Source organism: Musca autumnalis, unplaced genomic scaffold (genome assembly GCF_047663935.1).
Source record: "Musca autumnalis isolate F117 unplaced genomic scaffold, ASM4766393v1 scaffold_1, whole genome shotgun sequence".
In the NCBI taxonomy this organism is placed as follows: domain Eukaryota; kingdom Metazoa; phylum Arthropoda; class Insecta; order Diptera; family Muscidae; genus Musca; species Musca autumnalis.
In genome coordinates, this window is record NW_027411644.1 from 117810249 (window position 1) to 118358084 (window position 547836).

The 547836-nt window shown below is 36.3% G+C and overlaps 14 protein-coding genes and 4 long non-coding RNA genes across 60 annotated transcripts; 8 read left to right on the forward strand and 10 right to left on the reverse strand.

Moving 5' to 3' along the window:
* Window positions 1–8761: 8761 nt before the first annotated feature.
* LOC141405394 (probable multidrug resistance-associated protein lethal(2)03659) lies at window positions 8762–31909 on the reverse strand. Of its 5 annotated transcripts, none has more exons than XM_073989682.1 (12): window positions 31788–31909; window positions 26186–26289; window positions 24573–24658; window positions 15647–15806; window positions 13579–13945; window positions 13089–13506; window positions 12674–13025; window positions 11767–12594; window positions 11142–11710; window positions 10311–11089; window positions 9836–10252; window positions 8762–9028 (listed from the first exon to the last, which is right to left on the reverse strand). In XM_073989682.1, exons 2-12 carry the CDS (start codon window positions 26260–26262, stop codon window positions 8951–8953), a joined length of 4131 nt encoding a protein of 1376 aa, XP_073845783.1. In that variant the 5' UTR covers window positions 26263–26289; window positions 31788–31909; the 3' UTR covers window positions 8762–8950. The 5 variants fall into 5 exon arrangements, with proteins under 5 accessions (XP_073845783.1, XP_073845774.1, XP_073845792.1 ...); XM_073989673.1 differs by having other exon boundaries at window positions 31751–31894; XM_073989691.1 differs by having other exon boundaries at window positions 31765–31889.
* A 38639-nt stretch (window positions 31910–70548) lies between these two features.
* On the reverse strand, window positions 70549–71626 carry RpS13 (ribosomal protein S13). Its single transcript, XM_073963744.1, has 3 exons — window positions 71521–71626; window positions 71055–71182; window positions 70549–70966 (listed from the first exon to the last, which is right to left on the reverse strand). The coding sequence occupies exons 1-3, from the start codon at window positions 71541–71543 to the stop codon at window positions 70662–70664; spliced, it is 456 nt and encodes a 151-aa protein (XP_073819845.1). The 5' UTR covers window positions 71544–71626; the 3' UTR covers window positions 70549–70661.
* Window positions 71627–87692: 16066 nt separating this feature from the next.
* LOC141405507 (uncharacterized) lies at window positions 87693–150806 on the forward strand. The gene is made up of 7 exons (XM_073989907.1): window positions 87693–89046; window positions 112384–114792; window positions 122956–127012; window positions 149417–149463; window positions 149530–149658; window positions 149734–149974; window positions 150047–150806. The coding sequence occupies exons 1-6, from the start codon at window positions 88582–88584 to the stop codon at window positions 149893–149895; spliced, it is 7269 nt and encodes a 2422-aa protein (XP_073846008.1). The 5' UTR covers window positions 87693–88581; the 3' UTR covers window positions 149896–149974; window positions 150047–150806.
* Window positions 150807–157206: 6400 nt separating this feature from the next.
* rtp (MORN repeat-containing protein retinophilin) lies at window positions 157207–158100 on the forward strand. The gene is made up of 3 exons (XM_073990011.1): window positions 157207–157345; window positions 157410–157629; window positions 157695–158100. The coding sequence occupies exons 1-3, from the start codon at window positions 157315–157317 to the stop codon at window positions 157960–157962; spliced, it is 519 nt and encodes a 172-aa protein (XP_073846112.1). The 5' UTR covers window positions 157207–157314; the 3' UTR covers window positions 157963–158100.
* Mms19 (MMS19 nucleotide excision repair protein) lies at window positions 157263–163652 on the reverse strand. Of its 2 annotated transcripts, XR_012413222.1 has the most exons (9): window positions 163566–163589; window positions 163348–163490; window positions 162883–163266; window positions 162473–162822; window positions 160610–162067; window positions 160297–160542; window positions 158490–158657; window positions 158142–158422; window positions 157263–157986 (listed from the first exon to the last, which is right to left on the reverse strand). XR_012413222.1 is itself a non-coding variant. In XM_073989995.1 (8 exons), the coding sequence occupies exons 2-8, from the start codon at window positions 163430–163432 to the stop codon at window positions 158228–158230; spliced, it is 2886 nt and encodes a 961-aa protein (XP_073846096.1). In that variant the 5' UTR covers window positions 163433–163490; window positions 163566–163652; the 3' UTR covers window positions 158008–158227. The 2 variants fall into 2 exon arrangements, 1 of the variants encoding a protein (XP_073846096.1); XM_073989995.1 differs by lacking the exon at window positions 157263–157986 and having other exon boundaries at window positions 158008–158422; window positions 163566–163652.
* Window positions 163653–166231: 2579 nt separating this feature from the next.
* On the forward strand, window positions 166232–167336 carry Vps37B (vacuolar protein sorting 37B). Its single transcript, XM_073989717.1, has one exon. The coding sequence runs from the start codon at window positions 166346–166348 to the stop codon at window positions 166985–166987; it is 642 nt and encodes a 213-aa protein (XP_073845818.1). The 5' UTR covers window positions 166232–166345; the 3' UTR covers window positions 166988–167336.
* A 7684-nt stretch (window positions 167337–175020) lies between these two features.
* Window positions 175021–180059, forward strand: LOC141399516 (protein farnesyltransferase subunit beta-like). Its single transcript, XM_073978502.1, has 3 exons — window positions 175021–175239; window positions 179668–179903; window positions 179969–180059. Exons 2-3 carry the CDS (start codon window positions 179689–179691, stop codon window positions 180057–180059), a joined length of 306 nt encoding a protein of 101 aa, XP_073834603.1. The 5' UTR covers window positions 175021–175239; window positions 179668–179688.
* Window positions 180060–183482: 3423 nt separating this feature from the next.
* Window positions 183483–189353, reverse strand: LOC141390778 (protein KRTCAP2 homolog). The gene is made up of 3 exons (XM_073963745.1): window positions 189200–189353; window positions 183876–184173; window positions 183483–183799 (listed from the first exon to the last, which is right to left on the reverse strand). Exons 1-3 carry the CDS (start codon window positions 189210–189212, stop codon window positions 183676–183678), a joined length of 435 nt encoding a protein of 144 aa, XP_073819846.1. The 5' UTR covers window positions 189213–189353; the 3' UTR covers window positions 183483–183675.
* Window positions 189354–206763: 17410 nt separating this feature from the next.
* osa (trithorax group protein osa) lies at window positions 206764–389883 on the forward strand. 27 transcript variants are annotated; one of them, XM_073990048.1, is made up of 17 exons: window positions 206764–207108; window positions 208094–208554; window positions 221705–222841; window positions 276996–277310; window positions 291840–292028; window positions 350730–350771; window positions 379964–380120; window positions 380195–381337; window positions 381410–381594; window positions 381664–381945; window positions 382904–383129; window positions 383195–383374; window positions 383674–383925; window positions 384124–384280; window positions 384416–384623; window positions 384690–384771; window positions 384857–389883. In XM_073990048.1, exons 3-17 carry the CDS (start codon window positions 221819–221821, stop codon window positions 388921–388923), a joined length of 8508 nt encoding a protein of 2835 aa, XP_073846149.1. In that variant the 5' UTR covers window positions 206764–207108; window positions 208094–208554; window positions 221705–221818; the 3' UTR covers window positions 388924–389883. The 27 variants fall into 27 exon arrangements, with proteins under 27 accessions (XP_073846149.1, XP_073846217.1, XP_073846207.1 ...); XM_073990116.1 differs by having other exon boundaries at window positions 382904–383120; XM_073990106.1 differs by having other exon boundaries at window positions 381664–381936.
* Window positions 215150–215996, reverse strand: LOC141405665 (uncharacterized). The gene is made up of 3 exons (XR_012413249.1): window positions 215524–215996; window positions 215377–215457; window positions 215150–215269 (listed from the first exon to the last, which is right to left on the reverse strand). It is a non-coding gene; the product is annotated as an uncharacterized lncRNA (long non-coding RNA).
* On the reverse strand, window positions 353023–357988 carry LOC141405668 (uncharacterized). Its single transcript, XR_012413250.1, has 2 exons — window positions 355669–357988; window positions 353023–355586 (listed from the first exon to the last, which is right to left on the reverse strand). It is a non-coding gene; the product is annotated as an uncharacterized lncRNA (long non-coding RNA).
* Window positions 389884–409318: 19435 nt separating the features above from the next.
* On the reverse strand, window positions 409319–416191 carry Kat60 (katanin p60). The gene is made up of 7 exons (XM_073990286.1): window positions 415988–416191; window positions 414143–414364; window positions 413849–414072; window positions 411478–411821; window positions 411286–411407; window positions 409937–410493; window positions 409319–409868 (listed from the first exon to the last, which is right to left on the reverse strand). The coding sequence occupies exons 1-7, from the start codon at window positions 415997–415999 to the stop codon at window positions 409670–409672; spliced, it is 1680 nt and encodes a 559-aa protein (XP_073846387.1). The 5' UTR covers window positions 416000–416191; the 3' UTR covers window positions 409319–409669.
* Window positions 416192–417609: 1418 nt separating this feature from the next.
* LOC141405781 (uncharacterized) lies at window positions 417610–451480 on the reverse strand. The gene is made up of 2 exons (XR_012413266.1): window positions 450715–451480; window positions 417610–417987 (listed from the first exon to the last, which is right to left on the reverse strand). It is a non-coding gene; the product is annotated as an uncharacterized lncRNA (long non-coding RNA).
* On the forward strand, window positions 424200–435971 carry LOC141405753 (guanylate kinase). 5 transcript variants are annotated; one of them, XM_073990449.1, is made up of 2 exons: window positions 424200–424339; window positions 434750–435971. In XM_073990449.1, exon 2 carries the CDS (start codon window positions 434912–434914, stop codon window positions 435563–435565), a length of 654 nt encoding a protein of 217 aa, XP_073846550.1. In that variant the 5' UTR covers window positions 424200–424339; window positions 434750–434911; the 3' UTR covers window positions 435566–435971. The 5 variants fall into 5 exon arrangements, with proteins under 5 accessions (XP_073846550.1, XP_073846553.1, XP_073846543.1 ...); XM_073990452.1 differs by having other exon boundaries at window positions 434920–435971; XM_073990442.1 differs by having other exon boundaries at window positions 434941–435971.
* Window positions 424201–489546, forward strand: LOC141405703 (dihydropyrimidinase-like). 5 transcript variants are annotated; one of them, XM_073990367.1, is made up of 9 exons: window positions 431119–431240; window positions 461542–461631; window positions 472784–472847; window positions 472922–473016; window positions 477927–478117; window positions 478178–478599; window positions 478657–478880; window positions 478943–479646; window positions 488201–489546. In XM_073990367.1, exons 3-9 carry the CDS (start codon window positions 472800–472802, stop codon window positions 488278–488280), a joined length of 1764 nt encoding a protein of 587 aa, XP_073846468.1. In that variant the 5' UTR covers window positions 431119–431240; window positions 461542–461631; window positions 472784–472799; the 3' UTR covers window positions 488281–489546. The 5 variants fall into 5 exon arrangements, with proteins under 5 accessions (XP_073846494.1, XP_073846487.1, XP_073846460.1 ...); XM_073990376.1 differs by lacking the exon at window positions 431119–431240 and adding an exon at window positions 461196–461462; XM_073990393.1 differs by lacking the exons at window positions 431119–431240; window positions 461542–461631 and adding an exon at window positions 424201–424339.
* Window positions 448124–450554, reverse strand: LOC141405786 (uncharacterized). Its single transcript, XR_012413267.1, has 2 exons — window positions 448378–450554; window positions 448124–448314 (listed from the first exon to the last, which is right to left on the reverse strand). It is a non-coding gene; the product is annotated as an uncharacterized lncRNA (long non-coding RNA).
* Window positions 459660–467614, reverse strand: LOC141405733 (uncharacterized). Of its 4 annotated transcripts, none has more exons than XM_073990413.1 (6): window positions 467084–467614; window positions 466831–466972; window positions 462022–463325; window positions 460545–461612; window positions 460013–460480; window positions 459660–459849 (listed from the first exon to the last, which is right to left on the reverse strand). In XM_073990413.1, exon 4 carries the CDS (start codon window positions 461475–461477, stop codon window positions 460704–460706), a length of 774 nt encoding a protein of 257 aa, XP_073846514.1. In that variant the 5' UTR covers window positions 461478–461612; window positions 462022–463325; window positions 466831–466972; window positions 467084–467614; the 3' UTR covers window positions 459660–459849; window positions 460013–460480; window positions 460545–460703. The 4 variants fall into 4 exon arrangements, with proteins under 4 accessions (XP_073846514.1, XP_073846505.1, XP_073846530.1 ...); XM_073990404.1 differs by having other exon boundaries at window positions 462022–463377; XM_073990429.1 differs by lacking the exon at window positions 466831–466972.
* Window positions 489547–512045: 22499 nt separating the features above from the next.
* On the forward strand, window positions 512046–546168 carry CRMP (Collapsin Response Mediator Protein). Its single transcript, XM_073990344.1, has 9 exons — window positions 512046–512299; window positions 530225–530326; window positions 530680–530774; window positions 536562–536752; window positions 536817–537091; window positions 537159–537305; window positions 537364–537602; window positions 537668–538389; window positions 545880–546168. The coding sequence occupies exons 2-9, from the start codon at window positions 530279–530281 to the stop codon at window positions 545957–545959; spliced, it is 1797 nt and encodes a 598-aa protein (XP_073846445.1). The 5' UTR covers window positions 512046–512299; window positions 530225–530278; the 3' UTR covers window positions 545960–546168.
* The last annotated feature ends 1668 nt before the right edge of the window (window positions 546169–547836 follow it).

Below are 547836 nucleotides of genomic sequence, written 5' to 3' on the forward strand. Positions count from 1 at the left end.
AAAGTAGTACCTTACTATGATCATTGACGAGTTGTCATTTGCTGATATTGACCGCATTGTAAAGCTGGGTACACATTGTCAGTTTTGAATGACAGCTTTGTTGTTGCTTGCTAGTGTGGCCGTTAATTTTTGTCATTCATCATGCAACCACAAAATGTTTTGTGGTTGCTGGACGGTTTGACAGTTATCGATAATTCCGAAATATCGTCATTCAAAACTGACAATGTGTACTAGAGCTGGCAAACCATCGATAATCCCAACATTAGATATTTTCGATATAATATTTTAAAATATCGATTACTATCGATATTATCGTTAAGTTGTCAACACCATTAATTTGGAGATGAAAAAGGCGGAAATGTCAATGATTTTCTTGAAATTATGCAAAAGTAGTTCACACAAGTATAAAGGAAAATAAACAACTGCTTTTATTTTATAAAAATATTAAAAAAATGCATTTTACTTTTCCGAAAAATGTGTACGTGTAATTACGGATTTACTTTCTCACACCCAAAACCGAAAAGCAGCGAAATTTCTATTTATTTCAATGAAGTTTAGGTTGCGGATTTTTGTTCCGATAATATCGATAGGCAAAACTATCTATCGATATTTAGTTTTTAGAAAACAATCGATTTTATCGATAGTGACATCGATTTTTTGCCAGCTCTGATGTGTACCCAGCATAAAGCGTAGTACCCAAGATCAGTTTTGACTGTCGATTTTTCGGAAATATCGATTACTGTCCAGCAACATCAAAACATTTAGCAGCTGCCTGATGACTGTCAAAAATTAACGGCCACACCGCCAGGAAACCGATTTGAACTAATATAAAGTCTTTTTACTAAAGTAAAATATATATGTATTTATGTAATTAAATTAAAAGTAACAACTTTTGCTGCATATGTGGATTGTTTGTAGACAAACGAAATAAAATAGATTTGTAGGTAAATAGGAATGTTTTTCAAGTATATTGGTCGTCCCTTGTAATAAGGAAAATGGTATATTCCATCGGCTTGTTGTTAAAACTTGTTAAAAAACTAAGATCTTGGAAATATTGCCCAAATGGTAATTATGTTTTGCCGTTTATTTAACCGATTAATTCGCTTCCACAACGTGTTCATAGACGAAATAAATGCTATTTCTAGGTGTGTTCGTTTACTCAACAATTTGTACAAATTTGTACAACTTCAGTAACTTCTTGTAATCGGCTAAGGTCTTTTGAATTGTACTGTAGAGTAAACGAACAAGATCCAGTAACAATTTGTACACATTTTGAGTAAACGAACACACATTCTGTTTAACGAAAACAAAAGGATTTCATTTCAAAGTGAGACAATATAATAAACATGCAAACGTTGATAGTGTAATTAAGATTGTGTCACGTTAGGAAAACGGCGTTGCTCTGAAACCTGTTAAAAAAGTATCACCAGATTTAAGAGAGAATCATCTCCAAGTCATGCTGCAACCCCTGAATCAGAATTGGTCCTGCCCAAGGAGAACTCCAGAAACCACACTTTATGTCCCAAGAAGAATTTCATTATCTCGTTCGGGATTTAGAATTGTCGAAAAGACAAACCGAACTTTTATGTTCCAAGTTAAAACAGTGACAAGAAAATGTATAAATTATGTTTTACAGGACCGAGGATACTAGTGTGTTTAGGTCGCTCTTCAACGAAAGCACCGAAAATAGTAATTTGGCCTACTGCAGGGATGTGGATAAATTGTTTCAAGAACTTGGTACTTATTTATTGATGGATCAACAAAAAGTACCGCAATTATTTTTATACAGTTTCTTTTGTTTTATTTACCTATGTATGCATGTTTTCTATTTTCAGGCTTAAAAGCAGTGCTTTTGCATAATGATGGATTGCTACCTTCAGTGACATTGGCTGACGGTACACACATTAAGGAATCATATGACAGTATAGTTATGTTCCTTTACTTGCCTGAGGTAACCATTTTTAACCTGCAAAGCGTTCCTTAAACCCAAAAATGGTAAAAGTAGAAATTATTTTAAAGAGAGAGAGAACAAAAAAAACAAATTAACAAAAACAAAAGAAAAAAACGAACGTCTAGTTTTTGTAGTTATTTTCCCAAAAGTGACTATGAAAAATCATTAAGGGTTATGTCTAGAGTATATACAAACAATTTAATGACATATGGAAAGTTTGCATGCCGTCTTAAAGACAACTTTTCAGACTACAAAATTGTTTTTAAATTGTTAAAAAATCTCAACTCGTTTGCAAGTTATCAACGTTTACATTTTTTATTTCAGGTTGCATCATTTTCGGTGACAGTCATATACAGTCAACCAAAAAAGTCTACATACACCCTATAAATCTCGAGTTTTAAGGGTAAGGAAGCATTTTTATGAAAATCCAAGTACATAGTTCTATTTCATGTCCCTAATAAACAATATTACATACAACAAAAATGTATTCCATAATACGAATAACGGTAAATTCTATAAAAATTAAAAAATTAATAGGGAAAAAGTGTACATACACCCAATGAATTATTAAGATTACCGCAAAATTTATGGAATAAGCAATACAAATTTTACATTTTGTTGCTTTATCGGATGTCTCTGGTTGCCTATGATATATTTTAGACAAAATAGGAACATATTTGTGCTTTAATTGACGTTATTTAAGGTCAGACTTCGCGTATAGCTCGTAAAGGCGGACCCTTGCAGATTTCTTTGAGTTTTTCAGTCTGGTAGTTTATGAAACCCCAGGAATACAGTGGGACTAATTATTTTAAGATCCTAGAGCGCTTTGAAGTTTTTCTTATGGATAATATATGGTCCTGAGCTTCGCTAAATATGCGAATTCCTGAGTTTTTCATAAATTTTATAGTTTTCGCAGCATTCCAAGTGCCAAATTACACGCAAGAACCTTGAAATTACCTTGTAATACGTTTTTGGACCTTAACTCAATCAGAAATGTACAACATTATTCTACAAACCCGCTCCTAAAATTTCCAAAGCATCAAAATTAAAGCACCACCAAAGAATGCATGAAATTTGTATGAAATTTACACTGTTAACTAGTATGCTCTCGTATTATGATCGTTAGGGTCACTTGAAGCGCTATAAATGTCGGAAACTTTTACATTGATAATTCAATGGATGCTCGAGGATTGTAGCAGACCTTGTTACAAGGTAATTCGAAGGCTTCTGCATGTGATTTGCCCCTTTGAATGTTGTGAAAACTATAAAATTTATGAGAAAACTCAGGAATTCGTATATTTAGCGAAGTTCAGGAGCATATAATGTTTACAAGGACAACTTCAAAGCGCTCTAGGATCTCAAAATTATCTGTCCCACTGTATTTTCTGGGTTTTATAAAGTAACAACCTCATAAACTCAAAGAAATCTGCAAGGGTCCGCTTTAACAAGTTATACGCGAAGTCTGCTCTTAAAAAACGACAATTAATCCACAAATATGTTCCTATTTTGCCTTAAAGATAACATGGACAACCAAAGACATTCGATAAAGCAATAAAATGTAAAGTTTGTATTGCTTATTCCATAAATTTTACGGTAATCTCAATATTTCATTGGGTGTATGTACACTTTTTTCCTCTTAATTTTTATTGAATTTACCGTTATTCGTATTATGGAACACATTTTTGATGTATGTAACATTGTTTATTAGGGTTATGAGATAGAACTATGTTCTTGGATTTTCATAAAAATGCTTCCTTACCCTTAAAACCCGAGATTTATAGGGTGTATGTAGACTTTTTTGGTTGACTGTATATTCACGAATTGCTTAATTAATCCCAACTTTATGTGTAATGGAGGTAAAATAATGTCTTTTGGATTCACTAATGGTATATTTATGCTATTTTTTCACCAACAATAGCTGTTGAACGCGGTTTCCAATCTCTCTGTATGTAATGTTGAGAACAGTCTCGGCTGTCCCATTCACAAAAATAGAAGAGATATTTTTTTTTTTTTGTTGAAACATACTTCAAAATCGTACAAAACAATACATACATATAAACAAACATATTCCTGGATATTCGACTAATGTTAACTAAAATTAAGTACAAAATAAAAATTTGAAATGTGCTATTGAAATGAAACGGAGTGTATTTACAATTATTGAATACTTCTTCCGCCATGATTATAATGCCCTCGATGGTTCCTATCATTCCCTTGAAATACCGCACCTCTTTATTAGACATTATTTTTTGGAGGAAATGTATAACACTTAATAAATTTTGTAATTTTTGGTGCACCCATTACGAATTAGAGTTGTATAGTTCATGAACGAACTAGTTCAATTGAACGATTCATTGAATAGAGCGTATGAACTAGATCAGTCGATATAGTTCATTATAGTTCACTGAACTATGATCATCGGCCACCGCACGATCAACGAACGAACGATTCACAATCTAGTTCAACATGTCGTTCACATATGCATAAAGTTACGCCGTCGTCAGTGTTAAAGCTGTAAACAGATACAACGTTTGGGTAAAGTTTTGTGTCGTTTTGGCCGTTTTTACACTGTTGGGCATGATGCCGAAAAATTCAAATTCATTTGAAATATATGCCGGCAAACAGATAAACGCTGGACTTTGGTATCGTCGTCGCCCTGTTGTTGTTGTTTTTTTCCCGACGCCCAACGCAAAACTTTAATCAAACGTTGTATCTGTTTTCAGCTTAAGTGATGCCTTCGTAATGTGATGAGTTTGTTTACGTTTTGGATCAAGGTACAATGAATATCTGTTCGAAAGTGAAGATTTCTTCAAAAAAAAATCCACATACATATTCCCATACATGCCTTGTTCTGGATAGAAAAAAAAAAATAAAAAGAAACGCACAAGGCGCTTTTTGGCATTGACAGTTTCTACACACACACACACACACACACACACACATAACATAAGATTTTTGCTATTGTTCGTTTCTATTTGGTGTATGTATGCGTTTGATTGAACGATTCCCAGCTAGCATTTGGAAGTGACTTACTCACTTCCTCTACCAAAAGTAATCGCTTTCTGAACTTCTTTTCTATAAAAGAGCGATACTTTATCATTTTACAATAACAAATGTATTACTGTTCAAATTGGATCGATCTGCAAGAACTACCTAGTGTCACAGAAGAAGATGAAAATTCTGCATTTGATTGTTTACACAAACAATTTACATTGTTTTACTATTTCTTCTCGTGAGAGAGATAAGGTGAGAGTTTTACAGCTACTCCAAGTATTTGCAAATATCAAAAATAAGAAAAATATCAGTCAGTTTGATATTGTAAGTGCGAAAGGTTCGTGGAAAAGTGAAATTGAAAAAATTAAATTAATAATTTAATATTTAAACATTTATAAATTGAAATGTAAAAAAGTGCAGTGACTAAATAATTGTGAATGATAAAAAGCAGAAAAAATAATAATATGTATTGTGTATAATGTGAGTGATATTTAGATAAGAAAAAATAAATTTCATTTTCTTTATCATAGAGTGAATTTGAATATTAGAAAAAAAAAAACAAAAAATCGAAAAAATTCCAAAAATTCAAAAGTGCCAACAGTACTTATTACACTCATTCGACAAAGAAAATTAAAACAAATAAGTTTGCAGAAATAATGATAATATAATTTGACTTTTAAAATGTAAACATTTTCGATTTTAATTTTTGTTTTATTTATTTATTTATTTATTTATTTATTTATTTATTTATTTATTTATTTATTTATTTATTTATTTATTTATTTATTTATTTATTTATTTATTTATTTATTTATTTATTTATTTATTTATTTATTTATTTATTTATTTATTTATTTATTTATTTATTTATTTATTTATTTATTTATTTATTTATTTATTTATTTATTTATTTATTTATTTATTTATTTATTTATTTATTTATTTATTTATTTATTTATTTATTTATTTATTTATTTATTTATTTATTTATTTATTTATTTATTTATTTATTTATTTATTTATTTATTTATTTATTTATTTATTTATTTATTTATTTATTTATTTATTTATTTATTTATTTATTTATTTATTTATTTATTTATTTATTTATTTATTTATTTATTTATTTATTTATTTATTTATTTATTTATTTATTTATTTATTTATTTATTTATTTATTTATTTATTTATTTATTTATTTATTTATTTATTTATTTATTTATTTATTTATTTATTTATTTATTTATTTATTTATTTATTTATTTATTTATTTATTTATTTATTTATTTATTTATTTATTTATTTATTTATTTATTTATTTATTTATTTATTTATTTATTTATTTATTTATTTATTTATTTATTTATTTATTTATTTATTTATTTATTTATTTATTTATTTATTTATTTATTTATTTATTTATTTATTTATTTATTTATTTATTTATTTATTTATTTATTTATTTATTTATTTATTTATTTATTTATTTATTTATTTATTGGTCATTGCCACTATTTTATGGTAAAATATACAATATCGTTCAAACAATGTACTTATTTGTCGCCTAAAGGTACTATATCCAACAAGCATTTTCTATCGCCCATTACCCGAAGCAGTCACTCCCGGGCGATAGAAACACACATCCCCGATATCGCATTCTAATTGATGTAGGCACACCGTACGGGAAGAAATGAACCACGCACTCGTTTCCTCATAAATGTGTCTCATGCGTTGTCTTTGAAAGAATCGCTTTAGTCCAGAGTCGAGAGTCACGATGGCGATATTTTTATGAGGAAACGAATGCGTGGTTCATTTCTTCCCGTACGGTGTGCCTACATCAATTAGAATGCGATATCGCGGATGTGTGTTTCTATCGCCCGGGAGTGACTGCTTCGGGTAATGGGCGATAGAAAATGCTTGCTGGGTTATGATCCGAATGAATGAACTGGATAGTGAACTATGAACTAGATTACTGAACTAGTTCAGTTAAAAGAGCTGGACTATTGAACTAGATCTTTCAAATGAACTAGATTGTACAACTCTATTACGAATAGGCTGGTTGTGGGAAACCGTGGAAAAGAATTTTTAACATTCAATTCATCAAAGCCAAATTCAAAGCCTCGTTCTCAATGATGATTTTCACATTTAATTTTATTGATTATTGTCTTCAGAAATGTGAAATCCATAACATACAGCTCTGCTTGATTTCCGTGGTGTTAGTTTGCAAGACATCTATGGAATCCAAAATAGGACCATTTCTTTCTGGTGATCCTGATCCTCCTCAATCTTTACTTCAGCACTTTTTAACTGCGCTTCCACAGGCACTATTTAAAATTTCCTGCAACGTGTACCTAGCAATTTGGCAGCGCACCTCTCGAACAGAAAGATGATTCTTGTTTCCTTGGGGTCGAAATCTTGAGAAAGCTTTTTCGAGGGCATCTGCTTAGTTTACTCCGCATAGTGTAGTCTGCCAGTATTATAATGCCCTCGATGGTTCCTATTATTCCCTTGACGCACCGCACCTCTGTATTAGACAAATTTTGCTGGTTGTGGGTATTCGGGCAAAAGAATTTTTAACATTCAGTTCACTAAAAATAGGCTGGTGACATTTGCCTCTTGTGAAGGTCCGCATTATTGATGAGTGTTTCGATGGCAGGTGTTACTGAAAATATGGATGGCCCCTCCCATATTCATTTTGTCCCAATTTGACAAATGAATATGTCTGTCTGTTAACTTTGGCCCATGGTGGAATAAGGTGTTACATCAAATCATGTCAAACGTCTAATTTGCTCGCAATAATGCATTACTGTGAATTGCTTGTTTACATTTTGTATGTGATTTTATTCACAATAACGCATTTTGACAACTGGTATGAAGATCAGCTGTTTTTGGCGTTACACCTTATTATTCCACCATGCTTTGGCCATAGTTTGTCATTGAACAATATACTCCTTTTGAATGGCTACCATAGATTTAAATAAATGGGGAAAGTCTGCATAAGAATATAATTTTGTTGTTGTTGTGATAGAAATAGGAATGTGAGCCTTGAGAGGGAATATAATTTTAGGTTTCCTGGACCTGGGTCGCATACTATCCCACTAACGTCTAATCGGAGTTTCTGTAGCGCATAAATATAAGACGTTAGTTTTTTTAATTTATTGTTCTCTTATTAGGTCGAAGGTAGTTTTATTTAATTGAATTAATTGAGCTACCATGACATAAGGAGTTTGTTTTAAAAAAGTGATATCTAGCGAAGTCCACACACATACAACCAATATGCTACGATCGTTTCGCTTGTGGTTTAATTCAGCTCATTATGCATATCAGATGTGGTGCTAGACAAAGGCCGAATTTGAAAACTTGTATATATACTAAACTCATGAAGGAAAAACACCTTCGAATTGTATATGTGTGTGTATTGAAGAATGATTCTAGGAAGCCCGGAGACACTAGGTTGACTTGATAGTAAGAAGGCTTCAAAAATACTTCACAACTGCAAATTTGCAATAAGTTCAGTATATATATAAGTTTTCAAATAGATAGATAGATAGATAGATAGATAGATAGATAGATAGATAGATATCACTTTTTCAATACAAACTACTTAGGTCATGATAGCTCAATTAATTCAATTAGGTAGGTTTTTTTTTAGTGTTTCCAAAACTTCATAACCATCAACCATATCTTCAGCTTTGTTGTACTCCAGCTCCTTTCGAATTTCCATTTCGTCGAAGGCTAACACAACCTGTCGTACAATTTATCCTTACCAGAATGAAAGCCCGGAATCCTCAACTAATATCAAATATTCAAATAATACCCTTGGTAACCTAAACTTTTATTAATAACAATTTTGTAATATGATATAATTTTTTACAAAATCTTTTTATAATAGATTTTGCCACACTTTATTATTGATGTGTATAATCATGCCATGGTTCACAGCTTAAAAAACATATTCATTAACTTACTTATATTAATCCTAAAATATAGTCAGGCAGTAAATGGCTATTGCTTTTTATTAATAACATCAATTCGGTATCCTTCTATTCCATTTTCTTTTTGTTTTAATGTTTCCTCGTGCGCCTGGAAATCAAAGAAGTAAAAATTAGGAGAAAATGGTGAAAAAGTTTAGATATACTTAAAGTGAAGTGTTTCGGCCTTCAGAGATAAATATACATACAGTATCGGACAAAACATTTGCAACTGACACATAACATTTAGTTTTAGTGATACTAAACTAATTCCGATAAAAAAAAACTAACATTTTTCACTTCTACCGTTTTAAGGAACCTCCCTTAATGTGCGGTATGGTGCCGTTATTCCCAACAGACCCTCGTTTTATAGACTTCAGCAGATTAAATCACTCAAAAATGTGAAAAAAAATCATTAAATTTATGTTGTATGGGCTTCGTATTTAACTATAAGCTATTCCTAAGGACGATCCTAGATAATATTCTCCCGTTATACGATTTCCCAGGCCTTTTCAAAACAAGCAATTTCATAAAATTGCTTTAGTATAGAACTCGATCTAAGAACGCCTAATTTCATGAAATTATTAAATTGGAATCGCTTTAGTGTGGACCGGGACTATTCAATTTGCCTCGGTTTATATGCAATTGTGAAATCAAAAATTTTATAAAGGAAAACATTTCAAATAAAAAAATATAAAGAAAATATTTTTCACTAACTATTTTTCAGTAACCATTTGTGACAATTGTTACTAAATGCTCCTTTACGCAGAAGTTGAGCAAAACAGGGTAAAGAGATAGTGTAGATTTAACAGTTATGTGACTAACAACATGCCACTGATGATTATCCCAATACTTTATAGATCTCAGTATCAGTATTCTTTGTTGGAAAGATATAATTTCTTTCCAGTGCTTTCCTTACCTTTTGTGCAACTGCAAATAAAGTATCATATGTCGTCTTTCCCGTTTGCTTCAGCATACTCTGGAATATGCGCTTCTCGCTTTCCGTTAAAAGTTTATAAGGTGAACCGAATTCAACCACCTGGCCAGCATCCATGACCATAACTTTATCCGAATCCATGACTGTGTGCAAACGATGAGCTATCGTTAGAACGGTACAGTGTTTAAAATTATGACGAATAGTTCTTTGTATCAGGGCATCTGTTTGGGGATCAACATTGGCAGTGGCCTCATCCATAATCAGAATACGATTTTCCCGTAAAATAGCCCGTGCCAAACAAACCAACTGTCGTTGACCAACACTAAAATTGGAACCACCTTCAGAGATTTTAGTTTCTAGGCCATTTTCCAATTCGGAAACATCATCTTTTAGTTTGACCTAAATACACTTTTTTCAATTAATATTTACGCCTTCAAACGAAATGACAAGCATGTACCTGTTCCAAAGCTTCCCATAACTTTGAGTCTGAATATTCATCAAATGGATCTAAATTATAACGCATTGTGCCGGAGAACAGAACCGGTTCCTGGGGTATAATGGCAATTTTGCTACGCAAATCATGCAATCCCATTGATTTTGTGTCACGCGAATCAATGGTAATCGAACCATGGGTATAGGATAAACGAAACAAGGCATTGATCAATGACGATTTGCCAGCTCCAGTGCGTCCAACAATGCCCACCTTATCTCGAGCTTCAATAATAATATTCAGGGATTTTAAGACATTTTCCGATTTGCTTTTGGGGGTGTAAGACAAACTCAATTCATTGAATGTGATTTTGCCCTCTTCGGGCCATGTTTTTGGTGGTTTCTTTTCTTCAGTGGATTCTAATTCACCCTCAGGTTCTATGTTGTCATATTCCACAACACGTTCTACCGCAGTCATGGCGTTTTCCAATTCCGCTGATTGCCTCATACCCCATTGTACCATTCCGGTCATACACATGACTTGGGTAATGGCTAAGCCCACATCTCCACCATTCTCCGGGGCAAATAGAAAGAAACTCAGCGTGATAATGGTTATAAAAATGATGCAACAGGAATCGAGCCAATAACCAAAAGCACGGGATGTGGTGTTGAAGAGGAAAAACGCCGAACTATGAAGATTTTGAAAATTATCAAATTCCTTGACGAGAACATGTTGGGCACCAAATGCGCGTATAGTTGAAAGACCAGTCAATGAGGCACCCAAATGTGAATAGATGGGAGAACGAGCTGTAAAAAGAATCGCATTATCCTTGAAGCTATGAGTGAACAGTATACATACTTATGGCCTCCAAGCGTTTGACATCTCGAGATGTTTTCAAATAGAATGTCCTGAGCTTATAAAATATTATGGCCAGAATTGATGTGGGCAATAGATAGAACGGGTTCACCACCGATATAACTGCCATAATGCCAAAAAGCAATAGGAAAATCTGAATTGCATCAATCATCACTGTTGGCAAAATCTCATCTATTTGACCCATATCTTTGGAGAAACGATTCAATATTCGACCGGATGGATTTGTGTTGAAGAAGTACATGGAGGCGCGTATTATACCCCTGAACATGGAATTGTGTAAATTCTGGGAGGCTCTCATGGCCACCTTAAAGAAGAGAAAACAGCTGGCAATTGATGTAACAATTGTGGCCACTGTTATGAGGGTGAAGATGTAAATGTCGAGCATTTCAGCATCCACTTCAATGCCATATTGGGATAACCATGTGGAAAGCTTCGATTCGAGTTCATGTGATGATAATGAAGTGAGTGAGTGCATGGTAGAGGTTGTTGTGGAGTTGAGAACTACAGTTGCTTCGATTGCTTTTGCCTCAAGGGAACTTTTTTTATTAACCCTAAAATAAAACAACAATGAAATAATAATTTCAACATACTTTTTGCCACCACTCACCAATAGGACAAGAAATAATCACCACATGAAGCCAAGAATTGGGAGATTATAAAAAACATTGACATAACGAAAAACAAGAAAAAACCTCCTCCAGCCTTGAAATATTTGGTATACAGCTCCAAACCAATTTTGCCCTTTCCCTGAGTTTCATGTACTTCAGAGGATGTATCATCAAACGTTGAATCCGCTACCGAATTTATAGATGCTGCACTATTTTTACGATCAAAGAGACGACTGTCTAATCTGGGTCGTGTCTTTGTGCCATCTATTGTATCCTCATTCGCCGGGTCGGTCAACATTTGAGCAAAATCATGACCACTTTCGCGTAATGACTCATAGGAACCCGCCGCACAAATACGCCCTTTATTCATAATGATTATTTCATCGGCCGATTTAAGAAATTGCAGTTGATGCGTAACCAAGACAACAATATTGTCGCGCAACAAACCACGTATACACCGATCGAACAGGTGGCGTCCAACGTGAGTATCGACAGAACTGAGAGGATCATCTAAAAGGTAAATGGCTGTTCTACGATACACAGCTCTGGCCAAACTGATACGAGCCCTCTGTCCCCCTGACAATGAGGTACCACGTTCACCCACAATTGTTTTATCTCCAAACGGTAACAATTTAAAATCTCTTTCCAGGGCACATTTCTTGATCACTGCATTATAGCGACTTTTATCCATTGGCTGTCCAAAAAGAATATTTTGTCGAATTGTACCAGTAAATAACCACGGTTCTTGAGAGGCGTAAGAGAATGAGCCATTCACTTGAACTTTTCCGGCTTCCATTTTTAGCTCACCTAAGATACATTGGATTAAACTGTAATGATAATAATTGAATAACAAACCAAATTATGGATTCATATTGTATAATAGCGAAATTTAAAAATAGTATTTACCTTGACTTCCCCGAACCAACGGGCCCAATAATTGCAACTAAGGTACCTGGTCGCACATGCAAATTTACATTGTCCAAAGTGTATTCAGGCATAGATGGATCCCATTTAGATTTAACATTACTGATTCTAATACCAGCCTCTGACAAGGTGTCATGTGTCAAGTTCACAACCAAAGGTTGTTTCTCAGCATTCTGTTCCACTAATACGTCATTGCCATTGTCGTCATGCAATGGTTTGCTGCCATTGCAATTATTATAGTTGAGACACTTATCCACAACCTGAGTCTCTTCACATAGCAAAAACTTCTCTATACGTTTCATGGAGACCAGCGATTCTGCCAGAATTGATATAGCTACAAATAAAAGAATAACAATTGTTTAACTTTTGATTCCAAACCCATTGCAAATATCCTTACCTGCAGGAAAGAATACCGTCATGGTTGACCTTAAAATATTATAATAGGCTGCTATCAAAAATGCCTTTTCGGGCGTTAGGAAATTACCCAACAACACATAACCCACCAAGCTAAGGAATACCGATACCCGAGTAAGAAATATAACATACGAAAATAGAATGCAACGTATGTAGGAGGAATGACGAATACTGTTGATTTCCTTTTTACGGGCTCGTGCCACCATCTTGCTGAACGGATACTCCCAGGCATACATTTTAATAACTTGTATACCGGAAATGATTTCATTCATCATACGGACACGTTCATCGGTGCGTAATGCGGTACGTAAACGCAATGTGGATGTTTTCTTACCCAACCAACCTTGCAGCGGGATAAACATGAACATAAAGGCAACACCAAACACGGCGGCAATGCCAATCTAAAAGAAACGAATCTGAAAATTATAATAATTTAAATGGTAATAAGTTTTTTTCACATTTCATCCACTTACCTCTTTGTACATTCGATAGGTTATCAAACATGTTAATATTGGTCCCACCCAGAGATAGTTAATAAAAACCATTGCCGCATCCAAACGTCCGACATCGTTTGTTATCAAATTGATCACTTGACCAGCAGTGGGACTTTCTGTAGCCGTTTTGCATAGACGCAATGATTTCCTATAGATCAGACTGCACATGGACACACGTATCTTCATGCCCATATGCATCGTTCCCATACCATACGAATGGCTAAGCAAAACATTCGTTATACTACAGGCTATAACTCCAGCGGCGTACAGATAACCTGTTTGAATATCTTCGTCGCCCTTCGCACAGTTAGATATCAGTCCCATTAAAAGTGCCGCTTGAGTTGTTCTGAAAGAAGAAAAACTTGAGTAAACTGCATCGACATACACACATATTTATTCGGAACCTAACGGATAAAGGAAGCAGCAGACAGTGAAGCTTAGTGAAATATTTAACTTGACCCAACCATCAGAGACTGGGGGCTTCCCGTACTGCGAATCCGACAGCAACAGCAAACACCGTTGTGGAAACACACGAAAGAGAGAATGTCTACATGAAGCTTAGGAAGAGATTAAATTCATGGTGGAATAAAAAGGTGTTACATCGATAACAATAATCGGACAATTTACCAAGCCAAACGTCAAAATTTGTGAACAAGACCATCACAAATGAGACTGCCCAAAGCATTTTTTGGCCGCGATCGTCAAACCAATAGTAGGTGTATATATAAACGGATTTAATAAACCCAGTGGGTTTCAAATGTCAATTCCTTTGCGTATACATCAAATAAATCCTCATTAAGAAGGTTAACCCTGCAAAAGGTCTATAATATAAGCATGGCCCAAGTTCGAACATGAGGAAGGTGAGTCGACCACAGAATCTTCTGGAACTACTGGATGCTCCGAAAAGAAATCCAGGAACTTCCAAGCCTTCTTCTTTATGAGGATTTATTTTGACGATTACATTTAAATCCCAACAGATTTATTAAATCCGGTTATATGCAAACTTATTAAAAGATTACCAGAAACCCATCGAGAAGATGGTAAACAACAATTTGGTGGATCACATTCTTCAAGGACCAATAGCAATAATCAGCAGTGAGCTCAAAAGGAACCTCCTAATGTATCAATTGGATCCATACGCGAACCCTCTCGAGGAGGTAAGTAAGGAGGCAAATTGAAGTAGTTGAGAAAGCACAAAATCCATCAACTGACTACAGCGGCGGTATACGTCAGGGGCTATGGCTGCAAACACGAGACGGAACGAAGACTAGAAGCGTTTAAAAAACAAAATGAGACTTTGGAAGTGAAGACATGGGAAGTTATGAGGATGACCAGTCTAACAAAGATAAAGAGCATGGCGTACAACATCTCAAATGCAATCCCATCAAAATTGGAACGCCAAATATGGATGAGGAGTAGGATGCCAAAAATAATAACCTTCAAAGGTAATAAATATTAACTTCACCCAGGAACCTTGGACCGTAAAGAACGAGATCTTCGGTTTAAAACATATAAATTATTAACTTTTTTAGGTCACAAATATGTATGTTTGATTTTTTCCAGAGTTATCAACGTCGGACGCCGCGGTACTCAAGAACGGGAATGGAAAATATAGCAATAGGTCTCAGAGGACCAGACCTTCTCTGACCACGGGTATATTAGGTTTTAAATATCGAGGCCACCGCCGAAACCGATAACATTCCGCAACAAATCCAAAACCATTAAGGTCTGGGTACATAAGCTGCCTCGCCTGCTTGCCTTGCTTTCCTGCTTCATTTCTGACATAACTATAATAAAAGAATAAAGAAGGCCGAGCCAGTTTCGAACTAGGTTGACCTTTACTTTTTTATTCTTTTATCAGAAGCAAGCAATGCAGGCAGGCGAGGTAGCTTATGTACCCAGGCCTTTATTGCTAAAGTTTCTCGTAAAAGAATAAAGATTGGTATATTCCTTTTAATCTTTTGCCACCTATAGCTTAAGCAAGAATGCCAAGCCGCTTATGTACCGATGCTTTAAATGCTTAAAGGAATTAAAAAATTATGCTTACCTTGATCCCAAATCCAGTACAAATAATAAAAATCCTAAGAAGGCGTAATGCCAACCGAATATTCGAACAATCGCCCTCAGGAGACTGGGCTGTTTCTTGGAATTTGGCTTTTTAAGCAATTCCTTTTGCCACGAGTGACACATTTCATTTCCAAGGTATTCTAAAAGTAAATAAAAGAATCGTATTAGATGGATATTGTAACTGAACTAAAACAACATTTCAGTATAAACAACATTTCAGTATATATTTCTGATAAAAGATTAAAGAACAATTTGATTAATGCTGTCCATGCCCTGTTACTCTTTAGCGGTCGGCAAAATCGGTCCGTTGTTGAGTCGCGTCACGCATTAAAAACAACAACCAAACGAAAATTTCAAAAGAAAAATTATCATTACTTACATGGTTTAATAAGAAAGGTTAGCCAAAGCTTTATGTCAATTTAAATTTTTTCATTCGAGTATGCTTAAAACTTCAAAACAATATAAACAAACTGTGTATGTGTGTGTGGTGTTTGAATAATATGCCAAACAATTTTAAAAACAATCAAAGTCAATGATTTTTAAAATTGTTTTTAGACGATTTGTATGGAAGAAATTGGTGAGATTTGCATTGAAACAATCAGTTTATCATATTCACAACTCGATTATGTGGAGAAAACTTAACTCTTTATTCATTTTTCGCGTTTTTTATAAAATGCCCAAAAATGCATTGTAAACAAACCCACTAGTTGCTTTTATTTTGAAGTTTTAGGAATTCAAGAAAAACAAGGGTTCCATAGATTTTTTTCATTTAAATCTACCTCTTTACTTATACCATGATTACTTATACTTTTTCATGTGGTTGTTGTAACGCGGCACTCAACGGAGCCATTCTGTGGATGTCTTTTTATCAGAAATGACGCGTAACTCTACTGAAACGTTGCAAGTATTTTCGGCTCAATATGTCGAAAACCTCAAAATAGTTGTTTCAGACCAAATATTTTTTATTTATTTATTCACTTGATGGCTTGAATCTGGGGTTTGATCCCATCTCTTATTATATTCAGTGGAGGTATAGTGAGTTGGAGTACTCTACTACATTTACAGTAGGTTCACAAACCGCATTGGACTTTGTCAATTCAATTGCATATACGTCAAATAAATCCTCATCATAAATTGGCCTTTGAAATCTACGTGATTTTGTATGTAAAGCTTTTCGACGATTACAGATAAATGCCTTCTGCAAATTAGATTGTAGTCTTAAATTCCTATGAGTTATACATCAAAAAAATTTAAGTTTCCGGAGGATTATTTCTATTTGAAATAAAACTGACCTACTCCACTGCCAACAACTCGTACATATCCATGTTCAAGTGTATCCGAATATTTGTATACAGAAATAATGTATCTTATGATAAGAATTGTGTGCTTTTCTTCGCTAAAGATAAGATTTTTATAACCACGAAACAACGATTAAAATAAAAAGTGAGTTATGTTGGACCTAGTCGAATTATTAATACTCTTCACAACGTGGACAATTAAAATCGTGTTCCTTTAGGTGCCTGGCGTTACCAGTTTTTACCACTTTTTACTCGCAAAGCGTTCCCTTACTTTCAAAACCATACAATTTATATGATAGCAGGGTCTGGATTCTTGTTCTATGAATATTTGAAATGAAAAATATTTCCTTTATATTTTTTTCATTTGACAGTTCTTTCCTTTATGCGGGCCATACATTTACTGCCAAACTGCTGCTGCCGATGAACCCCTTATATACGTGTGTATCATTCCAAATATGATAAATTTTCCTCCAAAATACGAATTTTAGTTGAAGTACATATTCAAAAAATTTTAATTTCGTCACAAACAATTGGCCTGTTCCCGTACTTTATAATGTGGTAAAAGTCGTAAACGATTTTCATATAAATTTTGTGTACGGGAACGCAAAATGTGTAAAAGTGGTAAAAATTGTAAAAACTTTTTAGTTCTGGAACAGAGCTAATATTTGTTATTTTCAAAAACTGTTTTTTGATTTCATGGAAAATAAACAAAATTCATCGGATTGAATGGGTTTCATTTACAAAATCAAAACTATTTTGATTTCAATCCTGCTAAAAATGCTCCCACATACATTGACAAAATCTTCAAAATTTACTAATACTATTAAAAATGCTGTCCTGCATGCCCACAGCGTATGGGCCGCATTATAAAAGTTTTCTCTTCACATTTTCATAGAAACAGAATTGAACCCAACTTTCACCATTTTCTGCCACTAAAAGTAAAGGAACAGACCATAAGTGTTGACCAAAGCGAATTTAACAAGGTGATCCAAAAGGCGAATTGAGGTGAATTCAGACCGAAGTCTTCATTTGCTGTCAAATTTTTTTGCGCGAAATATCCACAAAAGGAGGAAGAAAACGGTAAAATATTCTTCGCGAAGCTTTAATAAAGATGTTGTATACAGATATTCTTTATGGCAGCGTAATATTTGTTATTTATTTTTAATTAAAATTTTGTTTTGACAGCAAATGAAGATATCAGATGGTATTATTGTATCACCTTCTTTCTTGCACCATGGTGTAGACAGTTGTGTTCTAAAATATTAAGTCGAAAACACATTTAACGTTTCAGTAAAGTTGGGCTCCATTTCTGATAAAAGAATAAAAGCGCCCATAGATCGAATTATTCTTTTATCAGAAATGGCGCCCAATTTTACTGAAATGTTGGATGTGTACATGGTTTAATAAGAAAGGTTAGCTAAAGCTTTCAGTCAATTTAATTTTTTTCATTCGAGTATTCCTAAAATGTCAATACAAAGTACACAATCTGTGTATGTGTGTGTATTGTTTGAAAAATATGCCAAACAATTTTAAAAACAATCGAATTCAATGATTTTTAAATTTGTTTTTAGAATATTTGTATGGAAGAAATTCTTCAGCTTTGCATTGAAACAATCATTTCATAATATCCACAATTCGATTATGTGGAGAAACCTTGACACTTCATTCATTTTTCGCGTTTTTTATAAAATGCTCAAAATAAGGTATTATAAACAAACCCACTTGTTGCTTTTTTGTTTACTAATTTTGATGTTTTAGGAATTCAGGAAAAACAAGGGTTCTATAGATTTTTCCATTTAAATCTACCTCTTTACTTATACCATGGATGTGTAGAACGGTTACATTACAGCTTCTTGCCGGGTTAACCCACTTCATGAGGATTTATTGCTTAAAATCTGACCAGATTTGTCATACAAAAATTAAATCCTCTCGCGACTGGGTTTATTTTAAATCCGGCACAAATCCATAAAAAATACAGTGTTGTATTCGGTATTTGTGCAAAAAAATCCAACTCTACTCAAAAAGTACCAAAAGTTGCAACTGTTTTTGCAACAGAGTTTGTCGTGTTTTACACGTTTACGATTGGTCGCATGAGATTTTATGGAGTTAATAAATCTAAAGTTATTTGAAAATCATAAAATTATTTATTTTTTCACATTAGACACTTTAACAAAAAGTACGCTTGATACCATGATACGAAAATGTATCCCTGTGTGTAAAATATACCAATATGAGCAAAGAGGGGACGATATCTCATACGAGAAATTGTAAAAGTGTAAAACACGACTTTATTAGTTATTTTGTATGTATACGTAAACAAACATCAGCTGACAGTTTATATCCTCGAAAAGCTAAGTGTAACCAGCATAGATTAATAGCGCTGACAGTTTATATCCTCGAAAAGCTAATGTCCAATTTACATTTGCAACTTTTTCGTTTCGTCAGTTATTTGCTAAAACAGGCTTTTGCGTCATTTACCATACAAAAATAAATGACTATAGCTACGTCATTTATTCTAAACAACGCACGAAAACACCATACTTTTATACCCAACCCTGCTTTTTCGTCATAAACTACCAAAAAATGCAACTGTTTTATGATGTCTTTGTTTGTTTGTGTGTATTGTAGAAAAACAAAAATACTCAAACGATGACAAAAGTGAAAATAATGCTCTGTTCCAGAACCTGCTACTATATTTTATTACGATAACATTTTTTCCTTTATGTTATCGAAAAAAATAGTATAAATTTGTAGATTCTTGCAGTACTGGAACAGACCATAAATGGTTAAAAAACTTGCAAAAATTATGTTTTTTTTTGTTTTGGTAGTTAATTTAAGTTATTTGATACACATTTGTGTTGTGAAATTCCTATTTTTCTGAATAAATATATTGTGTGCGTGTGTTTGTGTTATTGTATAAGTGTGTATGTGCGATTGTGTGCGTAAGCAAATGACGCAAAAAACAGATGTAAATACACTTCATTTGATTCTACCCAGCAAGCATTTTCTATCGCCCATTACCCGAAGCAGTCACTCCCGGGCGATAGAAACACACATCCGCGATATCGCATTCTAATTGATGTAGGCACACCGTACGGGAAGAAATGAACCACGCATTCGTTTCCTCATAAAAATATCGCCATCGTGACTCTCGACTCTGGACTAAAGCGATTCTTTCAAAGACAACGCATGAGACACATTTATGAGGAAACGAGTGCGTGGTTCATTTCTTCCCGTACGGTGTGCCTACATCAATTAGAATGCGATATCGGGGATGTGTGTTTCTATCGCCCGGGAGTGACTGCTTCGGGTAATGGGCGATAGAAAATGCTTGTTGGATATAGTACCTTTAGGCGACAAATAAGTACATTGTTTGAACGATATTGTATATTTTACCATAAAATAGTGGCAATGACCAATAAATAAATAAATAAATAAATAAATAAATAAATAAATAAATAAATAAATAAATAAATAAATAAATAAATAAATAAATAAATAAATAAATAAATAAATAAATAAATAAATAAATAAATAAATAAATAAATAAATAAATAAATAAATAAATAAATAAATAAATAAATAAATAAATAAATAAATAAATAAATAAATAAATAAATAAATAAATAAATAAATAAATAAATAAATAAATAAATAAATAAATAAATAAATAAATAAATAAATAAATAAATAAATAAATAAATAAATAAATAAATAAATAAATAAATAAATAAATAAATAAATAAATAAATAAATAAATAAATAAATAAATAAATAAATAAATAAATAAATAAATAAATAAATAAATAAATAAATAAATAAATAAATAAATAAATAAATAAATAAATAAATAAATAAATAAATAAATAAATAAATAAATAAATAAATAAATAAATAAATAAATAAATAAATAAATAAATAAATAAATAAATAAATAAATAAATAAATAAATAAATAAATAAATAAATAAAACAAAAATTAAAATCGAAAATGTTTACATTTTAAAAGTCAAATTATATTATCATTATTTCTGCAAACTTATTTGTTTTAATTTTCTTTGTCGAATGAGTGTAATAAGTACTGTTGGCACTTTTGAATTTTTGGAATTTTTTCGATTTTTTGTTTTTTTTTTTCTAATATTCAAATTCACTCTATGATAAAGAAAATGAAATTTATTTTTTCTTATCTAAATATCACTCACATTATACACAATACATATTATTATTTTTTCTGCTTTTTATCATTCACAATTATTTAGTCACTGCACTTTTTTACATTTCAATTTATAAATGTTTAAATATTAAATTATTAATTTAATTTTTTCAATTTCACTTTTCCACGAACCTTTCGCACTTACAATATCAAACTGACTGATATTTTTCTTATTTTTGATATTTGCAAATACTTGGAGTAGCTGTAAAACTCTCACCTTATCTCTCTCACGAGAAGAAATAGTAAAACAATGTAAATTGTTTGTGTAAACAATCAAATGCAGAATTTTCATCTTCTTCTGTGACACTAGGTAGTTCTTGCAGATCGATCCAATTTGAACAGTAATACATTTGTTATTGTAAAATGATAAAGTATCGCTCTTTTATAGAAAAGAAGTTCAGAAAGCGATTACTTTTGGTAGAGGAAGTGAGTAAGTCACTTCCAAATGCTAGCTGGGTAGGATTTCGTAAAACGAAATCATTTAATATGCAAATGTAAATTGGACTTAAGTGTAACCAGCATAGATTAACCCACTGGATCTATTAAAAGCAGTGGGTTAACCTTCAATAGTGTAACCGGGGTATTAAATCCGACTTAAAGTACGTTTGAAAAAGAACGTGTTTGGGAAAATACTAATCTATTTGACAAATGTTGAATTAACAACTAAAACGCAGTTTCCATTAAGCCGAAAACCATCCAACGTTTCAGTAAAGTTGGGCGTCATTTCTAATAAAAGAGCAAGGGCAACATAGGTCGAAATGTCGCCCAACTTTACTGAAACTTTGGATATGTTTTCGGTCTAACTTTCTTTGAGCCGAAAGCGCATACAAGCATTTGAGTAAACTTGTGTCATTTCCGATAAAAAAATAAAGAACAATTCGAACTATGTCGAAAGTCAGACTAGAGAGGTTTCGTGAAAAATGCTTTTATTTAGGCGTACTTAAATCGAGTTCGCCACTACTGCATTTTTATGATTTTACTCTAGTGTGGGGGTCGATTGTGGAACGCCTACTTAAACGCAACTTTTTTCACGAAACCTCTCTAGTGAGACCTTCGACTATGTTGCAAATCTGTACTCAAACGGTGTATGTGTTTTCCGCTGTCTGAGGATTTATTTTGACGTATACACAATGGAGTTGACATTTGAAACACAGTAGGTTTATTAAATCCGGTTATATGCAAACACACTATAAAACTACGCAAACGCACCAATAAAAGCATCGTATGAATTGCAAAACGATTTCATTACTTATCCACTATATCTATACTTTATGTGGGTCTCACATAAAAATATTTCGAGGTGTATCAAATGGAATGATAAAGTCTATATGTGGATATGTGTGCCCACCTTTTTTATGATAGAGGGTTGTATATACATCTATCATATGGATAAGTACATAGAGCATACACATGTGGGAGTTATAAAAGCGATAAATGCTTAAAGATATGGATTTGTTGCTGTGTTTTTATTTGTAACATATAAATGTATATAGTATTGTGCTTTAGAAAGTCGAAACCAAACATATTTCATGTACTCGTATCAAATAGATCAGACTATCGTTTTGAGAATTGTCACGGAAGGATTACTCTTAAAATGAGAGATAATACACAAACGCCTCCAGATATCTGACCATAAAATGATATATTGCGATAGCAGACAAAGAACAAAATACGAATATAGCTCGTTATAAACGATAAAAGCTGCAAATATCAATTTAAAGGTAAACGATAGTATCTCGTCAACTTTGTGTTTATGAAAATAGGTGTTGACTTTTTTTACAACCGTACTAAAAGTACTCAGATAAAACACAAGATCGCTTTTCCGTTGTCGGTATGAATAATATTAAGTCTGTTCGATACATTTTCGTTACAAAACTCAATCAGCTCGTCGTTTGCTTTGTTCGCATTGATTGCGTCATTTCTCGAAAAGAAAAAATTATAAAAGACGTTCTAGTTCTAATTTTTACGATAGTTCTTTATTCTTTTAGCAGAAATGAAGCGAGGGAAGCAAGAAAAATTCATTGAGTCTTGGCCTTAAAGGCCAGAACAGAATCAATCGTCGTTTGCTTTGCTTGCTTCCCAAATACCAAATTATAAAGCAATGCCAGAGCCTCCTAAAGGAGAACGCAGGCGAATTTGCAAAGAGGCTCTGTCATTCCTTTATAATTTGACATTTGGGGAAGCAAGCGACGATTGATTCTGCTCTGGCCTTAAAGGCCGAACAATTCTTAAATGTTTGTTGCTTGCTCCGCCTTTGTGGCTTCAAAGCGAAAAATTTAAACGTACTGTTTTTAAAAGGACTGCCCTCAAATTTGACTTGTTTTGTTTGACGTTGTTTATTCTCATTTCTAATTACGTTTTGCATATTTTTCCGATAAATAATAACAAAAAATATACAATGTTTGAGAAACAACAACAAAACATATGATCGCCGTCGCCAACAATTTTAGGCTTCGATGTGTGATACAAAAAAGCGGGGTCGTGAAGAAATAATTTTGACATTTGGAAAGGGAACAAAGCAAGCAACGATCTGATTGATGCTTGGTTTACATTTACGAACTCCACTGGACTTCAACTGTCAATTCCATTGCGTAATGAAAACTCATCTGAAATCCATTGGATTTCATTTGTAATGTAAACCAAGCATCAGTCAGGTCGTTGCTTGCTTTATTCCTATTCCAAATGTCAAAATTATTTCTTCACGACCCCTTTTCGACCTTTATACCCCGTTTGCACTTAACCGGATTTAATAAACCCACTAGGTTTCAAATGTCGATTCCATAGCGCAAACGTCAAATAAATCCTCATAAAGAAAGTTAACCCGCAAAAAGCTCTAAACTCCGCGGCACATACGGCGCGTTGAGCGTCGCGTTACAACAACCACATGAAAAATTCAAGAACAAACTAGGCATCACTTATACCCTAGACAGACGGCAGCGTTAATTTGCATTAACTGCCTTAATTCAAATTAATTCGTGCATTATCCACATTCTTAATGCACAAAATCGAGCTGCATTTAAAAGGCATTTAGGTATTTCAATATGGCAATGCCGTAGAAGAGAGCCCATATTCATATGGAGGAGAGAGCATATTCATGCTCTGAGACACAAGGAAAACAAAAAATACATTGCAAACAACAACAAAACAGCAATCAGCTGTTTCGTAAATGCAGAAACTGTCGTCTGTCAGGCCAAAATTAAATACAGTTATTAATGCAAATTAACGCTGCCGTCTGTCTAGGGTATAACACATTTTTCATGTGGTTGTTGTTTTCAACGCGCAACGCGTCACACAACACACCGTATGTATTTTGCGCATAATGCAAACGCCGTTTAACAATTGCATATAAATATGTACATACATATGTGTGAATGTAAAAATATTTAAGTAATTTACCTGATTCATGTTCATTTAAGGCCCGATACAGGTCCTTGGTATCCAGAGTTTTTTTACATCCCTTGAAAAATGTTTTAAGTGTGTACCTATTGAAACAGAACGAAACAATAAGGAAGTTGTTAAAAAGATTTCAGTTTCCCAAACTAAAGGCCTGCGTACATAAGCTGCTCTGCCTGATTGCCTTGCTTTCCTGCTTCATTTTTGACATAATAAAAATAAAAGAATAAAGAAGGCCGAGGAAATTTCGAACCGGGTTGCCCTTTTCTTTTTTATTCTTTTATCAGAAGTAAGCAAGGTAAGCAGGCAAGGCAGCTTATGTACGCAGGTCTTAAGTACATACATATTCGTATAATTTCAAAGTCCTGGTCCACATTCAATGAAATAATTTCATGAAATTAGGCGTTCATAGATCGAGTACCCCACTACAGCAATTTCATACAATTACTTTAGTGTGGAACTCGATCTAAGAACGCCTAATTTCATGAAATTATTTAATTCAAATCATTTTAGTGTGGACCGGGACATATGAACTATGACTAACTCCGATTATAGGCACACATACATATATATAAATAACAGAATAACATAATCGCTGTACAGGGGTACGTCTAATAAAACATACAAGCTTTCAGAGACTGGATTCTTGTTCTATGTACATATGAAATGAAAAATATTTTTTCATTTTCCATTTATTACCATTATTATGCTTTATTCTGGAACCTCCAAGAGTCTACTATTATGAAGTCTTTACAATTGTTTCCTTTATAGTACGTTTATATACATATAACCGGATTTAACAAACCCACTGGGTTTCAAATGTCAATTCCTTTGCGTATACGTCAAATAAATCCTCATTAAGAAGGTTAACCCTACAAAAGGCTATAATATAAACATGGCCTTATAGTAGATTCTTGTAGGTTCTGGAACAGATTAAAAACGAAGTTTGCATTAGAGCTTTTTTTGCCGGGTTAAACATGGGTATGTTCCTTTAAGGCCTGCGTACATAAGCTGCACTGTCTGATTGCCTTGCTTTCCTGCTTCATTTTTGACATAATAAAAATAAAAGAATAAAGAAGGCCGAGGAAATTTCGAACTGGGTTGCCCTTTTCTTTTTTATTCTTTTATCAGAAGTAAACAAGGTAAGCAGGCAAGACAGCTTATGTACGCAGGCCTTTACTTTTAAAAATGGTAAAAATGGCAAAAGTTGTTCTCATATGAATTGTATGGTATCTGACGTAAGGGAACGCTTTTCGATTCTTGCGCGTAAAGGAACAGAGAAAATCTTTATGAGGATTTATTTTGACGTATGCGCAAATTGACCTTTGCAACCCAAGGGGTTCATAAAATCCGGCTATATGCAAACGACCTATAGGCCTGCGTACATAAGCTGCTCTGCCTGATTTCCTTGCTTTCCTGCTTCATTTTTTTGACATAATAAAAATAAAAGAATAAAGAAGGCCGAGGAAATTTCGAACTGGGTTGCCTTTTCTGTTTTATTCTTTTATCAGAAGTAAGCAAGGTAAGCAGGCAAGGCAGCTTATGTACGCAGGCCTTATAAGTTTTCATTTCAAAGTTGCATAGCACAATAATTGAGACCCATTTATTTGACATACCAATAACATAATCTAGCTAATATGTTTGCTCGCTCGTAAGGATTTTGTGGTAATTCATTTGGTTTCACCGATTGCATTGCATCCGTTTGGAAATCCTATGCCAACTGAAATGAAAAGAACAGAAGAAATTTTGTAATCAAACTAAAGAGGATATGTAATAAAAGTTTGAGTAAAGTTTTGAGTCAAGTTCGACAATTTTTCCTTTATGATATCGAAAAATATGTATAGTAAAATTAGTAGATTTTTGCAGTTCTGGAACAGACCAAGTATGACACTCATGCTAATGTCATTTCTGATAAAAATAAAGGCCAAACCCCCTCGAGCGACTATCACCTCGACGCGATGAGGGGACCTAGTAAGTGCAATGAACCTAAAATCGATGCCGGCGGTAGCGTAGCAACTGGTAGGGCCTCACGTGTCGGTAAGATTGATGGTGAGCACTGGAACTAAGGACAGTCCACAAACGAGCGTCAGTATTTCAGTGGAGCGGCCCCCTAACATGATCCCGGTCCACTCTAAAGTCCTGGTCCACACTAAAACGATTTCAATGAAATAATTTCATGGAACTAGGCGTTCTTAGATCGAGTTCCATACTAAAGTAATTTTATGAAATTGCTGTAGTGGGAAACTCGATCTAAGAACACAAAATTTCATGAAATTATTTCAATGAAATCACTCTAGTGTGGACCGGGACAAAGCAATTTCAATGAAATAATTTCATGAAATTATGCGTTCTTAGATCAAGTTCCATACTAAAGTAATTTTATAAATTTGCTGCAGTGCGTAACTCAAAAAATGAGTTAAGGCCTGGGTACATAAGCTGCTTTGCCTGGTTGCCTTGCTTTCCTGCTTCATTTTTGACATAATAAAAATAAAAGAATAAAGGAGGCAAAGCAAATTTCGAACTGGGTTGCCCTTTTCTTTTTTAGCAAGCAAGGCAAACAGGCAAGGCAGCTTATGTACGTAGGCCTTTACTACGCGTTTAAACCAGACAGTTTGTCTTCAAATACAACTCTGATTTACTAACACATACATACATTTGTCGTTTGTCTCCCAGCTGTCCATCATTTTTTCACAGACAGTAGGGAAGACAAATTATTGACATTTTTGTAAAAATAATTGAAATGGGTTGAAAACAAAAGAACATGAACAAAAACAAAATATGTGAACGGAAAACAAAAAGAAATCGACGATTTTCATTCAAAATTCTACAACTGTTATTGCAGTTGTCGGGACGCCTAGGTCACACAGGCAAGTTGTGGGATTTTGACAATTAATACATGAAGTCAACTGTCCTGTCATTTGTAAACGCAGGGTTAGAGAATCGCACTACTGCTGTAGGTCTACTTTTCCCTAGACCCCAGACCCTAGAAAATCAGACTGTTTTGCATTGGCCCATTATTCGACAATACATATTGAGTCAAATATACCTGTCTGTTGCCGATTCGTGTTTGTTTATTGTTAATATGATCTCAAGCCATGACGTTTTTTTATCACTGAACTTTATCACATTCAATACTATTAGCCCATTTTTAGCCGCAAAAGTCATAACAATGTATAATGACTAAACAAATTTGCAAAAATGTACTGTTTTTCCCTATGCAATACATTTATTGTCACCTAAAAGTAGTAGGTAATTCTTATTTTATACCCCGGTTACACTTAACCGGATTAACGCAGTGGGTTTGGATTTCAAAAGTCAATTCCATAGCGCAAACGTCAAATAAATCCTCATGAAGTGGCTTAACCTGGCAAAAACTCTAGTGTAACCGTGCTATTAGTCCGTATTTGTTATAAATTGCAAATAAATTTGGTATATTTTGATTTTCACAAAAACCGTATAGTATTTAGATAATTTGTTGCCATAAAAGAACCATTATTATGCATTTTTTACAATTTTGGTCTTTGCAATACATTTTTTGTCTATCTGTAGTCGTGTTCCTTTACGTGCCAGAGGTTACCAGTTTTTACCACTTTTTACCCGCAAAGTGTTCCCTTACTTAAAAAAGCATACAATTTATATGATAGCAGCTCACCACTTTTACAATTTTTTGCCACTGTTACCATTTTTCAAAGTAAAGGAACAGACCATGTATGTACAGTGACACAGAAAAGTATACATACACCCTACAAAAATGCAGTTTTGGCTAAATCGTTGGGTTTTTTACAGCAACAACTGCACTGTGTGGCTCTTTGGTGACAAAATAACCATAATTACAAAAATGTATTTTAATCTAATGCGTATATTTAATACAATTGAAGAAATTAAATTTTCACAACACAGAAAAGTATACATACACCCCAAGGAAATACGAGTATTATCGTAAAATTTATGGAATTAGTAGCAAAATTTATACATTTTTTTAGTTTTGGCGAATGTCTCTGGCTGTCTAAGATATATTTTAGAGAAAAGAAAATAATTTTTGGGGGTCAAATGCGGTTATTTAGGGTCAAATTTCTTATATACCTCGTTAAAGCGCACCCTTGCTTAATTTTTTGCGTTTTTAACTATTGTACTTCATGAAAAGCACAAAATTCGTATCAGATGGCAAATCTGGAGACCAGGCTTTGATGTTGTTTTTGTGCGAATATACCTTCCTGAACGTCGATAAACGCACGTTTTCCCCCAGAAGTGAATAGATTCCGCGGAATTCTTGGTGCAAATTGCATATAGATGGACTTGAATTGCCTTGTAATATTGTCGGATACAATCCTTGGGCATCAATCGACTCAAAAATGTACAATTATACGAAACGTTTCGCGCCTATAGTAACGGTAATGATCATAATACGAAAACGACGTTGTTCACAGTACAAATTTCATGCTTTTTTGGTAGTGCTTATATTTTGTTGCTTTAGGAGCTTTGGGAACAGGTTTGTAACAAAATATGTCACATTTCTTATTCAATTAATATATTTCGCACAAAAACAACTTCAAAGCCTTCTAGGGTCTCCAGATTTTCCATCTGATACGAATTTTGTGCTTTTTATAAAGTACAATAGCTAAAAACGCAAAAAATTAAGCAAGGGTCAGCTTTAACGAGGTATATAAGAAATTTGACCCTAAATAACCGCATTTGACCCCCAAAAATTATTTTCTTTTCTCTAAAATATATATATATATAAAATATATGACACCTATAGACATTCGCCAAAACTAAAAAATGTATAAATTTTGCTACTAATTCCATAAATTTTACGATAATACTCGTATTTCCTTGGGGTGTATGTATACTTTTCTGTGTTGTGAAAATTGAATTTCTTTAATTGTATTAAATATACATATTAGATTAAAATAAATTTGTGTAATTATGGTTATTTTGTCACCAAGGAGCCACACAGTGCAGTTGTTGCTGTAAAAAACCCAACGATTTAGCCAAAATTGCATTTTTGTGGGGTGTATGTATACTTTTCTGTGTCACTGTATGTGTGTTTTGTATTTTTAAAACAAAAGCCAAACAAATCATTGTACAACAAACCGCATGATTGAAAACAAAAGAAACATCGATGTACCTATCAAAGATAGAGATTGAACATTATTCACAGATCCGAAAGATCAGCTTAAATGCTGAAGAGAACACTTTAACGAGGTCTTCATACCACACCTTTCTTCCCTGCTAATAACATTCGTAAAATATCTCGCATTAATATCCGAATTTCAAACTGAAAAATTCCCGATGGTGGCCGGTTTTGGACAGGGATGCATTCTATCCGCTCTTATATTTTTAATTGTGATGGATGAATTACTCCGGTCGAGTTTAGATGCTTCAGTAAACATGGAATACCTAAACGATTTAACATATGCTGGCGACATTGCATTGATCTCCTCTTCCGAACGCCATATATAAAGCAAAATAAATGACTTACAAAACAATGCAGAGAAATAATTAATTAATAAGACTATATCGATAAAGTTGAATGATGTGAACTTGGATCTTGGCGGACGGGCAATCGCCAAAATAACCAGCTTTACATACCCTGGAAGCCAAATAACACCCGATGGTGGCACCAAGCCGACAACGAAGCCAGACTAGCTAAAGCTAAATGTGCCTTTGCTAAACTGCGGAAAATATGCCGAATGAAATAAATAATAAGAAGAATAAAGGCCAAAACTCAATAGATTTTTTGCTTGCTCCGCTTAATTTCTGGTAAAAGAGATAAATTTGAACTAGGTTGCCCTTTTTAATTCATTTCGCTTCTTTTATTTATTTATGGGTACTTTAGACGATATGTTTTGTACATATGGGTTGTCATATTTTATATACAAAATGTATATGCGAAGTGACAGCACTTATGTAAAATAACATATCGTGTGAGGTACCCATTAGCGCACATTATTATTTACTTAGTTCTAAATTTTAATGATTTTAATATTAATTGTGCAATGTCACAAATGTCAAAATTACAATGTAACCACCTGTTTCCATCAATTCGATGGATTTTTGACGATGCTTTACCGGATAAGTAAAGATAACTTATAGGCACCCATTAAAAAATTTGCATCCATGGATGCAATTTAAACACTAGAACAGATGGATTTTACAAGAAATCTCGCAGCTAGGATGCACTCCATTTTGCTTCCACAGCACAAATGGGGTGTAGTCCATATTGAATCCACAGCAGGTCTTTTGATTGCAGTGCTTTGGATTGAATTTAGAGATATTCTTCGGAATGTATTTTTAATTAGTTTAAAAATGCATTAAAAATTGAAGCCATTGCAAAATATTCCAGAATAAATATGTTCAACTTCACTCCATTAAAAAATTCCGTCTCGTGGATTATGGCAAAAATGTTCGTGACGTTAGTTTGTATTTCTTTATTTTATAACACTTTTTCAGCATTAAGCTCTCCTCTTCCTCCTGTTTGGTTCACGTATTTTAACACGTTCGAAACCATGTAGGGTGTGTAAACCTTCCTTGTCTAGATTGTTCACTTAATTCGAATGGACTTTATTTCATTTACGATTTTGCGTTTTTTTTTAATATTGAAAATTCCGTAAAATTTTTTAAGGCATACTGCCATTTATTGTTTTGCGAGTTCTTCTTCTGCGAAGAAAACCTAGTAATTTAAAACTGGCTTTATACTATACACTTATACGATGATTAAGTGCATTATCTTGATTTATTTGACATATATTGCATGAAAATTGTCCCAACAACATAAAAAAATGTTGATCTGTTCAATTTGCCTTGAAAAGAGCAAATAAAAAATATAAAATTCATTCCCTTTTGGAGAAAAAATTCAAGATTTCGAGTATTCGAGTGTTTGAAGATTTGCTTCTCATGCATACACATACGCGAAGGGGTTTATCGGCTCAACAGCATGTCTGATAATGAGTGGAAGCCTTTAGATCCTGTCACCCTTTTTCTCAAAGTCCGAGTGTGATTAAATCGTTTCACACAATTTACGGTTTCCAGCCCCAAATTCACGTGCAAGCGTGGATTTAGAATTTTAAGAGGCATAAAAATGCCTGTTTACTGTTCAGACTATTTACAATTTTAAAATAGGTTTTTTAAGGTCCATGATATTTCAATATGAACATTGATTCATGTGTAGATTTACATACAAAGTTAAATATACCACATTTACGTTATAAATCGTACCGCATTCGCGATTTATTCTTTAATATATTCTAGCACCGCATTAAAAAATTACCGCAACTTTGAAAAAACACATACGGATCAAACGAATGGCAAAACCGAACTAGAGTGCTGACAAAAACCATATGAGCGTATTGATAAGTGGCATGTAGTTGTACGCTCTTATATTAGTTCTGCTATAAAAGCAATGGAACTGTTATCACATAACTGTTTCAATAAAAGAGATTTGAAAGTGAAATGCAGTGAGATGAAGTTTGATAGCGAACGTAAAAGAAAATCTAAATCGTGAGGGGAACACTGCTACTACCCATAGCATGATACGGAAAAATGAGTCATTGTATATCCACCCACGCACGGTTAAAGTAAGGATGTCATTCCGTCTTAAGTCATAACGTCTCTTCCAGAACCCGCATGATGCTACTAATTTTTACTACGATAACAATTTTTTACTTTATAATATCGAAATATACCCATAGTCAAAATTAGAAGATTCTTGCAGCTCTGGAACATATATATTATAGATATTTGAGCCGTATTTCCCTGCAAACATTTCTCAAAATTGCGGAAGATTGTTTGCTCAGATTAATCTTCTGTGATTACCAACGGCGATCATTTGACGACTGTTTACATTCTTTTTTCTTAGATATATAAAATGGTCGTCCTAGCGAATACCAGAATGCTCTTCTGGAAGGCCAACAGGCGATTGTTTCCGATATTTTGGGTTTAGTTGTATATAATTCTCATACGCACTTTCTACAGAACTTTGATGTCACGTATAGTATTATAAGAATAGACAAACACAACACATGTTCAGATTTTGCCAAGTTTAACTAGAAAGACAACCAATCAATCGTGTTTCTAATCTCGTAGAGTGCACTTCGTTTGCGATCATTGAAAGCCGTAGCATAAAAATTATATATTGCAAACTCTGCTCCATACAGAATAATTAATCAAAAACATAAGTTGATTCTTTGTGTGCTTTTCTATAAATTACAATTGTTCCCCGTTAAAAGTGGTGTTTTTGGATTAAATTTCTCTAACTCAGCTGCTGGTTTATTTGTGTTCTTTTTTGTTTTTTTTGTTTGTGCTCCGTTCGAGAAACTTCGAAGTTCGAACGTTGAGCGGTGTGTGCATTGGTTTCTGTGAAGTTCTAATTGTCGTGTTCTAGATTCTTCTAGATCTTGTCAGAAAAAGAAAAACCGTTGTTTTTAACAAAATAACAATTCCAAACTAAACAATGGAGGAGGGAGTTGATATCTCTCCTCCCCGAGGTAGGAGGGAAAACAAACAACCCTCCAGGGAGAGAGAACGAAGCCGCAGTATTATCCGCGGGAAAAAATATCGTTCGGAAAACGAAGAACTTTCTACAAACAATAACGTGCAAAATATGCAAAAGAATATGCATAATGAAAATGTCGAGAATATGCAAGATCAAGAACTTTCTCAAAGTGTAATTTCTGCTGAGGGTGTTTCTTCTCAAAAAACAAGTGCTAAAAAAATCAGTTCCAAATATGATTATAAATATGATACTGATCATCGGGGTCCATACATTGTCTATGTGGACAAATCTGATTCACAGGGTAACATTTCTCCGATTAACAGCATTACTTTATCTAAACTTATAAAAGATGGGGGCATTCCTGGCGTTTTGGACGTAAAGAAAATCGGCTTCGGCAGAGCAAAGGTGACTTGCAGAAGTGGACCAGCGGCAAACAATTTAGCTTGCAATTCAAAACTACTGGAAGCGGGATTCATAGGTAAGATTTTTGGTCATTTTGTATCCAAGGTCGGAGTAATCTTCGGAGTCCCTACAAACATTTCTGAAGAAGAGCTATCTAACGTTATTCAATCAGATGTTCCCATACTCAAGGTAACCAGAGTAACCAGAATGGACAAGGGTGAACGAGTCAACACACCTAGAGTCAAAATCCTTTTTAAAGGACTTAATTTACCAAATACCGTCAGACTGTTTGAATATACCAAACGTGATGTTAAGCATTATGTGTCCTTTGGACAATGCTTCAAATGCTTTAGATTCAACCATTATGCACTCCATTGCAAACAAAGAGTGGGTCTATGCCGAAATTGCTTTACTCGGCATGAAAGTGATTCGCAATGTGCTAGCAAGATAGTATGTTCCAACTGTGAAGGTGACCATTCACCGCTAGAAAAAAGCTGCCCAGCAAGAGAAAGAGCTTACCAGATAAAGAAAATAATGACGTTGGAAAATCTAACGCAAGGAGAGGCACGTTCCAAGTACTCATCGTATTTCTCAAATCGCTTTGAAATTTTGGGAGAGGAAAATATAGACACCGCCTTCCCAATGCTGGAAAATAACACGAAAAAACGCAAAAGAGAGAACGTGGATACTTTAAACAATTACACAGAGTCAGCGAAATTCCTACATGTCAATCAACCCTTCGTCAAGGTAGCAAAGACAAATATTAATCGCCAGCGAGAGCAAGAGAATGTGGCTAAAACAATGGCTGAGTATAAAAAAGCCTTGGAAACAAACAACGTTTACAAATCTGGAAACGGAACTATGTTGAAAGCAATGTCCGAGTACAAAAAGACTCAAACAAACAACTTTATCAAACCTGGAAGCGGATCTATTCTTAACAAGCCGAATAAAGTAGAAGAATTAGGAAACTTCTTGACTGCGATCTCTTCAGACCTTGGAACTATAAATCAAAGTAACACAGACAAGATATCAAATGAACACATGCGCTTTTTTATTCAACTCAAGCAAAAAATAGATAGTCAACTAGCAGATATTGACACTTTCGTAATGAAATCAAAAATACAGGAGTACGAGAACAATCATCAATGGGAAAGTAAGTAATCTAAGTTAATTAAAAAAAAAAAACTCTATTTCTCTCTTAATCTTTAATAATTATATTTTTTTTTTAATTATGCGGATTCTCCAATATAACATTCAAAGCATAAATAAACAAGAAAATAAAGATCTCCTGGAGTTATTCCTTCATAATGAAAACATCGATATAGCCACACTTTCTGAAACCTGGGTTAAGAACAACACCAATGTCAGTCTATGTGATTACAATTTTATAAGCAAGGGTAGATCTGACGGATATGGTGGTGTGGGCATTGCAATAAGACGCAATATAGCCTACAGCATCATAGGCTTTGATCCAAAGTATGAAATAATCGGCATCTCAACTCTAAACCTTCGAAAAAATATCAATATTATAACAGCGTATGTCCCGCCTAACTTACAAAGAGACGTCTTTAAAAATATCGTCAAATCTATTTTTGAAACTGCATCCAAGTTAAAAGGAGTCACACTTATAACAGGGGACTTCAATGCAAAGGCTTTTACCTGGGGTAATCCAGTCACGGACGCTAGGGGTCACATTCTACTAAGCCACGTTAATGAATTCAATTTCTTTTGCCTCAACGACGGAAATCCCACATTTACTCTAAATAATATATCACCTGCTATTGATACTTCCTTTATTAACTCTCCAAATTATCAGATCACGTGGAGGGTATATAATGACAAGATCACCAGCAGTAACCATCACCCTATCCTGATGGAAACTCCGACAAAGACAGACCTGCCAAAAAAACGTAAAAGGATTCAACATTCTAAAGTCATAGCACAAATAAACAACATGTCCGTAGGCAACACTCTCCAGGAATTTAATTCTAGGGTACAGCAAATTATAAACAACAACACAATAGAACTGGGTCCCAACAACAAATTTATCCCAAAACCCTGGTGGGATGAGGAAATTCAAAATCTTTATCAGCTCCGCTTGGCGGCGAGAAGGAGGTACGCCAGAACCAAGGCATGGCTGGACGCTCTGGCCCTGGGTGAGGCAGAGCGTAAGCTGTATCAAAGAATAGCCAAGAAGAAAAGAAGACTATTCAAAATTTTTCAACATCAACTAAACAATGCCAATTCCAGCAAGGACATGTGGGACATGTTAAAGAACACAAAAAAGTATAACAGAGAAAAACCTATAAATAATGTCTGGAACGAAGACCAAAAAGAAGCTTACCTAAATCTAATTACTGAGCAATCCAGTTTAAATCAGGAACAAGGCGAAGTGGTTTTCGGCAACATCATTAGTGAACGTCCTAGTCTTGACCGTGAAACATTTGATCATTTTCTAAATAGCAGAAGCTCTAATTCAGCTGCGGGCCCAGATGGTGTCACGTACGGTATGATAGCCAATCTTAAGGAAGAAGAGAAGCAATCCTTCTACAACATCTTGTCGGAAATCTGGAATAAGGGCGAATTTCCTGAGGAATGGCGTAGAATTAGAATATGTCCAATACCCAAGAAGGGAAAAGACCTCAGTGACATACGAAACTATAGACCGATAGCCCTAATGTGCACAGCCCAAAAAATACTGGAAAGTGGTGTCAAAGAGATAATCATGGAATTTGCGGAACGAAAACAAATATTGCCAGCAAAATCTTACGCCTTCAGACCCGGTAGGTCCACGTCATGTTGCATTAATGATGTTATTAATACTGTAGAATTGCTTAGAAAATCCGGAAGTCATGTAGTGGGAGCCTGTGTCGACGTTGAAAAGGCCTTCGACAACACAAACATCAACAAATTGGCGAGAATCCTATTTGAAAAGGGCTTAAACACACACGTGATAAAATGGATCTTGGACGGAATGAAAACCAGGCAACTTGAGATTGGGAAATGTACAAAAGTTATAAACAACGGATTGCCACAAGGAAGCGGGCTTAGCCCGATTTTATTCAACATATACACGGCTCAATTGCACCAAACAACTTCAGATAAAACCGTCATTTTCCAATTTGCGGATGACTTCTTCATCCTATGCCATGATAAGTCGTTCAGTTGTGCTAAAGATACTTTAACTCAAGAACTCTGCAGGATGAACAAAAAATGCGCGGACCTACATCTTAGCTTCAATATGAGTAAAGTCAACACAATGCACTTTTGTAGAAAACCACGACAATTGGACATAAGCATTAATGGCGAACAGATAAACCAAACAAACTCTATAAAGTATCTTGGGGTATACATCACTGCCAGTGGTTCAGCAAAAGTACATGTAGACGAAACAATTGCAAAGGTGGATAAAACCTGTAGCTTCCTTAAAATACTCAGCGGATGTAATTTTGGCGTCTCTCCATACAGGGCTCTTCACTTTTATAAAGCCTTCGCCCGTCCCAAACTAGAATATGGTGCAGCAGCTCTCTCTAACCTCACTAAGACCTCCGAAACAAGAATCAGAACATGCATAAACGGTTGGCTTCGTAAAGCCCTTGGCTTAATCAGAACCACGCCGATACCTATAATATACCATCTGGCTGCGGAAGTGCCTCCCAGCTACAGATTTCAGATAAGCACTGCCAAGGAATTAATCAAAAGCAAAGCATATGGTCTGCCGGCAATCGAACACGCCCAGAAGATATCAGAATTCAATACAAGCTATGCACAATCGCTCAAAAAATTCAATGATATAATCCTCAATGTCGCACCCACAAAAACTGTATCATTGCCCGCAAAAAATATCAGTATCTACATCGATTTCTTCCAAGGAATAGTATCCAAAAAATCTGAAGCGAATGCAGAAACAATAAGCCAACTTGTCAATGAAAAAATTGCAAAATTACAAGATTTGAAGTTTGACATTTTCTTTACCGATGGCTCGGTGGTAGACAATACCAGTGGAGCTGCTTTTTTGCACATGAATAGTAATACCATACAGTCCTTCTACACAAACAAAAAGCTAGCATCAATGACCGCAGAGATTGTTGCCTTCCACCAGGTCCTGATTTTCGCCCAAAATAATTCGCTTACCAAAATTGCGATCTTGACTGACAGCAAAAGTGGCATACAAGCAATAAAAGCTAAAAATCATAAAAATTACATGATTGATAATATAATCCAAATTGTGGATAGCAACAACATGACAATCGAAATGCATTATATCCCCGGTCACGCCAATATCCCCCAAAATGAAATAGTTGACATCGCAGCGAAAAACGCAACCACTGATGGTATCCCCTTAGACATCAAATGGCCTATCAAAGATGCTATAAACACCGTAGAGGATCGAATTTGGGATGAATGGTCAAGGGAATATGCAAGTATAGCAGAACAAGGTAATTCTCATTTTTTTAAAATTTTTCCTAAACCTATAAGAAACCCATGGTTCAAAAAGTCAAAATTACACCCCGATGATCAAAAATCACTGAATCGTATTCTAACAAACCACACTTTTGGGAAAAGCACACTAGCTAAAATGAATGTTGTACCCTCAGCAGATTGTGAAGAATGTAACACTGAAGAAACAATAGCGCACATACTATTTATTTGCCCCAAATACCGCAGCGTGAGAAATACTTTTAAAACATTTGATGGAATCTTCACTGTCGAAGATTTCATAACCAAACACCATTGGGAACATGTATACGATATTATTAAGTTTTTAAGAACAATTAAAATACAAATATAATTTGAAGGCACACAGATCAAGTCTGTATTTCTGTTTTTTCGTGGCGTTGTACCCCCTACACCTCTCATAAAAGAGAGTTCGCCAAATTCCCCTCTCTTTTCTGCCCCTCTCTACCCTATCTTCCCCCTTTCCTTTTATTTTCCCAGTTTCCAGGGATTTTAAACTAAAAAAAAAAAAAAACTAGAAAGACAACAAAGTGAATGATGAAACAGTATAACTAATAACCACTACAACATAAGGAATAGTTAAAAATCATAACAAAGCGGAAAGAAAACAAAAAGGGAAAACTCCACGACAACAAATTAAAGCTTCGTTCCCGTACTTTTTAATAGTAAAACTCGTAAAAGAGAGAACTGCAAAAAATTTGTTCTCACACACAAGTTTTTTGAAATAGTTCGGGAACGGAAAAATGGAAAATACGTCAAAAAAAACTGGAACAAATGTCAAAGTCGGCGTATCAGCCAATCAGACGCCGGCTACCATGTTACTATTTTTTTACTCGCCCAAATTTGTCGTGTAAAAAGTTTTTAAAGAGAGCGTCATTCAGCGCCATTTTTGTTTAAAGAGAAGTGAACGTTTTACAACTTTTTTGTGTACGGGAACGGTTTTTCGAGTAAAATGTGTAAAAGTCGTAAAAATTGTAAAAACTTTTTAGTTCTGGAACACAGCTTAAATAAAACACTAAGAAGGTACATCTACTTTATACTATTCTGCTGTACTTTTTGCTTTATATTTTAATCTTCTAAAGATCCTCCATATCATTAATCTGCGATTCTTCCTCAGAATTCGCTTCCTGGGCACAGTTACTTTATGTTGGGGATTCGGAGAAGATCTTTAGGTACACTTTTCCGCGATTGAATAGATCTTCCACGCGAATCTCAGATTATCGTTAAGCGATTGAATATTTCCAAGAATGATTGCAGGGTTACATCTAATAGGTTTAAAAAATGCTTTATTTAAATTGTCATTTCCATAGAATACCTGTCAAATAAATAAGGTATTTGCCTTAAACAAGGCATATTTATATAAGGTAGAAGTGACAATCAGCTGTATTCTTACTTTTTTTGTAAATTTAGTTTTAGGGTCAACTCATGTATTCTTATTTTTTTTTTGTAAATTTAGTTTTAGGGTCAACTCATGAAATTTAAAATGTCGAAATTTGCTACCATAACATACTGCTTTTCATCCTAAACGTGTAATAAAAATGCCCTACGACAGTTCTGAATGCTTTATATTTACATTTTGATTCAAATTTGTTCTATTTTAGAGGATTTTCAAAATGTATTTATGTTTTTCCTGAGAACATTTTTGGAACAACCCTATTATTCAATATTTTCTTTGACAATTAATTTTCAATAACAACAATGTTGTTTTTGTAATTTTTTAGTTGTTGTAATTCATGCACATACCTTATATGAATTTGCCTTGGCCTTAAATAAATGGTACAACAATACAAGGTAAAGTAAGTACCTCAACATATACAACTCAACAACCATGGTGGAATAAGAAGGTGTTATGTTTGGTTTACATTCGGCGTCGTTTCGTGATTTCGCGCGGAATCAAGCAAAATGTATCATGATTTCGCATACAAAAATGAAATCATCTCATTTCGTGATTTCAGTTAAACAACATCGAAATCACAGTACTCATGATATACAACCCTGTGTTTGCCTAAAAAAGTACCAAAAGTTGCAACCCTTTTCACGTATCACGTATCTGTTTCTTTACGTACCTGAGGTTACCATTTCTTACCATTTTTAACCTGCCAAGCGTTCCTTTACTTTAAAAAGCACGCAATTTATCATGGTAGAACAAATATAAGGTAAAGTTAATACTACAACAAATACAACTCGAACAACAACCACAAAGGAATTTGTTTTTGTTTGTAACGTTACTGCCACTTGTATTTGTAAACAAAACAAGGAAATGCATTTCCATAGACATGTCTATAAATTATTGGAATTTAAAAAACTAATAATTTTTCACATTTGGATGAATATTTTGGAAAACATGAATGAAAATTCGTTACATTTTCAATTTTTATGTTTCCACATCATTCCACTAAATGCATAAATTCTCGCAGAAAGTAGAATTCTTGCAGAAAAGTTTGGGGTCGCTGGAAATTCATAGAAAAAGGAGAAGCTGTTTCAATGTTTTGTTTTAGAAATCAAAGAAGCACATGTTTATTAGGGCTTTATTTTTTTTTAATTTTAACAAAATACCTCAGATATTAACGAACGTTGTATCGCCTCTACAAGCGGGGATTTACTGCGCGGCTTATCGTTCGAACTTGGAGGAGGTTACATATCATTGATATGAAGAAGTCTTTCTGGGAAATGGTTTTTTCCGAATGATATATTTTTTTTCTCAAAAAATATATGTCCCTAATGTACATCGAAATAGAAATAAATGTATAAAATGTCATATGAAATTTGACACTAACGTTACAACCCACTTTAGTCAGCTGTGTATTGCTGCTACCTTTTCTTATGCCAAGTTTACACTTGCGCTCTAAAATCCACTGGATTTCACGAAATCCTGAAATACATCCCGGTGTTTACACTTATTTTTTTGTTGATTTCATACATATCACAATGATCAAGGTAGATGCATATGCGCAGCTGATCGAACATGAATTTTCAAAACAAGTTGTTGCAAATTGAATTAGTCATCAAAAATATACGACAATATAGAACTTTACAACTTTATTTCGAAAATTATCGTAAAACTATCTATATATCGTATTCATTGTGTATAGAACCCGTTCCCGTACTCCGAAGTCTAGCAAGACTTACACTTCTCTTTAAACAAAAATAGGGCCGAATAACACCCTATTCTCCTGTTTTCTGCCATACAATTTTGGCATAGTAGAAACTAGCAACATGTTCATTATCATCTAAATACGATAGATGATACGTTAATTTGCTGCAGTTTTTGCAATTTCCGTAATTTTTTCGTTCCCGTATTTTTTAAGAAATTTGTATGGGGAAGCAATTTTAGACATTTCGCTCTTTTTTCTAACATTACCATTAAAAAAGTACGAGAACGCAATGAAAAATAGCATTGTAACAAAGTAATCTAATATTTTTTTCACATTGTTTAAAAATTTTGATTCTAAAATTTTTTGTTGCATCAATTGACCATCTACCTTGTTTATTGTGATACGTGAAAAGTGTTGCAACTTTTGGTACTTTTCAGTCACAAACTGGGTTGTATATCATGTGTACTGTGATTTCGATGTTGATTTCGCTGAAATCACGAAATGAGATGATTTCATTTTTGTATGCGAAATCATGATAATTTTTGCTTGATTCCGCGCGAAATCACGAAACGCCTTCGAAATCACGAAAAGACGCCGAATGTAAAGCAAACATTATTCTACCATGGCAATTTATATGGGAGCAGTTCACCACTTTTACTATTTTTTGCCACTGTTAGTCTGTGTTTAGACACACAAATTTCTCGGGAAAGAAAATTGAGTTATTTGGGAGAGAGCGTAGAGGAGGAAATAGCTCCTCAATACTCTTTCCTATCCCCTATTACCTAAAAACTGAATTTACTTTCCCGAGAAATTTGTGTGTCTAAACACAGACTTACCATTTTTAAAAGTAACCCTGCGTTTACAAATGACAGGACAGTTGACTTCATGTATTGATTGTCAAAATCCCACAACTTGCCTGTGTGACGTAGGCGTCCAGACAACTGCGAAAACAGTTGTAAAATTATGAATGAAAATCATCGATTTCTTTTTGTTTTCCGTTTACATATTTTGTTTTATACATATTCTTTTGTTTTCAGCACATTTGAATTATCATCTCACTTCTTTTTCACAAAAATGTCAAAAATTTGTCAACCCGGCTGTCTGTGAAAAACTGATGGACAGCTGAGAGACAAACGACAAATGTATGCATGTGTTAGTAAATCAGAGTTGTATTTGAAGACAAACTGTCTGGTGTAAACGCCTAGTAAACAATGTGAAAAAATATTAAGTTATGCTAAGTTTACATTTACGAAATCCACTCGATTTCAACTGTCAATTCCATAGCTCAAACGTCAAATGAAATCTCATCTGGATTTCATTTGACGTTTAACCTATGGATTTGACAGTTGAAATCGAGTGGATTTCGTAAATATAAACCAAGCATTACTTTGTTACAATGATATTTTCCATTGTGTTCCCATGCTTTTTTAACGGTAATGTTAGAAAAGAGAGCGAATTGTCAAAAATTGCTTTCCCATACAAATTTCTTAAAAAATACGGGAACGAAAGAATGACGGAAATTGCAAAAACTCCAGCAGAAATGTAAAAATCAACGTATCAACTGTCATATTCAGATGCCAATAAACGTGCTGCTAGTTTCTACTATGCCAAATCTGTGTAACAGAAGAGGTTGTTTGTTATCCAGCGCTATTTTCGTTTACAGAGAAGGCAAGTCTTGCTAGATTTCGGAGTACGGGAACGCATTTGTAGCACTAAACGGGAAAACTACTGCAAGTAGTAATATTTTGCAGGTTCTGAACACAACTTTTATCTATCAATTTTATTATTATGAGTCTCAACGATAAAATCATTTTTTTTTATTATTTTTTTATTTGTTAGTATTATACACAATTAATACTATATATAGATCATTTTACGATAATTTTCGAAATAAAGCAGTAAAGTTCTCAGCCAGTTTCTGTATGTCGAAAGAAGAATGTGTGCGAATGAAACACGCTCGAACTTTAGTTCTCGAAATAATTTTACCTTTGCTTTTGCTTCAAAACAAAAAACAAATTTGAAAAACACGCAAGAGTTTGGACGTTTTTCTTTCGACATACAGAAACAGGCTGTCTATATTATCGTATTTTTTTGATGACTAATTCCATTTACAACAGCTTGTTTTGAAAATTCATGTTCGATCGGCTGCGCATATGCATCTACCTTGATAATTGTGATATGTTTGAAATCAACAAAAAATAAGTATGTATAAACACCGGGGTGTATTTCAGGATTTCGTGAAATCCAGTGGATTTTGGAGCGTAATGTTTGGTTTACATTCGGCGTCTTTTCGTGATTTCGAAGGCGTTTCGTGATTTCGCGCGGAATCATGCAAAATTTATCATGATTTCGCATACAAAAATGAAATCATCTTATTTCGTGATTTCAGCGAAATCAACATCGAAATCACATTACACATGATATACAACCCTGGTTTTGCCTAAAAAAGTACCAAAAGTTGCAACACTTTTCACGTATCACAATAAACAAGGTAGATGGTCAATTGCTGCAAAAAAAAAATTGTATCAAAATTTGTAAACAATGTGAAAGAAATATTAAATTACTTTGTTACAATGCTATTTTTCATTGTGTTCCCGTACTTTTTAATGGTAATGTTAAAAAAAGAGCGAATTGTAAAAAATTGCTTCCCCATACAAATTTCTTAAAAAATACGGGAACGGAAAAATGTCGAAAATTGCAAAAACAGCAGCATAAATGTCAAAATCAACGTATCAGCTATCATATTAGATGCCAATGGTCCTCCTTGCCTCTAGTTTCTACTAGTCCAAAATTGTATGGCAGAAAACAGGAGAAGAGGGTGTTATTCGGCGCTATTTTTGTTTAAAGAGAAGTGCAAGTCTTGCTAGATTTCGGGTTGCGGGAATGTATTTTTAGCATTTTTGATAATTTTGCTATGGGTAACTATGTTTTTTGTTCAATTTCAAACTACGACAATATATTTTGACAGGAAATGGATGTATCAGCTCGTCTTATTGGATGACCATCTATTTGGATAAACAATTAATACGATATATAGATAATTTTACGATAATTTTCCAAAAAAAAGTTGTAAAGCTCTATATTGTCGTATATTTTTGATGATTAATTCAATTTACAACGACTTTTTTGAAAAATCATGTTCGATCAGCTGCGCAAATGCATCTACCTTGATCATTGTGATATGTATGAAATCAACAAAAAAATAAGTGTAAACACCGGGGTGTATTTCAGGATTTCGTGAAATCCAGTGGATTTTGGAGCGCAAGTATAAACTTGGCATAAGTGTAAACTTGGCATTACATCAAATCATGTCAAACGTCAAATTTGCTCACAATAATGCATTACTGTGAATTGCTTGTTTACATGTTGTGTGTGATTTTATTCACAATAACGCATTTTGACAACTGGTATGAAGATCAGCTGTTTTTGACGTTACACCTTATTATTCCACCATGACAACAACCTTACCCTGCGTTTACAAATGACAGGACAGTTGACTTCATGTATTGATTGTCAAAATCCCACAACTTGCCTGTGTGACGTAGGCGTCTAGACAACTGCAAAAACAGTTGTAAAATTTTGAATGAAAATCGTCCATTTCGTTTTGTTTTCCGTTCACATATTTTGTTTAGGTTCATGTTCTTTTATTTTCAACACATTTCAATTATTATCTCACTTATTTTTACAAAAATGCCAAAAATTTGTCTTCCATACTGTCTGTGAAAAAATGATGAACAGCTGGGAGACAAACGACAAATGTATGTATGTGTTAGTAAATCAGAGTTGTATTTGAAGACAAACTATCTGGTGTAAACGCCTAGTTATAGAAAATTGTTTTTGTTTGTAATGTACGAGGGCAGTTCGGAAACTTCTTAACCTAGCACAAAAAGCGCGGTATAAACAGAAAAAAGTTAAGTGTTTTGGAAACTTCCATCTCTGTTATGAACACATGTTAAATTTTGTATCGATCTGGCAACTCCTTCGTATAGAAACAGGTGTTCAAAAAAGACGCATCCGCAATTTTTTTACAATGGAAAAATCAGAAATTCGTGCTGTCATTAAATATTTACATAAAAAGGTTTATCGGGACAAGAAATTCATAATGATATGGTGAATGTGTTAGGTGAAAGTGCTCCTTCATATGCAACGGTAAAAAATTGGGTTGCTGAATTTAAACGTGGTCTTGCAAGCATTGAAGATGAACCACGTAGTGGACGTCCAAAAACAGCAACAACAACAGAAATTGTAGCCAAAGTGCATGATATGGTATTAAATGATCGACGAATAAAAGTGCGTGAAATTGCTAGTATCATGGGCATCTCAAATGATCGTGTCCATTTAATTTTGCATGAAGAACTACAGATGAAAAAGCTTTCTGCAAGATGGGTGCCGCATTTGTCGATGAAAAACGCATAAGAATGAACATTTCTCAAGCTTGTTTGGATCGTTTTAAGCGAAATAAAAAGGATTTTAAGCATCGTTTCATAACTGTTGATGAGACATGGATCCACCACTATACTCCAGAGACAAAAGAACAATCCAAACAATGGACAGAAGCTGGAGGAAGTGCCCCAAAGAAGGCAAAAACAATTCAATCGGCTGGTAAGGTTATGGCAACGGTTTTTTGGGACTTCAAAGGTATTTTATTGATTGACTATCGTCAAAAGGGTAAAACAATAAATTCAGAGTACTATTGCAACCTTTTGCATCAATTAAATGTACAAATTCGAGAAAAACGTCCTGGCTTACAACACAAAAAAATAATTTTTCATCAAGACAACGCACCAGCGTACAAGAGTGATTTAACAATGGCTAAAATCAACGAATTAAAGTACGAGTTGCTTGACCACCCACCTTATTCTCCTGATTTAGCTCCCAGTGACTTTTACTTCTTCCCAAATCTAAAAAAATTCCTTGCTGGCAAGCGTTTAACCTCAAATGAAGATGCAATTACAGTTGTAAACCACTATTTTGAAGACCTTGAGGAAAACTATTTTAATCAAGGGATAGAATTGCTAGAAAAAAGTTGGACTAGGTGTATTGAAGTTTCAGGAGATTATATTGAAATTAAAAATATTTTTGAAAAACTAACTATTCTCTTTAATTGATAGGCTAATAGTACGTTTATATATAAGCGGATTTAACAAACCCACTGGGTTTCAAATGTCAATTCCTTTACGTATACGTCAAGTAAATCCTAATTAAGAAGGTTAACCCTGCAAAAGGCTATAATATAAACATGGTCTAAGAAGTTTCCGAACCGCCCTCGTAAAGGCTTGATGCAGAAAAGTCCAGTTATTTGGTTATTTAGTCCGGTCAAAATAGACATGCGTATAAGGGGGAAATAGCAAAAATTCCCACAAAGCTGAATTTTGGTGGAGAGCTAGGGTTGGCCATTAGAAGCAACGTCCTAAAAGTCCCCATCGATCCTATGTGTGCAAAACAAGTTATTCGGGGTCAAAGGTCATTTTTGGAGGCATTATTCAGTTTTTTTTTAATTTTTCTCAAAAACGGTAATACTTAGCAAAAGCCCGCTAAGTAAAAGTTGTAGATTCAATAATTGTCTACAAGATTGGTCCTTATGATTCTTAGAAAAGACTTACCATTTTCGAGATATCTCGATCTAAAGGTCAAATAAAAAATTAGCCGCGTAAGTACATTATGATGCGAACCGGTTAAAGTAACGATACTATGTGTTAGATACTTCCGCAAGCTTTCAAACGATATCCACTTTGCAGTAACCGGGTCTAACCCGGTTTTTAAATTTGGCCTTTCGGGTCTAATAACCGGCGAACCGGATCCGCAACCGTTGAAAATTATACATTTCCGTAATCAGCGCAACAAACCCTACCTTCGGACAAAACTTGAAAAAAATCGGAGAGTTTTCGTTGGGGTCGTTCCCGTTGGGCTTTCGATTATACATGTGGGTTAAATGGGCTATTTTTGCATAAAATGACTCTAACATTGAATAACTCTACTAAACAGGCTCCGATTTTGTTGGAATTTTTTTTAGAAGATAGCTATAATTTCGCTCTTCAAGAAAATATATATATTTTTGGGAGACAGACCCGATTACTTCGCTTATTTTAGCCGGTTCGTCTGAATATGTGCATATTTCCCTTATAAGTGCATAAAAATTATGTGTTTTTTAGAACAGCTATATCTCAAGAATGGTTCCTTCTAAGAAAAAAATTGTTAGGGTCAAACTTGTAGATAATTTTTCTGTCTACAATATTTACTTTAGTCACTTTTTGATTAGATCAACCGTTTTCAAAAAATAAATCCGAAAAACTAAAAACCCTTAAATTTTGACCTTTGACCCCGAATAATATTTTTTGCACACATGGGATCGATGGGGACTTTTAGGACGTTGCTTCTAATGGCAAACCCTAGCTCTCCACCAAAATTCAGCTTTGTGGGAGCTATTTCAATGTCTATTTTGACCGGACTAATTATGCCATGCTCCAATACTCATCAACGGTGAGCGTTGATGTCATTGTTTCCTTCTTGTTGTTGAGGATTTTTGTCAACTTAAACGTTTATTGTGTTTTCAGCTTAATACGACATGACATTTTATAACAAAAACAAGTAAAGTTTGTTTATTTTCTGAAATACATACATACATTTTATATACAGTAAATAGGAACATATTTGTTGTGAAAAAAGAGAGCAGCAAAAACAAACAAAGAACCAAACAAATCGTAGAAATTTCATTACTGCAAGTATTTGAAATTGATAATAGTAATCTATTTCTTTTTGAGACAAAAAATATAGTGGCACTCTACAATCAGCATTTCGGCTTAAGTCGGATTGTAAAAAATGACCTTCGCAAAATAATTAGATCTTACAAAGAAAGTGCGAGCGAAAAGTAATGTATCAGACTATTTTAAATAGTACATCTGCCAAAATGGATATAGATCTGATAGACCTGTCCTTCCCAGGCAGGACGCCTTGTTGGATGAGGCTATAGATCAAGAAATGGATCATTGTCTCACATCCCCAACCACTATGAGTTGTACGGCCCGTGAGAGATGTAAATGATTGCTCCAAATTTTGTGGATAAAACCCCAGGTTGAAGCTTCGCTTCGTGAAGCGCATCGAAAAGAATACCCTCGCGTTGAGAAACGTTCATTGCCTATCGAATGGATTCCACTTCCCGACTCACAGGTAGTTAACAGTTCAAAAACTGCGTTGACTACAAGCTTGGAAAACTGGCGGTCTCACGTTGTCCGTATCTCTTGCGGACACGAGTGGTGTCTGTTGCAAGGCCAGCTATCTTGACTCCATCGGCCCAAGCGACACGGTCGGACTCCAACAAAGTTCACTCTGAAGTCGGAGATGGAGAAGGGGAAGACACAGACGAACCAGTTACAAAGCTCCATCCAGTGAAAAATTTAGACCTGTAAATCTGCTAAAGCTGCTGGGTGTAACACGAGCTGGAAGGATTCTATAGCTCCGATTTATCAGAAATCAGTTTAGATTATAAGAGGAAGGATTGTTCTGGGGGAAGTCAGGTGTCTGATACGACCGACGGTCCATCAACCTCAAATCAGGCTAGTGGCCTGAAGACAACCACTTCACAACAAGCGTGCATAAAGAGAGTAAGGTCTTCCGATGATGAACAGTGCTAAGATAATGGTATATCGTCCCTCGAGCAGTCACCCGGCTTCGTTCGCGAAGTTGGCCACTAGCGAAGCAGTTAATGGCGAGAAGGTAAGAATTTGTATTGTAGCTAAGAAAAAGTCTAAGCCGATTCAAATTCATTCGAATTACTACAAAACTCCTGTAGTTGTAGAAAATTTTTGTTTGATTCAAAACAAAAATAATTCAAACATTTTTCCAAAAAAACAGAAGTAGTAGTTCGAACGAATTTGCATTAAAATTGTCTTAAAACCGACAGTAGCCGAAAAGAGCCTCAGTATACATGTAGTTTGAAGTACTAGGCCAACAAAGTCAATTGGTGCGCAAATTAGTCGACGTGAGAGGTGAGTCCATATTTGATTTTAATTTGAGTAATAATTTGCGAGTATGCAATAGGGGAAATACCGCCACAGCCCAGAATAAGGTAAGATAAAAAGGTGGTAGATCCCACTCCTAAAAATATGTAGGATACATCTATATTGGACTGAAGGGTATCGGAGGAGTGCTTCTTTTTGGATCACAAGGCGATACACTTTTAAGTCTCTCATAGATGTAAAAGGCAACCGCCTCATGGAAGAACCAACTGGGAGGAATACAACTGTCTAGATTCTTCAAGACAGTGTGAAATTCCAGAACTTCACTTGACAGTCTCGCAAGTGTTTTTCGGGATTGCTATGATAAGTTTTACACATTAACTTATCCAGGTTGTAGAGTTCATACAGTTTAGTCGAATATAAATCTGGCCAACCTTGAGGAAGTCAGCAGGAGGGAATATAACAAGGCTAGCAGGACCAAACATAGTGCATATTTGGACCTAGACAAGCATAGTTTCAATAAGTATAAAAGTGAGGTCAGGAAAGCTAAGAGGAATTCTAGGATCAACTCTAGTCAGGCAATAGAGGGATTCATACCACTGGGTTTAATGTCAATATATAATATATAATGTCAATTCCATAGAGCAAAAAGCTCTAATGCAAACGCCGTTTTAATGCAGCGGCAAGATTTCGCAACGCAACGATCTCAAAGCATCCAAAACCTATTTGTAGCATCAAACGAAGTGATGGCACGTGGACGAATCCGCTCTATGGTGAAAAGATGTTAATTCTTATCCTACTATAGATATGAATAGAACCTAAACTCCTGACCAGGGGGCAAGTCTCAATTTGTAGGTGTAGGAATGGAAGTGGCTTGTGAGGACTCGGTTTCTGTCAACCTGTCAAGTAACTCCAAGTCGGCCTACAATTATCTTATTTTTTGAGTTACTGACAAAAATCGGTCAATTACCGAAATTATAAGCATTTCAATTTTACCGACATTTGTCGGTAACTCAGAAAATTAGTTAGAGAATGGCACCACAGTAGGGGGATTCTTCAACGCATTTTTTGGTTACCGACAAAAATCGGTAAAATTGAAATGCTTATTTTAGGTAATTAACGAAACCGTAAAACTTTTTACATAATTTGTTGCCATAAACGAACAATTAATATGAAATTTTTTACAATGTTGGTAAGGACATTTTGTTTTACTTATTCCGTTTCTAAGAATTAAATTTTTTTAATATTTTTAACCTTAAATGCGTCGGGACACAGAAACAAGACTTTTCGCAATATTCACCCAGATATAGCATTTTTAAAGAAATAGGGTGTAGGGGAATACCCCGCCCCTTCCGAAATTCAACTAAATTTGTAGCCTATTTTAACGGGGGCCATCCCTGTACATTCCCGAGCAAAATCGGTTCAGTAGTTTTTGTAGATAAGATAAAAATTGAAAAAAGTGGGCGTGGTCAAATCTATCGCGCACATTTTACAGAAAGATTATCCAAATCGGTACAGCCGTTCTCACCTGATGTCATTACCAACGAACGACATATGATTTTTATTTATATAAGCTGTGTTCCTTTACCATTTGTTACAATTTTTAACCTGCAAAGCGTTCCTTAACCCCAAAAAGTGGCAAATCTGGGTGAGAGAGAAGAGAGAGCACATATGCCTTTCTCTTCTACCAGAGGCTACCAAATAAATTTCTGCAGGCATAGACTAATGAATTTATAGACAACGGATTACTCAATTTTTCCGCGTTCAAGTCACTAAAACCCGAAAACTCAAAAAAGTTCGAAGACGATTTTTGGGGGGGATTTTTGTAGTCTTTTGCCAGAACAAAATATTTATTAACTTGTTTTTTTTTTTGTCATTTTATATTGAGTTTCCTAGTTACCACACTCAATTCGAACATACTCGGAGAGAGCATTCCGTCGTCTATAAATTCATTAGTCTATGCTTTTACCATTAAAAAGGTAAAGGAACAAAGCTATAGATTTGTGGTGTTGTGTACATGCATTTTGGGTTGTGGTGATTGTAGGTGTAAAAGGTGGTAGTGTTGGGGAAGGATTATGAGTTACTGCTCTGCAAGCAAAAACTATCGCGGAAGTGACTTAGGTGTGCCGCCTAGGCGATGAAAACAGTCGAGGCGATAGTCGCGGAAGTCACCCTGAAGTGACCTCAGTTGTGAAGAAATCATGGTTTAATAAGAAAGGTTAGCTAAAGCATTCTGTCAGTTTAATTTTTTTCTTTCGAGTGTACCTAAAACTTGAAAACAATATACACAATATGTGTATGTGTGTGTGCTGTTTGAATAATATGCCATACAATTAAAAAAAATCGAATTCAATGATTTTTAAAATTGTTTTAGAACATTTGTTGGGAAGAAATTCTTCAGCTTTGTATTGAAACAATCATTTTATCATATCCACAATTCGATTATGTGGAGAAACTTTGACACTTCGTTCATTTTTCCCGTTGTTTATAAAATGCTCAAAAAAAGGTATTGTAAACAAAACCACTTGTTGCTTTTGCGTTTACTAATTTTTGCTCTGTTCCTTTACTTGCCTGAGGTTACCATTTCTTACCATTTTTAACCTGCAAAGTGTTCCCTTACTTTAAAAAGCATACAATTTATATGAGAGCAATTCACCACTTTTACCATTTTCTGCCACTGTTACCATTTTTAAAAGTAAAGGAACAGACCATTTGATGTTTTTGGAATTCAGGAAAAACAAGGGTTTTAGAGATTGTTTTCAATCAAGGCGAATTTAACAAGGTGATCCAATAGTTGACGTTAGGTTGTAGTCTTCATTTGCTGTCAAATTTTTTTGCGCGAAATATCCACAAAAGTTAGAAGAAAACGTTAAAATATTATTCGCGAAGCTTAAACAAAGATGTTGTACACAGATATTTTTTATAGAAGCGAAATATTTGTTATTTATTTTTGATTGAAAATATGTTTTGACAGCAAATGAAGACATAGGTTGCTATTATTGTATCACCTTCTTTCTTACACCATGGTTTTCAATATTGATGTACATAGATGTTTCGGCTGAAGGTCATTAAAAACTCAGTGTTTTATTTTGATGTTATTTTTCCTTTTTATTTATCCAATATTTCGATTGTCATCGACAATCATCTTCAGGGATCTATTTCAAAAAACAATTTTATTACAATATGATAAGCGAAATAAAATAACACAAAACATTGCATCTAGTTTGGAAGAAAAGCGTCTACGCGAATTTAACGTCAAAGCTAAACTACGTTCTCTTTCGTCTGTGCTTATGAACTAGATTCCTGTAAATGTGTGCACAGTGGTCCGTGCCAGTTTTGTAATTCATTCTTTTGTCGTTAGGTATGCTTATAATGCGTAGCATCTCTAATGTGAATCGTCTCCTATAATTATTTTCTTGAGCTAATATGTCGACTTTTTTGAAATTAGCCTTTTGTCCTGTCAGTGTGCAATGCGCTGCTAATGCTGTTTTTTGTTCAAGTGGTTTGTCTGATTTTTGATCCGATTTATGCGCGGAAAGTCTAATTTTAAGTTTTGTTTTCGTCGTACCAACATATACCTTTTGGCATACTTTGGTTTCGTCACCGTTACAAGCTATCTTATAAACTACATTGCACTTGTCTTCTTGCTTTGTCTTGGATTTTGTTTTGCTAAACATATTATTAACATTATTATAAGTTCTTAAAGCTAATTGATATTTTTCTTTATTATAAATGTCCGAATTGCAAAATCTCTCCGAAAATCCAGGGATATATGTTACCGCCTTATATATCTTTTAATTTTTGTCTCTTATTTTAATTTTTCGATCTTTCTTAGCATGTTTTAGTATATCATTAATTGTTTTTTGTGGGAAATCATTTTTCGTTAAAATTTGTCTTATTTTTACTTCATTATTCGAGTGGAATTGCTCGTCGCTTATATTGAAGATCCTGTTGATGAAATTTACAGCTGTATTCACTTTTACTCTTCTGGGGTGCTTTGAATAGAAGTTTATTAATCGTCCGGAAGCTGTTGGCTTTTGGTACCAATCTAACTTAATTTCGTTGCCTTGTCTTAATATCATTGCGTCTAAATATGGTAATTTATTATCCTTTTCTATTTCGTGCGTAAACTGAATGTTCTTTTCGAATGAATTTAATATGTTAAGGGTACTTTCGATTTCAGTTTTTTTGATTATACAAAATATGTCATCCACGTACTTAGTTAATAGTCTCGGCTTCGTCGTCAGCTTTTTCATAGAAGTGTCCAAAAATTCTTCCATTACTACGTCAGCAATAATCGGTGACGCTGGCGATCCCATTGGAAGTCCTTTTCGCTGCTCGTACACTTTGTCTTCATATATGAAATATGTGGAATCTTTTATGCAAAAAGTCAGTATTTCCATAAATAAGTCCTTGGGTATTTTTGTGTAGTCCTTGAGTATATTCCACTTTTCGGTGATGGTTTTTAAAGCTAAATTTATTGGAACGCTTGGGAACAATGATATTACGTTAAATGATATTAATATTTCCTCGTAGTTAATATTCATATTGTTAATTTTAGTTTTGAAATCCACTGCATCTTTAATATTAGCTCTGTTCCTTTACGTTCAAGTTTTACCACTTTTTACTCGAAAAGCGTTCCTTTACTTCCACCACCATACAATTCATATGGGAGCAGTTTACAACTTTTGCTACTTTTGCCGGTTTTACCATTTTCAGAAGTAAAGGAACAGACCAATTGTATATTGAGTCCTTTGTCAAGTGCTTTAAAATATCTACTATATATCTGGACAGTCCGTAAGAGGGTGCGTTTATTGATGAGCATATCGGTCGTAGTGGTATTCCATCTTTATGAATTTTTGGAAGACCGTAAATTCGTGGAGCGGTTGATGTACTAGTTGTCAATTTATTTTTCTCCATAATATTTATTATGTTTAGATTGTATAATTTTTCTACCAATTTGTTGTTTTTGTTTTGTAGTGCAGTAGTCGGCTCCCTTTTCAATCTTCGGTAAGTACACATATCCCGCAAAATATCTTTCATTTTCATTTCATAGTCCCCTTTTTGCACATAGCGACAGTCTTTTTGTTTTCATTTAAATCTACCTCTTTACTTATACCATGGAAGAAATGAAACACGCCCGTGTGTCGTCTTGGAAGTCACTCCAGCGACACTTCTTGAAGATCATTTCCGTGATAGTTCTTAGAATTAAAAAATCTATTTTTATTTTAATTTTTAATTTTTTGTATTTTTATTTTTTTAAGAACGCTCTTTATAGAATTTATTCTTTGGAATTTCCGCCTACATTAATTTTGTCATTTTAAAAAAAAAAAGTGATTTTGTTTTCTTACCTGACTTGAGAAGCGAACCCGGACCTTCAGAGTGCAAAGCGAGTATGCTTACCGCTGCACCACTGTCTCATCATCAGATAGAAAAATGTTCTATATTTGTTCAAATGTGGTGAATTTTTAAATAAATCGCATTGGAAGTCACTCAGAAGTTACTCCGAAGTGTCGAAAAATCATAATAAGGCTATAGAAATTGTTTGTGTAATTCACCATCGATCTTCCTTGCATGCGCGGATGCAGTTAAATCACTAGAACAATTGCCGCTGGAGTACATCTTTTCCTATGAATTTTACAAGAGAGCGCGCAGCTAGGATGCACTCCATTTTGCTTCCACGGCACACAGCTAGGATGCACTCCATTTTCGATCCAAATCACAGCCTTTGATGTAGTGTTTTGGATTGAATTTAAATGCAGTCTAAAGATGCTATAAAATGCCAGCCATTGCAAATATCCCAAAATAAATAAAATACATTGCTTATTCGTGTAAAGAAGAATATTAACTTTATTACACTAATACAAATTATAAAAACTCTCCATTAAATTTGATCATAACTGAATTTACTTCCTCTGCTCTGCTTTTTGTGACACCGCAACTGATATTGCTTCATCATCCAAATGGTTTTTGATTTTTCCTCCAACTCCAGTTCAGATTTCCAAAAAACTCTAACTCCACTTCTAAAATAATTTGCGTCTCGTGAATTACAGCAATGGTTGTATCTTTAGTTTGTATTTCTTTATTTTTTTAAACAACTTCTTATAATTTAGACACTTTTTCGTATTCAAAAAAAAAAGACTGCGACTGTAGGGATCGAAAAATTGGCTTGCTTGGCTAGGGATCTATAAGCGAGTGCTTCTAAAATGTATCGAGCGAAGTGCATTTTTCATAACTCCGTGTGGACTGCATCGAAAGATGTATTGAAATCTTAACTCTGCATTGCACTACTTCCAAGCTTTTTTGCTGGAAATTATCGATAACAGCAAAAATGAGTTACAGAATCCCACTAATCAAACGCTTGCATTTAAATTATGAATGGTGGCAAAATTAAACGGCATGCGTTTTCTTTGAGAGATTCTATCATGAGAAAGATTATATTTATTGAGGCTAAGCGACAAATTATTTTTTAGTTTTAAGTGCATTTCTAAATAAAACACTGAAACTTAATTTTTTTAAATTATTTTTTATTTTTAACTTTTTAGTAAATACATTTTTTGACCACTGAGAACCCCAAATGCCGATACAGTCCATTTGAGCAGAAAATGTAGATTAAAATGCTTGAAATTGGGTGGTACCGTTATATGGAGGCTATATTAAACCTTGACCTACGTCCACAATTTTTAGTGGGGAAGTTCCTGGACGATTGGGAACTCCAATTGCCAAGTTACAGCAAAATCGGGCTAAAAATGAAGACAAAATCCTCAAAATACCAGGAGTCGGGGGGTACCGTTATATGGGGCCTATAGGAAAAAATGGACCCATATTGGTTTTGGTTTCATATTCATGTATTGTCATCTAAATCTGAAAAATGTGCAAAGTTTTACTTCGATTGGTCAACTGCAACCGTGCTAAAAATCAGTTACCAGATTTTAAAAGGGGGTCAAGTTAGACAACGTAAAAACACTGTAAGAATGGACCAATATTAGTTTAGATTTCATATTCATGTATTGTCATCCAAATCTGAAAAGTGTGCAAAGTTTAAGTACGATTGGTCAACTGCAACTGCGTGAAAAATGAGTTACGAGATTTGAAAAGCAAAATACCGGAAATCGAGTGGTACCGTTATATGGGGGTCATAGGAAACAATGGACCCATATTGGTTTTGGTTTCATATTCATGTATTGTCATCTAAATCTGAAAAGTGTGCAAAGTTTTAGTTCGATTTTTCAACTGCAACCGTGTTAAAAATCAGTTACCAGATTTGAAAAGGGGTTCAAGTTAGACACCGTAAAAACACTGTAAAAATGTATTCATGTATTGTCATCCAAATCTGAAAAGTGTGCAAATTTTAAGTTCGTTTGGTCAATCGCAACTATGTGAAAAATGAGTTACCAGATTTGAAAAGCAAATTAGATAAAACACTTTAAAACAGTGTAAAAATGGACCAATATTGGTTCTGATTTCATATTAATGTATTGTCATTCACATCTGAAAAGTGTGCAAAGTTTTAGTTCGATTTGTAAACTGCAACTGTGTTAAAAACAAGTTACCAGATTTGAACTAAACACACACCAAAGCAAGTTAAATAAAACACTGTAAAAATGCTTACACCAGCTCGCATATTTTGAAGAAAATGTGCTTATTAGTACAACATCAAACAACGTTTGGCTTCATCCACTTAAAATCCTTAAATTAAGGGGTCGATTATGGATAGCAACCCAACTCCAGTTGCGTTGCCCACAGCAAATTTAGGGGTCGATTATTGATAGCAATTATCGTTGAGTGGAGTTGATATTTGTCAAAATTACTTTATGTATGGCAACCTTTAACTGAAGTTGCGAATCTCAGTTGACGAACCGGCTATTTTTCAGCAACCAGTTATTTTCAGTTGCAGTGAATATTTTCGAAGAAACAAGAAGTAAAATTGAAAGGAAAACAAGTAAGAAAAGCGTTAAGTTCGGTCGGGCCGAACTTTTTATACCCTCCACCACAAATTTCAGCCATTTCGGTGGATTAATGTGGCCACAACCTTCAAAATACCGAAATTCGGAAGGTACCGTTCTATGGGGGCTAAATGATGGCGTGGACCTATACCTACAAATTTCTGGGGGAAATTTTTTTACGCCTAAAGAAGACTAAATACCAAATTTCAGCCATATCGGTGTGATAATGAGGCTAAAACGTTCAAAATATCGAAAATCGGGAGATACAACACGTGGACCCATATACACATTTTATGGTAGAAATGATTCTTAGCCTCTGGAAACACAAAATACAAAGTTACAACCGATTCTTTGGTCAAATGGGTCTAATACATTCAAAATATATTAAAATGACGCGTACTTTATAAGGGGTCTTATGTGGGGACTATACCAAAACGTGGACCTATATAACCCAACTTTGGTAGGATTTTTTTCTGGCCTCTGAAGACACAAAATACCAAATTACAACCAATTCTGTGGTCAAATGGGTCTAATACATTCAAAATATATTAAAATGACGCGTACTTTATATGGGGCCTTATATGGGGGCTATACCAAAACGTGGACCTATATAACCCAACTTTGGTAGGAATATTTTTTGGCCTCTGGAGACACAAAGTACCAAATTACAACCAATTCGGTGGTAAAATGGGCCAAATATCTTAAAAATTCCTTAAAACGACGATGCGTCACGCGTCATTTTGTATGGGGGCTATACGAAAGCGTGGACCTACATAGCCCGCTTTCAATACCAAAAGTCCTACGTAAATATAACATATTTTCCCAAAATTTCATCAACCTACGTCAATCCGTTCGGACGCTAGAGTGATTTCCACAGACGGACAGACGGACGGACATGGCTATATCGATGTTGAATTGCACGCTGATCAAGAATATATATACTTTGTGGGGTCTACAATGATTATTTCGAGTAGTTACAAACGTAGTGACAAACTTAATATACCCCCATCCTATGGTGGAGGGTATAAAAACTAGGGAGTGTTGGCGTTTTTTTATTTGGGATGACAACTTCCATTTTGTTTTCAAAATAGTCAGGCTTAATCCCATAGCCGTTGTTTTAATATTTTTTTAAAACAACTTTAAGTTATTAGTGGGAAAAATTGGTGATGTTTACCAAGGGGTAAGGCAGGGAAGACTATAGTTTCAGATCTCGCCGCAGATCTTCATCAGTTCCCTTGGTTCTTGTTTTTCAACAAGAAACTTTTTATACCCAAGTGTCAATTGCTCGCTCAAATAGATATGTGAGCAAAGAAACACTCTGATCGAGAATTTCTTTGGCACTACCTAAACTCGAGCAACTTCACTTGCAAACAAAACCCAATCTTTCCCACTGCTATGCGTTCGTCGATTCTCGACGAAAAAACGCATAACTAATTTATTTGTATTGCATACTACATCAATAAACAACATTTCGACGGTGCCCGTTCTCACAGTTAGGAGGTTTGTCGTTTTTATTTGGGATGACGACTTCTATTTTGTTTATCAAAATAGTCAGGCTTAATCCCATAGCCGTTGTTTTAATATTTTATTATTAATTTAATTTATTTTGAGCAGTCTAGCGTTTATTCGGATTGTAGCAAGTCTTTCATACGTGGCGCCAGACTAACTGGAAATCAGCAACTTATACTTTATATCATGGCAGCTACATATATTCAGTGTGGTTGTGACCCCTTCCATCATATTTCCTGTATGACTGTAATAACGGTTTCGTACGTTTGCAGGAGTCAAGTAGAAATAGGGAGGTACTGTTCTATTGGAGCTATATCAAAACGTGGGCTGATATATAGCCCATTTTATATACCAACCATCATTAGAATAATAAAAGATGATAAAGATCTTTCTTAAATATAGCGTTTTATTTCATATAAGCATGTTAATAAACGAAAATCAGTAGTGGTTTGCATTATAACAGCCAATGACTCTCAAATGCCCTTGTCATTCATATCATCTCCCGAGTAGGAGCATGTTTTGCTCTCAAGGCAGTTAATGTACGAATGTTATTGGGACCGCAGTTTTGCGCCAAAGTACGAGGGATTATATCCAAAGCTTCGGCGACAGCAGGTGCGAGTCAAAAGTTGTTACAAAGCCATTTGGCATCACCATCAGGAAGCAAATTGGTTCAATTATCAAGTTACGTGCAACATGCAAAGCATCCAGTAAATTACGTTAAGTTTCATTGAGAATAACACGTCTCAACAGAATGGTGTAAGCCTTGGGATCCTTGCTTTTGGTAGTGAAAGTGAAGTTATCATTACCAATTTTCCTGATTTCAAAGAAACCAGCTCCAGACCGACATCCTCTGCAGTCATTTCTGGTGGCACGCAGACACAGGCAATGCGCAAATTACCACTTTTATCCAAATGTCTAATGGGAGTAATACAAATATTATTTTAGAAAAAATTAAAACAATACAAGCTGACAAGATTTCAAATGAACAAAACTTGTTGCATTTGTTATTATAATATTTGAAGTTATAAGCAAACCAGCTTCAGTGTGGTTTTTTTGAAATTTTGTCAACCTGCCCAACCTTCTAATAATTGAACCATGAGTACATGTTTTCTCAATGATTGATTGGCAAGTAGAAAAAAACTACTCAAGATTTCCGAAGAATTTCCGCATTTAAATGTATAGTTTTTACAATTAAATTAATAGCTGAAGGTTCAAAACACTGATTTTAATTGAATCTGACAAAAATTTCCATATTTTTGCTCATTTTAATTGCATGATTTTCTCTTCTGGCTACGCAACTACAGTTGAGTTGCTATCCATAATCGACCCCTAATGCACGGTTGTTGAATTAAGTTTCCTTACCTAATGCCATGGTACACGAATTAACCCGTTCATACGACATGGTACACAATTCATAGCAACATGATTCATACTTTCATACTTTTCATTTACTGATTTTAAAGAAAGTTTCAGCCAAAAGACGAGTAAAATATGTGGTCCGTTCCAGTACTGCAAAAATCTACTAATTTTTACTATTTTTTCGATAACATAAAGAAAAAATATTATCGTAGTAAAAAGTAGTAGCTTCTTGCAGGTTCTGGAACAGAGCATAATTGATATGAACTGAAAAAATATTTGCCCCTTTTTTCAGATGTCTAACATTAAATTATATTATTTTCATTCATGTTTTCTATTTCTTTTTTATAATTTTGGTATTTTCAGAACATTTTTTATTTTTCTAGAGAGAGAGACCTGCAAAATTAACTTTTTGGTATACAGACTTTCTGGCAGGCATTAGATTTTTGGTAATGAAAATATTTCCCCTATCAAATAGAAGGTTTCATTAATGTGTGTGTTTTCAAGCATTTAATCTTGTTAACCGAAATCGTTCCTCTGTGAAGTCTTTGGTTTTTGCTAAAACATACTAATGTTAGTCCCGGTCCACACTACAGTAATTTCAATGAAATTTTTATTTTTTGGACAAAACGCATAATTTCAAGAAACTAGTGTTCCCGAATTTTGCTTTTTTGCCATATTCGTATGAAACAATATGACCATATTATTTCACATTTTCTTTTGCTTTCATGTCAAAATTTCAGTGAAATTACTCTTAGTGTGGACCTGGACTTACCATATACTTACAAACTAGAACGAGACTTGTATTGATAGGTCAGATTTAAATTTAATGATGTGCGGTATTCGTCTGCATAGATACCTTCATATAATCTGGCCTCTTATGACAATTTTTTATAGTTTCTAGTTTCTATGCTGATGATAATCATTAATCTAGCACTTGTTTTAAATATTAATAAAAATAGCATAACACATTTTGTTACAAAAATTAAAATTCTATTTTTTATTCATTATAATTTAATAAGTATTATTTGTTGTTTAGTATTTCTTAAATGAATTTGTGTTTGCGGTACAATGAAATTCTCAATACTTATAAATAAAATACTTATACATAAAAACGTATATCACATAACAAAAGAACTGTTAGCGCTCCTCCTACATCTTGCATTAGTGAAAGTAGTGGTAGATTTCCACACAACCCATGAGGTACTACCTTTGTGCGTTGCCATTATTTTCGTTGGCGGCTCCCCTGTAGGCCTACAACCAACCATCAATATGATGTACTAGGTACATTGCTTAATCCACTTATCCACAATAAGACATACACAGGATCCACTGTTTTTTGTAGGTTACACTTTTTGGGAAATATCTATTTTAAAAAATATCTCTTGAATTTATTAAATGTTTTTTCTTACCTTGCGTTTTCCTCTAGTTTGGATGAACGTATAATAATTATTCCTGCAAAAATCAGTAACTTGGTATTATTGTCTTAAAAAATTAAAATCATTCCAAAATAACTCTGGTTCTATTGATTGTAAGACATTGATCACGGCATCTGATCTTGCCTTAATGTACTCCAAATCTTTTGGACTTGGAGTTGATGATAGACGTCTTCTAATTTCCCAAAAAAAATTTTCAATATTATAATGCGTCGTTAAATTGTTTATAGAAATATCTCCATAATGTGTGAATATGTATGATATATTCTTTAGTGATCTAATAATTGCTTGTTTTGAGGTTATATTTGTAAAAACGTTGAAAGTAAAAAACCGGATTGATCTGTTTATAATTCGCTTCTTTTGATTAAAATTAAATTCACTCTCTTTATACAATAATTTAATTAAGGGTATGCAACCTTTCAGAAAATCTTTCGTTGCTTCGAATTCTAATCTGTTGTCTCCTCTTCGAAGTTTTAACGAATTTAAGACATTTTCATTAAAAACAGTATTTAAGTGCAAGAATGGATCATTATCATAAACATAACCCATTTCAACATTATTAAAAAATAAAAAAAAAATAATTTTAAATTTAGATGCCTTTGGACAAATTGAAATTTTGCATAATTATTATTAATTTCAATGTTATTTTTTATAAAAGCTTTGAACAAAGCGAATAGGGAATGAACAATGTCGAAAACGTATAGTTGCTTTTTGTCTTTAATAATTTCAACAAAGTTTGAAAATTTGTTATAAAAATTTAAAAGTTTACATTGTCTAGAGAGTGTATCACATATTAGCACTATCACATTAACCCCAATATCATCTGCTTCTTTAAGAACATTCCTCACCATTTTGCGTAACGTAGGAGCTTTGCAAGGTTTTGGCGTTATCTCAAAACCTAGTAAAATAGGTTTATCGTAATTGTAAATGTTTGTCAAGAGATAGCCATATGAATAGCGAATTTTGTTATCGATCTTTACTTTAATTTCGTCGAATTGTAACCCATATAATCTTTATTCCAAGGGTTTTTGGGAGAAATATTCTTTAAGAACGCGTTTAGTTTCAGCGTCGAGAAGCAGAACACATTTTGGATAGGTTTTTTCAATTTCATTTGATCTCGGTATGTCCCAATTATATACCCGCGAATCACGATCGTACCTAGCGGCGGAACCTAGCACAGTTATAATTTGTTGCTCGAGGGAACTTGGCATATTGGGTGCATTGGTACTGGTAACCTCGGAGCGATCGATATCATATGTTTGGTGATCCATGGACATATTTGAAACAGATTCTACCGTTGGGGAATTATTGACAATATTTGGCAAATTGTCCACCATTACGGTATTCACATCATTATTATTGCTACTATTATTAATACTACTACCAAAACTACTATTATTCATTGTACTACTACTACCAAGTGCGTCCAGTGTGGGATCAGCTTCGTTATAAATAGCACTTGAATGATTGAGCGAAAGTAAGGCTTGTATCACAATAAGCTCATCTTCATCATTTGTATTGGCCACTACGGGATGTTCATTTATATTTATGGGCCGATTCCGTACAGCGAGGCGAGTCATGTCGCGTCGTCTATCGTCTCTGTGACAAAATTTAAAAAATGTACTACGTACAGCGATAGAAAATAATCGTCGATAACAAGTTATTTTTATTTTATTTTTATTCGTTAGTAAAAATGTACGGCGACAGCTAATTTGTTGTCGCCGGAAAATGAACATTTCGGCGACAAAATTTGACGACGTCAGGCGATATTGCCATACGGAATCGAAAAATTGCATTTGGCGACGCGACACGACTCGCCTCGCTGTACGGAATCGGCCCATTAGACTACTACTACTGTTACTACTCATAGGGCGACTTTCAGTGGTATGGAACATCAAATTGGCCATTGTATCATCTTCATTATCAGGTAGATCGTCCATTACGCCATTCGTTTGGTCTTCATCTACTACTACACTAATATTATTAACATTGACCATAGCGCCAGAAGTAGAATTGTTAGCCGTCTCATCATGTGGGTTACCTTCATTGTTCGGAATATCGGCCATTAAACAATATGTATGGTCAAGTACTACACTACTAGTATCTACAACTACATTAATATAAGGACTATTACTAAGCACATTATTTCCTGACCAATCGGGCAAATCTGGAATTGCGCTTTGGAGTAGTCGTACAGAGGCAGTACCCGCTTGATATATATCATCTTTTGTAAAATGATTTGAACATATAAATGTATCTTTAAAGTTACGCATACCGTATTTTTTCTTCAAGGCATCCTTGGTGTAAATAGCACCAGCACCACCAAGACCAAAGAAATAAACATTTCTTATTGGCTGTTTATTGCCACATTCTGGAACACAGCAGGTCTTTCTTCGTGGCATCTGAAAATAAACAACATTACGAAGGATTACTATTGTACATTATTGCTAATTATAAGTCAGAGTCAATTTTTTATGTGGCAGAGTGCTGTTGGTTACTTCACAATAATAACAATCAATCAATGTCGCTGTTATATAAATATTAATATAAGAAATTGCAAAAATATTGTTACGGAATTAGGTTTAACTAATCTCCGTAGTTGTTTTATTCCCCAGTACGATTTGTACCAAATAAAACAGGGTTCGTTTTAGATTACGTTTCTACAATGCTTTATTTACTTTATTACACTTCTTCGTAACCGACTTTAATTACTAAGCACGCAGCTTGTCTCTAATTAGCACGCAGCTATTCTTTTGCCGATCTGTTCAGTTCAACGCATAAAACACAACTCACTCAATGTTGCCGCTCCTTCCGCTATTTATAACCAAAATCTCCTTGGTCTAGAATTATCCACAAAATCTGGCAACATCTCGAATCTGTGCAGCGATAAGCGATCAACCATACTCACATACATACAAGTATTCAAGCGCAGTAATGGCGCAATTACAACAACAAACAAATGCAAGAAATAAGAAATGACAACTAAACGATAATTACATGATTATGGCAAAACAAACAAAAGCACATTAATAAAAGTAATGTAACGACTAGAATGATGAAGAGAGTTCTACATGGTAGTTGTTGTTGCTTAAATAAAGTAACTGCATAATAAAAACTTTACGTTACAATTCAAATTTTTAAATTAACGGAAATTAAACTAAATTAACTTAAACCTATCAGTTACATTCGTAACAATATATAAAAATCAAAGAAAATGATTTTCACACAAAATGCCATATTATACCCTAGACTGACGGCATCGTTAATTTGCATTAACTCCCTTAATTCAAATTAATTCGTGCATTATCCACATTCTTAACGGCATTTAATGGGCATTTAGATCTTTCAATATGGCAATACTGTTACAACACTCTATTGATTTGCATGAGTAACAAGGAATGGATATTGCAGTGCAAAATTTGCTATGATTTTAATGTATACTACTCGTTAAACCGTTTACTTTTCATTTATGTTTTGCAGTTTTTCTAAAAATGTTTGGGTTTTTAATAAATTCTTAAATTTTGTATTTTTCCTGTCATAATTTATTTCTATAAATTAGGTTTGTCCTTGTACTTTCTCAGTAAATATTACTCAGTAACTTCTTTTTAGAGAGTAAAGCATTTTATACTCTTTCAAAGGAAAACATTAAAAAAGTAAAAAGACAACATTCACAATTGATATTCATTCTTTCAGTAAAAATTATTGGTCTGTTCCAGTACTGCAAGAATCTACTAATTTTCACCATTTTTTTTTTTCGATAACATAAAGGAAAAAATGTTATCGTAGTAAAAAATAGTAGCTTCTTGCAGGTTCTGGAACAGAGCATATAAGTTCTCAGTAATAATGTCATGTTCACACGAGCGTTTCAATTACGTTGTTCGCCTGTCGAACGACGTACACGAATTAACCCGTTTCCACGACACCATTCGTAATTAATAGAAACATAAACAACATGTCCTTCATTTTTGTTTCCTTGTTTTCACGAAAATTTGAACCGTAAACACATAAAATATACATTAAATTAATAGGAAAAGCAATAGACTTTCCTTCAAATGTATCTTCTATATTTAACTACACACATTTAATTCATTTTTCCATAAATTCTGAATAATTTTGTATTTTCAATATATTTTTATATATACATACATATGTATCTATTTTCAAAATTAAAGAGAGACATGTCAAATCAATGTTTGTGTATACAGACTTTCAATTATTTGTTTCCTTTTTGTTTCTGATTTTTTACGCGATTTTGAACAAATGGACAAGAAATGTGCGTGGAATTAAGAAGGAAACACAACCATCTTCCTTCTGCATCTATACAAAATGTTTAGTTCATTCATTTTCAATCATCTTTTTCCTTTTTTCTAAAAAATTTTGTGTTTTCAACAATTTTTTCAATTTTGAATTTAGGCATGTCATAATTAATTTTTTCGATAAATTCTCTCATTTGTTAGGGATGGGACATACTTATTCGTCGTTCAGAGAGTATTTCTAATCGAACAACGTAGAAAAATCGTCGTTCGTTCATAGAATTTTGTGTGGAGAAATAAGTAATTTATTCGTAGTTATGGGCAGGGATGCCAGATAAGTTTGGTCGAAAATCGGCACTTTTCGGGTGCAAAAATCGGCAAAATCGGCAAACAATTTTCAAAATCGGCAAAAAATCGGCAAATTAAATAACGTTTATTTCAGTTCAAATTAATGCTATATTTAATAAGCATAAGTTAAAAAATAAAATTTTAAGTGCAACAAAACAATTATTAATTCATAAACCAACAACCACGAAATGTGTTTCAGACAATTTGGAGTCGATTTAGCAATGTCCGCCCGTCTGTCTGTCTGGCTGACTGGTGCGCACGATAACTCTCGAACGGTTGAGCCGATTTTTCCAAGGTTTGGCTTTCGTAATATTTTGTCCAAACTTAGTTTAAGTTCGAAGATGGGCAATATCGGTCCACTCCTTCAGGTACCTCTCCCACAAAAGTTCGAAAATGTTCGGAAAATTTGTGCGTACGATAACTCTTGAAGGGAGTAACCTATTTGGCTCATACTTTGCACATCGTGAAATGTTTACCAGACTTAGGTGAGGTTCCAATACGTACTCAATCGGTCCACTCCTTCGGGAACCTCCCACACAAAAGTCCAAAAATGTTCGGAAAAATTGTACGCGCGATAACTCTTGAAAGGAGCGACTGATTTAGTCGATTTAGTACTTTACACATCCTAATATGTCTACAAGATATAGATTAGGTACGAATATGGACTCTATTTGTCTATTCCTTCGGGTACCTCCCACAGTAAATTTCGTATAAGTTTTCTTTAAGACCGGAGGCCCAATTCCGTTTCTATGAAAATGTAAAATGAAAACTTTTACAAAGGAGAAAACTGTCAAATGAAAGATATTATAAAGGAAATATTTTTCATTTCAATTTTTCATAGAACAAGAATCCAGCCCCTGCTCTCGAATCACTTCGATTTTGGTTGAAGCAATTTGAATACGCTGCCTCCATTACGACGGTAAAAGCTTTTTCAGGGGCATGTCCATACTTCTTGAGAATATAGCCCGAGAGTTGTAAAACCCCCTATGGCACCAAATGTAGTGGCTGTAGATAGAGTTGGGCAATCTAGTTCAATTGAAGGATCCGGATCACTATCTCGTTCAATTGACACCAGTAATTTCTTTGAAAAAACTGCGTATACTTAACTTCAAACGTTTATGATGTTACTCATTCGTCTTTGAACGAGGACAGTGATCCGGATCGTTCAATTGAACGATATTGCCCAACTCTGGCTGTAGAGCACGATAATTCTCGAATTCCAATTCCAAAAGTTATACGATGACCCACTGAAACGACTAGTGGGCGCGATATCTATCGAAATGATATAACTCACAAAATAAAATCCACTTCCCTAATGGACTATGTCGGTCCATTCCGTTAAGTACCACCTCCACAACACTTTTGAATTTAAATTTTAATCCACATTTTTCGGCAAGTTCAAATGTCTAAAAATGGCCACATAATTCTGAAAAGACCTTAAAAACATTCGATCTGTCCGTAGAAGAAAGTTTCAATTCACATAGGCTGAGGATATACCTCTGTCAGCAAAGCCGACTGACACTTTCTTACTAGTTGTATTGGAATTTTGAAATGTTGGTTTACAATTAAATTAAATTTCTGTAATAAATATTTGAATTTAAGTCCCAATTTACATTAGGCGAGTTTACTTGCGGCAATTGTCAGTTTGTGGGTGAGAGAGGGTGTTGAGAGGCAAAGGGTTACCATATTCCTCACCTCTCTCTCCATCAAACTGACAATTGCCGCAAGTAAACTCGCCTAATGTAAATTGGGACAAAGTTTTGTAACAAATCATTTTTAATGGCAACATTATAACAGTCACCCCCATTATTATGAGTCTTCTTTTGTTATAGTTTGGATTTACCGAACAGATTTATAGCGTTCCGGTTAACTTAAAGTTAAAAGTGATGATTGAATTTCAAGGAGGAGCTTCGAGTCATTAACTTTCAATGTGAAAATTATATTTTTAATGCCTCCAAATTATTTTATTTTGCATTCTCAAATCCATCAGATAGTAAAAGAACACATGTAATGTCCCTTAGACTTATTTAATTTTAAGTAGTCTTTAGTAAAGAGAATTCCTTCCATCGAGTCCCCAACTAATCGATCTCGGCACTTGTTTTTATTTAAATTTACTTGGCTAGAAACTCTTTCCACATTTGCTGAAGAATGTGGCAAGACTAAAACATGTTTAATAAATTTGGACAAAATAGGAAATAATGATTCAGAATTTGCACATATTAGCTCTGTTCCTTCAAGTTCAAGAATCTTCAAGTTTTACCACTTTTTACTCGAAAAGCGTTCCTTTACCTCTGACACAATACAATTCATATGAGAGCAGTTTACAACTTTTACTACTTTTGCCGGTTTTACCATTTTCAAAAGTAAAGGAACAGGCCAATTAATTCACACATTGTTTTCCAAAATTCTAGCAACTCTACGTTTTTATCTTTAAACAAATTTTTGAAATTTGATTCTTGCTTTTCGTTTATGTTTATAAAGCATTCGTATTCCTTTATAATGTCGAAAAATGAATCTTGTGTGCCATTTATTATAAAACTTTGATTTATTGAAGCTAGGCACTTACATTTATTTTCAAAATTAAACCACTTCAAAATCTGACCACAAAGTTCAATGTAAAAGTTTGTGCAGTTTTTAATTATTTTCACTAACCCACTTTTCGACAATTTCGTTTTTTGAACAATTCCTTGACGTATATACTGAAGTACACGTTATGGTAATCAAGAAAATTCAAACTGTTTTTATAAAATCTTAAAAAAAAATGTTATTATTATTAATCAAACTACTCTTGACGATATAGTTATCTTTGTTATTGTACCAAATTAGTTCTAGCAACCACAATTTTCATACGAAATGGAAATTTTATGTGAACAAGTTGCCTTAACTAAAAATCGGCATTTTAGGGGTAAAAATCGGCAAATCGGCATTTCTATTTTTTTGGACTAAAAATCGGCAAAATGCCGATAAATCGGCAAATCTGGCATCCCTGGTTATGGGTCGAACAACAAATAGAGAACGAACGACGTACCATGGAAACGGGTTATAAAAATATCAAAACAAGTTTCTCAATTCATTCTCTGCTACTGAACATTTGTGTAAAAAAACAACATTCAGTAATAATTTGTAATAATTATTACAAATTATCGAGTACGCAGACACACTTATTCTCTCATTTGTTAGAGATGGGATATATTTTATCGTCGTTCTGAGAGTAATTTAAATTGAACAATGTACAAAAATCGTTGTTTGTATGGAAAATGAAGTAATTAGTACATAATTGGGGCTCGAACAACGAATAGAGAGCGAATTACCGTCAGTATAAACAAGGCATAATTCAAAAACCGTGAATTCAATGCAAATATGCATTTGGTATTACAAAACCAAATTGCAGCCCTCAAAAGTATGCTATAATAATTTGGTGTAACTAATTTCGAAATTTCTTCTCCCATTTTCCACGTCGTTGAGAATATGGATAGCGGGGGAATGGGAAATTTTGCTCCCATGGGAATGTTCAGAATAGGGCTGTTGGACTTATGTCCAAGAAACCCACAGAATTGGTCCTAGCTCAATGAAATTTTACGCAAATTTAGCTGACAATATTGTTTAATAATTTTTAACAGCCAGTTTTTGTATGTCGAAAGAAGAATGTGTGCGAATGAAACACGCCCGAACTTTAGTTTTCAAAATAATTTTACCTTTGCTTTTGCTTCAAAACAAAAAACAAATTTGAAAAACACACAAGAGTTTGGACGTGTTTTTTTCGCACACATTCTTCTTTCGACATATAGAAACAGGCTGTTAGTTATTTGCGTTCAAATTCAAAAAGTGCCGACATTAGGAGCACTTACCCTCCTATAATCACTGATTCCCTCGAGCTCAGTTGTACTGAACTACATTTAACAAAATATCAAAAATAAACCCAAAACAGCTATAATTTTGATAAACTGTTTACTAAGTCTACTCAAATTCATTTGAAAAATATTTAATCCTTGCTTTTTTTCTTAACAGTTGCAGAATATTGGTTTATATTTAGTAAATACCTATGAAGTTGATAAAAATATGTTTCTTTTCTCTCGCCGAAAACAGGATACATACAACCAAATTTTATAGTACGTTTGCATATAACCGGATTTAATAAATCCACTGGATTTCAAATGTCAACTCCAAGAAGGTTAAACCAGCAAAAAGTTCTAATACAAACGGATCTTTAAATTATTAAACAATAATTTTGTTCGGGTACACCTGTTTTCCACCTGTCCATTGGAGAAAGAAAGCAAAACACTTCCGATTAAAAACGTTTGATAGAAATTCCATAGTCATCCGGTGTTGACCCTAGTAAACACAACTGGAAATTCATATAATAATAATAAAAAGATAAATAACGCAAAATATTTAGGATTTACTTTATCAACATCAACAATTTAAGATGAATTACGAAATGCCTTGGTATTGGTTCATGTCTTTGGAAAGAATGTTATTTTCCTACAATTCAAAAGCATTTTACATGTGAATTAAATAATAGTTTGACCCACCGTTCAAATGCCCCAAAATATGTCAAAATATCTGATTCATAGATCACAATCAATTGATATGGTGGCAGTTCTTTGAAGAATCCATTGACTTGGTTGTAGCGATAACTTGCACTATTTATATTATTCACTGATTATGTTTTTGTTTTGATTAAGAAACTCTCATCGTTTTCTTTTGATCTAATGAGATACAAGAAATTCTTTGTTTTTTAAGTTTACATGTTTTAGTTGTTTTTTATTATGCACACGTTTTATATTTGTAAAATATAAAAAACTTAACTCTGTCCTCACTACAAAAACGAGCACTTAATTTAAGCAACCAAAGCGGAAGCTGTGCTGGATTCGTATTTCCAGTTGGGTGGGAGGACACTCTTGGTCTTGTAGTAGCGGGCCAATCTGTGGATACGGGATTCAACCAAAATCAGACGGAATTTACCATCCTTATCCTTGCGGTTACGTTCCAAATGCTTACGGATGGCAACAGCCTTCTTGATCATGTGATACAAATCTTCTGGGATATCGGGCTTAAGACCGACAGATTTCATGATGCGCAAAATCTTGTTGCCATTGACAAAACGAACTTGAGCAACACCATGGGAATCACGAAGAATGATACCTGAAAATAACAAAAAAAAAAACAAAAATAAGACTCTGTCCCTATAAAAAACAAATGTCAACATAACCTCCAATGGGCTACAACTTACCGATTTTGGAGGGGGTCAAACCCTTCTTGCCCAATTTCTTGATTTGTTCCTTAACATCTTCAGCGTTAAGTTTCAACCATGAGGGAACGGTTCTTCTGTAGGGTAAAGCTGATTGGGAAATACCCTTACTGCAAAGAGTAAACAAAACATATTCAACCGGTTAAAAATGCTGGTATTCAACTGTCAAGCACACATGTCGTCCATGCTTTTTTGTTATGCATGGAAAGCGACCACCACCATCGTCAAACAGATGAGCAGACAACATCGTGTCACACACAAATAGAAAACAGACCCGAAGAACTGTCACACTTCCACATGCGCTAATTAATCTTTAATTTTTTACAAGTTTTAAATAATAATTCCACACATTTTTCATAGCCACATATTGAGAAATTACATCCACTCATCTGGTTGGTCGATATTTAGGCATAATTCACTGAGAAATTATAGAAAATCGAAAAATTACCCAGGAGCGTGCATACGACCCATCTTGTCAGATTTTTATTTCACACCAAAAAGAGCGAAACGGATGTAAATTTTGGAACACTATGGCGAGAAACAGTGCTGCCAACATGTGCAATGACATTTTAAGACGCTATACGCTAAACATACGCTCAACAGAATGAAAACGTCTCAGGTACTAATTTATTAAAAAAATTATTTTAGTAAAAATGTTGTTTTCTTATATGAAACTGAGTGTTAAAACAAAATTGGAATTGCCAGTATTTTTATAACATCAAATTCTTTTAGTCCAAATAACACAAATATTGTGGTTTCAAAATACAAACTAAAAAAAATATATTATTTAATCTTGAAACAATGTGGAATGAAACACCATGTTAAAATGAAAAAGTGGAAAATTGTGAACAATTTTAATTATAGATTTATTAAAATAATTTTATTGGTATATTCCATTGTATAAGTAAGCCGAAAATACAATAATGGTTTGAGTGAGGTTTTACGTGATTTCTGATAAAAGGATATAGAAGGATTCTAACTTGTTTTCTCTTTATCTTTTATTCATTTACCAGAAATGGCCCAAAACTTTACTCAGACGGTCGATGTATTTGCGGCTTAACTTGATTACAATTTGTCTTTTTTTCATTTACCAGAAATGACAAAGAGCACAAACATTGATTCTGTTTTCGGCCTTCATTTGCAAAGATACAGTGTAAAGCCGAAAAGACATCCAACGTTTCAGTAAAGTTAGGCGTAATTTCTGATAAAAGAATAAAAGTGTAACGGCAACATAGTTCGAAATGTTCTTTATTTTTTTATCAGAAATGACGCCCAACTTCCCTGAAACGTTGGATGTGTTTTGGGTTTTACTCAAACGTTGGATGTATAAAACTCCATTTAGACTACGCTGGATTTAGCAATTATCTGGTTTTATTTGACATATGTTGTATGAAAATGACGACTTAAATCCACTGGATTTGCTAAATCCAGCATAGTCTAAATCAGGCATAAAAGAATAAAGTAAATTTCGATCTATATTGACCTTGCTATTTTATTCTTTTATCCATACAATTTGTCTTCAAATACAGCTCTGATTTACTAACACATGCATATAATTGTAGGCTGTTTCCCAGCTGTCCATCATTTTTTTTCACAAAATTTTTTTTGACATTTTTTGTAAAAATGTGTGTGATAATAGGTGTGTTCGTTTACCCAATAATTTGTACAAATTTGTACAAGTCCAGTAACTTTTTGCAATCGACTAAGCTCTTTTGCATTGTACTGTAGAGTAAACAAACGAGTAATTGAAATGTGTTGAAAACAAAAGAACATGAACAAAAACAAAATATGTGAACGGAAAACAAAAGAAAATCAATGAATTTCATTCATAATCTTACAACTGTTTTTGTAGTTTTCGGGACGCCTACGTTACACAAGCAAGTTTTGGGATTTTGACAATCAATACATGAAGTCAACTGTCCTGTCATTTGTAAACGCCGTAATGCTGAGTTTACATTTACGAAATCCACTCGATTTCAACTGTCAATTCCATAGGTTAAACGGCAAATGAAATCCAATAGATTTCAGATAAGATTTCATTTGACGTTTGAGCTATGGAATTGACAGTTGAAATCGAGTGGGTTTCGTAAATGTAAACTTAGCATAACTTAAGGTAGGGTCACATTAGGCAAACATTTGCCGAAAAATGACAAATATTTGTTTGCTTCAATCTGACCAGCAAATATTTTTCAAGGGCAAACAAGAAAACAGCTGATTTTGGGGAAACAAAACCATTTGCCAGCAAACAAAAATTTTCCAGTTTGCCCATAATGTGAACACTCTTGAGCAAATATTTTTCACTCTTTTGTGCAAATATTTATTTGGTCTTACAAAAGTTTTGTAAGAGCAAACAAGGGCAAATATCTACTGAAACACATTGTTGTCACCTATTAAAAAAGGATATTATGAATATAAAAAAGTTAACATTACTTGTAAATATATAATACAAAGCGAATATTTAATGAATAAACAAATAAATTTGAAAGGTGAGGGATTTATATACAGTCGCTCCAAGCGAAAGTCGTACACCTAATGAAATTTTTTTAATTGACTTATATCTCCGACACAGAAAGGTATATGAAGAAAGTATTTACGCAGTCTTTTAGTGCATTTAGTCGACAAATTAGAAACACGATATAATTAAATAATCAACCCGTTTACATTGTTGAAAAATTAAATTAGCTAAAATACTAAGAATTTTAGCACCAAGCGAAAGTCGTACAGCAATTATAAAGACAAGGTATTTGTTAATATAATTAATTCTACTACATGTTCCTGTTTTTTGTTAACTCCTACGATCGATTTAGTGTAACATCAGTGCTTCTTTACAATTAAGAGGGTCAATTCTGGAAACTTGTATCAGATTAAAAGGGAAAGAGGCCTTAAAAATGAAATAAAAATAGTTTTTATGAAACCAGATGAGAAAATGATTTATTCAACTTTACAAAAACATTTTTTTCGATTCAGCAGGTATCGAAAATTAAAACTGCAAAGCTATTCAATACTTTGGTGTCTACTAATAAGAAAAAAACACAAATGAAATATTTAAAATAACTCAAACATTAAATAAATAATAGGCCGTTTATATATATCAAGGCTAACCCAGTGGGTCTGGGTTTCAAATGTCATTTCCATTGTATATACTTCAAACAAATCCTCATAAAGAAGGTTAACCCTGCAAAAAACTATAATATAAACGCCGTATAATATTTTCTTGTGGATAGTTTAGTACACGAAGTGCAAAATGAGTTGATTTTTAGTGTCCCGACACTCTAATCGATTGAGAAAAATATTTGGAAGCTTATTTTTCCAATGTGCAGTCAAATTTTTACAACCTAAATACCTTGTCAATTGGTAATAAAAAAGACCTAAAAAAGCTATACATAAATTTGTCCAAGAACGATGTTTAGAATATCAAAACAATAGCGATAAATGCTTAAATTTTCTTAAAAGAGTGTAATTTTGATAGATGCAACAAGTTCTGTGCGAAACCTGACATTACATTTTGAAAAATCCCACAAATTGCTTCATGTCTAATACACGAATAATAGAACATAACGAATCAGTGTATCTGCGAGTGTGTGGGGCTTATCTTTCAGATTTGAGTCGTTGTTTTATAATTTTTTTGAAGTCATTGGGAATGGAACTATGCGATTTTATAATTAAAATGAGTTCTTACTACCTGGCGAATAATGTATTGGCCAAGGTAAGCGTTGTTCTTTCTGCAAAAACTCTGACTTCAAGCATAAAAGCTTATTATTTGCGACCACTGGTATTAAATAATTGCTTCAATAACATGGGTTGGCTAGACTGTAGTCCAAGCTTGAACAATAAATCGTCTATAGTGGTTCTATAAATGGAAAATGTCTCCAGACGACTTATTCTTCCAGACATCCTTATAGGAGAGATTTTCAAAACAAGCGGTGACATATTTTACACTACAGTTGTACAGAACTGATCAAAAATATTCTAAATCGATTGCAGAATTCAACTGAAACCAGAAATATGCGGAAGGATTATTTATATTATAAAATATTTACTTTTTATAATTGCTGTACGACTTTCGCTTGGTGCTAAAATTCTTAGTATTTTAGATATTTTAATTTTATAACAATGTAAACGGGTTGATTATTTTATTATATCGTGTTTCTAAATTGTCGACTAAATGCACTATAAAGCTGCGTAAATACTTTCTTGATATCCCTTTTTGTGTCGGAGATATAAGTAAATTAAAAAAGTTTCATTAGGTGTACGACTTTCGCTTGGAGCGACTGTATGTATGTAGGTGTGTATTCTCTGATACTGAATGATGCCCAAAATCAATTTTTCCGAATTCTCTGGACCAAATTTGATAACATTTTAGGTGTATATTTGTTAGGTATAGAAATAGGCGAGCTGTTTTTTATAACGGAAAATAGAAGAGGCAAAACGCGAAATTTTATTCCACAATCTATCGTTGATGGATGTTTTGGAAGTAGAATACCGCTATCCAAACCTATTTTGGAAAACCTCATGGTATAAGTAAAGAGGTAGATTTAAATGAAAAAAATCTATAGAACCCTTGTTTTTCTTGAATTCCTAAAACTTCAAAATAAAAGCAACAATTGGGTTTGTTTACAATGAATTTTTTGAGCATTTTATTAAAAACGCGAAAAATGAATGAAGAGTTAAGTTTTCTCCACATAATCGAGTTGTGAATATGCTAAACTGATTGTTTCAATGCAAATCTCACCAATTTCTTCCATACAAATGGTCTAAAAACAATTTTAAAAATTATTGAATTCGATTGATTTTAAAATTGTTTGGCATATTATTCAAACACCACACACCCATACACAGTTTGTTTATATTGTTTTGAAGTTTTAGGCATACTCGAATGAAAAAAATTTAAATTGACATAAAGCTTTGGCTAACCTTTCTTATTAAACCATGGAAAACCTCATAATTAGAGAAAATATTTCTAAATTTAGTCAGTGGGACTGCAAAAATGCCATGAACATTGATTTCAATGCTTGCATTACAATTAAATAATTATTTTGGTTATTATTGTACTACTTCGTGGCATGGTAGAACAAGAAAAGGTAGCAGCAATACCCAGCTGACTGAACTGGGTTGTAGTGTTAGTGTCAAATTCCATTCGACATTTTATGTATTTATTTCTATGTTCGATGTATATTGGGGATATATATTTTTGAAGAACAAATTTATTCATCAGAAAAAACCTATTTCCCATAAAGACGGCTTCATATCATTGACATGTAACCTCCTCCAGGTCCGAACGACATGCCGCACACTAAAACACCGCTTATAGAGGCGGTACAATATTTGTTAATATGTGTGGTATTTTGTTAAACTTGAAAAGAATAAAGCCCTAATAAACATGTGCTTTTTTGTTTTCAAAAGCAAATGATTGAAACATCTTCTCTTTTTTCAATGGATTACCAGCGACCCGAAACATTTTTGCAAGTATTCTAGCGACTGTATGTATGTAGGTGTGTATTCTCTGATACTGAATGATGCCCAAAATCAATTTTTCCGAATTCTCTGGACCAAATTTGATAACATTTTAGGTGTATATTTGTTAGGTATAGAAATAGGCGAGCTGTTTTTTATAACGGAAAATAGAAGAGGCAAAACGCGAAATTTTATTCCACAATCTATCGTTGATGGATGTTTTGGAAGTAGAATACCGCTATCCAAACCTATTTTGGAAAACCTCATGGTATAAGTAAAGAGGTAGATTTAAATGAAAAAAATCTATAGAACCCTTGTTTTTCTTGAATTCCTAAAACTTCAAAATAAAAGCAACAATTGGGTTTGTTTACAATGAATTTTTTGAGCATTTTATTAAAAACGCGAAAAATGAATGAAGAGTTAAGTTTTCTCCACATAATCGAGTTGTGAATATGCTAAACTGATTGTTTCAATGCAAATCTCACCAATTTCTTCCATACAAATGGTCTAAAAACAATTTTAAAAATTATTGAATTCGATTGATTTTAAAATTGTTTGGCATATTATTCAAACACCACACACCCATACACAGTTTGTTTATATTGTTTTGAAGTTTTAGGCATACTCGAATGAAAAAAATTTAAATTGACATAAAGCTTTGGCTAACCTTTCTTATTAAACCATGGAAAACCTCATAATTAGAGAAAATATTTCTAAATTTAGTCAGTGGGACTGCAAAAATGCCATGAACATTGATTTCAATGCTTGCATTACAATTAAATAATTATTTTGGTTATTATTGTACTACTTCGTGGCATGGTAGAACAAGAAAAGGTAGCAGCAATACCCAGCTGACTGAACTGGGTTGTAGTGTTAGTGTCAAATTCCATTCGACATTTTATGTATTTATTTCTATGTTCGATGTATATTGGGGATATATATTTTTGAAGAACAAATTTATTCATCAGAAAAAACCTATTTCCCATAAAGACGGCTTCATATCATTGACATGTAACCTCCTCCAGGTCCGAACGACATGCCGCACACTAAAACACCGCTTATAGAGGCGGTACAATATTTGTTAATATGTGTGGTATTTTGTTAAACTTGAAAAGAATAAAGCCCTAATAAACATGTGCTTTTTTGCTTTCAAAAGCAAATGATTGAAACATCTTCTCTTTTTTCAATGGATTACCAGCGACCCGAAACATTTTTGCAAGTATTCTACTTTCTGCGAGAAATTATGCATTTAGTGGAATTATATGGAAACATTCAAATTGAAAATCTAACAAGTTTTCATTCATGTTTTCCAAAATATTCAATCAAATGTGAAAAATTATTAGTTTTTTAAATTCCAATAATTTATAGACATTTCCTTGTTTTGTTTACATTTACGTTGACACTAAGGTTTACAAACAAAAACAAATTCCTTTGTGGTTGTTGTTCGAGTTGTATTTGTTGTAGTATTAACTTTACCTTGTATTTGTTCTACCATGACTTCGTGGATTTATTTTTTAGTGTCTATTGTCTTCAAGAAGTCGACCAATTTTTACAAAAAAAAAAAAATACATCGTTATCACGGTGCGCCTCAACCAAATTTAAATAGTAGGTGCTTACACCTGGGAAGTTTCGTGGATTCTGAAACGCGTTGCCGTTTAAAGTTCATATTTTTTGGGGGTTTTTAGGTGTTTTATTTTGCTTGGAAACAGAAAGTCCTATCGAAATGGGACTAAAGAAGGCGTTGAATGGAAATTCTCTTCAAGGATTTTGCTTGAAGTCTTATAGAAATTGGACTAGAGATAATCTTATAGCTGTGAATATTCTCTACAACTTTTGTAATTTTTTCCTAAATAGTAATATTTCTTGAGATATATAACTTTAAATTTGAACTTCTATATCTTAAACATTGTAAACAATAGGAAAAAGTCATAATGGTCAATCGTGTATAGAATTTTCAATGCTACATTTTCACTTGCGGTTTCCAAGCCAAATCTTGAACGCCTATAAAGACCCGAAAAATGTGAACTTTGACAGCGACATATTTAAATATCGCTTAGGCGATTTTTTGTTTTTTGATTTTTCATTGAACATTGTAGTTTCAAAATCCGAAAAAACTTCCCAGGTGTAAGCACTTTATATTCCAAATTGATTCAGGCGCACCGCACCGTGTTATCTGTCATTTTTAATAAATTAACACAAAAAATCCCTTTTTGGTTTTGAAAACATTAAAAAAAAATAAAAATAATTTTCCAAAGCACAATGTCAATGTGCCATCATATCCATATGTATGTACATACATTCGCAACAATACGCAAATAAATTCATTCCGACAAGGCACTCATTGCCAAACAGATGGTATTTTATTCTCATTCTCCACAACAAACAATAAACGAACGCCATATTTTGTATTTCTCTCTTTCTATTTTTCTAGTCCAAATAAATTTATGTTTGTCGACAGTTTGCTCAAACAGTTTTTGGGTGAAAATATTTTTTCAAATGTGAACACATGGCAAACATGTTTGCCCGTTGCGTTATTTGTCACTGTTTGAGCAAACAAAATAGGCCAAATATTTGCCTCTAATTTGAACGCAAACAAAAATTTGCATGAAATTCACATTTGTCTGGGCAAATATGAGGAAACAAATTTAAAACAAATATTTGCCTAATGTGACCTTACCTTTAGAGTAGTTTCATGAAGGATATTTCATTAAAATATGCGATCCATGGTATAAGTAAAGAGGTAGATTTAAATGAAAACAATCTATAGAACCCTTGATTTTCCTGAATTCCTAAAACGTCAAATTTAGTAAACACAAAAGCAAAAAGCGTGTTTGTTTACAATGCCATTTTTGAGAATTTTATAAAAAACACGAAAAATGAATGAAGTGTCAAAGTTTTTCCACATAATGGAGTTGTGGATATGATAAAATGTTTGTTTCAATGCAAAGCTGACGAATTTCTTCCATACAAATGTTCTAAAAACATTTTTAAAAATCATTGAATTCTATTGTTTTTAAAATTGTTTGGCATATTATTCAAACAGCACAGACACATACACAGATTGTGTACATTGTTTTGACGTTTTAGGAACAGTCGAAAGAAAAAATTTAAATTGACAAAAAGCTTTATTCTTAAACCATGATGCGATCTTATAGTAAGTTTACATTTATGAAATAAACTCGATTTTAACTGTCAATTCCATTGCTTAAAGGTCAAATGAAATCCAATGGATTTCAGATAAGTTTTCATTTGACGTATACGCAAAGGAACTGACTGTTAAAATCGAGTGGATTTCGTAAATGCAAACCAAGCATTATAGTACGGTTACACTAGAGTTTTTTGCCGGGTAACCCACTTCGAGAGGATTTATTTGACGTTTGCACTATGGAATTGACATTTGAAAACCAAACCCGCTGGGTTAATCCGGTTAAGTATAACCGGGGTATTAGTCCCGGTCCACACTAAAGGCCCCGGCACATACGGCCCGTTGAGCGTCGCGTTACAACAACCACATGAAAACTTCAAGAACAATCTTGACATCACTCACACATTTTTCATGTGGTTGTTGTTTTCAACGCGCAACGCGTGACACAACGGACCGTATGTATTTGGCTCATAAAAGTAACTCTAAGGCCACACGGTGATACTTTCATACGAAACATTCACATGAAGGAGCTCCTTCACTTCCGCTCTCTCCCTAAAGCTGTGAAAGTTTCGTATGAAAGTATCAACGTGTAGCTTTGTCCCGGGCCACACTACAGTAATGTTTGGTTTACATTCGGCGTCTTTTCGTGATTTCGAAGGCGTTTCGTGATTTCGCGCGGAATCAAGCAAAAATTATCATGATTTCGCATACAAAAATGAAATCATCTCATTTCGTGATTTCAGCGAAATCAACATCGAAATCGCAGTACACATGAAATACAACCCTGTTATTGCCTGAAAAAGTACCAAAAGTTGCAACACATTTCACGTATTACAATAAACAAGGTAGATGGTCAATTGATGCAACAAAAAATTTTAGTATCACAATTTGTAAACAATGTGAAAAAAATATCAAATTACTTTGTCACAAGGCTATTTTTCAGTGTGTTATTGTACTTTTTTAATGGTAATGTTAGAAAAAAGAGCGAATTGTCAAAAATTGATTCCCCATACAAATTTCTTAAAAAATAATGGAACGAAAAAATTACGGAAATTGCAAAAACTGCAGCAAATCAACGTATCAGCTATCGTATTCAGATGATAATGAACATGTTGATAGTTTCTACTATGCCAAAAAACAGGATAATAGGGTGTTATTCGGCGCTGTTTTTGTTTAAAGAGAAGTGCAAGGCTTGCTAAACTTCGGAGTACGGGAACGCATTTTTAGCACTAAACGGGAAAACTTCTGCAAGTTCTAAACACAACTTTTATCTATCAAAATTTATTATTATGATGTCTCAACGATAAAATCATTTTTTTATTTTTTTATTTGTTATTACTATACACAATTAATACGATATATAGATAATTTTCGAAATAAAGTTGTAAAGTTCTATATTGTCGTATATTTTTGATGACTAATTCAATTTACAACAACTTGTTTTGAAAATTCATGTTCGATCAGCTGCGCATATGCGTCTACCTTGATCATTGTGATATGTTTGAAATCAACAAAAAATAAGTGTAAACACCGGGATGTATTTCAGGATTTCGTGAAATCCAGTGGATTTTAGAGCGCAAGTGTAAACTTGGCATAATTTCACTTAAATTTTGACACGAAATTATGCGTCTCTAGATCGAGTTCCAGAATAGAGTAAAATCATAAAAATGCTGTAGTGGGGAATTCGAGCTAAGAACACCTAATTTCATGAAATTTTTTAATGAAATTCACACTAGTGTGGACCGCGACTTTAGAGTAATTTCACTGAAATTTTGACATGAAAGCAAGGCATATTTATACAAGGTAGAAGTGAAAATCAGTTGTATTCTTACTTTTTTGTAAATTTAGTTTTCAAAATGTAATAGGGTCTACTCATGATATTTGAAACTTCGAAATTTGCTACCATAAAATATTGCCCGGCAAAAAGTTGTAGTGTCTGCCTGTCTGCCTGATTGCCTTGCTTTCCTGCTTCATTTTTGACATAATAAAAATAAAAGAATAAAGAAGGCCGATGAAATTTCGAACTGGGTTGCCCTTTTCTTTTTTATTCTTTTATCAGAAGTAAGCAAGGTAAGCAGGCAAGGCAGCTTATGTACGCAGGCCTTAACCATGCTATTAACTGATGTCTTCGTAATGTGATGAGTTTTGTTTTTGTTTTGGATCAATGTAAAGGAATAGCGAAAATGGAGAAAAAACATAACAAATACCACATATTCCAATATGTCGAATCTCTTATCTATTCAATGTGCCTTGTTTTGGATAGAAAAAATAAAAATAAATACACACACACAACATACAATTAAATAAATGAAGGACGTTTTGTTTTAAATTAATACCAACTTATTTTTTCTTTATGAATGGAATAAAAATATCTAAATGTAATATTTTTCTTCTGGAGCAGTTGAATAACATTACCTTCGTTCCAGTACTTTTTTAATGGTAAAATGTTCAAAAGAGAAAACTGTCAAAAATGAGTTCAACGCACACATTTTTCCAAAATGTACGGGAACGGAAAAATGGCAGAAACGTCAAAAAATCTGGAACAAATGTCAAAGTCGGCGTGTCACCCAATCGGAAGCCGGCAAACATGTTGCACGTTTTTGCTCGCTCAAATTTGCCGTGTAAAAAGTTTCTAAAGAGAAAGCCATTCAGCGCCATTTTTGTTCAAAGAGAAGTAAACATTTTGCAACTTTTTTGGTGTACGGAAACGCATTTCGGGGAAAAATGTTCAAAATGTGTAAAAACTTTTTAGTTCTGGAACGAAGCTATTATTTTATTGTTTGTGTATTTGGTGTAGGTATGCGTTTTCGTCAAGTGAACGATTCTGAACTAGTTCAGTTAAAAGAGCTGAACTATTGAACTAGATCTTTCAAACGAACTAGATTGTACAACTCTAGCGTATACGTCAAATAAATCTTCCTTAAGGGTTGTTTACACCATCTATCAATGTCGTATGAGATGTCAAATTTTCTACCTGCGAATGTTGTACACATAAGCTCTGTTCCTTTACGTGCAAGAATCTTCAAGTTTTACCACTTTTTACTCGAAAAGCGTTCCTTTACTTCAGACACCATGCAATTCATATGGGAGCAGTTTAAAACTTTTACTACTTTTGCCGGTTTTACCATTTTCAAAAGTAAAGGAACAGACCAATAGTGTGACCACTATGAAAATTTTCATCTATCAAAATGATTTGGCAACTCATATGTAAATTTTTCATTTAGGGGGCGCTCTATTTGATACGGCATTCTCGTATGTAAACATAAATTTATCAGCTGCTTTCTGGCATTCTCAAAAAAAAATTGAAAAACAAAATCTTTTAAAAAAGAAAATTGAAAGTTATGTATATTTAAGTATTTAGAAAAGTAATTTATAATGTTATTTTCAGATCGATTGGTCGAAAGGAGCAGTGTTGGAAATTATTGCTTTGTGGCAAAACATGAACGCCTCTATAAACCCAAAAACCTATTCTACCACAACAAACATGCTAGATATTCATTTTCCTTCAACCAAAATTAAAAATTTGCGCAAATTTTTGACTCAACAATAAATGTAAACAATGACAAAAACAGCTGTTTTTATATTTATAGGTTATGTCATACGAAAATAACACTTGTAGGTATGAACGCACAAATTGAAAGTTGTATGGATGACGTCAATTTTGACAAACATAGAGAATGTCGAATGGGTGAAAGAAATGACAGCTCATATGACATTGATAGATGGTGTAAACAGCCCTTTAGAGGTAGTTTACACTATCTATCAATGTCATATGACACGAAATAAAAACATTCAATATTTACCCACGGAGGCAATGTGGAGACGTAGTTTTTTTTACATTTTTGCTGGTGTGGACGCATAGAGTAAATGGCGTAAGGAAAATCTCCAATATTACACATATTAGCGAATATATAACGATGGAAAATTTCCTGTCATATGACATTTACATATAGTGTAAAGTACCCCTTAAGAAGGTTAACCATGTAATAGCTGTGTTCCTTTACTTACCTGAGGTTACCATTTTAACCATTTGTTACCATATTTAACCTGCAAAGCGTTCCTTAACCCCGAAAAGTGGCAAAACTGGAAGCAATTTTTAAGAGAGTGAGAGGGGAGAGAGAGCGAAAATGGCTTTCTCTTCTACCACAGGCTTCCAGCAAAATTTCTGCAGGTAGAAAATGGCAGAACTGATTTTTCGACTTTTGTTTAATGATTATTTCGAAAACCCGAAGAAAAAGTCGAACACTGACAACACTAAATTAAAAACTGTGAAATAAAAGACGAAAATTGATTTTTTATGTTTTTTTCTGACATTGCTGCCGGAACTACCATTTTTCCGTTCCTTTACTTTTCTGGTAAAAATGTTCATGAGAGAGCAATTTTGAAAAATTTTGACACTTTTCTCTTTTACCACCCTTACCATTAAAAAAGTAAAGGAACAAAGCTTATATGTGATTTTAGTTGACATATTTCCTAGCGTACTACATGTAGTATGTTCGGCACTTGTGTGTAAAAAATAAAAATATATTTTTTACAGATTTTAATCATTAAATGAGATAATAAAGACCTTAGAAAAAATATTTGAACAGTTTTTGCACGATTTTTATGACATCGCAATTGTACCCGCCGAAGGTGTGAATACGAGGGCTACTAGATAAGTTTCTGGCCTAGGCAATATCGTCCAAAAACGGCCGTTGTGCCAGAAAACATTGATGCCGTGCAAGAACTAATAATGCAAAATCGTCATGTGATGTACGGTGAGATATTGTCCAGCAAGATCTTTCTCAGAGAGTAAGGAGTTTTTATTCTCTTTTGCAAGAAAATTGTAAAAAGTAAACAGACACCTACCCAGCAAAAACCAGCAAGCAATCAGCTGTCTTGCCAAAACAGAACAATTTGTCCGCCAATGAAGGAACCAAAGGAAGCAAAGATTTTGTATTTTATTAAAAATAAGAAAGAAAATGGCCCAAAAATGCATTTTTCCACTTTGCAACTTTGTTCTACAAAAAAATAATACAATTATGCTTGGTTTACATTTACGAAATCCACTCGATTTCAACTGTCAAATTCATAGTTTAAACGTCAAATGAAATCCAATGGATTTCAGATGAGATTTCATTTGACGTTTGAGCTATGGAATTGACAGTTGAAATCGAGTGGATTTCGTAAATGTAAACTTAGCATTAGACTTGCTATTTCCGCAATAATACCCTGGTTACACTATTGAAGGTTAACCCACTGGGTTTAATAGATCCAGTGGGTTAATCTTTGCTGGTTACACTTAGCTTTTCGAGGATATAAACTGTCAGCTGATGTTTGTTTACGTATACATACAAAATAACTAATAAAGTCGTGTTTTACACTTTTACAATTACTCGTATGAGATATTGTCCCCTCTTTGCTGATATTGGTATATTTTACACACAGTGATACATTTTTGTATCATGGTATCAAGGTAAAAAAGTGTCTAATGTAAAAAATAAATAATTTTATGATTTTCAAATAACTTTAGATTTATTATCTCCATAAAATCTCATGCGACCAATCGTAAACGTGTAAAACACGACATACTCTATTGCAAAAACAGTTGCAACTTTTGGTACTTTTTGAGTAGAGTTGGATTTTTTGCACAAATACCGAATACAACACTGTATTTTTGGTGGATTTGTGCCGGATTTAAAATAAACCCAGTCGTGAGAGGATTTAATTTTTGTATGACAAATCTGGTCAGATTTGACCAGATTAAGCAATAAATCCTCATAAAGTGGGTTAACCCGGCAAAAAACTGTAGTGTAACCATGCTATAAAATTGTTTTTAATTTTCACAAACATAAATCAATAAAAAATTAAAAACTGATGATTGATTGTTTTCTGGAAGAAGAAGAGTTACAAGTTCTTGCTAGAAGAAATTTGTCCACCAAGAATTGGCAAACTCTCAGTAAAAGAACTGTCAAAATGTCTCTCTCGAATCGCTCTCTTTTGCTGACTTTTTGTGTTAACAGACGACTTCCAGCAACAATTAGTACAAATTGTTATAAATTTTAGGGTAACCAGACAGACCTATTATTCTACCATGATCCTAAACGTGTAATAAAAATTACCTACGAGAGTTCTGAATGCTTTACATCAGGCATGACCAAAAAGAGAACGGAGAAAATATGAATGTATTCAAAATATTGGCAACTTATAACAGTGTGTTAGTAAGTTAGTATTCACACAGGCTGTAAAACAATAACAAATCAAAACATTTGTTCTCTTTTGTACGCTCTTTCTGTGCATTCGGGTCGTGTGCGTGTAAATTGCCGAAAATCATCGGCACAGCCGAGCCAAATGTGACCATGCTTGCTTTACATTTTGATTCAAATTTGTTCTATTTTAGAGGATTTTCAAAATATATTTATGTTTTTCCTAAAAATATCTTTGGAACGACAATAACCAAGCAAAAAATGGAAGTTGTGCAATTGGAGTTATGATTTCACAACATCTGTCGATGTTGTCCAACAGAGTTATGAAAAATGCACTCCGTTCTAGGGATAGGTAAGTCGACTTTCGATTAATCGATTAGTCGACTTTTTGCAGTTAAAAGTCTAAAAATCGTGGTCGACTTTTGGCTGGAGGGAAAATCGCATAATCGATTATCTTGTGATCGATTTTCGAATTTGCCCATTGATTGCTGACTTAGCGGTTTTACAGTTTTGGCGGTTTTACATTTTCAAAAGAAAACTCGAAAATCGACGAATAATCGATCATAATCGATTTTCTGCGGTTATGAAAAAGCCGAAAGTCGAGTTTTATGACAAGTGAAATAATCGCCAGACCGAAAAATCGCATTTTTAGTTTTAGACCAAAATCGAAAAGTCGAAAAATCGATTATTGCTTTCCATTACCTATCCCTACTCCGTTCGATACATTTTATAAGCAGTAGCTTTAGAGATCCATACAAAACAAAAACAGTTGGTTGCTCCCTACCCGTCGCTGCCGACATAATTTCTTCAATAGAGAAACAAGTGAGAATATATTTCGAAGAATTTGTTGTAAAATAAAAAATACAAACTAATGTAGCGAAAATTTTTGTGGTAATTTACGAGACGGTAATTTTTAATGGAATGGAGTTGGAGTCGAAAGCTGAACTAGTGATGGGAAGGCAACATAAAAAACCTTTAAGGCCTGGGTACATAAGCAGCCTTGCCTGATTGCCTTGCTTTCCTGCTTCATTTCTGACATAACAAAAATAAAAGAATAAAGAAGGCAAATTTGGACTGTAATGCACTTTTCTTTTTTTATACTTTTATCAGAAGCAAGCAAGGCAAGCAGGCGAGGCAGCTTATGTACCCAGACCTTTAGGATGACAAAGCAAATTCTTTTAATTTGTGTTTATATAATAAAGTTCTTTGTATTCTTGTTTTACACAAATAATAAATGCATTTCGCAAAAGCTTGCATTTTTACTACATCTTTAGATTGATTAAAACACAATCCGAAGAGTGCCTTTAAATTCAATCCAAAACACTGTATCAAATGCCGTGACCCAGCAAAAATGTTTTGAAGTTGTGTATGTCGAGTTATGGGGCTGGATTCTTGTTGTATGAAAATTTTAAATGAAAAATATTTTCTTTATAAAATTCTTCATTTGACGTTTATTCCTTTTATAAAAGTTTACATTTCAAATTTTCATAGAACAAGTATTGAGTCCATGATTTCACTACATCCTTCGATGCAGTCCACACGGAGTTATGAAAAATGCACTCCGTTGGATACAATTTATAAGCAGTTGCTTTTGAGATTTCTACTAAAAACAGTTGGTTTTTCCCAACCCGCCGCTGGCAATGTCATTATTTCCAATAAACTCCTAGTAAAGGAACACTTTTCGAGAGAAAAAAGTGGTAAACCCTGAAGATTATTGCACGTAAATGAACAGAGCCTGTATTTCCCTTTCATCATGTATCACAACTGATGAATCCCCTTAAGTTTGCAAGTTTCTGGCAAAATACAACCCTGCTATCCCGTCATCAGGGCTGACAACATTGAAATATCAAAATACAAAAAAAGCACGACCGACAGAGACACCAAGCAAGCAACCAAGCCAAATTATTAAAATAAATTATAAAATAATGCTGCAAAAACGCATGTAAAATTTCTAAAAATACAAAAAAGTATTACAACTAATCACCAACAAGTTTAGTGCAATGAAAAGTGCTTAAAACACGTGTTATTTAAATAGAAAAAATCAATTGAAAAGTGCCACAAATCAAACACCGAGAAGAATACGAGAAAAAAAATTGAATGATGTTATACTAGAAGAAAAAGGGATACAAAGAATACATCTGCAAAAAAAACTTGCTGCAATCCAGCAATCAGAAAATACATTACATTCTTAGTAAAGTTGTTACTTTTTCCGCTCTTACACACTTCCAAAAGAAAAAACTGAAGAAAAATCGTGAATATTTGCTGCTGTAATAGTTCGCTGCGGCACTAGCCGCACGCACACTCAAACAAAGCACGGCACGTAGCGAGAAAAGCAAAAAGTATAAAATTTGCGAGATTTATGGTCGTATCGCCGCATAAGCAAAAGACAAAAAGTTGTGCGGTGTTTGTGTGTACCTCTACTCTTTATCCACTCACTGAATCTAAGGTCTCAAGCACCGTCACTTTCTCACTCGCACCTTCATTGTAAATTACCGCCCTAAAGAACGGCGAAACTTCTGAAAAGTATTGTTGCGAACGCAAGGAAAACAAATCAAATTTGTTTCACGTAGTATTATTTACATATTTTATCAATATTAATTGCAAATCAATAAAAATCTAATTTGAAAACGCAAATATCCTTTTACCGTTTATGTATGTAAAAGGATAATCTTATGTTATTACAATTGATACAAGACAGTGTATATTGAATTGAAAGCGCACTATCATGGCTGCTGACGATTCCAGTGACTCAAGTGACTTGGATAACCGGCCATCGAGCAGTAAAGGTCGTTATTCGACCCGTGGTGGTGAACAAAAACGTAAACGTCGTATTGTAATGCGTATTGAATTTGATGATTCTGATGAATCGTCGTCCACAACAGCATCATCTAGCGATGGCGAAGAAATAGTCATTCGTAAAGGACAGAAAAACATTAGAAATAAAGATCATGCGGAAGATGGCCCGTCGTGTTCACGCCGACTTCGTAACCGGCAAAATCAGAAAAATGTATCTGCCGGTAATGAAAACAACAGTAGCAACAACAACAAACATAATTCTGCTGCTGTTGTTTATGACGATGACGAAGATACTGACGAATTTCAACGCAATGCAGCACAGCGTCGTCAACGCGGTCGTCGCACCAACGTCTTAGATGTTGGTCTTTCCGATGGCTCAACGAGTGGCAGTGAGGTAATAAAAACAAAACTTTTTTTAAATGTTTATACGCGCATTCAGTGTATACAAAACACATATATATTGTTACTATAAACTTTTTGATATTTCTTTTATTATTAAGAAACGTATTTATAGTTTATTGAGGGTTATTCTGAAAGAAAATTCAGTGAGTTTTGTCCTTCCGCCATGTAATAAACTTAAGGGAGAAAGTGAAGAAACTCACGGGGAATTTTCGTTCAGAATAACCCCAATTATTTTTTTTGTTATATATTAGAAAATTGCTATTAAGATAAATGTAACGAGCCACGGAAATACTCTTATTTTCTATATGAGGTTCCAGTGGTCCTTATTCAATAGTATTTTATTTTGGTATAGTCTTGGGCTTAACTCTAGTTTAGTAAAAACTCTTCGATTTTTCTGAAATTTTTTCCAGAGGTAGATATTGTTGCGCTGATCACGGAAATGTATAATTTTCTTGGGGACGGACCCAGTTATTGGACCCGAGAGTCCGGGTACAAAACCCGGGTTAGACCCGGCTCTACTGAACCGATTGCTACAAAATGGGTATCATTGGAAAGCTTATGGAAATACCACTTGTTAGGTCATACGAGTTCTCAAGATTCTAAGGGCCATATCTCTGGATCCAGAGAATTTATTACAACAGATAGCACCATTTTGAAAAGGTTAAAGTGCGAGCTATAATCTGACATTAATTAAGCGGGCAACCATAATGTGACCATTTTCGACTTTTTGAGGGTTTTATGGAAAAATCCGGGCTCAAAAATCAGTTTTTGGGTTATATCACCTCACCACCTGAAACTAAAACCCCATTATATGATAGGTATTTCCACAAGTTTTTGTAGCAATCGGTTCAGTAGAGCCGGGTCTAACCCGGGTTTTGTAACCGGGTAACCGGATCCGCCCCCCAAGAAAATTATACATTCCCATGATCAGCGCAACAATATCTACCTCTGGAAAATTTAAAAAAAAAATCTGAGAATTTTTACTAAACTAGAGTTGTTCCTAGTCTTGTTTAGGTTTACAACGAAATACATACACACATATCGCTCATTTACTTATAGAGTGAGGAATTTGGCTTCCCAACTTAAAAATATTATGACACAAAAATAAAATAACCACTTGAACCAGAGTTTTGATTAGTGCTAAATTTCTAAGCAAGATCAAGCATGATTTGAAGTGTTTTAGTGCTTCATAAACTCAAAAATTTTTTTTTAATTATGCCAAATCCGTAATTAATGAGCTGTAACTCGATGATTTTTATAGTTATGATCATGAAAATTTGACACAATATAAAACTCCCAGAAAACGCATTTTTTGAGCTATGCTCTTTGAGTAAATGAGCGATATGGCAAAAATAATAAAACGTTAGTATGCATACTTTTCGTTCAATTCAAGAAAAGAATTCGTTGTAAAACTATGTTCAGTTCAACTTAAATTTTAACAACATAAATGAGACTTAAAAAATAACTTAAAATGCCAAACTTCTATATGCCATAGTAAGAAAAGGTTCATAAAAATTATTATTGGACAACATAAGTACCCAATTATTTTAAGATAGGTTGTAATTTAGCATGTTTGTATTATTAATACACATATGGCCAAAATAATAAGTACATCATAGTTTATGTTTGATTTTGTGCTCCACAATCAGTTTTTTCTAAAAAAAGATGTGAACTGCTTTACATTTCGAAACTTCTATTTTATAATAATTGGTAATATTTTGTTTTTGTGCCACTTTTTTCTAAAAGTTCAAAATTTGGTTGGCCAAAAATATTTACCAATAATCGAGTAAATTTTAATAAAGGTTGATTAAGAATTTAACTGTGCTAATAATATACAAAAATAAAATAAAAATTAATTGATGAATGGGACGAAATGAGCACTATTACACTGGAGAGAGGAGATTGGCGTCAAAATTAAGAAATGAGTGAAAACATTTTTCGATAATAGCCAAATCCCAGGAAAATCCGGTAGGGTTTTTCTAAAACACATTGAAACCAAAAAGAAACTGAAGAAACACGATGTAGGCCCAAAAAGGCAACAATAAATAAATATTGGGTAATTACTGTTGGCATAGGTAATGTTATATTCACCCCAATAGCTCGGAGAATACTAGGGGCTACCAAATTACCAGCATAATTAACAAAAGGCGTTCAAATGTTTCGGGAAAAAATTTTGTTGTCTTGCTTAGCTAACAATTGTATAGGCTGGTCCGGAAAAACGTACATGGACAAAATTGGCGAAATTTTCTCTAGAGCAATGAAATAAAAATGAATAAAATAAATTTATTCGGTAACAACTACGGCAAGATGAATTTCAATCTCAAGGAAGAGGAATTTCATACAATAGTTACAAAAATTCAATTAAACACGGAGGTAGCCACCTAATGGTGTGAGACTGATTATTTTTCCTGGTATGGTATTTACCCAATATATCACACTACAGATGCTGGGACCCATTTCCAAAACAAAAACATATTGGTCAATACATTGTTGCTACAAACAGAAAAAATTTGCTTTTTATATGGATTTTTCAACAGAACTACGGACCAAAACATGTATCCCTATATGTCAAGGATGGGTTCCAGGACAATATAATAAAGTTACTTGAATTGCCTATATAGCAATCGGACATGATTGCAATAGTAAACCTTTGCGCACACATAAAATAGCGCATTGGTAAACAATCGTTGCAAAATAAACATCAAATTTGGAATTTTATTCAAAAAATGTGGTATTATATAATTTTTGAAAGTTACTGCAAACTTCTAAGCAATATGCCAAAAAGAATACAAAAAGTAGGTCAAAATAAAGGTGGAAGCAACAAATATTAATAATATAAACCTCCTAAATTACAATAAATCTTAAAACAATTGAATATACTAATATTAATTAATGATTTCCAAAATGTACTTATTATTCTGTCCATCAATTTTTATGACTTTTTTCTTAATATCGCATTTAGAAGTTTGTTTATCTTGAAGATCTACGCAAAATTTAAGTTTTAAATGTCATTTATTTCGCAAAACTTTAATTTAGACTGAATTTTGTTTACAGTAAATACATTTCCTGAATTGAACGAAAAATATGCACACTTATGTTTGTACTTATTATTTTGGCCATATCTGTATTTGTTGATTCTACGATTCCATGTTGAACGACTTTTTGTATTCTTTTTGGCATATTGCTTAGAATTTTGATGTAAGTCTTGTGCCAGACTATGAAAATTTTCATGAAAATGTTTTGAGCTTATGGATAAGAAGGGAGAAAGGGAGCTCCTTCACCTCCGCTCTCTCCTGAAAGCTAAAATATTTTCATGTGTTATTTTCAGTGTCTGACACAAGAGTAATTTTTAAAATTAATTTAATACCAATTTTTTTGTATAAAATTTTGGAATATGTATTTCGAAATATCTTTTTAATGGTAATTTTTTCTCTAAATACCCGGCCTTTAACAAGGGAATTTTCAGGAAGTACATATGTACCTTCGCAACAAATGTTATATATATCAAGGCGACGAGAGCTACATTTGAAAAAATATCATCCCGATCAAAATCGAAAATTTTTAAATTACTGGTAGAATAGAATATGCTGCAAATCGTTCAGAATAAAATGAACTGAGATATGAGCGTTAGAAAGGAAAAAATCATTGTGATTTGTATGTAATATCGAATTTTTAAACGTTTCTCAAAATGGCATTTTTGAAAGCGGTGCCCATTGTAGCTCGAAAACGGATGATCAGATTTTCCTATGTTTTTTTGGGATTATTGTACTCATAAAAATCTTGTGCTTAATCCACATAAAGTCACTGGTCGTTTAAACGCCACAACAAATAGTTTCAAAAATTGAGCTAATAGAAGAAAAGGGGCATACAAATTGTTGGGCAACATAATAAGTACTCAATTGTTTTAGAATAGATTGTAATTTAGTATTTGGCGATAGTTGCAAAAATTTAAAAAAAATTACGTTTTCTCGAATTTTTTTTTTTGCATTTTGTTATAATATCGTGTTATCTGCCATTCCATGCTTATGAAGCTTCTTTTGGCCTGTGCGTTTCCACGCTCGAGCAATTCCAAAAGATCGACTTTTTTGTATTTATTTGGAATGTGGTAAGAGTATTTTCCCAATCAAAAACCAAGGGATATGCTTGTAAGAATACATTTATATTACCCTTCAGAGTTTTCGGGACTTTTAATAGATTGCAAGAAAACTATACTTTTTAGATAAAAAAGTTATTGCTGTTAGCGTTATGGTTATTTCTTAAAAAAATGCTTAGATAGTCTCAAAAATATAATTTCGACATAACATTTTTTAAGTTTTCTCACTAAAAAATCTGGGTGCTAAGTGGGTTAAGCGAGATTTAAAATTTTTATTGACGGATTTATTGACGAAAAAACTATCCATTTTTCGTTAAAATTGATATTATAAATTTGATAATTAACAATTTTTTAAATGGATATATTTTAATTCCGTTTCGCTATGCAAAATTTTTTAACAGAAGCAATTCCGAAGGTATCTCAATGTGGCCTTTCAGATGAAAAAGCCTAAAAAGTTTTGTAGAGTTCTTGTAAAAATTCATGAAAATGTCATATGGACATGTGATTGATTTGACAAAGCTGGCCCTTGTATTTCGTGAGACTTGGATGCTTCTACATCTATTTTCGAAACGGAACTCGATATCATCATATAAATTGCATGGATTGTGTGTTAAAGTTTGTCTAACAAACGACGTAAGAAACGAGACGGTAGATATTATAGGTCACGATATATTTGCTGTCATATGGACATGTGATTGATAAGTGGCTATATCCCCTTAAGGGATTACCCTAGTTGTGCTGGCCAAAAAACTTAATTTTCATCATTTTTTCTTAGAAAACTACCAATATTTTTAGGTAATTCTTTTATTCCTATGAAAGAGCACATCTTTAACTACCTTTGGAATTTTTGTTGTTGAAAAATATTGCACAGTTTTGTGGTAAATGGCTACCTGTGGAACCCATTTTTTATAAAAGCGTTTTGCGGTGCCAACGCTTGCTCGAAAACGAATGGGCCGATCTTCATATATTTTGGTGCGCGTTTTAAGAACCTAATAATCTTGTCTTTATGCGAGACAGAGTTTTCAAAAATCTATTTTAGCAAAAATAGTGACGTGTAAAAGTCAAAATTTCGATTTAAAAAAATGGAGCGATTTTTGCCCAAAAATCTGCCAGAAAATTTTAAAAAAATCTGTCTCTCTTAAAGACAAGGTTTTTATGTATTTAATAAGCTCACCAAAATATACGAAGATTGATTGGTCTATCCGTTTTCGAGCTATCGTTGGCACCGACTTCAAAAAAGGCATTTCGAGAAAAACGCGTTTTAAGTTTTTATTTTGGTTTACATGAATAAAAAATGTATTTTTGGTAAAATTACAAGGAGGCATCTATTCCTGGTACATACAGAACCTCTTCCGCCGACGATGCAGCTTGTAAATTGGAAATTTAATGTTGCCTTCGCAACATTCTTCCTTCACGAGTGCACCTGGCCGCACTTCTCTCTCGTGTGCGTTTTGTCCACAGCTCACTCCGACCAATCGCAATATAAGCTGCTAAATTTACAAAGAAAGGGTTTTAGAGCAAATTATCCAAATAAGTTGATTGAAGTTTTCGTTACTATTTACATTGAAGCCGCCGACGCATCTTTCGAGTAAATACTCTTCACTTAGATCATTGTATATAGGTCTAATATCATCCAAAACATTTGATGGAAGTGGTCTGTAATCGTGTATGAAAGCCTCATTTCTTGCCCGAGCCCGTTGTTATGAACACCACGAGTCTTCACCGGTTGGACATCTCTCGTGACGTGGATTTGTATCGCTTGAACTGTAATGATCAAATGTGATCATGAATTGAATTCGAATGGCGTCGATTTGCAAGTCCATAGTAGACAGTGACCTTGTCAATCAATTTTCCTGTCAACATTCCTTTGCCTCCAAGCTTTTTGTTACTTTTTACTAAACTTCGAAGGCGGGACCCCATACCCCTTCTTTATGACTTCTACCTCACCTTATGGATTAGAATTTAATAGGTCAGTGTACGTCTTCGATTCTCATTCATTGGTTTCAAGTGAATTCATTTCAGGGAATTCCCAACTGGTAGCCATTGTGAGGTACATTAAAATTATGCTAAGAGAAGTGGTATAATAAACCAATAAAGTAAGCCTAAACACACAAACCACTACGGGTTCTCCACTTTGAAAGGTCATATCTCAGCCAATTTTGGTCCGATCGACTTGATTTTTCCGGCACACTCTTACACTGCTTGTACACTTCAAAGTAAGCCAATACATTTTTTTCGATTTTTTGAAATTGACAAGTAGGGATAACCCCTTAAGCGCCCGCTTAATTTTACCATCACTGTCAAAAGGATTAGAATATTTAGTCAAAGATCAACTACTTGGAGCATTCCCTGGTTAGTCAAATCCAATCTGGCTTTCGAAAACATCACAGCACTAGCACACTAATGACCACAAAAAATATATACTCTTGTGTCAACAAAGTTCTATACCTGCTTTAATCTAGACTCTGATATTGCATCCATTTCTTCACTTGGGTTTCTAAACTAAACTTGATTTTCAAACTGTATACCCCTCAGTAATGTTGGCGACATTTCCTGAGTATTTCAGCCATGTAAAACTTCTCTACAAGTGGTGTCTTAGGACACGCCGTTCGGACTCGGCAATAAACAGTAGGTTCCATATCATTGAGCCAAAATGAATCGGGGTGCACTCATTGGTATGAGAGAAGTCTCCCTTGTCCCGTATGGGATGTTTGTGGAACAATTATTATATAACACTTAGTGTAAGTGTTATTCTGCCACCGCTGATTAAAAATACACTTGCTCATTCTTTGCTTATACCTCATATACTTTACGGTGTTGGAGTATATTCGGATACAAGCAAACGTAATATACATAAACTAATGCCTTTTTTACCCTCAGAATTTATGCTAATCGAGGGTATATACAGTTTGATAAGACCAAAAATGTGACTCATCGAAATAATGGTTTAAACCCCAAGTATGTTTGGAAGAAATGCGTTTCAGACAATTAGGAGTCGACTTAGCCATGTCCATCCGTATGTCTGCCTGGTGCGCACGATAACTCTCGAACGGATAGACCGATTCGAAACTTAGTTTAAGTTCGAAAATGGGGGCCGTATGGGTCCACTCATTCTGGTGCCTCCCTCACAAAAGTTCCAATTTTTTTTTGCTAAAATGGTGTTCACGATTACCCTCGAAGGCAGTGACCGAGTTGGTTGGTCCATACTGTGCACATCGTAATATTTCAACTCCTTCGAATATGGAACTTTAATGTGAACTCCTGCAGTTTGAGAGCTGCTCTCGAATCCTTTCATTTTTGTTGTAGCAGTTTATTCGCTGCTACCATTACGACAGTACACGGAAACTTTCGAATGGATCAGCCGATTCGGTCCAACGTTTGGCCTCCGTAATATTTTGTCCAAACTTAGTTTAATTTCGAAGGTGAACCATATCGGTCTACTCCTGCGGGTACCTCCCCGACAAAATGGTACGCGCTATATCACTTGAACGAAAATGACAATTTGGTCTAAGCTTTGGATCCCCTAATATTTTGTCCAAATGTAGTTTAACTTCAAAAATGGTCCATATCGACCTTTTTCTTAGGATACCTGCCCCACAAAGTTTCAACATTTTTGTTTAAGTGCAGTTTAAGGTATGTTCAAAGATCCTTTGGAAATTGTGGTCATGGTTAGAGAAATATTATGTTTTTCGTGGGAAGTCCTTGCTTTCTGGATAGTCCAAAAGCTTAAAGTTATACGGTGAACAAATGAAATGACTGGAGGGAGTGCTATCTATCGAAAAGACTCCCAAAATAAAACTCACTGCCAAAATGGACTATGTTATTCCATACCTTCAGGTACGTCCTCTGCAACATTTTCGAGTTTCAATCCAAATATATTTTTTGTCGGCAAAAAGGACCACAACATCTGAAACCCTCCTAAATACATAATGAATTGATGAGATATCATATCTTTTCTTCAGCTTTAGAACCAATTCCATGAATGCTATTGTACACTTTGTGAAACATCGAATCTTTTCTTCAACATTTAAATCAATTCGATGAATGCTAAATGAAATTTCAATGAGAATAACTTTGCATTTGATTTGAAAAACGATAAGTTCTAGGACAGAGAAGCCATTACATAGTCGATACGTCCGAAGATTTGCTTTACCACCAATGAAACCAGGTAACGTAATTTGGTGACTATGTGGGTTCGAGTCCTTGGTTTTCCTTTTTCACTTGCAAATAATTTCAGATCATCAAGCTTAGCTCTAAACGAGAAAATTAACAAAAATAACTTTGTTCTTTTTATTTGTTTATTTATAATAGTATTTGGTAAATATCGAATTGTTATTCCATTCCTTTTAGAAGATAAATATAAAGAAAGGTAATGATGACATACCAAAGGGTTAGTCAAAATTCTTTTCTAGGGAATTGGTTAAGATACCATGCCATACAGTTGGTGAAGATGCCATTCCGCGGGGTTTAGTGATAACTAGACAGCGGAATTTTATGCAACCCCTATTTTTGGTCCGATTCATGTCAAATTTTGGGGCTGGGCATATTTTTGGCTTCTGATTAAATTGCAATCGAAACATATGACAAAATTATGCAAAATGCATAATTTTGCATATGCATATTTATGCATTTTACATATTTTCTTATGCAACAAATATTTCAATAATAGGTACAAAAATGTTTGTGTGTACAATTTTTTTTTGTATAAAATTCTCTTCAGACAAGTCAACAAAATAGAGAAATATAAACCACAGCCACAACCTTAAAAATACCGGAAATCATGAGGTATACCTTTCTATGGGGGGTAGGTATATGAAGACGTGGACCTATGCCGACAAATTTCAGTTGGACTGTTTTATACCCCCAAGGAAGACTTAATATCAAATTTCAGCCATTTCGGAGGGAAATTGAGGCCACAACCCTCAAAATTCCCGAAACCGGGAGGTACCGTTGTATGGGGGCTCTATAAAGACGTGGACCTATACCGACAAATTTCAGACGGATTGTTTTTTACCCTCAAGGAAGACTTAATACCAAATTTCAGCCATTTCTGAGGGATATTGAGGCCACAACCATCAAAATACCGGAAATCGGTAGGTACCGTTGTATGGGGGCTATATGAAGACGTGGACCTATACCGACAAATTTCAGATGGATTATTTTATACCCTCAAGGAAGACTTAATACCAAATTTCAGCCATTTCGGAGCGATATTGAAGCCACAACCATCAAAATACCGGAAATCGGGAGGTACCATTGTATGGGGGCTATATAAAGACGTGGACCTATACCGACAAATTTCAGATGGATTCTTTTATACCCTCAAGGAAAATTTAATACCAAATTTCAGCCATTTCGGAGTGATATTGAGGCCACAACCTTCAAAATACCGGAAATCGGGGATACCGTTCTATGGGGGCTTTATGAAGACGTGGACCTATTTCGACAAATTTCAAGTGAAAAGTTTTATACCCCCAACGAAGAATTAATACCAAATTTCAGCCATTTCGGTGTGATACTGGGGGCACAACCTTCAAAATACCGGAAATCGGGAGGTACTGTTCTATGGGAGCTATATGAAGACGGAGATCTACACCGACAAATTTCAGGTCGAAAGTTTAAAACCCTCAAGGAAGACTAAATAACAAATTTCGTCTGCCTTCAGCCTTCAAAACACCGAAAATCGGGAGGTACCGTACTATGGGGGTTATATGAAGGCGTGGACATGTATGAACAAATTTCAGGTGGAAAGTTTTATACCCCCAACGTAGACTTAATACCAAATTTCAGAAATTTCGGTGGGATACTTAGGCCACATATCCTTGAATATGGTTTTGCATATGCTCATTTTATGCAAATATGTCACAATATGTCAAAATATGCAAGATATGCAAAATATGCAAAAATTGCTGGGCCTAGTTCGTTTTATTTTGTGATAAAACTAGTTTCTGTCTAATCAGATTTTCTCTACGACCATCCTAGCCATATATGCATTTGAATAAGATTCCGTTGTCCAGTGATGACATGCTTAGGATCTGAAAATGACTGCATCTTTGAGGGTAACGCTCTTGTAAAAAGAATGAATGAAGATGCTAAAAAACGACATTACACATCACTTGCAAACATTTTTATGGCGATAGGTTAACGTTAACCCGTTCCCACCTAGCGATCATTGTGGCCCAAGATGCATTTTCGCGAAAATTCTCTATAGGCCTCAAAAACGATTTCTACAAAATTTATGATGATCGGTTAACGATAATCCGTGTCCCCTGACCGATCTTTGTACCCAGCGAAATGTTTGTAGCCAAAGAAGTAGTTGAGTCATGAGTGCAAGTGATTCCGGACTACATCTTTTTACGTGAAAGAAGTCATGATTTTTACAAGGGCATGGTGCAGCCAGGATACAGTCTATTTTGCATCTCAATCACTGTTTTTGCATTAGTTCTTTGAAGTAAATATACATACCATGGAAGGTATTTTGAATTGATTTTTCGATTCTTTAAAATTGATTCTCTAGAAAGAATTTTGGCATAAGACGAGCTGGCCAACTATGCTCGGATCGAAATGAAATTTTTATCACAGGTAGATCTTGTCACCCTGATCACAAATATATATAACATTTCATTTCATTTCATTTATTATTCATACATTACAATGCCAGTAAGTCTTTCAGACCAAATTTAGCATTACATAGAATACAAAAATTCAGCATATGTACATGACCAAATATAACTCTTTAAGGAAAATTATTTAGATTATACTTATTATTGAGAAAAAAAATTAAGATAAAAATATCAAATATATATATATATATATATATATATATATATATATATATATATATAAATGTAACATTGGAAAAACTTTGGCTCCCCAGCCAATAAGATATATATGAAAATAAAAGTCCATACTACCCGAGATATGGGCCTTTGAAGTTCCAAAAATTCCTTTGTTAAAGGATTGTTAAGAGAAAAATTTTAAATTTAAAAAAAAGTTGTTCCCGTGCCCGTAGATTTGCACCTGTCCATAGGAGAAAGATTTGAATCTCCGGCCAAAGGCCGGAAACTTACAAAACTACAATAAAAAAAAATTTTTGAGCGTAGTGCGTCAACTCAACTTGTTCCAAATATTAGTCATTTGGAAAAATTATTAAAAAGTTGTGGTATCTTTTAATGTATGTACATTTATGACCTTTTTCTCTAAGATGATTTGAATTCAAATTCTTTCGAATTTCTATGAAACTTATGTTGTTTTTGTTTGATCGGAAACAAAAATTAATCAATAAAAACAGAAGTTTCGAGCGAATTTGAATTTGAATCGTCTCAGTGATATAGGAATTATCTTTCAAAGTTCGATTTGGTCGAACATTTATACCCTCCACCATGATATATGCAAAGTTAAATATACTTTGGCTCATTCACTATTAATGTCACATATCCTGTATGGACTGGAAATATACTCAAATACAAACTCTCAATATTTTAGCAAACTAGTATCTTGTTACCATAGTATACTTAGATTTGTTTATGGTAATCACAGTCGAATCGATTACATTGCTGAACAAAATTGAAAAAGTTGAATGTTTCTACCGATTTTTTTCTGTTTCTAACTAAAATCGGCGAGATTTTCAAATCTCTCTTGTTCTTGAGATATAGCTCAAAATTATTTTTACGAGTTTTACCCAGAATTTCTTTATTTTCGGATACAAATATTTTTTGTGGGGTTTTCGACACTAATATCGCACCTGCTCAACAAAAGGGTAGTAACTCAAAATTTTCTACTTTTCAGTAGAGACAAAAAAACGATGTATGTTAACGTTAAAGGTATAATACACAAAAAAACTATGCCATCGTAAAGATATATTTTTTACTAAACTACAGCACGGGATTTCTTTTTATTTCATTAAGTATTTGGTCATATTTCTAACCATTTTTCGAGTTACTACCATTTTGTTAAAGCAAATGTTTGTTTTAGTAGAGAAATTATTTCGACTTGTGCCCCTTTAACTGAAAAAATTGGCGGCGATTGATAACATAAAGAGGAACAATTCGAAATATTACCGAAATATTATTACAGAGTAGTTATTCTGTAGAGAATAAAGAGTAGACAAAACTTTGGGAGTTTTTTACAGTAGGTGGAGTTGAGTATTATGTATCGCTTTTTGATGAAAAGTGAAAATTTCAAAATTTTGAGTTACTACGCTTTTGTTGAACAGGTGCGATATGTCAAAGAGATGTACGCTAGATACAAAATGTTTTTGAAATAACTATGGTGAATTTATATATATATCAACAATATAGAAAACATACGAAGGACCTTGTAAAAATTGCATATTTTGAGTACTTTAAGCTGTAATTACGTCATCGTTTCGCCGTTTATTTATCATCGTTTTATTGTCAATTGAGTACTTAACTTCAAGTAAGTATATGAAGTCTCTCCCAAATATGAAAGTCGCATTTTTGCATTCTAGGCTTTATTTACTTTTTACGCCATTTACAAAAGGAGGGTTGGTATCTGTTCAATATATTCAAACAGCATTTATGACCGAATTTTGTACAGTTACATCAATAATGTTGTTCCAGTGCGATTTCTAGAGGTATTTCCTCAATTTGACAAATGAACAGATCTTTAGTGGCCGTATGAAAAATATGATCACATATTTAATAACCTAAAGACATAATATATTATTGTGCCACAAACATCCCATACGGGACAAGGGAGACTTCTCTCACATCAATGAGTGTACCCCGATTCATATTAGCTCAATGATAAAAGGGGGGTATTTTGCCACCGTTGAAATTTTTTGATGTTGCCTGGCCGGGGAATCGAACCCACGACCTTTAGCGTGCAAGGCGGGTGTGCATACCATTGCACCACGGTGGCACCCGACATAGTACATATTCTTTTGGGCTTCTTTAAATTCAACTTAACGCGGCAAATCAGGGATTTTACGGAATAGACATTTGAGATTGGCAGAGCTAAACTAACTGAGCGAAATGTTTATTCTTGAAGATTAACTTGATCCTACGACAGATTTCGCGCAGTAGACCATCTCCCTCTTATTGTATTTTAACAGGAACAGTTATAAAAGAATCTTTATAATGGGTAATTTTAATAAAATCAAATCAATTCTGAAATGTTCGAAGACTTTTATGAAATCAATAAGGGCACTTTTTTATTATTTCGTTAATAACTTTTGCACCAATTCACCAGTTCTTTTTATTAATAAGATGGAAGAAATGTATAAGAAGGAGATTTAGTTTAGCTCAAAACGGCACTTGAAGCTGTTGCTTTTCTCATTAAATTTTATCCCTGAAGATGGTTGACGATGTCAACCGAAATATTGGAATAAAAATTTTAAAACAAAAATAAACAACGTTTTTTACTGAACTTAAGCCGAAAAAACATCAAACAAAAAAAAAAATGGACAAAAATACAGTTAAATATTTTATTGTATATACAACATTTATGAATTTTTTCAAATAGACTTCAAAATAGAAAAAAATATCAGATATTATGGTTATACTCTGAAACATGTTAAGAAATTCTTCTTTATTCGCCCTGAATCAAGCAAAAGGCCTGATCAAGATGCAAAATAGTCTGCATCCTCGTTGCATCATGCCCATGTAAAAGTTACGATTTCTTTCAAGTAAAAAGATGTAGCCCGGAAACACTTGCATTCATTATTCAACTACATTTTGTGACTACATCCGTTTACTGGGTAATAATTGTTAAATGAAGAGTTAAACTTTTATTTTATTATATGTCTGTTCCAGATCTGCAAGAGTCTACTAATTTTTACTACATATTTTTTCGATATTATAAAGAAAAAATTGTTAACGTATGTAGTAAAAATTTGTTTATTTTTGCAGGTTCTGGAACACAGAATTTATGGCATACGTTTAGTTCTACCAAAGTTTTCATATCATTGCAGTTGTCGCTTTGAGTTTTTATCTTGGACATACAGTGTTCCACAAATGTCTTTGTACCCATTTAACATTTTCTTTAATAGATCTAAAAGCCCGATGATAAAAGAAAGTAAGTAAAAGTAAATTGCAATAGTGTGAGGCGGTTCGTTACCACAGATCTTCAATATAGTTTCGAAAGAAGAGTGCATTTTATTGAACCACAAAACAGTTTTATGACAAAACCGAAAAAGGTTGATATTTGGACTCCACAAAGTCTTCGCACACCATAACAGACTTTTTTTCAAACCCGATACTAAAATATTTTGAATTTGATGTCACTGATTTATCGCAACGGGTTTCTTTGAGGCTCAATATTTCGGGAGTTTGCATTGTGTCGCCAGTACACAGTGGTCGAAATCCTTGATCTAGGAGCTCGAAATTAATCAGCCCAATTATGAATATCAACTCCCCGTGAGTTTTCTCGCTTTTTCTGTAAAGTTGAAAGGACCGAAAAACAAAACTCACGAGAGTTTACATTCATAATAACCCTGAATAACTTGCAAACGAATTGAGATATGTTTATAAAATTTTGCACAAACTCGGTCTGTGTCCGTGGGTAATATCGGACAAAATATGAACAACATCGGCTAATATTTTGGTATAGCCCCCATTTAACGGTATCTCCTGATTTTCTGTATTTTGAGGATTTCAGGAACTTGTCTATCACAAAATAGTTGACATAGGCCCACGTTTGTATATAGCCTCCAATAACGGTATCTCCCGATTTTCAGTATTTTGGGGATTTTTATCAACATTTTCAGACCAAATAAGCTGAATTTTGACATAGGAGTTTCTTGGTGGTCATACATCTTCCCCACCAAAAATAGTGAACCATAGGTCTACTTTTTGATATAGCTCCCATATACTGATAGTGAATAACTGAATAAATACTTACAACAGCACAAAAAACGAATTTTTAATCAGCAGAGTATCTCAATACATTGGAAACATTATTAAGTACTTGACGTCAAGGAAGTATATGAAGTCCCTGCCAAATGTGAAAGTACATATTATTTTTGCATTCACCTGTCCCCGTTTTGATATAGCGCACATAGAACGGAAACCGACGATTTTCGGAGTTTTAATTATCCTCTGTTTGGGGTACAAAAACATTCCTGCAAAGAATTGTCTTTGTAGGTCCACGTTTTTTTATAGCCTCCGTTGAGCGATACATCTTGTTGGCGGTGTAACACATTGCTACAGAAAATTGTCGATTGAGGAGGCCTCCCGGTTTTATTTTAACATTTTTAGACTCAGTATCCGACCGAAATGGCTGAAATTCGGTATTTAGTCTTCGTTGGGAATACAAAATTCTCGCGGAAAATTGTCAGTACAAGTCCGCGTTTTCATACAGCACACATAGAGCAATATCTCCCGATTTTTGGGAATTTTGAAGCTGAAATTTGGTATGTAGTCTTCGTTGGGTGTATTTAATATTTCCTCGAAAATTGGTTAGTATAGGGGCACATTTTGATGTTACATTTATGGTGAAGGGCTTAGGAATTTCGACACAGCTGAACGCCGTTTTTAATTGTTATTATTTTTATACCTACCCAGCAAAAAGTTAGCATACAAGGATGCAGTGCAAGTTATCTGTAATGCCATAATTTTTACTAATTCTTTTAAAAAGAACGTAACGCCTAAATATGTAAATTTTAGGTCATTTTTGGAAGAATTTGCGTTTGTTATCCTAACAGGGTTGCCATCCCATGGTCGGGGGGAAATATCGTAATACCCTCAAAATAACATTGTTAACCCTATAATAAAAATATATTTAATTTGCAAAATATTTATTCGGAAATTGGTATTTTCAAGTTTTCAAATTGTTTTAAAAACATCTTCTGTGAACTAATTTAGGGTATATATCGGAAATAAGAGCAGCAACTAATTCTTGGAAGTTCCTATTTGCATTATTTTTAAAGTTTCCCCAATGTTTTTAGCCACAATGTGCCAATACCCTCAAGGGGTTTACTTACACCAGTATGTATTGTGTTTACCAATATACGGTTGTTTAAAATTTTTATTATACAGCAAAAATAAGGACGGTTGATACTAAACCAATTTCCGAGGGAATATTTTACAATTTAAGTTTTTATATAATGGAAAAAATTAGATTTGAAGGTATAGGTATTATGATATTTCCCCCAGACCATGGGAAAAGGGGTAGAAGATTGCAACCCTTTTAGGATAACAAATGCAAATTCTTCCTAAAATGATACTACCATGCCCCAAGAAAACTAATTTAAGTCAAAGTATAGCTAACTAAAACTGATAACACTACAGTTTTTAATAATATTCTGTTGTTGCTCCTGTTTTGCTCTACCCATTCTCAAGTATCAATCCAATATTGCTGTTGTCGTTATCCCATCCAACTACGAAGTACAGAAACAACTTGTTGAAAGCTCTCTGTACGTAACAAAGAACAACTGGACACAAAAAATTACATTTTAAAATATTGTAATGTATCCAAAACTTAAGTTCATACGTAATCCTGTACGTATTTCCAAAACTGGCTCCATATATCAATCCGACACTTCAAAAGTAATCTTAATTCCAAATTTCAAGGTTGCATCTGCATCCGTTTACTCAAATCCAAATTTAGTACCATTTAGTACTTTTCGTACACGTAAGTACGAATTTCCAAAACTACCCTCATATTTCTGTCCTACACCCCAACAGTAATCTTAATTCCAAATATCAGGTTTCCAGCTCTATCCGTCCACCCAAATCCATATTGTACCAAATTTAGTATCGTACCATTTTTACACATAGGTATGAATTTCCAAAACTTTCTCCGCATCTCAATCCTACACTCCATCAGTAATCATAATTCCAAATTTCAGGTTTCCATCTTTATTCGTTCACCCAAATCCAAGTTGTACTTAATTTCGTACCATTTAGTACTTTTCGTACACATAATTACGAATTTCCAAAACCATTTCCTTATATCAGCACAACTTCCCAACCTTGATTCCCATACCAAATTTCGAGACTCTAGCCTTATCCGTTCAAAATATGCCATTGGTACCAAATTTAGTAACTTTTAGTATTTTTCCTACACTTATTGTTCGAATTTCCAAAAACCATTTGGTATATCATTCTAACTGTCCAGCAATGAGTGGAATGAGTCCAAACTTCAGAATTCTAGCTCTTCCCGTTTGGAGAATGCAAAGGGTACTATTTATAGTACCCTTCTAGGACGAATTTCCAAAAACCCAGACTTCTCTCTCCCTACACACCAACAGCAACCCACACTCAAAATTTCAACTTTTTAGTTTCAGCGGTTTCGTCTGGGCGATGATATATCAGTCAGTCACTCACTCATCACTAAGCCCTTTTATATATTAACATATCTGAATTCGACATTGCCTATCTATGTCTTACACGACTTCTGTATACAAGGATTTTCCCCAGTGAGGACTGGAAAAGTTGTGAGACGTGTGACTGTATCGCCACTTATTGTCATTGCAATTTTAAAAGGCAATAAAAATGTGCACAACAATTCGGGTAATTGCGTTATTTTTATTTCCTTATTTGTCATTAGCCAAAGTGACATTTGACCTGCGCAGTCTCACGCGGTTTGTTTGCAAACTGAAGAACTCTTTTTGAGCAGAGATCATTTGATTTATTTCTAAAAAAATAACGTATCAAACGCAGAGATTAGTTAGAAAAGCTGTGAGAAAGTGCTATTCTAAAAATAAAAATAGTGAATACAAAGCCAAAATAAAGCCAGTACCAGTGTCAAAATTCAGTACCATTAATTTGTATGAGAAATTTGTGTTTTTACAACTATGGATAAAGTAAACTTAATTTTTAATCGAGTATTTTCTAAAATGAATGAGATATAATTTGTCTTAAAAAAATTTAAACCATTTTCCTTCGTGTATTCGACTAAAAATAAATTTTACTTTTCCCATACTTGTAAGAAACACCAATTATTTCCAATACAGATTTATAGTGGTGGATTTTGAAACTGTCCTGTTAATTGGACACCTAATTCTAGGAGATCCATATATTTAAAGAGAAAAATATTTTTTAAATGGTCATAAAAACGTAATTATTAAAAAAAGTTTTTCAGAAACATTCCCAGCGTTAAGTGGGTTATCGTTGTAAATATTTATTGACTTTGTCTGCATGTTAAATGTATTATTTTCCAAGCAAGCCAGACTCTAAAAATTTACGAAAATTCGCCAAAGAACCTAAGCAATATCTTATCGTTATATATTATTATCATATACATTTTCTAAATAACTTAGATGTAAATACTACGATGCTCTGACATAACTCCCAACGGACATACTTAGATGGCTTTTATTCTTTTCGTCGGAGTTTTGGCCTTCACGGAGACGTAAGATATTTTTACATGGGTGGGTATCGGTATGAAATTTTCAAGATTATATATTATATTGATTTGCCAAATTCATATTTATATCTTCCGATGGTAGACATTTCTTTCAACTTGGGGTTCCATCTCTGCACCAAGCTTATCATTTGGGAAATCTAGTATAATCTTGAATTCTGTTATACATATTATCTTTAAACAACTTATTCTGTAATAGTTACCATATTTTGGTGGTCTTATTTATACTAAACAGAGCCGAGCTAAGAATATATTTCCAAACACCGAGTTTCTACTTTGATTCTTCAATTTTGGATGGCATGTTTTGTGATATCATACTCAACTTTGTCTTTGATTCTTCAATTTTGGATGGCATGTTTTATGATATCATATTCAACTTTGTCTTTCCATTGGAGTTTTGTACTTCCCTCGGGTCGGCCGGTGGCATCTTTTTCCATCCTATTGACACGGTCCATCCAAAGCAATCGTTGCAACTCGATATGTTTTACTATATCGGTGTCGGTTGGCTGGTATAGCTTTAAAGTTTATAGACCAGTAGTGGGATTCTGTAACTCATTTTTGCTCTTATCGATAATTGTCGGTAAAATTAAAATGCTTATAATTTCGATAATTAACGAAATTTTTCGGTAAGTTAACGATGAATAAAAAGTAGTCGCTAGCCTCTACCGACACAAACAGTGATGCCAACTTTTCTTTATGTTTTTAGTCATAATTTTGCGATTTAATTTTACCGATTTTTGTCGGTAACAGCAAAAATGAGTTACAGAATCCCACTACAGGTCTCTTTCATACTCTTCTTTAATATCCACAACACGAAACATATTTCCAAACACAAAATACATTTTAGTTTTATTTTACAACAATTTGCATAGTATTTTTTTTTTCTTCAGCATAGTAACGAATTCCTTGAATGATAATTTTTTTTTTACAATTCGTTGTATATTATATACATATATCTCATCAACATATCGCACATAATCGAGAAAATTGTAGAACTCGAAATTTTGAAGTTTTCACTTTTTATTAAAAATCGATACATATATGATCTCCACTGATCTCAGTGATTGCTAGACTTGTTGATTGGGATCCATGTCTTGCCATTCATCTGCCTTCTCGTTTCCCACAATGTCACAGTGTCCCGGTACCCAGCAGAGTCGGACAGCGTTTGTGAGGTTCGCCAAAGCAGTTCTACACTCAAGAACGGCCTCAGACTTGATGTTGGAGGATTTGATGGCTTTAAGAGCCGGCTGACTATCACGAAGATAGTCACCGGTTCAAAGATTTCTGCATCCAGACTTTTTTATCAACTCTGCAGCCATTTTGATCTCGAACATTTCTGCTTGGAAAACACTACAGTCGCTGTTCAACCTATATGAGTATTCGAGACAAATCTTTTCGCAGTAGACGCCAGCTCCGGTACCTTCTTCCATCTTGGAACCGTCTGTGTAGAAAGCTAGACCGTCCAGAGGAGGGTTACTACGTATCCAGTCATCTTTACTAGGGATAACGACCTCAAAATCTTCAAATCTTTGGATTGGTGACAAGTAGTCGCTGAATTTTCCCTGCAGATTTAAGCTAAGGTTTAGTCCTAGCTCCCGAAGAATGCATGCATGTCCATAGGTGCTGTCACGCCAACGATTCAATTCATGTAGCCTTAGGGCACTAAGTGCTGCTTAACCTTTGATGCTGAGTCTCATGGGCAAGAGGTCCAACATCGCATTTAGAGCTGCTTGTGGTGTACTTCTAAAAGCTCCAGTTATCAGGATGGAGGCTGCCCTTTGCACCTTGTCTATATTGCCCGAGTTCGATGCTTGAATAACATCTTTGGCGTCGAACACTTCGCTTTATCAGCGCATTATTTACCGTAATCAGTGCAAAACCCACACCACCTCTGGATAAAAATATAAAAAATATAGGAATCGTTCCAGTTATGTTTATGTTTACACACGTGGCTTAAATGGGTTAATCTGGAATAAAATATGACATTTTATGGCGATCGGTTAACGTTAACCCGTGCCACCTGAGCAATCTTTGTTTCCATAGTAATTTGTATGGGACCAAAGGTGAATTTCCAAAAAAAAAGATTAGTATATTATTACTACTAATATGCAAAGATTTACTCAATTCCCCAATAATTGCATTTACAATTTTAACTAAACACCGATGTACAGTATCGGCCAAAACTAAAGTTTTTTTTGCTTGTCGTCGGCTGAATAAGTCGGCGTCTACCGTTCTTCTGTGAATCGTTCTTTTGCTAATTTTTAAACCTAAGTGATTTTGTATTTGACCAGAGTATGCTGTAGCATCATTTTTGGATGAATATGAACAATATCGGCTAATGTTTTGGTATAGCCCCCTTATGGCGGTACCTTCCGATCGTATTTTGGATATTTAAGCCACATTTTCCTACTAAATTAGCTGTAATTTGGTACTTAGGGTTCCTAGTGGTCACTAAACATACCCACCAAAAATCGTGAACCTGGGTTCACGTTTGGGTATAGCTCCCATAACTTCCCATTTTCAGTATTTTGGGGATTTAAGCTAAATTTTCCGAAAATCAATTATTTCGCCTGCAATAATTAATAATTTATGGGTCTATCTTGTATTGCCACTAAACTTGAGTTGCGTTGTCAGTTGTCTGCGCGACTGAGACGAAATGTTGTACCATGAATGTCAACTCAACTGGGTGGTCGATAAACATGTTATCGATCAGTGTTTTTTCAAACTTGTGAACTCTATTCGGCAAAAAAAAACATTTTGAAAATAACTGCGCTTTGGATAACTCTTTTGTGTATTCTGGACAATATTTTAATATTTTGGCTGAGTTTTCGAGCAAATTTGGAAAACAACCCAAGATTGGAATATAACCTGCCCATTGAATCTTCGGATCGTCAAGTTTTATTTGCTGTCCCAAAAAATGATAAGTTCGGTGGAATTATTTTTTGATGATGAAGAAAATGTACAGGACATTGCATCTATTAGAAGAAATTTGAGGGACAAGTCGAATCCATTGGAATTGCCATCTGCACTGTAAGCTGATGATCATGTGGAAAGATCTGCATTTGTCACCAAATTCATTTCCAAAAGATTTGCTGCTGTCCGCTCCAAAGGCGATAAATTCAGTCGTTGAAGTTTATTTTATTTTGAGGCATTTTCTTTTTCAACTTTGCTTTAAAGTGAATCCAGACTCTGTCACTCTTCCGGTGTTCGTGTTGGAGGTTCATGGCTGTTTAAACTGTCCGAAATGGACCTCCACGCTTCATCCGCTGTGGCTTTGGTTTCACCAAAACTCCCGAACTCCTCGGGCTAAGTTTGGATTTTCACTCAGTTTATCAATTAATATTTCGAACTGCTGCTTTGTCGTTATTTTCACCATATTGATACACAAAATTAATTAATGATGCAAAGAATCAATAATTGTTAACAAAATGTTTATTTTTCCTTCTATTTTACTTCTTGTTTCTTCGAAAATGTTCACTGCAACTGAAAATTGGTGGTTGCTGAAAAACAGCCGCTTCGTCAACTGAGATTCGCAACTTCAGTTGAGAGTTGCCATACGTGAATCAATTTTGACAACTGGCAACGCCACTCAACGATAATTGTTATCGATGATCGACCCCTTAGTATCCTCTATGCCTAAAAGATGTGATTGTATCATCCAGAATAGAGGATACGAAACGAAATATTGATTTCAATAGTTTTTGTTGTACCTCAAATTGGGGGGTGCTTTAGTTTTGTTCGCTTATATTTGCGACCTAAAATGTTTTTTGAATTTTAACTTTTGTTTATTAAATTCTTAATTCCTTATTTTTGTGTTTTCCAATAACAAAGATATAAATAAGTAAAAAGAAAAATAAAAAAATGAATTTATTACTTTGTTTTCTTAAAAAAATTATCATTTAAAAAAAAATGTTCTGAGGGGGTGCTTTAGTTTTGGCCGATACTGTATATTATGTACGAATTACATAGTCGTATTTTAAGGCAGTATACAGAATATAACAAGGAGAAAAAGCATCCCAGGGGCAAATTTAAAAAATTAGGAAAGGCTTAATAAAAACCTCAATGTACTTTAGTACTAGAAAAAATGTTTTATTTTTAATTTTTCGGATTATTTTAATTATTTCATGAATTGGATTTTTTATTTATTTACAGTCGGTCCTCGATTATCCGTAATGTTCGATCGAGACCGGAGGCATTACGTATAATCGATTTTTCCGGATAATGGACTAACAATTTTTATCATATAATTTTAGTCAAAAATATACGTTCTTACAAATATTTTTAAATAAGAGCAATTTTGAATTTAATGTGAAGTTTAAAAGATTGAAACTGTTCTAAAATAATTCATTTGTGCATTGTTTTTATCCATTGCTAGTTTACAATATGTTATAAAATTTATATTTATTTATAATATAAATTCAAAAATTATATTGGCATATTCAGCTGTATGAGTTTTAAGGATTTGGATTTTTTATATCTACTCCAACATTAAAATTATTTTTGTAGGGTACAATAAATTATGTTATCATTTCTTTTCTTGTAACTTTTTTAAGCTGTCTGAAATGTTTATGAACTGTTTGCAGGATATAACAAATCAAGCGTAATAATTAATAATAGTTATAGGAAATGTATTGATTTTGTTTTGGCTTTCAACTTGTCTACAGAATGGACTATATATAAAACAGCTTAACAAATTTTCTTATCTTGTTTTGTATGAATGATACAAGTCAATTAAATAAAACTGTACTATTATATCCACTGTATAATCTGATAATTTTAATGATATATATGAACCATCTTTTAATTGTTATTCAATATAAAGTATTTGTAAATTGAAGCCGTTTTCTTTTTTACTGAAATCGATTATTAATTTATCTTTGTGTGTTTTTTTTCTTCTTCTAATTTTAGATAACTAATAGTAAAAAATCGCGCGGTAAAGCAAAGAAGAAGTACATAATGTCGGAAGATGAAATGGATACTAAAATTATCGATGGTGGCACACAACAGCCGAAAGAGGATAACGGCTTCACCTCGGATAGTAGCAGCAATGATATGTTAGAAAAATGTCCAATTTGTTTATTATCGTTTCGGCAACAAGAAATCGGTTCGCCATCGTCGTGCCAACACTTGTTTTGTGCCCCTTGTATTGAGGCATGGTCGAAAAATGTCCAAACTTGCCCTATCGATCGGTTAGAATTTCAACGTATTATCGTGCGCGAGTCGTATGAAAATCGTAGAATTGTACGCGAAATAAACGTTGATCCGAACGCGGCAAAAGAATTAATACTGAACGATGAAGACGAGGAATTCGAAGACGTTACCAATTGCGAAATTTGTGGTAGACCAGATCGTGAGGATGTTATGTTGTTGTGCGATCAATGCAACCAAGGCTATCATATGGACTGTTTGTCGGATCCCCTGACGGAAATTCCCGAAGGTTCATGGTATTGCGACAACTGTGCCGATTCGGAGGAAGATGAGGAAGAGGATGAAGATTTGAATATGTTATATGAGGATATTAGAGATATGGGAATACCGGAAACTCACCTACGGGTTCGGGAGGTTCATCAGCCAAGAATTTTGAGGACAAGACAGAATGAACGTATTCGTGCTGCCGTTTTGAGGCGTACAAGAGCCAGTGTGTCGGCATTGGAAACGACTACAACAACTACCACGACCAGCACGGCTCAACGAGGCCGGCCACGTACCACCACCACTACAACTACAACAACACGACGCACAACAAACAGAAGCGTCAGTGGTTCTACGCGGAAAAGACGCAGGACGAGGAGAAGACGAAGGCCCCGACAGCGAACATATGTAGTTGAATATGACGTCAATAATTTTGATGAGAAATTTGCTATTAAAGCTACGAAAAAGGTCATAAGAAAGCGACGCAAAACTCGTCGATCTAAAAAGACCGGTTCATCTAGATCGTCAGGACGGGGTACACGTTTGACAGCAAGTCAACGATTGGCCGAACAAATGGGTGTTAAAACAGATCCCACTTTTACATCTCATCTGTCGGGTACAAGCGCAGGTCTCTCATTAACGGGGGGTGCGAATGATCTGGAATATTTCTCGGATAGTGATACTGGTGGAAATATTGAAAGTGAAATCCATATTGAAACTGGCCAGGGAACTGCAGTTCAGACATCTGTGCGTATTTCCAATTATGGATCGCAAAGATCCCGTAAAGGTTTGCTACTCGGCCGCGTTGGACCACGCCACGTCCCAGAACCTGTGGCCAATCGTGATAATGCCAATTCGGATATTTTGTCTAGCATAATGGATTTACAGGACCGTTGGCATAGTGCCAGTCGAAATTTAGAAAGTGTTCACATCAATACTGATGGTACCTTGAATTTGCCCAGTTCTGCAGAGCGCAACACGAATAATCAACCACATACATCTGCACCCCCAGAACAATCAACTACACCACCCAAGAAATCAGGTGGTGATAATCAACAAGGTGAAAGATCGACGTCGCAGTCACCTTCCAGTGGCTCCCAACCGAATGAAATAACCCAAGCACCAATGTATTCACGTGGTGGTGGTAATCCCAATTTTAATTCTGGCGGCGGGGGTTACAACAATCGTTACGGCAATAATCAAGGTAACTACCGTGGTGGCGGCGGTGGAGGCGGTTATCAATCCCGTCCCTCTGGAGGCGGTGATGGTGGTCGTGGCGGCGGTATGAATTTCAATATGGTCGGACGTGGTAATTTTAACTTTAGTGGCGGAAACTCCAACTTTAACAATCAAAATCAACCCGGCCCTGGATTTAATCCTCCCTTCCGGCAATGGAACTACAATCAGCGCAACCAATTGAACGATGAAAACAATCAAAATAATAACCGTCGAAATTCCATGCAATTCGGTGGTGGTAATCAGCAAAACGATAACAATAACCAAACACCACAAACAGGTCCACAACAACAACCACCACAAAATCCTTTCAGTGGTCCACCACCCCAACCATGTTTTCCTCCACCAAACCTACAACAGTCACAACCACAACAGCGGCCAAATGCAGCCTCTTCGGATGATCTATTTGGTGGTTTGCCACCACCAGTAAGGCAAATGCCTCCTGCACCAGTTGTTTTAAGTGTACCACCTCCTCCAACACCACCAGCTATGATGGTACACCCACCTCCAAGTGGCGCTCTATTTCAATTGAATTCAGATTATGGACGTGACGATGATTCGAATTGTCCCAATTTCGCCATCTACTCGCAAGAATCTCAAGAAGTCGCCAAGTCAACAGAAGCTTATCCAGAAAACAAGACATCTTCAAGTTCTACTAATGAGGCCAAGGTATGATGTGGTATTATTTATATATATTTTTTTTATGGAGTAAATTTTATTCAAGTGTGGTCCAAAATAGATTTTGGAATAATTTAGTTTCTGGAATAATAATGTCATGTTTGCATTATTATATTTCCAATAAATAATGAAATCATATTGTGTTTATTTGTATATGAGAGAAATATGTGTGATAAAATGTGATTTTTGTTTAACTCGCATATTGTGCATTTTGTTGTCATTAATTTTTTGTTTCTCATACCCTAGCGATGAAAGTTATCACGCCATAGTCTTATTGGGGCTTAAACATTTTAGATAGCTCTATTCCAAACATATTTGTATCATGTTTGTGATATTGTGTGTATTGCCGTAGACAACAAATGTATAATTTTTCAAATTGTTAAGGATATTTAAGCGGAATTATTCCATATAAAAATGTCAATCTCTTACTGGGGTTTCTTCTGTGGTAATGCTAAGACATTTATCGCTACCACGGCATACCAATGAACAAAAAACAACGCAAAATACCATTTTCGTAATTACTACCTACCTGTAACTGTTCTTTGCATATATTCGTTGGATCCGTTCTTTGCATATCTTTTTAAAGTAAAAAAAAAAATAAAACTAGCCTGAAAAAATATTTTTTATTTATTACATTTAAGATTCTGGAGATAAAAAAGAAAAATAAATCATGCAAAGATGAGTTAAATGTTAATTTGTTTTAACTTGTGAATATCTTGTGAATATGAAATTTTTATAATTTTTTCCTCTATAAATTTGACAGAAACAGCCAGGCTGCTTCACTCACATTGATTATTAGTTCATCCTCAGAGTAAATACAATCTATGTATTTTTGAGTTATTTCATTTAGTCTATTTGAATACCACAAATCTGCAAAAGTATTCCGGATTCTTAATTAAGTTAGATGGATTTATGGGACTATTAAATCTTCCTCCAAAGTCTACAGTTTAATGTTTGTATTCACAGACATATAGGCTAAATTTTCGAGTCGTTGGAAAATTATGAACACCATTATTACTACACTTTTTTCCGTTAGTCCAAGTTTTGCACTTTATTCCATAGGCAAGTTAGGGTCTCAGACCGCATGTAGTACACTGGCTGTATAGCAGAGTGGTCTGCCCCATCTTGACCTATGACTGCCTCGTTTGGTGGCAGGCCCGAAACAATAATTCTAACCTGTCCAGATTAGCTACTACGCAACGTCAGTTCTCGTTACTGGAGCAGCAAAAAGCTCCCCTCAGGCAGCACTGAATGCCATACTAAACATTCAACCTCCAACCTCTGGATATTCTAGTACTGTACCAAGCATCCCGATGTGCCTTGAGGCTTAAAGAGTTCGATGTGTGGCATTGTTCACGGCTTCAAAGCAGTCAGTTAGAGTAAAGTGACAGCGGGGGTGAAATTGACTACATTTGATGTAAGAATGCCTGATATGAGTGAGTGGGAGCAGGACAGACCACTTCCCAATAGCCTAGCCATTTTCACCGAATGATCGAAGATGGTAGAAGGCGTGAGATCAGGTGCGTATTGTGAAGAACCTGACATCAGACGCTCGTACAAACTTAACGACAACTGCAGTGTTTTTCGCGCAGAAGTCTATCCAATACTGAAAACCTTAGAACTACCAGGAGGGATGAACGACGTTGGAGATAGGATAGTCACGGTTTAGTATTCTACACTATTAATTCTAAGGCTGTTCAAACATGTAGCTCCATCTTAAAGACTAGTATAGACGTAAAGTTTTGTGGGATACCAGGGCACTGCAATTTTGAGGGAAATGAGACAGTTGATGAACTGGCAAGACGAGGCTCCCAATCCCCTGACATGGTACATGACTGTAAGTTTTAAAATCAATCTGGCAGGCAATCTCAGGCGTCTCTTCTCTCACTACGTAAATCAGCAATCAGAATCGCAGTAGGGGGTCACTACAGTATCAGATCTATGACAAGTGGGAGAACAACAACATTGGTTATTGTAGGCTATGTGAGGATGTAGAAGAGACCGAAACAATCGATCGTCTCCGTCTCCTCCTCATCCTCGCACAACCTGCAGTAGTCAACATAATCTTCTTCTTCCCATTTGCAGGACATTGCCCTTTTTCTGCAGTGACCCGTGATTACTCCTACTTAAATGGCTATGGGGAGGTTCATTCTAAACTTATGCGGCCCATACACTGTAGGCATGCGGGACAGCATTTTTAATAGTATTAGTAAATTCTGAAGCATTTGTCAATGTATGTGTGAATATTTTTTGCAGAATAGAAATCAAAACTATTTTGATTTTGGAAATGAAATTCTTTCAATCCGATGAATTTTGTTTATTATCGAAGTAATCAAAAAACAATTATTCAAATTTTTTGTGGGGAAATTATCAATTTTTGAAAACTTCAACTAAAAACCCTGGAGCAAAATTTATCATTTCTGGAATATGGATTGAAGGAATGCCACACACTACTCAATCTCACACGTACACAAAGGGTTCGTCGGTAGCAGCAGTTTGGCAGTAAATGTATGGGCCGCATAACTCTAAAGCCACACGTTGAAACTTTCATATGAACTTTCACAGCTTTTGGGAGCAGAGTTGAAGGAGCTCCTTCACCTCCGCCTCCGCTCTCTCCCAAAAGCTGTGAAAGTTTCAACGTGTGGATTTAGAGAGAGCAAACAAAATCTTGCAATTTTGAATAACATTTTGTATCGTAGCAGAAATTTATAACTATATATAGGGGAAATTTTGTATCAAACACCGAATAGGCGCTTATGACCGCTGGGAAAAATTTTTATTACTATAACGATCCGACGTTTGCCAAATATTTGCCAATAAGAAAGAAGCTGCTGATTTTAGAAAAACAAAAATATATGCCGGAAATTTACTTGGGGCTCCCAATGCCGAGCATTGGTTTAATGGAAGCACGACTATTTTGAAAATTAAAAATGTTTACTATAATTCTATGCTATCCTTGTATTTATGGAACAAGCTTGTAAATATTACTTTTGTAATATTCATTAATAAAACATGAATCGAATATTGGATACCTAAAAATATTTATACTTTCAGCCTTTAGGCTAATAAGGGTATATACACTTTGATACGATGAAAATGTGCCGCATCAAAATAATGTTTGGACGAAATCCGTTTTAGATCATTTGAACTAAATTTCCTTTAGCCGTTCGGACTCGGTGATACTCAAATGATAACATAAATGTTTTAAATTGTAATAAATTCAATACGAATGAATTATAATACCACCATACCATTGCTACGTTTCTTGATAGTTTTGCGGATATTTTGTTCGAGAACGACACACGAGAATGAATTGAAAACGATTCATTCGTCGCTCAGTTTTTGTGGCAGGAAAACCTTCGATTTCGAATATCGGTAATAATATTATTAGCGAATGAGTTTCTAGATGTTTCTATTATGTACCTTTCCTTTTTTATTTCTTTGTTATGTTTGCGACTCGATTTGTAACTGCTGATAAACATTAGCTACTTTTTCAGCTACTTTTCCTTTATAGAACAGTCAAAATCTGCAACATTAATAATAATTATTACTATTTATCACGTAAAAAGACAGAGCTATTGTTGTCTTGTGTTTGGCAACCTACCCATATGTTGTCTTTTTTTTGTTGCATGCATTTTGTCTAGTCTTATTTGTTCTATGTCTTTGATAACACTGCTCAACAAAATTGAAAAAGTTGAATGTTTCAGACGAAGTTGCAGTTGTTTCTAGATGAAATCGGCGAGTTATTTTCAAATCCGGTCCCGGTTTTTCTCCATCAGCTCTTGTTTTTGAGATATAGCTCAAAATCGATTTTTACGAGTTTAACCCACGCTTTCGTTATTTTCGGATACAAACAAATATTTTTTGTGGGTTATTCGACATTAATATATTAAGGAGATGTTGTACACTCGATACAAATCGTTCTTGAAATAGTTATGGTGAGTATATATCAAAAAAATATAGAATATATACGACGGACCTTGTAAAAATTGCTTATTTTGAGTACTTTAAGCTATAATTACGTCATCGGGGGAAGTCATAGGATCTTCATATGGTAGTCCGGATATGCTTAGGGTGTCTACTATATAGTCCAGTATTCAAATATATAATATAAAGTTCATAGCGCCAATGATTCGGCCATAACCTAAAAATCATCATGAAGACTGCCATTGAAAAGTAAATGGCTTATGTGGTAATGATATCACTGGTAAATTATTTCCCTTTAGCAGTCTTCATGGCGATTTTTAGGTTATGGCCGAATCATGAGGGCTATGAACTTTATATTATACATTTGAATACTGGATTATATAGTAGACACTCTAAGCATATCCGGAGTACCATATGAAGATCCTATGACTTCCCCCGATGACGTAATTACATCTTAAAGTACTCAAAATATGCAATTTTTACAAGGTCCGTCGTATATTTTCTATATTTTTTTGATATATACTCACCATAGCTATTTCAAAAACGATTTGTATTGAGCGTACAACATCTCCTTAATATATTAATGTCGAAAAAACCCACAAAAAATGTTTGTATCCGAAAATAACGAAAGTCTGGGTTAAACTCGTAAAAACCGATTTTGAGCTATATCTCAAAAACAAGAGCTGATGGAGAAAAACCGGGACCGATTTCATCTAGAAACAACTGCAACTTCGGTTGAAACAAAAGTCCTGTTGACCAGTGTAATTATTACAAATTATCGAGTACACGGACAGGAATTATATTATACGTTGCATTTATATCGAAATTATTAGAAAAAAGCCAATGAGAATTTTATACAAACAATATAAAATAACTTTTGAAACAAAAAAGTCAAAAAAACAATTTTTCTTGTGAAGAAAAAACATTCACCAAATGTTCGAAAATGATATCGTTTTCGAACCTTTGGCGAACAAAAGAAAAACACAAGAAAAACATTTGCCAAACGTTCGAAAATGATATCGCTTTCGAAACTTGTGGCGAACATTCGAAAAATATCAGCAATTGGTATGGTAGAATGTTAAATAATATCCCAGCAAAATGTGCGATGACAAATCATGAGTTGAATCATGGGTGCAAATGGCATGACATCGATGAAAATTCGGGTGAATCATGAATGAAATTTACAAGGAAGTGACACACGCTTTCACGAATTCATTGTCATCGCATTTTGCACCAGTTCATTGTCATGGCATTTTACACCAATTCATTGTCGTGACATTTGGTACCAGTTCATTGCAATGGCATCTTGCACCAGTTCATAGTTATTGCATTTTGCCCCAGTTCGTTATCATGGCATTTTGCACCAGTTCATTGTCATGGCATTGTGCACCAGTTCATTGTCATGACATTTTGCACCAATGCTTTGGATCTGGATTTCCAACAATCAGAAATAACATTTGCGGACCAATTATGTAATTTGTTGAACTGATAAGAATACAATTCACATATGATTCCTATCACCAGATGATATTTTTCTTTATTTTTATGTAATTTTCAAGATTATATATTATATCTTTGTGTTTTTTATATGTATATTATATTATATTTATCTGCCAAAATCATAGTTATCTCTTCCCGTAGTTGCAAGATATTTCATTCAACTTGGGGTTCCGTTTTTCCAATATTCGATAAATTATGTACCAATCTCTGCACCAGGCTCATCATTTGGGAAATCTAGTAAAAATTTGAATTCTGCTATTTTTAAACAATTTATTTTGTAATAGTTACAATTGGTCTGTTTTAAAACTGCAAGAATGTACTAATTTTAATATTTTTAATATTTTTTTCCGATAGCATAAAGGGAAAAATGTTATCGTAGTAAAAATTAGTAGCTTCTTGAATTTATACTTATTTAGATGGCTTTTATGCTAAACGTAACATATTGTTACATAAGCCGAACTAAGAATATATTTCCAAACGCACCGATCTTCTACTATGCTTCTCCAATTTTGGATGGCATGTTTTATGACATCATTTTTAACTTGGTCCTTCCATTGGAGTATTGTCGTCAAATGGCTCGTATTCATATGCCGGTTGCTTTATTCATGCTATTGACATGGCTCAGCCAATGCAATAGTTGCAGCTCGATACGTTTTACCATATCGGTGTCGGTACCGGGTCTCTTTTATACTTGTATCTAATATCCACAAAATGAAACAGGTTTCCAAGTAAACAAGGTTTTGCAAGTAAACAATTATTCGGGTACATGATTATATGATCATGATTATTTGATCATTGTACGGGTACTTATCAATTTATTTAAACTCATAACAATATTATGACAAAGATCGGATCTTTCACCACTTCATTTGCACTCGTGAAAATTCGATAAAGATCGAATCTTTCACGACTTCAATTGCACTCATGAAAATTCAATAAAGAGGATCGGATCTTTCACGACTCCATTCGAACTCATGATAATTCGATGTAAAAGATCGGATCTTTCTCGACTGTAAAATCATGATTTTACATGGAACCACTTCTATTTAATTTTGCTGGGATACTTTCACTGGACAAAATCCAATATTTAGGAAACAAAATATGCAAACAATTTATGAAAATTGAACAAGCTTAAAATCTGCAAAATGTAAAAAAATCGAGGTCAAAGTTCACATTTTTAGGTTTTCACGATTTTGCTTGGAAACGGCAAGCTCTATCGAAATGGGAAATGATGTAGAGAATTTTCACTAATACAACATTTTCTTTAGTCCCATTTTGATAGGACTTGCGGTTTCCAAGCTAAATCGTGAAAACCTAAAAATGCCAACTTGAATCGCGATTTATATAAATAGTCCTCCGGGTTTTTTGTTTTATTATTTTTCTCATCTATGAACATTGTCGTTTCAGAATCCGCAAAACTTCCCAGGTGTAAGCCCCTACCAATTAAAGTTGGTTCAAGACCACCGTGTGACCTATAATAACCACTTTACACATATTAACAGTCATCAAAAATGAAAGCTATTGTTGGGGGATATGTTGAGAACGTTTCAGTGGTAGATAGTCTGGACAATGCAATAATGACTATAACTCAGGATTAGAGTTTTAATCCAAACATATGCTGTATATAGCTGCCATACCTTCTACATAAGACTCTACCCAGCAAAAATACTAATTGCAAAACCCCTCACTACTAGCCCATTATTTTAAAAAGAGCATGTCGCGCGATTTAATTGTTATTTTTTGGCCACTTAAATAAGTAGTCACGACTTTTATAACCATTTATTATAGTGGTCAAAAAATAAAATTACTTCGCGCGACATACCCTTTTTAAAATAATGAGCCCAATCATGAATGTCAACTCCTCGTGAGTTTTCTCACATTCTCCTTTAGGTTGAAATGGCAGAAAGACAAAACTCACGGGGAGTTTACGTCCATAATAATCTATGAATGAGTTAGTAAGGGCTTTTATAATGAGTATTTTGCTAGGTAGTATCATTTGTACCATCATCGTATTTGGGTCGTAGTTAACATCCCTAGTATGAGATCCTTGATAAATTTCAATGTTCCGATACAACAGTATCAATACAAATATAAAGTCTTAAAGATCCTGGGGCAACATAATAAACTGTAATAAATTTTTTATGAATTAAATAAAAATAAAAAAAATAACATCACCATTTATAATTTTTCTCCAAATTTTAAAAAATTTCAATATTAGTACATGACTAAATGATCTGCCCATTGTGTGCAGATAAGACATAATGGTATATGATTTCAACTACCATTTCATTATCAAGTCCATATTTCCGTGTAATATTGTCACTGTATTGTTGTATTCCGTTTTCGTTGCAATGTATCAAATATGATTGTATATGGAATTGGTTCAAAATTACAGGATAAACATGGAAGCCTTAACGCCACTTACACTAGAGTTTATTATCATGACCACCGGTTTTAGCTTGATTTATTTGGTGTAAAAATATGAAAATGTACTTGAAATAATACAAGATAATAAAACAATGATCATAATAATAAACGAGCTCTAATGTAAAGGCAGCCTTAGTGTCCTCATTGAATCTAGTTGGTTGGTATGAGGGCTTTTATTGAATATTAACTATTCTGAATGTAGAAACACAACACAAAAATACACACAAATCCCCCACAAAATGGTATACTAACCAAGAATATCATTTTCTTTTTCCTTACACACAAATTATCACTTCTCAGGAAGACGACGAAAATGAAGATTTAGTACAATTAGATGATGACGAAGAGACACCAGCACAACAGCAAATTGATCCATCTGACTTGTATGAACCAGAAAATCCGACAGAAGAAAATGATGATGATGATGATGATGCAGATGATAATAACGAAGAAAACAACAGTAAAGTAGAAAAAGCCGCTACGAACGACGATGATGGTGATGAAAGCAAACAAACTGAAAAAGTCGCAGATGACAATGTAAATGATGATGATAATGAAGACGATGATGGTGGCGATGTGGACAAATACAAATTAGACGATGAATCTGAAGATGAAAATAGAAAAGATAATGAAAAGAGTAAGAACAACATAACTGATAGCGAGGAGGAAGAATTGAATAAGAATAAAACATCAAAGGTAAAAACTAGATCTGCAGATGAAGATGAGAATAGTAATGAAATGAAAACACAAAAAGCTACAAAAGATGATGGCGATGACTACGATGATGACGATGATAGCGACGACAACGAAGATGTAACAGGTAAACGTTCTAAAAAACAATCTGGAAAAGCCCATGATGATGATGATCGTCGTCAAAAGGAAAATGATAATATTTCTATAAACAGTAGTCGTGATGACGACACTTCAAAGGGTCACACACCAACACTTCCATATAACAGAGGCAGCACAGTACGCTCGCCCAGTCAGTCTAGATCGCTCGAAAATGAACCATCGACCGCTAATAACGGCAAAGGAGGCAGTGGTGCTGCTGTTATTGAATTATATGACGATAGCGATTGGGATGAATTAAATGCAGACAAAAATACCTCTTCCAAAGCTAAAGATAAAACTTCACAAAACAAGAATGCCGAAAATGGCGATGATGTTGAACCAGATCGTTCATATACACCATGTTTGGATGAGAACAACGATCCCGAAGTGATTGAAACTAGAACAGAGGAAGCGCCCATTGCCGTGTCATTAACACCAGAGAAAAATGATAAAGTCGCTGCGGAAAAATCCAAGGAACCTGAAGTTGAGTTAATCATATCTGAGGAAGAACCTGAAACAAATCGCAAGAAAAGAGGCGGCAATCTTTTGGACCCCATCGATGATCCCAAGAGTGCGAGATTTAAGAAGGTGAAAAAGCGTAAGAAGCGCAATTATCGCGGAGACAAAGCACCATTTAAGAACCGTTTTAGAAACAGATCTTTGTCTCGTTCCCGATCACGTAGCCGTTCACGTTCTCGCCGTCGGTCGCGTTCGCGTTTAAGGTCGTCTCGTTCGCGCTCGCGTTCTTTTGGCTCATACAGATCAAGATCCCGATCTCCTGGTCATGGTCGTCGACGTGGCAGATCTCACAGCCGGGAGAAACGTCGCTGGGGCAGTAGTGGTAATTTGAGAGGCCGAAGTTGGGACGGTGGTCGCATTCCCCGAAATAAACCGAAGAGACGTGAGATACCACGTTATGATGTTCGCCATGTCGTTGCGAATAAGCCAGTCAGAGATCGTTTTGGTCGTGATAATTCACGATCGAGAAGACCTAGTCGCTCCCCGAGCCGACGTAGAAGTCCTTTTTCAAGATCACCATTTTCACGATCCCGCTCGCGTTCACGTATACGCTCTCGCTCTAGAAGACGCTCATTCTCCCGTTCAAGATCTCGCACCAGATCACGTACACCACATTCAAGATCCCGTTCACGAACAAAATCTCGATCCATTTCTAGGTCGCGCACAAAATCCCGGTCGCGTACACCCTCACGTTCAAGATCGCGCAATCGTCGCCCAAGCATAAGTCTGTCACCATCCCCCCAATATAATCGCAGACGTTCTATGTCGCCACCACCACGTCGCTTTAGTCCAATACGAAGACGTTCAATTTCTCCCAGAGTTAGACGATCGCCGATACGACGAAGATCTCGCACTCCTCTGCGAATTATGAGATCTCGCTCATTATCTCTGGGACCAGATCCACGACTAAATGGCCACAAAGGCCCACAACGTTTCAGAAGTATTTCACGTCCACGAAATCTCAGTAGGGACAGAATGCGTTCCAGATCGCGATCGCTTTCATTATCGCCCCGTTACACGCCACAAATGAACCGACTTCGCTCGAAGAGTCCTCCTGCAAAAGGCAAAAAGAAGAAGTCTAAGGATGTACGTAAGAAGAAATCCAAACGGCGTTTGCCAAGCCTAAGCCCATCACCCAATCGAAGAATAGCCAGACAGGCCGATCCCTTCGCCCTAGAAAAACCATCAAAGAAAAAGAGGCGTCACATGCCAAAAGAAAAATCACCAATCGATGACCATGATTGGTCCCCTTCACCAAGCCCCGCACCACCTGTCATCGCAAGCAATGTTGATTATTCGCAAGCCGATAAGAACGTGTCCTGGACACCACCAATGCATTCGCCTGTATCGGCACACTACCCTCCGATTATCAGACGATCCGTTTCACCAGCAAGTCGAAAGGAAAAGACAAAACGCTCCAAAAAGAAGAAGAAGGAAAGTTCTAAGCGAAAGACGTTACGAAAGGAAAAGAAACGCAGACGTCGTACAGAAACACCTGAGCCTATTCCTTCGAAGGAAGTGTTTGCATCTGGAAATAATATTTTAGTTAGCGTAAGTTTCAACAAAGAAAACACCACAAATGCCACACATGGACAACAGACTATCGTCACATTACCTCCCAACCGTGAGGATTTGCTTCCAAATAGACGTGTTTCTATAGATCATGTCGCCAAGGGTAGCTCCACGTCTAAGAAACGAAAGGAGAAGCGTAAAAAGGTAGAATCGAAGCCGGTGGCCATCATTGACTTGGAACGTTCACCGTTCCAAGTGGAGCAGGAACAGACCGATGTTATTGTACTTACCGACAGTGAAGAAAATCGTGAACGTGCACAAAACGATCAGCGACGAGACCGGCGCCGTAGTGAATCGTCATGCCCCAGGGACAATGACATCGATATGCATCGAAGCCAAAGGCAGGAGGCAGACAGTAGTCAGCGCGACAAATCTCCCGAGCGTTTGGATACAATTATGGAAGAATCGTATGACATCCCACAAACTGGTCCCAAAACACCCCCCGAACCTCCATCTGTCAAATTTAACTTACAATCGAAGAAGACAAATAAGGTACGCAATCCTTTGCACGAAGATGATGACTATGACATGCCATCAACATCAGAACAACAACAGGTGCAAGAACCACACAGTGCTGATATGGATACAATGCATGTTCAAAGCAGTCAAAAAATTGGACCAAATACTCCGCCAGAGTCAGGACCCTGCTCACCAGACGCATATGATCCATTTGAGCCTACCAAGTCTCCATCTATATCGCCACGCTCACCCACACCACCTCCTTCGAAAATGGATGTTTCTCAAAATACTGATGTTAGCGGCGACATCGGCTCAACACAGAAACACCATGACGAACCACAGCGTAGAGAGCAATTGTCCGGTATTGTAGGAAATATGGCGCAGAGCGCTTCACTCAATCCAATTGACTTAGTCATGGCTTTAATGGGTTCAAAAGCCATTGTTGGCAATAGCCAAGATATGGCAAACAAATCGAACGATTCCAAACAGTATGCCAATACAGATGAAACATCATTCCGCAATAAATCCGACGATAAATCCATTACTGTACTCTCAAATGTACTGTTGTCTACGGGCAATGGCATCTCTAGTCCAACACCGCCGAATGTATCGAAGAAAATGTTGCCCCTACCGAAAATAACTGGTAGCGTTGGTGGCAGTAGTAGCAGCGGTGTAAATATGCGAAATGGTGGAGCATCGAACAATAACGATGATGCGTACACGTTGCGCGATGCTGACAGTCCTTATTCTCCTGGCTCTGGCGACTACGAAGATTTGTTTGAGCCACCACCCGATACCACTACTTCAAAGCGTTATTCAAAACGCGGCAATGCCGCCGCTGGAGGTTCTAACAAATTAGACTCATCTTATGATAATCTCTTTGGCAGCACATCGCCTGTTCTAAGATTGCCCTCATATACACCCTCCAAAAAGCCAACCGCAGGTGGGGCATCATCTCGGCCATCTAAAACTAAAGGTGGGTTTTATCATATGAAAATACTTCTTATCTTCTAGTCTGTAAACTACAAGTGTTGAAAATAACTTCGGTGCCATGGTTTATTTTATCGAATGTGTTATATAAGTATATAAGTATTATTTGCCTGATTCTACAAAACCTGGGAAGTATTTTCGTTAATAGTTATTCTTTTCTGTTAATACAATTAAGATCAATCAATACGAAAACAAAGTCCGATTCCAGATATTTTGTTTTAAAAAAGAAAACTTTTAAATTTTTGTAAGTGATTTTGTTTTTGTATTGCTTGACTGTTGTGTAAGCAGTTAGAACTGATGATGATGGTGACCAAAATTGTTGGTAAGTTCAAATACAATCAATTAATATTGTTATTATATGTATAAGGTTTTTATTTTTGTTTTACTTACGATTTATATATTGTATATAAACATACAAAAATGTATGCCGTTTTTTTTTTTTTTGTGATTTTTGTGGTGATAAAAATAAGAAGATATTTACTTTTTACATCAAATGGAAAGCAGTGACATTTTTAAATTAACTTTGTTTACTATTTAAATATTTTAACTGGAAAGGTTTCAAAATTTATTTTCTTGCTAAGCAAAATGGAGATTCGAGTTAAGGAGAGTTGTGTAAATTAAGGAGTACCTTTGAAGGAAGTCCTTACAATGCAATTCATCGAATAATATACCCATTGAGAATACAATAAAAAAATATTTAAATTTTATGAAGTGTGAAACAGCAAATGGAGTGATTGAAAAACTACATACTACATTTCTCAATACAAAATCCGAAATAACGCAGAATTTTCAAATGCAACGCTACGCATATAAATAATATTCTTAAGCATACCTTTGTTTTAGAATATATTACATATTTAATACAACATTAACTAATACTCCTCTGGAGCCTAGCCTAACTTAAACAGTTAAGGGTAAATACAATTATATATTAAAAAAGAGAATTCATTCATACTCAATCATAGGCTACAAAAATTTTCTGATTTAAAATAGTCATTTTCAAGTTTTTCATTTGGTTGCATATTTTTTTAAAATCTATTATAGAGGATTATGATTTACTTCTTGTCGATTAACAAATAATAGCGGTATTCACTCATGGTGGTAAAGTGACATTGTAGATCTTGTACATGTTGTTGTAAGGGGAGAAATATCCAAAATATTGGAAAATACTTCCCTTAAGTTTTGGGTTTATTGTTTTTATTAATTTTATTATTTATACTGGGACATGAATAAGTCGCAATGCAGTATTCGTCCTCAGTTTCTCTATTGCAATGTAGCCTTAAGGCTTCCAAAGTCTAAGAGAATAGTATTATTTATATGTTTATTTGTTTTCCAAATAAAACAAGGTTATTTTCAATTTTACCAACTTTATTCGTCTGCAGCTCGATCACAATAGAAAGATTGAACATCATTTCTATGACCAGCTGGGTTCAAGTAAAATCATTACATTTGGTTAGAACTTATCTACTACAAATATTGCAAATATTAGTATGAAAGTTAAAAACATATTGAGTGATTATTAATTGCAATCATATCTAATTTGCATAGTTATTGAGTATTTGAGTATAATTGAGCAAAAGAGTAAGATATGCATAAATCGATTTGTCGTTAAGTTTTATGGTACGAGAGAACACGAAAATATTGGCGAGAGCAATACAATAACAATGATAATAACTTGTTCGTTAAAAGATAGAAGAAGCATTTATATTGAGAAATAGAGAAAGTTATAGATGCTCCTTCGAGTGAAATCGTTTTAAAGTTCTGTAGCAAAAGATACTAATGTAACGTAACATTGGATATTTAACATTAAAATGTAAAGTGACGTTAACATATACATGTACAAATGATGTTAACTAAAATTAAATGAAATTATGTTGTCATATAATAAAAATAATAGTTATTAATAATGTTGAATAAACGGGCCGCTACATTGTTAATATTGTAGATCTACCTACAACTGTTTACAATACCAACAAAATACAACAACAACAAAATACATGAAAGTTTAATTTACCACAGGGTTGCTAATTTATTCGACCTAAAAGTATTGTAAACATTGCACTGTACTTTTACAAGGGTGTAGAACAGCTGATTGTTTTGGCGCCACTTTGCTGTAAGTTTTATATGTTTTGTGGTAGAAAATTGGGAAACAATAAAAAGAATAAAAGAATGGAGGCCAAGAAAATACAAATGTTAATGAAAAAAGCGGAATAAAACTGAAAAAAGAAATGGTTTGATTGGAAGTGTTTTCGAGCAAGATCCAACATGATGAAAAACCTAAAAAATTACCGAAAGGTCCACACATTAATAAATAGAAAGCGGTACTTCCAATCAAGATCAAAATTTCGTTCCTTGTGTTCTAAGAAAAAACAGAACTATCTCAATAATAATCTTAAAAAACTAGATACGGTAAACTGCAGTAAGGATTGGTGGGCGTTGTCTAAATCACTCAAGTCATCAATTCCAACGCGCAGTGGTAATCTTAGTGCAGATACTTTTAAAGAACATTTCGAGAATGTGCTTCAAAATCATAAAGATGAGAATCCTCTAATGTGGTGTATTCCATTTTATGTAGATCCTTTTATGGATTCTCCTTTTGAATTTCCTGAACTATATAATGTGATAAAAAGGCTAAAATCAAAAAAGGCGCCAGGACAGGATGGTATAACCTACGAATTCTACAAAAATGCCCCTCATAATTTTCTCTGTGAAGTTCTAAATGTGTTTAACAAAATCTTCCTTTACGAAGAAATCCCCAAATGTTTCAAAGAATCTATATTGATTCCTCTATTCAAAAAAGGTGATCCCAAAAACCCTTCAAACTATAGAGGATTGTCGCTTATGGACACTATTTCTAAAATTTTCAATAATATTTTACTAAACCGTATTAATTTTTGGCTAACAAGAAATAATACCCTTAATGAGTTTCAAGCTGGTTTTAGGAAAGGTTATTCTACAGTCGACAACATTTTTAATCTGGTGAATACTATATACCTTAACAGAACCAACAATAAACCAACGTACACATTTTTTTGTTGATTTTTCCACAGCATTTGATCTGATTCCAAGGAATAGTCTATTTTACAAGTTGTCTTCTATGGGATTATCTACGAAGCTAATAAGGATACTACAAGGTCTATACAAAGGCACCACAGCGAGAGTCTGGGACGGTTGTAGTTTCTCAGAATCATTTTCTGTAAGTTCAGGCGTCAAACAGGGCTGCCTTCTTAGCCCCACATTATTTTCATTGTATATCAATGATTTACCAGATGTACTACCGGGCGGAGTAAATGTTGCTAATACTAACATTAAAGTATTACTTTATGCGGACGACATAGTCATTCTCTCAGAAACACCAACAGGTCTGCAAGAAATGATAAATGCATTACAAAGTTATTGTCTAAAATGGAAACTAAAAGTTAATCTAGCCAAATCTAAAATTCTTGTTTTTCGCAAGGGAAGTCGAATCGCTTCAAACTTAAAATGGTATTACGAAAATCAAGAAATTGAAATCGTAAACAGATATTCATATCTAGGGGTCGAATTAACATATAATCTTTCTTTCACTGCTCATTTACAACATAAACTCACGTCATCCAAAGTGGGCATCAATTCCACCTGGTCGAAATACCTAGCACATCCGAAAATATCAAAAATTAATAAACTTAAAATATTCACTTCCTGCTCGAGATCTGTACTATTATACGCGGCACAGGTTTGGGGATTTCAACAATATGAATGTGTTGAAAAATTATTGAGATTTTTCATTAAAAAAATGCTATATCTACCAAACAACACTCCAAATTATATGCTTTTCCTCGAAACTGGCCTATCCAAACTATATTCTTCTACCTTAAAGTTACATTTTTGTTACATAAATAGGGTGTTAAAGTTAAGCCCACTTAGATTACCACGTATTCTAGCTGAAAAGATCATGGAATTGAATATTTATTGGGCAAAAGAATGGTCCAATATATGTGAACGTATTGAATATATCCCTCCCAATAATAACTTGCCATTAAGTAGGTATTGGAAAGATATTATTCAAGTATGGTGTGCTAACCCTGTAGGAAATGTCAATAGTGAATCTATACTGACTTACTACTGACAATGTCTACAGTACTACTGACAAACTGTAGACAACTCATGTAATTTCCTATAGACATTTTGTATGAACGTGTCATTCGAAAGTCAGTACTGACATTGGAACTAGTATGTCAGTAGTTCCTGAGGAACCATGTGTTGATATTGGAGGTAGTGAGTCAGTAGAGACATTGGAGGTAGTGAGTCAGTAGAGACATTGGAGGTAGTGAATCAATAGTTCATAAAGGGTCATATGGAGACATTGGTACCAGACTTTCCTTACTAAGTTTTTTGGCTTATATGAACTTTTTATAGATTAAAAAGCTATATGGTACGTTGATCTTAACTTTTGTTTAAATAATATATTTTATTAAAGAAAAATACATATTATTGAAAATGCTAAAAAAGTAAAAATTGCGTATAACGGATTTTAAATAAGGGCTAAGTCCAAGATTCCACATAAGTTCAAAATAAAGCCAATGTTTTCGAGGCTGGCTAAATATTTGAATATTTAAATAATAACAAAGTCGTTTTCGTTGTCAGAAATATCATCGCCTTTTATTTTCTTGGCCATAAGACTTGGTGCGACTTGTCTGCTCAAAATAACACACGTTAAATTCACGATATTTTATTGATTTTTCACAAAAACACTTTTTTCACGAAGCGCCAAAATTATTTTACACCAAACAATCGTTGGGCTATCAGCTGTTAAAATAATCAATGCTTCTTCTTATTAATAGGCCGTTTACATATAACCGGGTTAACCCAGTGGGTCTGGGTTTCAAATGCCATTTCCATTGTGTATACTTCAAATAAATCCTCATAAAGAAGGTTAACCCTGCAAAAAACTATAATATAAACGCCGTATAAGATAAAAGCATGGCACAATTACCCAGGTAGTGGCATCGTAAAATTTTGAATATGTTATGTCAAAACTTTCTTTATGTTGTTGGGGAAATTACAACAAAAATAATTTTTTATAAAGGGGTTTGACTTTTCATATTCGATCAGCTGGTGTGATACCACTACCTGGTAGTTCTGCCATGGATAAAAGTATCAATAGTTGACAAAGCGTTGACTTTGTCACCATAATAGTAAACAAAGTGTTGACATGTCGACACATGTCCCCATGCTTCCTACAGGGAAGGAACACGAAGACTTATGTAACGATGCTAGAAATTCACAATTTCATGATCTTTATCCGCATTTACAATACAACCAAATTCCATATCTTACTAAGGATCTATCCACTCGTGTGACAAGCTGGATTATAAAAGCTAGAGGAGGCTTACTTGGTCTAAGTTCCAATCAGTTTATCGGAAAAAATAACTCAAGTACTCTTTGTACAGTTTGTAACATGAATGAACCGGAGAACACTACCCACTTCATCGGCAGATGTCCTATATATTCAGAATATAGAATTATGTATTTTGGAAAAAATATTCTTTTTGAGAATGAAATACTAGATATATTAAATGGCACGAATTTTATCGCATTATATAATTATGTTTTAACATCCTTTAAATATCGAAAACTTATTTTAAATGAATATAATTAATAAATCTAATACTACCAATATATACTCAATTAACTGTAACTTGAAAATGGCTAACAGCAATAATGCTATGCCAATTATAGATGTTAATTACAGTAAATATTCTTGTAACTAATGAATGAATTGTTAAATGTGTAATATCATCTATTAAATAAATAAATAAAAAACTGAAAAAAGATAGACTGACGATTATGTAGAGATGTTGATTTGTTTACAATATTCACAAAAAAGACGTTCACACTTCGTTGTAAAAAACCCTAGTACATATACAAGAGTTGTAAATCTACCACCATGAGTGAATACCGCTAATGTGAAATATTTCATTTAATTAAAAATAATTGAGAAAATAATTCTAAACACAGTTACACGATTAATTGGAAAATGCATTATCTGTCCACAGTGTGGAAAAATTCAATATATGGTGAGAAAAATGCTAAAAAATCATAATAAACAAGACAGCAAAGAGAGAAAAGTTAAAATTTCGCTGTTTGTGCCTTTGTAGAAGGAGCCTCTTTGATAAATCAGCGCAGATTTTGTTACCACTCATTGGACATTTGTTTGTTGCTGTTGTTTTTTTACCAGCCATAAAAGCCCGATTTCTCTTGAAATCACAATATTTAAGATAGAGCTTTAAAATTTGGTACAGAAGTTTCTATTATACCTAGAATGTTTAGTTTTCCGTATAGCACCATAGAACGATACCCCCTCTTCATTACGTGTACACCAAGACCTCGCTTTGCGTTGTTTTCGAAGTTGCGTCGTTGCTTTGTTAATACCAATTTTCACTATGCGTCGTTCGATTTCTGATGTTGCGTTGTTTTAAACTTAAGTATAGTACACATTGACAAGCAAAACTGACAGTCATCGAGGTCTATTTCGTGAATATCAAAGCTTAATTGAAAAATTTCTTTTATAATCTCTAAATAATATCGTAAATATTGTATTTCAAACGTTTTTAGCTAAATAAAAGTTGTTATTTGCCGGAAAATTGTCCTTAAAGTACGTTGACTGTCAGTTTTGACTGTTAGTGTGTACTCCCCTTTAGGTGTCTAATTTTTTATCCCCTCCACCATAATATTCTAAGTTGATTTAGTAATGTCCGCTTGTTGTTATCACGATATCTTCCGAATGGTTTGAGATAGAGGGCTGAACTATTATATAAATTAGCTATAATTTGACATTTAGTGTTTCCAGTGATGTAGAAACTTTTCCACAAAAAATAATGAACATAGCTCCACATTTTCTTATAGCCCTCAGATAACGGTACCGCTCGACTGTTTTAGCTACATTTTCTGGCCGAATTAGACCAAAATAGCTATAATTTAGCATTTAGAGTTCCTAGTTATTCAAGTAACTTCGTTAGAGGGTACACAATTTTCCGTCTGGTTCATGTTTTGAGCTGTCCGCCCTATTTTCGGTATTTTTTTTTTGAAGTTTCAACCATGTCATCCAACCGAAGTGGTTTTTAAAAGACTATATACATATATGCCATTATTCAAACGGTACACAAATTTCGAGCAGCTCTCGAACTAGTAATTTCTCAATATACGATCTCCGGCGACGCCGGGTTATAGACACTAGTTTTATGTAATTTTCACAAAAAAAAATCTGTATTATTTATATAGACTTGAAATTATGATTTAATTCCCAACGAGCATACGCTGTGATCTGCATCAAATGGCTAATTAAAAATGTTTTTTATACAATCAGCCTTTAGGCTAAGAAGGGTACTTTGATACGACCAAAAATGTGCCTCATCAAAATAATGGTTTTAGACCCCAAGTATGTTGAACGAAATTCGCTTCACACAATTTTGAGTCGATTTACATCTCTCGGTCTGATTGGCTTGTGCCGCACGATAGCTCTCGAACAGATCAACGCATTCGAACCTGATTTTGCACTTTGTAATAGTTTGCCTAAACCTAGTTCAAGTTTGAAGATGGGCCGATATGTCCACTTCTTCGGATACCTTCCACACAAATGTTCATTTTTTCTGTAAAATCGTTTGAACGATAACTGTCGAAGGGAGAAATACATTTGGTCCAAACTTTGCATATCGTACTATTCCTTCCAGATATGGATCAGCAGGTTGACCTTGCGGCAACCTTAGGTTTGGGTATGTGGAGTCAATATATATATTGACTACGCCACTCGGAGACCTTTCGGTCCATTGTGATCATCCACAAATCAGAGAGAAGAGGTTCAGAATTGCCTGAAAAGACAAAAGAAGAGAAAAGTAAAGAAAAAAGGGGGTGGGGTTGGGGAAAGTAACAATAAATGGAAATTATTAAAGATGAAGATGTAATAAAGAAAGGAGGATGGTTTATTTGGTGATGGTAGAAAACTGCCAGAGAAGTAGTTACGCTTATGGGTCGCGCCGTCCCAGCCAATTCAAATTTTTGAAGATGTTATTTATGATTGTTGGTTCCTTGTTTGAGTATAAGGTTAAGCTTGGAGGAAAGCATACTCCTGTTAATCTATATCGTTTTCGAGTTAACATCGGGCAACGACATAAAATATGCTCAATAGTCTCCGTTTCCTCCTCATCTTCACAGAGCCTGCAATAGTCCACGCCATCATCCTGCCATTTACCGACAAAAGCTCGGATGTTGCAATGAGCGGTAATGACTCCCGTCAATACCCTGATTTCTGATTTGCTCACATTTAAGAGTGAAATTGTTCTGTTTCTTGATAGAGTCGGCCAAATGGCCCTTGACACGTTGCACCTTGGTTCATTATGCCATAGTTCCTTGGCTCGTTCTTCAAAGAACGTCTCCACTCTCTCTGCGGCCACCTTAACGCCGGTACAGTTTTTTTCTGGGGCAAGTCCCTACTTCCTGAGATAATGGCCTAAAAGCAAGATAACTATCAAGATTAAGGTAAGTCCTCCATGAATCAGAAGTTTGCTTACTAAATTTTTTTGATATATGGGCCTTATTGTAGAAAATTATCATTTAGTTGCGGAATTATGTTTAACTAATCTCCGTGTAGATGTTGTTTTATTCCCCGATACGATTTTTATACCCTACACCACACTGTGGTAAGGGGTATTATGTCTTTGTGCATTTGTATGTAACATACAAAAAGAAACGAAATAGACATATAGATCCTTTTGGGGATATACATATAATCACTTTCTGAGTCGATTTATGCATGTGATGAAATTGGGAATGTATGACGGAATTTTGTCTAGTAATAAGTGTACCATATTATATAGAAATCAGTTCAAATTGATGTATATCTCCTATATATATTTTACATATTCACAGTAGTGTAGGGTATCATATAGTCGGCCCCACCCGACTATGATCCTTTCCTTGCTGGTTATCAAATAAAACAGGGTTTGCTTTAGATTACGTTTCTACAATGTTTTATTTATTTTATTACACTTGTTCACAACCGACTTTAATTACTAAGCACACAGCTTGACTCTAGTAAGCACACAGCTTTCCATTACTTCTTTAACCGACTGTTCAGTTTCACGTCTAAAACACAACTGACTCACTGCCTAAAAATTCCCTTTTATTTATAGCCCATCCCTTCTTGTTCCCGAATTCTAGAAACAATCTGTGCAAGAAACACATAGATTCACACCCGCACTAGGCTAACAACAAAACAACACGGGCGAGACAGCCAGAAATTCAAGAGAATCGAAATTTATTTATTTAAAGCTGTAATCCTATCCACAACGCTTTAGAATCTAAAAAATGTGAAATTTTCTTTGTCAAAAATGTTAACATTTCAAGTTGTTTACATTGAACAGTTGATTAAAATAGAGTTGCGTCGTTCATGAACGAACCGGCTCGAAGGAACGATTCCGTGAAAAGAACGAACGGATGCGTATCCAGCTCATTCTTTTATATCGTTCATTTAGATCCCCGATGGACGAGTCATTGCTGCTTATAAAATTAACAGCATTGGTTTTGCAGTCAAAGTCTAAGCAAACGCTGCGTTAGCGCTGCAGCACAAATTTCCACACAAAACAAACAATGATTCAGAGAGCTACTCTCGCTCAGTAACTCACCTCATTCAATAGCACATCTCGGTCATATCTTTCTTTTGCATCATTCGTTCATCTGGTTCTTTCATATCAAAACCACCACCACTACGTTCAGAAACAAAACCACCCCCATTAGCACACAAACAAGCAAGTAACACAACAGTTGTGTCATTCGTGAACGAACATTTTCAAAAGAACGATTCGGTGAAAAGAACGACGGAGTCTTATGCAGCAGAGAACGAACGACTTCAAAAGAAAATAATACAGTCAAATGTATTGTTGAACGAAAAAGAGCCAACGAATGAAAAAGATCGATCCGCTCAATGAACGAGATTGCCCAACACTAGATTAAAAGTCAGCTGGCCAAACTTACAAATTTTCACGGGACAAATTTTCCCAGCAAAAATTTGCAAGTACTCAGTCACAGAACTGTCAAAAAATCACTATCAACGCGCACCCTTTTCTTTTATAAAATTGTACGAATTTGTACATGTTTTTTTAGTTATCGTGCCTTATGTGTGTCCGGTTACTTGCAAGTTCTTGATAGAAGAAATTTCTCCAGCAAAAACTTGGAAGTTCTCAATGAAGAACAGAGAGTTAACAGAGACAAAGTGAGTTAACAGACAACTTTCTGCAACAACCTATCAGTTATATTCGTAACAATCAGGGCAATCACGAATAAAAATTCCGTGCGGAATTTGTTCTCCTTCCCCAATTTCACAATTTTTTATTTCTATGTTTATGCCCAAAAAGGGAATATTTTTGTCTATTCGTCGAGAATATTCCATAATTAAGTGATTCTAGTACATTTCAACGTTTTAAAATACCGATTTTAAAAGAATTTCACTTTTTAAAATTATTTTTCGTGCGGAAAATTCCGAGAGAAATATTCATGATTGACTCGTATATGTGGAAACTGAAATATGGGGTATTGTAACTCGCGAACAATTGTACTATACCATAAGTTTTGAAAGCATTTCTGTAAAATCAACTGTTTTAGAATTTTATAATTTTTAATTTGAACGGAAGCTGTGTTCGTAGTAATGTAAAAACTATTAAAAATGAACGCATCATTTCCATTATTACGCGGCTTATATGCGTTTCAAGAGCTATCATATTCAATATACACTGCACCCCGGTTAACTACCTTTCATAAAATTCCAAAAAATTGGGGTACTTATGCGGGAAAGGCAGTTACGAAAGTCTCGCATATGTACCTCATGTGGGTAGTTACAAAAATCTCATCTTAACCTTGCAAAAAAAATGACAACAATTAGAAAAAAAATAAAACCAAGTCTAAGAGTATAATGTAAGTTATATTATAAGAAATTTATTCATCTGTGATCATAACACCATAATATAACACTGGACATCTTCATCACAATTCACGCAGTCATCGAAATCGATTGTCTCAGAAATATACCATTGCGGGTAATAAACCGATAAAAGTATTAATAAATGTTCTTTTTGGGAAAATATTTGACAGGTAAATATCCGAATTGGGTACTTATAGAAAAGTCATTAACCGGGACAGTTTGAACTCATTTATATGAAAAACTTTTGGGGATTTAGATTATGAGGCAATTAAACGGGAAAGGCAGTTAAGCAGAGAGGTAAATAACCGGGGTGAAGTGTAACTTTATTTTAATTTAATTCCACGATTGGAATTCCTTGTGATTTAATATAATGATCTAAAAAATGTTCACGGCATAGGCTTAATTTTATTTCTCACAAAGTCTGGATGCTCTTGTAATTTTTTTATGTATATTTTGTATACATATTGGCTACTATTTCAAAAATATGTCTGCAAATACGTAAAATTCAGTTAACGATAACGATAATTTTTTCTAAACATTCCAATTAAAAGGTCATATCTGCGCGCAACGATCAATGTTAGTTACAAAAGCAGATTTGGAATGACAATTTTTTCTTAATCTATGTACCAAAAATCATTCATGAGCATCAACAAATTTTTTGGATTTTTTGAAAACTCAATTTTACAAATTTTTGCCCATATGTCAATGATTTGCTGTAGCCCTACATTAAGGTTCCGAAAGATTCTACGTATTTTTATACAAACCTGTGATTCAAAATCAAAATTATATATATATATATGGTCAGAGGTGCTTTTTTTAACTTGTTTCAGCATAATTCTCTAGTAAAGGGCTCACAAAACAGGGCTAAAAATGCAAACAACTTCTAGTATGCATTTTTTGAAAGAACATATTGAGACTACAAAAACCCTAGTAAGGTTTTGTCCTGCCAATTTTGGCAATATTATAGCCCTAAGATAGTATAACTTATCTTTTGAAAAGACCACATAAGAAAAATTCCATCTAGGGCGTCAAAATCGATAAAATATTGAAAATTGTACATAATTGCTGAAATTCTGATCAGTATCAGCTAAACTATTGGGAGTTTGAACCAAGTGACCCTTTACAAAAATATTCTAAATAAAATTCTCAGCAATTCCTCAGAACATTTTGAAACTCTAAAATGTTGATTCAGCGGTATTATTATTACCTTAAAAATGTTGCACAGTGTTATGAAACGACAATCATAATTTTCCGTGCAGAGCATCATCAGCGGAAGGAAAAAAAAATTAAAAATAATGTGGTCGTAGATCCCAACAATCAATTAGATGGTCCGACCGAGTTAGAACTATTTTATAAAAATGTAGTATATTTCGTATAACTAAGGGGAAGTAAATCATGTTTTGTCTTTCTTTGAAAGTTATATTTTTGTTTGACAGTTTTCCGTGAACTCACCCCAGCCAACTTCTTGTGACCCATAACCACCATCCAGCTACTGATGAATGATTCCACGCCTATATAGAGTTTGTTCTATTGATGTTGTGCTAATGTTGTCGAAGGCGCCACCTATACGAGGGCTGCTAGATAAATTTCTGGACTAATGATAACACGAATATTTATCATTAAAAAATTTTTTCCAGCATGATTTATACACTTTTGCATGTGCTCAAACCAATTGTCGAAACACTCTTTCCACTCCGATAGAGACACCTCCAAAACATGTCTTTTGAACACTTCAACAGCATCTTTTGCATGAATAAAAATGAAGCATTGGGCGGCGACATGTCAGGGCTGTACGCGGATGACCTATCATTTTCACCTTTTGGTGCGTCAAAAAGAATTTGGTTTGTATGCTTTGATGCACAATGATTCATATTCTCATGTTAATTTTTCGAATTTCTCAAAAGGCCGCAGGAAAATTTCTCCAAAGGCCACTCAGAATATGCCGTCTACTTTTTTCATGCAGAGTAATCACCAACTGGCCAGTTTTGACGTAGAAACAGGCGACCCTCTGCTTCGAAGTGCTCCTTCCACGAACAACTTTCATTGGATTTGGCTCGTCTTCGAAGACACGCACGGTCAATTGCTGTTTCGTTTCGGGCTCATACGAATAGATCCGTAATTCGTCATCTGTGGGGATCTTATAAGCACCGCTATCCTATTTTTCCCAAAATTTCTTTGCACCAATCGACGTTAGCCTTTTTTGAGCGATTGTCAAATTGTGCAACATTTAACGAGTACAAAACTCTTTAACGGAAAGGTGTTCATGCAATATCGAATGTGTGCTGCTGGAAGAGATGTCTATCTGCCGGTATGTCACCAGACGATCTTGAATTATCAGCTCACAACAGCCGTTAAGCGAGAAAACATTGACGACCTTCGCATTTAAGCTAATGGCGGCCACGATTGAATTTATTAAACTAGTTGTTCACAATGCTATAGGGTGCTGCTTCGTCGCCATACAAAGATTTAAGTTCATCGATACACTCTTGTCCTGATTGATAATTGTTCCACAAACATCCCAGATGAGACAAAGGATTCATATTAGAGCAATGATATGGGATCCTACAGTATATCGTAGTCCGAACGGCATGTGGCTGAAATACTCAGAAAATGTCGCCAAAATTACTGAGGAGTATTTTGCCACCGTTGAAAATTTGATGTTGCTTGGACAGGGAATCGAATCCACGACCTTCAGCATGTAAGGCGAGTGTGCATACTATTGTATCACGGTGGCACCCTGTCCTGAAAGTTGTGAATAATTACACTGTACAACACAAAAACTAATTACAAGATATTTCGGCCAGATTACGAAAGAGGACCGAAAAAAGAAGACACGTGTATCGGCGTTTTGAAAGTTTACGTCGGGAAGTAACTTTAATAGGCGTGGAAATTTCCGCCATTTCTACAGGTTTTGGAATATTCGACATCAGATTCTTTCAAATCTTTGCATTTAGGTATAAAGTGTCTTTGGCAATATTACTGACAACAATGCGGGGTATATTTTTGTGAAAAATTAACCCTAAAGGGGTAATTTTGGTACCTTTTTTCAAAAACGTTTAAAAACTCATTTAAAATGTGATCAGATCAAAATTATTTGTCATACTATAGGTCCCCGAATACACCAAAACTCTAAACCGTACTTAAATCACGTTAATGTTGAACTTTATCTGAGTTTATTAAGTTTTGTCCCCTGGGTTAATTAAGTCAATTTTGTCAGAGCAGGAGCAGCTGCCATCATTATAACTTAAATGTCCTTTTTGGCTCTGTTAAATTTGGCTAAATTAAATTATAGTATTTAGGACCATGCCAAAATCATGGATGTTAGGACACCCGTATGTCAGATACATATATATTCACTGGACAATAGCCGTAGACTATCCTCGCATTTCAGATACAATATCAGGAACCTATGACTTATCCTGATGACGTTATTTTAGTTTATAGTACTAAAATACGTAATTTTACGAAGTCCGATCTGGGTTATCAATATTTTCCCTATCGTATATTCACCATAGATATTCCAAAAACAGTTTGGATCGAGCACACATAATCTTCTAAAAGAATTTATTATGAAAAACATGAATAAAATATATTTTGTGACCGCAGATAATGGTCCTAAATCATATATAAAAAATCATATAAAAAAATGAACGCTTCTGGAGATGTTATATATTATAGCTACAAATTTCTTTTGTTCAGAGGCTCATAATGAAATTTCATTTGGAACATTTCTTCTCTTGACACAATCCCCAAAAAGTGAAGTATTTAAGGATATTTTGACTTAGTATGGAATAAATTTTAATTACGAGTCCAAAAGTTTAACAAATTTTTTTTTTCAATTTCAATTCTTTCTTTATTGCGTATAATATTAATATGGCTTAGAAATAAAATATATATAGACAAGAGGTTAGGAATTTCTAATTCCTTTTCTACTTTATAATTATTTTAAAAATGTAACAATAATAGAGTAAATAAATTAACATATTTTTAAATGGGAAATACGCAAAAACAAAACCCTTTTAAACCATTACGTTACGTTATTGAGGTAAAATTATGATGATCATTAATATTAACATTAATTAACATTAATATGCTGATATTGAGATGTTTGGCATTTTTCAATAAAATTTTCTGTCATCTTGTTTATCTTTTGTTGAACTAATTCGATTCCTGTAACATGATGTAGACGTTGAGTTGAAGATAACCATGGAAGGTTGCATATCATTTTGAGAATTTTGTTTTGACAAATTTGTAATTTTTTGATATGACACATCGCCGAAGATGACCATACTGGGGCGCCATAAAACATAAGTGGCTGAAAAATGCTTTTATAGAGTAGTTTTTTATTATTTAAACTCAGCTCAGATCTTCTATTGATTAAAGGGTATAGCAATCTTATGATATCATTTATTTTATCCACAACATATGGTATGTGACTCTTAAAAGTTATTCGGGTGTCCAGTATGAGACCCAGATATTTTACTTCGTTCTTCCATATAATGTTTTGGTTATTAAAAAGAATTTGCCGCTGTGGCACGAATCGGGGGCAACGCTTCCTGGTGAAGTATATCGCTTCTGTTTTGTCAGTGTTGAGAAGAATTTTCCATTTGAAAAAATACTTGCTTAATTTTATTAAGGCTGATTCCAGGCATTCAATGATATTGTTGGATAAAGTACAAGAACAAAGTATTGAGGTATCATCTGCAAAGATTGATGCTGTGCATCCGCCAAGATCAGGAAAATCTGAGGTGTATATATTGTATAAAATAGGAGAGAGGCAGGAACCCTGAGGACATCCTGCAACAATAGTTTTCTTCACTGAACAAGACGAGCCGATTGAAACAATGAATGTTCTTTCAGATAAGAAGCTTTGAATTATTTTTGTTATTTCCATAGGGAAATTAAATTTGAACATTTTATAAATTAGTCCGTTATGCCAAACGCAATCGAATGCTTATTTGATATCCAATAAGACCATACCTGTAGATTTGCCAGAGGAAAAATTATCATGAACAAAATCTCTTATTTTAATTAAAGGTTGGTTAGTGTTGTGTTCCTTTCTAAATCCGAATTGTTGTGGAGGAATAATATTGTGTTGCTCAATAAAACTGAGAATTTTCTCTTTGACTACTTTTTCCAAAATTTTGCTCATCGAAGATAGTAGACTAATTGGTCTATAATCGGAAGATGACTTTCCAGTTTTATTAGCCTTTTTAATTGGGACTGTTTTTGCACATTTCCATATTCGAGGAAAATAGCTTAAGCTCAAGCAAGAATTTATGATAAAGGTTAAGAAGGTAACTCCAGCACGAGGTAGGTTTTTCAAGCAAATGTTATTAATATTATCAAAGCCTGGAGCTTTTTTATTTTTTAACATCTTCAAAATTTCACTGGTTTTGTCAATGCTAACCCGAAAACTTTCTGGTAGGCTAGTGTTGCTGCCATAAATAAATAAAATAAATAAATAAAATAAAATAATGAATGGTTGTTCAGGAAATGTTGAGCTAATAATTCACATTTATCCCATGTTGTGAAGTATGATGTGTTATTACAGACAATGGTAGGGATCTGATTATTTTGTCTTTTCAAAACTTTGGAGATATTCCAGAATGGTTTCGACGCATGATCTAAAGAAGATAACGTTTCATTCCATGAAAGGTTTCTATGTTCCAATAATTCGTTCTTAATTTGTTTATTTAGCCGGTTCATTGCGTGGCGATCGTTAGGGTCCCGAAATCGTTTAAAGTTTCTGGAATAAATATTCCTATGTTGAATCAAAATTTTGATATGGTTGGGTATTGCGTTTATTTTCGAAATGATTTTACGTTTAGGGACACTATGGTCAACTGCCGACAACAAAATTCCTGTAAATTTTTCTATGTAAGAATCTATTAGATTTTCATCAGGTACACAATTTTCGTAGTCCAAGGTCGCCAAATTACGGTTAATAAATTGTTTATATCGATTCCAGTCTGCTCGTTTGTAGTTGTAATAGGATTTGTCGTTGGTTTTAGCTCCAAAAACGATTTTACAGAATAGGGGCAGGTGATCGGATCCCAGATTGTTAACAGTTTTTATTCCAAGAATATTTTCAGATATATTCGTGATGAATAGATCTAAATTAGAAGGTTGTCTTCTACTATCAGCAGGTATATAAGACATATCCGAAGAAAATAAGACTTGGAGATTATGCGTGATCAATTTAAAAATTTAAATGCAAGAGAAGTAATGACTTCGAATTGGTCAGACTTTGACTTACATTTTTTCAAATTAGATATTAACTCAAGAGTTAAATTTTTCATTTCCTCTAGGGAAAATAATTCATTTGATGTTCCTTGTTGTTGGTTATTATTGGCAGAAGTATGATGATCCTGGTTCAAGGAATTTGGAAACATTGTGGAATATTTTTGATTGCCAGAAAACTGTACAGTCGGTTTAACTTGTCTTCTGGGCTGATATTTTTGCCTAATCTCTAAAAATGATTTCCTTGCAGGACAATCAAGAGAGGACGATTTATGTTCTCCATTACAATTGGCGCATTTTACGGTGTTAACTTTACATTCTGCCGTTAAATGATTTCCGGCACAATTAGCACAAAAGGTTTTGACATTGCATCTATTTGAGCCATGACCGAACATCTGACAGTTATAGCACTGTGTTACTTTATTTCTGCTAGGCTTTTGATATTCCCAACGAACTCTGATACGGTTTATATCAAAATAACTTTGACGTAATTCTTTTAAAGTTATTGACTTCCTTTCGAAGTATACAATATAAATAACGTTTTCGTACGAGGCGTTGATTTTTTTGGTCACCAACTTAACATCTGTACATTTCAAACCCATTTCAATAAGTTGGGCTTTTATTATTTTGGGGTCCATTTTATCCATATTGAATAATAAAGCTTTATAAGGTTTTTCATTTTTTGCAGCATATGTGAAAAATTCAACCGCTAAATTTTCTGAAAGTCCCTTACAAATAGGCTCAACATCAGCAACATTGGTTAGAAATAGTTTCAACCCGATAGATATTTTTCTAATAGAATAATTGTTTACATTCAATATTCTACATAGTTCATGGATTTGCTCAGTTTTGCACTTCAGTATTGTGATTGGAGGCGCCTTGACTTTTATCGAGTTATCGATAACTATTTCATTATTATTATTTCCATCACTGATATCATCATCCAATGTTTGGAGAGGTAAATAAAAATTTTGGTTGTTTGTTCTCTGGGGAGAACCACCTGATTTCGCTCTCTTGCTCATCATTTTATGCCTCGGAGAGGCAGAACCATCTTCGTCGCACTGTCTTTTAATTTTGTTTGGGTAAAGTTGTTATTTTTGTAAGTGTTAATACAGATCACAAAACAAAAATAACCGTATTTTGTTGTTTTTGGAGTTGTAAAGAAACTTCTGTTTAAGAAAGAACACGTCTGTATGGTATAAGCGGCACAATACGACTGAAGTTTAACAAATAATTTCTACTATAATATCTAATTTTGTAACGTCATTTTCTTAACAACGTATTTTACTTGGATATCAAGTTTGTTCTGACTCAGACCTTCTGAGACTTGTAATGACATCTGTGTAGAATGTTTCTTCTTTTAACACCTTTCGTCTAAAATTAATTTCATATTGATGCATCAGCTCGAAAAAGAACAAAACAAATTTATTTCAAAAAAATATTGGGTGTTTTGTTGGCAAACTTGATGTAAATATTTTCTTGATATATATTGTAAATACATATTTCATTTATTCGGCGACTTATATTGAAATTTGATGGAGAATATTTTCGTCTTTGGCGTCTTCTATATAGAATGAAGTTTTGTGGGATAAAACTTAATAAAATCAGATAAAGTACAACATTAACCCTAAAACGTGATTTTACTTTTGGCAGATTCCTGGCGTTATTTGGGGACCTATAGTAAAATCTTATGACAAATAATTTTGTAGAATACTTTGATCTGATACGAGCATATTTTAAAGGAGTTTTTAAATGTTAAAAAGAAGACCAAAAAGACCCCTTAGTGACTCGCATGAGGGTTAATATTTTTCATAAACACATACCACGCATTGTTGTCAGTAATATTGCCAAAGACAGTTTATACCTAAAATGCAAGAATTTCAAGAAATCTGATGACAAATATTTAAAAACCTGTAGAAATTGGCGGCACTTGCCACGCCTATTTAGATTACTTCCCTACGTAAACTTTCTAAACGCCGATACACGTGTCTTCTTTTTCGGTCCACTTTCATAATCTGTGACAGGCTTCTTGTAATTTTAAAAAAAAAGTTCAATTTTGTTGTACTGTGTTATCGAAGCTAAATTCATTTTTTTGGCAAATTGATTTTTCAAGCTGCTGCAAACATCGTGCATTTATGCTAAATGTCAAACATTCCAATAGAAACGTCAAATGGAGCCTGGCAAAACGTAGTATTGCATAGCCCAGAAACTTATCTAGTAGCCCTCGTATCCAGAAAGGGCGCTAAGGAGTACTGTTTGAGCTTTAAGGAATTCTTAATAGCCCTAACGACTTCCTGTAGTCGAGCGGTCCTTGAAGATAAGCGTGTTGGCTAGAAGATATGTTGTTTTAGTTCTCCATCTTTTCAATTTGTATGGCCCATGTTGTTGGTTATCCAGCTAGTAAAGAATGGTTCCACGCCAAGTAATTTAAAGCTTGTTGATGTACTAACATTGTTGAAGGCGACTACATATCCAGGAAGGCTACAATGGTTTATTGTTTGTGTTCTATGATCTTTTCAATAGTTTTAACGTTCTTCGTGTGGGGTTACGTCTGCCGGGAGCCCTTTAATGTGTTGACTGGAAGATATGTTGTTTAAATTATACATATTTTCTTGAATATGCTCGTGGATGAGTCTTTCGAGCGGTTTAAGCAGAAAGGATGAAAGGCTTATGTTTCTAAAGCGGTGCCGACCAAGAAGAGCGAAGACAAAAATGTGAATGTATTTAAAAACATTAGCAATTTATGACAGTGTGTTAGTAAGTTTGTATGCACGCTATCTACAAAACAAATCAAAACATTTGCTCTCTCATGCATGCAACTTGTACTGCCAAGGGTTAATTTTTGTAGCATTTATGGTTTAATACCATATGGCCCGGATATTTGTAAGGAGAGAAGCTGTTAATAGCCCATGTGACTTTACTCAAGCTTATTAACTTGTAGGGTACAACATTGAGTCTCTATTCATAGTAGTGTTTGATTGCTTCTCGATAGTAAGTTGCATTTATTAAGTATTTTTTTTAATCTAAGACTGACTCACCTCTGTCGCTAGTTTCAGTGCTGTCCCACAAGTAATGTCTTGCGTTGGCATCACAGCCAATGATAATAGTGTTGAACCTCATGTTATTACAGACCTCACTTGGTGGTGTTTCTCTCGACTGGTCAATATAGCAAGAGGCGATAGGGAACTCCTTACCATTCTCCAGTTCCACCCACGCCAAAGTGCGGTAAAGTGTGCTGTGCTAAGCTGGGGACATGTAAGCGTTTATGGTGTTTTCAACAATAAGACACAATCTGGGCTTACTGTTATCCTTCATGTAATGGATTTGAAGCCTCTGTTATCCAGATCTTTTACTTCGTTTTCGTAATTGTAGGGATCTTGTATGATGGCTATTTCTATATCCTCCTCGACCTGAAGGATCCGCATGTTATCTGAAGCAACTCTAGTAGAGTGCTTCAGATTGATATGCACGACCTTAAACATCATTTTTTGTGGGGTGATGGCGTGGGTTACCCATCTAGCAGCATGTTTTCCAAAAGCTTTTCGATTTCGTCGTTTTTTCCATTCGAGCCACGCGGGCGTTAGAGATGGCAAACTATCGACAGTATGACTGTCATTTTGATTGCTGTCGTAAAGCTTTTTTCATATCGGATTCTAAAGCAATTATTTTTTAAATAATTCGCGACAGATAACCCAAACAACATGTTTTTGTGGCCTTTGATTTACTACAGCAATCGAAACGATAGTCAGACTATCGATAGTTTGCCAGCGCTAGCGGGCGTAGGGTTTTAACTTTGGCATCTCTTATGCCCCAACAGTCCCTGTTTTCAAGAGAACTAGACTTATGATAGACTTATGCAACTATGGACCGTCGCATTCTATCCTGGGCAACCATACTCTGGCACGAGGTCTAATTGGGGGGATTTCCTTAAGCGTGTCTGATCTTAGCCATGCATTTTTCCTTAAATACCTTTGGGAATTCGTCTTTGAATTTGATGACCCTGTAACTAGAGTCGAAATAGGGCACATGAGAATCTTCCTTTGTAAAGGCATTTTTCATAACTTGTTCGGACAACTAAGTTTCTACTTTACCCCACTCCGCTGATAGGGGACAGCTTTCCATTCTTTAGCCATATAAACCATCTGGTTGTCCTTAATGACTTCGTTGAAGGGTCGTTTTATTGTTGAAGAGGTACTTGAGTTGTGCTGTAGTTTTTTTCCTCTTAGCGGGTTTTATATCTTCTGTCTGGCAACGATCTCGCTGGGAGGCAGATGAACGAACGATCGTCGTTTTGATAGATTTTGACTCTCTCGTAATCCTCGACAATTGCTCATCTTTCGGTCTAAACTTGCTGTAATGGTAAATTTGGTAAAATTCGATGTACAATACTGATTGCAGCCAATATGGATGGGCCATGAAACCTGGTTAGTAAAAATCTAGATTTCTAAAATTGTTACATGAATTCCAAAAGAGTACATCTTCCTATTATTTAAGTAATACATCTGCCACCGTGGTGCAATGGTATGCACGCCCGCCTTGCACGCAGAAGGTCGGGGGTTCGATTCCCCGGCCAGGCAACATCAAACATTTTTCAACGGTGGCAAAATACCCCTCAGTAATGTTGGCGACATTTCCTGAGTATTTCAGCCTTGAAAAACTTCTCCACAAGTTGTGTCTTAAGACACGCCGTTCGGACTCGGCGATAAACAGTAGGTCCCATATCATTGAGCTAAATATGAATCGGGGTGCACTCATTGATATGAGAGAAGTCTCCCTTGTCCCGTATGAGATGTTGTGGAACAATGTTTTTTTTTATCTGCGATTTAGACACTGGTTTGAAAAAAAAAATTAAGTTATTTTAGTAAATTTATGAACAATAATTTTGGAGTTAATATTTACGAATCTGAAAAGAATTGTAACAAAGTAGCGCAGGGTTGAGTTTATGAAGTCACATTGAAAATATATTCATACTTATTTTATTACTCACGTCAAATTTCAAAGTCCAGCAGCTCTTTTCATTCCTCCACAATATTATGACTACTATCGTAACGTTAAGTTATTCCAGAATTTATAATATTTAAAACCACACTTTATAGTTGTGAATAAAATTTACTACTCCACTATACAAAAATATTATATATCCACAAAGTTTATTTTGAAATTTATATTAAAACGTATTTTTTCGATTTACAGGTAATCTTAATGAGGTATCAAATATGTCAGTGGATTTGAAAGAAAAGGTAAGTGGCATCAAAAAGAACATTATGAATGTAAATTTATATTCATTCGATTATTTTAATATATAGTTCTTACGGAAATTGAATCGACAAGAACGTGTAGTCGAGGAAGTTAAATTGGTATTGAAACCAAGATATAACAAGAAGCACATCACAAAGGAAGACTACAAGGAAATTATGCGACGAGCTGTACCTAAGGTATGCGCAACAAATATCCCCATCTTCAGTACCACCCTGTACTAACATATAATTCTTAAATTTAAACATATATAGATTTGTCACAGTCGTTCGGGCGAAATAGATCCCAATAAGATCAAGAATTTGATTGATGCTTATGTCAAGAAATTCCGTGCAAAACACAAGAAATTGAATCTTATTAGCACGGGTCAAGTAAGCAGCGCTGTGAAATGTGCTGCCTACTTGAAGAAGCTTTAGAAAGAGAGGCGCTGAAACCCCACAGCAACAAAAAATCATAGAAAATGATACATCAAACATAAACCTTACTGTATAGAATGTGAGTATATTTGGCTATCTCGATTGGGATTCCTAATATTAACCCAACCATTGTTTTTTTGTTTTATTGCAGTTCATTTGGTTACTCTTAAGACCAAATACAATTTATGAAACTTTTTAATGACACCTTGTGTCTAGTTCCCCATTGCATAATGGTATGATAATTCCTCCGGAACAAAGGCATAATACTTTTTAAGGTTAAAACTGATGATCAATCATCTGATTAAGAAATTACCACTTTTATTTATAGTCCTAATTGTAGTTGATAAGAGATATTCTTTACTTGAATTAATAACACAATGAAGAAAAACAGAAAAACAGCAACGTCAATAATCATTAAAGAAAACTGGTAATTATTATATCTATATTATTCTTAAAAAAAAAAACAAAAACTCCTATTTATATTTATGTTTGATATTTATTTGAAATCTTTTGTATACACAATGGTAAGAATGTTTTAAAAATTTGCAACACGCATACATACATACATATATAAAAGATGCATACTTAGTAAAGTTTTTGTCCACTATAAAATATCCATGAAGAATAATTATTACACAGAAAAAAAAAAAAACATTTTTGTTTTATTGGATTATAATGTTTAATACATATTTTGTCAACACTATAATTATTATTATTACAATTAGTTTAAAGAAATAAGATCATTTGCAGCAATAAATAATAAAATTATCATTTATATCTATCAAAAGGGTATTTACCGTATAAAAACAATTACAACTACAGACAATTTTAGCTATCTATAGTATAAATAGTACACCTTAATTTGTGTAACAGAAATTATTAATCAATAAAATTTACTAATTAAAAACAAATACAAATGTTTTCAATTTTTTACCATATGAAATGTAATTATCTTTATAGGTTAGGTTAGGGGATATGCATTCACTTGTGTGACTACGCTAATCGGAGAAAGAAAAATGTCGGGGAGTAGAGTTCCCTTAAGAAAAAATTATAAAAAAAAAACAAAAAAGGCAAAAAAAATAGAAAGAAGTCTTTTATGTAAAATATTGACGTTTATGTAGAATTTTAGAGTGGTGATGGTAAGAAATTCGAAATTCGACTGTCGATATCTATGTTGGTTCTTCCCATGGCCTACAGACGTTAGAGATCAGACTTTGCAGTGACCCGTTAACAGTATCACAGTTTTGCATCCCTAACCTGTCATCCGCTCCACGATATTCTTTTTCCATGTCATCCTGTGGTCCAGGATTGTACCGAGGAATTTGCTTCCGGAGAAAATGGCAATGCAACTCCGTCTGTACTTCATATCTTAACCATTTTCTAATTGCCATTTGGAATTATTAGATATAATTCCTTGTTCATATTTTCGGATCACTTGCCGTTGAAGCTGAAAATAAAAATGTACTTCTTTGAACTGAAAATGAACGGAAAGACAAAACTCACAGGGAATTTTCGTTCAGAATAACCCTCAATATTTCTATTTACTCAGCGCAATCATGAACATCATCTCACCGTGAGTTTTCTCACTCTCTTTCGCTTATAAACATCATGAGGCATAGACTAATGAAAACATAGACGTCGGATCTCTCTCACCGACTAAGTTCGAATTGTGTGTTTTAAATAATAAACTCAATATAAAATGCCAAAAAATACAACTTAACAAATAGTTTGTTCTGACAAAAGTCTACATAGGGTTAGTTTTTAATGGGAACTATATCCTCAGATAAAAATATCCAAGAAATTGGTATATTTATTAGTCTATGCATAAGGGAGAACAAAACTCACGTTCGTGAGAAAAGTAGCTATCATAAATATCAAAATGTGTGAGGCAATTTTCTCTCATTACAGAAATCAAGTTGAGTTGAACAAAAAAAATTAATTAAAAAATCGACAAAACAAATATTTTGCATTTGTAAAGATAATCAATTGTATTTATTTTTGTTTTACGTTGAAAGTAACAAATAAAAAGCAATTAGAAATTCTTTTGGCAACTATACATGTTCATCCGTGTATCAATGAAGCATGGAAGACCTCAATCGAGTTTGGCGTAATTTGGAGTCGGAGTTGAAGTTGGCCAACATTTTTCAGAAATGGGAAGCGGTTCAGAATCATAGGATGACAACAGGAATGGAAGAGGAACCATTCAGGAGCAACCCCTTTCTGCAATTGTTTTTTTTTTTATTGAAATTGTATTTAAAATTCATGAGATTGGTTCAAATGTTGAAGATAGGAATTGAATTGTACTTAGCATTCATAGAATTGGTCCCAATGCTGGAGAAAAGATCGGATGTTTCACGTATTGTATTTATTTACAATTCTTGAAATTCCTTTAAATGCTGAAGATGGGATCTTCCACAACTTCATTTGAATCAATGCAAAAGATCCAGTGAAATATTGAGATCGCATGGAACTACTTCCACTAAATTTTGCATTTTTTCTTTGCATACGCTGAGGCGTTTGTCGTTTCGGCCATCATCCAAAATTCAATATTATACCCTAGACCAGCGTCGCCCAAGAATTTCCATCAATGTTTTAGTATGTGTGTATGTATGAGTGAAGAAAACAACAACCACATGATGTTTATTGTTTGTTTTCATTCACTTACACTGTAAGTGAGACAGAGAAGCAAATGCAAAAACAACTCAGTGGGCGCCCTAACTATCGGGCATGTTCTGTCATTCACCTCTGCACCTCACGTGTATCGAATACACCTAAAGCTGTTCTGCAACACACTTTACACCTAATTGGGGTGTATTCCTCACACTGTAATTTTGATGGCGAGAGCTGAGTGAATCCTTATTTTTTAAAGAAACTAATTGCAAATTCCTACAAAAAACTGCCTAGCACTAAAATTGAATGTGTTTTCTATGAGTATTTAAAAAAAATATTTAATTTTCTTAACACAATGTGATTTAAAAATATATTTTTCTTAAAGTACCAAATTCAACATGTACGCGCTCTTGTAGAAGTTCGTTTCTTTGTTTACCCTGTTTCGTAAACAATCAAACGAACAAAGCGTACATACCCACACACGCACGTGTATTCGTTGATGCGCCAACGCAGACTGATATGTTTTTCATTGTAAATGATAAAGTTTGAAAGCTGTAATAAAGCTTTCCAAAGTTCTTTCGTGAAATATGAAAGCTCTTTTCACGTGAAACACAGAACATCAATTGTTTTCACAGGTGAAGTGCATGTGTGATGTGAAATGGATACACCGTGAATTCCGGAACATGCCCGTATACTGTCTTTGCAAAGAAGCTCGTCCCTGCCCTAGACAGACGGCATTATATGTGCATTTAATTTTAACCTGACAGACGACAGTTTCTGCATTTACGAAACAGCTGTTTGCTGGCAAACAACTGTTTTGTTGTTGTTTGCAATGCAAATTGTGTCTCAGAGCATGAATATACTCTCTCTCCTGTATGAATATGGGCTCTCTTTTACAGCATTGCCATATTGAATTACCTAAATTCAGTTTAAATCAGGGGTGCTCAGGATAGTTCGTGTTTTAGTAGTGGTAAGACACTCTCCCCATTACTATAGTAACTTATAAGCAATGGCAAGTGAGAAATAAAGAGAGAATACGTGTGGTTTGTTTTTACGCTACCGTAAGGAAGTGATCACCAATGGTTTAAATTTCCTTTGATTTTGTGCATTAAGAATGTGGATAATGCACGAATTAATTTCAATTAAGGCAGTTAATGCAAATTAACGCTGCCGTATGTCTGGGGTATTAAACATTTGAATTTTTTTGCCATTTAATGAAATTCTTCGGGTGTAAATACACAATTTCCATATATCCGTCAAAACAAAAAACATCTGTTACAGATGTTGCCACATATGAAACATTTATTAATTTTTTATCAATTACCGAGTATTTCTAAAGTGGATTGTTGATAAGAAATATTTTTCGTTTTAGAAATATTTATTTAAATTAAAAAAAGTGTTTTACAAAAAGAATTATGAATTTAATTATTGCAAAATTATTTCCAAATAAAATAACGGTATGGCAACACATATTATATTTTCAAGGGTTCACAAAATGTGGCACTATTTTCAATTTTCGAACTTGTGAACCCTTCTTCACTTGTTTTGCTCCTCCCTTGTCATTTGTGATAGGTCGAGAAGTGAGCTGCAACTCACTTGTGAGATGCTCCCTACGTGAGTATTCATGATCGCTATGACTGAAACGAGGTTGCATAACGACGAAATTAATACTTTAATTGAAATTCTCAACTCCAGTTTTACATCGATCCATGAGGCTCATTCACAAAGGGGTTATGCTGAACGTAGATTTCGCGTGAGTTTTCTCACTTTCTCCTTTAAGTTGTAAGGACGGAAAGACAAAACTCACGGGGAATTTTTGTTCACAATAACTCCCAAGAAGTGAGGTGAGGGACGGAAATTTCCGCTATCCGAAAGATAAAAAATACTTTGCAAAATAAAGCATCATCACGCACCGGAGGAAAGACTCTGAGTAGTATTGTTTCCAAATAGATGCAACTCCAGAACATTATTATAAAAGAATCTATAAGAATGGAGGCAGTACAAACAGTAATCGTTTAGAGAATATCAAACTTGGTCCGCCAAAGAAATGTTTAAATTCAACGGAAGAAAGAAGTCACCATTTTATAGAAAATACGCAATAGATGGCAATAAGGAACGCCAATAACAATTCCCCTTCTATTATGTTTTAGACCTCAAGACCTCTATCACACCTGCTATACCCTCAGTGGCATTGCCATTGCTCAACATTCGGAATCAGCCGAAATTCCTACAGGGGCCTAATTATGTGATTCGATATCGAGTTGTTTCGACCTGAGTACTCAAAGTTGGGATGACAACATTCGTTATCGAGTAAAATTATCGAGTAATTGAGCATAAATTTGCGAGTAATTTATCGAGGCCAAATTGCCTATCGTAAACAAATAAAATTAAAGATTTCTTATTGTCTTTTTGTTTAAAATGTAAAAATTGTTGTTTGTTGTCGTTTTATAGAAGAAAAACGATGTTAGTAAATAATTGGCAGCATTTTTTAGACAATATAACAAGAGAAATTGGGAAAAGTCCTTTGCAGTCGTTTTTAGAAATTGTGAAAAATTTAGAATCAAAATGCAAGCAATCATTAAACAAAAACTAGTTTTGCAGTCGTTAAAAAATAAGTTGAAAAATAAGCATTTCTGCAAAACAGAAAAAAATATTTAATATTAATAGCCTTTATTTTATAAGTGAAGTACATTTTAAACATTTCATCCCCCGTTGTTTACCAAAGGAAATATTCTCTCAGAGAGGCTAATGCAAAACACCCACCAAACTCTCTCTCATTTATTTTGAGAGAGGATTATTAAGGTAGATGTATTAGCAATCCGTTACAACAATGTCAAAAAGATTTTGCAAGAATTAATAATTTTCTTAGCACAACTTCATACCGAAATTATTATTCAATGTATTGTTCAAAAAATTCCACAAATATTTACATTTTTCATTCATAATTTTGTTTTTTTGGTTCTTGCTTTCAAAAAAAACACCTTTTTTACATCTACCTTCATAATATTCCCTATAATATACGTAGGTTTTCATAGTTCGACTACCGGTTACTCTCGAAACATTCGATCAATGATTTCGATCGAATCCCGTCATGCCGCTTTTTTATCGTGTCGAAATCTTTTTCACGAGCAAATACTCGATCGAATCGAATCACGTAATTAGGCCCCTGATCAGTAGTATTTTACGAACCCTGAAAATATAAAAAGCATTATTCAGAATTTAAGCGACGAATATCCCCCGGTGTTGATGGAATATCTAACTTTGTGTTACGCAAAGTTCCAGTTGCTGTAATAAACTTCTTAACATACATCTTTAACAATTCCATCTACAACGGCTACTTTCCTGGTGTATGGAAGGAAGATGGCCAAACTCACTCAAAAGCGAATAGTGAAGTAGTCTCCGGCCACTTCTGTCAACGTGGGAAAATTACTAGAACACATACTGAAATAAAATCGAAAAACGAGTTTATCATTAATCCTATTTCAAACTTCCAATTTGGGTTCGAAAAATAACACTCAACTCAGCACGCCCTTCTCAAATTCCAAAGGGACATTACGTTGGATATGGAGAAGGCATTTGATTATATTTGCCACAATGGTTTCTAGATGAAACTAATTGATGTAGTTGAAATTATACATAATTACATTTTGGAAGGGAAAGTTGTTGTTCATACAAACAACAATACGTCACAAGATGGATTGGTCGGTCAACAGCGGAGTTCCACAGGCAAACGTGTGCTGCCTCCTTTTCTGTTCAATATTTTTCTTTCCTCTACACTAATACTCATTCAAAGGCCCTGATTTATGCTGACAACTGTTTGATTCATTTTCATAACACTTCGTCTGCTTTCGAACATTCGGAGTGAATTGACCGATATTATGAAATGCAGGGCATAAAAATTAATGCTTGAAAGCCATCTGTAGGTATGCACAAAAAGTCTCAAGCGATTAGTTGAAATGATTGTCAATTGAGGTGGTCATTGATAGTTTTAACTTCGGAATTTTTATTTCACCAAAGAAATACAGGAAACAAATCACATCAATTGTTGTTGTATGCTCTTTTTAACATAAAAATTGAGTTTTCCTACTATCTTACATTCGCTCTCCAATGAATACTATAGTTTTCTGACGACGATTTGGTTTTGCAAATTATAATCTATTCCCGTTTGTCGAAAAACGAGGTCAACCAACTAGTACAACCACCACCACACGATGGAAATAAATAATGCAAAAAGTAGAAAAAGACTTTGGGCGTAAGCTGTCGACAATGTGATACCCTACACCACTACCACCACATTCACATAGCCCAGAAAGTCTGCGTTCACATTACTACTTTTCAAAAATGATACAAAAACATTATATAAATGGGTAAATGAAAACAGTTTTCCTGTCAAATATTTTATTCGGACTCTTAAGTACAAGAATAAAAAAAATTACAGAAAATACATTACTATTACGAAGATAATGGTATAAACGTGTTACCCCCTGTTTTTGTAACTATTTTTCAGTTCAGTTGAAAGAGATACAGATAGTTCCGCGCGCAAAAAATAACACGGATGCAACAAGTTGGCTTTTCTAAACAACAGCGCACATGGTCACATTCCAAAAGACAGTAGAAAATCATGTTAATTAGATTTGGAAAATAGAACAAACACGTCCAATGTGAAACGATGAAGCCAAACAAAACACTTCATTGACTAGTAAACAATTGGCCATTGAACGAAGAAAAACGATAGACATAGCATACGACGGAGAATATTTGTAAAATTTCGTAGTTTTTATTATTATATGGAATTATTAATAGCTTAACATGGATGATTACGATGAGGGTCAACAGGGTGGTAAGTGAAAATCTAAGACAAAGTTTGATGCCATAATTGAAATTTTGGATTATTTATATTCCAGGAAGAGGTTCCAGCATGGAACCATCAGCCGCACAGGGTGCGGTGAAAGTTGGTGGCTGGCGTTATGAAGATTCAACACGTTACATTGGTGAATGGAATCAACGTGGAATGAAACATGGAGTTGGTCATTTGCAGTTTGCCGATGGAACGCGTTACGATGGACAATTTTTTGAGGGCATGAGTCATGGAATGGGTTGCATGTGGTTTGCAGATGGAGCCAAGTAATGTTCTCATTCCGTTCTTAGTTATTTATGTTATGAAACAACATTCCGCTGTACATTTCTAGATACGAAGGTGAATTCATGAATGGCTGGTTTCATGGTTTTGGCATATTTTGGCGTGCAGATGGTATGAAATTTGAGGGTGAATTTCGTGGTGGCAAAGTGTGGGGTCATGGTTTGGTAACATTTAAGGATTTTACACATGGTTTTCCCAGAAATGAAGGATATTTTCAAGACTGTCGTTTGGTGCGTAAACGTCGCTGCCCTGAAGTAGTACAAAAAGCCCAAAAATGTGCATTAATGGCCAGATCACAATGTGACCACCCCTACTGATGTTGACAAAATCAAATAAACGAACTGCAAAAAAAAAAAAAATAATTTAGTTGGAGTTTGTATTTATTCCACAATGTACTTTGTTACTGTTGTTGTTGTTATGTTATAAAATTAAACAATAATTTCTTTTAAAAAATAGTCTTCTTCTATACTAACACACACTTTACATACATACGTACATATAAAATTGTAGGTTTTCATGTTTCTCTATCTTAAGTAACTATCAACTCTTTGTTTAGGTCTTTACTTTGTTCATTTGGAAGAGTTATTCGTCGGTCTTTGGTGCTCCTATCATGTACCAAGCATTACGAGCCTGTACTGCTGCATTGCGTACCAAACGTTTGGGATCGTCGAGAGCTGTAGCCAAATCCAATACCACATCAACTTTGTAAGGTAGCAAAACGAATGTTGGATACTTTGTAATGTCATATAAAAGTTTGAGGGCGGATATTCTTATTTTCTGTAAGATAGAATTGAGAAATTACTTAGAGAAGGGAATTTGGATTCACATTGAGTCGGATATTTACCATGGAATTTTTACATGACGTTAGCTTTAGAGCGGCGGGAATTAAATGATTCAAGTGACTTCGGAAATATTCATCCTGGTGTTTAACAAAATTTTCACAAATTTGCAGAGATATTCCTTGTGTGTGTACATTCCCCGAATCCAGACATTTAAAAAGTATTGGACCAATCTGCAATAAAGTTTGGGGAGAAGTAGTAGATGTGATATAACATAACTATGTATATGACTTTATAAAACTCAATTAAATAAAACTAAATGATTTTAAACAGAATACTAGGTTGATGTGATAAGAAAAAAAGCTTCAAAAATACTTCACATCTGCCGATTTTGAATAATGTTTGTATAAATAGAAGTTATCAGACTCAACCTCTGTCTTCTTAACATTCACATCCGATATGCCTGATGAGCTGAATTAAACCACCAGCGAAACGATCGTAGCATATTGGTTGGGTGTGTGGGACTTCCCTAGAATTCAATATTTCTATACAAAACTCCTTAGATCGATTAATTCAATTAGTAAAACTAATGTCATTTTTGGCTGAAATATTTCATGGTCGAAGATCCATTGTTGAAGGCATAAATGTCTTTTTCTGTCTAATAGCTAATGTTTATTGCCAGCTGTAGTAGTTGGTTGCTACCGCGATGCAGTGATTAACATGCCCACCTTACACTCAAAAGGGCAGTGGTTCGATCCCAGACAAGAACATCAAAATTTCCTACGGCATTTCGTAATATTTTGTCCAAACTACTATGTTAAAGCTTAAAGATGGACCATATGAATCAAATTTCAAAAACAATTTTTTTGCAGGCGCCAAATAAAATGGCAGAAAACTTACAAACCCACGGCAGCGTGTTCATTGGTACCGGAATACCCGAAACCATAGTGTTTCGGCCAGCGGCTGCCTACCCAGCATCAAACCTATGCTTCTACGTAGGTTTCATACTACAATAACAACAACAGCAAACTTACGAGTTGAGTATCCTATTCGGCCAGACAAAAAAAGTTCAAAATTTCTGTTCGAGGATCGTTTTGCGATCCTTTTTACAGCGATATAATGTTTTTCGAGGCATAATGGCCTAAAAAGTTCTAAAAAATCCTACGGTGCCAACTAAAATGGACGATAGGCACGAAAACTCTCGAAAGAAGTGACTGACATTGGTCCAACCTTTGCACATCGTGATATTTCTCTCAAACTTAAATCAAGTTAGAAAATGCACTAGTTCGGACAACTCATTTCGGTACATTTATCTCAGAAGTTCAAAATTTTCGCTTAAGTGCATTTTAAGTGTTGTTCAAGGATTATTTTAAATTTTCGCTTAAGTGCATTGTTTTGAAATTCTTGTCGAAGGTAGTCCTTGTGATTCCGATTTTAACGATTTTTTTTGTTGGCAAGCCCATGCTTCCTGACGTAATGACCAAAAGCTCTAAAATATTCTACGGCGACTAACTAAAATAGCTGGTTAGTCGAAAGACCAACGGACAAAATTTGATGTTTTGGGCGTAAAATACACAAAAAATGTCTAAAAAATTACCATTTCGGGGGGCCCGGGCCTCCGTCTGGCTACGTCGGTGGGTGGAATGAAACAACGCTCAATGGTCTGATTGTACCAGAATACCGACATCTATTCTGGTGCTCCGTACCTACAATAAATAGGTCTGCTACAACAACAAAACAATGTTGTTAGGATAATTATGTTTAAACACTTTTCTCATGTCTTCGGCATTTTTATGCGTTGGACTAAAGTCTCCGCGCAGGTGCAATGATATATTTTGTGTATATAAGTATTATAAAAATATACATATTTACCTTTTCTATATTCATTTTCAAGACAGCATGAGGTGTTGCCTTCAATACATACACAAAAGCAGTCAAATGATGTTCACAATACTGCTCCAACTTATGACCCAGTTTCGCTAAAATCATATGGAAGAATTTTTGTTGGAATAACAATTTCACTTGTGGCAAATGCAACTGTGGATATTCAGCTGATAAAATTTCAAATGCCAATGCGGCCGCTGTTGATAACGAAGGATGGTCCAACAGATCGGATAGCTACAAGAATACAAAGTTTAATAAATCAAAGGAATGTGAAATAGATTTGTGTATTATGTGGACTTACAGTTTCTACAATTTCACCTGCTTCATTACTGCCACGCGTAATCAGACCCTTGCCTACCCATGATAATGCTTCGACAGCTTTCTTGTTTTCCTTTTTAATAGCTTCCTTGAGTTTGTGGATGATACGTTTTATTGCACCACGATTATTGTCACTGTATTCAATTTTGTTCACTAAACTACAGAGCAAATGATGGGCAACCTCACGCATACCTTCATTTTCCGACTGCAATGACAGTTGTGTTAGGTCACCTAGCAGACGCTCGAAATGATCGTCGAGACTTATGTCTTTATGCAAATAGCCTAGCAGACCTTTGGCTACATACAGATCTGGCTCTAGTTGCAAATTTAAATTACTCAAATATTGGGTTGCCACCATAAATTGTTCAGCAATTGCTAGAGTTTGGACAATAGCACTTAGAGCACGCGCAATTTGTGTAAGAACGGCGGAATTTAAATTTTTATTATTCTGCGCCAATTGCACCAGCTTGTCTATAAGTTCACTGTTATTTTGAAGATCTTGAATAAACCTTTCATCTTCAGTCTTTAGTAAACGATTTAGGGCTTCCAATGACAGAAGTCTTACTTCATTAGGTACATCATTTCCAAATATTTGCTGGAAGAGTAAATCCAAAATACGTTCGGTGAAAGCAATTTGCCTTACTAGAGGCATTAGATTCCATAAAATTTTTTGCTTTACAAAGTTTGAAAATATGCCGAAATTTCTTATACATCCATCAATACAATTCGATTGTAATTCGATAGGATACAAGGCTCCCAAACGTTCTAACAGGGGTTGTGTTTGTTCCAAATCAATCGACTCGTTTGTCAGCAAGCTCATAAGAATTCTATAAACAAGTACTCTATTAGATTCAGTAATGATTGGCGCACACTCGATAAGCACGGCCAGGGACACCTTAAACAAATCTTGATTTACGTTTACATCTCCAGATTCTGCATCGACTTTTTTCAAGCTGGCAATAATATGGGAATGGATTTGAGAACACAACTCCGTATCGAGTGCTTTAAAATCAGCTTCTCCTTTTAGTGAAATTATGTTAAACATTTGTGCAACAATATTGTAAATTCGTATACGTTGATCATCATTCAGGGTGTTAGGATCTTCATTTAGTTTAATAAGGAACGTGTTGAGGATTTTCCCACTTGCAAATACCGAATCTCCAGCTACACAAACCAATGCAATTGTAGAGGCAGAATTAAACAAGCGATGATTAACATCACTTAGATGCGTTAAAATTGTCCCCAATATAATCGTTTGGTAATTATGGCTAATATCTGTCTTTGCCGTCGCTTGTTCTAATACACAACGTAAGGTACGCAAAGCATATGATATAACATCTGTATTATCGGAACCGGGAAACAGTTCATTCTTCAAGGCAGTCCATATTTGTTCAAAATGAGATTCTAAAAGATCGCAAGGAAACTTAAGTGCAGCCTGATACTAGAAGAAAAATGAGAACAATATTTATATGATTACTGAAACAACTAAGAAAGAAGTCAGCCAATAAAATTGTTGCGGTAAACTTCATTCCGATCATAAATATCAACTCCCCGTGAGTTTTCTCACTCTAGCCTTTAAGTTGCAATAGCAGAGAGACGAGACTGACGGGGATTTGATATTTCTGGCATAAGTCCAGTTCAAGTCACGGTCTTGCATCAAATTGACAATAAATTAAATTCCCGTTTGAAATTCCCCCGTGATTTTTTCAATTCCTTAACGAAGACATGTCAGGGTAGTCAAAATATCGAAATGATTAGAAACCGGACACTTAACTGGGCGCGCTCCTTTTAAACGCTTTCATTTGTTGGCTCTCACTCGTTTTTCATATTCAATATTCAAACGTACCAACAATTCTAAGGAATCACATTTGGCCACAACCAAATCACTCTCCAATTTCTCCAAAGCCAATGCTACAGTCCATTCAACAAATTCCGGTGAAGCCACAAGACATTGCGTTAATTTCCTTGCCAAATTGTCTCTTGTTATTGTATCAGGGTCATTTTTAGTTGGATTGAAATCAATGGGGAAATAACAAGCAAATACTTCGAACATTTCTTCGCTTAAATGCAACAATGGATATGTTTGAATAAATTCTGGCATAAAAGTAAATATAAAATCCAAATTTCTTGGATCACGTTCTCCGTCCAAGGAATTTATTATCCCGTAAATAAAATCTCCGGACATTGCTTTTAATTCTGTGGAATGAAATATATGAAAAAAAGCATTTTCTTGACCATTGAAATCTTCAACCTTACCGTCAACATATTTCTCCGAAATATATTTAAATAGCTGGAATAAGCGAAACCGATCGCTGCGTAATTGCGACTGACATGTTGTGTTCAAGAAGAAATTTTGTAGAAGCATCACAACACATTTTCCGGGACAGTGTTTCATATGAACCAAGGCTTCGATACCCTCTATAATGGCAGGTACAACATTGTGGTGATCCTTAAGACGGGCTGCATAAAAATTCGACAACACCTCCACCTGTTCGGCATTAAGGTGATCATTGGGCAATAAACCCAAGACTCTTGAATATAGAAGTGTTCCCTGTACACGTTTCTCCACGCTGCTAGAGGTCAAACAGAATTGTAAACTTTCGCATAATTTAACCACATCATATGTTTTGTTTTCAATATCTGAAATAGAATATGTTATTATTTTTACTATCAGCCCACCACCCACTCATCTGTTCATTGTATATTTAAAACCAACCTTACCTTTAGCTATTTGTTCTGCACTTTGTTTTAAAGTTGTTTCACTTTGTATTGCCTCCTCAATGGAAGCTTGACACAGAGGAACCATTGTTTCTACTCACACTTAATACAATAATCAAATAGTAATAAATTGTAACAGTAACTTCCTATTTATATGAAAATTGAACAAAAGAATTATTTTTATAGTGTCAAGTCAATGGCACGATAATAAAGGACATTACCTTAGAGATTTGTAAGACGAATTTCAATTAATCGACTTATAAAAACTTCCGTACATGTCGAAATTAGTTTTTGTACATGGTACAATTACTTAGGTAGATGCCTCAGCCCAGCTGATCGAATCTAAATCGTCAAAACACTAGGCAAGATCATGATGAAATTATAAGGTGGCGTAAAACGGCCAGCTGATTGGTTTCAATCTGTCAAATATTTTGTTATTGTGAATATCTATTTTGTCCGAAAATTCTTCAATATGTCAAAATGTTTGTTTACGTTTTCATACAATTTATTCACAATAACAAAATATTTGACAGATTGAAACCAATCAGCTGGCCGTTTTACGCCACCTTATAATTTCATCATGACACTAGGAATTCGCCATGAAAAACCAAAACAAAAACCATGGTACCATGCATGGCCCAATTATACAGGTCCTCTCTCAAGCGAATTCAAACAATAACAAAGATTTGAAATGTCAAAATTCATAAACAAAGGCGAAAAATTTGTTTTCGCCCACACGGAATATGTTTGAGGCGAATTTCTTTATTGTCAATTAAGGTAGATGCATATATAACATTTTCCGAGAAAAAGTTGTTGACGCAGTTATTTTTGTTTGGCGTAACAGAAAATACCAGCTGATCGATCTTTAACTGCCAAAATAAGTTATTGTAAATTAAATTCTAATACAAAACACAACAAATGTTGACATTTTACGTGTACAACATAAAGTGCATTTGTTTTCTTTTTTCGATATACATCTACCTGTTCCTCTACAGTTTGACATTTCTCTACCTCACAGCGAATTCAAATGACAAATATGAATTTTGACAGCTCAAATCAAAATCATTTGTTTTTGAGAGAGGACCTTTATAATTGGGCCATGGTACCATGGTACAATTAGAAAGGTAGATGCCTCAGCAAAGCTGATCGAATCTAAAACGTCAAAAAACTATGAATTCGCCATGAAAAATCAAATCAAAAAACCATATGATTCGGTAAGTAAGAGATAGCATGTCTACACTTTATAGGCAAACACAAGCGATAAAAAGAGACAACAAGAGACCATTTGGCGAAAATGTTGACAGTTTACATTACAAAAAAAGTTGCTTTGTTGTAGCAATTCGCCGATGCATCTACCTTTCTTATTGTACCATGGAAAAATCAAAACAAACAACCACATGATTCGGTAAGTAAGAGATAGCATGTGTTCACTTCACTGTACAAACACAAGTGATAAAAAGAGACAAGAAACCGTTCGGCGAAAATTTTGACAGTTTACATTACAAAAAAAGTTGCTTTGTTGTAGCAATTCGCCGATGTTTCTACCTAAGTAATTGTACCATGAGAAAATCATGCTTATCCAAGCCTAAATTTATGTCAAGAATAAAGAAATGCAAGATTGCATTTTAATTAGGTAGTTCCATGGTACAATTAGAAAGGTAGATGCCTCAGCCCAGCTGATCGAATCTAAAACGTCAAAAAACTATGAATTCGCCATGAAAAATCAAAACAAAAAACCATATGATTCGGTAAGTAAGAGATAGCATGTCTACACTTTATAGGCAAACACAAGCGATAAAAAGAGACAACAAGAGATCATTTGGCGAAAATTTTGACAGTTAACATTACAAAAAAAGTTGCTTTGTTGTAGCAATTCGCCGATGCATCTACCTTTCTTATTGTACCATGGGTAGTTCTTGGCCATTAAGGTGAGATTTTGGGAAAAATTCATAATTTCAAGAAACTAGTGTACACGGTTTCATGTGTTCTGCAATTTTGCTTTGTTGCAATATTCGTATGAAACAAACAGACCATTTTATTTTACTTTCATGTCACAATTTCAGTGAAATTACTTTTAGTGTGGCCCGGGACATATGAAATCAAGCGTGAAGCAAGCTACAAAGTTCATTGTATTGTTACGAATGTAACTGATAGTTTTATGTTAGTTTAGTTTTATTTCCGTTAATTTAAAAATTTGAATTATAACGTAAAGTTTGTATTACGCAGTTACTTTATTTAAGCAACAACAACTACCATGTAGAACTCTCTTCATCATTCTAGTCGTTACATTACCTTTTGTTAATGTTCTTTTGTTTGTTTTGCCATAATAATGTAATTATCGTTTAGTTCCTACTTCTTGTATTTCGTGTAGTTGTTTGTTGTTGTAATTACGTCATTACTGTGCTTGTCTACTTGTATGTATGTGAGTATGGTTGTTCGCTTAGTGTGAATGTGCGTCTGTGTGTTCGCTGCACAGATTCGAGAGGTTGCCATATGTTCTAGATATTTCTAGACCAAGGAGATTTTGGGTATAAATAGAGTTACGAATGGCAACATTGAGTTGTGTTGTGTTTTAAGCGTTGAACTGAACAGATCGGTTAAAGAATTGCTGCGTGCTAACTAGAGACTAGCTGTGTGCTAAGTAATTAAAGTCGGTTCTGAATAAGTGTAATAAAGTAAATAAAGCATTGTAGAAACGTAATCTAAAACGAACCCTGTTTTATTTGGTACAAATCGTACTGGGAAATAAAACAACGTCTACACGGAGATTAGTTAAATCTAATTCCGCAACAGTATTTTAACATTAAAATAAAATTCGATTATTAAACAGCGACTTTAATTTCGGTAAAAGTCGATTACGATTTTCAAATCCCTTATTTGCCAAGAATGAAAAACAAGAAAAACAAATTACTCATACGTCATACTCACTGTCAAAACAAACAAAGAATAAATAATAAATTTGTAAATTTGAAGAGAATTACATTCATTTTATCCAGGAATTATGTATCAGGAATATTTAAATCAATTGCAAGTTACCATAAGTCCTTTATCCAAGGATGAACTTAACGATTTGCTCAACGACGATGAAAAGCTTGATGAAAAAATCGACTCGGTGTTGGAGGTATTGAAGGCTGAAAAAGATAATTTGTTTGCTGAAAATCGATCAAAGGCTGAAAGTAACATTGAAAAGGAACCGAAGATCATCGAATTAAAGGGAAAAATTGCTGAGCTAAATGAAGAGGGAAAACGTTGCTGCGAAGCAGTGCAGGAAAGACTAGCTCAGATCAAAGAGAAATCAGGAGGTGTTAGCCAAGAGACGGCGCTGGCTCTGTTGCAGACTGCAGCAGCCGAAAGTGAAGAGGCATCGGAAGAAATTGTTAAGAAGTTCACAGACAATGAAATTACAGTTGAAGCATTTTTGGAGGAATTTTTAGCAGCTCGTAAAAACATGCACCTACGCAAACTAAAGGCTGAAAAAATGCAAGACTTGATGAAACGTCAAGCTCAAAGTGGTCGTAATATGCCAACTGGCCCTGCCTATAGTAATATACCATCAAGCGGATTTTATCCAGCTCCCCGTGGTGGAGTACCATATCCCGTTGGCGGACCCATGATGCCAATGCCACCACCTCGTCCCTATTGATAGCCATAACAGTGATAATTTGAAATACAATTTCATCTGTTCACCTCATAGTAGCGTACAAACCTATTGCTCTTGTTTGCAATTAATTTCAAAATATATTTTATTTTGAATTTGAATTAATGAACAATATTTGAAAATCTCCAAAAGCGAGTGACAATGAATCTGTTTTTTTAAATGACAACCAAAAATTGTTCTAAAACTTATATTTCCCATAACATTTCGATTTTATCCACTTTTATATTATGAAATAATGATAAACTTTAAATAGAAACATATGTTATAGTTATTCGGGCGATTGTTATAAGTAAATTAGTATTGCAAAAACAATAAATACACCATATATAATATATTTTATTTCGTATATTAATTCTTTTGAAAGATGTGTGATTAAAAAATACGTATGCTAAAGAATAGCTTTCGAGACCAATTTTGTAGAAGTCAAATAACGTGATTTTCGTGATTGTTTGTGTTAAAATCCAACCACAATGTAATATTTATAAACAAAATATCGTATTTAATAATGAGTTATAAAAAATATAATGAAAAATATAGGCAATATTTCAAAATGACAAAGTTAATCTGGATAAAGACAGGAATTATTGGATCATCTGCGCATTTCGGCCATAATTTCATCGATTCTTTAGACATACAATTTCGGGAATATAAAACGAACCGAAAAAAATTGTGTAGCATTTCTATATTAGATAAGGATGCCGAACTGAATAGGAATAATTATGAAGAGGCAAAGTCACCAAATATCTTCGTTTTTTGTGATGAGGTAACCTGTTTCGCAATATGTAAGAAATTAATTATCCAGCATAGTTCTTCATTTTTTGTATTATTTTTATACAACTTACTCGCATTAATATTACTTGAAATATTAGGACCATTTTTGTTTAATCTTTGGTGAATTGACATCACTAACAACAACTTCCTGATCTTGAGATTTTTGACGACTGCAATAGCCTATAGCAACAAAAATCAGAGCTACAGCAATAATCTCGATTAAAATACCCATTTTTATGCTTAAATTTGTTTTGTTCTCTAAGGCTTCTTGATTATTCGATTGACATAACAGGTATTTAAAGGAACTTAAACCTTGTAATATATTCATTAAATGGAACTCTCAATGTTAAGAAGGAGCTTCGCATATTTAATATTTTTATATTCTGCTACGTATTTCTAATGGTATATTCAAAAGTTGACACGATGATATCAACTGTGGATATTGAATTTTTAATAGCTGAATGCAGACTCATCTCGAGTTTCTGCAAAGGACAAGATATAGTAAGAGTGGGACATTATTGAAGGATTGGTTGGCTACTATTTTTTACTATGTTTGTTTTGTTTATTGTTGAAGATTCAATCTCATTTCGATTGCTTGAGTGGAGTATTCCCCCATTGGCTCAACTTCATTTATTACCCTCTATTACAGAGAGTAATGTTTTTCAAAACGAACTGACAGTGTTGCAAAATTTTACTGATCGCTACCAATATCATGATTTCATCCCGGCGAAGGGAATTATCAATTGGCTTCTCAGTTTTTGAAATGATGCCTTTTTAGTGAAAAACCGAACTCTTTAAGTGTCTAGTATTCCCAAATGAATGAGAATCACATTCACTTTTCGGCTTTTCCAAAGAAACACCAAAATCAAAATATTGCAACACATCAGCACGTATCAACTAAGAATTCGTCGAATTCTGTGCGTTGAAAACAACATCACCACAGTTGCCTGTGAGGTTGTTTATTGGAATTTTGTTTTTTTTTTTTTTTAATTTTTAACAAAGCTCCAATCCGCCCGTGCCTCGGCTGTTTTTTGTTTGTTTTGTTTATTGTTGAAGTTCAATCTCATTTTCGATTGTTTGAGTGGAGTATTCCCCCATTGGCTCAACTTCATTTATTACCCTCTATTACAGAGAGTAATGTTTTTCAAAACGAACTGACAGTGTTGCAAAATTTTACTGGTCGCTACCAATATCATGATTTCATCCAGGCGAAGGGAATTATCAATTGGCTTCTCAGTTTTTGAAATGATGCCTTTTTAGCGAAAAACCGAACTCTTTAAGTGTCTAGTATTCTCATATGAATGAGAATCACACTCGGGTTTTCGCTAAAAAGGCATCATTTCAAAAACTGAGAAGCCAATTGATAATTCCCTTCGCCGGGATGAAATCATGATATTGGTAGCGATCAGTAAAATTTTGCAACACTGTCAGTTCGTTTTGATAAACATTACTCTCTGTAATAGAGGGTAATAAATGAAGTTGAGCCAATGCACTATAGGTCAAACAGCCCATTTTACTGGCCAAAAGTCAGATTTCGCACTTTGTATTTTCACTTACTTTGTGTTACTTTCTTGTAAGAAACACTTCAAATATAAGTCCCAATTTACATTAGGCGAGTTTACTTGCGGCAATTGTCAGTTTGTCGGTGAGAGAGGGTGCTGAGAGGCAAAGGGTTACCATATGCCTCACCTCTCTCTCCTACAAAATGACAATTGCCGCAAGTAAACTCGCCCAATGTAAATTGGGACAAATAAAAATAAATTTTGTTTTTGTATGAGAAATTATACCGTTACATGGCAGGCTGCCAAATATGTATTATCAATTCAATTCAATTTATTTTCATAAATGGGAACCTAGCCCATAGGGCCAAGAGCGGTTCCAAAAGCTACAAAACATACACTACTCCAAAAATATCCAAATATCTTTAAAAACTTGTTAACGAAATATGTTTACTTGTATACGTTCAGGGTGAAACAAAACACAATATTAGCTTAAGTAACGATTTGATTAGAAAGTATTCGATATCTATTTATCAAAAATGCCCTCCTATCATCATTTATGTGTATAAATAGTTATTAAATGGGTGTTAACTTTGAATTTTCGAAAAAAGTAGATCATTTTGAGGTTATGTACGTTTTTAAAGTCTCGGCAACGTTCGGCAATGAAAGTGAAAATTGAAATTGGTTCAATAACTCGTGCCGAATGCAGAAAATTTTATGTGATTTTGCGTAAATTTGCTCGACAAGAATTATACAACTTTTATTAGGTTACCATATTTTCCATAATATTGATTTTTTGAAGTCAGGGTTAAACCTCTTACCAAATAATGTTAGCCCAATTGGAGTCTACAGCATTCTGCTGTCTTCTAAAGTCAAATTATTTACAAATCTTTTATAAATATATACAGTTATAGTCAAAATATGTCACATCATATTGTGGGATTTTCAAGGTAATAATATTAAGGCATATTCACATTAAAACTAAAACGAAACACAACAAAAAAGCTTCTGAACTTATCGGACGTCGATGTCTTCAATTCTGTAGACAAATAACAGACCTTCCAGTTTTTGTCCCCAAAGGGTTAAGGTACCAGTTGTGTATTTGGTCCATAAAGAGTTAATTTTTTGGTCCACGTTGTTCCATTTTTCTCCCTGAATCTAGAAACGCTATATTAACATAAACCAAATACTTGTTTTAACTTTAAGACTTTTGGCCAATAAAATGGCCCGTTTGACCTATAGTGCAATGGGGGAATACTCCACTCAAACAATCGAAAATTTTTTACTATGTTTAGCTCTGCTAAGGGGCGGAACGGACCAAGATCTTTTTATTTTGTCGAATAAGATAATTAAATTTTCTTTTTTTTTGCGCATACGAATTTATCGTAGATTTTTAAAAGCCTTACCGATTCTTGCGCTCTCTATTTGCAATCTCACTGAAAATAAACAACAATAGGTTATAGTTGTCTTCATAGCTCCTCTAATATTTTTGTGTTATTATTAAACTTGAAACAGCATTTATCACCATTCATAATCCACGGAAATCATAAGAGCTAAAATCGAACATTGACAAACCATCTAGACCTTTGGCATGAACATTATTGGACTTATTTGCCGGTGTCGCAGTATCTTCAAAGCTAATCCATATACCATAATTACCATCACCAACCATTGGATTGGTTGGATCACTGGACATGTGTCAGAGGAGCATAATGGTAAGCTTTAAAATGATTTGGTAATTTCGCCTAAATTTCAGGAGAACTTAAAAGAGGTGTTTTACTTTGCATGACAGCTTCAGCGACTTTTTGGCAAAATAGGAGCACCACCACTGGCGCTTCAGTCTGGTGCCAATTTCCAGGCATCGACCCAAAAAAAGTTTTTTTGGTTGACATGATAGTGGAGTCAATAGACAATTTGAAAACCTGCATTGTAAAGGACGATGAGGAAGAAGATCGGCTGCTTTCCGAGGAATTCTAATGTTTTTTTTTTTTCAATTTTTTTATATATATATATTAATATAATATATATCTATATTATTATAATTAATATTTGATTCATTCTTTATTCATTCATTCTTAAATTATAATTAATATTTTATTCATTCTTGCTCTTTTTTCAACTGTAATATTTTACTCCTAATTCAATTCATTTATTCATTCTTGCTCTTTTTTCATTCATTGCTATTTTTTTTTCATTCATTGATTCACATTGATGCGTACTAATAAAAAATTAACTTCCTAATTCTTATTTGTTTTCTTTGACAAAGGGTTTATGGGAGCACCATTTCTTTCAGAACTGTTGAAGATTTTGACATGTCCCCTTTTAATAGACGTTTGCAATATCACAAAGAAAAGAATCTGCTAAAAGTGAGCAATATAACCCGAGATTTTGAAAAATTTAGGACATATCGTCGGTGTCATGCTTAAGTGTTCCATACGCCATTTTTGAGATAAGGTTTTGAACCATGCTCTTTTAGATTTTTTGGTCGGTTTTTCTCTATCTCTTATAGTTTCAGAGATATTTAGATGCCAGTATGTTCCATATCCGCTTTGTGACCCAAAAAATCTTGTCGTTTTGTTCCATATCCATAAAGCCTGGCGTATGGAACAAAACATCTTTGAACTTTTGAGTTCCATATCCATGTCGTTTGGCGTATGGAACAAAAAGAGTCAAAAACGAATTGTTCCGCACCAAAAATGATGGCGTTTGGAACAAAATATTGCCAATTTTTGCCAAGTTACGGAAAAGTGTGGCGTATGGAACAAATTTTTTTAAAGGACTTTGTTTAAAAACTGTGCAGTAATAGTTTCTAAATCCAAATATTTTTGAATATTGTATTGTTGTTATATGAAAACGAAAATTTATCAATCGTTTAAACAAAAAATCCCTAGTTTAAAGACAAAATTTTGATGTAAGTCCACAAAAATATACGTAAAAACGTCCATTCGACTTGAAGCTTACCGACTATAAAAATGGTATTATAAGAAAATCGCGTTTAAATGTTTTATGTTACCTTAGAAATGCAAAATATCAATCCGTTTTGTCCGATCGAAATTTTTACCACAAAAAAAATAGTGATAAGAGGAGGAAATCCCTTAAATAAATGTTAAGGAAACCTATAATAATGGTCCTTATTGTATTTATATGAGAAAAATAAATGTTTCACTTGAAGTCCTGATTTTTAAACTCCACAGTAGCACTTCATATAAGGGAGGTGGAACACGATTGATAAAAAGTGTGTTGGTTGAAATGTGACAAAACGTGTTCCATGTGACACAAACTGCCAAAAACATGAAAAAAAGATTCCATGGAACAATTCAGGAACTTTTTGCAATTATAAAAATTTACCATAACTTCTAGACTATCACAGATATCTGACTAACATAAACTACTGATATATTCAATGAGTTTAGTTAAGTAGAACTGAGCTCTTAAAGTATTGGATTATTGCACCATTTTTATCCTGTATGGCCTTAAACATTAACTTGAGTTTTTCTCGAATCAGGCAAATGGCGTATGGAACACTTAAGCATGACACCGACGATATGCTGATTATACTGATTATATCGACACCTCCAAATAATAGTATGCTAAGTCTAAAAAGTGAGTTTTGCAGGAGTAGCTCTCAAAGTTTGGAAATTTCTTTGACCTTCAGTACTATGCTAAGTCAATATTTGTTTATAACTTCTGTTCGGATTGACCGATCATTACCACCAATAATAATTTAAGTTAAAGGACGTTCGACACCTCCAAATAATAGTTTGCTAAGTCTAAAATGGGTATCAAATGAAAGTGCTCAACAAGCAGAATACAATGTACTATATAAAGTTAAAATCTAAGATGGCGGCCTCTACAAAATGGCGTATAATCAAAATGGGTATCAAATAAAAGGGCTTGACAAGAAGAATACAGTGCACTATACAGTACATCTTATACACCCGAAAGCCATACAGTTTCCAGCTAAGTACAATTACGGGACGGCTGAAAGAAGAATGTTGCCTTTAATACTATCATGGGCTTCTACTATACATAAAATGCAGGGCAGCACTGTGGATCACGCAGTCGTATACTTAGGTGCGAGACTGTTTGAAGAAGGTCAAGCCTACGTGGCTCTTAGTAGAGTAAGACGTTCAATTTCTGTTCGGGTTGTCCGATCATTACCAAAATTTGAATTTGACAGAATTTAAGTTAAAGGACGTTACGCCTTCGAAGACATTGAAGATAGGCATATTTTCGCTGGCCTTATTAGTGGTCGATACGTAGAACCTTACTCTGAAAGACAGTTAAGAGTACTTAATGCTTACTTACTAAAGTCTAGAACAATGTATGAATCTTTGAGGGTAGACGAAAATGCTCCCATTCCCGCAGCATCATTTCTAGAAGCGCAGCTATCCAGAATAGATGTAGGTTTTGATGAACAAACAACCAATATTTTAAGGGATTTGTTCAATGAAATGCCTGAAAATGAAAGGCTATGTGTACTAACACTCGATGGAATGGAGGTACTATTTTTGGAGATATGAAGCGTGTAGCATACGTCTTCCAAATACACGGTCTTCATTCTGATTGGGAACTTATATTAGGCATTCGAGTTTTTTATGACGGAGCTAACGCGATAAATATCAAAAATACTACGCATGAAGTATTAAATATCGCCAATAGCTTAAACGCTACAATTGTGTTGAACGTTTTAGATTACGGGGGAGCAAATGCGAAATTGCTGTATAGGACATTAAACGGATCGTTTAATGAAATTGTGCGAGGGTATATACGGGTATGTGATGGAAAACGATTCGACTCGTTTTGCCATAAATCGAAATCGTATATCTCTAAGTTGGGTGAATATTTTAATAAAATTGAAAATGTATTTTAAAAATATTATTCAAATAAGGGGCTTTTGCGAAGCAAAACTAAATATATCATCAACGGCACTCCGATTATATACCATTTCGATTCTGCAAATCGAATCGATTCGGTTTTCATCACATGCCCGATAATACCCATTTCACTTGATTTGATGCATATAATATGCACAATGACTATAACCTTCGCTAACAACGCAATGACTTTCAATAATACTGAAATATCTATGGACCTTATAAGACGTAAACTTCCATGCATAAGAAGTGACTATGAGTTTCGTTTATTTAAAATAAAATATTATGCCTCACTCTATAATCAGGAAGTTGTAGACTCACTTGCACACTCCACTAATCGTACATATGTTCAAACAAAAAACTTTATATAAATTATATAATTATATAAATTTAATAGAGTTAATACAAAATGAGGAATCTTATACCTTAAATCAGAAAATTTTGAAATTACAAAGATTTATTGTATTTTTAAGCAATATTGAGGAATACACAGCTAGGCCTTGGATAAAAACAATGGAGAATATCCTTCTCATATGGGAAACATATGGTGATATTCCGCTAAAAAAATTAACTACACATCATAATGTCGAAGCGTTAATTTATAGCATTCGAAAGAAACACAATTTCACGCCAACTGATACACAAGCATCATTTTTGAAGTATAGATCTGATGCTGTCATAAAGTACACACGTAGTTTAGATAGAAAACTACTGTGGTCTCATATATTTGAGAACCCATTGCCATCTGACAGGCATTTAGAAAATTTTGCATAAGTTTTTAATTTCAGAGATATTTTTGGAAAATGACAAGCGAAGCTATTCAATTGCTTAAAGAAAAGAAAGAAAGGATAATGAAACAAAGGAAAAGAAAGATTAAGGTAAGTAAAGAAAGGTAAGTATAGAACGGTAAGTAAAAGTAATAAATAGTACATGTACGAAATCGAGGGGATTTCAACTGTCCATTAGATTTCATTTGACGTTTGAGGAAAGGAATTGACAGTTGAAATCGAGTGGTGGTTATACGTTTTGTGGTATTGCAGCTTTGGCATTGCTCAATGAGGGTCACAAATGTCAGCAGGAACAGTTATTGGTAAGATACTATCTTAATGACTAGACATCGGATTTTTGCATGTTTTTTATTTCTCATCCGATTGGACTCAAATTTTGGATCTAGGCGTTTTAAGGGTCAATTTTTCGATATTTGGGGTCATATCAAAAACATGCAAAAAATATGCAAAAAATATGCAAAATATATGCAAAAAATATGCAAAAAATATGCCAAAAAATATGCAAAATATGCAAAAAATATGCAAAATATGCAAAAAATATGCAAAATATGCAAAAAATATGCAAAATATGCAAAAAATATGCATAATATGCAAAAAATATGCAAAATATGCAAACAGTTTTTGGCCGAAAATCGTCATAAAAGTCGAAAAATTGTCAATTAAAGTTGAAAAAACCATCAAAAAATACATAACAGTGTTCTAAACTAAGACTGTTGACCGTATAACATCGTTTTTTTCAGCAGATTATTATGTTATTGAGACCATTTACAACAGTGTGGTGTAGGGTATAAAAGTATGGTATTGTAATACAATTTTTTTATTATTAAACTATGCAAAAATATAAAAATTTATAGAATATCAAACGCTCTATGTAAAATTCAATACTTTCTTTGTAATAATTTGTAGCGTTGGGCTGGTTATTGTTCAAAGGGAACAAATCGATGTCGGATTTTTTAAGGCCGAAACCGCATAAAGTTTTTAGTTGGGTCAGATTTTAAGACTGTCAAAATTTGAGCACAATTGGAATATGTTAACATGTGCCACTGGGGCCCTGACGTTATGAAAATCTCGATTTTTTTGGCTATTTAGCGATTTCGGCGACCCATTTCTCTGGAATGGTTAAAGCTTTTTGTCCATATTAAGCACTAAATTAAAGACCATTCTGTTCTTAACATTTCTTGCTGAACAACAAACTACGTAAATATTACAGAATTTGAGATAATAAAGGCAATGTCCCGAAAAACGTGACTAGGTTCGCCTTTGTGCGAAAATGGAGACTATTAAAAACCTTTTCTTCATTTTTATCAATTTTTGGAATGAAAACAAATGTCTTTGACATTTTGTTCTAAATTAAATATATTCAAGAGTCAGACATCATGTGGTTTTGGAGCTATCTGGGTATAGCTGACTACTTGAAGAACGCTCTGCTATGTAGTTCGCAACTTTCAAGTTGTTTACCATACTTTGCGCCTCCTGGAAATTCGGAGTTAATGTTTAATCTCTTGAACAACAAGAATTATGCCAGATCTTTTTCTAGGATTTTCGGCAGTTGCTCTTTTGGAAGTTTGGATCGAATATTTCTGAAGAAATTTGAATCTTTGCTTTGTTAAGATTTTTGTTGCCTTTTGGCTCTTTACGGCGTTTTGCACCGTTGGATCAAACAATGCCAAGCCAACAAGTTCAGGACTAAGATCACAGGTGATTTATTATTTTGCTTTTTCCTTTTTCTGATACTTGTTTGTCTATGTTTTCGTATTTCAATAGATTTTCAATGAGGTCTAGCTCTTGTTTTTATGCTAAACGTATCGTAGAATCTGAAGAACCATCTGTCCCGAAAACAATCAAGCTTGGCTTCAAGAAAATCGTAACTATGCAATTGTCATTGGTGCTGGACCCCTGTAAGGTGTATAGGAACGTCACTAGTATCATTATGCCTACAGTAGAAGCTATCGGAGAGGATCCCTACAAATACAAGATCTCTAGAAGCTTTATCCGTGAACAGCGGAGAATAAACCGTGAAAAATAAACTCAACAGCTTCAAGGAACGAGGCTATTTGTGTGCACTGGCATGGAAAACTATTACCAGATATTCTCAAAACAGAGAAGAAAAAACCGGTTGCTGTTCTGGTATCACATGGAGGTAAAGAACAACTCCTAGGCGTTCCTGAAACTGACAGGAGCTCATGGGAGAAACAAGAACTAGCAGTGTACAGATGCCTAGAATAATGGGGTCTCAACAGCTCAAGCAGATATTACGTCGAGAACTTCTGTACCACTGTACAAACTTGTTAGAAAAATTGTTGAGAGGGAAGCACATTGTCCCAATTTACATTGGGCGAGTTTACTTGCGGCAATTGTCATTTGGTAGGGGAGAGAGGTGAGGCATATGGTAACCCTTTGCCTCTCAGCACCCTCTCTCACCTACAAACTGACAATTGCCGCAAGTAAACTCGCCTAATGTAAATTGGGACTTTGCGTTTCAATCGTTCGAGACTGGTTTAATGCCCCTAGGATATTTTTTCTATTTTATTTATTTATTTGGTATCCCACACGACAACAACTGAGTGAGAGTTTGGGTTATTGATTTTACTAAACGTATAATGAACAAGATAATGTTTATATAGATATAATATAGGTTATATTGGGTAAACATTATCAATAGGTTGAAAAGAAATAGAGACAATAGATTGAGTTTAATACAAAAAAACCACTTGAAAATTGTGAGCGACATAGCAAGGAGTCGAATTCATCACCAAATTGTCATCAGATGGCTCCAAAACCACATTATGTCAGTCCCTTCATGTTCACAGATATATCCCGTGTAAGCAACATTTTATAATTTCAACGCATAGGTAACATTACTGAGTCAAAAACGGCCGTGTTACTTACGATTACCTGGTTAATCGTTGCCAATGTGTTAAAAGTTGTAAAACACTTCTATGTGGCAATAATTTTGTGAAATCATGAATGAAAATCACCAATATTACCCCATCATTTCAAAATTTAATTCAAACGCGTACACCCAGACGTTGAAATTACGGGCATAAGTAAGTTAAAATATGTATGAACAAAATGTAAGCGTTTGTCATTGAAGCCATACAATGAATGTACAAATGTCCATCTTTGTAAAAACAAAATTGCATTTAAAAAAGGAAATGTTTGATGGATAGCGATGCCATTCCACGGCCGATATGTCTGATGAGTCTCTACAAAAGGCGAACCATGTCACATAATGGTGGTTGAGAGGGTTCGAATCTTCGGCTTTCCTTTTTCACTTGCATACATCATCTCGACTCCAACGAGAAATGAATTAAAATTATTATTAAAATAAATAAAATAAAATATTTTGTGGTGTAGTATTAGTTATCTTGCTTATGCGCATTTTTCCTTGAGGGAGGATAATTACTATTTTTTATAGTTTATTTATATTTTTATTTAATACAATAATATTTTAAGAAATTATTTTAAGAATTTTTAATGTTTACTTAAAAAAAAATGGAGTAGTTTTTCCTGTTTAAGGTTTAGCTTAATGAGTACATACATATATTGTAATTTTTTTATTTATGGGCCCCATCGCCTCAAATTACATGTGAAATAAATGAAATGAAATGAAATGAAAAAAAAAAAATAGATCTTCGCCCTAATAGGCAACATTTTCAAATAAAGTAAAATATATTCGTTTTCATTCGCTAAATTTGATAATATAGGAAGAAAAAAGTTGTTTTTTTTTAATAGACTCCATTTTTGCCCTAAGTCCTTTTTCGGGACATTGGGTTTAATAATTCGAATTCAGTAACACTTACGTACATTGTTGTTCAGCAAGAAATGTTAAGAACAGAATAGATTTTAATTAAATGCGTAATACGGGCAAGTAGCTTTAACCGTTCCACATATATAGGCCGTCGAAGTCGCCAAAAAGCAAAAAAGTAGATTTTCATAACTTCGAGGCCCCAGTACCACGTGTTAACATATTCGAATTGTGCTCAAACTTTGGCAATCTTAAAATCTAATAATACTAAAAGGTTTAGGCGGCTCACCGGCTAAAAAATTCGAGATCGATTTGGTCCTTTGAGTTAAAACCAGCCCAATGCTACAAATTAAATTAAGATGCTACAAACAAGAAAAGTATTGAATTTTACATAACACGTTTGATATTTTATCAAATTTTATATTTTTACATAGTTTAATAATAAAAAAAATGATATTACGATACCATATTTTTATACCCTACACCACACTGTCGTAAATGGTCGCAATAACATAATAATCTGCTGAAAAAAACGATGTTATACGGTCAACAGTCTTAGTTTAGAACACTGTTATGTATTTTTTAATGGTTTTTCCAACTTTAAATGACAATTTTACGACTTTTATGACGATTTTCGGCCAAAATCTGTTTGCATATTTTGCATATTTTTTGCATATTCTGCATATTTTTTGCATATTTTGCATATTTTTTGCATATTTTGCATATTTTTTGCATATTTTGCATATTTTTTGCATATTTTGCATATTTTTTGCATATTTTGTGCATATGCAAAATATGCAAATATGCAAAATAAATACGAAATATGACCCTGCCATTGAATTTAGATTTCTTTGAAACGAATTTTGGTCCAATCAGAATCTTCGTATCTTTAATATTAAAAAATATGCAAATATGCAAAATCCGATGTCTATTAATGACATTCCCCGTATACTATTCTCATTCTATTGTTGTTTATTTTTAGAAATGGACACTACAAAGACAAATGGCCTATGAGGGTGGTTTCCAGGGACGCACCAATAAATTAGTTGATGGCTGCTATTCGTTTTGGGTTGGTGCCACCATACCCATTACCCAGGCCATCATGAACAATGATGGCAAAACCTTGTCCAAGGCCCTGTTCGACATCGGTGCTTTGCAGGAATATATTTTGCTATGTTGTCAAAAATCGAATGGTGGTCTTATAGACAAACTGGGAAAGTAAGTTGTGTAACTACCAACTATTAAGGAACGCCAATAACAATTCCCCTTCTATTATGTTTTAGACCTCAAGACCTCTATCACACCTGCTATACCCTCAGTGGCATTGCCATTGCTCAACATTCGGAATCAGCCGAAATTCCTACAGGGGCCTAATTATGTGATTCGATATCGAGTTGTTTCGACCTGAGTACTCAAAGTTGGGATGACAACATTCGTTATCGAGTAAAATTATCGAGTAATTGAGCATAAATTTGCGAGTAATTTATAGAGGCCAAATTGCCTATCGTAAACAAATAAATGGCCTGTTCCCGTACTTTATAAAGTGGTAAAAGTCGTAAAAGTTGTAAAAGTCGTAAACGATTTTCATATAAATTTTGTGTACGGGAACGCAAAATGTGTAAAAGTGGTAAAAATTGTAAAAACTTTTTAGTTCTGGAACAGAGCTAAAATTAAAGATTTCTTATTGTCTTTTTGTTTAAAATGTAAAAATTGTTGTTTGTTGTCGTTTTATAGAAGAAAAACGATGTTAGTAAATAATTGGCAGCATTTTTTTAAACAATATAACAAGAGAAATTGCGAAAAGTCCTTTGCAGTCGTTTTTAGAAATTGTGATAAATTTAGAATCAAAATGCAAGCAATCATTAAACAAAAACTAGTTTTGCAGTCGTTAAAAAATAAGTTGAAAAATAAGCATTTCTGCAAAACAGAAAAAAATATTTAATATTAATAGCCTTTATTTTATAAGTGAAGTACATTTTAAACATTTCATCCCCCGTTGTTTACCAAAGGAAATATTCTCTCAGAGAGGCTAATGCAAAACACCCACCAAACTCTCTCTCATTTATTTTGAGAGAGGATTATTAAGGTAGATGTATTAGCAATCCGTTACAACAATGTCAAAAAGATTTTGCAAGAATTAATAATTTTCTTATTTTCTTAGCACAACTTCATACCGAAATTATTATTCAATGTATTGTTCAAAAAATTCCACAAATATTTACATTTTTCATTCATAATTTTGTTTTTTTTTTTGGTTCTTGATTTCAAAAAAAAACACCTTTTTTTACATCTACCTTCATAATATTCCCTATAGTATACATAGGTTTTCATAGTTCGACTACCGGTTACTCTCGAAACATTCGATCAATGATTTCGATCGAATCTCGTCATGCCGCTTTTTTATCGTGTCGAAATCTTTTTCACGAGCAAATACTCGATCGAATCGAATCACGTAATTAGGCCCCAGTCTTAGGAGATCCCATCAATGAGCTGCAACCCACACATCCATTGTTTAATGTACCTCCAGATGCTGTCGCCCACACAACACATTTCTATGAACAATTAAATAAACTACGTTCCTTTGCCGATTTCAATATTAATGATGATGTTGCGGAAGATCGGGTAGAAGAGGTGTAATGTTTTTTCCGGGGGAAAATAACCAACTTCTCGTTTTAACTTCTTTGTGGCAAAAACAACAACAAAATGTTAAACTATTTTTCTAACTGCATTTTATGTAGAGTAAATGGAAAGTCCCTCTTAGACTGCATTATAGCCCATTCTACGAAATCTACTCTCAAGAGGACCACTTGCAAAAATCAACCAAAAACAATACACACACAGAAGTAACTAATTGTCCGTTTTATGAATATTCCGATCTTTAATGGTGTTTAAAAAAGTGATACGTAAAAACAACAGTCAATAAATGTTATTTTTTCTTATAAACAAATCTTTAGGAAGGATAAAAAGCTGTTTTTATATGGGTATTATCTAAAGCATCTCCCAGAAAGGGTGCTTCTGTAGACCATTTCTGAAAGAAAGCGGGCTTCTATAGAACCTTTCTGGAAGAACAGGTGCTTTTATTGACCCTTTCTGAAAGGGTGCTTCTATAGACCATTTCTGAAAGAAAGGGTGCTTTTATAGAACCTTTCTGAAAGAAAGCGTGCTTTTATAGAACCTTTCTGAAAGAAAGCGTGCATCTATAGACCCTTTCTGAAAGGGTGCATCTATAGACCATTTCTGAAAGAAAGGGTGCATCTATAGACCTTTTCGGAAAGAAAGGGTGCATCTATAGACCTTTTCTGAAAGAAAGGGTGCTTCTACAAGGTGGCATAAAAGTAATCTTCCGAAGTTTTTTGGCCGTAATTAAAAAAAAAAATTAAAAACTTTGATTTTTCTTGTGGATTATTTTTATTTGGTCTTTTAATTTTTTTACATCAAGTCGAGAATATGATATCAGATAAATGGCCGCCGCCACAGTTTATTGTCTTTTGAGCCCTTTTTATGCCATTTTCCATCACTTTGGCCAAAACTTCCGGCGATAGGTCCTCACATTCTTGTCGGATAGAGTCTGAGGCTTGTTGACATAAACCGGCGACTTCAAAAAGCCCCACAAAAAGAAGTCTGGAGCGCCACATCACTCAGGATTATTTTTGATGAAAAATCATCATCCTGTTGGTGGTGATTAAGGATGGCTTGATCGTATGTTAGACGCGATTGGCGGTCAGCTCTAACAGTTGATGCACCGTCTGGACTTTGTACGGAAACATATTCAAATCTTGTACCAAAATTCGCTGTAAAGACCGTCAACTGATACCCATTTGCGTGGCACGTCGTCTGGCCTATGTCGACGGCGCTTCCAGGACATCCTCTGCAGAACGGATACTCAGGGGTCTACATGCATGGCAGCATCACGTGTTGTGCCAGTCTCTTCGAGGCGAGCGGCTAAACGTCTGCGACGAAATTCACGTTGTGCCAAGGTCACCGACCGATTATTGGCCAAATAAATAGCCACCAATATTCCGCGTTCTGGAGCAGTGTAGCGTAACATTGTTTATTAACGTGTATTTTACATGTGTTTACTACACAAATGTCAAAACAGAACTGACATTAGGGGCCAATCGCAAAAATTATAGCATTTTCTGATAGGAAGATTACTTTTGCGCCACCTCGTTCTGGAGCAGTGTAGCGTAACATTGTTTATTAACGTGTATTTTACATGTGTTTACTACACAAATGTCAAAACAGAACTGACATTAGGGGCCAATCGCAAACATTAAAGCATTTTCTGATAGGAAGATTACTTTTGCGCCACCTTGTATATACCCTTTTTTAACGAAAGGGTGTTTCTGTAGACCTTTTTTGAAATAAATGGTGCTTCTATAGACCCTTTCTAAAAGAAAGGGTGCTTCTATAGACCCTTTCTAAAAGAAAGGGTGCTTCTATAGACCCTTTCTAAAAGAAAGGGTGCTTCTATAGACCCTTTCTAAAAGAAAGGGTGCTTCTATAGACCCCTTCTGAAAGAAAGTGTGCTACTATAGACCATTTCTGAAAGAAAGGGTTCTTCTGTAGACCTTTTCTGAAAGAAAGGGTTCTTCTGTAGACCTTTTCTGAAAGAAAGGGTTCTTCTGTAGACCTTTTCTGAAAGAAAGGGTGCTTCTATAGACCCTTTCACATACAAAATTTAGACGACACCGAAAAGTGGTAGGAGAATGAAAGGCATATCCTCTATTCGTTCTTGGATGCATTAAAAACGATTTTGTCAGGATACCTTACCTTATACAGGTAATCAAACTTATCTTTTTAGATACAGAATATAAAATTTCGTATTTTATTAAAATATATAGTTTTGTTTATAAAATAATACATTGTATATGTGTAATATTATTGCATTTTTCTATTGCATAATAAAATGAAAAAAAAACATGCAGCAAAATATTCCATCGATACTTTCAGAAACTTTTTTGCAGTAAGCTTTTCATACTTTTTTTGCTTATTTATTTTTCTTGCCACCACCCTTACGATGATGTATGGCTTCTGGTGTAGTCGATGATTTATGATAGCAATCGTTGGAAATACGATCTATGAAATATAGAGCCAATATGGAAAATAGAATACTAGAACAAAGAGAAACATATATAGTTAAAATCCTTTTTGTTGGTAATAATTCTAATCACGCTGCCTGTAACTTACCAAGTTGTTGCACACACACGATGCACCACACCGGCTGACATAACTGAAATAAGTAGACATACCACAATTTCGGGAATAAATTTGCAAGCGAAATCTTCACCAAACAATAGCATTTCAATATTGGACAAGGATGTTAAACTGAATAAGAATATAAATGAACTGACAAAACCACCAAATATTGTTGTAATTTGTGTTGAGGTAAACCATTCAGCATAAAAACGTAGTGTGCCATAGATGACTAAACTTAGTATACAGGATATGATGGCACTTCCAATGTGGGCCTTTTGTGGAATAGGTCCTAAAATTTACAAAAATTAACATGAATGAGTATGTTTTAAATATATGAAACACATTTCAAATAAAAAGCAAAACAAGGGCGGTAGCGGTAGCGATGGAACACAAGCACATAATCTAGCTTAAAACATAATTTTAAATCGGCAATGTTAATATAAAACATCACATCTGAATTTTCGATTTTTAATTCACAAAAAGATCCATCGTTCAATGACACAAAACTATGTACGTATGTCTAAATAATTTAATATTATGTCTAAATACTTTAATTTAATAATTGGTATCGAACTAAACTGATTTTATATTAATATAGGCATCAGTGTAAAAGTCTTTCTCCCATTCCATATTTATTGAAAAGTTATATCCTATGGACATAAGCAAAAACATACCTAAAAATTATAAAATTTTCCCATATCTGTGATAAACCATAATTTATGCCACTATATTTATGCGCTAAGCTCACTGGTAGGTCTCTTCACCCTGACCACAAATATATATACATACAGTTAGTCAACTTAATTATTGCAAAACCAAAATTATTACAAAATTTAAAATAAAAGATCATTTTATTAGTATAAATAAATATAAATTTTAATGTTTTTATTAACAGTAGAATTCTTACAGATGTTTATTAATATAATAAAATGAAAAGTAGCTAAATTTCACTAATTATTTTCTTAAAATTAACAAAAATGAGAACAACTCATTATTTGTACTGTCAACTAAAGAATTGCAAAATTCACAACTTTTCTGTCTTTCACGGTGTTTTTCGAAAAGTTGGCTCTAATATTGTGTATGCCCACCTTTGGCATCAAAAACAGCTTGTAAGCGTATCTGAATTTAATAAAGAAGTTTCGGAATGTCATATTCCATTGGTATTTTTGCCATTCTTCTTTGTTGCATTTTATTTAGTCCCCCAGGTTAGTGGGCGGCCTATTCCCGACTTTTCCTTCAAGTGTACCCATGAATTGTCGATGGGGTTAATATCTAGATATTGGAACGGGATTTAAATGACTTTGGTACAGTTGTATAATAACCAAGTCCTACATAAATTAGATTTATGCTTAGGGGCGTTGTCTTGGTAGTACTTATATTGCAATTTTTTTTAATTTTCAGGGCCAACAGACCAAAATTTCTTGAAGCTTTTGGTTAAATCAAGTTTTGAAACATTTTAATAAACTTCCTCTGTCATTATTTCCTCCAAAATCTGGATGCTACCAACGTCACTGCTTGGTATACAACCCCATACCATAAATGACAGTTTTCCGGACTTTATGGTATGTATTAAATTCTGGTTTTCCATGGCTATAAGGGGTTTTCGCAACACTTTTTGAGACCCATCGTGATAGTACAGCATCATTCTAGTCTCATCAGAAAATATAACGTCATGCCGATACTAAAGATAGCGTGAAAAGTTGTCTGTAACAAGTCTCAATAGTTTCTATATATTGTGCTGTGGGAGGGCAATGGTTTTTACCTAGTCACTCGTGATGAGTGCTTGTTATTATGTTGCACTTTTCTGACTTTTCCATGTGACACACTTACTCCGAAATCATTTTGAATTAAAAAAATCAATTTTCTTGGGCTCTTTCGTCAATTTCTTTAATCATTCTCCTGTCAATTCGTGTGGTTACTATTTTGGGCCTGCCATGTAACGCCTTCAGGTTGAGCCTGGATTCTTTCTCGGTGCGGTATATTATGTTGTATACACTTCTCAGCTTATGAAAGGTGACTTTAAGGATTTCTGTTTCGGACTTACCATTATTACAATTGGAATAGACCAAATGTTGCATATTTTCGAAACTGTTTACCTGACATTCTCTTTTCTGATTATACTATATATGTTACATTTTATGATATATGTTATAAATTTATGATCAAAAATTCCTTCCGGACTCGGCAATAAATAATATGAATCTGGCTGCGCTCATCGATATGAGGGACCTTGTCCCTTCTGGGATGTTTGTGGAGCAATTATTACAATTCGTATGTTGTCGTGTTCATCACTGTTCTTCATTTGCATTTTTGAACTTCTGGTGGTGATAACATAACCTATCCTGGTCTGATTTTTTTGGAAGAAAGCGAGATTTTCATTGTCCAATTTCTGCCCCATTGGCGTTATCCAAATATTTAAAGTAAAACTTTAAATGCAATGTAAATTCTTAAACTCGCCTTATGTACTTTTACTTTGACTGACACAGTTTGTAAATGTTTCATTCTCCCGTCTGGTTGAATTGGCCTTAGGAAACGAATCGTCGAATAAGTCTATAAACATCGTCATGACCATCATCATCATCGTTATTGTATAGTATTCCACAATATTAGGTACCTTCAATGTTTATTATAGATGATTCTGTTACTATTCGTGGTTGTGGTGGTAGTTGCGATTATGATAACGCTATAGTGGCACAGGCAGCAGGCAATAACCTCTAGAGTTAACCATCTGCCAAAAGGCGTCTGACGAAAATCTAACAACGGAAAACTAAAGGACAGGAACGAGCAAACACTTGTTGTCCTTGTTGTTGATTCTACAAACACAAGCTTTCAGCTGTTCTACTGGTAGAATGAATGAACGAATATCAGAGCAGTAGGTAAAGTGGGAATTGCTAAACTATCATCACGAGAATAAACTAGACCATATTTCACATACTATATAGAAGAGTATATACCTGATGCATACATATGTACATGTGTATGTTTACATACATAATATTAGCATTGAAAACTAGACTAAGTGCGACCAAACAACGACTGAGTATAACGTGTATACATATTTTGGAGTAGGTATTTGCATTTTCCCCATTTCCACCCACTTTAAGTTGAATTGCATTTGCCAACTAGAGCCATCAGCATTTTACTCTACGATATTAACATTACATATATACATATATATACAGTTAGTCAATTTAATTGTTACAAAACCAAAATTATTACCAAATTTTAAATAAAACATCAGTTCATTGGTATAAATAAATATCATTATTGATATTTTGTTAAAAGTTTAATTCGTACGCATGTTTATTAATAAAATAAAAAAGTAGCTAAATTTCACTAAACATTTTCATAAAATTAACAAAAAGGAGAACAACTCATTATTTGTCTGTCAACAAAAGAATTGCAAAATTCACATTCTTTCACTGTATTTTTCGAAAAGTTGGTTCTAATATTTCGTATGCCTACATTGGGCATCAATAACAGCTTGTAAACGTCGCCGTATTTAATATATAAGTTTCGGAATGCCATATTCTAATGGTATTTTTCGCCATTCCTTTTTAATGCATTTTATTTAGTTCCTCCTGTTAGTGGGCACGACTTCTTCCCGACTATTTGCTTCAGGTGTACCCACGAATTGTCGATGGGGCTCATATCTTGATTTTGGACTTTGGGTGTCAATGATTTAGGTGCAACCAAGCTCTACATAAATAAGATTTATGCTAAGGTACCTTGACTTGGTAATACTTATATAGCAGTTTCTTTGAATTTTCAGGGTCAATAGGCCCAAATTTCTTGATGCTGTTGGTTTTTTTAAATATCTAAATAAACATCCCCTGTCATTGTTTCCTCCAAAATCTGGATGTTACCAACGTCACTGATATACAAACCCATACCATAATTGACAGTTTTCCGAACTTTAGGGTATGTATTAAATTTTAGTTTTCCATGGCTGTAAGGGGTTTTCACAATACTATATGGGGCCCATCGTGATAGTACAACATAATTTTAGTCTCATCAGAAAATATAACGTCATCCCGGCGTGAAAAGTTGTCTGTAACAAGTCTGACTAGTTTCTATATATTATGCTGGAAGGGCAATGGTTTTTACCTAGTCACTCGTGATAAAGGCTTGTTATTATGTAGCACTTTTCTGACTTTTCCATGTGACACACTCCAAAATCTTTTTTATTTAAAAAAGGCAATTTTCTGGTGCAGCTTTGGGGTCTTCGTCAATTTCTTTAATCATTATCCTGTCAATTCGTTTGTTTACTATTTTTTGCCTGTCATGTAATGTCTTTAGTTTGAACCTGCCTTTTCTCTCGGTGCGGTATATGATGTTGTATACAGTTCTCAGCTTATGAGCGATGATTTTAGCGATTTCTTTGGCGGGTTTACCATTATTATAATTGTAATAGACCAAATGTAGCATATTTTCCGAAACCGTTTACCTGACTTTCTCTTTTTCTGATTATACCGTCTATGTTACACACACAAAAATTAATTTATGATCAAAAATTATGCAACAACTTGTCCACATACCATAAAAATCAAAAAAAATCCTTAAATGGAAAAAATCGCGGGGAAAATCCCACGATTTTATTGCACATTCATTCATTTTGCAATTATTTAGTTGACACCACAAAAACCAGGTACCTACACTTTTTGCCCGCTGTTTTTGTTATTTCCGACCAATTTCTGAATTTGTTGGCTTGATGTTGTCATTAACAAGTAAATCAACAGATATTTACAAAAAGTCCAACAATATTGAAAGAATTTCTTGTAGTAATTCCTTATTAAACATCTAAATTTTAAAAATTATCTTTTGCAATAATATAGTTGACTAACTGTATATGTATAACATTTGTTGCGGAAGTTTATACCCCAGATATCGGCCTCTGAAATTGCGAAAATTACCTTGCTAAATGCCGGTCACTTAGAGAAAAATGTACAATTTAAAAGGTATATTGTTCCCGTTCCCGAAATCGTGACCGAAACTTAAAATTAAAAAAAATCGAAATTTGTTTCGGAAACGAAGATCCACTAAGCCACTAAGACTTCTGGTCTGTTCCTTTACTTTTAAAAGTGGTAAAACCTGCAAAAGTAGTAAAAGTTGTAAACTGCTCCCATATGAATTGAATGGTGTCTGAAGTAAAGGAACGCTTTTCGAGTAAAAAGTTGTAAAACTTGAAGATTCTTGCACGTAAAGGAACAGAGCTTTCATTGACAGGAATATTCTTGCCACTACGTCTCATCATATACAAATATTTTAAAATGTTTGGAATTCAATTACACAAAATTTTAATTTTCACAACTTACTCTCAATAATCATTGTTCAAGGATTCAAGGAGGAAAATCAGGACACTTTTGGTTAAAAACTTTTTCGTCACTACAATTACAATTTTTTCCTATTGATTCCTTGTTCTCCCTCTTTGAATCAACTCTCTTTCGTTTGTTTAGAATGAGAGTGGATAGAGGAACGTGTAAAGATGTGAGCCTATCTAATAGCTCATTTAGACAAGCCATAAATCGTAAACTGGATTTAATAAATCCAGTACAAATCTCATTGCATTTATGTCAGGTTCACACGAGCGTTTCAATTACGTTGTTCGACTGTCGAACGGCGTACACGAATTAACCCGTTTCCACGACATTTCGTAATTATTCGTAATTAACAGAAACATAAACAAAATTTCCTTCATTTTTGTTTCCTTGTTTTCACGAAAATTTTTCATTAGGCGAGTTTACTTGCGGCAAGTCTCTGTAGGAGAGACACGTAAGGGGAATGGAAATGGAAAAAATTGCTCGTACCGACAATTTTCAAGCAATTCCTTTTATATTTTTCGTATTTGACATTATTTTCATTGTTTTGAAAACAAAACTTGTCGGAACAGAATTGCTTTGTATAAAGGCAAGTTTAAAAGGGAACGAGAAAAATTGCCGCAAGTAAACTCGCCTAATGTAAATTGGGACTTATACCCCGGTTACACTATTGAAGGTTAACCCACTGGGTTTAATAGATCCAGTGGGTTAATCTTTGCTGGTTACACTTAGCTTTTCGAGGATATAAACTGTCAGCTGATGTTTGTTTACGTATACATACAAAATAACTAATAAAGTCGTGTTTTACACTTTTACAATTTCTCGTATGAGATATCGTCCCCTCTTTGCTCATATTGGTATATGTTACACACAGGGATACATTTTTGTATCATGGTGTCAAGCGTACTTTTTGTTAAAAAAGTGTCTAATGTAAAAAAAATAAATAATTTTATGATTTTCAAATAACTTTAGATTTATTAACTCCATAAAATCTCATGCGCCAATCGTAAACTTGTAAAACACGACAAACTCTGTTGCAATAACAGTTGCAACTTTTGGTACTTTTTGAGTAGAGTTGTATTTTTTTTTTTGCACAAATACCGAATACAACACTGTATTTTTGGTGGATTTGTGCCGGATTTAAAATAAACCCAGTCGTGAGAGGATTTAATTTTTGTATGGCAAATCTGGTCAGATTTGACCAGATTAAGCAATAAATCCTTATGAAGTGGGTTAACCCGGCAAAAAACTGTAGTGTAACCGCACTATTAGGGATGGGACATACTTATTCGTCGTTCAAGAGTATTTCTAATCGAACAACGTAGAAAAATCGTCGTTCGTTCATAGAATTTTGTGTAGGGAAATAAGTAATTTATTCGTAGTTATGGGTCGAACAACCCAGCAAAAAAGTTTGGAAGTAGTGCAATGCAGAGTTATGATTTCAATACATCCTTCGATGCAGTCCACACGGAGTTATAAAAAATGCACTCCGTTCGATACATTTTGGAAGCACTCGCTTAAAGATCCCTAGCCAAGCAAGCCAATTTTTTGATCCCTACAGTCGCAGTCTTTTATTCTGAACACAAGAAAGAGTGTCTAAAATTATAAGAATTTGTTTAAAAAAAAATAAAGAAATACAAACTAAAAATACGAACATTGTATTAATTCACGAGACGCAAATTATTTTTGAAGTGGAGTCGGAGTTATTTTGTCAATCTGAGCTGGAGTAGTGCTAAGTTTACATTTACGCAATCCACTCGATTTCAACTGTCAATTCCATAGCTCAAACGTCAAATGAAATCTCATCTGGATTTCATTTGACGTTTAACCTATGGATTTGACAGTTGAAATCGAGTGGATTTCGTAAATGTAAACTTAGCATAGGAGGAAAAATGAAAAGCCATTTGGATGATGGAGCAAAATCAATTGCGGTGTCTGCAAATGCAGAGCAGAGGAAGTAAACTCAGTTATGATCAAATTAAATGGAAAATTTGTATAATTTGTGTTAATGTAATAAAGTTATAGTACGTTTATATATGACCGGATTTAACAAACCCACTGGGATTCAAATGTCATTTCCATTGCCTATACGTCAAATAAATCCTCATAAAGAAGGTTAACCCTGCAAAAACCTATAATATAAACAGCATATTAATATGTATGTGTAAAAGTAATAAAATTAATATTCTTGTTTTACACGAATAAGCAATGTATTTTATTTATTTTGGGATATTTGCAATGGCTTGCATTTTATAGCATCTTTAGACTGCATTTAAATTCAATCCAAAACACTACATCAAAGTCTGTGATTTGGATCGAAAATGGAGTGCATCCTAGCTGTGTGCCGTGGAAGCAAAATGGAGTGCATCCTAGCTGCGCGCTCTCTTGTAAAATTCATAGGTGGATTCATAGGAAAAGATGTACTCCAGCGGCAATTGTTCTAGTGATTTAACTGCATCCGCGGATGCAGAACGAACGACGTACCGTGGAAACGGGCGATTTTTGTTCATAGCACAATTACCAACGTAGATGCATCCGCCCATTTGATCGAATTTGAAACGTCGAAAATAGTTGTTGTAAATTGAATTCGTCTTAAAAAACAAACTTATTGCTTAATATTGAAATGCTGCAAATGCTAACTAATGAGCAAATAAAGAATTATTTTTTCGTTTAGACATCGTAAATATTACGTCATGTTTATATTGTTACGAATGGAACTGATAGTTTTAAGTTAATTTAGTTTAATTTCCGTTAATTTAAAAATTTGAATTGTAACGTAAAGTTTTATTACGCAGTTACTTTATTTAAGCAACAACAATTATCATGTAGAATTATCTTCATTATTCTAGATGTTCTTTACCTTTCATTAATGTGCATTTGTTTTGTTTTGCCACAATCATGTAATTATTGTTTAGTTTGTTACTTCCATGGCAGAATAAGAAGGTAATCTCATTTGAAAAAACCGTCCTTGAGCTGTCAAATACAACCATGCATGAAACTATATGAAATTTGTTTTTGTTATTGTATGTCAATGACAGCAATAACAAAAAACTGTTTGTTTACGTTTTCTTGAAATATTTGTGTACGCAGAATAAAATATTTTCTTTATATTCAGAAAAGATCAAGAAAAACGGTAAGCAGAAAAGAAGCAGACAACGCAGTCTATGTGGATATACGGAAATTCAGTGAAAAATCGCGAAAATAACTGTGAAAAAGCACAGAGAAATTTGGATTTTCTGTTTCTCGGAAGTTAATTGTGAAATGCAACGTCAAATATACTTTAATGTTTTTTTTATTGTTATTCGTGTTATTGCAGAGTTTAGTCCACGCAAGACCACTGGAAAAGAATGACAAGTCATGAAAGATGTCATCAAATATATCACCAATCGATGCGCAGTAATAATTGTGGTACCACCAAGCCAGTAAGTCATTGGTTGCAGCTAAAATGAATGGGTTTATATTTATATACTGAATGTGTGCTTTTGTTACAGGTGTTGTTCCTATTCCCCGTGTCTCACCGGTACTCACCGCTCTGGTCAGGGTGCTTTCAATAACATGTGCCGTGATCGCATATTCGCCCCTACGTTGCAAGCGTAAGGTAAATCTAAGCCAACGTCGCGTTTGTCTCTGTCATCACTGGTTTTGGAGCTCCAGTACTTGCCCAATGTAAGGGTCACATCATTGATGGCGTTTGAATCTGATGAAAAAATTTTTGTTTAAAAAACATAAAAACGCTGGATCGTACTTTAAATCAATGATTTGGTTTGGAATAGTTCATATCTTCATTCGAAAACAAAAAGCAATTGCAAATTCGATGCAAAAAGCATTTAAGCTATGAGTGTTATAAAGATTAGTGTGTTGAAAATGACCCCTGCTGACCATGATGTCCGTTTCCTCATCTGGACCGAATCTGCATTCGCCTTCTTAAATCTAAAGAAAATCGCGAGTTGCTGCGTGACCCATGTAAGAAGCTCTTCTGTCGTCTCAATCCATTGTCTAATATTTGTCAACCCATTACATTAAATTCTTATATTTTTGTAGCAGTATAGGTTTGTTGGTGGGTTTGCAGCTGCTGGCAGAAAAGAAACTCTTTTCTCGCTACCGTGGGATTTGTTCATTCCTAATGCTGAGGTTCTTCGACGACGTGCTCCTGACAAGCGTACCATTGCCAAGCTGTCGCCAAGAAAAACAACGTTGAAGTTGGTAAGCACCAACGCTGCTGCCAACAGTGCGATAATGCTACAAAAGGCATTTGAATCCAGAAAGAAGAATAACATTGCTGCCCCAAGAAGATGTAAACTTTTCAAATTCTTTTAACTTTGTGAAAATATTGTATTCTTTTATAGATACAAAATGCATGTTTTTTTTATAATTTACAAGAATATAAAGCACACATATATTTCATAGGAAAACATCTGTATATGTCGTGTCTTTATGTGTATGTTTTGTCATCGTAATCATAATCATCTAATTTGGGGAGTCATTTCGATAGTTCTCCTGCCAAACAGCCATTTTAGTTTGTCACCGTAGCATTTTGTCAGGAAGCAAGGACTTGACCATGTTTGAGAGGAATATTCCGAATTGTAAAGGTTGGACCAATGTCTGTCACTTTTTCAATTATTGTGACCACCAGCCATTTATATTGGGCACTGTAGGATTTTTAAAGCTTTTGGACAAATATGTCTGGAAGCATGGACTTTCACGAGACACATCATATCACTTTAAACAGGACCACAAGGAACATAAAAATTATTCTCGAACAGCCCTTAAGCGAACATTTTGTATGGAGGTACTCGAAGGACTGGACAGATATAGTCCATCCTTAATCTATGTCTGGAAAAAATATTGCGAGGATTAATTTTTGGCAATATCAGGTGATCCGTTCGTGAGTTATCGTACGCACCATTTTAGCGAAAATCCACAGTTTATACAGTTGGCCATTCAGAGTTCTGTTAACAACATTTGACAACAAACATAATAGATTGTTCATTATTGTGATTTGATTTCCTTTGTATTTTATGTCACAATAATGTATTTGACAGCAAACTAAATAGTCAGCGCTAACTAGTTTGGGCTGAATGGCCAACTGTATAAACTGTGCGAAAATCTTTGAACTTTTATGTGGGAGTTACCGGAAAAAGTGGACTGCCCCATTCTCGAAATTGATTAAAATTTTGAAAACTATAATGAGGACCGTTTTTTGGACCGCATCAGTAGATCCGTTCGAGAGTTATCCTGCAGGCGGGCGGACAGACAAGGCAAAATCGACTCCAAATGGTCTGAAACTTTTAAATTTAAAAATTTGAAATTAAATTGGTTTCAGATTTGAAATGTAAATAAACCTGACGTATGTATGTTTTACATATACATACAAAGTTTGTCAAAATCAGTTTGGCAATGAAGGGACGGCAAAGCGAATACAACTCTATGAGCTCGGAGCGTGAGGTTACCTTGTATCATTGTATCATGGTTACTTCTTTATTGCACTTGTTTGTTGTTGTAGTTACGTCATTACTGTGCTTGTCGTCCAATTGTATTCCCCCATGTATGTATGTGAGTATGGTTGTTCGCTTAGTGCGAATGTGCGTCTGTGTGTTCGCTGCACAGATTCGAGATGTTGCCATATGTGTTCTGGAGGACTCTAGAACAGGGAGACTTTGGGGTATAAATACCGGGGAAATGGCAATGACGCAGTAGTTGTGAATTTTATACCGAAGTGTAAACATCGACTAGTAAAGAAGTAAAGTAAAGCTGTGTACGTAGCATGGTACAATAATACAGGTAGCATTATCATGCCAGCTGATGGTAACATAATGTGTCAATTGCATTGAATTGATGTCAAATGTTGACATCTTATGTTGCCAACAATTGCCGATGCGGCTACCTGTGTATTTGTACCATGGTACGTAGCTATAACAGTCAGCTCCGAATAAGTGTGATAAATTAAATAAAGCATTGTAGAAACGAAATCTGAAACGAACCCTGTTTTATTTGGTGCAAATCGTATCGGGAAATAAAACAACGTCTACACGGAGATTAGTTAAACCTAATTCCGTAACAATTGGTGTCAGCAGTGAGATTACGATCATCCTACAATGAAGTTTAAGGATCTACGAGTGGAAGACTTGAAGAAGGAGCTAAGTAAGTTGGAGTTGTGTTCTACTGGCAACAAGGCCGAACTACAAAAACGCTTGTTGGAAGAGTTCGAGCGCCGTGGAATGAACATCGATGCATATGAGTTCGACAGTAAAGAGGAAGCCGAGTTATCGGCAAAGGGCGAATCCAGCGTTGAGGAAGTTTCGTCGGTAGCTGCCAGGGGTGACGATTTGAAATCAATGCTGGCTATGATGATGGAGAAATTAGATGCTAAAATGGAAGAAAATTCCAGAAAGAGCGAAGAAACTTCCAGACTTATGATGGAAATGAAAGCAGAAAACTGTCGAATGAGCGAAGAAACTTCCAGACTTGTGATGGAAATGAAAGCAGAAAATTGTCGAATGAGCGAAGAAAATTCCAGAAAAATAGAGGAAAAATTAGAGGAGAACTCTAGAAAAATCGCTAAGGGCATGGAAGAGAAATTAGAAGTAAATTCTAGAACAATTAACGAGAAACTCGAGAACATCACGATGGTGATTGAAAAGAGAGTAGAGAACGTGGAGGTACAAATTAAAGAGTTGGATAAAAAGATTTTGTCTGTTGACGAGAAATTTTTGGCCCATGATGAGAAATTTGTGAACCTTGAGAAGAAAATGTCGGAACTGGAAATCAAAGGTGGCCCAGTGAGAGCTATTCGTAACACGTTAAAAATCAAGCCTCCTGTGTTCGACGGCTCAACCTCTTTCAATGTGTTCAAATTACAGTTCGAGACCGTGGCTGCTAGAGATTCTTGGAACGACAACGACAAGGCTGTATCACTACTAATGGCATTGCAGGGCGGTGCTGCTGAGGTAATACAGACTATTCCCGCCGCTTCTAGAAACAGTTATGGAGATATTATGCCTGCTCTTGAACGCAAGTACGGTGGCGAACATAAGCAAAACATCTACCTAATGGAATTAAGGGGAAGAGTACAGAAGCCAAATGAGACCTTACAGGACTTCGCAACGGAAGTAGAACGTTTGGTGCTAATGACGTATCCAGGAGAAAACCATCCGTTGTTGGACCGTATGAAAATCGAAACATTTGTGAATGGTATACGTGACGCCGAGATCAAACGTGCAACGTATGCGTCACCAAAATCGTCATTTGCTGAAACCGTGTCGTACGCCCTTACACAAGAGACGGCAAGAATAATCACCAATCCCCAGTCTCACAAGGTCCGCCAACTGGATACCGAGTTCGACGAACCCAAATATCGTGTTAACGAGATCGAGGCAGCAATAAAGCGGGTATTACAAGGAAGGTATACGGCAGCACCAACTAAGGCCAAGGGTAGGTGTCACAATTGCGACAAAATGGGTCATTTTGCGCGTGAATGTAGAGCGAAGCGCAAGCGATCGAGGTCATCGTCACCATCCCCGTCAAAAGAAAGTAAAAGAGTGGCTCAACGTTCTGCAAATGAGTCACCGTTAAACTAAATCGAGCCAGTCCAGCGGGGCGTGAGCTGGCTCCCATCGACGACGGCCCCACAATCTCCATAGCGATAGTACAACAGAAAAACCACAACCTTACAACAACTGGTTATATCAATGGCGACAAGCGAATTCTGACCTTGGATACAGGCGCATCAAAGTCCATCATCAGATCAGATCTGGCCAGGGGAAAGATAACGCCACTAAATGGAGTCAGACTGCGCACAGCAACAGGGGAGCCTGCGGCAGTACATGGAAAGATAACCGTGAGACTAACTATTGTCAATAAATCGGTCGATTACGAGTTTATAGTTGCTGATATCGTAGACGAAGTTATAATAGGTGCAGATTTTATGATTGCCTTTGGTCTTAATCTGGATATGAAAGAACGTGTGATGACATGGTCCAATGTGGAAATTCCATTAAATATGGGTTACGAGGAAAACACACCTATTAGACGTCTGACTATGGAACATCCAGAGATTATACCGCCTTGTGCCGAAACATTGATATGGGTACCAATGGATGGAGATTGTGGAGTCGGGAAATTGTGGGTGGTGGAACCAGCAGAGAACAAAAATAGTAACATCTTAATAGCGAATGCCCTGGTGAAAAGCAACGACGATGGATTGATTCCAGTTAGAGTTTTGAACCTGTCAGATAAGCAAGAACAAATTTGCCAATTTTCCGACTTTGGACAATGTACACCAGCCGAAGCTGTAATCAATTTGAAAAATAACACCGAAAAATCAGCAGCCACGGAAAAGAAGCACCTCGATGGTTACATCAAAGAGTGGACGCACAACTTATCACCTTCCGAGAAGAACAAGGCCAAGCAGTTATTATGGAAACATGCCTCTACCTTTGCGTCTACAAAAGGGCGTCAAGGAAGAACATCGGTGGTGAAACATGAAATAAACACAGCAGACGCAAGATTAATAAAAAAACCCCAAGAAGCGTTCCCCTGGCAAAAAGGGGCGAAGTCCAGAAGTTGATAAGCGAAATGGAGGAGAGTGGTGTGATCGAACCGTCGTCGAGTCCCTGGTGTTCCCCAGTAGTACTGGTCAAGAAGAAAGATGGAAGTACCAGATTTTGTGTGGATTACAGAAAACTAAATGATGTCACCAAGAAAGATAGCTACCCGCTCCCAAGAATCGATGACACACTAGACACCTTAGCCGGGACGTCATGGTTCTCTACCCTCGATCTGCAGAGTGGTTACTGGCAGGTAGAGATAGCCGAAAAAGATAAGGAAAAGACAGCGTTTGGCGTTAACGGCGGTCTCTGGCAATTTAATGTCATGTCATTCGGGCTCTGCAACGCCCCGGCCACCTTTGAAAGGCTGATGGAGCGGGTGCTGAAAGGGTTGCAGTGGAAGTCGTGCCTTATATACTTGGATGACATCATAGTCATGGGACAGACCTTCGACGAACACCTCACGAATTTAAGGAATGTACTCCAGCAGCTATCGTCTTCGGGTCTAAAACTTAACCCGAAGAAGTGTAACCTCTTCCAGCGAGAGGTGAAGTTCCTGGTGTGACGACGGAGGGCATATCGACGGATAGCGAGAAGATTAAAGCCGTCAGAGACTGGCCGCAGCCTCGAAACCTCCATGAGCTGCGAAGCTTTCTGGGTCTCTGCACCTATTACCGTCGGTTTGTCCCCAATTTTGCCAACATTGCCGCAAGCTTACACCGACTGACTCAAAAAGGGCAGAAATTTCTATGGAGCAACGACCAGGAAGAGGCATTCCAAAAACTCAAAGACATGCTCTGCAAAGCTCCTCTTTTGGCGTACCCTGTACCCGGTGGTAAGTTTGTGTTGGACACTGACGCCAGTGCATACGGGATCGGTGGTGTCCTTTCCCAGGAAATAGACGGCCAAGAAAAAGTCATCGGGTACTACAGCCGAACATTGTCACAGCCTGAGAGGAATTACTGTGTGACGAGGAGAGAGCTGCTGGCAGTTGTGGAGAGCATCAAACACTATCACAAATACCTGTATGGACAGCACTTCCTGCTAAGAACCGATCATTCCGCTCTGCGATGGCTGCTCCAGTTTAAGAACCCGGAAGGTCAATTGGCCCGTTGGATCGAGAGGCTTCAGAGTTATGACCTAAGTATCGAGCACAGAAAAGGCGGAAAACACGGTAATGCTGATGCCCTGTCTCGTCGGCCATGCAAAATTGAATGTAGACATTGCTCGAAGGCTGAAATCAAAGCAAGTATCGTCGATGTCCGGCTGCTGCAGGTTGAGTCCGGCGAGGATTGGTCGGCGGAGCAAAGGAAAGATCGCACCCTAGGCAAAATAATTTCTGCTATGGAAATGGGCGAACGCCCTAGTCGCAAAGAAATAGCGCCCGAAAGCCCCCTTTTGAAATCTTATTGGGCCCAGTGGAACAGTCTACTTCTAATAGATGGGTGCCTACATCGTAAGTGGGAGAGCGACGATGGAAAAACTCACCGTAACTTGATTGTCGTACCAGACTCCAAAATAAAAGATGTCTTGTCAGAGTTTCACGATGGTCCAAGTGGAGGACACCTTGGTGTAACAAAGACTGCTGAAAAGATAAAGCAGAGGTTCTACTGGGTCGGCTGTCAGAAATCCATTGCAGACTGGATTGCCAATTGTGAGAGATGTATAAGAGCTAAAGGTCCAACCCGGAAGAGCCGAGGCCACATGCAACAGTATAATTCAGGAGCACCATTTGAAAGAATCGCAATGGATGTGGCTGGACCGTTTCCCATAAGCGACTCTGGGAACCGGTATGTCTTAGTGGTCATGGATTACTTCAGCAAATGGCCAGAGGTTTATGCCATTCCCAACCAGGAAGCCAAGACAATAGTGGATGTGTTCAGCAAGAATTGGATTTGCCGCTATGGTGTCCCATCCGAGGTTCATTCCGATCAAGGAAGAAATTTTGAGTCAGCGATCTTCAAAGAAATGTGTGACACCTACGGAATCAAGAAAACGAGGACAACGCCCCTGCATCCACAATCAGATGGCATGGTGGAAAGATTTAATCGCACCCTGGAAGAGCATCTACGAAAGATGGTAGATAGAGGCCAAAGAGACTGGGATGAGCATATTCCAAAATTCCTACTAGCCTATAGGTCGGCCATTCATGACTCCACATCTCGAACCCCAGCCAGGATTTTGTTCGGGAATGAATTAAAGCTGCCTGGTGACTTGATCTTCGGTGCCACACCAAACCCCGAAACTGATAACGATGAAAACAGTCCAAACTCTTTCAGTGAAGTCCACGATGCAGTACGCCATCGGATAAAAATGGTCAGCAACCGCATGAAGGCGAGGTACGATCGAGCGGCAAATACTGATGGGTTCCAAGAAGGGCAACTGGTACTATTGTTTAACCCACAACGGAAAAAAGGACTATGCCCCAAATTACAAACGCACTGGGAAGGCCCCTACAAGGTAGTCACGAAAATAAATGACGTCGTGTATCGCATACAGAAGAGCGACAGCCCTAGATCAAAGATGAAGGTGGTACATCTAGAATGGTTGGCACGCTATGGAACGAGAACTGTGCCAGGTCATGAGGAACAGGCTTAAGCGGGAGGCAGTGTTACCAATGCCCATACCACAGAGAGGGAACTGTGCCTATTCGGGACGAACAGCCTTAAGCGGGAGGCAATGTTACGAATGGAACTGATAGGTTTAAGTTAATTTAGTTTAATTTCCGTTAATTTAAAAATTTGAATTGTAACGTAAAGTTTTATTACGCAGTTACTTTATTTAAGCAACAACAGTTATCATGTAGAATTATCTTCATTATTCTATATGTTCTTTACCTTTCATTAATGTGCTTTTGTTTTGTTTTGCCACAATCATGTAATTATTGTTTAGTTTGTTACTTCTTTATTGCACTTGTTTGTTGTTGTAGTTACGTCATTACTGTGCTTGTCGTCCAATTGTATTCCCCCATGTATGTATGTGAGTATGGTTGTTCGCTTAGTGCGAATGTGCGTCTGTGTGTTCGCTGCACAGATTCGAGATGTTGCCATATGTGTTCTGGAGGACTCTAGAACTGGGAGACTTTGGGGTATAAATACCGGGGAAATGGCAATGACGCAGTAGTTGTGAATTTTATACCGAAGTGTAAACATCGACTAGTAAAGAAGTAAAGTAAAGCTGTGTACGTAGCTATAACAGTCAGCTCCGAATAAGTGTGATAAATTAAATAAAGCATTGTAGAAACGTAATCTGAAACGAACCCTGTTTTATTTGGTGCAAATCGTATCGGGAAATAAAACAACGTCTACACGGAGATTAGTTAAACCTAATTCCGTAACAATATTATAGTCTTTTGCAGGGTTAACCTTCTTTATGCGGATTTGTTTGACGTATATGTAATAGAATTGACATTTAAAACCCAGTGGGTTTGTTAAATCCGGTTATATATAAACGTACTATTTGTCTTGGTTGATTAAAGTCAACTTTGTGTTTCAAAGCAAATTTAATTTTCCGCCTTACAACTAGAATGATAATCAGCTCTTTTCGGTGTAGTACCTGTATTATTGTGCCATGGACATAACCCATAAATAGCTGTGTTCCTTTACTAACCTGAGGTTACCATTTTTACCATTTGTTACCATTTTTATGGGCTTGCCTTGAAAATAATGTACCGTTATAGGAGCGCGAACAATACGAGTCATGTCATTAATATTTTGAAATTTTGTGGGGGAGCTAACCGAGGGAGTTGACCGATACCCAACAAATGTTCAATGCCAAACATGAGTGCAAGTGATTTGACATATTATATGCTATTTACATTAGAGCTTTTTGCAGGGTTAACTTTCTTTATGAGGATTTGTTTGAAATATAAGCAATGCAATTGACATTTAAAAGCCAGTCGGTTTGTTAAATCCGGTTATATATAAACGGGGTATTACCAACTCTTTAGGCTAATAAAGGGCTGACTTCCGAAATGTCAGTTGCTTTGTGATAACAAGCGGTTTTTTAATGTACTCTGATGTTAGGGTTACATTTACGAAATCCACTCGATTTAAACTGTCAATTGCATTGCTCAAACGTCAAATGAAATCTCATCTGAAGTACATTGGATTTTTATTTGAAAATTTTGCCTGTTAGGCGAAGGTCATTTTAATTAATTTCTCGTTAGAGACGAGCTTACTGACCTCTTTCAAAATTTTCAAATAAAAATAAAAATCAGCTTGAGCCAGGCTGGGGTTCGAACCCACGTCCTTGAAAAACACATGGAAAAAAGTGTTGTCACGGCGTGTTAGTGTTCAGAACCAAACTCATAACTTTCAAAGGCTACGCTAAGCGTTTGTCATGAAAGCCATACAAAGATTTGAACAAAAAATTCAACTTTGTAAAAAAACAACTTGCATTTGAAAGAGGAAATAAGTTAGAGGATAGCGAAGCCGCCCCACAGTCGATGTGTCTGAGGAGCCTTCCTAAACCAAAGGCGAAACATGCATGTCACACAGTGGTGATTGTGTGGGTTAGTATCGTCGGCTTTCCTTTTTCAAAAAGTACATTGGATTTCATTTGACGTTTGTGCCAAGTTTACACTTGCGCTCCAAAATCCACTGGATTTCACGGATTCCTGGAATACACCCCGGTGTTTACATTTATTTTTTGGTTGATTTCAAACATATAATAATAATCAATGTAGATGCATATGCGCAGCTGATCGAACATGAATTTTCGTAATCTAGAAAGACTTGCAATTCTCTTTAAACTCTTTTTTCGTTTTTTTTTTTTTTTTTAAATTTGGACTAGTAGAAACTATCAGCTGGTTTATTGGCATCTGAATACGATGGCTGATATTTTGATTTTGACGTTTCTGCTGGAGTTTATGCAATTTCCGTCATTTTTCCGTTCCCGATTTTTTTAAAACATTACCATTAAAAAAGTACGGGAAAACAATAAAAAATAGCAATGTAATGCTTGGTTTACATTCGGCGTCGTTTCGTGATTTCGAAGGCGTTTCGTGATTTCGCGGGGAATCAAGCAAAATTTATCATGATTTCGCATACAAAAATGAAATCATCTCATTTCGTGATTTCAGCGAAATCAACATCGAAATCACAGTACAAATGATATACAACCCTGTTTTTGCCTAAAAAAGTACCAAAAGTTGCAACACTTTTCACGTATCACAATAAACAAGGTAGATGGTCAATTGCTGCAACAAAAAATTTTAGTATCAAAATTTGTAAACAATGTGAAAAAAATATTAAATTACTTTGTTACAATGCTATTTTTCATTGTGTTCCCGTACTTTTTAATGGTAATGTTAGAAAAAAAGAGCGAATTGTCAAAAATTGCTTCCCCATACAAATTTTTTAAAAAATACGGGATCGGAAATATTACGGAAATTGCGAAAACTCTAGCATAAATGTCAAAATCAACGTATCAGCTATCATATTAGATGCCAATGAACATGCTGGCTGCTAATTTCTACTAGGCTAATATTGTATGGCAGAAAACAGGAGAAGAGGGTGTTATTCGGCGCTAATTTTGTTTAAAGAGAAGTGCAAGTCTTGCAAGATTTCGGAGTATGGGACCGCATTTTAGAACTAAACGGAAAACTACTGCAAGTACTAATATTGTGCAGGTTCTGAGCACAATTTTTATCTATCAAAATTTATTATTATGATGTCTCAACGAGAAAATAATTTTTTTATTTTTTCATTTGTTAGTATTTAATACGATATATAGATAATTTTACTATAATTTTCCAAATAAAGTTGTAAAGTTCTATATTGTCGTATATTTTTGATGAATAATTCAATTTACAACAACTTGTTTTGAAAATTCATGTTCGATCAGCTGCGTATATGCATCCACCTTGATCATTGTGATATGTTTGAAATCAACAAAAAATAAGTGTAAACAACGGGGTGTATTTCAGGATTTCGTGAAATCCAGTGGATTTTGGGGCGCAAGTGTAAACTTGGCATAAGAATGTAATTTAATATATTTTTCATATTGTTTACAAATTTTGATACTAAAATTGTTTGTCGCACCAATTGAAAATATACATTGTTTGTTGTGATACGTGAAAAGTGTTGCAACTTTTGGTACTTTTTCAGGCAAAAACAGGGTTGTATGTCACGAGTACTGTGATTTCAATGTTGATTTCGCTGAAATCGCGAAATCAGATGATTTCATTTTTTTTTATTTTATTTTATTTCTTCATTTTGTAATGATAAGCCTGAGGGCCAATAACTTATTACAATATGCATAGCTTTGAAAATATACAGTTGTATTGGTATAATTATATATGTAAAATCTAAATTAATAATCTAAATGAAGACTAAAAAGTAATATATGGAAAATAACTCCCAGGAGAGAACTACTCCTAAAAAAAAAAAAAATTATACACGAATAATACTTCATATTGGAATAACTACTCCCAATTATACCCCATATCGGGGTTATATAAAGGTAAAATAATAGAAAAGCACTCCCAACAAAGACAATTGTGGTACCACAAATTTACGGTGATTCTTGGAATAAAACAAGTAATTTATTGCGAAATGAAGAAATGGTTAAATGTAAATTATTTGGTAAATCATTTTTGTACGCGAAATCATGATAAATTTAAGCTCTGTTCCAGAACTAAAAATCACAAAAAGCCTTCGAAATCACGAAACGACGCCGAATGTAAACCAAGCATTAACCAATGGAATTGACAGTTGAAATCGAGTGGACTTCGTTCATGTAAACCAAGCATAACATTTCATTTAAGGGTTGTTTACACCATCTATCAATGTCGTATGAGATGCCAAATTTTCTACCTGCGAATGTTGTACACATAGTGTAACCACTATGAAAATTTTCATCTATCAAAATGATTTGGCAACTCATATGTAAATTTTTCATTTAGGGAGCGCTCTATTTGATACGGCATTCTCGTATGTAAACATAAATTTATCAGCTGTTTTCTGACATTCTCAAACAAAAAATGAAAAACAAAATCTTTTAAAAAAGAAAATGGAAAGGTATGTATATTTAAATATTCAGTAAAGTAAATAAATGGCGTTTATAATGTTACTTTCAGATCGATTGGTCGAAAGAAGCAGTCTTTGAAATGATTGTTTGGTGGCAAAAACATAAATGCCTCTATAACTCCAAACACCAATTCTACCAATTCAGTTTCCTTCAACCAAAATTAAAATTTGCGCAAAATTGCAACTCAACAATAAATGTAAACAATGACAAAAACAGCTGTTTTTATATTTTTAGGTTATGTCATACGAAAATAACACTTGCAGGTATGAACGCACAAATTGAAAGTTGTATGGATGACGTCAATTTTGACAAACATAGAGAATGTCGAATGGGTGAAAGAAATGGCAGCTCATATGACATTGATAGATGGTGTAAACAGCCCTTTACTCTGGGTTTACAGATGACAGGACAGTTGTGTTTATTGCTCTGTTCCAGAACTGCAAGAATCTACTAATTTTTACTATTTTTACCGATAACATAAAACAAATTTATCGTTGTAAAAAATAGTAGCTTCTTGCATGTTCTGGAACAGACCATATATGTTGATTGTCAAAAACCCAAAACTTGCCTATGTGACGTAGGCGCCCAGACAACTGAAAAAACAGTTTGAAATTATGAATGAAAATCATCGATTTTTTATTTTTGTTTTCCATTCACATATTTTGTTATTGTTCATGATCTTTTGTTTTCAACACATTTCAATTATTAGGTGTGTACGATAACCCAATAATTTGTACAAATTCGTACAAATTTTTACTGAATGCTGTACGATAACAAAATTATCCAGCAAAAGAGAGCGAGTTTGGAGAGATTTTTGGAGAGTTTTGTGACTGAGAACTTGCAAATTTTTGCTGGGAAAATTTGTCCCGCAAAAATTTGCAAGTCGGATCAGCTGACTTCTAATCATCTGTTCAATGTAAACAACTCGAAATGTTAACATTTTTGACCAAGAAAATTTCACAATTGCACATTTTTTTAGATTCTAAAGCGTTGTGGATAGGATTAAAGCATTAAATAAGTAAACTGCAATTTTAAAAATTATGTTTTTGTTCCGTTTGGTTTAAAATATCAAAAGAAACAAAAACAAATGTCATACATTTTCGGAAACAGCTGACTTTCTTGCAAGTTTTTGCAAAATGCTGTTCGATAACTTTCTGCAATTTTTCTTGATTGAGAGAGTAAAATTCACTAAGAGAGGTTGCTGGAACTGACTGAGTAATTATTGCTGGGAAAGTTATCGTACACACCTATTATCTCACTTATATTTACAAAAATGTCAAAAATTTGTTAACCCTACTGTGTGTGAAAACATGAGGTCTTTTCCAGAACCTGCAAGAAGCTACTATTTGTTATTACGATAACATGTTTCCTCTATGTTATCGAAAAAAAAAAATAGTAGAAATTAGTAGATTCTTGCAGTACTGGTACAGACCAAAAATTAATAGAAATTTAAGGCCCATACCTATATACGGACGTATACCCAGGGCGTGTGTGGTGAAAAAAGTAGAACACATGTATTCTTATGAAAACTACCGAAATACGTCGAGCGTATATTTTTTGTAAGTTGAAAAAGTTTAACTTTGACAGAACGTTATTGTTTGTATGTGTGTGTGTTTTGTATTTTAAAAACAAAAGCCCAACAAAACAAGAAATACAATTCATTGCAAAGGAAAATTATTTGTTTTACGAATGAAAACATTTAAGTAAGTTTCGGTCGCGGATTTTGTGTTTTAAATGTGATTTGGAACTCAACGTATTTGGGTAATACGGACGCACAGAGATCGTTGTTTTGTGAAATATTTGTGTACGTCCCAAAACCAAAACTCCTTGCATTTGTGTTTTTTTTTTAATTTGATTAATTTAGCTTGGCACAATTTCTTGTTCTTACAACTTTTCCGTCCTCATTGAAGGTGGGTCATTATTTCAAGTAACCAAACTGCTTCGGGTAACTACTTCCGTCAATATAATATGGTTGTCTCACTCACACTCGTGTCGATTTTTTTGACAGACAGAGTCAAATAATAGGTTGTTTGTGTGTAACGCGAAGCTCACTAAAATGGAGTCATTTGTCGTTGTGCAAAATTAATTAAAATTTTCAATAAAATACATTAAGAAAAGTGAAAAATAAGTGATAAAGTTCAAGCAAAAGCCTATGCCTAACAAATCCAATAAAAGTTTATTTACAAATTGCATAATTGCGCTGTAAAATTCAGCAGAGGAAAAACCAAAGCGAATTTTCATTTGTCGCAAGGCAACAACTTATATTCGTGTCCGAAAGCGAAGCTAGCCAGTGTAGATGGTTGCTAAAGTCAACTAAATCCGCAAACGGTTCGTGCATTCAGTGGATATTTAGATATAGAAAATAAAAAATATTAAAATTGTAAAAAAATAATTGTGTAATAGAGAAAAGTGGCTAATCAGAGCTGTTTCAGCGTTTGTGTTTAAGTGGAAACTACGTTGGCTGGCAGGCAGAGTTCCATGGGCGAATAAAGTGTAGAACAAAATTCAGTGGAAATATGGATACAAAATATTCACTTTTTTACTAAAATACCAACTAATGACCAAAGTAGTGGACGCAAATTGAATTTAATTGTCTACAGTGTTTCTTGGCTATTTTAATTTCAGAAGAAAAAAAGAAAATGTTGATAAAAACCAATTGAGTAATTCATGTATCCATAAATTTGTGTATATTAATTGTCTGTAGCTCACTCTCATCGTCGTTCCTTGTTGCCTCCTTGTGAACGTCATCGTGTCGGTAGGTCGCCACCTTCCAGTCAAACACACACAGAATTGGTGCCACATTGGGACGGCGTTAGAACTCCTGCATGTTGTTTTTGTCATCCCAAAAGAAGCGACCCGTCCTAGCGTAGCGGTTTCACCCTTTGAACTATTGCCCATTATACCATGATTGTGGATTATTTGGCCTGCTGTATTGATTGTTATTAAAAAACAATCTTCTGTGTAAATAAAAAAGTAGATTATAGCACTAACAACAACGTCAATAAATAATAATAACGTGCTATTCTGCAAATGTAATGTGCATTTAATGCAGCAGCGGCCGCGAAACAAGTTTTGTTGTCTTTTTCTGTTGGGCATTTCCATTTCCACCAGATAACAACAACAAAAACAACAATAACTTCAAACATTAACAAGAAATCGGCATTAAAAGTTGTAATAGATTAAAGTGAAACGAAAAACAGAAGAAAAAAGCAACAACGAAAACACATTTATTTTGCCATGTTCTCATTCCATCCATTTTTCACTTTAATCTATTATAACCATCGCACTATTGTCATCTCTTTCTAATTCACAGCGACTAAACGTAAACAAGACAAAGACCTCCTGAGTGTATAACAAATGATTTCGTGTATGTGTGTGTGTGTGCAAAAAATGTTAAAGGTATAAACGAACGTTAAAAACAAAAGAAAACAAAACAAGAAGTAACAAAAAAGAAATACATTGAAAGAAAAATAACAACGAAACAAACAAATGAAATGAAAGAAACCCTTCTCTCTCAACTAAAAAAGTAGTATACGCAAGTGAAAAAAGAAGCACTGAGAAAAATAATATTAAATGATGCAGCAGTAACAACAAATATAAAAAAGAAAACAAAAAAAATTGTCTAAAGCACCATTGCAAATTATCACGGAATATAAAACAAACATAGAAAATTATCCACCTTGCATTTGCTTATGTTGCATTCATGTTATGGTGGAGTACTCCTTCTTCCATTCGTCTTTGCTAAACACACTTTTGCTGTAATGATTTGAATGTGTAAGTCCCTTCTGAATTGAATATTTGTACTCTTTTTATTTTATTACTAATTTTTTTATAAATTTTATTCTGTAGTTTATCTTCTTCTTTCACATTTGCTTTAGTTGTGTTGCTATAGGTTGGAATTGTACAATACCTAAAATAGGGTTGCCACGTCTATTTACAAAAATAATGGAGGAGTTGTATATAGGGGTCCAGTAAGAGTACTATTCACTATTTGGGACTTAGGACGTTTCCCAAAAACATGGGATATTTGGACAAGTTAATGTATGCTTAACTCTAGTTTAGTGAAAATCCGACTTGGAAAGGTTATTATGTTAGCCGGTAATGGATCTTTCAATGTGAATAGGTGTTTTCGGCTCAGTTGAAATGGCTTAACCCGATTTTTGTACATGGGGCAGGTAGGTTTCATGTTTTGTATGAGTAGATCAATTAATATTTAATATTGCACTTGTTTAAGTTTAAGATTCCACTTGTGTTTAGGTCTGATTTACACTTGGTCCTCAAACAAGTACTTCTGGCAAGTTCTTCAATTATTTGACAGAAATTCTATGGAATTGACAACTTAAATGACAATTATTTTATAGAATCTGTTAGATGTAAAGCAGCATTAAGATTAACATGCCATCATTGCCAACCCTGTCATATAAATGGTTCAAACTTTGTATATCACAAATTTGCTTACATGAGGCTTTTCCTGAACATGGTGTCCTGATTCCGATTACCAACTACCCCAAGACACGTGCCCGCGAGGCACTTCTTTTTGCGATAAGATCAGATGTAGAAACAAGGTCCTCAGGTCGCTGGCCGGCAGTTCTTAGGGTGCTGACGATGAAATCATGGTGACGTCTCGTGGTATATTTTGCAGCTCTATACAATGGAAGTATATTCAAACTGCTACAGGTTGCCCCTTATGATACCAGAGAACCACGTTAATAAGGGGTCAAATATTCTGCCAATTCATCAGCTGCTATCGTCACGAGCATCTCTCCCGCAATCTTGTGGACATGCTTCCCCCGCCATGGCATGTCAGGAAAGATCTTCATGATCCGGAAAGAGAGATGCAATTGTGCATGCAGAAAAAGGATATAGTGTACACTAATCGCAAACGCAGCAAACGCGAGTGATTTTGCCACAGTTATGATAGTGGACACCTCAATCCGTATTCGACCTGAATTGACAGCACGATACCAAACATATTCCCTTTATGTAGACTAGTATCACATGATGCGCTTGTATCTATTTAATTACCCAGCTAAAACCACTCGTCTGTCTCTCGATTTTTATGGAAGCCGCCGATCCAGGCTGCAGAATTTTTGAGTTCGTGCACAGAGGAACCAGAACAAGACAACGTAAAGTGTAGTCCTCGTGGTACCAATTACAACAATATATTTTAATGGAGAGCCTGTATCCCCGAATTACAGTTTCTCATACAAATATTCAAATATTGGGACCCTTTATATGGATATCGGGATATGAAGGCTTTGATTTTTCGAGTGCATTTCCCTCCAAGTGGGAAATCGAAGCATTCAACTACGGAACAACTGTATTGCCCTAAGTTTGGTTTATGATAACCTAAACTTTGCCCGACATTTAAATATTTCTGGCTGCTGAACAACTCACTAACTCGAAACATGTTCTCTTTCTCAATCCCACGACAGCGGGCTCTTTGTATCGGATAGAGCAGAAACCAAAATTGTTTCGGCCAGCGGCTGCCAGCCTAGCATCAAACCTGTGCTGCTTCAACAACAATATTCTCTTTCAAATTAACATTCTTAAAATTGCCTGAAGAATAATATCTTCAGTGGTGTCTTCCCATTATCTTTTGATCGTCATCGACAAACTTCTTCTTCTCAGCAGGCTACTGCTCTTCAAAAAATCGTATCTTCTTCACAACCACAGGCTGTGAGTGCGGTATGGTGGGGACTATCAGTCCGTGCCAGCGTTCAAACCGTGGCAGAGGTACTGGGCCTATTCTCCTTGGCTTTCTGGACTAGGACAGCTGCATAGGAGGTCGATGGGATGACAACTTGACCACCATTGTCTTCGGCGAAGGTTGGAAATTCCTAAACCTGATTTTCCCCCGCTTTACCTTTGCCTTCGTCAATTTTTCTACTTTACGGATGTCATTTGGTAAAGGGGCTCTTTAGACTTTTTCATTACATTCTTCGGCTTCAGAGCAGAGATTAACTCCGCCTTTTCTGCTTGGGGTAGTAGGTTTCGTCAATTCTACTTTATTGCCTTGTGCAACTAAAGGGGCTGGATGGAAGATCTTGTCCTCCTCTCGAAAATTCTTTGTTTCTGATAAAGAAGACCTCCTTCTCAGTATGCAAATTATGTACCCACGAATTTGAGAAGATATACAACAGCACTTTGATAGTGCTTTGTATCTTTGACTTTTCTGGCAGAACTGTCCTTGGGTCATTGGCCAGTGTTGAAGTCTCCGTGGATTACCCATCATCGGCCATTGATCATCTTCCCTGGTAGACTTGGCCGAGATCACCGTTGAGTCCAGTTCGACTTCAGTTAGGGTCAGATTGAGCAGCAAGCATGTCCTCCGGGGGTATGTCCTGGTTCTGCTCTTTTGGAATAAGTCTTTCCAATTGTTCGAGGAGTTCCCTGTTTTGTTGTTCTAAGCCATCTTCAATAGTTTTAAGAGACCCGTGAATGTCGTCCCCGCAAATAACTTCGTTCCTGAGTGCCGTAGACCGGTTTGCACCAATCTTGGCTATATCGTTGTCCTTTGAGATTGTCGGTTCGTCATCTTTCCTATTTTTAATATTTGGTGCACTTGTAAGCAGTTATGTACGGCTATAGGTGCCAAGGCATACACACCAAAAACAGCCGGATCACAATCGCTTGATCTCGACGACACATGACTTGTGGTCTCACCAACGCTTGCCGCCGTTACTGGGTTATTAAGTTCCTTTACCGAAGCTTTATTCCGTTTATTTTTCTGCTTTATTGTAGTTGTTTATTTTATGGGAACTATCCTGATCCATTTCTGGTCCACGGGGGATCCGAAGGATCCGCAGAGTGCAGAGGAGCAGACATCTATTATATACCTATTATGTACTCTTCTTTAGATTCCATTTCTTTAAATCCAGCAAACTGAGAGTTAAAGAGATCCCCAAGGTTGAAGATACATGTTAGATTAAGTCTGTCGGAGGCTACCCTCAGACAGTTCTGATTCCAATGTCCCGAAAACCCTCTTCCCATCTACCACCCGGGATGACGCGCCCAGTAGGAGGAAATGCATCTCCTTGAATTGCATTGCAGCTCGGCATATACAATCTCTAGTTAGAAAAGACATCACGACTATCTATTTTTCACCCGGATCTATTTTTAATCTTTCTAGAATTAGGCGTGAAGTGCGGAACAGGCCTAAGTTTGATTTGGCAGGATTAAAACTGCACGTTAAAGCCCTATTTCTTTTGGTAAAAACTTCAAAACAATTACAGAAGGTTCCTTAACAGAATTTAGGACCAAAATTTAGAACGTATGTAAGGGAGGTACTATTTTGAGTGGTTCATTTTCGAACCCTGTCTATGTACAAACATTATGATATGCAAAGATTGGCCCAGATCGGGTGTTATCGTACACATAACTCAGCCAATTTTAGTTCGTTTACATATAACCAGAATTAAGAAAGGCACTGGATTTCAAATTTCAATTTCATTGTGTGTACTTGATTTAGCAGATACAGAGGATTTAAGCTGTTATTTTCATACAATATGTATATGTCAAATAAATCCAGATAAATATAAGTGCATCGTCTAAAAGGGTCCAAAGGGCCCCTACTTATCACTATCAAAACATTATTGACTTATTGTAAAGTACAGGTAATTGTCGTTCGGAACAAAATTTGCCGTTCAAAATGAACAACCTGATGTGTTTTGTGTGTAGAGGACCAACTTAAACCGCGTTTTTCTCGAAATGGCATTTCAAAGTCGGTGCCAACGATAGCTCAAAAACGAATGGACCGACCTACATATATTTTGATATTTAAATATATAAAACGCTTGTCTTCAAGCGAGACAGATTTTTAAAAAATGTTTGACCTAATTTTAGCAAAAAAAAAAAGACAAATTTTATTCGAATTTTTAAGCTAGACACATCAGAATTTTTTAATTCTGTTTCGCTTAAGGACAAGATTACTAGGTTCATAATATGCCCACAAAAATAAATGTAGATCAGCCCATTCGTTTCGAGTTATCGTTGGTACCGCAAAACGTTTTTACAAAAAAGGGTTTCGCAGGTAGCCATTTACAACAAAAATATGCAACATTTTTCAACAACAAAAATTCCAAAAGTAGTTTAAGACATGCTCTTTCAGATGAAAGAAATATCTAAATAAAAATATTTTCAGTTTCTTAAAAAATTCATGAAAAATTAGTAGAACCGATTTGGTCCACTATATCGAAGTGGCCCATTTTTGGTCGCATCAAATTATATTCACCTGTAATATCGTTCTTAAGATAAACCGTAAATAATTAAAAAATTAAGCTACAGTGTTTTATTTATAAATGCACTAAAATATAGAAAACATTGTTCACTTAGCACCAAGTAGTATATTCTTCTTCATGGAATCTCTCATATAAAACGCTTGCCATTTAATTTTGTCACAATTTTTAATTTAAATGCAAGCGTTTTTGTGAGAGATTCCATGAAGAAGAATATACTACTTGATGCTCCCCCACAAAAGTTCCAATATGGACTCAATCGGCCTACTTCTTCGGGTACCTCCCACACAAAACTTCGAAAAGTTCAGTTTAGGACCTGCTCTCGAATCGCTTTGATTTTTGTTGTAGCAACTTGTATTCACTGTCCTTTATACGACGGTACAAGTTTCATCAGGGGTGGACAATTTTATAGAATTGTTTTTAATGGTGTCAGGTAGATTTTAGTCAACGCACCAATGTGCTATCTTTACACATAACAGATGTCGGCCATAAATAGAAAGGGTCGGTAATAAAATAGTGTATGTTTCTTATCACCCGCAACACAGTGTGTGCGTGGTGTGCATGATGTATTTATGTACACAGCGTACATTACTAAATGTATTGTCTGTGTGTGTTAGTTTTAAGAGTTGTAAATATTTTGTAGAATAGTAAATAAAATTTGAGTTTTTTTCGAACCATCGAAGAACACACATCACCCGCGTGTTTTCGTTCTTGGGTTTTTTTCCTTAGGTTTTCTTGGGCTGCATTGTAGTGATGAGGCTAGGAGTCGCCTCATCAAGGGGCAAGTCCATACTTCCTGAGAAAATAGCCAGAAAGGTGCAAAAAAAAAAAACACCTATGACACCGTGTGTAGTGGTTGGAGCGCAAGATAACTCCCGAACGGATCTACCGATTCAGTCCAAAATGTGGCCTTCGTAATATTTTGTCCAAACTTGTGCAAAAGTTCAAAAATATTCGGAGAAATTGTGCGCACGATAACTCTTGATGGGAGTGACCGATTTGGTCCATACTTTAAACATCCTTATATATCTACCAGATATATATCAGGTTCGAATATGGACTATATTTGTCCACTCCTTCGGGTACCTCCCACACAAAAGTTTGGATAAATTCACTTTTAGACCCGCTCTCGAATCACTTTGATCTTTTTTTTTTTTTGAAGCAACTTGCATTCACTGCCTCATTTACGACAGTAAAAGCTTTTTTTCAGAGGCAAGTCTATACTTCTTGAGAAAAAAGCCCGAAAATTGTAAAAAACCCCTATGGCACCATATCTAGTGGATGGAGAGCTCGAACCAAATACTTCGTTCGAATATTAGATGGAAGTCGAATGTGGTGCTTGTAGGTCAAAAGTTCGAAAATATTCCCTAAAATGGTAAGCGCGATATCCTATAGACCTAGCCACCGATTTGGTCCAAACTTTTGATTTCCAAATATTGTTGAAACTTAGTTCATGTTCAAATTTGGGCCCTATCTTTCCAATCCACACAAATGTTCAACATTTTTGTTTGGTTAACGGTCTGTTCGAGGATCCTTTGGACATTTTTACCGGAAATTTTCCTAGTGGTCCTGTTTACATCGATATTATGTTTTTCGTAGGATAGTATGGTAAAAAGGCCCTATCTATCGATACCTATCTCCACAAATTTTTGAGCTTTAATCCTATCCATATTTTTGTCGGTTCATACGCCCAAAATTTTGAAAACCTTAATACATAAGTTTTTTGGCAAAAAAAAAGTGTTTCAATCCACACGGGCTAAGGGTATATCCTTGTCGACTGATACTTTTTTACTTGTTAAGTACCCTAATGAATCTTAGTCCCAAGAAATTCACAAAATCGGGGTAAATGGGGTGAACTAAATGCTTTAGGCGTGAAGTGAGATATGAAGTGTATCTCAGAACATACCCGATAAACTTTATATACATCAGTATATATTTTAAATATGTAATACTTTCGAAAGTTTAGTAACAAACATTACATTTAAATCAAATATACTACGCTTCGAATACAACTCTGTGTTACAATAGTCTGACGACTGGTTGGTTGACTACAACGAATGAAGACCAAAAAGAGAATAAATGAAAATAAAAAGTGTTCACAGCACAGAGAAAAGGAAAATTGACAGACTGCTGACGTTTGGTTGGTTGGATTGTGGCAGCAGCAGCAGCAGGCACAGCAGCACCAAAAGAGTTTCATTTTGAGAGATCCAAAGTAAAAAGTCCGGGAATAGTCAGTCAGTCGTTCGTTTGTGCTGTGTTTTTGTGTAAATTTAAAAAGAGAAATTATAATTAAGACGAAGCAATAAATAATTATGGAAAAATACACATATTTTAGGAAAATTTTAAGTGATTAGTTTACCATTTAAAAAAGAAAGTCGTGAAAAGAAGAAGAGATAATTTAATAAATTGTGTTTATCGGCTAGAACCAAAATTCGCATTGCTGCAACAAACAAAAAAAAAAAACAAATGGCAATGGCAGTTTTGTACAAAAAATAAGTGTACGTACCTAACTACTCTTCACACAATCTACGTTTGTTCGTACCCCACTAGGCAGCACTTGGTTTGGAAATCCACATATAAATATACAAGTGAGAGTGTCACAGCCGACTCGTGGTGTGTCATTGTCGGTCGGTTGGTTGATCGGCGGCTGACGACGACGTTGAATGTTTGAAAACAATGAATGTGACAGAGTCAACCAGAGAGTGTGATGTGATAGTTTGCCTGTGTTCTCCTGTGTGTGTGTGCCTTTTTAATCGTTGTTTCTTTTGGTGTATTCTTCGTTGTATCTTTCGTATGTTGTTTTTCGTTTGTTTAGTGGTTGGCATCATATTGTATTTGAGTCAGTTGTTTCTGCTATTTTTTCATTTGTTCATTCTTCTTCTTCTTATTTGCCAGTATTTGTTGTTATTATTGTTATTGAACACAATTTTATTTCTCGTATTGTGTTTTGTTATGTATTCCTTTCTCTCTTCTATCGTTTTCTTGTTATTTTGTACATGGTACGTTGTGTGTTTATTGTTCGTTATCTTGATTTTTGCCTTTGCCTGGCATTCGTAGATTGCTGCTTCGGTTGAATTGTACGAGTGTGTGTGTGTATATGAGCGGATTACTTTTGCGGGTCGTTTAACTAAAAGAAGAATGAGCAAATGGATGGTGATTGCTTGCTTGTTCGTTGTTTCGTACGTCTTTCGTAAGGAGGATGGCATGGTTGGCTGCTGTAATTTGAAATTTTAATGATTGAGAAGCCAATGGTGCTGCTGTGCTATGATGATGTTGGAGGGAGAATAAATTTTTTTTTGTATTTTTATTGTTTACCGTCAAGAGCAGGCTTTTATAATAAAACTTGGTTTTTATTATTGTTTAGTTTTATTTATGATCTTGTAGAAACTCAGTTTCCCCCCTTGCTCTTGTCGAATGGTTCATAGATGAGGGACTTTTGGAATATGGGAAAGTCTTTGATTTTTGTCCGAAAAACAAATTGTCTTACCTTGTCATTATCAACAATAACACTTTTTTCTCTCACTATCTCCCTTCTTTCATATTCTTCTGTTTGTATTTGGTCTTTTTCAATCTGTGTCTAGCTTTTGCTTATCGTTAGTTTTTCAAGCTTTTCTTCGTTGTCAATTGCTGCTGTTGTTGTTGATTTTTAATGTTGGTGGTACTTCTTCTGTCGCTGCTGCTGTTGTAAATGATTTCTGCAGCAGCAAGCTTTTGTTGCTGCTACTGCTGTCACTGCTTCCTGTGGTGGTTCTTTGCTATTTTTCTGTCATTGCTATTTTATTATCGTTACGATTTTCTATATATCTACTGTTGTTGTATCCTATCCTTTTGTTGTTGTTGTTCTTGTTCGTTCATTTGTTTTGTAAATACATTTATATGCCTTTTTTATTATTCCTTGTTGTTATTGTATTCTACTCTACTACTACATAACTACCTACACTGGTAAATATGCTGCTGCTCCGCTCGTTCCGGGTGTTGGCAATTAAAAGTGTATCTACTCTCATATCTTTATTCATTATGGCCATTGATGATAGTGCCGATAAATGAGGGGATTTATGCGGATGGATATTTAATTGAATGAATACCTATTTCATAGAACGTTGAAGGAGGGAGGTATGGATTAAGTTTGCCAGAAGTTGGAAACTTTCTAACAACATTTAGGTATTGATTTTTGATTGCATACTTTCATTCAAGGGAAATTCAACAAAAAAATCTAATTAAAGAGGAGACTTAAATTTATTACAATAGGCATCGAAACGGGTGGTAACGTTATGCGATTTTATCTCAGCATCGAAACTAAAAATATCAAAGTTGAGAAAACTCGGTAATTAGTGGACCTTTTGTGTTTGTTATGGAACAAGTTTCGTTTAGGGACACCTTTCGGATAGGGTAGAAATTGTTTACCATAGGTAGTCCTTGGGACCCTGATCACAACAATGTATATTTTTCCCGGGGGAAGTCCACATTTCTCTATATATATGTGTCTTGACATTTCGGAAATGTCTTATTTTAACATTATCACCACTACTTTGTTTATGGGCAACTCTCGGATCGGGCTGGTACCCTGATCACAACGATATAGGTATAGCTTTTCCGGGGAAGTACATACTTCCCGTGATATGGGTCTTGACATTTTGCTATTTTTACTTGGGTATGTATCATTTTAACTCTTGTGGAGAGTACTTTTTACTCGCGTATCCAACTTTTGCACTTGTCGACATGAGAAGGTCTTGAAACCCCGGCGTAGGCCGTCTACTTAAAGAAAACAGCATTTTAATGTAATTCTTGTTCGCGCAGCTGACTTTTGCACCTGTCCATAGGAGAAAGTCTTAAATCCCCGGTCGAAGGCCATCATCGTAAAAAACACTTATTTTTGTTGTCATCTTTTAAATGTTAACGTATACAATGAACGCAAAGAAACGAAACGATTCCCGTACTATTCACACAGAGTCACAAACTTTTCATTATTTCCGAATCGTTTCGTTCTCAAAACAAAATAAAACCACATACTTTTCAACTGAAGAAGAACAAAACTTTACCATTGTTGAAATCTACTTCGTCTATGCTTTCCCGAGTCGTTTCATTCACGAGCGAATCAAAATGAATCGTTTGCAAACGTGTGCTGTGCGATATTATCAATGACACATTCAGGCACACACACACACATTTGATCCCAGCAAAATTTATTTGAAGTTGTTCCTTGTGAAGTAGTGATTGAATAGCTTTTTTGAAGCAGTCCACGCAGAGTCATGAAAAATGCAGTCCGTTCTTCACATTTTGACAATGTCCGATTTGAATCCATTTCATAAATTTTTCACATTTTAGAAATTTCAAAATTTTGCAAAAAAAAAACTTAAAAAGACAAAGAACTTAATTTGTTTCTTGTTAATTATAATAACAGCAATATGTTTGCATCCATAAAAAGTAATTTGTATAAAAAAATAATAAAAGTGATTTCGAACTACATCTTTGTTTGTAGCCAAAGAAGTAGTTGAATCATATGTTGTTGTGATTTATTCACTACAAAGAACTAATGCAAAATGTGTGCTTAAGAAGTAAATTAGACAGTATCCTCACTGCACCATGCCCTTGTAAAAATCATGACTTCTTTCACGTAAAAAGATGTAGTCCGGAATCACTTGCATTCATGATTTAACTACTTCTTTGGCTACAAACATTTTGCTGGGATTGCTTAACAACCCTATAAGGGGTAGTTTACACTATATGTAAATGTCATATAACATGAAATTTTCCATCGTTATATTTTCGCTAATATGTGCAACATTGCCTGCGTGGGTAGATATGGAATGTTTTTATTTCGTGTCATATGACATTGATATACCTATAGTGTAAACTACCTCTAAGCTAGCATCAACATACTTGGATATACTGCTGTGGATGTTTCAATCAACCACCAAACGTTTGCAGTGTGTATTGTGCGGTTTCGTTTTCTTGTGAAGTTGAGAACTTTTTATTTTTCGTTTTGTTTTGTTCGCACTCACGAATGTAAACAAAACGAAACTAAACAGCGAGTTCGGTCAACTTGGTTTATATTTCGTTTTGTTATGTTCTTATGGAAAATACGAAACGAAACGTTTGCAAACGTTTCATAAAGTTTTTTTTTTTGTACACTGGACGTATAATAATTTAGGCGTAAATGTCGTTTAGTAGCACCTTTGTGAGCTTTCAAGTAAAACATTTCCGATAAAGTCAGACAGACCTCTGGGAAATATGGACGTACAAAAAAAAAAAAAGAAAAAGGTAACTGCAATAATAGTCGGCACTTTAAGGATTTGTCCTACTTCAATCTTTCGTCATTCCGAGTCTTATTTGCTTAGAAAATTTGTGTACTTTCCGATGATATTAAAAAAATTGAAATATTTCTTAAAAAAACTTTAGAAAAATGTGAATTTAGTAAAATAGTTTTGCTCGTAGTCGGCACCATTTTCCAGTTATCGGCATGACATGTTCCAGTTGACACTATGTTTGAAGACTTTTTAAGGTTATATTCAAATTTAATTGCAGTAATTTTTAGTTATTTAAGTTCAAATACAAAATATGCCGATTACTGGATCAGGATAACAAGGATTACCTGCGATCAACTAATTTAAACAGATCCAGAGTAAAGCCGAAAACATAATAAACACATAACGATACTCTGCGTTGATGTGAATTTTGCCATGTGGTTCTTTTTATATCAAACGCTTATTCCGTTTTCAGCTTAATGCTCGTAAATTGAAACAGTTTTAAGATATGTATATGGACTTCTCCATGGAAAACGATATATCATTGTGATGAGGGTACCAATTACTATGGGTAATCCTTGGTACAAAACGACACTTTTTTTCCATGTGGAGATAAAGTGTTGGATCCGTTAGTGAACAAATTGTGCTCACTCTCTTTGGTGAAGCAACCGAAAACGCCAAGAAGTTTACGGTTATATTCAGTTTAAAATATGGAATTGGATCGGTTGTTGTTATACTGTTATACTTTTATTAATTTATTTTGTTTTTTCAAAATAGTCTGGCTTAATCCCATTGTTGTTGTTTTAATATTTTAAAACAACTATTTTATTAGTGGAAAAGATTTGGCATTGTTCGCCAAGGGGTAAGGCAGGGAATACTATAGTTTCGATCCACGCCACTGGATCTCATCAGTTCCCTTGTTTCTTGTTTGTGGATATTAAAACAACAACAATGGGATTAAGCCAGACTATTTTGAAAAAACAAAATTGCAAACGCTATCCCAATAAAAAAACGCCACAATGCTTCAAATTGAAGACACTGGCACGGCGTGTGTTGTTTTTGCTGTAAAGCAGACCAACCAAATTTTGGTGTGTGCATTCGTCAAAATTCGACGAGACATACAAGTGGAAGAGGTTTGAATTGTTTCGCAGACACTTTCGTCGGAGTTGTATGAGGTTGTCAAGGAAAAACTTCTCATTGAACTTTTTTCTTTGCTTACCTTTATACTTCGAGCTGACGATTGATGTTTGGGTATAAAAAGTTTCTTGTTGAAGAAGTTATTGAAAAATAACTTCGGTGGAGAATATCCACAAACAAGAAACAAGGGAACTGATGAGATCCAGTGGCGTGGATCGAAACTATAGTATTCCCTGCCTTACCCCTTGGCGAACAATGCCAAATCTTTTCCACTAATAAAATAGTTGTTTTAAAATATTAAAACAACAACAATGGGATTAAGCCAGACTATTTTGAATCCCAATAAAAAAACGCCACAATGCTTTATTAATTTATAATTAATTTATTTAATTACTTCGTAGCAAACCGAAGGGCCATACTTGGTTACACAATACAACATTAACTTATTCTCCTCTGAAACCTTGCCTAACCTTACACAATAAAGTGTACATACAACTATATTTAAAAAAGTGAATTCATTCACACACAGTTATTCGTTATGATTCTTCTATTTTCAACTACAGTCATTGGCTGAGGGTTTAGATATCGGTGACATGGAATCTCTCCATCTCCAATGTTCAAACTGCAACTTTTAAAGAAATATCAGTACTCAAAAAAGGTCGCATACCATCAAAAAGGGTAAATTTTAATTTATTCCTTTGTTTTAGGAGAATTATTCCAACTTTATTCCTTTTACGACTTTGGACTTATTTTATGTGTTTCCAAAGCAGTGTTAGAAAATCAGCTTTTTTCAATTGTCAGGTAAATGTGCCCAGCGAATATAACCTCTCTACTGATCGACAATTAGACCTTTTAATGTGAGTCTAACATTCCATTTTCAAAACAATTCTAATTCTGTACTTCAATTTCGGCACTTATTTTAAATTTTCTCAGAAGAGGGCTAAGTAAACGTTATCTTTGTATTTTGACACTACTCACGATTTGAAATATTCTTAAACATACCCATATATTAAATACAAGTAAAAATGCGTGTCATTAACACGTTCGCGGACACCCAATTTTTTCAGAAGTAAGTTTTTTTGTATTTATTAAATAATTATTAGTCCTATTACAATTTTTTATTTATTATATTATGGATATTGATAAAATTAATAGTACTATGTACTTTAATCGCAAAAACGTACGATTGTATAGAAGTAAATGACAAAAAATTGACTTTGCAAATGAATGCTATAGCATTCACGTCCGCGAACGTGTTAAAATTTATTCTAATTTCCTCTTCTCTCCACATGTTTATATTTTCAGATAACCTTTACGTAAGGTTGCAGCGGAGTAGGAGGGTTTTCTCGAAACGTTAATATTTTGTCAAGCTGCAACTAAAGAAAACGGACAAACAACAAGAATTGAGTTAAATAAGTAATGAATGAGAAAATAAAATCACCCTCTGGGCAGGGTGGTGCTGGATCAGGTCCTGGTCCTGTTGGTAGTGGCCCACAAACAACAACAACAGCTGGTAGTAACGGTGGTGGTAGCAGTAGTGGCGCTAATAATCCCGGTGGCAATGGAAATGCACCCGGTGGTGGATCATCGACACCAGCTGCAGGAACCCCTGGAGGCGGAAGTGGTCCACCTACCCCTAACAATGGCAGTGATACTCCGGCACAAATGCCACCACATCCGTATGGACCACCGGGCGGTGGTGATCCTGTAATGTCACATTATCACATGCATCAACAACCACCACACCCGCAACATATGCCACCACATCAACAGATCGTTGGAGGGCCACCACCACCTCCGTCATCACAAAATCCCGGCGAACATCCGCAAAAAGATGTGGCTGCTGAATATGGACAAAGTCCATTGGGTGGTCCGCCACCACCAATGCCAGGTCATCATCCAATGTATGGTCGTTATCATCATGCTGATCCAAATATGGATCCATATCGTTATGGACACACGCCAATGCAACAACCACCACCAGGTGGTAAACCGCAACAGTCAGCGCCGGGTGGTGGACCCGGTGGTATTGGTTCACCAAATCGACCACCTCCACAACGTTATATACCAGGACAAGCGCCCCAAGGCCCAACACCAACATTAAATTCACTGTTGCAATCGTCACATCCGCAACCACCGCCTCAGCATAGGTATACGAATAGTTACGATCCACAACAACCGCCACAACAGCCTCCGCCATCGCAACAACAACCTCCACCACAAGGTGGTGCCGGTAGCGGTGGCGGAACGCCTCAGACGCCAGGTGGTGGACCCGGTGGAGTACAGGGTGGTCCGCCGCCACCACAACACGGAGGACCACCACCTCCATCACATCAGCCGCATCAGTCACCATATGGTGGTCAACAAACGGGTTGGGCACCACCACCAAGGCCCTATAGTCCACAATTGGGACCTTCACAACAGTATAGAACCCCACCACCGGTAAGTTCAATTTATCTTATAAGTTAATGAAATACCCATGTAATTATTTTTTATTCTTTTAATAAAGAGTTGGTAAGCATGTATTTGGTATGGAAGTAGGAGGAGTTGGACTTTACAAATTAGTTTTTATAAGTCCCTATGTAATAGGTATAATGACCATTTCAATTTAGTTAACCCATATAAAGCCACTGGTCGTTTAAACGCCACCAAAAATGGTTGCAAAAATTGACGTAAAACTCTGGGTTTTTCGAATATTTTCGTCGGGTTTTTTGCATTTTGTTTTAGTGTTGTCTGTTATCTGTAATATTACGCTGGTAACGCTTCATTTGACTTACGCATTTCCACGCAATTGGCCAAAAACCCAAGCTATTCAAAAAAAATTGACTTTTTTGTAATTTTCGACTTTTGATGAAAAATTTAAATATGCGATAAAAATTTTATCGTAAATGTTAGATCGACGCCTCCAAACAATAGTATGCTAAGTCGACTTAGCATGTTTTCAATTTCTTTACATTTTTATATTTAACGTCCTTTAACTTAAATTCTGTCTAATTTTGGAAATGATCGGTCAATCCGAACAAAAGTTATAAACAAATATTGACTTAGCATAGTAAAGAAGTTCAAAAAAATTTCCAAACTTTGAGAGCTTCTCCTGCAAAACTCACTTTTTAGACTTAGCATACTATTATTTGGAGGTGTCGATATAAAGTCAGGGATTTGTTAGGAATATAGTAAGAGTATTTTCTTAATCAAAAACCAAGGGATTGGCATGTAAGGATACACCTATATTACCCTCCAAAGTTTTTGGAACTTTTAAAAGAAGGCCCGATTGCAGGAAAACTATACGTTCTAGAGAAAAAAGTTATTTATTAAAAAATGCTTAAAAATCGCAGAAATATAATTTTCATAAAAAATTTTAAGTTTTCGCGCAAAAAAAATTCTCGGCCCTAAGTGGGTTAAAAGTTAATGCTCATCAATTTCAGTAAATGAAATCACAACAGAAGTTGCATACATTTTTATTAGACCCTTAAAAAGAGTTGATATGATCAAACTGATATGCATTGAATTGTCCTGTGCCAATGATATTTAGAGCTAAAGGATCGTTAGGTGTCATTAAACGAAACAAGAAGTAAAAGAAAAGGGTCAAAACAAACACCAAAACATTGAGCCACTTTAAATATTAAAAGAGTTTAAACAAATAAAGTCCGAATGTCTTTCATTCTTGAAAAAAATCGATTTCTTTGGATCAATTTCGCCAACATCAAGAAATGGATAATTCACTCCACATTTCCATGGGAGTTTTTTTCTACTATTTTGATGCTAGAAGAAGGCTGAGTCAACTTAATGTCCTCTTTTTTGTTAAGATATTCCTAAAAACGTATTAGCAGGACATACTAATTTAGTCGGAGAAGATACCTACCAACATTTCAATGAAAATTTGCAAATTGAGAACAAAACAAAAACTTTTTAATCTGCCGTGTATTCATGTCACTGCACATGTTCTTGAACTTGAACGTAAACAAATTTACAGTGTCTAACCATGGGCTACATACAATTAGCAGTGCCTTTTCAATTGTTATTCGAAACGAATGGTGTTTCCCCAATATAGATTGTACAACATTTCAATTTGACACACATACTTATCGTATACACCTACTTACATACATATGAACATATTGTATATATTGCACATACCATAAGAAGACTGACAGACAGACCAGACCCATAACAAAATATTTATGTTTTGAATCACCTCGCTGCTCGGTGTTGTCGATGTGTACATTCCCTATCACAACAATATTCATTTATAATGTGACGTCACAAATATCTACCGTTAAGCCATTAAGAAAGGTTAATAAACTTGAGAATAACAACAACAACAAATAATAATAATGAAAAAATATCAACATCAACGAGAATACAACAACAATAACAACAACCATAGGCAAAAAAATATTGAAAGATTTCAAAACAAGCACAACAACAACAGGCGGTAATATATAAACACCCAAACTTACCTCTCCATCATATAAATTTGTATGTAGAAAGAGATGTATGTCTGTAGATTGTTTTTTTTTCATTTTTTGTTGATATTATTTTGCCGGTGTCTTGCTGCTGTTTTTTTTTTTTGCTTTTTTTATTTCGTATGGTAGACGGAGGCGAAAATGCTAAACCTTAAGTTTTGTTGTTGTAGCTTCAATTTAAATATATAGTAAAAAAAAAAAAACGCTGTAGATTGGTTAATCGCATACCCCACTTTGTAATTTATCACGCGAATGCGAACACAAAAAAGAGGAAAATATGCAAACAAACCCTCATTCAAAGAAAACAGCTGATGTAAACACAGATGACTGGCTGCCAGTTATAAAAATAAAAACTTGTAAGATTGGCCGTTAAGCTAAAACAATAACGACAATTTAAGCCACCACCACATATTTTCCAAGACCACAGACTGTGGTAAAATTCTTTTAGTCATAAGAAGGCATCTACTTTTTCTATAAATAGATGTGGTAGATAAAGAGAATGTTCGTACATATTTTTGTGAATATATTCAAGTGTAAATAATACATGTGAAGATGAAGTGGGTTTTACTAAGCTTGCGGAAACAGAATGGATAGTGTGTCATTCTTACATATCCGCAGATATTTGTAACCTGCATAAATATTTGGTATAAACATTTCGTCAAATAATGACTTGCAAAACATTGTAAAAAAATTGCATATTAATTGTTCGTTTACGGTAACAAATTATGTAAAAACTTTAGGTTTTTGTGCAAATCTCTTGCTTTTGGTCTTCAAAACAATATTCTGTCAAAATATACTAAATTGATTTACTTTGCCATAAATGAACAATTAATATGCAATTTGTTACCATTTCGGTCTTTGCAATACATTAGTTGACCAACTGTAAGTTGTTTTGGATTAAACATTCAAAACACATGCGTTTCTAATGTTTTCCGACATGTTGTGTATGAATGGAAGGGTGGTATACCCTCCCCCACCTGCCATTTTTATCTTAAACCAAAGTTTAGACGTCACAATTTTTAGTCAGATTGCAATTGCTCCAGATTTAGGGGTTTTAAGTGAAAATACACTTATCCAGCCTACTGTTAAATATCTGGCCGTTGTAAATTATTTCTTTTAATAAACAAAAACTATGCCGGATGACAGAAAGTGTCTTCCATTCTATTCCCGGTTTAGACAATTGGCAGACTGGCTGTACTGTCACCTGTGTTCATCTGAAATAGAAAACGTAGAAATTCTGTGAAGATCTTAACAGAACTCAACTTTGCAGTTATTTGATGGTTGTATCAACGACTATCTTGCTGTCATTCGTTTGAACCTTAACACAAATATTTCCCACAACCTTCCTAGAAGGCAGAAGGGAAGATCTCACATCAAAGTAGCTTTATTTTTTGTGTTAATTATATTAAATATGCTTCCGAAGAGCATGTCGAGCCAAGTATCCGACGGGATAGAGAAAGGGACCATGGTGGTCTCGCATTTATCAATCAGCGGGACGTCAGATATTCCCTGACATATCCACCTCCACCACCCCTCATCCTGATCCTTTCCTAGAGTTTATGAGCATTTCTGAAGATGCAGAAATTGAAATCGTCAATATTTACATTCCACCCGTTAACAGAATTGGCGCCTGTTATCATCCGAGCACTTTCAACGTCCTGCAGGGGATAACAAAATTATTCTTCGTGACTTCAACGCTCATCAAACGATTTAATGTATTCCCAACTACCGAGCGATCCACATGGAGTTCTTATTGCAAACCAAATTGACGAATCGGATTTCGCCTCGAGATATCTGGCCATTTTTATCGTAAGTCATCGTTCCTTCCTATTACATCCTGGCAAACAAACGTCGCATTAAATTCAGAACATATTCCAATTCTGGTCACCGACCACCTTCTTAAATTATAACAAAGCCGACTGGCTGGTATGGCTTCAAAAAGTTCATTGGCTTCCTTTGATTTTACCGTCATGCGCCAGAAAGGGTAAGAAAATATTTTGGGAAACAGTTCTCAAAGCGGCTAAGAATTCCTCTTATAAGACCAAATTTTCCATTGAGATTGGCTTCCACAAGAACGCGACCAACTTTGTGCCGAAAACCTAGCAATGAGCAAATTGAGCAGCAAAGCGCCGAGATAGATGTGCTTGTTTTAGAGCACAGGTGGAAAACCTCAACCGGTGATAATCTGGCTACAAAAAAAAAAAAAAAATAATAATAATAAAATTTGTGTGCTACACAGTTCTGCCATCAATTTATTTAACATTCAACTTCGCAGAACAAGATCAACCTATCCATAATTCGTAGATGCAAGAATCTAAATAAAGATCTACAACCAGTCTCCTTTACATCCAGTGAAGTTCAGACAGCTTTTTTCATCCAAAGCCCTCGTCCCAGATGGTATTTCAATGCTCATGTTGATGAATCTCAGTACAATAGGCTTGGGTTGCCTGACCAGTGTTCTACAGATATCAATTACACGTTTGGTGATTACTGATATCTGGAACGTGACCAGAGTTATTCCGATACTGAAGCCCGAAAGTCCGCTCTTCTTTTACCTTTCGAAACTCCTCAATCCATCAGCAAATATTTCGATGGTGTCGTACGCTGATGAAATGTCCAGTGTGTATAACCTTCATGAGGAGAACAGGATGCTGTCACTTAGACAACATTGCTGACTATACAGTTCCTGCTGGCCGTGTCATCCCAGCCAGGTGGTAGTATTTATCTCGTATCTACCCATTAGTCAATGTCTTCTTGTGTTCAGCGTAAGAAACCTAAAAAGTAGATGCTTGACTGTTTTTATCTTAACTGCATCTCAACACAACCTACAGTAGTCGACGCCACTGTCACCACATCTTGATCTAAGCCTACCGGCAATGAGTCCCATAGAGACCCAGCAAAATGTTAGATGCCAAAGATGCCATTCAATCATGGATGCAAGTGATCTGGCATGTCATCTTTTTAGCATCTTTATCGATGAATTTTATATGAGCGTGGACCCCAAAAGATGCTATTCATTTTTGGATTCAAAGCCAATTCAAAGCCTTGACCCAATGACATTAACATTACGAGTTTCAACAACGTTGGCCTATTGTAAATAATTAATCTTATATATTTAGAAAAATGTGTATGTATATGTAAATAAAAACACAAAATTCATCTCGATTGGTTCGATGGAATGGGTTCAAATGCTGACAAACTTATCGCAGGCCAGATTGTTTTGACACCCTACATTAAGGTTTCCATCTGCGTTGCGCCTTCTCAATATAGATCTACTGCAGGGGGTACTGCAAAGTCCCGTGATGGTGTTCCAATTTGCCAGATATGCAAACATAAGCATAATACTTCTCTGATAAGGCTGTAAACTCAAGCCGGCGAGGAATGACGGTGTTCAGTATATTTCACTCAGATACCTTCTGATGCACTTAAGTCATCGAACATGGACATAGAAGTGTTCTGACTGACATATTTCGGCATCGTCTTCGCAATAATCCAAATTACTTTATATGTAATAAACTATATTATGTTATTGTGACGATTTATGATGATTTCAAGATTTCCACCAACAAAACAAACCGTATATATCATGTAGCATCCAACCAAAATTTATGATGCCTCAAAACAGGCATAAATACAAATGTTTGTTAATACATATAATACATACGTACATCTACACCTACATTTGTATTAAAAATCGCAACATGTCTAATGCCTCTTGACAAGTCCTTGGCGGTTATTATTTTTGCGCTTTGCCTTTGTTTAGTTAGCTAGGTCTGATGATATTAAAAGTCTAGCGGTGGCGGCGGGGTTGTTGGCTTGCAGACTTGTAAACAGGTAACCTACTTACAAAACATGGAGAATACATTCATCCATAGAGATGACGACATACATAAATTTGCAAGGAATATCCTTTTGTGTGCCACTTGTTTTTCAATTTTGGTTTGTTTTGCTTGCTCTTTGGTTAAAGGAGAGGGGGAGGGGTGCGTGGTGGATATCCAAATCATTGGACTTTTAGCTGTAGAAAAGTATGGTTGGCTGGCTGGCTTGGTATGCCGCGTAATGTTGTTCTTTTGAAATTCTTGGTTTTTGAAAAGACCTTTTGGGTCTGCTTGTCTGTCTGTCTGTTTGCCCCGGTGGTTTGTCTTATGTGTGTCATGCAGACTTTCCGCATTCCAAGAGAGCCAAACAAACAACAAGCCAACCATTCATCCATTCCAATTCATTCATTTCTATGGATATTTATATAGCTTGTATGTATGCACGTTTGTATGTTGTTCTTGTTGTTGTTGTTTTGGTTTGTACGTACTCCTCTATAGTATGAATTTGTATTTTATATTTCAATTTTATAGTGTAATACAACGAATTGTACTACATACCTTTTTGCTAAATACATACCAACATATATACATATATTCTAGTACCCCAATGTTGTTTCTATATAACGTCATCTGTCTGGTACATATAAACCTATATACACATGTACATACCTATATCTGTATCAATCTCTTTTTGAAAATAATGAATGAATGAATGAATGAACGAATTGCTGCTTGACTATTTTGTTTTCCTAGACTTTGGTTTATGGCATTCTGTTCTTGCTGCTCTGTTCTTTTTGTTGTTGTTACTATTGACTGCCGGCTGTTGTCGCGTGCCATTCTTTATTATTTATTATTTTATTCTATTTTATTGCAAGCTGTTTTGTTTATTTTTCACTTTTATTTGTAATAAAGTTTTTTTTATTTGTTTGTTTTGATTATAACTATAAAAAATAACAACAACAACTACCACGACTACTGAATAGAATTGTTCAAGATTTTATATCACATTCATATGTACGTACATACATCTTGAAAAGTATTGATGTAGTCCCTCACTGTTTCACTTTTCTTGGTTTGAGTTATTTTTTTCATAACTTACATTTTTATATCCTTATGGCTAATAACCGGCTGCTATTTTAGAGGCCGCAACAAGAGCACGCCATTGTGTAGCTGTATTGGAATAATCTTTGTCTCTTCATGTGGTTGAGGATGCACCCAGTTGTAGTTTTTATGGTGGTATTTTGACAGTTTTTAATATTTTTCTATCGCATTGCATATATATTCGCGGACCACACTGGCGACGCATAGCTTTCCACTCGTTGTCAACAATGTTTCTTCGTTTGCACACCAAGTTCTGTCGGCTAGGAACTTGAGAACTTTGTTCCTACAACTCAGTCTATGTAATGCGCTGACGAGGTCAACATGTTGTCGAATGCCCCCAGAATCTTGGGGTAGTTACATTCTATACGATCTCAATGTCGTCTGGAGGGGGTGGAGTACAGGAGAAGTTGCGGTTAAACAGTTCCGGAGACATCACCCCTCCTTAGGGAACTTCCTGCTTAACTATACGGGGCTTAGATTTCTTGTATCTAAATTCCACACAAATAGTTGATTATCAAATGTTCAAGTTGAATGAGGGTCGTAGGTTGATGGAATTGCTGTGCCTGATTCCATCTAAGAGCCGTCGGTATAGATCTCTTTATACCTTCTAGAGCTGGGCGGTTGCGATTTCAGTCGTCCCTCTGAGGTGTTTGACATTATCAAATGTTTTTTTATAAGTCAAGCGCCACAAACATTGTCCTTTCGCACAGCTTGTTCTAGTTGAGTCCTCGACTAATGTGTGTAGAGATGGCGCACAAATGTGTAATCGTTTAATACGATTCACTTTTGTTCCGGTGATCAGAATTTACGCAGCCTTTGCACACTTGATAGAGTTGTACCTTATTCCCAAGTGTCTGCCACCATCCAAAAACTGGTTATTGTCATGGAGCCAGCCTGACAGTTGTACCAGAGCAACTGGCATAAGTTCCGATAAGCTTGGTAAAAATGTAAATGTATTCACAGCTGGCTGAAGCGCAAAATACTCGTAGTTGCATTTATCATCCCATTTATTACTATACGCCAGAATAGAGGTGAGAGATCTCCCCCTGCGGTGTACCTCTGTGAACATGTTTCCTCACGGAACTCTCTTCTATTTGCAAATGAATGATTCTGTCTTTCAGCATCTTATCAATCCATTTCACTATCGTGAACGTATTTTCGTAAAGTTACATTTTTGTCAATATTGTTTCCAAAAGACGAACCAAGAATAGCGAGCATACAGTGGTGTGAAAAATAATAAGGACAGTGACATTCACAACTTTTGGTCGCTCCTAAAATGTGTAAAATGGAAGAATTTGCGATGGAAATTTGCTTTTGAAAATGTACATGTATTGCAATAAGAAATCCCGTTACGATTTTGTTTTCTTTCTGTTTAGTTTTTATACAAAACAAATATTTTTCGTAAAATCCGTGATTTCTGCTGTGAAAAATAATAAGGACAGTTTTTCGTTTTAGTAAAAATAAATCGATATTATTTTTTGTGATTCTTTCCTGTAAGTAAAAGTTTAAAATGAATTAATTTCTATTCATTAAATGTTAAATCTACCGGTATTTTTTAGTTTTTCTTTGCAAATATGGATAAAAAAACGCATTGTTATCACGCTACTCGAGAAATCATTAAACGTTTACATAAAGAAGGAAATTCATACAGAAAAATTACAGAAAAAGCTTAGAATCTTTAAAAACAATGGTGGAGGATGCAGCTAAGTGAACTTCAAAGATACAAGTCGTAGCAGAAATTCAAAAATTGCACCTGTAATAATAAATGCGTTATTCGATGATTAAAAAAGATCCTTTTACCACATCTTTACAAATAAAAAAATATTTTAATATTAATTTTGACGCATCAAAAACTCCTAAAACACACTGTGGAGGCCACATTAGAGCTTACAGTGTCAGAAAAGTATCATTTTAATCGAAAAATTATACAATTCCCACGTAGGGTGTAGGGTATACAAATATTCAGCAAATAATACAGGTTGCTAGAAATCACATCGCTTGGTCTAAGAAAAATTGCGTACCATTCTTTGGTCTGATGAAACCAAATATATATTTTTTTTGTTCTTATAGAGGAGTTTATCAGGATTGAAGACCTAAAAATCAATAATATAACCCAAAATATACTCTGAAGGCGGCTAAATATGGCAGAGGTAACAGCATGGTGTGGGGCTCATTTTCTTACTATGCTGTGGGGTCTCTATACAGTATTCAAAGTGTTTTTGAAATCACCAGATTACATTGAAATTTTGAAAAATATAATTCTTCCGTATGGTGAAGGGGGTGTGCCTCTCAAATGAGTCTTCAGCAAGGTTAATGACCCAAAAATGACGGCAAAATGAAAAAAGGTGTTCCAGGATAATTAAGTTAAGTTGTTAGAATGGCCCATACAATCCCTTGATTTGAACCCGATTGAAAAATGTTGTGGAATGAAGTTAAAAAATCAAGCAGGGCAAAGTGTCCATCAAATTATGGCGACCTTTGGCAACTTATACAGGTTGCGTAGGACGCGATACCAGTAGAGAAGTGCCAAAATTTGGTTGACTCGATGCCCAGACGATGCGCTTCCCTTTTAGAAAACAAAGGATCGTCTACAAAGTATTAATGACACTGAAACACTTTATCTACCATTATTTGGTAAAAACCTGCATTAATTTCTTTCAAGTTTGGTCCTTATTAAAAGATGTCATGAAGTGTCCTTATTATTTTTCACACACCAAACTACGACAATTCGCATAAAATATAAAAGATAAATAAAATATGGTTACAAGCAAACAAAATATTTATATATTAATTGTCTTAACATTTTAAGAAAACAATAAATTTTATAAACTAATGTAATTTTCACTTTTTTAGTCAGTTTTCAATGTAATCTTGGTTATGGATTGAAGTGTCCTTATTATTTTTCACACCACTGTATATAGCGAGTTTCTGCACTGATGCATCTTTCCACATTTTTCTCCACGATGTGTTACATTTAATGAGGCCTCTGAATCAATTAGAAAAGTATGAACATTGAACGATAAAAAAATTATTATTTTCTGCAATGACTTTTACAGGAATTTTACAGAATATTTGGAGCATTCGTTCACAATTGGGACTTTGTAACCTCAGCAACACCAGTTGTAACGCATGTAAATTTCGTAACTATAAATTTGATATCAAATAATATGTATGTATTTTGGAGGTTTGATGTCGATAAATCGTTGGTATGCCTTTATCATCTTTCGTCCAATCAGTTGAGACTTGCCACCTGATGAGTAGTACTCCTTATAAAAGTGGTCTTCAATTTTCCTGCAATCATAGATAAATAACTTTCCATTTGTCCCTTCCAGTAGGAAATATTTTTGTCGACACGAATGACTTCATTCAGTGATTTCAAATAAAAATCTTGAAAAATCCTCCGGGAGGAACTTTTATGAAATATACAGAAATTTAATTTGACTCATTCTGAGTTCAACCGAACTACTATGGGGAAATTTCTAAAGTACTACCCAAACTAAAATGGCAAAGGTCTCGAATGCCATCACACACTCACAAACATAAAAATATACCTACAAATAAATGTACATTAGTATGTCCCATGGTGGCGGCTAACAACTGTTAAAGCTTGAGGAACACAACAACAAGTGTATTATTTCCGAAAGAGAGTAAAGGAATGACAACCATGCCGAATGAATGAATGAAATTCATGTAATATGAATATATTTTTACAAAATTTCCTCTGTGTATATAACGTTGTTGGTTGTAGGTTTATTCATTTTTTTCTTCTTCCTGGTGTTGTTGTTACTCTGCTGTTGTTGTGGGTATGTAAATGTAATTGAAGCCCTACTATACATGCTGTTTTGGTTTTGCGGGTTGTAGATGATGATGACTGGTGCTTGAATGGATGAATATATGTATGTGGCTGCATGGGTCTCGACTGCGTTGCCTGCCTGCTATTTTGCTGTTGTTATTGCAGCTACTTCTGGTTCTAAACATATTCACTTTCGTTTTATTTTACTGACGTAGTCGTTGCCGCATTTGCTGCCAGGTTTTATTGTATTGGCTGAGTGAGGGGTATTTCCTTAAATTTCTGGTGCTTTTGTTGTTGTTACTGCTGCTCATACACTTCCTATAGATTTTATTTATTTTTGCCGTCATCATCTTGTTGCCATTGTTGTTGTTATATACGTTTCATGTATTCAACCAACCAACAACCTTGACACACTGACGAGAAACCGAAACACAAGGCGACACACAAAGCACATGGCACTGCGGCGGCATCATCAGTGACGATGACAAAGTGAACCAACCGGCCATATACCACCTATGTATGTATTGTATGTCGCCTCCTCTCTATATGCTGGCTGGCTATAATATTTCGGAACAATGCAGATGAAAAAAAGTATCAATGGAAATATAAGAATGATGAGGAAGAAGAAGAATAATAACCCAAAAAAGGATGTAGAAAGAAAATATTCACAAGTGCTTTTGATTGGCATAATGGGAATTAAATTTCCACCGCATTCTTTAAAGGAAAGCGACAATTTAAGTTTTTTTTAGTTCTTGGGTTATAAATAAAACTAACCTAGACTATAAACAACTTTGTATGTATGTCAAGTCTCTTATTATGTTACAAGAATTCGTGGGACAGACAGACACATCGTCCAGACACCGGTAAATGAATTCCAAGAACTTGTTTGTAATCGAATCACAACAAACGACAGACAAGTGCCGTGATTTCAAATTGTTTACAATTTTCGCTTTCGCTAACAATTAAATTAGTAATTCTTTGCTTTTATTTCAGTTGTTTGTTTTGTTATCGTTCGTTTGTTTGTTTTTTTTCTTGGTGGGCAAATTCCATTCTATTTATAATTACATTAATAGGTTGAGAAAGAAGGTGTGAAGGTGTACCCTACTTGCCAAATAACTTATTTTTAACTCGAAGAAAAAAACCATGTGAAAAATACGATATACAGGTGTTGTTGTGCTATCGCCTGTGCCAAATAGCACAGCTGTTTTGTTGATGTTTTTATTTTCAGTTGTTGATGAATGTAAAACAAAACGTACTTTCGAAATTTCTAAACTTTTGATATTTATACCCTCAACTTTAAGGATAATGGGAATATATACACTGTGATGCCATCTAAAATTGGCCTCATCGATATATGGGGTTTATAACTCAAGCATGTTTGACAATTTGAAGCCCTGTTGATCCGTCTGGCTTTCTTTGCACGATAACTTTAGAACAGATCAACCATTCGGTGAAAACTTTGCACCAAAAAAAATTTTATGGCGATCGGTTAACTAACCCATGTCATCCGAACGATCTTTGTTTCCATAGTAATTTGTATGCGACCAAAGGTGCATTTTCACGAAAATTCTCAAAAGGCCGCATATGGCCCATATCGATCCTTTGGGGGACTTCCCCACAAACCTTTAATATTTTTCGCTAAAGTGGTGCGCACTATAACTCATGAATGGATTAAATGATTTGTTCAAACTTTGCATAATGTCGAATTTCTTCCATGCATAGATCAGGTTCGAACATGGACGATATCAATCCACTTCATCGGGTACTTCCACCACAGAATTATAAACAGTTTAAGGACGTGCCTGGGTTGTTCACTGTCCCGTGATAGTACAAGTTTTTGGAGACAAGTCCATACTTCCTGAAATAATGGCTCAATATCTTTAAAAAATCCTACCGGCAGCAACTAAATTGACTGATGAGTACGATCGCTTACTAATTGAGTATTCGATTTGGCCAAGACTTTGCAAATCGGAATATTTTTTTGTACGCGTACATCAAGTTCTGCGAAGGTTTATATTGGACAACACCTTCGGATACCGTCCTTACAATAAACTAAAAACTTCGAGGGTTTTACACGGTCAGCCTTTAATGTAATAATGTTTTTAGACCCCAAGTATGTTTGGACGGAAAAGAAAGGGAGAAAGACAGAAAAGAGGCAAAAGGAGAGTAAATACAACAGAGAGGTGGGAAAGAGACGGTAGTTATGACCAGTCCCATAACCATTTAAGGCTCCTGCAGTAGAAAAACTAAGCAAACAGCCTATGTATTTTGACTGTCAGTCTAGGGCACCGGCAGAGAAAGTGTTTGATTGTTTCAGTCTCTTCCACATCCTCACATAGCCTGCAGTACTCAATCTAATGCGGCAATGACCACCCAGCAAAATGTTCGATGCCAAAGATGACATTCAATCATGGGTGCAAGTGATCTAGCATGTCATCTTTTTAGCATCTTCATCGATGAATTTTATATGAGCGTGGACCCCAAAAGATGACGTTCTTTTCTGGATCCTAAGCATGTCATTTTAACCAATGCGTTGACATGTCATTTTAACCAATGCTTTGGCATGTCATTTTCACCAACCTCTTGGCATGAAATTTTCATATTGTTTGGAAAATGGAAATGCTGTATTGAAATATGGTTTTCATGAAAAATAAAACTCTTTATTAATTCAAACGAATTCATGAAATAACTACAATTAATTTATCAGTTTAGTTTTTCAAAAGTTTACATCCAAAATTGCAATGTAATCACCACCGCTGCAACGCAAAAGATTACTTCCTCCGTTCTCCGCAACTGATATTCTTTCATCTTACAAAAGGTTTTCTCAATTATCTTCCCATCACCAGTTCAGATTTCGACATAGACTCCAAATGCACTCCTTTAAGTGTTTTTATTTCGTAAATTACTTTTATTTTATAATTTTGTTATTTTATAACAACATTTTGGTAATTTATACTCTTTTGTTTAGTGACGGAAATATGTAGGGATCTACAACCCGGCTTGCTTTAGGGATCTCTAAGAACAAAATGTAACGAACGGGGAGGAGAGACTTTTTATGGAAAATACCATTTATGCTTAATTAATTTATTTTTAATTGTTTCTTTCCAAAAGTAGTTTCTTCTTTATTTTCAGATTCTTGTTCCTTTTCGTTTCGGACTTTTTTTTTCAAATTGCAAGAAGCGAGATTTGATTGATTTCATTCTATGTCAGATTTAGAACAGACAAGGGAACTTTTAAAATAGCAATGTGTGCAGTCCGATTCTATTTTTAGGTCGATGGTTGGGACTTCATATAATACCAATTGTTTAGAAGTTTTAGTTGTTTGATATGCAGGAAATGTAAGACAACATCACGACGACAGTTCTAACAACTTTGGTCTGTTCCAGAAACTGCAAGATTCTACTTATTTTTACTACGATAACAATTTTTCCTTTATGTTATCGGAAATAATAGTAAAAATTAGTAGATTTTTTCAGTACTGGAACATACCAAAATGAAAATAAACAGGTGTGTGAATAAAATACAAACCTCATCTCTATTGGATCGATGGAATGGGTACAAATGCTGATGAAAAGATCGGATCTTTCACGACTTCCTTTGCAGTGGTTCAAATCCTAATGAAAAGATCGGATCTTTCACGACTTCCTTTGAACCAATGCAAAAGATGACATGAAATCACGTCATCGCAAAGAACCCCTTCCGTCAAATTTTGCTGGGCAGTGATGACCCGTACAGCAATTCTGATCTCTGATTTGCGATACCTTCCAGCCAGTAACATCTTGCCAGATTCTTGTGGTAGAGCTTACTAAGTGTGCTGAAAAAAAGCAAAGCGGTGGCTTGGCACAATTCCCCACCCTAAGGTCCGAAGATTCAGATTTCCATTTCATCAGCTATCACATTTCCCTTAACGTTACAGTGCCCTGGTACCCAGCAAAAATTAACTGGTATATTACAAGTTTTTAGAATAGACCTACAATTTTCAACGGTCTTAGTGAAGGATCCACCGCCTTTAGAGAAGCCAGATTATCCACGTATATCGTGACTATCCTATCTGCAAAGTCTGTTGTTCGAATAGTTGTAAGGCTTTCAACACTGAAAAGACTACTGTCTGAAAAACACTGCAATTGTCGTGAAGTTTATACGAACTCCTTATGTTCGTTCAGTTCTTCACAATGTATACCAGATCCTGTGCCCTCTTCCAGTTTCGATCCATCAGTGAATATGAATAGGCTACCGGGAAGTAGTCTGCCATGCTACCACTCGCGCTTTTCAGGGATTAATACCTTCGCTATGTCATAGTTTAGGATTAGAGCCAATTTTGGCTACCTTCAGCTCAAATATCTCTGACTCTCAGAGTCTAAAGATGTTCTAATCCTCTTATATTTCACTTTATGCTTTTACTTTTGAGTATTTCAGATTCGAAAATTAAAATACGTAAATAACTCGTGGCATTTACCCGTCATTGCCTTTTGTGTTGGAGGAGTAGGTGTTGACATGTTGTTGTTATTACTGTCTTTTATTTTGATTACCATGTTCTTACTCTTCGCTTTTAAGCAGAAACCTTTGCTTTGGTTGGTTGTTTAAGGAAGGTAACATTTCATGTTTCCCTTTTGCCTGGTTATTTCTTTAATAAAACCTCCACCGAAAAAAGAGAAACATCTTCTGAGACTGAAGATGATGTTGATATTTATACAACAACGTGTATGATGATTCTTCGGCCCATGTTGTGAAGAGGACGTTGTCGTCAGTAACCCGGTTACATACACATACTACATACATATGTATATAAATTTGTAAGGATAAATGTGTGACGTTGTGGTACTTTTATGCACACACTTGTTCATTCATTCACTCTTCTTTGATCCATTCTAAAGAACCACCATCCATCCACTTGTTGTATGTTGCCGTTGTTGTTATTATTGCTGTTGTAGTTATATTGCGTATACTTCCTTTTTGAAAAGTTTTTGACCTTCAAAAATGTATGCCATTCAGTTACAGAGCAGAATTCCCTTTAGCCTACAACAACAGCAGCTCCCACAATTTACAGACACATCCTCTTCCTCCTATTGCGCCGCGCCGTCTTACTTTCATCGTGGAGAATTTGTTTTTTTTTTGCACTTGAGGAGTGCAATGCACTTTTTCAGTTTATGTTTTGGAGGGCTTTTGTCATTCATGACCTTCTTTTCGTGGTCGCCTGCCTCCTCTGGTATTTATTGGTGGATGCGTTGACAGGAAGAATGCGTTTGTGCGTTTGTTTTCGTTTGCTGTTTTCAATACCCCCAACTAACACAAAGTTGCGAACTGCGGCGTATTTAAGAAGCTTTATACAAAAAATTGGGCCGTGTTTGTTTTTCGTTTAAAGTTTTCCGCATTGTTTAAGAGCAGCCAGAGCAGCCAAATGCATTTTGCATTGCTTTTGTGTTTTGTTGTTTCATCCATTTAAAGTTCATGCACCAACCACTTAAGTTGGCTGTTGTGACCTAGAAATATTTCTGTAAAAAAAAAAAAAAAAACAAAACAAAACAAAAAACTTGAAACTAAATACACAAAGACGTCATGTGAAAAAAAAACAGAGAAACACAACAAATTCAGGCAATGCCAGTCAGTATTACATTCTGAATTTGAACTTTGTACCCATTCTCCGGCATCATGACGTCGTCGTCGTGCTGTTCGATTCGTATCTATAGTTTGCTACTATTGTACAACCACAACAACACGAATAAAGAAGCAAAATGCTTGCTTTGTTTTAATATACAATTGCTATTGCAATTATTGCGCATGGAATTTGCAATGATTTGATTTTCAATAGAGAAACAAGAGGTTTTTCAGATTTAGGCCCATGAGAATAATTTATGTTTGTAAATTTTCAAAATGTGAGGTCAGCCTATGACTATAAAAAAGTAAATATTGGCTTCCCCACTACAGAAGAGACTTTAAACAGATTAAAGCAAAAAATAGTTGAACTTTTGCGGAGAAGGTACCTGAAGGAATGGACCGACATAGTCCATCATGGAACTGTATCGTATTTTGGTAATCATTCCTTTCGATAAACATATTTATCGTGCCAACAGGATAGTTTAGTTGGTCACCGTAGGATGGACTTGTGCACGAAAATCATTATATCGCTGGAAACTGGGCCACAAGAAGTAGTACCCGAAAGTCTTGTCTTATATAGATCTTCTTAGAAGTGGATATGTATATATACGTTTGGAATTCGTTTTTGTTGTTGTTGTAACAGTGTATTTCATATGTTTGTATATATGTATTTAGATTGGATGTAACCATTGATCTATTGCAGTGCAATGTGACGTCCGGTCCTATGCCGGAGCTGGGCAGATGTTTTTCAGGAATTCAGACGGCTGCACTATACCGAGCGTATTTGAGCCAAAACTACTCTGGTTTGTTGTTGTTGTTGTTGTAGCAGCATTTAAACCTACGTAGAAGCATAGGTTTAATGCTGGGTTGGCAGCCGCTGCCCGAAACACTATGGTTCCGGGTCAATCCGGTACGAACCCGCTGACGTTCCTCAGCTGCGATAGATGGGGGATGTTTTCCGAGGACCGCATTCACACGATCGTTGTTTATGGCATCTGCGACTGCATCCGTATGAATGATTTTTAAACCTGCTTGATAGGCTTGTTGATCTAGGACCTCTCTTTCTAGATCATGAGGATTCCTCCTGACATGAATGGGTGAGGGGTCCTATCCACCATATAGTAATTAGGATGGCTCTCATGGTAACACCCTACCAAGTACTGCAACGGAAGCATGCTATTGTGTTGCTGTACTGTTGCAGTTTTCAGGGCTGCATTTGCTCATTCGCGGACCAAACTGGCGCCGCATAGCTTGCGACAGACCGACCTATCGCGTTATATGTGGTCAACAAGGTTTCTTTATCTGCACCCCAAGTGGTGCCGGCTAAGGACCTTGTTCCAACTTTTCAGTTTGTCGCAGATAGGTGTGGCGTGCGCGCACGACGTGAAAGTAGTGTCGAATGTGAACCCTGCATATTCCTCGAATGGAAAAAGGTGGTAAGATCGGTAAATAGTTGTTCAGTCTTTCACAGATGTCATCAGGATAGGTACCCGACGCCAGGATCGTACAATCATCCGCCGTCTGGAGGGGGCGGAATACAGGAGAGGTAGAGCTTAAACAATTCCGGATATCACCCCACCTTGAGGAACGCCCTGTTTCACTCTACGGGACTTGAACTTCTTGTTCCTGAATTCCACGTACGACTATGCACTTCCACCGTGCTAACTTTCAACGGTGCCAAAAGTATCCTTTAGCGTAATGTTGAAGACATTTCCTGAGTATCTCAGCCATGTAGAGCTTCTATATACAAGTGGTGTCTTAAGACACACCTTCCGGACTCCGCAATAAACAATATGAATCTGGCTGCGCTCATCGATATGAGGGACGTCTCCCTTGTCCCTTCTGGGATGTTTATGGAGCAATTATTACAATTCGTATGTTATCGTGTTCATCACTGTTCTTCATTTGTACTTTTGCGAACAAATTTTGATGAGTCGATGAGAGTGAACTTCTGGTGGTGATAACATAACCTATCCTGGTCTGATTTTTTTTGGAAGAAAGCTAGATTTTCATTGTCCAATTTCTGGCCCATTGGCGTTATCCAAATATTTAAAGTAAAACTTTGAATGCAATTTAAATTTCAAAACTCGCCTTATGTACTTTTACTTTGACTGACACAGTTTGTAAATGTTTCATTCTCCCGTCTGGTTGAATTGGCCTTAGGAAACGAATTGTCGAATAAGTCTATAAACATCGTCATGACCATCATCATCGTCGTTATTGTGTAGTGTTTCACAATGCTAGGTACCTTCAATGTTTATTATAGATGATTCTGTTACTAATCGTCATGGTGGTAGTTGCGATTATGATAACGCTATAGTGGCACAGGCAACAGGCAATAACCTCTAGAGTTAACCATCTGCCAAAAGGCGTCTGACGAAAATCTAAAAACGGAAAACTAAAGGACAGGAACGAGCAAACACTTGTTGTCTTTGTTGTTGATTCTACAAGCACAAGCTTTTAGCTGTTCTAGTGGTTGAATGAACGAATATCAGAGCAGTAGGTAAAGTGGGAATTGCTAAACTATCATCACGAGAATAAACTAGACCATATTTCACATACTATATAGAAGAGTATATACCTGATGCATACATATGTACATGTGTATGTTTACATACATAATATTAGCATTGAAAACTAGACTAAGTGCGACCAAACAACGGCTGAATATAACGTGTAAACATATTTTGGAGTAGGTATTTGCATTTTCCCCATTTCCACCCACTTTAAGTTGAATTGCATTTGCCAAATAGAGCCATCAGCACCTTCCTTTACGGTAATAACATTATATATGTGCATATATATACAGTTAGTCAATTTAATTATTGCGAAACCAAAATTATTACAATTTTTTAAATAAAACACCATTTTATTGGTATAAATAAATATCATTATTGATATTTTTGTTAAAAGTTTAATTCTTTCTTACACATGTTTATTTATAAAATAAAAAAGTAGCTAAATTTCACTAAACATTTTCATAAAATTAACAAAAAGGAGAAATACTCATTATTTGTTTGTCAAGTACGAACATACATATGTGCAGGCAGGTTCAACGATACAGGAGAGGACCCCTAGATCAACAGGCATATCAAGCAGGTTTAAATAGCATTAACACGGATGCAGTTACTAAGGCCATAAGCAAATATAGTGTGAATAAAGTCCTCAGAGTACATCCCCTATCTATTGCCGCTGAGGAGCGTCAGCTGCCACGACAAACCAGAGTAGTTTTGGCTCAATTACGCTCGGGATATTGCAGTCGCCTAAATTCTTATTGGGCGGAAATCGACCGTGCCGTGCAAGACATCTGCCCAGTATGCGGCATGTGCCCGTACGACAAAAAACACCTTTTCAACTGCCCCGCCAAACCTACTCATCTAACTCCAGTGGATCTGTGGCTACATCCCATCGAAGCAGCCACTTTCCTGGATCTGGAGATAGACCCAGATCAAGATTGAACAGAAGAACGAACATACAAATATAATAATAAACACTGTGACAACTAAAGAATTGCAAAATTCACAAGTTTTCAGTCTTACACGGTATTTTTGGAAAAGTTGGTTCTAATATTTCGTATGCCCACATTGGGCATCAATAACAGCTTGTTAACGTCAACGAATTAAATAATTAAGTTTCGGAATGTCATATTCTAATGGTATTTTTCGCCATTCCTTTTTAATGCATTTTATTTAGTTCCTCCTGTTAGTGGGCACGACTTCTTCCCGACTATTTGCTTCAGGTGTACCCATGAATTATCGATGGGGCTCATATCTTGACTTTGGACTTTGGGTGTCAATGACTTTGGTGCAACCAAGTTCTACATAAATAAGATTTATGCTTAGGGTCGTTGACTTGGTAATACTTATATTGCAATTTCTTCGAATTTTCGGGGTCAACAGACCCAAATTTCTTGATGCTGTTGGTTAAATCATTTTTTAAATATCTAAATAAACAGCCTCTGTCATTGTTGTCTGTAACAAGTCTGACTAGTTTCTATATATTATGCTGGGAGGGCAATGGTTTTTACCTAGTCACTCGTGATGAAGGTTTGTTATTATGTAGCACTTTTCTGATTTTTCCATGTGACGCTCTTACTCCAAAATCTTTTTTATTTAAAAAAGTCAATTTTCTGGTGCAGATTTGGGGTCTTCGTCAATTTCTTTAATCATTATCCTATCAATTCGTTTGTTTACTATTTTTGGTCTGCCATGTAATGTCTTTAGTTTGAACCTGCCTTTTCTCTCGGTGCGGTATATGATGTTGTATACAGTTCTCAGCTTATGAGTGATGATTTTAGCGATTTCTTTGGCGGATTTAGCATTATTATAATTGGTGTAGACCAAATGTTGCATATTTTCCGAAATCCGTTTACCTGACTTACTCTTTTTCTGAATTTACCGTCTATGTTACACACACAACAATTAATTTATGATCAAAAATGTACAAAAAAACAAATATTACACGGTGCTCTTGAAACAATTTTAAATGAAAGGTGCTTACACCTGGGAATTTTTTGCGGATTCTGAAACTACAATGTTTATAGATGAGAACAATAAAAAAAAACAAAAAAATCGCCGGAGCGCTTTTTAAATAAATCGCGATTTATGTTGACATTTTTAGGGGTTGTTTGGGTTTTCGCGATTTTGCTTATAAACCGCTTTTCCTATCAAAATTAGACTAAAACAAATGTTGTAGCTATGGAAATTCTCTACAAGATTGATTATTATGATATTCTCGTCGGTTTTACCGTTTTTAAGATATAGAAGTTCAAATTGGGACAATTCAAATTCAATTCAATTCTGTATCGCCCCCTTATAAAACAATGTCATGACTGCAAATTCCCAACTTAAACTTATATACAACTTCGGATAAGTTACTTAAGCCAGTCTTGTAGAGAATTTTCACAGCTTTAAGATTTTCTCAGGTCCCATGTCGATAAGACTCACCGTATTCAAGAAAAATCGCGAAACCCTAACAAAAAAAAACCTAAAAATGTAAACTGAGCTTCTTTATCTCAAAAATGGTACATGCTGGGAACAAATGATAAACGTCAATCCTCTAGAGAATTTTTACATCTACAACATTTTATTTAGCTCCATTTCGATTGGACTTGCGGTTTCCAAGCAAAACCGTGAAAACCTAAAAAACACCTAAAAATGTGAATTTTGACCGCGATTTATTTAAAAATCCCTACAGCGATTTTTTCTTGTTTTTGGATTTTTCTCATCTATGAACACTGCTGTTTCAGAATTCACAAAAACTTTCCCTGTGTAAGCGGTTTTCATCAAAAGTTAGTTAAGGCGCACCCTACATGGCATTGTTTTATAAGGGAGCGATACAGTCAGTGCATTGTCCCAATTTGAACTTCTATATCTCAAAAATGGTAAAAACTACGAAAATACCACAAAGGTCGATCTTGTAGAGAATTTTCATAGCTACAACATATTCTTTAGTCCCATTTTGATAGGACTTGCGCTTTCTGAGCAAAATCGTGAAAACCTAAACAACCCCTAAAAATGTAAACTTAAATCGCGATTTATTTAAAAAGCGCTCCGGCGATTTTTTTTGTTTTTTGATTTTTCTCATCTATGAACATTGTAGTTTCAGAATCCGCAAAAACTTTCGAGGTGTAAACACCTTCCATTTAAAATTGTCTCAAGAGCACCGTGATTCTTGAAAGAAGTTCTTGTAGTAATTCCTAATTAAAAATCTAGATTGTTAAAAATTCATCGTTTGCAATAATTTAGTTGACTAACTGTATGTTGCAATTTGAAAGACTAAAACTATAGAAACCATTCCTTACACAGTCCTCATAACTTAGTGCTCAGTGTGCCCGTCTTTTATTCAAAATGCCTCCCATGCAAAACAACTTCAAACTTTTCAAAAAAAAAAAAATCCATTGACGAACGTAATGATGGCTGATTATTTCTGACTTTGCGATAAAAATTAGATCCCATATAATTCAATTTATATTAGAATTAGATAGTACGCATGGAAAAAAGGTTTTCCTAACGGAGCATAAAAAGTCTGTATAAGATTTGGCCATGCAAATGTTGCGACTCAACACGTGATTTGGGCTGTGTTAAGATAATGACGGTATTTCGATGATAGAACCAATTTGTGTTCCCTCAATGCGAACTCAGCTAAACAATTTACATACAGCATCCTAAATATGTTTGCATGAAATCCGCACACAAATTATTTCGCAAAAGTCCAGATTAATGAAATGCCTCGGATCGTTATTAAATTTTCGGAGACTTTGTATATCGGGAATCTTCAAAGTTCTATGAAGGTCCATATCGGACAACACAGTCAGATACCTTTCTCACTAAAGTAAACATTTTCGCTTATATGGTGTTTTAAGTCTGTTCGAGTATCATTTTGAAGGTTTTTTCGACAGGTTTTTTTTTTTCACAGCAAAATCTTTTTTGTTTTTTTTTTTTTCTTGGACAAGTCCTTACTTCCTGATATGACAAAAAAATCTAGTGTGACCAACTGAAATGGCTGGAGGGCACCATAACTATCGGAAGGGGGTGACTGACATTGGCCCAACTTTTTCACATCGTAAAATTTCTCACAAACTTAAATCAACTTCGATTATAGGGATACCTACCTAGAAAAATTTCAAAATTTTCGCGTATGTGTAGTTTAAGGACTGTTGGATGATTGTTTTTCCTCGAAGGTAGTCCTTGTGATTCTGATTACAACGATATATTTCTTTTCGTGGCACGTCCATGGTACCGTGATTAACTAAAATCGATGGTCTCAAAGAATGGCTGCCAAAACTAACTCCGATTCCTATGGCGGATGATTCCTTCAGTTGACTCTGCAAAAAATCATCATTTTTGCGCTTTTATAAAGTTTAAGGAGACAGTGTGCGCTTACTGAGAGCAAATGTGCGTAAATTTCAATGCTCTCAGTAAGCGCACCTACTTATCGCTGGTTTAAGGCCACTTCTCGGATGTTGTTGTAATTTTAATAGCGAATAGATGTTGTCATCGTTACTACAAAATTTTATTTTGTTTTGCTATGCGAAGCTAATACTTCCTGAGATATGTGTTTCCAGCCACAATAACGTTCCAATATTATTTAGGGTCACTTCTTCATAAACATCTCTAGCTCTAAAGATTTGATTGTAGTCTTTGTGGTCTTTATTACAAAAATTTATTCACCATACTTCTTTTTCACAATGCCCCGAATGTTCCAGAAGGTATTTTTGCAATATGAGACGCATTTTTGGGTGTCACCGTGGTGCAATGGTCAGCACACCCGCCTTGTACACTAGGTGTCAATAATTCTCATCACTAACTACCTCAAAGTCCTGGGGGTAACATTCGATTATACAAGTCGTTATCAGCGATAAGATGAGAAATAGGAATAAGGTCCTCAAGTCTCTATTCGGCATCACTGGGGGAACAGATAAGTTTCCTCAAGTCACTTACAACGCGATTGGTCGCTTTGTGGTAAGTTATGCGGAGCCAGTGTGGTTTGCCAACGTAAGTGATACACAATGGAAAAAATTGCAAACTTGCCAAAATGCAGCCCTGAGAACTGCAACAGGTTGTCTCCTCATGCCTTCGGTGGACCATTTACATGAAGAGACTAAGATCTTGACGGTGCGTTGGCACAACAGGATGTTGTCGATGCAATATCTGCTTGTATGTTATGGGCAATCATATCTGCCAGTCAGGAATGATCATCATGGTGAAAAAAAACCAACTGATTTCAGGTGACAGGCCCTTGTTAAAATCATGCTGGGTTGGTCCAAAGATACCGAAGAGAACCTTTAGATCAACAGGCTTATCAGGCAGGCTTGAGGGATATTCATACTGATGCAGTCGTCGAGCCTATAAGCTTTTCGTATTAATACCGTTCTCATCGATCACACACCATCCATGACAGTTGAAGAACAACAGTTGCCTAGACAGAGCCGAATCAATAAAAAATATGTATTTAGGGGGTTTTCAGAATTTTGTTCCGACGTATGAACTTTCCGACAAAATCAACATTTGTTCGACAAAAGCTCATAAGTGTTGCGCAGGAGGTACCTAAAAGAATGGACCGCCATAGTACATTTTGGATGTGAGTCTTATTTTGGAAATAATTCCATTCGATAGATGTTGCGTCCACCAGTTATATTTCAGTTGGTCACCGTAAAAATTAGAGCGTTTGGACCATTATATCAGCAAACATGGACTTGCCCACGAAAAACATAATATCGCTGTAAACAGGACAACAAGGGGTACCTTCGGTTAAAATTTCCAAAGGATCCTCAAACATACCTTAAACTGCAGTTAAACAAAAATGTTTAACTTTTGTAAAGGGGCGAGGTACCCTAAGCAGTGGACCGATATGGTAAATTTTCGAACTTAAACTTAGTGTGGAGAGAATATTTATTATTGCTTTTATGCCAAATCGTGGGCGCCTAGTTCCAATACAAAATTATTCCAATCATTTTTATTTGAACTTAAAGTTTCAACGGTATTCCATGATAGATTTCCTGGATGTAAGGCTATTTCTTCTTCAATGCTTCTGGGATCCAAAGTTTGGACTAAATCGGTTGCCCCGTTTATGAGACCAGAAAAAGTTGACCGAAAAGTATCATCGTCGAAATGTATCTTAGATTTGGAGAAATATTACGCTATGCAAAGATTTGGAACAACCCACTATACAATAAGAAAGTTGTTGTACGCATCAGCGGTAGGGTTTTTTATTTTCGGACCAATTTCTCAGGAAGTATGCAGTTGACCCTTAAACAAATTGTACCGTCGCAGTGGGAAGAGCGAATACAAGTGGTTGGAAAAAATCAAAGCCGTTTATAAACTTCACTGTTCCGAAAATTTGTGTGAGAGGTACCTGTGAATGAGGCCGATATGGCCCATCTTCGAACTTAAACTAAGTTTTGAAAAATTTTGGACCAAAGCGGCTGAGAGTGTAAAAAAGAGCACATGTTACTTACTTATGCCGCCTTTGAAAGTTTCGAACAAGATTTTCCTGTAGGATTTGGCGGTTAAGGAAGACAAACCAAACTTTGATAGTATCAATGCACAATACGTCTAATGGGCAAGGAGAGATAATTGCAGTTGGAAACTACAAGTTCTCTTTCTAAGATATTCGTTGGAACTATTAATTGGGGTTATTCTAAACGAAGAATCCCCGTTATGTTTTTCACTTTCTCCCTTAAGTCCAAAAGGGGGAATTTTCGTTCAGAATAACCCCCTGTGACTCTGTCCCTTCTTAGTGCCAGCAACAGTAGCTTTCAAGAAATTCATATCCCTTAAAAATCGATGCTAGTCTTTTATAACGACTATAAATTTGTCTAATGATGACTTCTTCTACTTCTAATGATACAACATTTCAGTTGATTATTTCTTTGTTGCATTTATTTGTGTTTGTTGTTGTTGTATTGCCAAAGGAAATCTTCAAAAAGTTATCTTTTATCCATTTTGCCATTAAAAACAAAAAAAGAAGAAAACCACCAACAGCAGCCAACAGTAGCGAATGATGTCAGGCACACCTTCTGTCAAAACTAGAAAAAAAACCCGACACTAACCTTCTTACCACAAACAGAATAGGAACCGACACACAGACAACAACAAAAAACTCATTTGTAATTGCAATTTTGTAATGAAAACCAAGCAAAAAGATCTGTTTTAACCACCGCATGCAATGGAGAAAAAGTCAGAGAGAAAAAGGACACCATCGTTGCTGTTGTTGTTGGTTGGTGTCGTTGTGGGTGGTGATGGTCAGGTTAGCTTTCAAGTTTACTATGGTTCACTTGAGTTTTTCTGTCTTTTATGAATTGAATTTTCTTTTGTTTCAATGTTTTTACGTTGTGTCATCTCATCGTGGCTGGCTGGCGTTCCTCCCTTCTCCCTGTTTCGCTGTGTGAACTTTAAACAGAGGGTTTCTTGTTGTTTTGGTCTTCTGCTTCTCGTTTTTTCGATTTCATTTCTGGATACTGCAGAGGAGTTTATTCGTAATGCCATCCTTCATTTATCACTGCAGCAAAAACATTGTCCTCATGTTGAACATTTACGTAGAACCAAAAAAACCGACAACAAAAACAAAAATTATTAAGAATTTCTGGCGGCAACATTGTCATGCTTCATGTTGTTGTTGTTTTTGCTGCTGCCAGAAACCATGGCAGCAAAGACACAAAAGAACCAAAGAGAAACAAATGTAAGCTCTATATTATTCTGGATGAATGGTAGGTATGATGGCAACGTGCTTGCTGCTGCTTCTGATGATGATGATGATCACAGAACCCAGAACAAGCAGCCAAGCAACCAACCAAGCCCCAGTAGTGTCACACCAAAGGATGTGATGGTTGTTGGTGTTCTTTGTACAAATGCCAGTGCCAGTTTTGAAATGTTTGCTGTTGTGTGTTCTCATATTTTTGCCTCAATTCAAAGAATAACCACTGAGCCAGCTCTTCCATAAAAGTTTCCGTCTGGCAAGCAGCGCAACTCTTGGATATTTGTACGAAGCAAATAAAACCTTCATCTGCCAGTTTGTATCAGTGAACACGTTCTGTTCGTTCTATGCTCTTCTGTTCTGACTACAATCATCCTCATTCATAGTCTGTTCTGTGTATTTTTTTGCATTATTTTTTATTTGAATCTTTATTGACTCTACTCTTGAACTCAACTGAACAGAGCCGAAACCGAATAGAGCAGAAACTCGAAAAAGTTGTCGTACTTTACAATTTTTATTTTCATGCATAACAAACATCATCGTCATCAACACACACACATACTCACAGAGGCATATTCAGCAACCCAACTACCATTCGACCGACAACGAAAAGAACGAACGAATGAACAACCGACCGACAAACTGACTGACTTACTCTGTAATGCTTTTTGCATACATAAATATGCTCTGGTTGGTAAATATTCCCTGTTTCAAATTCATACCCTCTATCCTTCCATCCATCCAAGAGCATTCATTTATCCCATAAACCGGCAAAGCAATATCATCGTCATCATCATCACCGTACTCGTCGTCCGACCACCATCCTTTGGCCTTGTCAGTTGTATAAATTGCCATATATTTTAATGGCACAAAGGCGATAGCAGAAGGGGGGACGACGAAGCATCAATTCCATGCTATGTTTTTGTTCACCAGTCGTCGTCATTTATTCTGATAGTCAGCTCAGTCAGTCAGTCGTTCATACGTTCGTTCGTCTGTTCATCGTTCCTTGGCAAAGTTTTTCTTTTAAAGTGAACGAACACCAAGCCAAAACACCAAGAGCTGGATTTCGTTTGCATTAGTCTCCCTTCCTGTTGTGTTTTTATCATGAACATGTATAAAATTCTACCATAGTGCCATGACACCGCACATGCATTCCATGTTCTTTAATCCATGGCCTGCCAGCCATGCCAATGCTGTTCGCCCGCCTACCCGTTGGGTTTTTCTTCTCAGCAAACAAACCGTACCGAAAACTGTGTGTGGATTGAACTATAGAACCGAACGAACAACCAACCAACCAACCACCATAGTTTCCAATTCATGGACACGGCGACGACTACAGGGTAAAACATTTGAGCTTAACATCGTTCGTCGACATTACCATTTTTGTTGTGTCGTCTTTCACATTTACGATTTTTGTTTTTAGTTCTTATTAACCGTGGAGCATTTTGGGTTTTTGGGAATTGATATTTGGTTGGCATGGTTGGTATAGTCGGGCATAAATGCAGTGGCTTCAGGAAGATCTCTTAGAAAATTAAAAAAAAATGGATTTTTTCCGAAATCATTTGCTTCAATGTGTATCTTGCAAAATTCGTCGAACCATCAGATGTTTCGGTGTTGTAGTCTTTTACAATCTCCATCAGATTACCGGCTCCGTTTGGGGACCAACTGGTAGTATTTCAGAGACATAATTGTGGAACCAAGGGTACCGTGAGACCTCTTTTTCTTACATTCGGAGCTGGTAGTTGATGCGACCCCTCGGGCAGAATTCGAATGGGGTAGCATTCTCTACCTGCTCCCTAAACCATGGAAAGAAACGAGCCGCACCTGACCAAGTTGGTGAACAGGGTCAAACACTTGAACACAAGCTGTACCTCACTACTATGTAAGGGGCGTTGGTTGGTAGCATTTAAACAGCCTGGTGATGAGAGTACCGTAACTGACAAGGCAGATTTTCACGTGTATCATCACCACGCAATCTTTATCAGATGATTAGGCTGTAGTGTTAATTCGCTGGATGAAGTCGCCTGGTTTTGACAGTCTGATCGGAGAGACGTGTAAAAACATCTGGAAGACCGCTTAGTAGGACTACTTAAAGGATTTAATGTGTAAATGTGTTCCCATGTGTATTATCCCACAAGAATAGATATCTGCAAAGGTCGTTGTGCTGCTCAATTCCCTAGATGAGGTCAGTAGTAATCGTCGATCTTCTCGCGGCATCAGTCTTTTTCCAGTATTCGGCAAGGTGTGTTCGCAGAGGATTATGGTACATCGGCTTCAGGAGAGCTTGACTGCAGCAGAGTCAGAATGACAGTTTGGTTTGAAAGCAGTGTGTGGCGTAGAAGAAGCATGACTGCATGTTAAGCGCTGTGGGGCTGAGCCTACAAGTCGATGGCGGTTATACTGAACGTAAATTCCCCGTGAGTCTTCTCACTCCTTCAATTTGAAACGGCAGAGAGACAAAACTGAATTTACGTTCAGAAAAAAACCGATATATCTTGGGCATCTTCGTAGATTTTAAGGGTTATTGCTCGTCTACAGAAAGTAGGACGCCAAGAGATGAAGCCTTGGCATAGTTATTTCTCAGATCGGGTGGATTGCTCTATAAGTGCAAACAATAGAGTATCCATTGATGTTGTTCGGGGTTGTCTTCAACAATCTCCATCAGTTGATCATTCACTAGCGTTGTTTAAAAACATCTGTAAGACCATTCCGAGAATACGTAAAGGCTTTGATGTATAAATGTGTTCGTATGGGAGGGGACATTTGCGAAGATCGTCCTGCTGAACTTGCTACAGCAATCCTTAAGATCAAGAGTAATCCTCGATCTTAATGCGACGTTAGTCTTATTCCAGTATTCGCAAGGTACTGCAGATGATAATGGTGCATCGGCTTCCGGAGGGCGTCGACGGGAGCAGAGTCAGAATGACAATTTGGGGTTTTCAACCACAAGGTGTTGAAGGCTGCATGTTAACCTCTGTGTGAGTGAGTCTACAAATCAATATGTCTTTGGCATATTCGTAAATTTTAAGTGTGCTTTAGACTACCTGTGTTGGTCAAAGGTTATTGCTTGTCCATTGGCGCAAACAATAGAGTATCTATTGATATTGTTCGCGATTGTCCGCAGGGTCCATTGCGGTCCATTTATTTGGTATGGATCCACTACTGCAAAATTATGACTTGCAAATGATGGCAGATGACCTGCTCAGTCTAATTGGGACACAATCTCGTTCTGAGATGAAACAGATGGGCTCCAGAATGATGTCAATTGTTAGCTCTTGGGATACTAGGGCTAGTGTTCAAGTCGCTAGAGAAAAGACTGTGACAATAGAGCTGTGTAGTACCTGAACAAACTAATTCAAAAGAACTACTCCGGACAAGGGACTATAAGAACTATATTCAGATCATTCGTTTATATAATTCCCTTCGAACGATGCAGATTGATCCGTTTCGTGAACTACATTGCCCAAAACTATGTGGCAATGCTGCTCTTGGGTAGATTTTCCACTAATCGACATCCATGTTTTGTCTTTGACAGAAGTGAAGGATTTGGGCATCACAGTTGGTGAGAGGATTAATTTCATAACTCATTTAGATCGGCTCAAAAAATGTACAGTATCAAATGTTACATATGATCTATTTCTATTGTACGGACTGTAAAATCAGCAGACGAAAAGAAACTGGAAGCATTTGGGCGTACCGACGTGTGCTCTAAATTCCTTAGACCGATCGAGTGTCAAATACCGAAGTAGCAGCTAATGATTGTACCTGGTTCTAAAACAGCTCATGGTTCATACTAGGTATACGTAATCAAAGTCAAAAGTCGACTTTTTGAACATTCGAATGTGATCAAAGTCGACTAAAATCGATTTTTTTTTATCGATTTTAGAGCTTTTTTTATTGATAAACAGGCATAATGTTCCAGAACCAGCAAGAAGCTACTGGTTTTAACTACGATAACATTTTTTTCTCTTATGTTATCGAACAAGTAAAAAAGTATAAGTCGGCTTTGCCGACAGAGATATACCCTCAGCCTGTGTATATTGAAACAATTTTTTTTCCAAAATACGTATGTATTTAGGGTTTTAAAAATTTTGAACTTTGAACCGACAAATATGTTGATTAGGATTAAAGATCAAAATTTTTGCGGAGGAGATACTAAAAGGAGTGGATCGATATTGACCGTTATTTTTTTTTATTTTTATATTTATTTTACACTCTTCGGGCTGTTTGCTCAAGAAGTATGGACTTACCCCTAAAAAAACTTTTACCATCGTAATTGAGGCAGCGATTGCAAGTTGTTTCAACAAAAATCAAAGTGATTCGATAGCAGGTCTTAAAGTGAACTTATCCGAAATTTTGTGTGGGAGGTACCGGATGGAGTGGACAAATATAGTCTATATTTGAACCTGATCTATATTTGCTAGATATATTAGGATGTGTAAAGTATAGACCAATTCGGCCACTCCCTTCAAGAGTTACCGTACGAACAATTTTTCCGAACTTTTTTGAACTTTTGTTGGGGAGGTACCTGAAGGAGTGGACCGATATGGCTTATCTTCAAACTTAAACTATGTTTGGACAAAATATTACTAAGGCCAAATTTTGAACCGAATCGGCAGATCCGTTCGAGAGATATCTTACGCTCCAACCACTACACACGGTGTCATAGGGGTTTTCTGCACCTTTCAGGCTATTTTCTGAGGAAGTATGGACTTGCCCCTGATGAAATTTGTACCGTCGTATGGAGGGCAGTGAATACAAGTTGCAAAAACAAAAATCAAAGCGGTTCGAGAGATGGTCCTAAACTGAACTGTTCCGAAATTTTGTGTGGGAGGTACCCGAAGGAGTGGACCGATTGGGTCCATATTGAAACCTTATTTAAGTCTGGTACACATTTCACGATGGGCAAAGTATGAATCAAATCGGTTACTCCCTTCAAGAGTTATCATGTGCACAAATTTTCCGAACATTTTCGAACTTTTGTGGGGGAGGTACCGGAAGGAGTGGACCGATATAGCCCATCTTCGAACTTAAACTAAGTTTGGGTAAAATATTACGAAAGCCGAAATTTGAACCGAATCGGTTTATCCGTTCGAGAGTTATCGTGCGCTCCAGCCAGCCAGACAGGCAGACAGACGGACGGACATTGCTCAATCGACTCCAAATTGTCTGAAACACATTTCGTCCAAACATACTTGGGGTCTAAAACCATTATTTCGATGAGGCACATTTTGCCCGTATGAAAGTGTATATACCCTTCATAGCCTAAAGGCTGAGGGTATAAAAATAGTAAAAATTAATAGATTCTTGAAGTTCTGGAACAAACCAATTATTGTTAACAGGGTGTGTCACCTCAGAACTAGTCATGTACAAATTCGTTGGCAGGAAAATTCGAAAGTCGATTACAAAAATCGACTTTTCGATTTTCTCCGTAAACAAAAGTCGACATCGATTTTTTGACTTTTCAAACAAAAATGTCAAACAATCTATAAATCGAAAGTCGACTTGCGTATCCATAGTTCATACGACCATAGACTAATTAATGTATAGGCGAAGAAATCCTCTCAGTATGTTCGAACTGAGTCTTTTTAATATGCGGGATTTGTCCGGACATGTCATCATAAAAGAATTTTAAATTAAAAAAATAAAAATGTTGATACAAAATCGACATAAATGAAACAAGTAACTTAAAATAACAGCGTAGAAAATTAAAGTATCAAAAATATTCATTCTAAAAAATTTAAAATTATATGTAGCGAATTGGATGAAACGAATGTTTTTAGTAAAGCCACAAGGGATTCCGCTTCCGAATTGGTTGATGCATCGGATCATTTTTTCTTAACGCTTAGACGGAAGATGATCATAGTTGTGTTCTCTTTAATTGATTCCCAAATTTATTCTGGAAACAATATTTCTTATTACTCTTCATAAGCTTCCTTTAAGAAACTTTCTTTACCTTTGTATAAAAATTTACGAATTCTTAGAAATTGTTTATAAAAATTTATTTAAAATGAAATTCTTTATGACGAAATTGATAAATTATGTTCCTTCCAATCCATTTTCTTGAGGTTTACTGTTCCATATATGAATGAAAACCCATTTAAAGTGTCTTGAAAATATCCCGGGACTCCACTGAAGTCAATCCCGGCATTCGGGATTTGTGAAATCCCGAAAAATCCCGGGTTTTCTCGATTCGGGATTTCGGGATTGCCATCCCTAGTAGTCTTTGACCGGATCTACATCCTCATATAAAAATAAGGAACAAAATCTTGCAATTAACCCGCAAAAATATTCTCCAAAAAATGTAGAGTTATTTGGTTTGAGTCCAGAGTTGCCGACAGATTATCGAGTTTGCATTAATGCAGCAGGGTAAAGCTTAGCTCAATATCGCTTGCTTGACAGTGTGACCGTCCATTTTGATTATCGAAAAAAAAACTGTCTTTCATAACTGACTGACCGCTTAAAGAGGGCTATAGTAGGAACTTAAGAAAGCTATCTAGAAAAATTTCACGGAAGAGATTTTCATCCATGCAATTTTGGCTTACGTTAAAAATCGTCATTTTTGATCATAAAATCGTCAAATCGTAACTTTTTTACTTTTGGACCAAAAAATCGTCAAAATGACGATAAATCGTCAAATTCGGCAACACTGGTCACAACGCCGCGCATAACATGAGGATTTCTTCGTCTATACATTAATTAGTATATGATACTACTCCGACATTCACTGTTAGATTGCCCTGCATACATTTAGATTTTTCTTTCAAAGTTTCGTTTAAAAAAATATATATCATGTAATTTTTGCCCACTGTGCAATGTTAACGAGTCGTTGAAAATTTTGTGTGTTTGCAACTGATTCTATCGGCAATGAGTGCAAGCCTTGTTGTTGCTATCAAAAACATATTATTTTGCTATGGCATGGTAAAACATATTATGGTGCCCTCTGCCACATCAGCATTTACCAGCCAGTCCTCTGCCATCCAATCAACTCATCAGCGCACAGTACACAGCACAATTTTCCATGCTTTTAAATATGTGTTTCATCTTTTACTGCTGCTGGTGGAACGTGTGTGTTTCGGTTGTGTAAGCCATGATGTGTTCGTCCGTCCGTTCATTCGTTGCCATACTCTAGCATTGCCTGCAATTTATTTGTTGTGCGAGGAGGCTTTGTGTGCGACAAGAGTACTTTTAATAAAAATCTATAGCAACTTTGCAGGCAACCAGAAATCCAGCCAGCCAGCCATCCATCCACATTTTATGTTGTATTCTCTGCTAACCTCCCTCCCGCCGCCCTCCTTTGTACGACTGCCAGCTTGACTGGCTTAATATAACTTTGTGCGTTCAACGAAGTTACGTTGTGTGTGCCTGACTTGCTTGTGGCTCTGAGCTGGCTCCGTGCGAAAAACAGCAACGCCAGCAAAGCAAAGCAACGACGACGACGATGCGGTGTATGTCACCCTCATCTGCTGTATTAGAGTTTTAATGTTATACAACGTTCGGTCGTTCGTTCCGTCCCTCGTTTCGTTCGTATGTTATTGCATAGATACTAATATGCTGCTTCTTCTTTGATTCGATTCGTTTGGCATCCTGTCGCATCATCGTCATTATCGTCTTCACCATAATGACGATGTTTATCAACATCATATGGTAGGATTTTGGTTCAAGTTTCAAGTACATTCTACCACGCTGTACAACGAACGACAAGCAGCAGCAACAACGAAGTTGTGTTGTATCCATGAATTTTTGCCAGTGTGGCCATTGCTGGAAGTTTCGTTGGTTCGTTCATTTATTTTCATGTGATGTTTTTGTTAGTTTCTTCTGGCTGTTTGGTTTTGTGACTGTTACTTTGACTGACAAGCTGAATGGCTGGTTTGCAACGGATGAGGGGCGGACTGGCAAGGCAGGCAACATCAGCAGTTACGTTTCAGATATTATCGTAGTTACCGGCTTTTTTATTGTCAAAGTTGTTATTGTTGTTGTTGCTGCTTAATACTTTCCATGGTACTTAAACAATGCCACCATTCCCCTCCTCGCTCTTCTCTCTTCCAATAAGTACTAGGAGTGTTTATGGCAATCCTGCCTGCCCGTCTTCCTGTTTCTGCATTTATTCAGCGGATAGGACGATATATGATGATTACTGCTGCTCGTGGTGGTGGTGATGGGTCGCATAATCATCATTTCTTTTTCTATTCCCCCAAAAAGATATAGTGTGACATTTTAATACAAAAGAAAAAAAAGAATAGAAAACAAAAAAAAAATATCTGAGTTTTTATCGATAACAATATTGAATGGTTGGTTTTGTTGTTGTTGCAAACATAGAATAAAAGTAAATTGAATTTGATGCGGATTGAAATTGATTTTGTGATGCTGCCGCTCCCGCTGCTCTCGCATAATTGGTGAAGTATGATGGTGGGGAGAGGGAGGGGGTGGTTTGAGAGTTGAGATGGAAATGACAGGGAACAAATCGTTATCAGGAGATCAATTATTTCGAATATACATTTATCATGGGCGAAGAAAAAAAGTGGAACGATGCATGAGCGTATGCATGCTTGGTTGATTGTGAAAAATTATCCTTGAGTTGTTGTTTTTTTAAGAGATTTTTGAAATGTTCATAACTACATATATTTAGCGAATCAAATGTCATCAACTTTAAAATGAACACTTCTCAGGGTTGGGGTATTATACCATATGGTTTGGGCCTTCATCTGGACTTTATATTGACCGGGCTTGAATCCCTCAGCGAAACCTTTCTGACATTTCTGAATGCGCTTATTAGGCTCGAGTAGTGCGATTCTCTAACTCATTTTTTGAGTTACCGACAAATGTCGGTAAAATTAATATGCTTATAATTTCCGTAATTAACGATGTTTTTCGATAAGTTAGCGACGAATAAAAAGCAGTCGTAAAGTTCTACCGATCGGGCAATAGTGTTTTCAAATTTTATTTGAACTTTTCATACATAATTTTGCGTTTTAATATTTTTGTCGGTAACTCAGCTGAGGACTGGCTGCATGCGAGGATTTCAATACCCAGATTCCATGGATATCACCTACGTTGATGGCCAGGGGTATGTTAAGGGGGATAGAAACTATCATTCAAAACTGACAGTCAACGTACCTTTAGGATAATTTTCTGACAAATAAAAAATGTTCTTTAGCTAAAAATGTTTGAAATACATATCTTGAAGTATTATTTAGAGACTAGGAAAATACTTATTCAGCTAGACTTTGATAATAACGAAATAGGCCTCGATGACTGTCAGTTTTGTTGTTCAATGTGTACTATGCTTTAGGCATGCCGCCTCTCTTCACTAGTACTACTCGTGCTAATCTTCGGGAGTTTTACCAAAGGGCAGCGGCACTGTCCTATATCGGTAGTGTTGGATAGGTCGCTTTGTTATTGTTTTTTTTTTTGTGGTGCTTTATAGGCTTGGGCGCGTATATTGCCACTGGAGGTATTGCAATCCCCTGGTCGCATGAGACTGGTGGTGATCGGGGTTATTTAGCTTTTGGTTCATTCTTTCATGAGTTTTTTCAGCTTTTGGTCCATTCTCTCAGGAGTTATTTTGCGAACCCTTTTAGAAAACTTTTTTAGCTTTTCTGGGGAAGGAGTGGTCCGATGTCCCACGGCGGCGGGTTCTTCGTTACCGGATTGATCCGGATCCACACAACATCCATGTTCCGGCCAGCGCCTGCCACCTCACTATACTCATGTCAAACATGTATCGTTTTTCTGTGTTGGGAGCATCATATCCCGGAATAGCTACTCCGGATTCTTTTGGTCCGTGCCGGGACGTAGGAAAACCCTAGACCAATACGTGTGCTCAGTTTGTCACATTTTCATCCACCAAGACCGTTGATGCTATAGATAACGGGAGTGGGTGCATTTCATGGGTTCTTCTGGGCTCCTCCATGCAAGGGACTACGACAGGGACCCTGTTGCTTCATGCTGCGCGAACAAAGCCCCCAGTGAGCCGTCGTTGTCATCTGGATACATTTCTGGTTTTGGGGGGATTTAATGCACATCGTGAGTTGTGGCATTCGGTCCTCGGAAACGACCACAGGGGTGTGGTGCTGGCTGAGCAGATTGATAGCTCTACGTTTTGCACTGTTAATGAGGATGCCCCTACCAGATTTAGCGGAGAGTGTCATAGTGTGCCAAACATTACCATCGTGTGACCCGATCTGACAAATGACAGCTCACAACCCGTTGTTTCTCTTGGGTCAGAGTTCACAATCATAGCTTTAGAGATCTGCCCAACCTTTCTGATGTTCGGGTAGCAAACGCTCGCAACCTGCTGACCGAATACCCGAAGTGAGGCCAAATTTCCCAGCGGGATTAGCAAATGACCGTGACCACAGAGTCAGGGAGCTGACACTGGAACTTAACAGGTTGGTCATCTGAAAAGTTGCAACATTGGAGCCGGAATAAGTGAACTGTGGACAATGGTTAAGTCACTCTCGAAGCCTTGAAAGAATGAAGATAGTACCTCAGTCACGTTTGGCAACGTTACGCAGACTGATCCGAAGAGGTGTGCAAGTTATTTAAATCGACAGTTTGTTGAGCACCTCGGGAGTGATAGGGCGATAAAAAAGAGTACTACGTCGCATTAGATCTCTTGCTTGATGTTGTGAATGTCATCAGGAACGCCGCTACTGAAGTCAGGCAAGGATGCCAGCAAAGGTGAATCATACAGATCGATTTAGCTTTTGTCGCCCGTAGGAAAAACCCTTGAGGCTTTAATCCTCCCTAGCGTTAGATAAAGAACGGCAACTAGATTGCTGATCGTCAGCATGGGTTCCGTAAACAGCACATCACGACAACAGCGTTGTACGCTATCTCCACACATATTAGTCGACATTTCAAATAGAGCAACCGTGTATAGAGCAGTGATCGATGCGCCTGGCTTGTCAAAAGCATTTGACGCTGTGAAGTACTCCACGCTGTTTGAGGACATCGAGCAGACTATCCTCCGGTCAAGTTTGAAACGTTGAATAAATAATTATATGTGTGGACGCCAGTTGTACGTGGAATTCAGAACAGGAAGTCCAAGCTCCGTAGAGTAAAACGGAGTTACATTTTTCCACGCGAGGAATATGCAATTATCCGCCACTAAATCTACGACACATCTACCATATGGATGGCAGAGGTGAGTACTGAGTTTACTGACATGGTCGATGACAGCAAAATTCCGGCCACAAACTACCCCAAGATGCTAGGGGTCACATTCGACAGCATGTTCACGTTGTCCGCGCATGCCAAAGCTATCTTCGACAAGCTGAGAGGTAGGAAAAAGGTCTTAAGTCCCTAGCCGGCAGCAATTGGGTGCAGATAAAGAAACCTTTTTGACCACATAAATTGCGATAGGTCGGTCTGTGGTAAGCTATGCGTCTGCGGTGTGCCCCCGCGGTTATAAGTGAACGCGATGGAAAAATATTCCTCATATCTTCTGTGAGAAGAAAAAGATTCTTCCAGTACAACAACACAATGACATGTTTTTGTTGCAGTACTTGCTTGGGTGTTACCGTGAGAGCCATCCTAATCACCAAACCTACTCCACTAACTCCAGTAGTTTTGTGGATACAACCCATCGAAGCACCTAGCAAACCAATCGTAACGAAATCGAATCAAAATTCGGACGCTACGTCCGATGTCCGATCCGAAATCGTAACGATATCTTAAAGAAAGTTGTATGAAGTGGTTGACATAGTTTCGGAAAGAAATGTCGGAGCGAAATCGAATCGATTTCGGAACGAAATCTGATGAAAATCCTTGGGAAATTAGGAAGGGACATTTATTTCCGACATTCGCTCCAACATCTGAACAAAATCGATAAAAAATCTGAACTATTTCCCCTCCAAAAATAGTCTAGAAATCGGAACGAAATCTGAACGATTTTGCTTCCGAAATTGTTGAGACGTGTCGGACATCCGACATTTGGCTTGCTGGGGCCAGGCACATTTCTAGAAATAGAGATAGACCCAAAGGCGGCAGATAAGCCGAAATACGAAATTACAAACATATAATAAATATACCGGTATGTGATGGAAAACGATTCGACTCTAATTTTGGTGAATATTTTAAAGAAATTGAAAATGGATTTTAAAATTATTATTCAAATAAGGGGTTTTTGCGAAGCAAAATTATAAATATCATCAACGGCACTCCACTTATATACCATTTCGATTCTGCAAATCAAGTCGATTCGGTTTTCATCACATACCCGATACTGTTACAACACCAACCGATGCCCATCTTTGATATTGATCTAAGATTCACAGAAATATTACGATGTGCAAAGTTTAAACCAACGCCGTATCAGGTTCGATAATTGTAAACAATTTTGGATGTTTTGTGTTATTCCATTGCATATTTAAATTGTTAAAACCAACAAATAATAACCACAAATATAAATTTCGATACTTGTTTTCATGCTTTCTTATTTGGAATTCATATGCCTGCCCCTTGCTGTTTACTGTTGCTGTTATCCTGAAATAATCCATTTGCAGTATTAATTCTGCAGCTGCAGCATTATTCTCTTCCTCGCACAATTCGTTTGGTTTTGGTTTGTAATATTTTTTATGTTGTACGTATGTATTTTGTTAATTTCATTTGATACACTTTCGGTTGATTTTTAATGTCGTTGTCCTTTCCTGTATCGATGTTCGTTCGCTCTGCTGCAGGGATGTTATTAAATGGTTGAAATTTGGTATTGGAAAATCGATTAAATATTATGTACACACACGTATGTATGAGTGTGTTTGCATGCAATGCAGCAGCAATGACACACTCCATTCAAAGCAGTAATATGACAGGGTAGGACGGACAGGACAGGACATCATGTGTTTTAACTCCCTCAATCCATTCATTAATTTTATATTGAACATTTGTGTAGATACATACATACTGAGGGGAGTGATTGAGAGAGTAAAAGAGAAAGAGAGAGAAACTTACTGGTGCTGCTTGCAATAGTTTTCTATGTCACTGAAGTTTATTTCTAGGCAACATTCTGTTAAATTTTCTAATTTTTTTGAATTCTATGTTTCTATATAAAGTCGGTGGGCCTAGAATTATTTTCTTTTTTAATTCGGCTGTCACGAACTACAGAAGTATGTAAGCTCAGGTGCAAAATCTGCTAGTACATTGAAGATTTTCTATAGACGACCTATCCTTTGGACTTTGCTTTTATTTTGTTTATTATAAATCGTATGTTTTCTGCATTAGGCTTATGACTTTTTGACTTTTTTCTAAAAAATGATTTCCAGTAGCGGGAGTGAATGAACTTTTGCTGATTAATGCCTAAAATAAAGTTAATTTCATTTAAGTATTAAAAAAACTTCTACACAACACACCCAGCAAAGCAATCGTGCCGTCATCGTAGCGAAATCGGAACAAAATTCGGACGCTACGTCCGATGTTGGATACGAAATCGTAACAATATCTTAACGAATGAAATCGAAAGAAAATCCTTGGCAATTCGGAAAGCGAATTTTTTCTTCCGAATTTTCGTTCAGATTTCTGAGCGATAATGTCGTATGAAAATCGGAGGTACCTTCCGAATCTTCGTAAAGATTTCTCAACGATTTTTGAATATTGTCGTATGAATATCGATGGAAATTTTTTTCTGCCGCCTCTTTTTTTTTTGATCAATGCTTCTTTGTTTTCGGGTATGTGATGGAAAACGATTCGACTCGTTTTGCCATAAATCGAAATCGTATATCTCTAATTTTGGTGAATATTTTAATGAAATTGAAAATGGATTTTAAAAATATTATTCAATCAAGGGACTTTTGCGAAGCAAAACTATATATATCATAAACGGCACTCCGATAATATACCATTTCGATTCTGCAAATCGAGTCGATTCGGTTTTCATCACATACCCGTATGTTTTTATTGGAAGATTCTAATTTCAAACGTTTCTAATGATATTCAAAAAATTATTTCCTTTTGCACGAGTAGGTGATGACTGAAAACTTTTATTCCATTTAAATATTGAAAAAGGTCAAAAGGTTCAAAAGGTTTCAATTCAAAGGTTTCAATTGATATGATATGATATATGGAATAAAGCTACATATATTTATATGATATAGAATGATATATATCTAATGATATGATGATAAAATTAGCGAGAAATAAACGCTTGTTGTTGTAACAGTGTTTGTTATTATGTTTGTACGTTCGTTCTTCTGTTCAATCTGGCTCTGAGTCTATCTCCAGTTCCAGGAAAGTGGCTGCTTCGATGGGATGTAACCACAGATCCACTGGAATTAGATGAGTACATATGTTTGTAAACAAACGGTTATGTCATTTTGGTTGTGTCGTTTAGCCCTAAAGCTTGTTTTCAGTTATATATCTGTTCACAGTGACTACAAAAAATTGACCAAAGTTCTGAAAAATAAAAACTTTAAACCTTTTGTGCGGAAGCTTTTTTATCAAATCACCTTCTAATTAAGATTTCATCTAATCTTAGGTAATAGTCCAGTCAAAATAGACATGCGTATAAGGGGGAAATAGCAAAAATCCCACAAAGCTGAATTTTGGTGGAAAGCTAGGGTTTGCCATTAGAAGTAACGTCCTAAAAGTCCCCATCGATTCCACGTGTGCAAAAAAACTTATTAAGGGTCAAAGGTCATTTTTGGAGGCATTATTCAGATTTTTGATTATTCTCAAAAACGGTAAGACTTGTCAAAAGTCGCCTAAAATAAAAGTTTTAGATTTAGGAATTGTCTACAAGAATGGTATTTATGACTTTTAAAAATACTTATCATTTTTGAGATATCGCGATCTAAAGGTCAATTTAAAAATTAGCCGCGTAAGTACATTATGAGTAGAACCGGTTAAAATAACCCAACTATGTGTTAGGTATTTCCATAAGCTTTTGAACGATATCCATTTTGCAGTAATCGGTTCAGTAGAACCGGGTCTAACCCGGTTTTTAAATCTGGCCTTACGGACCGAATAACCGGTGAACTGAAAATTATATTTTTCCGTAATCAGCCTAACAAACACTACATTCGGACAAAAATTCTAAAAGATCTGAGAGTTTTCGTTGAGGTCGTTCCCGTTGGGCTTTCGATTATACATCTGGGTTAAAAATGGGCTATTTTCGCATAAAATGACTCTAACCTGGAATAACTCTACTAAACACGCTCCGATTTTATTGGAATTTGTTTCAAAAGATAGGTATAAATTCACTCTTCAAGAAAAAATATATTTTTTGGAGGTACAGACCCGGTTATTCCTGTTATTTTAGCCGGTTCGTCTGAATATGTGCATATTTCCCTTATATGTGTATAAAAATTATGTGTTTTTTAGAACAGATATATCTCAAGAATGGTTCCTTCTAGGAAAAAAAATTATAAACACCAAACTTGTAGATAATTTTTCTGTCTACAATATTTACGTCAGTCACTTTTTGATTAGATCAACCGTTTTCAAAAAATAAATCCGAAAACCTAAAAACCCTTAAAATCTGACCTTTGATCTCGAATAACTTTTTTTGCACACTTGGGATCGATAGGGACTTTTAGGACGTTGCTTCTAATGATATACCCTAGCTCTCCACCAAAATTCAGCTTTGTGGGAATTTTTGCTATTTCAATGTCTATTGTCAAAATATGATACTTGGATATGAGGTTGTAAAAAAGTCATAACCCTAATGAACAGTGTCGGACAAAACTAAAGCACCCCTCAGTACATTTTTTTAAATGATAATTTTTTTAAGAAAACGAAGTTATAAAATTATTTTTTATTTTTCTTTTTATTTATTTATATTTTTATTATTGGTGGGTGCCACCGTGGTGCAATGCTATGTTTTGTCCGCTTATATTTGCGACCAAAAATGTGTTTTTTTTTTAATTTTAACTTTTATTTATTAAATTCTGATTTTTTGTGTCTTCCAATAATAAAGATATAAATAAATAAAAAGAAAAATAAAAAACAAATGTAAAAAATGTACTAAGGGGGAGCTTTCGGTTTTGGCCGACACTGTACATATTCATATACATTTTTCCAAAAGAAAACATTTGTTCATATTGTTCAAATCCATTCTCAAATCATAATCCCCAAAGTCATGTACAACTCTCTAAAAAGAACACATGTCAAACTAAATTCCCATTTGTAAAATGCACTGCAACACATTTTCTTCCATGCAAAAAAATTATCACAAAGACAGAAGAAGAAGAAGTTCACACAAAATACACAAGAGAAGATAAAGAAATTTATATTTTATAGACAGTCATTAGAAATGTTTTAGGGAATACAAAAGCAAACGAAAACACACACACGCAAAAAGGTTTTGGTGCATAACTGTGCCGAGTCAAAGGCACAAGAGATCTGCTAGAGTTCTATGACAAATTCGCAAAAAAATGAAAGTAAATATTGCCGACAATGTGCTTCATAAAGCAAAAAAAAAAAAAATAATAATAATAATAAAATATTCAGAATATAGATCCAACATGCGAGTTCAAGGACAACAATGATAATTCCTTCCGTCCAAACCCCCCAACACATATTCAACAAAATGATCTAAGAGTTTCACACGACGGTGGAACACTGCAATTCGCCGGAAAAGTTTTTCTTCCTCTGCCACACTCTGCTGGTGTTATATTGCCTCTGCTTGCTTTTGCTTGTTTTTGTTTGGTAATCAAAAGAAGTCGTAGCAAAAGGGATTCCATGACGATATGTCTTCCTCGTTTCTTTTTTTTTTTTTTTGCTGCTGTTGCTGCAATTGTGTGCAACTTTTGCTTTTTGTTCTGGTGTTTTTTACTTCTTCTTCTATGTCGGGATAGTCAAGTTTTTCTTTTGCCAGAATTCCATGAAGTGTTTTCTGTGCTGTTGCTTGACAGTTATACACGAATATTACACAATATGATTTGTTGGAATGTTTTAAAACTGCTTTTTGTTTTTCTGTGTTTCAGTCTTCTTCCATGGGTGATTTGACTCATTTATACGGAAGAGTCGTCCTGCTTTATATCATCTACAAAAAAAAAAAAAAAAAAAAAAAAAAAAAAACATCAAAGAATATAAACGAAAGGATTCCTTTGAAAGTTGTATGATGTTTTTGATGATGTTTTTCCTTTGTTTGTTCTTTCTGGGGATCTTTGTTTGCCTCAAAAGGGAGATATGCATCTGTGTAAAGGTTCTCTAGTGGCAAAAAATGTTTGGGTGAAAACACGTTGTGGACTTATTAAACAATTGAACACAATAGTAGAATTTTTAATTTTTAATGACATCAACACTGTTTTGGACCATGGTTCGTATCATTTTATTTAGAGCAGCGTCGCCCAACAGAATACCATCAAACTGAAGCACGTGTTTATGTATAGGTGAAAAAACAACAACCACATGATGTTTATTAGTCGTGTTTTGCTCACGTACACTATGAATGAGGGAGAATGGCAAAAGCAAAACAACTCAGTGGGCACCCGCAGTATAAAGATGGGCGACCCTGATTTAGAGAGTGACATATGTACTCGTGGGTGCCACCTTGGTGCAATGGTATGCACACCCGCCTTGCGCTCAGAAGGTCTGATGTGCGTGAAGACAATATTGATTTTAACTAGCGGAGACAAAAACCACTTTACTAGTGGTATAACAGATTCGTACGAAGGTAAAAACGATATTCAAGGATATTTGTTCTAGACTATTGCTCAGGATATAGAAAAGACATGCTCACACGGAAAGTAGCGTTGGACACAAATGAAAACAGCTTCTTATAGGTCCATCGTCGAAATTTTGAAATATCGACTGTTTATGAAAATACTCTATATATATTGGTGGACCAATTGAGGGGGCCCCCCTAGGAAAAATTTATGCGTTGTGCGGATATATGGCTAATACATCTAAATAGGGTATTGGGACCACTATAAGAAAATAATAATTTTGGTACATGATGATTGTAGAAATTTTGAAATATTGGCCGTTTATGAAAAGACTCCACATATGTGGGTGGATCTATTGAGGGCCCCCTAGAAGAAATTTAAGCGTTGTGCGGATATATGGTACATCTAAATAGGGTTTCGGGACCACTATAAGAAAATAATCATTTTGATACATGATGATTGTAGACATTTTGAAATATTGGCCGTTTATGAAACGACTCCATATGTGTGGGTGACCTATTTCTACCATGCATCAGGCTCGAATATGAACTACTAGCAAAGTGAACCATAAGTACGACTTTCCAAAACTACCTAAATCCTACTCTTCGACTGTAATCCTAATTCCAAATTTCAGGATTGTGTACCATTTAGTACTTTTCGTACCCATAAGTACGAATTTCCAAAACTTCCCCAATCCTACACTCCAACAGTAATCTCAATTCCAAATTTTAGGATTCCAGCTCTACTATCCGTTTACCCAAACCCCTATTGTACCAAATTTAGTAACATTTAGTACCTTTCGTACACATAAGTACGAATTTCCAAAACTACCCCCATATCTAAATCCTACGACGTTCCTACAGTGATCCTAATTCCAAATTTCGGGATTCGAACTCTATCCGTTAGCCCAAATCCAAATTGTACCAAATTTAGTACCATTCAGTACTTTACGTACAAATGAGTATACATTTTTCTCCGGGCCTCCCCACTGGCTACGTCGGTGCATTTTAAAACTTTTCGTACATTTGTTCGAATTTTAGAAAACTATTCGGTACGTTTATCCTATATTCCATAAGTGACCCTCATTCCAAATTTCAGAATTCTGGCATAAGTTGAGTTTAGGGCCCGGTCCCGGATCTTGATGATATACAGCTGTGTTCAAAAAAATAGGAGTGCTCATTCACACCAAGGGAATGGTCGAATAAACATGGTTAAACTTACCCATTTTGGTTTATTTTGAATTTATTTAACATTGTTGACATCCCAAGAGTTAATTCATCAGCAGAAATGTGGTAATCTGTTTTAAATTATTTACTGTTTACACCAACATTATAAATCGCCTTCAAATTTGTTGTTCAAAAAAATAGGATTGCGGAAGAAAAAGGACAATAAAAATATTTTTAGTTGAGTTTAAGATCAAAATTGTCTATATTTTATTTGACAGTAGTGAATCCAATAGATTTTATGAGATTTGAGGGCTGTTTGAAAACAAAAGTTCTTTTGGAGGTAGCCTAAAAACAGGTGATTGTCCTTGCAGAGATTTTTTCCATAAATTGAGCACTTATTGGGTAAGTCAATCGATTTTGTAGACAGAACTTTAGTGATTAGAGTTTTTTGATGCTCTGGCTGTTATCTCGAACAACATATAATGATCGGTATCCCGGAAAATCGTGTATTTTGATCCTTGAGCCAAGTTAAAACCGGTTTCCATTAACTCTTTACGTAAGGGTCGGTTAAAAAAGCGTATCTATAAGACATTAATTTCTCGATCAAGTGATGTTTTGAGGTCCTTAGCATCTTAGAACAAACTTTAGAAGTTGGCCTAAGATTATTTTTATTAGGTTTTGCATCGTATAATAAACAGTTTTCTAATGAAACTAACCTAAATGAAGTACTTTTGAGTGAAAAACGTAAGTTTATATTGAAAAATATATTACGGCATATACCAACCATAGTGCAATCCCAGCCTGCCTATCACTAAATGGTTCAAAGTACATTTCAACCGTTCACGTTTTAAACATTTTTTGAATAGAAGCGAAATTGATTGCATTCACAAGGTTAGCACCCTAAGGACTTCCAAATATTATTTGGTTGGGGATTAAATTCCTTATATATAAGCTTTTTTTGGCCGATCCTTACCTTAAGGCCTAATGTAAACTGTCTTAAACTTGGATCAAGGATCAAAATACACAAATTTATGGAATTCCAATCATTATATATTGTTAGAGATAACATCCATAGTATCAAACAAATCTAATCGTTAAAGCTTTTGTCTACAAATTCCATTGAGATGCCCAATAAGTGCTCAATTTATGGAAAAAATTTCTGCAAGGACAATCGCCTGTTTTTTGGCTACCTCCAAATGGCTTTTGCTTTCAAACAACAGTCAAATGTCATAAAATCTATTGGATTTACTACTGTTAACTAAAATATTGACAATTTTAATCCTTAACTCAACTAAAACTATTTTTATCGTGCTTTTTCTTCCACACTCCTATTTTTTTGAACAAAAACTTTAAACACGATTTATAATGTTGGTGTAAACAGTTAATAATTTAAAGCAGATTGTCACATTTCTGCTGATGAATTAACTGTTGGGATGTCAACAATGTTAAACAAATTAAAAAAAAAAAAACCCCAAATGAGTAAGTTTAACCATATTTTTTGACATATTTATTTTTTTGTATGGGCGCTCCTGTTATTTTGAACGCAACTGTATATACCACAGATAGCCCTTGGGTTCCTGAATAAAACGATATAAATTTTGTCTTGCACAATTCCATACTTCCCGAGATATGAGCCTCTGAAATTCTGAAAATTCCCTTGTTAAAGTAAGAAAAAAAATTTAAAAAATTAAAAAAAATGTTGTTCCCTTGCCCTAGATTGGCTCCTGTCCATAGGAGAAAAAACCATACAATAAAAAAAAACAAGTAAGAAAAGCGTTAAGTTCGGTCGGGCCGAACTTTTTGTGGACCTATACCTACAAATTTCTGGGGGAAAGTTTTATACGCCTGAAGAAGACTAAATACCAAATTTCAGCCATCTCGGTGTGATAATGAGGCTAAAACTTTCAAAATATCGAAAATCGGGAGATATTGTATTATGGGGGCTATATCAACACGTGGACCTATATAAACATTTTATGGTTGAAATGTTTCTTGGCCTCTGGAAACGCAAAATATAAAGTTACAACCGATTCTTTGGTCAAATGGGTCTAATACATTCAAAATATATTAAAATGACGCGTACTTTATAAGGGGCCTTATGTGGGGGCTATACCAAAACGTGGACCTATATAACCCAACTTTGGTAGGAATGTTTTCTGGCCTCTGAAGACACAAAATACCAAATTACAACCAATTCTGTGCTCAAATCGGTCTAATACATTCAAAATATATTAAAATGACGCGTACTTTATATGGGGCCTTATATGGGGGCTATACCAAAACGTGGACCTATATAACCCAACTTTGGTAGGAATATTTTTTGGCCTCTGGAGACACAAAGTACCAAATTACAACCAATTCGGTGGTAAAATGGGCCAAATATCTTAAAAATTCCTTAAAACGACGACGCGTCACGCGTCATTTTGTATGGGGGCTATACGAAAGCGTGGACCTACATAGCCCGCTTTCAATACCAAAAGTCCTACGTAAATATAACATATTTTCCCAAAATTTCATCAACCTACGTCAATCCGTTCGGACGCTAGAGTGATTTCCACAGACGGACAGACGGACGGACATGGCTATATCGATCTAGAATTGCACGCTGATCAGGAATATATATACTTTGTGGGGTCTACAATGATTATTTCGAGTAGTTACAAACGTAGTGACAAACTTAATATACCCTCATCCTATGGTGGAGGGTATAAAAATTCGGGACCGTGGGGCTTTACATGGGTATGAGAAATGTCTTTGGTGATTGTGGAACTTTGAAGGCCCATAACTCTGGATGTATGGACTTGTGCAAGACAATATTTATATCGTTAGATTCAGGAACCCAAGGGCTATCTGTGGTATATATATCATCAAGATCCGGGACCGGGCCCTAAACTCAACTTGTTACAGAATTCTAACTAACAAATGGTACCATATTTAGTACCTTTTAGGACTTTTTGTACCCTTCTAATTCGAATTTCCCAAAAACCAGCCTTATCTGACCCCTTCAGACCAAGAGTGACCCTCACCCAAAATTTCAAGATTCTAGCTTCAGCAGTTTATCCTGGGCGTTGATTATCAGTCAGTCATTGAATCAGGGAGTCAGTCATCATTACTGAGCTCTTTTATAAGTATAAAAGAAGATATCTGTCCTCTTCGTCGGGTACCTCCCACAAAAATTTCAGAAAAGTGTAATTTAAGTCCTCTCGAATCGTTTTGATTATAACGGTTCCCTATTACGACGGTACAAGCTTCTTCGGGGGCAAGTCCATACTTCTTGAGAAAATTGCCCGAAAGTTGTAAAAAAAAACCCCTACGGCCACCATGTAGTGGCTGTTGCGCACGACAACTCTCGTACCGGATACTGCGTTGGTCCAATCTTGGCATATCGTAATATTTCTCTGCGAATCTTAGATAAAATTCCAAGATGGTGCTTATCGGTCCACTCCTTTCGGTACCTCCCCCACAAAAATTAAAAAAATATTCGTAAAAATGTTAAGCGCGATATTTCGGTTCACTCCACAAAATTCTGAAAACAGCTAAATACATAATTTTTGGTTGTATAGCCGGTCTGTTGGTCTGTCCATAGATAAAAGTTTCAATTTACACAGGCTGAGGGTATATCTCTATCGACAAAGCCGACTGATACCTTTTCACTTGCTATCTATTAGCCACTTTTTACAATTATGGCTTTGATATGGCACTATGAGTTCTCAATATGTAGAAACATTCTTTCAAACATGTGTCATTTGAACCGGCTTCGAAGTTTTAAATTTCGTTCTCCGCAGGAATTATGTGTAATTTGGTATTTAAGCTTCGGAGTGAAAACAAAATGTCCTTACCAAAAATTGTCAACGTTGGTCCATGTTTTGAGGTAGCGCCCCATATAGCTGTACCTCCTATTTTGAATGCTTAATAATCACATTTTTAATATAAATTAATTGAAATTTGGCTGTTGCGGATCTTAGTAAACATAAAATATGCTTACAAAAATGTGGTAACCTAGGTCCACGTTTTATTGTAGCCCCCCATATAACTGTTCTTAGTCTAATTTTCCGCATGTTTTATGTTAGACCTAATATGACGATACCTCCCGATATCCAGTTTTTTGAAGGTCTTTAGGCACATTTCCGAATAATATATAGATGAAGCTGTCGGTTTTTGTTAAAACATGAAATGTACTTTTGTGTGAATAATTTTCCCGCACTTCCCAACAGATATAGGACGGTAAGAAATTTCAGCAAGCAAATGATAGGCAGCACCGACTTTTCAATTGTTACAACAAAAATCAATCAACAGCACTCCACCTAATATTGACTTGAAGCACAACACTTATTTTGAATTCCCAGGCATTATAACAATACTCCTGTGTTCCAGGACATAATTTCATATATATATGAAATTGTTTTTAGAGTAGCTATGATATTTAGGTGGATTCTTTGTAATTATATAAATTGGCCTCAAAATTGGCTTCAATTGCAAAGCAAATAAATAAAATAAAAAAAAAAAAATAAAAAATAAAAATAATTGTAAGTTGTAGAAACAATCAATAAAGCAGAAAATACAAGTCACAACTAAAAATTAGTTTACAACAGCTAGAAGAAAACGCGCAATTGTTGTGGATATAAAAACAGCTGTTTTCTTCAACTTACAAGTTAAGCATTTTCATACAACGAAAAACATTATAAAATAAAGAAGGGAGGGGGGGATGGGGGAGGTAATATCATTACACAGCGGGAATAAGTGAGGATGGAGACGAATAAAATTGCGTATGTTCTTGTTGTGTTTTATTGTTGACGTAGTCGAAAACCTTTTTTTATTATCAAAGGCAGTATGTGGTGGCATTAGAAACGGTTCAATGACTAGATGGAAATACAAATCTTTCCCTTTTTTCCTTTTCTTTGTCTTTTTATTTCACTTGTACTGACATAACAATGCTTTGGTAGGGCATAAAAGTCAATTCAAAACCACTTTCATTGGGTTGTTGCTGACAAGGTGGGGGAAAGATTTGAATATGTGGAATGTCCTGTTGTTGTTGCTGTTGTGTGTGTGTGTGTCTTAAAATGTAATTAAGTCAAAGGATTATGTCAAATATCAAAGCAGAGAACTTTTAAAACCGTACTATTATCAAACACACACATGTTAAGAAGCATATTTAGACATACATACATATGTATATACAGTGTTGGTCACACAATTAGCACACCCCACTACCAACATTTATTTTGCCTAAAAATACCTTAAAAAGTAGTTGTATTTAATAAAGTATTTGTACTAATATATTCTCAGTAGTATGCTTAAAGAATACAACGCAATACAGAAACTGAATCATAACTGTCAATTTGAATAACCTCCAAAAATGTAAAAAATGTCCTAAATTCACTGGACACGTAATTAGCACACCTTAAAAGAATCACTAATATTTTGAATAGTTTCAGTATTTTAGTCCATATTCAGTTTTAAATCCCTTTCCTTTGGGGATAAGTTCTAGCCTGCTAGTTATACTCTCCACCAGTCTCCGAAATTTCAGTGTCAGAAGGGAGTTATATGGGGTACACCTTGGGTCCCAAGGACTGATGGAAATTTCATTTTTTTAGTGTTTTTTATCGATTTTCTCACATGTTAACAAGTTCATTGAGGCAAGTAGTTCATAGAAACATCAAATAAAACATCATATTCTTGTTCATCTTTGTAAATTTGCGAATAGTGGGATGTACCCACCAGCAGTGTGCATCTGTAAAGTCCGTTTGACACAAAAATTTTCATTAAAAAACTGAAATATGATGCTTTGAGCTATTGATTTTATAAAAACTTATCCATCTGGACTGAATTTTACCGATATGTTGTTGTGTATGCCACGATAAACCTATGTTCATCTCTATGGTACCTACGCAAATTTCAATAATTTTCTAAACAAAAGGCAAATGGGAGATAGTATAGTGAGACCGCAAGAAAATATGTTTCCCGGAGCGTAAACCGATTAAATTTAAAAGCAATAATCCAGAAAACATTTATCTTGAATAGTATATGCCTACTTTCAGGGATTTTAACCAACTTCAGCAAACCTCAAAATTCTTTATGGTCAGAAAGGGGTTATACCATTAAACATACCCATGTGCTACGTGTTCATCTATTGCTTGGTTGGCTGTTTTGTAATGATAGGTCCTTGGTGTTATTCAGACGTGTAATTTTGAATTACAAATGGTGTTATAAGTCGATCCTTCTTCACATAAGGGTGCATTTTATTGATCTTTTTTCTATAAACCCCATACAAATCGAAAATTTTCTTGAATGAATCATCGACCTTAACCACTTTTTGACAAGTTGTTGTACTTTATATTTAAATTTCGGTAATCGGTTAACAATTCCAATAATTTCAGATCCAATTGTACATTTGTTTTTAAAGTTTCGGCGACTTTCTGACGTTTAAGTGTTCATTACGAAAAATGGTCCGCTAATGGGATATATTTTGAGATTCCGGGGTGATAAATTATTTTTTCTTTCAAAAAATGATTTGTTCAATACGTTTCGAATATGAATTATCTTCGATATAAATAAATTTTTGTATATTAATTGAATTAAATTAAAAGTCGTAGGGTGTGCTAATTATATGTCCCCTTGATAATTTGGGCGTCTTCACAAAACTTTTATTTTCAAAAAACCACTGATAATACTATTCACTTATATCATTAAATATGTTAAATACATTATAGAAAAGGATTTTGTTTACGAAAATATTTCAATTTGCCCTATCAAAACTCTTAGCCGACTGAAATCATTTTGCCCCAATGGGGTGTGCTAATTCTGTGACCAACACTGTATGTACATATGTATGTATATTTTTACGAAATCAATTAAACTGTATTAGAAAATTATATAATGTACATGCACGTACTCGTATATGTTATATTTGTACTTGTGTTATACAGGATAAACGTTTCGGATTTGCAAGGATAAATTTCATTTAATATGTGTGTCTGTTTGTACATGCTTCCTTAATAATTAAAGTAATTATTTTTATGGACGTATTCAATGTAATCACAGATAATTTATTATATAACTTGATTACCTTAATATGATGGGTTCCCCCGAACCGAACTAAGAATAGATTTCCAATTCCATAGTTCTCTTATTTTATCACTCCAAGATTGGAATGTTATTCATGACATCGTTGGTCACTTGTTTATTACGAGGACTGCGCGCTAACTATCTGGCCTAACAATTCAAACGCGAATAGTTTTTTGTTTTCTTAAGTAATCTCCAGCATGATTTAAACACTTTTTCATGCGCTCAAACCAATTGTTGAATCGCTTTTTCAGTTGAGATTGAGACACCTCCAAAGCATGGGTTTTGAACGCTTTTACAGCATCTTCTGGCGACGAAAATCGTTGACCACACCTTTTTTTCTTGATATGCTGGTATCAAATGAATCATCGAAATAATGGTTTTAGACCCCGAGTATGTTTGGACGAACTCCGTTTCAGACTATTTGGAGCCGATTCAGCAATGTCCGTCCGTCTGTCTGGAGCGCACGATAACTCTCGAACGGATGAACTGGTTTGGTCCAAAATTTGGTATTCGTAATATTTTGTCCAAACATAGTTTAAGTTCGAAGATGAGCCATATCGGTCCACTCCTTCAGGTACCTCCCCCACAAAAGTTCGAAAATGTTCGGAAAAATTGTGCGCACGATAACTTTTGAAGGGAGTAACCGAATTAGTCCATTGCACATGTTGAAATTTTTACCAAACATGGACTAGATTCAGATATGGTCTCTATCGGTTCACTTCTTTGGGTACCCCCCACACATAATTTCGGAAAAGTGCAGTTTAGGACCTGTTCTCGAATCGCTTTGATTTTTGTTATAACAACTTGTATTCGCTGCCCCCATTACGACAGTACAAGTTTTTTCAGGGGCAAGTCCATACTGTCTGAGAAAATGGTCCGAGAGCTGTAAAAAAATCCCTATGGGACCATGTGTAGTGGCTGGAGCGCACGATAACTCTCGAACGGATCAGCCTAATCGGTTCAAAATTTGGCCTTCGAATTTCTTTGATTTTTGTTAAAACAACTTGTATTCGCTTTTCCCATTACTTCATTTCCTTACTTCTTAAGATAATGACCCAAAAGCTCCAAAAAATACTGCCGGCACCAAATAAACTGGATAGTACGTAAGATAATTTTCGAAGAGAGAAACCGATTTGGTCCGTACGTTGTACATGGTATTATATAGACGTCAGGAGATGGTGTGTCACATATTTTCTTTAGGTCCGAAGCTGAGGGCATATCTCTGTCGGCCAAGCCGACTGCTATTTTTTTTTACTTTTTTTAATTTGAAATTCTATGTTCGTAAATTATTCATATGCAATTTGCTTTAGTGCGTATAATTCACAATTACAAGTTAATAATTATACGCACAGATGTACTACTTGAATAAAATATTTCAATATATTCAATATATATGTATTTATGTATATCAACAATTTCTTACTTTCAATAAAGGGCTATAATTCAATAGAATATTTTCATTGAAAGACTTATTTCTAATTTTTAAATGTTTGTCTAAGAAATCGTTTCTTATTTTTAATCCTTACATCCTAGTCTTCTTTAAAAATTGTTTGTGTTTATGTATTGTTTCTATTTAGCATATTTTTCTTAAGACACTCTTCGATGATTATTTCAACAATTTTTAAACAATTGAAAGAAATTCAATTAAATTCTCTTTATCAGATATTACATTTTCTGCCATTGATTGTTTGTTTTTGTTTTGTATAATCTCCTTATTGTTATCATGTGTTGTTTATTTTATTTTTTACTCATTTATTTATTCTTGTTCTTATTCTTCTTCTTATTACAGACAAACACTTCCAGAGGTCAATCCCCATATCCGCCATCACAAAGTCAAAACTCAGGTTCCTATCCAAGTTCGCCCCAGCAACAGCAACCACAGCCTGGGCAACAACAACAGCAGCAACAAACACAACAACAACAGCAACAACAACAAAGTAGTAGTGGTAGTGGTGGCGGTAGTGGAGGTGGTCCACCACCGCCGCCACAATCTTCAAATCAAGGCACAACACCATCTCAATATTCACCATATCCCCAGAGATATCCCACACCGCCCGGCCCAGCGACAGGACCAAATCATCGAACTGCCTATACGACGCATCAGGTGAGTAGTGTTGAAGATTTTGAGTATTGTACATATTCTTTTTTTTTACAAATGATAATTCTAGAGGATTAACAGAACAGGAAAACTTAAATAATTTTACTTATTTATGTTTTTCGGGATGATAAATAGTTTTTTAAAGAAAGACCACAGGTAGAAAAGTAATATGGTCAGAGCAAACATATTTTGTGAAAACAATAGGACATTGTAAATATGTAATAATAAATATTGTTAGCTTAATTAACAAATATTATGTTACCGTGAGTAGTGAGTTCTCGTGCCTTCTCTAAAAACGCCCTGGTTTGGCGTGTCGAATTTTTTTTGGCTGTGCGTGACTGTAATTTTTGTACACAATTTAACACGAGTGGCACGACGGGTCACGATCGTGCTTCTTTAAATCGCCGTGTTGGTGCACGAAAACGCATAAGCATTTTGGTGTTCGTGCATGTCCGTGCCTAATTTTTTAGGCACGCACACGTCTCTAGTATGGTTGCAAGAACAATATATTTACAATGCTTACAATGTGTTTACTCCTTATTTTTCTCTGACTATATTTTTATCAGTGTTCTGCAGAACAGAGCAGGGTTGGAATTCGACCGAATTACTGCAGCTAAATATGTCTACGATAGTTAAATAAATAAATTATTAAATAAACAAGTAAGCAAAGGCTATAGTCGGACGGGGCCGAACATGTGATATCCTACACCACAACCTGTAGGAATTTGCTATGTGCAACCGTCTTGCACGCTGAATGTCCGGGTTCGATTCCCATCGAATTGTCTACGGTGGCAAAATACCCGTTAGTAATATTTCCTGTGTATTTCAGTCATAAAAAACGTCTCTACAAGTGGCAACTTAGGACACGCCGTTCGGACTCGGTGATAAAAACTAGGTCACATATCAATAACATAATATGAATCCATTGATATAAGAGAAGCCTCCCTTGTCTTTACTGGGATGTTTGTGGAAAAATATATAAATTATACATTTCTTAATAATATTAGAAAATTGGAAAATTCACATCGATTTGCCCCTCCTGCTGCATCTTCAAATTGTCCTTGAATATCAGGTTCCTCTTTGGAATAGACCTAAAATAAATAAATATATATACCATGCAGTTTGGTATAATTGATAATTGGGAAAATTGCGAGTTTATTGAAGATCTATCGTCCAAAATTGTGCACTTGTACCTCACATATGCTTCGAAAATAGTTCATTGTGGGCATATATTGTGTTATCTAAAATATATGTTATACCGGTAGAAATAACTAACAATGAATAGAAATTAAAAAATTTTGCATGAAAACAAATTTTAAATCGCAAAATTATTCATATTCAATTACACACCAAAGAAGATAGTATAAGTCAGCTGCGCTAACGGTGATATACCTTCAGCCTCTAAAAATATATTTATTTTGTAACACGAGTTTGCTTCAAAATACGTGGAATCTGTAGGTATCGTAATATGGGGCTATACCAAATCAATTTTAGTAAGCTAAATTCTGAGTTTTGGAAATATTTGAGAATTATTTTTTTAGATTTGTAATTTTAGTTTTTGGAACTTCTGGACTATTATCTCAGGAAGTATGACTTACCCCGGGAAAGGGACCAGAATAGGGACCGTAAAAAGAACCTTCTTAAAAAAAGAAAATAATAATATTCAAATAGATCCGATAAGGGTCCTCAAACTGCACTTTTCCCAAATTTTGAGGTACTCGAAGGACGGACCGATATAGTCCATTTTCCAATCTGATACATGACTGGATGAAATAATACGATGTGAAAAGTTTCGACGAATCAGAAAATCCCGTTGAGAGTTAACTTGCGGATTTGCGGCGCAAGTACAATCTGCTGATACAAATTCGAGAGGATTCTTAAATATCCCTTTTCCGAATTTTGTGTGGGAGGTACCCTAAGGACTGATATAGTCTTATCCGATCTATATCTGGAAGGAATAATAATATATGGAAAGTTTGGAGCAAATCGATTGCTCACTTCGCCAGTTATCGTTCACACAATTTTTTCGAAAACAATTTTGAACTCTTTTAGGGGAGATGTGGACCGACATGGCCTACATTCTAACTTAAACAAAGTTTGGGCAAAATATATCGTTGTATAAAATTTGGTTCTAATCGGTAGATCCGTTTGAGAGTTATCGTGCGCACCAGAGACTGGCTTTGAGTGCGATTGTGTATGATCGAACACTCATAACAAAAAATTAATTCAATTCAATCAGACCGTCGGCTGTAAATTGTTTATTCGAGTCGCTCACACAAACACAACAAATGTTGTGACCTAACTTGAATTGAATGAAGTTGGATGTGTACGTTCAAGTGGCTCGCTTGATTGCTTTGTTTACGAACTGATATTTGATTGCTACTAACGGGACGATCAGCCACAGCGAATGTTATTATTTTGATTTTTCGTTGTGAAGTGAGTGATTTGATCGCACTCAAACTCAGAATATTTATTCTGATTGAAATCACAACAGACGAAAATAGTATGTGTGTGTGTTAAAAAATGAGTTGCAGTGAATAATTGTATGAATGGTGGATATTTTCGATTTACAATATTTAAAATGTGTATGTAGGAAACAAAAAATTAATAAATTAGTAGAAATTAAATATATATAAAAAACAAAAAATCGTTTATTTCATTTGGATTTGAGACAACAGTGGTTCTTATAAAAGTACAACAAACATTAATTTCAATAAAGTATGTACCTATATGATTTAAAAATTATGATTTAATAAATTAATTAATTCAAAATTAATTTCTTATGTTTCATATAAGTATATGGTACTATATACATACTACAGCAAATGCTATTTAAAGTAAATATTTTATAAATTTTATAAAAATATCAGTAAAGTCATTTGATAGGTTCAAATTTCCTATTAATTTTGCATTTCATGCAATGAGAATTCATAAACAAAAAACTAACTGCTATTTACCGAAATGTTAAAAAAAATACTGAGTTGAGCGAACACGTGAACAATCATTGAGCCAGAGCAAACTCGATTGAAAACGAAAATCAGATTTACGAACGTTTACCAACGAGTCATATGTTCGATCATCCCTTGTTACTGAACAAAACACACAACCACAAACGCTCACTTTGTGTGTGCGGATAAAACTCATCAAACCTGATTGTTTTGTTCGAGCCTATTTAAAAACAATCATTCTATGCAGATCAAACACAACAACGTTATGAACAAAAATCGAGTAAATGGACGAGTGTGATGAAATTTTTTGTGATCGAAGTCATTCTCTGGTGCGCACCAGCCAGCTAGACATTAAGAGAGACAGATAAACGGACAGCGTTAAATAGACTCCAAATTGTCTGAAACAAATTTCGTCCAAATATACTTGGGGTCTAAAACCAATATTTCGATGAGACACATCTTTGGTCGTATTTTGTTTGTATCCCCTTTACCCTAAATCTTAAGGTATAAAATAGGTGGCGAGGCGATCCGATGTTGCAATATTTGTACAAAAATCCAAATTGACAACTGAACTGAAAATTTCTCTGTCATGATAGGGACAATTTGTAGCATGGGAGGAAATTGTGGTTTTCTACACAAAACACATTATATATCAGGGAGTAGGTACGTTATCTAGCAGACACATTATTGCAATTTGCATCAGGGGAAAGATCAGTAGTTATTTTTCCATATGTAGGCTACTTTGTCGGTATATGCCCTCCAGGAATGAAAATATGGACCAAAAATAAAATTTGTATATCTTTCATACAAAAGTAATGGTCTATGTCAACCGCTAAATAATATCAGATCATCATGCAAAATTATAGGCATTTTATTCAACCTAAACTCTTACCTTGTGCAAAATTTCGTGACTATTGAGCTATAGTTGCGACCTCTAGCGGGTTTATGATTACACTACAAACAAAAAACTGGATATATTAGGCTGTAACTCTGTTATCTGATCACGTACATCAACATAATTGACATCAATTCAAAGGTCAAGAGATCGTCTTCCAAATATAAGTCACGAGTGGGGAATGTGTCTCTCAGGAACAAAGATATAAGCTGTTTATTAAAAATTTTCACAATTTTCACACAAAAGTTCTGGTCCATTTAACCCTCTAAATATTATCTGATCACCATCTCAAATTGCAAACTTCATCTTTGTTATATACTCTTACCTTATTTAAAATTTCGAGGCGATCGGGCTATTATTGCAACCAACAGAGCAACTACAAAATCGGATAAAAATTATGTTTTTGGTCCATTTCACCCGCTAAATATTTCACGATCATCACCAATTAAAATAGCGATCTATTCTGATGTGAAATCGTGACGATCGGTCCATAATTGCGGCCTGGAGTTTGATTACAATTTATAATGGACAGACGGACACACGGACGGACGGACGGACACACATCTCAAAATCGCTTTATCTCACCGAGATATGAAGATTGGTATACCACATTAGGGGTCTCCGACGAATATTTCGCGGTGTTACATGAATTTTTCCCAAAACAAACTTATAATACCCTTTCCACATAGTGGTGTAGGGTATAAAAAGAGGAAGCGACAAATAACCCGGAATGCCTGCCTCGAGTTTTCTTTGGTCCGTGTCGGGATAGAAAAGAACCCCTGGCCATATATCTGTTCCGTTTGCCAGATCGGCATTCGACATATGTCCACTTCGGTGAGATGTTATGGATGTAGAGAATGAGTGTACTCAGGTCCTAGTCGCTTCCAGGACTACTGCGATAGGAGTTAAGTTGCTGCTTTCTGCGTCAGAGCATCTCCCAGCGTTTCTCCAACTTTGTTGTCGGAATACGAGACACCCCCAGTCTCCCCAACAACAACAAACGCAGTATCTAACATCCCGAGTTGTGGTTCAGCGCCCCGGAAACGCATCATTCATGCAATTCAATTGAAATGGTCTCTGTAACCAAGTCAGCGACTAGTAGACTTTTGGGGGTCGAAAGAACATCATGGTCACCGCAATCTAAGAAACAAAACTCACCGTCACCTGTAGCTTGCAACGTTGCCATGGTTACAACGTTTTGCAGAAGGATCGTACAAGAAGCGGAGGAGGAGGACTTGGATAAGAGATTGCCACAGCTCACCACACATCTCCTTTAACAGACCACCCGACTTCATAACCTATGACCGCCGTACTTTTCTGAACCATAGAAAATCTGATTGGCAAGGATAGCTGAGAGAACTTTCCGGGACAGCATCACTGCTGCAGCCACTCGCTACATACCTGCTGGTCGAATACCCGAAATCAGACCGAATTTCCAAGCAGTGGCGACGGGACCAAATGAGTTGGAGAACTCTTACTCAACAGGCTAGTATGTGAACAGAAACGGGAAAAGCGGCTACACCACCTGAAGAAATGCTACATTGGTGCAGGATTAGGTAACGGTGGGCAACGGTTAAATCACTCTCGAATCGGGGAAAGACGGATGATAGGAAGACTGTTACTTTTGATGGCGTGGCAGTAAATGATCCGAAGAGGTAAGCGTGTTATTTTAACCGGCAGTTTATAGAGCACTCTGTAAGTGATAGGTCGAAGAGTAGTGGGTTACGTCGCATAAGAGGAGCCCTCTTTGGCGGGGAGGTACGGAGTAATGCTTAAGCAACTGGGTGAACCTAATGTTGAGAATTTAACAAGTGTCCTCAACCTATCGTTAGCAGGGTGGTCCCGCTACTGAAGCCAGGCACGATCTTCATCTTGTGGCCAGTAGTAAAAATTCTAGAGGCACTTACTCCTACCCATGATGAGAAGCAGATTCCCAGTTGCCCAACATCTGCATCGATTCCAAAAAAGCATAGCACCACAACAGCATCACACTCCATATTCACACATATCAGTAGAGCAGGCCCTGCGACCGAACAGTTATGGTGGCTCCTGACCTATTGAAGGCTTTCGATACCGTCAACCATGCTAAGCTGTTCGAGAACGTTGGATAATCAACTATATGTGTGGACGAAATTCGTTTGTGTAATTCAGAAATAAGTCGAAGACCCCAAGGCGAGGTTATATCTCCGGAACTTTCAAGCATTTAACTTTCTGAAATTCCTGAGGACTGCTACATGGCGCCTTCTCATTATACCGGGGCACCCGCACAACAATATGTTGCCGATAAAGTACCAGCTTGGGTGATATCGATGTGAGGATGCCTGCACAATCATTCTTGTGGACAGGTTTCTCCCCACACAGGCACACCAAGAGAGATCTTCATGATCTAGAGATAGAAACAAGTCCAAAGGCACAAGGAAAACCTCTAAATCTAAATTCCCAGCAGAAATGGAAAATCATCCGGGAAATTGGCATAGGCAAATGGAAAAACCAATCTCTTGGATCGGAAATTGATGTTGAGACATTGAACCAGCAGTTTGTGGACCTCATTCCGACATCAGGTATATCGAGTCCCACTTTTCCTCAATCGGGCGATGCACAAACAATATCACAATCTAGTTGGAATGTGAACAGTGAACTCACTAACATGCTTGAATTTAACTGCGTCTCTCCACCTGAAGTCCTCTCCTCATGCATATCAGTTAAATCAAATGCTATGGGAACTGACATGTTGCATCCAAAATTTGTCAAACTACTCCTGCCTTATATTCTTAACCACATAACACACATTTTCAATACAATCATCACGACAAGTACATACCCCAATACGTGGAAACATGCCAAAGTTATTCCAATTCTCAAAACCAACAAAGAATATAGGCCAATTGCTATTTTACCCTTTCTTTCAAAAGTGTTCGGGAAAATTATACACGAGCAAATTACGCACCACTTTCAACTTCAAAACTTATTGTTTGAACGTCAATCTGGCTTCAGGCCCAACCACAGCTGCATAACAGCACTAATGGATGTGTCTGAATGTATAAGGAATAAGATTGATTCTGGAAATATAACGTTCTTAGTTCTGTTGGATCACTCGAAGGCATTCGATTGTGTAAACCATAATATTCTTTGCTCAAAACTGAAATCACTGTTTCGTTTTTCTGATACCTCTGTTCGACTCATTAGTTCATACCTGCAATACAGAACCCAATCTGTCTACTGCAATCATAAAGTGTCAAATGGTTTGATAATTAAGAGAGGTGTTCCTCAGTTCCATGTTTATGCTGATGACGTGCAGCTATACCTAAGTAGCCCCAAATCTGAAATTCAATCGCTAACGGCCATGTTGAACGAGGATTTACTTAATGTTTACGAGTGGGCCAGAAACAATGATTTATTCCTAAATCCTGCTAAGACTAAATGCCTAATACTAAGCAAATCTAAACTTGCACAGTCCCTTGTTTGTCACGATATTATATTAAACAACCAATCAATTAGCATCGTAAATGAAGTGAAAAACCTGGGAGTAATGTTTAACAATCGTCTTAAATGGCACAATCACATACAATTGACCACAGGGAAAGTATTTGGAATGCTAAGAACACTCTACGCCTGCCAACGTTTCACACCACTAAACATCAGGACACTTCTTGCCAAAACATATCTTGTGCCACAACTACTGTATGGATGCGAATTATTTGCATCATGCGACAAAAAGAGCCACGACCGCCTAAACGTTGCATATAATGCTATTTTGAGATACGTTTACTGCTTACGGCGGCGCGACAGTACCTCCCCAATCTCACATAAACTGTACGGAGTTACCTTCGACAATCTTCTCAAAATTAAAGTTCTAACATTACTTCACAAGATCATATATACAATGGAACCAAGGTATCTCTTCGACTACTTACAATTCGCTCAGTCACCCAGAGGGAAAAAACTGATTATACCACGGCACCAATCCAAGGTCTCTGACTGGCATTTCTACATATACTCTGCTAAACTTTGGAACCAACTACCAGATAACATCCAACTCCAAGGCAATGCATCAATATTTAAATCAACACTTTATCGAATGTTTGGACCGACATAACTTCATCGTTCACTGTTTTCATCTTCATTTCATTCTAATTATCGTACCCTAATCTATCTGAACGATTTCTTTAATTATTCATTGCAATATTTCCAAATATTTATTTCAGTTATCTCAACAATGTACTTTTGTTCCAATTATTATTACATTTACAGTTTATATTGTAGAGTATAATCTTAAGAAATATATTTTCTGTTGTAATACATTTATAAAAATACTAACCCACACTGTCAATTATAACACTTCGGTGTTGTTGTGTGGGGTACTAATAAATAAATCAAATCAAATCAAATCAACGAGTCACACTGATACTGTTGTATATGCAGTTCAAAGGTATAGGGCGAATGCCGTACTCGGATACGTCCCCCATTCATCACAGCAGAAGAACGCCTGTTGACAAGGTAGTCTCGACAACAAGGACTGACTACTGTCGGTGAAAATTCCAGAACGATTCACAAATAGCTGATGAGGAATTCTAAAATTGATAATGATGACCTCTGGTCTGTATGTCTGTGCGGATAATATAAGCGGTGGTCTTCTGACCTTAATCAAACAAACATTTTCGTTTCTTCGTTTACATTTCCAGATATAGAAAATCGAAGATTCTTTAAAATTCTGTCATCACCGACGTTCGTCCGTAATTATCCTTGTAATTTATTTAATATTCGATTGTGTTTGTCCATCGTTCTCTGAACGTTTAACATCATATCATTGGACATTTGTGCCCTCCCCCTAACAATGAGGCATTTACTTTTCTCTCTCCTCTCTTCCCCATTATATGAGGTATTTATCCTTTGTGTGTGTGTTTGTCTCATTCCCTTCGATCTTTTATCTACGTTTGTCATCGTTATACATTTTTAATTCATTTTCAATGTTCAACGATTTCTCTGTAATTTTTAAGCTCAGCAGAGAGTATGTGTGTGTGTTAGTTTCACTGTCAGTCAGTCTGTCAGTCAGGCAATCATTTACATATTCATTTGTTTGTCAATTCGTTTGTATTTACTCAACAATATAATAGTGTGTGTGCAGTGTTGTGTGTGCGTGTAGGATATTCATTATTTTTGAACTTTATTCAAGGATTTCAAGCTCTGAATAGTTAATTAGAATTGGTATTGATGCCAAACAAAAATTGAATTCTTTGCATTATTGATTGATTATCCCCCCCAACAATGATGAAAACATTTTGCGTTCGGTATTATTATTATCCCTTTAAATGCAAAAAAAAAAATGAAAATTATTAATGAATACTAAAGGAGTTGTTGTAATGATTTATGGACGGTTTTTATGTCAAATGTGCGGCGGTGGCTTAACAGAAAACATTTGTCCCATACTTTGCACAGTGATTCTGAGTTAGGTTGCAGCCGTCTGTTATATTCGCAGTTCTCTGAAGTTCATCATCAATAGATGAGAGCTCAACTAGGTTTGCGATGTTGTAGCCGTATAAATTCCTATAGGACAAGGATTGATGACGCGCACGACACACTGCACTTTATCCAGTGCCTTGCCAAGCCTAATCAAAAAACTATAATCGCTTTGTGTTTACAACTAATCAAAGTGGCCACATTATTAGACCTTGATCTATGTCAGCCAGAGTCAGATTAAGAAGGCAAATGGACATACAACATATAATATACTGTTACAACAAGAAACAGTGTCGCCAATCCAAGAATCATAGTTACTCGGACATTTATTTATTTATCCTTTTAATCAAAAAATCCCTGACACCGGCTTACGGGCTTTTCAACGTGATTTTTTCCCACATTGAGCTGGCCGCGGCTGCTCCCGAAGGCAGGATGAATTTGCATCATTAATACCTAGAACAACGGCTGGAGCTACTAGAATGTTGAGCATATCATATGAAGTTAACTGATATCACGAAGGTGCCAGCTAAGGCCATTGACAACCTTGGTTCTACTTTATTATAATCTCAGCCTTTAGATTAACGAAGCTACACTTCGTTCGATTCGATCAAAAATTTACCTTATCGAAACAATCGTTTTTGACCACAAGTATGTTTGGATGAACAAGTAGTTAATTTGGAACTAATTTAGCCCTGTTTGTGCGTCTGTCTGTCTAACTGGTGCGCACAATAACCCTCGAACGGATCAGCTAATTGCGTCCAAACTTTACACCTCGTAATATTTTGTCCAAACATAGATCGAGTTCGAAGATGTGTCATATCGGTTCATATCGTTTGCAAAAGTTTCGTTTCGTATTTTCGATAAGAACAAAACGAAACATAACCCATGTTGAACGAACTCGCTGTTTAGTTTCGTTTTATTTACATTCGTGAGTGCGAACAAAACGAAAAATGAAAAGTTCTCAACTTCACAACAGCTCATAGAAAACGAAACCGTACAATACACACTACAAACGTTTGGTGGTTGATTGAAACATCCACTGCAGTATATTCCAAGTATGTTGATGCTAGTTTATAGGGTTGTTAAGCAATGAAATATGTGTCATTGAATGTGTCATCATTTCGCACAGCAACCGTTTACAATCGATTCATTTTGTTGCGTTCGTGAATGAAACAACTAGGAACAGCATAGCCGAAGTACATTTCAGTAATCGTACAGTTTAGTTCTTCTTCAGTTGAATAGTTTGTGGATTTGTTTTGTTTTGAGAACGAAACGATTCAGAAAAAAACGAAAAGTTTGTTACGTTGTCTGAATGGTACGGGGATCGTTTCGTTTGTTTGCGTTCATTACTTCTTCGGATACCTACCTCCCCCCACAGAAGTTCAAGATATCTTTCACGATATCTTTCAAAGTCGACTTAGTGCAAACTTTGCACATCGCAATATTTACTTCAGACATACTCGTAGATCAGGTTCGAATATGGAGCAATCTGTCCACTCCTTTTTGAATCTCCCACACGATATTTGAAGAATTTTCGTATGAGTGGTAAATTGTCTCGGATCGTTTTAAAGTCTGGGTTGGTGTCAATCCGGTACGTAAGACTACGCTTCGGGGGTTGGATAAAAGTTGTGTTGCTACTTGCTGAGCCAACAACTACAAACGCAGCATCTAATGGCCCGGACTGCGCAACAAATTCAACGAAATTGTAGACTTTATAAGTCGAAAGAACACCATGGTCGCCTGACATTGAAACGAAGCTCACTGTCACTTGAAGCTTGCAACGTTGCGATGGTTACATCGTTTTGCGGAAGGGTCGTACAAGAAGCGGTGGAGGATGACTTACCTTTTTATACACCGGTCTGTCCAATACAGACCTATCTCACTTGAAGTTGACTCTAGTGGCCCATACATGGAATGTATGACCGTAGCAGTAAAGTATGGGACTGCCGAGGTAGAATTGCTTAATATGTAGATGTCGCCGATTAATAGCTATGCCTTGCGTTATATGCCTGACCATAATTCACTTTTGGAGGGCTTTAATTGTCTGGTGTTAGGGACACTACAATGCTCATCAAGAGCTTGACTTTCCATCCGTCATAGGCTATGGCCAAAGCAAATTGACAGGCCTACATTTTGGACATCACCATCGTGGCATTCGGTCTGATAAATGACGTGTCCTGGCAACCAGTCATTTCCCTTGGCTCAGGCCACCGTTAACAGACCACCCGAATGTCTTTATAACCTCTGACCGCCGTACTTCTCTGAACCATGGAAAATCTGATTGATCACCGTTTCTGCGGGCTACCCATTCCCTCAGATCCTCGAGTTGCTGAGGAATTTTCCGGCATATCATAACAGCTGCAACCACTCGCTACATCTAATACCCGAAATTAGACCAAATTTCCCAGCAGAAGCGACGGGGCTAGCAAATAAGCGTGACGAGCTTCGTCGTACAAACACTAAAGCCTTAAAAGTTGGGCCAATTGACTTCAAGAGTAAGTTCCACAACTGCAGGAATAATTCCCTCAGATCCTCGAGTAGCTGAGAAATTTTCCTGGACATCATCACAGCTGCAGCCGTTCACAACATACTTACTGGTCGAATACCTGAAATCAGACCAAATTTCCCAGCAGAGGCGATAGGATGGGAGCAAATGAGCATGATGAGCTTCATCGTATGAACTCTGAACTTTGGGAAAGAAGGATAATAGAACGCGTCCAATACTTTCCACGGCGTGACAGTAGCAGATCCGAAGAGGTGCGCGTGATATTTTAACCGGCAATTTATAGATCTCTCCGATAGTGATAGGGCGAAGAGGAATGTGCAACGCCGTGTAAGAAGAGCCCTCCCAGCCGAGAAGGTACCACCATAATTGACGATGAACTATGTTGCAGATATTATCCGAAACGCGAAATCATCCAAAGTGTTGGGCCCAAACGGAATCTCAATGGTAATGTTTAGGCAAGTGGGATGAACCCCGAGTTCAGTATTTAATAAGTGCACCAGAAGCCTGGCAGGATGGTCACGCCACTGAAGCCAGGCTGATTCCTATTTGCCCCACATCAGCATGAATTCCTGAAAATGCACAGTACCACAACAGTATTGGACGCCATATCCACAGATATCAGTTCAGGACTGAACCAGAACAGGCCGTGCGACCGAACAGTCATTACCTATTGGAGACCTTCGATACCGTCAATCATGCCAAGCTGTTCGTGGGCATAGAGAAGATTTTCATACAGTTGTTGTTGAAACGTTGTATAATCAGTCACAAACGACTTCAGACGATTTCAGAAGTCAAAGACCCATCACATGAAAGAGGGAGTTCCCTAGGGCGGTGTGATATCTCCGGAACTGTATAACCTCTACCTTTCTGATAGTCCACACCCTTCGTATAGCATAGAGATCTAATGTATGCCAAGATTGTACGAGCTTGGCATCGGTTCCTATTGTCGATGGCATATGTGACAGGTTAAGTGTCTACATATCTGGCATAGTGCACTTCTTCCATCTGAGGAATATGAAAATATCAGTCGTTAAATCCATTTCACCACCTGGAGGGCTGAAATGTGTCTACCCCTAAACATATTGGTCCATTGGTAACTACACCAGGATATTTGGTGTGACGAACGATATCATGTTGAATGAATTCGCGCAAGCCACGGTTATTTGCGACAGTATCAGAAGTAGCCGCAAGGTTCTCAAGTCGTTGGCCGGCAGCATTTGGGGTGCTGACAAAGAAACGTTGTTGACCTATTATAAAGAAAAAGGCTGGTTTGTAGTAAGCTATGCTCCGCCACTGTGGTATGCAGCGCAAGTATATTCAAAACTGCCAGAATGCCCACCTGAGGACTGCTACAGGGTGCATTCTCATCAGCACAACAAGTTGCTGTCGTTTAAGTATTTGCATCTGGGTGTTATAGCCGTGAGTATTCTTTGCACAATCTTGGGGAATGGTTTTCCCCATCCAGGCACGTCTGGAAGGATCTTCATGATCTAGAGAGAGTTAATAAAAACAAAAATCCCCATATCAACAAGAGCCCTTTAGATCAGTGGTACATGCTTGAGTTTATGATTGATTCCCTTTTAATAAACAATCCGGTGCATTGAATTCCTAATTGCAAATTTGCAATAAATTCAGCATATATAGAAGGAAAAATTTAGGGTAGAGACATAGTCAGATTGCCGCACATAATACACCTGATGAGCGCTTCTCACCAAAGTGCGAAACATGTAGTGTAGTGGTTTGGGATGACAATTTCTCTGACATTCTTTTTCATTTACAAAAAAAACCTTCTGATGAATTAGCTCGTCTCGAAAGAGAAAAATAACAAAATCTCTGTTTCCGTTAACGAAGTAGCAGGTACATGCTAGTCTCGATATCATAACATTTCACATTGGATATTGCAAACTAATTGCCATAATATTGAATTTATGAAAAGTTATCGACGTAAAGATTACGAAGTTTTTTAGGTTTTATGACGATGATGTTGAAAATGAGAACAAATGTTAATGAATAAAACCTACCCGTATCTGCAGTGAATGTGATGTGCGACCGACCGACCATAGTCCATCACAGCATTCAATTTTAATAAAGGATTAATTTTATTCATAGATTTTTGTTGAGCAAAAACACACACGAAAAAAAAGTCCATGTAAAATACACGCTTCACAATGTTTTTCATTTCATTATGGAGAGAAGAGCGTGCTCAACAAACAAAGCGGAACAATAAATACAAGGACACACATAAAACATTTCTCTCGTATGTGCTTTCACACACACATCCATGGATTTGCTTTTTTCTGTTTGTTTTGCCTCCATACATTCTATCAAAACAAAAAAAAAAAAAAAAAAAAAAAAAAAACAAATCAGCCGCAAACCAAGAAAAACAAGCAGAAAAAGCGTTCATTCCATGGAAAATACAAATGAAAAGTTACTGTGGAAAATGCAATTTATTTCAGCATTAGGCTACATTTTGCGTAACAAAAAACAAAAACAAAAACAAGAAACAGCTTTTGAACTGAACACAAATGTAATTTAATTTTATAAATATTTTGTTATATGTATATGTTGTTGTTTTATTTTATTTTATTTGTTTTTTGTACAATGTATAGTTGTTGGTCGTTCTGGGAATTCTACAGCTGAATTATTAATTTATTTCTGTTGATGATTTGCTGGGATGTTTAATTTGTACTGTTTTTATATTTGTTCGGTTTGTTTTTTTTCCTTTACAGTATCCGGAACCAAATCGGCCTTGGCCTGGTGGTTCATCGCCTGCTCCTAGTCCTGGCCCAGGTAGTCATCCCCTGCCACCAGCATCACCTCATCATGCACAGCACGGTGGTCCACCGCCCAGCAGTAGTCCGAGTCATGCGCCAAGTCCGTCACCTCAACCTTCACAAGCCTCACCATCACCTCATCAGGTAAGTGATAGATAATATTTTTCTTACAGATAATTTTGCCAGGGTACTTTAAAAGAGAAATAATTTGTATTTCAAATTATTGGAAAATTGAGATTTTTTTAGTTTTCAATGAAGATGCTGCTATTGTGGTAATTCGGAAAGCAACTGAACTAAAGTTGCTTTCCATAATTAGGAAGATTAAGATTAAAAAGCTATTTTCAGATAAGTTAGGAGAGAGACTTCTATGCAGTCCAATTTTAGTTTAGGAGAATTTACATATTTCAAATACTCAGGAAATATAAGCTAACATTACACCCCGAGCTTTGATCAGCATTGTAAATGGTGTAGAATTTTTAAAACCTCTCAGAAACTTTTATAGTGGTCCTTGACTCGCCTGGGAGCATATGTCCGAACCTACCAGACGAGTCAGGTTCGGTATCGGTATCGTTATCTGGAAAGGGAGGTCCAGAGATATAAAAGAGAACCCCTAGATCAACGTTCTAATAAGGCAGGTTTGAGAGATATTCACACTGATGTGGTCGCTGAGGCTCTAAAAGCCTATAGTGCGAACATCGTCCTCGAAGATCATCCACCACGGCAAACGAGAATCGTGTTGACACAACTAAGATCTGATTGGTGCACAATATCTGCCCAGCATGCGGCACTGGTCCGCATACTATGCAGCATCTTTATACTGTCCAACGAACCCGACTAACCTGACTCCACTCTCACTTTGGACTAATCCTATTCAGGTGGCGTCCTTTCAGAGTCGAATCAATAAAATGAAGATATACACATACATGTAGAAACCGCTACAACAACAACAACAGCTATTTGTGACAAGATCAGAAGTAACAACAAGGCCCTCAAGCTGGCACTTGGGGTGCTTATAAAGAAACCTTGTTGACCTCGTACAAAGCATTAGACGGTCTATGGTAAACTACGCAGCGCCAGTGTGGTATGCAAATGTCGGAAAAACATTCAAAACTTAATGCCGCGCAGAGGACAGTAACATCCTGCCTCCTCAAGACAACATTGGACCATCTTCATGAGGAGACCAATGTTTTAATGATGCATCAGCACAATAAGATATTCTCGATTCATGCAGTACCTGCTTGGGTGTTATCTCCGAGAGCATCAACTGTAATAATTTTGTGAACAGGTTTTCGCCCTTGCAAGCACGGCAGGAGAGAGAGATCTTCCTCTTCACAGGTGCAAAAGGAAACCTCTAGATCAACCAGTCTATACCTAAGGAACAATTGTACCGTTGTAATAGGACCAGCGAAAATTTTTTAAATTTTTGTGGAAGGTACCGGAATTAGTAGACCGATATAGTCCACATTCGAACCTGATCTATGTATGGAAGACATATTGCGATGCCCAAAGTGTGGCCCGAATCATTAAATCCCTTTGTGAGTTACGCGCACCATTTTAGCAAGAAACATTAACTTTTGTGGGGGAGTTACCCGATGGAGTGTTCCGATATGGTCTATCTCCGAACTTCACCTAAGTTTGGACCATATATTTGGTGGGGCAAAATTTGGACCAAATCTGATGATGATGACGACTCCAAATTGTCTGAAACGTATTTCGTCCAAACATACTTGATCGTATCAGAGGGTATATATCCTCGTTAGCTTAAAGGATGTCGTGCGTGCAGTGGATCGTGCGGGCATGAGACGAATGCTGAGCAGATGTTTAGCACGTTGTCATCAATCCTTGCCCTATTCAATCATGAATCATGGGGTAGTTAGTGGTCGAAATTAGGTTACCATCGACCAGGACAGTCAGTTATGTGGCCGCAGATTTAGTGGAATATATATTTATATTTTGCATGCGGAATAAGGGGGTTGGATTGGATAAATAAGAGTTAAAATTTACACAAACGACATTAGGGAAGGTAGCCGACGTTTGATGAAGTGGAATACAGGAAATGTTAAGCAGTTCCCGAGATATCACCCCACTTCCTGAATTCCACGTATGACTGGCATCCACACATATAATTATTTATTCCACGTTTCAAATTTGATCGGGTTTCCTCAAACAGTTTGACATGGTTGACAATATCGAAAGTCTTCTATAGAACCACCGTGACTGTTCAATCGAACGACCTGTTCTGATTCAGTACTCTACTGATATGTGTGGGTATGGCGTGTAATGATGTTGTGGTACCGTAAATATCCCGGAATCGATGCTGATGTTGGGCAACTTGGAAACTCATTCATTCCTATCATGGGGAAGAATAGTACCTCTAGACTTTTCGCAACCGGCGACAGATTTTAGAGGTACTGTACGATTCACCTCTGCTGGCATCCTTGCCTGGCTTCAGTAGCTTCTTTTACTATATTAATAGCTAACGATAGACACTTGTCAAATATATAACGCGGGGTTTATCCATTTACTTAAGCATTACCATTAAGATTCCGTGTGGGCCCAACGCTTTGGATGATTTCGCGTTTCGGATGACATCTGCAACATCGGCCATTGTAAATTGTGGTGGTACCACCGAGGCTGAGAGGGCTTCTTATACGGCGTAGCAAACTCCTCTTCGCCCTATCACTCTCAGTGTTCTCTATGAATTGCCGGTTAAAATAACAAGGCACAAGGCATTGCTTCAGGTGTTCTAGCCACTTTTCGCAATTAGACTCGCCTACAAGCCTGTTGACTTTAAAAAGAGTAAGTTCCCTTCTTCAGCGTTGTTGGACGAACCTCATTTGCTAATCCCGACGCCTCTGTCGGGAAATTTGCTCTAATTGCGGGTATTTTACCAACAGGTATCTATGTAGCGAGCGGTTGTTGTTGTGATGATGCCCCGGAAAATTTTATCAGGCACCCGAGGATCTGAGGGAAAGAGCAGGTTTCTGTAATTGTGATTGGAAACTCCCTTGCCAATCAGCTGTTCTATGGTTCCGAAAAGTACGGCCTTCAGAGGTTATGGAGTCGGATGGTCTATTTACGGAGACGATGATAGGAAGGTGGTCTGAGCTAAGGGAAATTACAGGTTGCCAGGATACGTCATTTATCAGATCAGGTGCCACAATGGTGTTAACTGGCGAGTTGTGGCAGTCTTCTCCTATCCTCGTAGGAGCGTCTTAATTCCCCAACCAAAACGTGGAGCTATCAATTTGATCGGCCAGCGCTGTACCCCTCTGGTCATTACCTAGGTCGGAATGTCAAAGCTTATGATGGGCATTAAAATCCCCTAGCACCAGACGGTTGTATCCCTTAAAAAACGAACTAATATCGAGCGTATACACATTAAGCAACTCTACCGTGGTAGTAGCACAATTTTCTGCTACCCCCATGTATGTGTCACAAAAGTCAAGCTCAAGCCAAGTAGATCTGTACTGGACAGACGGCGTGTATTAGGAAGGCAAGTCCTCCTCCTCCGTTTCTTGTTCGATCCTTCCGCAGAACGTTGTTACCATCGCAACGCTGCAAGCTACAGGTGAAGGTAAATTTTGTTTCCTAGATTGCGGCGACCCTGATGTTTTTTTTTTTTTGCCTCATAAAGCTGACCTTATTGCAGAGACCGTTACAAATGAATTACAGGAATGGTACATTTCCGGGCCGCTGAACAACAACTTGCGGTGTTAGACGCTGCGTTTGTTGTTGGGGAGACTGCGGGGGCGTCTCGTATTCCGACGACGATTAAGAATCAGACTACAAAGTTGGAGACACCCGGGGAGATGTTCTGGCGCAGCAGCATACTTATTGCAGTAATCACGGGTGCGACTAAGGCCAGAGCACTTTCGGAAGTGCAGCCATGACCTAAATCAATTGCATCTCACCGATGTTGACATGTGGTCGGATGCGGATCTGGCAAACGGAACAGATCCATAATGGCCCGAAGTTCATCTCTATCCCGACACGGACCAAAACAGCTCAGAGTAGGCATTCCGGGATAAAATAAACGAACACAAACACACATAACTGTTTAGGTGACGGCTCTTGGTCGGGGATTCCTTCGAGTTAATCCGGTGCATAGAACCGGGCCCCTTTGGGTTTATATGAGAGAAGTCTCCCCATGTCCTTTAAAGGGGATGTTCGTGGAAAATAATTTTGTATACATCTCTACTTACTTGAACTTCGATTTGACGAAAGACCGTTTTTTAAATGAGGAAAAAATCTTAGATAATTTCTCCCTGTGTAATATTTCAATGCTGCAGTTGTTGGCGCCCAACCAAACTGACATCTCATCTCTGAATGAGTAACATTTGTTGTGTTTATTTTGCAAATAGAAAAATCTACAAATTCAAATTTATGATGTCGCCAACCAAACCTGAACAAACGGCCGACCGGCCGGCCTCTCCAGCCATTAATGGATATTGCGGTGACTATTCCATCACCAGCCACCACTAGTCATGCCCACAGCATACACAACTCATTGTGAATGCACTCTACAACCTTGGGGTGGTGGAGATCTGGCAGAAAATTCACAGGAAAATTTAAATTGTTGTGTGTTTGTTCGGCATATAACCAAGGTGTGTTTGGCTAACTCTTTGACATTTGCGTGGTTTGCCAGTCGAAGTGATATCAAAAGCAAAACATTTGAACAAGTTAACTAAGTACTACCCCTAAATGGAACTAAATTTGGACATTTTATGTGGATTAGGTTAAAACTGTGAGAATTCACAAGCTTAGTTCGTGCTTTTTGGAAGTCAGATTTGATGTGAAATATAAAAAAGTTGACATCAAATTTGTTAATCAGTTTTTGAGATGGAATTAAGTTTAACAAAACTCCGTGTAGACGTTGTTTTATACGATACGATTTGTACCAAATAAAGCAGGGTTCTTTTAGATTACGTTTCTACAAAGCTTTATGGATTTTACTTTAACTATTCCTAACCCACTTTAATTTACTGAGCGCACAGCTTTCCTTTACTTCATCTTTAAATGACTGTTTAGTTCGCGGTCTGATTTCCTACTCACTTATTGCCTCACAATTCCTTGGTATTTATTGGCGATTGGGCGCTTCTTGTTGCCGATGTTTCTAGATGGAGGATCTGGTAACATCTCGAATCTTAGCGACAAGCACTCAACACGTACTAAGCGAAACATAGGAAGTAAGAACCGAAACATAGGAAGTAAGAACCGAAACATAGGAAGTAAGAACCGAAATGATTGAGAAAATTCTACACAGTAGTTGTTGTTGTAAAACTAATTCAAATTTTTCAATTAACGGAAGTTCAACCAAATTAACTCAACTCTATCATAACATTCGTAACAAAAATATGCAATTTAACCAAACTTATCATACCCACCCTCCTAATTCATATTCAAATATGTACTGTACATCAACTTTATGAGCAAATAAAATAAAAACTCATATCATTTGATTGTTTGGTCACGAATAAACGCAATGTAACCATTACCGCTGCCAAGACCGACCCTCCCCCCCCCCCCCCCCCCCCAACCAGCACCACAACCACCATCGTCGCTAGATGACTATAAGGTAGGTGACTCATTACAAAAACTGGGCTGCTGGCCACAGATTTTCTTTATCTCTTGATGCACTCGCTCGCCCCTCTCTCTGCAATCATTTGCCTATCCAATTGTTATATTTGTTGTCTATTGTGGCGTGGTGTTCGGCGTGGAATATAGTCATCAATCGGAATATGAACTCATAGCCGCCATAAAACAGACGCATAACGTATGCAAAGCGTCAGACAATCAAATCTATTGTTTATTCAAATGACAATACAGTTATTTATGGTCGGTCTATGGGTCTGTCTGTCTACCTATCGTCATCGTATGGATGGCTGGATGGACGGATTATCGCTCCATTTCTAATATTGCTGCGGTTCACATGTGATTCGTATTTTCTCAGATTTCAATGATTCACAATTGTTTCGTTTTTGTTTTATGAAAATGAAATAATGAAATTTAAGGGATTTTTTTAATGAAAAATCCGCTGCAAAATTTTCCAGTTTATGAAAAGAGAAGGGGTGTTTTTTGTTGTTTGTGTGGATATTATTTTAATTTGTATGTCGGAAGTCACAAAATTTGCCGTAAAAGAAATTTGGTTTTTGCAAGAGAGAGAGCGGAAAGGCAAGAGAAAGTCTTAAAAGTCTTAGTTTTTGGATAATCAACCAATCACGGAAAACCCTTAGCAATTATTCGGATTCTACTGTATAACAAAATCTTGACACATTCAGGACAATCATGAATATTTCCCTCGGAGTTTTCCGCACGGAAAATAATTTTAAAAAGTGAATATGGAAATAAAACAGTGTGGTATTGTGGAAAGGGAACAAATTCCGCACGGAATTTTTATTCATGATTGCCCCGATTAGCTTTGAGAATTGAGCTAAAACCTTCAAAACACATAAGAAAGAATCGGTCTACTTTGCCGACAGCTAAAACCCCTCAGAATCTGAATGTGAAAAAGGCCAAAAGCTTTTGGATTTGTATATCCCAAAGTGGTGGCTATGTGCATAAAATTCAATTTCAGAGCCTTAAGGCTAAAAAAGAGGGTATATCGTCACCATAAATACCCGAAGACGTAACCCACATGAAAATCGAATTTAGTTTTTTGATGGAATCCGATACATAAAGCTGAAATACATGCTCTGGCAAAATTTCATGCTTTTACGTTCAAAAATAACGATCCTATTCAAGAAATGGCATTTCGGAAAATGGGACAACATTGTAGATTTTGTTGTAATGGAGGATCCCAAAACCAAGCGCTTCAGCGGTTTGGTTTCACTACATATTCCCATTCGTACAGGATTGATAATACTCCAAATATTCGCCCTTATAAGATTGATATTCTATAAAACCTGTTTTCATTTTATAAGGTTTTTGCTTCTCCTATAAAGTTTTGGATTTGTGGGTTACGTCTTCGGGCATTTATGGTGACGATATACACTTTGATACAATAAAAAATGTGTAATATCGAAATATGTAATGGTTTTAAAACCCGAAACTTTGTCAAACTTTCCATCGGGTACCTCCACCTCAAAATCTCATACATTTTCGCTTAAATATTGCGCACGGTATCTCTGGAAGGGAGTAACCGATTTGGTAAAAACTTTCCACATCGTAATATCTTTCCACTTCGTAATATCTCAGTCTTTAGGCTAAAAGGATACGACCAAAATGTGCCTTATCGAAACAATGCTTGGACGAAATCCGTCAGACAATTTGGAGTCGAGCCTCTCTGGCTAGAGCGCACGATAACTCTCGAACGGATCAATCGGGTACCCCCCAACTCTAGTTCAAACTTTTCGCTAAAATGGTGCATACAACTCTCGATTTAGACCATACTTTGCACTTTGTAATATTTCTGCGAGTCCCCTCCTTCGGGTACCTCCCACACAAAATTTCGGAAAAGACTTACCCACAATTCGTTTTGATTTTTTTGCATCAGGTTGTACTAAGTTTCCCTTTTACGATGGCACACGTTTTTTACGAGCAAGTCCATTCTTCCTGAGAACATCTCACGAAAGCTGTAAAAACCTCTACGGTCACCATGTTGGCGTGCACAACAACTCTCCAACCGAATATTGAGTTGGTCCAAACTTGGCATATCGTAATATCTAAGCGAATCTTGGATAAAGTTCGAAGATGGTGCCTATATGTCTGCTACTTCCCAGACTTCCCCCCACAAAATTTCAACATTTCCCTAACATAGTGTCCGCGAAGCAACCGTTTTGGATCTCCTAATATTTTGTCCAAACTTATTTAAGTTCGAAAATGGGACATATCAAAGATCATTTTTGTTTATATGTAGTTTAAGGTCTGTTCGAGGATCCTTTGAAAATTTGTACTGAAGGTAGTCCTTGTGGCCCTGTTTTCAGCGATATTTTGTTTTTTTTTTCGTGGGCAAGTCCATGCTTCGTAATGGTCCAAAAGCTCTAAATTATATGGTGACCAAATAAAATGACTGGTGGACGTGATATATATCTAAAGAAATGCCTCCCAAAATAATATACACTTCCAAATTGGACAATACAGTCCATTCTTTTGGGTACCTCTTCGATAATACTTTAGAGCTTAAATCAAAATTCATATTTCTGTCGGCAATTCCATACGTCCAAAAAGAGCCCAAAAATTCTGAGAAATATATAAATATATAATTTTTGGGGAAAATGATTTTGGTTGTGTAGTCGGTATTATATATGTCCATAGATGAAAAATACAATTCACACTGGCTGAAGGGTACGAGGGCTGAACGATAACTATCTGGCCTAACAATGAAAACGCTGAAGGGCACGAGGGCTGAACGATAACTATCTGGCCTAACAGTGAAAACGCGAATATTTACCATCAAAAATAGTTTTATTGTTTTCTTAAGTAGTCTCCAGCCTGATTTGTACACTTTTGCATGCGCTCAAACCAATTGTTGAATCACTTTTTCCACTCAGATTGAGACATCTCCAAAACACTTTTACAGCATCTTCTGGCTACGAAAATCGTTGACCACGCCTTTTTTCTTGATATGCTGGAATCAAATTAAGTTATTGGATCCCAGTCAGGGCTGTTCGGCGGATGGTCCCTCAATTCCACGTTTTGTCCGGTCAAACAGGCGCTGGTTTAAATCGATGTGTGAGAGCTCGCATTGTCATGATGCAGAATGATTCGTCTTCTCTTGGTAGTTTTTCAAATGTCTCAGGAGACTTCTGGCAAACAAATTGTAGTGTAGCATTCAGAATTAACCGTTCTTCATTTCTGAAGCCGTATAGTCGCCACAGGTCAGTTTTGCCGAAGAAACAGGCGAACATCTGCTTCGAAGTCCAATTTTGATGGATCTACCATTCTGGTAGAACGGTTGAGTTTGGGCGACCCTTACGACCTTCGTTTTTTTTTTGGGATAGTGTCGGCCACTATTGAATACATTGCAATGTGATTTTTTGAAGTCACTGTAAACAACACAACACAAGGTCGTATGACAAACTGTCCTGAGTACGAATAGGCTAAAAACTGTCGAACTGTCCAAAAAAATCAAATGGCGCCTGGCAACACACGGTTTTGCCTATGTCAGATAGTTCGTGCAGCGTATACACATATCCGTCGGCAAAACCGTCGGAAAAAATATACCTTTGTTATCACAGTCACAACCCAGCAAAAATTCGGATCCGTTAGTCATTATGTAACCCATTACAAAATAATGTATCAAGGTAAAACTACTTACTTAGTAATGAGTACGGTGGCACAGAGCGTGTGTTCCGTCGGCACGTGAGTTGTTTTCGAACGCGTAGCACAGTGTGTAGTGTGGAAGTTTGGAAAAACAATTAAAACACAAACAAACAAAACGATTCTAGTACCAATCACACAAAGTCACAAACTTTTCAGTTTCTCTGAATCGTTTCGCTCTAAAAACAAAACAAAACCACACACGTTTTCGAAAACCGTACGATTGCTGAAATGTAGTTCGGCTATGCTATGCCGAGTTGTTTCATTCACCACCGAAATAAAATGAATTTTTGGCAAACATTTGCTATGCGAAATGATCAATGACACACTCAGACACACACACATTTGATTGCATAACAACCCTATAAGCTAACATCAACATACTTGGAACATACTACGCTGGTGGATGTTTTTCAACCACCAAACGAATCATTCATGTGTTTGAACTTTTTCGTTTTCTATCTGTTGTTGTGGAATTGAGAAGTTTTCGCTATTCGTTTTGTTCGCACTCACGAATGTAAACAAACCGAAACTAAACAGCGAGTTTGGTCAACGTGGGTTATGTTTCGTTTTGTATTGCTCCTATGGAAAATACGAAACGAAGCCATTGGAAATGTTTCATAAGGTATTTTTACGTACGCTGCACAAAACTTTTGGATTGACCCGAAGGAATGCATCGATAGTTCATCTTAAAACAGTTGAAGTTTGTAACGAATGTAACGACGTTTTCGAGTGTAATCATCCATAGCAGTTATTTTAGTAGATGACAGCGATGAATATTAGGGACTTTGGTGTCATTATCTCTGGAAGCATAAACTTGCTAACGATCCAGTCCCTCCTCTAACTTGATCTAAGTTTGGGAGGTTTATTATGATGTATGTACATCGATGTCAGTGACTCCTGTAAAAAAATCAAAACAATCTACAAACAGCTCTAAAACTGTACACTGTGCGTACTTACCTGCAAACAACTCTGTTCCTGTCGATAAAGAGCAGTCAATGCGAAAATATAGGCAGCTCACCAACCTTTCTCCAACGAAGCTTTTAGCAAGAACGCGTGTTCAATTTTATTCGAATAACAAAGTTATTTCCCATTGCTGAGTTATTTAATCATATTTAAACAAACGTTTGGTTTATTTTTGCCCTTTTGTTTACAATTTTCCTTTCCAAAGCAAATCTTCAAATTACCTTGAGCTCCTTTTTCCTGTCCCATACTGACTGACCTACACCAAAAAAAAAAAAAAATATAAACACGACCCAAAGAAATTCTTCTTCTTATCATTCTTAGACATGAAAACGCAAAAAAAAACAGAAAACTAATTTGGTTTTCTGTTTCTGTTGCATGCATACGAGTCGAGTATATGCCGGGTTTGCCGGGTGAAACCCCATCCATTTTTTCCTCATCATCATCATAGATGGTAACCAAAAACCTACCACAACAGCAACAACAAAAAAAAAAAACCTGAAAAGAACATTAAAAATACCAAACAAGGAAGGAGTAACAAAAACAATGTCTCATTCCATTACCACCACCAACAACAACAACAAAAACAACAACAGCAATAATATCAATGTTAAATACAGCAACATGAAGGAATGAAAAAAAACCAGCAACGTCGTCTAAGCATTGGCCTTGACATTGACCCAATTGGTGGTGTTGTTGATGGCGTCGTCTACGGCAATACTTTCGCCAATGATTATGGTTTTTTTTTTTTCTTGAATGAATAGAAGGATGGATGGATGAACCAATGTATGGATGGATGGTTGGTTGGTGTTACTACACAGCCAGCCAATATAGATTGCGAGTTTAGGAGAAATTAAAACATATGCCGTACTTTTTCGCTTCTTACTCGTGTAACATTTTGCATTCTCTGAGTGGACCAAATATCTTCAATGCTTTGTAGGAAGAGAATGACAAATATTTTATCTACATTTATTATTGAAGAGTCAACATTGCCGATTTCAACAGGATATTTCTAATAGCGAAGTTTTTAAGGGGTCACGCGTATTAAAAATACATATTTGGCTATTGTGGGAATGGGGGCAATTTACCTTTTAGGCCTATTTGGAAATATTTGCCTTCCCGAAATTGTCGAAGTCCTTACTCTAAGAGATCGTACAAACACGTGTGAATTGAAACTTTTCTGAGGGAGATACCCTAATGGGTGGACCGGATCGGTTCGAGTGTTATCGTGCGCTCCAGCAAGCAAGACAGACAGACGGACATGGCAAAATCGACTCCAAATTGTCTGAAAAAGATTTCGTTCAAACATACTAGGGGGCCTTTTCTATAACTTTTTAACAAATTTTCTCATTGTTTATTTTATAACAATTTCATTTGCTTGTTTTGTAGTTGTTACAAAAACAAAAGAAACTTAAACAAGATCGAGAATAATAGGCCTACTGGTGTACCTGGGGTCTAAAACTATTGTTTCCATGAGGTACATTTGGTCTATGAAAGCCTTAAGACTGAGGGTATAACAAAGACATATAAAGTAAGTCTAGCATAGAGCAAACAATCGATTGCACTATCGATAGTATCGATACCTTTTTAAATGTCACTATCGATTGATGTTGTTGTTGTAGCAACGCAAGTATGTTCGTTCGTATACATTTTTAGTTAACTGGTACCGGTTCCTCTATGCTCAGATTAAAAAGTTCTGTAACCTGGACAGGCTGCGTCCATAAAGAATCAGGAGACACCCAGGTGAGTAGGTTTATCTGTGCAGTTAAAGAAATGCCGAGTGTCGTGTGTTCCCAATCCACATTCACGGCAGGTGTTGGGTATCCTGCCATCAATTCGGACACAATACAAATTAAGGCTGCTGCATAGTCCGGAATTTAACTGGGCTAATTCCACCTGTGTTTGCTGTGGCAGTTGGCGTTCTTCTGCTGCGATGGATGGGAGGAGGTGGTCTCAGAATACGGCATTCACACTATATCTTTGTACTGCCTGCGCACCTATATTAGTGTGAATGTTATCCAAGCCTGCCAGATAAGCTCGTTGACCTAGAGTTACGTATATATATTGGACCATTCTCTCTCTCTATATAATGAAAATCTCTCCAGAAGTGTCGGTATGGTGGAAGCCTATCCACTAGATTGTGGAAAAATGCTCATCACACTCAAGCGACAACATTTTGTTGTGCTGCAAGGGTAAAATCGTCATCCTCTCCATTAAGGTGACACACTGGTGTTATGTGGAGGCACCCAGTTGCAGTCCTCAGGTCGGCATTCTGACAGAATTAAATATTCCTCAATATTAGCATACCACACTGACCTATTGCTTTATAAGAGGTCAATAAGGTTTGCCGGTCAGCGACTTGAGTGTGTTGTTCCTAATTTTGATATTATCGAAAATAGCAGTGGTTTCCGCGTACGACTTAAACATGCAATGGAATATTACACACAATATGTTGGGGGCTTAGGGGTCGATCTTCGATAACAATTATCGTTGAGTGGCGTTGCCAGTTGTCAAAATTGATCCACGTATGGCAACTCTCAACTGAAGTTGCGAATCTCAGTTGACGAAGCGGCTGTTTTTCAGCAACCACCAATTTTCAGTTGCAGTGAACATTTTCGAAGAAACAAGAAGTAAAATAGAAGGAAAAATAAACATTTTATTAACAATTATTGATTCTTTGCATCATTAATTAATTTTGTGTATAATATATATAAAATAACGACAAAGCAGCAGTTTTATTATTAATATTAATAAAAAAAAATATTAATTGATAAACTGAGTGAAAATCCAAACTTAGCCCGAGGAGTTCGGGAGTTTTGGTGAAACCAAAGCCACAGCGGATGAAGCGTGGAGGTCCATTTCGGACAGTTTAAACAGCCATGAACCTCCAACACGAACGTATGAAGAGTGGCAGAGTCTGGATTCACTTTAAAGCAAAGTTGAAAAAGAAAATGCCTCAAAATAAAATAAACTTCATCGACACTGGTGGTAGTCCATCACAATAAGTGAATCTATCGCCTTTGGAGCGGACAGCAGCAAATCCAATCCAATTTTGGCACAATTTGTCCTCTATCAAGTGGACAACTTCCTTTCATACTTTCGACAATGTAGATTGAGCCATGCAATTGTTGAAATCATTGCCATGGGACTTTTGGAAACTTCCCTCCTCCAAGAATCGCAACGCTGCGCACACTTTTAAAAGTGGGGGTATTGCTGTTGATCTGTAACTTACTTTGAAGTCTTCCTTTAACGTTTCCACAACGTAAACTGCAGCATCCTTTGGCAATCGAAAATATTTAAGGCGTATTTTGAAATAATTTACTGATTATACAGATCTTTCCACATGATCATCAGCTTACAGTGCAGATGGCAATTCCAATGGATTCAACTTGTCCCTCAAATTTCTTCTAATAGATGCAATGTCCTGCACATTTTCTTCATCACCAAAAAAATAATTCCACCGAACTTATCATTTTTTGGGACAGCAAATAAAACTTGACGATCCGAAGATTCAATGGGCATTTTATATTCCAATCTTGGGTTGTTTTCCAAATTTGCTCGATAACTCAGCCAAAATATTAAAATATTGTCCAGAATACACAAAAGAGTTATCCAAAGCGCAATTATTTTTAAAATGTTTTTTTTTTTTTTTTTTTTTTGGAGAATAGAGGTCACAAGTTCGAAAAAACATTGATCGATAACATGTTTATCGACCACCCAGTTGAGTTGACATTAATGGTACCACATTTCGTCTCAGTCGCGCAGACAACTGACAACGCAACTCAAGTTTAGTGGCAATACAAGATAGACCCATTAGTAAGTGGTCGGAATCTGCACACCATCGACCAATACTTTCGGGGGAAGCCTCGTTTCAGCCGGCCATGTGGTGAGGGAAGTCTTTTTTCTATGCTCTATAGCTTGTCATGGTTGACAGTATCAAGCCACCATGACTGTTCGGTCGCTAGGCCTGTTATGGTTCAGTCCTCGACTGATATGTGTGCTACAGAAGGGAAATCACCCTGTACGATTCACCTTTGCTGGCAATCTACCTCGGCTTCAATATCGGGACCACTCTACTCCGGATTGTGGTGGTTAACGATAAATTGAGAAAACTTGTCAAATATTCAAGTGAATGAACCTGGATTCACTTGCTTAAGCATGCCTGTCCTGCCGGAATACAGTAGAGGTAGAGGTTAAACAGTTGCGGAGATATCACTCCATCTTGGGGAACTCCCTGTTTCACTCTACGGGGTTTGGACTTCTTGTTCCTGAATTCCACGTACGACTGGCGTACACACATGTCATTGATTATCCAACGTTACAAACTTTACCGGGGGGTTGTCTGCTCGATGTCCTCAAACAGCGTGCTCGACCACCATCACTATTCTATCTCAGGGCTTGCTCTGGTTGAGTGCTCGACTAAAATGCGTGGAGATGGCGTGAAGCGCTGTTGTTGATGATCGGCAACTGGATAGCTATTTCTGACAATGGGGAGTATTAAACCCCCAAGGGCCTTTGCTACAGGCGACAAAAGCGAAATCGGTATGTACGATTCACCTTGGTGTCCTTGCCTAGCTTCAGTAGCGGGACTACAATTTTCCAGACTTCGGGCACAATGTGGGTGGCTAGCGACAGGTTAAGAATTTTGGTGAGATACTCGACTCCAGCTGTTTTGGCATTGCATGGAGATTCCATCAGGGCCCAATCTTTTTTTTTTTTTTTTTTTTTTTTTTTTTTTTTGATTTAGAGTTCCTGATGCTATTTGCAACATAAACCATTGTTATCGTGGTTCATCCTCGGCAGGAAGAGATTTAAAGCGGCATTTTTATCTCTGATGCATTCGTAGTGTGCAACTGAATGTGATATTTTGACGAAATCTATATATGGCAATGTGTTGGTACGTTTCGGAAGTCAGCCATGTTGTAACCATCGCAACGTTATAAGCCACAGGTGACTATGAGCTTCGTTTGCTGGATTCTGTCTACCCTGATGTTTCTCCGACTCATAAAGTCTACTCTGTCTTTGTTGCGGGAGCAACAAGATGAGGTGCTCCGTTTGCTGCATTTGAGGAGACTGCGGGGATGTTTTGTATTCCAACAAAGATGATGAATCTGACGTCTTCGTTGGAGACACACTCTTGAAGCTGTTTTGAGCAGCATCAAAACTCCACCCTTTATATACATCCATTACGTCTCACTAATATGTACATGTGGTGGAAGCGAATCTGACAAGAGGAACAGATTCAAGGTTTAGAGTTCTTCTCTATTCCGAGATGGACAAAAAGTGCTCGGAGCAACCATTTTGGGATATATTACCGTTTCCATGGCTAAAATACACTAACACAATTTCATATATAATTGTTGAGGACACGGCCTCGTCCAAGTGAATCTAGTGTATAGAACCAACCGGCCACCGTGGGATTGTGTAGGCTGTGCTGGTTGTGTCTGTCAGCGGTATAATCTAAAATTTACTTTGTTACATACAATAATGATATTTATTTTTAAAATTAGGCATCTATTATTATTTTGTGTGTGTGTTATTTTTGGCGAAGGGTATTTTTTACTTTTTTCCTCGCTAGTACATCATGCTGTCTTATGTGATTTTATTTGTGAACGAGCATTACTTAGTTGCTTTTTCTTAGGTTCAAATTATGCTCTCCTCTTTCCTTATGTCCTATCTGATCTAATCACTTCACTTGCTCGGCATATGTTAGATAGTCAGCCCACTATCTTGAACGGTTGTTAAAGTTAACTTCCCAGGCCTTATCATGGGGTGGTAAGGTCTGTATATCGGAACCTTTTCCACACTCACTTGTAGTACTCTACAACCTTTTAAAATTATCGGAGTCAGATTTGTTATTGCAATAACTCACATAATCCATTTATCATAGTGGGTCGTTGATATGTTAACAGCTTCTGTTTTAGTTCTTTTTTTTTTGCTTTTGTTGTTTTGTTTGTTTACTTTTATTGGGTTATCAGTGTAAAAATACCACTTGATCATCATCGACGTCAGCTTCGTCTTCACATCTATCTATCATATAAAAAAATACAACTACTTCCTCTTGTCGTTGTTGTTGCTCAGTTTTTTGTCGTTTTTTTCGTCGACGTCACTTTGTCTGGGAGGTTTGTCCTTCATTGTGTCTACGCTATGTCTACCAAGTAGCAGCAGCAACAACAACAAAATGTAAAAAAATAAAAAAAGCTTAACAAAAAAATTGCCTTCATCTGAGTCAATGACGACGGCGCTACTTTAGATGAGTCAGAGAATGAAAATAATGATGGAGGAGGAGTAATCCGAAGAGAGGTGTAGGTTGGTATGTGTTACAATTCCTGCTGCTGCCGCTTCATTCAGATAATAACGACCCGGCCAGCCAGCAGCAAGGGGATGAGGGTAAGAAAGTGTGCCGTATATTTTAGGGGGCTCTCACGTGTTGTCGTTTTATTTATATTTTTACTACAAGTGGCAATGTATGTTTGTATGAAGAAGTATGCATTGCGCTACAACAAAAACAACATACATTCCTACTTACAAAGCAGAACAAAAAACCTCCTCCTATTTATATGTATGTATTGGGTATGACCGAGCGACGAGTGTACATTTTGAATTGCATTTGGTGTGTATGATTTTCTATGCTGCTTTTTTATATAAAAAATATAAAAAAACAACGTCGCTACATCACCATCGCCAACATCATCAACTCAGTTTCAGTTTCGTTTAGTGTTCAGTGTTCTTTTTTATTTGGTTGGCGGCGACGGACAGCCAGCCGGCATTCTCAAGGTTGTGTTCTACATTCATTTTTTAATGCAAAGAGCGCGGCAGCAACAACAACAAACGATAACACAAAAACGGAACCAAATACCAGCACCATCGTCATCATCAACAATAACAACAACAAGTGTGCATTACCGCTAACCTCTTTTTTTAGCAACTCTTCAAACAACACTCCAAAGTCGGCCACCGCCGCCTTACATACCCCCAAATAATAAAAAAAAACCAAACCATCATTCAATTTTATTTGTTGTTGCCTTCTTCCTTTTTCTTTCATTTTCCCCATATTTAGAAAAGTTTGTTATTGCTTTGGAGGTTTTATATAGCTTAGTAGTGTGTAAAAACTTATGTCTGCTGTGCGGCCAGCCCCCAAAACGTATTTCGTAGCAAATTTGTGTTTCCGTAGATTTGTTTATTTTTTGTTGTTGTTGTTTATTTGTGGCCGTTCAAATTAAACGTTTGCAATTAGTTATTGTTTTTGTTTATGTGTCACGCCTTCCACCCAAAACACTTGCATATCCCCCTCACCACTAAAACACACTACCTGCCTACCCCCTACCTCTTCTATTCCTCGTTTTTTTTTTTTTTTTTTTTTTGAATCATGTCATTATTATTAGCACCCGGTATACATGATGATGACGACGTCGATAGTGCGACGGCTATGTTATAATCGCAATGCTTAGTTATAGGCCGATGGTGGAAGGACGGACGCGAACATGTAATTACAATACACTGTTGTTGTGGTTGTTGTTGGGGGTCAATAACCTTTTTACCGGCATCGTAAATATGACAACGTCATCTATTCATGTGGTATGTGTATGTATGTATTTGTGAGGTTATCGGCAAATTCTTTTTGTGTGTTTGTGTGTGATTTGCTGTCAAATTAAATGTACGGGGTGTAATTTTTATATAGAAAATATAAAACATTGATTGGTTTTGCACAAGTTATTAGATATACACACACCTATTTATACATATGCCTGTTTAAACTTCGTGTATGATGTATTTTCAAAATGCATATTCATTTTTGGCACACACCAATAAACAGTATTTTTTAACTAAATATAGGGTGATGTTGGGGTTTGAAAGATACCAGCCCTGACCGGCTTTAACATGACAAAACCCAGGATTTATCTTGGTCCCTCTTTCATCTCAAGTGGACACTGACCGCCTCGTGGTTTCACCACGTGAGCAGCCTTTAACACCCGTTAAAGGTAGTGAGTTAACGGATAAAAAAAAATCGAGAATGAAGTCCGAAAATTCTACCAAAAAGTGAAACATCAAACGGATGGCTTTGGTAAAGGCACATCCTCCTGCACAGACCACAGTTGGTGTAGTAACAGACCACTGTTGGTATAGTAACTGTTGACATCTAATACTAACGAAGACGACAAGATACCACAGATCCAATCCCAGAAGTTGGTATTGAATGGATACCGCTAGAGTTGTGTCGTTCATGAACGAACCGGTTCCAAGGAACGATTCCGTGAAAAGAACGAACGGATCCGTATCTACCACATTCGTTTATGTCGTTCATTTAGATCCCTGATGGCCAAGACATTGCTGCTTACAAAATTAGCAGCAGAACCACCATAATTAATTTTGCACACAAAATCTACTTACACAAGCTGCGTTAGCGCAAGCATCACAAATTTGCACACACAAAACAATCAATGATTCAGTTAGCTCATATCGTTCAGTAAATCATATCGTTCATATCGTTCTTCTAGCTTCTTTCGTTCATATTCAAAACCACCACCACGTTCAGAAAACCACCACAATTTTTTGCACACAAACAAACTCACACAAGCTGCGTTAACGCAAGCATCACAAACTGACACACACAAAACAATCAAGCTTTGTTCCAGAACTAAAAAGTTTTTACAATTTTTACCACTTTTACACATTTTACCCGAAAAAGCGTTCCCGTGCACAAAAAAGATGTAAAATGTTCACTTCTCTTTAAACAAAAATGGCGCTGAATCACGCTCTCTTTAAAAACTTTGTACACGACAAATTTGGGGGAGTAAAAAAATAGTAACATGGTTACCGGCGTCTGATTGGCTGATACGCCGACTTTTACATTTGTTCCAGTTTTTTTGACGTATTTTCCATTTTTCCGTCCCCGAACTATTTCAAAAAACTTGTGTGTGAGAACAATTTTTTGCAGTCCTCTCTTTTGCGAGTTTTACTATTAAAAAGTACGGGAACGAAGCTTCAATGTAGAAAAGAGGAACCATGAACGATTTTTATAAGAGAATTATGGACTAAAATGTTTTATTGAATGAAAAAGAGCCAACGAACGAAGTGAAAGACCCGGATCTTTTTGGTGAACGGAATGAAAAAGATCGATCCGCTCAATGAACGAGATTGCCCAACACTAGATACCGCTCGGCCAATATGAGGTGAAGAATGCAATAAACCGGCTGAAGAATAATAAGGCAACAGAGCCTATGGCTTACCAGGTGTGATAAGGTGTATACATACATCAGCTAGTTAGCACCATCTGGCAGGAAGAACGCGTACCCGACGATTGGAGTCTGAGCAACCTGTGCCCGTCCATAAGAAAGGAGATAGAAATGTGTGCTCTAACCATAGGGGCATAAGTCTACTCAATATTGCTTATAAGATAGTGCCAGTTATATTGTATGAACGACCATAGACTTAGGTCAACGAAATAATTGGGCCATTTTAGACCTGACAAATCAACCATTGACCACATATTATTTACCTTGCGGAAAATCCTGGAAAAGGCCCAAAAAATTCAGATCGACACTTTACATATTTTTGTTGATTATAGAGCAGCCTTCGACAACCAGTTACGTTCCAAGGCATGTCTGAATTCGGTATACCCGCAAAGCTCGTCCGGCTTTGTAAGATGACTTTAACTGGTAACCGGTCCTCAGTTCAAATAGGAAAGAACCTCCCCGAAAGGTTATGCAGATGTTATTAGAAATGGTACAATTTACACCAATAGCCGCATGTTACTTGCTTATGTTGCCGATAACTGATACCTTTAAGAAAGTTGAAGGAGAATCTGCTAAAATGGGTCTGGCAGTAATCGGCGACAACACCAAGCTGATGGTAGGTATCGACCCGAAATGCGTTCATACAACTCGAACCAATTGTGGATGTGGATATAATTTTGAGGTATTTAAAGACTTTTCTACCTCGACATCGCCATAAACACAACGAACAAAATCAGTTTTGAAATAAGAAGAAGAATAGTTCTGACTAACAGATGCTACTTTGGCTTAAGTAAGCATTTTAAAAACAATAGCCTCATATCGCCAAACAATAATAACACTTGACGAAACTCTGATACTACCCAGCAAACCAATCGTACCGACATCGTAACGAAATCGTAACAAAATTCGGACGATACGTCCGATATCTGATCCGAAATCGTAACGATATCTTAACGAAAGTTGTATGAAGTGGTTGACATAAATCGAAATCGGAACGAAATCGGTACAAAATCTGAACTATTTCCTCTCCGAAAAATCGTTTAGAAATCGGAACGAAATCTGAACGACTTTGATTCCGAAATTGTGTAGACGTGTCGGACATCAGACATTTGGTTTCCTGGGTACCCGTGCTAATGTATGGTTCCGAAGCCAGGGTACTTGCACAAGCAGATAATGGCATATTTGGTGTGTTTGAGAGATAGATATACGTTGATGGTAAATATCGACATCGTATGAACCACGAGCTGTTGTATCGGCTATACAACGACGATGAACCCGCTAAAAAGGCGTATAAATATGGACCACATGGCGGTACACGCAGAACTGGAAATCTTTTCATCGGTAACTGTCTACGTATGATATGTACGTCCAGACCGATATCTCAAGTAACTGAGATTTTGTATGAGTTGTCTCTGAAGTCTTCTGATCAAAAGTTGTTCAAATAGGTCAATATTTATAACCTCATCAAAATAATTGCTTAGACCTCAGAGAATTTGGAGTCGATTTAGACCTGCCCGTTCGTCCGTCTGTTCAACCGCTATGCTCCAAACTTTGGTCCCGTTATATTCAAACTTAGGTCAAGTTCCAAGATATGGTACATATTGGTCCACATCTTCGGATACATCCCCAACAATATGCAGTACCATATTTTTCGCTTGAATGGTGCGTACGATAATTCGCAAAGGATTTAACCGATTTGTTCCGGACTTTGCACATTGTAATATTTCCTCTAGACATAGATTAGGTTCGAATAAGGACTATAAAATATAAAAGTTCATTCCATTAGGTTCCTCCAGCACCAAACGCCCTCATTTACGAAGATATAATAATCTCCGGCGCACAGTGGTTTAGAATCGTTTTTCCTGGTCAAAATTCTGTAACTTTTGAACGGATAGAGACATATTCATAATTCTTTTCAGACGAATTATAAGCGATCAAGTTTGGTCTGGTAGTTGCAGAGAAATTCAAGGTCAAAGTTAAACTTTTGAGTTTTTTACTATTTTTCATCAAAGTATGAGTGTTTTTGTGGTTTTTATTTCTTCCTATGTATTAAAGATGGTCAAACACCAACAAATAAACAAAATAATTACCAAAAAAAAAAATTCGAAAAAATGTCGAAAAAAATTTTTTTCAAAAATTTAAAAAAAAATTACAAATAAAAATAGGTAAAAAAAACTTTTTAAGTTAAACGGTTTTATGTTAAACATACATTGCAATGTTTATGATAAATGTACTAAAAACCAAAAAATAATAAAATAGATACAGTCGTGGGAATTATAAACATACTAGCTGAACCCGGCGCGCTTCACTACCCTCCTTTAGATTGATATGCATTTGAAATTTTACGGATTTTTTGAAATCAGAAAGAAATCAAATTAAAAAATTTAAAGTAAAGTATTTATTGTAATGCTTTAGGATATACAATGTTTTTTGTTTTTCCTTCAGAAGCGTAAACAAACAAATCGGCCGGTCTACCAACATGTGAACTTGCAACGTAGAGCTGACCATGAGAAAAGCAAGAACATGCTATATTTAGGCCGCATACACGAAGAATCTGTCCTTGATTTATAGTCATTGCAAATGCCAAACGTACAGGAAACTGCAATCTTTTTAAATTGAAGGGCGTTTCTGTTGCTATTAGAGGGATTCGAGGTAGAAGTACATCTGAACCTATATACTTCCCAGTAATAATCGTTGCCTCAATTAAATAGTTATGTAGTTTTTTTACTGTTAACCTTGTACCATTGCAAAGGCGAGGTGGGTCTATGTTTCTTAATAAAATAATAGGAACACCATCTTTTAGCACTAAATTATGTGGTGGAAAGCCTGAAGATCCAACGAACTTAGGAATTCAACTGGATAGTTAACCGCGTCGTCTTCAGTTGCCACAGTATCAATGGATTTGTCGTTCGTGCATTTCCTGAAATTCTATTGACTGAAATTCTTTCAATGTAATTTACCAATTTGTTTTGTAGACCAATTCCCGCCATATATTCCAAATTTCATTGAAATTGGGCTTACATAGCGTGTTTGGTGCATTAAATACATGAAATCGGCCGAAAATATATATGGGAGCTATATGTAAATCTGAACCGATTTCAATATAATTTGACAAATTTTTTTGTAGATCAATTTCCGCCACATATTTCAAATTTCATTGAAATTGGACAAACATAAGGTGTTTATTGCATAAAATACATGAAATCGGCCAAAAATATATATTGGAGGTATATCCAAATCTGATCCGATTTCAATATAATTTGGCAAACTAATTTCTAGGATCAATTCCGTCAAAGATTCCAAATTTCGTCAAAATTGAACATACATGGCGTGTTTGGTGTAGAAAATACATGAAATCGGCCGAAAATATATATGGTAGCTATATCCCAATCTGAACCGATTTCAAAATAGTTTGGAACATTTATTTCTGCAATAAATTCCGTCACACATTCCAAATTTCATTGGAATTCGGCATACAAAACGTGTTTTATGCATCAAATGCATTAAATCGGCCGAAAATATATATTCAAATCTGAGCCGATTTCAAATTACTTTTTTAGACCAAATTCCGTCACACATACCAAATTTGAAGACTGTATCGATAATCGTTCGTTAGATATCAGCATACAAAGTCTACAGTTTTTGGAGGTACTTCCGATTCTGAGGCTATATCTCCAGATCGGGGCGGAATTTTTAAGATTTATATAGCCTGTGACACTTTCAGGCCATGTGGTAATCTACTCTGAAAGTTTCAGGAAGATCGGTTCAGCGGTTTTTGAGTCCATAAACTTCAAACAAACAAACGTACAAACATTTTCCTCCGATATTGATATACACGTAGATACCGCACAAATTTCATTGAAATAAATATGGGAGCCATAGCCAAATCAACACCGATTTCAATACTTATTTCTACAACACATTTAGTTACACATTGGACATACATAGCGTGTTTGGGGCATCAAATACATGAAATCGGCCGAAAATATATATAGGAACTATATCCAAACCTGAACCGATTTCAATATAATTCGGCATACTCATTTCTACAACAAATTTAATCTCACATTCCAAATTTCATTGAAATTGGACATATATAGTGGGTTGGGTGCATAAAATACATGAAATCGGCCGAAAGTATATATTTGAGCTATATCCAAATCAGAACCGATTTCAAGATAATTTGCATTGCTCATTTCTGCAAAAAATTTAGTCACACATTCCAAAGTTCATTGAAATTGGACACACATAGTGGGTTGGGTGCATAAAATACATGAAATCGGCCGAAAATATATATAGGAGCTATATCCAAATCTGAACCGATTTCAAGATAATTTGGCATGCTCATTTCTGCAAAAAATTTAGTCACACATTCCAAATTTCATTGAAATTGGACATATATAGCGGGTTGGGTGCATCAAATACATGAAATCGGCCGAAAATATATATAGGAACTATATCCAAATCTGAACCGATTTCAATATAATTCGGCATACTCATTTCTACAACAAATTTAGTCACACATTCCTAATTTTATTGAAATTGGACATACATAGTGGGTTGGGTGCATCAATTACATGAAATCGGCCGAAAATATATATAGGAGCTATATACAAATCTGAACCGATTTCAATATAATTCGGCATACTCATTTCTACAACAAATTTAGTCACACATTCCAAATTTCGTAAAAATCGGATATATATAGCGTGTTTGGTACATCAAATACTTGAAATCGGACGAAGATATATATGGGAGCTATATCCAAATCTGGACCGATTTCGATATATTTTGGCACATTTATTTTTAGGCTAAAATCCATCACACATTTCAAATTTGGAGTCTGTATCTGTAACCGTTCTATAGATATTTGCATACAAAGTTTAAATTTTTTGGAGGTACCTCCGATTCTGATGCTATATCTCCGGATCAGAGCGGAATTTCGAAACTTTTTATAGCCTATGTTACTTTCAAGCGATGTAGTAATATACCCTGAAAATTTCAGCAAGATCGGTTCAGCGGTTTTTGAGTCTATAAATTTCAAACAAACAAACAAACAAATAAACAAACATACAAACATTTTTCTATTTTATATATATAGATGCATAGACTAGACTAAAATAAAACCGTGGGGCACGTCAATTGTCTACAATCGTTGATTAAAATGTTTGTTTTGTAATGTTACACTATAATTAGGCAGTTGTTCAACCGACAACGATGGACGTGTGATAAGTAGGGCTAGAATGTGCCAGAGATCATCAACAAGTCACTTGCCTTCGGAAGCCACTTGAGCGCACACAAGTTTCTTGAGTCGTTTACTTTTTAATACAATTGTTTTCTTGCACTCCGTATTTTTTCCACCACCACAAAAAACACTTACGACGCATTAAGACCGTTGCTTGTGCGTAATAAGTAAAACAAGTGTCCATCGTATTTTGCACTGTTACAAAACTCAAATCGTAGATAGTTTTCCAAGTCACTCATCAAGTGGAAGCACACACACAACATTACAAAAAATAAACAATTCTATTTGTTGTTGTTTCGTTTGTGTGTGCTTTTCTTTATTTGCTTTTAATGTTATGTGTGCTTTTGCATGTTCTTTTAACGTTTGAAAATCAGTGTTAGAAAATTATCTTAGCTCTCACTCTGTCGAAGCACGAGACAATCGTTTGAATTACAAGGGTTGAAAACAATACTTGATGTGCGATGATCAAAAAAGTAAAACAGAAAATGTTATTGCGTATTTAAAACTACTTGGCAAAGCTTACGCAAGTGTCAAAAAATATCCATTTATAAATAACTTATTTTTTGAGTGGCTAGCCACACTCGTACATATTTGGAGAATGGCAAGCAACACCTGCACTTATTTTTTAGAGTAGCAAGCCGCACATATGCTTGTTTTTTAGCATGTGGCTTATGAGTGTCAAAAACAGCTACTTACGCAGTTCTCTGGAATGTGCCCCACGGTTTAATTTAACTCTAGTCTATGCATATGTTTATAATTCCCACGACTGTATCTATTTTATTATTTTTTGACTCATATACTCAAAAAAGTTGTAATTTGTGTCAAAAAACTGTAATTCATATGGAAACAGTATAGAAAAACACTCATTTTTACCCATGTAATTTCAATAAATTGAAAAAAGTGTTAAACGGACGGAACGGGACGGGTACAAAAGTATATATGGGCTGGAAGAGGAGACTTTCGGGCATCTTTCTGTGAAAACAGAACTTTGTTCCATGTTGTTCCACAAAAGTTCTAGTCCACTAAATTTGGAATTTCATAAAATTTAGTACCCGAGGAAAAATAAAATAGATCATGTTGTGTAAACGCTACGGTAATTTACTAAAACGATTTTTAAAGGCCACAATCCTACCTACCTTACAAAAAAACAGTGAACACAATAACTGTTATAGTTTCAGAGAAATAGCTTCGTCTTTCTCCAGAAATTTGCAAAAATTACGTATTTCCCAAAAATGGGGAAAATGCTCGTCTTTAGAGGCACGCCACGCCCACACCTTCCAATATTTGGGCCTAATTTTTTGGTTTCTTTAGTTTTAATATGTTTACTATCGAATCCCATATAGAAATTAAATATCTTTGTTTTTTGTTGTTTATCAATAGTTTGCCTTCTTGTGATTTCTTTTGTTTTAGTATTGTTCGGCTACAGGCTTTTTTAATAAAAAGACTTGATGTTCTATGTTTTCAAGTTTTCTTTATTTCCAATATTTCGATTGGAGTCTCCAATCATCTTCAGGGAATTAAAGGAAGTAATGGATGTTTACTGCCCAAAACACTTTCTGAGTTAGTTAAAGAAAGTGTTTTGGGCAGTAAACATCCATTACTTCCTTTAATTCCCTGAAGATGATTGGAGACTCCAATCGAAATATTGGAAATAAAGAAAACTTGAAAACATAGAACATCAAGTCTTTTTATTAAAAAAGCCTGTAGCCGAACAATACTAAAACAAAAAAAAAATTAAATATCTTTGACAAAACAAAATTTTGATTTTTGGCCAGGAAAATCGATTCCTGAACCATTGTGCGGCGCCAAGTTCATACTTCCAGGGATAATGATCCAAAAGCTCTAAAAAACTCTGTCGGCACCAACTAACATGACTGATGAGGCCGAAACTTTGCACATTATAAAATTACTTTCAAGCGTACATCAAGGTCTATATCGGACAATTCCCTCCGGTACCTCCCTCACAAAAGTTCAAAATTTTTGCTTAAGTTAAATAAATTTCGAAGATGGACTATGTCAAATAACTTAAGTGCTGTTAAGGACTGTTGGAGTAATGTTTTGGAATTGTGATTCTAATCCTCGTAAGCATTGTACAGCGACATAATAAGTGATCCAGAACTTACCGGTGCCGGGGCTTACTGCGAAAGGTAACGACTGTAATCCAAGATGAAATCTTCGCGATCAGGAAAGCTGCAGAATTTATAAAAAGTCTGGATGTTGAAATCTTTGAATTAGTGACTAACTTTGTGGATAGTCAAGCGGCTCTCAAAGCCATCAAATCGATTGGCATGAAATCTGAGGCTGTCCTTGAGTGCAGAGCAGATTGGAAAAACTAACAAATGGTTTCCTGGGCACCAGGACACTGTGACATTAGGAGTAATGAGAAGGTAGATGATAGGGAGTGGACTAACAACAAGTCAGCCAACCACTGAATCTATCAAACCACCCTTTCTTGCGGAAAGTTGAAACGTTCTTTGATGGAAGAACGAAAGAATTATGACATAATGAACCTAGGTGCAACGTGTCAAGAGTCATTTGGCCAACTCTATCAACAAATAGAACAAATTCATTACTAAACCTGAGCAAAGCTGAAATCAGGGAAATGACTGGAGTCATTACCGGGCACTATTACATCAGATCTTTTACCAGATTTCGATTACGGCGTTGATTATTGAAGAGACGGTACATTGTTTTCTCGCAAGCGGCATGGCTTAATTGGTGTATTTTCTGCATCAAGTCTAACCTTCTACTCAGCTATAGAATCTGTTGTCATCAACAATTTCATCAACAATTTGAAATGGCTGTGACGGCGCAACCTGAATGCGCAAACTGTAACTTCAACCATCGCTACCCCAAAAACCCAAGTAATGCATTTATTGTATATACCTTCTTCATCTTTGCATAGGCTGCATTAGATGGCGATCTTGTCCTTTACCATTTGCAAAACATATATCGAATACTACAGTGAACCGTGATTATTCCAATTGCTAATTTTATGTCTGACTTCTTGAGCGAAAGTAGAGAGGTTGTTTTGAGGATTGGCCAGATATCCTTGAAAACCTTGCATATTTGTTTATTGTGACAAATCTGGCTATCCTTATCCTAAAATAATGGCTTGCTGAATTATCTATTGCAACACCGTGTGAGTCTGATCCACTACCACGTCCTTTCATTTTGCAGTGGCCCGCACCCAACATAAAGTTTTAATTGATTTTGGGTACCCGAGGCGTTCTTACAATCTGGAACTGCCACAGATTTAACAGAGTAGGGCATGAGTAATTTAAGGCCCGCTTGGCTATCCACATGGGTAGCCACTGGTCCACAGATGTCCCATTTCCTATTGCTGTTTTGAGGATTGGCCAGATATCCTTGAAAACCTTGCATCTTTGTTTATTGTGACAAATCTGGCTATCCTGACTAAAAAAATGGCTTGTTTGAATTATCTATTGCAACACCGTGTGAGTCCGATCCACTACCCCGTCCTTTCATTTTGCAGTGGCCCGGACCCAACATAAAGTTTTAATTGATTTTGGGTACCCAAGGCGTTCTTACAATCTGGAACTGCCACAGATTTAATAGAGTAGGGCATGGGTAATTTAAGGGCCGCTTGGCTATCCACATGGGAAGCCACTGGTCCACAGATGTCCCATTTCCTATTGCTGCGGCCTTTGATTGCAAAGACTTCAGCTTGGAAGACACTGCAATTGTTATTCAAGTGGAGGGTTTCGCTGTAGACGCCTGCATCTTTTCCAGTTTCCTTCTTAGAACCGTCGGTATAGATTTCTATGTCGCCTAGAAGTGGAATGTTGTGGGGACAGGTCTAGCTGATGGCGTAGGAATACATTTTATAGCCAGAAGTTAATTTGTGGTGATATAGAGTCACTGATTCCTCCGATCTCGATCGCAATTCTATTCGTCGTAGGATCACCGCGTGACCATGGTGGGAACTGCGTTATATGGTTGGCTCTTTGAATCGCGCTCTTGAATGCCAGTTTTTACACAACAAGAGCTAGTGGGTGGAATCCTGCAGCGCATTTAGGATAGCCTATGGAGTGCTCTTGGTAGCACCAGTGATTACAATTAATACCGGACGCTTTTTGAACCCTCTAAAGACTACGCAAATGTCTTGCCAAAAAAAAAAAATACACCACACCAGGCCTCCATAAACAAGAATTGGGCGAAGATTGGCAATAAAAACTACTTTTACTCATTAGCAAATGAAACATCTGTCTTTATATGACATTTAACCCACTTAGCGCCGAGATTTTTTTGCGAGAAAACTTAAATTTTTTATGAAAATTATATTTTTGAGACTCTTTAAGCATTACTTAAAAAATAGTTTTCCTGCAATCGGGACTTTATGCGCATTGAATGACAGATAACAGACACTAATATAACAAAATGCAAAAAAAAACCCACAAAAATATGCGAAAATACCCGTGTTTTACGTCAATTTTTGCAACCCTTTTTAGTGGCGTTTAAACAAACGGCCAGTGGCTTTAAGTGGGTTAAATTGGTTTAATGGAAAGGTAGTCGATGCTACTACAACCAAAGTAGCTTCATAGTACATATCACACAATTAGTCGCACACACACCCTTTCCCAAATATGAATTTAGTGTATTCAATAGGTGGAATCTCATCTTCTTCATCTCATTGTTGCTGTTGTTTTTTTTTTTTTTTTTTTTTTGGTATTAAACCCAAGGACGTTTGATGACCTTTGCTGCAAACATTAACCATAGACGACTTTGCATTAGGCTTATGTCAATGTCATCGCCTTCATGCTGCAACATGGTCCAAAGAAAAAAATGAAAATTTGCATTTAAAACCCGCCGCCACTCCAGCTACAGACAGACTCTTGTAAATTATCTAAACAGAAGTTTCGTTAATGTCTCGACAAGATGGCACCACCACCAACATTGTTTGTGTTATAGTTAACTTTAATGCACAGCACACTGCCTGCAGCAACATGCCAAAAATGAAAATGACTTCAATTGTGTCAGCAACTACTTGGCCAACTACTAAAGCTCGTTGGATGTGTGAAACGAAGTTAAGCGCATTGCACATACGTACATACATCAGATGGGTAACGGAATGAGTGAATGAATGTTTGGTTAGTCGATTCGGTAATTTGTTGACAAAATAATGAAATGCATAACGAGAACGACCGGCTAAATGGAAATACTCGACAATGTTCTAACTAACAGTGGCAAGCAAATGTGTGTTATGAAGAGGAGCAGTTGATCCTTGTGTTCTTTATGATGTCGTCCGCTGTCGGAGGGAGGGACTTAATATGGGTTATGGTAATTTATTGTTTAGGTAAACTTTGCCACTCATGGTAGGACGGTCGTTTCATTCATAATTGCAGTTGGCAATCTGAAATGGATGGAACAGCCGGCATTATTAAAGTCTCCACTTGTGAAGGTCGGCAATTTGAAATATGACCTTCACAAGTGAATATCTAGTTAAATTGAAGTGGAAAACTGTAGGAACGCTAAAATTATGCTCCTCAAGTAGCCCTAAAAATAGGCTTAACTTAAAAATATTTAAAAATTTTTATTGGAGAAATGTGCGTTACTAAAGGCAAGGTCATATTAGGCAAATATTTGCTCCAGCGACCGGCAGCGTGCGCTTACTGACAGCAAGTGAGCGTAAATAATGCATTGAAATTTATGCTCACTTGCTCTCAGTGAGCGCACACTGCCGGTCGCTGGAGCAAATATTTGATTAATGTGACCTTACCTTTAGACTACCATTTATATTTTAAATTGGGTCACATATACAAGTAAGTGTGGATGTTTTTTATTGTTGACTCTTGAATTTGCTTTTAATCCAATAGAAATATAAACAAAATATACCCACATACACGGCCAAAGGAAAGGTATCATCCTTCCTTGAAATGAAACAAAAACAACCACGACATGGTAACCATGAAATCCCCGTCGTTTTCATATAATCTGGCTTCCAACATGATGTTGTTGTTTATTTGCGGCAAGGCTTCTTTACACATTTGTCTACCACTCCAGGAATTGGATAAAGTGAAAATGTGTGTGAAATGGTGGAGACCTTTTTTTGAGATTCTCTGAAAGAAGGGTATCTTTCAAAGAATTAAAAGTGTGCCATGTTATTATTTCCTTTCTTCTTATTCCCTCTTGCTTTTGTGTTGTTGTAATTTAAAGTTGTTGTAGGTCGTGGATTGTTTGCATAACAAATGTTGTGGTCCCCCTCCATGAGTTGGAATTTTTATTTCTATTTATTGCTTTGGTTCTCTGTGGAATTGTGTTTAATGACATTAACATTATTTGACGTATGGGGATGAATGATACCAAGCAACGGCCCTGTTCGGCTTTAATATGGCAAATCCCACACGGAGAAAATAAAAAGGCAGCAAACAAATAATATGTTTGGATCCAAACATATTACCTGACAATGGAATGAGGCTGATAGACTTCGCAGCATCAAAAAAGTATGACTTTTAAGCATCTCGACATTCATAAGGGCACCTGGCTGTCTCCAGACCAATATGTTGGAAGACATTCATGGAGCGTGATGGATGTACGGTCGTTCCGACGTGCAAACAAAGACTCGGACCACCACCTTTTTGCTGGAAAGGTACACTTACCCGGTTAAACGTTTCAAACAATTCCACGCAATCCCAGGCAGCGGCTGCCAACCCAGCATCAAGCCTATGCTTCCACGTGGGTTTCTATGCTGCTACAACAACAATACGTTTACGCACGGCTTAAGTTTGTTCTGGCACAACGTCCATTTTTGGCAAGTGTCGGCCACGATTGATTTCATTAAACCAGTTTTTCGTAGTGCTATATGATGGTCCTTTATCGATATAGGTATATAGATTTAATTTAAGCGATGCACTCTTGCCGTAATTATTCACGCCGAAAGTTGTGAAAAATGATCGGAGGATCGGATTTTCAAAACTAAATTCCATTTTTTTAGCAAATTGATTTTTTCAAGTCACTGTAAACAACACGTTTAGGCTGAAAACTGTATTGCCTAGGCCAGAAAGTTATCGAACAGCCCTAGTACTACCCGCGCCAAAGCATGGTTCCGAAGTCTGGGTACTTGCGCCAGCAGATAAGACCGTTCTTGGTGTGTTTGAGAGAACAATTCTTAGAATGATCTACGGGCGAACGCATAGATGGTGAATATGGACGTTGTATGAACCACGAGCTGTATCGGCTATAGAACGACATCAGTATAGTTAAACGTATCGAGATACAACGATTACCTTGGCTAGGCCATGTCATAAGAATGAGCGATGAAGAACCCGCTAAAAGGCTTGTAAGTACGGGCCGCATGGATATACACGCAGAACCGAAAGGTCAAATCTTCGATGGAGCAAACAAGTGGAAGACAAGATCGAAAAACACGATATTCCAAGTTGAAAAGCAAAGTAACAAATAGAGAGGAATGGGAATCTTTGCTTGATTCGGCTAGGACATAACTTCTGTATAGGGCCAACATAGAGGTAGTTTACACTGGCCATCAGTGCCATATTTGCTGAAAATTTCCATCCTTTACAGTCGCTAATGTGTGCTATATATGGGATTTTTTATGCCATTTACTTTTTGCGTCCACGTCAGCAAACATGCAGTGAAATTATGGCTCCACATTGTCTGTGTTGGTTGTTGTTGTAACAGTGTTTGTTATTATGTTTGTATGTTCGTTCTTCCGTTCAATCTGGCTCTGGGTCTATCTCCAGTTCCAGGAAAGTGGCTGCTTCGATGGGATGTAACCACAGATCCACTGAAGTTAGATGAGTAGGTTTGGCTGGGCAGTTGAAAAGGTGTTTTGTGTCGTGCGGGCCCATGCCACATACTGGGCAGATGTCTTGCACGACGCGGTCGATTTCCGCCCAATAAGAATTTAGGCGACTGCAATATCCCACTGAAGAGATTTGAGGAGGCTCCCTGTTGCTGTTCTCAGGGCTGCATTCTGGTAAGTTTGAATCTTTTTCCAATTCGTATCACATAATCTCGGGGACCAGACTGGCGCCGCATAGCTTACCACAGACCGACCTATCGCGTTATATGTGGTCATCAAGGTTTCTTTATCTGCACCCCAAGTGCTGCCGGCTAGGGACTTGAGGACCTTGTTCCTACTTTTCAGTTTGTCGCAGATAGCTGTGGCGTGCGTGCACGACGTGAAAGTACTGTCGAATGTGACCCCTAAAATTGTGGGGCAGTTTGTGGTCGGAATTCTGCTACCGTCGACCACGACATTCAATTCTCTTCCAAACTGCGCTGTCCATGTGGGGAACAGAGTGGCTGTTGATTTTGTGGCGGAAATCTGCATATTCCTCGAATGGAAAAAGGTGTTAAGATCGGTCAAATAGTTGTTCAGTCTCTCACAGATGTCATCAGGATAGGTACCCGACGCCAGGATCGTACAATCATCCGCATACGTTACGATCTCTATGCCGTCCGGAGGGGGCGGAATACAGGAGAGGTAGAGGTTAAACAGTTCCGGAGATATCACCCCACCTTGGGGAACTCCCTGTTTCACTCTACGGGATTTGGACTTCTTGTTCCCGAATTCCACGTACGACTGGCGTCCACACATATAAATGACTATCCAACGTTTCAAGCTTGGCCGGAGGGTTGTCTGCTCAATGTCCTCAAACAGCGTGGAGTGCCTGACTGTATCAAAGGCTTTTGATAAGTCAAGCGCCACCATCACTGTTCTATCGCACGGCCGTCTCTGGTTGAGTCCTTGACAAATATATGTGGTAATGGCGTGAAGCGCAGTTGTCGTGCTGTGCTGCTTACGGAATCCATGCTGATGATCGGCAACTTGATAGCTATTTCTGATACTGGGGAGGACTAAGGTCTCAAGGGTCTTTGCTACGGGCGACAAAAGCGAAATCGGCCTGTACGATTCACTTTTGCTGGCATCGTTGCCGGGCTTCCCTAGTGGGACCACCCTGTCCATTTTCCAGACTTCGGGAACAATGAGGGTGGATAGCGACAAGTTGAGATCTTTAGTGAGATACTCCACTCCCGGCTCATCCAGCTGCTTCAGCATTACCATGGAGATTCCATCAGGGCCCAACGCTTTGGTTGACTTAGCGTTCCTAATGGCATTGACAACATCATCCATTGTAAACTGTGGTGGTTCCTCCTCGGCAGGAAGAGATCTGATGTGACGTAATACTCTTCTCTTCGCCCTGTCACTCTCGGGGTGCTCGACAAACTGTCGATTGAAATAACTTGCGCACCTCTTCGGGTCAGTCAACGTAACGTCGCCAAACGTGGCTGAGGTCCTATCTTCCCTTCATCCAGGGCTCGAGAGTGACTTAACCGTTGCCCACAATTCACCTATACCGGCTCCAATGTTGCAACTCTTCAGATGATTTAACCACTTGTTCCGCTTATGCTCGCCGACCAGCCTGTTAACTTCCAGTGTCAGCTCCCTGACTCTGGGGTCATTGGGGTTGGTTCGGCGAAGCTCATCACGCTCATTTGCTAATCCCGTCGCCTCTGCTGGGAAGTTTGGTCTTACTTCGGGTATTCGACCAGCAGGGATATGGCGAGCGGCTGCAGCAGTGATGATATCTCGGAACGTCCTTTCCGCTACCCGAACATCAGAAGGATTGGGCAATTCTCTGAAGCGGTGATTGGTGAACTCTCTGAAACTCGTCCAATCAGCTTTTTTATGATTGACGAACGTGCGGCGTTCAGAGGTGATGAAGTCGGGTGGTCTGCTAATGGAGACAATTATGGGGAGATGGTCTGATCCAGGGGAAATGACGGGTTGCCAGGTAACGTCATTTGTCAGACCAGGTGACACGATGGTTATGTCAGCCGAACTGTGACACTCTCCTCTAACTCTGGTAGGGGCGTCCTCATTGGCCGTGCAAAACGTAGACCTGTCAATCTGCTCAGCCAGCGCTGTACCTCTCTGGTCGTTTCCGAGGGACGAATGCCACATCTCATGATGCGCATTAAAGTCCCCCAGGACCAGACGATTATGACCTTCCAAAAGCGGGCTAATGTTAGGCACGTAATCTGAGATACAGTTATTTCTCGGCGGGATGTATACGTTCAGCAACTCTATCTCGGCAGTTCCACACCTGACTGCTACCCCCATACATTCCATGTACGGTTCATTAGAGACAGGCTCAAGCGAGATAGGTCTGTATTGGACAGACTGGTGCATTGGAAAGCTCATCCCCCACCTCCACTTCTGGTGCGATCCTTCCTTAGCACGTTGTAACCATCGCAACGTTGTAAGCTACAGTTGTTGTTGAGCTTGGTTTCTTGCACCGCAGCGACCTTGATATTCCTCATACTCATGAAATCTACAATTTCCTCGATCTTACCTCGGAGTCCATTGCAATTAAATTGCAAAAAGGATGAATTTTACGGGATTGGGACAACAACGGCTTAAAGGCTGCGTGTGCGGTTGTTGTCAAGGGGACTGCGGGGGAGTCTCATAATCAGACGACGAGGGAGTTTCGTAATCCGATGACGACTCACTGGGGACTGTATTCACAAAGCATGCAGAACATAGTCCCTGTCGTAGTCTCTCACGTGGACAAGTCCAGAGCAACCCCTTAGATGCACCCACTCCTGACATCCATTGCATTGCATTGAAGATGCGGATGTGACAAATATATTGGTTCTGGGTTTTCCTCCGTCCCGGCACGGACCAAAAGGATTCGGAGCAGGCATTCCGGGTTATGCTGCTCCCAACACAGAAAAACGAAACAAATACAAACATATGTGTTGGTAGATATGGAATGTTTTTATTTCGGTACATACGATATTGATAGCTAGTGTAAACTCCCTCTAATAAGATAACATTAATTAGAGGGTTTTTTCGCGGGAATTATTAGGAATCAGTTACAATGTCCGAATCATTAGTCCTGTTGTCATTCAAGTTTGTTAAGATGTCCGATTTCAAACACCTTTTACCCAACCAGAAAATAAATATAAAAATCCTCAAACTCAATTATAGACAGATCTACTAAAAATCCCCATTATAACCACACACAAATTTTCACAACTTGTATGACAAAGTGTCAGGCGAATAGTTAAAGAACTTTTCTTTAATAATTTTGTGGCCTCTTTGTCATACCAAAAAAAAAAAAAAAAAAAAAAAAAAAACTGCTACAGAATTTCTACTCAAGAAACTTTGCCCAGCAAAATTTGCTCGAAGATATTTGCTATTCTGCAGTGGCTGAATGTAGCTTCCTGTCTCAAGGATAAAGTTTTTTGGAAACGAGTAAATAAATCTTGTTTTTCTACTTTTACATTTTTCCCGCTTGAAAAGGCGAGAGGCAAAGAAGAAGGATTTTGCAGAAATGAAAAAAGTGGAAAATAAACTAATGGGCCATTATTAGAGGAGAATGTTTCTTCATCTTCTTGCCTTCTCCATGTCATAGCATCTTACAAAGCCATTGATTTATTTGAGAAGGACATCAAGAAAAATAAAAAAAGTTGCAGAGTGAAAATATGTTGAAAATAAAATAGGCTCTGCCGCCTCATGCATAGTCATGTCATGCAAGGAAACGGAAATATTATGGCGCCAAAGGAACTTCACACGTACTTACACACACACACCAACACACACTTGAACAACATATCGACATTTTGCCAATGGCTTGGCTTAGTATTTTTATGCTGAAATATGAAGATAAATGTGTGCTTTGTGCCTCCGCATCAGAATTGTTCCATAACAAATTTCGATGTGAAAAGAAGAAAGTTTTCCTTTTAAGAATGTCTTAAAGTTGAATTTTTTAAATACGTTAACATTAATCAATTTGAGAACAAAGTTTACCAAGGGATCAAGTGAAGTATATTGGTGAATATAAGGCAGTTTAATCATGCCGTCATAAATTTAATATAATTCGAATGACCAACATTGAGGGCCACGGAAATTATTAAAAGATCGGAGTCACATTGAAGCGTTTGTGTCGGATCATCCGAATGCCTTAGTCCTTGTTGTAATCGCACTCACTGATAATAATTATGTCATTGCCTACATTTGCATTAAGAGAACATACTAAATAATTTTCTTAGAATCTAAGCTGTTAATCCTAAAAAGAATCTTTAATCTCCCTTATAATACAAATTAATTTGCAATTTTTCAATTTACTATCTAAGAACAATTTTCTAACTCGCATAATGGAAAATATGTTAACTGATCTTATTATTATTTTTTATTTCCAGGTAAGCCTTTTCACCACCATTGAATAATGTTTTCGCTTTAAACAGCTTATTGGTAAGTTTTTTTTTTGGTCCGATAAACATTTTACTGTTAGGCGTATGTGGAAATTTCGATTGTCCTTTCATATTTGCAAAAATATCTTCGATCATTCAGCTCTCAACTCGAAATTTAAAGAACTACTGACAACGATGGATGGCAGCACCATCACCTAGGACAGGCTACAGCAATGATTTCCGAAATGAACAACAAGGATATCTTAGGCAATGACCTTTGGCACACGAAATAGGACGCTCATTTCACAATGGAATGTACGAACTCTGTGTGTGTATGTGTGTGTGTGCATAACTCGAACAAAAAATGGCATCGTAGAAGATCTCGACGTCTTTTGGCAAAAGAGAAAGAATGTCAAGTAAAAGTGATGAACAACTTCCCAAAAAAAGTGCAAAAATCTATGTACTATACAGTGGAAAAGAAACTGGTGGTAAATCGGATCATAATGTCGAATATCTTTACCCAGCAAAAATACTCCTTGCAAAACCCCTTACTAACCCATTATTTCAACAAGGGAATGTCGCGGGTAATTTGTAGTTATTTTTGACCACTAAAATACGCAGCAAAATAATAAGTTACGACTTTTAGTCAATGATGGTAGCAGTGTCATGTGTGGAACTGCCGAGGTAGAGTTGCTGAACGTATACATCTCGCCGATATATAGCTATACCCCAGGTTATAGGCCCAACATTAACCCGCTTTTGGAAGGTCATAGCCGTCTAGTCTGGCATTCGGTCCTCGGAAACGACTAGAGCGGTATAGTGCTGGCTGAGCAGATTGATAGCTCTACGTTTTGCACGGTCAATGGGGGCGTCCAAATTCACAATTTGCAGAGAGTGTAACAGCTCGCCAGACATAACCATCGTGTCACCTGGTCTGACAAATGACGTCAGCTGGCAACCCGTCATTTCTCTTGGGTCAGACAATTTCCCATAATTGTCTTCATCAGCAGACCGCCCGATTTCATCACCTCTGAACGCCGTACTTTCGTCAATCATGGGAAAGCTAATTGGCCTAGTTTCAGAGAATTCTGTAATCACCGCCTTAGATATCTGCCCAACCCTTCTTATGTTCGGGTAGCAGAAAGGACGTTCCGAGACATCACTGCTGCTCACCATATATATACCTGTTGGTCGAAAACACGAATTTCCCAGCAAAAGCGACGGGATTAGCAAATGAGCGTGATGAGCTTCGTCGTGCCAACCTCAGTGTCAGGGAGCTGTACATGGATGATAACAGGTTGGCCGGTGAGTATAAACGGAACATCTGAAGAGTAGCAAGATTGGAGCCGGAATAAATGAATTTTGGGCAACGCTTAAATCACTCTTTAACCATGAAAAAGGAAGATAGGACCTCAGTCACGTTTTACGACGTTACGATGACTGATCCGAAGAGGTGCTCAAGTTATTTTGTCGAGCAACCCGCATCAAATCTCTTCCCGCCGAGGATAAACCAGCACAATTCACAATGAACGATGTTGCGAATGTCATCAGGCACGCTAAATCCATAGTGTTGGGCCCTGATGGAATCTCCATGGTAATGCCGAAACAGTTGGATGAGCCGGAAATCGAGTATCTCACTAAAGTTCTCAACATGTCGCTAGCCACCCACAACGTTTGCGAAGTCTGGAAAATGGACAGGATGGTTCCGCTACTGAAGCCAGGCAAGAATGCCAGCAAAGTTAAATCGTACAGACCGATTTCGCATTTGTCGCAAAGACCCTTGAAGCTTTAGTCCTCCGCAGCACCAAAAATAGCTATCCAGTTGCCGATCATCAGCATGGGTTCCGTAAGCAGCACAGCACGACAACAGCGCTGCACGCTATCTCCACACATATTAGGCGAGGACTCAACCAGAGGAAGCCGGGTGATAGGATGGTGATGGTGGCGCTCGACTTATCGAAAGCATGTCAAACACTACACCTTGTTTTAGGACTTCGAGCAGACTACCTCCGGCCATGTTTGAAACGTCAGATAATCGATTATAGTATATGTGGACACCAGTCGTATCTTCTTGTTCGCGAATTCCAGGTATGACTGGCGTCCACACATATACTAGATTATCCAACGTATCAAACTTGATCGGAGGGTAGGTAGTCTGCCCCAAGTCCGGTAGAGTGAAACAGGGAGTTCCCCAAGATGGAATGATATCTCCGGAACTATTTAACCTCTCTGGTATTCCAACCCCACCATACGGCATTGAGGTAGGAACAAGGTGCTCAAGTCCCTAGCCGGCAAAACCTGGGGTGCTGATATAGAATACTTTTTGACCACATATAACGCGATAGGTAGGTCTGTGCTAAGCTATGCGGCGCCAATTTGGTCCGCGAATCTAAATGGCTCGCGATGGAAAAATATTCAAACTTGTCAGAATGCCGCCCTGACAACAGCAACAGGGTGCCTCCGCATGACTCCAGTGGACCAACTACATGAGGAGGCAAAGATTTTTCCAGTACAGCAACACAATGGCATGTTACCCTGAGAGCCAACCTATTACCATCAAGGAGAATCTTCATGATCTCGAAGAAGTGGTCCAAGTATATCAAGCGGGTTTGAATAGCATTCATATCGACGCAGTTTCCAGGTGCCATAAACAACTATCCTTTGAATGCGGTCCTCGGAGCACATCCCCAATCTATTACAGCTGAGAAACGTCAGCTGCCACGACAAACCAGAGTAGTTTGGGCTCAACTACACTCGGGATGGTGCAGCCGTCCAAATTCCTATTTGGCAATGTTCGATGACACCGTACCCAACATGTGGCACAGGCCCGCACAACAATCGGCACCTTTTCAAATGCCCCACCAAACTACTCAACTTACTATAGTGGATCTGTGGTTACATCTGGAGATAGACCCAGAGCCAGATTAAGCAGAAAATCGAAAAACGCCAAATAAAATTGGCAACACTGTTTTCAGCCAAGGTTACCGCAGACATTATATGATCAGGTCACCGTTGGAACGGGGGCCAGAGTAGAAGAATTTTCATGGTCTAGAAGAAGAGGTCCAGCGTTTCAAGAGCGAACCCCTAGATCAACAAGTATATCAAGCGGGTTTGAATAGCATTCATACCGACGCAGTTGCAGATGCCATAAACAACTAACCTATGAATGCGGTCCTCGGAGAACATCGTCAGGTGAGGAACGTCAGCTGCTACGACAAACCAGAGTAGTTTTGGCTCAACTACACTCGCGATGGTGTGCAGCCGTCTAAATTCCTATTGGGCAAGTTTTGATGACACCGTGCCCAACATGCGGCACATGCCCGCACAACACACGGCACCCTTCCAAATGCCCCACCAAAACTACTAAACTTACTCTAGTGGATCTGTGGTTACATCTCGCGATAGACCCAGAGCCAGATTAAGCAGAAAAACGCCAATAATTTGGCGACACTGTTTTCAGTCCATCACACTCAGTTGCATAGATGAACAAGACGAGCACTCGCCTTACGTTATCGTTCGATTCACCAAACAAATCCTCTTTCATGTAATGATGAACATGAAGAGAGAATTTGTATGGTCAGTTGGTAGCATTATTAGTAAAAAAGTACCATTTTAGTACTATTATTTTTTCCCAAATATTGATTTTTCCATTCCTGATACACAATAAATATGTGTATTTGGTTGGTTGGTATCTCTAGTGGTTTTCTGTGATTGCGATTTATTTTCGCTTCGTCTCTGACCCTCCTCTGCGGTGGGATGTGGGGATTTTTGTTATGGCAAAGCAACTCAACAACAACAACTGCATGTAGAAGAAATCAGCAGAACATCGAAATGTGGAGAACGAACAACAATATTGTGTTGTGGTTTTGTTGTTGTTGTGCACTCAGTTGGATTAGTTCTCTTTTCAGAGTTGCTGTCGGGCTGACTGTTGTTTTGTTCATGGGTATATTTGTTGCTGTTGGTGTTTGTTTTTTCTTTCGAATTTTTTAGTATTGACGTTATTTGTTTTGCTGTTTTTTTTTCGCAATACTAACGACGAACGAACGACTCAGTTTAGCAATGAAAGCAATTTTTATTCTGAGAATTTTACAACAACGCAATCAGCACGGCCACCAACCCAACCAACAGCCATCGTTTGTCGTCATGAGCCATAGAACAGCACAACCAGCCAGGCGTTTTTTTCGAGTTGAAAACAAAACGACAATATCAGCAAAACAAGAGAAAATGAAAGAAGAAACCAAACCATTTGGAAGCGTCCGTCGTGAGACTAAAAACACTACACAGCTACGAAAATATGACTTAAAAAAGAGCTCCTCTGTAAAATATTGTACCTATTTTAGATTTGCAGAGAGATGACATTATTAAACATTTTTTATACTTAATTCACTGAACAGGAATGCCAACTTTTCCGAAGTAAAAATCGCTACATCTGTAGCGATTTTACTTGCAAACAGTTACATCCTTGCTTAAACAGTGGTTTTTGTATGTCAAAAAATCACCATAAGTAGCGGAAAACCACCATCTTGGCATCCCTGTTATTCACTGTTGTGTTTATTAGGATGTGCTTTTGTGTTGTTGATTTCTATGTGTTTTCTTATTTCGGGTTTAACATAAACATACATGCCAATATCTTAAATCATAGGAATTTTAAGCAGTTCTACTCACTATCAATAATAAAGATGTGGGTAATCGATGGCAAACGTCGACATTTAAACCATTCGAATTTTATCTAGGGATATGTAAGTCGACTTTTGATTTATTGATTAGTCAACTTCTTGTGTTGAAAAGTCTAAAAATCGGAAGCGACTTTTCAGGGTATTCTTACGTACTTCTTCCCAGTTTAGTTGATTTTGGAGTCAATTTCTTCCATTGGGTACGAAAGCGTCAACTGGTTGTTCCAAGAATTGCGCTATTTTTGTTGTTGTTGCAGCAGACTAGGTTTGATGCTGGGTTGTCAACTGTGGCCCTAACGCTTTTGGCTTCGGGTAAATCCGGTAAATAGAACTCGCTGCCGTAGGATTGGTTCTTGTTGATGTTTATGCTATAGAGTGATCGTGTTACTTGACCGGCGCCGTTATTTTACCCCACGTTGGGCGCCGTTACTTGACCCCCACGTTGGGCGCCCATAAAGAAGAACAATATTTAAATTTAAACAATTTATTTACTTCACTTCGACAGTTTCCCAATTGAACATGCGAATTTCACATAGTAATGGGTAACACGCTACAAGTGATTTTGAATTGTAAAAGTTTTAAAGAAAAGCCATTATTTTTCAGCCTACTGGTAATGCAGATGATAACTTGTCTACATTAATTGGTAACGGGTTATTCAGTTCATGCGGCTTCCAAAATTTTGCTGAAAATTTTTATAGCTTCCTTTAAACTTTTTCCTAATTTTTGACGTGATGTCTTTGGCCTTGGACACATTTATCCAGGGGCCTAATCACGGTATTCGATTCGATCGAGTATTTGCTCGTGAATGAAAAAATCAAACTATGAAAAACTATTCCCGTCGCCAACAATACATTTATAATCTGTTACAACAATGTCAAAAAGTTTTACAAAAATAAATCATTTCGTACATTTGTGTACCTCAACTTCATTCTGAAATTATTACACAAGGTATTGTTAGCTTTTCATAGTTCAATTTTTTCATTCACAAATACTCGATCGAATCGAATTCCGTAATTAGGCCCCAGATTGCATTCTATTCAACCAACCATTTGCAATTTAGTATCTCTTCATAAAAAGCTTATTGTCATTTGCAAATACCCCTAAAGCCAGGTCAGGCAATGTGCGCTTGCTGAGTGCAAGTGAGCGAAAACTTCAATGTAAAATGCATTGAAATGTATGCTCACTTGCTCTCAGCAAGCGCACATTGCCTGACCTGGCCCTAAAGTGACTGATTCTGACTTCCATTTTAGTGTAACCTCCACGACCTTTCCAATCCCATAATTTGAACATAATCCTTCTCAGTTTTAATTTAATTCGCCCTCATTTCGATACACAACACCATTTTTTAAATCTCCTCTTTAATTTCCATTCGAAAGAAACCCCTACTTTTTTGCTGGCCCAAAAAAGTTCCTCAGCTGTTTAAAATTATAATGTGCTGACGTTGTTGTTGTTGAATATTACGAAGATAATATTTATCAAATTAAGTACGCCGCTGACGGGCTGTTGAGGCTTACCAGCCAGTGTGACTTTTAGCCTACTAGCCGCCACCGAGCTGCAACCTCCAAAACCAAATGAAACCAATTGGTCAGTGATGGGGGAGGGAGGGTAAATGTATATCTTGTTTTTTTTTTTCTCAACATGTCGTAAACTTTTCTACATTATTGTACGTTATACGTTGTACGCCGCCATAACACAGAAGATACTTGCGTTCGTACAAAAAGTGCGTCTATATTGTTATAATTTGTGCGGGCTAAGTCTGTTCGCGTGCATGTTGTTGACGGACGACGAGGTTGTAAGGTTTGGCCTCTTTACTTAAGTCATATTTTTCATGGGATTTTATTTTGGCTTTACGACAACGTCGTTGCTGTTGTTTGTTGTTATGCCATTGTTTATGTTTTTGTTATGGCGGTCGAGTTGGTGCCGCCGTCACACTAGCTTCAATTCGATGGTCGGTCGATACCTACTACTACTACTGTTGGCTGTGAATCATTTTGTTCATTTGTAGAAGTGGCAACTTTAACAATTCATAATTATGGATATAATAGGTCTGTGGGGTATATTTTTAAGAAAGTTACAAATATAGAACTATAGTTTTAACTGTTATAAAGTATTTAAAAAATCTATATATGAGTCTCTTATTTAATGAGGAATGGAAGTGGAAGATCGCAGTTCAAATTACTTTAGATTCGAGATGGGCGCGTGTCTAAAAAAGTGGGCAACGGCATGCAAGAACATGTATAAAAATGTTTACGCATTTTTACGCACTAAAACGACGGTTTTGAAAAGAGGCACGCTCATGCACGAAAGCTTTTTTAATGAAAAATCTGACAATTCGACATAAAAACCCACAAAGGGACAAAAACTAAGGAAATAGTATTACGTATACTAAAGTTTGGATGTTTTTGGTCGGTTTTATGTTATTGTCGACATTACGTACTAGGTTGTTGTTTTTAGAGTTTGGTACATTCTTTTAACATGATATTTAACGGACCATTTTTAACACAACAATTAAGCACGATCGTGACTCACACGTTTCATATGTGATTCATTTTTACAAAAAAGCCCGAGTACGGACGACCCAAACATTTTACGGCACGCGTTACCCGGTACTCGATTTTTTTTTAGAAGGCACTACTCACGACACACGCCCTTATATACTCTTGATATCCTATATCCAGGTTCCATAAGCCTTCTAAAATGTAAATCTTTCGAAGTTTGCCGATATAATAGCACTTTGGTGGCCTAGCAGATTCATTAAAATTAAAGGCCGCATGACTATCGGCAGATAAATATATTCATGGGTTCTGTGAGACTGAGATCAAGTTTTCTGACCTCTAGTTTTCAGTTGTCGAAACACAGGGTATACCTCTGCTACCAGACGCCAAAATCGTACAATCATCGTTACGATGCCGCCTTAGGGGCGTAATGCAGGAGGGGTAGAGGTTAAACAGTTCCGGAGATAACATTCCCACATTGGGAACATCCCTGTTTCACTCTACTCCTCGACTAATATGTGTGGTGCTGCTTACAGAACCCATGCTGATGATCGGCAACTGGATAGCTATTTCTAACGCTGGGGAGGATTAAAGCGTCATGGGTCTGCTACGGGAGAAAAAGCGAAATCGGTTTGCTGGTATCCTTGCATGGCTTCAATAGCGTGACCGCCCTGCCCATTTTCCAGACTTCGGGAACGATTTGTGGGTGGCTATTGAGGGGTTGAGAACTTGAGTGAGATACTCGATTCACACACCGCACATCCAGTTGTTTCAGCATTACCAGCAGAATTTTCACTGCTACAAAATTTTCTTTAGGCCCATTTCGATAGGACTTGCGGTTTCCAAGCAAAATCGTGAAAACCTTGAATCGCGATTTATCTAAAAAGCTCTCCGGCGATTTTTTTTATTTTTTTTCTCATCTATGAACATTGTATTTTCAGAATTCGCAAAAACTTCCCACGTTCCATTTAAATTTGGTTCAAGAGCACCGTGCCTTCTTTCTAGGGTTCGAGAGTGACTTAACCGTTGCCCACAATTCACTTATTCCGGCTCCAATGTTGGAACTCTTCAGATGATTTAACCACTAGTTCCGCTTATGCTCACCGACCAACCTGTTAACTTCCAGTGTCAGCTCCCAGACTCTGGGGTCACTGGGGTTGGCACGACGAAGCTCATCACGCTCTATTGCCATATTCCTCGCCTCTGCCGGGAAGTTTGTTCTCACTTCAGGTATTCGACCAGCAGGTATATAGCGAGCGGCTGCAGCAGTGATGAACGTCCGTTCTGCTCCCCGAAGGTCAAAAGGGTTGGGCAGATCTCTGAAGCGGTGATTACTCTGATGATGAACTCTCTGAAACTCGGTCAATTAGCTTTCCCATGACTGACGAAATTCCGACGTTCAGAGGTGATTAAATCGAGCTGTCTGCTGATGGAGATATTATGGGGAGATGGTATGATTCAAGAGAAAGGACGGGCTGCCAGGTGACGTTATTTGTCAGACTAGGTGACACAATGGTTTTGTCTGGCCAACTGTGACACTCTTCGCTAATTATGGTAGATCTATCTATCTGCTTAGCCAGCGCTATACCCCTCTGGTCGTTTCCGAGAAGCGAATGCAACACAACATGATGCGCATTAAAGTCCTCCAAAACCAGACGGCTATGATCCTCCATAAGCGGGCTAATGTTGGGACTATAACCTGGAGTACAGCTATTTGAGGGGGATGTATACGTTCAGGAACTCTACCTCGGCAGTTCCACACCTGACTGCCCCATACATTTCATGTACGGGTCATTAGAGCCAGGCTCAAGCGAGATAGGTCTGTACTGAACAGTTACCATGAATCGCTATCGTCATCAAGAGATGATAAATGTTTTTATATATGGTCCGAGTTGGATGGTATTGATCTGGACCACATTTACTTTCAACAGGACGGCGCTAGGTGCGTTACAAACAACATAACCATAGCTATGTTACGGGAAAAGTTTTCGGACCGTGTTAGCTTTCCAAGAAGAGATCACAATTGGCCACAGAGATCAGGTGATTTAACACCTTGCAACGTAACTTCTACGCCTACAAGCCAGCGTTTTCGATTCATAACCTCAAAAAAGATGGAATTTGTGAGTCTATTGAAATCATAGGGCAGCCACTTTGCGACTTGGTTATGTAAAATTTCATGAAAAGGATGTGGTCCTGTAAGCGTGCTCGTGGTGGACATTAAGCTGATATTGTTATTTTCATTGCAAATTGCATAGGTACCTTCCTCTTTGTTGTGAAACAAATATCCGATCATTTATTTAAAACAAAAAATAATTAGAAAATTAGAAAACTCTGTACCTTTGATGAAAATTTCAAAATTATCTTCGAAAATTTTGAACTTTTGTGATGGAGGTACACCAAGTAGATGCCTGTTATAGAACTTCGGCCAAAATTAAACTTCAAAACTCAACAGATTTTTCTAAAAGTTAGTCATTAAAGCTCTTATAGCCCACATTCGAACCGTAAATAATAATTCGAAAGCCTCTTAAAAGTTTATTCATTCCAAAATAGAAAAAACCCTCCATTATTTTTCATCAACGTCTGAATTCTGTATTATTATTATTATTTCTCTTGTGTCCAGTTTTTATGACAGACATCCACATCTACATATTTCTTTATTAATTACAATTGGCTTGCCAACCTCGTATAATCGTCGTACTTTGACAGAGAACGGGCCGGGTACTTTATTCGACGACGACTCATTATAGCTAAATGTTGTTTTCGGTCGCTGTTGTGTACTCTTGCCTCACTTAACTCATAACAAAACCAACGCAGAGCTGATACGACGGACGAGGCCATGGTGGTATAAAATTCTGTTGAATACTTGTCAGACTAACTGCCTGCCTGCCCTGTTGTGTGTGGCTGAAAACATTGGAAAACCAAGCAAAGCGTTGAACATGTTTTGTGAATTGCTGGTGCTGCTGCTGCTGATGATTCGATTCTCTTTACTACAACGACTAACACTGGGGTCCGGTCTGGCCATTTGGCGTTTTTTCAACATTCATTTTCGGTTCGGTCGCTAAAATCACTTGCCTCCCGTACACCAATGAAACGAATCAGTCAGTCAAGTAAACAACCAGCCAGCCAACCAACCGTCCTAAAAAACAACAGCACAACGAACGAACGTAAAAACGAGCAGTGAGCCAAACCATTCAACCAACCAACCAATCTAACTGCACTCGCCAAATATTCAGTCATCAGGCAGGCCAAAGCCAATACTAGAGATGTGAAACGGAGCCATACTCCGTCAGAGTCACTGAGCCAGTCAGCCAGCCAGCCATTCGTTTTTATTTTCGTTGTTGTATACATTTCGTTCGTTTGTTAAGTTCGCTCATTTAGCTGTTCTTTCGTTGTGCTTCAACTTTGGGATTTTTGTTTTTTTTTTTTATTAGATTTCTGTTCATATCGTTTTGCCTGTCCCGACAACTGCCATTCCACCTTAATGAAATGAAACGGGTCTCAGATATGAGTAAGCCACTGCCGGGGCCCCCGTAATATGTTCGCTCGTTCTGCGACTTGGTAGTTTAAGTTGGTGGTTAGCAGTGGTGGTGGTATTGGTGTTTGTAATCTTTTAGTACACACTCACTGTGTTACCATTCATTACTCAATTTAATATTTCAAAATTATTTGGAAAAATTAATTTAATTGGTTTCAGAACACAATGGAAATTCCATAAAATGTTGGACTACAATTTCGTTGTATGCCATTGCAAATTATGGCAATGATAGCAGTGGCAATCTAATGGGCTATGTTTCAGGTGGCCATACGGAGAGGAGCTAAGTGCATCTGAAACCGATGAATTTTACTCAAATCGAGAGTTTGTTAGATTTGTGGACCGAGAGGGGCAATCAAATTGATGACCTATATTATTGTGAATGTCGGCATTCAGACAGAAATTCTCACTAACCTGGAAGATTCGTGAATGATATGATTTGATGTTTTCCTAGAAAAGAAGTAAGAAAGTATCAGAGTTGTGCCGACAGAGGTATACCCTCAGCGTCGAAAAGAAAGTAAAGAGGTAAACACAAAACTTCTTACGTCTATAGCGTTTTTTAGTTTTTGGTTCAATTTCTCAGGAAGTATGGACTTACCCTCGAAAAAATTGTACCGTCGTAACTATGACCGAAAGAAAGGCTGCTTCTTTAGACCCTTTCTGAAAGAAAGGCTGCTTCTATAAACCCTTTCTGAGAGAAAAGCTTCTTCTTTAGACCCTTTCTGAAAGAAAGGCTGCTTCTTTAGATCCTTTCTGACAGAAATGGTGCTTCTATAGACCCTTTCTGAAAAAAGGTTGCTTCTATAGACCCTTTCTGAAAGCAAGGATGCTTCAAGGCTGCTTCATTAGACCCTTTCTGAAATAAAGGGTGCTTCTTTATACCCTTTCTGAAACAAAGGGTGCTTCTATAGACCGTTTCTGAAAAAAGGTTGCTTCTTTAGACCCTTTCTGAAAGAAAGGCTGCTTCTATAAACCCTTACTGAAAGAAAAGCTGCTTCTATAGACCCCTTCTGAAAGAAAAGCTGCTTCTATAGACCCCTTCTGAAAGAAAGGCTGCTTCTTTAGACCCTTTCTGAAAGAAAGGCTGCTTCTTTAGACGCTTTCTGAAAGAAAGGCAGCTTCTATAGACCCTTTCTGAAAGAAAGGCAGCTTCTATAGACCCTTTCTGAAAGGAGGATGCTTCTATAGACCCTTTCTGAAAGAAAGGCTGCTTCTCTAGACCCTTTCTGAAAGAAAAGCTGCTTCTATAGATCCTTTCTGAAAGAAGGCTGCTTCTTTAGACCCTTTCTGAAATAAAGGGTGCTTCTTTATACCCTTTCTGAAACAAATGGTGCTTTTATAGACCCTTTCTGACAGAAATGGTGCTTCTATAGACCCTTTCTGAAAAAAGGTTGCTTCTATAGACCCTTTCTGAAAGAAAGTCTGCTTCTTTAGACCCTTTCTGACAGAAATGTTGCTTCTATAAATCTTTAGGGAAGAAAGGGTGCTTCTGTAGGCCCTTTCTGAAAGAAAGGGTGCTTCTGTAGACCCTTTCTGAAAGAAAGACTGCTTCTATAGACCCTTTCTGAAACAAAGGGTGCTTCTGTAAACCCTTTCAGAAGGAAAGAGAGCTTCTATAGACCCTTTCAGAAGGAAAGAGAGCTTCTATAGACCCTTTCTGAAACAAAGGGTGCTTCTGTAAACCCTTTCAGAAGGAAAGAGAGCTTCTATAGACCCTTTCAGAAGGAAAGAGAGCTTCTATAGACCCTTTCTGAAACAAAGAGTGCTTCTGGAGACCCTTTCTGAAACAAAGAGTGCTTCTATAGACCCTTTTTGAAAGGGTGCTTCTGTATACCCTTTCTGAAACAAAGATTGCTCTATAGAAGGGGTGCTTCTATAGACCTTTTGAATAATTTTGAATCCTTTTCTACTCTCGCAAGGAGTACTACCGCTCGAACTCGAGTAAAGAGTAAAACTCTCTAGCATTTCGGAGCTCTGTTTGTAATTTTAGAGTTCGTTGGGGAGATGACGTGAGTTATTCTGAACGAAAGTTCCCCGTGATTTTTATCTTTCCGCCGTTTCAACCTAAAGGAGAGAGCGAGAAAAATCGCCGGGAATCTACGTCCTTCCAAAATTTTGTTGTTATTGCTCCATGTTAGTATAACCGCCTAGAGGTCTTCGTTATTAAAAGTTTTTAGGCACATTTCAAACGATTATCATTACTTTCTTCTGTTGCGTTACACTGTGCCTTTATTTCTAGTGACTTCATGTTCCATGTGCTCAAGCTCTCAACATCGTTAAAAAAATATAAGGGGGTAATTTTTTATAAATTCCTCTTTTTGCGATACGATTCGTTCGGTTATTCAAAGCTTTTGGCATTCCCTGGTGCAATTTAAACCTACAACGTTGCAAAATGAATGACAACGGCGGCTGAACGACGTCGACAACGACGAGAATACAACAACGTTGGCATTTTATACCAATTTATACTCTCATGCAAAATTCCCATTTCAAAACAACAGCCACAACAACAACCACAGCAACAAAAAGTCGAGTCGAGTATTATAAAAAAATGTTGTAAAAAAAGGAAAGAATAAAACCCACTGGGACCAAAACGACAACAACGACAATTTTTATGTTTTATGAAATGGGGGCAAAAACGTCAGTCATACCTTTTTTACAAGCACAACCAGCACTTTGGAACTTTGCAGGCTCGCTGACTGACTAGCTGACTGGACTGAAAGACTGACAATATAAAGTGTAACTCGCCTATTTGAAATTACCATTTGGGACATTGAAATGTAACTTAAGCCAAACGGCTGTTCCGGTTGCGTCGGACCTCGTGTGCAATTCCTCGCATTCATTTATACCTTTACAAAGCATATTTCGCCTGCTCCGTCGGAAAAGGTCGTAAGTCCACTTTTTTTGGAAATCGCGTTTTTGTTACAGGATGATAGTACAAGTCAAAACACGTCGTATGATACAAAGAAAATGGTAGTATGTCGCGTTTTTCTATACGTTTTGCCCTTGTCGGAAAAGGTCGTAAGTCCACAAAACGTACAGATTTGAGTACGAAAAGGTCGTAAGTCCACAGGAAAATGTATACTTTAAAAGAATACTACAGCTAATGTAGTTCAGATATAATGTTTAACGTCATCCATGGTTGGGGTACAATGTAAAGAACTAGCCCACACCTTTGGATGATAATCGGATGATATTTGGCGGAGCCTGTGGACCAAACTTTTGAACAAAAATGTGATAATTTCTATATTGCAACGAAAATTTACATTTGAAATCTATTTTCCCCCATAAGCGAACTGATTATGAAAGATGGACTTCTGGCCTTTTCATTGATACAAATTGGGATGCTGTATGTGTTCAAATACCTCATGTATTGAAAAATTTGTAAAAAAAAAATGAAAATTTTTACTGTTTTTTTTTTCTGTCGTATATCTTACTTAACTTTATCAACTGGTAATTTGTGGTTTCTCTAGGGACATTTGTTCACATAACGAGATTAGTTTGTATTCTGAATTTAATAAAGTAATCCCTTCTAACGGACGGGTAAATGCAATGTGACGGGTAAATGCAATGAGGAATATTGAGGCCACACCTTCAAAATACCGGAAATCGGGAGGTACCGTTCTATGGGGGCTATATGAAGGCGTCAATACCAAACATCCTAGAAGTAATAGAAACTTCTATACCGAATCACGAAGATCTATCTTAAAAATTGCGAGCTGTATCTTAATTTCAAAAGACTGACAGACGGTCATGGTTATACCGACTTAGAATTTTACTCTGGTCGGGTCTTATTGCTAAAATATGTACCCAGGATTGGGGAAACGGAATCGTTCGTAAGTTTTATATATAGCGCATTTAAAAAATAGGGCACAGGTATAACCCGCTCCTCCGAAATTCAACAAAATATATAGCCTACTTCAACCAAGGGACATCCCTGTGCATAATCTGAAAATTACATGGAATAAGTACTTAGGGTCGGAGATTCAACAACCGTTGCCTCGTAAATTAATTTCCTGAGCGATACTTTCATAACTTTTGCAAAAAAACGTTTTTTAAAAAATAGGGCCTGCCCCCACCCACTCCGAAATTCAAAAAATATAAAGCCTATTTTTAAATCGGTTGTTCCCTGTATATTCTTTGAAATTTTCAAAAAACATCAGTTTAGCCGTTTTTGAGTCTATGCGGAACATACAAACGTACACACATTGTCTTTTATATATTACATTTCACACAAAAATTTTTGGTCCATTAAACCCGCTAATAATTATCTCATCACCATGTTAAATTGCAAGCTTATTCTATGTCTTAAACTTAATTCAATCTTAAAATTTCGCGCCGATCGGAATATTACTGCAATCTACAGGACAGCTACAAAGTCGGGTAAAAATTGTGGGTTTGGTCCATTTCACACCTTTCGATTATAACTAACATCTAATGGGGTCACTTCTCTCCACAAAATTTCGTGATGATCGGTCCAACATTGAGGTCTGGAGTTTTATTACAATTGTTAATAAATGGACGGACACACATAGCTAGATCGCTTTATCTCGTCAAGATATGAAAAAAATGGCAAGGGGTGGGGGTCTACGACGAATACTTCGCGAAGTTATACGAATATTGAACAACAAAAACTTATAATACCACATTTCCACATTGTTTTGTAAAGTATAGATATTAGGCATCAAATTTTTTTTCTCTTTAGGGCACATGCCTCCCACCAGAGCCACCACCTGCCATGTGTAACTTGAGGATTAAAAGTGTTTCGTTTAGTGGTAGTCGACCATCAATTTAATATGAATGGACATGGTTGTAAAATCTTTGTACTATGAGGATATCTAGTTTTATCAACGCATTCTACAATTGTGGAAGTCTTCTATTGGGTGATAATATATCGGATCTTATGTTATGTGAAACAATTATGGCAAGTTTCTCTAAGACGATACGAATTCAAATTCGTTCGAATTACTACCAAATTCCTGTTGTTGTAGGAAATGTTTGTTTGATTGAAATTAAAAACAATTCAAATATTTTTTCAAAAAAACAAAAGTTTGGTAGTGGTTCGAACGGATTTGTATTCGAATCGTCTTAGTGAAACAGGTCCTTATTATTTGAATATCAAAACGATTGATATTCAGAAATACTGGTAATATTTCAAATGCTCACTTGGGCTTTATAATTAAGGATTATACAATTTGTCAGGGAGCTGCTGGGAAACCGCAAGTCCTATTCAAATGGGATTAAAGAACCTGTTGTAGCAGTGAAAATTCTCTACAAGATTAAACTTTATGATATTATTGTAGGTTTTAGCGGTTTTGAGATATAGAAGTTTTTTTTTAGATTTTCCCAATTTGCTTGAAAAAGGTAAGTCTTATCGAAACAGGGCTAGAGAAAGTCTTATAGCTGTGAAAATTCTCTAAAAAATTGGCTTTCGTAATTGTTTCCTATGTTGTACCATTTTTGAGATATATAAGTTTAATCAGTGAATTGTCCCAATTTGAACATCTATATCTCCCAATTTGAACTTCTATATCTCCCAATTTGAACTTCTATATCTCATAAATGGTAAAACCTACAAAAATATCATAGAGGTCAATCTTGTAGAGAATTTTCACTGCTACAACATTTTCCTTAGTTCCTTTTTTGTGGGGCTAGCGGTTTCCCAGCAAAGTCGTGAAAACCTAAAACAAAACTTTAAAATTTGAACATAAATAAACATAAAACACGAAAATAATCCTCATTCGATTTGACAGAAGACATGTCATATCAAAAATAAGCCAAAACAACAGAGAACAAAGATATAACGCTAATTTCTGATGCCTTATAGGGTCTCCAGTGAAAAATTCATCACGCCATAACTCAGAAGTTCGACTCACGGCGGATCTGCCCTTTGGGGTTCTGTATATACTCATCAAGGGCTTTCACCCCCAAAAGGAATTTTCGACCCCCAGACCTCGAGCTCCATTTTGTTGCACAGTGTAATAAATAAAAAATAATAATCAATAATTAATAAATAAAAACCAAAAACTAATTTCGAAAATAATTGGGTGTCATTTTTTTTCACCTCTCTGAATTTGCTTGCGTCCGCGAACGTGTTAAAAAGCGCTCCGGCGTTTTTTTTGTTTTTTGATTATGTCTGACGAACTGTAACACTCTCCACTAATTTTGGTAGGGGCTTCCTCATTGGCCGTGCAAAACGTAGAGCTATCAATCTGCTCAGCCAACATGACAATCTCATGATGAGCATTAAAGTCCCCCAAGAGCAGATGGTTATGACCTTCCTTCCAAAAGCGGACTAATGTCGGGCCTAGAACCTGGAGTACAGCTAGGGTGTCCAAAAGACCGGTTTTTCCAAACAAAACTGTTTTCGGTTAATCGAAATTTTCAATTTTTTCAAAAATCAGTTTTCGGTTTTCGAAATTTTTCAACCCCGGTTAACTGGATTTGTTAAATAGGTACAAAATTATTCATAGTTTATAGATATTTTATTAAATATGTGCGGCAAGGGGTAAATTAAGTATAACGATTATAATAATAATTGTTCCACAAACATCCCAGATGGGACAAGGGAGACTTCTCTCATATCAATGAGTGCACGCCGATTCATATTGGCTCAATGATATGGGACCTACTTTTTATTGCCGAGTCCGAACGGCGTGTCTTACGACACCACTTGTAGAGAAGTTTTTCATGGCTTAAATACTCAGGAAATGTCGCTAGCATTACTGAGGGGGAATTTTGCCACCGTTGAAAATTTGCTGTTGCTTGGCCTGGGATTCGAACCGCAGACCTTCTGAGTGCAAGGCGGACGTGCTAACCATTGCACCACGGTGCGATTACGGTATTATATAATTATGTCATAATATCCTTGTTCTTTGACATTCAACCTAGAAGCGGGGACTGCAAAATTAAAACAGAAATTGTGATCTAAAAATAGTAGAAACCCTTAATAAAATATAAAATTATCTATATATATAAAAATGGTGTAAAAAATGTATAGTAATTCATAAAATGAGAACGGCTAGGCCGATTTCTGTAAAATTTTTTGTCAGTTATTCGTATTTTCGAGGAGAAGGTCGGATAATTGAAAAAATCGAAAATTGAGTTTTTGTATGAAATTTTATTCCTTAATAGCGAGACGAAGTTCGCCGGGTCCGCTAGTAAGTACTAAATAAAATTAAGTTTAAGTTTTTATTAAGTCTGGATTCTTCGTCCTGCATTACCAACCTCAAATTATCGTAAAATGCTTTAATCAATCATACATTTTGTTACACTTTATAACCTGATATTCGACTAAAGATCGTGCTAGTTATGCACAGACTTCGACTAATAAGTCGAAGACGGCATCGGAATATTCGGCTGTCTGTGGAATAATGCCTATGTTGGACCAAATATTCGTTTTAATTGAAGTTGCAACGATAATTTTAGGACCATCTCACTAGAGTTGGGCAACCTAGTTACTAGTTCACTGTACTAGTTCAAATAGGTATAAGTAACGTCATACAAACTACTGTGTGATATTACGTATACACAGGTTTTTTCCACACAAACGACGATGTGGGCCATTGGAACGGCGCACAATGGTTCAAGAAATGATTTTCCTGGCCAAAAATCAAAATTTTGTTTTGTCACAGATATTTAATTTCTATATGGGATTCTATAGTAAATATATTGAAACTAAGGAAACCAAAAAATTAGGTCAAAATTTTGAAAGGTGCGGGCGTGGGGTGCCCCTAAAGTCGAACAGGTTTCCCATGTTTGAGAAATGCGTAATTTTTGAAAACTTCTCGTGAAAAATAGCTATTTCTCGGAAACTGTAACATATATTGCGTTCGCTGTTATTTTGTTAAGTAGGCAGGATTGTGGCCTTTAAAATAGTTTAAAAAAATTACCGTAGCGTTTACACAACATCAGGTATTTTATTTTTCCTCAGGTACTAAATTTTATAAAATTCCAACATTTATTGGACTAGAACTTTTGTGGAACAAAATGGAACAACGTTCTGTTTTCACAGAAATATGTCCGAGAGTCTCCTCTTTCAGCCCATATATACTTTTGTTTATCCGTTCAAAACTGGATAAACGGTTTCGGTTTTGGACACCCAAAGTACAGATATTTATCGGCTGTTACAACAACATAGTAAAAAATTTAAATAGGAATTATACTATTCCTATTTACATTTTTTAATATGTTGTTGTTGTAACAGCCGATAAATAGCTGTACTTTGGGTGTCCAAAACCTTCTTTTCGCAGCTGGAAAATTTCACGAAAATCGACTCGTTAGTTTTCAAAATATAACATATTTAAAATTTATCCGTGGCTGGGACTTTGGGCCCCAACAAAGAACATTTGATCCGGGAAACAACCACCATTGTTTCGCAAATTAATTTGCGTTAGCAAATATAACTTCGAAATTCATCAACAAATTTTCATCAAAGGCCATTTCTGAACATTTTCTGAAAATTTCAAGAAATTAGGTTCAGTGGACGTGATCATTGCTTTTCAAAATATTACATAATTAAAAAAGTGCATGTGGTCGGGTAGTTTGGCTCCAAATAACTACTTGGGTTGGAGGCACAACCCCATTGTCTCGCAAAATTAATACTAAAACCGATATGGTCATACGTTTTGTATATATAGAGTTTAAAAAATGGCGTGGGGAAGGTACTCCACCTCCTCCGGAATTCATAAAAATATACATTAGCACAGTAAACCATGAATATTTTCTACAAATTTTATGAAAAACATTTCTGTAGTTTTGCAGATATAACTTGTTTAAAAAAGTAGTCGGGTTTTTAGGCCCCAAAGAAGTACCTAGAGTCTGAGAAGCAACCACCATTTTTCGCAAATTAAATTTCAAGTCAATACGTCCTTTAAACAAAAAAATTGGGCACAGGGGAGTTACCCCACCCCCTCCGATATTCGTCAAAATAAATTTTCTATTTTCACCAAGGGACAACATAAACATTGTTTGCAAATTTCATGAAAATCCGTTCAGTAGTTTTGTATGTAGATATAGCAAATTTAAAAAGTGGGCGTGGTCGGATATCTAGGCCCGAAATAAGTACGTAAATTAATTTTCAACCTAATATATTCATATTTTTTTAATAAAGCGTTTTTGATAAATACGGCATATAAAGAGGTGGTATCCCGCCCCTCCCAAATTCAACAAAATGTGTAACCCATTTTTACTGGGGTCATCCCTGTACATTCCCTGAATTTCAGGAAAATTGGTTCAGTAGCTTTGTAGATGTAGCATATTTAAAAAAGTGTGAGAGGTCAATTTGTCTTTCCGTAAAAATCTAAGTTGGACTATGACGAACATTAAAAAAAAGTTATCCAAATCGGTCCAGCCGCTCTCAATTGATGCAATTACCAACGAACGACATTTGATTTTTATTTTTATAAACATACCTAAAAGTGACTACCATTTGCAATTGAAAAAAATTATAATTAAAACACTTAAAACCTACAACAACTTTGACAATTACGACCTGACCACCAGAGTATAAGTAAGCAAACTTGCTTACAACTCATGTGAACTTTGTGACAACCATTACAATGTCAAAACTGTAGAACTTGTTATTCTCACATCTCACATCTTTATAAAGATGTGAAGTTGAGAGAAGTGTAATGCTTATGACAAGACAATGTTGTTGTTACCACTTTTGTTTTGATTACAAGTTTTCTTTTTTGTTTGTTTTTATACCCTCAGCCTTTAGGCTAAGGAGGGTATATACACTTTGATACGATGAAAATGTGCCTCATCGAAATAATGATTTTAGACCCCAAGTATGTTTGGACGAAATGTGTTTCAGACAATTTGGAGTCGATCTAGCCATGTCCGTCCGTCTGTCTGTCTGTCCTGCTGGCTGGAGCGCACGATAACTCTCGAGCGGATGAACCGATTCGGTTCAAATGTTGGCTTTCGTAATATTTTGCCCAAACTTAGTTTAAGTTCGAAGATGAGCTACATCGGTCCACTCCTTCCGGTACCTCCCCCACAAAAATTCGAAAATGTTCGGAAAATTTGTGCGCACGATAACTCTTGAAGGGAGTGACCGATTTGATCCATACTTTGCACATCGTGAAATTTCTACTAAACTTAGATGAGGTTCCAAAATGGACTCAATCGGTCCACTCCTTCGATTACCTCCCACACAAAATTTCAGAAAAGTTCAGTTTAGGGTCATTTCTCGTATCGCTTTGATTTTTGTTTTAGCAACTTGTATTCACTGCCCTCCATACGACTATACAAGTTTCATCAGGGGCAAGTCAATACTTCCTGAGAAAACAGCATGAAAGTTGCAAAAAATCCCTATGACACCGTGTGAGATGGTTGGAGCGCAAGATAACTCTCGAACGGATCTGCCGATTCGGTCCAAAATATGGCCTTAGTAATATTTTGTCCAAACATAGTTTAAGTTTGAAGATAAGCCAGATTGGTCCACTCCTGCAGGTGCCTCCCCCTCAAAAGTAAAAAAATGTTCGGAAAAATTGTTCGTACGGTAACTCTTGAAGGGAGTGGCCGAATTGGTCTACACTTTACACATCCTAATATATTTACCAGATATAGATCAGGTTCAAATATGGACTATATTTGTCCACTCCATCCGGTACCTCCCACACAAAATTTAGGATAAGTTCACTTTAAGACCTAATACCGAATCACTTTGATTTTTGTTGAATTAACTTGCTTTCGCTGCCTCAATTACGATGGTAAAAGTTTTTTAGGGGCAAGTCCATACTTCTTGAGCAAACAGCCCGATGAGTGTAAAAACCCCCTATTGCATCATATGTTGTGCCTGGAGATCCACTTCCATAACGGTCAATGTCGATCCATTCCTTTTAGTAGCTCCTCCGCAAAACTTTTGATCTTTAATCCTAATCAACGTTTTTGTCGGTTCAAACGCCCAACATTTTTGAAACCCCCTAAATATAGACGTATTTTGGATAAAAATTGTTTCAATTTTCACAAGCTGAGGGTATTTTTATTTGGTATAAAACTATGGCACATGTGCAAGGTCTTGACTACTTTGTACTTCTGGCCATCAATGGTGTTTTGAGAAGAATAAAAATATTAAGTTAAACTAGACTATTCCGGCACAATAATTCCTAAAAACACAAAATGAGATTATGCCGGTTGTGGTTATGTGTTCTCGTTATATTTACTAACATTAAACAAAATTCCATTCTAAACAAAAAAATTTCAATTTTTAACAAATTAATAACAAAGGGTTTTCCTTTATCTTTTGCAGGTATGTTCAACAGAAGCGAACGAAAAGAAACAACTCAATAAGGTAAATTCTAAATTCATTTTCTTTTGTAACTGCAACTGCAAGAATCGGTCGGTCTTATCCCTTCTATTGTGGTAAATTCTTAACGAACATTCCCCGTGAATTTTGTCTTCAACTTAAAGGAGAAAGTGAGAAAAATCACGCGAAATTTTCGTTCAGAATAACCCCCACAATGAGTAGTTGCTAGATACCGGGGGAACGGAATGCAGGATTTTTTGTACTATCGGTTCCGATCGGGCCATCACTGTCATATTAGAGTATGGATGCAGAAGTGTTATTAACATATTTCAAGAGATTTTATATTGATGGAAACCTTAGTGTTTTGATAACAAAACAAGTAAAAAAGTATCAGTCGGCTTTGCCGACAGAGATATACCCTCAGCCTATATGAATTGAAACTTTCATCTAATGACAGATCGAAAAACGTCTACAAAACCAAAAACCCTTTACCCAAAAATTATGTATTAAGGAGGGTTTCAGAATTTTGTGGACATTAGGTCTTCCCGAAAAAATGTGGATTAGGATTAATGCTCACAAGTGTTGCGGAGGTAGATGATCCACTTTGGAAGTGGATCTTATTTTGTTAATCATTTCTTGTAATTTCATTTGGACAACGTATAACTTAGAGTTTTTGGACCACTATGTCAGGAAGCATAGACTTGTCCAGGAAAAACATAATATCGCTGTAAACAAGACCACAGCTAGTAGCATTGGTATACATTTCCAAAAGAATCTTTGAACACTTCAAGCACTTAAACAAAAATGTTTATTTGTGAGGGAGGTATCCTAGGGAGGAGGGGACGGATATGCACCATTTTCGACTTTGGGCAAAATATTAGGAGATCCACAGTTAGGACCAAATCGGTTGCTCCCTACTACAGATATAGCGTGTACCATTTTAGTGACATTTTTTATAACTTTTGGGGGGAGGTACCGGAAGCTGTGGACCGATATTGCCCATCTTCGAACTTAAACTAAATTTGAACAAAATATGACAAGGGCCAAATTTTGAACCAAATCAGTTGATTAGTTCGAGAGTTAAAGTGCGTTCCAGCCACTACGCATGGCGCCATAAGGGAAGTATAGGCTTGCTCCCTGAAAAACTTATACCGTACTCGAAGGAGTGGACCTATATAGTCCATATTCGAACCTGATCTATGTCCCGTAGAGATATTACGATACGAAAAGTATGGACCAAATCGGTTACTCCCTTCAAAAATTACCGTGGGCACAATTTTTCCGAACATTTTCAAACTTTTGTGGGGGAGATACCTGAAGGAGTGGACCGATATGGTCTATGTTCGAACTTAAACTAAGTTTGAACAAAATATTATGAACGCCAAATCTTAGACCGGATCGGCTGATCCGTTCGAGAGTTTTTGTGCGCTCCAACCACCACACATGGTGCTATAGGGTTTTTTTTACACCTTTTGGGTCATTTTCGCAGGAAGTATTGACTTGCCCCAGATAAAATTTGTAGCGTCGTAATGGGAGCAGCGAATACAAGTTGTTACAACAAAAATCAAATTGATTCGAGAGCGAGTCCTAAACTGAACTTTTCCAAAATTTTGTGTGAGAGGTACCCGAAGGAGTGGACCGATAGAATCCATATTGGAACCTGGTAGAAATTTCACGATGTGCAAAGTATGCACCAAATCGATTACTCGCTTCAAGAGTTATCGTGGCAACAATTTTTCCGAACATTTTCAAACTTTTGTGAGGGAGGTATCTGAAGAAGTGGACCGATATGGCTCATCTTCGAACTTAAACTAAGTTTGGACAAAGTATTACGAAGAGCAAATTTTGGACCAAATCGGTTCATCCGTTCGAGAGTTAACGTACACACTAGCCAGCCAGACAGACGGACGGACATGGCTACATTGACTCCAAATTGTCTGAAACACATTTCGTCCAAATATACTTGGGGTCTAAAACCATTATGTTGATGAGGTACATTTTGCCCGTATGAAAGTGTATATAGCCTAGTTAGCATAAATGCTGAGGGTATAAAGAAGCAAAACGATTTGAGAGCAGGCGTTAAACTGCACTCTTCACAAATTTTGTGTGGGAAGTACTCGAAGGAGTGGACCTATATAGTCCATATTCGAACATGATCTATGTCCCGTAGAGAGATATTATGATACGAAAAGTATGGATCAAATCGGTTACTCCCTTCAAGAATTATCGTGCGCACAATTTTTCCGAACATTTGCAAACTTTTGTAGGAGAGGAACCTAAAGGAGTGGGCCGATATGGTCTATTTTCAAACTTAAACTAGGTTTGGACAAAATATTATGAACGTCAAATCTTAGACCGGATCGACTGATCCGTTTGAGAGTTTTCGTGCGCTCCAACCACTACACATGGTGCCATAGGGATTTTTTTTAATCTTTCGGACTATTTTCTCAGGAAGTATGGACTTGCCCCTGATAAAATGAGTACCGTCGTAATGGAGGCAACGAATACAAGTTGTTACAACAAAAATCAAAGCTATTCGAGAGCGGGTCCTAAACTGAATTTTTCCAAAATTTTGTGTAGGAGGTACCCGAAAGAGTGGACCGATAGAGTCCATAGTGGAACCTAGTAGAAATTTCACGATGTGTGAGTTACCGTGGGAACAATTTTTCCGAACATTTTCAAACTTGTGTGGGGGAAGTATCTGAAGGAGTGGACCGATATGGCTCATCTTCGAACTTAAACTAAGTTTGAACAAAATATTACGAATACCAAATTTTGGACCAAATCGGTTCATCCGTTCGAGAGTTATCGTGCACACCATCTAGCTAGACAGACGGACGGATATGGCTAAATTGACTCCAAATTGTCTGAAACACATTTCGTCAAAACACACTTGGGGTCTAAAACCATTATGTTGATGAGGTACATTTTACCCGTATGGAAGTGTATATACCCTCGTCCTCGTTAGCATAAATGCTGAGGGTATAAATAGGATACCAACAACTATGGCGTGGACTAATTCCTGCACAAGTCACGCATGTTTGCCTATAATTTTTATCCTCTTAGACAATAAAAACGAATATTTCCTTAATTCCTAATATTTTATACAAATTCCCGTGACATTCTTCGTACTATTTTACTTATCTGCGATTAAGCAACAATTGGCAGGCACTGTGTAAACGTTTCCCCAATATGCGGGTAATAGGTATTTGTTTGAGAAGCCGGCCGGTTGGCTGCATTCTTTCCATTCAGAGTCAGCATGATTTACTTGGCATTCGTGCTGTGCGTGCCTAAGTAGTCCTCCTTTTTGTTGTTGTTGTTGTTGTTGTTACAATACTGCCAGCCTGCCTTCCTGTTAGTCCAATTTTTCGTATTTGACATATTGTTGTGTGTTGAATATTGTGCTTAGCTAGCTGCGCTGGCTGACTAACAATCCTACCCCAAAATGAAAAAAACGAAGAAATTAAACAATGCATGTTTTTCGGTTCGTTCCTTTTAGCACTGGCAACGTGGAAGACGACAGACATATCATCATCATTTCCTCCTTGCCATTTGTGCGTAAAAAAGACACAAAGCCGAATTATGCTGTAAATTTCGAATTTGAGCGCATATGTGTGTGCTTGTGTGTATGGACGAGAGTTTCACAATTTTATATGTGTCATAGCCAGAGTCAGGTCGTGCCTTTGATGACCTCCTTTGCTTCTTTGGCGGAGAATGCCATTAAGAATTAGGTGAAACATAATCAGCTGTTATCTTTCCTTCTTATGTGTGCAGAAATGTGTGGGTATTCTGAGGCATGTTCTTTAAAAAAAAAACAACTGATTTCAACGAAAATGTCGAAGGAGATTGTTAATTAATTCTCTGTTAACTACTCTGGAAATTTAGTTTTCGCTTTTTTGCTTAAAACCCTTTTTGTAATCAACAGTCTCAATGAGAGCAGCCCAATTACATTTTTAGTTCGACGACGGTGTAATACTACACCACCTAAGATATTTTTTTCGATACCGGATTGACCCGGAACATCATTACTGCGGCAACCGCTCACTAGGGTCGAATACCCGAAGTCATATTAAATTTACCAGCAGAGGCGGCGGGTGAAGTAAATGAGTCTAAAGACTTTCGACGAGCCAACCTCAGTCAATTCAGAATCAGGGAACTGCCATTGGAAGTTAAAAGGTTTGGTCGGTGAGCATAAGCGGAACAAGCTGCTAAATCATCTGAAGAGTTCCAACATTGGAGACAGAATAATTGAATTGTGGGCTACGATGGGATCTCAGTCACGTTGGTCGAATTTACGCTGCTTGCTATATACCTGCTGGTGGAATACCCGAAGTCAGACCAAACTTCCTTGCATAGACTGTAGAAGTAGCAGCGTGATGATCTTTGTCGAGCCAACCGTAGTGAGTCTGGGTGTTGTTACTGGAAGTTAACACGTTGGTAGGTGAGCATAAGCGGAGTGATTGAATCATCTGAAGAGTTGACACATTGAACCCTGTGAAGTAGTTTGGCGACGTTCGAAGAAGAGGTACGCAAGTTATTTTAATCAACAATTTGTCTAGCACCCCGAAAGTGACAGGGCCAAGAGAAAAGTACTACGTCGCATTAGATCTCTTCCAGTCGAGCAGGAACCACCACAATTTACAGTGACTGATGTTGCGATTGTCATCAGGAACGCTAAATCAATAAACCATAGTAATGCTAAAACGACTGGTTGAGCCGGGAGTCGAGTATCTCACAAAAATTCTAAATATGTCGCTTAGCCACCCTCATCGTGCCTCTAGTCTGGAAAATGGGCAGGGTTGTACCACTACTGAGGCTAGGCAGTGATGGCGAAGTCGCTTTTGTCGCCCGTAGCAAAGACTGAGGCTTTTCTTCTCCCCCGTGTTTGAAATATCTATGCAGTTACTGATCATCAGTATGGGATTCGTAAGCAGCATAACACGACAACAACGCTGCACGCCATCTCCGCACATATTAGTCGTGGACTCAGCCAGAGCAAGCCCTGTAATAGAACGGTGATGGTGACTTATCAAAAGCCTTCGATAATGTCAGGAACTTCGCGCTGTTTGAGGATATCGACCAAGTTAGAAACGTTGGATAATCAATAATATGTTTGGACGCCAGTCGTGCTTGGAATTCAGGAACAAGAAGTCCAAGCCCCGTAGAGTGAACCAGGGAGTTCCCCAAGGTGGGGTGATATCTCCGGAACTGTTTAACCTCTACGACTCCTGTATTCCCCTCCAGATGGCATTGAGATCGTAACGTATGCGGATGATTGTACGATCTTGACGTCAGGTATCTTCCCGTCCTATGATCTTACCACCTTTTTCCCCGTGAGGAATATGCAAATATCCGCCACTTAAAATACGGCCACTCTTTTCACCACATGGACGACAGAGATGAGAACACAGTTTAATGTCATGGTCGATGGTAACAGAACAGGCATGTTAGGGGGAGTCTTCATGATCTAAAATGAGATGGCCAACGTTACAACAGAGAGCTCCTAGATCAACAAGCCTATCTAGCAGGTTTAAAAAGCATTCACACGGATACAGTAGCGGATGCCACAAACAATTATCGGTCCTCGGAATACATCCCCCATCTATGGCAGCTGTAAAACGTCATCTACCACTACAAACCAGAGAAGTTTCGACACAACTACGTTCGGAATTATGTAAACGCCTCAATTCCTATAGGGCAAGGAATAAAAAAACATTGCAAAAGATCTGCTCATCGTGGGCTAAAGGCCTGCACAAAAAAAATATATCGATAAAAATTTCAAAGGAATCCTAACACAGCCCTTAAACTGAACTTAAGGGAACATTTGGAGCTTTTGTGAGGGAGCTTTTGGACGGCCATTATGCCAGGAAGTATGGACTTGTCCATGGAATACATTATATCGCTGTAAATATAAAAACAAGGAATACCTTCGGTTTACTCCTTGCGCTACCTCCCCCACAAAAGTTAACAAATCGCTCATTTACTCAAAGAGTGGCATAACTCAAAAAATGCGTTTTCTGAGTTAGCAATTTCTATTTTTCAACGACTTCTACTTTATATTGTGTCAAATTTTCAAGTTGATATCTCTAAAACTCAACGAGGTACAACTTATGTTTGAGTAATTTGGCATAAATCATCTAAAAAGTTTTTTGAGGTTATGAAGCACTAAAGCACTTCAAATCATGCTTGAATTTGGACAGAAATTTAGCACTGATATCTGGCTAGCTCTTTACAAAAGATGGTCCAAGTAGCTTTTTTAGTTTTTGTATAATAATCTTTTTAAGTTGGGAAGTCAAATTTCAGTCGGCAACTTAAAACGCGTTTTTCTCGAAATTAGATTTTTCGAGATGTGTCACTCTTTGAGTAAATGAGCGAAATGTTCGCTAAAAATGGTGCGCACGATAACTCTCGAAGGGAGTAACCGAATTGGTCATTACTTTGCATTTGGTAATATTATTTCCATGCATAGATCAGGTTCGTTTATGGAATACATCGGCCCACTCTTTCGGCTACCTCCTACACACCTACCTCGTCTCGGAACAAGTTGTGCTTGTGGACTCAGTTACTATGGCGCAATTTTTTGGGGGGCAGGTCGTCTATACTGAGATAATGGCCCAAAAGCTCCATAAAGCCTGCCGGTACCAACTAAACTGGGTAGTACGTAATATAACCCTCTAAGGGAGAAACCGTTTTGATCCAAACGTTTTAGATCGTATTATTTCTTATAGACTAAGTACCTCAGTTTTAGATCGTATTATTTCTTATAGACTCAGTACCTCCCACACAAAGTTTGGAAATAATGCAGTTTCTGGGATAGTTTTTCTTTTTTGAATTTTTTTGCAAAAATGTTTTGTATGCGACCCTAGTAACGATGGGGATAGTCCATTAGGCCTGAGGCTGAGGATATATCTCTGTCGGCACAGCTTGCTAATACTTTCTCTCGTTACCCTGAAGGTTGAGGATATAAACATGGTTTTAATATCATTGCTTAAACTTCTGCTGATATCCCCTTCTCCTTTTTCCACACACCGCATATAAGATTAAATAGAAGCGCCACTAAACGTGATTCTTTCAAATGTTGCCTTTGAAGCTGTTCGTCGAACTAAGAGGATGGAGATTGTGGGGCGCACTAATCACCCAAGCATCTACCCACGTAACAAAAAAAATAAAGCCAAATGTGTACGTGTTGCCGCAACACTTTCAGGCATTACTTTTATATCCGTTGCTATTTTCTTCGATTACATTGTACACAAAAAAAGAAATGGGGGAAACATTGTCAGCTTCATAGAAATAAGCAGCAACAATGTCACTCAATATTACGTATACCATCTCCCAACAAATAAAGGAAAGTGAAATGTAGAACTTTGTTGAACGAAATCAATGGCTTCAAAAACTCATGGCAATCCAACCATTGCTCTTAAGCATTTCTATAAATAAAATGAATGCTTTGTAGAAACACTCCTATCGCAAAACCCCCACATTTTCATTTTGTTGGTAAGCGTTTAGAAATTTGCACCCACTCAATAATTTGCGTTACATACAGTATGCAAAGTTCATATTCGTACAAACCATATTTTACATATATGTAAATATGAAACAATTGATGGGAATTACTATAACGAAGAAATATTTAAAAATAACCAACCGATTTTCGGTATTTTGAAGGTTTTAGCCTCATTATCACGCCGAAATTTGGTACTTAGTCTTCGTTGGGGGTATAAAACTTTCTACCAGAAATTTGTCGGTATAGGTCCACTCCTTCATTTAGCCCAAATAGAATGGTACATCCCGATTTTCGGTATTTTGAAGGTTGTGGCCACAGCAACCCACCGAAATGGCTGAAATTTGGTATTTGGTCTTTGTTGGAGGTAAAAGCCTTTCTGATCAGGATAAAATTCTAAGTCGATATAACACTGTTCGTCCGTCCGTTCGACTGTTGAAATCAAAATACAGCTCGCAATTTTTAAGATAGAGCTTTGTAATTTGGTATAGAAGTTTCTATTACTCCTAGGATGTTTGGTATTGCAAATGGGCTATAACGCTCCACGTTTTGATATAGCCCCCATAGAACGGTACCACCCGATTTTCGGTATTTTGAGGTTTTAGCCTCATTATCACACCGAAATGGCCGAAATTTGGTACTACTATTTAGTCTTTGTTGGGTGTATAAAACTTTCTCCCAGAAATTTGTCGGTATAGGTCCACGCCTTCATTTAGCCCAAAGGTTGTGGCTACAGCAACCCACCGAAATTGCATGAAATTTGGTCTTTGTTGGAGGTAAAAGCCTTTCTGACTGAAATTCGTCGGTATAGGGAACGGTACCTACCGAATTTCGGTATTTTGAAGGTAAACCCCATAGTATTACCGAACTTGTTCAAATTTGGTATTTAGTCTTCTTCATAAATGAAAGGAAAATAATTGTTCAATTTTACTTCAATACACTCGTGGTGTGGAGGGTATAACAAGTTCGGCCTGGCCAAACTTAACGCCGTTCTTACTTGTTCTTAAGTATTTCGGATGTTCGTCTGACTTTTTATTCATGACTTTTTATTAATTAAATTATCGTTATTTTTACATTTTTCTACAGCAGAGGCACTCTAAAAGAAGAAAAGAACAAATATTGGTGGTATTTTGCTCTTTAAATAACACAAATACCTATATAGTGCTTGAAGTTTGTACGAATATGAAGTTTGCATACTGTAGGCAGTACCCCCCTATCACCTTATCATGGCCGATGATGATGTCGAATTAAGCCGGCCGCTTAACAACTCAAAATCCAGCAACTTCATGTCACCATTATCATCGTCATCATCATAATCATCCGTCCATTTGCTTGGTCAAAGATTTAAGTCGTTTGTGTGCTGCTATTTCAGCTGAATTTTCGCGCAAAATACCAACTTACCACCCACCCCACTTTCGGTCGGGTCCCCACATTATATATTAAATATCGTTTGTACTCCAAGTAAACAAACAGAAACACACGTTTTGTGGGTGGACGAGACGGGCGGTCGATGGTGCCACCCGGGTAATCGTAGAGACTGATTACTGAACAAACAAACCAAGCCAAGCCAAACATTCATTCTCTACACCAGACCGACCTTAGCTTATGTGTCGCATTAATTTTTCTTTTTATCGACGTCGTGTTTTTTTCCTTCTTCTTCGTTTCTTTCTGAAAAATACATTATTACAACAGCGGGGCCGGCTGAGAATAACAGCTAAACCAACATAAGCTCCTCAAACACAGGCAAAGAAAAAGAATGAAACAAGACGAAGAAGAAGCAGAAACACAGCACATCAAAGGCATGACTACATAAAAATTGGTAATGGTTCTTTGAGTTCGTTCGTTGATTCGTTTGGATTTGTTATTCCAACTCATACTCCATCCAGCAATGAACGACTGACCGACCTAACGTCGTTTAATTGCACAGCTCAAATCAAGTCTAGCAACAGACCGACCGAACGACAGAATATTATTCGTTTGTTCTTTACTTTCCATGTCTTATGCTTCTCCTCGCATCGCCGCCTCGCTTCATTTCCTTCCCCTTAATTTATTCTTTTTGAAAATGTTGATGGCAAATGGCACTGGGGTTCTCTTTCGTCTTTGACTCGTAACGAACGCCAACAACAACGTTGCTCTGTTCCTTCGTAATCTGCTCTGATGTATATACCGACCGGCGTCATTTGTTGTTGTTTAGTCAGTCTTTTCCATAAAGACTGTGTTTTTGTGTCTGCCAGTCTCACTCTCTCGCTCGCTCTCCCTCATGGCTGTGTTCTGCTGCTTCTTATTTTGTATATTGTATCTACGACTGACTAACTGAATAACCCGACTGACTGTTAAGTATGTCGCCGAAGTGTTTTAGTATTCCTTTACAATGTTTCTTTTGAAATGTTATTTTCAAACATTAAAACTCAAACTCTTTGGAAATGAACGAATGAATGTTGAGCGAACGAACCGAACAAATGCAGGCAGGCAGCACCACCACCGGAGAATGTTTATAGAATATTTTGATATTGTAGTCGTTCGTTGTTTCGTTTGATGGTTGGTTTGTCGTTTTGACAATTCGTCGTACTCTGTTTTTCTTAAGACAAATTGTCAGTTTGTTTTTAGTTTACTTACATTCGGTATGAAGAATGTGTACGTAATGTGTTTCTCCTTTGGTTTCATCCTCTTCTTCGTCTTAATCTTATGTCATTCCCTATTCCTCACACACACTCTCAGTAGCTCTAAATTGAAGGCACAGTGGGATGGATATTACTTATCTAGGTAACCCGATGCGGAAAATTTGACCCATAAATCAAACTTTTCTAATTTGTCTTCTCACGTTTTTTTTGATATTTTGATCTTTCAGTCCTGAGCAAACAACCAAGAAGGGCGGGTTCGTATGCCTTTCATTCATTCCCCTGTCAAAGCAATCGAAACAATGGTTTTAGATCCCCTCAAGTATGCTTGGACGAAATCCTTTTCAGACAATTTGGACTTGAACAAAAGTTCAACATTGTTCGCAAAAATGGTGCGCACGGAACTCTCGAAGGAAGGAACCGATTTGAACCCAAATTCCATATCGAGTATTTCTGCCAGACACAGATCAGGTTCGTATATGGACTATATCGGTATCGGTATGGACTATATCGGTATCGGTATGGACTATATCGGGTACCTCCCATAAAATTTCGCAACTCTGGGGACGTTTTGAAAGTTTACAAGAAAAAATAATTTCTTGGGCAAGTTCATGCCCTAAAAACTCCTACTGTGACTTCTAAAATTAAATCTAGTTGCGAGATGGACCATGTATGTCGATTCCTTCAGGTACCTCCTTCGCAAATGTGCAACCATTTCAGTGTTCATTCGTTTAAAACTTAATATTTTAGGAGTGCTTAAAATTAAAACTCAACTCAATCCAAGGAACAAATGCACTACCGTTAAAAGTTTTATTAAAAATGACCCGAAATTTGGGAGTCTGCCTTCAGAAATGAGTTGTTGTTGTTGTTTTCCTGCTTAATCTGGCTCGGGTTATAACTCCATGTGTAGGAATGTGGCTGCTTCAATGTGTTGGAGTAAGTTGAGTAGTTTTGCAGGACAGTTGAATGTGAATGAGTCGAGCGGCATGTTGAGCAAATGTTTTGCACGGTATCATCAATCTCTGCTTTATATAGAATTGGGGTGGATGCACCATCTCGAACGCAGTTGTGACAAAACTACTCTTCTTTGTCGTGGCAGCTGACGCTCCTCAGCTGAGGAGCATGCAGATGGTACACATATGACAGAAGGAAGCATTTTTTTATTCGCGGTCTACACTTTCGCTCTCTACTCGCATTCGAGCAGGAGTACTGAAGCTGTTAAAAAAATAAATCGAGTGTACTTTATTTTTCGATGCCACTCAAATAAGAGCGCATATTTTTAGCTTGTTTTCGAATGGGAGTTAAATACGCTCGAAATTGAGCAAATTTTACTCTTTCAAAAGAGTGGAGAGTAATTCTTGCAGTACTTTCGCTCGCGAATAAAATCGAGTAATTCGGAGCACTGCTTACCGACTTATCCCATTATATATGGCCAAAAATGTTTTTTATCTGCACCCCAAGTGAAGCCGGCTAGGGACTTAGGGACCTTGTTCCTCCTTAGGCATGGGCGACGACGTGAACATTCTGCCAAGTGTGACCCTTAGAATGTTAGAGTAGTTAATTGGTAGGAATCCGGTTACCATCGACCGGGGCATTTAGTTGTTTGCTCATTTCCACAGCCCATGTGGTGAACAGAGTAGCCTTAGATTTAGTAGCGGATATTTATGATCGGTTAAATAAGAGTTCAGCTTCTCACAAATGCAATTAGGGGAAGGTACCCGGCGCCAAAAGCGTACAATCTTCCGCATACGTAAGCAAATTCCGCACCTTGTGGAACTCCCTGTTGTACTCTACGGGGCATCGACTTTTTGTTCCTAAATTTCACGTATGACTGACGCCACATACATATACAAGTGATTATTCAACGTTTCAAGTCAAACAAATCTCACCGGAGGGTAGTCTTCTCGTTGTCTTCAAGCACTGTGGAGTGTTTGTCATTATCAAAGGCTTTTGAGAGTCCTCGATTAATATGAATGGAGATTGCGTGCAGCGCCGTTGTAGTCCTGTGCTGCTGGCCAGACCGTGCTGATGATCGGTAGCTGGATAGCTATTTTTGACTCTGGGGTGAAGTACGGTCTCAAGAGTCTTTGCTACGGGCAACAAAGTCGAAATAAGCTTTGATGGAATCCTGGCCTGGCTTAAGTAACGGGGCCATCCTAAAATTTGCAAGACTTGGGGCACGATGTGACCGGGTAACGATAGGTTGAGAATTTTGATGAGATACTCAACTCCCGCCTCATACAGCTGTTTCAACATTACCATGGAGAATCTGTCAGGGTCCAACGCTTCGGATGATTTAGTTTTTTCCTAATAGCATTTGAAACATCATCCATTGTAAATTGTGGTGGTTTCTCCTCGACAGCAAGAGATTTAAGGCGACATAAAAATCTTTTCTTCGCCTTGCCACTCCAGTGCTACTTAACAAATTGTCGATTAAAATAACTTGCGCAAATCTTCGGATCAGTCAGCGTAACGTCGCCAAATGTAACTGTGGTCCCGTCATCCTTCTTTCTAGAGTTCGAGAGTGATTTAACTGCTGTCCGCAATTCACTTATTCCGTTCGCTATGTTGCAACTCTTCAGATGATTATTCTTCTTATGCTCAACGACGAACCTGAAAACTTTCAGTGTCAGCACCCTGACTCTGGAGTCACTGGGGTTGGCACGACAAAGCTCATCACGCTCATTTGCTAATCCTGTCGCCTCTGCCGGGAAGTTTGGTCTCACTTTAGGTATTCGACCAGCAGGTATATGGCGAACGGCTGCAGCAGTGATGATGTCTCGGAACGTCCGTTCTGCTAACCGAACATCAGAAGAGTTGGGCAGATCTCAGAGAGTTCACTAATCACCGCTTCGATTAGTGATTCGTGCGGTCTTGTGATTTAGGCAGTTATGGGGAGATGGTCTGATCCATGAGAAATGACGAGTTGCCAGGTGACATCATTTGTCAGACCAGGTGGCACGATAGTTATGTCTGGCGAACTGTCTATCTTTGGATATCACTCTAGCGACCTAAAAGACTGAAGTATGTATTGTAGGTCCTTAAAATTTTTGTTACTGAAAATGGCTATATAGTAGGTCCACCTTTTTGGTATAGCTCCCATATAACCCGACTCGTGGCTATAAATAATTTTGGGAGGTTTTAGTTCCGTTTGCCCTCCGAGTTGGTTGTAATTTGGGATTTTGTGTTTCCAGAGGTTAAATAACGTCTCTACCAAAAGTTGTTCATTTAAGTCCTCCTTTAAACATTTTTTTATTTATATCTTCCACGCGAAGCATCGATTTAAAGTATTTTGAAGATCTTGACCACATTTACCCACCGAATAGGTAATAAATTGACATATTGTGTTTACCAGCACTTCCAAGTCGACCTGTTCTTACAACATTTTAAAGCCCATTGTGCAGTTGTTTCAATTTTACTGTCCATTATCAATATAAATACGCTCATGTACATTATCTTTGACATTATCCCCATTCCTAACCTCTCGCTTAAGAGTCTTGAATGTGTGCGATACGATATTATTTAAATTTAATGCGAGTCACTTTAACTGGCAATTCCTTCTTCTTTCCTGCGAACAACGACCCAAATCACAAACTAAGAAGATATTTATTTATCCTCCATATGTGTGTGTGTGCATGCCTTAGCATACCACCCTGTCAAACCGTAATAGCCAAGCAAGAGGTCGACCAGTATAGACCTAAGAACCTGGTGTGCCGAGCCCAAAATTCATTCCAACCAACCGACTAGCCAGCCAACCATTCATATCATTCTGTTGTACTTTATTGGATTGACTGACTGCCTAACTGACAGCAAAGTGTGCTGTGGGGGTTTCATTGCTTTTGTGACCCCAAACCAACAGCACTCTTGTTCCTTCCATACCTGGTTAATTTTCAACAAAGTTATTCTTCCTCCTTCTATCGCGCCCTTGTCTTCTTGTTCTTCTTCTTCTTTATGGGTCTTTCATTTCATAAGTAGTCGTCGTCCTTTTATTTATTATGGAATGAATTCAATTGAGACTGTCAGTCAAAATTAGAACCAACCGGCAAGATTGTTAGAGTTGCAGCAAAATTGACTGTTCTTGTTCTTATCCGATAACACCACCCATACACCCTGCTCGCTTCCTCTGCCCTTCCCACCCCCTCAACACACTTAAAGAACAAACCACAATGCTGCCACCCTTTGTCAACATCAAACTTCTAAATAATGTGGTGCTGCTGCTGCCTTCTGTTGTTGGTGTTGTTGCTGGTTGTAGCATTTTCCAGATATCTACCATCCACCATCCATCCTTCCATCCCTCTCCTGTGTGTTGTGGCAACTTTGACTTCGCTCGCTCGCCCGCTCGTATTTCTTTTTAGTTTTATATGCGGTTCCTTTGGGGTTTGGGTAATTCTTATCTATAAGTCATTGCTGTGTTGCGATGTGTATTTTCGGTCGTTTCGTCGTTTGCTATGGTTTGACTTAACAACTGACGACTATTACGACAACGACGCACAGTGGCTCAGAATCGTTTTTTCTAGTCAAAATTCTGTAAATTTTGAACGGATATAGATATTTTCATAATTCTTTTTTTTTTCGGCAGATAACACAATCAGCGTCCCGACAAAAAGGCCAAAGTTAAACTTTTGAGTTGTTTACTATTTTTCATAAAAATATCAGTGTTTTTTATATTTTTCTAATATTAAAAATTGTCAAAATCCAATAAATAAAAATAGAAAAAAAAAATTACTCGACCTTCGTCTTAACAAGGCAAAAATAAAAAATATATATATTTTTTTTTGAAAATAAAAATTAAAACAAAAAAATTAAAAAAATTAAGTTACATTGTTTTATTTATAAATGCAATAAAAACTAGAAAATAATTGTTCTCTTAGCCTCAATAAGTATATTCTTCTTCAGGATGGGATCTCAAATAAATCGCTTGTCGTTTATTGTCATTTAATTTTGTCGCCATTTGTAATTTAAATGTAAGCGTTTTATTTGAGAGATCCCGTCCTGAAGAAGTATATACTTATTGAGGCTAAGAGAAACATTATTTTCTATTTTTTAGTGAATTTATAAATAAAACACTGTAACCAAATTTTTAATCATGTTTTTATTTTTTAGTAAATAGATTTTGCTCCGAATTACCGAACAACCTTCTACGAAATTCCAAACAACCTCCTCCGAACCTCCGAACATCCACCTCTCAACTTGCCCTTTCTACCTTCAATGGAATCCCATAACCAATTTACAGCCAAAATATAGATAAAAACTTGAAAATGCCTGAAATAGGGTTGTACGGCTATATGAGGGCTATACCATAACCTGGAGCAAATTTTTATTGGTGAAGTTTCTGCACCATTGGGAATTCTAAATGCCAAGTTAGAGTCAATTCGGGCTAAACATGAAGATCAAATTATAAAAATATGTGAAATCGGGTGGTACCGCAGTATGGGGGATATTAAAAAAATGACCGACATTGGTTTTGGTTTTATATTCATGTATTGTCATACAAATCTGAAAAAGTGCAAAGTTTTAGTCCGATTAGACAACTGCAACTGTGTTAAAAATGAGTTACTAGATTTCAACTAAACAGACACCACCAAAGCAATTTAAATAAAATTTAAAATTTGTTCAAAAATTAAAAAAAATATATATATATTTTTGGGGCTTCATAAGAACTCATATACTTAAAAAATTTGTGTAAAAAACTATAATTCATATGACAAACTATAGAATACAAAAAGAAACTAAAAATTATTATTTTTTCTAAGTTTTAAAAATTAAAAAAAAAAATAAAATTTCTTCAAAAATTAAAAACAAACACTCCATGTTATCTCTCAAAGCGTTAAACTAACGGAATCGCCCAAAACTTAAGCACCCCTGCAGTTCATTTTACATTTACATTTTTTTTAAATGATAATTTTTTAAGACAAAAGTTATAAATTTACTTTTATTCCTCTTTTTATTTATTTATATCTTTATTATTAAAAAAACACAACCATAGGGAACTCAGAATTTTATAAAAAAAGTTAAAATTCAAATACAATTTAACTCGCAAATATAAGTTGACAAAAATAAAGTACCCCCAATTTAAGGAATATTTCGTTGTGTAACCTTTATTTTGGATGATACACGCACATATTGTAGGCATAGAGGATATTAAATTATTAATTATTCCAGGTTAAATAATTAATTTACGGAAAATCTAGCTTAAATACTGAAAATCGGGAGGTACCACTATGAAACCTAAGTACCAAATTACAACTAATTTAGTTGGAAATGTGGTTTAAATCCTCAAAAAAAACCGAAAATCGGGAGCTAACGCTAAAAGAGGGCTATACCAAAACATTAGCCGATTTTGTTCATATTCATCCAAAAACCAGTAAGGAAAGGATCAAAGTCGGGCGGGGCCGACTATATGATACCCTACACCACTGTGAATATGTAAAATATATATCGGAGCTATATCCAGATCTTAATCGGAAATATATAGCGTGTTTGGTACAGAAAATACGTGAAATCGGGCGAAAATATATATGGGACCTATATCCAAATCTGAACCGATTTCGTTATAATTTGGCACACTTATTTGTAGACCGAATTCAGTCACACATTCCAAATTTCATAAATCGGACATATATAGCGTGTGTGGTACAGAAAATACGGGAAATCGGCCGAAAATATATATGGGAGCTATATCCAAATCTGAACCGATTTTCACCAAAACAATAGCGTTCTTCCTAAGGCTAAAAAAATTGTAGTCCCCAATTTTCAGGTGAATCGGACAAAAAATGCGACCTGTACGTTGCGAACAAAAATACATGGACAGACGGACGGACATGCAGAAAGTCATTATATGTATATCCCCAAAAGGAACTATTGGTCTATTTCGTTTCCTTTTGTATGTTACATACAAATGTACAAAGACATAATACCCCTTACCACAGTATGGTGTAGGAGGGTATAATGATGCTACAGCATTTTCTGATCAAATAAAAAATCGCTTAGATTTAAAAATGAGCAACAGAACCAGACACAGAAGAGGCCGGCTTATTCACTCGACGACCAGCAAAAAAATCCCATCGTCAAAAATGAGAAAAGTCAGACTTGAATTCGCCAATACCCAACTGAACTGGGGTATCCAAAAATGGAGGACTGTGCTGTTTTGCGATGAATCTAAGTTTAAGTTAAAGGATTCAGATGATATAAGGCGTGGACCAAATGAGCAACGGTTAAATCCTAAATATTGCAAAGGCACTCTTAACCTGGAGGCGGTACAACATAATGGTCTAAAATTTTTTCTCGCGGTGAGGGATTGGACCTATTCAAAAAATTAATGGAATTATCGACCGTTTCAAGTATCGTAACGTATTAAAAGGCTTGATGTTGCCTTATGCTGAAGAAGAGATGCAACACAGATTGCCATTCCACGGAGATAACTAGCCAAAACATGTATCGAAAGTTGTTAAGGAGTGATTCCAAAACAATTCGACAGAAGTTCTCCATTGGCCTGCCAATCCCCTGATCTTAGCTTTTATTGGGACTTGTGGGGGATCGTTAACTCAAAAAATCAACCGAAAAAAATTGTAAAACCAAAGAAGATTTTTTTGAAGCCGCAAAAATAGCATGGGAAGCAGGTGATATTGCTTCCACCTGCAATAATTTATATTTTAATATCCTCTATGCCTAAAAGATGAGCTTGTAAAACTCTGACAAATCATCATGAATAGACTCACGCTTGAACAACGCTACGAAATTATCCAAATTTACTTTGAAAATCAGTCGTCGATTCGCGCAACTTATAGATGCAAAATTGTGTTCAGCGATGAGGCGCATTTTTGGCTTAACGGGTTTGTTAATAAGCAAAATTGCCGCATATGGAGTGAGACCAATCCACAAGAGACCCTACAGACTCCATTACATCCAGAAAAATGCGCCGTATGGTGCGGTTTTCACGCTGGTGGCATCATCGGACCTTATTTCTTCAAAACTGAGGCCGGAGCTCGCGTTACGGTCAATGAAGATCGTTACCGCACCATGATCAATGATTTTTTTGTTTGAAAATATGGATGACATTGATCCGGAGGAGATGTGGTTTCAACAGGATGGCGCTACGTGCCATACGGCGAACGCAACCATCGACTTATTGAAATCAAAATTTGGCGATAAGTTGATTTCGAGAAGTGGACCTGTCAATTGGCCTCCAAGGTCGTGCGCTTTGACACCTCTCGATTATTTCCTGTGGGGCTACGTGAAGTCACTGGTTTATGCTGATAAACCAGCAACAATTGATGCCTTGGAGGCCAGCATTGTTCGTGTTATTCGTGACATACGGCCAGCAGTGCTCGAAAAAGTGGCCAAAAATTGGACGTCCAGAATGCACTTCGTCAAGAACAGCCGCGGTGCCCATATGCCCGAAATCATTTTCAAATGTTAATGTCACGTATTGATCTTTCGAATAAAAAAAAATTTGATTACAATTTAATTTTTTGTGTTATTTTTTACAATTTCAAGTCATCCATCCATCCAGAATAAAGGATACGCAACGAAATATTGATTTTAATAGTTTTTGTTGTACCTCAAATTGGGGGTGCTTTAGTTTTGTCCTCTTATATTTGCAACCTTAAAATGATTTTGAATGAATTCTAACTTTTATTTATTAAATTCTAAATTCCTTATGTTTGTATTTTCCAATAATAAAGATTTAAATAAATAAAAATACAAAAAAAAATACTACTTTGTTTTCTGAAAAAAAATCATTTAAAAAAATGTGCTGAGGAGATGTTTTAGTTTTGTCCGACACTGTAATTAATAATTTAATGTCCTCTATGCATACAAGAGGTGCGTGCGCCATCCAGAATAAAGCATACCCAACGAAATATTGGGGGTGCTTTAGTTATGTCCACTTATATTTGCGACTTAAAATAAAATGTTTTTTTTTTTTAATTTTAACTTTTTTATTAAATTCAGTATTCCTTAAGAAAAGAAAAATAAAAATAAATACTTTATATGGGCTGAAAGTCCAGTCCATTATGTTGAAATATCGCTAAAGTTTAGTACCTAAAAAAACAAAATAGCTCACTATGTGTAAACGCTACCGTAATTTATAAGGTTAATGGCAACAATCCTACCAACGTAACCAAAAAAAACATTTTCTTTCTCCAGAAATTTGCAAAAATTACGTACTTTCCAAAATTGGAAATAATGGTCGTCCTTAGGAGTACGCCGCGCCCATACCTTCCAAAATTTTGACCTAATTTTTTTGTTTCCTAAGTTACAATATGATTACTATCGAATCCCATATAGAAATTAACAATCGGTGACGACAAAAATTGTGGTTTTGGCCAGAAAATCGATTTCTGAACCACTGTGCGACGGTCGTTTAAGGGGTTTGTTGCTGTTTTTGTTGTTCTTGTAGCACAATTTTTATTTCATTGCTTCTTCAGGTTTCTGTATCCCATTTATGTGTGTTGTGTACGTTGTTGTTGCATCTAAAAAGGGCGAGGAATAAATAGTATTGCTTTTTGTGAGTGCGTGTGTGTCTTAATTCCTTAATGTTCGTTGCTTCGTCCCTTAGCCCCCCTTTGCTTGAATTTTTTTCATCATAATAATCATCGTTTTTGTAAAATCAACTCTGAAATAAATGTATGCTGCCTCTTCTTCTTCAATGTGTTTTTGTTTTGCGTCTTCATCTTGTTCTTTTGCCCAACCAAACGTCGTCGTATGACGTTTAGAGTGCTTGCTGTTTTTGTTTGGTATGTGTGTTGCTTTAGTTGCTGGTATTATTATTTTGCCATCTTTTTCCACTCCCCCCCCCCCCCCCCCCCCATCCCCCACAATTTTGCTTGTGCTTCTACACCCGGCAGATACTATTATACTTTTGCATTGTCGCCTTGGCATATCTTGCTCCTCGTCGTCGTCTTTGTAGTCATACATTTCGAGTCAATTTATTTGGTTGTTGTTGTTGATTTTCTCATGGATGTCTTCTGTTCTGCCACAGTTTGTTTGTGTAATTTTGTCGATAGAGGATCCACAAAGAAAAGGGGAGCAGTTGATAGAGAAGAGAAACTCGTTAAGGCGGGGGCAGGGAACTCGCAGAGACAATGCATACACAAGTATGAGAGCATGTCGTCGTCGTTTGGCATTCGTTGTGTGTTTTTCAAACCCAATCTACTTTACTTAAAGTGACAGATTGTTTGTCGTTTCGTCGTTTAAACAGACCCCAAGTTCATTCAATCGTCGGGCTGGCTGACTGACTGCCTGACTTTGTTGAGGACGGACTAATGTGTTTGTGTTATATAGCAGCTCTTCGCTATTCAGCAGTTCGTTCGCTTGGTTGTTTGCTTACTTACATTATTCCTATTGCCTCTCTCTTTGCCCTCCTCATCAGTTGCTTGGTCGTTCTGTCTGTTTCTTAATAACACTTCATTTGGCTTACCTCGTCGCCACCCACCTCTCCCCTCGCCTGTTCGTTCATTCGTTTGATTTTGAGTTGGTCGTTCATTTTTATAATTTTGTACATTCGTCTCATATAATGGCTTGGCTGGTTGGTGGGCTGACGGTGCTTTTAAACTTTGTCTCTGTACCTATCTGATGTGTGTGTATGGTGGGTTTGCTGTTCATTCGTTCGTTCGTACATTTTACTTTGAGGTTTCTTTTAGAAATACCAAATGAGTTTCTTGTTTTTAATCGACAATGTCTCCGTCGTCTCCGTATGACTGACTGCCAGCCTGGCTGTCTCTGCTTCGGTGTTCAGCTCTTTTCGTTGGAAGTGGATTTTGTTGTTTCTTCCAATACCTATCGAAGTCTGTCTATTATTGTTGTTGTTGCTGTTATTGATTGGATTTGAAAATAACTTTGCAATGGATTAAAATCTCTTTTGTTTTTCTTTCTCGTTCACTTTTATAACGACCATCGTTAAAATTGCGACTTGTCATTTTTGTTTTTGCCTCCCATCCCCCCACACCATCTACGACAACAGCTGATTTGACTGACTTGACTCTTTCGTTTGTTTTTGTTTATGATTGCATTTATGTTTGTCGTTATTCTTCGTCTTATTTTGCGGCACTTTCAATTTACCCCATGTTTTCTTGTTGAAACAAAAACAAAACTCTGATGTTCTATGGTCCTGAGACCTCAGCCGCTTCATCACAAAACCTAGTAGTCGATATCTGTTGTGTGAATTCTGGGAGGTGGGGGGAATGTTGTGCAAGTTTTTTTTCACTTTAATGTTTTCATTTTGCTTTACTGCAGCACTTCTTTTTACGGCATTTTTATGGGTCACTTGAAATTTGTTATTGCTGTGTTATATAGTCAGTCAGTCATCTTTATCCTTGATTGTTTTGAAAATTTTAAGTGGTGGATTTAAAATACAAAAGAACAATGATAATTTTTAATCGAAAATCGCTTACTATCGAACATCGATTAGCCGTGAATCTCTTTTATTCGTGTGAGGATTTTTTGTTTATTGGATTTCTATAATCGGCCTCTTGAGGTAGGGGATGGATGATAGATACCAAGCAATTGTCCTGTAATGGATTTCTGTAACACATTTTTATTAGCGATAGAAAACGATAGTAGTGCAGTTTAAGACCTCCTCTCGAATCATTTTGAATTTTCTTGCAACAAATTGTACTCGAGGCCCCTATTACAATGGTACATGTTTTTTTAAGGGCAAGTGATACTTCCTGAGAAAAAGGTCCAAAAGCTGTAAAAAAAACCCTACGGGGCCACCATGTGTAGTGATGGGTGCGCACGAAAACTCTCGAATCGGATACTGCTTTGGTCGTATCATCGTAATATTTCTTCGAACATTGGATGAAATTCGAAGATGGCGCTTATCGGTCCACTGCTTACAATACCTACCCCACCAAAGTTCTAAAATATTCGCCAAAATTATAGGCGCGGTATCTCTTAAACGGAGCAACTGTTTTGGTCCAAACTTTGAATCTCGAAATATTTTGTCCAAACTTAGTTTAATTTCGAAAGTGGGCCATATCGGTCCACCCGGGTACCTTCCTGTTACACAGATATTATGTTTTTAATATATTGGTTCAAAAGCGCTCAATTATACGGTGACCAACTGAAATAACAGGTGTGCGTGATATTTATAGACTTCCAAAATTCCATCCATTCCTTCAGGTACCTCGTCCACAACACTATTGAGCTTTAATCTAAATCTATATTTTTGTCGGCAAGTTCATACTCCCATTTTCATTCATACTCCCTTTTTCATTTTACGGGCTTTAGACTTATTGTTCCTGAATACCACGTACAACTGGCGTCCACACATGTTATTGAAAATCCAACGATTCAAGCTTGCCCGGCGGACATGGCGTTCAGCGCTATTTCTAACGCTAGAGAGAAGTAAAGCCTCAAGAGTCTGCTATGGGCGACAAAAGTGAAATCAGTCTGTATGATTCACCTTTGATGACATCCTTGCCTAGCTTCAGTAGCAGCGGTGGATACTTAACTCCCGGGTCATCCAGCTGTTTCAGCATTACCATGGAGATTCCATCAGGTCCCAACTCCTCCTCGGCAGGAAGAGATCTAATGCGACGTAGTACAATTTTCTTCACTCACGGAGTGCTCGACAAACTTTCATTTAAATAAATTTGCGCACCTCTTCGGATCAGTCAGCGTAACTTCGCCAACCGTGACGGTAGTCCTATCTTCTTTCCTCGGTTCGAGAGTGACTTTAATAGTTGCCCACTTCACTTATTCCGGTTCCAATGTTGCAACTCTTCAGATGATTTAACCACATGTTCCGCTTATGCTCACCGACCAACCTGTTAACGTCTCTGGGGGTTGGCTCGTCAAATTTTAAAACGCTCTTTTGCTAATCCAGCCGCCTCTGCTGGGAAATTTTGTCTCACTTACGGTATTCGACCTACAGGTATATAACGAGCGGTAGCAGCAGTGATGAAGTCTCGGAACGTTCTCTATGCTTCCCGACAATCCGAAGGTTTGGACTGATCTCTGTAGCGGTGATTAGTGAACCCTCTGAAACTCGGCCAATCAGCTAAAAGTGCGGCGTTCAGGTGATGAAATTGGGAGGTCTGGTACTTATGGATAGATACAATTATGGGGAGGTGGTCTGATCTAAGAGAAACGACGTGTTGCCAGGTGACGTCATATGTCAGACCATGTGACACGATGGTTCAATGTCTGCCGAACTGTGACACTCTCCGCCAATTCCGATAGGGGCGTCCTCATTGACCCTGCAAAACATAGAGCTATCAATCTGCTCTGTATTGTACTGTCATTGCCAAGAACCGAATGCCACATCACATCATGATCACTTAAAGTTCCCTAAGACCGGGTGCCACTGTGGTGCAATGGTATGCACTCCCGCCTTTCACGCTAAAGGTCCGGGGTTCGTTTCCCAGGCCAGACAACGATGGGAAAAACACCCCTCAGTGTAATGTTGCCAAATTTCCTAAGTATTTCAGTTATGAAAAACTTCTCTACAAGTAGTTTCTTAATACACGCCGTTTGGACGCGGAAATAAAAAATAGGTCCCATATCATTGAACAAGGTCATTGTTTGTGGAACAATTATATAAAACCAGTCGGAATAATGTTGGACCTATATTTATCGGCGGGATGTATACATATGTACATTAAGCAACTCTACCTCATCAATTGGACAATAATTGTGATCTGTAGAGCGGTTTCGTAAAAGTTTGCTTTGGTCCCCATACAAACTACTATGGAAATAAAGATCGCTCAGACAATACGGGTTAAGGTTAATCGATCCCCATATAATTTCATATTAAGGGTTTTGGATCAAATGCAAACAAATTGGAGGATGAACAATGCAATAAAAATATTTTCCTTTTTTGGTCACCCTATACTAGATATGACCGCGTGTCACGATCGTGACACTAAACCACAACTATATCGTTTAGTAATTAGTGGTCGCTAAAGTGCTTATTTGTTTATCTGATTAATTGTTGTTGTTTAGTGTCACGATCGTGACACGCGACCCTCTCTAGTCTATACATAGGAAAAAGCGTTGTACCATAACCATATCGACGCCTCCAAACAATAGTATGCTAAGTCGACTTAGCATGTTTTCAAGTTCTTTACATTTTTATATTTAACGTCCTTTAACTTAAATTCTGTCAAATTTTGGTAATGATCGGACAATCCGAACAGAAGTTATAAACAAATATTTACTTAGCATAGTACTGAAGGTCAAAGAAATTTCCAAACTTTTAGAGCTTGTCCTGCAAAACTCGCTTTTAAGAATTAGCAAACAATTATTTGGAGGTGTCGAACGTCCTTTAACTTAAATTCTGTCTAATTTTGGTAATGATCGGTCAATCCGAACAGAAGTTATAAACAAATATTGACTTAGGATAGTACTGAAGTTCAAAAAATTTTCCAAACTTTGAGAGCTTCTCCTGCAAAACTCACTTTTTAGACTTAGCATACTATTATTTGGAGGTGTCGATATGTCAGCTTCCATTCTTACATTGCAACACAAAAAGTGGTCTAATTTATTAATCGGAAGTCGACAGACGTACGTTTAGTTTATATCTTCATCCATAGCCTGATTCTTGGCTCCTAGCCTTTATTGGTTCCGTAATTGTTTACAGCGATTTTTAATAATATTTCTTCTTTTTTTAAATTTTTTTTACCATCCAAAAAATAATTCACCCCTCAATGTTGAGAGTAGCCGAGCAGAGTGTAGAGCGTAAGGCAGAGTGGTTTATTAAATTGGTTGGCTACTCTGTTGTATTTTTTTTGTTTAACAAAACGAATTCATGTGAGTTTATCTACAGAAGAACGAATGTACGTTGGTGTGCATGTGTTGTGTCCGTCCGTCCGTCCCACTGTGAATATTGTTATTAATTTCTAAACTTTTTCCCCCAAATGAAAAGAAACAATAACAATTGTCTACTATAGAAATTCAGATGAGAGTATTGTCGACGTCCGTCGCACCCTGTGTGTGCTACTCCTCGCTTCTATACACTTGATGCACTCTCACGAGCTCTGAAGACTCCGTCCGGCTAACACACTCGACACCACACAACCGAAATACGAAAATGTACGTTTCCCCCTCCCTTCCTACCCAGCGTAATACGATTGTGACGGTGGCGGTCATATGTGCGCTATCGTCACGTATGGGAGTGTATGTGAGACCCGCGTACTGCAAGTGAAATATTTTTTTCAGAGGAGAGGGAGCTTTAGTTGAAGTTTAGCTCGGTTTTTTAGAAGCACGTAAAAATAATTCTCGTTATATTTTTTCCAATAATGTCGGTTTAATTTCAATACAAAAGAAGAAGAACAACATGCTCTATTCTAAGAAAACGAAGACGTGTTTTAAATATTTTGTTTTCTAAAAGAAAAAATAAAAAACGAAACAAAAAGAATACGACCGGGAAAGAATAAACGAAAAAAGAGCAACCAACGTGCTTTAAGTTTTAAGTGTTATTTTCCGTTTTGAATGCGAAACGAAATGTCAGTGCCAAATTAAATTCTACAACAACAAGTATCTAGCAGCAACTGCAGCTACAAATCAAATTCAAGTGGAACGGCGCGGCATCACTTGCGCGCTTTTTTTCTTTCTATCTTACAAGTGGAATGCAATGTTTACAGTAAAAAAATGGCAGCATGCAAAAATATTCATAGGGTGGTTATGGGTTGACTGACAGACATCACCATCTTTTGATTACGATCTTTTTCTATTTTTAAGTATCTTGAGGATATTTAAAACGGAAAACAAATCTTGTATAATCTTTTTTAATAATTTCCGACAAGTTATGTTGAAATAACAAAGTATTTAACATTTATCTGGACGTGTTTGGCTGTGTGTGTCTGTGCGAGAGAGGGCGTTAATGTCGGCATTTAACAATCAATAAAATTTGTTTATCTATTAAATGTTTCTTTTTTATTGCCAAAATGTTTTTCCTACTTCTTAAAGAGGGAAATGCAAGAAAACTCCATAAAATCCCCTTGTGTCTTGGATTTCGTCATTCATTGCTGCTATTTGTTATCACTGGCATCGCAACGTCAGCAGCAGCAACAATTGGTTGGTTAGGCAATGTATTTGTTGTTATTATTTGTGGTATTAATACAACGACGGCGTCGCCGCCGTGTCGCGTTGACGTTGGCTTTGTATTGTCATTCTCGTCATCAGCATTATTGAGTAATGAGTGTTTGGCGTTTGTGATTTTAATTGCATCTTAATATTACTTTTACGTTTTTTATTTATTTATTTTTTGTCATTTCGTGTTATTGTTGTTACTCTACTTTTCAATTTTTGTTTTATTTCTTGTGGACATTGAACTTGGTTGGACTGCCTGACTGCTGTATAAATCATTGTATAAAACAGATTGTCTGTCTGTCGGTCAGTAGTGTGTCGTAGATATTTTCCTTATTTTTTTTGCAGGTTGATTCATTCATTCGCCTAATTGTTTATTAATTTATTAGGGTTGTTTGTGTTTATCTTTTTAGTTTTTTTCTCTTTTGAGATTCATTCATGTTTGATGCTTTTTTATGCATGTCATTGTCTAATTGGAGGTGTAGGTTGTTACCTGTCATTTTGTGTAATAATTACTTTTTTCATTGTAATAAAGACTTCTATTTGTTTTCAAACTAGTCAGGCTTATGACATGTTTACATTAAAGGCGGCTGCGCTGCGTTACAACAACCACATGAAAACTTCAAGAACAAAATTGACATAACTTACACATTTTTCACGTGGTTGTTGTTTTCAACGCGCAACACGTCACACTACGGACCGTATGTATTTGGCCCTTAAGGCCTTGGCCCTGATTTAGCCGTGTGTGCCAATATTAGGTGTTTTCATTTACTCAACAATTTGTTCAGGAACTTCTTGTAATCGGCTAAGATCTTTTGTATTGTACTGTAGAGTAAACGTACAACATCCAGTAACAATTTGTACAAATTTATTGTGTAGCAGTTGATGTGTACAGCTAATGTTTTTTAATTGCTGACATTTAAACCCTGAGCTCTGTTCCTTTACGTGCAAGAATCTTCAAGTTTTACAACTTTTTACTCGAAAAGCGTTCCTTTACTTCAGACACCATACAATTCATATGGAAGCAGATTGCAACTTTTGCTACATTTGCCGGTTTTACCACTTTCAAAAGTAAAGGAACAGACCACTGGTGACTATTATTGCCGTTAATTTTCTTGTAATGATTCTCGTTCTTTCATTAGTTTTTTCATAAACTAATGTAACCACTTTGAGTTTATTTTACCATCAAAACAATGAATATGGTCAAAAATTATATTACGTATGTCGTAGTACTCATATCCATCCATCCATCCACCTTTTTTATAATGTTGCATTGAAAATAAAAAAAATGAAAATAGGTCAAGTTCTTTGTGCTTCTCCTTTTTATATTGTTTGTTTTTTTACTTCCTCTCAAGTTTTTGGCATCCTTCTTTTCCTGATGGTGTGATTCTGTCAATGCTTTCTTGTTGTTGTCGGTTTTATTTCGAAACCTGATTTATAACCGCAACAACAAAGACAAGAAAAATAAAAAAGAGGAATTTTTATATTTCACGTGCCTGGCATACATACCTATAATTGAATTCCTCGTGTTGTGTGATGGTAAAACGATGGGTGTTATCACACAGTCCTTTAATATTGATTTACATTAAGTAAATGAGGAAAGAAAGCACCATATAGGTACTATCCATACAATGTTATGTACGTATGTATGTACATAGAGATGCGGCATGTATTGTATTAATTTTATGCTTCGTTTAAATACCTGTAAACAAATTGTAAATTGTTCTACATTTGTAATTTACTCAAAAATATGTGGTTGCGAATTTATTTCGTAGTTTAATGCAGTTCTAATAAAAAACAGAGTGCCATGCACCTTTGCAATTTCAAGTAGAGTAATATTTGCCACTTTACTTCTTTTGTTACCTTATTTTTTCCACATCATATTATTTATTAATATTTTTTTAATAAATAATTTTGTTCCATAAAATGCCATGAAAATACGCAACTTCCATCTTTGTATTAGTGGATCCTTTCATTGTGACGTAAACAGAAACCCATATGGCAGAGTAATCGTTCGAACGACGACACAAGTAACCAGTATCCACAAACAATCAGCCATACTTTTTACTACGAACTACCACGAAACTGCCCTCGTACAGCTTTCTGTAAATAAATTTTATTAAAAGTGTGGGTGCAAATAAACAATTAGAGGAAAAAAGAAACACAGAAAACTTTTATTGAGACCAAAAATTGTTTCTTAAACCCCCCCGAAAATTGTATGTACGTAAACTTCAAGTAGAGATTTGTAGCACAAAACAAATGCTAATATTTCCCTTAATTGAGTGTTTTGTGTGACTGTGTATGTGTGTGTGTATTTGTTTTGCTTTATTCGAAGAATATGTATGGTGGAAATGTGTGTAAATAATAAAAAAATAAACTCGAAGAATATAAAAAATCATTGAAATGCTAAAAAAAACACCGGCCGGTATTATTTCCATTATTGTTGTCGTTTTTATCACATATTTGCTCATTATTTTTATTGTTTTTGTGTTTTTTTTTTCTACGTTTCTCTATGTGTGTTTTTATCTATCTGTGAAAGCAATGGCGTGGATGGTGGAGTTTCATCTCTATGATTTGCCATCGTTTCTTTTTAAGGTTGTTTTGGTTTTCCCTATATGGGAAGGGTTTTTTCCTGGGTTTCATTGATAAGATTAGTTTTCAGACTCTAGGTTATTTGGTCATTTTTCCAATATCTAAATGGTGGCCAAGTTGCAAAGATGTGGAAGCCAGCCTACACATTGCCTGCAAATCAATCCAAAAGCATTATAGTTACCTTTGCCTATTTTTCTACTGTGACATTGCCTTCACTTGTGAATACAAAAAAAAATTTAATTGAATTTCAATTTGGAATTTTTTGTTTTGAAAAACATTTGTAGAACAAAAAAAAAATATTTGTTGTAGCGGTTTCAGTTTTTGTTTATTTGTAATTATAAAATAAACAATAAATAAGCAAATAAAAGAAAATGAATAAAGTTTTACCATGGGAGCATTTTGAAAATTTATACAAAGTATATTGAAATTCGAATATTTACACGAGACTTACCTTTACTAATTAAAACATTGTATCCTCTTCTTTGCTCTTTCAGGAACTTATTGGTCAAAATAGTAATGACAGTTCGAGTGGTGGAGGCCATAGTGGCTTAGGTTCGGGTCCACCGGGTACGCCTAATCCGCAGCAAGTAATGCGTCCGACACCATCGCCAACGGGATCATCAGGTTCACGTTCCATGTCACCGGCAGTCGGTAAGTACTTGTGAGATTTTGCCTATACTACTGTTGTCTTATTTTCATACAATTTTTGTTTATTTTCCCTTTAGCCCAAAATCATCCAATTTCACGGCCTTCTAGTAATCAATCTAGTAGTGGTCCAATGCAGCAACCAGGTGGTGGACCGCCACCACCTCCATCTCAGCAATCGGCACAGCAGCAACAGCAATCTCAGCAAGGTCCTGGAGTTCCAAACTCTTCGTCCTCAGCTAGCAATTCACCTCAACAGGGACCGCCTACCTCAGCTGCCAGTGGCAGTGGCGGTCCGCCAGGCAGTGGACAACAACCACCACCGCTATCGAATCAGAATAGTATAGGATCACAACCACCGCCCCAAGGGCCAGGTGGTGGTGCTCAGGGTTATCCTTTACCACCTCATATGCACGGCAGCTATAAAATGGGTGGCCAAAGTCCCGGGCCACAGGGAATGCTCTCTGGTTATCCACCTCCACCGCCACAGCAAGCTCAACAATACTCTCAAGGTAGCTACCCGCCAAGACCTCAATATCCGCCGGGTGGTTATGGTTCTACACCACCACCACCATCAAGTCAGGCTTCAGCAGCCAATAGCATGCCACCAGGTGGCCCCCAACAATATCCTGGCGGCCGGCCAATGCCAAATCACAGTGGTCAATATCCGCCCTATCAAAATTGGGTTCCACCATCACCACAACAAGGTGGACCTGGTCCCGGAGGTCCAGGTGCACCGGGTGCTCCTAACATGGGTAATCATATTCAAGGCAAAGCTACACCACCGCCACCTCAGGGTAGTGGCTCGCCTCGTCCCCTTAATTATCTAAAACAACATTTGCAGCATAAGGGTGGTTATCCGGGTGGTGGACCCCCAGGTGGACCACCACAAGGTTATGGAAATGGTCCTGGTATGCACCCTGGTATACCAATGGGTCCACCCCATCATATGGGCCCTCCACATGGTCCAACTACAATGGGACCTCCACCCACGACTCCACCACAATCAATGATGGCGGGTGGTGTTAGTAGTGCAGAGGGAGGAGGTGGTCCACCTCCTCCACCAGAACATGTATCACAAGACAATGGCTTGAGTTCAGGATCATCAGGATCGGCTTCGGGTCCATCACAACATCCAGTCACATCAGTAGTCACAACAGGTCCCGATGGAGCACCAATGGATGATGCCAGCCAACAAAGCACAATATCGAATGCTTCGGCAGGTAAGTGTTAATCGGACAAATATACCTTTTCGCTTATAGCTAAACATGTTTGTTTTTCTCTTTATTGTTTAGCATCCGCTGAAGATCCCCAATGTACTACTCCAAAATCTCGTAAAAATGATCCCTATGGACAAAGTCATTTGGCACCACCTAGCACATCCCCTGGTGGTGTAGGTGCCGGTCCTCATCCAGGCCATCCTGGTGAAGAATATGAAATGAATTCCCCTCCAAATTGGGCCCGAACACCTGCCAGTCCGGTACGAAAATCCTCAGAAAATACATATAACTGGTTATCTTACAAATGTTTCTCTTCCTCTCTAAAACAGGGTTTCAATAGTCATGTTCCACAGCCGGAAACATTTCGTGCAACACCAACAGCTGCCCCCACCGCACCTCCAACCTCAGCCAAAAAATCCGATAGCCTTTGTAAACTCTACGAAATGGACGATAATCCAGAACGACGCGTTTGGCTAGACAAGCTGAGAGCATTTATGGACGAGAGACGTACACCCATTACAACCTGTCCAACCATCTCGAAGCAACCCCTCGATCTTTACAGGTTATATTTATATGTAAAGGAACGAGGCGGATTCGTCGAGGTATGCAAGGTGCCGTAGCAAATTTCCTTTTACTAACTTCTTTCTAGATTTACTAGCAATTCCTCCCCAAAAATCCAAGTATATCAAACAAAAACTACCATACGTATATCACAATTATCCAACCAACCAATCAACCAACAAAAAAGAACAACCACAAGCAAAAAATGTAGTGAATCCAAAATAATGCAAACAATTCTTAGTTTTCAAATAGTCCATGATTAAGTACAAATCAAATAATTTTATTGTAGTTCCAACTACTTGTTTACGTACATATTGAAGCGGTTTGCATGCGACATTTTCTAACCATACCAGCATTCCATTCATTAATTTTGTTTATTGTATGTGTTGCTTGCATTTATTATTTTTTTCATTTTTTATTTCCATTAACTTTTTCGAATGTTTTGCATGGCTTTTGTTTTGTTTATATGAGAAAAAACAACTATAACAGTCTTAAGTGGAATAATTTTTACCACCATATATGAGAATGACTTAAAGCAATATCGCTTTAATGTATTGAGAGTGAGACACATAACTCATGTTTCTTTTTCACGGTTTGCAATTTGCAATTATCCTTTTAACATTCAAACATATACCATAACCTTTAGAATCGTGTCAGTTTTCTTCAATTTGTTTCGATTTTATATATGAGACTTTTGTTGTTTAACACATCGATACAAAAATTCCACTCACCATAACTCCACATACATTTTTGAATATTTTGCTTGATTGTGTTTCTTTTTTAATGTTTACCTCCTTTATTTTGCATCCCATTCCGAATGTTTTTAGTTCATTTAGAAGAAGAAAAGAAAGAAGGAATATAAAACATATTGTTTCATCAATTTTTGTTATGCTACATGAATTTATTGCCTTCAATATACCAATTAACAAATTTCACTAACTTTGAATTATTTCCTTTTTCTTTCCAAATCGTGTCTGTCTGATGATGATATTGGGTTAAACATAAAAGGTTACCAAAAGTAAAACATGGAAAGATATAGCTGCCCTTTTGGGTATCGGTGCAAGTAGCAGTGCCGCGTATACGTTGCGCAAACATTATACGAAAAATCTGCTGGCATTCGAGTGTCATTTTGATCGTGGTGATATAGACCCTTTGCCCATTATACAACAGATTGAAGCTGGTACTAAGAAGAAATCAGCTAAAGCTGCTTCAGTACCATCACCAGGTAATAAATGTGTGTGTTCAAATGCAATAAAATTTTGTGTATATGTTAATGTGTTGTTTATATTACCTCCTTAGCTGGCTCATCAAATTCTCAAGACTCATTCCCAGCACCAGTGGGTGCTGCCAATACTTCCATGGACGGCTATCCGCAATATCCTGGAAACTATCCCGGTGCTGGACCTCAGCCTGATTACGGAGCTGGAGGACAAATGCCCAGGCCACCATCTCAAAGTAATGCACAAAGTCCCCATCCAGGTAAGTGGTAGCCTTCGTTTGTTGGTATTATGGGATTTTTATTTTTTATTTAATTGAGTTTTTATTTTTTAATGTTATTTTTGTTTTTAACAATCAAACATATCATTTAACAACCACAACTCGCACACACACAAATATACACAACATATTGTCCACCCACCAACCATTAACTCCACTACCAACAATCAATCATCTTTGTTGTCATCATTACGCATTCACATCAAAACATACTCGCACTAATCATTGAATGTGTTGAAACTGGTATTGTGCCGTTCGTCATCGTCGTGTGTACTTAAAAGGTCCTAATAGCCAACCGTCTACGGCGACACCTGGTGGTGATAATATAAGTGTCAACAATCCCTTCGATGAACCGCCGGTTGGCAGTGGTGCCCCCAATTCGAACGCTACGGCACATGGAAATAATGCCAGTGGCGGTTCGGCTGGACCCACACCACCAAATGTGGTTGCCACACAGCCACCGCCACAATCGGCAAGACCGCCATATCCTCCCGGAGGACCTTATCCACCACCACCGGTGTCTCGAGCACCAGGTATTATTTACACAAAAAATAAAATAGAATATCTTGTCCTTGCTCTGACGTCTGTCGTCTGTACTCTGTTGTGTTTTGGCTTCATATCTCACACTATTCAATGAAATTTTCTTTTCATCCATTCTTTTATGTTTTGTAAATTAATTGTGTAATATACCTTTTTGGAGCACTCTTCTAATGTTAATGTTATCATTACAGGTTCTCCATATCCAGGGCAACCAGGTGCTTACGGCCAATATGGTTCTGGTGATCAGTACAATGCAGCCGGACCACCTGGTCAGTTTGGTCAACAACAGGGACAATTTCCACCACAAAATCGCAGCATGTACCCTCCCTATGGACCCGAGGGAGAAGCGTGAGTTAAATTAAACTTCTATTTTATTTTCCATAGTTTTAGCTTTAATAAGTGCGACATTATTGTGTATCAGCATAAATTCCGATAACTTATAGATTATTTAGTAATGGCATTTTTATTTTTACTACTTTTTAGACCTCCCACTGGCTCGAATCAATATGGTCCTTATGGTAATCGTCCATACAGCCAACCACCACCTGGCGGTTCACAGGCACCATCAACGCCCGGTGCTCCATCGGCATCAGGTGGTCCTCCACAAAGCGGACCTCCGGCTCCCGGAAGTTCTCCCTATCCTCCACCTGGCGCTCCCGGTCAACAGGACTATTATAGACCACCCGATCAGGTATGAAGTGGATGATAATTCTTTTTCAAGTTTTCTTTATTGTTTGTTTTATTTTTCTACAAATAGGGTCCACAGCCTCGTCGTCATCCAGATTTTGTTAAAGATTCTCAACCTTATCCTGGTTATAATGCTAGGCCACAACTCTATGGTAAGTTATTACTAATTATACTTGAAGTTTCCAGGAAATTTTATCTGTTCTCCCTCTTATTAAACTTTTTATATTTATCTTTCAGGTGGTTGGCAAGGCGGCTCGAATCAGTACCGTAATCAATATCCCACGTCACCATCTCCACAAGCTTGGGGTGGTGCTCCACCACGAACACAAGCCCCACCTGGCAGCCAGCTAGGACCTCCAGGTCAACAACAACCTCCTCCTAGCGGTGCAACGCAATGGGATCAACATCGATATCCACCACAACAGCAACAGCCACCACAGCCGCAGCAACAACAGCAGTCACCTTATCAACAACCGGGACAACAGCAACCGCCACCACCACAATGGGCACAAATGGGTGGAACTGGCACTGGTGCACCGGGGGCACCACCAAGTGGTACCCCTGGATCTCCTTTAAGGCCACCTAGTGCTGGTCAACAACGAATGCCCAATTCCGGTCCTGGTAATATGAGCGGTCCCTCTGGCAGCAGTGGTCAAATAGGTGGATCACCACAGCTTGGTCAACCAAGTGGTGCGCCGCCAAATAGCAGCAGCGCACCGGCTGGGCCAATGCCACCAAACAGCAGTATGGGAAAACAACCACCATTTTCAATGCCACCACCACCACAGACAGGTGGAGCCAATGCTGCCGGTCCTCAAGGTCCAGGTGGCATGATGCCCACAGTCAACCAACAAAAACCACCAATGAGTGTTGTTGGTCCAGGCGGCGGTCCTATGCTTCAGCCTCCAACGCAGCAGCAACCACAACAACAGCCGTCTCAAATGCAGCAACAAGTGCAATCCCAGCCACCGCAGCAACAACTACCACAACAGCAGCCACCGCAACAACCACAACCCCAACAGCAGCAGCAGCCCTTCCCTCCACCGGTGGGTCCTGGGCCACCGTTAATCAAAAAGGAAATTGTTTTTCCACCCGATAGTGTGGAATCAACCACACCTGTATTGTATAGACGCAAGCGATTGACCAAGGCCGATGTCTGTCCAGTGGATCCATGGCGTATATTCATGGCCATACGATCGGGTCAACTAACCGAATGCACATGGGCCCTAGATGTTTTAAATGTTCTTTTGTTTGACGATTCCACGGTTCAATACTTTGGATTGGCTCATTTGCCCGGTCTGCTGACTTTGCTGCTAGAACATTTTCAGAAGAATCTCGCCGAGATGTTTAGCGATGAAGGCGATGACGTTAAGTCTGGTTTGAACGCCAAAGCTAACAGAAAGTCATCATGTAAACGTGGTATTTCCGCCAACATGACTGCCACTCGTAAAAGGCTATGTGATCCCATTAAGCAAGAGCAAGACCAGGTAGGCGATGATCCTCAGTCACGCTTACATGACAATGCATTGGGCAATGTTGAAGCGTCAAATGAAAACCAGGATGTCTCCGACGGCGACTCGGATGAGGATGAAGGCATTGATCTGGGTCAAGTAAAACAACACCCCAACCCCGAGGAAAGGGTATTACTGTTAGCCAACACACCCAATTACACAATGATGTCTCGAAAAGGTTTGCCAGTACGCCTACAGCCTGCCGAAAATGATATATTCATCACTGATGGTTTAAAGGAGTGGGATACCGAATTTAACGGAAACTATGAGGAAACTGCTCCTGTCGGTAGTAATGCCTGGACGTATGGCTTTACGGACCGCGACATTAACAAGGGCATTATCGATGTGTTCAAGTCCGAGTTTGTAGACATTCCATTCGCCCGTTTCATCAAGAGCAAGTCTAAAGACACAAAACACAAAAGGAATGCTGCAAAGATAAAAATCGAGGATGAAGACAACTCTTCGTCGTCGCCACCTCCGCCACCAGAAGATTTGGTGAAACCAAAATTAGAAAGCAATGAAAGTGATAGAGAAATGGAAGATGACGAGGTCGAAGCTAGACTACAACAAAACACCTTCAATAAGAAACGACGACTGTTTAATAATTCCACAGTTAGCAATGCAGCACCGCAATTAGAGCCAACGGAAGCCAAGAAGTCGAAGTTGCAAAGCGACGAACAACATCCCCGTTTGGAAAAGTCAGCATTCGCCATTGCACCAGAAATTAAAAGAGAGGAGATGAGCAACGAAACGGCCACAGTTGCTACAACGAATACCGACAGTGATTGTCGGGAGGTGGACATGGAACTGGAAACAATAACCACCAAAGAACCCGCAATTACCAAGACCTTCGATCCAAAATCGACGGTGAGAGATCCAGCTTTGGTTTTACAACGCCGCCGTTCATCGTCGTCACTCGAAGACGAATGCTATACACGCGATGAGTCCAGCCTGTATTTGGTCAACGAAAGTCAAGACGCATTGGCACGCCGTTGCATTTGCATTTCCAACATATTCCGTAATTTGAGCTTTGTGCCCGGCAATGAATCGATACTGGCGAAATCGCAAAGATTCCTAGCTGTAGTTGGACGCTTGCTGCTGCTCAATCATGAACATTTGCCACGAACACCGAAGAATCGCAACTACGACCGCGGCACCGAAGAAGACACAGATTTCTCTGATTCTTGTAGCTCCTTGCAGGGAGAACGCGAATGGTGGTGGGACTATCTAATAAGCATACGTGAAAATATGCTGGTGATAATGGCGAACATTGCTGGTCACTTGGATCTATCCCGTTACGAAGAGTTAATAGCGAGACCACTAATTGATGGCCTATTACATTGGGCGGTATGTCCCAGCGCCCATGGTCAAGATCCCTTCCCATCGTGCGGTCCTGCCTCATCCCTATCACCCCAAAGACTTGCCCTGGAGGCTCTATGTAAGCTGTGCGTTACGGACAACAATGTGGATCTGGTCATAGCCACACCACCCCATTCGAGGCTAGAGAAACTTTGCGCTGTGCTCACCCGGCACTTGTGCCGCAATGAAGATCAAGTGTTGCGGGAATTCTCTGTAAACCTGCTGCACTATTTGGCGGCAGCCGACAGTGCAATGGCCCGAACTGTGGCGTTGCAATCGCCTTGTATATCGTATTTGGTGGCCTTTATAGAGCAGGCCGAGCAAACAGCTCTTGGCGTAGCAAATCAGCACGGCATCAACTATTTGCGTGAGAATCCTGATTCAATGGGAACAAGTTTGGACATGTTGAGAAGAGCTGCTGGTACTTTATTACATTTGGCCAAGCATCCGGACAATAGATCGCTGTTTATGCAACAGGAGCAACGGCTATTGGGTCTCGTAATGTCACATATTCTAGACCAGCAAGTTGCCCTAATAATATCACGCGTTTTATTCCAAGTATCGCGAGGCCCGGGGACATCAGTCAATTCACTCGAATATCGCATGCAACAAAAACAGTTGCAACAAAAGAATGGTGCACATGATAGGAAACAAGCTGCCGAAAAAAAGATAGCCGAAGAAGTTTCATTGTCTGACTCGATCGCCTTTGCATCGAAAACTACAACGACAACATCGTCATCAGCAGCAGAACCACAAATTAAAAGTGAAGCAACTGAGGTGGCAACGTCTGTGAATAGCGATGCGACGTCAGCGTCTGGTGTTAATTCTAATGCCAACGCCAGCGGCGGTATCGGCGTCAGCAGCAATAACATCGAAAATATGTCCGGGAAAAATCCAGCTTCTTCCAGTGCTATGATCGTTTCAGCCGACAGTGAAAATAGTAACAGCAGTTCCCAAATAACGCCCACAGCTGCTTTCAACGATGTCAGCAATAGTAGTACAAATAGCAACAGCTGCGGCACGGCAGCTAGCAGTCTTAGCCAAAACAGCACAAATAGTTCCATTGGTAGCTGTAGCAATCTCAGTTCGAACACTACGGCACCAACAATGCACCACCACCCACACCATCATCATCACCTGCACACGACGAACAACAATAACAGCAGCAGTAGTAGTGTAAGCGGTCAGGGTATGACAACGAGTGAACATTTGAAGAATAATATGTTGGGAGCTGTAGCTGCCACCACAAACAGCAGCAGCGGCTGCGGCGATGGTAGTATTAGCAGTAATAGTAGCATGCAGATTAATAATATGTCGACCACGTCGGCGACAGCACAACAGCAACAAATCACAGCGCCATCTCCACCAGCCACCACAGCACCTCCATCTCAAGCCCCAACTGCGAATACATCAACGACAGCAGCAGTTGCGTAGTATACAATGCTACAGGCAGCTGAAAATACACCAGCTGCATCCACAATGTTTGCTTACCATCATCATCAGCATTCGCAACAGCAACAACATCATTCGCATGGTCAGCAGGCTGTAGTTTCACATCATATGTGGCCGCCCATGTCTGTTCCACCCCTACCGCCACCATCCTCAACACATATTCCAACAACGACATCAATAGGAACTCCTCCCACAAATGCCACAATGGAAATGCACCTGATGAATACTCCATCACAACAACAACAACAGCAGCAGCACGAAGAAGCAACAACTTTTCAACAACCTCTACCACCTACCTTAGCACATCACCATCATCACCAGCAGCAGCATCATCATCTGCATCACCAAACACAATATAATATAAATTTGCCTCCTGGTCCATCATCAGTTTTGCAACACCCCCACCACCATCATCATCCTCATCATTTGCAAACAGCTCAGCAACAACAGTTACGTTTGTCAGGGGGAGGACAATATGAAAGTCAAAATACAGCTCAACAGTCGTCGCAGTTACATCAAACATTGTCGTCGTCATTGTCGACAAGTGGCAGCCAGTTAGCATCATCATCATCTACTAACAGCCAGCAAACGGTGCATCATCTACCGCTATCCCAACAACAACAACAACAGCATCCACCAGGACAACAGCATGACTCAAGAGATCAGGTTAATTTTTAAATGTTATTCTCGCATTTTTCGGTTCAAGAATATGATGAATTATCTCCTCCCCATGTTTGCTAAACAAAAAGAACAGAAAGTGCTTAATACTGCTCCCCCACGTATCGTATTTATTAATTGTGTCGTGTTTGAATGTTTCAAACGTTACATTTATTGCACAGATATACAATAATTTTTTTGTTAGATTTATTTTAATTTCTTTTTGTTTTTAGTCGTACAATATAATAAAATTGATATTTTCTTTTATCAACATTTGAAACGTTATCAAACAAGAAGGCAATTACATTTTGAACAGTGTGTGGAAAAGCGTGTTCGTCGTACATTCGGAAATGAAGCTATGTGCGGCGCTAAACAATTCTTTGGCAAATTTTCATAAAAATTACAGGTTTGCCACTTTGAAATATATATGTGCCAAGCCTAATGCAACTAACTTTGTCCTTTTTCAGGTTCAGTCATTTATATAATTAAATGTGCAAAATTATGTTAGGTCTAGATTGGGTGATAATTATCACGGTAATGAATATAGATTTGTTTAACATGCTAATAAGCTCTTCTATAAATGCCGTCTAATATCAAACCTCATTTATATAAACTGGCATTTGTGTGCCCAATTTTATCAGGACAATTATGAATACAAAAAATGTTATAAACATATATTTGCCGGTCTAAAACAAACCATTCAGGGTTTGGTTATGAAATAAATTGAATGTAAAAAAAATATATACATATGTATCTGTGCGAAAATGTTCCTTAGGATGTTCACTGTGTGAGAAAATTGTTTTTCTTTTTTATTTCAAAAGTTTAGTATAAAAGTATAAATCCAAGCAATAATAAACCCGAATCGCCTAAGCAAAACGCTTGATGTCTACAATTGAATCAATTGAATATGGCAAGGTGTTGAATATGGATATGTGATGGTTTTATGCAGAACTTGGTACTGTTTTTCTAACTGTGGCTGTCAACTAGTAAACAAATATTTTCCTCTTCCTAAATGTTGACATTTTCACACGTCCCCAATAACCACCAAAAAATCAAAAAACATTCGAAGAAGACGAATGCTATACCCGCGATGAGTCCAGTCTGTATTTGGTCAACGAAACTCAAGGCGCATTGTCACGCCGTCGCCTGTGCATTTCCTTTGCATTTCGAATATATTCCGTGATTTGGCGCTGAAGAAGACACAGATTTCTCTATTTCTGTGGGAGTATCTAATAAGCATATTTGAAAATATACTGGTGCTAATGGCGAACATTGGCTGTCCCGTTACGATGAGTGAATAGCGAGACCACTAATTGATGGACTGCTGCATAGGGCGGTTTGTCCCAGATTTGCCCTGGAGGCTCTAGTGCTAACCCGGCGCTTGTGCCGCAATGAAGACAACTGTTGCGTGAATTCTCTGCATCACTATTTGGCGGCATCCGACAGTGCAATGGTCCGGACCGTTGAATTGCAATCTCTCTGTATATTGTATTATGTATGTGGCCTAACAGAAATGGCGGCAAACTATGTAAACAAATATTTACCTCTTTCTAAATGTTGTTGTTGTTGCCATGACGTAACAATGAAAACCGCCCTATATGACATTTTCCCACCTATCATACATACGTCGAAAATGTCGTATTCTAAGTCCAAAATCTTGCAATTGTATTGTTTATTTTGATCAGTATTCTCTTTGTTTTGTCTCAAAAAAGATTCCAAATCAACAATCTTCCTTTAGTAAGCTATCTTTACTTTGTTTCCATGGTGTTCATAAAATCTGACAATCTGAAGGTGTTTCGGCCAAAAAAAAAAAAAAAAAAAAGCTGAGCAATTTCGCCATGTTTAATATAGGATAGGTTTTAGCGACGGACAGCATACTGAAAAGGCAGTATAGTGAGTGAATTCGCTGCACTCTGGGAGTTCGTATTCAATTCGATAATGACAGATTGAGACAGATAACCGACCATTATCCGCTGAAGATGAGGTAATAGTAATATCCAGATATTGACAGGTATACTTCCCAACAATATACAACCCCGTTTTCTGTACGACAAGTCGTTCTTAACTTCCGTTTAAGACAATACACACTCAAATGTCCTGTACTTGTCAATGTTCTTAATAAGCCCATCATTGAGGATACCGTTCGGGACAATTTCGCACAGGGCAATCACGGATAATCCCATGGAAATTTTCGCATGGAAACGTTTTTTAGAATAAAAGTATTCTATTCTAATGAATTCCCCCCTATACCTGATTGAAAAAAATGATGATAAAAATAGGGAGAGTGGAAATATTCCGCGCAAATTTTTCATTCTTGTTCGTCCTGATAGATTGCTGCCGCCGATGGCCAAGGTTGATGACAGCAACACATGACCTGTGTTGGTGTATCAAACTTTATTGAAGTCCATAAGAAATGTATTCGTTATGATTATATTTGGTGTAGGTTCAGGTCGTTATTGAGAACTTCGCCTATTCAAATTTGTTAATTTCAGTTTACATAGCTCAAAGTAACAACCTCACGCACATTTTAAAACGACATCAAGAAATCCTCCACTTTCGAATTACATGGGAGGAAAGAAAACTGTTTGTGTAGCAAAATTCAATACAACATTTTTACATATTGGGGGTTTATTGAAATGAGAGTTGGGCTGTGAAGAGTTTTCTCTTTCACTACTTCGTCCCATTTTAAATGAACATGCGGATGTGGGAACATTGTGGGCTGTAGAAAAGAAAACATAAAGACATTAAAAAGGGCCCGTTTTATGATTTGTTGCTGTGCATAAAATTTATGTAAATAATAAACAAACAAAAGATTCTATATAACAAAACAAAATGTAAGCAAACATTGAATTACTAAAACACACACATACACAAATATTAACGCAACGAATTTATTTCCAAAACTGTTGCTAAATTTGACAAAATTAAAACAAAACCGAAAAAATCATTAGGAAAAGAAACAGAAACCCGTAAGGCGGCAAAAATAATGTATACAGATTTAGATTTTTTAAAAAAGATCTTTATTATGAAATTATAGATATTACAACAACAAAGAGTAAATAAAAACAAAACAAAAATAAATGACTAAATACAATTTAAAGAAAAAAGTAAAGGTTTAAATACTTAATTGCACATAAAAATACATAAAATACAATTTAATGATTATGAAAAAAGAAAATGCAAAAAAAAAAAAAACATTGGAAACAAAAAAATATTTGTATAGATATCCTATTTTTTTATTTTAATAAACCTCCTCCTCCCCCCTTACTCTATCCCAATTACAAATTATTATTAATTATGTATGTAAAGGTTATAATTTATAAAAAAAAACAAAAACACAATTCTAATAATTAAAAAAAAATTATATATAAATAATTTAATACGAATACTATTAAAACCAACAAATAACAACAAGATCAAGATAAACAAACAACATACGCGCAACAGAGCAAGATATTCCTAACAAAAACAAATTGTAATGCTTTTTCTGTTAGAATCTGTAACATTAATTAGTTATATAATTAAAACGTAATTACAAAACAAAAAATGGTAAATTAATACAAAAACGTAAAAAAACAACTAACAAGAAAAAACCGAAAAAAAAAACAAAATTATTAAGAATTTGTAGTTTATATATAAATGGTCGGTCATGATTATTATTATTACTATTAATAACAAATTTATATATATTATAATTACTATTACTATATATAATTATTATTATTATTATGATTAATTACTATTATATTAATAAATGTGTCTGCACGTGTATAAACAATTAGATTTATAAATATATAAAGAAATACATTTAGAAAATAATATGATTCATAAATTTTTTTTATTTAATTTAATTAAACTTTTGTTTGTTTTTAATTTTATAATTAACGGCAGTATTTATTCTACACAATTTCTTAAAATGTCCTTTTGTTTTTCCTATTCCTCTCTCGATATATTTCTCTCCCTCTCACAACACACACACAATGAAACATGAAAATCCATGATTATGCAAAGAAAAAACTACACAAAAAAGTAATAAAATAATAATATTAATATTTAAGACTTTATATACTATGATGTAGATGGATAAAAGACGATGAAAAGGATAATAAAATAAATGTGCGCGGAAAAAGGCGGTGTTATCTACACTTAAACAATATACATACATACTATATACATGATAATGACACTCACTCACCCACACCCCCACATACATGCATAATACATCGTAAATGTTGAAATATATAAATATAGAGTATACAAAAAATACATATGTCTCTTTTTTATTATTTCTAAGAATGCTTTTTTTATTAAGGTTTGTTTTTATTTCCTTTTTTGTAATACATACTTAGCTGTCTATAAATAAATGTTTAAACAAAACTAAAAAACAATCTTTACAAACATTTTTAACAACAATTAAAAAACATCATTGCTGCTATCATGTAAAAGTCACCAAACTTAATATTCCCCCGGTTCTCCTTACCTGTCACACCTTCACTTACACATAAGCTCTTAAAGAATATTCCTCGTAAAACAAAGAAACAAAAATCAATGTTCAACAGACAAACAAAAAACCCAAACATCAAAGTTATACTAAAAACAAAGATTTTTTTAGCTTAAAAAAAAAACATTAATAGAAATTTTCATGATGAACAAACAAGTTGTATGTTTCTTTGTCAACTCAATAACAACCACACATAACACACACGAATTCGCAACATTGTAACAAGTCAAAAACAACAACAGCAACAATACTTGACATTAAACTTTAAAATTTCAAAATCGTGAGAAAAAAAAACAAACAAAACCGAAAAAATAATACTACACAAAATATATATTTAAACAAACAATTGCTTAGTTTTAAATAAAAAAAAAAAAAACGAAATAAACAAGATATAAACGTATATATACAATATATCTATTATAAATGATCAACAACAAATAATATTCTTAGCTATAATATAATTCGTCATAAAAAAAAAAACAAAATAACAAAAAACAAACACTATATCTTAAACATAAAATAGAAACGAATGATGATGAATACATTTGTGGTTCTCCCAAAAAAGAAAATTATTATTAATTAATTAATTGATAATAATTGAATAAATACTTAGAATTTCCCCCCATTGTCCCTCTCTACATTTCCCTCTACCTCTCCTAACTCATTCACCCCTCTAACCTACTCTATATACATTTATTAACATTGTATAAAAAACCAAGCAAGATGAAAAGAAAACAAAACGAAAAGAAAAACAAATAATAATTGTAGTTTTAACTTTATATTTAAAAAATAATAATAAAAATGATAAAAATATATGGTATTTAAAGATGTGTGCGTCTTTGTCTTTCTTTCAATTAATTTACTTTATGGTAACAAACAATGGGACCTTAACGAGTTGTTTCCAACAACAAGGGAAATGAAGTACTCCTACTGCTCCTTATGTCCCGGTACACACTAGCGTGAATTTCATTAAATTAGGCATTTATAGATCGAGTTGTGTAGTAAAGTAAAATCATGAAAATGTTGTAGTGTCCCCACTACTCGATCTAAGAACACCTAATTTCATGAAATTGGCTGACTTCCGTATTGTCAATTGCTTTACAAATGACAAATAATATACAATGTTTTCTGTTTCTTATCGCCGATGTACTTAACAACTACGAAGCTACGTGTTTCTTAACGGACAGCTGTTTGGGAACAGGTCTTAAGAGAAATTAAAAAAGTTGATGAGACCTTTTTTCCATTCTCGCGAGATGATATTTCGAGAAATTTTTTAAATTTTCTAGTTACGTATAAAAGGATAAAAAGGCGGAACAATACTTCTGGAGAAGCAGCCACATCATGGGAGTTTTTTAAGGGGTCGATTATCGATAGCAATTATCGTTGAGTGGAGTTGTCAAAATTACTTTATTTATGGCAACCTTCAACTGCAGTTGCGAATGTCAGTTGACGAACCGTCTATTTTTCAGCAACCAGTTATTTTCAGTTGCGGTGAATATTTTCGAAGAAACAAGAAGAAAAATTGAAAGGAAAAAAACATGTTCTTAACAATTGTTGATTATTTGCATGATTAATTAATTTTGTGTATCAAAAATATGGTGAAAATAATAATAAAACAACAGTTTGAAACATTTGCTCTGTTCCCGAACTGCAAGAATCTACACATTTTGACTATTTTTTTTCGATAACATAAAGGAAAAATTGTTATCGGAGTAAAAATGTGTAGATTCTTGCAGGTTCTGGAACACAGCAATTAATTGATAAATTAAGTGCAAATCCAATGTGCACATGGGTTCCATCTATACAGCCGACAACACCAGGGAATATCGTTTTTTAATAAAAATGATTTTTGTTTTGTCTTCCTTCCTCCTCCGACAATTTCGAAACAATCCAATTTTGGCACAATTTGTCCTCTATCAAGTGGACAACTTCCTTCATTACGTTCGACAATATAGATTGAGCCATGCAATTGTTGTAATCATTGTCATGGGACTTTTGGAAACTTCCCTCCGCAAAAAATCTCAACGCAGCGCACACTTTTAAAATGGGTGTATTGCTGCTGATCTTTAACTTACTTTGAAGTCATCCTTTAACGTTTCCACAATGTAAACTACGGCATCCTTTAGCAATCGAAAATACGCCTTAAACCTAAAATAATTTACAGATCTTTCGGGCATGAGCTTCAACTTACAGTGCAGATAACAATTCCAATGGATTCGAATTGTCCCTCAAATTTCTTCTAATAGATGCAACGTCCTGTACACTTTCTTCATCATAAAAAAATAATTCCACTGAGATTATCATTTTAAAATAGTTTTTTTTTTTTTTTTTTTTTTTTTTTTTTTTTTGACTAATTGTGCCTTTTGGATTTTAGAGTTCACAAGTTTGAAAAAAAAAAACACTGATCGACAACCCAGTTGGCGTGGCAACAATCACCCTTATTACGGTTGGCGTTGTCGTATCCAAAATTACAAACTGACGTATCGTAACGTCTCATTGGTATTATGTATGCATTTGTATAAAAAAACAACAAATTAAATTTTTAAAGAATTCTTTTGGTAACAAAAATTAATAGAATTATTAGTAGATCATTTTTAAACTATTAATTCCGATGGACAACTAACCCTACAGTTTTTACAATCAAAATAAGTGTTGGTCGTAGACGTTTTTGTAGTCGTTGTCGTAGGGATATATTTTGGTACCACGTAATATGCCCAGATATGCCCAATGTCCTATATATAGGACACAAAAAAATCTTGTTTTCATGACATGTCTGCTTTATCAATGTAACGTTTTTTTTTTACCTCAAGGATATAGCTAGAAATACATCCCATCTCACCTCATTCTGAATGAAGTTCGAATTGGGAATTTGTTCCCATGGGAAAAAAGTATAAAAATCTCCCCAGCAAATAGTGTGGGAGTTGAAAAAAAAAATTCAAGAAATTTCATATTTTTATTTATTTATTTATTATTTATTTTATTTATTTGCTTTGCAATAAGCCAATTTTGAGGCCAATTTATATAATTACAAAGAATCCACCTAAATATCATAGCTACTCTAAAAACAATTTCATATATATAATTCATCTTAAATCTAGAAATTGGAGATCTAATTATTTTGGTTACAATTATATTCTTTATTTTTTTTTTAAATTCTTCATTACGTCATAGCTACTCCAATTTTAAAGCAACAGATTAATAATAAGTATATCGTATAAGTTATTAGTTAAATTATGAAATGATCATTAAGAGATGTATGATGTAGTATGCAAATGATAATAAGTTTTCGCGCAGTGATAAAAACTGGTTAAAGCTAGAAAAAATTCTTCATTACATCATAGCTACTCCAATGTTAAAGCAACTTGTAAGTTGAATACAAATTAATAATACAATATAAAAAATTTAATGTTGATAATAATTAACAGATATATGATGTGGTATGTATGTAAATGACAATCAATTTTCGCGCAGGGAAAATGAAATTCCATATTTTAAGACACCTACACGACAAAATTATTGCAAGTATTTATAATCGCCATGTGTTTGCTTAATAAAAGCATACAAAATAAACTGTAAAATATATCATTAGTAGACTTCGGATTTGGCATATTCTTATATGATACAAAAACCTGCAAGAATCTAACATGTTTTCCACCGATAAAAAATGTTCCTTTATGTTATCGAACAAAACAAAAAAAGTAGTAAAAATTAGTAGATTTTTGTAGTTCTGGAACAGACCATATGTATTGAAATACGAGAAAAAGAGTCATTTTTGATTCTATTAACGCAGCACAGCAAGTAAAAACAAATCAATTTCAAAAGAATTTTTGGCAGTAATTATTAAAATATATTGGAAAATAACCATAATATATACAATCTTTTCAACTTTTATTCATTTTCGTAATATAACCTTCGGGTTTTTTAAATCAGACGACTAACGTTCTATTGAAAACGTGTTAGTCTCCTCAACGATCACACAAACGTACATACATACATATATGCCAAATTATTGCAATGCTATTCCATTTTCCGAAATGCCTTTTCTTGAATAGGAAATTTTGCAAGGGCATGTGTTTTAGTTTTTGATTCAATCAAAAACGTTTTTTTTTTTTAGATACGTCTTCGCATGGTTTAATAAGAAAGGTTAGCTAAAGCTTTGTATCATGGTACAATAAGGAAGGTAGAACAGTTTCGAAAAAACGATAGAAATTCAACCCTACACGTATGCCCGCTTCCTGTCAGAATTGTTATAATGGCATATGCAACAGGTCGCCCTTGTTTGTTTGATATTGTTTGTCATTTTATCCAATTCGTTAAAACAGCGCGAATATGAATGAAACATAAATATTTGTTTTCACATATACATCGAAACACGGTCAAAAACTTATTTTCGAATTAAATTTGTTACATATATTCTACAACGGCTCTGTAATTAACGATTTCATTGCAATTCATTTTGACTCTATTTTGAAAACATTTTTAATATTTTTAAAACAAACACATACACACACAAAATATAAACTTCACATTGACAAAAATCGGTCACACTCAGAAAAAAAATTTAAATCAGATGTGAGCTCTGTTATACCTTTCTATTTATACCATGCTTTGTATCAGTTTAATTTTTTTTCGAATATTCCTAAAACTTCAAAACAATCAGGTATGTGATGGAAATCGATTTCGAGCTCAAAACGAGTCAAAAACGACTGTAGGTGTGATGCATGTACATTTTCCGACATCGAATTGTTTTCGATATCGGTTTCATATTCCATTTTGTTCTATGGAAAAATTGATCAAAAAGACGTGTGATGCAATTCGATAATCGTTTATTTTTCTCGTTTTGAAAACGGTCATATTTTTGTGGTCGATTTATAAATGTAATGTAATGAATTTTGATATTTTTAGGAAAAAAAAAGCTTGAAATTTATACAGGGATATAGAATAGACAAATTTACATTTATTTGCCTTATATATACAGCCCTATTCTGAACATTCCCATGGGAACTGTTTCCCATGGGAACGAAATTTCCCATTCCCATGTTTTCCATATTCTCAACGACGTGGGAACAGCAAACGATGGGAGCTGAAATTTCGAAATTCGAAATCAGTTACACCAAATTATTATAGCATACTTTTGGGAGCTGTAATTTTGTTTTGTAATACAAAATGCCTATTTGCATTGAATTTGCGGTTTTTGAATTAGATTAGCAAAGCACAACTCACTTAATTCAACAACCGTGCATTGATTTATGGATTTTTTAAGTGAATGGAGTCAACGATGTGTGGTGTTGTTCTAATAAGCACATTTTCTTCAGAATTTGCGAATTGGTGTAAGCATTTTTTTAATTAGTAGGCAAACATAAGTTTTGCGTATAAAGTAATAGGAACTTTTTAAATTTGCAACGAATTTAAAAATTGTATGTTGATTCGGAATAATTTTAGTTAGGGGTTTAACGCGAATATCCCTAGTTTTACTTATTCCTAATGATCGCTAGAACTCGTATTTTGCAAATTAAAAAAAAAACTCAAAAAGATAAATTCGGATATTTTTCTCGATTATTACATATTTCAGAAGACGTATCTCAAAAAAAAAAAAAAATAAATAAATAAAATACGTTTTTGATTGAATCTAAAACTAAAACACATGCCCTTACAAAATTTCAAGCTTCTACGTTCAAAAATAACGATCCTATTCGAGAAAAGGCATTTCGGGAAATGGAATAGCATTGCAATAATTTAGCATATATGTATGTACGTTTGTGTGATCGTTGTCGTGTCGTTGAGGAGACTAACACGTTTTCAATAGAACGTTAGTCGTCTGATTTAAAAAACCCGAAGGTTATATTACTTAAATGAATAAAAGTTATAAAGATTGTATATATTATGGTTATTTTCCAATATATTTTAATAATTATTGCCAAAAATTCTTTTGAAATTGATTTGTTTTTACTTGCTGTGCTGCGTTAATAGAATCAACCATGACTCTTTTTCTCGTATTTCAATACATATGGTCTGTTCCACAACTGCAAAAATCTACTAATTTTTACTACTTTTTTTGTTTTGTTCGATAACATAAAGGAAAATTTTTTTATCGGTGTAAAACATGTTAGATTCTTGCAGGTTTTTGTATCATATACGCCTTAAAATATGAAATTTCATAAAAATATGAAATTTCTTAATTTTTTTTCAAACTCCCACACTGTTTGCTGGGGAGATTTTTCCCACAAAAAGACACAGAATTCTCCCACAATTCAAGATAGAGAATGTATACTTTTTTCCCATGGGAACAAATTCCCAATTCGAACTTCATTCAGAATGAGGGGAGATGGGAAATGGGAAAAAAACTCCCACAAAATTTTATTCAGAATACGAAAATGTGGGAATGGGAAAAAATTCCCAACTCCCATGCGTTCAGAATAGGGCTGATAGTATATTTTGTATATTTTGTTAAGAAAATATTTGATATTTCGATCAAAAAAACACGGATCAAAAAACCTACTTTGAACAGCTTTCTTTCCTCTAGATTAGTGAAGACATCCGCTTAATATGTTGTTTGAACTGTTTGTAAAGTTCTCCTCATGGAATTGGACAAGAATTTCCACACTGAACTTCCAAATAGGCCAATTTAAACAAGAACACACATTTATTTTATTTGTTATTTCATTTTTTTGGATTTTGCCATCGCCAAGAGTAAAAAAGTGTTTTTATTTCTATTTTTCTTCTTTCAACTGAAGATTTGGGATCACCAGTCCGTTTCTTGTTTGTGGGAATTCAATGGAATTGAAACAACGTGGAATTGAAATTCGATGCGGATCCCATCACATCTAAAAACAATTCAATCGTTTTGGGCAAATCGTTTTCATTGCAAATCGATTCGAAATTCATCACATACCTGAATATACACAATCTTTGTATGTGAGTGTAATATTTTAATAATATGCCAAACAATTTTAAAAACAATCGAATTCGAATCATTTTTAAAATTGTTTTAAGAACATTTGTATGGAAGAAATTCTTCAGATTTGCATTGGAATAAACATTTAATCATATCCACAATTCGATTATGTGGAGAAACCATGGCACTTTATTCATTTTTCGCGTTTTTTATAAAATGCTCAAAAAAGATATAAACAAACACACTTGTTGCTTTTGTGTTTACTGATTTTGAAGTAATAGGAATTCAGGAAAAAGAAGGGCTCTACAAATTGCTTTCATTTAAATCTACCTCTTTACTTATACCATGCGTCTTCGGAAATTTGTGGTGACGATATGTAATAACTTTATTTATCTTTTTGAATTTTTTTAAAAATATGCAAAATACGGGTTCTAGCTATCATATGGAATAAGTAAAACTAGCGATATACTCGTTAAACCCCTAACTAAAATTATTCCGAATCAACATACAATTTTTAAATTCGTTACAAACTTAAAAAGTTCCTATTACTTTATACACAAAAATTATGTTTGCCTACTAATTAAAAAAATGCTTACACCAATTCGCACATTCTGAAGAAAATGTGCTTATTAGAACAACACCACACATCGTTGACTCCATTCACTTAAAAAATCTATAAATCAATGCACGGTTGTTGAATTGAGTTGTGCTTTTGCTAATTCAAAAACCGCGAATTCAATGCAAATAGGCATTTTGTATTACAAAACAAAATTACAGCCCCCAAAAGTATGCTATAATAATTTTGTGTAACTAATTTCGAATTTCGAAATTTCAGCTCCCATGTTTTGCTATTCCCACGTCGTTGAGAATATGCAGCCCTATTCTGAACGCATGGGAGTTGGGAATTTTTTCCCATTCCCACATTTTCGTATTCTGAACAAAATTTTGTGGGAGTTTTTTTCCCATTTCCCATCTCCCCTCATTCTGAATGAAGTTCGAATTGGGAATTTGTTCCCATGGGAAAAAAGTATACATTCTCTATCTTGAATTGTGGGAGAATTTTGTTTTTTTTTTGTGGGAAAAATCTCCCCAGCAAACAGTGTGGGAGTTTGAAAAAAAAATTTCAAGAAATTTCATATTTTTATGTAATGCCATATTTTAAGACATCTACACGACAAAATTATTGCAAATATTTATAATCGCCATGTGTTTGCTTAATAAAAGCATACAAAATGTATTGTAAAATATGTCATTAGATGGTATAAGTAAAGAGGTAGATTTAAATGAAAGCAATTTGTAGAGCCCTTCTTTTTCCTGAATTCCTATTACTTCAAAATCAGTAAACACAAAAGCAACAAGTGTGTTTGTTTATATCTTTTTTGAGCATTTTATAAAAAACGCGAAAAATGAATGAAGTGCCATGGTTTCTCCACATAATCGAATTGTGGATATGATTAAATGTTTATTCCAATGCAAATCTGAAGAATTTCTTCCATACAAATGTTCTTAAAACAATTTTAAAAATGATTCGAATTCGATTGTTTTTAAAATTGTTTGGCATATTATTAAAATATTACACTCACATACAAAGATTGTGTATATTCAGTAGTGGGATTCTCTAACTCATTTTTTGAGTTACCGACAAATGTCGATAAAATTAAAATGCTTATAACTTCGGTAATTAACGATGTTTGTCGGTAAGTTAGCGACGAATAAATAGTAGTCGCAAAGTTCTACCGATAGCATGAGTGTTGTCAACTTTAATTTGAATTTTTCATTCATAATTTTGCGTTTTAATTTTATCGATTTTTGTCGTTAACTCAACAAATGAGTTAGAGAATCCCACTACAGTAGTGGGATTCTGTAACTCATTTTTCCTGTTACCGACAAAAATCGGTAAAATTAAATCGCAAAATTATGACTAAAAACATAAAGAAAAGTTGGCATCACTGTTTGTGTCGGTAGAGGCTAGCGACTACTTTTTATTCATCGTTAACTTACCGAAAAATTTCGTTAATTATCGAAATTATAAGCATTTTAATTTTACCGACAATTATCGATAACAGCAAAAATGAGTTACAGAATCCCACTACAGGTATGTGATGAATTTCGAATCGATTTGCAATGAAAACGATTTGCCCAAAACGATTGAATTGTTTTTAGATGTGATGGGATCCACATCGAATTTCAATTCCACGTTGTTTCAATTCCATTGAATTCCCACAAACAAAAAACGGACTGGTGATCCCAAATCTTCAGTTGAAAGAAGAAAAATAGAAATAAAAACACTTTTTTACTCTTGGCGATGGCAAAATCCGAAAAAATGAAATAACAAATAAAATAAATGTGTGTTCTTGTTTAAATTGGCCTATTTGGAAGTTCAGTGTGGAAATTCTTGTCCAATTCCATGAGGAGAACTTTACAAACAGTTCAAACAACATATTAAGCGGATGTCTTCACTAATCTAGAGGAAAGAAAGCTGTTCAAAGTAGGTTTTTTGATCCGTGTTTTTTTGATCGAAATATCAAATATTTTCTTAACAAAATATACAAAATATACTATCAGCCCTATTCTGAACGCATGGGAGTTGGGAATTTTTTCCCATTCCCACATTTTCGTATTCTGAACAAAATTTTGTGGGAGTTTTTTTCCCATTTCCCATCTCCCCTCATTCTGAATGAAGTTCGAATTGGGAATTTGTTCCCATGGGAAAAAAGTATACATTCTCTATCTTGAATTGTGGGAGAATTTTGTGTCTTTTTGTGGGAAAAATCTCCCCAGCAAACAGTGTGGGAGTTTGAAAAAAAATTTCAAGAAATTTCATATTTTTATGTAATGCCATATTTTAAGACATCTACACGACAAAATTATTGCAAATATTTATAATCGCCATGTGTTTGCTTAATAAAAGCATACAAAATTATTGTAAAATATGTCATTAGACGACTTCGGATTTTGCATATTCTTATATGATACAAAAACCTGCAAGAATCTAACATGTTTTGCACCGATAAAAAATTTTCCTTTATGTTATCGAACAAAACAAAAAAAGTAGTAAACATTAGTAGATTTTTGCAGTTCTGAAACAGACCATATGTATTGAAATACGAGAAAAAGAGTCATGGTTGATTCTATTAACGCAGCACAGCAAGTAAAAACAAATCAATTTCAAAATTTTTGGCAATAATTATTAAAATATATTGGAAAATAACCATAATATATACAATCTTTACAACTTTTATTCATTTTCGTAATATAACCTTCGGGTTTTTTAAATCAGACGACTAACGTTCTATTGAAAACGTGTTAGCCTCCTCAACGACACGACAACGATCACACAAACGTACATACATATATGCTAAATTATTGCAATGCTATTCCATTTCCCGAAATGCCTTTTCTCGAATAGGATCGTTATTTTTGAACGTAGAAATTTTTCAAGGGCACGTGTATTAGTTTTAGATTCAATCAAAAACGTATTTTATTTATTTTTTTTTTTTTGAGATACCTCTTCGGAAACTTATGGTGACGATATGTAATAACACGCAAAAACATGTAATAATTGAGAAAAATATCCGAATTTATCTTTTGGAATTTTTTTTTTAAATATGCAAAATACGAGTTCTAGCGATCATTAGGAATAAGTAAAACTAGCGATATACTCGTTAAACCCCTAACTAAAATTACTCCGTATCAACATACAATTTTTAAATTCGTTACAAACTTAAAAAGTTCCGATTACTTTATACACAAATATTATTTTTGCATACTAATTAAAAAAATATTTACACCAATTCGCACATTCTGAAGAAAATGTGCTGAAAATGTGCTTATTAGAACATCACCCATCGCTGACTCCATTCACTTAAAAAATCCATAAATCAATGCACGGTTGTTGAATTAAGTGAGTTGTGCTTTGCTAATATAATTCAAAAACCGTGAATTCAATGCAAATACCCAGCAAAATTTTATGGAAGTGGTTCCATGAGATGCCATGATTTCACTGGATCTTTTGCATTGGTTCAAATGAAGTCGTGAAAGATCCGATATTTTCATCAGCATTTGAACCCATTCGAAGGAAGTCGTGAAAGATCCGATCGTTTCATCAGCATTTCAACCAATTCAAAGGAAGTCGTGATAGATCCGATCTTTTCCTTAGCATTTGAACCCATTCCATCGATCCAATAAAGATGAATTTTGTGTTTTTATTTTTACACATGTATATATTCTTTTATTTATCTAAATATGTACGTACGTTTAAAGCAATGTAAGATTTATTATGCTAGGAAGTCCCAATCATTGAGCTAAAAGTAGAGTCGGACTGCATTCTTTGGTATTAGTCTTGTTCCTTTACGTGCCTGAGGTTACCAGTTTTTACCCGCAAAGTGTTTCCTTACTTTTAAAAGCATACAATTTATATGAGTGCAGTTCACCACTTTTACCATTTTTGCAACAATTACCATTTTTAAAAGTAAAGGAACAGACCAATTATAAAAGTTTCCTTGCCTGCACTAGAGAACCCCGCTCAACGAGTCGATTTGTAGATCCCTACAAAACAACAAACATTTCCAAAACGTTGTAAAATAAAATTCACGAAATAGTAATCTGCAGTTGGAGTCAATGTCGAAATCTGCACTGCACTGATGGGAAAAAAATCCTTTTGTAAGATGAATCAAAACCTGTTACGGAGGAAGTAAACTCTGTTGCGTGCAGCGGCGGTATTTAGACTACAACAGCTGGGACGGCCGGAAGTCAAGTTTCTCACTTAAATTTACAACCTGTCGCTTGCCAAACACATCGTTCCCGAAGTCTGGAAAATAGGCCAGCTACTGAAGCCCAAAAAGGATGCCAGCAAAGGTGAATCTTACAAACCGATTTCGCTTTTGTCGCCCATAGCAAGGACCCTTGTGGCTATAGTTCTTCCAGCATCAGAAATAACTTTCCAGTTGCCGATCAATAGCATAGGATCCGTAAGCAACTGCGCTGAAGGCCATCTCCATCTTCATATTAGCAGAGGACTCCCTCAGAGCAAGCCGTGCTCATAATCTAGAAAGAGAAGTCTAACGTTACAAGAAAGAACCTCTAGATCAACAAGTCTTTCAACCAGGTTTGAGTAGCATTCACACGAATGCAGTCGCAGATGCAGTAAACAGTTATCGTGTGAATGCGGTCCTTGGAGAACATCTACCATCTATCGCAGCTGAGAAGCGCCAGCTGTCAGGACAAACCAGAGTAGTTTTGGGTCAATACGCTCGGGATGGTGCAGCCGTCAAAATTCCTATAGGACAAGTACTGATGACACCGTGGAAAACATCTGCCCAGCATACAGCACAGGCCCCCACGACACACTGCTCCTTTTCAATTGTCCTACCAATCCTGCTAAGAAACTTAAGTTTGCAACTTTGTGGTTACAAAAAATATATATAGCGAAATAGCCACATTCTTACGACTGATAGACCCAGAGTCAGATTAAGCAGAAAAATGAGAATACAAACATATTAACTACTGTTACAACAACGAGAACAAACTGCAATTATAGATGTAAACTTTATTATGATAAATAAATTATAGTTATTTCATTAATTCCTTTGAATTAATAAAATAAAAAATGAAAGTCATTTTTCAATACAGCATTTTCCATTTTCCGAACAAGACGTGAAAATGACATGCCAAAGATTAGTGAAAATGCTATTCTTGGGAATTGGTTAAGATGGCATGCCAAAGGATTGTTGAAGATGCCATTCCATCGAGTTAGTAAAGATGACATGCTTAGGATCTGAAAATGAATTGCATCTTTTTGGGGTCACGCTCTTGTAAAAAGAATGAGTGAAGATGCTGAAAAAATGACATTCCATTTCACTTGCACCCATTCTTGAATAGCATCTTTGGCATCGAACATTTTGCTGGGTAGGCATTTTGTATTACAAAACAAAATTACAGCTCCCAAAAGTATGCTATAATAATTTGGTGTAACTAATTTCGAATTTCGAAGTTTCAGCTCCCATGGTTTGTTCTTCCCACGTAGTTTAGAATATGGAAAACGTGGGAATGGGAAATTTCGCTCCCATGGGAATGTTCAGAATAGGGCTATATGTAATTTTTTTTAATTGTAAAACAATTCGTTTGAAATCATCTCTTGAAAAAAACTAAGAAATTTGCTTTGCATGAATCGTTATATGAGGACTCGAACAGATTTTCAATAGAAAGTTTGTCATCTAATAAAAACACGAAATTTATCTTATGCAAATGAATAAAAGTAGTAAAGTTTGTATTTATTACAGTTTTTTTCCAATACATTTTAAAAATCATTGCCAAAAAAATCTTTTGAAATTGATTTGTTTCTATTTTTATATGCAGTCGTTTACAAAATCGGTCACGACTCTTTCCTCGTATTTCAACGCCATACGTAATACCCATTCGTCGTATTACGCCATACGTAATACCAATTTTTCGTATCAAAAAAAAAAAAAAAAAAATAAATAAATAAATGTTAATTTAAAACGAGAAATCCGTTCTGGGAATTACGAAAGTGTTTCTTTCGATATGTTAAGGATATAATATGCTATAAAAGTCTAAAATTCTCGTTGTATATCATTTTTCATCACATCAAAAATGTAACTTACGACTACCACAACGTCTACGTCACTTGAAAGTCTACGACTACGCCAACCGTAATAAGGGTGAATAATACAACATTTCATCTCAGTTATGCTGAGAATTGACAACGCAACTCAAGTTTAGTGGCAATGCAAAATCGTCCCCTAACTTTGTTTCTTGTCAATATTCCAATGAATAACATTTTTCGTTTAACAGAATGTTTCGTTTCGTTTAACAGAATGATATCATAACAACAGAGGTTAACTCCACCTACAGTTAAATTTTTACAATTGAAGTTTTCCATCTTAGAATATTTACATCTTTGGTTTTTGACTCGTTTTGCGCTCGAAATCGATTTTCATCACATACCTGATAAGTAACATTTTCATTTGTTTAATATTATTATTTACCGAGTCGATCGGTTTTCATCACATACCCGATTATCTACGTTTTTTTTTTTTTTGGTTTTTGAGTTCTTATAATGGCAAAAATTACTACAAAGCAGCAATTTGAAATGCTGGCTGAAAAAATGGAAGCGGAGACAGTCAGACGGCAATGCTACACACCCAGACGGTAACGCCTAAGCCCGAATCGGGGAGACTCCTTTTATGCGGCAACGTCACCCTGATTTCCGAACCGGAGCCGGAGGTAACTTGTCGTTACACCACTAACAGCTCCAAATGTTTGTTTAAGTGTCTGATGTCCAATTCATCATAATACACACCAGCTCCCGTTCCTTCATCCATCCTCGACACATCTGTGAAATTGGCAAGACTGTCTGGAATTGGTCTGCCCTAAACTCGCTCATTCTTTTCCGAAATGATTATGTCAACTGTAACGAAGTCCAGAGTAGGCAAGATGTAGTCGATTTCCTTAGCCCAACATGGCTACCAAGCCATGAGTGTTGCCAATATGTAGCTCTCTGATCCTCAAATCGCCTGTGGATGCCTGATACTGAATATGCATGGGTTGAATATTCAGTACATTTCCAGTAATGAAAACTGAAAACATTACCTTCACAAACTGTGTGGTGGAATTAATTCCTGCAACCCCCTTACAAAACAAAAGATACACATATTTTGTTTTAATGTTATTTATTGTTATATTTTTTAATTTAGAAATAGTTATTTAATATTTGTTGTTGTTTTATCATAAACTTATATTACAGCTAATGAAAAGAAAAAGAAATGTGTTTTTTATTTTATTAAAAAAGAGGCAAAAATACTTTATTTGTTTGAAAAAAAAATAAGATGAAGATGAACATGAGAGAAATAGAAGAACAAAGCAAATAACTAACAAATACTTGTGTGTATGTGTTTCTATTAAAAAATACTAGTAAATATATGTAAGAAGGACAAGTAGTAGTTGGAGTATTGCAATGCAAGTTAACAATGGATGCATGCACTTGGAGTGTGTGTTTGTGTGGATTGAGGGGAATGGACAAAATGCAAGTGAATGCAAAACGATTCATGCTAGAAAAAATTACAAAAAATAATGACAATCTTAAGGATGAAGAATGAAAATACTAGCAGCAGTAGTAGTACGACGACGAGTGATTGTTGTGGTGTTTCTGTTTTAAATTAGTATATGGTTGTACTTATTATGATTATGAATAATTTGCTCCTATAAAATGTACGACTTATTGTTGTTGTTATTGTTAGTCTTTTCTCCATTCATTTGTTATGTTTATAAAGTTTTTTTTTTTTTAATTTCCATGTTATTTCATGTTTTTAGTTTTTGTTAAGGGCACGTGTTGTGGGTGATCGGGTGTCACATCTACGTCAGTTTTATTATCCCTCAGCTGTTTTGCCATGGTAGATCAATTATCACTTTGTGAAAAAATATCTAAGGCAAAACACATCTGGGATCTAGTGGAAGTAAGGGTGGTGGAGGTTATGCTTTTAGAAGAGCTTAGCTTGGCTAAGATTTTTCCACAAAAAATCTTTAATTAGGTGAGTGTTTTTTAGGGGGGATTTCGTGGACTGGGCTATGCTGTAAACTGCATTCAAGATCTACAACAGCATGCGACGTTTTGTATTAGTATTGTTGTTGTACGTTGTTGTTGTAGTTTGCGGCCATCATGACGAACCAAATTCAGCCATCCATTTTTCATATTTATCTAAATCAGCCTGTGAAACACTCTTGTTGCAGCGGCTAATGGCCTCCATGAAGTCGTGTTTCGACACCGGCAAATCGACTTCTTCTTTAGCCAGTTGGCGAATTTCTTCTGGCGTCAGGCCGGCAATACGACGACGCATAGACATCATACTAGCATCTCTGAAATGGGAAATTGTTTTAATGTGAATTGACATTTTTTGTTATTTTATCAATTCATGTTTATTTACCTGCAAACATTTGTTATATCCGCGCCCGAATATCCTTCCAATTTCTGGGCAATTTCTGCCAGCTCCACACTTTCATCCACCTTGACTTCTCTTAAGTTAATCTTTAGCAATGCTTCACGACCCTCACTTGAGGGTAACGGTATGTAGATACGTTTTTCTAAACGCCGTCGCAAAGCCTCATCGATATCCCAGGGGAAATTGGTGGCAGCCAATACCATAACAACTTTATTGGCCTCCTCACTGCCCACACCATCCATTTGTACTAGCAGTTCGGATTTGACACGCCTGGATGCTTCATGTTCTGATTCGGAACCACGACGGGAGCATAGCGAATCGATTTCATCGATAAAAATGGTACTCGGTGCATAAAACCTTGCCATTTCAAATAGCAAGCGAACCATTTTCTCCGATTCGCCACGATACTTTGAGGTCAATGTTGACGAAGATACATTGAAGAACGTGGTACCACATTCGGTGGCCACCGCTTTGGCCAACATTGTTTTACCAGTACCCGGTGGACCAACCATGAGAACACCTTTCCAGGGCCGCCGAATACCCTGATGAGAATAATTGAAATATATTTAATTGAAATGTATTTAAATCATTGGATTTTTTGTAGCAATTTGACTACTTTGTTATATTTAATTTCTGGAATAGATTGAAGATCTGTCTGAGCTTAAAAATCCTACGCCGACCAACTAAAATAGCTGATGTGCACGACAATTATTGGCAGGAATGACTCCCAAAATTAGATCAGATACCACCACCTCCGCCAATGTTCAGAACTATAATCCAAATCAACTGTATAAGCAAGACGTCCCCATTTATTCCTATATTTTTGTTGCAAGTGCCTATTTCCAAAAAAGGCCACAAGATTCTGAAAACATCCTAGATGAAGCTGATACCTTTTTCACCTATATAATAATAAAAATTATTGTTATTTTTTGCAAACGTTTTGGCCCTGTGACCCATATTTAAATATGTATACAAAAATATCTTATGACCCACTAATAATTGGTTAAAACCCCCGTTATTTGATAACACTTTTTTGCTGGATTGGAGCGTGCTTGTTTGTAACAAAAACAACTCTCGATAATTGTAATTTAAATGACAAACATCAATGTGTTGCGATTACTCGTTGGGCTCTTGTTAGGGTCTGCTTGCTGTATGAAATCGTGACACTTGATAACATTTTATTTACGATCTATATTTGGGTTTGACGTCTACTCACTATATTTGGAATTACGACAAGGCGGAAGTTTTTTTAAGTATATTGGGTCAATATAACGTTGTGCAAACAACGAAAGATAAAAAGTCTGACGATGATACTTTTAATAGCTTCTACTTACTTTGAAGTAATCCGGCATTAACATTGGCAATACGACAGCTTCTTCCAGCAAACGCTTAGCATCATGTAAATCGGCAATATCATTCCAACGTATTTTGGGATTACGTTGTAAGATGTCACGTTCTAAAATGCATGTTTAATTTTGGGTATACAAACAAGAAACACTTTTATTTTTAGACACCACACCACTTACCCAATATATCAACCAATTCGGCTTCAATGTGATTATTTGGTTGAAATTTCTTTTCTTCCTTTTCCTCTTGATCGGGTGATTCATCATCTCTGGCCTCGTCATGGTCTTTGTTGGAGCCATTATCATCTTTGTCCTTAGAACTAGTGGAGTTGGTACTGCTAGCAGCGGATTTCCGTGTAGTGGATGGGCCACGTGAATTAACTGAAGAACGCGCTGAAGATGTACCAGTATTCGATTTCTTGTTTAGGCCGTTACTTGAAGTACTGTTACGTGTTGGTATAGTACTTTTTCCAGGTAATGGTTTTTTACCCGGCACACTACGATTACGATTGGGTACTACAGGTCTGTAAACAAAAGAGAGGCGACGTTTCAATAAAGCGACAAAAATTATAAAGCTATCGATAGCAACGCGACTAAGACTTCCCCCAGAAAGAAAAATTTTATTGTAGGAGTCAAGGTCGCAATGTCTACCCACTGTTTAAAATTTTCCTCACGATCCGAGAAGTGGTGTGTGTTGAAGTTTTATGAAGTAGATACCTGAATGAATAGACGGGCACAGTCCATCTGAGAACTGAATTTTGAGTCATTTGTTTCGAAAGATATCTTGCCAACCAGCCAATTAAGTTGGTCACTAGAATTTTTTGAATTTTTGGGTAATTATGTCAGAAAGCATGGAATTGTCCACGTAAGGAATTATATCGTTGCAGTCAAAATCATAAACACCACATTAACTGAAACGTTCAAAAAATCCTCGAACAGCCCTTAATCTGCACTTAAGCGAAAAATTAAATTTGTGTAGGGGAGGACTGTAGACCATCTTTAATTTAAGTTTGAAAAAGGTATTACGATCTCATTAGCCTTTCTGTTCCTCCTGTCTTTTTTTAAGACTAAATATTATTGCACTGTGTAATTTAAATATTTTGAAGAATTTAACAAGATCATTAAAAATATGTAAGACATTGTTATTACTTTTGCCGATACTGTGCATTAGGGAAATTTCCTCTCAGCTACCCTACCTCTCACTCAAACCCTATTATTTTATTGATATCTATTAATGCATTGGAATATTGCATACGTATCATTGAATGTTCAATGGTGGGAATTCAGTGCTTGCAAAATGTCATCTCAATTACGTCAACGAAATCAATTTGATGGAACAATTACAGAATTAGTTATATAACTTTATACAGTTGCGGACAAAAATAGCCTGGCTAATTTCAAAAAAGTACAAATCATTAATTTGATTGAAATATTTGTTCTTTTCTTCGGTATAATTTTTGAATACTTCATCACATCGACTAAAACAGTAAAAAATTATTAAAATTAAATAAAATTGAAAAAATTTTACAATTCGGCCGAACTCAGAAACAATGTTCCTGAAAGCTTTTTAACTTTTATTATTAAATAAAGCGCATTTTGTATAAATAAAGCGAAAGTTTATACAAAACAGCAGATCAAAATTATTTTGCAAAAATATTGTCTGCTACTGTACGAAATTCAACATTATGAAGATCTCAAATGTGGTAGCATAAAATATTCGACTGTAAATGAAACTTTTGTAAACAAACGTCACGAAATTCAATACTTGTTGCGGTTTTTTCCTCGAAAAAAAAAAAAAATGGAAGGGGCAAATGAATGTATTGATTCGTAACTCGTCAGTTAGAAATGAGGAGAAAACACCACAAAAGTTTGATTCTCGTTCACCTTTTATCGGCGTGGAAAATATAGAAATGATGAAAATTAAAACAATGAAAATTTTGCACTTGAAAATATTCTATCAACTCAATATTGAATGTCAATGGTAGCAGCGATGTGCCTTTTTAAACAAGTACGTCCATATTTACATAGGGCAATTTTCCTTGCGGCAATTGTCAATTTTATGTAGAGACCCTCTCTCACAGACAAACTGACAATTGCCGTAAGGAAAATTGCCTAATATAAATATGGAGGAAGCATTCGAAAATCAAACAATATTCCAAAATTGCTTCTTTAAGACGATTCGAATTCAAATTCGTATGGTTGTAGTTCGAACGAATTTGAATTCGAATCGTCTTAGTGAAACAAGCCCTTAAAGTTCCTAGTGTAAATTTGACATATCGACGACAAAACATTCGTTCTCAACTATTGTACAGTGGCTACAACTTTCGTATTACCAAGGGTATTTTGTGTATAGACTATTTACAGTAGCTTAGAAATAGAATGTGTCACTCCCTTTTCTATGCTGATGCTTCTTCACAGAATGGTAGATGATAATATCTAAGATTGGGATTTAGAGACGATGGCGTATTCCGCGAAATATTTGATGCACTATTGTTTTCTTTCCGTTATGCAAAATTAATGAAAAAAATGTTTTGAGTTCTTTTTAACATACTTTTCTGGTTTTGGTGGTCCCCATACATCAGGATCTTTTGGTGGTGGTGTCCAAATATCAGGGTCAGGTTTAAACCATGAGGCGGGATCTTTGGTTTCTGTTTCACTGGTTTGTGTACGAAATTTCGATGCAAACTGTGAACTTTGCAAATCCAAAGTCATTTCAGACAAAGTGCGTTGTATGTCCTTTATCTGTGTGTATTCCTTGTTGATTTGCTGTTTAACCTGGCAAAACAACAAAACAATTACAGTTATTCATTTATCTATATTTATCTGTTGCAGCAGGTCAACTTACCATAGTCCATTTACCCTTTCTCAGGGGATCATTAGTTGAGCTTATCATGCGAGCCAATAATCCTTGTAGACCTTCATAGTATATGGAAGCTGAGTCATAGTCACCGGTTAAGGCCATATCTCTGGCCAATTTTGCATTCTCACATATTTCCGCTATTGAAGTCTTGGACATCACGGTCATTCCTACACAAGATTTTGTCTTTTGCTTGCCTCCTCTCAATAGCTGTAAAATAGTATTGAATGCAATTAAGCGTGTAAATTATAAAAAATTGTATATGTTTGTGCTTTTAACTTTAACCCTCAAATGACAAGAATTGAACGCTGGGTTTATGACTAAACTTGAAATTCCAAAGATTTCTAAATGGATAAAAAATTTCCTGGGATTAAAGTGGATCCCCGAAAATCTATTTTACAGTTCTTTTTATATATAGCATAAATACTTTTCAAGCCCGTTTAGTATATCTATTAGACTAATATATAGAACTATTACTGTAGGGTATCTCGCCCTTCCCTTTCATCAAACTCACTGTCACTATGCAACAAATGATGCCTCCTTTATATGACCTGCCCGTAGAATGTTTAGATATAGAAGGACAAGTAGCTGAAATTAATAGCTGTCACTCAACCTGAAACCTGGCTATTTATTGCATTAACACTGAATGCTAGACAATAGTGAGAAGAGGAACTATAAAAAGAAGAAAATTTAAATGGGTGACAGGAAAGGAACATTGAATAGTTGCTACAGATATTTCACAAATGGAAGATTTTAAGTATCACCATTCATTTGAGCAAACTTTTGCTTTACTTTCTATTTTAAATACCTCATTATACTCATACGTGAGTTATTGCGAGTGCCAGCTTCTTTGAATTTCCTAAACTAAATGGGTCCTTAGGTATTGTTTTTTGTATAGGCACATGTACGTTTTGTTACTTGAACTTTAAAGTCGAGGTTTTTCCTATACCAACCTCGTAAAATATTAAAATTTTCATGGAAATAAATCAATTTCTGTCTGGAAGATGCTAATTTTGACGAGAATATCAATGTTCAAAGAGAAGAGGAAGTTGTCAAAGAAGTTCAGCTCGGCTCATCTAAGTTTAGTCAGCAGATGAAAAAGCCACAACAACAATAGATAAAGAAGGGTTTGCTTCTTCTTTTGTTAGTCATTTTGTCGTTTGTTTGATGTATAGAAAGTAACAATAATGGAAAATGGAAAGTGTGAACGCTAGCTGATTTTTGTTTTAATAATAAAAACTTCAATTTAATGTTTACGACAGCGCACCTAACCGTGTACATGTATGTCACACTTTTTTGTTATGCTCATAATAATAAACATGCACCTACATAAATTTTCTTTGCTGTATATCGCCCTTTATACCAGCTAACTAAAATAGATCTCTTGACCTTGTTCTGGCCAAAAACGAAACATCAAAAGCATTAGTTAATCATTGCCGACTATCAATTATTATTATTGCACAAAGTTATTGCCAATTGAGTGAGTGGCAATTAAAACTGGCTGGATGAGTGTGTAATTGCTGTTGTTGTGGCTAGTTGTGCCAAACCAGCCCACTTGCATTGTATGGTCATCATTTCTCTTTTGGAAGGAAATAAAGACACACCAGAAAATGTACAACCATTTTGCACGCAATAACCATTTTCTATAATATTTATAAATAATAATATTTTCCTTATCTTCGACAACTCCTCCATCATTCCACAATATGTACGTCATTTAGTTCTGTCTCGTCTTGCTTCTTTATCTCACGCACTTTGTCAATTTGTTTTTTTCTTCTTTTAATTTCAATGGCTAGGTTTTTTATGGCATTCGTTTTCCGTTGGCACACTTACGGTTATTGACATGAGTATTTTAATTTATTATTTACTGTTCCCGTGCGAAAATTTTTTAGATATTTTCTTAATTTATTAATGGTTTGTTATCCAAAGCTAGCTTTATAAATGGAACTTTTATTTTTTCACTGCATTTCTATTTCTTTCACAAAGTTAATTTGGTGATGGCAGCAAAGCGATTAATATAATAATCAACGAAATGATTACCGAAGGTTATCGATTACTGTTATCGGACGTTTAGAATAATAGGTGTGTTTTGTTTACCGAAAACTAAATTAGTTTTATGCCAAGTTTACACTTGCGCTCCAAAATCCACTGGATTTCACGAAATCCTGAAATACACCCCGGTGTTTACACTTATTTTTTGTTGATTTCAAACGTATCGCAATGATCAAGGTAGAAGCATAGTCGCAGCTGATCGAACATGAATTTTCAAAACAAGTTGTTGTAAATTAAATTAATCATCAACAATTTACGACAATATAGAACTTTACAACTTTATTTGGAAAATTATCGTAAAATTATCTATAGCTCTGTTCCTTTACGTTCAAGAATCTTCAAGTTTTACCACTTTTTACTCGAAAAGCGTTTCTTTACTTTAGACACAATACAGTTCATATGGCAGCAGTTTTCAACTTTTACTACTTTTGCCGGTTTTGCCATTTTCAGAAGTTAAGGAACAGACCATATACATCGTATTAATTGTGTATAGTACCAACAAATGAAAAAATAAAAAAATGATATCGTTGATACATCATAATAATAAATTCTGATAGATAAAAGTTGTGCTCAGAACCTGCAAAATATTAGTACTTGCAGTAGTTTTTCCGTTTAGTGCTAAAAATGCGTTCCCGTACACCGAAATCTAGCAAGACTTGCAATTCTCTTTAAACAAAAATAGCGACGAATAACACCCTCTTCTCCTGTTTTCTGCCATAAAATGTTGTCCTAGTAGAAACCAGCAGCAAGCATGTACATATGTTCATTGGTATCTAATATTATAACTGATACGTTAATTTTGACATTTCTGCTGGAGTTTTTGCAATTTCCGTAATTTTTCCGTTCCCGTATTTTTTAGGAAATTTGTATGGGGAAGCAAGTTTTGACAATTCGCTCTATTTTCTAAAATTACCATTAAAAAAGTACGGGAACACAATGAAAAATATGTTGCGGGCCTCAATAGAAATTTATATTTTTTTAATGTTTTTTAACTTTTTGGATGACAGCATTAATAACCTGAATGCACCAGCCAACAATAAAGAAATAAACCGGATACAGTTTGCTGGTAGCACTGGTGATTGAGAAAATAGCGTTGCCAGTAGCAATCATTCATAGGTTAGTGAACAAGTAACGCAACCTAAGAAATACAACCCGGCCTCATATAGGGCTTTGTAGTTGAAAATGACCAACAAAGGCCAATAAATGTAAGAAAATGGGAAAACAAAGAAAAAGAGGGAAATTCAGCGTCGTTTTCCTCCATATAAAAGCACAGAAGTCGACAAAGAAAGCTTCTTTTACAAAGTGGTGCCGGTAATATAAACCGTAAAGGTGATTCAAGTAGCCGTTGAGATCAATAAACTATAAAAAAAACAACCAACCAAAACCCATTGAAACAACAATAATTTTGCTTTGTTTGAAGACATTGAAGTCTACTTTTTATTTATGTTGTGGGCGTTATTAATATTCGTAAGTGTTAATGACAAATTGTGTAGCGTCTGTAATTCTATAGTTGCATTTTGTGTTTTATTTTATTTGAAGTGTACGCCAAACTGTAAAAGCCAGACGTTCACTGACCTCCTCTGCTGTTATCAAGGAGGGGGTCAGCATTTAATTATTGGTGAGGCAAAAATTTTAATCGAAGAGCGGAAGATGTCATTTCACAAAACGCTTGACTTATTGAATTGATGACCATGCCAATATATGTCCGCTTGATGAGTTTCAAACGAATGATGTTTATTTTGAATTTGCGAGTAATGCACCCAAAAGCAACGGCCATGCACCTGTAAAAGAGAAAAGAAATCAACTATGAGAAAATTTTGCTAAGTACAACAAAAAAATACTAAACAAAGAAAAAAGATATAATTATTGAAAACTAACAAAAACTAGGTTAAGTTGTGTTGTCCTAAATGTTGTCGAGATATTAAAATTTCAAAAAGACTATTTAATTGTGAGGAAAGTTAACGCCAAGTTTTAAAAGTGAGTGTAGGATTACCCTTTTGTAGCGTTTATTCGAGAGATATTTAATTGATTTTTTTTATGGGAGTCAACATTTGAATAAGTCCCAAGAAACCGCTAACAGAGCTCTTTTAGGCAGGTCTAAGAGTAAAAATTGTCGGCCCTGGTTGGCCTAAAAAGGTAACTAATATAAACGTAAGGAAGGTGATCTGAGTATTGACTCAAAAGAAAGAGGAAGTTATATAATTGGTGTTAGTTTTTCAAATTAATGTTTGTTTGTTAGACTTAAGTATGAAAGACTTTATAATAAATATTTCCTGTGTTTAAATGTAAAAGAATATGATGTGCTAATTGTTTTGTAAAGGGGGGATAACAAAAGGTAAATTGTGAAGTAGGTGTGTGTGGGAAACGGGGCCTTTCTGAAAGATATGAAAACAAAGGATTGAAGGGTCAAGGTTGGGCGGGCTATGTGTGGGTGCAAATGTCATCAAGCACCTTTGTCACGGGGTATTTTGTGTTTGTTGTTTGTTTTTGTGTATGTCTTTGTGTTCACTCCCTTTTATTGTGCATTCCCTTAGGCTGATGGTTTTAGGGTTGGAACCGCCTTGAGAGCAGCTCCCCTGAGTTAGTTGGACCCTCCACCACAGTGCCGCACAAGCGCGAATGTAACAAATAGCATTGTAACCAAGTAGTTTAATATTTTTTCACATTGTTTACAAATTTTGATACTGACATTTTTTGTTGCAGCAATTCGCACATCTACCTTGTTTATTGTCATACGTGAAAAGTGTTGCAACTTTTGGTACTTTTTTAGGCAAAAGCAAGGTTGTATATCATGTGTACTGTGATTTCGATGTTGATTTCGCTGAAATCACGAAATGAGATGATTTCATTTTTGTATGCGAAATCATGATAAATTTTGCTTGATTCCGCGCGAAATCACGAAAAGCCTTTGAAATCACGAAACGAAGCCGAATGTAAACCAAACATTAGTTAAAATTTGTTTTTGGCTTTCCCCTGAATCGAATCGCTAGAAAGTTAATAGTCACACGCGCAAATACTATAGAAGGGCTCTTCCTCTCCGCTCTCTCTCATAAACTCTATTTTCTTTACCGCAAACTTTGCCCGTGTGACTACTGACAAATCAAACGAATACGTTGAGGGCCAAACCTATAACTCTGCGTGTGCGTTCAAAAAACAAAAAAAGCTGTTGTAATTGAAATCACAAAAATAAAAAAACAACAAACATTTAAATAAAAAATTGTGAGTTTTTGGTGGATTTTTGAAATAATTCTTAATAATTCTAATTATGTGAATCGCTTTATTTTTGGAAAACATTTTTGACATTTCACAGTACTAAACTGTTTTTTGTTGTAATTGTTGACTGATGCATCTACCTGGTAATTGTACCATGGTTAATCCCTACCTGTCGCTGGCGAAATCATTTTTCCCAAAACAAAAAGGAGTGTATAAATTTCTAAGAATTTTTATAAAATAAAGAATTAAAAACTTAAGTTGCGAACATTTTTGCGGTAATTCACGGGACGGGAATTTGTAATGGAGTGGAGTTGGAGTCCATGTCTAAAGCTGAACTAGTGATGGGAAGGCAACATAAAAAGCCTTTAGGGTGATGAAACAAAATAAGATGGGTTTGGATTAAATGGAGAACGGAGAAAGTAAGCCCAATTCCGCTTGAATTTTATGGCGTCTTTTTTTTAATGTGTGTTTATATAATAAAGTTCTTTGCACAAACAATAAATGCATTTTATTTATTCTGGGATATTTCGCAATGGCTTGCATTTTTATAGCATCATTAGACAAATTAAAAATCGGACGCCACCAATCACTTCTCAAGTAGAAATTAAGAGAATGACATTTTTTACTGTAATAAGTTGTACCAAGATCTATTTAACAGGTCACGTAAGTAGCACAACAACAACTCTATTTTGGCCGAAAATTCTTCAGTACGTCAAAATGTTTGTTTACGTTTTCATACAATTTATTCACAATTACAAAATATTTGACAGATTGAAACCAATCAGCTGGCCGTTTTACGCCACCTTATTATTTCATCATGAGTTGTACCCACTTTTGTTATTTTTGAAACACTTTTCTATCAACAATATTCTGGAGTCTAGCTAAAGTAATTATTATTTGAAACATTGTGGCGTTTTTATTGGGATATCGTTTGCAATTTTGCTTTTTCAAAATAGTCATTGTTGTTGTTTTAATATTTTAAAACAACTAGTTTATTAGTGGATACTATTTGGCATTGTTCGCCAAGGGGTAAGGCAGGGAATACTATAGTTTCGATTCTCGCCACAGAATCTCATCAGTTCCCCTGTTTTTTGTTTGTGGATATTCTCCACCGAAGTTATTTTTCAATAACTTCTTCAACAAAAAACTTGTTATACCCATGGTACAATCATTACAAGTTAGGACACAGCAAACATATGATTACAATTTTTTCTTGAGGTCCGCCTATTGTGTCGAAACAGTTTTGACAAAGGTTGACAAACGACAAAACAAATATATTGAATTCATACTCTAATACTCCACTCAAACAATTGAAAAAAAATAATTCAAATATTTATTGAATTTATGTAAACAGATTTTGTTGTTTTTATATAAAACTTGATAATTTACAAACTAAATTCAATGCGTGCTTTATCTTGTTGGGAAAAATACATTTGTCGTGTGTTTTATATCTGAGCTATGCCAAACGTAAAGAAAGCCGGAAGTTGGAAAAAATGTTTTGGACGAATCCAGTGCCACAATTTTAGATGTCTTGGAGGAAGAATATGCTGCTTTATTAGGAGCATTTGACGAAAAGGTATGCACATATACGCAGTGTCCCGTTAAATGACAAGCATTCTATTCATGTCTGACTTGCAGCCCCAAAAAGCCACGATGATTTGTCCAAATGAGCTGGTGTCTGTTTGGTATGTACTTATCAATGCCACGAAAACCTAGAATTTCTTGAATTGAAATTTTCGCTGGGATTGTATAACTGAACCTATGGGTAACTCTAACATATGTATGTGTCTAAATCCTAGCGTGAAACAGGTTGTGGCAGCAAATCGGAATAAATTGTGCAATTAATTTTTCCAGGAACTTTATTGCAATTGTACAAGCCGGCTGCTGAGAGCCCTCATTCAAAAAAGCCTACACTAGACAATGATAATAACGAACCAAAGTAGAAATGTACTGAAAATGGGACCTACATTAAAGGGCCAACATTTTGAGATACAGATTGGAGAAATTCACTTTTCATTGTCCATCTTACATGTTGTTTTTAAAAAAAAGAATAAGGTTCGATATCTTCTCGATTCCGAGGATTTGGCTAAAAGTTACGAAGAACGTGGTATGCAAAAACCGCTGCTGAATCATCATTTCGGATGTTCATACATATATATTCAATACAACCGGATGAAGGATAGACTAAATGACTACTTGTAGACAGATATTCCTAGTAAAAAATGACATAAATAAATGGCTTCCAATCTGGTTGATTGGACAAGCGAAACCACAAAAGACATTGTCTATAGCTGTGTTCCAGAACTAAAAAGTTTTTACAATTTTTACGACTTTTACACATTTTACTCGAAAAAGCGTTCCCGTACACAAAAAAGTTGTAAAAGTCTTTAAACAAAAATGGGGCTGAATGACGCTCTCTTTAAAAACTTTTTACACGACAAATTTGGGCGAGTAAAAAAATAGTAACATGGTTGCCGGCGTCTGATGGGCTGATACGCCGACTTTGACATTTGTTCCAGTTTTTTTGACGTATTTTCCATTTTTCCGTTCCCGAACTTTTTGAAAAAACTTTTTTGTGACAACAATTTTTCTCTATTTCTCTCTTTTACGAGTTTTACTATTAAAAAGTGCGGGAACGAAGCTTATGTCTTCATAAATGCTTTAACCAGGTTTACCAACTACATCGCGTTCATGCCATTATCACAACACTATACTAGGCAATCCTTAAATGGTTTTAAAATAACCTTTGTGATTGGGGCTATATACAAAATTTTGGACCGACAACTCTGTACAGAAATATATTATATATCCAACAGCTATAGGTACCGAGGTACCAAATTTTAGCCATTTCGCTTGAATAATGAACCTTAAAAACACCAAAAAAACGGGAGGTACGGCTCTATGGGTGCTATATCAAAACGCAAACCGATTTAACCGTTTTTAAGGGCAAACATCCTAGGAGTAATACAACTTACTATGTACCAAACTATAAAGGTCTCTCTAAATATTGTTTTATTTAATGTTAGCATTTTAATAAATGAAAATGAGTGGTTCCCATTTTAACAGCCAATTGCTCCCAGTCACAATCGCCTTCTCCCGAGTGCGAAGCATGTTTTGCTCTCAAAGCAGTTAACTGCTTGCAAGTCCAAAGTTGTTACAAAGACATTTCAATGGAACCAACACCAGAAATCAGACGTGGTTCAAGTACCAAGTTACGTGCAACATGCAAAGCTTACATGCACCTGTCAACAGAATGGTGCAAGTCTTGGGACTTCACCTACACTTGGTAATGTAGCTGAAGTACTCATAACCAACTTTCTTATATTCAAATAGACCAGCCTGAGAAAGAGACCGAGAGAGAGAGAGAGAGAGAGAGCCTGCGGTACTGAGGCGCGGAAAATATATATGTAAATCATTAGTCTTACGCAAGTGTCTAATGACAATTACAAATTAAGTCAAACAAGATAAAATAAACAAAATGTAAACAATACAAACTTTGACAACATTTCAAATGAACAACACTTGTTGCATTTGTTTGAAGTTATAAGCAAACTGGCTTCAGAGTTGTTTTTTAAACATTTTATCAACCTGCCCAACCTTCTAATAATTGAACCATGGTTATACCCAAACATCAGTCTCATTGAACTTTTTTTCTTTGCTTAACTTTATACTTCGAGCTGACGATTGATGTTTGGGTATAAAAAGTTTTTTGTTGAAGAAGTATTTAAAAAAAAAAAAGACAAAATTGCAAACGCTATCCCAATAAAAACGCCACAATGTTTCTAATTGAAGACACTGGCACGACGTGTGTTGTTTTTGCTGTAAAGCAGACCAACCAAATTTTGGTGTGTGCATTCGTTGAAATTCGACGACACATACTAGTGGAAAAGGTTTGAACTGTTTTCGCAGACACTTTCGTCGGAGTTGTGTGAGGTAGCCAAGGAAAAACTTCTCATTTAACTTTTTTCTTTGCTTACCTTTATACTTCGAGCTGTCGATTGATGTTTGGGTATAACAAGTTTTTTGTTGAAGAAGTTATTGAAAAATAACTTCGGTGGAGAATATCCACAAACTGATGAGATTCTGTGGCGAGAATCGAAACTATAGTATTCCCTGCCTTGCCCCTTGGCGAACAATGCCAAATCTTTTCCACTAATAAACTAGTTGTTTTAAAATATTAAAACAACAACAATGGGATTAAGCCAGACTATTTTGAAGTAATTATAATTATTATTGTTTAAGGCCTGGGTACATAAGCTATCTCGCCGCCTTGTTTGCTGCTTTGTTTCTGACATAAGAAAAGTAAAAGGATAAAGAAGGCCGAGCAAATTTCGAACTGGGTTGCCGTTTTCTTTTTTATTCTTTTATCAGAAGCAATCAAGGCAAGCAGGCAAGGCAGCTTATGTACCTAGGCCTTTACTCTATTTGGTAATTTTAACACATAAACTGTGAAGTTGTACATTCCATATGTTTTTGTAAAACGGACTAACTAAGCAGATACATCTACCGTTATTATTGCACAATGCAATTTAACATTTTAAGCCATGGCTGCAGGTTTGTATTTTTCAGCGATTTTCATTCTTTGCCTACCTCTACTTTATTGTACCATGGTGTAAACGTATCATTAGTTATTTTATGCCTGACCGATAATTGTAAAAATATAAATCGTTATCGATTTATGTTGTTATCGATATTTTGCTACATTCATCGTTTTCTAATAAACACATTGCGAATTATTCATTCCTCAATTTCTAATTGGATTGAGGATATTAGTAGTAGAAAAATCAACCAACCACCTCAAAATACTCCAGACGCAGAGAACATTGTAGGACTATCGTGTTCTTAGTCATAATATAGCCGAATCAATAGCAAGCAGTACATATACATTTCCAGTTTCCGCTTAAAATCGTTCCAAATAAGGTAATAATGAGAGTGTTTATTTTGGAATATCTTTGGTTTTTGGTTTCATTATTAAGACAAACCTTTGAAGGAAATGCAATAAGAGTTAAGAAATGTTTTTGCATGTATGGATAACAGATACACACTATATTTGAAAGGAATAACATTAATCTATTGTTAACATTAAATATATTTTAGGCATACGACAGTGCTATTGTAAGAGTATTCAATATTAACTAAAATTTGAAGCCTACAGTCTACAGTGTCTATTTGTATGCAACCAGCAATGGAAGTGACATACAAGGATTACACTGAACCATTGCTGATGAGGTCCTAGAAATTACAATTGCTTAAACAGGCGCCGTCCCATAAAATGCGTGTAAATAACATGTTCTCCGCGGTTATTAAACGTATTGAAACACAATACTTAACACGTTCGCGGACGTAAATGTTATAGCATTCATTTTCATGGTGTCAGTCTTTAGTCATTTACTTGTAAACAATCGCGAGTTTTTGTGATTAATGTACATAATACGACTAATTTCGTATACAGTATGCAAAGTTCATATTCGAACACCCCTAAAAACTGAATAAAATCGTTGTTAATTACATATTTAATACTATGTAAATGTGAAACAATTGATGGTAATTACTATGAACAGGGAAGATTTTAAAATATCAAAACTAATTTTAATTTATTCCGTCATTTAGGTACATATGGCGCCTAAAGTTCGTATTCGTACACCCAGAAGTATTAATTGTTTGTGGTACTTAAGGATTTTTTTAAGCAAAGTACCGCTAATTTTTGTTCATTTCGTCTATTGGAATGCTTGTGCTGTAGAAAAATGTAAAAATAACAATATTTTTATTAAAAAATGTGCATGAATAAAAGGTCGGACGAACATTCGAAATACTGAAGAAAATTTTGATAGATATAATTAACTATGGCAATTTATTGCCGAATTTTTGACGAAAATAACTAATAGTAGTCCTTCTGCAACAATATTCGTGGTCTCATATGCAAATAAATGTTTCCAGCGTTTGGAAATGCAATGCCTGGCTAGCGTAATATAAACACACTTTGGTTTCTACGCCGTAAAAATCGCAGGTTCCGTTTTATATTTGGCATAAAATGTATTGATGTTTTAGAATACGGTTTCGTAAATCATTTTCTGCCGAAAGCTGTGAGAAATTATGAGTAACAATTAAGCTATACAAGTTTTCATACTGTCCGCGTTCGACTGAATTTCTACGCTTACTATGAACGATAGTTATGGCTTACAAAATTGCAAAATAGCCGTTTTTACTTCTAGAGAATACTATCTCTTTATCGAATGGTCCAAACTTAATACAGTTGAACGTTGATTATCCGGGAACCTCCATTATCCGTGATAGAAAATAAATTTTGGTCTTCAATACCCGGGAGTAAAAACACACTTTCCAATTAATCTGATTAAGCGAACAAAAGGTAAACAAACGAAAACTGGAAATACTCCCATATTACACAAAGACAAAGTCAATTCAGATGAATATGATGATGATGATATTTTTTTATCCTTCTAAAATTTGGTGGATTACCGTAACAAATATAATAAAAATTGCAGATATAATATCGACGCCTCCAAACAATAGTATGCTAAGTCGACTTAGCATGTTTTCCAGTTCTTTACATTTTTATATTTAACGTCCTTTAACTTAAATTCTGTCAAATTTTTGTAATAATCGGACAATCCGAACAGAAGTTATAAACAAATGCTGTGTTCCAGAACCTGCAAGAAGCTACTATTTTTTACTACGATAACATTTTTTCCTTTATGTTATCGGAAAAAATAGTCAAAATTAGTAGATTCTTGCAGTACTGGAACAGACCAAAATATTTACTTAGCATGGTACTGAAGGTCAAAGAAATTTCAAAACTTTTAGAGCTTCTCCTGCAAAACTCACTTTTTAGACTTAGCATACTATTATTTGGAGGTGTCGATATGAAAATCTGCAATTTTTATTATATTTGTTACGGTAATCCACCAAATTTTAGAAGGAAAAATATCATCATCATATTCATCTGAATTGACTTTGTCTCATGGTTTTTGCAATATTCAGGCATGTCACAGAAACCAATTCCGATCGAAAGTGGAATTGATTCCGTATTTAGCTTCTTCAGAAACCGAAAAACGAAAAATTTTATCGGAATTAAACCACTTTTGGTTTCTCAAGTGGAATTGTATTTTTTGGAAACATGTCACTTTAAAACACTATAAAAACACTTTAAAATAATGAAGATATTTGGTCTGTTCCAGAACTGCAAGAATCTACTAATTTTTACTATTTTTTTCGATAACATAAAGGAAAAATTGTTATCGTAGTAAAAAATTGTAGATTCTTGCAGGTTCTGGAACAGAGCAATTGTTTTATTAACAAAATCACATTTAATTTCATATATTTTTTTTATCATTTTCTTTAAAAAATTCGCACATTTCCATTATTTCTCAATCAACCAAATCAATTGTTAACAATGTAAATTTGTAAAAACTAGACAATCTGGCATTACAAAAGATAAATTAAAACAATGATAACATAAAACAAAAGAAAAAAAATAGCAAATTTTTTTTTAGTGCTAAGTTAATTTTTTGCGCCTCAATTACATAAACAATAGAAAAATTGACAATTCAATAAAGAAATTAACATTCTTTTCGCACAAAAAAGCTCTCTTTAAACACAAAATTTTCACAATTCCCACTTCTACACTGTTTTCTAATCATATGTTTTTGTTTCGTTTCTTTTGATTCCTCTAATGTTGCCATATTTATACAAATAATACGATTTTCGGAATTCACCAAATCGATCGAAATCTGAAGAAGCTAAAACAAATACGATCGAAATGAAATTACGGAATTGAAACCATTCCGATCGGAATCTGTGACATGCCTGATTATGTCATTTTTAATTAAAAATATGTTCAAAAACTGCATAAAACATTCCCTCCATTATCCGGGAAAATCGATTATCCGTAATGCCTCCGGTCCTGACAATCACGGATAATCGAGGTCCAAAATTAATACATAAATTTGAAAGGAATGGAGTAAGTTGCCCAGGAATGAACGTGGGGTAACCTATTGAAGAAATGTATTATTTTCGAGAAATTTTTCGTCCTTAATAATCTGTTATTCCTCGTTATTTCCGACATGTCTTGACATAACATGATTTTCAAAACTGTATTCTGAAACGCTTTCAACATTTATTTGCATATGAGACTTCGAGTATTGATGCAGAAGGACTGCTAATAACTATTTTTGTCCAAAATTCGGGAAAAATTGCCGTAGTTAATCATATTTATGTATCTTAAGTATTTCGAATGTTTGTCCGAATTTTATTTATGAAATAAAAATATTGTTATCTTTGCATTTTTTACAGAGCAAGCATTCTAAAAGACGAAAAGATTAAAAATAGTAATTTGCGTTTCATGCACGAATACAAAGCAACTGACAATACGGAAGTCAGCCTGTGTGTGTCTTTTGTAAATTTATGTTACTGCAATGTGCTTATGTGTTAGAAATATTAGCTCTGTTCCAGAACTAAAAAGTTTTTACAATTTTTACCACTTTTACACATTTTGCGTTCCCGTACACAAAATTTATATGAAAATCGTTTACGACTTTTACAACTTTTACGACTTTTACCACTTTATAAAGTACGGGAACAGGCCAATTATATGCAGGTATGTAGTAATAAATAATAAGAGGTCGATTATACATTGCCACTAAACTTGAGTTGCGTTTTCAATTGTCAGCACAACTGAGATGAAATGTTGTATTATTGATGTCAACCCAACTGGGTTGCCGATAAACGTGTTATCGATCAGTGTTTTTTCAAACTTGTGAACTCTATATAAAACCAAAAGGCACAATTCGCCAAAAACCTATTTTAAAATAATTAGTTCAGTGGAATTATTTGTTGATGATTAAGAAAATGTACAGGACATGACATTTATTAGAAGAAATTTGAGGGACAAGTCGAGTCCATTGGAATTGCCATTTGCACTGTGAGCTGAAACTCATGTTGGAAAGATCTGTATAACCAGTAAATTATTTTAGGTTTAAGGCGTATTTTCGATTGCTAAAGGATGCCGTAGTTTACATTATGGAAACGTTAAAGGATGACTTCAAAGTAAGTTACTGATACCCCACTTTTAAAAATGAGCGCTGCGTTGAGATTTTTTGCGGAGGGAAGTTTCCAAAAGTCATTGTCATGATCATTTTCATTTTTATTAAAAAACGAAATTCCCTGGTGTTGTCGGCTGTATAGATGGGACCCATGTGCACATTGGATTTGCACTCATTTTATCAATTAATGTTTCAAACTGTTGTTCTGTTGTTATTTTCACCATATTTTTCATACACAAAATCAATTAATCATGCAAATAATCAACAATTGTTAAGAAAATGCTTTTTCCTATCAATTTTACTTCTTGTTTCTTCGAAAATGTTCACTGCAACTGAAAATAACTGGTTGCTGAAAAATAGCCGGTTCGTCAACTGAAATTCGCAACTAAAGTTGATGGTTGCCATACATAAAGTAATTTTGACAACTGACAACTCCACTCAACGATAATTGATATCTATAATCGACCCCTAAATTTTGAAAAAAAAAAAATCAATCATTGTAAAAATTTACCGGTAAATCGAATCTTTCACTGACTCATTTACATAAAAAGAGGTATACATTTTCAGCCTGTTACATTAATATGTTTCCCAAAATTGGAAACAATTGTAATAGATAGAAAACGCGTTGGGAAAACCATGGTGTTCTTCGCTAATTTATTGTCATAAATACAGGTAAACTATTTTTGCATGTATCAATTTTGTGTAAATTCTGAACGCCTTCGAACACTTGAATGTAAATATTGAATACTTATGAAAACACCGCAGGAAATCCCACTTTAATCCACAATTTTTCTTCATAAATCTGGTCCCTTTAGCCTGTTTTATTCTTTTTTTCACTTTAAAAAAAGGTTGTGTCCTTGTGGTTTCAGTATGGAGAATTTCAGTGATATAAAAGATGCATAAATTATGGGGAGAATATACGATAATGAAAAGAGGGCCAGGAAGTGACGTTTTTAATGTGTTTACGGACATAAAAAATGAAAATGGAGTGGTTCTAAAAGAAATAGTGATTTGCAGCAGATGTAAAAAACTATACAAGTGAATTGTGAAGTGTATTCAAAATTATTGAGGCGCATTATGCGTGATTCCTCAGATCCACAAATTAATAAATATGTGCACACAAGTATCAGAATCGGATATTATCCAAAAGTTAAATGAAAAACTTACACATTATATCCAGCTTGTGATAGATCATCATTTTTGACGTACTTTGTCTAGAGCTTATCGATGACAATACCAGTTGTGGAATTCTGTAACTCATTTTTTGAGTTACCGACAAAAATCGGTAAAATTAAAACGCAAAATTATGAATGAAAATTATGCGTTACAGAATTCAACTACAGCAGGGAAAGAAATATCAATTGAAATATCATATATATAAATTTCGATGTATTGGAATGGTGGGAGCCTCATAAGAACACCTGCTAGTTCGGCGCCATCTGAAAGAATATTTTCTAAAGCCCGTCATTTATTTTGTGAATGATAAAATAAATTTAAAAAAGTGTTCCTTATAACTATATATATATTGATTTCTTATTTTTTCATTTGATTTCAAAACTATTTTTTTATGTATTTATCTAATTTTAATATTATGTTTTTAGTACGTTGAATTTCCTATTTTGTTGTTTTTTACAAGTTTTTATAACTTTTGTAGTCTGTTCCAGAACTGTAAGAATCTACTATTTTGTTCGATCACAACAGCTGTTCGAATATGAAGTGTCAAATCCCTTTATAAAAAAATATTTTTGTTGTAATTTACTCAACAACATAAAGAAATTTTTGAAATAACTGGTTTGTTCCAGTACTGCAAAAATCTACTAATTTTTACTATTTTTTCCGATAACATAAAGGAAAAAATGTTGTCGTAGTAAAAAATAGTAGCTTCTTGCAGGTTCTGGATCAGAGCAAACATATTACAAATATGTCGATGCCACTACCTGGTCGATATGCCTTGATACGTATGATATCAATTTCCTATTCTAACGTATAGAATCTAAAGATTTCATATGGAACTCTTCGTATAATTCTTATCAAGTTTAATGGTCACCTTTATATGTATTTCGTTATATTCTATCTGGTAATACCACATTTAACAACGAATCCAATAAGAGTTTAACAATTCCTACTAAGAGTGAGAGGTATTGGTAAAGAGAGTTTATTTTTCTCATTCAACTGAGTGTGAGTATCCGCAAAATGTCAACAAATAATGTATGTACGTGTTTTTGTAGATACTTTTCATATTTTGTGTATTTCACTGAGAAAAGGTTTTCTACGCTATGATGATGGCCTGTATTTTGTTGTGGCTATCTCCAAAGCAGCTGTAAACCCAGTGTATGGTGGTTCCGCACCAAGAGTATACCAACGAAATACATCAGTCATTCGAATCAGTCTTTCGACGGAAGTGAGTGTGTATAGTACGTTACAATTGAGATAACAAGCATTTTATAAAGGTGAAAAACAACAAACTACAATTAAAAAAAATAGTTCATTGAAATTCATTGCCTTTACAAATCTGGGCTTATTTCTGACTGTTAAAATAAAATCTGTGTTAATAGCACAAAAGTCATCGTAGTGTGTGTGTATAAGTAAAGTAGAAATGCTCAATTAGTGAAAGAAAATAAAACCTTATAAAAATTAATTGTGTTAATAAAAGTCGTTGAGGTCTTTATTTATAAAAGGAAAATAACAAAACAAAAAATTAAGAGAATATCCTTAGTATATCTGTAAAGTTGTATCCAGTGAGCATCAACCAGTTACCAAAGGTATGTTTTCCTTCTTAATAACATTCCATATTTAACAACATTGCCGAAAAATACATACTTATTTGTGTATGTATATACCTACATATATGGTGAAATTTATGGATTTTTCCGGTTAACACCTATGATACAATTATATATTGGTATTTGATTTTATTTCTACTAGCCGACACCACGCCTTTTAAGGTCTCTCCCCTCCAAATAGGTACGGACTTTAGTTGTTGCTTTTTTATGGGTGGTCGTCGTCCCCCATGTATGTATACCGGATTTGGTGTAAAGCTACACCGTTATTTCTTTTTAGCCATAAAACTCAATATGCTTCAGCAAAAGCATACAAATGGTGTTATATGAAAAGAAATGTTAATTCATGTTTAAATACCTCTTACGGTTGGTAATTAAATCATTTTTTCAGAAAAGTAGTTTGAATAGAAATACTTGTGGTTTAATTTTTTCATTGTGCTCTATACACATTTTCGTGTGCTTTTTATCTTAGGTTCCCCCTTGAAGAGGGCTCAAATAACATATTTTTTACTTTTGTTGCAGCCATGTTGTTGTTGGTAAGATAGTGGTGGTATATGGATGGCAACAAATTTGTCTGAACACCCTTTGCTTGGGTTTTAAGGCAATGGTTGTTTGGTTGTTGTGGCGGTGGTGGGTTTACATTAAAAACTAGCGCATTCGACGACCTACAAGTATTGATTTTCCTTCAAAATATTGCGTAGTAGACTTGAATTTTCCTCTTGTCTGGGTTTGTTTTTTCTAGGCTTTCAATTTGAATTGTCTTTTAATTACCTTCATTGGAGGAAAACTTGTCTCGAATTTCAACCATTTTTCCAAATGCGAAAAAAGAAAGTTTCTTCCCCGACTTGAAAGAAGATTTTCTTATTGGTTGGTTGTTTGGTTGGATGGTGCGTACATACCGAGTTTCTGTGCGTTTTTAATTGCCAATGTCTCTTGTAGTTAATTATCTAGACGACGTTTATGGTTGTTACAAGTGTTGTTTTTGTTGTCGATGTTTGTTGGTTGGTCATAACATATTTGGCCACTACTTACCGGTATTGCTGCCTGCATTTGGGTTGTATGTTGTTTCTTATTCCATTTGCAATTCCAATATTTTATGCATTGATAATACTTGAATGACATTGCATATACTAATTCCAATAAGAGCCATTGAACTTGGGTGTGGTATATTCAGCAGATAAAATAGATACCAGAAGATTATAAGTAGTTGTCTTTGAGGTGTTGACCAAGATTTTATATATCAGAAAATGGAATATTGATACATACTTTGGTTGAACGATTACCACGATAATAGAATTGAAATATGCTTGACCCATTTCTATTGTAATTGGTTGCCTCTTAATATCTATGAATATTGTTAAGGAAGAGTTCAGTCAGGGGGCCTATTCTGTAACTTTTTAATATCTTTACTCATTGTGTATTTTACAACAATTTCATTTGTGTGTTTTCTAGTTGTTACAAAAACAAAAGAAGTTTTAACAACTTTTCAATCGATAAAGGTTACAGAATAGGCCTACAGATCATATATCATAACCATGGTGCAATTCGCCTTGATCATAACTATCGAGTTTTTGGACATTATAAGAACTGTTGGATCCAAGGTTTATTTAGTAAGGTTATCCAGAAGTCGAATTCAGGTCGTATTCTTATAATAATAATTCGATGTTTTATTCTTTTTGGTGCATTCCTCGCTGCAAAAACTTTTGATATCAAAAGAAGACTAATGACCGATTTCTCTAAGACGATTCGAATTCAAATTGCTTCAAATTACTAAACAGAAAAAAATCCGGCGATAAAAAAAATTATCATATTGACGAAATTCGATAAAATTATTCGATCACAAAGTAAAAATACAAGTGATAAAATATTTCACATATTGACTAAAATATTTATCGATTTTTTATACAGAACTGATAAAATGGAATATTTTGATAAATATTTTTGTCAATATGTGAAATATTTTATCAGTTGTATTTTTACTTTGTGATCAAATAATTTTATCGAATTTTGTCAATATGACAATTTTTTTATCGCCGGAAAATCGATACATTTTTTATTGATTTTTTGAATTTTTTTTCAAATTGCTAAAAAAATTTTCTGTGTACCATATGGGCCTATATCAAAGTGTGGACCTCTGTTGACAATTTTTGGTGGTGAAGTTTTGTGACCTCTGGGAACCTCAAATGACAAATTACAGATAATTCGGTCAACAGTTCTAGGTAAACTCCTCAAAACATCTAAAATCTGTAGGTACCGTCATATGGGGCTGTAGCAAAACATGGACCTATCTTGCAAAATTTTTGGTGTAGGAGTGCTGCGACCTCTAGGCACTTCAAATGGCAAATTACAGCTAGTTCGGCCAAAAATTGTTACTAAACTCCCTAAAATATCGAAAATCGGGAGGTACCGTTATATGGGACCTACACCAAAACATGGATGTATGTTGACAATTTTTGGTAGAGAATCCTTAAATGTCAAATGACAGCTAGTTCCGATAAAAAAATGCAGCTAAAATCCTCAAAGGTTTTTATAGCAGCAGGTGATATTGACATTATAGTGCACAAGTGCGTAGTCGATTTAAACATTAAGCATCAAAAACTTCTTAAGGATACAAAAGCTGATACAAAAAATTCATGAAATTGCCCCTGATTTTATTCATTCCATATATGTATAAGTTCTGTAAAGCCTTCCTCGCTTTTAAATTGCTGGTGCGTGGTATTCATGCTCCGTTCCAATAAAAAGAACGCAATACGGCATTATCGAATTAATTACATACCTACCTTATGTACATATATCGACGCCTCCAAACAATAGTATGCTAAGTCGACTTAGCATGTTCTCAAGTTCTTTACATTTTTATATTTAACGTCCTTTAACTTAAATTCTGTCAAATTTTGGTACTGATCAGACAATCCAAACAGAAGTTATAAACAAATATTTACTTAGTATAGTACTGAAGGTCAAAGAAATTTCCAAACTTTTAGAGCTTGTCCTGCAAAACTCGCTTTTCAGAATTAGCAAACTATTATTTGGAGGTTTCGAACGTCCTTTAACTTAAATTCTGTCTAATTTTGGTAATGATCGGTCAATCCGAACAGAAGTTATAAACAAATATTGACTTAGCATAGTACTGGAGTTCAAAAAAATATCCAAACTTTGAGAGCTTCTCCTGCAAAACTCACTTTTTAGACTTAGCATACTATTATTTGGAGGTGTCGATATATTCTTGTTCTGCTTTCGCATTTATAATGAAGTAAATTATTTTAATTTTATATTATAAAGAAAATTTTTGTAAAATTTTGTTGCATTTCCTACAAAGATTACCATCGCCGTCATAATTTTTTTATTTTATACCGTCATTCTTCACCATCATTTGCTTTTGTATTTGTTTTATTTTCGACACTTTTTGTTTTGTTCTCTCACACTGAAATTGTCGAAAATTCTGCACTACATTGGGGATATATTAGCCTTCTTGTTCTTCTTCTTTCCAGTACACCACATGCACCTTTAATTCTAGCGTCCAAAGCATTTATTCATCTCCACCCACCCAAACGACTAACTGAAAACTAAGCAACTTTGCATTTAGAAAAAACTACTAAACAAATCTCAACCCGTTCTAGAAATCTGTTAACTTTTGTGAAACATTTTTAATCATGATTAGCATTCTTTTCATTGCCAATAGGCTTTTAAGCACTATGGTCAAACAGGGACCCAGACCAGTTGTTGTTTGTGGACCTTCGGGTTCTGGCAAAAGTACACTCTTGAATAGGCTGTTCAAAGAGTTTCCCAATACGTTTGGCTTTAGTGTTTCGCATACAACCCGCAAGCCCCGACCGGGTGAAGAGGATGGTGTCCATTATAATTTTGTAGAACGTGAAGATATGGAGAAGGCCATTGCCAATGGCGAATTTATCGAATCGGCCACATTTAGTGGTAATATGTATGGCACAAGCAAAGAAGCCGTACGCAAGGTACAAAGTGCTGGTAAAGTTTGTATTCTGGACATTGAACCCCAGGGTGTGGAACAGGTGAAAAAGACCGACCTTAATCCAATTTTAATCTTCAATAACCCACCATCAATAGAGGCATTGGAAGAACGTTTACGTAAGCGTAATACTGAAACCGAAGAAACACTGAAAAAGCGTTTGGATGCTGCTGCCACCGAAATTGCTTATGGTTTGACCCCTGGTAACTTCCATAAGATCATAAACAATGTTGATATCGATGAAGCCTATGAGCAATTCCGTGAATATATTGTAGCTGAGTTGAAAGCCCAGGAGGCGGCTGGTATTAACATCTGTTGGTAACTTCAAAATGTATAAATGTAAAATGCATTTATCTTCTACATAATAATTGCTAAGTACAAATGTGAAAAAATCCTAGTGATGTTAACATATAACATAATTAGATTGTGGGCATTCAAACAATGCGGGTTTTAAATGTAAAATTTTAAATAAATTATATACTAGAAAATTGATTTTTAGTATTTAACAAACATTGGTAGTGTTTTTTTTCTTTTTTTCTAAATTTTGTGTGTTAATCTAATTTAGCTTAAGGTGTAGAGAATTTGGTTAAATGGGGGAAGAGCACTCACTGCTAAAACACACATTTCATATTATGTGATTAGTTAGTTTAAATGTTAATGGTTTTAATTTGTTGTGAAGAATGTAGACGCATAGAATAAAAATCAATAAATTGAATTTTTATTTGTAATTTGTTCGCTTTCATTTTAGTTGGAAATTGAGAAGCAGGTGTATAAGTTCACTTTGGACAATGAGGCTAAAATCAGGCACTCGTACCACAAATTGGAAACAGATAACAAAATAAACTGTAACGAAAGGTGTAATAATGATATGTAAACGTTGCTTATTTACCCCATGTGGAAATTTAATGGACAATTTTCATTGCATATTTTTGCTGAGAGTAACTAAATGGGTATTAGAGGTTCACATAATTAATGATTGATTTCTAGTGATTTTTTGCTGATAAGCTGACATTTTCCTTCACCAAACTTATTGAACAGTGGCTCTAACAGTGCGCAACAAAAATGTGTTGTTCAATATACGAATAACTTTTGTTAGGACAAAGACCTGTCTAACAAAAATAAACATTGATGATGTGATCATTGTACATATTTTCCAATGTTATAAAACTCGGAGTACTACCCCTCCTAAGTAACTACATATGCTTTGTTCCAAATTTAGAACAGAATATGGTGACAGTTGAATGTTTTCCAACTCGCAACGCCATGAACAAATAACGTTTGTTATAAATAACGCGTATAATATTTCATAGGCCTAATTACCAGCAATGAAAAATTAGGTTGAGAAAATAGTTGTTGTGCTTGAGTGACAATAATTTTGCCGCGATGGGAAAAAATTATTATTTGCTATTTTCTTTGTTACATAGCGTGTTAATATGTATGAGCTAAATTTATAATTAGACAGCGGAATACATATATGGTTAGCATGGTCATAGAGAAAATCAGATTAGACAGAAACTCGTTTTATCACAAAATAAAACGAATTAGGACCAGAATTTTTTTTAATATTTTGCATATTTTGACATATTTTTACATATTTGCATAAAATGAGCATATGCAAAACCATATGCAAAAATATATACAAGGTTTTGTGGTCTAAATATCCCACCGAAATGGCTGAAATTTTCTATTAAGTCTTCGTTAGGGGTATGAAACTTTACACCTGAAATTTGTCCGCCTTCATATAGCCCCCATAGAACGGTACCTCCCGATTTCCGATATCAACATCACACTGAAATGACTCACATCTTGTATTAAGTCTTCGTTGAGAGTATAAAACTTTCCACCTGAAATTTGTCAGTATAGGTCTACGTCTTCATATAGCTCCCATAGGACGGAACCTCCGGATTTCCGGTATTTTGAAGGTTGTGGCCTCAATATCCCACCGAAATGGCTGAAATTTGGTATTAAGTCTTCCTTGGGGTATAAAACTTTCCACCTGAAATTTGTCGGTATAGGTCCACGTCTTCATATAGCCACCATAGAACGGTACCTCCCGATTTCCGGTATTTTGAAGGTTGTGGCCTCAATATCCCACCGAAATGGCTAAAATTTAGTATGAAGAGTTCCTTGGGGTATAAAACTTTCTAGCTGAAATTTGTCGGTATAGGTCCACGTCTTCATATAGCCCCCATAGAACGTACCTCCCGATTTCCGGTATTTTGAAGGTTGTGGCCTCAATATCCCGCCGAAATGGCTGAAATTTGGTATTAAGTCTTCCTTGGGGGTAAAACTCTTTTCACCTAAAATTTGTTGGTTTAGGTTTAGGCCTTCATATAGCCCCCAAAGAACGATACCTCCCGATTTTCTTTATTTTGCAGATTGTGGCTGTGGTTATACATTTCTCTATTTTATTGACTTGTCTGGAGCCTAATTACGACATTCGATTCGATCGAGAATTTTCTCGTGAATAAGTTTTCGACACGATAAAAAACGGCATGACAAGACTCGATCGAAAACGTTCAAGCAATGTTATCGATTTTTTCGATAGTAACCGGTAATCGATCAGGTGATCTTCAGGGAATATTGTCAAGGTAGACGCCAAAAAATGTGTGTGTTTTTTTAAACAAAAACTAAAAACCAAAATTTTAAATGAAAAATGTAAATATTTGTGGAATTTGTTGAACAATACATTGAATAATAATTTCGGATTGAAGTAGTGCTAAGAAAATAAGAAAATTGTCTATGTTTACAAAACCTTTTTGACATTGTTGTAACAGATTGCTAATAAAGGACCATTGGGGACCATTTTTTCACTTTCTCCCTTAAGTTGCAACGGCGAAAAAACAAAACTCACGGGGAAATTTCATTCATGATAACCCCTATTATGAATGGTTGAGCAGAATATGAAAACATGAAACAATAAATATTCACCGATGAACACGGCGCCTGAACTAACTTTAAATGAAAGGTGCTTACTAGGGCTATAACCAAAAAATACCACGCCAATACCATGTACAGAATATTGTCCTGATAACGAAAACGCATGTTTTAGTTCGATTCGATGGAAAAAGTTAAAAACAGTCAATAACTTTCTCGAATTCGTTGCAAATGACCACATGAGACGGTACACGAACCTCATCGTGTTTGGTCAGCAGAATTCGTGGCAGACTGCTACGCAAACTCTACCACAGCAAACAGCATATCAACCTTAGCGAACAACACCATCAACAGCTGTCAATCTCTAGCAGCAACATCCACGTCTCCAAGCAGCACAATGTCCTCCCATCCAACCAGTACTCCAGGATACAGCAGTATAAACAACCTGCCACAACAACAACCGGGTCTACATAATGCTGGCATGCAACTACAAAACCAGAGCCGCTCCCCTCTCAACACCTGCAACCATCACATTGGTGGTGTCCACTCTTTTAAAATCTTGCAGTTACACTGCAATGGTCTGAAGAATAAAGTAGTGGAGATCTCCAATGCCATGCATGTCAATAACATCCTGATAGCAGGATACTATCACTTTCGACAATACCCAACATTCAGATGCTAAAAAAGTGCGCAAATAAGTTCTGCGACCAAAAAAGCAACCCTTCGGAGATTTTGGAAAATCCGACGCGAGCCAAATCCCCGCTCCTTCACTGCTGCTGAAGTTAAAGCTACAATTTTCAAGGCGAAATCATCAAAAGCTCATGGTTCAGATGGCATCGTCATGGTGATACTAAAGCACCTCGGTCCAATATCCCCGGGTTCCTGACGCAATTACCTAATCTCACGGTAAACCTATTGGTAACACCAGGGATTTGGAAAGTTGTACGAGTAATCCCACCTTCAAAAAAATGCTAAATCGGCAAACTCTGGAAAATCATATCTATCTTCCTATTAAAACTAATTGCCAATGTTTTGACTAGCAAGTCATAGCATGATTTCGGAAGGTTCATAGCACAACGACGGCTTTGAACGAGATCATAACACATACTGCCAATGGCCTCAACCAGAATTGGCCGCCAGCGCGGACTGTGATCGCCGCTTTGGATTTGTCGTTTGACACGGTAGATCTGATGGGTTAAATTATGGCCCAACATTACCAAGCGCTGGTTTGTTAATATCTGAGTGAAAGACAGGAATATGTGAAATTCAGAGGTTGAGAGCCAAAATACCGCAAATTGACTCTCCTCACTTTATCACTCCTCTTCAATCTTTATTTTGCAACACTTCAAGGCATTAAGATGGTAATCTGGTTTAGATGTTGATGAAATAATTTCTAGACTGAACAAGTAAGAAAGTATATGTCAGTTGTGCTGACGGAGATATACCCTCAGCCACTGAAAAAAACACAATAATCACGAATTTGCTTTAAAATACATGGAATCTGTAGGTACTGTAATGTGGGGCAATACCAAATCATCGACGTATACGAACAATTTTTAGTAAGCAAACTTCTGATTCATATGGAACTCGAAATACATATTAAATAACGTTAAACTAAAAAGTTCTAGAGTTATCTTGCTCAATAACCATTTTAGTTTTTAGTATGTGCTGGCAGGGTTTTTGGAGATTTTGTACCGTTGTAAATGAGGTCAATAGGACAACCTATTGAAAAAAAGAAGCAAAACGATCCAAGAGGAGCTTTAACTTCGCTTTTCCCGAAATTTATGCGAAAGGTACCCGAAGGAGAGGACCGATGTAGATATATTTCAACCGGATACATGACTGGATGAAATAATACGATGTGCAAAGTCTGCACCAATCAGAAATTCCCTGCGAGATTTATCTTGCAGATTTGCCATTTTGGTTTGTGCCTTCAGGGTTTCTTGGATTTTTTAGGCCAATATCTCAGGAAGTATGGCTTTGCGCGAAAAAAATATACCGTCGTAAAGAGAGCCGCAAGGACAACCTGCTGAAAAAAATTTCAAAACGATCCGAGGAGAGCTCTTAAACTAAAGTCTGTCCGAATTTTGTGTGGGAGGTACCCGAAGGTTTGGTCCGATATAGTCCATATTCCAATCTGATGCATGACTGGATGAAATAATACGATGTGCAAAGTTTGTATCAATCAGAAACTCCCTGCCAGAAGTATCTTGCGGATTTGCCATTTTTGTTGGTGCCACCAGGAACTTTTTCTTGAAGCTTTTAGGCCATTAACTCAGGAAGTATAGACTTGCGCCCGAAAAAATTTTACCGTCGTAAAGAGAGCCGCAAGGACAACCTACTGAAATAAATTTCAAAACTATCTGCTAGGTTCTCTTAAACTTCAATTTATCCGAATTTTGTGTGGGAGGTACCCAAAGGAGTGGACCGATACATGTGTAAAGTTTGGACTAAATCGATTGTTCCCTTCGAGAGTTATAGTTTACACCATTTTACAGAAAAATGTAGAACTTTTGTGGGGGAGGTACCCGAAGGAGTGGACGGATATGGCCCATCTTCGAACTTAGACTAAGTTTGGACAAAATATTACGATACCCAAAATTGGTTCGAATTGGTTGATTCCTTCGAGAGTTATCGTGCTCACCAGCCAGCCTGACAGACAGACGGACATGGCTAAATCGACTCCAAATTGTCTGAAACGAAAATCGTACAAACATACTTGGGGTCTAAAACCGTTATTGCGATGAGACACATTTTTGGTCGTATCAAAGTGTATATACCCTTTCTAACCTAAAGTCTGAGGGTATAATGACTATCTAGCGACCATTTCAGCCTTCATGCAGGAAGAAAAATCTAGTTCGTTTGAACGACCTATTGTACTTATATATATAAGAGGATTTACCAAACCCACTGGGTTTCAAATATCAATTCCATTGAACCCTACAGAAGGCTATTATATAAACAGGCTGCTAGTTCAGTATACGGTTAAGTGGACACCGCTCGTTTGTATGAACGAACTGCGAATGAGTTATATTATCTCTTTGTTTTCATGAAATAACTCATACGCAAACGAACCATGGTACTGAACTAGTTCAGTAGATTTAACAACTCTAATCTCATCATATTACCGTCAAAGTCTACCGTTACCCAAAAACTAAAAAACCCTGCCGACACCAGCTAAAATGACTGATGAGCACGATAATTTACGAAATGAGTATCCGATTTGCCGAAGTTTTGCACATCGTAGATTTTCTTCCAAACCTACATCAAGTTCCAAGATGCTCTATATCGGACAACACCTTCATAAAAGTTCCAAATTTTCACTTAAACTGCACCTAGTTTAAGGCCTGTAGGTAGGGCTGAAGAAAGCAACAGATATGCTGTGCTGAATTGTTATACTTTCCCATCCAATCTCAGAGGGTCCAAGAAATGTCGTCGACAGAGCCATGTTAAAGCCAATCTGGAAATCTGCTATGAATCTATGATTCCCTATGTTACCCATTTCAACCTTTACTGACGTTTAACAATGTGATATATTCAATATCAAAGCCGGGTAGCTTCCACTTTATCTCCACTTTTAATAATACTGAAGACCTTTTATTTGAGCACTTTTATTATCAAAACCACCTCGACCCATTCAAACAGTTTTCAAGATATAATTATAATAGGCATTTATTGACTATGGTGAACAATAAAACTTGATGGCTGTGTTACTAATTAAAAACTATTCAGAACTCAAAACAAAATATATGTTACTTCATTATATTGAAATAAGCAAAAACAAAAGTGGAACGAACACATTTTACAAGAATACCTGTCTAGGTGTCTAACGCAGATATGAAAGAGGTTCGTTCTCTCTGATATGCTTGTACTTATCGCATAAGCATACTTTTATTGTAACGATAGAAAGTGGAACATGTTGAATGAGAAGAAGAAGAGCAGAAAAATGTATGAAAACCATAGCATAAACAACAACATTCGACACAATGAAGGTAACGAAACGATAAGAAAGCGTGTACCCATCATTAATTTAACTAACCGTGCATATTTAAAAGACGTCAGATACATTGGGATGCTTCAACAACATTTCACGGTTTTGCTGAAATATTTTCTATGTCGACACATCGGGTAGTTGAAGTCAAAAAGCCATTACCTCAAATATGTCGTCACGCCTTATATTACCGGAAGCAATATGGTATAAATAGACTTAATATCCAAGAGTTTTGTTTTGCGTTGAAAGAAAAAGATAAATCCGACTCCCATTATCAGCATTATACCCTAAAGCGTATATAATTCTGTAGGAAGATGCCTCTATTGAAGCCTCTATTGAAAATACTGCCAAAGTGGATTTGGTGAGAAGAACAAGGCTGCTTTACAAATTTCTGAAAATCTGCGAAGTACATATTATGTTTCTTAACGCCGTTGTACTTAACAACTGCGAAGCTACGTGTTTCAAAACGTCAAAAATATGCATTTTTAACGCAGGTAAAAAGCAAGCATGTATTATTTTTATTTTTGTACATTTAGTTGTATTTTCGAGGAACTGAACTGAAATATGAGTGTGCAACTGAAATATTTTGATGAAGTTTAAACAACAAAGCAATTGACGATAGTAGACTCAGACCAACAGTGAAAAACTACAATTTGAAGGTAGTTTATGATTTTATGACCTCCACTGACGCACCGCCATTGGGACTACCATTAGCTAGCTAAGGTCCGGGTCCTGTGAGACTGAGCTGTAACCTAATCTGTTGCTTTCTTGATAACAAGAATTTCATCTTGAAAGACATTGCAGCTATCGTTAAGCTTTTATTAGTGCAGGTGCCACCGTCCATCTTGGACTCATCTGTATATATTACCAGACCGTCCAGAGGAGAATTATCTTAAGCCCAAATGTCTTTGATTGAAATAATTACTGATGAATTACAGGTTTGACTCTCACCTGAAAGGGGAGGGAATATAATTGCTTGTGCAATTACTGTCGGCAGATTCAAGCTGACTAACAGTTATGTTTAAGACCTGTGCCAGCCCAAACTGTGAAACTGACCCCTTTCCTGGCATTCGGAATATAAAAGCCGTCCTCACAGCTTGAAACTCAACCAGTATATCTAAAGGTTGGAGATCTGGTATCACGTTTAGAGCAGCATGAGGGGTGTTTTTGATTGCTGCAGTGATCAGAATTAACGCAGCACTAGAGTTGTACTTTTTAGCTCTTTTTGCTGATCGCTCTTTTTAGTTCAGCTCTTTTCAACGAACTAGGTCGTTCTTTTAGTTCAGTAGTTCAATCGTTCGTCGAAAAGCTCTGTCAGTCAGCTGTCTTTTTTATCGTTCACCGGCTCTGACTCGTTCGCTTGCAAGTTCGTTCATTTGTATACAAACACACATAAACACAAAGGAACAAACCACAGAAGAATATTTTAGAGAACCTAGTAACGAAAATAGGTTTGGTGTGTTAAAAAAGCAATTTGGAATTTTTTAAACTTTAAATTTGTAATTATTTAAGTTTAGAAATAAATGAAAATATTAAAATTACAAAATACGATGAATAAAGTTATGTGTGCGTATCTGTGTAAAATTCAAAATGTAAACAATGGGTCTATCTTGTATTGCCACTAAACTTGAGTTGCGTTGTCAGTTGTCTGCGCGACTGAGACGAAATGTTGTACCATGAATGTCAACTCAACTGGGTGGTCGATAAACATGTTATCGATCAGTGTTTTTTCAAACTTGTGACCTCTATTCGCCAAAAAAATAAAAACATTTTAAAAATAATTGCGCTTTGGATAACTCTTTTGTGTATTCTGGTCAATATTTTAATATTTTTGCTGAGTTTTCGAGCAAATTTGGAAAACAACCCAAGATTGGAATATAACCTGCCCATTGAATCTTCGGATCGTCAAGTTTTACAAAAAATGATAAGTTCGGTGGAATTATTTTTTGATGATGAAGAAAATGTACAGGACATTGCATCTATTAGAAGAAATTTGAGGAACAAATCGAATCCATTGGAATTGCCATCTGCACTGTAAGCTGATGATCATGTGGAAAGATCTGTATAATCAGTAAATTATTTCAGGTTTAAGGCGTATTTTTGATTGCCAAAGGATGCCGTAGTTTACGTTGTGGAAACGTTAAAGGATGACTTCAAATTAAGTTACAGATCAACAGCAATACCCCCACTTTTAAAGGTGTGCGCAGCGTTGCGATTCTTTGAGGACGGAAGTTTCCAAAAGTCCCATGGCAATGATTTCAACAATTGCATGGCTCAATCTACATTGTCGAGAGTATTGAAGGAAGTTGTCCACTTTATAGAGGACAAATTGTGTGTTTCGAAGTTGACAGAGGAGGAAAAAAGGCAAAATAAAAACCATTTTTATTCAAAAACGAAATGTAGGAGGATGTTCGTCATTTGTACTTAAACTGAACCTACTGTATTTGTCACCAAATTAATTTGCAAAAGATTTGCTGCTGTCCGCTCCAAAGGCGATAAATTCACTTATTGTGATGGACCACCACCAGTGTCGTTGAAGTTTATTTTATTTTGAGGCATTTCTTTTTCAACGTTGCTTTAAAGTGAATCCAGACTCTGCCACTCTTCAGGTGTTCGTGTTGGAGGTTCATGGCTGTTTAAACTGTCCGAAATGGACCTCCACGCTTCATCCGCTGTGGCTTTGGTTTCACCAAAACTCCCGAACTCCTCGGGCTAAGTTTGGATTTTCACTCAGTTTATCAATTAATATTTCGAACTGCTGCTTTGTCGTTATTTTCACCATATTGATACACAAAATTAATTAATGACGCAAAGAATCAACAATTGTTAACAAATTCTTTATTTTTCCTTCTATTTCACTTCTTGTTTCTTCGAAAATGTTTACTGCAACTGACAATTTGTGGTTGCTGAAAAACAGCCGCTTTGTCAACTGAGATTCGCAACTTCAGTTGAGAGTTGCCATACGTAGATCAATTTTGACAACTGGCAACGCCACTCAACGATAATTGTTATCGATGATCGACCCCCAAAACTATTACCTTTACAAAGGCAACAGTTAACTCTGACGACAGCGTCACATTATGATACGTGAATGACGTGCTGAATCGTTCGTTCTTGTTGAAACGTTGTTTTATCTTTCGGTCAGTGCTCAGTGAACTACTGAACTATAATGAACTATATCGACAGATCTAGTTCGTACGCTCTTTTCAATGAATCGTTCAATTGAACTAGTTCGTTCGTGAACTATACAACTCTACTTTGCACACTTGCCAGTTTGGAAAATAGTGTTAGTTTTTCCCAAGTGCCAAGTTTCACCAGGCAAGTCCACCAGAATGGGTAAAACCACGGTTACAGACAAACAGTGTATAACTTGTGGCCTGAGCCACAACTTTTTTCAAAGAAGTTCTATCAGGAGTAGAGAGCAATAAGACCTTTTGTTGTCCGCTTCTCGATATTCCTTTTCCAGGTCATACGGAGGTCAAGAATTGTACGGAGATATTTATCTTCTAGAGAAAGTCCTAATGAAACTTCACTCAAAACTGGTGGCTGGAAATTTGGAAGTTTGAACTTCCTGGCGAATAGTACAAGTTCCAACTTCTTCGGGTTTATTTCAAAACCATTATCATGGGTCCAGTCTTACAGTTGTACCGGAGCACCTTGCATCAGGTCCGACAAGATAGGTAAAAAATGACCACTTTTCAGAACTACAATATCATCAGCATAAGTCGCCACCACCACCTTAGTTTTCAGCTTATCGAAACACACAAGAAATTCATTTATTGCCCAGACAAAGTAGGGAAGATAGAACTCCCCCTGCGGTGTACCTCTGATAACAGTTATCCTCTTATATGTGCGAAATAATGATCTCATAAATCTATTCCACTAGGATGGAGCTAATTCCTGTGCAGGCCGCCAAAGTAAAGTTTCCCGAAGTAGTTGCTTTGTATCCAACCGGTCGCTCAGATGTTCTAATTAGGCATCCCCTTCAGCGGGTTCCATTGAAATTCCAAAACATATGTAACTTATACCTATGGCAGATATTTTGTTAGAGTTTTAAAGTTGTGTATGGAAATTTAAAAATGCCCGAAACTTTTAATTTTCCGCATTTTTCTCACAAAAATATGGGGTATTCAATGCCTGATTTCGTTGCTTTTCAGATTTGCAGGCATATTTTTTTTTTTCAACACAGCCTACTGTTGCTATTTCGAAAAAATTGCCAATGGACTGTAGCTGTTTTAGTGCGATCAACAATTCATTTCTGTGATAGATTTAACCAAACCTGAGCACATGTTCCTCGTTTCCCGAATAATTATATCCGCCAGCATATTAAAACATATGCCAGCAAATAATTTAGAAACATCAGCAACTCGTATCATTTATAAGTGTCTGATACTTTAAAATATGGACTCGATTCCACTTGGAACAACATTTCGTACAAATAAATAAGTGTGTGCGTGTATGTTAATGGTATTTATGCCACACACCCCGACATATGTATTTGTGCCGAACATGTATGGTGAAGTGGCAGTCATGTATCTAGGAAAGCGTTCTTACATGAAATACTCGTGCCACTCAGTCTTTTCTTTTAAAGTTTGGAATTCATTTGGCCACTTGCCATTGTTGTTGCAAAACTTTATGATGATAACCACAGCAATTAGTAACGAAGATGTTAACAGGGTCGGTTTGTCAATTTAACAAAAGAATGAGGATGACCCTAACAGCATGTAGAGGAATTTTTAACAATGGTTGTTTCGAGTTCAAATTATTCTTCTGATAGTGTCCTAGGTTAATAGCAAAACAATATTAATATAATAGTGAGGTGGGGAAGAAGTAGTTACTAGAACTTTCATAGTCTGCGATGGCCCGACCCATGGCCACTTAAGGCTCCTGCAGTAGATTAACAAAGCTGCAGGGCCAATGGGGGAAAAAGAGGGATACCATTCGTGCACACCAAACAGCCTATGTCTTCTGATTAACAGTCTAGGACACCGGCAGAGATGATCCTCAATTGTTTCAGTCTCTTCCACATCCTCACATTACCTGAAATACTCAATGTCGTTGTCCTCCCACTTGCTTGCCATAGATCTAATGCCACTGTGACCAGTAATGATCCCTACAATTCTGATTTACGTAGTGAGAGAAGGGACACAGTTCTACGCTCTGAGATTGCTCGCTAGATTGACTTGGATATCTTACAGCCAGGTACATACATACGTCTTGGCAAATTCTTACTGTTTTCTCTGCGTAGAACATACCGAGTTTGTTGTGGAAGAAACAAAGCGGAGGATTGACATAGTCCTCCACCGGAAGGTCCGATTGGTGATTAACTAAAATAACTATCATAAGGTGTGGCTGGCATTGGTCAAATCTTTGCATAAACTTAAATGATGATCGAATATGGACTGCATAGGAGAACTCCTGCCGGTGCCTCCGTAAAAAAGTTTAACATTTTCGCTTAAGTGGAGTTTAAGGGCTGTTCGAGGATGGTTTTGAAATTTTTACCAAAGGTTATCCTTGTGGTCATGGTTAGAGCGATATCCCAGCAAAATGTTCGATGACAGATCATGAGTTGAATCATAGGTGCAAGTGACTTGTCATAGGTGCAAATTTAGGTGAATCACCGATGAAATTTACAAGGGAGTGACACCTGATTTCACCTGTTCATTGTCATGGCATTTTGCACCAGTTCATTGTCATGACATTTTGCACCAGTTCATTGTCACGGCATTTTGCACCACTTCATTGTCACGGCATTTTGCACCAGTTCATTGTCATGACATTTTGCACCAGTTCATTGTCATGGCATTTTGCACCAGTTCATTGTCACGGCATCTTGCACCAGTTCATTGTCATAGCATCTTGCACCGGTTCATTGTCATGGCTTCTTGCACCAGTTCATCGTCATGGCTTCTTGCACCAATGCTTTGGATCCGGATTTTTGCCAATCAGAAATAAAATTCGCAATACAATTATGTAATTTGCTGAATTAATAAGAATACAATGCGCAGATGATTTGTATCGCCAGATGTTATTTTTCTTTATTTTGTATGTAATTTTCAAAATTATATATTATATTAATCTGCAATATCATATTTATCTCTTCCGATGGCTGCAAGATACTTCTTTCAACTTGGGGGTTCCGTTTTTCCAATATTCGATAAATTATGTGTCAATCTCTGAACCAAGCTCATCGTTTGGGAAATCTAGTATAAATTTGAATTCTGTTATTTTATTTCAAAAGAAAAAGCTTATCCTGTAATAGCTACCACGTTATGGTCTCTTTTATACTTATTTTACCGATCTCCTATTTTGCTACTCTCACTTTGCATGCCATGCTTGTGATATCGTGATCTTTCCATTGGAGTTTTGTTCCCTCGGGTCGCATAACGTCAAATGGCTCGTATTCATATGCCGGTGGCATCTTTATCCATCCTGTTAACATGGCCCAACCAACCCAATAATTGCAGCTCGATATGTTTTACTATATCGGTGTTGGTCGGCTGGGGAAGCTCGTGGTTTATAGACCGGGTCTTTTTCATACTTCTTTTTAATATCCACAAAACGAAACAGGTTTCCAAACACAAAATATATTTTCTTTTGTTTTATATCAATTTACATTGTATTTTTAATTAAAATATATACATTTTGCCACTATCGACCACTTTCATCTGACTTTTATTTTCATTTTAACAATTACTTTTGCAAGTACACAATTATTCGGGTATATGAGTATTTGATAATTTATTGTGCGGTTACTTATCAATTTATTTGAACTCATGATAATATTGTGACAAAGATCGGATCTTTCACGACTTCAATTGCACTCATGAAAATTCGATGAAAAAGATCGGACCTTTCACGACTTCAATTGCACTCATGAAAATTCGATGAAAAAGATGGGATCTTTCACGACTCCTTTCGCACTCATGCAAAAGAACCAGTGAAATCATGATTTCACATGGAATCACTTCCATTTAATTTTGCTGGGATACTATTTTGCGTGAGCAAGTCCACGATTGCTGACATAATGGTCCAGAAGATCTAAAAAGCCTACGGTAACCAACTAAAATAGATGATTGGCGTGACAACTATCGAAAGGAATGACTTCCAAAATTAGATCCAGTTCTAAGATGGACTATATAGATACATTCCTTCAGGTGCCTCCTTCGCAAAAGTTCACCCTTTAGCGCTTTAATCCAGTTTACGGCCACTTTTCTGATAGCGTTGAAATTTTAATGGTGGATGGTCATTGTGACTACAAAATTATACTTTTTCCTGAGGCATGAGATACTTCCTGAGATATGGGTTCCGATATTAAGAGGCACTCCGTTATACCCCTCTCGCAATAAAGTTTTTAGTCTACAATTATTTATCTATTAGTTTGTTAATGCTGCCCGATGTGGTGGATACATATACAATACATACGTACATATGTAGACGTTTAAGACAAAACTAGCTTAGAATTCAAGGCTGCTAAATAAAGAGATAAGGGTAAACATTTCTCTAATATCAATGGGTGCAACCCGATTCTTTTTTAAATAAATTCTAAATTATATGGGATCTCCGAGGGGTCGTCTGTAGATAGATGTCTTCGTTAAGTGATTTCTGTGGATAGACGACTTCTTAAAGGAGACTTCTTAAGGGTGCCTTCATAAGGTAGAAGATCTTCGAAAGGGGCTTCATAGATAGATAAATGTATATATTAAACTGACAATGGCGCCCGATGAGGGGTAATAAGGCAAGAAAAACCTCCTTAAAATGCCTTTTTAGAGAAATTATCAATAATAGAGGGTCCCATCGTGTTGCAGTGGTATGCATATACGCCTTGCACGCTGAATGCCCGGGTTCGAATTCCATGCCAGGCAATGTCAAATTTTCAGCGGTGGCAAAATAACCCTCAGTGTAATTTGGCAAAATTTTCTGAGCATTTCAGCTATGTAAAACTTCTCTATAGCTGATGGCCTAAGTAGGCAATGCTACCTTCTTATTAAATTTGTATTTACTACTAGTTAATGTAAATAAAATAAATAAATAAAACTTCTCTACAAGTGGTGTCTTAAGACACGCTTTATAATTGAGCTTATGCAAATCGGGATGCACTTATTGATATGATAAAAGTCTCCCTTGTCCCATCTGGGATGTTTGTTCCACATCCCAGACGTTTGACATAGCCGAAACACTCAAGAAATATGGGCAACATTTTGCTCAGAGATTTAACCAAAGCCAAATATTTCCAACCTAGTATCTTACGTGGTTCAAGAGGGTATGTAAACAATAGATCAATAATTAGCTCGTATATTTATATTTAAATAGACCTAAGTGATTGTACATCGTTGTTAGTCATAGCATTTCATGTCGCCGAAAATCTTTCAACTCACATTCATTTACGTTGTATTATTTCCGTAGCAAATAAATAAATAAAATACTGCACTTTTACAATTTTTCCTACCTCTCTTTCTCATCGACAATTACAACACAAAGTCACAAGAGCCCATAAATCCAATGTGTTCTTCTTTGGCTCGGCGGTACCGAAGTTTTTCTGCAATTTACACACATACATACTAACACACAGACATAAGTTGCCAATAGTTTTAAACATTCACATTTTTCTCTGTTCTCCTCTTGGTCACCCATGCCATAAATAGGCGCCACCGAACTTTAACAACTGTAATGTTGCAAAAGTATCATTATACCACCATTCTTGAACTTCTTATCATTTTATTTAAAGCGTTTGTTGCACTGTTAAGACGGGTTGGTTGGTTATTGCTATTTGGATACTTTAGTGAAGAGCGAAGCAGTTAAGCTGTTCTCTAGATGCCAAAACACTTGCCTTATTGTTAGATACGTCATCATCTGCATGTTTGTAAATCGCCTATTTGTTTGCTTGGTTATGGCGTTATAAAAATACATACAATTTGTATGTACATACGAGTTCTTATGTGTCTGAGGAAATGGTCTGCGGAAGGGAGGAACTGGAATGGGAAATTCCAACACAATTAAAAATGCATTCAAGCTTGTCTTACAACAAAAAAATGGGCAAAATTGGTGGTGAGGGGATGAGTTGATGGTGGCCTCATGCGGCTGATACCTAGTAAGTTCATCGTACTTCGAGCGAGAAAAACAAAAAATAAAGCCTACTCTGTATGTACTATTTTCCCCTACAACAATGTACAAATACTTCCTTCCACCCTTTGAAGAAGAAAAAAATTTAGTTTTAGCACATTTCAAAGATATGAATCTACAAAACAATTGTTTCGTGCCGTACTATGACGACATATATCATTCATATTTTTATATGTGCTTCTTTTTTTCTATTTCTGCCATGACTCTTCTTCTCATGACTAGACTATACAATGCACCAATATGAACTGTTTGCAGTCATGTAGTACGAGTATTATGGAAGTATTGCATATTAACAATGACATTATATGTATGTAAGTGTGTGTCGTACATGTATGTACATATACATATATGTATGAGTAAACTATCTGCAATGAAGACCGCTTGGCGTCATGAAGTATGGGACTGACTAGCAATGCTTTATTTTTTCGTAGGTTGTGAAATCAATTCTGATGACATCTTAATTACCAGAGACGGTATGTCGCAAACAAGTAAAAAAAGTATCTGTCGATTTTGGCAAAAGAGACATATGTACATACCCTCAGACTGTGACATAAAAGGAGCAAATCCAAATATTTTAAGGTCTCCAAATAAGCAGCATGGCATTCTTATTCCCGCAATGATCTCATTTATACCTATCTTTAAAAATTCCAACAAAATCGAAGAGCATTTTAATTAGTGATTAGATTACCGAAATTTTATGCCAGATTAACCCATTTAAGTCACATGTGTAAAGGGTATTTAGTTGTCGTCAAAGCCGGCTGATTCTTTTTTACTTGTTTATATAGAAAACTTCTTGAAGAGGTCCGTCTGTAGATCGATGTCTTAGTCAAGTGCCTTCTATGGATAAAAGACTTCTTAAAGATGACTTCTATATATAAAAGACTGCTTAAGGGTTTCGTCTTAAGATAGAAGATCTTCCAAAAGAGTCTCGTAGATAGATTAATGTATATATTAAACTGACAATGGCGCCCGACATGGGGCTATAAGGCCTTTTAAGAAAAGTTGTCAATAATAGAGTGCCCCATATTCTAGAATTTGCCCACTTGGAAATGTCGCCCGACATTGAAGCCCCAACGCTATATACAAACATTAAAAATATACCGATTTTAAGCCACCAGATTAACCCTTTTAAGTCACGTGTTTAAACGTAAGCCCAAGCGGGTCGCGTCTTATTTCTCCATATGTGCAAATTGACACTTAGATCGCAATATCACAAGAATTTTTTAAAATCATAAAGAAAATTCTTGTATGCTATTTTAGGTCTAAAGCTTCGACTTTAGTCGATTTTTGATAAGTCTTACCGTTTTTGAGAAAAATCCAAAATCCTCCACAAAATGAGATTTGAACCTGAATAACGTTCTTTTGCACACATGGGAACGATGAGGACTTTTAGGAAATGACTTCCAATTGCAAACTCCAGCTCTTTCGTACAAACATACTTGAGGTCTAAAACCATTTATTTCGACAAGACACTTATCGTATCTTATCAAATTGCATACACTAGGGCGACCCAATTTTTTTTTTTTTGATTGGAACTCCCACCCCCTAATATTTTTCATTTCACCCAAAACCGTATATATGAAATTTTGTGGTGACCGTGCTATCCGAACGATATTTGCTTCAAAAGTAGTTTGTATGGGGCCAAAGGTGCATTCTCACGAAAATTCTCTAAAGGCCGTAATTACGGTCCAATCGACAAAAAAAAAAAAACTTTAACAGTTCATTGTTATAGCTAAAAAACAATCGGAAAAATTGTGGAAATCGGATAGGATTTTGATATAACTACAATATGCATATTTGGCCGATTTTGGGTATTTTAGCCCCCCTCTTCATGAGGTGGTTGGTTATATTGAGGGGAGCATGGAGCATTCAAAGTTTACTTTGGTCGCTTTTCTATATAGAAGGAGCATTCAACAACGTAAAACTTGAATCCATCCGCTCTCACTTAGAAATGTTAAAATGCCGCATACCCCGACACGCTGGATAAATAACACTGTGACACAAAATGGAACTCAAAGTCTGGGGGGGTGGAAAATTTCTTTTGAATATGAAAGCCCTTAATGAGTATACTAAGAACCCAAAGGGAAATTTTCGCCATAGGTCAAGTTTCTGAGATATCACGCCATGAAGTTTTTGATTTTTTCCCTATAATACTTGGTAAAATGGCTCCATATCTCTGTTTGGCGTTGTTGTAGCTTCATTTTGAGGTGACATGTCTTCAGTCAAATCGATTGGCGAATCTTTTTGTAGAACATTTCATTCTTCTAACTCAATGCCTTTCATGTCCTTTTCGTACTTCATTTCTTGAACCGTAGTGAAAGTACCACAAGATGAGATTTTTCTGCATCCAACTATTCTACAAAAATGTTGCTCAGAAGATTTTAGGTACGGTTCTCTTTGACAGCTAATCGATTTTGTCCCGTTTTCATTGTCCTTTTTGAGATTTAATCGGTTTTGGTTCAGAAATAAACTATGTTTTGTTTTTCTGTATATTCGTTATTGGTTATTTATTGGTATTTAGACATAACAATTGGTTATTGCTTATGTAGACATCTGGGTTGCTTCTGAAATTTTTACCACAAATAGCTCTTGTAATGGTGAACACGTTAGTAACAAATTTTCTTGGAGGATAGATCCGGTTATCTCAATTTTTGATCCGGATATTCCGACATTAAAACGGATTTTTGAACCGGTTTTAAGTAACCGATTAAACTTATTTGTATACCGTTAAAAAGCATATAGAGTTGTCAATCAAATTAAATTAATTCGCTACTGAAACCGTTGTTAGTTGCAGTTCTAGAACAAAAAACCGATTTCTTAAGCCGTTTTTAAGGAAAATTTCAGTACGCGCAAATATGGAGATCAAAGGCTGGGAGCGAAAAATTCTTTTTGGCGATGAAAGTCGAAGAAGATAATATCACGAACCCGGAAGGACAGTCATGCCGCAGGTCAAACTTCTGAGTTATATACAAATAAGTTTAATCGGTTGCTTAAAACCGGTTAAAAAATCCGTTTTAATGTCGGAATATCTTGTGAGCAACATTTTTGTAGAATATTTGGATGCTGAAAAATCTCATCTTGTGGTACTTTCACTACGGTTCAAGAAATGAAGGACGAAAAGGACATGAAAGGCATTGAGTTAGAAGAATGAAATGTTCTACAAAAAGATTCGCCAATCGATTTGACTGAAGACATGTCACCTCAAAATGAAGCTACAACAACGCCAAAAAGAGATATGAAGCCATTTTACCAAGTATTATAGGGAAAAATCAAAAACTTCATCGCGTGGTATCTCAGAAACTTGACCTTTGGCGAAAATTTCCTTTTGGGTTCTTAGTATACCCATCAAGGGCTTTCATCTCCAAAAGAAATTTTCCACCCCCCAGAAATGCTGCTGCACAGTGTAATAATAAATAAATAATAATAAACAATAATTGTTCCACAAACATCCCGGAAGGGACAAGGGAGACTTCTCTCATATCAATGAGAGCACCCCGATTCATATTAGCTCAATGATATGGGACCTACTGTTTATCGCCGAGTCCAAACGGCGTGTCTTACGACGCCACTTGTAGGGAAGTTTTTCATAGCTGAAATACTCAGGAAATGTCGCAAACATTACTGAATCGAACCGCAGACCTTCTGAGTGCAAGACGGTGTGCATACCATTGCACCTCGGTGGCACCCAACTGGATAAATAAGACGCTGGAAAGCAGAATTCTAAATACAAGTATTGGTGAGACGGGACTATTAGGAAAACAGTAACTAGAGCAGTTATGCTCGTCCACATTTGTTATCGGATGTACAACAACAACAACATACGCTTTCTCTTTCCATTCTCATCTGCCACCACTGAACTAGAGGTAGTCTTCATCGTTGCAGCAGCTACTCGTGATCAACAACATACAGACGGAAATGGACAATCAGAGCAACTAAAGTTGACGCCTACGCGGATGATGTAGTACTAATGATTACTGGCAAATTTCTATCTACAATTTCGGAACTGAAGCAGAGATAGAAAAGTAACGTTGAGTAGCGGACGTAGAGAGGGTTAATTTCAGGCTATTCCTGTAAGAACTCGTTTGAGAAACTACTTGTGGAAAGGACAACCCACTTGTCTGGTGGTACTCTCTACGCCAGAAATGGACCTCCAGCAAAATAGACATGGTGCAGAGAGCAGCCTCGATTTTAATAACGGGACCCATTAGAAACACTCCCCAAGCTGCTCTGAATGTAGAGGTTCAGCATTGCATTCAGAGCGGATTGTGGAGTGATTCTAAGTTTTTTGGGGCTCAACATAAAATGACAGACAGCGCGTGACCTGAATCTTAAATGTATCCTAAGCGAATTAGGAGCGCACATTAAAGATGACCCTCGTGGGAAATTAAGCGACTGTGTATGTATAAACAGTCCTGAGATTTGAAGATGTTGAGGTCGTTATCCCATGTAGGGATGACTGGAACTGAAATAACCCTCATCGGGACGGTATGGTCTTCTATACAAATGACTTGAAGATGTTATAAGGTACCGCAGCTGGCGGCTACTGGGAAAGGCTAGGCCTTCAAGTGTAGAACGTCCTTGAGTGTAGAACCGCATTTGAAAACCCAACAAATGCTTTCCGACTATGCTGGGTACCAGGAAACTGCGAGAACTCCATCATTGACATTTTTTGAAACATTCTTTGCTGAAAGAGCCAAAGAATTATGGCATAATGAACCTAGGTGCAACGTGTCAAAACCCATTTGGCCAACTTTATCCACCAACAGAAGAAATTCACTCATAAATTTGAGCCAACCAAAAATGACTGGAGTCATTACCTGGCACTGTAACATTAGAGCTTTTACCAGCAAATGGAACGATGACGGCGTTCTATTTTCTACCAAAGTCTAACCTTTTGCTCAAATATCGGATCCGTTACCATCAATAATACCATCTAGAATTTGAAATGGCTGGCACGCCGCAGCCAGAATACATAACCTGCTACTTCGACGGATTTCCAACCATCACCACTGTAAAAATTCTTCATAAATGTCAACATTCGTATATATTTGGATAATCACAACGGATCGGAGGGTCTTCGAGTGGCGTAGTTACACAAGTGGTTACACATCCGCTTTCATATCCTAGCCTAAAGGTTGAGGGTATAACTATTTAAAGGTGGCTCCAAGGTAGATGAAATTGATCACTACTTCAAGTTTTTTTTCATGTACGCATCTCGCATACCCATCTCCACTTCTGTGCCACCTTGCCGGGGACTGAACTGAAGCTGACAGTTCTCATTTTCATTAAATTATGGGTATACTCCCCATATAAGGGTATCCAATTTAAAGTTTTACATATTATTATAACAGCAATAAAACATTTTATTCAAATAAAATTATCTCAGTTTTTATTCCGATCCTCTCAAGTTTTTTTTTTTGCTCAATGGCTAAATATCTAATTACAATAGTCCACAATAGAACTTGTTCTCCTATTACAAACCTCATTTAACAAAATGACGTTTAATTTCAAAATGAAACCGACGTAAAATATTTTACAAATACAAAATGCCGTCAAATAATAACCGCAACAATGAGTGACGATGATGTCACGATGACAGCCGTTGGTACAGTTGTTCTGCTGCAACAAGTCGTAGATGTCGATTCGAATTATTTTTAAAACTTAATTTTATAAGATTAACAATAATAACAAGGGATATGGTGTTATTGTCGGACGGGTCGACCATAGAAGGCATATCTCTGGTATTTTTTGAGATATGTCTAGTGAGACCTTTTTTTTACTGTCAGAAAGTCTGTAATTTTGAACCGTTAGATTTTTTTGCTAGACAGATAACATCTCAACTTTTTTATCAATTTAAATTCCATAAAAATCGGACCATTGCAAATTGAAGCAAATTTACATCGTAATTGGAAAATTATTCTAAAAACAACATTTTGCGTTTTCGTGTGAGAGGCACCCGTAGAAGTTGGCCGAGAGATGCAAAGATTGGACCAAATCGGTTCATTCGTTCAAGAGTTATATTACGCAGCAGACGGCCACTAACCACTAACTACTATGGGTGACTTTAATGCACCATGGGCATGGAAAATATTATGGGCAGCTACATTGAACTGGGGTCATCTCTTACCGAAGTGACTATAATAAATAAATAAGTAAATAAATAAATAAATGCATAAATAAATAAATAAATGAATAAATGCCGAATTATTTACTGAGATGTGTAAATTCAACAACCTATGTATAGGCCAGTTATGAGTACATGTAAGGTAATCAATAAATCAACGGTTATTCAATTTTTTTATTAATTAAATTTATTAATTTAGATTATTAATGATTTAGTCGACATTTATGTTTAAAATATGTTCAAATAAGTAAAGAAACACCAAGAAAAATGCAATATTAACTCTGCCTTAAATGAGATCTCTCGAGATTTCGCTCACCACTGGTACATGTGGATCCATTTTCCCTCACAAACGAGTACACAAAGAAAAAGAAAAAGTCAACATTTTATTTCAAAGCGAATATCTCCGCTTCTATATGGGGTATATCAAAAGCAAAACCTTCTAATGAAAGTAGAAAATATCACCTTTGCAACGAAGTAACGTAGGGTTGTCGTAGGTAGTCAAACAACGAAGATATCGCAATAGCCGCTAATAGAACACAACTTTTCATTTTTGCGATTTTAATAATAATGAAGACTATCACAGCTTTGGTTGGAACACTTCCAAAAATAAAACCTGACTATGAAAGTAGAAAATCCCATCTTTACAATGATGTAAAGCAGTTTGGCGCAAGTGGCCAAATAACGGAGATATCGCAATAGTCGGTAATACATCCCATTTTTCCATTTTTTTGTAATCACTCTACAGGTCGCAATTTTGATTGGATCGTCACGAAATTTTGAGGGTTAATGGGGGTCCTACAGAGGAAGAAACCCATTTTCTAATTTTTTTGCAATCACGCTACACGTTGCTATCCAGATTTTAATATTTTGAATTTTACCAGTCAAAAGCTTAAGCACAGGGGTAGTGATGTAGGGTATCACATAGTCGCCCCCGACCCGACTATAGCCTTGGCTCACTTCTTTAATAATTAAATGGATTTAACGTTATTTTTGGTATTAATAGGCAAAAGTTCATTCATTATCGCTACTGGAAATCATTTTTTAGAAAAAAGGTCAAAAAGTCATAACCCTAGTGTGTATCTCCAATAGTCACAGAAAAAGATGCATCATTTAGTCGGCATCGAGGACGAAACCGAATTGAACGAAATTTGAATTAATCACAAGCTTGGTTATTCAATTGGCAGTATTCAAAGATAATTCCAGCATCATTCTCTATTTGACCTTTCAGTACCAATTCATGATTGTAGGGATACAGGAGAGCTATGTCATCTGCGTACATTATTAGTTTTAACTTAGATATGTCATTCAAGAATATTGTAAACAGAAGTGATCCTAAAACGCTTCCATGTGGTACTCCATGCTCTACAAATCCAGTATCCAGTCTTACACCATTGATTTCTACATATTGTTCCCGATTTCTAATATAGCTTTTCAATAGTTCTAATGCCTTCCCTCGAATTCCATAATATGAAAGTTTTGATAAGAGTATTCAATGATCAAATGAACTTTTGAAGAGATACTACATTCATTCACTACATTCCATCATTGGAATCAAATTGTTGTCATCATCTTTCAGAGATTTCCTATTTCCAGTCCATATAATCAAATTTCAAATTGCATTCTGAATGAAACATAATTTAATAATGACGTTATGGGAGTTGGTCTACATGACTTCATCATATTTTATTATGAACCGCAAATCATTTTTGAGTGTGGCATTAATTTAGTGACCTGGTCTATTTATCTATTTGTCTGCATTTTACAACACTTTTAATGGTCATTGTGGTCATTTATAAATTATTTAATCGCACTGGTATCTCCCTCGGGGCCTTTGACTGCCGGTTGTGGGGGTCAGCACAGCTTACTAGCACATTAATGTCCAAATTGTTGATTATCTTTTTGTTCTAAATACCAACCGACCAACCAACCAGCCATCATACACTTTGACATCCGTTTGCTTTTCTCTGCCTCTTCTGTGCATTGCAAAATTCTAACAAATTTAATTGAATTGAATTAAATTTAACTCGTTTGTCACAGTTTTGTTTTGTTTTTCGAATGGAATTCATCAACACCGGACAAAAGCCGACAACCAGACAACCATCATAAAATTCCCCCTTTCAATTTAAAATAACTCTGATTTACAATGAGGAAAATTCTCTGTGTCTCTTTTAAAATCATGAATTGATTCATTTCAAATATGGAACAGTAGAGTGGGAGAAGTTTAAGGTTACCATAATTATAGTCTAGCCCATGACTGGCTGTCTATAGTTTGGAAAGTTTAGTCTAGACTTGCGAAAAAACGTATGTATGTATTTTATTGGAGACAAAACTTCGACATGTACAACACAACGACATGGTTGAAAATTTGCACCAACAGATTGTACAGCTTGTTTTATTTCTTCCAGGGCACATTCTCGATCTTTGAGACTATCCCCCAATTGTGTGTCTATAACACAGACAACACTCGTTTGATCCATGCCAAGATATGAATCTGAAATTGGAGGAAGGGAATAAAAGAGATATGTTATTATTATGGAAAATAAATATTACAAAATATATAGGACAAGAAAAAAAAAAAAAGAGTCGGAAAAATTTGCAAATTAAAGCCAAGAAAACTGGGGATAATCTGTGGCTAGTTTTGGAACTGTAATCACCAGATTTGCATGAAGTTCCATTGGGGGATTTCCGTGAATTAATTGAAAAGAAAACATTGAGGTGCGGAAAAACAAAGTTCTTAAATCTATTTCTGCAAGATTTTCATCCAACTCCATATGACTCTGACTCTGGTTGGTTCCATTCCAATGTCAAAAACAGGACTAGATAAGGCATTGCCTGTAGCAGTTTTATTAATTCTTCTTCTTCTTCTTCGCACATCGAGATTGGTTGTCACTTTGTCTGCGCTGGTACTCGGGATCTTTTTCGAGGGTGGCTTTTAATCTTCTCCAGTCAATGTTGAATTGCTTAGCAACAGAGGCAATTGAGACCCCCAATTGTCTCTGTTTGTATTGTAAAACTTTATAGCATTATTTAAGTTGTCTTCAGTGGATATCAGCGGGACATCATACTCTGCAAGTCAAGACTCTCAATTAGAAGTGAGCTAGTGGTACTACTTGCGTCGTCATCTAAGTAGTGAGAAGTAAATGGTAAGTAAAGGTAAGTAAATGGTAAGTATTCATGGTTTTATACCAATTATTTTATCCTTCAGGATTTCAAGCCTCGGGAACATTGTACAATCTTGCGGCCCACGAAGGTTTTTTGTTGCTCCAGTAGCATACCTCTACGGCCTTCTTCAGTCTTTCTTGAGGCGATTCTTCTATATTCACTACTTTCTTTCTTTTCAATGATTTAAGTTTTTGGCGATGTGCTGAAGTAGAAATAGTAGATGTTGGGAATGTCGAGGTCGTTGTCGTTGTTGTTGTCGTCAATGTTCTCGCGTGTATTGTCGTTGATAGTGTTCTCGTCTTCGTTTGTAGTGTCGTCGATAGTGTTCTCGTTTTCGTGTGTAGTGTCGTCGATAGGGTTTTCGTGTGTAGTGTCGTCGGTGTTGTTGTTGTTGTTCTCTATGGTAGTGTCGTCGATAGTGTTCTCGTTTTCGTGTGTAGTGTCGTCGATAGTGTTCTCGTTTTCGTGTGTAGTGTCGTCGATAGGGTTCTCGTTTTCGTGTGTAGTGTCGTCGATAGGGTTTTCGTGTGTAGTGTCGTCGGTGTTGTCGTCAATGTTCTCGCGTGTAGTGTCGTTGATGAGAACACTATCAGGGTTTTCGTGTGTAGTGTCGTCGGTGTTGTTGTTGTTGTTCTCTATGGTAGTGTCGTCGATAGTGTTCTCGTTTTCGTTTGTAGTGTCGTCGATAGTGTTCTCGTTTTCGTGTGTAGTGTCGTGTGTAGTGTCGTCGGTGTTGTTGTTGTTGTTCTCTATGGTTGTTATTGTTGTTGCTGTTCCATCCAAAATATTAAAATTTACAGAAATCTCCATTTGTTTTAATGCACATAACAACTCGGATAAGTATTCACGCGGAACTAATGTCCCGCCATTATGCAGCATGAGGAAAATATATTGTAAAACTTCACCTTGAACACCTTCAAGGGTAATACTGATGTCATCGTAGTGAGTAGGATCCATTCCCTTGATTAATAGTCGAAATAATGGGCTAATTTGTTTATTAATAATATGTGTTTGTTTCCAGCAATTATTTTAACAATTGGGTTTTCGCCGCATTTTATGAGTCTATTATATTTCGCAATAAAATATTCACCACTTTAGGTATAAGAAAAAGGTAAGCATAAGATGTAATATTCATAGCCAGTAGTGGAATTCTGTAACACATTTTTTAAGTTACCGACAAAAATCGGTAAAATAAAAATGCAAATTTATGACAGAAAAGTATCAATAAAAGTTGACAACACTGCCTATATCGGTAGGACTTAGCGACAGCTTTATTTTGATTGTTAACTTACCGAAAAATTTCCTTAATTACCGAAATTATAAGAATTTTAATTTTACCGATTTTTGTCGGTAAGTCAAAAAATAAGTTACAGAATTCCACTACAGGTAAGTTTTATTATCCATAATTTCAAATTAATAATAATTTCACATTTAAGGAATTTTTTTATTTTTTTTCGAATGGAATATATAATAAATAAATTCAACATCAAGAAATACATACTTTTATATGGGGAAATTCGTTTCCGCCCAATAAACTTCCATATCCCTTTCCGCATATAATATAACTGCGTCGGACCTTGCTTTCGCGTATTCCACGGTTCGAACAGTCAGTTTTCTCCTTGTGAGTGTTGTCTCTTCGCAGCAATGTTTCCGGAGATCGCCGAAGAATCTTTCTATTGTTGCATGGGATGTCAAATTCAGTATTGGGATTGGGATGTCCTCATACCTATTTAGCAGCATTCTTAAGCACCGAACGCTTCGTGCATAGATCTGATTGTATTGAACATTAATATGACGGAGTAAAGTTTCAACATGATTCAATTTTCTCATCTTCTGTGTATGCGTTAAATTATTTACAGAAAGCAATTCGCAAAACTCAGTCATTCGTTTCACAAATTGTCTTGTACCTTCTAATCTTTGTAACGTTGCTGGGTCTTGCTGGTCCTCCTGCAGTGCTTCATGCTGCCTTCGCATGCGCAGTAGATGTTGCACTACATTCTCATTATATATTTCCTCATAACAATCTATTGTGAAGGTATCATGGTTATACAAGCGTTTCAGTTTATTTATGTGATTGGAGAATTGTTGAATACAAGTAAAAGACACTTCCTTTCCGTTAAACATCAATCTTGATCTTGGTGTTCGTAATATGCAGGCCCTGGTTACATTCACCAAGATGTGAACCAGGTCCACTCCCCACACGATATGCCGTTGAAGGTCTATATGTATACCGACTTCGTTAAAATAATTGAATAGTGGTATATGGGCAGAGGCCACGTCGCACACAACGAAAACCAAACGAAAACCAATGTCATTTGCCATGTTGCAACAAAATTCATAGTATTGCTGCAATTGGGGTCCTGAGGCTTCTCTTGGAAGAATGCCAACTGGAAATCTCCATTCTGTTTTTAAAGAGGATAACATGAAAACATACTCTTCCTTGATTTCATCACTTTCCACTTTCACTCCATCGAATGAGAGGACGCATAATCTTTCTTGTTCCGGTATTGAACGACACCACTGTCTGAGGCTTTCTATAGTCTCCTCTGTCAGCCCCAATTCTTGATGTGGAAACACGTCATTTTCGACCGTAACGAGTTCGGGATAATCAGCATATTCGCGTAAATACCGCCTTTTTTTCTCATATACAAGTCTGCCACTCAAAGCTTCTAATGCCAATAATTGATCCCTCATATGCGCCGCCATGATAATTGTCTTCTTTCTTATATTTTTAAAAATTGGTTTTTATGTAATTTTTTGAAAGAGTGTCTCGTTTTTTAAGTGCACTTATCAAACCTGGTAAACCTGGTGGGGTGGGTAAAAATGTACTTCAAAATATCGAAGAATATTGTCCCATCTGGGATGTTTGTGGAACAATTATTATATATATATTATTATTAAAAATATTGTTAAAAAATATAGATAAAAGTATTCAAGAACATTTAAGAATTATTCCTTTAAATGTCCATGAATAATTTAAAAATATTCTTTAAAATATCACCGAACATTTAAAAAATAATCTTTAAAATATCAGCGAATATTTAAAAAATTTAAAATATTCTTTAAAAAATTTCAAAAGATTATGTATTTATAAATAGCTTAATTAAGCTTTAATTATTTTTTTAATTCTAATTTTTTAGTAAATACTTTTTACTATTCCGAACAACTTCCGCCCAATTTCCGAGCAAACATCTTCCGAACTTCTCGATCTCAACTTGCCCTTTCCACCTTCAGGAACCCATAGACAAATTACATTCAATTTAGACCGAAGATGTAGGTAATAGTCTTTAAGGTACTGTTATATGCCTAATATTGCCTAAAATCGCTAAAAAGTCATTATTTTAGTAACCTATTTATTACTAACTAGACTTAAAGTATATATTTATGATTTTTCTGAAATGTTGAGCAAAAAATAATGGAAAAAGTGCGTGTTTTTCACGCCATGCCGACTTCTGGCAAACTTTACATTTTAATTTTATTGTCCCTAAAATTTCGTAATTTTAATATAATTTCAGACATTATTATGTTTTATTATGTTGACGTCAAGAGACATTCATTTTCAGTTGGTGAAATACGCTCATTAACAAAATGTTAAATTCTGATATAATAAATGGTAATAGCTTAACGAAATTTCACACATAATTAGGATTTTTGATATTATTTTCATATTTTGTTCCCCCAATTTCGAGTTATTTGAACTGAAATACGAATGATAACTACTGCATAACTACTGCGGAATAGGAGCACTTACCCTAAATATTATTGTTCTATTTTGTGTATTGCACTCACACTCACTTCCCTCAGACATCCAAATGTTTTATAATAAACACAAAAAACAATGCAGTATACAGAAGTTACAGTATATCTTTCATCATAAAGTGTGACTGGAGGAGATAAATTTCCATTGATGTCCTTATTATAGATAATCTCTGCCTATACACGAATCCTAATCCTGTGTTTCCTGTGTATTTCAGCCATGTATAATAATACACGTTTTGAGATGTATGTAATAATGGACATGACAACTTAACTTTTAACTTTTTATGATAACACATAACAAACAGATAACATGACATACTTTTTTTTCAAAACTTACCCTCAGTCACCTCATTAGAGCTGGCAAACCATCGATATTCCCCACATTAGATATTTTCGATATAATATTTTAAAATATCGATTGCTATCGATATTATCGTTAAGTTGTCATCGCCATTAATTTGGAGATGAAATGGCGGAAATGTCAATGATTTTCTTGAAATTATGCAAAAGTAGTCCACAGAAATGTAAAGGAAAATAAACAACTGCTTTTATTTTATAAAAAATGTAAAAAAATACATTTTATTTTTCCGAAAAATGTGTACGTGTGACTACGGACTTACTTTCTTACACACATATAACCGAAAAGCAGCGAAATTTCTATTTATTTCAATGGATTTCAGGTTAGGGGTTTTTATTTCGATAATATCGATAGGCAAAACTATCTATCGATATTGAACTTTTAAATAATAATCGATATTATCGATAGTGCCATCGATTTTTTGCCACCTCTACACCTCATAGTCTCATAGTCACCATATACCTCCGCACTACGCCAAAATCTAAAGGCCCTGTCAAAATTTCAATTTTTGTTATTTACTTTCATCATCATAAATAACAAAAAATAAAAAGTCCAATGGACGATAACAAAAAATTAACAATGGCGAACTCCCGATACACACAAAACTAACAACTAACACAAACAAAGAAACAGAACTACATTAGATGTTCCTTTACTATCACATACAGTCAACCAAAAAAGTCTACATACACCCTATAAATCTCGAGTTTTAAGGGAAAGGAAACATTTTTATGAAAATCCAAGTACATAGATCTATTTCGTATCCCTAATAAACAATATTACATACAACAAAAATATATTCCATAATACGAATAACGGTAAATTCTATAAAAATTAAAAAATTAATAGGGAAAAAGTGTACATACACCCAATGAAATATTAAGATTACCGTAAAATTTATGAAATAAGCAATACAAATTTTCCATTTTATTGCTTTATCGAATGTCTCTGGTTGTCTATGATATATTTAAGACAAAAAAGGAACATATTTGTGGATTAATTGCCGTTATTTAATGTCAGACTTAGCGTATAGCTCGTTAAGGCTTACCCTTGCAGATTTCTTTGAGTTTTTCAGTATGGTAGTTTATGAAACCCCAGGAAATACAGTGGGACTAAAGTTTTTGAGATCCTAGAGCGCTTTAAAGTTGTTCTTATGGATAATATATGCTCCTGAGCTTCGCTAAATATGCGAATTCCTGAGTTTTTTCATAAATTTTATATATTCCAAGGGTCAATTTACAAGCAAGAACCTTGGAATTACTTTGTAATACATTTTTGGACCTTAACTTAATCAGAAATGTACAACATTATTCTCCAAACCCGCTCCTAAAGTTTCCAAAACATCAAAATAAAAGCACCACCAAAGAATGCATGAAATTTGTATGAAATTTACACAGTTAACTAGTACGCCCTCGTATTATGATAGTTAGGGTCACTTGAAGCGCCATAAATGTCGGATACTTTTACATTGTTGATTCAAGGGATGCTCGAGGATTGTACCAGACCTTATTACAAGGTAATTCGAAGGCTTCTGCATGTAATTTGCCCCTTGGAATGTTGTGAAAACTATAAAATTTATGAAAAACTCAGGAATTCACATATTTATCGAAGCTCAGGAGCATATATTATCCATAAGTACAACTTTAAAGCGCTCTAGAATCTCAAAATAATTGGTCCCACTGTATTTCCTGAGGTTTCATATACTACCAGACTGAAAAACTCAAAGAAATCTGCAAGGGTCCGCCTTAACGAGTTATACGCTAAGTCTGACATTAAATAACGGCAATTAATCCACAAATATGTTCATATTTTGTCTTAAATATATCATAGACAACCAGAGACATTCGATAGAGCAATAAAATGTAAAATTTGTATTGCTTATTTCATAAATTGTACGGTAATCTTAATATTTCATTGGGTGTATGTACACTTTTTCCCTATTAATTTTTTAATTTTTATAGAATTTACCGTTATTCGTATTATGGAATATATTTTTGTTGTATGTAATATTGTTTATTAGGGATATGAGATAGAACTATGTACTTGGATTTTCATAAAAATGGTTCCTTACCCTTAAAACCCGAGATTTATAGGGTGTATGTAGACTTTTTTGGTTGACTGTAAATCTCACATAAGTCAAGTTAACTGAAATCTGAACATTAACAAATAATAATAATTAATACTAATACTTACGCCATGTTTTATTCTTCGTTCTTTATGGGTTTCTTCTTTACAAATGTGTATGTGTATAGATGTAATGTAGAATGATATGATGATAATGAGATAGAAAAATTGAATATTTCTTTAATATTTTTCTTTGCGCGTTTTCTTTTTGCTAAATGAGAAGAGTAGAAAAATCGAGTTTTATGTATTGTATACATATTGTTGATGGTATATTTTTGTATGTTTTTTGTATGTATGTACTCCAACTTCACATCCAACTTACCTTTTACTTCGGTTAGTTTTAGTCACAAGCTTCAATTTCTTTTCAAGAAATTTATTTTTGTTTAAGCGGGCGTTTATCCAATAAAAATAATTTATTTTTATATATTGTTATGATTTGAATTTCTGCAAATTTCTCGAAGACGAATACGTTTATGATCGTGTTGCTTTATGTTTTTTGCCTTCCGTCTTCTGTGCGATAACGTTATAAGATTTTGACAAGTGTTAGGGTTCTGTAGATATATAAGTGGTGCAATCGTTTTATCGATTTTGTTCAGCAAATATCGATTACTGCAATGAAAACCGTAATACTATAGCTGTGTTCCAGAACTAAAAAGTTTTTACAATTTTTACTACTTTTACACATTTTACTCGAAAAAGCGTTCCCGTACACAAAAAAAGTTGTAAAATGTTCACTTCTCTTTAAACAAACATGGTGGCATGGCATCAGCATGTTTGCAACAACAAAGGAACTCAGCAACGTGTAACCCACGTTTCCCAGGGAACGTACTAATATTATGATTGAAGTGGGTGGTGGGTGGTGGCTGTCTTTGGTGGTGAGATTACACACAAAGCACTTATTAGCAAATTGATATGAACTTGAAATATACATACATATGTATGGGAGTAGCTATGTGTATTGATATGCAAAGTGGAATATTCATACATACATATGTACATGTCTGAAGCATTGTGGCGTTTTTTTTTTTTTTTTGAAGCATTGTGGCGTTTTTTTTTTATTGGGATAGCGTACATGTCCTTTAGCACTGAATATCCTTAAGCGTTTTCCATTGGAGGATGAGAAATTTTATATTTCCTTACTTTATTTGTTTATGTATTTAGGGGGCTGTTCTCAGGGTTCTTGTTAGAATGTGTATGTCGATTGCTGGCACTTTGTAAAGTGTTTGGTATTGTCCAGGATATCATGCACCACTTTGCAAACATTAGTCGATGTCGGAGCCGATGGTATTAAATTTTTAGACTTTACTTTGAATTGAAATAAACTCAAATCAATAAAGGGAAAACTTAAAAGTATCAAGGTATTCTATTCACGGAGGACCCAAATGTCATCTAATATGGGAGCTATTCCAAAATATGGACCGTGTTGTCTCAATACCAAAATAATTATTTTTATCCATTTGTAAAGGTATTTTATAAGTAAACGAACCCTACTATGAGTATAACAGACGGACATGGCTAAAGCGGCTAAAAGAGTTTACAGGAGTACATTAGGTTGACCCCAGAAAAAAGGATATTTTAAAGCCTCTAAATTTGGTCCATTTGAACCAAAAACCTTAAATTATTGCCTAATCGATTAGAAAATTTTGTCAGGAAACTAATCCTACAAAAATTAATGAAAATCGGGTCAGATTTTGATATTGCTCTAATATGAAGATTTGGGAAATTATAGCTGAAATAGCTATCCAGTTGATGATCATCATCACGGGTTGCGTAAGCAGCACTATAACAGCGCTGCACACCATCTGCACACCTATTAGTCGAGAACTCAATCAGAGCAAGCCATGTGATAGGACACTGTTGGTGGCGCTCGACTTATCGAAAGCCTGTCTTTGATAATTTTAAGCACTCCACGCTGTTTGTTTTTGTTTGTCATTGAGTATACTACCCTCCGACCAAGTTTGGATAATCAATTATATGTGTGGACGCCAGTCGTACGTAGAATTCAGGAACAATAAGTCCAATCCCCGTAGAGTGATACAGAAAGTTCACCAGGGTATGGTTATATCTCCCGAACTGTTAAACTCTACCTCTTATGTGTTCCACCCCCTCCAGACGCCATTAAGATCGTAACGTATGCGGATGATTGTACGATCTTAGCGTCGGGTACGTTCCTTGATGTCATTTGTGAAAGACTGAACTCTTATTTGACTGATCATACCACATTTTTTCACTCGAGGAATATCCAAATATCTGCCACAAAATCGACGGCCATTCTGTTCACTACTTGAACTGCAGAGGTGGGAACAGAGTTGAATACCATAATCGATGGTACCAGAATTCCGACCACAAACTACTCCAAAATTCTAGGGGTCACATTCGACAGTATGTTCATGTCGTCCGCGCATGCCATGGATATCTGTGACAAGCTGAGATGTCGAAACAATGTCCTCAAGTGCCTAGGCGACAAAGAAACCTTGTTGACCACATATAACACGACAGGTCGGTTTGTGGTATATATAAGAGTGTGGCGAATATAAGTGCAACGTAATGGAAAAATATTTAAACCTGTCAGAATGTCGCATTGAGAACTGCAACAGGGTGCCTCCTCACCGTTACCGTGAGAGCTATCCTAGTCACCATATGATGGATAGGACAGCCCAGGCATATCAGGAGAGGATCTCCATGATCTAGAAAGAGAGGTGCAACGTTACAAGGGAAAACTTCTAGATCAGCAAGCAGTTCAAGGAGTTTTGAATAGCATTCACACGTATGCAGCCGCAGACAACTATCGTGTGAAGGTGGTCCTCGGAGGACCTCATCTATCAATCAGGTTTGAATCGCATTCACACGGATGCGGTCGCAGATGCCATAAACAACTACCGTGTGAATTCCGTCCTCGTAGAGCATCCCACATCTATCGTAGCTGAGAAGCGTCAGCTGCCACGACCATCCAGAGCAGTTTTGTCTCAACTACGCTAGGGATGGTGCAGCCGATTAAATTCCTGTAGGGCAAGGATTGATGATACCGTGCAAAACATCTGTCCAGCATGGGGCACAGGCTCGCACGACACACTGCACTTTTTCAACTGGTTACAACCCATCGAAGCAGCCCTATTCTTAGAACTGGAGATAGACCCAGAGCCACATTAAGCTGAATTATGAACTTACAAAAAATATCATATGCTGTTACAACAGCAACAACTAAAAAACTTCTTTCAATCGTATATAAAGTTTCAAGAAGCCCTTTATCAGAAAACAACTTCTCTCTGGCTGGTAGACACGATAATTATCAAAAGGAGTGACAGGCATTGGCATAAACTTTGCATAAAGTTAAACTTACTTCCAAGATGGACTATATCGGACAACTTCTTCCGATACATCCCTCACGAAAGTTAAAAAATTTCGCTTAAATATAGTGTAAAGGCTGTTCGAGGTTCGATTTGAAATTTTTACCGAAGGTACAGCGATATATATTTTTTTTGTGAGCTAGGCCATGACTCATGGGACTATAGTCGATAAGCTCTTAAAATTCCTACGGTGACAAACTAAGATGTTGATGACTAAGAAAGATTTCTTTTTCGAGTTGTGCTAATGGTCCGAAGAAGATGTCAGGGAAATTTTCACGTGTGTTTCGCCCTAGTTGACGGTGCTCATATGAATCGGAATCGCATGTTTGTGGAGTAATGTTTTTTTGTGTAGACTGCGATAATTGGGTCCTTCAGTGGAATAACTACCCAGCAAAAATTTGGATCCGGTAGTCATTACGTAACCCTTTACAAAGTAATGTAAACAAGCTTTTTTTCGCATTACAAGTAATCTGAAAAGTAATGGGTTACTTCTTAAAAAATGTACAAGGTAAACCTACTTACTTTACTCCTCACTTAGTAATGACGACGGTGGCACAGTGAGAGTGTGTCCGACTATAAATCCTACGGCTGTGTGTTCAACGCTCACCGTCGGCACGCGAGTTTTTTTAATTAAACAATAATAGTTCGTGGTGCACATTTAACTTCTTTAGCAACCCTTAATATTCGTGTGCGTGGCATATTGTGTAGTGTCTTTGGCTAGAAATCAGAGGGTTCGTGGGTTCAATTCGGGCAGACAGCGAAATAAAATAAAGTAAAATAAAAGTAAGAAGTGTGATGAAATAAAAACAAATTCTCTACATCAACTGTTCTAAAAATAGAATTTTTTTCACCTTACTTTTCAACTTCTAGTGGCCACAGAATAGCTAGTTATTCTAGTGGTCATAAAATAACTACAAACTGAGTGCGACATGCCCTTGTAAAAATAATGGGGAAGAAAGTTACGTAGTTACGGCTGCCAAAAATCCCTTACGAAACCCATGATTTTGGGAGGACTTTTTTTTGCTGGGTAAGGTTATTGTTCATGCTATTTATTCCCTACACGGCTGTATTAATAATACACCTGTGATCCGAATATGAAGGTTATTGGATGAGACATCGTGTATAGTTGGCAGTATCATATACATGTGTCAATAATCGTGTAACAAGACTCAGTAATTGCTTGGGGAGCAGGTCATATATGGAGTCTGGTCTTTGGTCAATTGTTTCAGACAATTTGGAGTTGTTTGAGCAATGTACGTCCGTCTGGCTGGCTGGTTGGACGTCCGTCTGGCTGGCGATCGGGTACAAAATTTGGAATTCGTAATATTTTGTCCAAAATTAGTTTAAGTTCGAAGATGGGTCAAGCGGTCCACTGCTTCCGGTAACTCCCCCACAAAAGTTCAACATTTTTCGCTAAAATAGTGCGCACGATAACTCTCGAAGGGGGTAACTTAGTAAATGGTAATATTACTTTCAGGCATAGATCGGGTTGGAATATGGACGATATCCGTCCTGTCCTTCGGGTACCTCCCACACAAAATTTGCGGGCCCACACAAAGTTTAGAATGAGTGCAGTTTAAGTACACGTCTGGGATTGTTTTTAAATTGTTGGCAACATGTTTTTTATGTGGCCTTAGTTAAAACGGTACATTTTTTTCGGGGCGAAGCTGAGGGTGAGTGGTCACTGTCGGCACAGCTGTCTGATACTTTCTTACTTGTTTTTGTTTGCTAAAAAATACAATGTTGTCGCTATTTATTGCGAAGGACCGTAATTTAGCCATCAATCCACAAACTCTTAAAAATATGACATACAGGTCTGCATGTCTTTTTCAATATTCCCATTTTTTTAATAAGTTCCTAATAGATTTCATTGAAATATACTTGCAATGGTAATTTCAACAACGCCAGACATGTGTCCGCTTTGCAACATCTATTGGGGTCGCTTTTCTAAGAGAGGGGCGGGCGACAAGAAGAGCTATGTGACATCATTTTATGCAATCGTTGCCGGTCATTACGAAAGATGATGACTCATAAAATACCACAAGGACTCCCTGATACAATCAAAAACCGGCAAACATAATATGCTGTGAATATGTGGCATATTTATGAGGAGAGAGAGAGCATTGTGCACCACATGGGGAGGGTTGCATTTGTAACAAAGTTGTGCTTCTTACATCCCCTTGTTGGTTGGTTGGTCCGAGCAAAAGGGATGTTAAGCCTTTTTATATCGGACGACATTCATTGTCGCCAGCCACTCACTCTATGTTTGGCAGAGTTCTTTCTTATCTGTTTCCTTACATCTGTGGAATATGTTGGGCATCTGCGCATGTATTTTTCATTGGGATAGTCGTCGAATGCATTTCCATGCCGCTTGCATGAAATGAAAATCGTTTTGGAAACTTCAGTTGGTTGAAGTTGTGGTGGTGGTAAGGACGTTGAAAAGTCGTTTGTTTTATTTGCTGCTGGACTTTTTTGTTTCGTGTTAGTTTGTAGAGTTTCCAAAGGCTGCCAATTCTTATCTAACGGCACTGAGGATTTAGGACAGTTCAAAAAATTTAATTATTTCCATGAACCGGCCTTTGAAAAATAATTACTTTTCCTGTATCTCTTGTCTTAGATTTTACACAGTGCGTGATTTTTAGATATTAATTTGCATTTCTCTTCTTCTTTTCTAGTTAAATTACTTAAAAAATGTCTACCAGTCCGAAGCCAGTTAAAAAAGTTCCCATTCATTTACAGGTAAGTCTGATAATAATTTCATTGTTTATGAAAATTTTGGCGATTAACTGCATTTTTCTGCCACTTATTTATAGAGTGCTCAAAATCGGGTTTACATCAAAAATGGTCAAGTTGTTAATCACGATAAAACCTTCAAAGCCGATGTCTACATTGAAGATGGTACCATCAAGTAAGTTTAGTTAAGAACAAGTAAAAAACATGTGAATAAAGGCTATAGACGGGACAGGGCCGACTATGTGATGCACTACCTCTGTGCACAAGCTTTTCACTGGTAAACATTCCTTTTAGGAAGAAACTAAAGTTATCAGCCACCCTGAACCAAAATAATTAATAATTTATTAATAATTAACGTTATATGTAGTTGACTACTGTCGACAAACTACTTGGTACTTATTGAAAGCTTTGCCGGCGCTGGATTCTTTTTCTATGAAATTTTGAAATGAAAAATATTTCCTTTACAAAAGTTTTCATATAAAAAGAATTGAGCCATTGGTCTGCTTGATTAACATTTTATATGGTTTTAATACACCAAATACAAGCAGAGATATTTGTCATTAAAATAAGAAATTCAAAAAATTAACATTGGGATAGGTTGCAATGACTCTGATATTTTACTATCAATGCCAACACAATTGGCATTCTTTTAAAGCTTAGATGGTCTAGTTTCAGTATCAAGCTCTTCCCTTGGAGTATGTCCAACAGAAGCAGAGATATCCGCCATGAAAATAAAATTCCATAAATTGAAAATTGGGATACCTGAGCGTCTTTTTCTATATGTATATATAGTACTTTCCATTCACAGGCTTTGCTTTTAATATACCCCTTCTTGAAGCGGAAATATTCGTAAAAGAATAACAAATTGCATTTTTCTCCACATACGTTTTTGCCCATTCAGACCCCTGAATATTATCCGATCATCATCAAAATCAATAGCATGCTTCCTCTCCCCCATCAACGCATAACATTTCGAAATTGTGGTAAGATCAGTCATATAGGAGTTCAGCCTTTCACAAATGACATCAGAGAAGGTACCTGACACCAAGATCGTAAAATCATCCGTACAATCATGCTGTCTGGAGGGTGTGTAATATAAGAGAAACAGTTCCGGAAATATCACTCCACCATGGGGAACTCCCTGTTTCTTTCTACGGGGCTTGGACTTCTTGTTCCTGAATTACACGTACGAATGCTGTGCACATACATATACATATGTTTAATCCATTATATAACATCTCAAAATTGGCCGGAATGTAGTGTGCTCGATGTTCTTAAACAGGGTAGGGTGCTTGATCATATCAAAGGCTTTTAATAAGTGGAGATGGCATGCACTGCTATTGTTGTTTTGCTTTGCTGTTTACAAAACTCATGCTGATGATCGGCAACTGGAAAGCTATTTCTGTACTCGTAGTACTCTTCGTGCTGTCATTTTTTGGTTGCTCGACAAACTGTTGATTAAAATAATTTGAGCAACTCTTCAGATCAGTCAGCGTAACGTCGCCAAACGTGACAGAGGTCCAATTGTACTAATTTCCAGTATTCGACTTATTGACTTAGACATTGCCCACAATTCTCTTATTCGTCTCCAATGTTGTAACTCTTCAGATAATTTAACCACTTGTTCCGCTTATGCACCGACCAAACTGTTAACTTCCCATGTCAGCTCCCTGTCATTGAGGTCACTAGGCACGACGAAGGCCGTCACATTCATTTGCTAATCTCGTCGCCCCTGCTGGGAAATTTGGTCTCACTTCGCGTATTCGACCAGCAGATAATTGACGAGCGGATGTAGCAGTGATGATGTCTCGGAACGTTCTTTCTGCTATCCGAACATCAGAAGGGATGTGCAGATCTCTGAAGCGGTGATTATTGAACTCTGTTAAACTCGGCCAATTAGCTTTCCAACGATTGGTGAGAGTGTGGCGTTCAAAGGTGATGAAATGTTGTTGTAGCAGCTTCTACAAGTACATGTAAATCTTTATTTTATTGATTCGGCTCTGCCGCCAGCTCCATGTTCAGAAAGGACGCCACCTGAATAGGATTCTTCCAAAGAGAGAGTGGAGTTAGTTAGTCGGGTTGGCTGGGCAGTTAAACAGGTGCTGCGTAGTATGCGGACCGGTGCCACATGCTGGCAGATATTCCGCGTGACATCAATCTTGGCCCAGTAAGAATTGAGGCGGCTGCTCCAACCTGATCTATGTTGTGCCAACACGACTCTCGTTTGTCTTGGCAGCTGTTGTTCTTCTGCTGCCACGGGTGGTGGATGATCGTCGAGGACGATATTCGCACTGTAGGCTGCTAGAGCCTCTGCAACCGCATCAGTGTGAGTGTCCCTTAAACCTGCCTGGTATGCACGTTGATCTAGAGGTTCTCTTTTATATCTTTGGACCTCTCTCTCCAGATCTCGATAATCCTCCCTAACTTGCCTGGGGGGTTCAGGCATATCCACCAGATGGTGATTTGGGTGGTCTTGCCTATAGCATCCAAGCAAGTACTGCATCGTCAACATCCTGTTGTGTCGACGCACAGGAAGGATCTTGGTCTCCTCATGTAAATGGTCCACTGCAGACATGAGGTGACACCCTGTAGCTGTTCTCAGGGCAGCATTCTGGCAGATTTGTAGTTTATCCCATTGCGTATTATTTACGTTAGCAAACCACGCTGGCGCCGCATAGCTTACCACAGACCGACCTATCGCGTTGTATGTGGTTAACAAGGTTTCTTTGTCCGCACCCCAAGTATGTTCCTGTTTCTCAGCTTATCGCAGATAACTGTAGTATGCTGGGACGACTTATACATGCTATCGAATGTGACCCCTAGGACTTTGGGATAGTTTGAGGTCGGAATAATTGCACCGTCGACCTGCACATTCAGTGGGAGCTTCATCTGCGCCGTCCATGTGGTGAACATTGTGGCTGTTGACTTAGTGGTGGATATTTTCACAAGGTCAATGAGATAGGCATTTAGCCTGTCACAAACATTACCGATGTTGGGACCTGACGCCATGTCGGGAGGGCGTGGAATTGCAGAGAGGTAGAGGTTAAACAGTTCCGGAGATATCACCCCTCCTTGGGGAACTCCCTGCTTCACTCTACGAGGTTTGGACTTATTGTCTCTGAATTCAACGTATGACTGGCGACCACACAAATAGTTGATGACCCAGCGTTTCAGACAAGGCCAGAGGGTAGTATTTTCGATATCCTCGAACAGCCTAGCATGGCGGACCGTATCAAATGCTTTGGTCAGATCCAATGCTACCATCACTGTTCTGTGACATGGTTTGTCCTGGTGGAAATGGCTTGCAGTGCTGTTGTGGTACTATGCTGCTTCCGGAATCCGTGTTGATGATCCGTAACTGGATAACACGTTCTGATGCTGGGGAGGAGTAATGCCTCGAGTATCTTTGCTACTGGCGATAGAAGTGAAATCGGCCTCTACTCTACTGGCATCTTTGCCAGGTTTTAGCAGCGGGACCACCCTGTCCATCTTCCAGGCATCGGTAACTATTAGGGTGGCTAGCGATAAGTTGAGGACCTTGCATATATACTCGACTCCTGGGTCATCCAGCTGGTTTAGCATCGCCATGGAAATTCCGTCAGGCCCAAGCGCTTTAGATGACTTTGCGCCTCGGATAACATCTGCAACATCATCCATTGTAACATGTGGCGGTTCTTCCTCGACGCCTTAACCGTTGTTCACAATTTATTACAGCCGGCTCCAATGTTGCAGCACTTCAGATGTTCTAGCCACTTTTTCCGCTTGTGTTCACCGACTAATCTATTGACTTCCATTGTCAGTTCCCTGACTCTGGGATCGTTAGGGTTCGTGCGGCGAAGCTCATCACGTTCATTAGCTAATCCCGTCGCCTTTGCTGGGAAATTGGGTCTTATTTCAGGTATTCGACCAGCAGGAATAAAGCGAGCGGCTGCAGCAGTGATGATGTCTCGGAATTTCCTCTCTGCTACCCGAACATCTGAGGGATTGGGCAGTTCTCTGAAGCGTTGATTAGTGAACTCTCTGAAACCTTGCCAATCCGCTTTCCCATGATTAATGAAAGTGCGGCGTTCAGAGGTTATGAAGTCTGGTGGTCTGTTTATGGTGATGAGGATTGGGAGATTGTCCGACCCAAGGGAAATGACGGGTTGCCATGTCACGTCATTCGTCAGACCGGGCGAACTGTGGCAGTCTCCTCTATTCCTGGTGGGTGCGTCCTCGTTCGCAGTGCAGAATGTGGGGCTATCTATTTGCTCAGCCAGATCTGTACCTCTCTGGTCATTCCCTAGAGCTGAATGCCATAACTCATGATGCGCATGAACAGTTCCTGAAATGCACCCATCCTCGGCACCCGTTGCATCTCATTGACACCGACCTATGGGCTACTTTCAATCCCGGCACGGACCAAAAGAATCCGGAGCAGGCATTCCGGGACATGCCGCTCCCAAAATAAAAATAAAGACGAACACGAACAAGTAGTTGCTGAGGTGACGGCCGCTGGCCGAGAAGATGATTCCTCGGGTCAATCCGGTACATAGAACCGACCGTCGTGGGTTTGAGGTGATGAAATCGGGCGGTCTACTGATGGAGATAATTAAGTGATAGTCTGATCCAAGAGAAACTTCCGGTTTCCGGGTGACGTCATATGTCAGACCAGGTGACACGATGACAATGTCTGGCGAACTGTCAGAACTGTCAAACATCAGAAGGGTTGGGCGGTTCTCCGAAGCAGTGTTTGTTGAACTCTCTGAAACTAGTCTAACTAGATTTATCATGATTGATGAATGTGCGGCGTCCAGACGTGATTAATTCGGGCGGTCTGTTAATGGACACGAATTTAGAGAGATTGTCTGACCCAAACTGGAGAATTGTGGGACTCTCAGCTAATTCTGAGGACACCCCTCCGGGCAAACCATATCCGTCTGTTGTCTTATTCTCTGGCAAAGTTGTCAAAGCTAATTTCGACTCCGCAACATATAGCGTTTCTAAAACCAGAATTGGTTTTGTCCTTTCTTTTTTCCTTTGAAACTCTGCTTCACACCTCAAAACATTATTGACACGTTGTGACATGATCTCACTTCATTTCAGATTTGTTGGACCACCCTCCGAAATTGTTGTACCTGGCGGTGTGCGAGTCATAGATGCTTCCGGTCTTTTAATTATACCAGGTGGCGTTGATCCTCACACTCACTTTCAATTGCAAGTTGCTGGAACAGTGACAGCCGATGATTTCTATCATGGTACTAAGGCGGCAGTGGCCGGCGGTACCACCACGATCAGTGAGTAAAAGCTTCCTCGAAGTACTGCAAAAAATTTTAACATTGTTTCTTTCTTTTTAGTCGATTGTGTGTTCCCGGAAAGAAATGAATCCCTTGTCGAGGCTTACGACAATTGGCGTGCGTGGGCCGATCCCAAAGTGTGTTGCGATTATGCCTTACATGTGGGCCTAACATGGTGGTCCAAATCGGTGTCTTCAGAAATGAAAATCATGTGTGAAGAATTGGGTGTGAACTCATTCAAAATGTCCATGGCCGATAAGGGTGTTAGTCAACTGAATGATGCCGAACTGTTGGATGCCTTGGAACGCATACGATCTTTAGGCGCTTTGGCTTTGGTACATGCGGAGAATGGCGATATTATTGCCAAAAATGTTTCAAAACTGTTAGCTTCTGGAGTTGTTGGTCCCGAAGGACATGAATTGTCACGTCAGGAGGAAGTGGAGGCAGAGGCTGTAAATCGGGCTTGTATTTTGGCTCATCAGGTATGCTAGGATACCCAAAGTAAAAATTTATATTATATATATGTACTCTGTTTACAGATGAAAGCGCCGCTTTATATAACATCCATCACATCAAAATTATCGGCCGAAATTGTGGGACGTGCCAGACGCAGCGGTTATTGTGTCTTTGGTGAAACATTGGCCAGTTCAATTGGCCGTTCCATGCATGGTATTCCCAAACATGAACGAATCTACTATACAACCAGTCCTCCAATTCGTGAATCCCCTGAGACACCAAGTCAACTGATGAAATCATTGGCCTAGTACGTATTTTTGTTTTTGATTTAAGAAACGAGTTATTAACTGAAATATTTTCCATTTCCAGTGATGACCTTCAAGTTACCGGCAGTGATAATCGCACCTTTAAGAATGAAGATAAAGCCCGTGGCATTCATGATTTCTCGAAAATCCTCAGTGGCACCAATGGTGTTGAGGATCGCATGTCCATTGTCTGGGAGAAGGGTGTGCATGCGGGTCTCTTTGATCCCAGCCGTTTTGTGGCCGTTACCAGTACCAATGCTGCCAAAATCTTTAATTTATACCCACAAAAAGGACGCATTGCTGTCGGCTCAGATGCTGACGTTGTCATCTGGAATCCAAATGCTACCCGCACCATTTCGAAAGATACCCATCATCATCGTACCGATTTCAATATTTTCGAGGGTATGGTTTGTCATGGTGTACCCGAAATGGTTTTGGTTCGTGGTCGTGTATGTGTTGAACATGGTTCGGTTCGAGTGGCTGAAGGTTTTGGCCGTTTCTTGAATCCCGAAGTACGTTCACCATATGTCTACGACATGTTGGAGGGAAAAGTCCATCTGAATGAAGAGCGTAATGGCGACGAACATCATATCGACGAACAGTTGAATGACGATATGAAAAAAATGAATATGACAGCTTTAGAAATTGAGATACCATCGCAATGTGCAGCTGGTGGTGGTGGCGGTTCATTGGGTCCACATTCACCATGTTGTCTTGGTCATGTTACCGGTTCAAGGAACATGCAAGAATCGACATTTTCCATAAGCGGTAAGTGTGGATTAAAAGTTATTTTATTGAGTCTATAAAAAGCTCTGATAGGTCTTTAACCTTATAGCCATTAAACGAAATCCGTTTCAGACAATTTGTAGTCGACTTAATATTTTTATCCAAACTTAGTTAAGTTCTAATAATAAAAGTTAAAAAATGTCCCGAAAATCGTGAGGACTACACCATTTTCAACTGTAATTCAGAAAATACCAGTTGTAATTCAGACATTTTATTTGAAATTCAGATGTTTTATTTGTAATTCAGACATTATATTTGGAATTCAGATACTCCATTTGAAATTCAGAAATTGTATTTGAAATTCGGATCTCGTCAATTTAAATTCAGAAATTCCATTTTAAATTCAGATAATTCATTCAAATTTCAGAAAATTTCAATTGAAATTCATAAATTCCATTTGAAATTCAGATTTTCCACTTTAAATTCAGAAAATATCAATTGAAATTCGCAGTTTCCACTTTAAATTCAGAAAATATCAGTTGAAATTCAGAATATCCATTTCAAATTCAGAACACGTCAATTAAAATTCAGAATTTTCATTTGAAATTCAGATATTCCATTTGAAATTCAGAATATTTCAATTGAAATTCAGAAAATTTCATTTACAATTCAGAATATTAATAACAAATTAAAATTATCTTCACATAATTCCTAAAAACATAGTGTCCATATGATTTTTAGCCTTCGAATGTATGTATCCTATACGATTTGACAGAATTAAATATTTACATTCAGCTTAACAACATATTAAATTTATTGTCCCACGTGTAATTGCGTAAAAATGGATTAAAAGAAATCTGTGCGATTTGCGTTTCTAAGATGACAAGAGGTGATGTACAAGATAATGCCATGTACATAGACATTTGCTCCATGCCAAATGTATGGAAAACATTGAAGAGACATGTCCATTATGCTGAGGATCAATCCAGGGCAACACATTTTTAAAAAATATTAATAAGAAAAATATAAAATATCATATATTAAATCATAGGAATAGAAATGGTGCAAAGGAGAACATATCAGAGACACTCGGAGCAAGATAGAGTATGAATAATTGAGACGGCAAACATAGGGGGTGATTGGAAAGAGCTTGCAGCATCTCTTTTAATACCATATATATAAAACAGCATTTACTTGGGTTAACCACATATACTATCAGGAGCAGAAGTCGATGAAATAATGGAATGGGTTGAAGATAACTCGTGTATAACCCTAAAATCAATCAAGGAAATAATATTCAATACCTTTCAAAAGATAGTCACGATATCTACAATTTCGAATACCATCCATGGAAAAGCTTTCCAATTAAACGTGTCCAACGTCAACCTGAAGCAATGAATTCTCTGCAAAATAAACAAAAACGGTCAGAATATGTGCAAAAACTAAATGAATATATACGAGAGGGGAAGCAGGTAATTTTTATGGACGAAACCAATTTCAACCTTTTTTTGCAAAAGGAGCCACGGATGGTCTCGCACTGGTACTAGGGCAGTGCAAATTCTCCAAACGTCCAGAGGTCCAAATGTTCATATCATTGGAGTAATAGGCGCGTGCGGCATAATAATGGATCGACGCCGTGGAGCCTTCAGAGGAAACGATGCAAAAGAGTGGGTCCAGTCGATTTTGTCCAAATGGGTGGAAATGGGAAACCAATTGTCGGAATTCGTTCTTGTTGTGGATAACGCTCCATGTCACAATATATTGGAGGAAATATTTTTGCAATCCCCTGCGTCTCTTTTACGATTAGCGCCTTATTATCCTCAATGAAACCCAATCGAAATTATATTGGGTAAAATAAAAACTTATGTTAAAGGGAATTTGGCCATTCCAACCGTGACACCACCAAACATCGGTCAGCAGAGGTTGCAATATTTGGAATCTGTAATAGACGAACCTTTGTTAACTATTAGTGTCGGCGATTGCAGTCGAGCCATTCAACACTCCTCAACATTCCACGAAGAAGCCCTATCTCTGGAAGATATACCGGTGGGACGATAGATTATTTTACATTTGTGTTGAACTGTTAACACTATGTATTTACATAGTATATTGATTATATGCGTTGTATTGATTGTATATTGATTATGCATTCTTAATTTTCCGCTATTTTATTTACAATCCTATCATTACTTTATTTGTTCGCTGTTTTTCTTGTTAATGTAAATTATTATTAAAAATATATTTAATATATTATTTTCTGAATTTCAATTGAATATTTCTGAATTTCAATTGAAAATTTCTGAATTTCAATTGATGTATTCTGAATTTCAAATGGAATTTCTGAATTTCAAATGAAAAATCTGAATTTCAATTGACGTGTTCTGATTTTAAAATGGAATATCTGAATTTTAAATGGAATTCCTGAATTTCAAATGGAAATTCCGAATATAAATGGAAAAAATTCTGAATATCAAATGGAAATTCCGAATTTCAAATGGAATATCTGAATATCAATTGCAATATTCTGTATTTCAAATGGAATTTCTGAATTTCAAATGGAAAATCTGAAATTCAAATGAAGTATTCTGAATTTGAAACGGAATATCTGAATTACAAATATAATGTCTGAATTACAAATAAAACATCTGAATTTCAAATAAAATGTCCGAATTACAACTGGTATTTTCTGAATTACAGTTGAAAATGGTGTAGAACTCTCGAAGGGAGTGACTGATTTGGATCAAACTTTGCATTTCGTAATATTTTTTCAAGAGACAGATCAGGATTGAATATAGACTTCTTCGTGTACCTCCAATACGGTTTAAGAGCATACCACGGTTAAAGAGCAACAGAATGTCCCTGCGGATGCCCCATGCTTTTTTTCAGCGGACTAGTGCATGCTTCCTTAGCAATCCTACGGCAACAGGTTCTTTCGTACCGAATTGACCCGAAGCCTAATACCACGGTTTAAGAGCAACAGAATGTCCCTGCGAATGCCCCATGCTTTTTTTTCAGCGGACTAGTGCATGCTTCCTTAGCAATCCTACGCCAACGGATTCTTTCGTACCGAATTGACCCGAAGCCTAATGTTTCGGCCAGCGCTGCCAACCCAGCAAACTTATGATTCTACGTAGGTTTCTATGCTGATACAACAACAACATGCCTCCTTAGATAAAGACCCAAAATCTCTAAACATCCTGCCTGCACCAACGTTAACATAGGAATTGTGTTTCCGACCTGGCCGAAACTTTGCACATCATAAAATATCTTCCAAACATACATCGAGTTACAAGAAGGGGTATGTCAAATAACACTTCCTTAACAGAAGGTCAACATTTCTTGAAAATCAGTTTGTAAACTGTTCGAGGACCTTTTTGAAAATTTTACCGAAGGTACTCCTTGTGGCCCTGTTTACAGCGATACAAAATTTTTCTGAGCCAATCTATGCTTTCCGACAAAATAGTTCAAAAACTCTAAAAAATTCTGCTTAACGAAAATGGGTGGTGGACACGACAATCCCACGGCGGCGGGTTCTTCAATACCCGATTGACCCGGAATCAAACAACACTCGTTTGGCTGCCACCTCAGTGTACACATGTTGTATTTGTACCTGGATATGCTGCTCCCAACAACCCGGAATTCTTGCTCAGGATTCGTTTGGTTCGTGCCGGGACGGAGGAAAGCTGAGGACAAATATGGATGAGTTCAGTTTAACACATCTCCCACACACAAATTTCGGTGAGTTGCAATAGATGGCAGAAGTGGGTGCATCTCAGGGGTTGTTCTGGACTTGTCCATGTCAGGAACTATGTACGACAGGGACTATGTTGTTGCATGCTGCGTGAACACGACCCCCTATGAACCGTCGTCGGAATTCTAATGCTCGAGCACCTGCAATCCCACGGCAGCGACTTGTCTACGCGAGGGGCTGTGCATGCTGCGCGAACACAGCCCCCAGTGAGTCGTCGTCAGACTACGAAACTCCCTCGCAGTCCCCTCAACAGCAACCGCACGCGCAGCATTTAACGCCAGCCGTTTTTGTTGTTCCAATCCCAGAAAATGCAATTTAATTGCAATGGACTCCGAGTTAAGATTGAAGAAATAGTGGAATTTATGAATCGGAAACAACAACTGCAGCTTACAGCGTTGTGATGGTTACAATGTATTAAGGAAGGATCGCACCAGAAGTGGAGGTGGAGGACCAGCTTTCCTTTTGCGCCAGTCTGTTCAATACAGACCTATCTCGCTTGAGCCTGACTCAAATGACCCGTACATGAAATGTATGGGGGTAGCAGTCAGATGTGGAACTGCCGAGATAGAATTACTGAACGTATACAATCCGCCGTGAAATAGCTGTATCTCAGATTACAAGCCTAACATTTGCAAGCTTTAGGAAGGTCATAATCGTCTGGTCTTGGGGGACTTTAATGCGCATCATGAGATGTGGCATTCGGCCCTTGGAAACGACCAGAGGGGTACAGCGCTGGCTGAGCAGATTGATAGCTCTACGTTTTGTTCGGTCAATGACGACGCTCCTATCAAAATTAAAGGAGAGTGTCACAGTTCGCCAGACATAACCATCGTGTCATCTGGTCTGTCAAATGATGTTACCTGGCAGCCCGTCATTTCCCTATAATTGTCTCCATATGCAGACCACTCTCTGAACGCCGCACATTCGTCAATCATATGAAAGCTGATTGGCCAGGTTTCAGAGAGTTCACCATTTACCGCTTCAGAGCACTGCCCAATCCTTCTGATGTTCGGGTATCATCACTGCTGCAGCCGCTCGTCTATACCTGCTGGTTGAATACCCTAAGTAAGAGTCAGGGGTCTGACACTGGAAGTTAGCAGGCTGGTCGGCGAGCATAAGCGGAGTGGTTAAATCATCTGAAGAGTTGCAACATTGGTGACGGTTTAAGTAAATTGTGGGCTAACCGTTGCCCACTCTCGAATCCCGGAGTGAGGGAAGATAGGACCTCAGTCACGTTTGGCGACTTTACGTTGACTGGTCCGAAGAGGTGCACAAGTTATTTCAATCGACAGTTTGCGAAGAGAAGAGTACTACGTTGCATCAGATCTCTTACTGCCGAATATGAACCACCATAGTTTACAATGGATGATGTTGCGAATGCCATCAGGACCGCTAAATCATCCGAAGCGTTGGGCCCTGATGGAATCTCTCAGCCAGATGAGCCGGGAGTTGAGTATCTCACTAAAGTTCTCAACCTATCGCTAGCCACCCTCATTGTTTCCGAAATCTGAAAAATGGAAGGCAGGGTGGTCCCGCTACTGAAGCGGCCAGCAAAGGTGAATCGTATAGACCGATCAGCATGGATTTCGTAAGCAGCACAGCGCGACAACAGCGCTGCACGCCACCTACACATATATTTGTCGAGGACTCAACTAGGAAAGGCCATGTGATAGAACGGTGATCATAGCGCTTGTCTTACCAAAAGCCTTTGATACTGTCAGGCACTCCACGCTGTTTGAGAACATTGAGCAGACAAACCTCCTGCCAAGTCTGAAACGTTGTATAATCAATTACTCGTATATGTGTGGACGCCAATCGTACGTGTAATTCAGGAACAAGAAGTTCAAACTCCGTAGAGTGAAACAGGGAGTTCTCCAAGGTGGGGTGATATCTCCGGAACTGTTTAACCTCTACCTTTCCTGTATTCCGCCCCTCCAGACGGCACTGAGATCATAACGTATGCGGATGATTGTACGATCCAGGCTTCCTGTACCGACCCTGATGACATCTGTGAGAGATTTAACTCCTATTTAGCTATCTTACCATCTTTTTCCACGCGAGGAATATATTTTCAACTGGCTTGGATTTGAAGGGGGTTAGCAGTCAGTTCACACCTGACTGCCGAGGTAGAGTTGCTTAACGTATAGATGCCTGAATGTGTCGGGCATACCTACCAGATGCATCTCATTGTGTTGCTGTACTGGAAGAATCTTTGCCTTCATGTAGATGGTCCACTGAAGACTTGAGGAGGCACCCTGTTGCTGTTCTCAGGTTTGCATCTTTTTCCAATTCGTATCACATAATCTCGGGGACCAAACTGGAGCCGCATAGCTTACCACAGACCGACCTATGGCGTTATATGTGGTCAACAAGGTTTCTCTATCTGACCACCCCCCAGTTGCTGCCGGCTAGGGACTTGACGACCTTTTTCCTGCTTTTCAGTTTGTTGCAGAGAGCTGTGGCGTGTGCGCACGACTTGAATGTAGTGTCGAATGTGACCCCTAGAATGTTGGGGCAGTTTGTGGTCGGAATTCTGCTACCGTCGACCATGACATTCAACTCTCGTCCAAACTGCGCTGTCCATGTGGTGAACAGAGTGGCTGTAGATTTTTTGGCGGAAATCTGCGTATTCCTCGAGTGGAAAATGTGGTAAGATCGTTTAAATAGGTGTTTAGTCTCTCACAGATGTCATCATGGAAGGTACCTGACGCCAGGATCGTGCAATCATCCGCATACGTTACGATCTCGATGCCGTCTGGAGGGGTCGGAATACAGGAGATGTGGAGATTAAACAGTTCCGGAGATATATCCCGACCTTGGGGAACTTCCTGTTTCACTCTACGGGGTTTGCACTTCTTGTTCCTGAATTCCACGTATGATTGGCCGGAGGGTTGTCTGCTCAATGTCCTCAAACAGCGTGGAGTGCCTGACTGTGTTAAAAGCTTTTGATAAGTCAAGCGCCACCACCACTGTTCTATCACACGTGCAGCGCTCTAGTCGTGCTGTGCTCAGGCCTCAAGGATCTTCGCTACGGGCGACAAAAGCGAAATCGACCTGTACGATTCACTTTTGCTGGCATCCTTGCCTGGCTTCCGTAGTGGGACCACCCTGCCCATTTTCCAGACTTCGGGAACAATGAGGGTGGATAGTGACAAGTTGAGAATATTAGTGAGATACTCCCTCCCGGCTCATCTAGCTGCTTCAGCGTTATAAACTGTTTGAGGACATCTAGCGGACTACCCTTCGGCCAAGTTTAAAACGTTGGATAATCAATTATATGTGTGGCAGCAGTACATGGGATTTAGGAACAACAAGTAGGAAAAGCGTTAAGTTCCGTCGGACCGAACTTTTTATACATTCCACCACAAATTTCATCCATTTCGGTGGATTAATGCGGCCACAACCTTCAAAATACCAAAAATCGGAAGGTACCGTTCTATGGGGGCTATATGATGGCGTGGACCTATACCTACAAATTTCTGGGGGAAAGTTCTATACCCCCAACGAAGACTAAATACCAAATTTCAGCAATCTCGGTGTGATAATGAGGCCAAAACCTTCAAAATACCGAAAATAGGGAGATATCGTCCTATGGGGGTTATATCAAAACGTGGACCTATATAAACATTTTATGGAAGACATATTTCTTAGCCTCTGGAAACACAAAATACTAAGTTACAACCGATTCTGTTGTCAAATGGGTCTAATACATTCAAAATATATTAAAATGACGCGTACTTCATATGGGGGCTATACCAAAACGTGGACCTATATAAACCAACTTTGGTAGGAATGTTTTTTGGCCTCTGGAGACACAAAATACCAAATACCAAAAGTCCTACATATATGTATAATAGATTTTACCTATATTTCATCCACCTACTTCAATCCGTTCGGAAGCTAGAGTGATTTCCACAGACGGACGGACATGGCTATATCGATGTAGAATTGCACCCTGATCAAGAATATATATATGCTCTGTTCCTTTACGTGCCTGAGGTTACCATTTCTTACCATTTTTAACCTGTAAAGTGTTCCTTTACTTTTAATAGCATGCAATTTATATGATAGCAGTTTGCCACTTTTACCATTTTCTGCCACTGTTACCATTTTTAAAAATAAAGGAACATACCAATAGTTTGTTGGGTCTACAATGATTATTTCGGGTAGTTACAAACGGAGTGACAAACTTAATATACCCCCATCCTATGGTGGAGGGTATAAAAAGTTGAAGCCTCCTGTAGCAGGGAGTTCTCCTAGGTGGGGTGATATCTCCGGAACTGAAAGGAACCGGAAATAATCTAGAAATGATCCAGCGATACAAGAGTGATGTTCTATATGCTGATACCATTAACAACTATCGTGTGAATGTGGTCCTCGCAGAACATTGACCCACTATCGCAGCTGAGGAGTAGTTTTGGCTCGTTCGAGATGGTGCAGACGTCTAAATTCCTACACTTGCAAAAATGTTATTGACTTTTAAAGTTAGGGATATGATCATAGTATCTGATCATAGATTTTTGTACCGTCAAGGGCTGAGGGTATTCAGCTGTCGACAAAGCCGACTGATTCTTTTTCATTTATTTATAACCGATTTTTGAGTTAATGATCTGATACATCAGTTTAAGTTGTTATCGTTCACCCATAGATAAAATCGCGGTCCATGTTAGGTCACAACTTTACGGTATGCTAGCAATATGCATACATACATATATCTCAAGAGATAGTGTCCACCTTTGAGTTTAAGAAGGGACCATAGTAGACCTGAGCTTTTTAACATTTAAACTAATTAGAAAATTTAATCGTAAAGAATCTGCTAAATAATTCTCTTTTTGTATTTTCCAGAGGAATTAGATAAATCCAGCAAACGATCATGTGTTAAAGTACGAAATCCTCCAGGTGGAAAATCTTCCGGTTTCTGGTAAACAAATTCCAATATCAAAAATTCAAAAGGGAGACATCCTTATCGCACAACAAATTTAAAATAAATATACCAAGAATGGCAACGTTTTGCAATGGCATTGTTGTCCAAAGACAAAGTGGGTGATGGCAAGCAGTGGAGATTCTTCACCATCACCTCCCCAGCTACCGAGTTTAACAACAAACAACGTGGATGAGAAACAACTAATTATGAAATCAAATATAAAAAAATTTATATTTATTTATTTATTTTGTTTTTATTTATATTATTTAACACCCATACAGACAAACACAGACACAGTCACCTAATGCTAATTACCAAAATCAAGTTGTTTAATATTTTAAATTAAAATATGAGTTGATTTTATTTTTGTTTGTTTTTGTAACAATTAGTTATACAAATATTATACAAAAAGTATTTATTCACATTACCACTAGGATAGGAAAGTAATGCAGCATATTCATACATACAAACACACATTCACATATTTATAATAACATTTATTTATTTATTAGACAACAGTACCCAAAGGAGAAGTTATAATTATTACTTCTTTTTTTCAAATCACCCAAGTGAATTCAATTAGTCGTTCTGTTATAGTTTATTGTTGATCACTTATTTTAAGTACAATTAAATTAAATTCTTTAAAGTGCTTTAATTTATTTCAATTATGTTTCCCATAAACGCAATACAGAGTCAAATACATAGTTAATGTGTTGTAGAGAAAATCGTAATAATAGAATTAGGGCCATTATTATGTGTTTTCTTTTACTATCGCATGGATTTGAAAACCCAAAATAAACCAATTTGTACGCATTAAAAATATAACTTTTACATTAGAAGTTAATGCCAGGAAGCTCCATCTTGAATTTAAAACATCACTTTTAACTTTAACTTAACTGAAACGCTATAAATCTGTTCGTTAAAAAAGAAGACTTATAATAATGGGGGTTATAATAGTAAATAAAACAGATGGTATAAACAGAGAACCCTCTATATCCGTCGCAGCAGAATGCAAGAGGACTCTCCTCCCCCATGGAAATGATGAAAAGACAGAAAACAAAACCCTAAATCACATAACTCATAAATTGTCTTTAGTGTAATAAACCAAAAATATACATATTTATATTTATTGCTTTTTCACAGTATTTTTACATAATATAACGAAAAACAAAACAAAATAATAATAACATTTATTCTCGTGCGTATTATCCAATGAATATGTGAGTATGAATTTGCATTGAAATAAAGAAAACGGATAAAAATAAAACCATGGCGTTGTTTAACTATTATTGATATTTTTTTAAAAACCAACAGATCAACAGGAATACAGCCACCCCTTAAAGTGTGTGCTGCTTTAAGATTTTTTGCAGAAGAAAACTTTAAGAAATCCCATGGCAATGACTTTAACCTCCGGATGGCTCAACCCACATTCTCAAAGATATTAAGCGAAGTTCTGGAGTAAAAAGAGGAAAAATAGTAAAATAGTGTGAAATTTGGATTGTTTCCAAATTAAGAGAAGAGGAAAAACGTCAAAATAAAAACTATTTTTATTCAAAAACAAATTTCCCGGGCGTTGTCGGATGCATTGACGGAACACACGTACATATAATGGGATCAAAGGAAGATGTTCGCCATTTTGTATCTGAATATTTTAGAAATATTTTAGTTTAAACGTTTTGTTGGCATGTACTTTGACAATTTCTACTTCATTTTGAGGTCTTTCATTTTCTACTTCAGCAGATTGTCCAATTTCACTGTTATTATCATCCCACGTCTCTTCAATTCCGTAGGTCGCACCTTCAGGATTTGAAACCATATTAATTTGCAGTAAGTCTGCTGCCGCTTGCTGCATCGACGACAAAGATATTTCTTGTGATGGTCCACCTCATGTAGCTGTAATGTTCTTCTTATTTTGAGAAAAAAATTTTCTTTAGTTTGGATTTAAAATGAGTCCACACTCTGTGTCATTCATCAGGTGTACGGGTTGGTGGACGACAACTATTTAATTGATCCGCAACACCCTTCCACACCTTATCAAAAGTGGCTTTAGTTTCGCCAAAAAGTCTAACTCCCCGAGCTACGTTTGGGTGGGCTTCCATTTTTTCAACCAGCATTTCAAATTTCTGTTTTGAAGTAATTTTTACCATTATAAGTACTGAAACACCAAAAAACGTATACAATATTAAACAAATTTACTTAAAATCAATGAAAATGTTACGTTGCAATTTTTCGTTGTTATTCGTTTGTAAAAATGCACGGCGACAGCTAATTTGTTGTCGCCGCAAAATGAACGCTTTGGCGACAACACTTGACGGCGTTGGGCGAATATTGCCATAAGTAATGGAAAAATTGCATCGGGCAACGCGACACAACTCGCGTCGCAAGACGGAATCGACCCATAAAATTGTCATATACAGGTATGTGATGGAAACCGATTCGACTCGATTTCGCATTATGTTAATGATTTCTGCAGAAAAAGGAGGTTAAACTACTTTGCAGAACAACATTTTATGAGATGTTTAAATCAAAGAAATTAGCATTGTTTACCCCCAAAAAAGACCAATGTGAAATTTGTGATCGATATTTAGTTGGAAACCTCGGACAAGAAGATTATAAAATTCACCAAAAAAAAGAAAGAAGATGCCAGAAAGAAAAAATTAAAGATAAGGAAGAAGAAAATCATGTTTTCACTGTTGACTGTTGAAAATGGCAGGTCAGCATCTTATATTAGCTTGGTTCCAGAACTACAAAGTTTTTACAGATTTAACACATTTGGCACATTTTACCCGAAAGGCATACTCATACACCATACCTGATAATAAAAATCCTACAAAAATTATATTTTACAGTGATTGTTATGTTTTGGTGTGTATGAAGGAGATGAGTTATTTTGAGACTGTTTTATTTATGCATTGCTTATGACTATCATAGGTGTGCTTACAAGTATGTGAGATCACTTATACTAATAACACAGTTGTAATTTATTGTATGTAATATGTAAAATGAATTAAGTCAAATATATAACATTACTCCCCCCAGAAAATTCAAAGTAGAAGGTAGTAAATAGATATACATATATACATAATGATTTGGAAATTAAGGGAAGAATTGGCAAGGCGAGGCTCGCAATCAACCGACATACAACTGGAAGTTGGAGTGCGACCCCCGCTTTGTCACTTTATTGACAAACTCACAAGGTTCCACGTTGAGAAAACCAAAAGAACTTGGCTAGACGCTCCTGGTTGTCGGGTGGCTAAGTCAATCTGGCCGGAGATCTCGGCACGTAGAACTGATTCCCTCCTCTCACTATGCAAGTTAGAAATCAAGGTTGTTGTGGGGGTCATTACTGGCCATTGCAACATCAGATCAATGACGTGCAGATGGGAGACTAGCAGCAGTGATTATTGCAGGCTGTGTGAAGATGCAGAGGAGACGGAGACGATTGATCATTTACTGTGCCAGTGCCCCAGACTGTCGGCCAGGAGATACAGACTCTTCGGCACATACATGATTGAATCGCTCTCCTACCTCTCTTCTTTCGACCCATCAGTCCTGCTTGCATACTGTAGAGGTCTTAAATGGCTATGGGGCAGACAAACTTAACTGCATGTTAGTCTATTTAATAACTAATACACATCTCTTGTTTTTCTTTCTTTTATCTTCCCTCATCCTTCTCCTATACCCCCCCGACCCGTATCTTCCTCTCCTACCTCTTCCTCCCCTATCCAGCAACAACAAACTGGTATCCAGTCGAGCAGACAACCACACGCCATCACATCACAACAATAAAATCCATAGATGCAATCCCTGCAAGCAAAAACTATCGCGGATGTGACTTAGGCGTGTCGCCCAGGGCGATGAAAACAGTCGCGGCGATAGTCGCAGAAGTCACCCTGAAGTGACCTCCGTTGTGAGAAAATGAACCACGCCGGGGTGTCGGCTTGGAAGTCACTCCAGCGACACTTCTAGAAGATTATTTCCGCGATAGTTCTAGAAATTAAAAAAAATATATATTTTTTATTTTTTTTTTCTATTTTTTTATTTAAATTTTTTTATTTTTATTTTTTTAGTTTTATTTATTTTTTTAATTTTATATTTTTATTTTTATTTATTTTTTTATTTCTCTTCTCTTTTAGAGAAATTATTCTTTGCAATTTACGCCTACATTAATTTTGTCATTTTAAAAATGTGATGTTTTTTTGCCTGACTTGGGAAGCGAACCCGGACCTTCAGAGTACAAAGCGAGTGTGCTTACCACTGCACCACCGTCTCATATAATCATCAGAAAGAAAATGTTCTATATTTGTTCAAATGTGTTGAATCATTAAATAAATGTAAACAATCGCCTTGGAAGTCACTCAGAAGTGTCGGCATACGCCATAAAACGTAATCACAATAAGGCTATAGAAATTGTTTGTGTAATTCACCGACGATCTTCCTTGGGGTGTCTCCGGAGTGACCTCTTAGGCGAGGGAGTGCGAAACTCACTTCCAATTGCTGGCAGGGATATCCATCATCACACCACACTTACACAACCACCATCACATATACACCAGCAAAAATCATCACAACACCACACATTAACGGTCATCATCACACACAACACCACATGCAGAACCACCAAACAACAGACAATATCAAGATAAACAATATCCGAACTCAACAAGCAGGATGATCACAATGGACCACAAGGTCTCCGAGTGGAGTGGCTGCCTTTCACAGCAGCTGCGCATCCTATAACCTAACCTAACCTAAGGGAAGAATATTTTGAAATTAATATATATTATTTACGAAAAGGTTCAGGTGAATAACGAGATACTTCTTTCCTTCTTCTTGAACTTCGTCTAGGACCTTCAGTATTGACATCAGTACTACGGCTTGTTGTTGGATATTCAATTACTGGCTCTTCTGCTGTGTGTTGATGTTGACTAGGCTGCTCGGCGAATTCAGGCTGAGATTCAATAACAACAGGCTGTTGAATTGGTAATGAAATGCATAAGTAATCAGCGCTAAAGTTATTATGTAGTTGCTGGCGAAATTCGTTTGAATGTCTTGGCTTCATCTGATTAATATGACGCTTGTACTGACCATTAGGAGTATTGATGATAAATAACATTTTACCAAGTTGTTGTTTGATAATTCCTTGTATCCATTTTCTTCCTCTTCCATAGTAGCGAATATATACAGGTTGATTGATGTTATACTTGGATGTTGTTGCTTTTGTTGATTTAGGCGATTTCGCATAAAGCTGCGACCAAATTGTTTTCACAGGTCTTCCACGAATAAGTTCAGCTGGAGATTTACCAGTTTCATTCGGCATAAAACGATATGTAGAAAGATATTTATGTACGGCATGTTTCAATGATAAGTTGTCATCTAAGTTCTTTCTAACTGCTGATTTAAAACTTCTTACGAAACGTTCGGCTAATCCATTTGATGCTGGATGAAATGGAGCTGTTGTAATATGTTTTATATCCATGTTGGAGCAAAATTGTTTGAATTCATCAGAAGTGAGTTGAGGACCATTGTCGCTGACTAGTGTGTCTGGAATTCCTTCAATTGAAAAAATTGCTGATAAGGCTGCTATTGTATCTATTGTAGTAGTAGACATCTGCGTCACGTAAGGAAATTGAGAAAATGCGTCTACGCATATGAGCCACATGGAGTTGAATATAGGCCCAGCAAAATCGATGTGAATACGTTGCCAAGGTTTGGTTACTGTTGGCCAACTGTTAAATTGTTTTGAAGGTGATTGATTTTAGTTTTTGCATCTTGAAGCAAGTTGCGTGATATCGTTGTCTATGTTGTTCCACCATACATGTTGTCTGGCTAGTTGCTTCATTTTCACTACACCCCAATGTCCATCATGTAGAAGTTTAAGAGTCTGTTGTTTAAGGGCATCTGGAATAACCACTCGAACAAAATCAGTTTGAAGACAAAGTAAACCATTCTGAACCGATAATGAGTGTCTTCTGTTGAAGTAAGGTTTGAGGTGAATATGATGCTGCAATAACTTTTCCGGCCATCCATGTAACACAAAATTTCGTACACGTTTGAGTACTGCATCATTTTCTAAACATCTGCGAATCTCATTAGGATTGATTGGAAATTCATCGAAAGTAATGTTGTAACAGGCTTATTCTTGATCAAAAGGTTGATGACCTTCACATGGTGACCGTGATAAAGCGTCTGCATTACCATGTTCTGTAGTCTTCCCATACTTTATATCATAAGTATATGCCATCAGAATGATAGCCCAGCGTTGCAATCTGTGAGCTGTCATTGTAGGTAGATGTTTATTCGGGCTGAATGTGCTTACTAGAGGCTTATGATCCGTAATTAGTGTACATTTTCTTCCGTAGAGATATTGGTGAAAACGTTGAACACCAAATATTATACTTAGACCCTCTTTCTCGATCTGGCTATACTTAACTTGATGTTTATCCAATGTTTTCGATGCAAAGGCTATTGGTCTTTCACTTCCATCAGGATATAGATGGGAAATGACGGCTCCGATTACAAAAGGTGAAGCGTCGGTTGCAAGTATTAGAGGCAATTCATCTTGAAAATGAGATAATTGAGCGGCGTTTATAATATGTTGTTTGAGTTGTTCAAAAGCATGTTGCTGAGAGGTTCCCCAGTAAAATTTTGTATTTTTTCTTCGAAGGGCGTTGATTGGAGCGGCGATACTTGAGAAGTTAGGCACGAAATTATGATAATAATTTGCTTTACCCATAAACGCTTCCAATTCTTTGATGTTTTTAGGCGGTTTAATATTCTTAACTGCTGCGACACCTGATTCGTCTGGCAATATTCCCCTCGCACTAATCTGTCGACCAAGATAGGTTATCTTGTCTGGCAAAAATTGACATTTTTGCAATTTGCATTTTATCCCCTTGGATTGTAGAATGCTTAACACTTGTTCTAGGCGTTCGAAATGTTCTTCAATTGTGGGAGCAGAAATAATTATATCGTCAATAAAATTAGCACATCCATCGATACCGATTAAAAGTTGTTCTATGTATTTTTGAAAAATAGCAGGAGCGCTAGCGATACCATAGGGCAATCTTTGGTATTGAAAAAGTCCCAAAGGCGTGTTTATTACCATAATTTTTCTAGATTCGTCATCTAATTCCATTTGAAGATAAGCATCTTTCAGATCGATGGTTGAAAAATATTTTCCATTTCGTATTGTATGTAGTAAACTTTCACGAGTCGGTAAAGGATATTGTTCGATTTCAATTTGTTGGTTTACTGCAAGTTTAAAATCTCCACAAATTCTTATTGCGTTATTTGGCTTTTGAGCGATTACAATGGGTGATGCCCACTGGCTATATTTCACTGGTTTAATTATATTTGATTTAATGAGCCTCTCGATTTCTTCTTTAAATTTTGGCATTTGAGCGAATGGAATTTGTCTACTTCGAAAAAACTGCGGTTTTGCATCTGCTTTTAGGCGAATATTTGCTTTAAAGTCGGTTACGGTACCCAGGGAGGGATCAAAAATTGATTTGTATTTATTACACAAGTCTTTAATTTTCGCTTCATGGTTTTCCGTGACACTATTAATTTGTTTTATTTGAAATCCGAATTTATTAAATAAATCAATACCGAAAAGATTTTCTCCATTTTCAATGTTCACAACAATAAATGTCACTGCTTCTTCTTTTTGTCCGTATTTCACTTTAGTATGTAATTCTCCCAGGACGGGTATTAATTTCTTTCCGAAACCGTGTAAAATTCTTTTACTTTTCACAAGCGGTGGTTTATTTAGTTGTTTATATGTGACTAAATTTATTATTGACACTGAAGCACCAGAATCGAATTGAAATTTTATTGTTTTGTTGCAAATTTTTAATTCAATGTAAATTTTTGAGTTATTTTCCAAAATTCCATCATTAATTCCATAAATTGTTCCAACACTGTCAATTTCATTATGCGAACGATAATGTCTTCTTTTTGCACTGTTCTTATTTTGTTTTGTCGTAGTTGACAAACACACGGGAGAGATACAGTTAGGCAAGAAATGTATTGCAAAAACCAAAATTGTAGAAAATTTCATATTAATTGTTCGTTTATGGCAACAAATTATGTAAAATCTTTACGGTTTTTTGTGCAAATCTCTTGCTATAGGTCCTTACAACAATATTCTATCAAAATATGCAAAGGTTATTTGCGATTTATAACAAATACGGTCAAAAATAAGAATTAACTACTACTTGGGGGTGACAATAAAAGTATTGCAACGGGAAAACCAGTACTATAAAATTTTTGCAAATTACATCTTTGTGTTTATTTCAGCTTTAGTCCATATTTTGTTGTAATTCAATTGTTTGAATAACAACAAAATATTTTAAAGTGGATATGAAATTGATTAGTTGCGGGCGAAGGGTAGGGAATACTATAGTTTCAGTTGTCACCAAACAACTTCATCAGTTCCCTTTTTCGCCGACTCTGTATCGATAAACAGGTCAATAAAGCCATCTAGCAAATTAAATAAAATGAGAAATTTGCTGTATGGCCCTAAAGCTGTTTACCCTACAATTTGAGTCGAACTAAAGAATTTCATATCCACCACTGTTTTTATGTCGTCTTTGTTTCACAAAGAATACGAACATAGGAGTGTTGCTTCAATAAGCGGGGGTAAAAACAACAAGAAAGTTGTTTTTGCATTACGCATTGGTCAACAAGGCCGTGCTGATGCCTATTATTGTTGTTGGCGTTTTTTATTGTTGGACTGCAGAATTTTACATCTTTGTGTTTATTTCAGCTTTAGTCCATATTTTGTTGTAATTCAATTGTTTGAATAACAACAAAATATTTTAAAGTGGATATGAAATTGATTAGTTGCGGGCGAAGGGTAGGGAATACTATAGTTTCAGTTGTCACCAAACAACTTCATCAGTTCCCTTTTTCGCCGACTCTGTATCGATAAACAGGTCAATAAAGCCATCTAGCAAATTAAATAAAATGAGAAATTTGCTGTATGGCCCTAAAGCTGTTTACCCTACAATTTGAGTCGAACTAAAGAATTTCATATCCACCACTGTTTTTATGTCGTCTTTGTTTCACAAAGAATACGAACATAGGAGTGTTGCTTCAATAAGCGGGGGTAAAAACAACAAGAAAGTTGTTTTTGCATTACGCATTGGTCAACAAGGCCGTGCTGATGCCTATTATTGTTGTTGGCGTTTTTTATTGTTGGACTGCAGAATTTTACATCTTTGTGTTTATTTCAGCTTTAGTCCATATTTTGTTGTAATTCAATTGTTTGAATAACAACAAAATATTTTAAAGTGGATATGAAATTGATTAGTTGCGGGCGAAGGGTAGGGAATACTATAGTTTCAGTTGTCACCAAACAACTTCATCAGTTCCCTTTTTCGCCGACTCTGTATCGATAAACAGGTCAATAAAGCCATCTAGCAAATTAAATAAAATGAGAAATTTGCTGTATGGCCCTAAAGCTGTTTACCCTACAATTTGAGTCGAACTAAAGAATTTCATATCCACCACTGTTTTTATGTCGTCTTTGTTTCACAAAGAATACGAACATAGGAGTGTTGCTTCAATAAGCGGGGGTAAAAACAACAAGAAAGTTGTTTTTGCATTACGCATTGGTCAACAAGGCCGTGCTGATGCCTATTATTGTTGTTGGCGTTTTTTATTGTTGGACTGCAGAATTTTACATCTTTGTGTTTATTTCAGCTTTAGTCCATATTTTGTTGTAATTCAATTGTTTGAATAACAACAAAATATTTTAAAGTGGATATGAAATTGATTAGTTGCGGGCGAAGGGTAGGGAATACTATAGTTTCAGTTGTCACCAAACAACTTCATCAGTTCCCTTTTTCGCCGACTCTGTATCGATAAACAGGTCAATAAAGCCATCTAGCAAATTAAATAAAATGAGAAATTTGCTGTATGGCCCTAAAGCTGTTTACCCTACAATTTGAGTCGAACTAAAGAATTTCATATCCACCACTGTTTTTATGTCGTCTTTGTTTCACAAAGAATACGAACATAGGAGTGTTGCTTCAATAAGCGGGGGTAAAAACAACAAGAAAGTTGTTTTTGCATTACGCATTGGTCAACAAGGCCGTGCTGATGCCTATTATTGTTGTTGGCGTTTTTTATTGTTGGACTGCAGAATTTTACATCTTTGTGTTTATTTCAGCTTTAGTCCATATTTTGTTGTAATTCAATTGTTTGAATAACAACAAAATATTTTAAAGTGGATATGAAATTGATTAGTTGCGGGCGAAGGGTAGGGAATACTATAGTTTCAGTTGTCACCAAACAACTTCATCAGTTCCCTCAATTCCCTCAATTCCCAATTCCCTACCCTTCGCCCGCAACTAATCAATTTCATATCCACTTTAAAATATTTTGTTGTTATTCAAACAATTGAATTACAACAAAATATGGACTAAAGCTGAAATAAACACAAAGATGTAAAATTCTGCAGTCCGACAATAAAAAACGCCAACAATTTTTGCAAATTTTTGCGGTAATTATGCATTTTTATGACTTTTGCGGCTAATAATAGACTAACAGTATTGAATGTAAAAAAGTTCAGTGATAAAAAATGAGGTCATGGAGGGTCTTCAGAGAGGTAAAAAACGCATGGGACCATATTAACAATAAACAATGACGAATCGGCCACAGGCAAGTATGCCAAGAATGAATATTTGACTCAATATGTATTGTAGGATAATGGAACAATGCAAAACAGCCCGATTTTGGCTTTGAGAACATCGAAATACCTTTGGAAAGTATATGAAAAAATTGAAACCAGCGTAGTATTTTGAAACGACCTACGACAGAGCACTATTTCGTCTCTAAATGGTATTGATATGATTTAATTTTTACTAAGTGGATAGATATTATTCTCTGCTATCATAATAAATCCAAAAAATTGCGCCAAATCCAGTAAAACCCATCAAATATGGAAATTAAACCGCTACTGGAGAAACTGGAATGCCGAATATTTGGTTACTATATTCTTTACCATGGAAAATTGTATGCGAAATTGGGTTCACAGATATAATAATGATTGGGAAGACATCCCCACTGACATCATCAAGAAATTTTTATAAGCATTAGTCTAAAAGTCAGAAAAATCGACCCCGAAAGCTCAAACAAAGTCAACTACCACCATTCCAAATACCAGATAATGACATGTTAATCTTATTTGTGTAAATTGCCGATGTAATATAACAACACAAAACTCTTAAATACATCGGGCCAACATCCTGATATCAGCCCTCATAAAATTTTTGGGTCCAATTTAACAAAAAACTCCAAAAACATCCTCCAACGAAGGATCAAGATTTACTACAAATTGGGGAACCAGTATCCATAGAGTGGAACATACCGAGCCTTAATTTTTGGTTTAACTAAGCTCATTAATGCTCCAATGAATGTCCAAAATGGATAGACAACTCATTAAGGAACACACCTTTGGTAATTCTCAAAGAAACCATCGATTTGGTAATTTTTGCAATACTTTTATTGTCACCCCCAAATAGTAGTTAATTCTTATTTTTGACCGTATTTGTTATAAATCGCAAATAACCTTTGCATATTTTGACAGAATATTGTTAGAATATTGTTGTAAGGACCTATAGCAAGAGATGTGCAGAAAAAACCGTATAGTTTTTACATAATTTGTTGCCATAAACGAACAATTAATATGAAATTTTCTACAATTTTGTTTTTTGCAATACATTTCTTGCCTAACTGTATGTCCCTTTTTATTACACTTATTACAAGTGGCATTTCTAAATTTACACTCTTCTCTTGTATGCGAACGATAACAACCAGAGCACGATTTTAGTTTGTTTTGATTATTATTATTTCTTTTTGATTTATCACTGTTTCTATTTTTCACTAAATTGACGTTTATGTGATGATCACTGTTAGAACGTTTTCACACGATAAGGTTTGCCTGCTCAAAAATGCGTTGTCCGTTTTGATTGTCATTCGTAAATTGTGTCAGTGTTGAAACAAAATGTGGATGTAAGTGAACGAAAACGTTCATAAAGTACCATACATACAACACTATCATGTAAGATATTATCTACCTGTTTCATCATATTTTTTACAAATAAAGGTGTTCCATAAAACATGACTTCTATGTACCTGTTAATAACAAAGGTATTTCCCTATTTCATAAAAATCTTTCTTGAAAAATTTACGCTGGTAACGCAGGTATCATCTTACCTTCAGGTGGTAAGAATTATTACATTATTTTTTACATGGCATGCGCGCATGAGGCAACAATTTTAACAACGCATACATTTTACCCAATTTTATGGGATTCACAAGAATTACTTTTTTAATTTTCAAATACAATACACACATAAACCTTTTTGGTACATTTATGTAAAACCGTACTTCTTTTTGTTCAAAAAGTACGCTTGTATACAATGACTTCAAAAACGCAACACTAGATGTGAAAATTACGAATGAGAGTCAAAACGGAAACCACGTTTTTGAGCAGTCAAACCTTATCGTCTGAAAACGTTCTTATTCTCCTTCATCGCTGCTACTGTTTTAGTCGTTGCTTCGTAAGATTCTGCTATCAAAAGAACATCTGCTAAAGTTGACTGCTGCTTCTGTAGAGCTGTTGCGCGAACTGCATCATGAGGAGTATGAACAATTATGTGGTCACGTATCATCTCATCAACATAATTATGAGAGCAATTTTCGGAGTTGCAAACGAACTTACATTCTCTCGCAAGACCACGAAGATCTGCAATCCACTCTTTGTATGTTTGGCTGACCTTCATTTCACTTTTAAAAAATTCGTACCTTGCTGCTGTAACATGATGTGAAATTCTAAAATGTTCCGTTAATTTTGACGTTAGCTCGCTAAAATTCTTGTTGTCCAGGTTGGATGTACCAAATAAATTTTTTAGCAATTCAAATAATTCCGTACCAATCCATGACAAGAAAAATGATTTTTGTTGATCAGGCTGATCAACGTTGTAAGCAGAAAAATGTTGATTTAGCTGCTGCAAATATGAGTCCCAATTTTGGCTGTCTTTATTAAATGCGTGAAAAGCTGGTACTGCTTTGCTGCTGGATGATGGAAATTTGTCCATCATATTTTGCATCCACTTTTGTTGTTGCTCCAAAAGGCTTCTTGCAAAATTTTGCTGTTGCTGTATTAGCAATTGTATATTTTCACTTGAACTCGCATCGTTTGGCATTTTGTTAAAAATTAATTTTTGTTGTTAGGGCACTAGCACTAAAGAAACAAACCGACCGGTCAAACAAATTTTTTTTTATCCTCGTCGCCACTGTTATGTTTTGGTGTGTATGAAGGAGATGAGCACGCGTTGAGAGTTATTTTGAGACTGTTTTATTTATGCATTGCTTATGACTATCATAGGTGTGCTTACAAGTATGTGAGATCACTTATACTAATAACACAGTTGTAATTTATTGTATGTAATATGTAAAATGAATTAAGTCAAATATATAACAGTGATGGTTGTTCATACCAAAACCGCAACTGCATAATGGGCAAGGCATTGCTTAATGCATCAATTAAACATAATATTACATATGTACATAATATTATATATTGAACAAAAAACTCTAGAAATCGGCCACACCCAAATGGAGGCAGATAGTGTCCACTCCTCAATAGAACGCGCCTTAAAAAATAAAGATATTGATATCCCATCCCAATATATTGGTATTTGCAAAGCAGCCCGATCCGTACGAAGTTATGTAATTGGATCATAAATTTTTTAAAAGTTTTAAAAACGTTTCATTTTTTAAAACTATTCGACCTGGTCGTGGAAAAGGCAATGCTAAAGTAACGGATGTGCATGGGTTTAAATACACGCCAAATGGGGATACATTTTTTATACTCAACTTTTCGGATCAGTGGAAGACTTACCTCAAAAAATTAATAATGGACTTTTCGAACCTATCTCAATTATACAGTGAAAGAAGAAAAATAACTGCTAAGAAATATGAAGATCTAGAATATTTTAAGCAAACACTACCCCTACATCACCACAAATTTTACGATAACATGCCAAAAGAGTAGTTTAAAAAGAATATGCGTTTACATATATTATTTTTTAATTTCTTAAAATGTTAGATTTGTAACCACTTATTTTTTTTAATCATACTAATTTGTTTTGCTTTTGTCACTTTGACGACACAAACGTGTCTTATAGAAATAAAAATATAGTAATTTTAATAATCATGTTTTAAATTAAATATTTCACCCAAAAGATTTGGTCCATTATCCGCTAATTATTATCTGATCATCATGTTAAATTTCAAGTTTCTTCTTTATCTTAAACTCAAATTATCCTTTCAATTTCGCTCCGATTGGACAATTATTGCGACCTACAGGACAGCTACAAAATCGGGTAAGAATTTTGTTCTTGGGTCATTTCACCCCTTACGAGCATCACCAACATCTAAAGCGGTCTCTTCCGGTCGGAACTGAACCTATCTACAAAATTTCGTGGCGATCGCTCCATAATTTATGCCTAGAGTTTTATTAACATTTTTAATAATTAGATCGCTTTATCTCGTCGAGATATGAAAAACGGCAAGGGGGATCTGCGACGTATACTTCACGTTGTTACATGAATATTGGACAAAACAAACTTATAATACCCTTTCCACATTGTTGAGTAAAGTATAAATATTTTATGTTAAATAATCCGTAAATTGAAGGAAAAGGTCGTAAGTCCAAGGAAAAATACAAAACTGTACAAGGAAAAGGTCGTAAGTCAAAAAAAAAACATCCAATTATCTCCCAAAACAAAGTACATACATAGAAGTTTTTTCTTCCTACTGAAAAAATCTAAAAACGGACTTACGACCTTTTCATACGTAGCAGACGATAACTTTTTTAGACGTAAAGAGATGAACAGCAGTCAGAATGAAGTTCGAAAATTCTCCCATAGAGTTAGACATCAAGCAGGTGGCTTTGGTACAGACACATCCTGCTGTAGAGACAAGAGTATTTTTCTAAAGGCCTGCGTACATAAGCTGCCTTGCCTGCTTACCTTGCTTACTTCTGATAACAGAATAAAAAAGAAAAGGGCAACCCAGTTCGAAATTTCCTCGGCCTTCTTTATTCTTTTATTTTTATTATGTCAAAAATGAAGCAGGAAAGCAAGGCAATCAGGCAGAGCAGCTTATGTACGCAGGCCTTAATGCTAACTAAAACGATGACGAAGATATAACAGATCCAACTCCAGAAGATGGTATTGAGTGTATACCGCACGGTCAAGATGAGGTAAAGACGGCAATAAACCGACTGAACAATAATAAAGCAGCAGGAGCCTTTGGTTTACCAATCGAGCTGTTCAAGACCGGAGGAGACACGCTGATATGGGTTATGCATCCGCAGGTTGTTGTAACAGTACGAGTATATGACATGTTTGTAAGTTCCTTGTTTTACCCTCAGCCATTAGGCTGAGGCACCAGAGATAATCAATAAGCCACTTGCGTCTTGGTACTCAAGTATTTTTTCCACCACCACAAACACACTTACGACGCATCGAGACCGTTGCTTGTGTGTAAAGCAGAGACGGGCTTTGCAAAGAGGTATAGTGAGGGCGCCCACTGAGTTGTTTTTGCATTTGCATCTCTCTCTCACTTACTGTGTACGTGAATAAAAACAAACGATAAACATCATGTGGTTGTTGTTTTCTTCACCCATACATAAACACATACTAAAATGTTGATGGAAATTCTTGGCCGACGCTGGTGTAAAGAGTAAAATAAGTGTCAATTGCAAACTCGCAAGTGTTACATAATCGTACATAGTTTGCCATGCGGCTCAACAAGCAGAAAATGCTATAAACATTTTCCTTACAAGCCACCAGGTGAGAGGGGGAAGTTCGGAGGTTAGGAGGAGGGGACAAGTACGGAGATTCGGAGGGTTTTTTTCGGGGGAGGTTTAGAACAGGTTCTGGTTGCTGTACTGTTGTCGTGCTGTTCTGCTTACGGAACCCATGCTGATGATCGGCAGCTATTTCTGACGTTGGGGAGGGGTAAAGCCTCAAGAGACTTTGCTGCGGGCGACAAAACCAGGGTCACCCTGCCCATTTTCCAGACTTTGGGAACGATGTGAGTGGATAGCGGCAGGTTGAGAACTTTAGTCAGATACTCGACTCCCGGCACATATAGCAGTTTCAGCATTACCATGGAGATTCCATCAGGGCCCAACGCTTTGGATGATTTAGCGTTCCTGATGGCGTTCGCCATCCTTTGTAAATTGTGGTGGTTCTTCCACGGCAGGAACAGATCTTTGCCCTGTTACTTTCTCTGGGTGCTCGACAAATTGTCGATGAAAGTAACTTGTACACCTCTTCGCATCATTCAGCGTTACATAGCCATTCCTTCTTTACAGTGTTTCGAGAGTGACTTAACCGTTGCCAACAATTAACTTATTACGACTCCAATGTTGCAACTTTTCAAATGATTTAGAAACTTGTTGCGCTCACCGACCAACTTTTTAACTTCCAGTGTCGGCTCCTTCAGTCTGGGGTCACTGGGGTTGGTACGACCATGCTCATCACGTTCAGTTGCTAATTCCGTCGCCTCTGCTGGGAAATTCAGTCTCACTTCGGATATTCGACCTGCAGTGATGATGTCTCGGAATGTTTTTTCTGCTACACGAACATCTCGGAAGCGCAGATTAGTGAACTCTCTGAAACTAGGCCAATTAGCTTTCCAATGATTGATGAATATGCAGAGTTTAGAGGTAATGAAATTGGGCGTTCTGCTGATGGAACCAATAGAAACGACGGGTTGTCATGAGACGTCATTTGTCAGAGCAGCTAACTCGATGGTAATGTCTGTGACACTCTTAGCTAATTCTGATAGTCCTCATTGACCGTGCAAAAAAATAAAGCTCTCAATCTGGTTAGCCAGCACAGTACCCCTTTGGCCACCGATTGCCACAACTAATCGTGAGTATTAAAGCCCACCAAGGACAGACGGTTATGATCTTCCAATATCGGGCTTATTTTGGGCATACAACCTGGAGTACAGCAATTTATCGGCGGGATGTATACGTTAAGAAACTCTACCTCAGTAGTTCCACAACTGACTGCTAACCCCATACATTCCATGTACGGCTCAAGCGAGATATGTCTGTATTGAACAAACTGCTGAAATAGGAAAGCTAATCCCTTACATCTACGTCCGATTGTTCCTCAGTACGTTGTAACCATCACAACGCTGTAAGCTGTAGCTGCTGTTGAGCTCGGTTTCCTGCACCGCCACTATCCACTATTTCTTCGATTAAATTGCTGCGTGTACGGCTGCTGTTGAGGAACTGCGGGACTGAGTCGTGTATTCAGATGACGACCACTCATTGGCCTGTCGTAGTGCTTCAAACGGACCAAAAGAACCCGATCATTCATTCCGGGATATGGTTCTCCTAACACAGAAAAACGATAAAAATACATACAAACATGTGTACAGTGAGTTAACAACCGCTGGCCGGAATGCTGATTTAGTGTGTTCCCGGGTCAGTCCAGTATCGAAGAACTCGCCGCCGTGGGATTGGCATCAGCTAGTTAGCACCATATGGCGGGTGAAACGCGTACAAGACGATTGCGGCAATGAAATAATTGGATCATATCAATACGGGTTTACCGTGCAGCAAGTCCTGGAAAACCCCAAGAGATGCAAATCGATAATTACCATATATTCTCGAATTCCAACAAAGCAGTCTTCGACAGTAAAATAGGACAAAATAGGAATGAACCTCTCCGAAAAGTTAAGTACCAAATAAAGTTTCTGAAAGAGTTTCGAGTTATTTTTCTGCTAGGAAAAGTCAGACGGGATGGAAACGCTAAAAGAAATGGCGTAATACAAAATACACCAATAACCAACTCCATAACGCCTAACATTCCCCTACAGAGGTCCCAGTACAGAGTCTATAGTACTCCTTGTTACTTTGTACTATTTTATACTTTTATCACTTTTATATTAAGAATCTATTTCGGAAGTAGTTCTTTAGCATTAAAACGTGTTTTTCTAACGTAAATCTGAATTTGAGATGAGCCCGTTTCTCGTTTGATACACTCTTCACGTCTCTGGAGCTTTCTGCATAGTGTATTGTTAAGACAAGGTTCTTTCTAATCACATCCCGCCTTTATGAACAACACCAATCGTTGTCCATACCCATGTTCTTGGCAAGATTATACCCTGTGCTAAACATGTAATCATGTGCTTTACTACAACTGTCAGTTAATATAAAAATTAATATTTAAAAAAATCGGTAACCACAATGTAATCGAATCTGCAAAATGTTATTCACTGAATATCTGACAAAACGTCACAAATTGTGGTTGTTTATTTTTTATGAAATATGAACAGATTTATTTAGCTTCCTGACATTTGTTGTTTCTGTATATACATACATACAGCTATGTATGCAACTGATATATGTACATACCCAGCAAACCAAATGTCTGATGTCCGACACGTCTGAACAATTTGGGAAGCAGCGGAAATAGTTCAGATTTTGTACCGATTTCGTTCAGATTTCGGAACGAATGTCGGAATGAAATTTCCTTTCCGAATTTCCCAAGGACTTTCTTCAGATTTCGTAACGAAATCGGATCGAAATCGATACGATGTCGCTCCGACATTTCGTTCCGAAATTATGTCAACCACTTCATACAACTTTCGTTAAGATATCGTTACGATTTCGGATCAGACATCGGACGTATCGTCCGAATTTTGTTCCGATTTCGTTAAGATGTCGGTACGATTGGTTTGCTGGGTATGTATGCAACCGATATACATACACTGTTGATGATCTTTACTTTTTTGTTGATTTATGCGAAACACCTAGTAAATAAGCTGTAACTCGTAGGGTTTTAGAGATATCAACATGAAAATTTGATACAAGATAAAGTAGAAGTCGAAGTCAGAAAATGCATTTTTTGAGTTATGTCGCTCTTTGAGAAAATGTACGATATGTCATCACAGCACCATTATTGGTTGGTAAATGACGTTAATGAAAGTAGTTACAAATAACTGGCCTAGCCAGAACGGAGTAGTTGATGAAGACTGCCCTGTCTCGAAATCAGCAAAGTTTGTCGGTGGTCCAATTGTTAAATTATTTATATTGTTGTAACCTTCAAAAACAATAGTACTTGCGATTACACATTTTTATACCCTTAGCATTTATGATAACGAGGGCATATAAACTTTTATACGGGAAAAGTAAGCCTTGGTCCAAAATTTGGCTATCGTAATATTTTGTCTAAACTTAGTTTAAGTTCGAAGATGGGCCATATCGGTCCACTCCTTCAGGTACCTCCCCCACAAACATTCGAAAATGTTAGGAAATTTTGTGCGCACGATAACTCTTGAAGGAAGTAACCGATTTGGTACATACTTTGCACATCGTAAAATCAATCGGTCCACTCCTTCGGGTACCTCCTACACAACATTTCGGAAGAGTCCAGTTTAGGGCCTGCTCTAGAATTGCTTTGATTTTTGATGTAACAACTTGTATTCACCGCCCCCAGACGTCGGTACAAGTTTCATCTGGGGCAAGCCCATACTTCCTGAGAAAATAGCCTGAAAGTTGCAAAAAACCCTATGACACCGTGTGTAGTTGTTGGAGTGCAAGATAACTCTCGAACGGATCTGCCGATTATGTCCAAAATTTGGCCTTCATAATATTTTGTCCAAACTTAGTATAAGTTCGGTCCACTCCTTCAGCTACCTCCCCCACAAAATTTCAAAAATCTTCGGAAAAATGTTGATGGGAGTGACCGAATTTGTCCATACTTTACACATCCTAATATATCTACCAGATATAGATCAGGTTTGAATATGGACTATATTTGTCCTATATTTGTACCTCCCACACAAAATTTCGGATAAGTTCACTTTAAGACCTTCTCTCGAATTAATTTGATTTCTGTTGAAGCAACTTGCATTCGCTGCCTCACTTTCCACGGTAAAATTTTTTCAGGGGCAAGTCCATACTTCTTGAAAAAACAGCCCGAGAGGTATAAAACTCCTATGGCATCATATGTAGTCGCTGGATAGCACGATAACTCTCGAACGGATCAACCGATTCGGTCCAAGATTAGGCTTTCGTCATATTTTGTTCAAACTTAGTTTCAGTTCGAAGATGGGCAACAACTTTCGGTACTTCCCCCAATATTTAAAAAATGTCATTGAAATAGTATGCAACTTAACAAAACAAATTGTTATGACACATTGATTAAATCCGACTTTTTGAAGATGATAAATTAATGACGAAATGCTTATTAACATTTTAAATAAATTGTTTAATAACTTGAAAATCCATTTTTTTTGTTTCCCTTAATAAAAAATATATGTAAATATACACTAAATGTGTGTATTTTAATTTTTGGCGATTTTGTGGTTCTCTCATCCCTACTCTTGTTTCTGGTGAAAAACGAACCTATTGTGTGTTTCGACTTAGGTGTTTGCTTATGCTGACAATGTAGTCGCAAGTGGTGACTTTTTACCACTATTGTCCTTCCAGAAACTCTGGCACACCTGTCTAGCTGGAATACGGAACAAGTAGTATTCGCCAGGAAACCCGAACTTCTCGATTTACACCCACCAGTTTTGGATGGAGTTGCATTAGAACATTCTCTGGTAGCTAAATACTTCGGTATATGCCTGGATCATCGCTTGACGTGGAAAAAGATTATCAAGGAGCAGACAAAAAAGGTCTTATTGCACTCTACTGCTGTAAAACTCTATTGGAAAAATTTGGGCACTCACAACACAAGTCATATACTTACTGCCTATGGGTATCCGTGTCTGGTGGCAAGCCCATTGGGGAATAAGGCAATACTTTCTTAAGTATTGTGTGTGCATAAAGCCGCCTCAATTCTGACCACTGGAGCAATTAAGAGCAGAACGTGATGCTGGATCTCCAACCACTGAATATCCTTGTCCAGTTTCATGTTGTGGGACAGCTTTCTTAACTCCGTGAGGCAAGAAGACGACGAGATTCACAGTTTGGACAGGCAAAATATGGCGACAGTAATCACACAAGCGACGTCCAGCTCTTTCTGGTTTGACACACAATCAGTAATTATTCCAAGTAGGAACATGTGGACTGAAGGTAGCTCTCATCTGGACGCTCTGGCAATATATAGATGGATTTAAGATGGACGAAATCATTGGAGCTGTTGTATTTTACGAAAATGCATTAATCCAGCACTCTTTAAATGCCTTACGATAGCTGTAGCGTCTTCCAGGTAGAGAGATTCTTAAGCCTCTCAAGTCATAGACCATAAGCTCGCGAACTATTCTACATGAAATTTGAAATATCGTTTAACTTTGCTGGGTTCTAAGACATAGTAATATAATGGGAAACGAATCTGGCCTGCGATCTCCCAACCATCGAGCAATAACACAGCAATATTCCGGAAATTTTTTAATTGTTTATCATCTTGAATTCTACAAACATTAACCATGGAATGTTCTCATCATTATCTTCTAATCTATCCAGGATGTATACAATGTACCAAAGGTTTCCGAGTGAAGCGATCACTACCTATACCCTTACCTAACATTGGATTTGTGTATGCGGAGTTTAGCGTATGTTCAAATTTGTCGGCATCTCCAGATTGGCCGGGGCATTTCGCCTTCGCTTTAAATATACACTAAATATGTGGCCTTGATTAAGTAGTAGCATATTACGGCCTTCCAGGATCTTCCGCAGGGTCACATTTTGTTATTTTTATCAAGTCTAGTCACTTCCGAAATCTGTATGATTAACCCTTGAGGTAGTTGCCTTTTTCATGCTTAAAACATAAACATGCAAAGTGGATAGAGTTGTTGTTTTGAAAGTCCATTCTTCCGCCGTGTCAAGTACAAAACTCTACCTGTTGATCCGCGGGAATTATTTGATTTCCCTCGTACCACCCAAAATTGGAGGCAATCTTTGATCACTCACCTGGGGATGCGTCTTCTAGAAGTTACAGATTCTTCGAAGAACTGACTTCGACGTCATTAAACGACGATTGTGTCATGTCATGTGACTGACATTGAATGTTCCTTCAATAGCCCAGTAAACAATTGTTGCCGAGCGCTCTGATATTAGATTCTTTTAAGAGGTTTTCCAAAGTTTGTTCAGAAAATGTACGGAATTCTCAAAATTTCCCTCAGAAATTGAAGTGATCTTCAGCAAGATTTCGTTTAATAATTTCTGCACACTTTCGTGCGCTTGTTTTCGAAAATGTTGCGAGTAATCTGCACATACTCTAATGGGAAATTTTGATTCGTTTCTCTCTCTCTCGGGAACAAAATTGCCGAACAAGGGAGAGATTTTTTGTGTCTTCACGATATTGCTTGTTTTTTTAGTTATTTTGCAGCTGTTAAGTGAATAAGACGTAACGGAACAAGTTATTTTGTGATGAAATTGGCACATGTTTTGCAATAAATGAAAGTGTAAGATTGTATACACATTTTCTAAAGCGTTGTTTATAATATTGTTATTTCTATTTTAGATAAATCAAATGGAAATTTTGTTCGCAAGGACTGTGCTTTATGATTTTATAAATGTGCAATTCAGTGGGCAGCAGCGACGAATACTATTTCATCAACATTGTAATAATAAAAAGTTCAACAAATATTTTAAATAAAGTTCCAATTTAATCGATGAGAAATTCGAATCGTATCCTAATAAACATTGAGAATTTTAGGAGAAAATATTCAGAATATCTAATAAAACATGAGAATATTTTCCGATTTACGGATAAAATATCTAGAATTTTTTTAGAATTTGTTCCGAAGATTTTCAGAATCTCGAAACAATTCTCCGAAAAGAATTCTTTTTCTTCAGATTTTCGAATATTTGTTCAGAGTGTTATCAGAAAATCTTTCGAATTCTAAACGAATTCGTGTAGAAAGTAGAATGTTCTTTCCGAATTTCCCTCGACAAAACGTTCCGAATTCTGCGAACCGCTTCACACAAATTCGGACCTGTTTTGCATGCGATTACGGCATCAGAAATGGAAACTTGTGCAGAAAATACATCCGAATTCGGTACGATCTCGGCAAAAATTGTTGGCTGGGAGAAAGGTTTATGAAAACGAGTCTCGCATTAGGGATGGATAACAGAGTGATGGGTTAGCTACTCTCTTCGATATGTGACAAAATTTCTTTCGTTGGGAAACATATGGTAAACATTTGTTTTTTTCTATCTGTAAGCAGAATTGTTGCAAAGGTATTCAGTGAATCCTAAATATGTACATATTATGTTCGTTTTACAATTGTTATTGAAAATGGAATCCCAAAATATGATTGGATTCACAAAATGCTTTAAATATTTGTTGTCGGAGGCAGTTGCAAATTAGTGTAATGTTTGAAAATACCCAACATCTGGCAACTTACGCCGGGCGAATGAGATAAATATGTTATTTCGTTGGCCAGATTGCTGGCTCGCTATGGTATTTCGCTAATCACTTGTCGTGGCTAGATAGTCTCTCGTATTTTTCCCACCTAAGTGTGAGATTTATAGTAATTATGATCGTCCGGTTGGACGTTTGGTCGATTACCCGGCCGGCGGCCTATCAATGAATTATTTTTGCTGAGACTATGGTAGATATGTATGTACATACATATGTATGTGTTTATACGAGAGCTGGTGTGTACCGCAGTTTGTTTTTCTCAAAACAAAAAACACAAAAAACTAGAGATTTTATGTTTTTTTTGTTTTTGTTGTCGGTATATTTCAACATTTTCATTTCAATTTTTTCATCTCTAGCTTTTCCATTCTAACATTCGTGGTGATCAGATCGGTTCGGATCGATTTGTTGGCGCGGCGTTGCTAAAGAAACACAATTCGGTGAACGGCAGTGGTCTTTGATTGTTTTATAACAGAAAAAATAGTGAAAAACAATTTTGATACGATTTTTCTGGAAAATTAAACATAAAATTCGAATAAAAATTATTTCTTGAATTTAAAAAATTCTGAAATTTTACGGTGCCGTTTTTTTAATTTTAAAAAGGTGAATTTGTTTTTCTTTTATGAGATAATAAAAAAGATTTAAAAATAAAAAAGTTATTTTTAAATAAATTCATATTGTTATGTGTACATCAGCATGTGAAAGTGAAATTTGTAAAAATAAACAAAAACAAAACAAATCTAGATGTGCCTAAAAAAAATATAATAAATTGTTACGATTTAAATCAATGGATGTGATTATCTGTTGTCCTCCAATATGCATAAACAATCTCCAATAAAAATGAAAATGATACTAAAATAAAAATATGTATCTATATTAGGGTGGGCCGATTTGAATATCATAATGGGCCCTTCGCTTTTCTGATTCTGAGGACTGCACTGAGCAAAAAAGCCCACTAGACCACTAGATTTTGACTTGCATTTTTTTTTCTTTTTTGGAAAATTGCAAATTTCCTTGGGCTCATATTTCGTATAGTACATATTTGAAATTTTTAATTATTTACAACAGCAAAGTTGTAGCTATTGTCTCGTGCTACAATTTCTCTGAACATACTACTTAGAAAAAACTTCAAAATTCACAATTTTTTATCACGTTTTTATATTTGGGTCAATAGTTCAAATAGTTTACGAAATATGCACCCAAGAAAAATTGAAATTTTTCCAAAAAAGAAAAACACTACAAGTCAAAATCGGGAAGCTCGATTTTCACCGTAGACATATGGTTTAGTGGACTTTTTTGCTCAGTACAAGCCCAAGAATTAGAAACGCGAATGGCCCATTATGATCTTTTTCCTTCCATACAAATCGCCCATCCTAATTTTATATATACATAAATAAATTATGTACATATTAACAATAAATTATAACAATTTACTAAATGCAATCGATATGGGGTTACAGCTACTTACATACATACGTGTATTCATATTGAATATACATATAGAGAAAAAAGTGTGTTAATAGTATTTGTAAATAAAAGGAATGTTTTGTAATTCCAAATTCGATCGGTAAGAACCACACTTTCTACCCAATATATTAACCAGATAAGATCATTGTTCGTGAACAATGACAATGGACTGACTGGCAAGGGAATCATTGTCATCAATTCCATGAGATTATGCGCCTATTAGAAAGACCTGAACTCGAAGGACTTTTTAGAGAATACATAAAATTATTGCTTCGATAGGGCTTGCGGTTTCCAAGAAAAATCATGAAAACCTAAAAACCCCTAACAATATGAACTTTGATTTCGTTCCGGCGATTTTTTTTAATTTTCTCATCTATGAACATTGTAGTTTTAGATGCCTCAAAAACTTCCCAGGTGTAAGCACCTTTCATTTAAAGTTGGTTTAGGCGCACCGTGCATATCAATATTAACATTCTAGGAGAGGTTCGTAGTAGGTGTTGAGCTACTATGCTATGCAACTAAAAATATTGTCAAGATAAACACATGTTTTTTCATCGTTTCCATTTGATGGAGTCTGATACATAAATCTAAAATACATGCTTTGGCAAAATTCTAAGCTTTTGCTTTCAAAAATAACGATTCTATTCAAGAAATGGCATTTCGGAAAATGGTATAACATTGCAGATGTTGTTGTAATGACGGTTCCCAAAATTAAGCGTTTTCGCGGATTTACTTTCATTACCTTCTCCCATTCGTGCATGATTGATAATACCCCAAATACTCGCCCTCATAAGATTGATATTCTACAAAATCAGTTTTTCATTTCATAACGTTTTTTCTCCTCCTGAAAACATATGGTGTTGCTTTGGGCTTTGGGCATTTCAGGTGACGATATACAGATACGTTTCAATTTACGGTATTTTAAGGATTCCGACACATTCCTTTTGTAAATCTACTAATGCCACTTTTGCTCACTAATAAATAGTAAGAACTTTGTTTTGTCCTCATCTGGGTTGCCCCATGGGATTTTTATATCTTTCCCTTTGTCTTCATTATTCTAGAGGAATATATCGATATACTTTTAACACTATTCGCGCGCGTCTTTTAAAGGCTTAGCATTATGTAGGCTTACCGTAGTTTGACCCCTGGTGTGTTGTGCCAAAGAGTTAGCTATCTCATTACCCCTAATCCCTGGTACCCATATAATGTTTACCGAACCATGCCCATCATGTTAGTCCTTAATTGACTTTACACTCCAATACAGTTGTTGATTTCACTGCCTTGTTTGTTATACTCGTAGCTTTAATTGCTGTTTTGCTTGTCCGTTAGGATGTTTATAGAGGTTGGCTTTATGTTTGCTTTAAACCAGCTCAGACACTCGGCACCACCTAAAATTAGTCATTGAGCACGAAAACTTACGAATTGATTTGGCCGATACTTTGCACATCGTAAAATTTCTTCCAAACGCACATCAAGTTTTCAAAAAGATGTATTTGGGCAACACATTCGGGTACCTCTCTCGCAAAAACTTAAGATTTGCGCTTAAGGGGCGACCCCCAAAAAAGAAAATTTTTAATTATTTTTATACCCTCAGCCTTTATGCTAAAGAGGGTATTTACACTTTGATACGACCAAAAATGTGCCTCATCGAAATAATGGTTTTAGACCCCAAGTATGTTTGTACGATATCCGTTTCAGACAATTTTGAGTAGATCTAGCAATGTCCGTCCGTCTGTCTGGCTGGCTGGTGCGCACGATAACTCTCGAACGGATCAATCGATTCGGTTCAAATTTTGGGTATCGAAATATTTTGTCCAGATTCGATTTAAGTTCGAAGATGGGCCATATAGGTCCACTCCTTCAGGTACCTCCCCCACAAATGTTCAAAAATTGTCGCAAAATTTGCGCGCACGATAACTCTTGTAGGGAATAACCGATTTGGTCCATACTTTGCACAACGTGTAATTTCTACCAAACTTAGATGAGGTTCCAATATGGACTCAATCGGCCCACTCCTTCGGGTACCTCCCACACTAAATTTCGGAAAAGTTCAGTTTAGGAACTGGTCTCGAATGCTTTGATTTTTGTTTACGCAAGTTGTATTCGCTGTCCTCTAGACGACGCTGTAAGTTTCATTAGGGGCAAGTCCATACCTCCTGAGAAAATAGTCTGAAAGTTACAAAAAACCCTATGACACCGTGTGTAGTGGTTGGAGCGCAAGATAACTCTGGAACGGATATGCCGATTCGGTCCAAAATTTGGCTTTCGTAATATTTTGTCCAAACTTAGTTCAAGTTCAAAGATGGATTATATGGGTCCACTCCTTCCGGTACCTCCCCCACAAAAGTTCGAAAATGTTCGGAAAATTTGTGCGTACGATAACTCTTGAAGGGAGTAACTGATTTGGTCCATGCTTTGCACATTCTCATAATATTGTTACGAATGTAACTGATAGGTCTAAGTTAGTTTAATTTCCGTTAATTTAAAAATTTGAATTGTAACGTAAAGTTTTTATTACGCACTTACTTTATTTAAGCAACAACAACTACCATGTAGAACTCTCTTCATTATTCTAGATGTTACTTTACCTTTCATTAATGTGCTTTTATTTTGTTTTGCCATAATCATGTAATTATTGTTTAGTTTGTTACTTCTTTGCACTTGTTTGTTGTTGTTACGTCATTACTGTGCTTGTCGTCCAATTGTATTCCCCCATGTATGTATGTGAGTATGGTTGTTCGCTTAGTGCGAATGTTCCTCTGTGTGTTCGCTGCACAGATTCGAGATGTGGCCAGATTGTGTAGATAATTCTAGACCAAGGAGATTTTGGGTATAAATATGAGATGCCGGCCAAACAGTGAGCAGTTGTGAATTTTATACCGAAGTGTAAACATCGACTAGTAAAGAAGTAAAGTAAAGCTGTGTACTTGCTATAACAGTCAGCTCCGAATAAGTGTAATAAAGTAAATAAAGCATTGTAGAAACGTAATCTAAAACGAACCCTCTTTTATTTGGTACAAATCGTATCGGGGAATAAAACAACGTCTACACGGACATAAGTTTAAATCTAATTCCGTAACAATATCTACCAGATATAGATCAGGTTCGAATATAGACTATATTTGTCCACTCCATCCCGTACCTCCCACACAAAGTTCACTTTAAGACCTGCTATTGAATCACTTTGATTTTTGTTGAAGCAACTTACATTCGCTGCCTCAATTACAATGGTAAAAGTTGTTTCAGGGGCAAGTCCATACTTCTTGAGAAAACAGCCCGAAGGGTGTAAAAACCCCCTATGGCACCCCCATGGTCTATGTCGGTCCATTCCTTTAAGTACCTTTTCCACAAAATTTTTGAACTTTAATCCTAATCAACATTTTTGTCGGTTCATACGACCAAAATTTTGAAACCCCCTAAATACATAAGTTTTTTGTGAAAAAAGTGTTTCATTTTGCATAGGCTGAGGGTATATCTCTGTCGGCAAAGCCGACTGATACTTTTTTACTTGTTATACCCTCCACCATATGGAGGGTATAATTAAATTTGTCATTCCGTTTGTAACACATCAAAATATTCGTCGGAGACCCTATAAAGTATATATATTATTGATCAGCATAAAATTCTATGTCGATTTGACCATGTCCGTCTGTCCGTCCGTCTGTCTGTCTGTTGAAATCAAGATACAGCTAGCAATTTTAAAGATAGAGAGTCAAAATTTGGTACAAAATTTGGTACTTGTAGGATGGTTGGTATTGAAAATGGGATATATCGGTCCACGTTTTGATATAGCCCCCATAGAACGGTACCTCCCGATTTTCGGTATTTTTAAGGTTTTAGCTTCAGTATCCTACCAAAATGGCTGAAATTTGGTACGTTGTCTTCTTTGGGGGTATAAAACTTTCCCCCAGAATTTTGTTGGTATCGGTCCACACCTTCATGTAACCCCCATAGAACGGTACCTTCCGATTTTCGGTATTTTTAAGGTTTTAGCTTCATTATCCTACCAAAATGGCTGAAATTTGGTACGTTGTCTTTTTTGGAAGTATAAAACTTTCCCCCAGAATTTTGTCGGTATGGGTCCACACCTTCTTTAGGGGTATAAAACTTTTTTTGTCGGTATCGGTCCACACCTTCATATAGCCCCCATAGAACAGTACCTCCCGATTTTCGGTATTTGGAAGGTTTCAGATTCATTATCACACCGAAATGGCTGAAATTTGGTACTTAGTCTACGTTGGTGGTATAAAACTTTCCCCCAGAATTTTGTCGGTATCGGTCCACACCTTCATATAGCCCCCATAGAACGGTACCTCCCGATTTTCGGTATTTTGAAGGTTTCAGATTCATTATCACACCGAAATGGCTGAAATTTGGTACTTAGTCTACGTTGGTGGTATAAAACTTTACGCCAGAACTTTGTCGGTATCGGTCCATGCCTTCATATAGTCCCCATAGAACGGTACCTCCCGATTTTCGGTATTTTGAAGGTTTTAGATTCATTATCACACCGAAATGGCTGAAATTTAGTACTTAATCTACGTTGGTGGTATAAAACTTTCCCCCAGAACTTTGTCGGTATCGGTCCATGCCTTCATATAGCCCCCATAGAACGGTACCTCCCGATTTTCGGTATTTTGAAGGTTTCAGATTCATTATCACACCGAAATGGCTGAAATTTGGTACTTAGTCTACGTTGGTGGTATAAAACTTTACGCCAGAACTTTGTCGGTATCGGTCCATGCCTTCATATAGTCCCCATAGAACGGTACCTCCCGATTTTCGGTATTTTGAAGGTTTTAGATTCATTATCACACCGAAATGGCTGAAATTTGGTACTTAATCTACGTTGGTGGTATAAAACTTTCCCCCAGAACTTTGTCGGTATCGGTCCATGCCTTCATATAGCCCCCATAGAACGGTACCTCCCGATTTTCGGTATTTTGAACGTTCTAGCCTCAATATTCCACCGAAATATAAAATATTCCAGAAGAGTATTATCAGTATAGGCCCACGTCTTCCTATATCCCCATTGAAGAGTACTTCTTGATTTTCGGTATTTTTTAAGTTTTAGCCACATTCTCTTACCGAGATATAGGAAATTTGGTATTTAGTCTTCTTTGAGCCTAAAAACTTTCCGTCAGAAATTTGTCGGTATAGATCGACGTTTTGAAATAGCCCCCATAGAATGGTGCCTCACATTGTTTTACCGAAATTGCTGAAATTTAGTATTAAGTCTTCTTCATACACGAAAGGAAACTAATTATTCCATTTTACTTCAATACAACTTGTGGTTACCGTTCTTACTTGTTTTTTTCAAGAAAACTACCAATCTTTTTTTGGTAGAATTTTTACCCATCTGAAAGAGCACATCTTAATCTAGTGTCTGATTTTCGTAGGAAAATATTAGGTGGGTTTGTGGCAAATTACCGTCCACCAAACCCTTTTTTTGTAAAAGCGTTTTGCGGTGTCAACTCTAGCTCGAAAACTAATTAACCGATCGTCATATATTTTTGTGGGCTTATTTAGAACATAAAGATCAAATCCTTAACCGATGATTTTTTTTTTTTTTTTAAATGTTAGATTTTACTGAGATGGTGGACCAAAAGATTCAAAATTTCAATCTTTGGCTTAAAAACTGCAGTTTTCTGGTCATAAAAAGAGCGCAAAAATTAAAAATAATATCGACCGATGAAGGACTAGATGTTCATGTCCTTAATAACCCCACAATGGTACGACCGATTTCAAAAAGACGTTTTTAGTTTCTATTTTGCATAAAAAATACAATAAAAATTTGCCTTCCAAAGTTCATATCACAAGCAATATTGTTCCGATTGACTTGAAAATGTTACCACATATTTTGTGCTACTTCTACTTTGTAATAAGAAAATAATTTTTTTTTCGATTTTCTGAAATTTACAAGTGGGGGTCGCCCCTTTAGTTCAGTTTAAGGGCTGTACGACGATTGTTTGGAAAGTATTACCGATGGTGCTCCTTGTGGTCCTATTAACAGTGATATAATGTTTTTCATGGGTAAGTCCATACATCCTGACATAATGGTCTAAAAGCTCCGAAAAATCCTTCTGTGACCAACTAAAATGTCTGGCGGGCACGATATATTGCCCAGAATGACTGAAAGGAATGCATGACATTGATCCAATATTTGCACATCGTAATATTTAACTCGAACTTAAATCAAGTTCCATAGATTATATCGGGAAACTTCTTTCGGTGCCTCGCTCATAAAAGTTAAACATTTTCGGTTGAAGGGCCGATTGAGGTTTGTTTTGAAATTTTTATCTAAGGTATTCTTAGAGATTCTGATTACAACGATACAACATTTTTGGCCATCTCCATGCTTCCAGACATAATGACCCAAAAGCTCTAAAAAATCCAATGATGGCCAACTAAAATTGATGGTTGGCTATGGAAGGGAATCACTCCAATTCCAAGACGGACTTTTTCGGTGCATTCCTTTAGGTAACTCCTCCAGAAAACTTCAAAACACATTTGCGCATTTATCCAGTTTATGGGCACTTCTCCGAAATGTGTTGAAATTTTAATAGCGGTTAATATGAGCTTTGAAATGTCCCAATATTTATATAAATAAAATTGTTGTTGATTTTCTACTAGACAATACGGACTCTATCGGTCCACTCCTTCTGGTACCCCCTGCACAAAATGTTGGAAAACATCACTTTAAGACCTCCTCTCGATTCGTTTTGATTTTTTGTAACAACTTGTATTTGCTGCCACCATTACGACAGTACACGTTTTTCAGGGGCAAGTCCATACTTCTTGAGAAAATAGCCCGAAAGGTGTAATAATACCTAGCCACCAAGTGTAGTGAAGGGGACACACGATAACTCTAGAACTGTAGTGCGATTCTCTAACTCATTGTTTGCGTTACCGACAAAAAATCGGTAAAATTAAAACGAAAAATAGTTAATGAAAAGTTGAAATAAAAGTTGACAACACTGTTATAGGCAGAACTTTACGAATACTTTGTAGTCGTAGCTAACTTACCGAAAAATGTCATTAAATTAATAAAAAAAAAATATATAAAAATATCGTTAATTAAAAAAGAAGTGAAGAAGGTTTCCTTTGTTCTGTAAACACTTTCGTCAGGGTTGTGTGAGGTTGCCAAAGAAAAACTTCTCATTGAAGTTTTTTCTTGGTTCACCTTTGTACTTCGAGCTGACGATTGATGTTTGGGTATAACAAGTTTTTATATGTTGAGGGTTAGTTGGCTTAAGGTCGTTCGAATAAAACAATGTTTATTTTATTGTTTGTTCTCTAATTTTTATTGTTTCCAATATTTCGACTGCCATCGACAGTCATCTTCAGGGATATTCTACGAAAAACACAATATATTATAAATAGATAACAACAAATTACAAGACACAAATTTACATTTTGTGAGAAAAGCCACAGTTTTGCTGCACTGTCTACGCTAAACTAAAGTTTTTTCTCTTTATACTTATGAACTAAATTCCTATAGATATGTGCACAGTGGTCAGTGTCAGTTTTGCAGTTCATTCTTTGGTCATTCGGGACATTTATTATATGCAACATTTCTATTGTAAAACGTCGTTTGTAATTATTTTCTTGTATCAATATATCTACATCTTTAAAATTTGGTTTGTGTCCAGTTAATGTGCAATGTGCTGCTAGCGCCGTCTTCTGTTCTAAAGGTTTGTCTGTTTTTTGATCCGACTTGTGTCCGGATAGTCTAGTTTTTAGGTTTGTTTTTGTCGTGCCAACATATACCTTCGGGCATATGTTGGCTCCGTCCCCATTACATTTGATCTTATAAACTACATTGCACTTGTCTTCTTTTTTAGGATTTGCTTTTGTCTTACTAAATAAACTATTGACGGTATTGCTACATTTTTGTGCTATTTGATATTTGTCTTATTATAAATATTGGAGTTACAAAATCGTTCTGATAGCCCTGGGATTAAAGTTATCGGTTATATAGTTTTTGTTGAAGAAGTTATTGAATAATAACTTCGGTGGAGAATATCCACAAACAAAAAACAAGGGAACTGATGAGATCCTGTGGCGACGATCGAAACTAGTCTTCCCTGCCTTACCCCTTGGCGAACAATGCCAAACCTTCTCCACTAATAAATTAGTTGTTTTAAATATTAAAACAACAACAATGGGGTTAAGCCAGACTATTTTGAAAAATAAAAATATATCGTTAATTACTGAAATTATAATCATTTTATTCGACCGATTTTTGTAGGTAATTTAAAAAATGAATTAGAGAATCGCACCACTGATCAACCAATTTGGTCCAAACTTTAGCGGTAGTATTTTGTTGTCCAAACTTAGTTAAAGTTCAAGTATGAGCCATATTCGTCCACTCCTAAAGGTACCTCCGCCAAAAAAAGTTCAAAAATGTTCGTAAAAATTGTGCGTACCACAACTCTTAAAGGGAGTAACAGATTTGGTCCATATTTTGCACATCAAGAAATTTATGAGGTTCCAATATGGACTCTATCGGTCCACTCCTGCGGGTACCTTCCACACAAAATTCCGGAAAAGTTCAGCTTAAGACCTGATCTCGATTCGCTTTGATTGATTTTTGTTGTATTCGCTGCCCAATTACGGCCGTACACGTTTTTTCTGGGACAACTCCATTCTTCCTGAGAAAACAGCACGAAAGGTTTTTGTCCAAACCTAGCTTGATGATGTGCAATATCGGTCCACAACTTCCGGTACCTCCCCCCAAACTTTAGATCTACTAATCTACAAATTTAGTTTAACTTCTAAAATGGTTCATTTCGGTATTTTCCATAGGGTACCTCCCCCACAAGCATGGTAAGCATGTCTGCCTTGTACTCAGAAGGTCCATTCTCTGACCAGAATACACAATTTTTCGATGGTGGCAAATCCCCATCAGTGTAATACTGGCTTACATTTCCTAACTATTTCAGCCATGAAAAACTTCTCTACAAGTGATGCCGTAAGACACGCAGTTCAGACTCGGCGATAAAAAGTAGGTCCCGTGTCATTGAAATCACATATCATTGAGGTCCCATATCGTTGCACTCATTGATATGAGGGAGGCTACGGGGATGTTGTATGTATGCATGTAATGTTGCATATTTCGGATGTCCGACACATCTGAACAATTTCGGAATCAAAATTGTTCAGATTTCGTTCCGATTTCGATACGATTTTTCTTGGAGAATTCGTTCAGATTTTTTCCCATTTCGGAGAGAATGTTGGAATTAAATTTCCCTTCGAATATACCAATGTTTGGCTTCTGATTTCGGTACGAATTCAGATCGAAATGTCGGAAACAAATTTCCCATTGTACAACAACCACCTTTTGTATGTATCTTACAGCAAAAGGTAGGTTTCATTTTAGTTTGTCGTCAAAAAAGAAATCGGAATTTGAACGATTTTGCTTCCGAAATTGTTCAGATGTGTCGGACATCCGATACTTCGTTTGGTGGGTAGAAACGATTGAAATTACCTCAAAATACCGAATATCAGGAGGTACCGTTATATGGGGGCTATACCAAAATATTAGCCGATGTTGTTCATATTTAGTCCATTATTACCCACAGACACATACGACGTTCCTGCAAAATTTCAGAAACATATCTCCATTCGTTTTCAAGTTACTAATTTCGCGCCGCTAGTTCAGTGATTTCGACCACTCTGCGACAGACGGACGGGCAGGGCCAATTCCATTCAAAATTTGTCTGCAATAGAGTACATATTTCGATGAGGCACATTTTTGATCGTATCAAAGTTTATATGCTCTCGATAACTGAGGAAATAATGTACCCGCCGGATGTAGGAATCAACAAAATGATTTGGATTTGAGGAGGGGTCAACAACTGCTATTACAAACCCACGGCGGCGGGTTCTTCGATACCGAATTGACACTAACCAAACAAGACCCGTGTTCCTGTCAGCGGCTGCCACCTCAGTGTATTTGTATCGTTTTTCTGTGTTGGGAGCAGCATGTCTCGGAGTGCTTGCTCCGTTTGCTGGGTAGAAACGTTTGAAATTACCATCTTCCAATAAAAAACATAACAAAGAAAAATTGATCAATAAAAAAGGCATTAAAGAACAAATTTTTCCTTTTATTTCCATACGACATTATTCCGAAATCTTTGAGAACATTCGGAAGGTACCTCCGATTTTCATACGACATTATTCCGAAATCGTTCAAAAATCTGTACGAGAATTCGGAAGAAAAAATTCGCTTTCCGAATTTCCCAAGGACATTTTTCCGATTTTGTTCCGAAATCTGACCAAACCGATCCGATTTCGCTCCGACATTTCGTTTCGAAATTATGTCAACCACTTCATACAACTTTCGTTGAGATATCGTTACGATTTCGGATCCAACATTGGACGTAACATCCGAATTTCGTACCGATTTCGCTACGATGTCTGTACGAATGGTTTGCTAGGTATATCCACTTGAGATGAATCCAGATCGTTTCAAGGATCTGGATAACTAGGATAACCCTATTACACTCAAAGAAAAATATGTTTCTCTATAAAGTATTTACGATATAATTATGTTAACAGTCTCCTTCCACCGCTTTTTTCTCTTTCTGATGTAAAATTGTTATTTTCAATTGAAATTAAATTGAAAAAGTTTTTAAACTATTATTTTTAATTGGTATCTGTAACTGGAACTGAAAAAAAGTAATTAGTATGTGGTCATGGTTAATTAGTACGCCACCTTTTTGAATTATCTACTCTTTAAACGACAAAATTGATTTAATTAATCGCCCAAAAAAACAGACAATGACAAGCCCATTACTATTGAAAACCCCAATAAAATACCACGTCAGAAGTTAACAGCCATTATTAATACCTCAGATATTCTAACAACTTCCACATTCAAAGTGGTTTAAATGAAAACTGGGATAAAACGGAAAAAAGCATTTTGTTAAAATTAATTAATGATTTTTTGTATGTCATTAGAGCAGGCATGACCAAAAAGAGAACGGAGAAAATGTGAATGTATTCAAAATATTGACAACATATAACAGTGTGTAAGTTTGTATTCACACAAGCTGTAAAACAATAACAAATCAAAACATTTGTTCTCTTTTGAACGCTCTTTCTGTGCATTCGGGTCGTGTGCGTGTAAATTGCCGAAAATCATCGGCACCGCCGTGCCAAATGTGACCATGCTTGCATTAGAGTATTTTTAACGAAGGCATAGCAATTAAATATTTTCTTGAAATTTCAAGGGCCCTAAATTACTAAGATTTTAAGTATTTTTCCCCAAACAAATGTTCATCAACATCAACAGTATTTCCATCTGTCTAAATGAATTTTTTTCTTTTACTGTTTGCTTTATTTTCCACAATTTTGAAAGAAAACTTTAAAATTCTCAACGTAAACAGAAGACATCTTCAGTCTTCGTTGTAACCCAATTCTAAAATAATTTCAAATGAACGCCCTTGACCAAATATTAAATATAAAATTTTAAAGTATTTTTTTTTCGTTCGTTTCAACACAAACAGCGTAAAAAGTGATGTTGTCGCTAAAAATAAATCATTCGATTTTTGTTTTGTAGTTCGTTTGTCCCACTTGGCATTTGCATCAGTGAATGCGGTAGTGGCCTAGCGGGTCCATTGGCCTGGTAGCATCATGATGCACATGTTTCGGATGCATCTTTTTTAGTTTTTGTGTGCGTTCCCATGGTTCACAAAATGTTTGGGCCATCGCACATCACAGAATATGTCTGTGAAATGTGGTACAAGTCCACACACGCAAAATAGCCTAAATATCACACATTTGAAATAAATTATTAAGTCTATACAAATTGCAAAAGATATTATAATGTTTTATGTTCATCACAAGACTAATTTAATAATTATAAGAAACAGTTCATCAGTTTTATTGACCATACATACACATGTACGTAAATTAACGGGTTTGGTGTTTTTCATATCACTCTCAAAATAAAACGATATTATTAAATTTGTATGCAATTTTAAACACATTCATATCTACTTATAAATATTATATCGCGTCCTTATCTAGCCGACAATTAAGTGTTCGCAATTATTGGCACCACTCTGTTAGTTAACTCTTAAATTACACATTGCGATGAGGCCCCCTGCGGATGTGAAACGCTATCATTGGCTAAACTAATAAAAGTGAAAGAATAAAGCAATTGTTGATATTGGGTGTGTGAAAAAGTAAGAATTATTTATACCCCACATAGAACTGTGATAAAGGGTTCCACCAAAAATTAATTTCAATCGCCAGTGCAGAGATCCTGAAATTCTGCGGCACCATGTATGGAGTATGGACACTCAGATTATAGCGTTGTAATAATAACCGCAAATACTTCTATAGAGCGAGAGTGGTATAAAGGAGTCACCTAAAATATTATGACATTTTGGGTTCCATATCTCAGGAAGTATTGGCTTTGGCTAGCAAAAATATAATGTTGTTGGCATGATCAAAGCGAATACCGGCAATTTCAATTTCAATACGATAGGAAAAGTGGTCTTAAACTGAATCTAATTTTAAGAGTCACTATTTGAACCTGATCTATGTCGAGAAGAAAAATTACAAGGACCAATTGTTTTACCAAATCGGTTGATCCTGACCGATACACACTGGTCGAAACCAGTGATCTAGTGGCACGAAAGTCAAAAAATCAAACTATAAAATTGAGAAATGTTTTCCATTGTATCTGTTATAGACACTCTGGTGACTAATATTTTGTTTTTACTTTGTTGTTGTTGTAAATATTGTCTCAGCTATTCACTATCCAATGCAAGCAACTTTGCTGCATCAGATTTTATAAAAATTGTTGATATTTAAACTTCATATTTGCTTAATTGTTAAATAAATTCTTAATAAAGCTAAACAAAGTTTATTTTTAATTAATAGAGAAGGGTGTAAATTAAATGGAAAAAAATTGTTTGGAGCCTGGAGTAAAAAAGTTTTATAGCAATAAATTTTCAAAAATTCTTATTTTTCTTGTGTTTTTTTAGTGTAATATACTTTTGCTAAATGGAGCGTAACTACAAAAGTTCTCGAATGTCCAGTCCAATTCTTTTTCGATAAATTAAATTAGACTTCCTAGATTCCGTATAATCAATTTTTGGCTGCAAATAGCCGCACATCTTGCTGATAAATGCATGGAAAATGTAGCTTAAAACCTCAAAATTTCAAAAATCGGGCGGTACAGTAATATGGGAGCTATGTCAAAACGTTGATCTATGTTCACAATTTTGGTGGAGAAGATGTATAGCCAACGAGAAGCTCCAATGCCAAAATTCAGCTTATTTGGTCTGAGAATGTGGACAAAATCCTCAAAACACAAAATATTGGGAGGTACTGTTATATGGGGGCTATACCAAAATATTAGATGTTGTTCATATTTAGTCCATTATTACCCACGGACACACACTACGTTTCTGCAAAAGTTCAGAAACATATCACCATTCGTTTTCAAGTTATTAATTTCGTGTCGCTAGATCAGTGATTTCGACCACTGTGCGACAGACGGACGGGCAGGGCCAATTCCATTCAATATTTGTCTGCAACGGAGTACAGATTTCGGTGAGGCACATTTTTGATCGTATCAAAGTTTATATGCTCTCGATAACTGAGGACATAATGTGGCCGCCGGATGTAGGAATCAACAAAATGACTTGGATTTGAGGAGGGGTCAACAACTGCTGTTACAAACCCACGGCGGCGAGTTCTTCGATACCGAATTGACCCTAACCAAACAAGACCCGTGTTCCGGTCAGCGGCTGCCACCTCAGTGTACACATGTTTGTGTTTGTATCGTTTTTCTGTGTTGGGAGCAGCATATCTCGGAATGCTTGCTCCGGATTCTTTTGGTCTCTCGTCCGTGGGAGGTACTACGTCAGAGACTATGTTGTTGCATGTTGTGTGAACACGGTCCCCAATGAGTCGTCGTCGGAATTCTAATGCGCGACTCCCCTGTAGTTCCCACAACTGCAGCCGCACACGCAGCACCTGCAATCCCACGGCAGCGAGTTCTTTCGTACCGGATTGACCCGGGATCACACAACATCAATGTTCCGGCCAGCGGCTGCCACTGCAGTGTACATGTGTTTGTATTTGTTTCGTTTTTCTGTGTTGGGAGCAGCATATCCCGGAATGCCTGCTCCGTATTCTTTTGGTCCGTGCCGAGACGGAGGAAAGCCCAGGATCAATATATTTGTGCACGGTTTGCCACAACCGCATCTTCACCCATATCCGAACTTCGGTGAGATGCAATAGATGTCGGGGGTGGGTGCATCTAAGGGGTTGTTCTGGACTTGTCCACGCGAAGGGCTACGACAGGGACTATGTTGTTGCATGCTGCGCGAACACAGCCCCCAGTGAGTCATCGTCAGATTACGAAACTCCCCCGCAGTCCCATCAACAGCAACCGCACGCGCAGCATTTAACAGCAGTCGTTGTTGTTGTTCCAATCCTTGAAAGTTCATCCTTTAATTGCAATGGACGCCGAGGGAATAGTGGCTTTCATAAGTCAGAAGAATATCATGTTCGCGGCGCTACAGGAAACCTATCTCAACAATAACTGCAGCTTACAGCGTTGTAATGGTTAAAACGTACTAAGGGCGGATCACGCCAGAAGTGGAGGTGGTGCATTATGTTTCTTATTGCACCAGTTTGCTCAATACAGACCTATCTCGCTTGAGCCTGGCTGTAATGACCCTTACAAGGAATGAATGCAAATAGCAGTCAGATGTGGAACTGCCGAGGTAGAGTTGCTGAACCAGAGGGGTATAGTGCTGACTGAGCAGATTGATAACTCTACGTTTTGCACAATGGGGAGAGTGTCACTATTCGCCAGACATAACTATCGTGTCCTGGTGACTTGTATTAGACCTCCTCCCCGTCATTGTCTTTATTCAGCAGACCGCCAAATCACCATCAATCATTGGAAAACTAATTGGCCTTGCTTCAGAGAACTCACTAATCACCACTTCAGATATCTGCCCAATCCTTCTGATGTTCGGTTAGCAGAAAGAACGTTGCGAGACATCATCACTGTTGCAGCTGCTCGCCATGTATCTGCTGGTCGAATATTGGCTGCATTGGCAAATGAGCGTGATGAGAGCTTGAGTCGTGCCAACCCTAGGGACCCCAGAGTCAAAGAGCTAAATCATCTGTTAGGTCATTCTAAAACCCTGGAAAGAAGGAAGTTAGGTCCTCAGAAGAGTTTGGCAACATTACGCTGAGTGATCCGAAGAGTTGAGCAAGTTATTTTAATCGACAGTTTGTCGAGAAGAGGGGAGTACTACGTTGCATTAGATATTTTCCTACCTAGGAAATACCAGCACAATTCACTATGGATGATGTTGCGAATGTCATCAGGAACACTAAATCATCCAAAGCGTTGGCCCTCCATGGTAATGCTCAAACAGCTGGATAAGCCGGGAGCCGGGTATCTCACCAAAGTTCTCAACCTATCGTTAGCAACCCACTTCGTTCCCGAAGTCTGAAAAATGGAGGGCAGGGTGGTCCCGATATTGAAGCGGCCAGCAAAGGTGAATCGTATAGACCGATTTCGCTTTTGTCTCTCTTGAGGCTTCACTCCTCCTCAGCGTCAGAAATAGCTATCTAGTTGCCGATCATCAACATGGGTTCCGTAAGCAACACAGCACGACAACAGAGCTGCCCGCCATCTCGACAGATATTAGACGGGCATTTTCAGGAATTTGCAAATGTCCGTTACTAAATCTACAGCCAGCCACTCTGTTTACCACATGGACGGCAGAGGTGAGAGCAGAGTTGAATGTGATGGTCGATGTTAGCAAAATTCCAAAAATAAACCACAGCTATCTGCGACAAGCTAAGATGTCCAAACCCGAAGTGTGAATCAGGTAATTCCCCAGGGTGGGGTGCCTTGAAGACGGCAATGAGATCGTAACGTATGTGAATGATTGTACGATCTTGACGTCAAGTACCTTTCCTGATGTCATTTATGAAAGACTGAACTCCTATTTAACCGATCTCTTCACCACATGGCAGAGGTGAGAACAGAGTTGAATGTCATGCTCGATGTTAGCACAATTCCAACAATAAACTTCCACAGCTATCTGAGACAAGCTAAGATGTACGAACAAGCTCCTCAAGTCCCTAGTCGGCAGCACTTGGAGTGCAGATAAAGAAATGTTGTTGACCATATATAACGCGATATGTCAGTCCGTGGTAACTACAACAGGGCGCCTCCTTATGTCTTCAGTGGACCATCGATATGGTGAGCCGGTGAGCCAACGATTTTTCCAGTACAGCAACACAGTGGCATGCTTTCGTTGCATTACATTCTCGGATGTTCCATCCTAATCACCATATGGTGGATAGGACCACCCACCCAGGCATGTGGAAATGCATGATCTAGAAAGAGAGGTCGAACGTTACAAGAGAGAACCCCAGATCAATAGCATATTTCCTCTTTGGTTATAAGGCTGTGGTATAGAGAAGAATAATTTACTACCATATTGCATGACTAAGTACAGTGTTTGAGAGATAAAACCTTCGATAAACCTGTGAACCAACCTGCCTCGTACTTTATGAGCAATACCCTGGCAAGTACAAAGTTATTAATGCGTTTCTAATTCTAAAGCCTTGCGGTCAGTAGTCTTTGTAAAATACTATAAACCTGTATTCACACTATATCGTTAAATAACAATTCATCACAATAATAAACACTAGTGTAAATGCATTTTGAGGTAAACTATTTTTTCTTTTACCTAATACGGAATATGTGTGTCTCCCTCTGTGAATATTTTTGTTTATACGATTATAATAAATGCTTAATAATCATAAACAAAACAATTGTTGTTTAATGTTCGCTTATCAGAATGAATGGATGGATGTACATAATATTTAGAATACAACATCAAGTGAAGCTGATACGAAGAATTTTTCAAAGTTGTCAAATGAAGTGATTAGTATCAATTAGTGTTGATCCGAAGGAAGAAGAAGGTTCACATCATCCAGTGTTTGAGAGAAATAATAAACTAAAAATAATAATCTAAACATATTTACCTTTTTAATTTACAGATTTAAACAAAACAAGTTGGTTGCCTTTTCATCAGCATTTTATAGGAAAGAATTATGTTACACAGTCCCAAACCCGTTAAAAAGGTGCCCCTCCATTTGCAGGTATGTATGTAGGTTTGATAATAAATTGCAGAGCTAAAATAAGCAATTCTATGTTGAGCTATTGCAGTCATTGGATATTAACATAAAAATACAAAAGCGTGGTACATGAAATTCAATTCATTTTGAAAAACAGCCAAACATAGACCTCCAGCTTATAAAAATGGTGTTATTAATATTAATTGCAACAACAATCCAAAGACAATTATATTAGCTCTACCTGAATCTTATCAGCAAAAACAAAACGTTACAAATTATTAAATCATAAATAAACAAAGCCCATCCAACTTGTCATTATATAACAGCAATTGTTAAATAAAATTTAAATCTCCCTTTAATTTATTTTCCATTTGCAGAGTGCTCAAAATCGTGTCTATATCAAAAATGGTCAGGTTGTCAATGACGATGGAATGTTTAAAGCCGATGTTTACATAGAAGATGGTATTATCAAGTAAGTATCCAACACTGTCATTGGTAAGGGGGTATTCCGGTGAATGCAGTCATACAAGAATTAAAAATGTAAAAATGTATCAGTCGGCTTTGTCGACAGAATTGAAACACCTGTGTGAATTAATACACCTTTTCCCAAAAAAACGTATGTATTTAGGGGGTCTTCAGAATTTTGGACGTAGTATGGACTTGCCACTGAAAAAACTTGTACCACCGTAATAAGTGCCTTGAGTGTCTTGCCAACCTGTTGCAAGAAAAATAAAAACGATTCGGGAGGAGGTCCAAATTTTAACTTTTCCGAAATTTTGTGTGGGAGGTATCCGAAGGAGGTGACATATATAGTCCATTTTCTAACCTGTTCTATGTCTCGTAGAAATATTACGATGTCCAAAGTATGGACCAAATCGGTTACTGCCTTCGAGAGTTATCGTGCGCACAATTTTAGCGAAAAATGTTAAACTATTGTGGGAGAGGTACCCAAAGGAGTGGACCGATATGGCTCATCTTAGAACTTGATTTAACTTTGGAAAAATTTACGATTGACAAATTTTGGATGGAATCGGTATATCCGTTCAAGAGTTACCGCGCCCTCCATCCGCTACACATGGTGCTGTAGCGGGTTTTTACAGCTTTCACACCATTTTCTCAGGAAGTATGGACTTGCCCCTGAAAAAACTTGCACTGTTGTAATGGGGACAGCGAATACAAGTTTCTACAGCAAAAAATCAAAAGGATTCGAGGTGAGTCTTAAACTGCACTTTTCCGAAATTTTGTGTGGGAGGTACCCGAAGGAGTGGACCGATATAGTCCATATTCGAACTTGATCTATGTCTCGTAGAAATATTACGATATCCAAAGTTATGACCAATTCGGTTACTCCCTACGAGAGTTATTGTGTTATAGAAAAAAATTTTGAACTTTTGTGGGGCAGGTACGCGAAGGAGTGGACCGATATGGCCCATCTTCGAACTTAAACTAAATTTGGACAAAATATTACGAATGCCAAATCGAATCGGTTGCTTCGTTCGAGAGTTATCATGCGCGCGAGCCAGCCAGACAGACAGACGGACGGACATGGCTAAATCGACTTAAAACTGTCTGAAACACATTTCGTCTAAACATACTTGGGGGGTCTAAAACCAGTATTTCGATGAGGCATATTTTGCCATCGTTATCATAAATGCTGAGGGTATAAAAAATGAAGTAAGAACGGCGGAGTACTAAGCACTTCTGCACGCTGACTGAAGAATATCTCGTTATTTTAAAACAGGTTTAATACCAATGGGACATTGATGTTTCTACCCATTCAGACTGCGAAAAACCATGTTACAGTCAGTCCATTTGGATAACATTCAAAATACTTAAAATCTAGAGGTTCCTTTATGTAAGGAATATACAAACATCTGAACTTATATTGATAATTTTCTTAGTGGAGCTTTTCTACCCATTGAAAATACGAAGTATCAAGGAAGGGGTCTCGATTTAGACCTGGACCTATACTGACAAATTTCTGTGGTAAAGTTTTGTAGCCTCAAAGAAGACTTAATGACAAATGTCAGCCATTTAGGTGTGACAATGTGGCTAAAACCTTCAAAATACCGAAAATCGGGGGGTATCTTTATATAGCTGCTATAACAAAACGAGGACCTATACAGACAATTCTCTGCAGAAATGTTGCATATTCCCAACGAAGACTATATACCCAATTATTATTATATTAACTAGCAGGCCCGGGTCCGCGTTGCTGGTCCGTCGTATTGAGTTTTAATGACAACTTTTTACGGACTTTATGCTTTACAATTCAAAAATGGGTATTTTTTACCTAATTTCTTTGGGTCCATTGTCAAACCGAATAATTCATTAAGAATTTTAAATTTATCAACAGATTTTGTCTATATCCTTTGTTTTCTTTCACGGACTTTGTCCGGACTTTTTCGCCTATTGATGCTGTTTAGGATTTATTATCGTCCATGTCCCCTATCTTTTTCCTAAAGCGACTTCGAGTACCCTGAAAGAACATTTGATCGGAGGCAAAACCACTGTTGTCTCGAAAATTAATTTGCAAGCTGATGCACTTATAAGTTTACCAAATATAGCGATTATAAAATTCGTTAACAAATATAAATCATTTTGGACCACGGGACATTCCTAAACATTTTCTGAAAATTTCATGGTATTATGTTCAATAGTTTTGGATAAATAATATAATGAAAATAGTGGGCGTGAGCCGATATAATCATAATTTTGGCATAAATATAGCGATTAAAAAAGGGGTACTAATCGTTTTAGTAGTTTTGGAGATATAACATATTTAAAAAAGTAGGCGTGGTTGGGTCTTTAGGTCTCAAAGAAGAACTTGGATTCTAGATTAATTCGTAAATTTTACATTCGTTACTATTGCAAATGTAGCGTTTTTTTAACATTCCACAAAATTCACAACATTCCCTGAAAATTTCAAAATCGGTTAACTAGTTTTGTAGATATAACGTATTTAAAAAACTGGGCGTGGTAAATTTTTCTTTCCATAAAAACCTAAGCTGGGCTTGACGAACAATAAAAAAATATCCTATTCGGTCCAGCCGTTCCCAAGTGACATTTGATTTTTATTTATAAAGATATAGCATTTTTTAAAAATAGCGTGTATGGGAGGGAAGTGCCCCGCCCTCACCGAAATTCAACTAAATTTGTAGCCTATTTTCACCGGTGACCATCCTTGTACATTCCCTCACAATTTCAGGAAAATCGGTTCAGTAGTTTTTGCAGACAAATTTGAAATTGAAAATTGAAAAAAGTGGGCGTGGTCAAATTTTCTTCCCACAAAAACCTGAATAGGGTTATGACGAACATTTCAAAAAAAAAAAAATAAATAAATAAATAAATAAATAAATATATATTTAAATGTTATTATTATTATTATTATTATTATTATTATTTAGATGTTACATATTATAAAAACGGGCGAGGTCAAGTCTTTGGGTCCCAAATAAGTAGGTAAGGTCGGAGATACAATCACAATTTTATCGCAAATTAATTTCCGAACCTATACATTCGTAATTAATTTAAATATATCATTTTTAAAAAATACGGTATATGGGAAGTACCCCGCCCTCACCGAAGTTTAACTAAATTTGTAGCCTATTTTCTCCGGGTGGCCATCCCTGTACATTCCCTGACAACTTCAGGAAAATCGGTTCAGTAGTTTTTGTAGAAAATATAAATGAGATTGGTAAAATTTTCTTTCCATACAAACATAAGTTAGGTTATGACTAACATTTCAAAAAGAACTCCTCCTCTTCCGGACAGGGTGTTTCCGCTATTGAAGCCATGGGTTGATGCCAGCAGGCCGATTTATCTTTTGTCGCCATAGTAAATGGACTTGAAAATTTACTCCGCCCAGCAATAAAAATAGATTTCTGATTATCAACACGGATTCCGCAAGCATTGCAATACAATAACGGCACCGCACGCCATCCTCAAAGATGGCCATGCCACATAACGGTGTTTGTGATGCCTTTGACACCGTTTACCGAGCTACATACCTTGAGGACGTCGAACGAGCCACCCTCCGCACAGTACGAAATTTGCGGACTTTAGCAAAACTTTGCTAATAACTTTTAAGGCAAAGGACGTACGTTAATACAATTTTGCAAAAATTTTCTTATATTAGTGGGTAGTGTGGGGATCAATATGAGACACCGCGGCTTCCGTTAGCGCTCAAGTAACTGTAATGGACGTTTTTAAGTTATAAATTAATTTTTCAATCGATTTTGCTGCAAATTGCTATATTTAGGTTTCAGTGGATAGAAAACACCCGATCCGATAGCGATTTTTCAACACTTTTGGTTGTATTTTGCCATTTTATGTTCTTCGTAGATAAAAAACCTATGTGCAAAATATTAGCAACGTAGGTTCACGTTTTGGTATACATAGCCCCTATATAACGGAATTATATTAAAGCATAAAGACAGAAATTGCAACCGATCTTGGCGTAAATATAAATTTTTGAGGATTTAGCGAATAATAGATAAATTAAAATAAAAAAGATGTGGCCTAGTTTGAAACATCTGGTAACCAATTAAAGACGATGAATCAGATTTTGGTAGAGTGAAACAGGGAGTTGAAATCAGAGTTTGGTAGAGTAAAACATGGAGATCGCTGGAGCCACTTTGACAGATAAAAGATCTGTGGTACAATGCAACCAACGTGTACTTGTCGTATTGTTTTATGTTCGAAACAGCTTTCGGTCTTGCCGTTAAAAAGGAGTTCCCATACCAATGAAGTAAAATAGAATCGGCCTCCCCCTAACAAGGGCTAGTAGATAAAGAATGGAATTCGACGTGCATTATCTGGGCAAGAGCGCATCGATGAAATTAAATCTTTGTATGGCGATGAAGCAACGTTCTATAGCACTGCGATCGACGGTCATTGTGCCAGAAAACTGATAATATGCGTGAACTGATAATGTAAGATCACCATGTGACATAACGTGAGATAGAGGTATCCTTGTGACTTTCTTCCACGATATTGCATGAACACCTGTCCGTAAAAAAGGTTCGTTTTCGTCAGTTTCAGCACAATTTGACAATCGGCTCTTGTTGATTAATGCGAAGAAATTTTCAAAAAAAATTCGATTGCGAAAAAATTCTTTAAAATACGTTTATAAGATCGTCACAAGTGACTAATCATGGATCTATGCGTATGAGCCCGAAACAAAACAGAAATCGACTGGGTGGGTCTTCGAAGTCTAGCCAAATCCAACGAAAGTTGTTCATGGAAAAATTACTTCCAGGCAAATCGTCGCCTGTTTCTGCGACAAAACTGGTCATGTGCCGACTATTGCGCTTGATGAACGTAGGACGATTCAATTCGGCGTGGCACACCACAATTTGTTTGCCTGAAGTTTTCGGAGAAATTCGAAAAACGAACAAGAGAAAACGAATCATTTTGCACCATGACAATGCAAGCTCTCACATATCAATTCAAACCTGCGCCTTTTTGACCTGTGAAAACCAACCAGAAATTGATGGGTCATCCGCCTTACAGTCCTGACTTGGCCCCCAATGAGAAAGAATATGCACAGCAATTTCGACCACTAACTACTTCAAGGTCCCCGAGGTCAAATTAGACGGCACGATTTAGTCGCCTGATTAGGTCAGAGCTATCTGCAAGAAGATGAGAGACAGAGATAGGGGACCGATCGCCTCTTCATAAATTGAAGAGCATCTCCGTCTTTTCGGAATGAGAACTGGACATTTAGAGAGATGTGAAGCCAGTTGTGGAAGAAGGCCTTTACAGTTATGATAGGCTGAGAATGTTTATTTAAAGGCACATTTTCACTTTAAGAGCTTTATTAAGTTCGAAACCAATTATCGGCAAATCATGAGTATAAGAGGACAGTTTTGACAGCGGGCTCCATTCGGGAAGAATTGTCTGTTGAATTCGTCCGATATCAGTAAAAATTTAAATTTGACAAAAAAATGGTCCGAGGCAATATTAGCTTCTCAAATCGTTAGAATTATTTTTGTTGTGCTCTTGGGAAACGTACTACGAATCTGATATGGAGTCAATGCAAATGCAAGTGTTATTATGATCAGACACGATTAATGCTTCTACTGATAAGACTGTGCCGAATCAGTGAAATTTAGAAAAACCCGATTTGAACTGCTTAGACCGGAGATATTAAAAAAGCATTACGCATGACATATCGCAATAAGGCTTGATCGCAATATTAAAATTTATATTTTGTTATACTTTTAATTACTAATCCGATTTATTCCTTTTTTTAAAGATTTGTAGGTCCAGCATCCGAAATCAATGTGCCCGGAGGTGTACGTGTTATTGATGCCAGTGGACGTTTAATAATTCCCGGCGGTATTGATCCTCATACTCATTTTCAATTTAAATTTTTCGGAGCTGTTTCTGTAGATGATTTCTATCATGGCACCAAGGCCGCTGTTGCCGGAGGCACCACAACCATTAGTAAGCTGAAAGAAAATGAAATCCGAAAGTATTGCCTTTAAACACTTTTCTTTTACTTTTGCAGTTGATTTTGTTTTACCCGACAAGGGTGAATCTATGATTGAAGCTTATCACAGATGGCGTTCATGGGCTGATCCCAAGGTATGCTGTGATTATGCTTTGCATGTGGGCGTGACATGGTGGTCCAAGCTGGTATCGGATGAAATGAAAATCTTGTGTGAAGAATTGGGTATTAATTCGTATAAAATGTTTATGGCCTACAAGGGTCTGTATCAGTTGAATGATTCGGATTTGTTGGATAGTTTTGAGCGTATTCGAGAATTGGGAGGTATAGCCCAGGTGGGTACAGGAGGCAATTTGCGTTTTAATTGATTTAAAAATAAAGGTCGTAATTTTCTTTTTTCAGGTCCATGCCGAAAATGGTGATATAATTGCCAAAAATGTAGGCAAACTTTTAAATGCCGGTATAACTGGTCCTGAGGGCCATGAAATGTCTCGCCAGGAAGAAGTGGAAGCTGAAGCTGTTCATCGGGCTTGTATATTGGCCCATCAGGTGGGTTTAATTTCAAAATCCCTACAATGTTGTCGCTAATGTGTTTTTTATATTGCAGGTTGATTGCCCCTTGTACGTGGTCCATGTAATGAGCAAATCGGCCGGCATTGAACTGGCCAGAGCTCGTCAACGTTACAAGAATCGTGGTATCTATGGTGAAACCTTGGCCGCTGCTCTTGGTACTGATGGCAGCCACTGTTTCAATAAATGTTTCCATCATGCCGCAGCCCATGTTCTTAGCCCTCCCCTGAGACCAGATCCCTCAACTCCAGAGTTTATGATGAAGTTATTGGCCAAGTAAGTAAAGGCAAAGAAAATTAAGAAATTATTTTTTCTAATAACAAACCTTTCTTTTCCTATAGCGATGATCTCCAGACAACTGGCAGTGATAATTGTACCTTTAACAAGGAACACAAAGAGTTGGGCAAAGGTAACTTTACCAAAATCCCCAACGGTGTTAATGGTGTGGAAGATCGCATGTCAGTGGTATGGGAGAGAGGTGTACATGCCGGTCTCATGGATCCCTGCCGCTTCGTTGCCGTCACCAGTACCAACTCTGCCAAAATCTTCAATTTGTATCCCCAAAAGGGCCGCATCGCCGCTGGTTCAGATGCCGATATTGTCATCTGGAATCCCAATGTCACTCGCACCATCTCCAAGGATACCCACCATCATAAATGTGATTTCAATATTTTCGAGGGTATGGTTTGTCATGGTGTTCCTGAAATGGTATTGGTACGTGGTCGTATCTGTGTTGAAGATGGCAATGTACGAGTGGCCCAAGGTTTTGGTCGTTTCTTAAATACCCCGGTCCGACCACCATTCGTCTATGATGTTATGGAGGGTAAAGTGCCCACGCAGGAAAGTAATGGCGATACTAAAACTGTTGAGGGTGTGAATGGCAACATGAAAAAACTGAATTTGGATGCCATGCAAAAAGAGGTGACATATCAGAAACCAATTTCACACACATTACTCAGTTCCGCCTATGATGTTGGTAGCCAAGCTAAAGCTCAAAGTCCCACTGGTTTGGGTCATGTGGATGGAGCCAGAAATATGCAACAATCAACATTTTCAATAAGCCGTAAGTGAAGAGTTTTTTTCTGACGACTTCTAACTTACATTCCAACAGTGTTGCATGGATTTTGTATATAAAATATTTAAATAAATTATTTTTCTCACGGTGCCAGGCCATAGTGGTTCGGGCGCTTTTGTTGTTGTTAATCTTTTCTTCTTAATACAATTTGTAGACTAATCGAAATGTTTCTTGTAATTACGTTGTTTTATATAGACATAACATGGTGTTTATTGGTGGTGGTCTAATTTCGTTAGAAAATGTGTCTAAATTCTTCTCAATACAAGAATCGGGAATAGCCATTATTTTATTTTAATCACTGAAAAAGTGGCAACACTTGCAAAAAATCTGAATTTGATAGGTGGTAGTAGAGCGATATATAGAAGTAGTCTGATCACTGAGATTAATGTAGGCTAAATTAGTAAGTAGTAAAGTGTAACTTAAACCTTCACATTATCTGAAATCGGTCGACAACTTTATATAGACTCTTACTCTCTTACTTTATATAGACTCGAAAACCGCTGAACAGAACTTACTGAAATTCTTAGGGTAAATTGCTACATGGGCTGGAATGAAAATAGGCTATATTATTTTTTGAAATTTCGCGTTGATTTGGAGATATAGCATCAAAACCTAAGGTACCTCCAAACAATTTAGATTTTGTATGCAAATATCTTTAGAAATGTTACAGATACAATCTCCAAATTTTGTATGCGTGACGGAATTTCATGTAGAAATAAATTTACCAAATTATATTCAAATCGGTTCAGATTTGGATATAGGTCCCACATACATATATTTTCGGCCGATTTCCTTATTTTATGTACCAAACATGCTATTTATACCCTCAGCCTTTAGGCTAAGGAGGGTATATACACTTTGATACGATGAAAATGTGCCTCATCGAAATAATGGTTTTAGACCCCAAGTATGTTTGGACGAAATGTGTTTCAGACAATTTGGAGTCGATCTAGCCATGTCCGTCCGTCTGTCTGTCTGTCCTGCTGGCTGGAGCACACGATAACTCTTGAACGGATGAACCGATTCGGTTAAAATTTTGGCTTTCGTAATATTTTGCCCAAACTTAGTTTAAGTTCGAAGATGAGCTACATCGGTCCACACATTCCGGTACCTCCCCCACAAAAGTTCGAAAATGTTCGGAAAGTTTGTGGGCACGATAACTCTTGAAGGGAGTGACCGATTTGGTCCATACTTTGTATAGTGTAAACTTTCTACCAGAGTAATATGAGATTCCAATATGGTCTCAATAGGTCCACTCCTTCGGGTACCTCCCACACAAAATTTCGGAAAAATTCAGTTTAGGGTCATCTCTCGAATCGCTTTGATTTTTGTTTTAGCAACTTTTATTCACTGCCCTCTATACGACGGTACAAGTTTCATCAGGGGCAAGTCCATACTTCCTGAGAAAATAGCATGAAAGTTGCAAAAAACCACTATGACACCGTGTAAGGTTGTTGGAGCGCACAATAACTCTCGAACGGATCTGCCGATTCGGTCCAAAATATGGTCTTAGTAATATTTTGTACAAACATAGTTTAAGTTTGAAGATAAGCTATATCGGTCCACTCCTTCAGGTACCTCCCCCACAAAAGTTCAAAAATGTTCGGATAAATTGTTCGTACGGTAACTCTTGAAGGGAGTGGCCCAATTGGTCTATACTTTACACATCCTAATATATCTACCAGATATAGATCAGGTTTAAATATGGACTATATTTGCCCACTCTATCCGGTACCTCCCACACAAAATTTCGGATAAGTTCACTTTAAGACCTGATATCGAATCACTTAGATTTTTGTTGATGCAACTTGCATTCGCTGCCTCATTTACGATGTTAAAAGTTTTTTTAGGGGCAAGTCCATAATTCTTGAGCAAACAGCCCAAAGAGTGTAAAAACCCCCTGTGGCACCATATGTTGCGGCTGGAGATCCACTTCCATAACGGTCAATGTCGATCCATTCCTTTTAGTATCTCCTCCCCAAAACTTTTGATCATTAATCCTAATCATCATTTTTGTCTGTTCAAACGCCCAAAATTTTTAAAACCCCCTAAATACATACGTATTTTGGGAAAAAATGTTTCAATATACACATGCTGAGGGTATATCTCTGTCGGCAAAGCCGACTGATACTTTTTTACTTGTTATGTCCAATTTCAATGAAATTTGGAATGTGTAACGGAATTTGGTCTAGACATAAATGTGCCGAATTATATCGAAATCGGTTCAGATTTGGATATAGCTCCCATATATATTTTCGGCCGATTTTCCGCATTTGATGCACCAAACACGCAATATATGTCCAATTTCGCCGAAATTTGGACTGTGTAACGGAATTTGGTCTAGGCATTAATGTGCTGAGTTATATAGAAAACGGTTCAGATTTGGATATAGCTCCAATATATTTTCGGCCGATTTCCTGTATTTTATGCACCAAGCACGCTATATATGTCCAATTTCGCTGAAATTTTGAGGGTCTGACCGAATTCGTTCTAGAAATAAATGTGCTAAAAAATATAGAGATCGGTTCAGATTTGAATATAGCTCCCATATATATTTTCGGCCGATTTCCTGTATTTTATGCACCAAGCACGCTATATATGTCCAATTTCGCTGAAATTTAGAATGTGTAACAGAACTTGGTCTAGAAATAAATGTGCCAAATTATATCGAAATCGGTTCAGATTTGATATAGCTGAATAGATATAGTGAAATTTGGAATGCGTAACGGGATTTGGTCGTTTCAGATTTGGATATTGCTCCTATCTATATTTTAGGCCGATTTTCTGTATTTGATGCTCTAAACACGCTATATGTGTCCAATGTCGCTGAATTTGGGATGTCTGACGGAATTTTTTCCAAAAATAAATGTGCCAAATTATATCGAGACCGGTTCAGATTTGGACACACTACATATGTCCAATTTCACTGAAATTTGGAAAGCGTGACGCAATTCGTTCCAGAAATAAATGGGACAAATTATATCGAAATCGGTTCAGATTTATATAGCTCCCATATATATTTTCGGCTGATTTTCTGTATTTTATGCACAAAATGTAAATGTGAGACGGGATTTTGTCTAAAAATAAATTTGACGAATTATATCGAGAGCGGTTCATATAGGAATATAGCTACCCATATATATTTTCGGTCGATTTCATGTTTTTGTTATGTATGTTCAATTTCAATGATATTTTGAAGACTTAGCAATCATTAAAAGTCATCATTATTTACAGAAGTACTTATAGTCGGGTGCCACCGTGGTGCAATGGTATGCACGCCCGCCTTGCACGCAGAAGGTCAGGGGTTCGATTCCCCGGCCAGGCAACATCAAACATTTTTCAATGGTGGCAAAATACCCCTCAGTAATGTTGGCGACATTTCCTGAGTATTTCAGCCTTGAAAAACTTCTCACAAGTGGTGTCTCAAGACACGCCGTTCGGACTCGGCGATAAACAGTAGGTCCCATATCATTGAGCTAAATATGAATCGGGGTGCACTCATTGATATGAGAGAAGTCTCCCTTGTCCCGTATGGGATGTTGTGGAACAATGTTGTTGTTGTTACTTATAGTCGGGAAGGAATTGACCAAGGCTACAGCTATTAAGTATCATGTCTTTGAGAGACTTCTTAAGATTTATGTTTTATTATGATATATGTATATTATGATATTATAGGCTGAAAGGCTTTCGGAGGAGTGTTACCTCCTGAAACATACAAAAATACCATAGTAGCTCCATAACAACCCTGAATAGGTATATAACGCCTTCATATCTCCTATATTTATTTCTTAAAATATTAAAAACGTTAAAATAATTATGGCATTCCATTATATTTTATCGTATTCGGGGCAGCAAAGCGCACCGGGTTCAGCTAGTAACATATAATTGTAACTTTTTTAAGTATTTAGTGGTGAATTAAAATCCACAAAATATTCGGCTCTTCCAACGTTTCAATAGGAAATAAATTAAGATTACCAAAATAACCCAAAATTTGACGCGTCAAAATAAAGTTTACACTTTTGGCAAACGCAAGATTTTTTTTATTTCTTTAACAAAATTCGAGCCTCCAAACAATAAATCAACGAGTGTTTTGGTGTAATCCGGTGATATTTCCCCCATTGGACGTGGTACCGCTTTCGTGTAATTTTGGCATAAAATAGACATGTATTTAACTTTCTGTCGAAATGTTTCGGCAAGTACGCAATGCATTTGAAGTCTAGAGACTTCAAAGAGTGATCCGAAATACATAGGAGTCAAATATAGCAACATGTTATTTATAAATATGGGTGAATGCTTCAGATCCCTGCCCATATGTTACGTAAACCTTTGGTATTAGCCCCATTCCTCCAGACTAGGGCCTTTAATATTGTGTCGATTTGAGTGAAAAATATTGTTTTCATATCTTATATCGGTTCAGTAATATTGGAGATATAACATATTAAAAAAGTAGGGGTGGTCGAGTCTTTAGGCCCCAAAGTACCTACATAGATTCTAGATTAATTCGTAAATCTGCAAATGGATACAATCATTATTATTGCAAATGTAGCGTTTTTTAATATTCAACAAAATATGCAGCCTATTTCCACAGAGGCCATCCCTGTACAGTCCCTGAAAATTTTAAAATCGGTTCAGTAATTTTGTAGATGTAAATTTTCTTTCCATAAAAACCTAAGTTGGGTTATGACGAACATTTCAAAAAACAAAAATATCCAAATGGGTCCAGCCGTTTTCAACTGATGCAATTAGCAACGAACGACATTTGATTTTTATACCCTACACCACTATGTGGTAAGGGGTATTATGTGTTAGTGCATTTGTATGTAACATACAAAAGGAAGCGAGATAGACCCATAGTTCCTTCTAGGGATATACATAGAATCACTTTCTGAGTCGATTTATGCATGTCCGTCCGTCCGTCCGTCCGTTCGCAACATACAGGTCGCATTTGCTGACCGATTTCGCTGAAAATTGGGGAATACCATTTTTTTAGCCGTCGGAAGATCAAGTTCGAAGATGGGCTATATCGGTCCAAGTTTTGGTATAGCCCCCATATATATTTTCGGCCGATTTCACGTATTTTCTGTAACACACACGCTATATATGTCCGATTTCGATGAAATTTGGAATGTGTGACTGAATTTGGTCTAAAAATAAATGTGCCAAATTATATCGAAATCGGTTCAGATTTGGATATAGCTCCCATATATATGTTTGCCCGATTTCACGTATGCGATGTACCAATCACGCTATATACGTCCGATTTTAATGAAATTTGGAATGTTTGACTGAATTTGGTATAGAAATAAGTGTGCCAAATTATATAGAAATCGGTTCAGATTTGGATATAGCTCCCATATATATTTTCGGCCGATTTCACGTATTTTCTGTACCAAACACGCTATATATTTCCGATTTCGATGAAATTTGGAATGTGTGACTGAATTCAGTCTAGAAATAAATGTGCCAAATTATATCGAAATCGGTTCAGATTTGGATATAGCACCCATATATATTTTCGGCCGATTTCGCGTATTTGCTGCTCCAAACACGCTATATATGTCGGATTTCAATGATATTTGGAATGTGTGACTGAATTCGGTCTGGAAATAAATGTGCCAAATTATATCAAAATCGGTTTAGATCTGGATATAGCTCCGATTTATATTTTACATATTCACAATGGTGTAGGGTATCATATGGTCGGCCCCGCCCGACTTTGATCCTTTCCTTACTGGTTATTTATAAATATATGGCATTTTTAATATGGCATAGGGGCGGGATATCTCCCCTTTCAAAGTTCAACAGAATATGTATTCTATTTGCACGGGGAGCCATTCCTGTACATTCCCTAAAATTTCAGGAAACTCGTAGTTTTGTAGATGTAACATATTTTAAAAAGAGGGCATGATCAAGCCTTTGGGTCTTGTCTCGCAAATGAATTTTCAAACCGATACATTATGAATTATTGTAAATATAGAATTTTTTTAAAAATTAAGTATGGGGGAAGTACCCGTCTGCTCCGAAATTCAACAAAATATGTAGACTATTTTCCCCGGAGGCCATTCCTGTACATTCCCTGACAATTACAAAAAAATGAAAATTGAAATAAGCGGGCGTAAAAGTGTAAACCTAAGTTGGGTTATGACGAATATTAAAAAAAATCCAAATCGGTCCAGCCGTTCTTAACTGATGCAATTACCAACGAAGGTTACTTTCTTGAATAGTTAACGTGCGCACAATTTTTCAAATTTTAGATGTTTCGGGTTCTCTACGGGCAGGAAATATTTACACCAAAAGTTTTTCACGAAACCAAATTATTTTTTTGGGTGCCACCGTGGTGCAATTGTATGCACACCCGCCTTGCACGCTGAAGGTCGTGGGTTCGATTCCCCGGCCAGTCAACATCAACGGTGGAAAAATACTCCTCAGTAAAGTTGGCGACATTCATGTAAAACTTCTATACAAGTGGTGTCTTAAGACACGCCATTCGGACATGGCGATTATCGAGATAATATGAATCGGCGTGCAAGATATTGTTTATATTTTTCAATATTTAATATAACTGCCAATATAACCGAACCTAGCGCTTTAACTTATATGATTTTAGGCACACTTTCCAACAGAATATATTGGATTTTCTTTATATCATAGACTGAAGATATATCTCTTGATGCCGATCACCTATACTGCTCAGTTGACTATCAATTTTTTTATTTAATTCAGAGCTTTGAGAGGGAGTACTCCTTCGAGTAGAAAACATAAATCGAGTATACTCTACGAGTATTTTTCTATGCCCCTCGAATAAGAGCACATACATAAGTTTTGATCGTTTTCGAGTGGGAGTAAAATAAGATCGAAATCGATCAGATTCTACTCTTGCCGATTACTCTTTTAGTTGTTGGCATACCGTTGTTTTATATGTAAGTGATTGTATTTTCTCAATCCCCAACTGATACGCTAAAGATCACTGTCGCCAATCTGTACCAACAAAGCCTCTGATAGATTTATAGATCAAAATCAGTTTGTTTCTAAAAAAACACACAGATCTTCAAGAAATAAATTTATTTTTTCCGCTTGATTTTATTCACTCTTAGAGTAAACATTTTGACTCGCACTCTTATTTTTCAACAAGGTCATTGATGTCCAAAATAAATGAGAGAGAATTGATGGGAGAGTATGTCCGTTTGTTAAACAACGGCTGACATAGCTCTCATTTGAATTCGTTACTCTCTGTTGTTACGACAACGTACAGGCGTTGACACCAATAAACAAGGTGTACTCGCGACCTTCTGTAAAACTCGTAATCTTCTAGTACTGCCACTCGCGAGTAACATCGAACAAATCGGAATTCTGATTTAATTTAAATTGTAGTGCTTATTTATATTTAATACCTGCTCTCGATAAATTTTTATCATTCATTGCATTTTTTTATCTATAAATGCTTAAATTTATTTTTCTTTTGTTTTACTTTTTTGCAGAGGAATTGGATAAAAATGGCCCCCGCCCTTCAGTTAAAGTACACAATCCACCCGGTGGCAAATCCTCAGGATTCTGGTGAATTTTTCGTTTATCATCTAAATCGTTGCATGTTAATTTTTAAATGCCTCTACATTTTTACATTTCAAATACCTATTAATGTGGTAAATAATTTCCCCAATCGCCAATCTTTAAATTATTTCAACAATGCAATTCTTCACATACACCTATTACATACTGTATGTACTCGTTTCCATTAAATCGTTATTAATAAATTATGTTAATTTATAATGTGTAATGTTTTTTAAGTATATTATTAAGTAAGTATATTACCGCAAATTCGAACAAATAGCAGGTCATATTTACGCAGCATATCTGTTACTCTCAATAAGATGATTACATATATTTATTGTATGACACCAGCATCTCGCTCATTTACTCAACGAGTGTCATATCTCAAAAAATACAGTTTCGAGAAAACCGCGTGTTAACTTGCCGATTGAAATTTGACATCCAACATAAAACAAGTGAGCCAAGGCTATAGTCGGGTCGGGACCGACTATGGGATACCCTACACCACTACCCCTGTGCCTAAGCTTTTGACTGGTAAAATTCAAAATATTAAAATTGGAATAGCTTAGCGTCTTTGCTCTGAATGTCTTCTTTAATTCAGGTCAATTTTGTTCAAACGCATTTAAGTGCATCGTCAGTACAATTCAAATAAAAAATGGAAAAGTGGGATATACGCCAACCACCAATAGGCTTCTTTCTCTGTGAGACCCCCATCAACACCCTAAACTTTCGTGAGGATCCGATCAAAATTCCGACCTGTAGTGTGATTTCACAAAAAATGGAAAAAGGGATGCATTACCGACTATTGCGATATCTCTGTTGTTTGACCACCTATGACAACCTACTTCACATCGTTGTAAAGGTGATATTTTCTACTTTCCTTGCTTGCTGGTATTGCTTTCGATATACCTCTTACAGAAGAGGGATATTCGCTTTGAAATAAAACGTTGGCCTTTTCTCCAAATAAGTTTTTTCACATTCCGACCCCTGAATATTATCCGACCATCACCAAAATCAACAAGCTTCTTCCTCTGTAGGACCCCCATTAACCCCCAAAATTTTGTGACGATCCGATCAGAATTGCGACCTGTAGCGCGATTACAAAAAAATGGAAAAATGGGATGTATTACCGACTATTGCGATATCTCCGTTATTTGACCACCTATGCCAACCTACTTTGCATCATTGTAAAGATGGATTTTATACTTTCATAGTCAGACTTTGTTTTGTTTGCGATATTCGTCATTATTATTAAAATCGCAAAAATGAAAAGTTGGGTTCTATTAGCGGCTATCTAATAGCGGATATCTTCGTTGTTTGACCACCTACGACAAGCTACGTTAAATCGTTGCAAAGGTGACACTTTCTACTTTCATTAGCAGGTTTTACATTTGATATACCCCATATAGAAGCGGAGATATTCGCTTTGAAATAAAATTTTGACTTTTTTCCCAAATAAGTTTTTTGACCATTCCGACCCCTGAATATTATCCGCCCATCACCAAAATCAATAGGCTTCTTCCCCTCCGGGACCTTCTTCAACACCCAAATTTGGTGACGATCGGATTAAAATTGCGACCTGTAGCGTGATTACAAGGTTTAGATGGACAGACGGACGGACACACATAGCCAGATCGACTCAGCTCGCCGAGACATTAATTTTGGTATATATATGTATGCGTGTACGACCATTATTTCGATGCGTTACAAACTTTTTGGCCCAAACCAACTTATAATACCATCCCCACATAGTGGTGTAGGGTATAAAGATTATTATACCCTCGGCCTTTAGGCTAACGAGAGTATATACACTTTGATACAACCAAAAATGTGCCTCATCGAAATAACGGTTTTAGACCCCCAGTATGTTTGAACGAAATTCGTGTC

Bases quoted from the DNA above. Each gene is read 5' to 3' on its own strand.
- LOC141405394 (XM_073989682.1), bottom strand. From the start codon at position 26,262: ATGCAATCGGTGAAACCAAATGAATTACCACAAAATCCTTACGAGCGA. The intron at 13,026-13,088 runs GTAAGGATATTT...TTTTATTTGTAG, and splicing joins GACGGTATTCTTTCCTGCAG to CTATATCAATTCTGGCAGAA. The intron at 10,253-10,310 runs GTACATGCTTGT...AAGTGTATTTAG, and splicing joins TATGGGAAGCTTTGGAACAG to GTCAAACTAAAAGATGATGT.
- RpS13 (XM_073963744.1), bottom strand. From the start codon at position 71,543: ATGGGTCGTATGCACGCTCCTGG. The intron at 71,183-71,520 runs GTAATTTTTCGA...TACTCTTTGCAG, and splicing joins GGTCGTATGCACGCTCCTGG to TAAGGGTATTTCCCAATCAG. The intron at 70,967-71,054 runs GTAAGTTGTAGC...TGTTATTTTCAG, and splicing joins TTTGACCCCCTCCAAAATCG to GTATCATTCTTCGTGATTCC.
- LOC141405507 (XM_073989907.1), top strand. From the start codon at position 88,582: ATGGCTGCTGACGATTCCAGTGACTCAAGTGACTTGGATAACCGGCCA. The intron at 89,047-112,383 runs GTAATAAAAACA...TTCTAATTTTAG, and splicing joins GCTCAACGAGTGGCAGTGAG to ATAACTAATAGTAAAAAATC. The intron at 127,013-149,416 runs GTGGGTTTTATC...TTCGATTTACAG, and splicing joins TCGGCCATCTAAAACTAAAG to GTAATCTTAATGAGGTATCA.
- rtp (XM_073990011.1), top strand. From the start codon at position 157,315: ATGGATGATTACGATGAGGGTCAACAGGGTG. The intron at 157,346-157,409 runs GTAAGTGAAAAT...TTTATATTCCAG, and splicing joins CGATGAGGGTCAACAGGGTG to GAAGAGGTTCCAGCATGGAA. The intron at 157,630-157,694 runs GTAATGTTCTCA...GTACATTTCTAG, and splicing joins TGGTTTGCAGATGGAGCCAA to ATACGAAGGTGAATTCATGA.
- Mms19 (XM_073989995.1), bottom strand. From the start codon at position 163,432: ATGGTTCCTCTGTGTCAAGCTTCCATTGAGGAGGCAATACAAAGTGAA. The intron at 162,068-162,472 runs GTACGTTTGAAT...TTTTTCTTCTAG, and splicing joins GTGATTCCTTAGAATTGTTG to TATCAGGCTGCACTTAAGTT. The intron at 158,658-160,296 runs GTAAATATGTAT...ACTTTATTGCAG, and splicing joins TGAAAATGAATATAGAAAAG to ATTGGTCCAATACTTTTTAA.
- Vps37B (XM_073989717.1), top strand. From the start codon at position 166,346: ATGTATCAGGAATATTTAAATCAATTGCAAGTTACCATAAGTCCTTTA.
- LOC141399516 (XM_073978502.1), top strand. From the start codon at position 179,689: ATGGCCTATGAGGGTGGTTTCCAGGGACGCACCAATAAATTAGTTGAT. The intron at 179,904-179,968 runs GTAAGTTGTGTA...ATTATGTTTTAG, and splicing joins CTTATAGACAAACTGGGAAA to ACCTCAAGACCTCTATCACA.
- LOC141390778 (XM_073963745.1), bottom strand. The intron at 183,800-183,875 runs GTAAGTTACAGG...TCTTTGTTCTAG, and splicing joins CGTGTGTGTGCAACAACTTG to TATTCTATTTTCCATATTGG.
- osa (XM_073990048.1), top strand. From the start codon at position 221,819: ATGAATGAGAAAATAAAATCACCCTCTGGGCAGGGTGGTGCTGGATCA. The intron at 222,842-276,995 runs GTAAGTTCAATT...TTCTTATTACAG, and splicing joins AGTATAGAACCCCACCACCG to ACAAACACTTCCAGAGGTCA. The intron at 381,946-382,903 runs GTGCCGTAGCAA...TAAACATAAAAG, and splicing joins GATTCGTCGAGGTATGCAAG to GTTACCAAAAGTAAAACATG.
- Kat60 (XM_073990286.1), bottom strand. The intron at 411,822-413,848 runs GTATGTTAAAAA...TTTTGTTTACAG, and splicing joins GGACCACCAAAACCAGAAAA to ACCTGTAGTACCCAATCGTA. The intron at 410,494-411,285 runs GTAAGTAGAAGC...TATTCTCATCAG, and splicing joins TAATGCCGGATTACTTCAAA to GGTATTCGGCGGCCCTGGAA.
- LOC141405753 (XM_073990449.1), top strand. From the start codon at position 434,912: ATGATTAGCATTCTTTTCATTGCCAATAGGCTTTTAAGCACTATGGTC.
- LOC141405733 (XM_073990429.1), bottom strand. From the start codon at position 461,477: ATGGATCCTACTCACTACGATGACATCAGTATTACCCTTGAAGGTGTT.
- LOC141405703 (XM_073990393.1), top strand. From the start codon at position 472,800: ATGTCTACCAGTCCGAAGCCAGTTAAAAAAGTTCCCATTCATTTACAG. The intron at 472,848-472,921 runs GTAAGTCTGATA...ACTTATTTATAG, and splicing joins AAGTTCCCATTCATTTACAG to AGTGCTCAAAATCGGGTTTA. The intron at 478,881-478,942 runs GTACGTATTTTT...TTCCATTTCCAG, and splicing joins CTGATGAAATCATTGGCCTA to TGATGACCTTCAAGTTACCG.
- CRMP (XM_073990344.1), top strand. From the start codon at position 530,279: ATGTTACACAGTCCCAAACCCGTTAAAAAGGTGCCCCTCCATTTGCAG. The intron at 530,327-530,679 runs GTATGTATGTAG...TTCCATTTGCAG, and splicing joins AGGTGCCCCTCCATTTGCAG to AGTGCTCAAAATCGTGTCTA. The intron at 537,603-537,667 runs GTAAGTAAAGGC...CTTTTCCTATAG, and splicing joins ATGATGAAGTTATTGGCCAA to CGATGATCTCCAGACAACTG.